The sequence below is a fragment of the Macaca mulatta genome, chromosome 7 (assembly GCF_049350105.2).
Source record: "Macaca mulatta isolate MMU2019108-1 chromosome 7, T2T-MMU8v2.0, whole genome shotgun sequence".
Taxonomy (NCBI): domain Eukaryota; kingdom Metazoa; phylum Chordata; class Mammalia; order Primates; family Cercopithecidae; genus Macaca; species Macaca mulatta.
The window spans coordinates 135762770-136269728 of NC_133412.1; the positions used below are offsets into that span (position 1 = coordinate 135762770).

At 37.3% G+C, this 506959-nt stretch overlaps 1 protein-coding gene across 1 annotated transcript; it reads right to left on the minus strand.

Annotated features, from left to right (window-relative positions):
* Positions 1–6676: 6676 nt before the first annotated feature.
* On the minus strand, positions 6677–356868 carry KCNH5 (potassium voltage-gated channel subfamily H member 5). Its single transcript, XM_001100052.5, has 11 exons — positions 356524–356868; positions 327666–327789; positions 317245–317351; positions 312654–312782; positions 298620–298735; positions 292381–292773; positions 261458–261884; positions 166202–166401; positions 115017–115269; positions 89006–89202; positions 6677–15669 (listed from the first exon to the last, which is right to left on the minus strand). The coding sequence occupies exons 1-11, from the start codon at positions 356594–356596 to the stop codon at positions 14722–14724; spliced, it is 2967 nt and encodes a 988-aa protein (XP_001100052.1). The 5' UTR covers positions 356597–356868; the 3' UTR covers positions 6677–14721.
* Positions 356869–506959: the final 150091 nt, after the last annotated feature.

Below are 506959 nucleotides of genomic sequence, written 5' to 3' on the forward strand. Positions count from 1 at the left end.
CATTGGGCTGGGAATTTTTGCTTTGTCATGGAAGAATATGGTTCTGCTGTATCCGGACAGGCACAAAGGGACTGTGGGGTATAGAGATTACATACAGACTGAAAGGATGAGCATGGATCAGCTGTGCCCTCACCCCCAGCCTCTACTGTGGTGCTTTGAACTATTTCTAGGAATGTTCTCAGGAGTTACTTTCTGAATAAGCCAACTTCTGGCTGTGGCTGATTTTTGGGTCAAATCATTCACATAATGGTTTGTGTAATTTGAAAAGAGCAAGCAGCATGCCGTATGCTCTAAATCAGGGAATCTCAACCTCAGCACTTTGGGCATTTGGGACTGGATAATACCTTCATTATGAGGGATGTTCTATTCATTGTAGGATGCTTTACAGCCTCACTTGTCTCTATCAACTAGATGCCAGAAGCACTGTTGCCCTAATTAGACAACCCAAAACACTCCCACAAATTGCCAATTATCCCCTAAGAGCAACATTGGCCCCAGTTGAGAACGACTGATCTACACGATCATTTCAAACTCTTTGGAGTAGTGAAAAGATTGTACAGAAACTTTGAAAAAGTATCATTTCCTTCACTGTTGAACTGTCCAGATAACTATAAATCTACTGATACCTTGAAAATGCAAAGTATCTTGAAAAGTGAAGACATTTGCTAAAAGCAAAGTATCATTATTTCACTTTTATTGCGTTAACAAAATCCACCATTAAGAATGGTGAAAGAGGGAAACACATTTGATCTAAGCATTCAAACTGGATTTAAAAAGAGATTCATTTTTACTACCTGGCTGATGCCTATCGAAGCCAGACTAATCACCTTTATTATGAAAATGTAGCAAAAGACAAAATCCAAAATTTATACACAGAGGATAACCACATTTGACCACAAAGTCTTACGATATACACAGATCCTCATTTAATTAAACCATCAAAGTTAGAACAGCCACGATGTGCAAATTTTTGATGAGCAGTATTAGTTGATGGACACTAAAATTCTCCTGAATAAAGTGAATTATCATTCTGTTCTAGTGGCCTCCTGTTCACCCCATCGGTGAGGGAGAAGTCCTCCACCCTAAATAATACAAGATGGCCAAACACCAAACCCTGGACAGATGAAATAGCAATTTGTTGGTCACATATACTCACAGCCCAGAGGAGAAGAACATCCCATATCGTGCAGGGCCACACTGGGGTTTGGACTCAGAACAATCAAGGGTCATGGTGACGCACGCTTTGTAGTAACAAGGGGGTGTGATGACCCCTGGCTCCCACAGGAGAATGTGATTGGATTGTTTGAAGAAATTTGTTGAATGGCAAGAAAGTGAAAGCCTGTTAGGTTGCAGACTGGTGGAGTGCAGCTGCTCTGACTAATAGGGAAACTAGCCACATGGAAGCCTTCTTCACTGGGGGTCAAGAGCACACATCTGGCAAGAACAGGGGAACTCACGGTTAGGTTTTTAGGGCCCGGTGAGGCACAAAGATATCAAGGCATCACATGGAGTTGTAGGCCGTATAATACACATTCTCAGGGAGTTGGAAGTGTTTTAGGATGTCTTACTCATTTTGAATGTAAAGAGAATACCAAATGATAGATGTATCCTCCTGCATGACTTAGCTGTACTGAAGCTTTTCAAAACAGGAGTGAGTCTTAAAGAAACAGACTTGAACTACTCCAAGCATTCTTTCAAGACTTTTAATAGTAGTAGCTATACTGGGTATAGTGCACACTTCTAAGCACTGCAGGGAGCTATTAAAAAAAGAAGGAATACAGCCTTTTTCCTTTTTTTTTTTTTTTTTTTTTTAAGAGAGTTTCGCTCTTGTTACCCAGGCTGGAGTGCAATGGTGCAATCTCAGCTCACTGCAACCTCGGCCTCCTGGGTTCAAGTGATTCTCCTGCCTCAGCCTCCCGAGTAGCTGGGATTATAGGCACCCGCCACCAGGCCCAGCTAATTTTTGTATTTTTAGTACAGACAGGGTTTTGCCATGCTGGCCAGTCTGGTCTCGAACTCCCGACCTCAGGTGATCCACCCACCTCACCCTCCCAAAGTGCTGGGACTATAGGCATGAGCCACTGCACCTGGCCACAGCACTTTTCTTTAAGTAGCTCATGTATACATGACCATAGTGTCCTGCACAGATCAATGCTCCTGTGGGACTTTTCCACATAGGTCATCATGCAAAGGAGAAACTAAGTGGATGCCATGAATTGTAATATTCCATATCTGTAAACAGAACATATGTGAAGGGAGACCCTAGCATTTTTCCTATTTTAGGAACTTCAGCACAAGGGTAAACCCTGGAATTCTGTAATTAGAGGAAAAATCCTCCAAAAAATAATTTTAACATTTATTTTATTTCTATAGGTCCTGATGTAAAAACCAAGCACCTAATGCAGGTCTGAGAGTCACTCCGAGGCAAATAAGATCTGAAAGTCAGAGACCTGAGTTTGAAAACATTTTCTGATACTTTCTAGCTATGTGAGGTTACAAGGGATTGTTTATCACCCAGAGCCTATGGGCTTATTTCTCTAATGAGGTTGTTAGAAGCATTATATGTGAAGGTGTCTGAGACCGAAAAATAGTAGATATTTCTACTTATCCAAACATCCGTATACAACATGCAAAATTGTAAGAATCTTGGTTTTATATCAAAGTCAATTCAATAAAACGACAAAAACACACAAGATGCAGCTCTGTAAAAGGTACAGACATCTTGCCAAAGCGTAGAAGGGAGGGAGGTTAAATGAAAGTGTTGGTGTTAAACATGGTTCCTGTGTCTTGTTAGGTACAAACATTTTAATTTGTCAACTCCAGCATTATGCCCTCACTGCATCTAAATGGGTCCGAGTCCTAAATTAACTAAACCTCTAGTGGCCTCTCTACATCTTTAGTATGAACTTTGGGAATTGATCTTATAGCTCTGAATCTTAAATCTGGAAGAACTCTGAAACAGCATCAAATGCCTACTATGCGTAACAGAGATCTTATATAATATTGACAACTAAGTGTGAAAGTGAAAACGACGAATAGTACTGCTAGTTTACAGAATATCAGATTTGTAAAACTGGGACTATATGTTCATGTAGCCTATATGTTAATAGGTTCTTTACATACGTATTTCCTGAAGTGTGGAAGTAGAGGAGAGGATATTATAGGGTTTGTGTTTGCCCTTATAGTTGATGGGGAGGTGAAAGGACTCCAGCTGTTGTGTCTCAACAAACTTTGAACTTGTCCAATTTTCTCTGTATGTAATTGAGAAAATCTTGGAACTTCACTAGGAGCTGTGTGTGAATATATGTTATTACTATTTATGGCTCTTTCTCAATAAGTTCTGGAATCTACCTTGACTACTAGGAAAATCAATGGCGAATAGAGAGAACCTCAAGCTTTGTAGAGCCCGTTATATTTTTCAAAGTATTTTCATTGCTATTATCTCATTTAATCTGATCCCAACCTACTATAGGCTATACAAGGAACAACACTAGCAGAGGAAAGGAAGAGAAGAGAGGCTCCTGGTAACTGCACTAGCACAGAAGTTTCTTATTTGCTGCTGATGTCTTGAAAGGCGATAACCCCTCCCTGCCTTCGTTCCACTCAGCCTCTTCCTTTCAACGCGTTCAATGGCAATTGTTGGAAATCTTGCTTTCATCCTCCCTTTTCTCCTCTGGCAGGCAGGGAGCCACAGAGCCATCAGCTTAAGGTTGCCTGCAGTGTTCCTTCTCCTCTCCCTACTTATAGCAGAATGGAAAACTACAGGGAATGAGAGACAGTGTATGCATGCAGCAGCGAAAGCGCCAGACCTCTGAAAATCTGCTCCCTGCTCTCCTTACCTGAGTTGTAAAGATTTAGGGGAAGGGTATTAAGAATGGAGAATACGGAAATTTAAAGAAAGAATGAGAGAGCTGAAATTCTCCCCTGTCTCTAAAAGCAGGTATTATTCTTCCTGACACTCCTGCCGGTGAATGGATTCCATAGTTCAAAGGCCATTAACATGAAGAATTTCAACAGAATCTTGCCGTTTGTCTTTGAACAGGATATTCACAGTTGCGGAAGACAACGCTAAGGTCCACTCTGCAGCTGAATTTGGTCAGTGTGGAGTGCCTAGAACAGGATCATACATGGGAGGAGTGTTTGTTGATGGGTTGAATAACTACAGGTGACAAGTTGCTAGCACTTTTCCATCAGCCACTGATGGTATTGAACACTGTTATTTATAAACTGTGAACACAGATATGTATTTTTTCTTTTCATGGGAATAGTCCCAGAGAATTTTAAGAAACAAGGAAGATGTCATCCCCAAACACACACACCCACACCCACACCCCACACACACACGCACATGCACACTTCAAGACTTAAGCTAAGGTTGGGTGCCAGAGGACAGTAGAATCAGATGAGATGGAAAGTTGTGTTTGATGCACCCATATGCACCCACAGGAAGCAGGAACCCAGAAGTTCCAGTTTCTGCTCCACACAGAGTGATCTGGGGTGCCAGCATCCAACCAGTCTTTATTCAGTCTTCTTGAACTCTGACCCAACTGTGTATCCTTAACCAGATACAACAAATAACCTGTCTAGTTCTGATTCTAAAACTCAGGTGGACAGAGAGTATCGTGAGTGTAGAACGTTAAATTACAATCTTCAATATCAAAGGGAGAGAGTACAGCTTTTATGAGATATCAGTTGTTTTTTAAGAAAACTGGAATAAAGGACACACACCTTTACATAAATGATATAGTTGAACACATAACTATCCTTTCTGCACTATTCAGAGTGAGACTAGAAACACTTTCAGTAGCATTAAAGAGTGTGTGTTTGTGTGTGTGTATGTGTTACACTGAAAACCCAGATGGCATGTGATATAGTGTAAGAAACATTGGACTTGGAGTCAAGGCAACTGAATTTTAATCCCAATTCCTCCCAAATCCCAAATTTAATTTCCAAAGTTGTCACTATACATACAACTTTGGAGAATTGCCTACCCTTTCCATTGGTTTCTTCACTTCTCAAAGTAGGCAAGGTGCTAATTCATCCCCAATGCCCCTTCTGGCTATATAAGGTTAGTTCTGCATCACTCACCTTGGGCACATCTTTATTTAATCAAATTAAAGCATGTTACGCTGATTTTCCTAGATTAAACAGAATGTACCCAACTTGATATAGGAAAACTTGGTGTTTTCAACAATCTTACAGGAAGCAAAAGCCTCCTAGCTGGGTGGGAATAGAAGAAGCTAACAAGTTTGAAGGTTGGAAGGTTAAAGCATGTTCTATTTTTTATCCCATTCCCTGAAGAAAACATCCTATGGGACAAAAACTTCTCATTCTGCTCTTAATGGTATTGGCGCTTGAGTATTTCCTCACACATCTACAATATGTATTATCATGTTTTGAATTTTTTTTTTGAGATGGAGTTTTCTCTTTGTTGCCCAGGCTAGAGTGCAATGGCATGATCTTGGCTCACTGCAACCTCCAACTCTTGGGTTCAAGTGATTCTCCTGCCTCAGCCTCCCTAGTAGCTGGGATTACAAGTGCCCACCACCACTCCCAGCTAATGTTTGTATTTTTAGTAGAGACAGGGTTTCACCATGTTGGCCAGGCTGGTCTGGAACTCCTGACCTTAGGTGATCCACCCGCCTTGGCCTTCCCAAGGGCTGGGATTATAGGTGTGAGCCACCATGCCCAGCCAAAAATTGGTATCTTTCTTAATTGAGTTATTACCATGGAACTTACAAGGAAAGATTGCAATTTATTGTTGACTGTGTGTGTGTGTGTGTGTGTGCATGTGTAAGGAAAGAAGAAAAAAAGAGGAGCAAAATCACAAGAAGTGGAGAAAGCATTAATTACTGTTCATCTATGTAGAAAGTTTCACTTCACTTTGACAATTCATTTTATCTGTGATCATCATATCCTTGATTCCTATATAATTGAAAGCTAACTCTAGAATCCTCTACTTATATTCTAATATAGCCATAGCAAACACGAAGCTTTATTTGGTTGTTTTGTAATCAAAATGTAATTTTATGTAGCCATAGGTATGAATAATTTTTCAGTGATACACCAAAAAGTGTTCCTTAAACTTGTCTTTTAGTTAGAAGAAAAATCTGCAGTTCTCATGTCGCAGACATGTTACATATTCAGCTCTTGTTTTTTAATAGGAATTTGGCAAAGCCATTTATAATTTTTTTCAAAAATGAGAAAAAGTACACTTTTATTCCATGTACATTCTGCCCTTTAAGCCTCTAAATTTCACTGCTTGGAATAAACTCATAATGTTATGATATATTAATAGAATTTTAGAAACATTATTAGAGAAACTTTTTAAAATCCCATTTTAAAATAAGGATTTCTCCAAATTCCTATTCAGATCTGCTCATTATCTCTATCTTTCATGGTACAGAGAAATATTCTAATTCAACCAAATTTACTCCTGGAGCTTAAACTTTTTAATTTCTGATATAATACTACTTTAATTTTATCATTTATACCTTAACGATACAATTTATCAGAGGAAAAATATTATGAAAGTTTAAGATAACACTGGAATTCTAATATATCAAAAGACTGTTTCCTCTAAACCTGTTGCTTTGTGCTTTACTATTGGGGAGCTTTTCACTTATTTAACTAAATTCAAAATAGCAATTTCCAACAAAGACCCAATTCAAATAAATTCCATAAAATGCACATTTTATTCTGTATCATGAAAAAATATCCACATTTAAATAAAGTGTGAAAAAAAGCAAAGTTAGCCCTCCCTGATGAAATACAGTTTATTGTGCTGAAACCCAGAATTCTTTTGGGCTAAAAGCTTCCACCTGCCAATTCACTTTTCAAAATGACCATTTCTTGAGAACAAACGTTAAATAAAGTGATAATCACCACAAACTTCCCAGAAGCAGTTGAATTTTGATCACAATTATTTCATAATCGACCCTAAAGTCACAAAGTTAAAATATTTTCAAACATTCTGTCAGCGATCAGGTGATAGGTCAACAGTACATACAAAATTTCTATATTATACATTGCAGTATCTTTGTTTAAGTAGAAAAAAGGATCTGCTTAGCATGAATCAGATTTTGAAAAGAGCCAACTAGTACTGCTTAGCATAATGGTATTAAAAACATCCCACATGAAATTTTTGCATTGTCTCCTTTGTTAATGCATGAATTAATTATTTCCAGTGAATTTAACCCTTAAAGGCAGAGGCATTTTTTATACCCCCAAAATCTCACCAATATGGTTGCAGTGACAAAAACATTTAAGAAGTTGCAAAATTAATTCCCATAGTAACATTAGTGTTATAGTAGAATTTACATTGTAGTATACAAAATGCCACAACTAGTGTAAACAAAGTCACTAAAACATAGAATAAAAAGAACTGTATAATTTTCAATATATCATGAATCTGCACATTTTGTGTTGTTTGAGTACCAAGCACTTCTAAAAGTCATTGCTCTTTCAACAAACTACAATGGATGTTTTAGGGTAAAAAAAAGGTTCTAAACTGGTTTCCGCTTTTCATAACAATCACTTAAGAAATCTGTTCCTAATATGAAATGCATATTCCCTCTTGCTTTATTAACTGTGAACAGGTTATAAGGTGGAAGGCGACTGCTTGATGGAAGATGCTGGTGCAGTCAACCCTAAGGAGATGTAAACTATACTTATTCCCTCTCTGATAAAGGGTCATAAGAAGAGCAATGTGAAAACATCCCCGCAGAGGTCAAAAAAGGAATCCTGACCACTGTTTTTTCTAAAAATGAAATAGGCTAATCTTGATTTTAAATAAAAGTGCATTTGGATTTTGTGTAAGTTGACAGTTCATGGCTGTGACATAATATACCAATATTAAATACTTAGGACTATCAAACACTGTAACATGGAATTAAAAATGAATCTTTGCTGTGATTTTGCATAGTTTACTAGCTACGTATTCTTCCTGTTTGCAGTCTTGGTCTCATCAGGAACCTTTCCCGCTATAATTTGATTGAAAAAGTTGAGGAGCAAATGAGGGGTCCATGACAACAATGGTTCTAGGAACAACAATAATCTTTATGTTGCTTTTTGCCAAAGTCCAATTTCTCTAACTCAATGGAGAGTCTGACCATAGAGGGAAGTGGTTACATTTTATATTATGAAATATGATTTAGCACAGAATGGGGATAAAATTACTTAAATTAGTTATTATGGATACTCAGTCTGGTTTATTGAAGCATCAATGTGAATATTTTGGCTTTGAATGCTTTGGTCATTCAACAATCAGTGATTCTGCATGAATGAGAGAGAGTGATCAGATCTTTTTGTTTTCCCCCCATCAAAATGCAGCCCAACCAGTCAAGTGCTTAGGGAACTGGGTTTGTAGGCCAGAACCAGAGGTTCTAAACTCACTGGTTGGTGGGAGAGCACTTATTTGTAAAGAAGGCCCCAACTTTTGACAAGCTTTCAAACTGCTTCCAAAGGTTTTGTTAAAACCTTAATGACACTGTGTCATCTTAAAAACAAATAAACAAAAGCTATTTAAAAGGCACCACACACAGAAAACTCGTTAAAAGGAAGCAACTGCTATCCCTTCCCCACTCTCCCTTTTCCTCAGTTATAACTCTGGCCATAAGCTGCACTTTTTGGTTTACTGTTCTTTGACCAAGTGCCTTTACAGGTAGTACAAGTCATGACTTCATTTAAATAATCATGCAGTGATAATGTAAAAGCCAGGATGGAAGTGAGCTGACTATAAAAAGCTTTGGATAGTGTCAGTGGGGTCCTTCACAGTCATTATTTTAAAAGTAGGATTATTCCTTTCTATGATTACCTCTGGCTCAGTTATTAGCCAAGTGAAAACAAGATGGTTTGGGCTGAAGATTCCAGCATGCAGTGTTGTAATATCTTGGTTTTTTCTCCTTTTCTCAAGACACTTGCTTTCAAAATCTCAAAGTGTAGAATAAATAAATCACATTCAGAAAATTAACATTTTTTCATTAGAGAAAATTATTGAAACTCTCTGAAGTAAATACACATACTAGGAACTCATTAATTTTGGATATAAGGATAAAAGTTGCCATTCTAAACAGAGATAGTTAATTTGGATAATGCATTTAATGGTGGCTTGGCCAAGAAGCCAACATCAGTGCAATCAATAAAAATATCTGAATAATCTACTTAAAACCCAATGAGTCAAAAAATAAATTTTAAAAATAAATTCCAGAGTCTCATCCAAATCCCACTATTAAAAATAAAAAGAAATTATAGAAAAAATCCTGAATGACTCTTGCTTTCCTTAATTATTATGCATTATCTCTTTAGGTTAAAATTCAACTGGAAATGTTGATACCAGTGACTGTATGTGAAACATGCTTCTTATTTATAACTACATTTGACAGTTTACTTTGGCTGATGTCTTTCAACTGTTGGGAGAAGTAAATGAAAATTCCACTGTTAGGACAGGGCACCTTTTGCTTAAGACAGTATGATTTCAACCTCTGTCATTGACTCTGACCTACCAAGAAAAAACAAACATTTACATTCACATTATAGAGTGCAATTTTTAAGAATTATTTTAAGAAATCTTTCAAAGCTTGTGTCTGGAAAAACTTAGACCAGATGGCTGAAGTAGATAGTTCTTGTAACGTCAGTATTCTACAAAATAAAGTTTTCTCCCTAAGGTCTGACTGCATGTGTTAGAAACTCAACTTTACCATGTAACAGGTATGCTATCCCGGACAAGTTCCTTAACTTATACCTTCATGGGGTTGTTGCAAGAATTAAATTTGATAACCTAAATAAAATGCTTATCATAGTGAACACTTGGTAAATATAAGCTTAGTTAACTTATTTAACTTCTAAGTCTAAGAGTAAAGAAGCAGATAGATTCTACTCAGTCTTTTCTCAACCCTCGCCTTCATCATCTTCCTAGTTCCCAGTCCAAATCCTCAGTGGCCCTGACCCTCATAAAGAATGCAAACACATGGGTCTTATCCTAAACATGAGGTGATAGAAAATCTCAAGTCAGAATACAGACCAAAACTTATAATACATAGCACATAGTTGAGAATTTTGTTATAAGAATGTCTGCCCATGTGAAATCATGTATCTTGAACAGTTCATGATTATTTTAATATAAAAAGTTGAAGGATGAACTACTCTAGTTTTTATTCGTATAAATTTAAGGGTTACACATTTAGTTTTGTCACATAGATATATTGATGAACTACTCTATACCTTGGCCACTTATCAATATGCATACTTTTTTTCACAAAATTGAGAATGTCCGCCAAGCAGTATGATTAAGTAGAATTAAGAAAAATCTTAAAATTTACCTATCTTTCTCTTCTTTCTCTCTTCCATCAACGGAGCTTCATTCTCTCCACGTTTATTTGATTCGTAGTTCTAAATTCCCAGAGAAGTATCAAGTTTTATGCTGACCTGCCACTAATAATTATTTAGCAAACTATGCCTCCCTCCATCAACCTCTGACCAGATAAATCTCTTCTAAAACCTAAAAGAATATTTAGATAAAAATCACATCACCATCAATCCCTGAAATCTCTTCTAAAATCTAGAAGAATATTTTGATAGAGAGTACATCATGGATACTCTTCTATGAAAGAATGAAAAAGTGATCATTTGTCATAATGTAATTTTCACCTGCAAGAAAGATAATTTTTGCATTACCTAATAGTGCGTTGATATAAGAAGGCAACAGCTGTTATCTTTGTTTTCTTATTTATTGCCGGGGGAATGGTAGCATTTGGTACACCAGAAAAGGTTAACTTGCCCATAATTACACTTTTAGTTTGTGGTAAAGCTAAATTCAGAATCCAAGACAAAGCTCAGATACTAATCTTAAGGTGTTTTCCAAAAGATTGTTTTTGTCTTTTCCCCCTTTCCATTAAGACAAGAAGAGAAATACTTTTACACCTAATAGAAAAAATTATAGCACAACATTCACAAGACTATAAAATATTCATATTTGAAAGTTATCCATGTATGATATGCACATTCTAGATAAATGTTCTCATTACCTACATGAAATTTTGGAAAACAAACTCTGAGAAAATTGCTTAAACGATGAAAATTATACAAGATAGTGGAATTCATTAGGAATATGATGAATAATTTCACAAATATCTGCCACTGCACACTTCAAAACAGTCACTGCTCTGAAGGCTAATATTAAAAAAAAATTCCAAATGACTTTAATTATTTAAAATAAGACATCAAATGGACCAGATCTCAGAGGGTGAACAAAATCTCCTTGAACAGAAGGGAAAATGTGATTTTCATCTGGGCTCCAATAAGGTTAATTTTGATAACGGTACTTCAGTTAACAGTCACAACTAATTTTCCTATTAAAGTGTTGAGTACAATAGAAGTACACATTTCTTGTAGAGCAATTTCAAACCCCAAATTTTCCATTTTTTCTTTGATATGCATAAAGTTGTTTGTAAAAAAATACTTAGGACATTTTTAGTCCCATACTTAATGCGAGACGCAACTAGCGTCATAAAAATTTTCCATTTTAACAATGAAGCATGGGCCTGTATTCAACCACTTCATTCATTTCAACCACTGTGCCTGAACCATTTTCAGTACCATTCATGTAGCTTTGGTATTGTCATCTGGCTTTTGTGTGCCCATTTGCCTTTTATCATAATCTCTTCCATCTGCTAGATCACATTTAGTGCAACAATATCCTGATGCAGACTGATAAAACTTGCCATTATGATACATCACTCACATTTCCATTCTAATTTGACTTTTGCTATTATGTTACAACCACCTGTCGAGGATACAGCATCTGATCTTACCTATTAATAACATCATAGAAAAATATTGAAGGTGCGTAAATTGCTTTGGAAAATGTTTGGATTTCAAATACATATCCATTTACTCCTATTAATACATTATTTAGAAATATAATATTAAAAATTTTATTCTGGATGCACCAAGAGCATCTATACAGTGTAGGAATAAAACATGCAGTTATCTGGTCCCCAAAAGAGCATCTACTGTCTATGTGCTAGCTGAGGCAACACAGAACATGATTGTATCATTATTGCATGTATTAAAGCAAGTGTTCACCCTTCATTCAAATCTGAGTAAATTCAACTGCTAAGATTTGTGGAATCTGGGAACCTAAAAGACTACTCTATATACAATGTTTGCTGAAAACACACATTCCTGCTGAAAACAGCGGGGTGCATTCAGCACCTCTTCATATCATGCACACAGACAACAGAGATGGCTGAAAAAATTCTATGATAACTGCGCCATAAATAAACAATTGATACTTTCCCTCCTTCTTGAAAACTCTGAGTAATTCAAAACCATTATGTTTCTCACATATATGAACAATAATATTGTAGGTCGATTAGGTAAAATTCTATGTCAATGTCAGAACACGGTAAATATTTGCACCACTAATATGCAAAGGCATGAATTAGAACTTCAAATCATCATGTTGTTCACAGTCATTCTTTTACAGTTTTATACCAACAGTTATTTTTGAAGCACTGGCTAAAGTTAAACTAAAAACTTCCGTACTCAGATTTTTATTTTAACCACACATTCACCTTTAAAAGCTTAAGCCAAACTTGACTTAAACAGATAGAAAAACATCCTGAAATTCAATAAATGTCAGAGGTCAAGAAAAAGGCATCATCCTCACCATGAAAGCAACAAAATTCCAATTTCAAGGCTGATTCCTTACTCCATAATTATTTCATTTTCTTGTGTTTGTGGTAGGTAGATATTGTAGCATTACATGGAGACGTGCTCCCCTGAAAACTTCCATTATGGCTAATGGAAGTTATGTGCACAAAGAAAGGAAAACGGAGCCCACGGCACATAACGTATGTTTTGAGACTCCTAGATTAAAGAGGCACATCTTGTGGGCATGTGAAGTTCAGTAGAAATTCTAAAATAGCAACAGTTTTTATAAATCGCTGTTTTGCACTTCTCAAGTCTGAATGTGATAACGTGTCTTTCAGTTCTAGTGGCTTTGGTTGGGGATACTGGGAGATAGAAAAGCTCATACAAATAGGTATAATAGACCAAAATATCTCCTTCGATTTTGCCATCATTTTTGCATATTGTTAACATATATGTACAGAAGATCCAGTAATATATAAATTACTCACACATATTTTCAACTTCATGCAAACACTAACTCCCCTGCTCCCCATATTAAATGCTGTGCATGCGCTGACTGAAAAGTATGCTTCCCTGAACAACTTCCTAAAATATAGTTTAGTCAAAAGAAATAAGTTCTCCTGGGTTCTTACAAGTGAATGTGTATTTTATTCTCAATCCATATCATTTAAGGGACTAGCTATATACAGGACTACTCTTTGTGACTTTTTTTAAAAAACTTGACAATAGGCACTTTCTACAAAGAGGATTTGAATTCAAAAGACTAAAATTCAGTCTCTAGTATCCCCCTTTCATAAATGGATCTGCCTGAGCCACAATAGTTTATTGAATCAACTTAGCAGAAGTCCAGCAGTAGAACTGTGTGCAAAAAGCTTTTAAAAATTATAAACAGAATAAAATGATAGAAAAGCAGTTATCTGAGTCGAGCAACTTAATGTCTACTTCTTTGTTGGTTTGTTTGTTTGTTTTGCCACATTTCATGTGTTATCACTACAAACACTAAGATTCATGTGTCAACAATCCGCACCAGTGTTTCATTCTTTCTAAGTTACAGACATGCCACAAAAATTTATCTGTTTACACTCTTTTTTATTTTATATCATAATAGTATTTTGATATGATTACTTAAATGCTTTTTTTTTGTATGTTTCTCTGCTAAGAAGCCTTTCAACGTCACTCTTGAACATGTTTTGGAAATACAAATTTAGAGCATTCATAAGCTTTGGAAATTCAGCATCTCTTACGCGAATTGTCAAAAGGCCTTATACCCTGGGGTGCAGTGTTTCTATAATAACGTAGACTATATTAATAGTTTAGTATTTATGGTGTCGATAATGTCAGCCTACAAGATGGCAACTGTTCTCCAAGAAGGAGGGAGTAGGGATTTCCTTACATAAGAGCTAATGATTACTATCTAAGTATAATGTTAAAAAAGGAGAGGTATAGTTGATCAAAAATGTAATTCATGCACAAAACCCATAGCAATAAGTTTTCAATACCCCACACTGTTATCTGACTTAGCAACAAAACAGTCATTTAAATGGAGCAAACACCGCCTGTAGGGGAAAAGAACCTAACACTAAGTTACAGAAAAATCCTAGGGAAAGAGATCATAACATGGTACTAATAGTTGAAAAGACTGAACTCTTCCTTGGCATTAATCTATAATTTTAACTTAACAGAACAGTGAGAAAATGATAGCACGATATACATACTCAGCCTGAGATCAAATTTGTCATGGCAACATTGGCAGGTTGGACCCTGATTCTTCAAATATTACATTGCCTTGGGTAACAAAAATCATACTCTTTTATTATAGAATAGAGATTATAAATAAATGTAAATTGTGCATGCAGTCAACTGCATAATATACAAGCAATATCTATGTTTTTAATCATCATCTTCTTTGGCAGGCCAGAATCCAGCTGGACATGCAATATTTACATATCAAAATCCATGTGTGGTCATCATCTTGAAAGCAAGTGAAAATATATATATGTATATACTGTATATACACACATATGTATATACTGTTTTAATATATTAACAAATATATATGTATATATATTAAAAGTGGATTTCATCTTTGTCAGATTCAGGTGATTCAGGCCTTGAAACACTAAAAATATCCTGACATGGTATCTGGGGAGGTACTTGGAGTGGCATTTGGGATTTGGGAGACGAGGCCTGGGGTATGCTTTTCTCTGACAGTATTTTTAAAATTTCTGCCACCTGCTTTTCTAGGGCAGTCATTCTGCAGCTGAGCAGCTGGATGTCCTCTTTGAGTTCGTGTTTGACTTCCTGCAGTGTGGTCTGTAAGGCCTGCTCTGGGATGGGATAAAACGGGTGCTTGGCATCAGCCTGGATGGGACTGTGCTCCAGCGGACTTCGGGCCTCCCCAGCCTTATCCAAACGAAGGTCACTTTTTGTAATTCCACTGTCACAAGAATCTGTTTTCCGTAGTGGGTTTTTGGTCACACTGTTCTCTGAATCACTGCTCTTGGGATCCTCAGACAATAGCCCCATTGACTCAGCTTTAGTGACATTATTCCAGTCTTCCTTTTTCTCCTCATGGGCTCCCATATTATTCTTGAGTCGCAGCCACCCTTTTCCATTTCCATTCTTCATTCTTATTGGGCTGTTGACTTTGAGACATTTTTGGTCAGCACCGCCGTTGGGCTTGAGTTCCATGGCATCGCGGTTGTTCTGCTTAAGGGATTCGCTGGTTTTCACGTAGGCCAGAGATGTCTGAATGGGAGTAATTTGTGACACAGTCACCACACTGGTGCCAGTGATGGAGGCTCCATTCTGTAAGGAGCGGCTCTCTACCTGGAGTTGGTTCCTCTCGGGGTCACCCTGTGTTGAGCCCTGATTTCGCAGCTCCTTCTGCTGCTTGAACTTCTGGAAGAGCTTTCTGACCGGGTGGTCCACAGGGATGCTGAGGGTCACCTCATTCTTCTGCCGGAGGCGCTCCTCCTCCTCTTTCTTCACATCACTGATCTTACGAAAGATGATCTGTGGAACGGGAGAGACAGTCAGAGCCTGATTATAAAAGCAGATGGATTAACAGTTGTGTGACACTATGCTGTATGTGCTTTGTGTTACAAAGAAAACCCTTCAACATTCAATAAGATTATTTCTGAAGAAAAAAATCCGAATGCCATTTATGGAATTGCATTTATGAAATTTATGGATGCAATATGCCTTAAATCCAACACGGAAATGTTGGCTACTTACTTACTTAGTTCTAGTCCCCTACATATCAGAGGGAGAATTACTCAAGAGACAACTGAGTAGAGGTACTTTGCTTCTAGTTTATGTTCCCATTATATTACTGTTTAGTAGGAAATACACAAACACATACACACACATATATATATATATTTGTATGTATATATATATATACATATATAAGGAAATACATATTTATCCCTTAAATTTCTCTGTAATGAATTGCTACTTTTGTATGATTTTCCAATTTTCCTTATTGTGTAGAAATAAGATTCAAAACCATTTTTAATATTATCCTCTGTTTCAGTATCAGATAGTAAGAATTCCAGGCTATAAATGTACTGAAAAGTTAAGACAGTTTAGCAAATGGCACCTGGGGTGGGTGAGGGGAGAATTTAAATTTATTTATGTGACCCTAGAAGGCAGAACTAGAATTTGTGAGAAAACATTTCTAGGAGGCAACACCAGCTCAGCACAGAGACTTCACTGCAAACTGCTGTCTATCGAATAAACTGCCTCGAAAATTCATGATCATTCTAGCACCAAAAGGTTAAAACAGAAAGTATGTTTTTCATGTGACATGTTCACTGGGTTGGAGGTTGAACTCTTCAATTTCCAAGATTCTTTAAATTTTAAACATAAAACTAAATATATAGTACAGGTGAGGGGTTAGATATCCATAAATAAATGAGCATCATTTTATTTAAAATGTATTTTGAAGATAATAATGGGAAGAACTTACGACAACCCCATCAAAAGAAATAAAAAAAATGTTGGCTATATAAGAAATTGCCACATATATTATCAGAGTTGGAAGTAAAGTTAATGTGTGAGATTTTTGCTCAGAGTCCTGAAAAGCAAAGTACCTGCAGGTGAAGGCTGTAAGGAAAATTTTTAAAAAAAGAATTATATAAGATAAGGCACTTTCAGAATCAGACAATTTTATTACTCAAGGAAAATTACTTACCTTGATCACCCTCCATAAGTTGTTGGCTAGAGTAGAAACACATGTGAAGCATGCATTCTCTAACCCATAACAGACACTCAACATATATTGGTTCTCTCTCCTTGAACTCTCATAAAATACTCCTATCTGAAACCATTTACTATTCTTTGAATATTCAGCAGCTGCCTGGAGTAACATATAATCATTGATTTTACACCAAAAACTGATACTATTGATGGTCACTGTTAACAGAAAAGTCAGAAAGGTAGGAATTCCCCTTCCAGGTAAGAGGGCATTTTCTAAAATGAGATTGATGCACTAAATTCAGCTTATCAAGTGGTAATAACTTGTATTTTAAAATAAATTCAGTAACTGTAAAGGCCAATATTTTTCTTCTTGTTAGTGGCACATGAAATTGGGTCTTTTAAAAATATGTAATAATAATCTCAAATTCCGATATCAAAGCTCCAGCAGTTTAATTAGAAGTCTTTCAAAGGGCTGACGCATTTCTTACGCTTCCCAAGTAAACATAGGTTGTACTAAGTCTTCAAGATACGAACATTCTTTAGAACCAGACAGACCCAGACACAGAAACACAGATACTATTTTCCTATTTCAGCCCCTTTTTGAAAAAGTACTCACTTTGATTCTATGGGTGGACATGAGAGGCTTAACATGAATAATTTTCCACATCCCCCTTCCCATTCACCACTGGCCCTTTTTACTTTTTTAAGGTGGTTGTTTAGCCTAGGATAGACATAGTGTTAGTTCGATGTGGTAACTGAGAGCAGCCTTCACATTTGGGAAAAGGGAACCGTTTCAAAGTCAGTGGAGTGTGACAGGTGCTAAGCACACAGGAAGGTCAGGTAAAATGCAGGTCCCCTGTGCAATATTTGGGACATACTAAAAACATCAGACATTAAAAATCTGAATTGGACATATGTATCCTTTAACAAATATTCATTGTTTATCAGAATTTTAATTTTACCTTGGAGTCCTGTATTTTTGTTTGCTACATTTGGCAACCCTATTAGTATATACAGACAAGGACATTCCTATCTTTGTAATGTCTACACGTCCTGCCACGCAGAGACTATACTGAAAGATTTGGTATTACTGATATCTGAGAATTTGTGGACACCTTAGGCAAGAGCCTTATTTGTTTAGATTTGTCAATATAATGGCCAATAATTGCTTGCAATTATTGTGTGCTTACCAAGTTCAAGGTGTTTTGTGATGTAAGACTGTAACATGCCCATGTAAAATATCAATAAAATAAATCTTTCCCAGCTTCCTTGACCACCAGCTGCCCCACCCACCCAACCAAGAACAAACAAAAGTGTTTGAATTGCTACTCTTTAGCTAGAAACAAAGACTCCAAATACAAAAATACATAGAGCAAAGTGGGTCCTGGCACAGGGCTTGATTTCTCACCTACACCAGGGGACAAATGAGATAGAGCTGGATCTCTATTTTGCTGTCAAGAAACGTAAAAGTAACAGGGAAAGAGAAAAAATCGAGCTCTGGTACATTAGATGACAGAATTCTGAGCATTGCACATTGTTCCTTTCCCCCTTTTTACTCCCCGGAGATAGGAAATTAAATAATTTCAAACATAGCTCCCTTGAGGTTTGAGGGTACTTATGAGCAACAAGACTGGTCCTGAATTGCTACCGAGTTTGCAGAACAGCAGGACCTACACATCCAGTCTCAGGAGCCAGCAATGCACGGTGGAAAAACATGCTCTTTAGAGAGCCACAGATCCCTTCTTTGCTCCTTGCCCTTCACTTCCTTTATAGCTCAGAGGGGCACTGGCTGGGATGCCCTGGAGCTCAGGAAGTCACTGAAGTCAGTCATTCGTGAATTCAGTCTGCTAGAAGCCAGCCAAGGCAAAAGCACTGTGTGAGGTGGGAAAAGTTATTGCGCCCCGTAGGTCACCTGCCACCAGGGACTTTCAGGCCATCAATTATGCCACACATAAAGACAGCCAGAAGTTGGACATGACCAGCTCAAAAGCCAACACTCTGAGGAGTGGCTACAGGCCCTCCAGATCTCAGACACAAGCCCTAAGTCCTGAAGTAGATCCCCCTTTCTCCTTAGCAGCAGGCCTGCTGACAATCTGCAGCCCAGTGAGAGGAGAAGCAAGTGCAGGAGGAAGGTTGGAAAGAGGGGATCATGAGGAGATTTATCACCCAGTCTATACAACTATAACTGAAGCCTAACTGAAAACAGTAACACTTGGATTTGGTCAACTACTTATTATATCCAGGTTTGTAAGAGGTAGATTTTTTTAAAAAAAATTACTAGTTTGAATTGACTGTATAGGATTAGATTACATTTATTTTATTTTACTTTTGACTATGGAACAAAATAATGGTATTGTAAAATGATTATAAAATAGCTGTATGTAGCAATGTGGTCACTTCCACACATGTATTTTCCCATTTAAGTGTCATAAATGAGAACATTTTATGAGCTAGGTCCTATTCTCTACTGTAGGACACAGGTCCTATTATTCTTATATTACAGAGAAGCCAATTGAGGCATAAAGAGTTTAAGTGGTTTCCCTTAGGTCACACAACTGAGTGTCCAGGATACAAATCCGAGGGGTCAGATTCCAAACAGTCTTAACCATTCCACTCTCCTGCTCCTCAAGGTAACTTTTATACTTTCTCCTGGACTCCGTGAAAACTTGGATAGATGAATGGGTGATGTAGGAAGTCGTGCAGCAGTTTCACACCCAGCAGGTCACCCTTCCCAGAGCCTTTGCCATGGAGAACCACCCCTGAAAGCAGTGAATGGAACACGATCGAAGCTCTATGCTTGCTGGGAAAGTGGTAGCCTTGACCAGCACTTTGAAAGAGCTTTGTGGGAGGCAGCCTCTAGACCCTCCTCACTCTCCAAAGCAGAGCCAGTAGGCTTCAATGCATGCTACCATTTTGTAGCTTCCGGTCCCCTTCAAGGATGCCTTGCGTTTTTGTTTTGTTTTTAACTTCCTTCTACATATATTAAATATACTACCTTTATGAAAGGCGGGGGCAGGGAGGGTCAAAGAATGTGACTTTCCCTGGACTTTGACATCATCCTTGATTCCATTTACACCTAAATCATTTGTTTATTAGAATAGGGATTTCTGTCTGCTTTGCTAACTGCTATATCTCAAGTGTCTATAACATGCCTGCCACATTGAAATTCCTCAACAAATAAATGTTATTCATTAGTTCAAGAACCTTTTCATACATTCAGCAAATGTATGTTTGTTACAAATAAGAAGGGCACTTTATAGTTGCCCTTCACTATGTTCCACTCTCCAAACAATGAATCAGTGCTATCTGTATATTATTATTATTATTATTATTATTGATCATTAATGTCTACTCCTCATTTGGAAGCAGGAGCTATATCATTTGCCTTCTGGCATTCCTAGAACCTGGCCAGCTGCTGAACAAATGCATACTGGATAGCTCACGTTCAAATCTTTGACCCACAAATCAGTCATTGAAAGGTCTTGAATCAGAATTTGCTTTGATTTCATTGCAAGGATGCAACAATATCCATTAGAAGCTTATTTTCTAACTTATGACAAAACAAAATTTTCTTTCCTACTGCAAGGTAAGAGAATATAGGCACTGGAATTAAAAACAAATGAAAAATGAAAAGGTGATTTAATCATGCTTATGGGCTTTAAACACTAATTTACAAGGTGCTACCACCAGCTGATCCATATCTTATATGCAAAGTATGATAGTTTTTTGTTTTGTAGTTTAAAAGAATGTACAAATATAATAAATCGGAAGATAAAACATCAGGGATGCCTAACATAAGTAACTCACTGTATTTCAAAAACATGAAATGCAATTAGGCCCTCTCTATAAGTCCTTACAGTTTCAGAGACAGTTTTATGACCTAAGCTCCAATATTGAGTAACACTGAATATTTATTACTAAGAAAACTACATTTCTATGGTAATTATTATACATTACCATTATGAGTATTCTCAAATTAATTCTGCTGAACGTTTCCTTTTAAGAAGGGTTTTTTGGCTGGGAATGGTGGTTCATACCTGTAATCCCAGCTCTTTGGGAGGCCAAAGTGGGAGGATCATTTGAGCCCAGAAGTTTGAGACCACCCTGGTAACACAGGAAGACCCTATCTCTACAATAAAATTAAAAAAAAAAAAAAAAAAGGCACGCATGGTGGTACATGCCCGTGGTCCTAGCTACTTGGGAGGCTGAGGCAGAAGGATCACCTGAGCTCAGGAATCTGAAGTTCCAATAAGTTATGATCATGCCATTGCATGTCAACCTGGGTCTCAAAAATAATAATAAATAAAAATTTTAAAAGGAAGGGCTTTTTACCTTTAACTTTATTTTTAACATGCATGTAGTAAAATGGTTCAACTTAATGTAGCGGAAACATCGATAAATTTTATTTAAACTCTTTAAAATGGTGTGTTTTATTTACATTTTAAAAATTGCATCCTACACTTTGGCCATTGAAAGAACCTATAAACAGTAAGATTTTTCAAAATCCAATTGAATCTTTCATGGGCAACTGGCAAATCGTAACTCAAAAAGTAAAATGTCTCCTGCTAATTCAATATGTAATTTATATACTTTAATTTTACTCAATTATTATATGGATGATCATTTTTCTCTAAAAAACAAGCATTTTTTTAACCATGAAGAAATTATTATAGAAAGTGTTAAAGGATTTGAGTTCATAAGAGTTCAACTTGTATGAATTAAATGGTGTGAAAAATGCATATCCTTACTTATCAATGTAGTTTTAAAAGAAATCAGCTTTTAAAAAATCTAATATTTGGTTTTATTCTCAGTACTAAAAACCTAGACCCTTTTTACTTGATGTACATTGTGTCCATCTTTTGTCCAATGGCAAATCAGATTGCTGCTGAACACTACAAAAATTAAGGACAAAATTTAAAAACCAGAAATCAGGCTACGGTTCCAGCTACACATTTATTGGTAGAATGCACAATAACCTGTACTGTTTCTATCAGCAAAGAGATTTATTTCATTTAAGCTTTATTTTTCTCTGTACTTCATTATGTTCTGCAGAATCCATGCTGGAAGGTTTAATTTATTTAAATGATAAAAGCTTCTTAAACGTAACAGGGAACATGGCCAACTGAGCTTTCCATTTCAAAAGTAGGGCATTTGATCATAAAAGTGATATCAAAATTGAATAATTTGAATGTGTACTGAACTTTGAAATCCAATAAAGGCAAGTAAACAATGGTTAGAATCATTTGTCCAATGACATGGATTTAGTGTTAGATAATTTGCAGAAAAGAAAGAGGTGTTTTCTCTCAAATGGCTCATCACTTACAAGATCTGTGAATTGACTAGGAATTTATAGCTATATGTGATCAAGCAGTGAGTAGCTCTGGGTCATTTGACTCTCCTGGGATTTAGTTGGTTTGATTCTTTGGTTCTTCTTACCGTTTCCATAATCTTAGTCACAAATTCTAACTCTAGCCCTCCAATCCATGACAACCTGAACTAATACAACAAAGCATTATTTATTCAACACTACCATGTATATATCAGAGGCTGTAAACTCTCAGTGAAGGCCACAGTGATGGGGCTGTTGCAAATGACCATTCTATAAATTTAGATGTGCTTAGGGTAACAATGATGCATGATACTCTGTTTTGAGACGTGGCAGCCTTGTTTACTTCAGCCACTCATGAATCTAGAAGCTCTCCAAGGGCACAAAATGTGTTACAGATCTAATTCAGCCTCTTAGGCCCTAAAACTTTTGAAGAATTAATTAATTAAGCAAATGTAAAGAAAAAGGAAGGAAGGAAAATGGGTAGAGAGGAAGGAAGAAAGGGAGGAAGGGAGGGAGGGATAGAAGAAGGGAAGAAAGGAGGGACGGGAAGGGATAGGGAAGGAATATCTTTTGGTTTTGCTAATGTGTAGGTAATGCCTAATGTAAGAATGATTAGTATGATGCAAATGCAAAAGATTCTAGAATAACTAATACAGTTACTGAAATAACTAATGAAATGTTCTAAGCATCATTTTCTTTACCATGTAAAAGATCATTTATCTCAATTCTGAATTCAGGCTATCATAAACATGAAAATATATTTTTCACAATGAACAAAACATAGACTGTAAACTTTACCAGTGCTAGCCTAACTTTGAAATATGGTGCTCAATGCATATGTTTTTATTTGTACAAATTTTTCATTTAAAAAAAAATAGAAGGAAAGCAAAGTCTTCAAAAGCAAGAATACAGTTATTCCAAGGTTAATCTGACAAGGTTTTTTTTTTTTAGACGGAGTCTTACTCTGTCACCCAGGCTGGAGTGCAGTGGTGCAATCTCGGCTCACCGCAAGCTCTGCCTCCTGGGTTCACGCCATTCTCCTGCCTCAGCCTCCTGAGTAGCTGGGGCTACAGGTGCCCACCACCATGCCCAGCTAAGTTTTTGTATTTTTACAAAACTTGTACAGACGGGGTTTCACCATGTTAGCCAGGATGGTCTCGATATCCTGACCTCGTGATCCGACCACCTCAGCCTCTGACAAGATTTTGATTCATTGTATCAAACACTGCAGTAGCCCATGAATTGCTCTCCTTGCCTCAATTTTTAGTCTCATTTTTCTTCATTCTACTCTTTGCTGTTGACTGTAAAATATAATAGTGTACTAGTCTAAAAATTACAGAATAAAATCCAAACTCCTTAGTAAGAAGTCAGCAATCCAGCAGTGGTCCAGCCCTACCTGCTTCTCTAACCTCTGCTTCCTTCACTCCTCACTTGGCCTCCACACACCTGCCACACTGAGTCACTTTGAGTTTGAGCATGTATTTATGATACTGCATATACTGTTCTTCTTCCTCCTCTTCACCCACGGGAGAACTCCTATGTGTCCTTTGATACTCAGCTCAACTGTGTCCCTCTTTATAAGGTAGGACTAGCTACATAATTTTCAGAGCCCAATGCAAGATAAAAATTCAGGATCTCTAACATCATACATCATATAGTATATAGTAAAGTACTAGAAGCTTTCCCCCTAATATCAGCAAAGAGAGGAGCAGGGATGATCCCATCACTTCTACTTAACATTGTATTGGGGGTTCTAGCCAAAGAAATTGTCGAGAAAATAAAATAAAATTTATCCAGAATAGAAAGGAAGAATTAAAACTCCTCTAGAGATGACATGATCATGCATATAGAAAAATCTTAAGAAATACAAGAAAAGCCCACTAGAATTGATAAAGGAGTTCAGCAAGGATGCAGTATATGCATTCAATATAAAAATCTGTTATATTTCTATGCACTAGCCATGAACCATCTGAAAATGAAATTAAGAAAATAATGTTATTGACAATAGCTTCAAGGAGAATAAAAGAAATAAATTTAGCAAAAGAAGAGGTATAGGAGTTGCACCTAGAAAAACTACAAAACATTGACATAGATTAAAGAAAACCTAAATAAATGGAAAGACATCTCATGTTTACATATTGGAAGATGATATTGCTAACATGGCAATACTACCCAAGTTGCTCTATAGTTTTGATACAATTTTCATCAAAATTTCAACTGCCTATTTTTCAGAAATTGATAAACCAACCCTAAATTTTAGATGAAAATGCAAGGGACTCAGAAGAGTTGAAACAATATTGGAAAAAGAGAACAAAGTTGGAGGACTTACACCTAACACTTTTAAAATGTATAACAAAGCTACAGTAATTAAAGGATTTGGTACTGGCATAAGAATAGACATAGATATCGTGGAATACAACTGACAGTCCTGAAATAAACCTATGCATCTATGGTCAACTGGTTTTTGACAAGGGTGTCAAAGCAATTCAATGATGAAAGAAGAATAATCTTTTGAAAAAATGGTACTGAAACAATGCATATACACAAATAAGAAATGAATGTGGATATCTGCCTAACACCATATACAAAATTAAACTTATAATGGATAAAATACCTAACTGTAAGAGCTAAAACATTAAAGTTCTTAGAAGAAAGCAAAGGTGTAAATTTTAGTGATCCTGAATTAGACAATGATTTTTTAGATAGGTACATAAATCTCAAGGCAGGAAAGAACAAATTAATTAATTGGACTTCATCAAAATTAAAAATGCTTGTACTTCAAAGGACATTATCAAAGTGAAAAGACAACTCACAGAATTAGAGAAAATATTTGCAAATAATATATCTGATTGCATAAAGTAAAGGTGGTATACACCATGGAATATTACCCAGACACAAAACTGAATGCAATTATGTCCTGCACAGCAACATGGATGCAGCTGGAAGTCATTATCCTACCTTAACACAGAAACAGAAAATCAAATGCTGCATGGTCTCACTTACAAGTAGGAGGTAAACATTGGGTACACACAGATGTAAAGACGGGAACAATAGACACTGGGGACTCTAAAGAGGGAGGAAAGGGGGAAGCGTTAAAAAACTAATTATTGGGTAGTTTTTCACTACCCAATATTGGGTACTCTGTTCACTATTTGGGTGATGGGTTCAATAGAAGCCCCAACCTCAGCATCACACAACATATCCATGCAACAAACCTGCGCATCTACCCCCTGAATTTAAAATATAACAATAATAATAAATCTGATATAGGTTTAGTATCTAGAATATATAAAGAGCTATTATAACTCAGAAATAAAAAGACAAAAGAAAAATAATTTTAAAATCATCAAAAAATTTGAATAGACATTGATTCAAAGAAGGTATACAAATGGCCAATAGGCATATGAAAAGATACTCATCATTAATCATTAGAGAAATGCAAATTAAAACTACAGTAAGCTATCATTTCACACCCTGTAGGATGGCTGTAATAAAAAACACAGAAAATAACAAGTGTTGGAAGGATGTGGAGAAACTAGCACCTTCACACATTGCTGGAAGGAATGTAAAATGGTATAGCCTCTGTGGAAAAGAGCTTGGCAGTGCCTCAAAAAGTAAATCATAGAGTAGCCATATGACCCAGCAATTCTACTCCTATATATCCAAGAGAATTGAAAACATATAGTCAAACAAAAACTTGTACATGAATGTTCACAGCAGCATCATTTATGATAGCCAAATATTAGAAACATCCCACATATTCATTAATGGATGAGTTGACAAAAATGTGGTGTATCCACACAATGAAATACTATTCAGTCACCAAAAGAAATAAAGTATAGACACATAATGCAACGTTGAGAAACCTGGAAAACATCATGCTAAGTGAGAGGAACCTGACTCAAGGGGCCACATCTTAAATGATTTCACTTATATGAAATGTACTGACTTGGCAAATTGAGAATCAGAGAGGATATGAATGGTTGCTAGGCATAAGGGAATGTGAGAAAGTGGAATGACCACAAATGTTTGTGGGTTTCTTCTGGGGATGATGAAAATGTACTAGAATTAGATCATGGGGATGGCCGTACAACTTTGTGAATATACTAAAAAATGCTAAATTGTATACTTAAAATATTGTGAGTTGTATGGAATGGGAACTATATTGAGTTCCTTGTTCAAATTCAAAATTATGAAGAATTTCAAGATGACAAAAACAGAACATTACACCAAAAGCAGGATCCTTCCAAGTGCATGGCCCTGCATATCTGCACAGGTTGCACACCCATGAAGCCAGCTAGGAAGCTTTCACCAGCCTCTCAGTCAGAGTTGGTCCATCCTACGCCATACCCCAATAGCACTTACTTTACGCCTGATAAAAGAAAAACTTCCGCCGAATTGAATTTAAAGGAGTTTAATTGAGCAATGAATGATTCGTGAATTGGGCAGCCCCCAGAATCACAGCGGATTCACAAACACTCCAGTGCAGCCACGTGGTGAAGGAAGATTTGTAGACAAAAAAGGGAAAAGATATACAGAAATCGAAAGTGAGGTACAGAGTGGCTGGATTGGTTACAGCGCAGTGTTTCCCTAACTTGAACAATCTGAAGACTCAGCAGTGTATGAATGGTTGAAGTACAGTGCTAGGATTGGCCAAGACTTAGCTATTGTTACAGGCACATACTCCTAAATTAGGTTTTCAATCTTGTCTACCTATTAAGCTACGTTGCTATTCATCCACAAGGACTCAAACACAGAAGTACAGAGTCCTTCTCAGGCCATATTTAGTTCACTTTAACGTGCCTCTTATTAAGTGGTAGGATGCAGCACATGCAAGATATTTACATTATGGATATGTGTTAAAAATGTACCATGTTCCACGTTCTGTTTTGGAGTTAAGAATATATCTGTAAACAAAGCAAAACTCCTGAAGTATTTTATATGATGTCAGATAGTGATGGGGGCTACAAAGAAAAATAAAGTATAAGGGCATAGGGAATGGCAGAGTGGTTGAGTATCTATGAGGAGGTGATACTTGCTCAGAGATATTCATGAATGCAGAAGTGGGCGACGGAGAGGGCTCAGAGAGGGGAAATCTTAAGGTGGGAAAATGCTTTGTATGTTTCAAGCACATTAAGGAAGATACAGTGGGTAGCCCTCAGTGAACAGGAGGAGAATGCTGCAGAGGACGTGGAAGAGGTGGCCAGGGACTTTAGATTTTACCTGTGAGGGGAGGGAAAGTCATGGGAAATTTGGAGCAGAGGATTCACATAATCTCACTTCCACTCACTTCCACATTGAAAGGTTGGAAGGATAGAAGAAGAGATACTAGTAAAGAGACTTTTTGACCCCGTATCTACTAAAAAAAAAAAAAAAAAAAAATTTAGCCAGGTGTGGTGGCGGGCACCTGTAGTCCCAGCTACTCGGGAGGCTGAGGCAGGAGAATGGTGTGAACCCAGAGGCGGAGCTTGCAGTGAGCCGAGATCACGCCACTGCACTCCAGCCTGGGCGACAGAGTGAGACTCGGTCTCAAACAAACAAAAAGGGATTTTTTGAGTAGTTCAGGTGAGATATCATGGTAATTTAGATTAGGGAGATAGAAATGGAGGGAGTGAGAAGCAGCTTCAGATTTATTTGGTCAGTAAAACTGACAGGTTTGTAGATGTACTGGATGAATAATCCCAGAGGGGGGAAAAAATCTTAAAAAAACAAAACAAAACCAAACACTCTTTTTAGTCTAAGCCAAAGGACAAATGGTAGTGCCATTTTCCAAGATGGGGATACCTGGAATGGTGGCCTATAAACTAGAAAGACGAGTTTTCCACACCATTATGGATGTGCGTGCACGTGCACACACACACACACAGTGTATATCTATATACACACATGCACAGTATGCAAAAGTGAAGAATAGGATAACTGACTAAACACTCCCATAAAAATGGCGAAGAGTGATGGCTGCGGACTGGTCTATAGCAGTGATGAAGTCTACCAGGCAGGCATTCTGAGGTCCCTCTGCCCTGGCAGTGGGATAAATTCCTTTATTATTCTCTTAGTCAGCCATCAGGGATAAGCTCTTTCATCCATTGATGAAATGGATCTCCTGATTCTATGTTCTCCTGATTCTGTGTCTCCTGATTCTATGTTCTTGGAGGTTCTTCTTTGTCCATATTTCTCTATAGTGAGATCTGATATGGGTATTGGAGAATTTGTCCTATTTTATGACTGTAGGGCTTCCTCAGCTACTTCCTGCCTGTGCAAATTTGAGGACCCAAAGTTTGCTTTTGGGCTCACAGAAAAAAGACTTTTAAAGATTAAACTTGTGGTTTCTTTGGCAATGTAATTTTCGCAAAAACTTTAATAAGCTTCTGATCTATTTACAGTCAATTCCATGTTCTGAGAACTTCACAAGAAGTACTTTCCTAGACATAATTCTCTGGTCTGATTTAATCTTTTGCTTTCTTGACACCATGTTTCTCTCTCTCTCTCTCTCTCTCTTTTTCTATGGCAAATAGATTGGCAACTGTATTGAAGGTTTCAGTCTTGGCAGGAAGGTCAGATTCCTAATCCCATCTTTGCCCCCAAACTGATTCTTAACAGATATTTTTTTATACAATGAATTTTAATTTTACTTTTAATTCCCTTCTCCCTAGTCTAGTTTCATTTCCATATCTACATACAAACCAGCCAACACTAATCTGGCATCATCTCTTTCATTTAGTGCCATGTTAAACATAACTAGCCACAGCTGAACATTACTAATATTGTTTTCCACCCTTTTCCAATAGAGCTACAGCACTGGAAAGCAATCACAGGTAACAAATATACCAAATGTTTTGTTATTAAATAATACTTGTCTTCATCTTTCCAAGTCTCAAATATTAATTTCCTTATCTGTTTCCACTCACATGTTTTAGAATAAATGGTGAGAGAGCCCACTACTGGAATCAATTTCAGTCAATGCCCAATAGGACTGGAATTGCCAACTAATCATTAGTATTCGAAAATTCAGAAAAAAAATTCAGAAGAATATCATCATTTTATTTCTAAGTTCTTAGCATTGAATTTTCAGCACACCCAAGTTCATTTGAACGAAATGATAAAGAAAAACCCTCACCCTCATGTTCTGCTGGGAATGTAAGAATACAGCTCCCAGTATTTGCCTGAGGCCATTAAATGAACCATTAGACCACATTGTCTTTGAAACATAATTATTCCAGTTACAATACAGATTTTTTTCACATGTTTTCATCGTGGGAACATTAAAATAAAATTCCCAGGATTAGGGGAGCTGTACTAAGTACTACAAATGGATTATTGTCTCAGTTAATTTTCATAATAATCCATTAAAAAGATGAAAAAAACTGAGGCTTAGGGAGATTTAAAAATCTTCCCCAAGTCTACACAGTGAAGAGTGACAAAGCAGGGTTTCCAACCAAGGTTCACTGGACTTAAGGACTAGGCTATTCTAAGAATACTTGAACTAAATTTTTGTAACTGGCCTGGAGTAAAGGAAATTAAATGATGAAGGAGGTTGAATCACCTACTCATGAATCACTGAAAGTTATGACTCCATAGGCTGGACGTTTAACAACAGAAGTAAATACATACATACTAATATATACTGGAGACTCTGCAGTATGTATGTAAAAAATAACATCATTTGACATTGGCAAATCCAATACGCTTTATAAAGCTCTTCCATGTTACCTCATTTTCCCCTTGCAACTCTGTTTATCAGTCAGGGCAATTATTATTATTATTTCCATTTGACAGTTGAGGCTCAGAGAAGTTATACGACTTGCCTAAGCTCACCAGCTAGTAAACAGCCAAGCTCTGACTGAAACTCATTTCCTATTGCCAACTCCAGTGTTCCTTCCACTATTTTCTACCGACACTGCTAATGCTATGTAAAATTCTGTTTTGTAGTTTGTAATGCACTTTCAAATACAGTACCCTACTGGATCTCATTTGATAATATTTCTTTGTTCCCAGGAACACATCTCATAGGCGGCTTTAGCTCTTGCCTTGGAAGATAATGGCTGTGACTCAGGGGGAACAATTACTAACCTAGGGTAGATACAATATCTTTAAAGATTTTTTTTACCATAAAAGAAATTTTCTTTTTTTTTTTTTTTTTGTTTTTTTTGAGATGGAGTCTTGCTTTGTCGCCCAGGCTGGAGTGCAGTGGCACCATCTCGGCTCACTGCAAGCTCCGCCTCCTGGGTTCACGCCATTCTCCTGCCTCAGCCTCCTGAGTAGCTGGGACTACAGGCGCCCGCCACCACGCCCGGCTAATTTTTTGTATTTTTAGTAGAGATGGGGTTTCACCGTGTTAGCCAGGATGGTCTCGATCTCCTGACCTCGTGATCCGCCCGCCTCAGCCTCCCAAAGTGCTGGGATTACAGGCGTGAGCCACCGCACCCGGCAGAAATTTTCTAGAGCTTGTGTTTATAAAGAAAACTCCAGCATGTGTATTTAAATAGTTGTCAATTTTTACATTTGCTCTCTAAAAGAATAATGTAATTTTTACTTAATATCACACACATGCATAAATTCCTCACTGTTACAAAAAACAGGCTGAGTAGGTAAATATTCTTTCTCTATTGGAGTATTATCTTCTGGGAAGACTTAGAAATGTATATATAGAATAGATGATATATTACAATTTCAATTTTTCACAGCTAAATCAAATTTATATAAAATAACGTATTTTGGGGGTTTAGTGTTTATAATATTGTGGTATTTGATAGCAGAAACTTAGAAAGTCAAAGTGATTAGCCACTTGGATGTATAGCCTTTCATTCACAGTTTGACCTAGAACTCACTTTTTCTGGTTTCTAAACTCACTCTTCACATCCCTCATGGGGTATGTTATTTCTGGATTAAAAGTGTGGGGTGAAATTTTTAAAAAATAAAGAATTCTCTGAGGTCCAAGAGGCAAGTGTTTGGGTACCTGCATAAATTTGGCCAAGCCACTTTGACCTTCTAAGCACCAGGTGTACAGAAAAGTCTACTTAAGGTAAACCATTCTCTATTTTATCAGAATGGTGTAGCTGTTCCATGTAAAATAGATATCAACTGCTTGTTTTGAATTTAATGAGCATGTGTTCACCCAGGTCCAAAATTGAGATGGGGTCTCTATGTATTTGTTGGTTGCAAAATAACCTAATTCTGGTACAGTAGCCTTTTATTTGCCATCTAGATTTTCTAACTTTCCATTGAAGCAAAATCAGACATGCAAGTGGCTTTGCCCTGCCTATTTGGATCATTTCCACCCCATTCCAATTCAAGAATTTGATTGTTCAATACATTTAGATAATCCAGAGGAGATAGTATTTCCTTGTTTTTCACCGATCAGAAAGTAATGTGCCATGTATACTAATTTAATGTGCCATGTATACTAATTTATGTTTTATTTAGTAAAAGGCTATTAGAAATAGCACTGGTAATTAGTACCACTTCCAATTTGATGACTTCCTTTGCAGGAGATTTGATGCTTAGAGTATCTAATGTAAAGATCAATGATAGGTTATTTGATGATTGGCGTTCCAGTCCTAGCCAGGATTCTAACTAGGTATGTGATCACTATTCTTTATTTAAATAGTGATTAAAAGATGGGGCTGAACTTGCTTGTTTTCAGTTCCATCTATCTTTGAATATACGACACAAGAGGTCAGTACCTGAAGCTTCAAAAGAAGAAGATATACAGAATTTATTTTATACTCTTTAAATTATTCCTAAGGTAACTTCTTGCTAAAAGATAACATACTTGCCCCATTTTCCAGGTGTCAAAATTTCCTTGCACCCAACTCTGCTGAAATTTGTATGGTTCTTAGTAACAATTATAAATCTAGGATACATGTGCTGCTTTTATTTGTGTTTTAATTCTGCTTATTCTGGTGGCATGCTCACATAACTATGCTGAGAGAAGATGAAATTTGCTGCTAATTACCAAGGTTTGTGCTTCTAAACTTTGCTGGCTTGTAATTGACCTGTAGTGTCTAGAGTCAAGTACTAGCTAATAACTTTGTTGCTATAGTGTTGAACTTTAATTATTTAAGTCAAAGATAAGTATTAGAAGCCACACTGCCTGTTTCTGTAGTGTTGCAATTACCAGGAATTGAAACTTAGAATTTGAAACAAGGAAGAGCCTGTTTAAGTGACTGACATCTGCCAGTGCATTTGCCCACCAGCCTGCACGCACGCAAACACACAGCAAAGCCGGCAGAGGCCCTACGAAGTACACTTTGAGCTATCATCATTGGAAAGTCTGATTAAAGAGATTTCAGCTCTGCGCATTATTGAGGCATGAGAAATAACATGCTGACATATTAGAATATATGATAATTTCACTGAAATTTTCCTATATAAAGATCTTTATACAATTGTTACCAAATCTAATGTTTAAAAAACACATATGCATCTGTGATTTATTCTATTCGAAAATGTCTTAAAAGCCCAAATTTCACTACTATACAACTTATCCACGTAACTCAAAACCACTTGTACTCCTAAAGTGATTGAAATTTAAAAAGAAAGAACATGTCTTTATACAGTCAAATAGATCTCCCATTGTCATATTGTTGTGTTACTTTTGGATGGAAGAACCTCAAATTCCATATATTTCTGTAATTAGAGGTAGTCTCCTATTATCTTTGGGCAGAGTGAGAAGAGTTTCTGCTGTTTTCTAAAGCACAGATTCCTTTGGCCCAGTTGAAACTCCAGGGAGTTGTGACCCTGAAGGAAAGATATTCTCTGAAGAGACAACTAAGTATTTCTAGTTGAGGACAGCATCGTGTAAGAATGGGACAGTATGAGAATTCATAGTCAATTGATGATATCAGAGTGGAAGGAGGGAGTAGAAGAGTTCACAATTTTGAGAGTCAGCTGAACTCCAGACACATACTATGCACAGGGAACACAAAAATAACAAATACAGGGATAGATCATGTCTATGGTTTGGAAGACTGATAATTGTGAAGATAAAAGCCCTTCTCTAATTTGTTCATGTATTTATTATAATCCAAATCAAAATCCTGCAGGATCTTTTTGCGGAAATTAACAAGCTAGTTCTATAGTTTATACGAAAATGCAAAAGGCCTACAATAGCCCAAGCAATAGTAATTAAGAAGAAAAAACTGGAAGATTTATTTGCCCCATATAAGAACTATAGTAACTGAGATAGTGTGATATTAGCACAAGAATAAACAGTAAGTAAATGAACAGAATACAGTGTCCAGAAATTGACCAGCACATATGTGGACACTGAATTATGATGAAGATAATACTGCAGTACACAGGGGAAATAATGATCATTTAAATATAAGTACCACATAAATTGAACATCCATGTCAAAATATATATATCTTGACCTTAACCTCACACTGTATAACTAAATCAACTCTAAGTTGACTGCAGATTGTAACGTGATAGGTAAAAAACATAAAGCTTTTAAAAGAAAACACAGGAGAAAATCTGCATAACGTTGGGATATGATAAGATTTCTTACACATCATACAAAAGTAGTAACCATAAGGGAGAAAAAAGAATAAATCAGATTACATTAAAATTCAGATTTTTTTTTCTTTTTGAGACACCAAGAGGATAATCAAAAGGCAAGGAAGAGTGAAAAGAGATAAATGCAATGCATAGATCCCATAAAAAACTCATATCCAGTATCTACAAAAAATTGTTATAAATTATTAAGAACAAAGATAATTCCAATAGAAAATGAGCATTTTACCACAAGAAGTCATGCAAATAGCCATTAAATATATGGGACAGTGTTCATCTTAATTAGGCATCAAAAGAGTACAATTTAAAACCACAATGTATTACCCCTACACACTCATCAGGATGACTAAAATGAAGAAAAAAAAAAAAAGCCGTAATATAGAAAAACAGAATTCTCATAATTTTATGGGGAGATGCAAATTCATGGTACCATTTGGAAAACTGCTTGATGAGTATCTACTAAAGCTAAAGATATACACACTATAGATTAAGCAATTTTACTTTTAGGTACTCCTTCCAGAAAATGTTGTACATTTGTAGGTAAAAAGGCATGTACGAAGATGTAGGCAGCAACACTGTTTATAATAGCCCTGAACCGGAAATAAAAATGTTTATCAAGGGTAGAATGAATAAATACATTTAAGTGTATTCAGTTGGTACAAAACTCCACGATGAAAATTGTTGAACCACAACTATAGACAACAGTGAATAATGGCTACAAAATAACATTGAGAGAAAGGTGCCCGATACAAATGATACATATTGTAGGATTCTATTTAGATAATTCTAAAAATCCAAAAAAGAGGCAAAATGGATCTAAAGTGTTAAAAGTGAGTAGGAGCAGGCACGGTGGCATGTACCTATAATTCCAGTGCTTTGGGAGGCTGAGCTAGTGGATCACTTGAGGTCAGGAGTTTGAGACCAGTCTGGCCAACATGGCCAGTAAAAACCCGTCTCTACTAAAAATACAAAAATCAGCTGGACATGGTGGCACATGCCTGTCGTCCCAGCTACTTGGGAAGCTGAGGCAGGAGAATCACTTGAACCTGGGAAGTAGAGGTGACAGTGAGCCGAGATCATGCCACTGCACTCCAGCATGGGTGACAGAGTGAGACCCTGTCTCAAAAAAAAAAAAAAGATGGTGAGTAGGTAAAACTGGCATAGGAGTGTGTAGTGAATGCAACAGAGCAGGGAATAAGCTTCTGACATGCTTCCTGTTCTGTTTCTTGAGCTAGATGCTGAGTACATGGATGTGTTCAGTTTGTGAAAATGCATCAAATAGTACACTTATGATTTGCAGACATTTCTATATATGAAGTATATTTTCATTAAAAGTTTACCTAAATAATAAGTAAGAGTTTGTCCCATCCCCAAATATTCTCAGTTTAGTGGAAGCAGACCCTCTCATAAGCATGTAACTATATTAATTCAGTGTATTATAATTCATCAAACATTTATAGGAGCCCTTAATCACATACAGGATGGGCTGTGGGTACTGAGAATACCAAGATGAATAAAATAAGGACACTGCTTACAGTCTGGTTAAAAAAAAAAAAAAAAAAAAAAAGCAGGAGACTTATAAACAGATAATTTTAACGCACTATGTAAATCCAGAAGTAGGTGAATGCACAAAATACTAAACAGACTAAACGCTCTTTAGCTGACTTCCACTTAATCAACATGACTAGCTTGACCATGATTTTCCATTCTCCTTGTAAAATGCACTGACTGATATGCATATCACATGAGATACTCCAGAGTAGTAAACCTGTGAACCTCTACTTCCATCAGCTGAATTGTATGCTTATCAATAGTCAGTTATATGTATGTCTACCAGCAGAGTTTCTTGCTCCACTTTAAAGAAACCAAAACTGGCTGGGTGCGGTGACTCAAGCCTATAATCCCGGCACTTTAGGAGGCTGAGGTGGGAAGATCACCTGAGATCAGGAGTTCAAGACCAGCCTGGCCATCATGGTGAAACCCTATCTCTATTAAAAATACAAAAAAATTTAGCTGGATGTGGTGGCAGGTACCTGTAATCTCAGCTACTCACGAGGCTGAGGCAGGAGAATCGCTTGAACTCGGGAGGCAGAGGTTGCAGTGAGCCAAGATTATGCCACTGCACTCCAGCCTGGGGAAGAGAGCAAGACTCAGTCTCAAAAAAAAAAAAAAAAAAAAAAAAGAAGCCAAAATTGGAAACCTCAGAGACTATGTTATGATATTGTTTTTATAAGAAAGATTATCAATGGCTCAAAACATTGGTAACTGAGTGTACATTTTGTTTAAAGCTAAAATACAATATCTAACCAATATTTTTATTAGTTTATAATTACTAAGCCACACGCAATACTTTGGTAAGAGTATAAGCTCTGGTACCATACTGATTGACATTCAAATCGCCATTCATATATTCATTAGATATGTGATTCTGCAGAAATTATTTAACCTTTTTGTGCCTCATGTTCTTCATTTGTAAAAGGGGAGGGTACTGGGCCTTCTATGATGGTTGGTGGGAATACATACATTGCTGTATCTGAAGAACTTTGAAGTGTACCTGACACATGAAATGCATCTGTTTGTCAGTATGCGTTATTAATATAGTAGGAATTCATCAAAAGGGTAAAGCCTAGAAGGAACTGGGCAGACAGACACAGTCTGTAGAAAGGTGCAGAAGACTGACAGCATGGAGCATTTAAAGAACCTTGAGCTGTTCTATAATATGTACTTGAAGTCAAGTGTTCTCAAGACTAAGATATGAAAAGTTAATCTAGAAAGATAATTTTTAATTTACTTTTAAAAATTTTAATTCTTCCTCAAAAAACTATGAGTTCCATGAGGGTATTCACTATGTTTTCTTCCTCCCAAGGCTATGGTAACCCCCTTACTCTCCTAGCTCATATGCTAATCCTTGGTCAGTGACTACCCTCAGTCACCTTATCTGGATCTTCTTCCTCTTCCTGATTCTAAGTGCCAGAGTACCTCAGGTTTCATCACTTTAAACAGCTATAGCTTGATTAAAAACACTTTTTAATATAGTTACAGTCTCTTCTCTAAACTCTAGATTCTTATATCCATATAACGTATCATCTAAACTTAATTAATACATTTTAGAGATGAAGGTGCTATTAATAATTATTCCAGGACCACAGACATAAATCAGCACTGTCCTGGGCAAAGCAGGACATATGAACACCACATATATTTAGTGACTTACTCAACATTTCCACTTAAATAGCCAACAGGGATCTGAATCTTAACATGTCTCAAAACAAACTGTCGAGTTTCTAGACCTGAGCAACAGAACTGCACATTGCCTGGAGATCCTGGACTTTGAATGAGATACCGTGCCTGGATGAGACTTGCTATTGTCTATTCTGAGTTCTAGGTGTAAGAAGGATAAGCCATAGAGTCAATCTCTATGGCAAAGATGACTAAGATCCCCAAACTATTTCCTCTTCTTCCTTTGCACAATGCTAGATGACATTTCCTTGCCTCCCTTAGAGACAGGAATTGCCACGTGGCTGAGCTCTAGCTAAGGGAATATGAGCAGAAATAATGTGATCATGTCTAGGTCTAATCTACTACAAATTTTCTGCAAGACCCACTCTTTTGCTGTCAGCTGGAAGTGAAGCACCAGTACATCTGGGGGATGAAGAAGCCAGGAGAAGAGAGGCCCTGGGTCCCTGAATCACACAAAGAAAGACTGTCCACCAAACACTTGCTTTGAATTGTTATATAAATAAGAATGATAATGTTATCGTGTTACAACACTTAAATTTGTGAGTAGATTGATTTTGGTAGCGGTCATTTCCATTACAAAACAAACCTGATGAATTTTCTGTGAATTTTCAGTTTGATTTAGTCTTATTGTCATATAAAATTTTTTTTTTTTTTTTCCCCTGAGACGGAGTCTCACTCTGTCGCCCAGGCTGGACTGCAGTGGTGGGATCTCGGCTCACTGCAAGCTCTGCCTCCCGGGTTCACGCCATTCTCACGCCTCAGCCTCCCGAGTAGCTGGGACTACAGGCACCTGCCACCACGCCCGGCTAATTTTTTGTATTTTTAGTAGAGATGGGGTTTCACCGCATTAGGCAGGATGGTCTCGACCTCCTGATCTCGTGATCCACCCGCGTCGGCCTCCCAAAGTGCTGGGATTACAGGCGTGGGCCACCGCACCTGGCCCATATAAACTTTTTTATAAAATTGAAGTAAAAAATAAAATTAAAATAATCTATACTTCTTGGCATACAAACCAGGTCTTTGTTTCCAGACTGCAAGAATACAGAGTTACTCTAGGCACTTACTTTAACATTTTAAAATGAAAATACAGTTTTAGGATTTAATGGATTATATGTAAGGACAAGAAACATGTGGATAAAGTATTATATTCTAATCCTTATTTTACTAAAGCCAAAATAAAGTAGCTGCTACAGCATATTTATTTAATTGCAAGCATTGCCTTAGAAGTAGAGATTTCTGTAGATATTATCATCCTGCCTCCTTTGATAGTTTTGAAGGAAATGGTTGTAACAGAACAAAATCAATGATTTTACAGCAGTAAGGCCCACCATGGATCAATTACTACAATCAATAACATACTAATCAATTTGCATGACTCACATTCCTCTTCTTTATTTTCCTTCTGTTACTCTTTACTATATGAAAAGAGATACTTCTCCAAATTATTTTATCTTGTTTAATATTAACAGAAGCAAGAAACCTCTTTCTTCATCTATCAAGAACAACAACAGGGGAGTGTTTATTTGTTAAATGCATCTGAGAACATGATAGACTCACAGAAATCTTCATTTCTAATGGGATGATATTATGTAGAATTAAAATCTGTCTTACTAGTAGGCAAAGTTTATCTCCCACGCAGACACATATCAAAAGCTAGTAGAGTAAAACTACAAAGGAATAATTTACAATTGGGTTGTATTTAACTACATTCCAAACACTTGGTAGAGATGGAAGGTGGTAGCTATAGCATGTAGAACTCCTTTCTAACAAGACTGTTTTCCATTGAATGTATTTTATTTGTAAAAAATAGCATTTGTAGGATACTGAAAATTATAATAATTGGCTACTTTAAAAAATACTAATCACAGGACAGGCGCAGTGGCTTGCGCCTGTAATCCCAGCACTTTGAGAGGCTGAGGCGGGCGGATCACTTAAGGTCAGGAGTTCAAGACCAGCCTGGCCAATATGGTGAAACCCTGTCTCCACTAAAAGTACAAAAATTAGCTGGGCATGGTGGTGGGCGCCTGTAATCCCAGCTACTCAGGAGGCTGAAGCTGGAGAATCTCTTGAACCTGGGAGGCGGAGGTTGCAGTAAGCCGAGATCGCGCCACTGCACTCCAGCCTGGGCAACAGAGGGAGACTCTGTCTCAATAATAATAATAATAATAATAATAATAATAATAATAATAATAAATTTTAAAATAAATAAATAAAAATAAAATTAAATTAAAAATTAAAAAAAATACTAATCACATTGATGGGGAAGAAATGAAGGGAAAATGTCACTGAAGTTCAGTGTAGTTCTCTTCTTGTTGAACTACAACATTAATTAGTTAACTATATGCTGCATGGATATAGCAAACAGTGTTGATGGTTTACACCTGGAATGCAGGTATATAACCATAGTACAATTTTCTACTAAAATTTGAACCTCACCTGAATTCATCTGCCTTTTGCAATATTTGCTTTAATCTTCAAAGATACTTGTTGTACTAAGAATGAAAATGCTAACTATAATACTTGAATTATAATACTCGTAGGAATTTTGTTATCTGAACTTTATGAAATAGTTCTAAGAATGTCACCATTGCCACAGGTTTAGATGTGTTGCAAATATATTTTTTAAAAATAGCACCCAAAAGAATAAGAGGAAAATAAAATCATCTCAGCTGTTTCAAATGGATTTTGAGGAATGATCACCAATGGCCTCATTCCCTTTGGTTCTGTCCTACCACTGAACTAATCTAATAAAACTCTGATGCTAAATTATCCCTTCAACTGGCCTCCTTGAGTTACACATTCAGGCTGTTGTGCACACACCACTGAATGAGAAAACTCCTCAGCCACACATATAGAGCACATGTGATCGCTTAGAAACTCTAGCATCAATAGGGCTTCTCATAAAATTTTCTTGTTCTTGGCCAACACCCTCTTTTGCACCCTTCCGTGACTGTATCAATTAGTCAAAACTCTCTTCAGAATGCACACAGATCCCCACCTCTTACTATCAGCAGAAGGCACATCATGTTTATACCTTCTGTATCAGGAAAATTGAGCCAAAGCAACCAGCTCTCTCAATTTCTTGCCTCTCCTGTCTGTTCCCCTCTACACCTATAGAATGAACACAATCGTGCTTCTCTTTCTCTTTCCTTTCCCTTGGAGAAAATAAAATTTTCTTCCTTCTGTTTAAAGCCAATCATTTTACTGTGGCTCCTTATCTGATCGTCTGAATCTGTCAAGACTTCTGCATCAGTTATCCTTATGTCATAAAGTAGCTTTAACTTCCTTTTTGTCGGTATCACTTACCTCGGCTTTTAGCTCATCTCTCCCATCCTGATAAATGAAAAAAAAAAAAAAAAAAACTCACAAAAGTCAAAACTCAATCCTTTCCTTTTAATTTGCAGCCACTTTAACTAATATCCTCTTCTCTACCCAAGATGATTTTGTGCTGAATATATTTATCCTATCCAGAGCTACTCCGCACCTTCCCTACCTAGCCTTGTGCCCTGTGATCTTAGCCTGTATGACTAGTTTGATGGGCTTACTTGTTACTTTGCTTTCAGTTGCGTGTGGCCAATGGGAAGCACTAGAAGAAAATATAAGGGAGAAAGGAAAGTGAGGACCAAGGTCTTTATTATCCCACTCCTCCTAGAGGTGTCTCCATAGGCTGGCAATTTCCTTGTTAAGGATCACAGCTCCTGTCAGGCAACCCTCTTGATACAGTCTTGATACACTTTCTCTCTGTCTCTTTCTTGTTGCTTCCCCTCCTCTCTTCTACTCTCTCTCATCTCTCTCTCTCCTTCTTCTTGTCCTTATCCTTTTCTCTCTCTCTCTCTATGTATATCTCTTTCTCTCTCTCTCCTTTCTCCCATCTCTTTAGGATAATAAATGGTAGTGGCATGCTGTAACTAGCCCATGCATAGTTTACTATTACTTACATAGGGAAACCATAAGGAATGTCCATACTTTGTAAGTAAGCCTGCTTTTTAGCCAAGCCCAAATTACCCAAGCAGAGTCTGCTGTTGTTTCCTGCTGGGTCCCAGTCTGATACAATTATCTTGAAATAATAGTTTATATAATATAATGATATGAACTGAATGTGTCTGTTCCCCCCAAATTCATATATTGAAACCCTAATCCTCACTGTGATGGTGTTTGAAGATGAGGACTTCAGGAGATAATTAGTCCACGAGGGTAGAGCCCTTATCATGGATTAGTGTCGCATCATGAAGAGACACGAGAGAGCGCTTTCTCTCCCTGCCCTCTACCATATAAGGATACAATGAGATGATAGCCATCACAAACCAGAAAGCAGGCTCTCACTAGGCACCTGTTCTGCTGGTACCTTGATCTTAGACTTCCCAGCCTCTAGAACTGTCAGAAATACATATTTGTTGTTTAAGTGCCCCCCAGTATATGGCAATTTAGTACAGCAGCCCAAACGAAGACGTATAGGTACTGCTTGTACTCATGTTGTTTGGGCAGAAACCCACATAACTTAGCTTTTGCGCCATATTCCTACATATAACAGTTTTCTTTCTCTCTGGTCACTATAATTCATCCCTACGTAGACAAATCCAATGGACACTCTTCGGCCCACAGTCCATACTTTAGTGGAGATCATCCCACTGCATTTAACACTATTGACCACTTTACTCTTCTACTAAATCTCTTGGCATCCATGATATCTTCTTGTTCTTTTATCGGCATTCGTGGGCTCTCTATCATCCCTTCAAACACTGGTGCTCCCCATAGTTCAGTCCTTGACCCAATGCTCTTTTAACATTATGTTCTTTTCCTAAGTGAGGTCCTCCACTCTCAGGACACTTTTACCATACCCAACATGGTGCAGACATCACTATCCAAATCTGTTAGACACAAGCATCTATATATCCTAATGGCACTTCAAACTCAGCGTGTCTAAAATAATTATGTGCTAAAATCATTGTTCTAACAAATTATTATCCTCATACTGCAGGCTCTGACTTCTATTTCTCTCTTGGCCAATGGCTCAACATATTCAATCTGAAGTCTAAGCTATCCTATACACCTCTCTTCCCTACCCCCTAATATATCTGCTTCCAGTGATGATTCATTGAAAATCACCCGTCATCATTCCACCAGACAGAAATTTCCAAAGTGAAAATCTGCCTATTCCATCCACTGCCTAAAGGCCTTTAATGGCTCTAGTTTGAGCTGTTTCAAGGCACACGGGATGCTTTACTGCTGCTCTGACTCTTACCTCTATCCTCAGTTTCAGCAGCTGGAACTCTCATGCCTTGTGCTTTCTGTGCTATTAATACCAAAGCACTTACAGTTTCTAGTTAAAGTCATAATATTTTATGCCTCCATGCCTTTTGAGGTCTGCATCTCTCCCTAAGATACCTTTGACCATGCTGTTTGACTTTGGCCAAGTGTTTCAGGAAAAGCGCCAAGTGTTTCCGGAAAAAGAAAATCATTTCTTTCCAGGAAGCCCCTCCTCTTGCCCCTATTTACCCAATCCCCACATACACTAACATTATGCCTTCTCCACTATGTTCCTGCTCATAAATGTCCACACATGGGCTCCTAGAACACCATATAATCTCTCAAAGAATTTAAAATGTTATATCGAAATTACCTATTAGCATCTCTCTCTTCCTCACCAAACTTTAAGTGCTCTAAGGCAGGGAACATGACTTGGTCCTCTTTTTACAACTGCATAGCACACTTACTTGAATCAAAGCCAAAACTTAACATCAATTTTTATAATTAAAAGTAACTATTATTAATAAGCCTTATTATACTTTAACCTCAATTTCATAATTTAGAAATATATACATTGAAACATTTCAAAAATCCATGAAAAAAATTAGTATTCTGAGATATTATAGGACAGTGCCAGTGAAGTCTTGCACTATGTACTCATTTGAAGTCAAGACAAGTGCAGACAAGTCCTTAGAGCAGGCAAGCCTAGATATATATGCCTTAAATACGTCATATCTGTCTCCATGTGTTAGAGCTGATGTCCAACCCTTATACCTGACACCCTATCAGAGTTCTTGCAGGAAATAAAGCTTAATGATGTTCAGTTTGAAAGTGGGAGGAGGATTTTGTAGCACAAGAGTCAAAAGGAAGAGTAGATATAATCAAACCAACATTGATGACATAAGAGGGTGACAAGAATGCTGAAGCTGTAGCTGTCATCAGGAAGGGACTCACTTGGGCTCATGAGTGATAGTAGCCCTGGTTATGGGGCAAAGCAGGCAGTGGGGAACAGCAGGGCAAGGCTACTCAGGAGCATGTGAGATACCCTAGAAACCCCTTGAACTGAAGATATGGATTAGATGCCTGAGATTCTTCAATTTCACTGTTACCGTCTTCTTCACACATTACCTAAGCAAACATGGGCTTGTTATCATTCAGACAAGTGCTGTTACTACTGGGATCAGGATAATAATTTCAACAACAAAAATAATCATACCAGTACTTATTGGCATTTATAATAGGCAGTACTCCACCTTCAAAATACATCCGCAATCCATCCACTTCTCACTGATACCACTCTGGTCGATGCCATTATTATGAATCCTCCATAACAGTGTCCTCCAAATCGTGTCCTCCAACAAAGATATGTTGAAGTCCTGATACCCAGCATCTTCAATGTCACTTCATTTGGAGATAGGGTCTTTACAGGGATAATTGAGTTTACAAAAAAATGGTTATTAGGATGGACCCTAATCCAATACAACTGAAGTCCTTTATAAAAAGACAGATAGGAACAGTGGGAAGATGACATGAAGACACATAGTGGGGAAGTGGCCAGGTGACTAGAGTGATCCTTCTACAAGCCAAAGAACTCAAAGGATTGCCAACAAACAACAGAAGCTAAAAGAGACAAGAAAGGATTCTTCTCTAGAGCTATCAGAGAGAGTATGGCCCTGCTGAAGTCTTGATTTCAGGTTTTAAGCCTCCAGATTCGTGAGTCAATAAATTGCCATTTGTTTTGGTGCTTTGTTATGGCAGCCCTACCTAACTCATGCAATTCCGAATGCTTGGGTTGTTGCAAGAATTTTCACTGGTCTCTTCTCCTATTCTACACTTCTGCATCATCTCCACCCCTATCTCTGTAATCTATTCTCAACATGTAAGATGAAAACAAGAGTAAACCTCTTGAACTGTAAATTAGGTCATATTACTCTTCTATTCAAAATCCTCCAGTGGCTTCCTATCACATTCCGAGCAGAAACGAAAGTCCTTACTGACAGAGCAGGAGCATCACCATCTTGGACAAGCTCCTCATTCTACAGTTCACCTTAATTTAAAAAAACTGCCTAAATCCAAAGGGTGTCAGCCTAATGGCCAAGGTCAGCATGACTATAAACCACAAATAACATCTCCAGACAGCAACATTCCAGACCCCTCCCAGACCAGAGACATGCTAGCCCCAAGATAACCTCCCCTCCTCCCAGAGACATTCCAACCCCACCATAAAAATTCTCCATCACACAGAAACATTCCAAGCTTCTGATAAGCCCCCTCACCCTAAAACCAATATATACTCTTAGTCTGTAAGAGAAAGTGCTCCTGACTGAAATAAGCCAGAAGTCTGTCTCAGGTTTTATCTAAAATAAACCTGTCTTTACTGCCAAGCTGCAGTTCATGTTTCTTTCCTCTTTCTTTAACTCTTACGCTTACAGTGTATTCCCAGACTACACCTTTTGACCTTATCTCCCACTGTTTGCTCCTTTCTCACCACAGTACAGGCTAACCGGCTTCCATTCTGTCCTTCAAACATGCCAAGAAAACTTTTCTCTCAGGGACTTTATAGTCAGTATTTCCTCTGCTTGTATCCCTTGGATATCCATAAGCCTTGCTCCTTATCTTCTTTAAGTCTTTGTTCAAGCAACAGTTTTTAATGAGGTCTAATTATCCTACATACAATTGCAACCCTCCACAAATGCTTGAACCTTCTTTTCTGATTCATTTTCCTCCATTGCTCTCATTATCTTCAAATAGATAATACATTTTATTTATTTGTTGTTCTCCCAAACACACATTTAAGCTCAACAAGGATTTCATTTTTTGTTGGCTTTGTTTACTGATGTACCCTGAATACCTAGAACATATAGCATTTGACACATGAAAATGCACAAGGCATATCTATTGCATGAATAGGTTCTATCTTGCACCTTAGAGGGAGCACAAAATAGTAGCAGAATGAATACTGACTACCACTGGAGTCATAATTCCTGAGTTCTATACCCATTGCCTCACTCATCTGGCATAAGTGGCCTTATGTAAGTAGAGTCTCAGTCTGTTTATTCATCTATTAAAATGAGAAGAAATCCAATCTACCTCACAGCATTGTCCTGAGGATCACCTTGGATGATGCATATAAAAGTGCATCTGAATCTGCACAGTGTTATATAAATATGAGCTATTTTAAAAATAAATCTACTCAGGGTTTTATAGAATGAAAGTGATTCTGTATATTAAGAGGTATGTAATAAAAGATGACATTCTTAATTATTGAGAAGTCAGGCTTCCTGAAAATAGGCTCTAAAAAAGAAAAAGTAAAAGAAATCCCAGTTGAGGATCACTTTAAAATGTCTAAAAACAGAAGCTAATGCAACATTCATTTTTAACAGCTATTACTTGCTAAGACTTACTAAAAATACTTTTATATATAGCAAAATAGAATAGTCTCACCTTATCCACTGGGGACAATTCCAAGACCCCCAGTGGATGCCCAAAACTGCAGACAGTACTGAACCATATACATTTTTCCTATACATGCCTACCTATGATAAAGTTTAATTCATAAATTAGACACAGTAAGAGATTAAAAACAATTAATCATAAAATAAAACAATTATAATAACACTCCAGTATCACCACGCTTGCATTTTGGGGCCATTATTAAATAAAATAAAGATCACTTGAACATAAGCACTGTGATACCATGACAGTCCATCTGATGACTGAGATGGCTACTAAATGGCTAACAGGTGGGCAGTGTACATGGTAGGTATATGCTAGATGAAGGGATTTTTCTCATCCTCGGTGGGATGGAGCTGGGCTGCTTCAGATTTCATCACTTCTCAGAACAACCCACAATTTAAAACATACAAAGTGGTTTTTTTCTAGAATTTTATGTTTAACATTTTCAGAATGCAGTTGACTGTGGGTAGCTGAAACCATAGAAAGGGAAATTGCAGATAAGGGAGGATGACCGAATTCAAAAGAACTCAGTGCAGTTAAGCTTTCTGGGTGCCACAAGGAGCTCATTATGAGTGAATGAGATTCAACATTACTGGCTGAAAGTGTATCATCTCATATAAATAATGAGAAAACATTTTAAAATATCATACAATGATTTCTTTAATTTACCTTGACCATTATGATTTACATATGCTAATAAACTGCCAAGTAAGTATTCCATGGATAATATATAGTTTGTGTTTATATCTCTGTCAGATGCTACAATCATACTTAGGGCATCTGATATCAACTCAATATTCATCAAACAGTTAAACAAGACGCATTTCTTTAAATACCTATTAAGGGTCAGGCACTGTGCCTAATGGAGGGTGCAGCGATTAATAAAATATATCTCTCATTTATAGCGGTTTGCAATCCAGTTAGAAATATACAGTCATATACCTCAATACAAATTAGACTTTAAAAGGGCCCTTAATAAAAGGAATGCACATAGAAAGAGCATTATGGAGAAGCAAAAGAAGAATTCTGAATGAGGAAATCTGGAAGTCTTTAGAGATGGTGTTATTTTAGCTGGGTCTTAAAGGACTTCAACAGGCAGAGAAAGGGAGAGGATGTAAGGGCATTCCAGGCAAAGGGAATAAATTGGACAGGAGAAGTAAAGTGTTCAAGAAGAACTTAGTCAGATTTGTGGTAACTTCATCTATAATTAGATTTTAAGGTACAATATGAATATCTAGGGATCATCCCAAATATGTGAAAATTTAAAATGCCAACAGTTTTCACTCCAGTACAAATTATACAGCCACGCCATATTAAAAGACAGTGGTATTTGGCACTTATGAATTAAATCAAAATCAGTGTTAAATCACTTCTGGAGTCACACAATTTTTTGGGAATCTGATAAAACTTACAAAGCCTTTCTCAAAAGGACCCATTGTCTGAGACATGAAAATATTTAGATCTTATTTAAAAGATTCAGTAGATTTATTTGAAGCCTAGAGTTGGCTAAGCCTCTGTAGTCATTTGACTGTAGGCTAACAACCTACAGTCAAAATGACTACTCTATTTACGGGAGGAATGTTTTTTCTTTTTTGTGTGTTAGTGTATGTAGGCATTTTTAGAGAAGAAATTTTGAGGGCAACGCTACAGTAACATTTGAATCATTTGAAAAACAGGAGATTATTGGTCAATGTACTGGAGAATACCTAAGTTGTCTGCAGAATATCAACAAATACTTTTGATATGGAGTTCAGTGACCCATTGAAACTATAAATCTCAAAGGCCTCCCAGCTTCAATCATGGTACTGTTGTACAGACCAAAACACTTGTACAAGAAAGCCCTACACAGGCCGGGCGCGGTGGCTCAAGCCTGTAATCCCAGCACTTTGGGAGGCTGAGACGGGCGGATCACGAGGTCAGAAGATCGAGACCATCCTGGCTAATATGGTGAAACCCCGTCTCTACTAAAAATACAAAAAAAAAAAACTAGCCGGGCGAGGTGGTGGGCGCCTGTAGTCCCAGCTACTCGGGAGGCTGAGGCAGGAGAATGGCGTAAACCCGGGAGGCGGAGCTTGCAGTGAGCTGAGATCCGGCCACTGCACTCCAGCCTGGGCGACAAAGCGAGACTCCGTCTCAAAAAAAAAAAAAAAAAAAAAAATGAAAGCCCTACACAAACATTACAAGCAGGCAAAGATTTATGTTCCTAGAGCCACGGCAGGGATTTGGAGTGATACTCTTTGTCATATAAACCTGCAGGGCGCTTGAAGAACTGAAGGGAAAGTTTGCTGCATATTTCAAGGATGCCAATAGAACATTATCTTTGATTTACAGTCACCTTTTAATGGTATTTTATAGCTAAGCAATCAACATAAAACATAATGAAATGTAAACCTTTTAGCAAAGTGAGATGATTATTTTGGAGGGTAGGGAAATGTTTTAACATCTGAAGCAGCACTGTTGGACAAATAGGCCATATAAATAGTTAAGCTGCTTTTCCTTCCCAGAGATCACACATTTAAACAGGTCAGGTCTAGTTAAATCAACAGAAGAAGAACAAAGGTCAAGTAGGAGTCCCTCTGTGATAGACTCATTATAGAAAGGAATAAGATATCGATGAATGTTTGTTAAACAATCATGTGAACACAATACACAGATGATGCGTATGTGGGCATTTGTGAGGATATATTTGATTATAGAAAGATACATTTCTTGTCATTATATGTCATCTTTTCGGTGTCCATCTTTGTTGAGTGTGTGTGCACATGCACACTTGTCTAATCTCAGGAGCGAAATAAGTGACAATCATTTCTCTGGCCTAGGTTGTCAGATAGCGGTGGCCTCATTCTAGCTATAATTTAGCCACCATTGCTCTCCTCCTGCTCTCCAGCCCCCGTCCCGGTCCCATTTTGCTCTCCTGCTGATTTTCTAGCACTACACCTAAGCTTACCCCCTGTTTTCACAGCACTCTGAAAACCTCTTCCTGAGCCATGAAGCTAGTTCAGAGAAAAACATGACATTTAAGGGACATAAGCCCAAAAGGATAACATCCCTATATTTCAACCTCATTCTGATTTTCTTCCTTTATTTTTATTAAACTTACCTTTCCATTCATATATTTTGATGAGCTACACATAAAAGATATTTAATATGGAGGTAGAAATGCAGGTTAGTGAACTCTGCATTGCACAGCTGATTATTTCGTGTCAAGAAATCACTTTTGGATAGTACTTAGTAAGAATGGAATTAATAACCACTAACATGCAAAGTCTTCTCCTCGTCTCTTTAGAGCAATACAAACTGATTAGCTTTGAGCAGCAATTTAAAATAAAGAACCCACTGGAAGCTTTTAATAGTCTCATTTCTAGCTTCCATTATTTAGTTAACTAAACTTACTTTGCTAATTTCCAGAAATGTCTTATTTTTAAGTAGAAGTCACAAACATGTGCCTTGATTTATTCTGAGTATGAAACAAAAGCAAAAATGCTTATTAGCGTAAAAGATATCCCTCTCACATTTTCAAGGGCAGCATTACAATTTCAAACTATATTGATTGCTATGTAAAGAAGACTCATAATGGAGTTTTCCCAGAAAAACAAACAAGCATACTGATAAATTAAGTGGCTTGCACGTATTCCTTAAGAACTTTGTAAGGTGTTCGATGTTTCTAATGTAGGAGATTAAAAAGACTATACTATGTTTTCAGATAAGAGGATCATTGGCAATATAAGGGTCTATGTAATCAATAGGTTGGTTTAGAATGAAAGAAGTCATGTTAAGGGAAAGCTCATGGTAGTGCAGGTAGAGTAACCTTCTAACTCTGTAATACAGACGGCCTGTGTTTGCAACCTACCTGCACACCTAGTAGCACACACTTTTAATAAACTGAACATACCAAACCAACCGTGAGTCAAAATCAATAAATTATCCAGATTTTAGACTGTAGAAGGTGTTGCATCTTTTCTGGGATCTTGTAGAGGCTTACATTTGGTCCCCTCCCCCAACCCAATGATAACATACAGCATGGAAAGGAGAATCAACCCTAATGAGTGATATTTGCAGCTTACTTAGGATGAACTTTGTAAAGTGTATTGCCACAGAGAGAGAAAGAGTGAGGAAGAAATTTTGGCTAGTAAAAGTTGACGTTATATTCTCCAAATTTCCTACCTATGTAATCGTTCTTTCCTGAAAATACTGAGTAATAGTTTTGTTTCCTGCTTTTATTTTACAATAGCCTCTACGTTTGTGTTTTAAAATAAATCTCTGCAAAGAAAGGATAGCATTAGTGTTTTAAATGAGAAGCATTACAAACTGTTAGTTCTGCAAAAATTGTTCAAGAGTTTTCTGTATCTAAAGACAATGTAATACAAGAAAAGATTACTGGTATCAAAGTAAACCCTGTGGTTTAAATTCTGTTTCTGCTGCTTATCAGGGTTACAATCTTGATGATCCACTTAACCTCTGTGAATCTCAGGTTTTTGGCTTATAAATTGAACAGTAATATCTTCCTCAAAGGCCTGGAAGGAGGAAATAAAATAACATCTGGAAACTGGTGGCGTGAGGAGAGTACAACCTATTTCAGAAGCTTAGGATAGCTAACATCCTAAGTGGCAAAAAAGAGTAAGGCGCTTTCTGCAGCATGTGGTTCCACTTATTTTAGATTTTTTACAGATCTTAGTTTCTCTTAGGTTTTATTATTAGACTTCTTTAATAAAACCAAATTAACATAATTAAATTTTAATAGGTAAAAATCCTTAATAAGGCATGAATAAAAATAATTCAGTTAAACTTTCATAAAAACCAAAACCAAAAGCAGGAACTCTTAAAAGTTTTATAGATTGAGTCTATGTCAATATCCCCAGGTGATTCTTGTGTACAGCTTTAGAATCACTGACCTAGAACAGTGGTTTTCAACCCTGGATGCACGTTAGAATCACCCGGAGAACTTAGAAAAACGGATATCTATATAACCTGTTCCAAACTAATTGAAATTAGAATCTCTAGGGCTGGGGCCCATTGTATTTTATTCAGAGCTCCCCAGGTGAGTCTAAACTACAGCGCTGGTGGAAAACCATCATTTTAAACACGTGTCTTTAATGTCATGCACATTTATTTACACTTCTAAAGATTATACAATCTCCAGTGGTAAAATTCCAGGCAAAGTGATTATGACATGAAGGACTGCAGGCAACATGGAGGAGATGCATGGCACCATTTACATTTTGGCAGAAGGCCCTCAGATCAAACTATAGAGAAAAGTTAGGATCATGGACTACGTACATCAGAATTGCTTGGAAAGCTTATTCAAGTTGCAGGTTTCTGGGCCTCACTTCAGAGATACAGAATCATAGTTACCTGGTATGGGGAGTAAGGATTCACTCTGGGTGATTCATGCACACAGCATAGCTGGAAAGCCACTGCCCCAAAAGCAAGTGCCTCCCCTTAAAATAGTACAGAAGATGGTGACCAGTTTTGGTCCCTCTCTTTTCCCCATGGAGAAGAGACAGAGAAAATGGCCCAGCTACAAGGTGAGTTTTGCAGTCATTTTGCCTGGAATTTTACCCCTGGTGATTGTGTAATATTTAGAAGTGCAAATAAACGTGTGTGATGTTAAAGATATATGTATAAAGCGATGGTTTTCCACTAAGGCTCTAGTTTAGACTCACCTGGGGAGCTCTGAATAAAAGTACAATGGGCCTCACCTCTAGAGATTCTAATTTAAATTAGTTTGGGACAGGGTATATAGATTTTTTTTTTAAGTTCCCTGGGTGATTCTAATGTACATCCAGGGTTGAAAACCACTGTTCTAGGTCAGTGATTGTAAATGTGTACACAAGAATCACCTGGGGGTGCTGACATAGAATCAATCTATGAAATCTTTAAGAGTTCCTGCTTTTGTTTTTTTATGAAAGTTTAACTGAATTATTTTTATTCATGCCTTATTTAGGATTTTTACCTATTAAAATTTAATTATGCTAACTTGTTTTTATTAAAGAAGTCTAATAACAAAACCAAAAGGAAATTAAGATCTTTAAAAAATCTAATATGGGAAAGCATTTCCTGTCTCATTTATGTAGGAAAAGGTTAGAAATCTGCATCAAAACATAAACTCTCTTTTATATGCCAACCTCCTGCTGGGCCTCACAGCTGAGGCCAGCAAGGTCCTTTGTCACCATATTCACTGTGTTGTCTATATCCACAAAGTGTCAAATCTCTGGATATGTTCCACCCGACTCCACCCCCAATCTGGGCAGTTTCATTCTCTAGGGACTGTGGAAATCCTAGAAATTTGCTGAATGACAAGGTTTTGAAAAAGAAAGCTCTCTTAGCAAGGAAGAGAAAGCTAGTTCCGTAAATAAAGGAACAAGAAATAAAGAGCCAAGGTTTTGAAACTGCCATTCAAAGATTTACCTGTATTTTAATTGCTTTATCATCTATCAGCTTTGAACTCTTACAACTTCATGGAACTAAAGAGAAAAGTAAGAGTATTGAAAAGCTTTATTAGTAAAGACAATCCTGCTTATTAATATTAACTGCACATTTGTACGACTATTGATATTTTAAAAATACTTTTGCTATCATCTTACCTACTTCACCCAATAATTCCTTAAGCTCTACAGGATGTATTATACATAGGAGAAAAATTAACAAGCTTTTCAAAGACTTGTTTTAGTTCCAGGACTATTACTTTGTCACTTAATATTGAGGGATTATAGCAAATTATCTAACTCCCCTGGTTCTTGGATTTCTCATTTACAAAATGGAGACAATGTTATATTCTCTGAAGGACATGTAAGATATTGCATCTTAAACAGATTTCTAAACTGTAAGAGCTTCAGAAGTGTCAGATATTATAATTACTCTCATTTAAAAATGATCAAATTGAGGCATAAGAAATTAAGGTGGCCACTCAAATTAAGAGTTAATTCCATCACATCAGTTATTTCCACAGCGTCATAGTCTCAGAATACTGTGCAATGGACTGTCGGACATCCAATCAAATGTAAAACCATTATTATACTATTATGATTTGGGATACTAAATAATGACACAAAGAACTGTTCATATCTTGACCATGACTTATGAAGAGAAGTATAACCACATAAGTTTGCATATTATAAATTCATAAGTAGATAAACTAAATGAAAATGGAGTGTCTCAGCACCTGACACCACATTTCACACTATGGTCAAAAACCATGATTATTCATTCACCAAACCAATCGTTCAGAGGGTTCTGGGAAAACCTCTTCTGACTTGAAATAGCTAAAACAGCAGGAATTTTTTTACACCCCACATTCCTCTTTCTAAGGGTTTGAAAAATCAGAATCCTTGGGAAAAATCAAGTTAAATATCACAGTTTTCAGAACACCTTCCAATTTGAAGGACTGTCTGGCATGAGGAGTAGTGAAGGAAGAAAGAAGGAAGGTGGGATAAATCACCAGGGAGATTATAAAGGGTACGTCCAGACTGCAATTCAGATGGTGCCCTCTACATTTTGGTTTGACCTGGAGTCTAGCAGAGGATGCTCTTTACCATCCCATTCCCTGTAGGACACTGACACCGCACAGATTGCCAGCAAGAGTTAAGGTCAACTCTCCAGGTTTTTAACGCACAAAAGTTATCTTGTGCAGCAAATAAATTCAGTGGCTGGTTACTCAGTTTACTTGTATAGATCAGAAGCTCATGAAGCAGAAAGCCTCTGAAAGTCATTAGACCCCTACGGTCAGGCCCGTGTTATCCTACACATAGCAGCAGCCATGCCAATTCCATACACTAGCACACTATCCTCTCACAATGAGAGTTTATCATCCTAGAAAAGACAACCTTAAACTAAATCAGTATTAAGTGGAGTCTAACTTTCAACAAAAGCTGTAATTTGTCAGAGTAACATGGTATGAAATGTTCAAAAACACTAAATTTATCAACTCTCTCAACAAGTATAATATAGACAGAAACTTTCACAGAGCGAATCACATATATTGTATTCAATTTTCTTTAAACAATCCCTGGAATAAGGACTTTGGTCAGAGGCCAGGACCAGAGAGACTACAAACATCATGTCTGTAAGGGCTTGGGGGAAAAGGAGCAGGGGTGAGAGGCTAGGGTGTTCATCATGGAGGCCAAAAAGAAGACAGATTGGCTGGATAAAAGCAGGTGCCCTGCTTCCCCCATGGATCATATATTCTAGCATGGCTTTAAGTGCTAAGAATCTTCTCAGGTGGGAGATTCTGCACACTGGGAACTATTCACAGTTCCCACCGTGCAGCCATTTCCCTGGTCTCTCATTGTCAGAAGAGTCTTCATTCATAATCTGAATAACTTACCTTGTAGCTAAGCCATTTTCTCCGTCTCCTCTCCATGGGGAATAGAGAGGGACCAAAACTGGTCACCATCTTCTGTGCTATTTTAAGGGGAGGCACTTGCCTTTGGGGCAGTGGCTTTCCAACTATGCTGTGTACATGAATCACCCAGAGTGAATCCTTACCCCCCATACCAGGTAACTATGATTCTGTATCTCTGAAGTGAGGCCCAGAAACCTGCAACTTGAATAAGCTTTCCAAGCAATTCTGATGTACGTAGTCCATGATCCTAACTTTTCTCTATAGTTTGATCTGAGGGCCTTCTGCCAAAATGTTAATGGTGCCATGCATCTCCTCCATGTTGCCTGCAGTCCTTCATGTCATAATCACTTTGCCTGGAATTTTACCACTGCAGAGACGTGTAAATAAATGTGTGATATTAAAGATTATATACATATATGTGCTGTTTTATATATGCATATACATTTATAGAAGTATAAATATATTTATATACATTTATAATAATGTATTTATATTTATAATATAAATATAATATAAATATATAAATATAAAAGTATTTTATATATTTATAATAATATAAATGTATATGCATATATAAAACAGCACATGTATGTATATATGTGTATAAATGTGTTATAAATGTTACAAATCATTCATCAATACTATAATTACATTTCTACACTTTAGAGGAATGTGCAAATACATACTCTCCTCCTTATGGATATATTTGGAGGGACCTGTGCAAAGTTGATATTCCCAACAGTTTTCTTGGTCTTTAACTTCCTTCTCCCCAGGAAAGGAGTGACCTCTCTGGTTGATGAGGTTGGAAAAATAAACAGCTTAGCCACTTCCTCTCCCCTTTTGAAGCCATCCTGCCTGGAGGGATGATGCATTCCATTGCAACTGTCTACTGAGGAGTTATTCAGCCATACCTGTGCCTGCATGGTAAGTCTGCCTAATTCAGGGCTAAAATATCAGGAAGACCACTTGATACAGCCCTGAAACCATCTCCACTAATCAGCTTTCTCAGTAATAACAGTCATATTTTGATATTTCGATTGGTTCCAAACGTGGCATGGACATAAGGATTCTGCATCTTGCACCCTTCAAGCCCTACAGCTTCCTAAAGGATGTTAGGTGGAGTCAACAGAAGAGTGGGTATTTCTGAGCACCATAAAGCTCTGTGAAGAACAAAATGGGGGAAGTGGCGACAGAGGCAAGACTAGAAGTTCTAGGAAGTGGGAGAAAAGACGTGTGAACTCATCAAATGGAAATTTTACAATTTTTTCACAACCTGGCTCTGCCACACACTTTCATGGCATTCATTTCTCTTCAACAAATTAAACAATTCTAGCCTCTTTCACCTTTTCCTAGAAATAGTATTTATGTTAGAGGAATATAAATCCATGTAATATCTGTATTTGATCCTCTTGCAAATACAAGGCATGCAAATGTTGATTCACCAACCTGCCAAATATATTTAAAATATTACAGTACAAAATACTACTCTAGATGCTATGATTACATTATTCACATGCTTTGCCCTCAAGTTGCACATCAAAAATAAAAAGAACAATGCACAAAAAAGAATTATAATAAAACACTTAATCAACAAGCTCAAGAAACGACTTCTCTAAATTTACTGAAGTTTTTGAGGCAAAAACACCTTGTGCCTAGATGGCACAGGTGCCAATCAGGGTGCAGGTTAGGGCTGTTTCCACTGGCAGGTCAGCCACCTATCCTGGAGAGAATATCACGAGTTGTATTTTTGGCTGGTGACTTTCTCTAATTCATGAGCTGCTCTTTTAAAATGACAGTTCTCTCTTCCTGTGTTTCTTTTAATTAACAACCCTGTGGAGTATTTTTCATTAAAAATGAATTTTACCTTTACTATGAAATGTCAAACATGAATAAAATGAGCAACTTTTCTTGCAGGGAATATTATTTTAAAAAGGTATCAGTTCACCTTTTCCTTGACAAATCTGACTAGTGGAATGAGCTTGTTGAAGCAATATTTCTCCTTCTTCCCATATCAGTGGCCTCTCTTTATTATGTTCCTTCACAAGCAGATAAATGGAAGCAAATAATGTTTCTAGAAAAATTAAGTCCTTCAAACATGCTATCATGTTAAGATCAAAATTTTATGAAATCAAAACGTAGTTGCCTCCTACTTCTAAAAGTGCAATTCAAATTTAGTTTGAGGCTGTAAATGAAAAAGCAAACTCAGGCCGGGCGTAGTGGCTCATGCCTGTAATCCTAGCACTTTGGGGAGCCGAGGCAGGTGAATCACTTGAGGTCAGGAGTTCAAGACCAGCCTGGCCAACATGGTGAAAACCCATCTCTACTAAAACTACACAAAATTAGCTGGACGTGGTGGCATCCGCCTGTGATCCCAGCTACTCAGGAGGCCGAGGCAGGAGAATCACTTGAATCCAGGAGGTGGAGGTTGCAGTGAGCCGAGATTGTGCCAATGCACTCCAGCCTGGGCAACAAGAGTGAAACTCTGTCTCAAAAGAAAAAAAAAAAAAAAAAAAAGCAAACTCATCTCTTCATTTACAAAATTACTGGGTTAATACTAAGCACAGATTGGTGACGCTCTTTGCCATTTTTCCCAATGCTTCCCCTGAGTGTCTCCCATTAACTGGAACATATTTGTATAATAACTCTATTTCTATAGCCACAAAGGCATGGTTATAAGGACAGTATCTCAGCAGATAGCAGGGTTCTCAGCCAAATGATAGATATAATTCAGGATGAGCTTAGAACTTGTAGTTAAAGTGCAAGCTTTAGGTCAAATTAAATCAACTAATGCTAATCTTAGCACATGCAGCAAAATAGTATGGAAGTCTGTTCATTAACCTAAGTTAGAGAAATGCAATTCATGAACTGAAAGTGTCAAGACCCTGACTAAACATCACAACCCCTACCTGTTCACTTAAGATGTATCATTAGCCAAATAATTTAACAGATGTTAGTGAACACAGTTAAGATATTACTCATAACAGAGGTTACGCTGAATGTGTGGAGTTTTTAGAAAATTGGAATCAGATACTGTTTTGTGTTAACAGGAGAAAAAAAAGGCATTTCCTTTGGGAAGACTCAATATTATCTTATGCAAGTGTAGAAGTGTTTATTTCTGCAATTTCAAGCACATTGCATTGCTGTATATGAAATTCCTTGCCACTAAACGTTACGTTTAGCTTATAAGAGGGTGATTCTGGTTACAGGAAAGGGGTCCCGATCCAGACCTCAAGAGAGGGTTCTTGGATCTTGCACCAGAAAGAATTCAGGGCGAGTCCACAGTGCTAAGCAAAAGCAAGTTTATTAAGAAAGTAAAGTGGTGAAAGAACAACTACTCCATAGACAGAGTAGGATGTTCCTGAAAGTAAAAGGAGGCACGCATCCACCCTAGTACAATACTGGTATATATGGGGAGATATAGTCTGCTACAAGGGTTTGTGATAAAGGATTAATTTTCTTAATTAGTATATTTTGCAAGAATCGATATTATTATCTTTAAAGGGAAATTAGGAATGTCTTTGTTCTCCAGATATCGGGATATCTGGACACTCCCAAGTCTGGGTCTGTTTAGTAAACATTATTAATTTGTACCCTTAACTGTGAACATGTAGAGGCTCAGAATGCTTACCTTTCTGAGGATGCAGTCCAGCAAGTCCCGGCCTCATTTTCCCAGCCCTTACTCAAGATGGTGTCACTCTGGTTCAAATGCCCCTGACATATCTCCCCGCTTCCTTTACAAGAGGACCTCAATCCTAAGGGTTGCAGAGGGATGAAGATCCATCTTCTGTAACTTCTTCAGGCTGAATAGTGGTGATGATATTCCTGCCTAACTATGGTCTCTTGCATTTAAGGTAGAGAGGAGCTCAGTCAGAGAGCGTTGGTATGGAAGGTCGTTCATAACTGTGAGTTCCGACAAAAAAAATCATTCAATATCTGGAAGATTAATAAGTGTCCAATTTAAGAAAGTGTTGAGTGAACTTGTCTTGCATTCCTACACAAAAAGGATAACTGTAATATATTCCACAAAAGCAAAGTAAAATCATTCCAAGTAAACTAAACAGGAAGGCTTTCCAAGAACTGGGCAGTTGTTGGAACCAAGCCAATATAGGGTCAACTGATAGTGCATCAATGGCAGAGAGATGAGTGTCTAAAGTTTTCATAGCCTGGGTGATATTATTTGAATAGTCTGGAACATACAAGCAACATTTGGCTTTGATCAAAGCACAAGTTCTCCCTCGAGCTGCTGTTAAAATGTCCACACACCCAACAGTTTGTTTATGTAGAGAGGCTAAAGTCCGTGCCCACTCAGTAAATAAGTTACTCTCTGCCTGATTCCAACTTATATTGCAAAGTAGAATGTCAATCCACATCTTTATGTTACCCATCCCTTTCATTTCTTCTGAACAGGAGTCGAAGGTCACTGATTGGCTCACAGGAATAAATGAGATCAGTCTCTTGTGCTCCATTGGTCTGTGGAACTTCATAAGAAATGGGTTTAATTTGAGATAAGCAGACCCACCTGTTTATTCCCAGAAGTTTAACTGCAGTTGGGGTACTAAGAAGAAATTGTTAGGGTCACCTCCATTTTGAGGAAAGTTGATCTGCTAGGGATCCTTCCTTCCAAGTTTTTTAATAGGACCTAGTCTCCCGGCTGTGTTGTAACAAGATTCTTTTCCTTAGTAGGGGAAGGGAGTCTTTGATTTCCATATTCAAGAAGTGCATTTTGCACTTGTCCTAAGTTGATCACATAATTCTGTAGCTTGAAAGTATCTATGTCAATTAGGAGGTCTGTAGTTAAGAAAGGCCTTTAATCCATTATTTCAAAAGGACTGAGCTGCAGATTTCCCTTAGGGTCCACTTGAACCCTTAATAAGGCTACAGGTAATAAAGACAGTCAGATTTCTGATGTCTCTTGGAACAGTTTAGCAAGAGTCCCTTTCAGAGTTTGACTGGCTCTTTCCACTTTCCCCAAGACTGTGACCTCCATGCCAAGGGAAGGCAGTCCTGAATTCCTAGGGCTGAAGATATGTTTTGGGTAATTGTCACTATGAAAGATGGGCCATTATCACTCTGTAAGCTTTTAGGCAGTCCAAATTTAGGAATTACTTCCATTAGCAGTTTAGAAATCTCAGTTACCTTTTCAGGCTGTGTAGGAAAAGCCTCGATCCAACCCCAACTGGTAAAGGTGTCAATGAACACTAATAAATATTTAAATATTTTACATGGGGGCATCTGAGTATAGTCTATTTGCCAATCTTCACCAGGATACATTCCCCGATGCCGAACAGGCCTTACTAGAGGAATAGATGAAGACTGGTTTATTTGGGTTATTCCAGATGCATAGTTCACAGGCCCTAGTTACCTGCTTTACTGTTTTAAGTAAGCCTTTTCATATAAAAAGCTTTTTTCCTAAAAGAAGACATTAACTGAGACAGGGAAACTCTTCCCAAATGACTAGAGTCATGCAAATGCTTAACTATTTTCCACTGATTAGTAACTGTTATTAACAGTTTGCTGTCATTTACAAAACAGCCAGAAAGCTCTTGAATTAAGCCCTGACCATTAGCCCATTCTTGTTCCTCTTTAGTATATCCAGGGTCTGTCATTGCCCTGGCTGAGGGCACTAACATGCCGACAAGTCCAACTGGCTCCTTTAATGCCAGCCTGAGCAGCTACATCTGCAGAGGAGTTTCTCTCAGCCACATTAGAGTCTCCTTTTTGACGTCCTCTGCAATGGATTATAGCTACTTCCTTGGGCAGCAAAACAGTATCTAACAGATTTAGAACATCTAAGTGATGTTTTATAGGGGAACCCTTAGCAGTTCAGAATCCCTGTCCTTTCCAGATAGCAGCGAGAGCATGAAGTACCAGAAAGGCATACTTAGAATCAGTGTAAATGTTAACTCTTAAATCCTTTCTCAATTGCAGGGCTCTAAAAGAGCTATTAATTCCGCCTTTCGAGCTGAGGTAGAAGCTAGTAAGGCCTGAGATTAAATTACCTTGTGTTAACTGACAACAGCATACCCAGCTCTCCTGTTTCCCTGGTGCACAAAGCTACTTCCGTCTGTAAACCATTCTACCTCAGGATTACCTAGAGGCTCATCCTTTAAATCCAGAGGGCTGGAGTAAACTTGCTCTATAACTTGTATACAAGAATGATCTAGGGTGCCTGTGGGTTTAGGCAAATAGGTAGCTGGATTCAAAGTTTGACATACTTTAAGTGTTATATAAAGAGCATCTAGCAACAAAGCCTGATATTTAGTCACAGAAGAGAAGGAGCAATTTCTGTCTGTTGAGATTTCCAAAAGTTACTGCTGTTTGCAGCTAACAAATCCCTTCCCAAAAAGGGGTGGGGCACTCAGGAGAAAACCAAAGTCCTTGAAGAGCAGCTTAAAGGATAGGTAAAATGACATCTATGGGCTTTTCCATCTGTTTCCCTGACCATACAGTTTTGGGGTGACAGACGCCCATTGTAATGGGTCAAAACCAGAATAAGCACTTCAGAAGGAAGTTAATATTCTTACCTGCCAAGGCTCCTCTAGAGATATGCCTAGTTGTCCAATGGGAGGAAGGTCTCAGGCCCCGTCACTCTTGGACTTGCCTGGCTATTTCGGCCATCATTGGTTCGGGTGCCAATAGCTCCCTTCTGAGAGCTGGGCAATCCCTCTTCCATGGCCAGTTTTCTTACAGTGTGCACACTAATTCATTCCCAAGGCATGGTGACTCAGACATCCAGCTTTGGCCTTCCCACCTTTCAGCTTCCCTTGTTCAGGCCAAGAGCCAGGAGGGCAGCCCCATGTGGGGGATGAGCTTAAGGCTAGAGCCAAGAGCTGCACCTTGTGGGAGGTCCTTCTTGTTCTTTCTGCCTCCTCTGCTTTGTCCCTGTTATTAAAAACTAAAATGCCATACCCACGAGCTGTTCCATGGGAGTTTGGGGACCCATAGCTGCTTATTGTAGCTTCTTACAGCTATCAGGGGCAGATTGGGTTATAAAATGTACTCCCAAAAGGGTCTGTCCTTCCCTTGAGGCAGGATCAGTGTTAGTATATTTCCTGATTGCCTCAACTAAATGCCCTTGAAACAAAGCTGGATTCACATCTTTGCCCTGAGAAACTTTCTTAACCTTCTCATGGTTAACAGGCTTTTGCATACATTTCTTCATCCCTTCCAACCAACAAGTGACCATAAAATGTCTCCTGCCCAAGTCCTGATTGCCCCTTTGATAGTTCCACTCTGGGTCTTGATCTGGAACTGCCATATCTCTTGCCTGATAATGTATATTATGGTTTGGGTTGCGAACCAATACCTCATCTGCATGGGTCCTAATTGTCCCCAAAATGCATTGTTTCTCTTCCACTGCATAACATAGAGACAACAAAACATGCAGATCCTACCAAGGAGAGACCCCTTCTGCTTGAGAAGAGGAGAGAAAAGAATGAATGAGACTTTATTTTGCAGCTTATGTACCAGCTTGAACACAGTGAGGAATAGCATCAAGCGGACTCTAGGGGTCCCAGATTGCAGGCCTTGGCTACTGGATGACATTTCTGAACCTATCCTGACCAGAGGGAATCCTTCTGTCCTAAAGGGTGAGTTGTGGGCCTAGCAGCATTCACCACAAGATGAATGAAGAAACCTTGGGCCTTAAGAAAACATTGGAGGTACCCTGGTAGCACTTCCATAAGCATTAAGACCATCCAAGAAAACAAGACTAATATGGTTTGGCTCTGTGTCTCCACCCAAATCTTATCTCAAATTGTAAACCCCATGTGTCGACAGAGGGACCTGGTGGGAGGTGATTGGATGATGGGGGCAGTTTCCTCCACACTGTTCTCATGATGGTGAGTGAGTTCCCACAAGATCTGATGGTTTAAAAGTGTTTGGCAGTTCCCCCTCCCTCTCTCTCAATCCTGCTACCTTGTGAAGAAGGTGCTTGTTTTCCCTGTGCCTTCTACCATGATTTTAAGTTTCCTGGGACCTTCCCAGTCATTCAGAACTGTGAGTCAAATAAACCTCTTTTGTTTATAAATTACCAGTCTCAGGTAGCATCTTTATAGCAGTGTGAAAACAGACTAATACAATGACTTCACCAAACGAACTGAACAAGAAACCAGGGAACAATCCCAGAGAGACAGAGATATGTCATCTTTCAGAAGGAGAATTCAAAATAGCTGTTTTGAGGAAACTCAAAGAAATTCAAGATAACACACAGAAAGAATTCAGAATTCTATCAGATAAATTTAACAGAGAAATTTAAAAAATTAAAAAGAATCAAACAGAAATTTTGGTGTTAAAAAATGCAAATGACATACTGATGAATGCATCACAGTCTCTTAATAGCAGAATTGATCAAGCATGAGAAACAACTTAAAGACAGGTTATTTGAAAATAGACAGAAGAGAAAAAAAGAATAAAAAAGAAGGAAACATGACTAAAAGTATAGAAAATAGCCTCAAAATGGCAAATCTAAGAGTTAGTGGTCTTAAAGAGAAGGTAGAGAGAGAGAGAGGAATAGAAAATTTAAAGGGATAATAACAGAGAACTTCCAAACCTAGAGAAAAATATCAATATTCAAGTATAAGAAGGTTATAGAACACAAAGCTGATTTAACCCAAAGAAAACTACCTCAAGGCACTTAATAATCAAATTCCCACAGGTCAAGGGTAAAGAAAGGTTCCTAAAAGCAGGAGGAGAAAAGAAACAAATAACATACAGTGGAGCTCCAACAAATCTGGCAGCAGACTTTTCAGTGTAAATCTTGTAGGCCAGGAGACAGTGGCATGATATATTTAAAGTACTAACGAAAAAAACCCTTTTACCCTAGAATAGTATATCTGGCAAACATATCCTTCAAACATACAGGAAAGATAAAGACTTTCCTAGACAACAGAAGCTGAAGGTTTTCATAAATACCATATCTGTCCTACAAGAAATGCTGAAGGTAGTTCTTCAATCTGAAAGAATGGGGCATTAATGAGCAATAAATAATCACCTGAAGGTACAAAACTTACTAGTAATAGTAAGTACACAGAAAAATATAGAATATAATAACATTGCAATTGTGCTGTGTAAACTATTCGTATCTTAAAAAGATGAAAGCATTAAACATTCTAAAAAAAAAATACAACAACTTTTCAAGACATACACAGTACAATAATATATAAAACAGAAACAACAAAAAGTTGAAAAGCACAGAGATGCAGTTAAAGTACAGAGTTTTTATTAGTTCTCTTTTGGCTTATCTGTTTGTTTGTTTGCCATCAGTATTAATTTGTCATCAGTTTAAAATAATCAGTTATAATATATTATTTGAAGCCTCATGGTAACCCCAAATCTAAAAACATTCAGCAGATACACAACAAGTAAAAAGCAAGAAATTAAAATATACCATCAAAAAAAATAACCTGTACTAAAAGAAAGACAGGAAGGAAATAAAGAAGGAAGACAAACCAGAAAACACATAACAAAATGGCAGGAGTAAGTCCTTACTTATCAATACAACATTAAATGTACATGGAATAAACTCTCCAGTCAAAAGACACAGAGTGGCTGAATGGATTAAAAAAAAAAAAAAAAAAAAAGATCCCTGATCTGTTGCCTATAAGAAACATACTTCACCTATAAAGACACAAATAGAATAAAAATAAGGGGTAGAAAATGATAATTCCATACAAATGGAAATTTTTAAAAAGTAGAGCCAGGACTGCTGGCTCATGCCTATAATCCTAGAACTTTTGGAGGCTGAGGTGGGCAGATCACGTGAGGTCAGGAGTTCATGACCAGCCTGGCCAGCATGGCAAAATCCCATCTCTACTAAAAATACAAAAAAAATAGCCGAGCATGGGGGTGTGAGGCTGTAGTACCAGCTACTCAGGAGGCCAAAGTGGGAAAATCGCTTGAACCCAGGAGGCAGAGGTTGCAGTGAGCGGAAATTGCTCCACTGCACTCCAGCCTGGGTGACAAAGCAAGAATCTGTCTCTAAAAATAAAATAAAGTAAAATAAAATAAAATAGAAATAGCTATACTTATATCAGACAAAATAGGCTTCAAGACGAAAACTATATAAAGAGACAAAGAAGGTTTATAAGTGACTACATCAAAAAAGAAGGCAAATTTCCCATAAACAACCTAATGATGCATACTGAAGAACTCGAAAAGCAAGAGAAAACCAAACCAAAATTTAGTAGATGAAAAGAATAATAAACATCATAGCAGAAATAAATAAAATTGAAACAAAACAATACAACAAATCAATGAAATGAAAAGTTGGCTATTTACAATGATAAACACAATTGACAAATATAAAAAAGAGAGAAGACCCAAATAAATAAAATCAGAGATGAAAAAGGATAAATTATAACCAATGCACAGAAATTCAAAGAATCATTAGAGGCTACTATGAACAACTAGATACCAATAAACTGGAAAACCTAGAAGAAATAGATAAATTTCTAGATACATACAGTCTGCAAATATATTGAACCATAAAGAAATCCAAAACTTGATAGACCAACAAGAAGGAACTAAATAGAAGCAGTAATTAAAAAGTCTCCCAGCAAAAAAACAGCTGGGACACAATGGCTTCATGGTTGAATTTTATTAAACATTTTAAGAACTAATGCCAATCCTATTCAAACTATTCTTAAAAATGGAGGCAGAAGGAATCCTTCCAAACTCATTCTATGAGGACAGTATTATCACTCTGATACCAAAACCAAACAAAGATGCATTGAAAAAAGAAAAAGGAAGGAAGGAAGCAAGTGAGCAAACTACAGGACAATATCTCTGATGAACACTGATGTAAAAACCTTCAGCAAAATACTAGCAAGAATAATTCAACAACATATTTAAAAGTCCATTCATCATGACCAAGTGGGATTTATCCCAGGGATCTGAGGATGGTTCAACACTTGCAAATCAATTGGTATGATAAATCATACCAACAAAATGAAGGAAAAAAAATTACATGATCATTTCAATTGATGCTGAAAATGCATTTGATAAAATTCAACATCCTTTCATGACAACAACCCTCAAAAAACTGGGCATAGAAAGAATACATATCAACATAATAAAAACCATATATTATAGACCCACAGCTAATACTATACTAAATGGGGAAAAACTGAAAGCCTTTCCTCTAAGAAAAAAAAAAAAAAAAAAAAAAAAAAACCTAGACTCCACCAAAAAACCATTAGAACTGAAAAACAAATTCAGTAAAATTCTAAGATACAAAGTCAACATGTAAAAATCAGTAGTATTTTTACATGCCAATAGCAAACAATCTGAAAAAGAAATTAAGAAAGTAATACTATTTATGATAACTACAAATAAAATAAAATACCTAAGAATTAAGTAGAGAAGTATAAGATTGCTATGATGAAGACTATAAAACATCAGTGAAAGAAACTATAGAGGACAGAGAAAAGTGGAAAGATATCCCATGTTCATGGATTGGAAGAATCAATATGGTTAAAATGTCCATACTACTCAAAGCCATCTATGGATTCAACACAATGCCTAACAAAATACCAAAAACATTCTTCAAAGAAATAGAAAAAAAATACTAAAATTCACATGGAACCACAAAAGACATAGAAAAGCCAAAGCTGTCCTAAGCAAAAGGAAGAAAACTGGAGGAATCATATTAACTGACTTCAAATTATATTACAGAGCTACTGTAACTAAAACAGCATGGTACTAGCATAAAAGCAAATACATAGAACAATGGAACAGAATAGAGAATGCAGTAACACATCCATACATCTACAGTGAGCTCATTTTTTACAAAGTTGTCAAAAACATACACTGAGGAAAAGACAGTCTCTTCAATAAATTGTGCTGGGAAAACTGGATATCCATATCCCAAAGAATGAAACTAGACCCCTATCTCTCACCATATATAAAAATTAAATCAAAATGGATTAAAGACTTAAATCTATGTCCTCAACTTATGAATCTACTAAAAGAAAACATTGTGGAAATTCTCCAGAACCTTGGACTGGGCAGATTTCTTCAGTAATACTACATAAGCACAGGCAACCAAAGCAAAACTGGACAAATAGATCACATCAAGTTAAAAACCATCTTCACAGCAAGGGAAACAATCAACAAAGTGAAGAGACAACCCACAGAATTGGAGAAAATATTTGCAAATTACACATATAACAAGGGATTAATAACCAGAATATATAAGGAGCTCAAATAACCCCACAGAAAAAAGTCTAATAATTTGATCTTTAAAATGGGCAAAAGAACTGAGTAGATATTTCTCAAAAGAAGACATACAAATGGCAAACAGGTGTATTAAAAGCCGCTCAACCAGAGAAATTCACCTCAAAGCTCCAATGCGACATCCTATCACCCCATTTTAAATGGCTTTTATCCAAAAGACAGGCAATAACAAACACTGGTGAGGGTGTGGAGAAAAGGGAACCCTTGTACACTGTTGGTTGGAAAGTAAATTAGTACAACACTACGGAGAACAGTTTGGAGGCTCCTCAAAAAACTAAAAATAGAGCTACCATATGATCCAACACCTCCACTGCTGGGTATATACCCAAAAGAAAGGAAATTAGTATATAGAAGAGATATCTGCACTCCCATGTTTGTTGCAGCACTGTTTACAATAGGCAAAATTTGGTAGCAACCTAAGCGTCCATCAACAGCTGAATACAGATAAAGAAAATGTGGCATATATACACAATGTAGTACTATTCAGTCAAAAACAAAATAATGAGATCCAGTCATTTGAAACAACATGGATGGAAGTGGAAGTCATTATGTTAAGTAAAATAAGCCAGTCATAGAAAGACAAGCATGTTGTCACTTACTTGTAGGAGCTGAGAGTTAAAACAACTGAACTCACGAAGATAGAGAGTAGAATGATGGTTACCAGACGCTGGAATGGGTAGTGGGTGGATGAGAGGAAAGTGAAGATGGTTAATGGTTACAAAAAAATAGTTACAGCCGAGTGTGGTGGCTCATGTCTATAATCTCAGCACTTTGGGAGGCTGTGGTGGGTGGATCACTTGAGGTCAGGAGTGCAAGACCAGCCTCGCCAAAATGGCAAAACCCCGTCTCTATTAAAACACAAAAATTAGCTGGGTGTGGTGGCATGCACCTGTAATCCCAGCTACTCAGGAGGCTGAGGCAATAGAATTGCTTGAACCTGGGAGGCAGAGGTTTCAGTAAGCCAAGATTGTGCCACCACACTCCAGCCTGGTGACAGAGCGAGATTCCATCTCAAAAAAAAAAAAACGTTACAATAGTTAACGAGACCTAGTATTTGATAGCACAACAGGGTGACTATAGTCAGTAATAATTTAATTGTACATTTTAAAATAACTGAAAGTATGATTGGATTGCTTATAATAGAAAGGATAAATGCTTGAGTAGATAGATACCCCACTTATCCTGATGTGATTATTATACGTCATACGCCTGTACCAAAATATCCCATAAACCCCATAATACATATACCTACTATATACCCACAGAAGTTAAAAATAAAATTCTTTTAAAAAAAGAACCATCCAAAATTATCCCAGTGATTTGTAGAATTTTAAAAAATAAATCAAATTCCTCTTTTCCCTTTTCCTGCTACTCTCCTCTCAGTACTTACTTCCCATGGATATCAATTTCTACCACCAGAAAGGGAAGCAGTTCACACTGCTTTAAATTAAGAACTTTGTAATATCATTATGCATTTAATCAGAAAACGTCACTGAAGTGCTGGTGTAGAAAGAGCAGTTGGATATATGGGATAATAGATGTCTCTTTAAGAGCGTAACTGTCAGTGCTTGGGGATACATCATCTGTTCAGCACAACATGACCCTACAAAGCAACATACAGTAAATACCAACCAAATGTTACAGCAATTGGTTGTAGGGCAATTGGTTGTACGTTAGTATGGAAAAAGGAGGGTCATGTGGAGCTGGAACACATGAGGAGGATAATGGAGGGTGTAGGTGGAAGACACTCCTCGAGGAGGGAGCTAGACATAGGATAAGATGTTTGCTTTATTTTATACGCTAGCAATTCAAGGCACACAGACAGTTTTCCTTATACCAAATGCTTTTCCCAAGTTCTCTTCCATTTGTTTAAATCCTGATGATTTTATTGTCCTGTATTTCAAAGACATGATCTCAAATTTTTAGTTCTGAAAACAAAAGTCTTCATAACTCAATAAAGGAATACCTTTGCTCTTGATCCTCATTTAAAACAATGACTTTTGTTGCTATATGGATGGCTGTGTTTTGTCTTTATTGTAGTCCTGGTCACTTGTATTAGTTTGACTTATTTTGGTAAGATATTAAATCTATCTCTGACCTTCTTTCATCAAAATTAGTCAGCTGTGTTTTTGAAGAGCTGAAGCACACCTGAGGATTGAATAGTCCCACTGTCTGAAATCCAGATTAGAGTAGCAATTTTCTAAATTAGGCATATTTTTCTAAAGAGGCTTTGAAGAAAATGAGAGAATGCTTAGATAATTTCAAATCCTGTGGCATCAATTATGAATTTATTTCTGGGGTATGGCTATTTGATTATGGAAAATACAGAGGTGCCTGTGCCTGCAGTGTATTAGCACATTTGTCTTATAACATTTGCTCAAAAGTTGAAAATTCAAATCCTTTATATTTAATTTGATATCATAAAGCTGGTTTACCCTCCAGGCATAGGGTATACTTTTTAATAATCACATTTGTTTAAGTCTTTTCTGCTGACAAACTTGTCCTGATTGAATTTTTGAACTTTTATAGTCCTTTCTTTCTCTCTCTCTTTCAATATTATCTGATCATCACCACTGTTACCAACCTCCATAAAATTGCTGGTTCAAAATTTAAAAGAGCTCTTTAAAGGAGCAAGCCAATGCTAGAATGACTTAGGAACCCAACAACAGAGATTTTTCAGCTTTGCAAAATTACCAAATCCAAATCTACTTTCATAGTTTTTTCACCAGAGCAAATATCCATTTTGTGACTTTTTTTTTACAAACACTTTGAAGAAGCCAGCTTCTCCTGAATGGCGGGGATAGGCCCATGCCAGGCACTTTTCTCCCCACCTGCATCCCCACTCCCAACAGCTTACAGGGAAAGTCTTCCCAGAGTGTGATTTCAATAACAAGCCACTTGGTGACTCTCAGGTACAGAAATATTGCTATTTAAAAGCTGCCAGTCAGCCTCATTTTGTGGAGTTATAAATCCAGGAGGCTGGATCTGATTTCTCCTGCTCACCTTTGCTGGCACAGGAGACTCTCTGCTGTGTACTATTACACTCTACAATGGCCAAGTAGGTCATTTGACATCCTAGTTTCTGAATTCTGAGCACTAGGAAACACTCTTTTTTTCACATGAGAAGGAGTACATAACTTCCTATCATGGGAAACTAACTTTCAAAGGACCCGTGTTACGTTTACCCACGTAATGCTCTAAGTTATAATACAGTCCATAATCATACCTAACACGGTTGCCGAGGTACCAGTTAAAAAAGGAAGCAAATTCCTGGTCAGGGTCCAATGCTCTGTATTACCTCTGTATGCTGTCATTAGGGGAAATTGGCCTCTTCTTACATGCAGAATTAGCAATTTTAGCTTTTACTTGCAGCTTCCATTCCAGATTGAGAGTTTCCTAAGGGACTGCGTCTCTGAACTTCTACAGATGACGTCACTCTCTGGAGGACAAAAGTGTGAACACAGAACATACCCAAGAGAAATCAAATGTCAACTTCTAAAAGTGTTGGATGAATCAAGTGCAACCTAATTCAGAGAGAAGACACAGAAAATGAATGACTTTTTCCAAGAGAAATTACTATCGCCTTGTTGGGTCATCTGAGTGTCTCTGGCTATTTAGTAGAATTGCTTGATTTGATTCCTTTAGAAAAAGATCACCTGACTGGAAGGCAAAAATCTATGAAATGCACCTCCCAGCTGGGGAATAAAAAAGACATTGCAGCAAGGCAGATGTTATTTTGGTGAGAATAGTTAAGTATTAAGAATTCAGTCTAACTACAGAGTAGCTATTTTCTCATTGGCAAAATGTATATAATGCTTTAAAGTCCTTTCTGTCATATAGACATTCATATGTATTATTACAACATTTATTTTATTTTTTTCACAAGCTGAATTCACCATAAACACCTTGAAATCCCTCCTTTGAATAACCAAATGCTCCTCAAAAGATTATGGTCTGCTGGGCAGGGTGGCTCACACCTGTAATCCCAGCCCTTTGGGAGGCCAAGGCAGGCAGATCACCTGAGGTCAGGAGTTCAAGACCAGCCTGGCCAAATGGGGAAACCCTGTCTCTACCAAAATTACAAAAATTAGCTGGGTGTGATGGTGGGCACTTGTAATCCCAGCTACTCTGGAGGCTGAGGCAGGAGAATCACTTGAACCTGGGAGGCGGAGGTTGCAATGAGCCAAGATCACACCACTGCACTTCAACCTGGGTGACAGAATGAGACTCTGTCTCAAAAAAAAGAAGAAAATATTATGGTCCATTGTAATGCATTCCAAAGCTACAGCTCAGAATCAGCATGGAAGCTTTTCAAATACATGTCTGTTGAGCTTCTATATTTTTTTCAGACACCTCAGAAAACAGAAAAAGCTGAGACAATAGATTCTGTTCAAAAAGTGAAGGGAAGAAATCCCTAAAACGACAAACTATATGATCAAATTTAGATATTGCCTTGGGGGTTGGGGAGGGAAGAACTCCCAAAAGAACTCTGGCTAAAAATACATTGTAATACAAGTCTATAAAAAGATTCAAACTTAATATTGTACATCATTACATTATATATTCAACTGCAGAGAAAAATTATTTAGTTTTGGTTGGCACAGTGGCTCACGCCTGTAATCCCAGCACTTTGGGAGGCCAAGGCAGGCAGATCACGAGGTCAGGAGATCGAGACCATCTTGGTGAACACTGTGAAACCCCGTCTCTACTAAAAATACAAAAAATAATTAGCCAGGCGTGGTGGCAGGTGCCTGTAATCCCAGCAACTCAGGAGGCTGAGGCAGGAGAATGGCATGAACCTGGGGGGTGGAGCTTGCAGTAAGAAGAGATCGTGCCACTGCACTCCAGCCTGGGCAACAAAGCAAGACTCCGTCTCAAAAAAAAAAAAAAAAAAAAAAAAAATTATTTACTTTTATTCTAGAAGACAGAAGAAAAAATGAGCCATAAAATGTGGTATAGGAAAAGCCAAAATGGCAGACTAGATGCAGCCAGGAAAAGCATCTCCCACCAAGATACTAGAGCATCAAGAAGACTGGCACACTCTGAGCAGACCTTTCGAAGGATGGCATTGAGAATGGATGGAAGGAAGATGCAGACCCTGGGGTGAAGGGAGAGCAAGCTGGAAATCCTGCATGGGACTGCCAAGCACTAGTATTCATTCTTGGACCCTAGCAGCTCCTGGGGAAGAGGTGAGTTAAATAGGTGTGGAGTGGCCCATCCTGGCCATGGACCTCCAGAATCCTAGCTTCAGGAGACCCCACAACCCATGGATATTCAGCTGACAGAGATTGCTGCTTGGAGAGGTGGCAGGGACAGAGCACCAGCCTGTGCAGAGCCCAGAGAGTTTAGCTTAGGAAGGTCAGAGAATGGCTGGGGATACCCATTTCCCAAGGCTCTCCATACTCTTCTTGGTGGCTTTGGTCTTTGCTGATTGTCATACCTGGACAGAGCAAGTCTGTCTTGCAGTCTGATCTACAGTGAACCCTGTCTTCTAGCCTCCCGTGTGGTCCCTGCAAGCCCATGTCCACTTGCAGCATAGCCTTGCATGCCCAAATGGGGCATTTCCCAGCAACTGCTGCCAGAGCTCCTTCACCAGCAGACCCTGCTTAACAAATGGAGAGTTTCAGCAGACAAGCCCTCACCAACAGGCACCCCGCAGCAGCCTCCCCACACAGCTTTGCCAGTGTACACTCCACCACAACCTCGCCCCACCACTTCGTTGGTGCATGCATGTGCAAACCTTACCATGCTACCAATGGTGTGCATATGCACAAACCTTGCCATCGTCACCTCACCCACAGTATGCTGTCTTCAAGAGACCCATTCCACATGCAGTGACACCCACAGGCTCAAAGTAAAGGGACGGAGAAAAATCTAACAAGCAAATAGAAAACAAACAAACAAAAAAACACAGAGGTTGCTATTCTCATTTCAGAAAGAAAATAAACAGACTTTAAACCAAAAATAATGAAAAAGAAAAAGAAAGGCATTACATAATTATAAAAGCTTCAAATCAACAAGAAGACATAACTATCCTAAAACGCACATACCCAACACTAAAGCACTCAAATTCATAGAATAAGTTCTTTCAGCAGTGCAAAGAGACTTAGATAACCACCCTACAATAATGGGAGACTTCAACACCCCACTGATGGTATTAGACAGATCATTGAGGCGGAAAACGAACACAGATATTTGGGATCTAAATTCAACACTTGACCTAATGGACCTAAAAGGCATCTACAGAACACTCCACCCAACAACAACAGAATACACAATTCTCCTCATCTGCACATAACACATACTCTAAAACTGACCACACACTTGGCCATGAAACAATTCTCAACAAATTCAAAAAAACTGAAAACATATCAACCACACTTTCAGACCACAGCACAATAAAAATAGAAATTAATACTAAGGTGCTCTCTAAAAATCATACAATTACATGGAAATTAAACAACCTGCTCCTGAATAACTTCTGGGTAAACAATGAAATTAAGGCAGAAATCAAGAAATTCTTTGAAAGTAATAAAAACAGACACAATATACCAGAAACTCACAGCTAAGGCAGTGTTAAAAGAAAAGACTATAGTGCTAAATGCCCACATCAGAAAGTTGGAAAGATCTCAAATTAACAATGTAATATCACACCTAGAGGAACTAGAAAAACAAGAACAACAAACCAACTGCAAAGCTAGCAGAAGAAAAGAAATAACCAAAATCAGAGCTGAACTGAACAAAATTGAAATGTGAAAAAGCATGAAAGATCAACAAACCAAAAGCTTTTCTTTTGAAAGAATAAATAAGACTAACAGATCTCTAGCTATTCTAACAAAAAAAGTGCAGGGAAGTTTCAAATAAACACATCAGAAGTAACAAAGGAGACATTAACATTGACCCCACAGTATAAAAAAACACTCATAGGCTCTTACAAACACTTTCATGCATACAAACTAGAAAATTTAGAAGAAATTGATAAATTTCGAGAAACATGCAACCTCCCAAAATTAAACCAGGAATACATTGAAACACTGAACAGACCAATAACAAGTTCAAAATTGAATAAGTAATAAAAAGCCCACCAATAAACAGCAGCACTGGACCAGACAGATTCATACCCAAATTCTACCAGACATATAAAGAAAAGCTGGTACCAACACAATTCCAAAAAACTGAGGGGGAGGAACTCCTCCCTAACTCATTCTATGAGGTTAGCATCATTCTGATACCAAAACTTGGCAGAAACAGAACAAATAATGAAAACTTCAGGCCAACATTCCTGATGAACAGAGATGCAATAATCCTCAACAAAATACTAGCAAACCAAAACCAGCAGCACATCAAAAAGCTAATCCATCATAATCAAGCCTTCGTTCCTGGGATGCAAGATTGTTTAAACACATGCAAATCAATAAATGTGATTCATTACATAAGCAGAACTAAAAATAAAAACTACATGACCATCTCAATAGACACAGAAAAGACTTCAGATAAAATTAAACATATTTTCATGTTAAAAACCCTCAACAAACCAGACACTGAAGGAAAATACCCCAAAATAATAAGAGCCACTTATGACAAACCCACAGCCAACGTCATACTGAATAGGCAAAATCTAGAAGCATTTGGCTTGAGAACCAGAACAAGACAAGGATGCCTACTCTCACCACTCCTATTCATCATAGCACGAGGGGAAGTTCTAGCCAGAGCAATCAGGCAAAAGAAAGAAATAAAAGGCATCCAAACAGGGAGAGGAAGTCAAACTATCTCTCTTCATAGATTATATGATTTTATACTTAGAAATGCTATAATGTCTGCCCAAACTCTCCTAAAACTGATCAACCACTTCAGCAAAGTTTTGGGATACAGAATCAATGTAAAAAAAACCAGTAGCGTTTCTATATACCAACAATGTCCAACCTGAGAGCCAAATCAAGAATGCAATCCCACTGACAATAGGCACACACAAACAAATAAAGTACCCAGAAATACAGCTAACCAGGGAGGCGAAAGACCTCAACAGCAAGTATTATAAAACACTGTTGAAAGAAATCAGAAATCATACAAGCAAATGGAAAAACATTCTACATTCACGGATAGGAAAAATCAATATTGTTAAAATAACTATACTGTCCAAGGGGATTTATAGATTCAATGCTATTTCCATCAAACTTCCAATGACATTTTTCATAGAATTAGAAAAAACTATTCTAAAATTTATATGGAACCAAAAAAAGAGGCTAAATAGCCAAAATAATTCTAAGCAAAAAGAATAAAGCTGGAGGAATTGCACTACCTGACTTCAAACTATACTATGAGGCTACAATAATCAAAGCAGCACTGTATTGGTACAAAAACGGACACATAGACCAACAGAACAAGTTAGATAACCCAGTTATAAATCCACACACGTACAACCATCTGAACTTTGAGAAAGTTGACAAAAACAAGCAATAGGGAAAGGACTCCCTATTCAATAAACAGTGCTGAGATAACTCGTTAGCCATATGCAGATGAAAACTGGACCCCCGCCTTTTATCATGTGCAAAAATCAACTCAAGGTGGATTAAAGAATTAAATGTAAACCCTAAAACTATAAAATCCCTAGATGAAAACCTAGGAAACACCATTCTGGACACAGGTCCTGGCAAAGATTTCATGATGAAGACTCCAAAAGCAATTGCAATAAAAACAAAAATTGACCAATGGGACCTGATTAAACTAAAGAGTCTCAGCACAACAAAAGAAACTATCAGCAGAGTAAACAGACAATGTACATAATGAGAGAAAAGTTTTAAAAACTATGAATCTGACGAAAGACTAATATCCAGAATCTAAAAGGAACTTACACAAATTAACAACCAAAAAACAAACAACCCCATTAAAAAATGGGCAAAGAAAATTTAAGACCTCAAACTATGAAAATACTACAAGAAAATACTGGGTAAAATCTCCAGGGCATTGGTCTGGGCAAAAATTTCTTGAGCAATACCCCACAAGCACAGGCAACCAAAGCAAAAATGAACAACTGGGATCACATCAAGTCAAAAAGCTTCTGCACAGCAAAGGATACAACTGACAAAGAAAAGAGACAACTCACAGAATGGGAGAAAATATTTGCAAACTACTCATCTGTCATGGAATTAATGACCAGAATATATAAGGAGCTCAAATAACTCTAAATAGCTGAAAGAAATATCTAATAATCCAATCAAAAATGGGCAAAATATTTGAAAAGACGTTTTTCAAAATAAGATAGACAAATGGAAATCAGACATATGAAAAGGTGCCAATATCACTTTGAGCAAATAAAAACCGCAATGAGATATCACCCCAGGTAAAACGGCTTATATTCAAAAGACAAGCAATAGCAAATGCTGACAAGGATGTGGAAAAAAGGAGCATGTTGAGCACTGTGGGTGAGAATGTAAATTAGTACAACCACTATGGATAACAAATTTGTAGGTTCCTCAAAAAACTAAAAACAGAGCTACCATATCATCCAGCAATCCCACTGCTGGGTATATACCCAAAAGGAAGGAAATCAGTACATGAAAGAGATGTCTGCACTCCTATGCTTTTTGCAGCACTGTTTACAATAGCTAAGAATTGGAAGCATCGTAAGCATTCATCAATAGATGAATGGAAAAAGAAACTGTGGTATGTATGCACACCGGAGTACTATTCAGCCATGGTAAAGAATGAGATCCTGTCATTTGCAAAACCATGGTTGGAATTGGAGATCATTATGTTAAGTGAAGTAAACCAGGCACAGAAAGACAAACTTGACATGCTCTCATTTATTTCTGGGATCTAAAAAGTCAAAACAATTGAACTCATGATTATATAGAAGGATGGTGAACAGAGACTGGGATGGGTGGTAGGGCCTGGGTGGGGGTTCTTGGGGATGGTTAATGGGTACAAAAAAGTAGAAAGAAATAAGACCTAGTATTTGATCGCACAAGGTGACTATAGTCAATAATAACTTAATTGTCCATTTTAAAATAACTAAAAGAGTGTAACTGGATTGTTTATAACACAAAGGATAAATACTTGAGGGGATGAATACCCCATTCTCCATGGTATGATTATTTCACATTGCATGTCTATATCAAAACGTCTCATGTACCCCATAAATACATACACCTACTATGTACCCACAAAAAATTAAAAACATACAAATATTTTTTAAATGAGCAAAGGACATGAACAGACACTTTTGAAAAGAAGACATACATGCAGCCAGCAAGCATACGTAAAAATGCTCAACATCAATCGTCATTACAGAAATGCAAATCAAAACTACAATGAGATACCATCTCACACCAGTCAGAATGGCTATTATTAAAAAGTCAAAAAACAACAGATTCTGTTGAGGTTGCAGAGAAAAGGGAGCACATATATGTTGTTGGTAGGAATGTAAATTAGTTCACCTATTGTGGAAAGCAGTTTGGAGATTTGTCAAAAAACTTAAAACGGAACTGCCATTTGACCCAGCAATCCCGTTATTAAGTATATATCCAAAGGAATAGATATCTTTCTACCATAAAGACACATACATGCATATTTTCACTGCAACACTACTCACAATAGCAAAGACATGTAATCAACCTAAATGCTTATCAGTGGTAGACTAGATAAGGAAAATGTGGTATATACACACATTAGAATACTACACAGCCACCAAAAAAAAGTCATGTTCTTTGCAGTAATGCAGATGCAGCTGGAGGCTATTACCCTAAGTGAATTAATGCAGAAACAGAAAATCAAATACTGTATATTTTCACTTATAAGTAGGAACTCAATATTGAGTACACGTGGACAATAAGAAGGGAACAATAGACACCAGAACCTACTGGAGGGTGGAGGAGGAGGATTGTAAAACTAGCTGTCATGTACTATGTTTATTACCTGGGTAACATAATAATCTGTACACCAAAGTCCCATTACATGCAATTTTCCCATGTAACAAACCTGTACACGTACCCCCGCACCTAAAATAAAAGACAATAAGAAAAACAAAATATGATATGTATACACACAATGGAATACCATTCAGCCATTATAAAGAATAAAATAATGTCTTTTGCAGCAACACAGATGGAACCGAAGGCCATTATCCTAAGTGAAACAATGCAGAAACAGAAAGTCAAATACCACAGGTTCTCACTTATAACTCGTAGCTAAGTAATGTGTGTACATGAACCTAGAGTGTGGCATGATAGACGTTAGAGACTTGGGAGGGTGCCAGGGTAGGAGGGGGGTGAGGGATGAGAAATTACTTAATTATCACAATGTATATTACTCAGGTCATGGTTACACTAAAAACCCAGACTTTACCACTCAGCCATATACTCATGTAACAAAACTGCACTCGAACCCCTTAAATTTATACAAATTTTAAAATAAAGTAAAAACAAAGAAAAAGTAAAACAAGACCTAAGTAGTTAGGATAAGAAAATTTGCATGTATTCTAAGTTTAAATCAATGCCAAAAGGCATTAAGGAAGAAAATAATACACACATTTCAGTCTTAACATTAATAAGAACCCTTGCTTTCTAATTCAAAAAGAGTATTTTCCTTTAAATGAAAATGATGTGATAGAGCACATCTTTTATTAATCATATCAAATATTAATTGCTGAGAATTCATAAGTAGTAGACATTTTAGAAACAAACAGTCTAGCGTCCAGCTAAGATGCCTCTAGAGATACATTATGGTGAGGCAGGACTCAGACCTAAAATAAAAACAAATGTCTCAAATAGATTGTTGAATAGACATTTGCAAGAAAAATAATTTGTAAAATGTCTTTTTACATTACATTGCTTAAATACTTTTCTATCTATTAAAGGCTTATTTATTTTCTTCTTGTTTACTACTAAAATATGTATTTTCTTGCAATAAAAATAAACTCTGGTTTTAAAAAGAAGAGCTGGCAAGAAACCAGACAGTATAATCTATGGTTCAAAATGTTGGTAAATTACTGAATCCAGCCCCAACTTTGAATCTTGTGAAACTGTCCTGAAATAACTGCTTTGGAGGCATATTCAAGAGCAAGAGATCTGTGAACCTCTGTCCTGGTGACTAAATGTGGAAAAGTTTTTATTCCGTCTGGAAGCAGACCAACAGAGAGCCCTAAATAGAAGCAGCTTAAGGGCTTAAAAGACTCCATAATTAGGTCTCTGCTTCATCTAAATGCACATGACAAACTTCAGAAATTGTTGAAGGTCTGCCTCTTTCTACCCCCATCAGTGGAATGTGAGCCAGCGTGGAGTTGAAAAACAGAGGTTGCAGGCTCAGAACAGTTATCACCTGTATGGCCATGAGCGAATCACCTCACCTCCCTTAACTCACTTGTCTTACAGTGTTGATTTCAAGCTCAAACGCCATCACGCCTGTGGTGTGTAAACTGCGAAGTGACAAGCAACGTCATTTTGGAAGTGAAATTTCTACAAACCATAACATGTAAGCAGAGCTATTGCCAGCAGAGCCAGTGGGTCAGAGTGAATCTGCAGTCCTGATGATCAATTGAGGTAATGAGAGTTATAAGTAGACTCTGCTCAGATTCAAATGTGGCACACAGGGTTTTCAGAGCAATCGTTTTCTCTTCAAAGTCCGTCAGAATGGGAATAAGGCACTACCTTGACAATCACAGCCCCTGGCATCGGGTGATCTCAATTCACTCTACAGTGATATCAAAATTGCTGCACTACTCTGAATGCACTAGACAAGCTGCTGCAGGACTGTGCAGAATTTGCAGACACAAATGGTTAGAAACAGCAGCTGGGAGTTAACTCTAATCGTGATTTAACACCAATTAATAATGGTAATTTTCGTAATCCTATTATATAGGGCTTATTGCCAAAGTTATCAAAGATATTGTGTGTTTTAGATAACGGTGATTATTCTGGTCAGTGATGATAAAAACTGCTGGGCAGCATGACAGATTAACATTTCAGTTATTCATTTAATTATATAGCAGACTCTATTCTGGCCATTGACAATAAAATATTACAGAAAATACCTACTGTATGGAGTTCATTGTTCAGTTGAAAAATAGAAATGTAAATGAGAAACCAAAGTACCATAACCAGTGTTACGAGAGAAGTAAACATAGATACTACATACTATTTGAGAGTTTTGTGGAAACCATATTATCTTTTGTTCCAAGTATGGACAATATTTTAGTAATGTCTTTTCCACAGGATCAAGAATTGATGGATTTGTTGAACAAATGGGTTCTACTATTTTGTTTAGCTAATATACCATTGTGGGGAGGGTGGGTGAAGAAAACAAAGGAGTTGGAATACCCATTGCCATTCATAGAGCATTTCTTCAAAGATACCTGTATTGCTACTGAAATACATGCAATCTGCGACACATGTACACCAAGCAAATACGTTAGTCCTGTTTGATATCCAATTCCAGTATGTTTTTCATCCACAAAAGATGATTGCCGCTGACATGCTTCATTGTTCACAGAAAAAAATGACATTCTGTGCTGCTGCTGCTTATTATTCACCATAATAAGAACGTTTTCTGGAAAGAAAAGCATTATTGAGTTCTGAGCCTGTGCTAATGCCAGAGTGAACCCAAACCACTATTTCTTACCACTGGAACGTCAAAATACAGGATTGCGACTATGCTTCTCCATAACATTGCCAGCTGGCTTCAGTTGATCTCTACTCAAGAACAGTGCCATCTGTAGAAAAGGACAGTGGCTTTTTAGGGTGAAAGGGAATCTACATGTACCTCTATGTTCTGTTTTTCCATTTGACAATTTGAACTGATCATGCCTGGGGACATTTGTCTAAGTTTAAATAGCAATCCTTCTTAAATCACTGTAGGAGGGCGAGAACATTTTGCTGGTATTGATAATTATGCACTGCCCCAAAGTTATAAAAATCAGCACTGAATGCTGCTGCTGCTGCTGCACATCCATCCCCAGGAATGTTACACTCCAGCTGTAAGTTTTGATTTTAACATATTTTCAAAGTCATTTCTTCATATTTCACTTAAATATCAAACTTCATTGTTATAGACTGAAGATTTATCTCTCCCACCCGCAAATTCATATGGGGAAGCCTTAACATCTAGTAGGGCTGCATTTGGAGACAAGGCTTCTGAAAAAGTCATCAAGGTTACATGAGGTCATAATGATGAGGCTCTGATCCGATAGGACTTGGGTCTTTATAAGAAGAGACCTGAGAGCTCTCACTCTCTACAGACACAGGCACTGCAGGGATGCCGTGTGAGCACACGGTGAGAAGGTGGCCAGTGGCAACCCAAGGAGAGAGACGTCCCCAGACACCATCCCTACTGCTCTTTGATTTTGGACTTCTAACCTCCAGAACTGTGAGAAAATAAATTTCTGTTGTCGAAACTACTCAGTCTATGGTATTTTGTGATAGTAAGCCAAGCAGACTAATACAAGGGTTAAAGAAATATTGGCAAGAGGTCCCAGATTAACCTGTGCATAGAGATGTTTAATAAAAATGAGTCTAGGCCAGGCATGGTGGCTTACGTCTGTAATCCCAGAACTTTGGGAGGCCGAGGCAGGCAGATCACAAGGTCAGGAGACCAAGACCATATTGGCTAAAACGGTGAAACCCCGTCTCTGTTAAAAAAAAAAACACACAAAAAATTAGCCAGGTGTGGTGGCGGGAGCCTGTAGTCCCAGCTACTCGGGAGGCTGAGGCAGGAGAATGGCATGAACCCGGGAAGCAGAGCTTACAGTGAGCTGAGATTGCACCACTGCACTCCAGCCTGGGTGACAGAGCGAGCCTCTGCCTCAAAAAAGAGTCTAAACTAGAAACGATGGAGCTAAAGGAAGATGAGTCTCTGAAGCCACAATGGAAGCACTTCTTTGAGACCACAACTAAAGTATGTCAGTTTGACATCACTTTTATCAACATCCAGTGGGCTCCACTCCATGACAACAGCAAAGGTATTAGAACTCTAGAGCCATTTGCTTAGAAGCTTTAATTACACCAGTGACAAAATAAGCAGAGTCGTGGAGTGAAAAGACAATACTTCTCTGGCCATGACCACTCAATCTGAAACCACAAGAGGGTTTATACCCACCGATATAACATAAGACATGGTATTTAAAAGGGAAACCCACTCAATTATATAATTTTAGCCTGTATTAACATTGTTCGATCTTAGTGATTTTTTTCTTTTTCAAAATTCAGTTTACATTCTATTTTTTTGCATTTTTGGAATTGGCTGCATAGTAATCTTTTGTTAGTTTTCAGCCCTAATAACAACAACAACAAAAAAACACATTCTCTACCTCCTATCAAACAAGTCTCAGATTTTTCCAGTTCTATATGAAAATATTCAATTTTGTATTTTCTTTTTCTCCTTCCCTTCCTTTTTTTGATTAACTAATATTTTTAGTATATATATTTAGTACACATTTGGTGGTAAGCTTGTCAATATTTTTTGTAACTTCTAATATAAAAGTATTAACATCTTTTAAAAAATAACTTAAAACACAAAAGTGAAAAAGTAGCAGCCGGGCCCTGTGGCTCACGCCTGTAATCCCAGTATTTCAAGAAGCTGAGGTGGGCAGATCACCTGAGGTCAGGAGTTTGAGACCAGCCTGGCCAATATGGTGAAACCCTGTCTCTACTAAAAATACAAAAATTAGCCAGGCGTGGTGATGTGCACCTGTAATCCCAGCTACTCAGGAGGCTGAGGCAGGAGAATTGCTTGAACCTGGGAGGTGGAGGTTGCAGTGAGCCGAGATCGTGCCACTGTACTCCAGCCTGGGAGACAGAGCGAGACTTCACCCCCCCATCAAAAAAAAAAAAAAAGTAGCAGTTTTTTTAATGTGAGAATTTTTATCTTTCTATGTATTTATACTAACCAGTACAGCAGTATTGACATATTAACAAAGAGTATCTCAGAATGCAGTATTATCAGCAAGACAATATTACTGTATTCAGTAACACTTCTCAAACAATACTCATATGAAAGTTAAATGCTTTCACTAAAATGAGATATTTTACTATGCAGGTGACAGATATGCTGTGGCCACAACAGACATATTGGTTCATGCCCACATTGAGAGTCCTGTCCATTGACTCTGAACACTGCTTATTGCTTGTCTTGTTTTGGCTTCACTATTAGTTTTATCCTGAACCACAATATGAAAAACTAAAATTAATCTATGAATCACATGCAAATTCATGCCACATATTATCCTTCTCTATTAAAAATGAACACAATCGAGTGTTGGATCTTACTGACAATCTTCTTTGAAACGCTTTTATTCTAGGTTAAATAATAGAAATATTACCAGCATGAGATTCCAAGGACTAGATTCCGGTCTCAGCTCTACTGCTAACTAGCTAAGTGAACTTAGGCAATCACTTAATTTCCTGGGTCTGAATTTCTCTCATCTTTAAAGAAAATAAAATGAACTTGGTGATATACAAGACCCTTCCTTATTCTAGAATATTCCTCTATTTGAAATGAAATCCTAACTCCAGTGTCCTTGTCACCTCCTGGAATCCTTCCCTGTGTCTTCCCCTTGGATAAACTGAATTCATCTCCTTTATGCCCCCTGTGTACTGAGAATAACCCTCTCGTAGCACTTATCTAACTCATGATCTCTCACTAGACCGGAGCCTCCTGGAGAGCAGGCACCTGGTCTTTTGTGTCCACAACCCCATGGTTATGGGATAGGGGCTAGATGGATGCATGGCTGTATGGTGAGCCAGCCAATACTTTCTGTGCCGCACTTCAACAAAGTGTCTCACGAGAAGACGTACAGAAACAGCAAATAAAATTCTTCTCTCATCCTATTTAAATAGTCAATCTGGAGGAAAATATGTTCTTGCTATCTTGAAAGTGAAGAAAATATTCAGAAATAATTTAAAATCTCAGGCATGCTTATTGTAGCCAGCAGTGTTCATGTAACATATATTTTAAGTTTCAAGGAAATGAAATTCGCTTGACTGCCTTATGGACAAATATACCACTTATTTTTAAACGGTTCATTCTCTTTTACTCATAAAACATACTGTCTGTAGGTTTCAGCATCTTTTATGGAAAAAGAAGGTTACAACAAAATTACGAATATATCTGCTGATTTGAGGACCTTTGAGGACACAGATTTCCTATCAACCTTTATATATGGTGCATTGGTGGTCCTCAAGACCATGCCAAGGTCGGACAATCCACTAGGCAGATTCATAGAATTCTGCATATCATCATATTCATGGCTATGAGAGCATAAGAGACAAAGAAAATTTAGCGAAGGGAAAAGGGGCATGGGCAAAGTCTGGGGGAAGCCAGGAACAAGCAAGAGCATCACAGGGAAGTTCATTAAGGACTTGGTGCTTCTGGTTTTGTACTGGAGATGGTCACAAAGGCATCTTCTGCCTGACATATGCCAAAGTTCCACACTTCAGGAAGGAAAGTTGATATTCAGCATCAATCCACCTTGTTAGAATAGACAGTTAAGGCACAGAGAGTTACTCATCAGTTAGTGGCAAGAGTCCCCCCGAAATCAAGTGCACAAGAGCCAGCTTTACAAGCAAGTCTTTCAAAGGACAATAGTCATATCTGCTAGGTTAATTCTTTTTTACACAAATGGTAAAAATCATCGTGCAACAAATAGGCAAAATGAGAAGAAGTGTAATATTAATTTTAAAAGTCTAATAAGCCTTTAAAATGTAGGTGTCACCTGTGTTACCTTTTTATGTGTATGTCAAAGAAGGTGTGTTGCTTACCTCCTTTGATGTATACCTAAGAGCTGGTCATCAATTTAACGAATACCATTTTGTCATTCCAGGAGTTGGCATCTTGAATTGGTTAAATAAATACAAACATAAAGTAAGCAAATAAGTCAATTTTCCTCTGCTTCTCCCTCATCCCTTTTCTGAATATGTTTAAACTTATTGGAAACTATGGAATTGTGTTCTTATTATTGAAAAATAACCCAATCGGTCTTTTTGCTCAGTTCAGTTTAGCTTTTGACTCTCACACATGGGATCTTAATCTCCAGTAGTCTGGTGGAGCCTGTGTACCTCTCCTCAATAGAATTGCTTTAAATGCACAAAATAAAATACACAAGATTGCAAAGGAAACACATATTGAAATCCTGTCATCAAAATATTTTCCAACAATTTACAGTATAGTAATCTATGTGCTTCTGTCTAGCAGCAGGTCTAATAACCGTCATAATTGTTAAATAGTAATGAGCATAACTGGCATTTCAAGATATCTTCAGCACATATTATATATGAAAATACCCATTAATATAATGGCTTTTGGTACTTCCAATAACACTGTAGTTGTCTAGCAACCTTTCCAATTAAAGGAAAAGCTAAATGTCAGTTAGAAAATAGATAAAATTTTTTTCATCAAAACGTACAGGCCCCAGGTAAAAATCTCAGGTTTCTAGACCCATGAGACCAGGAGTTCATTAACTGATTCCACTTAGATCATGAGCTGTTGGATCAACAGCAAGCAGACTTACTTTGTTTGACCACAGAATTTTAAAAACAAATCAAATTATTACCAAACAAATGTGTTTTCCCATAAAAATGTGCTTCTGACCTCTTGGAGAAAAAAAAAATATGAGGACTAAGCAGCACTAGCCCAGCATCCCCACAAGGCAATGTCCTACCAGACTGAGTAACAGCTGTCCCGTTCACATGTGAAATGAACTCTCCATTTGCACAGTAACTATAAATCCTTCATTACTCTTTCATGTTATCTGCCTGCTTTATGTAGCTACTTCTTACTGATATTTGTGGCATTTTCCATCTCATAACCCTCTGAATAGGCAGCAAGTAGAAAATACTTGCTTTCTAATAAAGGTGGGGAGATTCTATTTATATGCCCACTGTTGTCCCCATTTAACTTCTTCCAGTCCTCTTTTTTCAACAATTAACACACTTAAGTCCCCTGGGCAGTCATCTGATTGTAAATAAAGTAATTGAAACACAATCTTGCTCATTTCTTTATGTATTATCTACAGCTTTGCTATTGACTAAGTTTTACCCCCTCAAAATTCATCTGTGGAAGCTCTTATCCCCAATGTGATGGTATTTGGAGATGGAGCCTTTGGGAGGTAATCAGGTTTAGAAGAGGTCATAAAGTTAGGGCCAGTGCGGTGGCTCACATCTGTAATCCCAGCACTTTGGGAGGCTGAGGCAGGCGGATCACGAGGTCAGGGGTTCAAGACCAGCCTGACCAACATGGTGAAACCCTGTCTCTACTGAAAACACAAAAATTAGCCAGGCGTGGTGGCAGGTGCCTGTAATCCCAGCTACTCAGGAGGCTGAGGCAGGTGAATCGCTTGAACCTGGGAGGCAGATGTTGCAGTGAGTCAAGATCACGGCACTGCACTCCAGCCTGGGTGACAGAGCGAGGCTCCATCTCAAAAACAAAAAAAGTTGGGGCCCTCATGAGGGACTTGGTGCCCTTATAAGATACCAATGAGCTTGCTTCCTCCCCCCGTTATCTCTCCACCTCCCCTTCTCTCTCTTATGTGGGAACACAGTGAGAATCTGGATATTTGCAAGCCGGGAAGAGAACCCCCACCAGGGAACCAAATTGGCCAGTAATTTGATCATACACTTCCCAGCCTCCACAACTGTGAGAAATAAATTCTTTCTGCTTAAGGCACCCAATTTATCATATTTTGTTATGGTGGCCCAAGCTAAGACAGCTGCTTTCATACTACAGTGGAAAAGTTGAGTGGTTGAGATTGGCCCACAAATTCAAAATTATTTACTATCTGGTCCTTGACAGAAAAAGTTTGCCAGCCCATGCTGTAGTTGTTTGATGGAATTACTAGTTATAGCTCTAGAATTTTTACATAGAGGGGCTTAAGGATGGGTAGGAGGAGCTATATTTGCACAGTAAGCATCTTATTTTTCCTTAATGAAGATGAAGGCAAGCAGCTAAAGAAGGCTCACTTCCCTCCTTATTGCAGCCATGGAAAGCCATACGCTATACAAACCTCTCCTCTGAGCCACTGGATACACCTGTGTGGCCAGAACTGTACCACACCATGGCTGACAACTTGGATTCAAAATCTGCTCCCTTACTTAGCAGGAACACACCCTTAATCAATGGCTATGATAGCTATGAGATATCAATAGCATACTAAAGACATAGTTTTGGTTATAGAACTCACAACGAATGTCCATTGCGATAATTTTTATAATAATAGCAATAAGAACAAAATGTTTTCATTAATAGATCAATTGGAATAAAGTGAATAAGTGAAAAAGAAACTATAAATTGCTGACAGCGTTTCTGTGGAATATTGTGGAAAAGAAAATATCAGCGACTTTGACAAGCTAAAACAACATGGTAGTTTAAAAAATACAGGTTTTAGAATCATAGAGATGAATGCAAATGCAGGCCCTGACTCCTGAGTTATCTGGCAACTAGCTGTTCCAATCTCAGAACCTTAATCTCTTCATGGGTGAAATGGAGATTATAGTGCTCTGTTTGTGGGTTGTTGATGTTTAACAAGATATTATAAGTAAACTATGTTGAAGTGCCTGGCTATTTACAATATGTTCTCAGATGGTAGCTACTATTACTAATCATGAGATAATATTTCTCACCACTTATTTTTTTCATGAGAATATTGTTTTTCAGAAAATAAAGTGACACTGAATGACACCCTTTTCCCACTATTTGCCAAGTTATTGAGACAACGCATCAAGAGCAGAAAGGCTACAATTATAAAAACTGACACCAGCTATAACAGGAAACAGGTTGTGAGGGAAGAAAGCCACCTAATGTTACTCAGCAAACTGGCACCCATGGAGACACGCACAGTGTGTCTGGGCCCCGTTACAAAAACCAACAACAGTTTTCTGTCTCTAGCTTCTCTTCTTATCAGAAGTAGCCACACCTGTGTGTACTCAGCTGTCACAACCAATGAATGTGTGTGTGTGTGTGTGTGTGTGTGTGTGTGTGTGTGTGTGTGTGTAAGAGAAAGAGAGGTGACAGATATTTTCCACTGGTGATCTGTTTTCATTGTCCCTCCTTGGCAACTTGCATTGCAAAGGTATCAGTTGGTTATTTGATATTAATCCCTCTGGGCCTGAGTTTTCTCATGTGATTTGAAGGACAAAATAGCTGCCCATTTTCTTTCACAGGAATATTATAAACATCAAGTCCTGAGAAATGTACAGATGTTGGACAGGAGTTTTCAGTAATCTTGCAGTATTTAAGAATACAGTCTTCCCTCGGTATATGAGGGAGACTGGTTCCAGGATCCCCTCACATACCCAGATCCTCACATACTGAAGTCCTGCTGTCCACCCTGTGGAACCCATATACAGGAAAAGTCAGCTCTTGGTATACGCACGTTTCAAATAATACAAATACTGTATTTTTCATCTGCATTTGGTCAAAAAAGATTGGCGTGTAAGTGGACCCTTGTTGTTCAAATCTGTGTTATTCAAGGACCAACCATACCACAAAAGTCAACTACCTAACAGGTTGCCTTGTTGAAGGGAAATTTGTCATTGCAGAAGGCAGAGCATAGACCAAAGGAGACATTCCTGCTTAATACTGAAAGAGACTCTGAGCTCCCTAACACGTAAGTAAGAAACTTCCACATTTAGTTAATATTTAGCATCCCTCTTCCATATTCATCTGCCTTCACTTTCAACTATTTGTGTTTGACATAATATTCATATTTAACTATAGATCTATTGAGCATAGGTACCTGTACTTAAGTCTGTATGTTCTCTACAGCTATTTAATTTTGTCTCACAGGTTCTGGACGCTCCATCTATTTGATAACAAAAGTATGAACTGAAAATGATGTTCAAGTATAGATCAAATAAATGTGATACAGCCAGGACAAACACTACTCCTGCTAGTCTCATCCTTTCTTGGAACCCTACGTAGGAATTACATTGACTTAATTACATTCATTTCTACATTGCTACAGTATAGACATTAATTTTTCCCTTTGCTTGATTTCTTCCCTCCCTGTTAACTACAGAGAAGGTTTCCTTTAAGCAGGTTATGGAAAGGAATGACTGTTATTTCAAAATATTTCACCACCGACAGGCGATCATTTTAGATAAAAATCACTTAAGTGCAGTTATCCAAACATGTATTTCATTCTTGGCAATAAAAAAGCCCTACCCAATGCCCAATGACCTAGAAACCAGAAGTAGGAGATTTCTTCATGCAAATTAAATTTGTGTCACACTCATCAGTTAAAAAGTGGCAATGAAGGTTAAATGTGCAGCAGCAGTGTAACATAAAGGATTCCTATCCATATTTGTAGGATGTGTCAATGTGGCTAATTAATTTTTGAGATAGCGTTCTTTGAAAGAGTAAACTTTGTGAATTAATTATGAAATGAGAAGTGCCTAAAGAGAGCTGAGAATGTAAAATAGGCACCCAGCTTGATTAACTTTACCAGCTTTTAAAATACCCATTTAATAAGGTAAAAGACACTGGAATTGATTTTATGGCAGTGTTATAAACTCCAAGAACCAACGACATCATAGGAGAGTTCACAGCTTGTTTCTCTTCAAGTCTGTTTTTCATTTTGTATATTAAATGGTAAAGATTCAAGTCTTTACTCATAGAAACAGGGTGTTTTTTCCCTTAAAAAGTTAACAAAATATAAATAAAGGGAAGGAAAATTATGCCACTTTACATTGATGGGAATTTAGTGCTGCAAAACAAAGTATCTTTTCTACTCTTCAGCTAATAGAGCTGAATTAATTAATACTCTGGACACTAATAAGAAAAAGCAGACCCAGACAACATACCCGTTTCCTCAGATTGCAAGTAAGAGTGAGATTCCTTGAGAAGGAGTTTGCAAAAGCTGTATAAAAGTCCAGGACTTTGAGCAAGGCTTCCCGCTTGATGATGTGTAGGTCACAGTACGTCAGTGCTCGGACGTTGGCACATGCATGGGCAAGGGTGGTTTCCTTCCAGAATATGTCTCCGAATACATCACCCTTCCCTAGAAAACAGTATAAGATACATATTCAAGTATCTACCGCTGTTCTTATTGTAATCACTCTTGTTATTCAGTTTCATATACAGTATTGACCTTCTAGCATAATTTAGAGCTGAGGGTATAACCACATCTATAAACACATAACAATATACAATGCTTTCATATAATATGGAACATCACCCTGAATTCGGTTATTGATGAAAATCTGGAGTGACATGAAAAAATGGATCCAACAGAGAAGCCAAACACCTCATTTTAACAAATAATTTCATTATTTTCTGCCACCTTAACTTTTCCTATTTTGACTAGAAGGAGCAAAGGTGACTACTTAGTTTCATCCTTGCCTTCTGGTAAAGATAATAAAATGCAACACAGAAGGATCTGCTGTAAATAAATCTAGGGCTGATCCAACGTATATTAAAAAAACATTATTTAGTAACTATGAATTGTGCCCTAAGCTGATTAAAACTTGCCACAACTTAGTTCCCCAAGAATGCCCTTCCCTCTCTACCTAGCCAACCTTATACAGGTTCTCAGAGTCCAGCCCAAGAGCTCCCCATCCACAATGACAAAGCTGAAGGACCCAGCTTGAGTAAAACATGGAGACTCAAATGTGTTATCCCATGAACAGTTCTATAAAAAGTGCTACACTATCATCAAATGTAGACGGCTTTTAAACATTCTAGAAATCGCACAGAAATCACCTATTCACTTCAGAGCACTACCCACTGGTGGCCTGAACTCAACCATTTATCATTTGAAATCAAGTACTTAGTTGCCCAAATAAAAAGAACGAGAAAGAGTCTAAGGTTAAAGATCCCAAAGGCCTTTCTGCCGAGGCAGTTCCATAAAAGTCCCTGGTTTCTGAAGTGTAGTCAACTGCATTCTTTGTTCAACTTCTGCGTGAAAGGAAAAGTTCTAAAGTGAAAAAGACAGGGGGAGTATATCCAGGAGGGAAACATCTTCCTAGAGACACTCTGTTAATGATTTATTCTTTTTGCACTCAAACCACAGAGGTGAGCAACTATCTGCCGTCATCATGCAGATTAAAATCAGAACTAATAGGAAAAAAAAAAAAAAAGAAGAAGAAGAAAGAACTTGCATCACCCTTCAGGCCAGCCAGACAACCAGAGAGAAAAGAAAATGTGTAACCACAGAAATGAGAGAGAGACAAAGACAATGACAAGACAGAAACAGAGAGGTTGAGTGAGTGAGATTACAGATTCTTTGCTCACCTAGGTAGTTGGGAAGTTCTGAGAGAAACATGGGGCTTGATTTCAAGCTTAAGAGGGACTTCAGGGTAGAAAGAGAAAACATGCATATGACTGAAGAGGTGATTAAAACCACCACATGATCATGTGACCAGCATAAAACAACTATAATGAATATTTAATTAATCTTAAGCAATTCATTTGTTTCTGGACCCTCCAAAAATTCCTTTTTTTTTTTTTTTTTTTTTTTTTTTTTGAAGGTATCATATGCATAATTGTATTTCTAACACACAGGTTTAAAACATTTTTTCATCCATGTGTTTCAGAGTCCTTTCACCTTTTTTACATTTCAGTCTGTCTTAGAGTGTATAGGTGAAGGTTTTCGTCATAAACAATCTTTTGTTCAAGTGAAAAGAATTCATCCTATCTCAGGCACAAGATTCTGAAAACCCCCTCATCACAAACTCCCTCTTCAGGTCAGCAGGGTGCCATCGGCACTAACAATCTTTTTCTATTTCTTTTTTTTTTTTTTTAATTTATTTATTATTATTATACTTTAAGTTGTAGGGTACATGTGCATAACGTGCAGGTTTGTTACATATGTATACTTCTGCCATGTTGGTGTGCTGCACCCATCAACTCGTCATTTACATCAGGTATAACTCCCAATGCAATCCCTCCCCCCTCCCCCTCCCCATGATAGGCCCCGGTGTGTGATGTTCCCCTTCCTGAGTCCAAGTGATCTCATTGTTCAGTTCCCACCTGTGAGTGAGAACATGCGGTGTTTGGTTTTCTGTTCTTGTGATAGTTTGCTAAGAATGATGGTTTCCAGCTGCATCCATGTCCCTACAAAGGACACAAACTCATCCTTTTTGATGGCTGCATAGTATTCCATGGTGTATATGTGCCACATTTTCTTAATCCAATCTGTCACTGATGGACATTTGGGTTGATTCCAAGTCTTTGCTATTGTGAATAGTGCTGCAATAAACATACATGTGCATGTGTCTTTATAGCAGCATAATTTATAATCCTTTGGGTATATACCCAGTAATGGGATGGCTGGGTCATATGGTACATCTAGTTCTAGATCCTTGAGGAATCGCCATACTGTTTTCCATAACGGTTGAACTAGTTTACAATCCCACCAACAGTGTAAAAGTGTTCCTATTTCTCCACATCCTCTCCAGCACCTGTTGTTTCCTGACTTTTTAATGATCGCCATTCTAACTGGTGTGAGATGGTATCTCATTGTGGTTTTGATTTGCATTTCTCTTTTTTTTTTTTTTTTTTTTTTTTAATTTATTTATTATTATTATACTTTAAGTTGTAGGGTACATGTGCATAACGTGCAGGTTTGTTACATATGTATACTTGTGCCATGTTGCTGTGCTGCACCCATCAACTCGTCATTTACATCAGGTATAACTCCCAATGCAATCCCTCCCCCCTCCCCCTCCCCATGATAGGCCCCGGTGTGTGATGTTCCCCTTCCTGAGTCCGAGTGATCTCATTGTTCAGTTCCCACCTATGAGTGAGAACATGCGGTGTTTGGTTTTCTGTTCTTGTGATAGTTTGCTAAGAATGATGGATTCCAGCTGCATCCAAGTCCCTACAAAGGACTCAAACTCATCCTTTTTGATGGCTGCATAGTATTCCATGGTGTATATGTGCCACATTTTCTTAATCCAATCTGTCACTGATGGACATTTGGGTTGATTCCAAGTCTTTGCTATTGTGAATAGTGCTGCAATAAACATACGTGTGCATGTGTCTTTATAGCAGCATAATTTGTAATCCTTTGGGTATATACCCAGTAATGGGATGGCTGGGTCATATGGTACATCTAGTTCTAGATCCTTGAGGAATCGCCATACTGTTTTCCATAATGGTTGAACTAGTTTACAATCCCACCAACAGTGTAAAAGTGTTCCTATTTCTCCACATCCTCTCCAGCACCTGTTGTTTCCTGACTTTTTAATGATTGCCATTCTAACTGGTGTGAGATGGTATCTCATGGTGGTTTTGATTTGCATTTCTCTGATGGCCAGTGATGATGAGCATTTTTTCATGTGTCTGTTGGCTGTATGAATGTCTTCTTTTGAGAAATGTCTGTTCATGTCCTTTGCCCATTTTTTGATGGGGTTGTTTGTTTTTTTCTTGTAAATTTGTTTGAGTTCTTTGTAGGTTCTGGATATTAGCCCTTTGTCAGATGAGTAGATTGCAAAAATTTTCTCCCATTCTGTAGGTTGCCTGTTCACTCTGATGGTAGTGTCTTTTGCTGTGCAGAAGCTCTTTAGTTTAATGAGATCCCATTTGTCAATTTTGGCTTTTGCTGCTGTTGCTTTTGGTGTTTTAGACATGAAATCTTTGCCCATGCCTATGTCCTGAATGGTACTACCTAGGTTTTCCTCTAGGATTTTTATGGTATTAGGTCTAACATTTAAGTCTCTAATCCATCTTGAATTAATTTTCGTATAAGGAGTAAGGAAAGGATCCAGTTTCAGCTTTCTACTTATGGCTAGCCAATTTTCCCAGCACCATTTATTAAATAGGGAATCCTTTCCCCATTTCTTGTTTCTCTCAGGTTTGTCAAAGATCAAATGGCTGTAGATGTGTGGTATTATTTCTGAGGACTCTGTTCTGTTCCATTGGTCTATATCTCTGTTTTGGTACCAGTACCATGCTGTTTTGGTTACTGTAACCTTGTAGTATAGTTTGAAGTCAGGTAGCGTGATGCCTCCAGCTTTGTTCTTTTGGCTTAGGATTGTCTTGGAGATGCGGGCTCTTTTTTGGTTCCATATGAACTTTAAAGCAGTTTTTTCCAATTCTGTGAAGAAACTCATTGGTAGCTTGATGGGGATGGCATTGAATCTATAAATTACCTTGGGCAGTATGGCCATTTTCACAATATTGATTCTTCCTATCCATGAGCATGGTATGTTCTTCCATTTGTTTGTGTCCTCTTTGATTTCACTGAGCAGTGGTTTGTAGTTCTCCTTGAAGAGGTCCTTTACATCCCTTGTAAGTTGGATTCCTAGGTATTTGATTCTCTTTGAAGCAATTGTGAATGGAAGTTCATTCCTGATTTGGCTCTCTGTTTGTCTGTTACTGGTGTATAAGAATGCTTGTGATTTTTGCACATTAATTTTGTATCCTGAGACTTTGCTGAAGTTGCTTATCAGCTTAAGGAGATTTTGGGCTGAGACAATGGGGTTTTCTAAATATACAATCATGTCATCTGCAAACAGGGACAATTTGACTTCTTCTTTTCCTAACTGAATACCCTTGATTTCTTTCTCTTGCCTGATTGCCCTAGCCAGAACTTCCAACACTATGTTGAATAGGAGTGGTGAGAGAGGGCATCCCTGTCTTGTGCCAGTTTTCAAAGGGAATTTTTCCAGTTTTTGCCCGTTCAGTACGATATTGGCTGTGGGTTTGTCATAAATAGCTCTTATTATTTTGAGGTACGTTCCATCAATACCGAATTTATTGAGCGTTTTTAGCATGAAGGGCTGTTGAATTTTGTCAAAAGCCTTTTCTGCATCAATTGAGATAATCATGTGGTTCTTGTCTTTGGTTCTGTTTATATGCTGGATTATGTTTATTGATTTGCGAATGTTGAACCAGCCTTGCATCCCAGGGATGAAGCCCACTTGATCATGGTGGATAAGCTTTTTGATGTGTTGCTGAATCCGGTTTGCCAGTATTTTATTGAGGATTTTTGCATCGATGTTCATCAGGGATATTGGTCTAAAATTCTCTTTTTTTGTTGTGTCTCTGCCAGGCTTTGGTATCAGGATGATGTTGGCCTCATAAAATGAGTTAGGGAGGATTCCCTCTTTTTCTATTGATTGGAATAGTTTCAGAAGGAATGGTACCAACTCCTCTTTGTACCTCTGGTAGAATTCAGCTGTGAATCCATCTGGTCCTGGACTTTTTTTGGTTGGTAGGCTATTAATTGTTGCCTCAATTTCAGAGCCTGCTATTGGTCTATTCAGGGATTCAACTTCTTCCTGGTTTAGTCTTGGAAGAGTGTAAGTGTCCAGGAAATTATCCATTTCTTCTAGATTTTCCAGTTTATTTGCGTAGAGGTGTTTATAGTATTCTCTGATGGTAGTTTGTATTTCTGTGGGGTCGGTGGTGATATCCCCTTGATCATTTTTAATTGCGTCGATTTGATTCTTCTCTCTTTTCTTCTTTATTAGTCTGGCTAGTGGTCTGTCAATTTTGTTGATCTTTTCAAAAAACCAACTCCTGGATTCATTGATTTTTTGGAGGGTTTTTTGTGTTTCTATCTCCTTCAGTTCTGCTCTGATCTTAGTTATTTCTTGCCTTCTGCTAGCTTTCGAATGTGTTTGCTCTTGCTTCTCTAGTTCTTTTAATTGCGATGTTAGAGTGTCAATTTTACATCTTTCCTGCTTTCTCTTGTGGGCATTTAGTGCTATAAATTTCCCTCTACACACTGCTTTAAATGTGTCCCAGAGATTCTGGTATGTTGTATCTTTGTTCTCATTGGTTTCAAAGAACATCTTTATTTCTGCCTTCATTTCGTTATGTACCCAGTAGTCATTCAGGAGCAGGTTGTTCAGTTTCCATGTAGTTGAGCGGTTTGGATTGAGTTTCTTAGTCCTGAGTTCTAGTTTGATTGCACTGTGGTCTGAGAGACAGTTTGTTATAATTTCTGTTCTTGTACATTTGCTGAGGAGTGCTTTACTTCCAATTACGTGGTCAATTTTGGAGTAAGTATGATGTGGTGCTGAGAAGAATGTATATTCTGTTGATTTGGGGTGGAGAGTTCTATAGATGTCTATTAGGTCTGCTTGCTGCAGAGATGAGTTCAATTCCTGGATATCCTTGTTAACTTTCTGTCTCGTTGATCTGTCTAATGTTGACAGTGGAGTGTTGAAGTCTCCCATTATTATTGTATGGGAGTCTAAGTCTCTTTGTAAGTCTCTAAGGACTTGCTTTATGAATCTGGGTGCTCCTGTATTGGGTGCATATATATTTAGGATAGTTAGCTCTTCCTGTTGAATTGATCCCTTTACCATTATGTAATGGCCTTCTTTGTCTCTTTTGATCTTTGATGGTTTAAAGTCTGTTTTATCAGAGACTAGTATTGCAACCCCTGCTTTTTTTTGTTCTCCATTTGCTTGGTAAATCTTCCTCCATCCCTTTATTTTGAGCCTATGTATGTCTCTGCGTGTGAGATGGGTCTCCTGAATACAGCAGACTGATGGGTCTTGACTCTTTATCCAGTTTGCCAGTCTGTGTCTTTTAATTGGAGCATTTAGTCCATTTACATTTAAGGTTAATATTGTTATGTGTGAACTTGATCCTGCCATTATGATATTAACTGGTTATTTTGCTCATTAGTTGATGCAGTTTCTTCCTAGCCTCCAAAAATTCCTTTTAGTTCATGACACTGATGAGCGAATTAACCATCTAATACCCATTTATTTGCCCAAGGAAGGGAGATTAGAGACCTGGTATCCAAACAAAGTCTCTAGGGTTATACAGCTTCGTAATAACCTAAGGAAGACTGCAGTTATAGAAACTCTACCTCCTTTTATACAGATGAATTTCAGAACTCTGTATGTGGTATTCTCTTCAAACTAGTAATCCCAATTATAGGCATTTATTCAAATTGCATAACAAGAAATACCAAATTTATTTATAAAAATGCTCACTGAAGTGAAATTTATAATCATAAAAAATTAGAAATAAATGTCAATAAATAAATAGTATGCAGACAAAAGGTATCATAAATTTTACAAGTGACATGGAGGTTATATAAGGTTATATAAAATAGTAAAAGCAGGATATCAAACCATACATACAGTATAATCTCATTTTATGTACCCCATCTCCCCACCCCCAACAATACATACATACATGCACACAAAGGGCAGAAGTAAATGCATCAAAAAGGTAGGTCCTCTCTGCATTATGGAACAATGTATGGTTTTCATTTTGTCTTATAATTTATGTGTAATACTTTGTAAACAGAAAAGATCAACAACTGTTACATTACCACAGTTCCTGATGGTACCAAAAAAAAAAAAAAAAAGCCAAGCTTTTAAAGGGCTGCTTTGATCTACCTCTTATATCTTTTCCTTTTTATTCTTACTCTTTCCATACCGGATTTTTCCTTCAAGAGATAGAAAAAAGGTCACTCTTCTCTATGACTCATTTCTGTATCATTTTCTTAAATTGTCAATTATAACCTCTTAACCATTTATAAGTGCTCATTACTTTACAGCTATTTGGTTTTCATATATAGTACACTTAATAATAATCAATGCTTTTGACTCAGTATTTTCATGTCTGAGAATCAAAACATTAGAACCACTGCATGTAATATTCATTACAGTGTTATTAATGATAACCCTAGATTTTTATTTAAACATTATATGTCCAATAGCTATGGCAATTGCAAAAATATGTGTAAAATATCAATGTCCAAAGAATTAAAACACCTTTTGAGACAACATGCAAAAAATTCTTAACTTACAATGTTAATTAAGAAATAAATATATAAAGAATAATATGAATATATTTACAGCTATAACAAAATATATAAAAATGAAACTGAGGTGCCAAGACTAAAAGAATTGTCAATTTAGAAATCTACTTTATCTTCTTTTCTTAAGACAATTCTCTTGATGGAACCAAAGTATAACGTATTTTATAACTATATGTTATTATATATAGTTTATTAGTCTGTTCTCACACTGCTAATAAAGAATGAAGACATCCAAGACTGGGTAATTTTTATAGAAAAGAGGTTTAATCGACTCACAGTTCTACATGACTGGAGAGACCTCACAATCATGGCCAAAGGCAAATGAGGAGCAAAGCCATGTCTTACATGGTGGCAGGCAAGAAAGCTTGTACAGGGGAACTCCCATTTATAAAGCCATCAGATCTCAAGAGATTTGTTCACTACCAGGAGAACAGTATGGGGGAAACTGCCCCCATTATTCAATTATTTCCACCTGGCTCTGCCCTTGACATGTAGGGATTATTACAATTCAAGGTGAGATTTAGGTGAAGAGACAGCCAAACCATATCATATAATATACTATGTTATATAAATTTATCAATTGATACAAATTGAGCTAAAAGTCTAAAGGGATACAAGACTAAAATAAAATGCATTTAAATAATAATAGCAACTGGATTTAAGTGGTATGTTTATGTGTCTTTTTCTTCCTACTCTATGTTTTCCAAATTTTTCTATATTAAAAAACAGCAAACCATTTTCACCTATGTCTTTCATTATACTTCTTAATAAAACTGAATTCATAAAATATATACATAGATTTATAGATCATAAATAAATATTCATTGATTATTAAGTGCATTTTCAACAGGTTAAAGGTACTCAAAATATAAAGGTAATTTCTTCTTACTAGTACGGGTCATTTTTAATTAAAGAATCATTCAAATATCTGTTATATATTTTATTTAACTTAACTGATGAAATTAAAAATTCTTACACTATTTCTGCCTAAAATTTTTAAATTTAAATTATTACATTAAATTATGTTTTTGGTATCATGGGAAAATAAAAAGTCTATGATATAGTGAGAATAGCAATAAACTAGAATATGAACTCATGATAAACTTTATTTCCTGTTCCTCTCCCAAAAATGTTTAGAAAAGCATAGCAAAATTAACAAAAGTAGATAATTCTGCCCCCAACATCAGAATTCACTTTACGTAATAAGCAATACTAATTGTTTCATTACATAGAATTTTCATTAGGATATGCAATATGTAAACTAGATATTAAGCTAATCAACCATTTCAAAGTGTGTTTACTTTGTTGGCTTTCTACGTCACCTATTAAGCAATCAATTCACAACAAACTTTTACCGCATTTCTGGAACTACGGTCATCTTTTTAAAAAATTAATTAATTTACCAGCCAAACTAAAGTTAGTTAATGTCCTTCTTCAAGCATATTATGCACATTTACTGTAAGTCATCTCAGAAATCATAGGCTGTGAAAATGTGGGGTTAGGCATGGAATATCCAACGTACATGCATCTAATATGCATGGAATAACTAATGAAGAAACACTTTTCTTTATTGTACAAAAGATTTTGCACACTTTCAGGGCTAGGAACTCCTGTTCATCTTCTTGACTACAGAACATTTGATGCTGGTTTTTAGGTCAGCTCCTGCTGGGTACAAGTAGTCTCTGCTATAAACATTTTAGAGCTAGAGATAACTAACCTCCCCTCAAATACTAAAATTAGTAGAAAGCTTGTGCTAAACATGAAAGTTGTTGTTTGGTCTATTTATATTTTCTCAGTTCTTTTCATCAAGTCTTATGAAGTATTTCACTGTTAAACTACAGGAAAAAGGATTGTAAAACAGAAATAAGTGTTAAAGACTCATATAGTAGGAAACCGGAATATTTAAGGCAAAACAGAGACAGAGTTACAACATAATTAAAGAAGTAATACAGACTATGGTATGCTTAGGGATTATGGTCCCCTAAGGGGCTGATTTTATAGCCAGATTTATTTTTTCAAATGTGAGACACATTATTTGGTGAGTTAATAACATAAATAAAATAAATGCATAAAAATTACCACAGTTAGGCAGGGCACGGTAGCTCATGCCTGTAATCCCAGCACTTTGAGAGGCCGAGGTGGGCAGATCATGAGGTCAGGAGTTCGAGACCAGCCTGGCCAACATGGTGAAACCCCATTTCTACTAAAAATACAAAAATTAGCCAGGCACAGTGGTGGGCGCCTGTAATCCCAGCTACTCGGGAGGCTGAGGCAGGAGAATGGCTTGAACCCAGGAGGAGGAGGTTGCAGTGAGCTGAGATCACGCCACTGCCCTCCAGCCTGGGTGACAGAGCGAGACTCAGTCTCGGAAAAATAAATACATAAATAAAAATTACCATAGGTATTCATCAGTGAGAACTGCTAACTAATATATCCAACAGGTCCCAAACAAAATATCATCTGAATTTTACTTAGGTAGTTTTCTGTGAGTTTAGGGGTGTGATAGTGGCTCTATTTGAAGATTTTTCTATACAACGATCTTAATCCATGTATTCACTTCTTTTTTTAGTAAGTTTTATTTTATATACTTGAGATTTAACATGTAACATTATGGAATACATAAAGACAGTAAAATCACTATAGTGAACCACTATAGTAAAGCAAATTAACATGTCTATCATCTTACATATTTTTGATCGTGAGACGAAAGCAGCTAAAATCTACCTATTTAACAAAAATTTGTATTACAAACAGGCATAACCCTCATTTTATTGTGCTTTACCTTATTGCACTTGGCAGATATTATGTTTTTTACAAATTGAAGGTTTGTGGCAACTCAGTGCCAAACAAGCCTATCAGCATCGTATTTCCAACAGCATGTGATCATTCTGTGTCTCATTTTGGTAATTCTCACAATATTTCTAATTTTTTCATTATTATTATATCTGTTATGGAAATCTGTGATCAGTAATCTTTCATGTTATTGTTGTAATTGTTTGGAGCCACTACAAACCACACCCACATAAGATGGCAAACCTAATCAATACATATTGTGTGTGCTTTAAGTACTCCACTGATCCATCATCCCCCAACTCCCTCTTCCTCTCCTCGGGCCTCCCTGTTTTCTGAGACACAATAATATCAAAATTAGGCCAATCAGCAACCTTAAAATGGCTTCTAAGTGTTCTAGCAAAAAGAAGAATCACAAATCTCTCACTTCAAGTCCAAAGATAGAAATAATTAAGCTTAGTGAGGAAGGCATGTCAAAAGCTAAAAAAGGCTAAAAGCTAGGCCTCTTGCACCAAACAGCTAGCCAAGTTGTGAATGCACAGTAAAAGTTCTTGAAGGAAGTTACAAGTGCTACTCCAGGGAACACATGAATGATAAGGAAATGAAACAGACTCACTGCTGATAAGGAGAAAGTTTTATTGGCCTGGATAGAAGATCAAACCAGCCACAACATTCCCTTAAGCCAAAGCCAAATCCAGAGCAAAGCCCTAACTATCTCCAATTCTGTAAAGGCTAAGAGAGGAGAGGAAGCTGCAGAAGAAAAGTGTGAAGCTAGCAGAGATTGGTTTATAAAGTTTAAGAAAAGGAACCATGTCCACAACATCAAAATGCAAGCTGAAACAGCAAGTACTGATGTAGGAGCTGCAGCATGTTATGCAGAAGATCTGCTAAAATAACTGATGAAGGTGACTAGACTAGACAACAGATTTTTAATGCAGATGAAACAGCCTGCTATTAAAAGAAGATGCCATCTGGGACTTTCATAGAAAGAGAGAAGTCAAACACTGGCTTCAAAACTTTAAAGGATAGGCTAACTCATTAGGGCCTAATGCAGCTGCTGACTTTAGTTGAAGCCACTACTCCTTGATTACTCCCAAAGCCCTAGAATCTTAAGAATTATGCTAAATCTACTCTGCCTTTGCTCTATAAATGGAAGAACAAAGCCTGGATGACAGTGCATCTGTTTATAGCATGCTTTACTGAATATTTTAAGCCTACTGTTGAGACCAACTGCTCAGAAAAAAAGATTCGTTTGAAAATATGACTGCTCATTGACAATGCATCTGGTCACTCAAGAGCTCCAATGAAGATGTACAAGATGAATGTTGTTTTCATGCCTGCTAACACAACATCCATTCTGCAGCCCATGGATCAAGGAGTAATGTTGACTTTCAAGTCTTATTACTCAAGAAATATATTTTGTAAGGCTATAGCTGTCATAGATACTGATTCATCTAAAGGATCTAGGCAAAGTAAATGGGAAATCTTCTGGAGAACATTCAGAATTCTAGATGCCATTCAGAACACTTGTGATTCATGTGAGATGTGAGAAAGCCAAAATATTAATATTAACAGGAGTTTGGCAGAAGTTGATTCCAACCCTCATGGATGATTTTGGGAGCTTCAGACTTCAGTGGAGGAAGTAATTGCAGATGTAGAAATAGCCAGACAACTAGAATTAGAAGTGGAGTCTGAAAATGTGGATGACTTGCTGTAATCTTACTATAAAACCAACCAGTGAGAAGTTGCTTCTTATGGATGAGCAAAGAAAATGGTTTCTTGAGACAGAATCTACTTTTAGTGAAGACGCTATGAACAATTGTTGAAATGACAACAAAGGATTTATAACAATTCATAAACTCCGTTGATCAGACAGTGGCAAGAGTTTGAGAGGACTGACTCCAATTTTGAAAGAAGTTCTACTGTGGCTAAAATGCTATCAGTCAGCATCACATGCTATAGAGAAATATTTTATGAAAGGAAGAGTCAGTTGATGCAGCAAATTTCGTCATCATCTTAGTTTAAGAAATTGCCACCTCTATTCCACCCTTCAGCAACCACCAACCTGATGAGTCTGCATCTGTCAACATCAAGGCAGGACTGTCCACCAGCAAAAAGATTACAACTCGCTGAAGGCTCAGATGATCATTAGCACATTTTAACAATAAAGTATTTTTAAATTAAGATATATGCATTGTTTTTCTAGACATAATGTTATTGCACACATAATAGACTAGGCATAATGTGAACATAACTTTTATATGCGCTGGGAAACCAAAAAATGGGTGACTCTATTACAACATTGGCTCTATTATGGTGGTCTGGTACCAAACCAACACAATCTCTGAGATATGCCAATACAATATTATTAGCTATAGTCTTCATATATACATTAGATCTCTAAAAATGTTCATCCTACATGTGTGCTACCTTCTACCCTTTGACCTACATGTACTCATTTCCTCCCACTCTACTCCACCTCCCCACAACTGTTTTATTCTCTATCTTTGTATATTTGACTTTTTAAAAAGATTCTACATATAAGTGAGATCAAGTAATAGATTATTTATGTGTCTGGCTTATTTCACTTTGTATAATGTCCTCAAGGTTCATCCATGCTGTGGCAAATGGCAGGCTCTCTTTCTTTTTTAAGGTTGAATAATATTCCATTGCATATACATACTACATTTTCTTTATCAATTCATCCATCAATGGATACTTCGGTGGCTTCCATATCTTGCCTATTGTGAATAATACTGCAACAAACATGGGAGTGAAGATATCTGTAGGAGGTGATAAATTCATCACCTGTGGGTATTTACCCAGTAGAGGGATACTGGGTCACACAGCAGTACTATTTTTAATTTTTTAATAAATCTCCATATTGTTTTCCATAATGGCTGCACCAAACTACATTCCCACCAATAGTATACCAGGATTCTCTTTTCTCCACACCCTCATCAATATTTATTATATCTTGTCTTTTTGATAATAGCCTTCTTAACAGGTGTGAGGTGATATCTCATAATGACTTTAATTTGCATTTCTCTGATGATTAGTGATTTGAGCACCTTTTCATATACCTGATGGTTATTTTTATGTTTTATCTGGAGAAATTTCTGCTCAGGTCTCTTGCTCACTTTTTAACAGGGTAATTTATTTTCTGCTATTGAGTTGTAAGAGTTCTTACATACATGTGGTTTGCAAATATATTTCCCAGTCTATAGGCTGCCTTTTCATTTTGTTGATTGTTTCCCTTGTTGTACAGAAATGTTTTAGTGTGATATAATCCTACTTATTTATTTTTGCTTTTGTAGTCCAAGCTTCTGGTGTTATATCCAAAAAGTCATTGCCAAGGCCAGTGTCAAGGTATTTTTCCTGTATGTTCTCATCAACATGTTTTATGGTTTCAGGTCTCACAGTTAGGTGTTTTATCCATTTTGAGTTGATTTTTTGTGTGGGTGGAAAATAGGGTCCTAATTTTATCCTTTTGCATGTGGAAATCCAGTTTTCCCAGCACTATATATTGAAAAGACTACTAATTTCCCATTGTGGCCTCTTGGCACCCTTGCTGAAAATTAGTTGACCACATATGTTTGGATTTCTTTCTGGGCTCTCTGTTCTGTTCTACTGCTCCATGTTTCTTTTTTATGCCAGTACCACATTGTTATAATTACTAGACATTTGTAATATAATTTTAAATCAGGAAGTGTGATGCCTCCAACTTTGTTCTTTCTCAGTATAGATTTTTGTCTATTTCAGTTTTTTCTACAGTTTCACATGAATTTGAGGATTGCTTTCTCTATTTCTTTAAAAAATGTCATTGGAATTTAGATAGCAATTGCTTTGACTATGTATATTGCTTTGGGTAGTATGTACATTTTAACAATATTAATTCTTATAACCCATGAACATAGGATATATTTCCATTTATTTGTGTCTTCTTCAATTCTTTCTTTCTTTTTTTTTTCTTTCACTGTTCCTTGTGGAGCAGGGCTAACTTATTGGTGGTATACCCAGAGCCATCTGATTTCTTTCATCTATGCTTTATAGTTTTCTGTGTACAGATATTTTACCTAGCTAAATTCATTCCTATGTATTTTTGTAACAATTGTGAGATTTTTTCTTGATTTCTTTTTCAGCTAGGTCACTATTTGCATATAGAAATGTTGCCAATTTTTGTAGTTGATTTTGCAACCTGCCACTTTACTAAATTTGTTTATTAGTTCTAACAAGGTTTTTGTAGAATCTTTGGCTTTTTTTACATATAGAATTGTGTCATCTACAGACAGATAATTTTACTTCTTTCTTTCTGTTTTAAATGCCTTTTAATTATTTTTCTTGTCTGACTGCCTTTGCTAGTACTTCCAGTGCTATATTGAATAGAAGTGGTAAGAGCAGGCATCCCTGCCTTGTGCTGGATCTTACTGGTAAAGTCTTTAGTTGTTCCCCATTGATCATGATGTCATCACCACTAGACCATCATATAGGAAATGCTTAATGGAGCTCTTCAACTGGAAATGAAAGGATAATAACTACCAAAATGAAAATATATGAAAGTATAAAACTCACTGGTAGAAGTAAATACAAAGTCAAAGGCAGAATATTCCATTACTATAGTAGTAGTATGTAAATCTTCCAAATCTCTAGTATGAAGGTTAAAAGTCAAAATGGTCAAAAATAACCATAGCTACAGTAAGTAACTTACAGTGAGTCACAAGAAAAGAAGAAAAAAAAAAGGACCTACAAAACAACCAGGAAACAATGAACAAAAGGGCAAGAATAAGTCTTTACCTATCAATATCCTTAAACGTAAGTGGATTAAACTATCCAATCAAAAGACAGGGTGGCTGAATGGATATTAAAAAAACAAGATCCCACTATATTCTACCTATAAGGACCATTTTAGTTTTAAGAACACACATGGGCTGAAAGTTAAAGAATGGAAGATATTCCATGCAAACAGTCGCCAAAAGAGAGCAGGGGTGGCTATATTTACATCAGATAAAATAGATTTCAAGTCAAAAACTGTCACAAGAGACAAATAAGTTCATTATTTAATGATAAAGGCATCAATGTATCAAGTATATAACAACTGTTAATATATATGTACCCAACATTGGAGTATCAAAATATACAAAGCAAATATTAATGGACTTGTGGGAAAAAATGCATAGAGATGCAATAATAGCAGGGGACTTCAATAACCCACTTTCAACAATGAATAGATCAACCAGATAGGAAATTAATAAAGAAATATTGGACTTGAACTGTCCACTTTTATTTATTAGTCAGTCCTTCACTATAAGTTATCATTGCAATTGGCTCATAAACTTCATTATAATTACATGGGCCCAAAAATATTCATTTATAGATGAATAAGACTGTATGTTTTTAATTATATTATTTCAAATGGATTCAACTATGTACAAACTGCAAGGGTCATATAAAGTAATATTTTAAAAAGGAAGAAGAGAAAGAACAAAATAATGAGTATTAAAATTAAGAAATTATATGGGTTTATTAGAATAAAATCTTTTAAAACATTTAGAAAAGATGTTTGTCAGTCTTCAATGATTGATGTCCAAAGTCATTATGTTAAAAATCATCATAGATACAAGCTTGAAGACATTTTCAGAGAAGCAAATAATAATTCTTATCTATTAAAAAAATAACTGATTTAGCTTGTAGCTTTTTTACACACACAAAGAATGAGCCAAATAGCTCTTATTAAGCAGCAGTAAAGAGAAGGTATCCTGACATCAGTAAGAAGCTACCTTCAAGGAGGTAGAAGAAATGTTAATAAACATGCTAATTATCCTGAGTTTGGCACTATTAGTGTTAAGAACAAATTGACTGCATATAAAAATCCAAATATGTGCTTATATCAAGAAAGGGAATGGCATATTATAAAAAAGAAATCCATGCAAAAGACTAATTTGGAAATCAATTACATCTTGAAACTCTCCTGTTTCCTTTTTCTAAAAAAACATTTAGAGTTGAAGTCTACGATATTGTTCATATCATAACTAAGTCATACAACTTTCGCAACTGTGAAGTGTGAGAAATAATGGCTGTCTTTTCTATCTCATTCAGTTAATGAATCTGACATCCTGACTCAACCCTAACTCTAACCTATGATGCAATAATCTGACTTCTGAGTATGTATCCAAAAGTATTGAAATCAAAATCTCAAAGAGATAGCATAGCTGTACTCTCATGCTTATTGTAGCTTTATTCAAAATAGGTAGACAAGGAAACAACCCCAGTATTTATCAGCAGATGAATGGATAAAGAAAATGTGGTGTATGCATACAATGGAATATTACTTAGCCTTTGAAAAGAAGAAAATTCTGTCATTTGCAACAATATAGGTCAACCTGGAGAGCACTACGCCAAACAAAATAAGCCAGTTGCAGAAGTACAAATACTTCATGATTCCACTCATACGAAGTGTGTATAATAGTCACATTCATAGAAGCAGAGAATATAATAGTGGCTGTCAGGGCTTGGAAGATGGGGGAAGGGACAGTTTTTGTTCAATGGATACACAGTTTCAGTTATGCTAGATGAATTAAGTTTTAGATATCTGCTGTACACATAGAGCCTATACTTAACAACACAGTACTGTGAACTTCAAAATTTGTTATGAGGGTAGATCTCATATTAAGTGTTCTTACCATGAAAAAAATGACAGAAGAAAGCTATGGGAGTTTTAGAATGTGTCTATTACCTCAATTACGGTAATGGTATTAAGATTACCATTGGTATTAAGATTACCATGGTATATAATGGTATTTGCATACACACAAACTCATCACATTGTGTGTATTCAATATATGTAGACATTTGTGTATCAATTATACCTCAATAAAGCTGTGTTGATGTGCTAGAAATGTATATGAGTAAGGGCAGTGATCACAGAAGCGTATAGGGAAACAAAAAGCAATCACAGGGATAAAAGAGTGAAATTAAAAGCACAGGTTTTCTTTCTTTTGTTCTTGTATTATTGTTACTTGTCTTTTGTTTTTCCTTTACCTTATGCTATATTATTTATTTATAAAATAAAATGCTACCACTTAAAACATTTTTTTTAAGTTTTTTGGACTTTTTGTTCAAAAGTTGAAACATTTGCTTTATGCCATGAGAGAATAGGCAGATGCAGGAAATAGAAATCTGGCTCTCAAGAAGTCTTTAATTTTGTAAGAGAGACAGACCAAAAAAAGTACAAAATAGAAGAAAATGAAGTAAGTGTATACAGATTGGGATGTGCAAAGCGCAGAAGAAAAATACTGTTTTTAATTTAAAGAAATTAGGAAACACCTCACAAAGAAAGCAAGCTTCATTTCCACTGTAACATTTACTAACTCAGTAGACCCTGAACTCTTCCATAACCCAGATGAAAGAGAAGAGTTGAATGTAACATCCCTATCTTGTGTTCTAAGAACTTATGGCATTTACACCCTGGGCTCAATTCTCCTTAGTCCTAAACACCTCCCTCATGGTAAACCAGTTACTTGGGGAAGGACAGTATTTGTAGATACTTAGTAGCTATTTAGCCAATTCATACTTAACTAAGTACCTTAGGTAATATTTAGTGAAGGGTTTTTGTAATGTGTACTGTTATGGTGCCTAATTCTTGGCAGTGGTGTTAGAGAAATCTTTTTTAAAAAATAAAAACAAATAAACTGGTAAAGGTAATATAGGTACTCTATTTTCCATTAAGATTAAACCAAATAGTTGTACCATAATTTCAAAATTATATTTCAAAAGTCCTGTTAACCAGAGCATCTTTTTTTTTTTTTTTTTTTTTGGTAATTTGATGGTTAAGAGCATGCACATAATATCAGACAGGTCTGGATTAAAATCCTGTACCCACCAATTACTTACTAGCTGTGACCCAGGGTGAACCACCTGATATTACAGAGTTTCAGTTTCTTCATCTGTAACATGACTACAATAATTACTTTCTTCAGAGGGCTATTAAATGACTTGACATAATAATGTATGCAAAATAATGAGCACTCCATTAATAATTATTGGTATTTTAATCAGATTTTCAAAGAGGCCCAAGTGTATTTTTCAAAACTACACTTTAAAAGTTTGATAAGGAATATTAAAATCAAAATGTATCTCTTGGCTTTACATTATACTTAAGTGGGTGGGGGCTCATTTACTAATGAAAAATATGGTTTTTCTTTCTTTAAGTCTCTTTTAATTCTTAAATGTTTATGTATTAATGAAATTAATTCAGATTTATTGAATCATTCATTCTAGCTGATGACAAAAGCAACGCCACTTTAGGAATTAAAGCTAAATTTCCTTCAATGAATGTAATTTAAAGTTTTCTTCTTATGGTCAACTACCAGGTATAAGTTAGATTCTTTCTTGGTACTGGGGATCCTTGATGGAGAACAAGAAAGGAGCAACTTATCAGAGAGCCATGTGTGGTCTGAGATACTTAACGCAGTTCCCCCCTCAATTCTCTTTGTTCAAATTGCGTAGTTAACAGTAGGAAAATGTTTCTTCTGCCTATAACAGATCTAAACTAAAGCTACAGGCTTTTAAGAAATGCATTTTACTATAAACCTCTAGACAAAGGAGGAACAGAGGGCATAGAGGAAATTGGCAAGTGAGTCAACAGAACACAACGTATTTTTCTGGGTACCCAGAACTGAAACAATTATGAAAACAGTTTGTTGGCAAAGTATAGTACAGTTGGCCCTCCATACCCGTGGGTTTCTCATCAATGGATTCAATGAAGCACAAATAGAAAATATTTCAGGGAAAAAATGGATGGTTGCATCTGTACTAAATGTGTACAGACATTTTTTTCTTGTCATTATTCCCTAACCAATAAAACTACTATGTACATCGCATTTACATTGTGTTGGGAATTACAAGTAATCTAGAGATGATTTTGAATATACAGGATGATGTGCATAGGTTGTATGCAAATACTATACCATTCTACAAAGGGACTTGAGCATCCTCAGAGTAGGGTCTCTGTGAGGGTGTCCTGAAACCAATCCTTAGTGGATACCAAGGAACAGCTGTACTAGCTAATCTGTCTCACTCATAAGCCTTTACTGAGAACCTATTGAAGAGATCCTATCATAGATGACAGAGAGACAAAAAGGAACAAGAAATTTCAAGTGGTCACTGTGCAGTGGGAGGATTAACAGGGGAAGGATAAAAATAGTGGGTACTAAGAACCCTGTATAGGCATCCAAGTGGAAGCACAGAATAGAGGCATCTAACCCAGACTAGGGCAATAAGGGAAAAATAAAATAGAACAAGGAAGCAAGAGACAAAACACTAAAAAGGAGAGAAAAAGTATTCTAAAGGAGCAGAATATGCAAAAGCCTGCCAGGAAGAGGGAACTTTGTTAAACTCAGGAAATTTCCTGCAATTCTGTATGGTGAGAATAGAGTATGGATAGACAATGACACAAATCAGGCTGGAAAGCAGAGCAAAAGCTAGACCCAAATGGCCCCCTAGACCATACTCATAGTTACATTTTATCCTCAAGATACTGGAAATACTAATGAGGAGACGGACACAATTGTATCTTAGGAAGATTATTGTGGTGGCAGCATAACATAGAAATGGAGGTTGAAGCTGATGACAGATTTATTAACTCCTGACCTCAAGTGATTCGCCCACCTCGGCCTTCCAAAGTGCTAGGATTACAGGCAAGAGCCACCATGCCCAGCCTACAGTGAATTTTAAATAACTGATTGTACTTAAAATAGAATCTTAATTCAAGTGTGAAAGACTCTCTTTCTTATTCAATTGATTTAATTTTGTTATTCCTGTCCTCATTTATGCTCTTTTTCCCAATCCCATAACAATTTTCAATCCCTCCATCCAAACCATCCATAAACAAGCATAGCTCTCTTGAGAATTTGAAGTTACAATTAAAAGACTTAGATAGAGATTGTCTTAGTTTAATAACTCTAACCCTATGATTCTATGATAGATTCATGAGCAGGTAAGTCTAACGATTAAGATGGTAGTCCTGGCCCATGTGAACCCGGAAAATCTGAGACAGGTCTTGGTTAATTTAGAAAGTTTATTTTGCCAAGGTTGAGGATGCACCCAGGACACATCCTCAGGAGGTCCTGATGACATGTGCCCAACATGGTCGGGGCACAGCTTGGTTTTATACATTTTAGGGAGATATGAGACATCGATCAATATACGTAAGGAAGTACATTGGTTCGGTCTGGAAAGGCGGGACAACTTGAAGCAAAGGCAGGAAGACGGGAAGCAGAGAGGAAGCTTTCAGGTCACAGATGGGTGAGACACAAATGGTTGCATTCTTTTGAGTTTCTGATTAGCCTTTCCAAAAGAGGCAAATCAGATATGCATCTATCTCAGTAACTTTGAATAGAATGGGAGGCAGGTTTGCCCTAAGCGGTTTCCAGCATGAATTTTCCTTAGTGATCTTGGGGGCCCGAGATATTTTCCTTTCACACTCAGGACCAAAATTTTAAGAGCATTGACTGTGGTAAGGGATATTAAGAATAGGATTAAAAGATACCAAGGGGATAGAATAAATTAGTTTTGAAGGGTGATGGAGAAAGGGTTTGAAGTTGAATCTAAACTACCAAGATTGTTAAAACTCTATTTCATCCCAAAACCTGCAGGCTGAGGAACTCTAAAAGGGTATATTTTGAACCATAGATAAACAATGTTATAATCACCGCTTAAAATGTTCAAATCAAGACAAGTATGCATGTTTTTAAAAGTAAACAACTGATTTGCCCTTTATAAAAATATCTGAATTAAGTATTTTCATCATCATAATATATAGAACAAATCTACATGTTTCACAGTTCAGCATCTAAAAACCCAGAAGTGTGGGTGCAAAAGAAAATAATTTTCTGGAACTTGGGAAAAACCCTTTTAAGGATTTAAACTGTGAAGCACTTGACTTCTAACAGCAAGTGCACAGGAAGAAATTTAACTACAGCATAAAAGTCACATTCTCACAGATTCTCAAAATAACGAAATATTATTCATTTACATCTCATATTTTTTTATTTTTGTAATAAAAATAAGGAGATTTCTGATTTTGAGCAGCGTAATTTATAAATTTTCTTTGATAATGCACACGTTTATAATTTTTTTTTTTTTTTGAGACAGAGTCTCACTCTGTTGCCCAGGCTGGAGTACAGTGGCGTGATCTCAGCTCACAGCAACCTCAGTCTCCTGGGTTCAAGCAATTCTCATGCCTCAGCCTCCCAAATACCTGGGATTACAGGTATACACCACCAAACCCAGCTAATTTTTGTATTTTTCGTAGAGACGGGGTTTCACCGTGTTGGCCAGACTGGTCTCCAACTCCTGACCTCAAGTGACTCACCCACCTCGGCCTCCCAAAGTGCTAGGATTACAGGCAAGAGCCACCATGCCTGGCCTACAGTGGATTTTAAATAACTGATTCTACTTAAAATAAAATATTAATTCAAGTGCTAAAGACTCTCTTTCTTATTAAGTTGATTTAATTATGTTATTCCTATCCTCATTTATGCTTTTTCCTAACTCCATAACAATTTTCAATCCCTCTATCCAAACCATCCATAAGCATAGCTCTCTTAAGAATTTGAAGTTACAATTAAAACACTTAAATAGAGATTGTCTTAGTTTAATAACTCCAGCCCTATGATTCTAACAATCAATGAACACAGATGAAAAAAGACAAAATGAAAATACAACAAAACAAATGTCTTAGGAGCAGAGTCTATTGTTAGCAGGGAAATGTCATTTTTATAACCTCAGAAAGGCACAATATACTTGTCAAGACATTGAGAATTAACCTGGCTATTTCAGCCATACCAACAAATCTGTTCACATTAAGTAATTATAGGGTAGGAACTAAAAAGGAATATGACATTAAAGAATATAAAATATTATGTATGCATCATGAACTTAATTTGGAATTCTTTGTGTTTTATAAAAAGTGGGAAGGTCAAAAAAAAAAGGTGGAGGTGTAGGAACTGAAAGAACTTCAAATTGAAAAAAGACATGAACTGCAATTATATTCATATGTCCTATTTAGAAAAACATCTTGAAGCCATCCTCCAGTGTTAAAGGAGGTTATTTGTTGACTAAATTTTTTATCTTTCCATTAATTAGTTATGCTTCAGAACTTATTCATTAAACTCCTTAGCACTTTTGACACACTAAAGAATTATGTGCCTATCAAGAGACTGTTTAGTGGCAAGAATCCAAAAAGATGAAACTGCACCTGTTTTTGGATTCAGAGATTCTAATTAATTTTAAAATAACCTCCCTTCTCTACCTTTTAACTGGCAAATGAATCAGTGGAAGAGATAGCAAGGCCTTCTTATTTCTCCTATCAGACTAATTTAGGCAAGTTCCCATTTTTGTGAGGTGTCCTCAGATGTGAGGGATGTAGAGATTTTATTCCTCTCTGACCCTTGCAAGATTAAAGGCAAAGAGTATTAAACATGATGGCTTTTGGCATATTTCAATGCCAAAGGCCACAGTTGACAATTACGACATAACAATCATAAATAATCTGTACACCAAATAACACAGCAGCAAATGTTATATAGCATAAACTACAAGAGATGCAAGGAGACATAGATAAAATGCATGAATAATAATAAGATATGTTAGATAATAAGATACGTTAACTTGCCACTCTCAGTACCAGGACAAATCAAAAAGATTTAAAAAATACATAAAGTTATAAAGACCGAATCAACTTAATAAAGCAGAACTTAAAGATATACATATATATCTTGTTAGATATATGTGTGTGTGTATATATACACACACACACACAACTTATATATACACACACATATATATCAGGGTGTGAAGGGATTATATATATTTAATACTATATATATTTAATATTTTATATACACATAATCCCTTCACACCCTGATAATTTTTGCAACTTTTCATTAAGCATGCAATTATTTCAAAATTAAACTATCAAAAATGAGAAGAAAGAGGAGGAGGAGGAGAAGAAGAAGAGGAAGAAGAGGAGAATCAGGAAAAAATAGTGCTGGTAAGTTACTATTTTCCTCCTCCTTTCTTAAAACATTATTAAAGCATTTTGTATGTTAAACAAACAAACAAAAACTCCTGATCTGATGGACTTTTGAAAGAACTAGTCTTTTTCAGAGCCTATAGACATAAGAAAGGCAGCCAGAGAGCTGTCTCTATAATTTGAATCATTAAGCACAAGATGTAAAAAGTCTCTGAATTCCAAGATTTTTGAGGAGAGAGAGCAAAAAGCACACATTCAAAATAATAAAATGTGACAGATATATGATGAGATGGGTCCAATACCCGGGGGTCCTGTGTTCATTTTTACTGTGTCATTGGGCAAAACAAGTTACCATTTTATTTTAAAATGAAAGGAAAATGCATTTTGTCAGTCTCACTGAGCAAATTGTCTCATTTTAGCAGACCCAGGCCAGAGGCACTGTACTCAGGGTTTTCTCCAACCTTCTTTAAGAAAAGGAGTTACCCAAGTGAAGTTATAATAAAGAAAACGGGACAAAGCAAATGATAATGATTCTACAGCTGAGGTAATTTATCATGAGGGTACTCATTTTCATGCAATACATTCGATATTTTTTTCCTAACCACCACTGACGTGGACATTCAGGAAAATAAAATATATTTGCTTTGGCCTTGTATTTTATCCTCTTCTTTAAGCAAACAAGAATGGCTGTAGTGTAAATATGCTTCATTTTACCACAAAGGATTGTTCTGGTGAAATGTACAACTTTTTATGAAGGGTTATTTATATCTCCTTTATACTCCAGTAAACAAAGCAGAACAAGCACTAATGAGCATTAAACATACCGAGAATGTTGACTCTAAACTGTTGTATTTTCTTCTTGAAAAAAATAAAGATGGTTCCTAGAAGAAATCTAACTGTAATTCTAATATTATTTATATGCGGTTAAGGAAAAGCTTACAAACCTTGGTATTCAGTCATTTGCAGCCCTGAGCCATTTTCTAGAACTCACAATTTTTACAGAACCTGTTTTCCTATGAAGGGTCATTGCTTTTCCATTCTCAATTCTATATTTTTCAAGTAATGGTATTTTTGAAGTCAGTTTTTCATTATATTGTGGTGGATTTTGCTTTTGTAGTTTTTAAAGTCTATCAGTTAATCTTTTACTTTTGAGAATAAGTGGCATTCAAGCTATGGTAGGTTGACCTTGGTAGCTGAAAATCCAATAGTTTAAAAATTGAGCTCATTTTTCATGAGACACAAGCCATGAAAAATGTGATCAAAATGAAGTCGACATTCTGCAATTCTAACTTATTTTACCTGATAAAAAAAAAAAAAAAACAAGAAATGATTCTCCTCTGACCTTATTATTACTTCCTTTTATATCTGTGCATTTCAGGAACCTGCTGCAGATATTTGAGCAGAAAATGATCTAAAAGGTCATTTGGCAATTTTTTTTTTTTTTTTTTGCCAAGCTGTATATCCTACACTGTCCCCAAACACGCAACATTTTTTTATTTTATCACTTATATATACTGTTACTGCCCTTTTATTGTTGTGGTTGTGGTTAGTACAACTATCTACTGAATTCTAAGTTCTAAAATGCTCTAAATTTTAAAATGAATTTATGATTAGCCAAATAATTTTTATGGCCTATTAATATAGATGGACAGAACCAGCTTTATAAACCTAAATTTAATTTACCTATACTGTGATCACTCTGCTATAAAAGGCCAGACTCATTAACCTCCTCCACACTTTCAGCTCACTACTTAGGTTGACTGTGATGAGGGAGAAAGTTTTGGGGTAAAATGATCTATATTCAAGCCTCCAATCATTTACTAATCGGGAAAGTCACTAAGCTTCTCTGGGCCTTCCTTGGCTCCTATCTAAAGAAAAGGGTTGAACTAGACAGGTTCTATTGCCCTTCTGAGACTAACACCCTACATCACTACCATGTCAATCATTCCACAAGCCATTTTCACACTTACTAGCACGGAGCTACAAGGCACGTTAGGCTGTGACCACCTTTAGTCTAAAAGGTACTGTCCTACTGTTGCCAAAGAAAGTTTAATCAAACTCAGCCCATTAGGCTGTGACTGATACTAATGTTCTCTGCTGAAATAGCATTATTAGTTTTCATTAAGATTCACATCTCATTAGTGACCCAATTTCCAAAGTTACCAAACAAAGGAAACTTCTCTTTAAAAATGCGAGAAGTAAAATATCTCAAACTGTTACTACGCATTTGCTACTACATTAGGAAAGTTCACAGTACCTAAAATAGCCACCACCTCATCATCCTGGATGACTTCCAAGGATCCCGACACCACAAAGCAGAGGGCATCCACACTTTCTCCAGCGTGGTAAATGAGGTCCCCAGGAGCACAGTGAATGGTTTGGAACTCTACTGCCAAGGCACGCAGACACCCATCGCTGGCCAATCGAAAAGCAGGATGTTCATTAAAAACCTTCCGGTTTAGATGAACACAGATATCAGCTCTCATGTCCTTGGGACAGATGGAGAGGACCTAAAGAAGGTGAGAGATGAATAAGTGAAAAGGAAAGAGAAAAGGGCCGCTTCAGAAAAAAAAAAAAATCATCCAACAAATATTTATTGACTATGACTATGTCTGCTACACACCCTGCTAGGTACTGGGAAGGCAAAGGGAACAAGACACAGCTCTGCTCTCAAGGAGGTAATAATCCACTGAGATGGACTGATGAGCACATGGACCATGACAATGCAGAACCATGTAGTAAATGCTTTGAGAAGAGTATAGCTCTCCCCTCAGAAAGAACACCTTGGCCAGGCAAGGTGGCTCACTCCTGTAATCCCAGCACTTTGGGAGGCCAAGGAGGGTGGATCACTTGAGCTCAGTAGTTTGAGACCAGCCTGGGCAACATGGGGAACCCTGTCTCTACAAAAAGACAAAAAAAATTAGCTGGCCGTGGTGGTGCACGCCTGTAGTTCCAGCTACTTGGGAGGCTGAAGTAAGAGAATCACCTTATCCCAAGAGACAGAGATTGCAGTGAGCCAAGATCTTGCCACTGCACTCCAGCCCTGAGCGACAGAGCAAGACCTTGCCTCAAAACAAAAACAAAACAATTTTGAGGTGGTCAGGAAGAGTCTCAGAAAAAAGTTAATATCATTTCATCAAAGAGTCAAGTAAAATAGGGCATGAACATTCATTTTAATCTAGCAGATGTTTCAGAATTTTTTATAACTAAATCAAAATTCCACATTGGAGGTGGATTCATGCTAGACAGCTTTCAGAAAACAAAATCAACAAAAGCACCCTGGCAACTTGACATACTGGCACTGGCAGACTAACTCCACGCTTGATATATTTTCTTCACTCTGAAGGTATTCCTTTTATAAATAAATTCATGTCCAGGGAGGGCCAAGGGTATTGACCAGCCTTCTGTAAGGCTTGGGTGGTTGGAAATGTCAGTGCTGGCAGGGTGGGCATGTTATTTTGTATGGCAGTCCTTGTTCATTCTGGTCTTTGACTTCTGAACACTGCTGCAGGTAGTAGAATTCAAGCTTTAGGCATCCTTTAAAAGAGGAAGCAAATGGCAGAAGTATGCTTATACAGCAAGGAGTAGAGAGCTTTTATTGGCTACAGCTTTCTGACAGGGTGATTAAAGACCCAGATTAAAATGGACATTATCATCATATTTAATCAGAACATCGTGGAGCAAGACGTGATTGCGGAAGTTAATACCACCCATTTTAAGGATGCAAGTGCAAACTCATTTAGAATGCTCCTCAAACCCCCTTTGTAAACTATTCCTTATAACCAGAAATGGTTTTCTTTGATCGGATTTCAATCCCTCAAAGCTGAAGCTAAATTGATTTACCCCATTAAGTAATACTGCATAATATTTTAATACATATGAAATCATTTTCTTTGCTCTACTAATTGCATTTTAAGCTTTAAAACATTTCCTAAGGCTTGAAAATGTCTGACTATTCCTTTTTTTTTCTTTTTTTTTTTTTTTTTTTTTGAGACGGAGTCTCACTCTGTCGCCAAGGCTGGAGTGCAGCGGCGGGATCTCCGCTCACTGCAAGCTCGCCCTCCTGGGTTCACGCCATTCTCCTGCCTCAGCCTCCCTAGTAGCTAGAACTACAGGCGCATGCCACCACGCCCGGCTAATTTTTTTGTATTTTTAGCAGAGACGGGGTTTCACCGTGTTAGCCAGGACTATTCCTTTTATTTGGGGGTCACTATCAATGAAAAATGGGTTGCCTCCCTGTAGAGAAGACAAGCCCATCATTAATGTAAAAACCATTAATTAAATTAGGCTTTCAGTATCCCTTCTCTTAACCTTTCTGAATACTGTACATACATTTCACATTATTTAATCATCTCTGGGTTTTTTTCATACTCCCTGAAATTCCTATAGGCAGCAGCAATCTGCTCACCCACCTTTCTGAAAAATCTGATCTTTGAGGAAAGGAATGCCTAACACAGCTTTAAAAGTAATTGACACTGTTTTCACATCAGTTATTGTATATAACAAGGCAATGTTTTCTTTAACATATAAACCTTTAGTAACTTTGGACAATATATTAGTCATTCCACAGGCACTTACTGAGCTTCCACAAGGGTCACATCACTATGCTAAATCCTCAGAACTAGAAGGATAAGTAAAACACTGTGTTTGCCTCAGGGGAGCTAACCAGAAAGTGTGGGAGGTGGGTGTGTAAAGGGACAACTGCAATACAATGAAAGAAGTGGAATGATAGGGGCGTGGTCAGAGTGACACAGAAGCATGTGCTGCCTGTGAGTCTTTACTTAGAGGCAGCGAAAAGATCAGGCTCAAGAGGATGTCAGTCTGGGTTCAAAACTATCACAACCTTTGTAACCTGGAGCACCTTATTTAATTCCTCTAAACCTCATCTGTAAAATGGGAATAACGATAGTGCTTATATCTTAGGCTTATTGCAGAAATTAAATGACAGGGCGTGAAATGAGCCTAGTATAGCCTGGCACATAGCAAGGGCAGAGGAAATACTAGTTCTTACTGTTACTACGGAACATCTGTCCTCCTACAGAGTTTATTGTTGCATAAACTCTCTACAAAAACAATTTGCTTTTTTCACTTTCCACTCTGTCTGAAGTCTTCATCTGGGCAGTTTGATAGTTTTCCAGACAGAATTAAGAAAATATTTCAGCACAAACCTGAAGATATTTTAAGCACTGATTAAGGTTAATATTTTTTTCCAAGTTGAAAATGAAATTAGCTCTAGAAGAACAAAAAAAATTAAATACATACACACATACACAAACATTACACTGAATACCTTAATGGAAAAATAGACTGCTCTATTTCAATGCATTTACCATATAGGGCTTTCACTGCTTTCTATTCATTTTGGTAATAGTCATGTTATTTCCTTTTAATAATGTTTTTCAGGATTCATGTTGCAAATGAAATCTTCCAATATTTGCAATATTCTCTGTTTATTGGCATGTGAAAAGAGGATTTTATTACATTATGAGTATCTTTCCTTTTTTGTTTCACTTAACATATGACACTAATTGATTTATTATTTTCATTGATGGTATCTATTTATATCCAGATATCAAAGAGTGACAAGGTAAAACTAAATGCTAAAATAGATCAACCAAAGTCACACCCACTGGCAAGCGCCTTCCTTCCCCAACCTTAGATAGAGCATGTGTGTTACATGATGTTTTTGTCATCAAAATATAAGTATCTTGTTATTTACTCTGGAAATGAAAGGTTAATAACTGTCTTAGCCAAGGCAAAACTTGGTTTTAAGCGATGGAGTAAAATTATCATTCAAGACGACTCTCACACCTGGCCCACTGGTCTCAGTTTCCATGCATTCTGCCTTGAATCCAATTTATTGTAGGTAGGTTTCCTAATGAGGATTTCATAGTTACAAACAATTAAAATTATATGTCAGAAGAAAATATTTAGGTTAAAAGTGACTTTTGTTTGTTATCAGAGTTGTTTCTCCCCTCTTTGCAACAAAATATTAATAAATTAAAGTAGACTCTTCATTAAGATGAGCAATAAATTTTCTTTGTAAGAGCTATGGTGTCAGAGGCATGTGAACCAGAACAACTCCGTCATGAACAGGTGCTGGGTGAAATGAGGCTGAAAGCTACTGGGCTGCATTTCCAGACAGTTAAGTCATTCTAAGTCACAGGATGAGATAGGAAGTCGGCACAAGATACAGGTCATAAAGACCTTGCTGATAAAACAGGTTGCAGTAAAGAAGCGGTCTACCAAAATCAAAATGGCCACAGAATGACCTCTGATTGTCCTCACTGCTACACTCCCATCAGCGCCATGACAGTTTACGAATGCCATGGCAATGTCAGAAAGATACCCAATATGGTCTAAAAAGGGGAGGCATGAATAATCCACCTCTTGTTTAGCATATCGTCAAGAAATAACCATAAAAATGGGCAACCAGCAGCCCTCAGGTCTGCTCTATGGAATAGCCATTCTTTTATTCCTTTACTTTCTTAATAAACTTGCTTTCACTTTGTACTGTGGACTTGACCTGAATTCTCTCCTGTGTGAGATCCAAGAACCCTCTCTTGGGGTCTGGATCGGGACCTCCTTCCTGTAACCTATTTCTGGCAACCACAGAAGGGACTATAGTGCAGAAACCCTGACCCAACCGCTACCTTTGGGTAAGTGTTGGGGTCCTGTAACATATTTCTGGTGAACTACAGAAGGGATGATACTGAAGAAACCACCATCCCCCAAAGGAAACAGACCACAGCACTGATTGGATGACTTTGGGTAAGTGGTGGGGTACGCAGGTAAAGAATGAGATTGGGTTGCAGGCTCAACTTAGGGGAGCTAGAGTCTCTCCTAAGACAGAGTGGGTTAGAGGCCCCTCTTAATAAAAGGCAATGAGGCTTGACTGACCTTGGGTTAGAGGCCCAACTTAGGAGGGCTAGAGTCCCTTCTAAGATTTAGGGGGTAAGAGGCCCCTCTCGGTAAAGTCCCTCTCAGCTAAGAACGGGTTTGGCACTATGGGATGCTAACTGCTAGTCTCTTTGGATTAATCTGCCTTGCACTCTTTGCTGATGGCTGTGGGTGACAGGGTTAGGAATGTACAGGATTGTGGGTTATGGGGAGGTTTTTCCTCCCTGAAAGGGGCAACTTAAGAGTTGACGGGATTGCTGGAAAAGATCCCTTTGCTACCGAGAAGCAGCTGCCTGAACTTTTCAGTGTTGCTGCAATGGGCGGGCCTTTCTCTGACCTCCCTGAACATTTCGCCTTCTCCACCCTGCCACAGGCAATGTTTTTCTGTCTCTCCTTTCCCTTTCTTATCATTTCTATTACTCAGGGTGACCATCTTGCCCAGAGACCACATGTTGAACTCCAAGTCAGAGGTCGGATTAGACTCTGCCAAAAAAAAAACCCATGAACCTAAACCCAGTAACCCAAGTAAGAAACTTAGAAACTGGCAAATGAAAAATCTTATAACTACTGTAGTAACCTTCTGTCTTTCTGTGTAGCTATATATGTGTTGTGTGTAATGTTTATATAAAAGAGCTCTAATTAATTGGCTGAAACAAAAATAAGCACTTAAATATTTTGAAAGCAAAATAAAAAACTGTAATGCCTTTTAGTTCATGTAACTTTAGTAATCTTTGCAAAATAAAAAGTTTTTAAAATTATTGATAAAATAAAAACATTTAGTCTAAATTATGCAGGTCAGATATTAAGTTTGCTAAATGCCTAAGTTTGCTAAGGTCATACACTGCTTCTTTAACTTTTAAAAATTGTTCCATTTACCTACCTCAAAGTCATTAGATTACAGATAAGACCTGGGGGCATCATATAGATAAGACCTTGGGGGCACCATGCCCCCAAGCTATACAAATTATAAAGAAAGAGATTTTATATAAAAAAAGATCTTGTCTCGTAAATTCTTGTCCTAAAGTAAAATGACTGGTTGTTTAAAAGGAGGGATGTTTAGAGCAAGTCAGAAAGTCCAAGAATGTCTCAGATGATCTGTGTAAGTGAAAGGATTTGTGAAAGGAAATTTATGCAAAAAAAATGTTGTGCAATTCAAAGGTTGTTAGGCCTGCTAAATGCTTAATAAAATGCCACTATAACTCTTACTGTACAACTTGCCTTCTTAAGTAAGGTAAGGCCTGGGGACATGTGGACTTAGTCACGACCCCTAGCTATGCTGGAGAGTTGGCTCTTATCTGCATTTCTGCCTGGTATATCTTAGGCTAGGCTCCACACCTAGTACATGATTAAAACTGCTTACCAACCAAGGTTTTCACCAAAAGTAAAAGTCACTAAAAGTTAACAACATAACATGTAATTGAGACTAGTGAAGATACAGTTTTACATGTAAGGTGTGTAAGGAAAGTAGAATGTACTCTTGGTAAAAGATTATAAGAAGGCCTGGGAATGTGGATTCTTTTTGCATAAGGGGTTAAAGAATTGTTTTAAGTTAGATAGAATAAAGCTAAAGATTTAAACAGGTTGTGGAAGGTTTATAAAAAGTAATTGTAAAGGATTCTGTGTGTAAATATATTGGCTAAAGTTAAGGAGGTATTATTCAGTTTTTCGGTAAATTAGACATTGGAATAGAAGCACAACAGGTTTTTCTTAGAGCACTGATCTGCTGTTTTACAAAAAAATATAAAGGGTTATAAAAGGTTTATAAGAATCTAACCTTATGGTTAAACATTAAAATTGAATAAATATGTCTATAAAGTTTTATTTAAAATTTCAGTTTAACATTAATAGTACATTATTATAAAGGTGAAATTTGGCTTTTTTGGTATAAAAATCATACAGGAAGCATTATCAAATGTGAAATGGTGTTTTGCTTTCTTTGGACTATATTTGCATAAATATGTTACTGGTATATGTTCTAAAGTTATGGGAAACTCCTATAATTCTAATATGACTTAGTGTATGTTATTAATAAATATAATTATAATAATTCTAATTGTTATTGTAAAACTTTGCATGTCACAGAAGTAACCAAAGGTCCTTATCAATTGTGGCTTTAATAGTGACTGTCCTAAAACTTTTTATCATCCACAGTCAACTGCTGTCTTGTTTTAATCCTCTTTAGAAAGTGGTTTATAATCAACTATAGAACTCTAGCAGGTGTTCTTAAATGCAGGTTTCTAATAACTGGAAATTGTAACATTAGAATAGAGAAAATAACTTTCAGAACTCTCGTGAAGAGCTGGAATGTTCATGAATATCAAACAGAACAGGAGTTAACTGAATTAACTGAACTAATAGAAAACTTTTTAACTTTGCTTAAAACGTTGCTGATCCTTTGTTTTTTCAGAGTCAAGGAAACTTTTCTTTTGAGCTATTTATTTGTAGCAATTGAGCAAAGTATACTGCTGTGAACAAAATGTGGAACATATTTGTTTCTCTCTACCTGATTTCTCCAGAATTTGGAAACTAGTTATGAGTATTCTTAACTTATGGCAATATAGTTATTTGCTTAAGTGCAGTAAGAATCTGTTTTCTTCCGTAACAGGACACAACTGGAGAAACTGGTTATTTTACCAAGACTTTGGCTGGAATGGTGTGCTTTCCTTTAAGGAATCAAACTTGACTTGTAGAGCCAATAAAAGCCCTTTGGGGAACTAGCCTCATATCTTGCCTACACAGTCCCTGTACAGGGTTTCTGACCTATGGTAAGTAAAGAATGTCACTTTCTCACAGGTCCAGGAGCCCCAAGTTATCTTGGAACTTCAAAAGAAGAGGAATTTACCCAACTCATAGGTATTTGAGGGTACAAACCCATGGCAGGGTTTGGCTTTAAAAAACTCTTATATGAGATTCCTTATGAAACAGAGTTCCATCAAAGCCAATTAAGAAGCCTATGTGAAAAATAATTATTCTTGCTGAACTTTATACAAGTTATCAGGCCAAGTATAATAAAGCAAATCAGTCTTACCATAATTTGTCTTTAGTAAAAATGAGAAACTGGAGAGAGAAATAGTATTTTTCAAGAACTATGGTACACTTGTTATTAAATTCTAGTCTCATCAGTTGTTTTTAAGTTTGTTTCTGCAATTTAGGCTAACCCCACTTATTCCTGTGAACCAACCAATGATCTCTGACTGCTGTTTAGAAGAAACAAGAGGGATGGGAAATATAAAAACCTGGATCAGTATTCTAATTCTGGGCATATTACAATCAGCTAACAACCCCATATCAGCTTAGTTCCAACAGTTGCCTAGTTCATGAAAAGTCTTCTAATTTAGTTTACCTGGAATAACTTAATTTATTTTGTTTTGTTCTTGTGGAATATATTACTGCTACACTCTTTGTGTAGGAATAAGGAACAAGCTTACTGAATGTTTTCTTAAACTAAACACTTATCAATCTTCCAGATACCACCTCTTGTCAAAACTCAAGAGTTATAAATGGCCCTCACCATACTGATGCTTTCTAACTAAGTTCCTCTTTACCCCAATCACAAGAGACCCTAATAGTTAGGCAGGAATATCATCACCCCTATTAAGCCTGAAGACATTACAGAAGATGAATCTTCATCCCTCTGCAACCCTTATGATTAAGGGTTCTCTTACAAAATGGAGGTGGGAAATGTCAGAGGGATGTGAACCAGAACAACTCCATCTTGAATAGGAGCTGGGTAAAATGAGGCTGAGACCTACTAGGCTGCACTCCCAGACAGTTAAGCCATTCTAAGTCACAGGATAAGATAAGAGGTTGGCACAAGATACAGGTCATAAAGACCTTTCTGATAAAATAGGTTGCAGTAAAGAACCTGGCTAAATCTTACCAAAACCATGATGGCCACAAGAGTGACCTCTGGTCATCCTTACTGCTACACTCCCATCAGTGCCATGACAATTTACAAATGCGATGTCAACTTCAGGAAGTTACTCTATATATAAAAAGGGGAAGCATGAATAATCTTCCCCTTGTTTAGAATATCATCAAGAAATAAACATAAAAATGGGCAATCAGCAGTCCTCAGGGCTGCTCTGTCTATGAAGTAGCCATTTTTTTACTCCTTTACGTTCTTAATAAAGTTGCTTAATAAGTCGAAGTTTGTACTGTGGACTCGCCCTGAATTCTTTCTTGCATGGGATCCAAGAACCCTCTCTTGGGGTCTGAATCAGGACCCCTTTCCTGTAACATATTTCTGGCGACCACAGAAGGGACTATAGTGCAGAAACCCTGACCCAACGGCTATCTTTGGGTAAATGTTGGGGTCCTGTAACAATGGTAGTATGTAAGAAACCATTTTTCAGAATTCTGCAAAACAACCCTGGGGAAAAAAATGAATGTCATGGTCTGAAAAAGAAAACCTTTTTGAATTATTTATGATATTCACTCAACCCAAAGTCAAGAGGTATCTTAGCAAGTATTCTCAACTCCAAAGATCTAACCTCAACATTGGGACTACAGAACTCTTAGTGAAACACAAATATTATCATGTCATCTCTGTTTTCTTAAAATATCTGATGGCTTGCTTCCCCACCAACTACAGCCAAAGTCCTAACCAAGCATGCAGGGCTCTTTATGGTGGGATCCTGCTCCAATCTTACTACCATCCTCCAACCCTGCCTTCCAGTCACACCACCTTTTTCACCACTCTAAGCTTGCCATGTTTTCCCATGACTCTTTGCCTTCACACATGCTTTTCCTTTTTACTGGCATGTCCCATCTTCCCTTTGTCTGTCTAGTCATCACTGATTTATCTGTCAAAGCACAGATTATCCTTCTTTCTACCATGAATACAGTATAGACACAGCTGTCTCATAGAATTTAGTAATACATAGAAGAAAATGAGAGCAAGAGGTGTTGTAATTTGTTGTTGTTTTTAAATAATAACCAGAAATAGTAGCACAGAATTATCAATAGATATTTCAAACTTGATTTCAACCATAAGATCATTCTTTACTTTTTTTAATGAACACCTTAATTTATGCCCAACATATAAATTAGATATAAGCAGAATTATGCTGAGAGAAACTTTGCTGGAAAGGCAGACTCCCAGGCAGCATTGCTTAGGGCACATTCAGTCATTCATTCAGCTCACAGTTATTGAGCACCGGTTATGTGTTAGTTATGTGCCCAGTACTATGCAGGCCCTCCAGATCTATCCGCAAAAACTTTTATTGTGCCTGCTCCCCTGAAGCATCCAATTAGGCATGGTTTGAAAAGTCACTTTTCCTAGTTCACTGCCATTTTACAGATAAAGCAAATGTGTCTCATAAAGGTTATGTGACTTCCTCAGGTCCTCTCAACAAATTACTAGCAAAACTCCAAACTCTTGAGTTCCAGCTATTAAGCTATGCTCCTTTGTGAAGCTCAACCAGGAAAAAAATATAATATCTGGTATCTTCTCATGTTTTCTGGTTCTCCGTACTAAGAAAAAATAAAAATGTTGATTTTTGAAAATTATTTAAGGTCCAATTGATAAAATCTATAGTTTATTTATTAGGAAGCCATAAATGCCCCGCCACTGCCATAGAACAGCCTAAATTTCATTGCCACTTTATTTCCATCTTTAAGCACTTTTTAATTTCAGCTCCAACAAACGTATCACATACTTGAATATGTTGATAAAGACATAGGATTCACTGTTGTTTATATCCCATTACTACTCACCCAGAAGAAGACGTCTTATTTGAAACACAAGTTTTATTGTATACATGAAAAGGACCTGAGCCAGAGGTTAGCATTTGATAAATGTTATTTCCTTGGGTCCCTTCCCTCAATCACTTTCATCCACTATGGTATCAATAATGTCACAAAACCTTAGAAGATAAGGGAGTCTAAATATAATAATTAACAGAGAAGGCAATAAATTAAACCAAAATCCTCTAAGGAAATGGTTGACTAGAAAGAGTCAAAGAAAGAAGCCTTTATTTTCTCATTCGTTCTTTGAATATACTTAAAATGCTTTTTAATATTCATTATATAAAATATGGAAAATAAGTCATAAAGAGGAAAAAACTCTTCCATTATTTACACTTATCTATGTGTAGATACCATTGTTATAAAACTTTAAACTCTACCATTTTATTTCTTGCTATAATGACTCATTATCACATTATAATCAATTCCTATGCTATGAAATACATATTTTAAAACCAAATTGCAATCCTTATACAATATCCCATCAAATATTCATGGCACAATTAATTTAACCATTACATTATAATTGGATATCAAGACTTCCAGTTTTCCCTTTCATAAATCAAGTTACAACAAATACCCTTGTACCTATTTCAGATTGTCTAAGCACAGATTTTTAGAAGTAAAATTAGTTGGTAAAATACAAAAACATCTTTAAGGCTCTTGCCAAACTGCTTCCTAGAAAAGGTATACCAAATTACACTCTAACCAACTGTGTATGAGAGTATGTTACATGTTCTTAATAATCTCTGTCTTTAATCTTCAAATGCATTTGAAAGAGGAATAGCCAATTTCACCTGAAACAAAACTAGAATTGTATAGTGTAATGAGGCAGAATCTGGGAGAGCTTTAGTCTTAGTGAAGTTACTCTACTACCACTACCCTCTAGCTCAGTGTTCACAGATTCAACACTATTAATGAAGCTATAACATATTTCTAATGTGCAAATGGGGATAATGAGGATAATTTCACTTTAAGTGCCTGAAGGCAGTAAACTAAACAAGGCTTCCTCTTGAGGTCTCTTACTTCTCTAAGTTATTGTATTGATTATCTATAAAATCCTTCTTCAGGAATAATTCAGTATCAGCTATTTTTAATAATAATGAATAAGTCTAAATGATACCCCTATTTTTAGGACAAAGGAATAAATGCATTCATGACATTTTGATAGACATTGAAGCTACCACCAAATCCCTCCTTCTTTTGACACAATTAAGTTATGCACTGTTAATTAATCTCTCTTTATGAATCTAATGGAGCTGGTATTATTAAGTCAGTGAAAGCCAGTGGAGGGAGTCAGGCAAGTGACATTTGCCCATAAAATATTTTTACAATCCTTCCTGGGAATGAGGAGCTCAGGTAGCTCCTCACAGGAATTTAATTGTCATTCATTTCTTGGGAAGAAAAGAAAGCTCACCTTTACATTTAAAGGAAATAAAAAGTATAACCAGGCAGTCATGCAGTCATGCCAAGCAAAAGGAAGTTGCTCTCTGGATGTCAATCTGACAATCTCTAGGGATGTCAAAACCTCCAAGGAATTAACCCAGGAACAATGTAGTGAATAAAACCAAACCAAATTAACTTCCATTATTTAAAAATAAAAGGTCATATTGAGCAATAAAAGACTGTGAAGGATTATAGGTTAAACTTCATTGGTTTCACTTTAGAGATAAATTTCCTGTGACTAGACTTCATACATAAATATGAGACCTAAAGTTTTTGTTTCAAAAACGTAGGGAACCAATTCTACCAGGTTTTTCACAATCTTAGTTTTGCAATAACAACAAACAGCAATTGTTACGATTTTTTAACTTGTTAGGCAGTAAATGTCTTGGGCCACTAACTTTCCAAAGACAGGACTTCGATGAAATTTAGAGTTTCTACTGTGCTTTGCTCTTAATCTCATGTCTTTACTGTCTTACGTGCAGATATTTGACTAAATAACAGTACTTTTACACACCTGTGAAAGTATTTTCTAAAATTGGAAATATACTTTTAAGTGTATTTACTGCCCAGAAAAAAAAACCAATATTTTTTTCTACTGGCCATGATTTGTTTAGTCCCCTATGACAAGTGATGTTCTCATCTTTAAAAGAGTGAGTCGGTCAGGAGCTCGAGACCAGCCTGGCCAACATGGTGAAACCCTATCTCTACTAAAAATACAAAAGCCAGGTGTGGTGGCAGGCGCCTGCAGTCCTAGCTACCCGGGAGGCTGAGGTAGGATAATCACCTGAACCTGGGAGGTGGAGGTTGCAGTGAACCAAATTCACGCCACTGTACTCCAGCCTGGGCAACAACGCGAGACTCTATCCCAAAAAGAAAAAAAAGAAAAAGAAAAAGAAAAAAGAAAGAATAAGCCACCTCATACCAAGTGGGAGTGAACTGGCACCACTGCTTCGGAAAATTATCTGACTATATTGTAACAGTTGGACATGCATATATTCTGAGACCCAAGAATTTCACTTGTAGCTGTATATGCAACAGAAACGTCTATATATATGCAGCAAATCTTGTGAACTACAGTATATATAGCAGCACTATTCATAATAGCTCCAAACTGAAAATTACTCAAAGATTCATTAACGTTGAAATAGATAAATATTAATACGTTGTGGCACAGTCATACAATGGACCGCTTTTCAGCAATGAGAATGAAAGAAGTAACAAGTATACATAGCATAAATCCATGGATCTCAACAACATAATGTTGACTGAAAAAGAGCTTGATACAAAAGAGTATACTCTACATTTATATAAAGTTCAAAAATGCAAAACTCATTTCTGGTGCTGAAGGTCAAGGTTTACATTATTCTTGAGGGCCAGAGTTGGTTAATTTCTGAAGAAGACATGGGAGATGGACTTCTGGGGTTCTGATAATAAGGTTTTAATATCCTGGCTATACATGTGTCAACTTTGTGAAATTTTATCACACTATTTATTTATAATATAATTTGTTCACTTTTCAGTATTGTGTAATATCTCAATTTTTAAAATTTACTTTAAAAAGTTTAGTTTAAAAAGAAATATTTAAATATTCTCACCACACACACACAAAATGGATAACTGTATGAGGTAATAAATGTTAGTTTGATTGTAGTGATTGGTTCATTATATATACATATATCAAAACATCACACTGTATACCTAAAATATATGCAATTTTTGTTTGTAAATTATACCTTAATGGTGAAAAAAAGTTTACATTAAAAACAAAGTTACTTATTAAACAAACAGGTAGTATTTAAAGAGAAAAAATAAATACGTGAAACAGAATTAGTTGCCAAATAAATTATTTCTTAGAATGACTGTGATTTTGAAAGTTGATGTTTAAATCTACCAGTCTTCCAACAGAGACAGCAAAGTAAAGTAAGCTGTCTTCCCAAATTATTTATACAATTTAAGACATATACACACACACAAAACCCCAACTGTAGAAAGTAAAGGTAGTCAAATAGGTCACAGAGTATTAAATGAAGCAAAGAATATATCGATTGGTTATATTTTTTATATTACATCTAAATCCAAAAAGATTTTGCGAGCTGATGATATAAAAGAATATATATATATATATTCAGATACATACATACATATTCTTATATACCATATATGTGTATATTCATGTGTGTGTGTGCATATAGATTTTTAAAAATCAAGTATACATAAAATAACAGCTACAAAGTTATATTGAAAAGGTTGGGAAATTAAGTGTAAACAAGATAAATAAAAATATATTTCAGCAACTGAAGTCATATTGAAACATTTTTTCACAACACTAACACTTTCATAGGTTATAGATTTATATATGTATATCAATGTGTGTATGTATACATGTATATATATCAGCGTGTATCAGTGTATGTATGGGTAAAATGACTATGTACAATAAAATCAGAAATCTTTCAAAGAGCACAAGCTCTTCCTTTCACATTCTCAATATGCTGACATTTATCAAAGCAGACCCTCATCAATATGTTTTCATTGAGTAAAGCCTATTACATTATTACTTATAGTTGAAATAGGATAGCAATATTTGACTGAGCTTTCTGGTAAATTAAACTTTTCACTATAAGTAAAGTTTGCCTCAGGAATTTAGTCCTCTGGAACCACTGAAATAGATAAAAAAAAGTATAGGTATTTAAATATTTAGATGCACAAGTATGCTGCCTAGAATTTTCCATGGCAGTAATACATGCATAAATAATATATAAGAAACATACGCACCATAATAAATATAAAGGTTTGTTACATATGTATACATATGCCATGTTGGTGTGCTGCACCCATTAACTCGTCATTTACATTAGGTATATCTCCTAATGCTATCCCTCCCCACTCCCCCCACCCCATGACAGGCCCTGGTGTGTGATGTTCCCCTTCCTGTGTCCAAGTGATCTCATTGTTCAATTCCCACCTATGAGTGAGAACATGCAGTGTTTGGTTTTCTGTTCTTGCGACAGTTTGCTGAGAATGATGGTTTCCAGCTGCATCCATGTCCCTACAAAGGACACAAACTCATCCTTTTTTAGGGCTGCATAGTATTCCATGGTGTATATGTGCCACATTTTCTTAATCCAGTCTGTCATTGATGGACATTTGGGTTGAGTCAAAGTCTTTGCTATTGTGAATAGTGCCGCAATAAACATATGTGTGCATGTGTCTTTATAGCAGCATGATTTATAATCCTTTGGAATATATACCCAGTAATGGGATGGCTGGGTCAAATGGTATTTCTAGTTCTAGATCCTTGAGGAATCACCACACTGTTTTCCACAATGGTTGAACTAGTTTATAGTTCCACCAACAGTGTAAAAGTGTTCCTCTTTCTCCACACCCTCTCCAGCACCTGTTGTTTCCTGATTTTTTAATGATTGCCATTCTAACTGGTGTGAGATGGTATCTCATTGTGATTTTGATTTGCATTTCTCTGTTGGCCAGTGATGATGAGCATTTTTTCATGTGTCTGTTGGCTGCATAAGTGTCTTCTTTTGAGAAGTGTCTTTCATATTCTTTGCCCACTTTTTGATGGGGTTGTTTTTTTCTTGTAAATCTGTTTGAGTTCTTTGTAGGTACTTTTTTTTTTTTTTTTTTTTTTTTTTTGAGACGGAGTCTCGCTCTGTCGCCCAGGCTGGAGTGCAGCAGGGGTTTGTTGTGCAGATTATTTCATCAGCCAGTATTAAGCCTAACTAACTACCCATTAGTTATTTTTCCTGATCCTCTCCCTTTTCTCACCCTCCATATTCCACTAGGCCTCAGTGTGTGGTGTGCACCTCTATGTGTCCATGTGTTCTCGTCATTTAGCTCTTCCTTGTAAGTGAGAACATGCAGTATTTGGTTTTCTGTTTCTGCCTTAGTTTGCTCAGGACAATGGCCCTGAGCTCCATCTATGTCCTTGAAAAAGACATGATCTCATTCTTTTTTATGGTTGCATAGTATTTCATGGTGTATATGTACCACATTTTCTTTATTCAATCTATCATTGATGGATATTTAGGTTAATTCCATGCCTTTGCTATTGTGAATAGTGACAGTGAACATATACATGCATGTGTCTTCATAATGGAATGATTTATACTCTTTGGGGTGTGTACCCAGTAATGGGATTACTGGGTCAAATTTATATTCTTTGGGGTATATACCCAGTAATGGGATTACTGGGTCAAATGATATTTCTGTTTTTAGGTCTTTGAGGAATTACCGCACTGTCTTCCATGATGGTTGAACTAATTTACACTCCCACCAACAGTGTATAAGAGTTCCTTTCTCTCCACAACCTCACCAGCATTTGTTATTTTTTGACTTTTTAATAACAACCATTCTGACTGCTGTGTGATGGTATCTTCTTAAATTTGCAAGAAAAAAAAAACAAACAACCCCGTAAAAAAGTGGGCAAAGGACATGAAAGACACTTTTCAAAAGATGACACATGCAGCCAACAATCATATCAAAAAAAAAAAAAAAGCTTTTCTTAAATAAAGCGTACATGATAATGAATTTCTATAATTAAATATAGGGTACATTATCTTAGCTAAGTTTGTATCAGTGCTATTGATGAGACTTCAAAACAGAACAGTAAACACTGCTAGTTGTTTACTTAGTAATGTATATGCTATCATAGTAACTAAAATGGTAGGACCAAAAATTAGCAAACTTTTCTTATTTGCATGAGCCCATTTTGTAAACAGAGGGGAAATATATTTTTTTAACTTTAAGAAATGCCTTTAAAGCTCATCAGTATTCTACATGTTAGACATCAAACTATCACCTTTTTGAAAGAGCGTATTATGTTGACATTATTTAAAGGGGCTTTAGGGCAATAAGCCCTAACTTGAATTTTAGTTTATGTATTATTTACATTGCTGTCTGTCACCAATGTCTTCAGAGCTGAAAACCTAGGCATGTCAGCAATATTATTTATTCAGACATAATTTTCATTATCCATAAAAATAGCCATGAATATCAGAATAAGTAAAAATATCCATGAGTAGCAAAAAAGCTGTCACAGAGTATGCAGGTTTTATATGTAAAAGAGGCCCTCGAGCATCTCTTAAAGCCTCGAATAATTCTATCAGTCTCAAATCCTGCAAACATGATCTACTTTCTGCCCATGGCAGATCAAAGACAGCGAATTGATAGAAATGTGCCTGGAGGTGAATGTGCTGATGGTAAGGAAAAACCATAGACCACAGCCTAATGCCAAAGAAATATTCAAAAAGCTAAAGCATAATGATGAACATATGGAAACCAAAGTTAAAAACACAATAACATTTTCAGTGAGTCCACAGAAAATGAAATACTTAGGTATAAATGTAATAAAATATGGACAGGAGCTGTATCTTAAAAATTACAACATTTCATGAAATTGATGAAAGAAATCAAGGAACACCTAAATTAGTAGAGAGATACACCATGTTAATAAATTGAAAGGCCTAAAATAGGAAATATGTGAATTGTCCCTAAATTAACCTTTACATTTATGCAACTCTTATAAAAGTCCCAGAAAATTTTCTTTGTAGATACTGATACGCTTATTCTAAAATTCATACATTAAGGCACTACACCTAGAAGACCTAACACCACTGAAAAAGGAACAAAGTAGGGGAAATCACTCTATCCAATGTTAGGCATACTTTATAGCTATAGCAATTAAGACAGCATGATATTGACAGAAGGACAGACACATGGATTGATGGAACAGGATAGAAAACCCAGAAATATACCAACACAGATATGCTCAGCTAATTTTTTTACCAAGGAGCAAAAGCATTTTAACAGAGGAAAGACAGTCTTTCAACCAATTGTGCTGGAGAAACTAGACATCATTTAGCAAAAAACAAACAAACAAAAAAGTTTAACCTCAACCTAACCCTCAAACCTCACATAAAAATTCTCAAAAATGTATCAGGACTTAAGTGTACTATGTAAAATGAAAAAAAAAAAAAAAGCTTTTTAGAAAAAGAAAAGAAAATATTTAGGACCAGGGCCAGTTAGAGTCCTAAACCTGGACACCAAATGTACAATCCATATAATGTATGTTATCAATCATTTTCATAGATACAGTTGGTTCAGACATTAAAAGAAATAAAAAAGAACACCAAATTTTTAATCCTTTCAAAAACCATACAATGCAAATACTATTATCTCTATTTTACGAAGGTTAATAACAGACCCATGGTCTGGATGAATTTAAAGTCCTCTTTCTCTTTCTATAACACAGCATTCCTCTGGATACAGAAATAATAAACAGATTTATTCTAGGTCCAGCTGTAATGGTTGGAGGTGCACCTGGCTGTAGAATCCTGATCTAATTCAGTATGCTCTCCAGTATGGTTCTCACAACTCCACCTGGTTCTTTTGGAAACATTTCCTGAAAGACCCTCAAATTGTGACCCTGGACTCCTCCGTGGAGCCCACCCTATCCTACAACACTTCTATCAATTTATAGCAACATGTCCACCTGTCCCTTGTTCCAATCTTTCTAACCTTTTGATATTATTTATGTTCCTTGAATTGACCATTGATCTTATCCTACTCACTTCCATAAGTATAATCATTTTCTGCACTTAGCTTATCCCCTTTCAAAAGTCAAAAGTTTTTCTGTTTCAGAGTAACTGAATCAGAAAGCTCATACATTGCCTTGATATGAGGTACAGATTGTCATGCTACACCTTATTAGAACACTGAGAGATGGGTGGGATGAGTAATGGAGTCATGGTGAAATTAAATACCTCTAAACACCTAGCAGTCAAATTCATGCATAGTCTCTGTTAGCAGCAGTTCATTAACTTAATTATGATCCCCAAACCACTGGCCATCCTCACCACTTCCACACTATCCATTTAACCCCTCCTGTCTTCACTTTTTGAAAGGCCAGCACAAATTCCTATTGGCCATTCTTATAAACTCTTCAGATTATCCTTTCTCCATCATGTCATCTCTGATTTACTCCTCTTTGGCTAGATAACATCACGTAATTCTGCTGAATGGTTTTGCTTTAAAATGATGAGTATAATCTTAAAATTGGCATTCATCATTATCTAGAATTACTATTATATTTCTCTGACATTTATGCATCCCCACTTGTCAATATGACTATTTGATACATTTTCCCCTTTCTTCAATCTTCCCCTAAATCTGCTCATTATTTCATCTTATTTTTTATTGAAAAACAATAGAAGCTGGATTTCTTTCAGCTTAATGATCTGCCTTGCAGCAAACCAATCTTTCTATTTAGAGCAACTATAAAGCTTGATAAAACACAAAAGCAAAGAAAAAACTTTTTAAAAATCTGAAAACATCAAACATACAGAAAAGCATCCAGTATTTAACGAATCCCAGAGAGAAAAAAATTCACCAAGATGAGCCCAAAATTCTATTTAATTTTTTCCCTATAGATGATATTTACTAATTTATAAGCGATGCAGACAGAGTTTCAGATGCTGAGCAAAAATTTCAGCAGTTCAGGGCTACCGAGACAACCGATGCTTGAGATCACAAGATTTTGAAGAAAAAGAAACCACAGAGACATGAGCAAGAGTCTGAATACTTTTTCCCTAAAGGCATTCACTGATTCTTAAGCACCACAGGTCAAAACATGGTAAAACTAGCAGAGTTTATGAAAATCTAACGGTGCTGAGATAAAGTTTGGAGTTCAGGGCCTACAAGGTTAGAGGAGCATTAGTAAACAGAGTTTTAGCTGGGATTCCTGAAATATTACATGCAAATTAGAATACTTCAGTACTACAAAAAACTCTTTTTTTACTTTAGAAATAAAAATTTTGTATATTGAAACATTTTTCCCCTTAAAAAGAACATGCTTCATTTAAAAGTCCATAATTGAGCAGATTTTTTTATTTTTTTATGATTATTACTTTATTCTTTTCTACTTGTATTTTACATTCAGGGGTACATATGCTGGTTTGATATGTGGGTATATTGTGTGACGCTGAAGTTCAGGAAATGAATGATCTTGTCACCCAGGTACTGAGCATACTATCCAATAGTTAGTTTTTCAACCATTGTCCTTCTCCCTCCCTCTCTCCTCTAGTAGTCCCCAGTCTATTGTTGCCATCTTTACGTCCATGAGTACCCAGTCTTTTGTTTCCACTTATAAGTGAGAACATGTGGTATTTGCTTCTGTGTTTCTCTGTTAATTTGCTTAGGATAATGGCCTCCAGCTGCATCCATGTTGCTGCAAAGGACACGATTTCATTGTTTTTTTTATGGCTGTATAGTATCCTATGGTGTATATGTATCACATTTTCTTTATCTAATCCACCATTGATGGGCACTTAGGTTGATCCCATGTCTTTGCTATTGTGAATAGCACTGCAATGAACATATGTGTATATGTGTCTTTTTAGTAGGATGATTTGTTTTCTTTTGCATATATACCTAGTAATGAAATTGCTGGATGGAATGGTAGTTCTGTTTTAAGTTCTTTGAGAAATCTCCAAACTCCTTTCTACAGTGGTTGAACTAATATACATTCCCACCAACAGTATATATGTGTTTCCTGTTCTATGAAGCCTTGCCAGTATCTGTTGTTTTTGACTTTTTAATTATAGCCATTCCGACTGATGTGAAATGGTATATCATTGTGGTTTTGATTTGCATTTCTCTGATGATAAGGGATGTGGAGTATTTTTTCATATTTTTTTGACCATTTGTATGCCTTCTTTTGAGAAATCTCTTACTAAACTAAACTAACTGACATCTAATCTAACTGCTTTCCAGAAGACAAAGAAAAATCTCTCTGGAGAAAGGTGACATCATCCAGAGTCACATCACTTTTTCATATTCAGCATCTAATAAAAATTTAACAGGCAAACCAAGACAGGACCAAGAGAAAAAATAGGCAATACAAACACCTCCATAGGTGATTAACATATTGAACTTGTCGGATTATTGCTTTTTAAAATAGAGTCTATATATTTCCAGATGGAAAGGTTTCTCTTTCTTTCTTCATTCATTCATTCTTCCTTTCTCTTTTTCTATTTCTTTCTTTGTTCCTTTCTTTCTTTCTCTCTTACTTTGTCTCTCTTGCTTTTATACTTCTTCTCTTGTTCCCTCCTTTACTTCCTCCCTCCTGCCTTCCTGTCTCCCTTTGTTCTACTATAATCAGAGAACAAGCTTTCATTTGTTCTGCCTAATTGAAATGTTTGAGGTTGTCTTTGTGATCAAATATACAGTTTAAAATTTCCATATTTATTTGAAAGGAACTTGTACTCTATATTATCAGAGTGCAAATTTGGGTATCTATCAATAAACTCTATCTAACTGACTTTATTGTTTAAATTACCTACATCCATTCTTATTTTTGTGTACCTACCTGAAAGTGATGTCTTAAAGTATTATATAGACTGAAAATGCTGTGTTAAAGTGTTATATTATTTTTGTGCTAAACTCTTCTTTCATTTATATTTCCTATTTTATAAAATTACAGCCATGTTGTCACATATATATTAACTCCTATAGCTTCATTGTGAATCATGATCTTTATGTAGCCAAATGCATTTTGCCAAATTTCCTTATTTATTTCACTTGCCTGGTATACCTTTACCCATCTCTTTATGTTTGGCTTTTATTATTGTTTTAGATTGTGTGTGTGTGTGTGTGTGTGTGTGTGTGTGTGTGTGTGGTGTGTGTGTGAGCATTTTCATGGATTTTCCTTTGTAAGCCAATCTAAAAATATTTTCTTCTAATAGGTGAGTTAAGCACAGTTGGTATGTTCGGGCTAAACTCTATCATATCATCTTATATTTACTACATGTTAGCATATAAATATGTATCTTTATAATAATAGTTTTTTCTTCTGTTTTTTACTTTAAAAGATGTATATTGTAATTTATTTCTTTTGATATTTAAAACTTTTGTATTAAAACTTACCTATATATAAACCTTAATCTTTTTTCCTTACTAATGATATCTGTAAGATCAAGTTGATTTTCCATATAGTATTCATGTGGTTATCTCTCTTACCTCCCCCTATTTTGGTAATTTTGTTATATCTATTTTATCAGAGCATTTATAGTTACTTTCATCATATGTATTTTACTTTACTATTTTTCTGTATCTTACAAAATTTTTTTCAAGGAATTTAAAACACGAAAGAACTTCATGGATCAGAAATTTTAAAAAATCAGTATAGAAATAGAAATATAGGGGGTGATCAAGGTCAGATGATAAATGAAAGGAAAAAAGAAAAATAACCTTATAAATGAAGACTAACTTACAAGGTGCCCACGTTCTATCTTCTATTATGTAAGGAGCGTAAGAACAAATATAGAAGAGTAAATGAAAAGATTCGAAAAACTTAATGCAACTAAAACATAAAAAATTGTATAAAAGGTACAAAAATGTCATAAAGAAGACAGATGTAAAGGTGTTTAAAGACAGGTGTTTATATTTGCAAACAAATATATTCAGTGCTCACCAACAGTCTCTACCAACGTTTCCCCAATAATATCTTGGCTGTCTCATTCTTTTACTTTGCTACCCAAAGTATGGCTTGTGAACCAGGAGCATGGGCATCACCTTGCCTTGGTGCTTGCTAGAAACACAGATTATTCACTCACATCTCCAGACTAATAGATCTGCATTTTAACAAAGTCTGCTTGCAATTCTCATGTGTATTAATATTTGAGAAGCACTGTCATAATAGAATCATCAAAGTAAGTCTCAGAATACAACATTCCCTGAGATCATATTTTTCTATTTTCTGTAGACTTTATTCATAAAGGACAGCCTGCTTAAATATGAAATTCTTAACTCACACATTTTTTTGAGGATCCAAAAAATATTGCTCTATTGTTGTTTTGTTGTGTATATTACTATCAAGAAGTCTGTTGTCAACTTTATTATTTTACTCTGTAAGTGACCAGATCTTTTTGTCTGATTTTATCATACTTTAAAATCAAATTGTTCTTGTAGAATATACGTTGAAGTTGATCACAGGTCCATTTTCCCAGGTATACAATGGGCCAGGTATGTAGCTTTGGGTTTTTGTCTGTTTGTTTCAGTGATGCTTTCCTGAATTATAGTTTAGAAGTTAGTTCTGTTTTATTTCATGTTTTGATGGGCACCAATTATACACATATTGGATCTTTACACCTGTCTTCTCTATTAAATGTTTGCACCCTTCATATCTCTTTTTATGTTTAGTTCCATTAATTTTTTTGAATCATTTCATTTACTCCTCTGTATTTGTTTTTAAGTCCCTTACATAATATAAGATAAAATGTGAGAACCTAATAAATGAAGTCAGTCTTCATTTATAAGGTTATTTTTCTTCTTGTTTTTCATTTATCTTCTAACCTTGATCAGCCCCTATATTTCTATTTCTATACTGATTTTTGGGGGTTTCTGATTCATGAAGTATTTTAATATTTTAAATTCATTGTTTTCTATATTTAATTTAATTTGTGTGTTATATTAGTGTTCTGCATTATAGCTCTTTGTGGGAGATTGGCTTTCAGGTTGAAAAATCTGGTTTTTATTACCTGATTTCTTTTCCAGTATCATTATCTGAATTATTTCTATTTATGCTTACATTTTTCTTAACCAGCAATAGTTGCTGTATTAGTCCATTTTCACACTGCTATAAAGAACTACCTGAGACTAGGTAATTTATGTAGAAATTAGGTTTAATTGACTCACAGTTACACATGACTGGGAAGGCTTAAGGACACTTGCAATCACGGCAGAAGGGGAAGGGGAAGCAAGGACCTTCTTCACATGGTGGCAGGCAAGTAAGTAAGCAAGGAGGGAACTGCCAAACACTTTTAAACCATCAGATCTTGTGAGAACTCACTCACCGTCATGAAAGAACAGCATGGAGGAAACTTCCCCCATGATCCAATCACCTCCCACACGTCCCTCCGTAACATGTGGGGATTATAATTTGAGATGAGATTTTGGTGGGGACACAGACCCAAAGCATATCATTCCATCCCTGGCCCCTCCCAAACCTCATGTCCTTCTCACATTTCAAAACACAATCATACCTTCCCAACAGTCCCCCAAAGTCTAAAGTCATTCCAGCATTAACCCAAAAGCCCAAGTCCAAAGTCTCATCTTAGACAAGGCAAGTTCCTTCTGCCTATGAGCCTGTAAAATCAAAAACAAGTTACTGCCAAGATACTATAGGGATACAGGCATTGGGTAAATGCTCCCATTCCAAAAAGGGAGAAATTGACCAAAACAAAGGATCTCCAAGATGTCATTTTGAAGTCTGAAATTCACTAGGGCAGCCATTAAACCTTAAAGCTGCAAAATAATCTCCTTTGATCCTGTGCCTAACTTAATCCAAGGCATGCTGATGAAAAGGGTGGGCTCCCAAGGCCTTGGGTAGGTGTGCACCTGAGGCTTTGCAGGATACAGCACCCGTAGCTGCTTTCATGGGCTGGCATTGAGTGTCTGTGGTCTTTCCAGGGGCACAGAAGCTCTCCTGGGATCTACCATTCTGGGGTCTGGAGGTCAGTGGCCCTCTTCTCACAGCTTCACTAGGAAGTACACCAGTGAGGACTCTCTGGGGGCTCCAACCCCATATTCCACCTCTGCACTGCCCTAGTAGAGGTTCTCCATAAGGGCTCCACCCCTGCAGCAGGCTTCTGCCTAGACAAACAGGCATTTCCATACATCCTCCGAAATTGAGGTAGAGGCTCCCAAAGTTCGACTCTTGTCTTCTGTGCACCCACAGTCCCTATACCACACAGAAGCCACCAACACTTGGGGCTTACACCCTCTGAAGCAATGGCCCAAGCTGTACCTTGGACCCTTTTAGCCATGGTTGGAGTTGGAGTATCTGGGATGCAGGGCACAATGTCCTGAGGCTGCACAGAGCAGCAAAGCCCTGGGCCTGGACCACTAAACCAGTATTCCCTCCTAGGCCTTTGGGCCTGTCATGGGAGGATCTGCCATGAAGATCTCTGAAATTCCCTGAAGACATTTTCCCCATTGTCTTGGCTATTAACATTCGGTTTTTCTTTACTTATGCAAATGTATGCAGCTGAAGGCTTGAATTTCCTCCAGAAAATGGATTTTACTTTTCTACCACATGGTCAGGCTGCAAATTTTCCAAACTTTTATGCTCTGCTTCACTTTTAAACATAAGTTCCAATGTCACATTATCTCTTCATGAATGGATATAACTGTATATTTTCAGAAAAAGCCAGGTCACATCTTGAATGCTTTGCTGCTTAGAAATTTCTTCTGCCAGATACCCTAAATCATCTCTCTCAAGTTCAAAGTTCCATACATCTTTAGGGCAGGGGCAAAATGCCACCAGTCTCTTTGTTAAATCGTAGCAAGAGTGACTTTTACTCCAGTCCCAATAATTTCCTCATCTCCATCTGAGACCACCTCAGCCTGGATTTCATTGCCCATATCACTGTCAGCATTTTGGTCAAAACCATTCAACAAGCCTCTAGGAAGTTCCAACCTTTCCCACATCTTCCTGTCTTCTTCTGAGCCCTCCAAACTCTTCCAACCTCAGCCCATTACCCAGTTCCAAAGTCGCTTCTATATTTGCAGGTTATCTTTATAGTAGGACCTCACTCTTCTGGTATCAGTTTCCTGTATTAGTTTGTTTTCACACCGTTACAGACAGCTACCCAAGACTGGGTAATTTATGAAGAAAAAAGTTTAATTTACTCACAGTTCTGCGTGGCTGGGGAGGCCTCAGGAAATATACAATCATGGCAGAAGGGGAAGGGGAAGCAAAGACCTTACTCACATGGCGGCAGGAGAGTGAGCGAGCAAGAGGGGAACTGCCACATACTTTTAAACCATCGGATCTTGTGAGAACTCATTCATTGTCATGAGAGAACAGCATGGAGGAAACCACCCCCCGATCCAATCACCTCCCAGCAGATCCCTCCCGAACATGTGAGTGTTAAAATTCGAGGTGAGATTTGGGTGGGGACACAGAGCCAAACCATATCAGTTGGTGATCCTCTGTGTGGCAGAAAAGGAAGAGTTAGGTCAAGGGAGGATGCATGGGAAGATATTTTTTCTGTATCTTACCAGATTTTTTTCAAGAGCATCTTCTTATATCATTACGGCTAAGGGTAGTTTATTTAATAAACAAGGTTTTTTGGATCTGACTTTCATTAGATTCCTTATCTAAAACACTTCCTTCCTTCCCTTCCTCACTAAGCTTCCACAGAAAGCATTGCTTTTCCAAGGCTTTCCTTATCCCCAGAAGTGTGGCCTTCCCAAAACTGTTTCCTCTCATTCCATGCATTTTCTAAGCCATCTGGCTGCACAGTAGCATATGCCTTGATCCACCAGGTCTCAGTCCTGTTCTTAGTATTTTCCATTTAGGACAGGATTATTTTTTCTGCTAGTGAACTCTGGTAGCTATTATTTGTTCTCCTCCATAACTAACATAACATTCCTCTTCCTCTCTTTTGTGTAATTTCCTCATGACTCTCAGCTCTGGTGTGAGCCTAGAAGCCTACTTTATTGGTTTGGATAGGTATTTCCCAAGGGTCAGTTTAATATATCAAATTTGCAGTATTTTCTGTTTTCATCTGAACTGCAGCTACACTGTGAAAGTGACTTTATTTGTTCCCCGTCTTAATCTGTAGATTTACAGAAAAGATTTCTGAGCACATTTAGGCCACCATAATTACCTCTAGAAATCCAGCGGTAAGCACTGTGTTTATTAATTGTATATCCCTCACTACTGCTGAAGTTAAGTTTGCTTATATGTTCATTGACCATCTATATTTCTCCCTTTGAGAACTGTCTGTATCTCTTGTCTATGTTTCTATTATGTTATCCATATTTTTCTTACTGATTTTCAAGAATTCTTTATGTATTCTGGATGCTAATACTTTACTGATTATGTATATTTCAATATGTTCTCCCAGTTTGTAGATTATTTTTTCACTTTTCTTATAATGTATTTTGATGAACATAAATTATTAATTTATTTTTTGAGACACAATCTCACTCTGTCATCCAGGGTGAAGTACAGTGACATAATCATGGCTTCCTGCAGCTTCAACCTCCCCGGCTCAAGAAATCCTCCCACCTGAGCCTCCAAAGTAGCTGAGGCTACAGCCATGTGCCCCATTTCTGGCTAATCTTTTTTTTCTTATATGTTGTAGAGACAAAGTCTCACTATGTTGCCCAGGGTGGTCTTAAACTCCTTGGCTTAAACAATCCTCCCTCCTTGGCCTCCCAAAGTGCTGGGATTACAGGCATGAGTCACCACACTTGGCCTAAATTACTAACTTCAATAGTTAAATTTATCAATATTTCTTTACCATTTAGCCCACTTGTGTCATATTAAAGAAATTTAAAACATATAATCATAAAAATCTTCTATATATTATTTTTTAAATTACGGTAAGAATGTTTAACATGAAATTTACCCTATTAGTAAACTTTTTAGGTATACAGTACACTAGTAATAATTATAGGCATAATGTTGTAGAGCAGTTCTCTAGAACTTAATCATCTTGCGTAACTGAAACTTTTATGCATTGAATAGCAACTCTCCATTTTTCCCTGCTCCCAGCCCCTGTCGACTACCATTCTATCCTCTATGTGTTTGACTACTTTAGATACCTCAAATAAGTGGCATCATGCGGCATTTGTCTTTTAATGATTGGTTTATTACACTTCCCATAATGTCCTCAAGGTTCATCTTTTTGAAAATCTATGGCAAGATTTCCTTCTTTTCTATAGATGAATAATATATCATTGCTTGTATTTAGCACATTTTCTCTTTCCACTTATCCACTCATGGGCATTTAAGTTGTTTCCACATCTTGACTAGGGTGAATAATACTAAAATGATCATGGAAATACAAACATCTGATGTTTTGAGGTTAATTCTTTTGGATAAATAACCAGGAGTGGGATTGTTAGATCATATAGTGGTTCTATATTTTAATTGTTTGAAGAAACTCCATACTGTTTTCCATAGCAGCTACATCATTTTTACACTCTTACCAACAGTGTATAAGCATTCCAGTTTCTCTATATCCTTGCCAACACTTGCTATATTTTCATTGTTTGGTAATAGCCATCCTGGCAGTTGACAGGTAATATCTCATTGTGGTTTTGGTTTAAATTTCCCTGATGTTGGGCACCTTTTCATATACTTGATGTAACTGTTGGCCATTTGTATGTTTTCTTAGGAGAAATGTTTAAATCCTTTGCCCATTTTTAAAATTTGGTTATTTGTGGGGTTTTGCTATTGAATTGATGGAGTTTCTTATCAATTTTAGGTACTGACCCCATATCAGATTCATAGTTTATACATATTTTTCCCATTATATAGGTTGCTTTTTCATTCTGTTAATTGTTTCGTTGGTCCTACAGAAGCTTTTTAGTTTGATGTAGTACCACTCATTCTCTGTTTTTTGTTTTTTTGGGTTTTTTTTTTTCCTACTACCTGTTTTTGGTTTTGTTGATTGTGCTTTTAGTGTCACATTCAAGAATCATTGTCAAAACCAATATAAAGAGGACTTTCTCATGTTTTCTTCTAGTAGTTTTAGTTTCGGGTCTTATGTTTAAGTCTCTAATCCATTTTGAGTTGATTTTTATGTATAATACAGGGGTTTAATTTCATTATTTTGAATATGGATATCCAGCTTTCCCAACACCATTTATTTATCCTTTCCCACTATGTACTACTGAAGCCTTTGTCAAAGATTAGTTGACCATATGTGCATGGGTTTATTTATGGTCTTTCTATTCTGTCCCATACATCTGTCTGTATGCCAGGACCATACTGTTTTAATTATTCTAGTTTGTAAAATATTTTGAAATCAGTAAGTGTAATGCCTCTAGCTTTGTGTTTCTTTCTCAAGAATGCTTTGGTTATTTGGAGTCCTTTGGGGTTCCATTAATTGTTTTTTCTACTTTTATTTTAAAATGCCATTTTTAAAATAGTTAATTCTTAAAGTTCAGAATTGATTGATGTGGTGTAAAGGAGAGATCAAACTGATTTTTGCCCATACAGGTAAATATTAATCCCAATAATATTCACTAAATGTTTCCTTCTTTCCCCACAGATCTACATTTGCCTGTATTTGTCATACATAAAATCTCCAAGTATGCATGAGGTTATTTTTAGAACCGTTATCTTGTGTCATTATCATATGTCAGTTTGATGATTCCTTTGACCAAGTTCCACTGTCTTAATTACCTTACAATTCTCCTTACCTCACTCCAATGTTGCATCTGTCTTTACTACTCTAATAAATCTGCCTGTATCAAATCCACCAGTAATCTCCATGTTGTAAAATCCAAATGAAATTTTTTACTTTTACTTTATTCATCTTTTAGAAGACTGCAAGGCAGTCTTTCATTTTCTCTCTTGGCTTTTATAAAATCAAACGATTCTGCTTTTCATCTAATATCACCAGTCACTCCTGAGTGCCTTTTCTGGCCTTTTCTCACCTACTTGACATCTAAGTGTACAAGTACCTCAAAGCTTGATCTTAAGCTCTTTTCCTTTTCCTAGCTAGAATGCCATTTTGAGTGATCATAACTAGCCATTCATGGCGTTTTATATGTTAATGGCTCCAAATTTATGTGTCCTTCTGAACTCCAGAATTGCATTCATGGATAAAATAAATATTTATTGAACACATTCCACTTACCAAACACTAATTTAGACAATAATTATTCAGCAGTGAACAAAAGATACAAAACTCCCTGCCCCCGTGGACTATTTATTGTACTAGAGGGACAATTAACAAAAAAAATATAAGTGAACTTTTATATAATACTTAAGATTTTGATAAGCCTTATGAAGAAAACCAAGGCAGGCAAGGTACATAAAGAGTTTTGAGATGATGATACTGTAATTTTCAAATAGGATAGAAATCTGACAATTGGACTAGATCTAAAAAGTCTTAAGTGGAGTTCAGCAAACTCTGAAGGCCAAATTGGACTCATCACCTGTATTTGTACAGCCAGTGAGCATATAATGGTTTTTATGTTTTTAAATAGTTATGAAAAATCAAAAGAAAAATAATATTTAATGGTATGTGAGAATAAATGGAATTCGAATTAATGCATCCACAAATAACGTTTTACTGGGACATAACAATGTTCAATTATTTACATACTGTCTATGACTCCTTTCATACTTCTATGGCAAAGTTGAGTAGTGGAGGCAAAGACCATATAACACAGAATAACTAAACTATTTACTATCTGGCCCTTTAGAGAAAAAATTTTCTGATCCCTCATCTTAACCAATATACTCTACTGCTTGCAAACAAAAAGCTTCACATGACAAAGTTTTTTTTGGATTCAATATAATAAGAAAATAAACACATCTTTAGACAAATGTACTTATGTCTTTCAATAGACAAAAGAACTTCACTTTTTAATTCAGCTTCCAAGAGACTCAAAAGCTCAATACAACCAAGCTCAGTAACAATGACATTCCAGGTGGTTGGACACCTCTATTGTGTTTAACCATTTGCCAACATGTGTATGTGTAAATGGTGATGTATGTGTGTTTTACTGTCTTGTTTTTACCTTGGTTTTCATTTTATGAGAAGCTTATAATTTTGTGTGGAAGTTATTACAAATACAAACAAACATAAGGAAGAACTATATTTTGTGTATTATTTTAAGAGGTCATCCTTAAAACTGTAATGACCCAACTGCTTTTCTCTCTTATAGGATAAAAAATTATGAAACTAAACAAGTACACATCTAAGTTCATGAGGAAATGCAGTGCTCCTCCATGATGAAAATATTACCCAATTAATGTAATATATAATATTCTTAGGAATTCTTTAAGAAAAAATATGTAATATCATAGCCTTTTAAAAAGATTCTTTAAAAGTTGTAGATGGAAGTGTAAGCTTCAGTCAATTTGAAACTTTACTTCAAATTGTGACGGCATAACTGATGCCTTGACCTAACATTCACGTGTTTTATTATTTAGTAAGTAAGAGGTCATAACATTAAGATGTGGGTTTCTCTGCCAGCTCTTCTGATATCCTATAAAATATCTTAAAAATAAAGTTACAAGAAAGAAAAATTAGACCGAAGGGGTTGTTTGCTTGCTTGCTAATTTTTTTTGTTTTACTTTTGCTACGTTTGAATTTTTTTTTTTAATTTATTTATTATTATTATACTTTAAGTTGTAGGGTACATGTGCATAACGTGCAGGTTTGTTACATATGTATACTTGTGCCATGTTGGTGTGCTGCACCCATCAACTCGTCATTTACATCAGGTATAACTCCCAATGCAATCCCTCCCCCCTCCCCCCTCCCCATGATAGGTCCCAGTGCGTGATGATCCCCTTCCTGAGTCCAAGTGATCTCATTGTTCAGTTCCCACCTATGAGTGAGAACATGCAGTGTTTGGTTTTCTGTTCTTGTGATAGTTTGCTAAGAATGATGGTTTCCAGCTGCATCCATGTCCCTACAAAGGACACAAACTCATCCTTTTTCATGGCTGCATAGTATTCCATGGTGTATATGTGCCACATTTTCTTAATCCAATCTGTCACTGATGGACATTTGGGTTGATTCCAAGTCTTTGCTATTGTGAATAGTGCTGCAATAAACATACGTGTGCATGTGTCTTTATAGCAGCATGATTTATAATCCTTTGGGTATATACCCAGTAATGGGATGGCTGGGTCATATGGTACATCTAGTTCTAGATCCTTGAGGAATCGCCATACTGTTTTCCATAATGGTTGAACTAGTTTACAATCCCACCAACAGTGTAAAAGTGTTCCTATTTCTCCACATCCTCTCCAGCACCTGTTGTTTCCTGACTGTTTAATGATCGCCATTCCAACTGGTGTGAGATGGTATCTCATTGTGGTTTTGATTTGCATTTCTCTGATGGCCAGTGATGATGAGCATTTTTTCATGTGTCTCTTGGCTGTATGAATGTCTTCTTTTGAGAAATGTCTGTTCATATCCTTTGCCCACTTTTTGATGGGGCTGTTTGTTTTTTTCTTGTAAATTTGTTTGAGTTCTTTGTAGGTTCTGGGTATTAGCCCTTTGTCAGATGAGTAGATTGCAAAAATTTTCTCCCATTCTGTAGGTTGCCTGCTCACTCTGATGGTAGTTTCTTTTGCTGTGCAGAAGCTCTTTAGTTTAATTAGATCCCATTTGTCAATTTTGGCTTTTGCTGCCATTGCTTTTGGTGTTTTAGACATGAAGTCTTTGCCCATGCCTATGTCCTGAATGGTACTACCTAGGTTTTCCTCTAGGATTTTTATGGTATTAGGTCTAACATTTAAGTCTCTAATCCATCTTGAATTAATTTTCATATAAGGAGTAAAGAAAGGATCCAGTTTCAGCTTTCCACTTATGGCTAGCCAATTTTTCCAGCACCATTTATTAAATAGGGAATCCTTTCCCCATTTCTTGTTTCTCTCAGGTTTGTCAAAGATCAGATGGCTGTAGATGTGTGGTATTATTTCTGAGGACTCTGTTCTGTTCCATTGGTCTATATCTCTGTTTTGGTACCAGTACCATGCTGTTTTGGTTACTGTAGCCTTGTAGTATAGTTTGAAGTCAGGTAGCGTGATGCCTCCAGCTTTGTTCTTTTGACTTAGGATTGTCTTGGAGATGCGGGCTCTTTTTTGGTTCCATATGAACTTTAAAGCAGTTTTTTCCAATTCTGTGAAGAAACTCATTGGTAGTTTGATGGGGATGGCATTGAATCTATAAATTACCTTGGGCAGTATGGCCATTTTCACGATATTGATTCTTCCTATCCATGAGCATGGTATGTTCTTCCATTTGTTTGTGTCCTCTTTTATTTCACTGAGCAGTGGTTTGTAGTTCTCCTTGAAGAGGTCCTTTACATCCCTTGTCAGTTGGATTCCTAGGTATTTTCTTCTCTTTGAAGCAATTGTGAATGGAAGTTCATTCATGATTTGGCTCTCTGTTTGTCTGTTACTGGTGTATAAGAATGCTTGTGATTTTTGCACATTAATTTTGTATCCTGAGACTTTGCTGAAGTTGCTTATCAGCTTAAGGAGATTTGGGGCTGAGACGATGGGGTTTTCTTTTTTTTTTTTTTTTTTTTTTTTTTTTTGTGAGACAGAGTCTCGCTCTGTCGCCCAGGCTGGAGTGCAGTGCCGCTATCTCGGCTCACTGTAAGCTCCGCCTCCCGGGTTTATGCCATTCTCCTGCCTCAGCCTCCCGAGTAGCTGGGAATACAGGCGCCCGCCACCTCGCCCGGCTAATTTTTTTGTATTTTTAGTAGAGACGGGGTTTCATTGTGTTAGCCAGGATGGTCTCGATCTCCTGACCTCGTGATCCGCCCGTCTCGGCCTCCCAAAGTGCTGGGATTACAGGCTTGAGCCACCGCGCCCGGCCAAGACAATGGGGTTTTCTAAATAGACAATCATGTCATCCGCAAACAGGGACAATTTGACTTTTTCTTTTCCTAACAGAATACCCTTGATTTCTTTCTCTTGCCTAATTGCCCTAGCCAGAACTTCCAACACTATGTTGAATAGGAGTGGTGAGAGAGAGCATCCCTGTCTTGTGCCTGTTTTCAAAGGGAATGTTTCCAGTTTTTGCCCATTCAGTATGATATTGGCTGTGGGTTTGTCATAAATAGCTCTTATTATTTTGAGGTACATTCCATCAATACCGAATTTATTGAGCGTTTTTAGCATGAAGGGCTGTTGAATTTTGTCAAAAGCCTTTTCTGCATCTATTGAGATAATCATGTGGTTCTTGTCTTTGGTTCTGTTTATATGCTGGATTATGTTTATTGATTTGCGAATGTTGAACCAGCCTTGCATCCCAGGGATGAAGCCCACTTGATCATGGTGGATAAGCTTTTTGATGTGTTGCTGAATCCGGTTTGCCAGTATTTTATTGAGGATTTTTGCATCGATGTTCATCAGGGATATTGGTCTAAAATTCTCTGTTTTTGTTGTGTCTCTGCCAGGCTTTGGTATCAGGATGATGTTGGCCTCATAAAATGAGTTAGGGAGAATTCCCTCTTTTTCTATTGATTGGAATAGTTTCAGAAGGAATGGTACCAACTCCTCCTTGGACCTCTGGTAGAATTCAGCTGTGAATCCATCTGGTCCTGGACTTTTTTTGGTTGGTAGGCTATTAATTATTGCCTCAATTTCAGAGCCTGCTATTGGTCTATTCAGGGATTCAACTTCTTCCTGGTTTAGTCCTGGAAGAGTATAAGTGTCCAGGAAATTATCCATTTCTTCTAGATTTTCCAGTTTATTTGCGTAGAGGTGTTTATAGTATTCTCTGATGGTAGTTTGTATTTCTGTGGGGTCGGTGGTGATATCCCCTTTATCATTTTTAATTGCGTCGATTTGATTCTTCTCTGTTTTCTTCTTTATTAGTCTTGCTAGCGGTCTGTCAATTTTGTTGATCTTTTCAAAAAACCAACTCCTGGATTCATTGATTTTTTGGAGGGTTTTTTGTGTCTCTATCTCCTTCAGTTCTGCTCTGATCTTCGTTATTTCTTGCCTTCTGCTAGCTTTCGAATGTGTTTGCTCTTGCTTCTCTAGTTCTTTTAATTGCGATGTTAGAGTGTCAATTTTAGATCTTTCCTGCTTTCTCTTGTGGGCATTTAGTGCTATAAATTTCCCTCTACACACTGCTTTAAATGTGTCCCAGAGATTCTGGTATGTTGTATCTTTGTTCTCATTGGTTTCAAAGAACATCTTTATTTCTGCCTTCATTTCGTTATGTACCCAGTAGTCATTCAGGAGCAGGTTGTTCAGTTTCCATGTAGTTGAGCGGTTTTGATTGAGTTTCTTAGTCCTGAGTTCTAGTTTGATTGCACTGTGGCCTGAGAGACAGTTTGTTATAATTTCTGTTCTTGTACATTTGCTGAGGAGTGCTTTACTTCCAATTATGTGGTCAATTTTGGAGTAAGTACGATGTGGTGCTGAGAAGAATGTATATTCTGTTGATTTGGGGTGGAGAGTTCTATAGATGTCTATTAGGTCTGCTTGCTGCAGAGATGAGTTCAATTCCTGGATATCCTTGTTAACTTTCTGTCTCGTTGATCTGTCTAATGTTGACAGTGGAGTGTTGAAGTCTCCCATTATTATTGTATGGGAGTCTAAGTCTCTTTGTAAGTCTCTAAGGACTTGCTTTATGAATCTGGGTGCTCCTGTATTGGGTGCATATATATTTAGGAGAGTTAGCTCTTCCTGTTGAATTGATCCCTTTACCATTATGTAATGGCCTTCTTTGTCTCTTTTGATCTTTGATGGTTTAAAGTCTGTTTTATCAGAGACTAGTATTGCAACCCCTGCTTTTTTTTGTTCTCCATTTGCTTGGTAAATCTTCCTCCATCCCTTTATTTTGAGCCTATGTATGTCTCTGCGTGTGAGATGGGTCTCCTGAATACAGCAGACTGATGGGTCTTGACTCTTTATCCAGTTTGCCAGTCTGTGTCTTTTAATTGGAGCATTTAGTCCATTTACATTTAAGGTTAAGATTGTTATGTGTGAACTTGATCCTGCCATTATGATATTAACTGGTTATTTTGCTCGTTAGTTGATGCAGTTTCCTCCTAGCCTCAATGGTCTTTACATTTTGGCATGTTTTTGCAATGGCTGGTACTGGTTGTTCCTTTCCATGTTGAGTGCTTCCTTCAGGGTCTCTTGTAAGGCAGGCCTAGTGGTGACAAAATCTCTAAGCATTTGCTTATCTGTAAAGGATTTTATTTCTCCTTCACTTATGAAACTTAGTTTGGCTGGATATGAAATTCTGGGTTGAAAATTCTTTTCTTTAAGAATGTTGAGGCCGGGTGCGGTGGCTCAAGCCTGTAATCCCAGCACTTTGGGAGGCCGAGACGGGCGGATCGCGAGGTCACAAGATCAAGACCATCCTAGCTAACATGGTGAAACCCCGTCTCTACTAAAAAAATACAAAAAAAAAACTAGCGGGCGAGGTGGCGGGCACCTGTAGTCCCAGCTACTCCGGAGGCTGAGGCAGGAGAATGGCGTGAACCCGGGAGGCGGAGCTTGCAGTGAGCTGAGATCCGGCCACTGCACTCCAGCCTGGGTGCCAGAGCGAGACTCCGTCTCAAAAAAAAAAAAAAAAAAAAAAAAAAAAGAATGTTGAATATTGGCCCCCACTCTCTTCTGGCTTGGAGAGTTTCTGCCGAGAGATCCGCTGTTAGTCTGATGGGCTTCCCATTGTGGGTAACCCGACCTTTCTCTCTGGCTGCCCTTAAGATTTTTTCCTTCATTTCAACTTTGGTGAATCTGGCAATTATGTGTCTTGGAGTTGCTCTTCTCGAGGAGTATCTTTGTGGCGTTCTCTGTATTTCCTGGATTTGAATGTTGGCCTGCCCTACTAGGTTGGAGAAGTTCTCCTGGATGATATCCTGAAGAGTGTTTTCCAACTTGGTTCCATTTTCCCCCTCACTTTCAGGCACCCCAATCAGACGTGGATTTGGGCTTTTTACATAATCCCATACTTCTTGCAGGCTTTGTTCATTTCTTTTTCTTCTTTTTTCTTTTGGTTTTTCTTCTCGCTTCATTTCATTCATTTGATCCTCAATCGCTGATACTCTTTCTTCCAGGTGATCGAGTCGGTTACTGAAGCTTGTGCATTTGTCACGTATTTCTCGTGTCATGGTTTTCATCTCTTTCATTTCGTTTATGACCTTCTCTGCATTAATTACTCTAGCCATCAATTCTTCCACTTTTTTTTCAAGATTTTTAGTTTCTTTGCGCTGGGTACGTAATTCCTCCTTTAGCTCTGAGAAATTTGATGGACTGAAGCCTTCTTCTCTCATCTCGTCAAAGTCATTCTCCGTCCAGCTTTGATCCGTTGCTGGCGATGAGCTGCGCTCCTTTGCCGGGGGAGATGCGCTCTTATTTTTTGAATTTCCAGCTTTTCTGCCCTGCTTTTTCCCCATCTTTGTGGTTTTATCTGCCTCTGGTCTTTGATGATGGTGATGTACTGATGGGGTTTTGGTGTAGGTGTCCTTCCTGTTTGATAGTTTTCCTTCTAACAGTCAGGACCCTCAGCTGTAGGTCTGTTGGAGATTGCTTGAGGTCCACTCCAGACCCTGTTTGCCTGGGTATCAGCAGCAGAGGCTGCAGAAGATAGAATATTTCTGAACAGCGAGTGTACCTGTCTGATTCTTGCTTTGGAAGCTTCCTCTCAGGGGTGTACTCCACCCTGTGAGGTGTGGGGTGTCAGACTGCCCCTAGTGGGGGATGTCTCCCAGTTAGGCTACTCAGGGGTCAGGGACCCACTTGAGCAGGGAGTCTGTCCCTTCCCAGATCTCAACCTCCATGTTGGGAGATCCACTGCTCTCTTCAAAGCTGTCAGACAGAGTCGTTTGCGTCTGCAGAGGTTTCTGCTCCGTTTGTTATTGTTTACTATGCCCTGTCCCCAGAGGTGGAGTCTACAGAGACAGGCAGGTTTCCTTGAGCTGCTGTGAGCTCCACCCAGTTCGAGCTTCCCAGCAGCTTTGTTTACCTACTTAAGCCTCAGCAATGGCGGGCGCCCCTCCCCCAGCCTTGCTGCTGCCTTGCCGGTAGATCACAGACTGCTGTGCTAGCAATGAGGGAGGCTCCGTGGGTGTGGGACCCTCCCGGCCAGGTGTGGGATATGATCTCCTGGTGTGCCTGTTTGCTTAAAGCGCAGTATTGGGGTGGGAGTTACCCGATTTTCCAGGTGTTGTGTGTCTCAGTTCCCCTGGCTAGGAAAAGGGATTCCCTTCCCCCTTGCGCTTCCCAGGTGAGGCGATGCCTCGCCCTGCTTCAGCTCTCGCTGGTCAGGCTGCAGCAGCTGACCAGCACCGATTGTCCGGCACTCCCCAGTGAGATGAACCCAGTACCTCAGTTGAAAATGCAGAAATCACCGGTCTTCTGTGTCGCTCGCGCTGGGAGTTGGAGCACGTTTGAATTTTTTATGATTGCCCTCCAAAAAACCAAATAAATGAAATTCTTCCTCTGTACATCTGTAGGATGATTTCATTACAAGAATTTTTAAAAAGATAAATTTAATATCAAGAATATTCTAGAATTCTGCCAAATTTAGATTACAGAACAGGCCTTTTATTGTATGTATGTGTTCTATAGAAATAACAAGCTTGACACCAGGCCCATTATTAATATATTCATTTGGTGTTTTCTTACAGGGGTACTGTGTGGTTCTTGGCTTGACTAAGATCCCATGATTCTCTGCAGTCTATTCATTAAAGTGATAAGTTTTTAAGGGAACTTAAATTCTTAAGGAATTTCAGAAAATAAAATTTGTATATATTTTTGAAATGTGCCTGTACAAATGAAAGAAGGTTTTCCTAAGACCAATACCAGTAAAAGTACAATAACATTTTTTAAATATTAGAAAACCCTAGTATTAATCTGATATTCATCCCAGTCAGGCAGCATAGCTCACTAAAATTCCAAGTTTCATTGCTCCTGGTTGTAACTATACCAATTCAGTTCAGTAAAATGATATATCTCTTACCAATTAATAAAAACAGAAACAAAAATTACAATCACAGCTATTATTTGGCTTCAGAGTACTTGCAAAGTAATAAAGATCACCCTAATGTAACATATTCATAAGGATTCAGAGATTGCAATATATCCCAAAGCACAGGATGTTTAGGGATAGTGTGTTTACTCACCATTCTCAATGCAGGCAAGAACCATCCTTCTCTATGTTAAGAAAGAAAACCAAAGTTAAAAGAATAAAAGCATCTCCTCTTTTACCTAAAATACTAACAACTGCATAATCATTTTATTTTTATTAGGGAATTGAAAAAATATTAATTATTTATGTGATTATTTTTATCTGTCTCCTCCACTAGATTGTAAGTTTCATGAGGGCAAGGACCCTGCCTATCTTGGTCACAGCTGCATCTCCAGTGCCTGATGTATTGCCTGGAACATACGGGGTATGGAGTAGGTGAGTGATTTAGGGCAAAGGGCATAAAGTTTGAAGTCAGAATACTAAAAATCAGAATCAAACTTTGACTCTACCATTTATCAGGTGTATAATCTTGGATAATTTATTTTTCAGAACCTCCTTATTGTTTAAATGGAGACTATAACGCCTACCACATAGGATGTTTGTGATCATTACAGGAACTCAGGAATATATAACTAAGAAGTGCTTAGAGATGGGCACAGTCCCTAAATGTGTGTTCCCTTGTCCTCTGACTCTTGGTCTGCACTCTTCCAGGTGGCCCACACCTGAAGATCAAGTGTCTCTTTGTGTAATCACAAAATAGTGTCAGCAGGTCAAAGAAAGTAAAAATGTACTTGTTCAGTCCTACCAGACTGTGATTCCTGCGTGGAGGGACTGCCTCATATTCACCACTGTCATTCCAGAGACTGGAACAATGTCTTGAATGTAAGCAGGGCTTAATGGACATTTACTATTAAATACTAAAACGGGGAACTGTATCTTTAAAGTAAATATCAGCACATACATCAATATCTCTACCTAAATATTTGTGAATTCTTGGTTAAACTTCTTGTCAGGCCTCAGCTTTCGTCATAAAAGAATTTTACCTCCTTTTACAATTTTCCATTTTTTCCTGTAAGCATAAAATATTTCATTACAAAGTTAATAAGCCATCATTAAATCAAATTCCTCTAACAGAAAACTTAAATGATGATGAAGCATTAATCCTTAATAGTAAAAATGATTTGAAGTTTGAGGTTTGGAGTTTTGTTTGCTTCCCTGTTATATGGAAGGACAGCACTCAAGTGTATTGAGAATGGCTGAATAAATGAATCACTTCTGATCATACTGTCTTCTATGATTTATCAAATTATATGAATCAGTAAAAACATTGTAAAATTATGTGACAGTTGATTTTACTACTTTACCAAGCACTCTGAAACCAAATAATAACTACCAGATTAAACAAGTGAAGTCTCTATGGATGTAATGACATTTCAAATTGTGTTATTAGACAAGAGGGATCTTAATTGAAACAGTTGGATGTAACACCGGGAGTTGGGCTGGATTGTTTCTCTTTTAACAGTGACTGGTTTTCCCTAGGCAGGCTGCTTCCCATTAACTTCTCATTTATTATCAAGATGAAGTTTGATACAAGGGTTACAATATTAAACTATTGATTTAAATTATATCTTCTGACTTTTTCCTTGGCACCAAATATCACTAATAATTCTCACTAACTCTTTCTAAACATGCCTTTAATTTTCAACCTTAGAAATCTTGGAAAAGATCATGAAGCATATATATTCTGAGACTAGGTCTGATGGGTCATCCAGCTGGAATACAGGAACTAGACTAGAAGACATGTTAACTAGAACACGAGACTCCTTATTGCTGGTGCAGTGTTTTATTCATCATATTCCAACTGTACTACCTCTGATTCATACTCACACTGTGGAACCCTTTGGTTTTCATGCTGGTTTCTAGGAGTGGAACCTCTAACCCTGCATTAGATGATCTAGGTCCAAGATCTCTAATTGTTTCTCATGAGCCCATCATTCCTCATCTAAGCAACCTGAACATGTTTTCAAACGGTCTCTGCTGCATGGTTTAATGCTGAGATTAGGACAATACAATTTCAGTCAAAAGCTAATGGGATTTATCTGGGGTGTATAGAGGATGATGATGAGTGGGAAGAGTAAGGAAAGTTTATTTAGAAGAATAAACACATTAAAAAGAGCCATAATTAAGGTGTGATGACACTTGTCTACCAAATACTGATATTCAACAAGGAACAGAGTGACTAAGAACATTGCCTTTACAGTGCAGACATAGTACAAAATCCAAGTTCCCCTATGTGTGATTTAAGGCACGTTACTTAACCTCTTACAGCCCAGTGTCTGTATCAGTAAATGGGAATAATTGTAGTATATATGTGTTGGAAAGAGTAAACATTAAACATACTAAGATTATTGGCCTTCTAGATTCACAAAGATTAAAAGAAAATTAATACCTAGTACTGACAATGTTGTTCTGAAAAAAGACATATGTAAACTAATGTTGGTTGTAGCTCATTTGATATTTTATAAGAAATAAGCTACAAAAATAAAAACCAAAAAATGTACATAACCTTGGACTTGGCATCCCTTATTCTCAGTGTTTATCTTAATGTACTCATTAGACATCTTAAATATTCAATAATAGGTGGATGATGTAATACAGACCTAAAATAGACTACAAATGTTATTATATTGTATACTTATAACATAAATAGATGTTCTCAAAATCATATAGATAAATGTGGCACAATATACTTCCGTAAGTCGTAGCATTATGCATGACATCATATTTTCTTTTTCTAGCTCTTTTTTCTAATTTTATGTAACAGTCATGTATTCTGCTAAACAAGCAATTTTGAAAACAAAATGGTTATATAAATATTAACACTTATTCATAATAAATAAAAGATTCTAACATTTCTTTATCCTTGAGAGAAGTAGTAGTAGGAGTAAAGCTATACTCTGATCTGAATATATTCTGATATTTACCCTGCAGACTCCCCTGTGCCATCTGTGCTGTCACAATACATATGAGTTAAGTCTGTGGATAATGCCCTCAAAGGCAGCAGACCCACATATTTACTTAGCATTATTCTAAACAAATATGTGACGATTAGTTCAATCATATTTGGGTACCAATATGTCCCTGGATCAATTTATGTGCTGTTATTGGTATTAGAGTAATATTTTAAACCATCATGACTATTCAGTGGAAATCATTCTATTATTTACATGGAATGCACAGGCTATTTAGTATTATTAATTTCTTTAATGAATGAGTTATTAGTAGTTAACAGATTAACTAGGTCTTTGAATTTCCTCCTTTCATTTGTTTTCTACCTTCAGACCAGTTATTTGGCTATTAACACACAGGTAATTTGAATGTCATTATAAAATAGGTGAAAAATTTCAGCTTCTAACAATCTTTCATGTTCAAATTCTATTGTTTTTTCTATTACTTTCCTTGACTCTCATCTTCACAACTTAAATTCACTCTCTCCTTTTTTAAAATCTGACATGGCTTCCTGTATTGCATTTCAAGCACCATCACAATACAAAATCATATGTTTACCAGGGTAATTACTGAAGATTTTTCTCCCCCATTAGACTCTGAACAACCTAACAGCAGGGATTATGTTTATTTCTGTTTATCACTCTATAGCAAGGACCACAAACCCTCTAATACCATAGTTGCCTTTGATATGAATGCAAATTCTAAAAATGGCTATGTCCATATTTTTAAATTCTCCCATTATATGGATCCTTCATAAATTTATATATGCCATCTCTCAGAGATGTCCCAGTATAAACTAGGGACATAATGACTTCCTCAAGGAAGTATAAGGTATAGAGAAATGAGGAAGGTTGCTAACGTGAGAAAAGAAGAGAATGCCTCCCGAATGTCTTACGAAAGAAGTCAAGAACCATAAAAAGCAAAGCTGAGAGGAAGCCATCAGGTTGCACAGCCACGCAGCCCTCTCCTTGACTCCAGATCCATGACCAGGAGGGGACATGGAGCAGCACCCCAGGCAGCTGGAAATGAACAAGATGAATCTCCTTCTTTCTTTCTTTCTTTTTTTTTTTTTTTTTGTGATGGAGTCTCGCTCTGTAGCCAGGCTGGAGTGCAGTGGTGCAATTTTGGCTCACTGCAAGCTCCGCTTCCTGGGTTCAAGTGATTCTCCTGTCTCAGCCTCCTGAGTAGCTGGGATTACAAGCACATGCCACCACATCCAGCTAATTTTTGTATTTTTAGTAGAGACAGGGTTTCACCATGTCGTCCAGGATGGTCTCGATCTCCTGACCTCATGATCCACTCACCTCAACCTCCCCAAGTGCTGGGATTACAGGTGTAAGCCACCGCACCCTGCTGAACCTCTTTCTTACATAACAATTTTTCCTTTTCTTTTAATCTGTTCACTATATTTTTCTACACCCTGTCGCTGCCTTCTGCTGTACCAGACAATGATGCCCATGGTTATTTGGCACTACTAGTAAAGGAACTAAAAGTGGGTTTTCAGTACTGAATATAAATGATATAAATGAATACAAAATCAAAAGCAATCAGCCTGAGCCAAAAGACAGGCATCTTTTAGTTGTTACCATTAAAAAAATCAAGAAAGAGACGGGAGAGTGGGTGGAGAGGAGAAAGCTACAAAGCACTGGATGAGAAATGAGAAATAACAAACACAGTCAAATAATAATAACAACAGAAATCAAAGAAATTGAAACATTGTTTCTTAAAAGTTGAGTTTATAAAATTCAAATCTGCATAATTCTACTTTTACCTTTAAAACTGAAAAAGTCTCAGAAGCATTATGGTCTCATTTAAAAATAAGTGTATCAAAAGCCATTACTGCAGATTTACGGCAGTGGGAGTTTGAAAACAGATCAATCAAGGCAGCTCAGAACAAAATAATAGGTTGGATACAAACACCTACTCATACTATAACACTGTCTGCAGCATGTGGAGTCATTCATGATTTAATTTTTCCCCAAAGTCTAAAATATATTTCTGTTCAATGTGTATATATAGAAATATGCCATCCATCCAAATTACTCCACAATTGATGTTCTATTTTCATCTATACTTAAATAAAACAGCGCCTACTGAATACCAAGCAAAAACTAAGATTTAAAATGGTGCCAGGCATAATGCAGTGCCTGTAGTTTATAATCTGTAAAGGATGAAATGTATTATAACCACAATAGACTAAATTATCTGCTACCTCTTATTATTTCCTACCTTGTGCAAGCACCGTGTGGGCATTTTTCAACCTCCAGCCAACTAAGTAATGTGGCCGGTGGTGTCTCCATTATAGATGTGAACACAAAAGTATGGAACCTGATCCTCACGGTCTAGATGAAGTAGGGTACTGAGCAAGTTATCCATGGACCTCTGTAAACAATCCTACCTTCTCATTTCTGGACTATGGCTATCAAATGATTCCTTTGGTCCTTCCTCAGAAGCTAGTATCAGAGTGATGAGAAAATGGAATATAAATTAGCCACACTATTGCACTAAATTTCAACAAGATACAAGAAAAGAATGTGCTTAATATTATCCCCAAAGATAGGTTTGAATCACATAACACAGCTTAAGATTTGACACATGAGAAGTTTACTAATAATTATATTAGCTGCAAATAATATAAAGCTTGCAATAGAACCTTCTTAAACTACACTAAAAGCCAGTTTTAGCATATAGAAAACTAATACATACATATATATACGTTTATAGAAAACTAATATATATGTTTGGGTGTTCCAAATTACCATTACAAAAAATTATACTTAAAGTTTTCAATAAGCCACTGGCTGTTATTTTACTTAACTTCTGATACACGAAATGAAAAAACTGAGGTTTCAGGTAAAGTCTACTTTCTCAGACAGTATGTGTAGGTCAGCCAGAAAAGAAAAATGTCAATAATAATTCTGAATGCTTACTTTGTATTATATCAGTAGGTAACAACTGAGAAACACATGTAGATGTAACAATAGTTAAGTTCTCTGATTATGTTTTGGTACCGATGGAAAAATTATAGTTTTCATATATTTGTTGCATAATGCTTTCAAATAACAAGCTGAAGAATAGTTTCTTATAATGATATGCCAGTTTCTTATAATAGTTTCTTAATAGCGTCTCTTGCTCAACAAGCAGGTAACTTAAAGACTACGGGAAAACTGCTCCTGTTGTCCCACACTGGCCTGGCGTAGCCCCTCTGTTAGACATTCTGAGTCCTCCTAACTTTTTAAGGTAGTATCACCTTGGAAAAGTTCTTTCATTTCATATGTAAAACCACAGTACTTAGCTGTCCTAATAAAAAGTTGTTGGAAAATGTTTAGTGAATTATTATAGATATTTATGCTATAATTATTTTTATATAAAATCCCTTACATACATACATGTAAATTGTAAATGAGATGTAATATATAATAGTACTCCAAATCATTCAGACACAATCATATAATCTTACTGTCAGGAACTATAAGTTCATTTAGTACTATGTTCTACATATGTGCCTAAATCTTTTACTGGCAGACTGTGAATTTCCTCCTGAAACAAATCATTCCATTTGTTAAAATGCCAAATACTTCAAGTTACCTGTCATATCTCTCCCAAGTCTTTTCTTGGCTAAACTAAATATTCATATTTCTTTTAACTACCCATCATATAACAAAATTCCAAGAACTTTATGCCATCATGCTTATATTCTGATAAGTGTGCTGCTTATAGGATGGCATTTCTTTTAAAATATCCAGCAGAAGTTGAACACAATATCTGAACACAATCTATGATCTGATTAAAATGGGCTCTATTAGCATGATCATTATCTTTCTTGATTCAAAGGCTAGATTACTTTTAGTGCATCTTAAGACCAATTCAGTTTTATTTTATTATATTCACATGGATATATTTACATGGCTTTTTTTTTTTTTTTTTTTTGACAGAGTCTCGCTCTGTTGTCCAGGCTGGAGTGCAGTGGGGTGATCTCAGCTCACTGTAGCCTCCGCCTCCCGGGTTCAAGTGATTCTCCTGCCTCAGCCTCCTGAGTAGCTGGGACTACAGGCGCTCACCACCATGCCTGGCTAGTTTTTTGTATTTTTAGTAGAGACGGGGTTTCACCATGTTGGCCAGGATGCTCCCTATCTCCTCACCTCGTTATCAGCCCACCTCGGCCTCCCAAAGTGCTGGGATTACAGGCATGAGCCACCGCGCCCGGCCCCTACATGGCTTTTAAATACAGAACATTTATCGGTGGAGTTTTCTTACAAGACTAGTGCCTTTGCTTTTGGCTTCAACTATGATACATATCATCACGGGAACCTCTTGAAGTATTTTAATATCGAACCAAGAAAATGATGACATGTATGAAAATATAATCCATTTTTCATATCTAGTAATATGATGAAATATTTAAACATCATTTCCCAAATTAAAAAAACATACAAAATTAAACTGTAAAAAGGAAATTACTTTGACTTGTAGAAAAAAAATTATTGCTTACTGTATTTGAAAGCAAAGTGCTTGTCTGATAGATTTGGTTAAAAGATAATAAAAAATTTTAAAACGTTCAAAATTTCAATTTGTTTAAATTCTAAAGGCATACTCCTACCCGATTTTTTTGTGCAATTCTGCTGGGACATTTCATATAATAGCATCTTCCTACCTTATGTTTATTATAAAACACATGAAACAAAAATGAAGACCAAAGAGCTTTTTCTGATATTTTTCAAGCTACGTATTAGAGAAAAAAGTAAGATATTGGAAAAGACAAAAGGTAAGGTTTTAGACCTTTCATTCTATGAAACAAGCTGAAAACAAATCCAGTATAATGGGAGATATGTGGTCTACACATTGTTTTACAAGTCTTATTTTTTTTCACATGGTCCAAAAAGCTGAAAATAAAGTCCCCAGCCATTTATTTCCCAGTAAAGTCATTTCAAACTGCAGGGTCGAATTTTTTGAGCTTTAACCATCATCCTTTCTATTTTTCCCCATAATCTCCTCTTCCCCTTTTAAATCCTCACTTATTCCACCCATTTCTTTTTCCTTCATGTACACAGAATATTAGCAAGCAGCAAAGCCCAGAGGATGGATTTGGCTATTAAATTTAAAAAGAATCTAAAACAACTGTACTAATGAGCAGTCAATAACGTATTTTCAACTAAATAAAATTGAACTAGGCACTGTTCTATATTTAAAAATATTGCCTAAAGCAAACTTTCATGACAGAAATGCTGCAATCTCCATGTCAGTACAGATTTTAATGCCACAATTATATTCGAGAAAGCATTATTCACATAAGGCATGTTAAGACAGAATTAAATCACAGTGATTAATTTGCTTATGGGTTAAAGCTGAATTCAAAAATCTATAAAACTAAATATGTGGAAATGATAGAAGGAAATCTTAGTCATTGGGGCAAAGGTTTTTTCTCTAATTAGCTTCAACGAATCATTAATTTCTTTGTACAAGCAATTGAAAAAATATACAGCTATTTTAAAACTAACCAGAGAAAAGAAGAATTAAAACAAAGACATTTGGCTTCATATATTATATTTCCTTTTAAAGTATATATTCATAGTTAAATTTGATAACCTCTATTTAAAATATTTGAAAAAAATTTATCAATAAAATATAAAATAAGAAACATATAGTCATAAAATGTATTTGCCTTACGGAGGAACAGGAAGTCTACTAGAGGTCTCTAACATTAAATACTGGATAATTGTTAAAATTCAGATACTGTTTATTAAAGCTACATCCAAAAGTACATACATAATTCTAAGATGGTGACTGCAATTATGGAATTTATATTATTATGGTCATCAACCTTTCATTTTATTTTTCCTACACTTATATTTTAACAGGTTTAGTCAATTTAACTCATAATCAAAAGTCTATGGCATAGAAAAATAGATAATTGATGATTGATAGAAATACAGATAAGTAGATGCACACACACATACATAGAAAGTTTTGTTACAAAAGCCATATGTGCTCACTCGCTGCTCTTTTGAGAACAGACTATACGAGGGACAAAGGTGGAAGCACAGGCCAGTTAGTTGGTACCAGAAAAATCCAGGGAAGACATGATGATGACGTGGACCAGGTGATAGCAATGGAGGTGGTGAGAATCGGAGGTAGAGCCAAAAGGATTCAGCAGAGGTTTAAATGTGGGAGATTTTGTCTTAAGCAACTGAAAGGTAGTGTTTCCATTAATTTCACTGGGAAAGAATGTCTGTGAAACAGGTTTTTAGGAGATGATTAGAAGTTTGATTTTGGACAACTTCACTGGACATGAGTAGGCAGTTGGAGGGGAGAGTCTATAGTTCAGGGAATCGAGTCCAAGGTAAGTATGAACATTGGGTGGTGCTGGTTTAAAGTTATGAGACTGCAGGATATCATGAAAGGATGGAATACAGACAGAAAAGGGACGAGGCACAAGGACTGAGCTCTAAAATACCACCAAATTTTAAATATTATCTTATTCAAATTCCTTTCAAGAAATGTGCTACCAATTTACACACCTCCCAGAATTATACAATAATGCCAGTCACCAGCCTTTGCTAAGACTGGGCATCATCTTTGTCCATTTGTCATATTAAAAATGTTTCTATGTCTTTTTGCTTGTTGTTTTTTAAGTTTTAACTCTTTGTTCCAAGTGAAAATAAGCCTTTTTTATGTTTATTAGTAATTTGCATTCTGTCTTCCATAAATTACGTATGTCCTCAGATCATTTTTCTCTCCAAGTATTCTAATTCTTATTAATTTATAAATCACTTTACATATTAAGGTAATTAACATTTCACTTGCAAAATTTGTTGCAAATGCTTTATGTCATTTTCATTTTCATAGTTTTCTAGTGTGAAAGATTTTACACTTTTTAGTAAAATCTATTTGTCAGTTACCTTGTTATATATTCCATTACTTTCATATGTACAAAGATAAATATATTCACATATTTTCTTCTAATAGTTTATAGTTTCTTGTTTTTTGCATTTAATTTTCAGTTCTTCTGATATTTATGTTAGGTCATGAGTGAAGACCCTTATAAATATTTTCTTAGATTTTTAGTTCATTTTATAATGATATTAAGTAATATGTCCATTCCATCTTTACAATTCATTCTGTAACTTCTGTTCAGTTCTTCTCCCTAGTGGTATCTAGTTCTGAGATATCTATTCCCTCTCTTTTCTTTGGTTACTAATTCTTTTGTCTATGCTTCAAGTCTTTATTATTGTATTGTATTATTGTATTGTATCTTTATTATTGTATTTTAAAATTATTTTTATATATACTATTTTATATATATAATGTATGTTATACATATATAATCTATATATATATATATATTTTTATATGTATAATTTATTTGTTAAATAGCTGAATGCCTAACAGGCATAGGAGTCTTCTGCTCTAGTTGTCAGGTTCTTTACAAAACCAGAGAGCTGAATGTCAGTTTTTGTTTTCCTGACATTTAGTATAGCATATGGTGTGTAATCTAAGGATCATTTTTAAATTCAGTCTCTTCAGTGATGCAGTACTAGAAATCCCTACACCCCCTTTCTAAGCCCAGAATTTGGCAGCTGTCTTTCCTTCCTTCTCCTTCCTTCAGTGCCGTTAACCTAGAACTTATGTGTCTGGGTGGGGATTTTCTTAATAGACTGGGATAAATCAATACAGGCATAGAGTATGTTTCATACATGAACAAGGAAACTTTTATATTTGTCACAATTATTTAAATATGCTTCTCCTATTCGTCAAAAACAACTTTAAGGATTCCTCACTCAGTTAAAAGCCACATCCATGATTTTTTCTTATCCAAATGCTAACCAATTTTGATATCTTAAAATATCCCCTTAAAAAATCTTTTCATTGAAATTAAATTTTTATTTCACTTTTAGTATTAGTCTCCCCGTATTTGTTCTATTACTCCATTTTCCTTGGATACTTTGCTAATCAGAAGTACCTTTCTTTAACTGCAAATGAGCAAGTAAACAAAAAAAGATATTTAAGGCAGTACATGGTAGGTACCTAGAAATTTTTCCCTGCCACATGGCATGTGCACTTTGAGAGACATTGCATGCCAGTGCAATAGACCCTAACTCCATCATGAATCAGACAGTTAAGCATGTCCTCAAGGGGAGGCTTGAAGACAATCTGGTCAGCTCCATTCATGAATAATTCAGTATTCAGGAATATAGAGAGCAAGGACTCAAAACTCTGCCATGTACTAGATTTGTGCCAGAGGCCCTGGCTCAGACACTTTTCGAATATGTAAAAGGACATTATTCTATCATTTACTGATTTTTTATTAGTTACTATATGGCTCTATTGCATTTTCTGGAAAGGAAAATTTCTTGCTGAGATAGTGATTGACGAGGCTGGTGGTTGTCTCTTGATCTGTTTCATTTAATGTGGACTTCAGTGGACACCCTGCTTTTGATGACTTAAATTCTGTTACCCTCACCTTCACCCAAGGAAGATTCTGTTTCTTCTTTGGATACTCTCTCTACTAGCCATATATTGGCTCAGATATCCATTAATCGAATTCCATAAAAATGCAGTTTGCTTTCTTCCTTCTGTGTTCATGCATACCACTTTTAAGGGGCCATTTAACTGGAAAACTTATACTATATCTTGTAAAATATCGAAAGAGGAGTAAATCTCACCGCCTTTCACAATTCCTCCACATAGCTGCCCCCTAATATCTCACCTGCACTCCCTCTGAAGGCTTCTCTCCCTCAACTCCAATGTTCCTCATCCATTCCCTACACCTCCACTCAACCATCTATTCCTAACAACACCTGCCCTGGCTTAAAAAAAATTACATGTTGCTTCATGAAATTCTCCTAACTAAACATCTACTTTTCTCATTTGCTTTTTCCCTCTGACAGTGAAAGATGCTTTTTGAGTGAGTCTTAAAGAAAAACCGTAAGTCAACCTCATGAGGTTAAAAGAACAAAAAAAATTGTGGCAAATGGCCAGGAAGGTATTATGCCATCTAATTATCACATGTCAAAAATCAGTACTTAAAAAGAATAGTCTCCACTGATGCCTATAAAGTGAAATAGCTCAAGACTGGTTTCCTCTAAAACTCTGTGTGCAAGCTTTATTTTTCATCTTCTGTATTTGATGTGAATCAGCTGGGTGTAGGAAGTGAGGATTTTTTAAAATTTGCTTTTATTTATTTTAAGGAGGATCTTGAGTGCTTCTTTGCCCCAAATATGAGATAGATGAAAAAAATTAAAATCAGCTCCATGAAAAGGCAAGGAAGAGATTAGAGATATCAGATGATTGGAGAGGGAGACATCTATTTTATAGATGTGTGTAAGGCAAACCGGAAAATAAAGAATTACAAGTTCTTTATAAAACATATGAGATGGGAGAAATTTAAGTGAAGGACAGCATAGAAGGCACATACATTTTTAATTTATAGCCAGGAAGTCTCTTTCTAATTTTTAAATGAGCAAAAAAGGCAAAGGGGAAATCAAGAATAAATTCTAGCAGGAAAAATGGCAGCACTCTGAGTTTTAGAGGAATGCAACAAATTACTGTGAGAGATAATAAGAGTGTTTTAGGGAAATGGAATAATGAGTTATTTTCAGGAACTGAATTTTCTAAATTGAATGTGATGACTGGTACTAATTGATGATTAATGGTTCGGTGCTTTGCACCCTCTAAGCACTCAATAAATATGATTGATTGACTGATATGTCACTTCCAAATACAGAATAACAGTTATGAAGCAATTATACAAGCAATACGTGAGTGGAAAAGCTTAATGCATCTGAAGATCCTACTAAAATAGAAACTAAACAATAATAATAATAATAACCCATACCTTTTCTGTGTCAATGCCTTTTGACATGGACCATGTTGAGACAATATAATCCATGACTCGCTCACTAAGGCCTTTTGGGACCTGATAGAGTTTTAGGAAGTCCCGTACATTATTCAGCATCTCATGGTATCGGTTGGTGTTGGCATACATTTGCTGGAAAATTGTTGTAACATTTCCAAAAATAGTTGCATAAAGAAGAGCTGAAAGAGAAGAAATGATAAAAATAAAACAAACATCTCACGTGAAAAAAATATGAATATTTGCTAATCAATGAATAATTTGACAGAGACATCCTTATAAACTTGTAGGGGTGAATGCACGTTCAACTCTGAGAAGATTGCCTGACACTTGGTATTCCCTCAGAAAACATTACCTTCAGTAGGAGAAACATGACTTTATGAGCATGCACGACTCTAGTCAATATGACAAAACATAAGAGTCATCACAGTGTTTTCTGAAGAATCAGATGATCCAAAGTTATAATTTTGCCTAAGAAATCCTATTTGTTAGTAGATTAAAGTTATCCTCCACTTTGTCCTCCTGAATGAAGCCTAATCAATTTAAATTTTTCAGAGATTGATGATCCAGTTTAGAAACATATGCTCTTTCTCATTACCTGCTCCTTCCAGCTTTTGGAATACCTCCCTGGTTATAAATATTTTTGACAGAACATCAGAAATTTAGGGAGTGGAGAGAAATTAATGTGCTTCATGTTTAGAAGGTTGTAAAGATAAAGAGATTTGGAGATTTTAGCTAAAATAAAACTTTGGCAATGCTGAGAAATTCCAGTTATTAAATTCATATAATTATTCCAGTGATTTTTTTATTCCATCATTTTAATTAAATATAAAGTTAGCCCACTGATGACTGTCATTCATCTATGGGGGACTACGGGTGGTATAGGGTAATAGGGTATTTCAAAGCCCCGACTGCTCCCTCCTCAATCCATAATTCACCAACTCTTCTTTCTCCAGATGTAGTCAGGCTATTAATGCTGACAGGATCCTACAAAAGCTTATTTAGAGTAGAGTTCAGCCTAAACTCAACAAACTTCCGATCTTCAGTAGCACACCACCTGCAACCTGCCCTGCCCCTCTGGTTTCACTCCCTTGTTAACTGGAAGCTTCTTTGAAAAGGGGGCAGTATTTTATTCACCTTAATGTTCAGTACACAGGCATTCCATAAGCATTTCACAAATAAGTAGACTCACAGGCAATGATAATTTCCATCCTACATCCTCCAAGCATTTGAAAAATGACTCTAAACAAAATATAGACTGTTTCACTTTGCAGTTTCATCAGACAAATCCCATTTGATGGAAGTGGTAAAAAATCAAGCTAGTGAAGCAACTTAAGATCTTTAATATACTGCTTTTAGAAAATTATTTTTTTTCAAGAAGAGCTGTTCTCCTCTGAGTGTAACAAATTATAATTTCACAACCAAAACCTATTATTTTATAAAAATTTCATCAGTTTTTCTGCTATTATTTGACGCCAGTGCAGGACAATTTTTTAAGACCGATCATATTTTGTTAGACCTGAGTAGGAGGAATAGAGTGTCGACATTTCCCAACTGAGTCTTTATACCTTTGAATATTCATATTGAAAAACAAAAAATTATCCTTTTGTCAGTCTTTCAATGTCTTGTGTGCATATATTTATTTTAATACTTTGAAATAAATGTGTTTATCTTTAATGTATCAATTTTCCATGTTGAAATGAAGAATTTACTAGGATTGTGGATATAGTATCCTGAGATCTTGATTCTATAAAGAATTATTAAGTTTATTAAAAGATATAGAGTTTTCTTTCCTAAAAAAAAAAAAAAAAACTAAACTAAAGGTAATCACAGACTTAACATCTCTATTCCACCATTGTTGCTCTTAAGAAAAACAAACAGAAATAAGGTTAACAAATTAATGACAGCAGAATCATCTAACAAATACGGAATTTTACATTTTCAGAAAAGAGAAATAAGAAAAATTTACATTTTTAAAATAATGAGTATTTTAGGGGTTAATGAAATAATGCTGCAATTATGATTTTTAGTAGTGCTCAGCTATCATAAATTGTCAATAAATGTCACAGAACTACCTATTATTTTAACATGTTTAACTTGTTTGGCTCTCTAAGATGCTTGAGATATGCTACATTTGCCAAATGTCTTATTACTGCCTTCTAGTTTAACAAATTACTATGCATTTCATCTTTTAGGGTACATTAAATGTATACATAAAATATATTCTGCTCATATAAAAAGTTTAAGATAAAATATGAAGAACCTGCTAATGTATTAAAAGTTTGCAGCACTAACAAATGAAGAATTATCAACATCCCATTAAGTTTGGCATATTATAAAAGTATCCACTTTTTGGTTCATTTTTCATTTTCATTATTTTATGAACACATAATAATTATACATATTTATGAGGTATAATGATAGCTTGATACAAGCATATAATGTATAATGATCAAATCATGGTAATTGGTTATCATTTCTTTGTGTCAGGAACATTCCAATTCCACTCTTCTAGTTCTTATGTAATTTACAATCAGTTATTATTCCCACAGTTGCCCTATTGTGCTGCTGAACACTGGATCTCACTTGTATTTTTGTACCCATTCACCAACTGCTCTTTACCCCTCACTGCCTCTCATTTTCATGTGAATGTAGTGTCCCTGCATCGCATAAGACTAAACAAGATAATAATTTAAAGTAAGAGATGCAATTATACGTTTACATTTTTGTAATTTTATTTTGAAATAATTTTAGACTCAAAAGAAGTTGCAGAAATAGTGCAGAAAGCTTGCATTACCCACATGCAGCTTCTCACAAGGATGACATCCTACACAATTATAGTAATATAGCAAAACCAGGAAACTAAGAATGGCACAGTACAATTAACCAAACTAGAGAGGTTGTTTTTTGTTTGTTTGTTTGTTTGTTTGTTTGTTTTTGCCAGTTTTTCTTTTTTTCGTATGCACTTGTTTCTTCGGTGCATAGTTTTATAAAATTTTATCACATATATAGATCCATGTCATTTACATATATTTTTTAAAAGAGAAACCACTTCTTTCTTATGAATATCTTCAATCTTGAGTATGGAATGCATTTCAAAAGAGATAGTGTGACAGCATGTATGATACTCCAGCAAGCAGGAACAGCGCTGCCCACTGCACCTGCGTTCCAGAACAAATGGGCATTTCTTTAATGACAGAGGCCTTGGAGCATGACACACAATAATAAGGGAAACTGATCTCAGTAGAAGCTCCCTCTAAACTGTCAACTCTCAAAATAATACCTCCCTCCCATATTACAGACACACCTATCTTCTTGGACGTCTAATCATTATTTGGATCTAACACATCCGAAAAGGAACTCAGTCTACAGCACCCTCTCTCCAACAGCCAAATGTACTTTTCACCTCTGCAAACAGCAAAGCCATACCTGGTTGCTCAGATCAAAAATCTCAAAGTTATTCTTCAATCCATTCTTTGATTCATCTCCTATATCTGATCCATCAACAATTCCTGTTCGCTCTACCTTCAGCATATAGCTCCAATTCAATCACTTCTCACTGTCTCTACCAGCGTTCTTGCAGTCTCTACGAGTGTGTGTCTTTGGACCAATTACTAAACCTCTGTTGGCCTCTATGTCCTCACTTAGAACTTTAAAATTACACTGGAATCTTCACAAAAGGGTTGTGTTAAATGAGATAATGCATAAAAAACAGTATTTAAAAAGAGTCTGGTAGGGACTAAGTATCCACGAAATGCTATTCATCATCATCACCACAAAAATCATTTCCCAAAAAAAAAGAATAATCATATATAATATGATCTTGGCCACATATAATCATAACACTGCCTCTTCCACTGACCATCACTCCTGTCAGTCTTCTCTTCATTCCCTCTGCTTCAGTATATATCTTCTTGTTGCTAATCAAACAACCTAAACTAATTAATTCTTCAGGGCCCCTTTACTAGCTCTTCCTCGAACACTCTTCTCCATGATCCTCACTTGGTTTGTTTCCTCTCCTCATTCAGGTCTCTGATCAAAACCTGACTCATTGGCTGGGTGCAGTGGCTCATGCCTGTAATCCCAGCACTTTGGGAGGCCAAGGCAGGAGGATCACAAGGGCGGGAGTTCGATACCAGCCTCACCAACATGGTAAAACCCCGTCTCTACTAAAAATACAAAAATTAGCCAGGCATGGTAGCCCGCGCCTGATATCCCAGCTACTTAGGAGGCTGAGGCAGGAGAATCGCTTGAACCTGGAAGGCAGAAGTTGTAGTGAGCCGAGATCACACCACTGCACTCCAGCCTGAGTGACAGAGCAAGACTTTATCTCGGAAAAAAAAAAAAAAAAAAAACCCTCACTCATCACTGAGGCCTTCCCTGACCATGCTGTCTAAACATCCTCTTCCCCCACTATCACTATCTACCTCCTTACCATGCTTTATCGTTCCTTATTTTATCACTACTTTAACTTTCTTTCTTTCTTTCTTTCTTTCCTTTCTTTCTTTCTTTCTTTCTTTCTGTCTTTCTTTCTTTCTTTCTTTCTTTCTTTCTTTCTTTCTTTCTTTCTTCTTTCTTTCTTTCTTATCCATCTTTTCCCCTAGGAATGCAAATTCCAAGAGGGCAGGTGTGGGCCTGATCCTTTTGGCTCACTGCTGTATTTTCCCAATATAGACCAGTTCCTAGAACACGGCAAGTGTTCAAATATTTTTTTCCAGTAAATTCACACACCGAAAACTAAGAAACAGTTTTTCAGAAACATTTTATTTTCATATCAAAATCTTACTATCAGTGTTACAAACATATAGAAGGAATATACACTGTTAAGGCAGGTAGGGGAATGAAACATTTAAAGGCTAAGGTTATTCATGTCCTAACCATATTAAGGTAAAAATAAATTGGAAGTCCCATTGTCATTCATTGAACATGAATTCCTATGGTCTGGCCAGTTTTGTAGAGACCCTTTACATTATTTTACCTTTTGAATGGAGATATCATATAGTCAATCCATGTACTTTACTATTAATAGTAATAATTAGGTTAATTTGTGACAATTTCATAAGGGTTTTTTTACATGCTCTCCTGCAGACTTATAGACTTAAGATAACCGCTAATTGTGAAAGCTAATCATACTTAAGGTCTTAGTAAATCTGGCATATAAACCAGCAAATGCCTTATATAAAAAGTCTTATATTTTTCTTATTCACCACAAAGGGATTATTTTGAAGATAATTATGACACATAAAAGATGGAATATAGACCTTGCCTCTCAATGGAAGGGGTCACAAATTCTTTGAGAACTCTTCCATTGAGAGGCAAGGTCTATATTCTGATCCCTTGAATGTAGGCATACCCTATGACTGTTAGACCACTGGAATATTGTGACCATGATTTTGTGCCAATGTCTACTCCCAGAGGCCTTACAAAACTAGAAACTTGTAATTCCTCACTATTGAAACACCTGCTCTTGGAATCTAGTTTTCATGCTGTGAGGAAGCCCGAGCATTTTTCTGGAGAGGCCCACATAGACAGGAATAAAGACCCCTAGCCAATAGCCTTGGTTGAACTCCCAGCTAAGCACCAGCCGTAGCTGAGCAATTTACAATATTGATATTAGTCTACATTTCTGGTTAACACTTAAGACTACGTAAGTGGTTCAACCACTCCTTTTTTTCTTTTTATATTCATAATATTTAATAATGTTACTTAAGAAATAAAACAAAACATTTCATCAGTCTGTGATTGTATGTGCAGGATACAGCTTGAGAACATCAGCCTACCGGCCATGTGGCTGAGTCAACTAAGTAGAGTTTTCAGGACCATTGAAGCCATCCTAGCTGATACTACATGAAGCTGAAATAAGTCATACCCTCATAGCCCTGTGCAAATTGCAGATTCATGAATAAATTAAATGATTATTCATTTCTTAAGCCACTAAGTGTGATTAGTTATGTAACCATGATCAATTTAGCGTTAATAGCACAGTGATTCTCAAATTGGGCAGGGGTCCTAGAGGAGGAGGGTAGTGAGTCCTTTATGACACACATCACAGCCCAAGAGAATATTCTGAAAAACAATTTTTAATATATAATATAGCTTTATATTTTAAAGTGGAAAAAATGCCTTCTATTTTTATAGTATGAATATTGAAGACATGAAAGAATACACCATATTATCAAAAAGAGACAGGTTGAAAGATTGAACAATGTTATAACTCATCACAGACATCACTATTCATTCAAGCATTATTGAATTTAGTAGATATTTATTGGACACCTATTATATGCCAGCCACTATACCAGCCACTGGGAACACAATGATAAAAAAGACAGACATAATCCCCACCCTCAAGTAGTATCCACTACTCCCTATAGAAAACTATTAGTCCTTAATTCTCCCAAATTATATTCTTTGAAAGAAGATGAATCTTTTTCTTTTTATGGTTTATAAAAAGTCATATAGCCAACCTAAGCATATAAACAATATAGTTTATTTCTCAGGGTTAAACAATTTGTAGAGTCAAACAAAAATCACGTTAAGTCAATTAACGGTAACCTGGCCTTCACTCTTATGAATTGCTCATGATAAGAGATCAAATAGTGATATTCAGATCTCTGAAAAAATGTTCTCCAGTCATTTCATTTGCTCATTAGGTCAAGCTGCATCTCTCCATCTCCTTATTAATAATCTTTCCTTCTTAGATACTACATTTTGTGTCTGTCCATAATGATAACCAATACTAACTTTTCCTAATTATCTTCCTTTTATAAATCTTGCCAAGTGACTATTGGCCTTAGACTGAGCAGTTTAAACTACTGATATGATAATGCATTTCCAGTAATGCTTAAGGTCTCAGAGATGGTCCAACCATCATTTTCTATTTCTATTTCTATTCACTAAAGTTCACCTTTAATAATGACATTTAAGATGTGGAAGGAAAATGTTCCAGCAATCTGTGATCATCTGTGTAGCACACAGCTTGTTAAAACATTTGAAATGGCTCCGGTTGGCCTTAGCACAAAGTGAAGAAGCTGATCTTCAGAAACTTCGAGTTTCCAATTTGCTTTCCTTCCATCTCTCTCGTAATGGCTCCTGGCTTCAATGGATGCTCTTTTGCAGTGACCCATATATGTAGGCACCCTCTATGCATCCGCTATGAGCCAGGCAATTTCTATTTTCCAATCTTCACTTAATCTACATCCCATTCCATCTAGTATCTGGGCTGTGCCAATTATTTTGTTAGAAACTGGTCTCATCAATAACTTTAAGTGTTAAATATTGAAAACTATTTGACGCATTTTTCCCTCTAAGAAATGCTGGAATTTTGAAAGGGAAATTCCAAATAATACTGTGAGTTGACTGAATCACTATTTGAATGAACTGTCAACTAGTAAAATTAGTTAGGACACAGCAGGATCACTTTTAGAACTTATCAAATTTTAGTATAATATTGGATAGATGTCACCTAGCTTAGAGCTGATCCTGTGATTACCATAACTGACTTTGCCAAAATAGCCTCAATAATTACATGGCAATGATTATTGATATTATTTCCTATATGCCCTAAACAATCACTTAACTTTAGAAAGTTAATCACAAACCTGCATTAATCAATTACTAATGTAACAAGGATGGAAGAAATGGAGAGAGGAAGAGGAATGAAGGGAAAGATGTGGGAAGATTGTTCACTTGAAAAAATTATAAGAAATTAACATAAAAGTAAAAACAAAGACTCAAAGTATTAAGAGGGCTTGATCTCCCCTTTATCCTTCTATGATAGTTATTCTCTTTTAAGCTAAATGTATTAGTCAGGGTTCTCTAGAGGGACAGAACTAATAGGATGTATCTTGACTTAATCTTAATATATAATCTTAATATATAAAGGGGAGTTTATTAATTGTTAACTCACATAATCACAAGGTCCCACAACAGGCCATCTGCAAACTGAGGAGAAAGAAGAGCCAACCCAAGTCCCAAAACTGAAGAACTTGGAGTCTGATGTTCAATAGCAGGAAGCATCCATCATGGGAGAAAGATGCAGGCTGGGAGGCTAGGCCAGTCTAATCTTTTTATGGTTTTCTGCCTGTTTTATATTCTAGCTGCACTGGCAGTTGAGTAGATGGTGCCCACCCAGATTAAGGGTGGGTCTACCGTTTCCAGCCCACTGACTCAAATGTTAAACTCCTTTGGCAACACCTTCGCAGACACACCCAGGATCAATACTTTGTATCCTTCAGTCTAATCAAGGTGACACTCATTATTACCCATAACAAGTCCACCCCTTGTCAACTTGAACCCATACACATCTCCTGAGATCATCATCTTCAAATAAAGACAATAATAGGGTCATAATTACAACTAACATAATACAACTATCTTTCGTACAACCAGAAACACATCAATACCCAACCCAAATACTATTACATAAAGTTAATAATACTTAAATGCTGATATGAAATCAACATGATAAAGAAAAAAAAGGATTGCCAAGACAATCCTAACCCAAAAGAACAAAGCTGGAGGCATCACGCTACCTGACTTCAAACTATACTATAAGGCTACAGTAACCAAAACAGCATGGTACTGGTACCAAAACAGAGATACAGACCAATGGAACAGAACAGAGCCCTCAGAAATAATACCACACATCTACAGTCATCTGATCTTTGACAAACCTGACAAAAACAAGAAATGGAGAAAGGATTCCCTATTTAATAAATGGTGCTGGGAAAATTGGCTAGCCATAAGCAGAAAGCTGAAACTGGATCCTTTCCTTACTCCTTACATGAAAATTAATTCAAGATGGATTAGAGACTTAAACGTTAGACCTAAAACTATAAAATCCCTAGAAGAAAACCTAGGTAATACCATTCAGGACACAGGCATGGGCAAGGACTTCATGTCTAAAACACCAAAAGCAACGGCAACAAAAGCCAAAATTGACAAATGGGATCTAATTAAACTAAAGAGCTTCTGCACAGCAAAAGAAACTACCATCAGAGTAAACAGGCAACCTACAGAATGGGAGAAAATTTTTGCAATCTACTCATCTGACAAAGGGCTAATATCCAGAATCTACAAAGAACTCAATCAAATTTACAAGAAAAAAAACAAATAACCCCATCAAAAAGTGGGCGAAAGATATGAACAGACACTTCTCAAAAGAAGACACTCAAACAGCCAACAGACACAGGAAAAAATGCTCATCACCACTCGCCATCAGAGAAATGCAAATCTAAACCACAATGAGATACCATCTCACACCAGTTAGAACGGCAATCATTAAAAAATCAGGAAACAACAGGTGCTGGAGAGGATGTGGAGAAATAGGAACACTTTTACACTGTTGGTGGGACTGTAAACTAGTTCAAACATTCTGGAAAACAGTGTGACAATTCCTCAAGGATCTAAAACTAGAAATACCATTTGACCCAGCCATCCCATTATTGGGTATATACCCAAAGGATTATAAATCATGCTGCTATAAACACACATGCACACGTATGTTTATTGCAGCACTATTCACAATAGCAAGGAATCAATAGCAATAGCAATAGCAAGGAATCAACCCAAATGTCCATCAGTGACAGACTGGATTAAGAAAATGTGGCATATATACACCATGGAATACTATGCAGCCATTAAAAAGGATGAGTTTGTGTCCTTTGTAAGGACATGGATACAGCTGGAAACCATCATTCTCAGCAAACTATTGCAAGAACAGAAAACCAAACACCGCATGTTCTCACTCATAGGTGGGAAATGAACAATGAGATCACTTGGTCACAGGAAGGGGAATATCACACACCAGGGCCTATTGTGGGGAAGGTGGGGCAGGGAGGGATAGCATTAGGAGATATACCTAATGTAAATGACGAGTTAATGGGTGCAGCACACCAACATGGGACATGCATACATATGTAACAAAATGTTGTGCACAAGTACCCTAGAACTTAAAGTTATAATAATAAAAAAAAATTTTTTTAAAGAAAAAAGGAAAAAAAAGGAAATAAAATGAAGATATTTTCTTAGTACAAGTATATATGTGCACAAACATGTTTTTAACAAAAGAAGGAAGAAATACTGATGACAATTACATTCCTCGTTTCTGCAACTGGTCACATGGTAGTAGCTGGCACTGATGACTACCTTCTACTACCCATTCTGTATTCCCTTTGCCTTCAGCAAGCACTTCAGCAGGTCATGTATTTTTTACGGGTGGAGTGACCCAACCCTGCATTCCTGAAGGGTCTGGGTCATTTGTAGTCCTGCCTGGATTGGGTTGTTTTAGTTTCCCATTGACCTTAACCACAGGGCATGGTAATACTAAGAGACACCCTAATGGATCTCCTGTATTCCATGCATACTCTTCCTTACCTCCACTGGGGAGTAGTAAGCTAATTTCATCTTGAAGGTGTGGCTCAATCACCCCAGCCAACACTGTATCTACCTTCTTAGCCTGTTGACTTAAAGGTAGGAAGAGCCCAAAGTGTCCAGGTGGCAATCTTAACTTCCAGTTTAATGGAATCTTTGTTGTGTCTCCTGGTTCCTCCCTCTGGAACTAAGACCTCTAGGTCAGCAGAACGTAATATCACAGGAACAGGAAGTGAAAATTTTGCTAGAGGATCACTAGGAGTGATGGTGAGTGATGCCACTTCCACTTCCACCCCTTAATTACTAGACCCATGAATCTTGGCTATGGGAGGAAGTACCATATATTGGATGCTGATTCAGAGCATACGGGGCCTTCTAGAGAACTCTGGCCAACACCTGCAAAGTATTGTCACCTAGTTGGCATTGTAATTCTGACTTCAAAAGACTATTCCACCATTCTATCAATCCAGCTGCTTCAGGATGATGGGGAACATGGTAAGACCAGTGAATTCCATGAACATGAACCCACTGCCACACTTCTTTAGCTGTCGAGTGAGTGCCTTGGTCCGAGGCAATGCTATATGGAACACCATGATAGTGGATAAGGCATTCCATGAGTCCATGAATGGTATCCTTGGCAGAAGCATTGCATGCAGGATAGGCAAACCCATAACCAGTAAATATCTATTCCAGTGAGGACAAACCTCTGCCCTTTCCATGATGGAAGAGGTCCAGTATAATCAACCTGCCACCAGATAGCAGGCTGATCACCCAGAGTAATGGTGCCATATTGAGGGCTCAGTGTTGGTCTCTGTTGCTGGCAAATTGGGCAGTCAGCAGTGGCCATAGCCAGGTCAGCCTTGGTGAGTGGAAGTCCATGTTGCTGAGCCCATGCGTAACCTCCATCCCTGCCACTGTGGCCACTTTGTTCATGGGCCCATTGGGCGATGACAAGGGGTGGCTGGGGAAAGAGGTCAAGTGGTGTCCACAAAAAGTCATCCTATCCACTTGATTATTCAAGTGTTCTTCTGCTGAGGTCACCTGTTTGTGAGCACTCACATGAGATACAAATATCTTCACAGCTTTTGACCACTGAAAGAAGTCCATCCATATACCTCTTCCCCAAATTTCTTGGTCACCAATTTTCCAAAGATGCTTCTTCCAAATCCCTGACCATCCAGCCAAACCACTGGCTACAGCCCATGAATCAGTATATAATTGCACATCTGGCCATTTCCCCTTTCAAGCAAAGTGCACAACCAGGTGCACTGCTTGAAGTTCTGCCCACTGGGAAGATTTCCCTTCACTGCTGTCCTTCAGGGAGGTCCTAGAAAGGGGCTGTAGTGCTTCAGTGGTCCACTTTCGGGTGATACCTGCATATCATGCAGAACCATTGTGAATCAGGCCCTAGTCTTCTCTTCCTCTGTCAACTGATCATAGGGAACTTCCCATGAGGCCATTGGTGCAGGCTGCGGGAGAGAGGGCAGGGTGGCAGGAGTGGAGACCATGGGGATTTGAGCAACTTCCTCATGTAACTTACTTATGCCTTCAAGACCTGCTCAAGTCGGATCACATATATATCACTTCCATTTGATGAGGGAATGCTGCTGTGCATGACCTACTCTATGGCCAGATGGGTCAGACAGCACCCACTTCATGATAGGGAGTTCAGGTTGCATAGTGACTTGATGACCCATAGTCAAATGTTCAGTTCCCCCCAAAGCCCAATAACAGGCCAAGAGCTATCTCTCAAAAGGAGAGCAGTTATCTGCAGAAGACAGCAGGGCCTTGCTCCAAAATCCTAGAGGCCTCCACTGTGATTCACCTATGGGGGCCTGCCCAAGGCTCCAAACAGCATCCCTATCTGCCACTGACACCTCAGGCACTATTGGATCTGCTGGGTCACTAAGTAAATTCATTTTCTTTGTTCTCTCTAATCCAGCAAAACTCATTTAGCTTCTAATAAAATTAGTACACTTGCCTTGCTTACACAGCTACATACGCTTTTTGTAACTTTGATAAAAGCTAGCTGAGCAAATATAGAAAAATCCCTCTGAAATAGGAATATAGGTGTTCAGTGAATACTGAACTCACCATTTCAGACTCATTTATTATGGATAAAACAATAGTTCCTAAATGTAGCAACTGTCAGGCCACCATAGACAACCACAGAGTAAAACTCTATGTTATCTTTAGAAGCTCCCAGCTGCCTCTTAGTGCCCATCTCTTCCCAACTTCTTGCTTGCCTACCACCACTCTAAGCCCCCTTGTCACAGGACCTACCCCATTGCTTAAGGCCTCACGCCCTCCTAGTTGGTGCAGTAGCCCATCTAATACAAACGCTAACTTAGTCACTAAAAGATTCCCTGGAGGGGAGCTGTCTTAGGCACTGAGCCACATCTCAAATTAGTGGAATGCTATCTATGCCAGCCTGGGAACACTGGTCACTTCTCCATGTTTCTCAGAAGTTTTAAACCCAGCCTGGAAAGAAGCAGAGGAAGGAGGAAAATGAGGGAGGGTTTACAAGGAGCATAGCCAGAGACTGCTGATGATGCACAGCCACTCAGAGGTTCCCAGAAGGAAGATGAAATCCTTTTTGTGACACGATTTTTCAAAATCTATGGTTACAAAGACTAAAACTTCAGCTGAATACAAATGACTAAGGAGAAATCAGATAGGTTTGTATTAAGAGATGCAAAGCTGGACAAGGGTCAGCACAAACACACAACTTTATGTTCTCAAGGAGCAGAACATCAACTTGGAAAAGATAGTAGGACTGACTTATTTTGCCACTGAAATTTTTGTTTGCTTTTATTTTCTATCTCTAAAATTTGATTTTTTTTCTTTTTCTTTTCTTTTTTTTCTTTTCTTTTCTTTTTTTTTTTTTTTTTTTTTTTTTTTTTTTTTTTGAGACAGAGTCTCACTCTGTCACCCAGGCTGGAGTGCAGTGATGCAATCATGGCTCACTGCAGCCTTGACCTCCCAGGCTCAAGCAATCCTCCCACTTTAGCTTCTAGAGTAGTTGGGATCACAGACATGTGCCACCACACCCGGCTCATTTTTTTTGTACAGACAGGGTCTTTCTATGGTTCCCAGGCTGGAAAATTGCTATTTTTACAGATTCAAGGAACAACTGAAAGTATAACATATTTCACAAGTTATGTAGCTGATGACACATGCCTTTGTCACTTCTATTTTGTTTCTATTTTTTTCCTATGTTAAGTTAGGAAAAGTCACATTTCCCCCTCTACCATCTCCATTCACACACACACACACACACACACACACACACACACACACACACGGTATAATTATGATCTGGTCTGATGATTGATAATAGCATGAGTTGTATCTTTCAGGATATTTGTAAATTCTTAGATTGTATCTTTAAAAAAACAACTTTAAAACACAAAATAAGAAAACTACAATGATAAGAGTTCAGCTATTGTAGCAATCCATTATTTTGATACAGAGATTTTCCTATGACCTTGAATTTATAAAATGCAAAGATTACCTTACCTATTTATAAGTCTAGCTTTATCAGCTACAGAAGAAAAAAAAACAGGAATAAGAAAATACAATGAATTCTCTCTCACTATGATGAAAAACTGAATTTCTTTTGTTTATGGCTCTTCTCTGTTTATTTTATACTAGATACACATTTGAATGACCCAGGAATCCTTGCTTTTCCATGGTGATACCTGCAAGCCATTTCTCCAATCATAAGCACCAGCATGTAAAGGAAGCAATAAATACAGAATATAACTTACATCACTTTTTCTATTTATCTATAAAATTAGTGTTACTATTACGCTTACTTAAATACAGAAGCCTTAGTATAATACTTAAAATAATATTGAATTTTTTTGTTAAAATACAAGTAAGATTGATCCAAGATCCAAAGACTGAAGTGGCCGGCACTGCCAATAACCTAAGCAGTTTGGGGTCCTGAGAATGATCCCTATGGAATAGCCAGGAGCTTCTCATATCTTCTGAGAAATCACGTCATAACATGTCTTCTGGCTGACTCTCAAAACAATTCATTTTTGCTTCTAAATCTTTGTTCATACAGTTCCCTTGTGGTAGATTTAAAAATATTACCACAAATTTTTCCTCTCTTGGTATGCAAATCCCTTTGTGGTGAGATTTTACTGCTTCTCCCACTAAAAGATGGAATCTATTCCCTTAAGTCTTCCCTAGCTTTGTAAATTCCTTTGACCAATAGGATGTGGCAGAGATGAGATTATGCAATTTCCAGAGCTAGACCTTCAGAAGACTTGAAACTTTTGCCTTTACTCTCTTGGGATGCTGCCTTGAAATCATCACCCTGAAGAAGTCTGGGTTGTATTGAGGGACAACAAGAGAGAAAGAATAGTGAAGTCTAGTTATTCTGGTGGTCCCAGCTGAACCTAGCTCCCAACTAACGCATCAGCTAAATGCAGCTGCCTGAGGAAACCCAAGCAAAATGAGCAGAAGAACCAATTGCTCAGTCAACCCAGGGGATCATGAGAAATGATGAATGGGTGTGGTTTTAGGTCACTTTGGAGTCATGTGTTAGACACCAATAAACAACTGATGTATCTTTCTCCCATGAAAGCCCTCCCTTTTGCTCCATCCTTCCTAAGACACTCTTCAGGGCCTATCATTTTCTTCATGAAACCTCTTCTGGTTATCTCAGGTCAAGATATTTTTCCTTCTATTCTTCTACAGAACCTATCAACATACCACTCTTTAAAATATTAATCATACATCTTGCTTTATAGTCTTTAACGTGTGTTTACATATCTTCTATAAACCTAATGAAGTCCTTACCTCTCTCTATAATTGACAGAATAGTTCTGGACACATAACTATGCTATATTTGCATCAAAAATATAAATGGAATTAAACTTAAAATATTCTCCTTGTGTAGCAAAGTAAACAGCAAGTGCACAAGAACCATCCCAGTTTAAATATGACTGAGAATACTTTTAAAGTGCTCTGATGTGCCAGTCTGAAGAGATGGAAGACAAAAAAACAAACCATTAAGAGGGATGAAATCACAAGGCTATGGCTAATCACAAGGTAAAAATTATCTCCTAATCTCTTCCAAGAATATTAAAACCTGGGAACATCAATTCTTGAAACTTGGTAGTTTATGAAAAATATATTATAAGCCATAGTATATAAAGACTTCCTCAGAAATTAATCAAGAAGAGATGCCTCTACCAAGTATAGATTAAAAGTTTAAATGGGTTTACCATTTAGTGCAATTATTTGATTTCCTAGAGACTATACTATGGTATTATAAAAAGAATACATAAAAATGTTCACTGAAATTTTATATGTTATATAAGAAAAACAGTAAAATGTTCCAAAATGAAGATTAGGTGACACAAATGTTGGCACATTAATGCAGTTGTAAACCAGGCAGCCATTAAGACAATGATGGGGATCTCTAGGCACAGATCTGAAAAGATTAATGGCATATTTTTGTCTAAAAATTTACTTAATTTGTATGCATACTTTTTTATATGTATCTGAAAGTGGGGGTGAATGATTTATGGGCACCTCTTGGGAATAAGAGTACTTCTTATACTCATGGCCTCCTTTCTATTTACATTCCAAAATATGGTCTTATCATCCCATAGGTTACCACAGTGGTTTCCTAATGGTTCTCCTTACTTCTATTCTGTTATAATGCCATCCGTACATGACCAAGAGGCAGAATTCCTAGAAACATGACTGAGGGGATGCTTACAAGATGTTAACAGTTGTTACTTTTGGGCAATAGGATTTGTGGGGTTCTTTTGTTTTAAAGAAGCAAATTTTTTTAAAAAAGTTTAAAGACTTTTCTGTATTAATTGATTATTTTACAATAACCCTGAATAATTTTTAGATAAAGAATAGGTACTTACATTTTTTCAGGAAAGTATATATATTTTTCAGAAAGTAGAAAAATCTCTGTAAAGAGCAATTAGGTCAATTCCCAATTTGGAGAATATCACTTTTCTCCAAATTGGTTTTTACATTCATCTGAATGAACATAAAGTATAAAAACACAGCTCTAGAACCTGAAACCACTGTTTTCTTCTCTTGCTGGGACCGTACACAGACTAAGCTAACCTGAGGCTTTAAAATGGATAGTGAATTTTGCAAAGTATATGACTGACCTGAACCAAGTATGCCCAGAGAAGAAAAGATGAGTTGGTCAAAGTAGAAGGTATTTTATTCGATGGAGCAGTCCAAAATTTGCAAACTGTACTCTCTTGGAACACTATAATTCTCTGTGATGTTAACAGATGTTTCTCTAAAAAAGTAGTTTCTGGATCAAATAAGTTTCATTAATGTTGCATATTAATTCTTCCTCTTGGAGAGTCCCAATTCACACTAGCATGTCACAATGCATATTAGCATATCAAAAGCTCTGAGAGACCTTGCAGTAAGATACCATTTTTCATGCTTGTTTGTTTTTGGAACCTTTTTTTGTTCATTAAAAACCTATGAATATTTTGCAGATCACCACGGAAAACGGTTGTACAATCCCTGCAGTAGGCAGGAAGGAGCAGGTGCTGGCACTGGGGCACATGAGAGGCTGTTGCCACAATCCCAGGAGGCGAATACAGGCCTCAGCAGAGGAGCCTATTTTAGCACATCTAAAAACAGGTGTTTACTACATCAACCAGTGTCACAGACTGACAAAAAGATGGAACTAGCCATGAAAGGTCATGTCTACCTATAAGAAAAGCAAGAGTAGGAGTGCTAGGTGGTAAGACCCAACTTGAATTTCACCAAAAAATAACCTAGGTAGCGACAGAGAGCAAGGAGAAGGACAGTCTACATGAGTTGGCAGGGCTTGCTGTTTTCTTTACAACACTTGTTGGGTTTAGACACAGACTCTCTGTATTCCCTGCCACTATGTTCTGTGGGTCTTAAAGTGGAATTCTTTAATTCAGTTTTAAGTCAGTGTCTGGTGAATAAGGGTAAAATGCTATTTTAAAAAAAAAAAAAAAAAAAAAAAAAAAAAGCTTGCAGTTTTAGACAAGTTGGACTGGAGTGGGAAAAAGACTGAAGACAGGTAAACAAGCCACCAGATTGGTCAACATCTCTATGAGGAAAGAAATGAAGAGAATCTGGAATCACGCAGGTATAGCAGATGAAGAGAGAAATAAGTAAACCAATAGACATGAGGAAGAATCACAGGACAGAGAGACTAAACTTAAGTCGGAGGACTGGAACACAGTTACATTCTTGCAGACCTGGAGGGCCTGGGAGCTGTCTGCGCTATCTCGGCACTCTGCACATTCAGTCTGTACTCTCTTCCTTTATGTCGACTGGTTCCTTTCCAATTCTTTTCAAATCCCTTCAGTTGTGTACTTTTAACTGCACTACATAAAGTGCAAATGTATTGAAGGCAAGAAACCATGTTTTTGATGAATTGTGTATTTCCTAGACTTACCTTGTGCATTACTTAGAGCAACAGATTAACTGATGTAAAGTTAATTGTTGGTAAGCAAGCACTGCAAGTCATTTTGTATATGATGGGATAGTTCATTGACTTATTTTAAAGACAATATCCCATCCTGTGTAAAACAAGATTGGATCTTTTAAAGAGCAATCACCAATTGATTATCATGTACTTGACAATCATCATCATCATCTAACGAGAAGAACAAATCCATGTGATGATATATGAAGACAGGAAAACGCCATCATCTGGAAACTTAAAAAGCAGAATATATTACTCTACTTATACTTCCTAGGAACTGGGATTTGGAGAAACTTTGAGTGTTCTGTCTACAGAGTATTTCTATCTTTGGCCTATTCATTAGAAGCTGGCCGAAAAGTAACCTTAGTTAATTGCTTATGATGAATGGAATCAATAAAAACCTGCAAGGTTCACAAAAATGGTACTGGTTTAATAGGTTTCAAAGAGTGTAAGTTTTGATTTGATAAAATTATTCCCACCTTTCTAATTTTCAAGACTGTGTACCCCATGAAATACTGTATCCTATGAAATACTGCAAGATATATTATTGAATTTCTTCTCTGTCTACCACATTACTAAGTTTTATTCTTTTCTAGCAACTCTTGGTACCAAATGTTCACCTTTTCAATAAATCATTACAGCCAAGGCTTGACATGTATGGAATAAAGCCATATCAAGTTCATTTTACTGGGCACATCACTGTGGCAGAAATGTCAACTATAATAAGCATGTGATGAAAAAGATCTTCAGGGCTCCTGTCAGGTACTACATAACCTGACAGTAGGTTAAAACTGAACATTTACATGAAGAGGTTGCATGACCGAGGCTGACAGCTGTCACTAACACTATGAAGAAGAAGAAATATGCCAGCTAAGCTTCCCAGCTTTCACTTTACAGGTGCTTTCAAGTTCCCAGTTAATCCTTCTGATAAATATGGGAGGGGCATTCCTTTCCATTTACAGATGAGAAATTGGTCACTTCTCTTCATCCACATTACCACTGCCCTGGTCTAGGCACTCCTCTCTCAGCGAAATTACTGCAACAGCCTCCTAACTAATATTCTTGCAAACAATCATGTCCTGAGAGTAAGAACTAAGTAATACTAAGGTTTCCTAGGGAAACAAAGCCTCCTGAAACTCAGTTAACAATAACCAACTCACTTATAGTTCTACAGGGTAGATGTGGATCTACCATGTACCCAGGAGTGATGCCCCAAATGGGATACAGCTTACTTCCACCTGCAACTTACTCATCTCCCCATGTTTTCTGTTCCTGTGTTATTTTGCTGAGAATGATAGTTTCCAGCTTCATCCATGTCCCTGCAAAGGACATGAACTCATCCTTTTTTGTGGCTGCATAGTATTCCATGCTGTGTATGTACCACATTTTCTTTATCCAGTCTATCATTGATGGGCGTTTGGGTTGGTTCTAAGTGTTTGTTATTGTGAACAGTGCTGCAATAAACATATGTGTGCACATGTCTTTATAGTAGAATGATTTATAATCCTTTGGGCATATACCCAGTAATGGGATTGCTGGGTCAAATGGTATTTCTGGTTCTAGATCCTTGAGGAATCGCCACACTGTCTTCCACAATGGTTGAACTAATTTACACTCCCACCAACAGTGTAAAAGCGTTCCTATTTCTCCACATCCTCTCCAGCATCTGTTGTTTCCTTACTTTTTAATGATCACCATTCTAACTGGCGTGAGATGGTATCTCATTGTGATTTTGATTTACATTTCTCTAACGACCAGTGATGATGAGCTTTTTTTCATGTTTGTTGGCTGTATAAATGTCTTCTTTCGAGAAGTGTCAGTTCATATCCTTTGCCCACTTTTTGATGGGGTTGTTTTTTTCTTGTAAATTTGTTTAAGTTCTTTGTAGATTCTGGATATTAACCCTTTGTCAGATGGATAGATTGCAAAAATTTCCTCCCATTCAGTAGGTTCCCTGTGCACTCTGATGATAGTTTCTTTTGCTGTGCATAAGCTCTTTAGTTTACATAGATCCCATTTGTCAATGTTGGCTTTTGTTACCATTGCTTTTGGTGTTTCGGTCATGAAGTTTATCCATGACTATGTCCTGAATGGTATTGCCTAGGTTTTCTTCTAGGGTTTTTATGGCTTTAGGTCTTGGAGGCATCACACTACCTGACTTCTAACTATACTACAAGGCTACAGTAACCAAAACAGCATGATACTGGTACCAAAACACATATATAGACCAACAGAAGAGAACAGAACAGAGGCCTCAGAAATAACGCCACACATCTACAACTATCTGATCTTTGACAAACCTGACAAAAACAAGCAATGGGGAAAGGATTCCCTATTTAATAAATGGTGTTGGGGAAACTGGCTAGCCATGTGCAGAAAATCGAAACTGGACCCCTTCCCTACACCTTAAACAAAAATTAACTCAAGACTGATTAAAGATTTAAATGCAATGCCATTACTTTTAATGGCAAAACCATGACTACTTTTGCACCAACTGAATACATATATAGTTTCTAGGTCCATGGCTACTTCTAGTTTATGCTACAGTCACTGCAAAAGAGACGTTTTGTAGCTGAAATTCAGGATGTAAGTAAATTTCTTTTCTTTATAAGACTTCCAACAAGCTTAGCATTTTGGCCAATGAATCAAATACTCAGTGTCACATCTGCTTAAGACAAGTTACATACAAATTAGCCTCCATTGGTTTCTCTGGCACACATAAATGGAAACAGTTCTGTAAATATTCTCAGGCATTTCATAAAGTAATTTTTTTTTTTGACTGCTTGGAGCAATCGCATGTAAAGAATTTCTCCTAAAAATGGATATTTTACTTGCTATATAAATGTTGTGACTTCTTCATCTGAAGAATAAAGCTCTCATATGTAAATGTGAGTGTAATGAATCATTTGATTAGAAGCTTATGTGTCCAAAGTAGTCATTTCCTAATGGCATGGCACAGAGGAAAAGTCAAGTCCTCTGAGTAGTGGTAGATCACACACATAAAAATAATAATAACTTTTTTTACTTAAGAAAGTCTAAGTTTTATTCTATTTATAAATCTAGTTACTTTTCTAGCCTTCAGATGTAAAATAAAAGCAATGTATGGAAGCCTTTAACCACTGGAAAATATAAGGCATAGTTTTAATACGGAGTATTTTGGAAAGTATTCTTATTATGCCCACAATTTAATAATAATACATGTACAGTGATTATTATATATAACTTTTATAAACCCACTTAACCTTAAGAAAACTCTCTGGCATAGGTCTATTATCATTTCTATTTTAGAAATAATGAAACTAAAGGGAAAGAGGATAGGTTGCTTGTTCAGGGTCAAACTGCTAGTAGGTTACGAAGTCAAGATTCCAACACAGGTATTCCGACCCCAAATCCTGTGTTTTGAATCATCGTCTAAAACTGCCTCCCAATAAACACTTTAAAATTGTTCCCATTAGCCATAAGATCTTAAAATAGGCTCTCTCTGTTTATATAACATATCAGTGAAAACTGTTTTCACTGCAATTGAACATCCACTTGCGAACAAAATGAAAAGTCAAACATGTCAAGCTCTTTTCTTCAGACTTTTTGATTGGCTTATTGGGTATTACTCAATATTGATTATCATCTGTGTACCAGACTCTTTGTGAGAGGCTAAAATACCACGGTATAAAAGATCACATCTATCCCCAGGGAAACTATAGTTAATAGTAACCAGTTAAACAATTTCTGTTCAGTGTCACAAACGCTACATAGGGTGCTATAAGAAGAACTCACTGAAGGGGCACCGAACCCAATCCTGGGACTTAAGAAAAGCTTCTTGGAGGAGCAATTTCCAAGTATTTGCTAAAGTTGTTTGGTGTGGCTCCAATATGATGACAGCTAAAATTTGTATTAAGTTATATCAATTAAAAGACAGTTCAATCACTTCTCCATTAATACGAGATAAAAAATCTCTCCTTTTGGAAAACAAGGAAATGTCTCATTTACAGTTTCATTTAGAGACATATCTAAACAATACAATTGGGCTGGAAATTTAGGCTTTAGTTCTTATACCACCACATATTAGCTGTGTTGGTTCTGGGGAATGAAGAATTGAAATGAATAGAAAGCCCTAAGCATTAGGCAAGAAAATCTGCACTATTATAGCTTGTTATGATATGTGAGAAAAGGGGGACAAGGACATAAACAAAGGATGTGGAAGGACACATATGCTTCCATGTGCATCAGTGTTTAAGAGATGGGCTCTACAAGCAGTGTGGCAGGCAAGGATTGGTTTAGGGTGGCTCTACCTATATATGTCAGAAGGAGACTAATCAGAATCAGGAAGAATAGGTAATTTGCATGAAAATCTCAGACTGAGTCATTGTTTGTGTTCAGTGGCATCCCTAAGGTCAGTGAATCCAATACTCTGATCCCATTTAATTCCTTTTTCTAAGAAATCCTAGGTTATTATCTCTCTCATCCTTCTCCCTTTTGAGTAGTAAATTTCTCCCTTCAATGGGAACTTTCTAATCAGCAGTGAAGCATATACAAGCTTCCCCCAGCTTATTGAAAAGAAAAAAATTCTTCTTTGATTCTTTCACAATTTCATTTCCTGGTTATTCATTCATTGATTCAACAAATATTCATTTGGTTTCTACTATGTGTCAGATACACAGATAACACAGTAATGAACAAATAGTCTCAGTCCATGCCCAATGCTGGTGGTTTTAATCACTCTATTGTATTATTTAAAAAAACAAAAACAAAAACAAACAAACAAACAAAAAAAACTCTATGGACCTAATTCAACATTTTCCCTAAAGATGGTTCTGGCAAATGTTAAGGAGCAAGAATTAAAGCATTACATTGAAATATCTATGCCAAATAATAAAAGAAATGAAGGAAGATACAATTTATCTTTAAATTCCTACTCTTGCCTGTAATCTCAGGACTTTGGGAGGCCAAGGCGGGTGGATCACAAGGTCAGGAGATCAAGACCATTCTAGTTAACACGATGAAATCTCATCTCTACTAAAAATGCCAAAAAAAAAAAAAAAAAAAATCAGCCGTGCGTCGTGGCATGTGCCTGTAGTCCCAGCTACTCGGGAGGTGAAGGCAGGAGAATCGCTTGAACCTGGGAGGCAGAGGTTGCAGTGAGCAGATGTCGTGCCACTGCACTCCAGCCTGGGTAATAGAGCAAGACTCCGTCTTAAAAAAAAGAAAAAAAAATCCTACTCTTAGCTCAGTGCACACTGTATAAGGACATTGAATGAATAGAAATTTGTGATGTTGACATGTAGAAAAGTTCTAAGAACTTGCATTCTACTAACTGACAGAGGTAGTGACGAATAGATGAGGACCTTGGAGTATGGTGAGATGGCAGCGGAAATGAGATAAAAAAGAAGAGAAGGAAGTGAAAGAAAATGGTAAAATGTAAATTTCTAATTTGGCATGTTATATACCTTCAAGTGTAAAAATTAATTTGTTTTAAGCTATGAAAAAAAGGAATGACAGTTTCAAACTAATGATAATTTAAAAATAGAGGATACGTGAAGCACTGAAGGACACCTCTTTACATTGTTACCAATGTATAGGCCTAGAATGTGGCTCTTGAGTGAAAGAAGTGATTTTTGTAATTGTTTCAGGTATTAGGCAGACAAATTCATATGTTTTATCTGAAAATAAGAACAATATATAAATCAGATTCAAGCATGTGTCAATATATTATACCCACTTGGGCAGTGAATAAAAATGAATTGTCCTACTGGCTAGATCACAGACGTTACGTAGGGGAAGTATAATTTTAAATTATCTAATGCTTTGAACTATATAGAGTTTGAAGGCATTTAAGAAATCAAACAATTATTTTTTTACTTATCTACAAAGATTTATAGAAGAAAATAATACAATTCCCTATCTGTTTATTACACATGCCCAAAAATCCTCCTCAATATTTTTCCCCCAATGAAAGGATCAAAGTGGTCTAGAAATAACAAGAAATGATAGCAGCCCTTAGAATCTACAAGCCTTGAGGGGTGACTGTCACCAGTCTGCTGCTGATAGACACAAAGTGATGTCTATGAATGCATGGCTCAATTGATGGTCCGTCCTCCAAGGACTGATCTGGGTCTCATTTTGCTATTTTTAATTATGATCCCGGGCTTGCAAGATGACATCATATTTGGGGGTCTCAATACTCACTAACTCTTAAGCATGCAGGAGACCTGAAACTCCTGAGGCTAATGATAAAAATAATTTATACTTAAAACGAGTAAACATATCCTCCTACAGAAGAAAGAACTGAACATGGACTGAAGTTTACATCCTGGACTTTGATTCCTGAAGAAGTGAGGTTTTTGTGGGACACTTTGCATATCTGTTTACTACTACAGAGGATTTTAACTTCACAAGGAAACTCATAATAAAAGGAATGTAGCCTCTTGTGTATAAATGTGTGTTTCTTAAAAATGGCTCATAATATTGACAGGAACTTAACCTCATTTACAGGAAAAAAATTTACAGGAAAAAACAACCTCATCAAAAAGTGGGCAAAGGAAACAGACACTTCTCAAATGAATACACTTATGCTGCAAATGAACACATGTAAAAAAGCTCAACATCACTGATCATTAGAGAAATGCAAACCAAAACCACAACGAGATACCATCTCACACCACTCAGAATGGCAATTATTAAAAAGTCAAGAAACAACAGAAGCTGGCAAGGAGAAATAGGAACACTTTTACACTGTTGGTGGGAATATAAATTAGTTCAACCATTGTGGAAGACAGTGGTGATTCCTCAAAGATCAAGAAATACCATGTGACCCATCAATCCCATTCCTGGGTATACACCCAAAGAAACATAAATCATTTTATTATAAAGATACATGCATGTGGCTGGGCGCGGTGGCTCCTGCCTGGAATCGTAGTACTTTGGGAGGCCAAGGCAGGTGGATCACGAGGTCAGGAGATTAAGACCAGCCTGGTGTTAGAAATTGTCAATGTTATGTTGTTGATTAGGTTTTATTGCCTTCCTTTAAGAAATGTTGACCTGGTGCTATGGCGCACACCTGTAATCCCAGCACTTTGGGAGGCCGAGGCGGGCAAAAAATGAGGTCAGGAGTTTGAGAACAGCCTGGTCAAGATAGTGAAACCCCGTCTCTACTAAAAATACAAAAATTAGGCAGGCATGGTGGCATGTGCCTGTAATCCCAGCTACTTAGGAGGCTAAGGCAGGAGAATTGCTTGAAACTGGGAGGCGGAAGTTGCAGTGAGCCAAGATGGTGCCACTGCACTCCAGACTGGGTAACAGAGTGAGACTCTGTCTAAAAACAAAAAAAGTGTTGACAACTAGATATTGTTGGATATTGATGGAAATATCTTCAGAGCGATAAAGGGAATCTATGAGAAACTAATAGTTGATAACATATTTAATAGTGAAAGACTTAAGACGTTACCCTAAGATTCAAAGTAAATAATGTATACTCACTCTCATCACTTCTATTATATATTTTGTTGAAATTTTATGCAGTGCAATAATGCAGGAAAAAGAAATAAGACACACCAATTAGAAAGGTGAAGCATAGTTAAATGGAAAGGATATGATTGCACAAATAGAAAATCTTTAAGAAATCTATCAAAAGCAATATGAACAATAAAAGTGAATATAGTCATGTAGAAAGACACAAAGAGAACAAACAAAAATCCAGTTTTATTTCTATATACTAAGAACAAAAGTTAGAAAAACTGACATTTTAAAAATATCAAATAGCAGGAAAAATTTAAGGATAAATTTAACTGAATATGTATAAATCCTGGACAATAAAATCCACAAAACCTCACATACTATATAGTGACTTTTATCAAGACAATGCGGTATTGCCATAAGGGTAAATATGTAATCAATGAAACAGAATAGAGTCCAGAAATAGAACCACACCTGTTCAGTCAATTGATTTTGCTGAAGTAAGAATAATTAAATAGAGAAAAGACAGTAGTCCACAATAAATGGAGGTAGAACAACAGGATCTCCATGTAAAACAAAAAGAATCCTGATTCTTACTTCACATTATATGTAAAAATTTTGAAATAGATCAAAGACCTGAAGGTAAAACTAAAGCTAGAAATTTCTAAAAGAAAACATAGGAGAAAGTCTTGTTGACTTTGGAGTAAAAATTATCTCTAAAGAACATCATAAGCACAAAATATTTTTTTAATTGATAATTGGACTTCTTGCCAATTTAAACTTTCTCCACTTCCAAATATCATTAGAAAAAAAATTCACACCACAGTCTGCGGCGAGGAGGGCAAATATTCACAATATATATGGTGTATGAGAAAATAAACAAACTACATAAAGAATACTTATAACTCAATAAATAAACCAGCAACCTAATTTAAAATGAGCAAAACGTTTGAAGGTCCTTTGCATTCATTTTCTAGAGCTGCTGTAACAAAGTACCACAGACTGGGGAACTTCAACAATAATTCATTTTCTTACAGTGCTGGATGCTCAAAGTTCAAGATTAAGATGTCAGCAGGGTTGGTTTCTTCTGGGGCCTCTGTCCTTGCCTACAGATGGCTGTCTTCTCCCTATGTCTTCACACGGACTTCCCTCTGTCTATATCTGTGTCCAAATTTCCTTTTATTGTAAGGATACTAGTCACACTAGATTGGGACCCACCCTAATAACTTCATTTTAAATTAATTATCTCTTTGGAGACGCTGTCTCCAAATACAGTCGCATTTTGAGGTACTGGGAACTTCGATGTAAGAATTTGAGGTACGGGGAACTTCAATGTAGGAATTTTAGAGTACTAGTCAGCCCCAAAACACACTTTATTAAAACTGTATACTAATGACTAATAAGAACAAAAACAATTATCAAAATCATTAGTAATCAGTTTAATAGAAACTAAAATCACATTTAGATACTACTATATATTAATCAGAATGGTAAAAATGATAAGGACTAATAATAGAATATGTTGGAGAGAATACAGAGCAACTGGAACTCTCATGCATTGCTGATAGGAATGCAAACTGGTACGATCCCTTTGCAAAATAGTTGGGCAGTCTCCTATAAAGTTAAACCATATGACCAAGAGTCCCATGTAATCTCCGTGATTATATTCTAATTATGTAATCATGTACAAATCATTTGTTCCCATGGGATATACCCAGAGACTCCAACATTATCTGCCACACGTTAAGTACAGACAAAATATTTATTGAATGAATGAATAAATGAATGAGGTTTCTTTAACCCACAAACTATTATTGAACATTTAGGTTATTTCCAGTGTAAAGGTAAATCCTCAATCATGTGTCTTGTAATTTAGGCATCTTTCAAGCCTCCTGAAGGACCTTCCTGAATACTCTCCCAAAAACTTGTGCCAATTTTTATATTGCTGTCTGTAGCATGATGTAGTTATCTGACTCTGCTCTTTACCTAGCATCAGGCATTAAAATTCACTGTACTATTGCCAATTTGAAGTATTATAATTATATTATAAGAGGTATTGATCTTTTTCCATAGAATTTATGTTTCTTCTTTGTAAATTTCAGAGTCTATTTTTATAGCTGTGCATTATGATTTGTTCATTATACAAAAGCAAATGTCATCCATGTCTTCTAATCATAACACAGTCTACATAATTTTTAAATTTACAGAATTAAAGCAGGACTTTGTATCTACTTTCTGCTACATAAGAATATTTTTATTAAAGAACATTTCATTAAGCATACCAAGCAATGTGTTTAATATATATATACTTCAAAAAATGCACTTTTAATTTTTTGTATTAGAAATGTATTATTTATACTCAGTGAAGTTTTGGATGGTGATTATATGTGGGAGACACTAAACTGAACATTTTATTTCAATTCCTACTTATGCATTCATAGTCAAGGGCATTGCAAGTTTCTTTATTAGCAACCGTTATATAGGTAATTATATTTTCTATGGAATAGACAGTGGCACTAGAAAAGACAGTTCATTAGTGGTGCAATTATATATTAGAGCTATACATCCTATTCTTTTTAAAAGCACATACACATGCACACTCCTGTGCTCAATTCCATATACCACTGTGAATTCTCAAACTTAAAGGAAAAATATTTCAAAAGTATTAGTCTTCCAAAGAAGAAAAACCAACATTCAGTTTTAAAACTTCTTTCACAAGGCAAAAGAGTAAAAAACAGGAATGGATTTTCAAATGCTGGTGGAATGAGAAATTATTTGATGTCATTGAGCACACTGGTTAGGATATTGTGGCACTCAGCAGCCAGGAGACTCCTCACCCAAAAAACAATTATTGAGCATCAACTGTTTTCTGGAAAGTACCTATAATCATACATGTTTAGAATGATATGAAAATAAGGATGGGTAGATGTTCTTGGAGACAGGAGAAAGAAAGAAGAAGAAACAGACTGTAGGTAAGCAGAGAAGAGAGGACTGTGAAGACTTTTTTCATGATTAGTGGCAAATTAATCACCACGCTCAATAGTTACTGTTTTGTCTTTTGTTGAATAATGAACAGTCACTGTAAATTTAGTACAGTATTTATTCATTTGAAAAGATCTCAGAAACATAGACTTATTTTTAGAAGATGAAAATAAATAAGTCCTGGATGTTTGTTGCCAAACTGAATTTGGAACTAACAAAGGTTCCGCACACAGTGCCAGCCAGCCACTGATAAATGAATCAGTCCTTCTCCACATTGACACAGAGGGAGAAGAGAATGCTACAAAACTACAGCCATTTTATAAGAGCCAGATTTACCTAAATCGCTCACGTTTCAATCACTTGTGTCAACATTGTATGGAAACATCTTTAAGTCTTCAATAAAATGCTTATGCATTAAGGGCCGTTGAGGCCACATAACAGACCACATTTTTCTACTCATATTTGGCATAGGTAGTCAATGGTACCCTGACACGGTGCTTAGCCTCCAAGAGCTTAGATTCTAAAATAAGCAATATTGAAGCACATAAAAAAGAAACTGAAGGCACATCACTTGTTTAAGGATTTTCATGGAAAATCTCACCATTTATAAACCCTCATTATAAGAATGTCTCACTTCTTTTTTTTTTTAATAAGAAACTTTTATCCTATTCAAGCCATTATATTTTTTGTTTTTGTTTAAAATTGTTTTTCCTGATACATAACTTACACGTGGGAACTAAATGATGAGAACGGAACAACACACACTGGGGCCTGCCAGAAGGTGGAGGGTGGGAGAAGGGAGAGGATCAGGAGAAATAACCAATAGGTACCTGGCTTAATACCTGGTTGATGAAATAATCTATACAGCAAACCCCCAGGACACGAGTTTACCTATATATAAGAATGTCTCATTTCTAGTAGAAATCCCTCATGCTATGAGAAAGAGAAAACAATTCATTATCACTATGCACATTACTAGTCATAGATACCATTTAACAAACATTTTGAACCACAACAATACTCTGTATGGTTGATATAAGTATCCATATTTTACAGACCCAGATGAAAAAGAATATTCAGATTAAATCATTTCTCAAAGTCACACTGCTAGTGAGTGATAAAGTCTTATACTATCAGACTCTCTACCTTCAAAGCCCTAGTTCCTGAAAAGATTAATGTACTGTCTCCTAAAATAACTTTGATGGTCCACTATATGTCCATCACTCTTAGAAAACTTATTTTAAACATTCAACAATATTTGTGGGGCCTTCAAGAAAAAACTGAGCCCAGGCACAGTAGCTCAATGCCTGTAATCCCAGCACTTTGGGAGGCTGAGGTGGAAGGATCCATTGAGACCCAGAGTTTGAGACCAGCCTGGGTTAACATAGCAAAACTCCATTTCATAAATAAATAAATAAGCAAGCCGGGCATGGTGGTATGCGCCAGTAGTCTCAGCTCCTTGGGATGCTGGGGCTGGAAGATTGCTTGAGCCCAGATGTTCAAGGCTGCAGTAAGCTATGATCAGGCCACTGTACTCTCGCCCAGGTAACAGAGTGCTACCTTGTCTCAAAAATAAAAAAGGAGGAAAGAACTGAAAACCCTTCAATATCGTTCTTCTCCTGATTATGTGAGAAGATCGAAGATCTTTTTCAGGAAATGAAGAATTCCCTCTACTGAAAGAACTAGTATTGAGCTGCACGCTGTAATTTCTATGCTCCAAGACATGCACAACCAAGGGACTTCAGCCAAGTGTCACAAGCAATGTGCTATGTACTCAGTAACCAGACTTATGCTGATTGTGTGACACTCATAACTGAACAGTCTTCACAATGCTGAGGTTTGCATAGCAGACTGTGGAGTAGGACCACATGCTTTTGTGGTTCTAATCTATGCCATAACATGTGCCCTGGAGAAATAGGGCCACTATGTTGATCCATACAATAACCGCTTTACAACAGGGTATGGAACATTCGTTTTATTGTCTTTCTTTTTTAATGTAGTTTACTAAATTTGTTTCCTCATTAGATTATGTGCTGAACATGCTTCTTGGGTAGATTTTAATTGAGGAACATAACGCTTCAGAAGTGGACACAGATGCAAATTCCCAAGCCATCGAAGCTCTTATTAACATGGGGTTTTAAGCTCATATTGGTCATCTGACTCAGCACTCAGAAAACTAAGCTAAAAAAATGTTTAAGTACCTTCTGTACAAAAGCCTTTAGCTTTACATTACTTCCTTTCTACTTTATGGCCTGAGAAATTTTTCTAATATCTCTGAAAGTTTTATCAATAGCTTGCAATGATACGCTTCAACAGTTAGATTTCAAATCTCTAAACATCAGCTTAGCCTAAAATTACACTGAGGAATCACAGTGGGAACTGTTTAATGAGTTAATTAGTACTCACTCTTCTAATAGAGCTATACTCATCAATCTGGGAGATAAATAGCAGATGCCTGCTTTCTGAGTTATCTTTCTTTTCCCACATCCTTATTGTCCATTTAACTATTTGATACAATCAGGACAACTTTTTGAGTAAGAATTGGATATATTCCCAAGTTCAGGAGAATTCAATTACCTAGGATATATCTAAAAAATTTAGCAGTCCTGTTTGGAAAGCTAGTCAATGAATTAGTCCCTTATCCTTAGGAAATGTAATGATTTTACCTGAGAAAAAAAAAGTCTTTTCTCTATGGAGGGTGATGATGATTTACCAGGGACAACTTCTAGGCTCAGAACAAGGGTAACTCGGCTGCTGCTCATGGAATTCAAATTAAGAAGATCAAAATTCCAGGGCATTTTAAAACCAGGATGCTGGCAATCTAGTGTTCATTAATACTAGACTTATAAATGGCATATACAGAAAGAAAAATTGAAATTCATGTCACCTAAATGAAATACATATTTGTAGATACAGAAAATTTACATTAGAATACACAAGAATCTATCAATACTACTAATTACTTCTGTGGAGGTAAGAATTAGATATATTCCCAAGTTTAGGAGAATTCGATTACCTAGGATGTATCTAAAAAATTTAGCAGTCCTGTTTGGAAAACTAGTAAATGATGGGATGATGAGGGTGGAGGGAGACTTTTACTTTTCACTTAACACACTGTTGCCCTTTTTTCCACCACAGATGTGTAGTACAGCAATAATAATAATGCTATTACAATAATATAATAATAATGAATAATAAGAAGTGGCTCATAATAGGTACAAAGAGGAAAGTTGGAGGAGTGGGAGTTTAGAATCTTTAAGCCACAGAGGCAAAGGTCCTTTATCCCAATTTACATATCTGATCTCAATTTGCTCCAGTCTATATCCCAACATCTAGATATATAATCATAGCCAGTTGCTTCTCTTATTCAGAAACAGAGATATAACAAGTTTCTAAACTTCTGGGATTAAATAGTCCCAGAGTATTGAATCTGTCAGCCACAGCCCTCCTTGCCTCTCAGAGAAACCACCAGTACTGCAGAAGGGGATGCTTTCTTCAAGTTCTGTGTTAGCATTAAAAATAGTTTTCTTATTGAAATTATAATAAAACTTGAAAATAACTCAACAAATTCCATTTAACCCACAACGTACCTATAATAAGACACTAATAACGCTCAGTATGGATATAGCTCACATTTAAAATTGGATTTCTCTGAGTCTGTGAATTGCATCCCAAACACCTGACTTAGAAATGAAAAGTACTACAACAATTAATTTTTGAAAATGGAAATAACGGCTGGGCACGGTGGCTCACATCTGTAATCCCAGCACTTTGGGAGGCCAAGGTGGGCAGATTGCCTGAGCTCAGGAGTTTGCGACCAGCCTGGGCAACAAGTGAAATCCTGTCTCTACTAAAACACAAAAAATTAGCCAGGTGTGGCGGTGTGCACCTGTAGTCCCAACAACTTGGGAGGCTGAGGCAGGAGAATTGCTTGAACCTGGGAGGTGGAGGTTGCAGTGAGCTGAGATCGCGCCACTGCACTCCAGCCTGGGTGAGACAGCAAGACTCCATCTCAAAAAAACAAAAAAGAAAGAAAATAATCACTCTAGACTTGCCATGTATACAGCTTTGAGATATGTGTATACAGGTGATATTTTTTAATGTGCCAGGCTTTTGTGTTTCAGAGTCATTAGAAGGCAAATGCAAACCACAAAGGAGTAGAAGGTTAGATGACAAGATCAGAAAATGGAAAATATTAAAAATGAACGCATTTAAGTTTGAATTTGTGCATATTCAAAGTTGAGAAAATTTTCATTTGAATTCTGTAACATATAATTATGTCATTCCAACATGAAAGTGAATTAGACACAAACTAAATGCTTTAAATACAACATAGCAAACAAAAGCACATAATCAATTTATGAACTAGTTGTATAACTTTATAGGATGCCAGTGTACAAAAAGCAACAATGATCTCAAATCCCAGGGCTCTATAAAAGAAGCATTTTACTTTAATTAATGAAAGTAAAGACAAATTCTTGAAGAATAAGTTGGATAATGATAGTAATTATGATATTTCTATGCTTGATCTTAATGCTCAAAAAAGATTCTTAAAATCCCACCAAGTTTTTTAAAAAACATAATTAAGCAACCCACAACTGAAAACCAAAACCTACCAATGCCACTAGACAAGCTTTTTACCTTTCTGTATCTTAATTATTCCTCTTTGGACGATGTGACATATAAAATTCTTCTTAGCTCTAAGACAATTATGTGTCAACTAAAATTATTATGATATCCCTTATCCTGAGAACGTAGTAAGTATATAATAACTAAGATGATCAATTTTCACTATTGACCAGGCTCATAAATAATCATTGAAGAATTATAGTTGAAAACATTCTTACAGGAAAACATGTTCTTTATTTACATGATGGGAGAAGGTATTTGCTAATGGAGAATTATCCTATACACCATACCTTAATGACAAAACTTTTAAATATTTAAAGGACAAACACATATTGAACAAACAGTGAAAATAACATCATAGTTTATTCATTATATGTTTTCTAAACACCTCCTATGTGTCACGCACTGTGTCAGACAGTGGGAATACAAGATGAAATGGCATGGCCAGTGCCTTCAGGGAGTTCGAGTTCAGCAGAGGCAGTTAATTAAATGAGTACTTTAAACAATTATGAGTGTAAGAAGAAAAATGTGTTGAGGGGATGGTGATTTCACTACCAAAACATCCTTTTGTGTTTCAGAGTCATTATTTATCATTATGTAGTAGAGGGGAGAAGCACAATTAAAATATAACATTAAAGAGAGATAGTTTAATATACAGTGTTAATTGTTTTACAAATAAATACAGTGTTGAAATTCAACAAAAATTGTTAGAAGAAAGACCTGGGCCTGTGATGAAAATATGTATAGCCCTAAATCCCATAGCACTTCCCTAATGTAATAATTTCTGCTTTAGATTCTGTGTTGCCAACACCTGTCTGTTTGCAAATAAACCTCTCACAATCATTAGTCATGTTTGCTCATGCTGAACACTTCTCTCCTGGAAAAATTAGCACCTACAGAGAACATACACACACACACACACACACACACACACACACACACACACACAAGAATATCACTCTCTGAGCATCTTCAGGCTGCAACTTTGGTACAGATGTGCCAAAACATCTCTAATTGCACAGCTGGCTTCCTCTGGAACCCATCAACCCAAAAGATAACAGCCAAGCACGAAGCAATGTGGCCAAAAACTGCAACAGTGTGTAGCATGTGAAAATTTTGCTTTGATTTTTATATTGGATTAGTGGTCTGCACATAAAACTAGCAGTAAACAGAATCCTGCAGGGTGCATGTTTTCAAGGGCACACCCAGTCACATGTTCTCTTTAATGGCTGTACTGCACTAACACTCTGGCATGACAGGGTTTCTTATGGCTTGAACCAGGAGTGGGGTGTGCATGTGTCTGGAAGCCCATGACGATTGTGATACCAGTTGAAAAGGTAAAATAAGTATTTCTCATACGCTACGTGAAATTCTTCATGCTGTCAAGCTTGATTTGAAGCTTGAAAGAAATTGGTCATGAGCTCTTTGTCTGCAAAACTGACTTCATCAATCATGCTTTTAAGGAAAAATATGGTTCCTGTCAACATGGGCATTATTCTAACATACACACATAGTTGGATGTGCATTTCCTTTCAAAGACTTGGCTATGGTACTGTATAGTTTGAAATTTATAAAGCACTTTGAAAATATACAAATTACTATATCTTGATTAAAAAAAACAAAGGGAGGAACTAATACCAGAATAGTTAAGACTTTATTAGATGATGTCATTTAATAATAGAATATTTAGATACGAATAGAACTGGTAGTCAACATGATGACAAGGGAAGTCACACTTCTCAGGAGTGTTAAAATATTTCTAGACATCAAAATATGCCAAACAAAATGCCACATTTGGTTTACTTAATCCTCAATCTTTGACAATGGAATAAAGAGCATGTAAAGGGAAAACACATAATTAGCCCCCTTGCTCCTAATTTTGCTTAAACTCTTATAATGCTACTTACTAAAATGAGATGTTTATTTCATTATTATTACTGTAGAAATCTGAGAAAATACAGGTCTATTCAATTTCACATAGACTTCAAGTAGACTTCAGAACAATACCACTCAGTTTGCCTGGTCTTTTTGGCAACAGCAGGAAATGATACAAGCGAAATCAGTTCTTGATTAAGGGAGGAGCAGAATTGCATTAGTTAGATATTCTGGTAGTGCTGCAAACTACAATGACAAATGAAGACAGCCCAAGACTTAAGATGTAAAGTTATGTAGCTCATGCAGTTCAATGTCAGCATTTGAAGGCTACATGATGAATATTTACGGAAGTATAAGAAAAAAGTAAGAACAAAATTTACCCCTTATTGATGCTTCAAAAATCATTGGTGTATATTTAACAAAAGAAGTGTCTAAATAGGTCTGAAGTTAAACCACAGTACTGAACACACTAGATAAGATAACACTGACTATTATACAAGATTTAAGACTTAAGGGGAGGGACTGACTTACTCAAAATGGAAAAAGCCTTGAGGCTGGGGTCAGAATACAGCGTTCCAGCTTCTGGGTCAGAGAATACATGAGAAAAGACCCATGGAGCTGCCTTTGATGTGCCAGACTGTCTGCTTTGCTCATACCTCTTGTTTGCCCATACCCTGAAATTATTATTAATGCTTCTTACTGCATAAGGGAAAAAAAAAGGTGTTCTAGTGTCACCATTGCTATTGAGTAGTCTCACGTGAAACTTCTGGAGCCTCATCACTTTTTTTCTCAACTGTGATAGAATATGTAGCCTCATCACCTACTAGGGTCCAGTTCTTCCTTCTTAAAACAAGAAGGATAAATGAGATTAGTTTTAGTTTCAGCTGTCTCACTTTATAAATCTTTTTACTAATTCTAACACGTGTCTCTAAGAGCATTCGAAACTTTCCTAGCAGAGATTTAAAAATGTTGGCATGCTAACTCCCAATCAAGACTCTGAGGTTCTGCAGGTAACTTTTACAGCCTACTAATAAAATCTATTTTATTAGATTTGTTGTGCTTTGTCTTACCAAGAATATAAACTCCTGCTTTGAAGAAAGGGAATGAAGTTCAATTTTATCTTCTAATTCCATTCAAACTGAAACTATACAGACTCTTCATACAGACTCTTTTGTACTGTAATTCAATAGATGAAATTTAACTTTGTTTTATCACCCTTGGCAGGAAAATCATTCAACCTCTGAGTCTCAGATAGATGATTTGGGGAAATCTGAATTACACCTAACCTGGCAGTGAGCAGGCATCTGAAACAGATGATCTCAAGGTTCCTTTCTGCACCAATATCTGTATTTTTATATTTCTTGGATTTAATTTAGAAACTAATTTTACATATATTCCTATAAGACTCTGTCTTATGGAATTTTCAGGTTCCACTCAGATAACTGTATTAGATTAATTCTCAAGGGCAGGAATAGTGTCACCAGATATTAAAAAGCAAGTTTCTATACATATGTTGACCCAAACAATAATATCATTATTATTTGTAGACTTCCTAGGATTGCAGAATGCCTGTCACATATCTGCATAATTCATCTGGACCTGTGTCCCTCTTCCTAAAAATAATTGTTAATGTCACAGAAAAAGGTCACTGAACCCAACCCAATTAGAGAATTTAGAGAAATAAGTTCACTTATCTAAGCATTCACTGAAGTTGCTCTCTGATAAAACCTAAGAATTTCTTAGCCACAAGAATATCTAATTTGGGACAGGCAAAAGTCACTTGGAGTCAAATTTATCCTTAAGTGCCAGCTGCAATATACTCTAATGGGTTATAACACCCTACAAACAGTAACATCCTTGCAGTGGACATTCATGGGCTAGAAGTGGCTGGATGTGCATGAGCTCTGAGAAGGAGGAGATTTTGTCTAAAGTTCCTATACCACACCCTAGGTGATACAAGTTATGTACCTGATGACAAAGGCTACTCATGGAAACGCAAAAGTTAGAGTTAAAAAAAAAAAAAAGATATAGGCAAAAGTCCAAGAATTTTACTCAACAAATACTTATTGATTGAGAGTCGGCCACCTGCCAAACACACTGTTCTAGGCACTGAGGGCACAGAATTGAACAAAAGGAATGAAAACCTCCCCCTCAGAGCAACACATGGGGGCCAAGCCAGGAAAAGCAGAGACTGCACCAAAAACAGCTCAATCGCAGAGGAGAAGAATATCATGCATGACAAAGCCACATGGCAGGAAGCAAGGGAAAAGTCAACAACTAAGAGGCAGAGATATTGGGGCAAGATGATGCAGTAATCGAGAGAGCAGCCAATAAGCACATTAACTGACAGAGCCGCCCTGGGGTTTTAGATGCTGGCCCTGTTCCCATTGCTCTGCCTCTCTGATTCCTAAGAGAATAGAATCTCCACGAGGCGAGCAGCCAGGGCAGATTCCAGACTCCGACATTCAGACTATTTCAGTACCTATAATGTTTGGATGTGAGAAAAAACTTGGCTTGTTAAGTGCCATATTCTGCACAATGACAAGTCTGTATGGTAATAAATTATCCTGCACAGTACTATTGTATTTCAATTGAATGTATAACAACATAGGAGATAAGCTAATTATCCACGGGTATTAAAGATGGTTGTTTAAAAAGGCATTAGAAAACTAAGTAGAAAAATTAGAAGTTAAAGTTCATAAAAATGTACTGATTCAACCAGTCATCAGATTAATATAACCCATCTTCGGCAATGCTGACAAAAACAAGCAATGGGGAAAAGACTCCCTATTCAATAAATGGTGCTGGGAGAAGTGGCTAGTCATATGCGGAAGACTAAAACTGGACCCTTTCTTACACCACATACAAAAATCAACTCAAAATGGTTTAAAGATGTATATGTAAAATCCAAAACTATAAAAACTCTGGAAGACAACCTAGGCAATACCATCCTGCACATAGGAACGGGCAAAGATTTCATGACAAAGACACCAAAAGCAATCACGCCAACAGCAAAAATTAACAAATGGGATCTATTTAAACTAAAGAGCTTCTGCACAGCTAAAGAAACTATCAACAGAGTAAACAGCCTACAGAATGGGAGAAAATATTTGCCAACTATATATCTGGCAAAGGTCTAATATCCATCATCTACAAGGAACTTGAATTTACAAGAGAAAAACAACCCCATTAGAAAGGGGGAAAAGGACATAAACAGACACTTTTCAAAAGAAGAGATACATGCGGCCAACAAGCACATGCAAACAACTCAATATCACTGACCATTAGAGAAATGCAAATCAAAATCACAGTGAGATACCATCTCTGAATAGCTATCATTAAAAAGTCAGAACAGCTTTTATTAAAAAGTCAAAAAATAACAAATGCTGGCGAGCTTGCAGAGAAAAGGGAACACTTATACACTGTTGGTGGGAGTGTGAATTAGTTCAACTATTGTGGGAAGCAGTGTGGCGATTCCTCAAAGAGCTAAAAGCAGAATTACCATTCAAACCAGCAATCCCACTACTGGGTATATACCCAGAAGATTATAAATCATTCTACCATAAAGACACATGCACGCAACTGTTCACTGCAGCACTGTTCACAATAGCAAAGACATGAAATCAACCCAAATGGCCATCAATGACAGATTGAATAAATAAAATGTAGTACATATACACCATGGAATATTATTCAGCCATAAAAAACAATGTGATCATGTCTTTTGCAGGAATATGGATGGAGCTAGAGGTTATCATCCTCAGCAAACTAACATAGGAACGGATAACCAAATACCGCATGTTCTCACTTATAAGTAGGCGCTAAATGATGAGAACTTACGAACACAAAGAAGGAAACAGCAGACACTGGGGTCTACCTGAGGGTGGAAGTGGGAGGAGGGAGAGGAGCATAAAAGATAACTATTGGTACTGGGCTTCATTTCTGGGTGATAAAATAATTGGTACAACAAACCCCTGTGACATGAGTTTACCTATGTAAGAAACCTTCACATGTACCCCCAAACCTAAAAGTTAAGAAAAAAGACTTGAAACTAAACATCATGTCCCTAATCCTATAACCCTATATAGGCATACCTCATTTTATTGTGCTTCACAGATACTGTGGTTTTTCAAATTAAATGTTGTGGCAGCTCTGCATCAAGCAAGTCTATTGATGTCGTTTTTCCAACGGTATGTGCTCATTTTGTGTCTCTGTGTCACATTTTGGTAATTCTCACAATATTTCAAATGTTTTCATTATTATGACATTTTTATGGTGATCTATGATTGGTAATCTTGGATATTATTGTGATTGTTTAGGGATATCACAAACTTGGCCAATGTAAGGCAGTGAACTTAATCAATAAATACTGTGTGTTTTCAATGCTCCATCAGCCAGCCATTCCCCTGTCTTTCTTCCTCTACTTGGGCCTCCCTGTTCCCTGAGACACGATATTGAAATTAGACCAGTTAATCACTCTACAATGGTCTCTAAGTGTTGCAGTGAAAGGAAGAGTCCCACATCTCTCATTTTAAATCAAAAGCTAGACATAATTAAGCTTAGTGAGGATGGTATGCTAAAAGCTGAAAGAGTCCAAAAGCTAGGTTTCTTGCAACAAACAATAAGCCAAGTTGTGAATGCAAAGGAAAAGTTCTTGAAGAACCAGTTAAAAGTGTTCCTCCTCTAAACAACAAATAATGTGAAAGAGAAACAGCTTTATTGCTGCTATAAAGAAAGTTTAAATGATCTGGATAGAAAATCAAACAGCCACAACATTGACTTAAGCCAAAGACTAAGCCAGAGCAAGGTGCTAACTCTCTCCAATTGTATGAAGTCTGAAAGAGGTGAGGAAGCTGCAGAAGTTGGAAGCTACCAGAGATTGGTTCAGAGGTTTAAATAAAGAAGCCACTTCCATAACATGAAAGTGCAAGGTGAAGCAAGTGCTGATGTAGAAGCTTCAGCAAGTTATCCAGATCATCTGGCCAAGATGCCTGGTAAAAATGGCTACAATAAACAACAAATTTTCAATGTAAATGAAACAGCCCTCTTTTGGAAGAAGATACTATCTAGGATTTTCAGAGCTACAGAGAAGTCATGCCTGGCTCCAAAACCTCAAACCCTCTCTTGTCAGGGGTTAATGCAACTGGTAACTTTATCTTGAAGTCAGAGCTCACTGACCATTGCAAAAACCCTAAGGTCTTAAAAATTATGCTAAATCTACTCTACCTGTGCCCTATGAATGGGACAACAAAGCCTGAATGACAACACATATGTTTAAAGCATGAATCACTGGATATTTTAAGCCTATTGTTGAGACCTAGTAAAAAAAAATTTTTTTTTCAAAAGGGTGCTTCTCTCTGACAATGCACCTGGTCACCTAAAAGCTGAAACAGAGATGTACAAGAAGATGAATGTTATTTTCATACCTGCTAACACAACATCCATTCTGCAGCCCATGGATCAAGCAGTAATTTTGACTGTCAAGTCTTATTATTTAAGATAATATATTTCATAAGGCTGGTATAGACAGTGATTCCCCTGATAGATCTGGGCAAAGAAAATTGAAAACCTTCTAGAAAGAGTTCACCATTCTAGAGGCCATTCAGAACATCATGATTCATATGAGAAGGTCAAAATATCTACATTAACAGGAGTCTGGAAGAAGTTGATTGTGACCCTCATGGATGACTTTGAGGGGTTCAAGATTTCAGTGGAGGGAGTAACTGCAGATGTGGTGGGGATACCAAGAGAACTAGAATTAGAACTGGACCACTCTAATTCTGCAGTGAATTCACTATAAAACTAACTAATAAGGAGTTACTTCTTATGGATGAGTGAAGAAAGTGGTTCCTTGAGATGGAATCTACTCCTGGTGAAGATACTATGAAAATTTTTCAAATGATAACCTAAGATTTAGAATAGTACATAAATGGCTGGGCGCAGTGGCTCATGCCTGTAATCCCAGCACTTTCAGATGCCAAAGCAGGTGGATCACTTGAGGTCAGGAGTTCGTGACCAGTCTGGCCAACATGGTGAAACCCCGCCTCTACTAAAAATACAAAAATTAGCTGGGCGTGGTGGTGTGTGCCTGTAATCCCAGCTACTCAGGAGGCTAAGGCAAGAGAATTGCTTGAACCTGGGAGGCCGCAGTGAGCCGAGATCACGCCACTGCACTTCAGCCTGGGTGACAAAGCGAGACTCCATCTCAAAAAAAAAAAAAAGAAAAGAAAAAGAATAGTACATAAACTTAGTTGATCAAGCAGCAGCAGGATCTGAAAGAAATGACTCCAGTTTTGAAAGAAGTTCTATTGTGGGTAAAATCAAACAACATTGCATGCTATCGAGAAATCTTTTGTGAAGACTGCATGTAAACTTCATTGTTATTTTATTTTAAGAAATTGCCACAGCCACCTCAACCTTCAGCAATGACTACTCATCAGTCAGCAGCTATCTACGTTGAGGCAAGATCTTCTACCCGCAAAAAGATTATGATTCACTGAAGACTCAGATGATTTTAAGCATTTTTTAGCAAGAAAGCATTTTAAATTAAGGTATGAACATTGTTTTTTAGACATAATGTTATTCCATATTTAATAGACTGCAGTATCATGTAAACATAACTTTTATATGTACTGGGAAAACAAAAAACTGTGAGAGAGTCATTATATTACAATATTCACTTCACTGAGGTGGCCTATAATTTTACCTATAATACTTCCTGAGATACCTTTGTGCTGGATACTTTAAGACATCACGTCACAAAACATACACACATACACACTGAATCTAAGTATTCAAGAGAAGAGATCTATACTCCTATGAACCAGAAGGTGTAGGAGTGCAAAGGGAATAATTCAGACTAGTAAATAATAAAAACTGTCATCAATCAAGCAATTTTAGTGTTTTATTTTCCTCTTGTTCGTTTGTAAGTGTGTATGTGTTCATCTACCTCATGTAGATTTCCCCCATCTCAAGTAGCAGCACCACTGAATTAATCCAGGTTTCTTATTCCAGAAAATTACTATACCTTTACTTATATCACCATATTCAAACTACATATTCAAACAACACCCCCTAGAACAATCTGGAAGCTGAGGTCGGTTGTCAATAATTTCTACTATATTAACATCCAACCAATTCTATACAGCTTTTGCCTGAGCATTTGCTGAATTACAAGCAAAAGGTTAATTGTATGTCATTTTTCCACTCTTACTTTCTCTTTGCACAGAACAGTTGGCTCCATCCGATGGCCTTAACTAAATGAATCCACCCTTGACTTTCATTCAATGCACTGAAATTAAACTCACCAAAGCTCAATAAACTTTTCAGGTATTTCAAAAGATAACTCTTCTTAATTTCATTTCTAAAACTCTAAATGAATACATTCCCCTCTGCTCTACAGCTGGGAATCTATAGATAACGAACCCTATAATCTACTCTAATGATAACTCAGAAACAGAGCCAAAGACCTTAAATTCATAACACTGAACTTAATAATGAAAGGAGAGTTGACATTCAGCCTTTCTTTGCTTTTAGACTCAGCTAATAAAATTACAAATAATATGTAATTCCCATGTGCTCAATTAACTCTTAATAAGCCTTAAAGCTTTGCATATGTGAGATGGCAAGCTTCTTTCCTACATCTATTTTTGAGCTATTTTAGCATATTACAATTAAGTATTCTTTGTTATTTAATTTTTTCATGTACCTAGGAAATTATAGAAAGATTCTGATGACTTAGTACTCCACAAATTTAACCCTTGTGGTATCAGTACAGATTAAGAAACCCATCAGTCAATAATAATTCATTCAGCATCATGACTTTTTTTTTTTCTTTTGAGACGAAGTTTTGCTCTTGTTGCCCAGGCTGGAGTGCAATGGCATAATCTTAGCTCACTGCAACCTCTGCCTCATGAATTCAAGCGATTCTCCTGTCTCAGCCTCCTGAGTAGCTGGGATTACAGGTATGTGCCACCACACCCAGATAATTTTGTATTTTTTTTAGTATAGACGTGGTTTCACTATGTTGGCCAGGCTGGTCTCGAACTCCTGACCTCAAGTGATCCACCCACCGTGGCTTCCCAATGTCAGCATCATGAGTTTAATGAAGCAAAACATTTCCTGAGTCAGTATGGGAGTAAAAAACAAATAAAAATGGGCCATATGCCATATCTATAGTTATAGCCTTCTCAGTTCAGAGAGATGACAAGGAGACATTGAAAGTTAACACAACCCAAAGACTGATGTCTTTTTCTCATTAAAAAATCTAATGATATAACTTAGACTCCGAAGAGATATTTTGCAAATGTTCATCAGCATTACTTAGGAACACCTCTATGTAGCACACATGTATAGCCTAATCTACCTTGAACTCTGCCTTCTATGAACTCCTGAAGCAGATATACCCCTAATTTCATTTAGGTAAAAATTTAAGTTACCCTGACAGTACGGAAAAATAATAATCAAGGGTGGGGGAATAGAAGAAAGAAATTATTTTCACATCATAAGCTTTCCCAGAAGGCAAAAACAATGAAAATTTCTACTGTGTCTTCAACCCAATAGTCCATAGGTATGTCCAGAAACAGGGAACCTACAGCAACAGTCCCAAGAAAAATTACTTTCCCTGATGGTAATATTCATAGTCTAAAAGGAAAAGAGCAGCAGCAATAGTCATCAGTAGCCCCAAGCAAATCCTTCTTTCTATTTGAAATGTCAATAGGCTACCTACAGCTAAGCCTGTGAATCAACCAGACTTCCATTCTGTTTGGTTGCATAAGGACCTATATGTTAACACAGTGAAACAGTTCAATTGACTTTTTTCAGCAAATTGCAGATAACTGAGATTAAAAAAAAAATGCTTTAGGATTGGGGAAGGAGTACAAGATGGAGGCCTACTATTGGTATAGCTACTTCAATTCTTCACTTCACATTGCCAACAAATATTTGAAATTGTGAAGGAGCCTCCCTTTCATCTTCCTCTTACCATGAGGAGTATCCTTAAAGGAAAAGGAAAAATAGATTAATCTGTATGTTTTCAAAATTCTTCCTAAGGTAGATTCACAGTTCAGTTTTACAATCAACATAGCATATGTTGTCCAGCCATCAACAGAACTCACACAATAAATTGCTATCTGACATATGGAGGATGAAGTGAATTGCTTTTTTTTTTTTTCTTTATCGTCATCCTGATCAGAATTTAAAGACTTTTCAGAAACAAAGACCTTCGTGAGGTCATAGGTAGCCCTCTGTTGAGTCTTTCGGTCCCAGCAACTATATACAACTTACTACAATAAATAATCTCAACGGAATATTTAGATATTGTTAAAGATTGCATTATGTACAATGCTGTTTTCAACTTACAATATTTTCAACTTAACAATGGCTTTATAGGGACATACAAAATCCCATTGTTAGTTGAGGGGCACATAAATAAGTAATATCACCACAGCCACATATGAGGAACATACATAACAAGCAGCCTGCCTCTCTTTAAAAGGAAACAATTATTGAAAGCTAAGAATTCCAAATTACTCTTCAGCAACTGAGAAATGTAACTCGTGGTCACTGTGAGCAGTGGCTAGAACTGACACATTTTGATCGGCAAATTGTGTTATGGTGGGGGTCCCCTCCTCCCCATTAATAGCCGGTGTTTCCAATTTTGCTAATGCTTTACTGACATCACAAACAAAGTGAAAATGACTAAAGACAATGCACAAGTCTCTTGAGCAAGCACTCTGAGAAAAAAATAACAATAACTCCTTATTAGCATGACTTTTAGCCATGGATTATAAGTAATGAGTAACAGATGTCTGATCTGGTGTCCTTTTATTACATTATCTTAAGGGAAATTCAGGTTTATTTTTAAGCTATTCTTAGATCAGGTATTGTAAGGCAAGAAAAGTATTTTTATTAATGGGAAAGAAATGTTTTTCTAGATGAACCGAGAAACAAAGAAAAGACTGAAAACTTAACAAAAGTGCTCAACCTATACAGAAGAAAGAGGCTTTTTACCTGAAATATGCTGGAATATGGGGACGAAAAAAAAAAAACTGCATGGATAAAGAGAAAAGAGAATTGAACTTTGTCTTAGCTCTACCATGGCCCTGTTTGACCCAGAACAAGGCCCAAAAATAAAATGTATTACTGCCGCTTCTACAGCACAGGGATTATGAGAACTAATAGATGTCAATAAGTGAAAAAGGAAGAACGCAGGTTAAAAAAAAAAATGAAAAATGAAACTATTTTAGTTTTACCATTTTTCACGTAGTTACAAAATACAGTGGTATTTTGTGTTCCCTCTTTGTTTCTTGTTATCTCTCTTTCCACTCACCACTTCCCACGACAAATTGAGGGGAAGAGGTGGTAATTGAAACTTCCGGTTAAATCGGTCCCATGGAAATGGAGCATGGCAAACCAATACTAACCACGGAAGAAAAAAAAACTTTAAATGTTTTAAGTTGGATGTGAAAATTTCTCATTTAATGAAAACTCATGAGTATAATTGGATGCTGAGTCAATGAGCCAGCAAGTATTTATTAAGCACCTGCTAAGTATATGGCACTGCCTGGGCACTGGGGAGCAATGAAAAATAAATAAGACCAGATACTTGGTCTTAAGGATCTTAGAGTATGTTACGAACACAGGTTGAAAAACATAATGTAATATATAATACAATATAATGTAATGAACTGTTAAATTCTAAGGTATTTTAGAAAGTAAGAGAAAAATAATAACATATCTAATTTCTGGAGTTAAAACTAAATAGAAAGCGCTAAAAGAACAGAAGTGAACAACGGCATAAAAGTTCAAAAGAGAATGAATAGATTTTGTTTTAAAGCCTTTGCATCACACTGGAAGAAGGTAAAGACACTCATTAACAGTCGACTATGTTAAGCATATACATTAAGATACCTAACAAAATCACTGAAATAATGGACATGGAGATTTTAACTCCCAAAATAGTAAAGGAGAAAAAACTCATTCTAAGGGAAAACAGAAAGCACAAAGTAAGATTACAGACATGAATTTAAATCTATTGGCAATTCAAACTAATGTAAATAGACTAAAAACAGGTTAAAACAAAAATTGTGAAAGTGAATTTTTTTAAAAAATATAACTATGTACTGTTTACAAGAGATTCAAAAGAGTATAAGAATATTGGAAGTTAATGTCTAAAAGTGACATGCAGACAAATACTAAGCAAAATAAATCTGGTATAAATAGCAGACAAAATGTTCCTTAATCTACAAGTCATTGCTAGACATAAATGCAAATATTGCTAGAGATACAATAATGTAAAAATAATAGAGACAGGTATCATAAATTATTGCTACACAGTAGAAATTATATGCACAATGGTTATATGTAATGACACATAATTATTAATGGTTAATAGTTGGTAGATGATCATTAGAAATCCATCAAAATTTCAATTCCCCAAGGAGACATAATCTTAAATTGGTATACACCTTGTAACATAGCCTCAAATATATAAAACATAAATTGCCAGTGTAAAAGGAGATTTTGAAAAATTCACAAAAATAATTGGAGATTTTAACACATTTCTTTTAAAAAGTGATTTACCAGTTTTTCTAAATCATTACAGATATAGAACAACACAATTCACAACCCGCAAAAATTTCGTTCTTCTAAAGCATTCAGGAATGTTAACAAAAAGCACATCACCACATCATGGTCATAAAGCAAGTCTTGAAAATTTGAAAAGCAATTGTATAATACAGAACTTATTTTTTGATTAAAAATATAATTTAGAAATTAATAGCAAAAATAAAACAATCCAAAAACTCATGTGTATAGTAATGTTAAAATAAGCTTTCCAATAACCTATGTATGGTCCAGGAAGAGAGAAGACATCAAAATAGAAAAACAAATCATGTACTGTATACTTGAAAATTGCTAGGAAAGTAGATTTTAAATGTTTTCGCCAAAATAAATGAATAAATAAATAAGGTGACAGATATGTTAAATGGCTTGATTTATTCATTCCATAATGTATATACTTCTATCAGAAACATGACTTTTTACCCCATAAATCTATACAGTAAAAAAAAAAAATTGAATCAAAAATATTTTTAATTCTTGGAAGAGTACCTTGTGTCTAGGTGTCTAATTTAAGGCACATGTTTTTTCATATTTTAATATCTCTGAAATCAAACTGTATCTTGTAATCAACAATGACTTCTAATTATTGTTGGCCAGATGACATAATTGCCATGATCTGCATATAACCAATTGTTATTCGCAGTGGAGTGACAAGGAAAATAGTATTCTCCATGTTTCAGTTTGCAAACATTTAAGACCATCTGAGGAAGAAATATAAATCCTGTTTATTGACCAAAAAAATCCAGTAGCATATTTCTAGTAAGATCAAGAAAGCACCAGCAACAAAACTCACAGAATAATTGTCAACAATTAGGGAGAAAATCCCAAGGAAAGTAGTAAAGCACTCTATAGATAATGCTCTTGATTATATAATGGATAATATAAGGATTACATAATGTGAAGAAATTCAGAAGAGTTGGAATTTGTATGTGGGGAAGTTTAATAGCTTAACCTATATATATATTTATATATATATTTTATATATATATATTTTTATATACATATATTTTTTTTTTTTGAGATGGAGTCTTGTTCTGTTGCCCAGGCTGGAGTGCAATGGCACGATCTCAGCTCACTGCAAGCTCTGCCTTCCAGGTTCAAGCACTTCTCCTGCTTCAGCCTCCTCAGTAGCCGGGATTATAGGCATGAGCCACTGTGCCTGGTCCCCATTACTTTTTTCATTTCCAAAAGTTTCATTTGATTTTAAAATGTTTTTTATTTATTTTGGGGTTTTTTCAACTTTAGATTCAGAGGGTACATGTTCAGGTTTCTTACCTAGGTATATTGTGTGATACTGAAGTGTGGGGTATGACTGATTCCATCACCCAGGTACTGAGCATAGTACACAATAGTTTTCCAACCCTTGCCCCTCTCCCTCCCTCCCCAAGCTAGTAGAACCCAGTTTCTATTACTGCCATCTTTATGCCCACGAGTACCCAATGTTTAGCTCCCATTTAAAAGTGGAAACCTGCAGTATTTAGTTTTCTGTTCCTGGGTGAATTCACTTAGGATAATGGGCTCCAGCTGTATCCATGTTGCTGGAAAGGATATAATTTCATTCTTTTTTATGGCTGTGTAGTATTCCGTGGTAGATATGTACCACATTTTCTTTATCCAATCCACCACTGATGGGCACCTAGGCTGATACAATGTCTTTGCTATTGTGAATAGTGCTGTGATGAACTTGTGAGTGCATGTGTCTTTTTGGTAGAATGATTTGATTTCTTTTGAAAATATACCTAGTAATGGGATTGCTAGATCAAATGGCACTTCTATTTTAAGCTCTTTGGGAAATTCTTACACTGCTTTCCACAATGACCAAACTAATTTACATTCCAATCAACAATGTATACTATTCCCTTTTCTCTGCAGCCTCACCAGCATCTATTGTTTTTCACTTTTTAGTAACAGTAATTTTGACTGGTGTGAGATGTTGTATCACTGTGGTTTTGATTTGCGTTTCTCTGATGATCAGAGGTGTGGCACATGTTTTCATGTTTGTTGCCAGCTGTTATGCCTTCATTTAAGAATATTTGTTCATGTCCTTTGCCCATGTTTAATGGGGTTATTGTTTTTCTCCTTGTTCAATTTTTAAAATTCTTATAGATTATGGATATTAGACATTTGTCACTGTAGTTTGCAAACATTTTCTCCCATTATGTAGACTGTCTCTTTACTCGGTTGATGGTTACTCTTGCTATGCATAACCTCTTTAGTTTCATTAGTTCCCATGTGTCAATTTTTTATTTTTTTTCAGTTTCTTTTGAGGACTTACTCATAAATTCTTCTCCAAGGCTGATGACCAGAATAGCATTTCCTAGTTTTTTGTATTTTGTTTTTTCCCCCCTAGGATTCTTACAGTTTGAGGTCTTGCATTGAAATCTTTAATCCATCTTGAGTTAATTTTTCTATGTGGTGAAAGATAGGAATTTAGATCTTCCAATAAATACAAATTAAAAAGTAGACATTATGGGAAGTGATTATAATAGTTTTTCTTTCTTTTATATAAAATAATGCTTGGACACTATGACTTCATCATCTCTCTAACACCAGCATAGTTTGGGTTTGATACAGGCAATATAGTATATTTTTTAAGAGCCCAATTTTGTAGTCAGAAAAACCTGGTTTAAATCCTAATTCTACCTCCAGTTCACGATAGGAATTTAGACAAATAACTTAATTTTTATTTGTATCAGTTTTATCTGAAAAAAGTATGGATAATAAGATCTATCTCATTTTGTTCTCGAGACAGAATCTCACTCTGTCGCCCAGGCTGGAGTGCAATGGCACGATCTCAGCTCACTGCAAACTCTGCCTCACAGGTTCAAGCGATTCTCCCACATCAGCCTCCTGAGAAGCTGTGATTACAGGCACACGCCACCACACCTGGCTAATTTTTTGTATTTTTAGTAGAGACGGAGTTTCACCATGTTGGCCAGGCTGTTCTCAAACTCCTGACCTCGTGATCCACCTACCTCAGTCTCCCAAAGTCCTGGGATTACAGGCGAGAGCCACCATGTCTGCAATAATATCTATTTCATAAGACAGTTATGAAAAAATGTATGACAACTGTGTGATTTTTCATAAATTATTTAAAAATCTGAAAACTGAAACAGCACCAAGCCTATTATTTGGGCATAATAAATGGTTGTCTGTAGGAGTACAATACAGTAGCCCTTCAGTAAATGTTTGCCAAATGAAAAAGTAGGCCTGTCTTCCTTCTCTTCACTCCACAAAAGATGGACTTCTTAAACCACAACCTTCACCACCACCCACACACACACCCTTACACTGCCAAATCTCAGCTCATTCCTCATTTGTATTTTGCTAAAAATCTCAGGGTGAAAATATGTCAAATGTTCATTATGGAAATCAGATTTCTTCAAGAAAGGGAAGGCACAGGACCCAACACAGAGACTGTCCATTTCAAAGTAAGGAAGGCACACTATTCTCAGATTGGCAAGAAATATGAGAACTAGGAGGACAGTTAAAGTAAATATAGAAAACGTCTGTCACCAGTTGTATGACTTTTACCTCTGAGCCTTGCTTTCGTAAGCATTTGATCAGACAATACGTAAGGTCCTCTTCAGTTCTCGTATTCTCTTAGCCCATGTAGGATGCTGACAGTCATTGGGTGCTCAGAAAATATAATCTAGAAATAGCAAGGACTGTGCCAAAGCTTCAATAATAAACAAACATCAAAAAAAACTATTCTATACTGACAAAGATGAAGCTAGACTGCATCATTCATATGGCCCAAGGAGATATGTAAAGAGAAAAATAATGAATAGATATAGATGAAAGAATAATTGTCTCCATTTGTGGGGCTATCAAAGTTACATGGAATGTATGATATACTGATGCTATTATAGTTTCAATACTAAAAAGTAGATCTAATGCTTTAATTTTATTACACTGTAAATCTTTTTTTATTTTTCAGAAAATATTTTTGTGAGGTGATCACAGGCTATTTTCTTAAATGAAAAATATCATTTTTTACATATTTCTTAAGGAACTAAAACATCTTTGGTTCAATTAAGAGTGTGATTTTCTAATATGTCAGAAATTATGGCATTTCTATAAAAATATTCTAAGAGTATACCTGATGAATTTGTCACAAATGCAAGCTACTCAAAAACTCACATAACCTGCTATTAAGAATGCAAGTAAGTCAAAAAGTAACTGTTTCCACATTGGCCTACACATAATTTTAGTTTAAGTAAATTATTTATTAATTGAAAATGAAATTACCAATTACCATTCTATTTTTTCTTAGTCACTGTACCTATTTTTCCTTCACTGGCATAAATCTATCGTGTTACACAAATGAAGGGTCTCCACAATGAATTCAGCCATACTACCTAACTCGTGTGCTCTTATGACAGAAGAAAAAGCAGATGATCCTAGTGAGAGTCAGACTTATTAACTAGAGTGGGTGTTACATTTGATTTTTCCCATTCAACCAAAAAGATCCTCACATCTTCAGCAAAATCCCTCATACACATGCCCCTACCTTTTCCCCTGTGGTCCTCAATGGTTTCCTTGTAAATCACACCTTTCCTGATGATGTGGAGAAGATGTCTTGGGTCACCCACCACCAATACTCACACACACACACACACACACACACACACACACACGCGCGCGCGTCACAGAGAGTAAGCCTTCATCAAAGTTAGAAAAACATTTTCTTTTAGACATAGTTATCATGTTTTATATTTTTCACAAATGCTACACTGAGGCTTCAGTGGCTGCTAAAGATGACTACAAGGCTAGACTTTGATCAAATCAAAAGGGCTGAATTGTGACTTGGGGTGTACTTCTCAATTCATTTTCCCCCATGACAAGCCAAATGGGTATCTTGCATCTGAAATTATGTCTGACTTCTCTAAACCCTACCACCAATGTTAATAACTGGGTCACATGTTGAAGCTTTGCTTTTTAGATCAAAGGAAGTTTAGAAGCAAATGGAACTAACCTCAGAGATTACAAAATAAAGGACACTCATTTATAAAATTCAAAATATACCTCACCAAGGATCTAGATGCATTTTTGAGTATCAGTGTATTTCTTTGGTATTGCCCACAGAATCAAAGAGCTGGAAGAGACTTTGAAAAGTCACCAAGCCAAGCTTCAGGTTCCAACGGCTTCACACCCTTAGTAGGCTAAGGAAAGAAAATCTACCTCACCAAACAAGTAGCCTCATCTTCTTTTTTTGTCCTATCTTCAAAACTCAAAGCCTCCCCAGTTCAATAGATCCTTCAGAACACAGTTAAACCTCTTTTGTTTTGTTTTAGCTTCAAATAAAAACACCTGGTAACATTTGCATAATAACCCTATTACCAAAAATTATTAACGAATATAAACAATAATAAGGCACAGAAACTGAGGCTATAGAAGGAGAGAATCATGCACGTTTGCCATGAAAGCCAGCATCATTTTTGGACTTAATTCCACAGTAACTATAAGATGAAAGTTTGGATTTGTTCTTATTTTTTCCTGTTTTGCTAAGATCTCCTTTCTATTATTCTCCTTCATTCCGGGGGAAGAGGGAAAGGATGACAAATGTTAGATAAGAGTCTTGGACTTTCCTAACAAAGAGGAAATCATGAAGTCACCCATGGTTAGAATATTTCTCTGCTAAATGTGTTCAATTGCTGTGAAAATCCTGTCACCTTCCCTGCTCTCCAGTAAATTAATCCCGACTTCCTGCGCAGTGACCCAGTTGTGAGTGGAGAAGAGGGAAGCAGTGTTACTGAAGCCAGCCTTCCAGGGTGAGCCAACAACGTCTAGTTCTCAGGGCATTGATCCCTTTTACTTGCTATATCAAAAGGGCCTACAGAGAGCCTTCAGATAGGCTTTCAATGCCACGATGAAAGAGCAATGTGTTCAGTAACAGTTATCAAAATCTGGCCAAGACTGAGACTGGCACCAGGCCCACTTCACATCCAGCTCTCACCCACCCAGAATGTGGCAGTGCTGTCTCCTACTCCCCACCCTAACTCTCCCATAGGTTTCAAAATTCGCCTCCCTTACTCAAAAAGGTAGCACATCTAAGATAAAACTTTTAAGTAAAACTTCCTTTCATGAGCAATGAGTATAGTTCTATTCAACTGCATAGGGTTTTCTCAGCATTTTAATATCTAGACCACATTCACTCTTTATTGGCTCATTCATTTATTGAGAATGTATTGGGTGTTGACACCATGCTAGGCTTTGGTTAGGAAAGATGAGCTGAAACATGTGCATTTCCTGTGTTCAGTAGTGCTTACAGTCTATCTAAAGGGGAATATTACATAAAAGGGGAATATTACATAAAAGGGTCAAATATATACAAAGATAACATATGTATGTCTGTATGTGTAATCACACACAGACAGACACGCACATACTTGGTGCTGTGAGAATATAGAAAAGGTCGAGCTGACCTTGTCTGGGAAGTCCGAGAAGGCTTCTCTAATGAAACAGTGATTGAGCCGAGATGTAAAGGAAACATAGAAGCTCATTCTGTAACAAAATCCCTTTCTTCTCTTTTACACAAATCTATATTTCACTTGGATCAACACTATTCACAGGTTTCCATTAAGAATGAGAATAATCTATCTTCCTTTAAAAAAAAGGTCGAATACTAAACATGTACAACTCATTTATCTCTCTGTTGAACAACAAACAGAATACAGATAGGCTTTTCCCCTTTGGCTTTCTAATTGATATTGTTAAATTCATAAAGAGAAATGAATAGACTAATCTTCACATATAAGGGTTATATTGTTTACTCACCATCAATAGAATACAAATTAGGAGAGTTTTTTTAAAAATAACAAGACTTTTTTTTTCTTGTCTCATTTTATGGTGACATCCACATTCTTTCTCCTTCCACTTTCCTCATCAGCAAGAAATGCATATATCTGTAAAGGGAGTTTACTGCACTTGAGAAGGAATCAGAATCCAACCGACCTCAAAGTGTTCTCAAGTACCTTACCTAGGGTGTCTCAAAAGCAAAATAAAAAATGTATCCTGCAATGAACAACATATAGCACTATCTCAATTCTTCCTGAATTCTTTGTAAAGATTCAGCTTGCATTTTCAACCCTAATACATTTTCTTAACTTTACAATCCCAATCCCTTCCTGAATTCTGACTATAACTTTCCACATGTAGGATGTGTCTCCCGGTCTTTCTAGATAGTCCTCTCTCCTTAATTATTTAATTCTGCTGCTGATTTTTTGTTAGTGCAACTTATCCAGGATGTTGGCTTGGACGTGGAATCTCAGAGAAACTAGACAGATCAGTCAGACCCTATGACAAAGATCCTGTTTCTCATCTATATGAAAATATAAAATATGACCCAGTCATACCTTGAGTGTTTCAGGAGTGATTACAGGGAAGCAAGATAGATCTTGCCCATTACTCTCCCTTGTTTATGATGCCTGTCACTCTATCAGAGAAGAAAATGAAATAAGTCTGCCATGATTTGTCTTCACAGTGCCACACTGACTATTTCCTAGTTTATCGTGCACTTTTATTCTCTCCCACATGATGGTCTCATTGACAACTTCATGCAAGTCTGGAAAGAAAGGGCAACTGCCAACGTTAGTATATAACAAGAGTCCTGAAATCCAGGGAGATCAGTATCCAGGACAGGAAACCAAGCACTGCAATTCACAAATGCCTGCAGGGTCTGGAAACTGAGGGTCAGTTGCCTAGACAAGGAGTCTGAGTAACAAGTATAGGAAACTAAAAGCAAGTAGGATTGCCATACCCAGTCATTCCTTTTTGTCATTCCCTGTGCACTCATGGCCTTTCTACAAAACAGGAAGCAGTTCTCAAACTCAGGTGTCCTGGCTGGAACGGCAGATGATAAGCACAAAGCAGAGCAGCGTGTGCAACTTGCTCGGCCCCTGCCCTGTGTAACAGCATAATAAAGAACTTACTGAATCAACCAATAGTCGATGTTCTCCTGCTGTTAGTCACATGAGGGCATTGTGCAAAATGAAGGTCATCTTCTGCCACAGTGACATCTTCGAAATATTAAAGATATGTTCCCAAGCATCCCAAGGGTCTCCTTGACTCTTCATTATGAATCTATCCACAAAGACCTTATTTAAATGATTTTCAAACATAATTATGTATACAGACTAACCAAACTTTTCTGGGTAATGGATTCTATATGTTTTCAGCTCAGTTTGTATAACAGTATATTTCATTTTATTTGACGGAAAAAGGAAAGAAAAAAACATCAGTATGTAGTGAATAGAAGGCTGTCATTCTTGAATTCATTTCATCTTCACAGGACTACAATGATCTCCATTTTACAGGTTAGGAATCTGAAACGCAATGAAGTCAACTGCTTTGTTAGTTGTCAGGGGAGCAGAGATGAGCATAGATATGACAGACAGGTATGTCTGACTTTCAAACACCTGCCTGCTTCCTGTTCACCCGCCTACTCAGTAACACAAAAAGGACCTCCCTGGCCAAGACGGTAGCCTTAGAACGTGCTACGAGCTCTCCTTCCCACCCCAAATTCCTAGAAATTGCAAAATAGCTTGTTGAAATCTAGAGGACGAATCCTCAGTAAACCTCAAATTCAGGGAAACTATTAGGAATCCTTGGAATATAGGAGATAGTACCTAAACAAAGAAGGGGCATAAAGTTGCAAACAGCCAGAGGCACAGACTGGAGCCCTCCTGGCAGACAACACTTCACACGTGTCCAGCTGTAGCTGGAGGAATCAGGCTTGTCCTGTGTGACTTCACTGTGAGAGGATTTTTGGAAGCTTGTGCCCAGTGTCCTCCAGACTTTGGCCCATGTGCCTTTGCCCTTTGTTGATTTTGCATTGTATTTTTTTTCCTGTAATAAATCTCAGTCATAAATATTGCAGTATGGAGTCCTGTGACTCCTTTTAGCAAATCACCAAATTTGGGAGTGATCTGGGGGATGCTGACTCATCGACCTACTACCTAACCAGGTCCAAATGACTCTTTAAGCAAACTCAACCAAAGTTTTAAGTAAAAGAAAATTAATTGTAGCCAGCTGCTCTCAAACATACAAAACAGTATGCTACGTATTTTAAAGGCTAATATAACCAGACAAGGAATATGGAAGAACAGAAAGTTCTCATATGATTTTAATTACGAGCAACATTGTAAAAGTCCTAAATAAATTTTTAGCAAATCAAATCTAGCTCTTTATTAAAAGAAAGAAACCTCATGATCAGGTTGCTCAGGCCAAAAACCTCAACCTCCCTCTCTCTTCCTCTCACATCTTGTATGCAATTGGTCAGAAAACATCCAGTTACCTCTATTTCAAAATAGAAGTGAATATTCTTCACCCCCCACTGCCATCCACCAGGTCAGCTTCCATCACCTCCCTCCTGTATTCCTATAATAAGCTCTTTATATGTCTCCATTTGTTTCCTTTGCTCATCCACCACCCACACCCCACATAGTCTGTCCAGAGTGAGCCTGCAGAGACACAGGCAGGTGATGCCATGCCTCTGCTTAGAACCACGCAATGTCAGCCCATTTGACTCAGAGTCCAAACCCTCCAAACACACTCTGCTCCTCGTATGCTTTGCTCCTTCTGCTTGCCATTGTACTTATCTCTTCTAACTAAAAATACAATCTTTTCATTTATTATATATATTGTTTATTTTTTGCTTTCCATCATTAGAATATCAGCTCCATTATGCCGGGAATTTTTGAGTGTTTTGTTCGCTACTGTAACTCAAGTGCCTAGAATGGTACCAGTACCTGTAGGCACTTGATAATTTTTCAATCAGTGTGTGACCAAGAATCGAAAATAGTTCTAGATAAGAAAGATGTCAAGGCAATTCACTACATTAACATGTCACACACATACACAAGCTTCTTAATAGATGCTAAAAAGTTTCATTTTTAAAAACCTTACAAATTATAAATAGAAGAAAAATTGCCTGTTTTATTAAAGAAATAGCAAACACCATGCTTTATTATGAAATTGCAAGCATTTCATTAAAATTAGAGAAAGGGAAACATGCTCGTTTTCATAGATACTAGTACATATTTTATGGGGTGTCCTAGAAATGTAACAAGACAAGGAAAAAATATTAATAAAACAGTCTAGGATGGAGACAAATAGTCATTATGCAAGATTGTCACTCAATTAAAAAAAAATAGATTCAATAGTTAAAATACTAGCACTAAGTTCACTAATGTGATGGGACATAAAATCAACACACAAGAATCAGTAATTCTCCTACACAGTAGCAACAACAAATTGAAAAGGTAGTTTTAGAAAGAACATAAAATAGATAATCAGAGCACAGGCTGTAAAATACCTGGGAATAAACCTAACAAGGAATATTCAAGATCTTTATGTAGACAACTACAAAATGTTTCTCCCTCTCTCTCATAACTGTAAGCATGCTGGGCTCTGTACTGTTTTTTGAGCTCACAGTTGTGCACCGGTGTTCCCTCTGGAAAGCAGCTTTTTCTCAAAATATTCACACGGCTCACTTTTTTCCCTGATTCTAATGTTACTTTATCAGAGAAGACTCCCATAATCAAACATGGTGTGTGTGTGCATGTACCACACACACACACACACACACACACACACACACACACACACCTCTTGTTCTCTCATCCTGTACCCTACTTTATTGTATCATAATGGAACGTATTATATATTTGTTTCTTATTCCTCTATTTTCTCTCTTCCCTCACTGAAATATAAACTACTACTTAAGAATAGGGACATTTAAACAATGATGAATCCCCAACACCTAGAACAGTACTCTAAAATAGTGTATGCTTAAAAATATTTGTTGAGTGAAGGACATGCAAGACTACATGAATAAATGAAGGTATACCATGTGCATAGAGAGGAAATGTTGATGGTATAAACATCACAATGATCTTGATTTAACCTATAAATTCAACACATTCTTTTTTTTTTTTTTTTTTTTTGAGACGGAGTCTCGCTCTGTCACCCAGGCTGGAGTGCAGTGGTGCGATCTCAGCTCATTGCAAGCTCCGCCTCCCAGGTTCACATCATTCTCCTGCCTCAGCCTCCAGAATAGCTGGGAAAATTCAACACAATCTTAATCAAAAGTCAAGTCGAATATTTCCATGGAACTTGATGAGATAATTCTGAAATTCATACAGAAGAGTAAATGATCAGAAATAGCCAAAGCCTGGAATTCTACTCTACCAGATACCAAAATATATTACAAAGATATAAGAATTAATAAAACATGACATTGATTCAGAAATAGACAATCTGATCAATAAAATAGAATAGAAATTAGAGAAGTGGGTCAATTATTTGTGAACATTTTATATATAAGAAAAAAACCATTAGCATGTCCTATTATTGGAGGAAGGCTTTTAACTAGCTATTCTTTTTTTAAATTCAAAATCTGTCAAGTAGCTGGGCATGGTGGTTCACACCTGTAATCCCAGCACTTTGGGAGGGAGGCAGGTGGATCACTTGAGGCCAGGAGTTCCAGACCAGCCTGGCCAACATGGTAAAACCCCGTCTCTAATAAAAAAAAAAAATTTTTTTTTAATTAGCTGGGTGTGGTGGCAGACACCTGTAATCGCAGCTGCCTGTAGAGGCAGGAGAATTGCTTGAACCCGGGAGGCAGACGTTGCAGTGAGCCAAGATGATGCCACTGCACTTCAGCCTGGGTAACAGAGCAAGACTCCTTCTCCAAAAAAAAAAAAAAAAAAGTAAAGCGTTTTAGACATACCTCTGTTATACTACTTACAAAATATGACTCAAGATTATTTTTACCTAAGCCTGCCTACCTATTAGGGTTGTTATGTGGATTGCATGAGATAGTGCATGTAAAAGAACAATGAAATGCATTAAAATGTCCCTCACATAATAAATCTCAGTAAATTCAGTGTTAATAATTTTTTCAAATTTTTATTATAATAAATAAAAATTTGGTTGACGACAACCATCAAATCTTATTATTTGTCTTTCAGTACTTATACTGTTTGCTGAGTTAAATCAGAATCCAGTCTGCTACTTTCTCTTATCTTGCTTTATCATCATTTACTTTATTTTGTGTCTTGATTTCTTTCTTTCTTTTTTTTTTTTTTTTTTTTTTGAGATGGAGTTTTGCTCTTGTTGCCCAGGCTGGAGTGCAATGTCACGATCTTGGCTCACTGCAACCTCTGCCTCCAAGGTTCAAGCGATTCTCCTGCCTCAGCCTCCTGAGTAGCTGGGATTATAGGCGCCCACCACCACGCCCAGCTATTTTTTTCGTATTTTTAGTAGAGACAGGGTTTTACCATGTTGGCCAGGCTGGTCTCAAACTCCTGACCTCAAGCGATCCACCAGCCTCAGCCTCCCAAAATGCTGGGACTACAGGTGTGAGCCACCATGCCCGGCCATCTTGATTTCTTTTAATAATTATCTCTAAAAGCAATGTCCATGCACGAATACAACATAGTTAAATATAAAATTAATAGTTTTCATAAACCACTTTAAGTGTGGAAAATGAGGATAGAAAGTTTCAACTATCTCTTTTAACATTAAAGAAATTTATAGGCAGAAAGGTATAGTCCCCTTCCAGTTTCACAGATTGGTATGTCTGTCTACTTAAGGCTAAACCCCTGCTGGGAATATAAATTGCTACAGAGAGCAAAATGTTGTAAGTGTTCCTTATCCTAAATTGAGAATTATCTAACAAATGTGTCTATATTTTCCAATAATATCTACATAAAATGACTTCTAAATATGCACTTAGTTAAAATTTTCTTTCTAAGGAGTCAAAATGTATGGGATAAGGTAGTGATTTGTCAAGATAAATGAAGCCGCAGAATAAATCTGATGCATCTTGTTGGCCTTGAATATACAATTAGCCAAGAATAATCAATACTGATATAAATCAAGAACAGATCATGTGTTAAATGAGAAACTTTTTTTTTTTTGAGATGGAGTTTTGCTCGTCTCCCAGGCTGGGGTGCAGTGGTGCGATCTCAGCTCACTGCAACCTCCACCTCCCAGGTTCAAGCAATTCTCCTGCCTTAGCCTCCAGAGTAGCTGGGACTACAGGCACATGCCACCACGCCCGGCTAATTTTTGTATTTTTAGGAGAGACGGGGTTTTACCATATTGGCCAGGCTGGTCTCAAACTCCTGACCTCGTGATCTGCCCGCCTTGGCCTCCCAAAGTGCTGGGATTACAGGCATGAGCCACCGCGCCTGGCCAAAACTTTTTATATTTAGAGATCAGGGAGCAACTGATTTAGAATTTTAGGTAATGTAGCAATGATTTGTTTAATTAGTAGGGACCCTTTCTAAATTCCACCTAGAATAATTATAGTGCTTGGGAGAAACTACAAAGTAAGAACAATATAAAACCCAAGCTTAAATGGTTGTTAGTCTATACTAGAAGAAGCATTGTTTCTTAATGATTCATAATCATTACCTAAAATAACATAGTTTGTCAAAAAAATTTATTCATCTTTAAAGCAACTGTAGGGGAGTAATACACCCCTGAGGCTTAAAAAAAAAAAATTGCTCTTGGCTTTCTTCCCACAGTATAATCTTGAATACAGGAGCAACAATGTTAGCCTCAAACATCCCAGCTAAAATCCCTCATCATTTGTATAAACATCAAAAATTAATTCTCACTTCAGCCTCAAGCTTGAGTGAGTATCAATAAACACATTAACAAAAATCCCAGTAATGAATGTAATCAGAGTGAAAAAGGCTGAATTTTCAGGAGTAGATGAACACCACTCTCACGTGCTTTCTTAAAATTGAAAAATATATCAAAGATCATTACAAAAATTAAATTTGCTAATGATGTATAAAGAGCTCTTGCATGCTAACCATATTCCTTCCACAAAAATAGAAATCATTAATAACCATCTCAACTGAGTTACTCATGGTGAGTCATCATTTATGTTGGCCTAATGTAGTCTGAGATAGTCTCACTCATGTTTATATTTTCTGGAGGCCCCCAAGCCACCCTTATAAATTGGAAGAGATACAGTAAGAATAGAGATAGAGAATGCTACAAGGATTCTGTATCATCATAGAACTTCAATCACAGAATAAATTAAATAAAACTGTACTCAGAGAGACAGTTGGAACCAGATACTTAAAATAATGATCTTATATAAAACTTTATTAAAAAGGAGGGTGGGGTATATTGTGGTTTTATAATCATTTTTTATAAATGATCAGCACTGTTAATTTCCTAGGAATTTTCTACCGGAAGAGACAAAAATCTTATTGATCTCTCTCTTCTCACATTTACATATATTTTACATGTATACAAAGCATATTACATGTATGTGTTTCTTTGGAGGTCCTTTGCCCCTTCCATCATGTGAGGACAAAACTAGAAGACACCATCTATGAGGAAGCAGACTCTTCCCAGACACCACTGGTACCGTGATCTTGGACTTCCCAGAACTACAATAAATAAATTTCTGTTGTTTATAAGCTCCTCAGACTATGGTAATTTCTTACAGCAGCCCAAATAGACTAGACAACACTCATGAGATACCCACAGGCCAAACGGGCATACCTCGCCATGTGAGCAGTGAGGACAGGCTGGAAGCGATTTCTCAAACATGAATTATCAAGCACATTCCCACTGGATTTGAGATTTTATGTTCCTTGAAGAACGGAGGCTTTGTTTTAGTTACCTTGTATTCCCAGAGCTGAACCAGTGCCTGGCACAGAACAGACAATAAGTGTCTTACGGAATCAGACCAATGCACCACAGGTGTCAACCAGAGATCTCCCTGCTCCAGTTAAGCAACATGTGAAAAGTCACATATGCCTAACTGGTTTTGCAACTTTGCTACTGGCCAAACTCATGTGAGATTCTTACTAATTATTTGCATAGAACTAATTGTGCTTTTTTCCTCTTCGTTGAATTAATGCCATAAACTCACTATTTAAATTTGCATATTCTTCTAAGTTCTTCCCTTCCTGTTTCTTGAGAGTGGGGACTATATGTTTTGGCATGACACATTGAATAGAATATTTCAGGTCTATGTGGTTCCAAAACTACTGTCATTTATGGAAGAAATGTGATGAAAAATACTATAGAATACTACAGTAAGAAATATAATTCTTACGGGTAGCATGCTTATATTCTTTCCCAGTAGAGTTAAAGGTTACAAATGCCACAAAAAATGCACATATAATATTTAAACAAGTCAAGGCAGTAAAAGTAAAGGTAGAATTATTTATCTTCTGCACTCCTTTAGAACAAGGGCTACATACTATTATTCTTTGTATCCTGACACTGAATACATAGCAGGACCCCAATTTACATTGAAGTGAAAGTATACATAAATGGAAAAAAAAAAAACGCTATTCCAAGAAGCATTTATAAAAGCTATTTATGAAAGCACCAACAGTTTGTTAACAATTAGTGCTTAAAAATAGTAATAAAATCTTTTTATTGAACGTCTTTTTGATATTAGGCAGTACTATCAAAGTATTTCATGTATTGCATGTACATTACTTCATTTAATCTTAACTACAACTTTAATATGAGATAGGTGTCATAACCCCCACTTGATAAATGAAAAACTCATTTAGAAATGAGCGACTTGCCAAAGTCACCTGCATAGTAAGTGGCTTAGCCAAGGTTTGTTTGTTTTGTTTTTGTTGTTGTTGTTTTTGAGACAGAGTCTCACTCTATCGCCCAGGCTGGAGTGCAGTGGCGCGATCTCGGCTCACTGCAAGCTCCGCTTCCCGGGTTCACACCATTCTCCTGCCTCAGCCTCGGGACTACAGGCACCTGCCACCATGCCTGGCTAATTTTTTTTTTTTTTTTTTGTATTTTTTTAGTAGAGATGGAGTTTCACCATGTTAGCCAGGATGGTCTCTATCTCCTGACCTCATGATCCGCCCGCCTTGGCTTCCCAAAGTGCTGGGATTACAGGTGTGAGCCACCGCACCCGGCCAGCCAGGGTTTCAATCCAAGCGTGGCTGACGTTCATGTTCTTAACCACAACCATACCCCAAATAGGTTAATTGGAGGAACACTACCAAAAGGAAGACACAATTAAAGAGAAGGACAATAAATTTATCAGGCATCCAAATTCCTTAATGTGTTCTTTATAACACTGTCAAACAATTGCCTTCTTCTTAGGGTCACTGCTTAATTTTATTAGACAGAACAAACCTGATGTGAGAAATAATTAACTTTAGGGGAAAGCCCCTGGCTCAATGAAGCCTTTTTATTAGAACGGTAAAACAATTAGGTTTGTCGTGCCATTGAGGTGCCTTCTCTGCTTTTCTGATGAGAAAAAAAATGTCTTTTTCCACTGCCATACAAACAGTGGATTCTGAAAATCTCCAAGCCAGAAAACACTACTAATGAGATTTGAGAACACAGAGGGGCTCTGACACTGCATGTTTGATTTGAGAGGAGAGAAGCACAGCTCAACAGAGGGTCATGCCAATATTCCTGCAGTGTGGCACAGGTGCAAATAAACGCTGAGGCTCAGAAAACAGTCTTCTCATCCTTTACGGCTCTCAGTTCCAAAAATGATTGATTTATTTCAACTGTTAAGGAAAGAGGTCCAGACAAAGTTAAAAATAGCAGAGCCCACATTGTATACTCAGGCAATTTTTTAACAACTTGATCACTGAGAAGAATCCTGAAAATTCTAGAATTCGTGTGGGAGCTAAAGAGGTTCATTTTCTAGAAATGCTAGAAATTAGAGTTTGATGATTTCACACCAATGATATTGGAATACAAACTAACATAAAAACTGCCACTTACTCTACAGTTTAAAATATATTTAACTGCCCTGACAGAAAATATATTAGAAAATGATGACACTTTGATTTGCCATAATCAGTGTAAGACCTGCTTTACTTAATACTTAGCTTTACATTGTTATATTCCTTCTTTTGTTCTGTTGAATTTCCTAATTTATTTTTATGAAACTGAGCTCTGTTTATTTCATTGTGAGGCCAGAAATCATGTGTTTACTCCTCCCTACTCAATTTATCTTTAAAGAGGGGCAAAAAAGGCAAAAATGGTTTGTTCGGGTTTTTTTTCATTATCTCAAATACGGAGCTTCGCCCAAGATATCCATGCATCCACACAAATGCTGATAATTAATGATGTGAATCAACTGAAATCCATATACCTCTTTATTAGAAAAGCAAAATCTGACCCGAACACTGAAAGTGTTCTGTGAATGAGAAATTTATCCGCACCAAAATCCAGTATAATACCAAGAATAAAACTCTTTCTAATTGTACATGTAAAATCCTGATTAATACTTGCTCTATTTATTGGAAATGAGATGAGAGATGAATTCTTTCAATATGCCTGCCTGCAAATGGACCAAGCACTCTGACATGGTACTCTTTCATTGACCCATTTTCACAAATTCATTTAACTACTTGGACATCATCCTCTTAATTCTTAAAACCCAAAGCATACCCTACATTATTCTTAATACCTTAACATTCCTATGGCTCTTTTCTTTTAACATCTAATTGATTTTCCACTGAAATTTCTTTCAAAAGACTGAACTGGAATCCGATTACTCCAAGAAGGATCATATTAACAGTCAAGAATTCAGTTCCTAATCTTTCTATCAAAAGAGGGAAGTGCTGTTCAGCATGAGGCAGGCCATTTAACCTTCCTTTCTCTGCTGTTCCATCTGTCTAAAGGATCCTAGTATAGAGTCATGACTAAAAGCATGGCTTTGGCATCAGACTGGTGTGTATTCTAATCCTTACTAGATGTGTGATTTGAGGTAAGCCATGGGAAGGTTAAGGTATTCTCTTTGCCTCAGTTTCCTCATCTGAAGAAGGTTAATAATAATGTTAAAGTATTAATTGAATTAAATAAGAAAGTGTTTGTGAGAGCTCTTAGTAAACTTTAAAGTAACTGACATTTAAGTGTTGGTTACATGTCCTGGCTCTGGGTCCCATTAAAAAGAAGCCATTTCTCCAAGGTAATGTACAACATATAACTCTACAAGTAAAGAAGGCCCCAAAAGCAAGAAACCATAAAAGAAAAGGTCTGTTTGACCATATAAAAATTTAAAATTTCTATGTGACAAATAATAAATAAATAGGTACTAAAACAGGACTGAAGAAACAATTGTTATCTGGAAAAACTATTTGCAACACATATGATAAATAAAAGGCTTATATCACTAATATGTTTTTTAAAAAGATCAGAAAAGTTAATTTAAAAGAAACAGCATACTAATAAAAACAATGGATAGAGGACATAGTAGACAATTTGCAAAACATACAAATGGTCAATAAATATAATAAATACATTCAACCTCACTAATCACTGAAATATCCAAAATAAAAACCAAACAATAAATTCAAGTTCAGAGAAGTAGAGGGGTTTTTTTTGTGTTTTTTTTTTTTTTTTTGAGATGGAGTCTCGCTCTGTCGCCCAGGCTAGAGTGCAGTCCACGATCTTGGCTCACTGCAAGCTCTGCCTCCTAGGTTCACGCCATTCTCCTGCCTCAGCCTCCCGAGTAGCTGGGACTACAGGCGCCCACCACCACGCCCAGCTAATTTTTTGTATTTTTAGTAGAGACGGGGTTTCACCATTCACAGGATGGTCTCGATCTTCTGACCTTGTGATCCACCCGCCTCAGCCTCCCAAAGTGCTGGGATTACAGGCATGAGCCACCGCGCCCGGCCAAGCAGAGGTATTTTTAAATGGGTAAAATCACCATTTGCAAGGACTAAGAGAAATGGACACACTCAAAATATGTCAGTGGAGTGTTAAGTCATTATAGTCTTTCAGGTTTCACACCATATACCCAAATAAAAAAATGCATAACCTTTGTGCCAAAAATCTTATTTCTAGAAATTTGCTCCCAAATAAGTAATTGCCCATGTACCAAAGGACTTATGAAAATCATGTTTATCATAATATTATTTATAATATTAATATTGGAAGTAATTTAAATGTTCTTCAATATAGAATTGCTTAAATAATGCTACAGCCATACAAAGTAGCACTATACAGCCAATCCAAAAACATGGTATATACTTGTATTAGATGCCACAGAAAAATATCTACAACACATTGTAGGCACAGAAATTGATTACAAAAAAGTGTAGTATAGTTTCATATACATAAATGCTATATTTATATATTTACATGTGCCTAGAGAAATACCAGAAAGTGTATTCACTCAAATGTCACTAGGTAGTGAAGCTTCCAATTATTATGATTTCTCATTTGTATTTTCTGTATTGCTTCATTTTTCTTCACGAGTATGTATTATTTTTACAATCAGAGAAAATGAAGCTATTTTCATTTTATTAGAAAACAAATATACTACTTCCCTAAAGATAATATTTTAATAATGATATAACTGCTCCAGGTATTTTTCTGTATGTTTTATAAAGTTAGAAATGCATTTGTGGGACTCACAGGGATAAAACGAAATTGGAACATTGCAGAGATGATTAAACTGAGAGCATCTCACATTCCAAACTTGAACAAGGCTGCTTTAACAAGTTCCACGTCTTACTAGCTGGGTGGCTTTCTGCAAGTTACTTAATCTCTGTGCACTCAATTTTCTCTCCTCTGTAAAATATGGGTAATAATAACACTTATCTTGTAAGGTTACTATTAGGATGAAATGAATCAATGTATTTAAAGCTCTTAGATTTATAGCTGACATCCTAGAAAAGAAGTCTGCCATTCATTGTAAAATGAAATAATACACAAAATCTACCTGGCCCATCAGGAAAGTACTGATTACTCTTATTATCATCCACCTACTCATCATGTGTCACCTAAGGACACTGTGAGAGGACTAATAATTTTTGTTGTTCCAGAGTACTGATGGTCAAAATAGTCTACTGAGCATGATTACATTTAAATATAGCATCTTCAAACCAAGGGAGGAGAGAGAGAGGTCAGCGAAGGCTTAGGAAGGAGTACCAGAGAGCCAAAGTCCAGGATATCTGAGGTTGTCCAATTCTGGCAAGGTGATATCAGTTACTTTGACAAATCAATAAACTTCTATATTAAACTATTACTAATACCTTGCAATTATACAATGAATGACAGTTTTGGGGGAGTTTGCCCATCTCCGTGATGAGTTGGCAGTCTTTCTGATCATTTTGGCAGTTGAATGGAGAATGGAGACTGTGCTCAACCAGCGCTTTAGGATACCAACTCCTACTGGGGCAAATGGTACAGGGAAGCTAGAGGCTTAGGAAGAATGAAGTGGAGGGATGGAGAAAAGAAGGCAGGTCACGGAGAGAAAATAGCCAGGATACTAATGTATGCCAGTAGCAGCAACATATTAGCAGCCCCCAGAGAAGAGTTTACACCATTTCCGGAATTCTCTAGTAAACTCTGGAAAACTTACTCTGAGAACAATAAAATTAAAAAAAAAAAAAAAAGGGAAAAATAGAACCTCTCAGGTTAAAGCAGGGATGTGGGATGGGGGTAAACTTGTTCATTCATTTATTCCAATGTGTCAACTGGGCTAAGTGCTAGGCATATAATGAGGTACAAAACCCTCACATAACTTACAGAGTGATGCCCTGCCTGCTCACCCGCCTTATGCCTCCTGAGTTCCAAGATAATCCCTCAAGAATCTTCGACCCTCCTGTGCAACTTAAAAATCACTAGATTCGGTGTTGTTCTGGGTTCAAAAAAATGCTTGAAAGAAACTGAATTAGGGTATGTTTGTATCAAGAAATAAAAATTACAATCTTAAAAATAAGAGTCATAAATCATGAAATCTGAAAGATCAATCAATTATTCAAAGCCATTAGATCTTTTAAAAGAATTTCACTTTCCTGCCTTCCCCTAACTACTTATAATAATTTATTTCATTAGGACCTCAGATCTGGATTTATGCAATAAAGAAAAAAATACTGTCTGAAAATGAAAATAAAAATACAGAGAGATATATATTACCAAAACTTCCTAAGTCAGAGGTCATGCATTCATTTATAAACTTATGAAACATTCTTATTACACAAAGAAATTACGCAAACTGCAAAAGAGCTTTTTGTTTCAATAAAGCTATTAAATGCATTAATTGCTCTGTGTTATCACTTAAAGGCAGCACAATTAATTTGTCATTCCTACCAATGCCTATGTGTTTTTGTATGGCTCTCTATCTTCAGCTATCCCAAAGTACTTTCCCAAACATTTATTTTATTTTTATCCTTTGTTGTTGAGTTGCAAAACACATTTCATGGCAGACTAGAGAAGCTGACATTAGTTCAGAAACAAAAAATGTCAAATGTGGTTCGGCATGTTCCGTAATTAAACACAGTTGCAGGAATGTGAGGCTTCGTTTTTCACTCTCTTGCTATCAAAAACTTACTCACTGATCCAAAGTAAAAATAAAAGCTAAAAACCTGTAACTTTTCTAAATAGAAAGAAGACAAATTACAATCTGTTCTTTAAAATACAGGAAAGTATGATTTATGTTTTCATGATTTTGTAGGTACAGTCTCAAAACCTTAACTGAATGCGTAGTGTCTAACAGACTGTTAAGTAATGGGAAGAAAATGCCAAGGAAAGGGAAGAAAATGCTTTCACTATCACCTAGAAATTGAGTGTGATGGAGAAGGATTTGGAGATTACTTCAGCCTGGTTTTATCAAGTTACGAATCACCAGCATTCTGGGAAATCTGGACTAAGCCATATGATTTCTCACAGCCATAAATGACCCAGGAAAGCCCTACACCTCTGGACATAGGAAGAACAGACAACCATCCTGCAGAAATCAGAGCAAAAAACACCCTGAAACAACTCTCCATCCATTTCACTGGCTGTTCTGAAAGACTTGAATGAGTCACGACTGACCTGGCTCTTGGGGTCTACCAGCCTAGTTATGACCTGATTTCAGAATGAACAAAGAAGGACAGATCTTTTTATCTAACAGTGTTGAGGAGCAAGATTTGGTGAATAAAATACATCTTAAGTTGACCTCTTTTGAAAGGAACAGACACAGAGGGCTGGATTTTGAGTATTCTGAGAATAGTAATAATAATTTTGTGCTTAAAAGCTTAAAACATGCTTGCAAGGTTATTTGACTGGGTCTCATAACGATTGTGTAACACAGGTAGGACTATATAATTATGTCTAGAACCAGAGCTCTTTTTCTGACTTATTAGCCTACGATATAATAATGCAAATGATATACATTCTGGGTCCCACCTTATACAGTGCATTTTTAGATTCAGTTGCATATAGCTATCTTCCTTTGAAAATTCCTGAGGTTTTGAGGGCAGGAAAATAATTGTACTTGATTTTTTTAAGCCTTAGATGTAGATATCTGCATTTATATCTATATCTATAGCTCTATCTATAGCTATGTCTACATCTTTATCTGTATGTGTATCCCTCTAGAAGCACAGAGACATGTCAAGACACTGAAGACACAAATATGTATGCAAACATAAATTTACATTATATAGTAAACATGCATATATATAAAATATTCCAAATAAGCATGTGACTTAATGATTAACAGTTATATTAACATCTATAAATTCTTTGTTCTCAGTTAAGCAAAGTGTAATAGAATAAAACCAAAGCACATTTTCAACATGTTAAGTATTGGTTGTATCTAATATCTCTGGTGAACATAGATGCAAAAACCATCAACAAAATACTAGCAAACTGAATTCAACAGCATACTAAAAGGATCATACACTATAGGCCATGATCAATCAGAATCTATTTCTAGGATGCCAGGATGGTTCAATATGCACAAATCAAAAAATATGTTACACCACATTAACAGAATGAAGAATAAAACTTCTATGATCATCTCGATAGATGCAGAAAAAACATTTCACATATTTATTGATAAAAACTCTCAACACATTAGGTATAGGAAGAATATACCTAAACTCAATAAAGGCTATATATGGCAAGCCCACAGCTAACATTATATTCAATGGTGAAAAGCTTAAAGCTTTCTCTGTAAGCTCAGAAAAACAAGAATGCCCACTCTCACCACTTCTATTCAATATAGTACCTGAAGTCTCAGAGCAATTAGGCAAAATAAATAAGTAAATATCATCCAATTTGGAAAGGAAGCAGTAAAAGTGTCGCTGTTTGCAGAACTTACATATAGGAAACCATACATCTTACCTATAGAAAAACATATATAGAGAATAACCATAAAGACTTCACAACAAAACTGTTAAAACTAAAACAAATTCAGTAAAGTTGCAGTATATGTTATCAACATACAAAAATCAGTTGTGTTTCTAAACACTAACAATGAACTATCCAAAACAGAGATTAAGACAGCAATCCCATTTACAATAGCATAAGGAGAATAAAATGCTTAGTAATAAATATAACTATGGAAGTGAAAAATTTGTACACTGTAAACTATAAAACAGTGGTGAAATAAATTGAAGACACAGATAAATGGAAAGACATCCCATGTTCACAGATTAGAAGAACTAATATTGCCAAAATGCCCACCAAAGGGATCTACACATCAGAATCAATGTAATCTCTATCAAGATTCCAATGACATTTTTCAGAAAAATAGAAAAACAATTCTAAAATTCATGTGACCCACAAAAGACCCTGAATAGCTAAAGCAATCTTGTGCAAAAAATAAAAGCTACAGGCATTATTCTCTCTGATTTCAAATTATATTACAAAGCTTCAATAATCAGAATAGTATGGTACTGGCATTAAAGCAAACACGTAGACCAATGAAACAGAACAGAGGATCCAAAACTAAACCCGCACCTATATAGTCAACTAATATTCAACAAAAATGTCAAGAGTATATAATGGGGAAAGAGCAGTATCTTCAATAGATTGTTTTGGGAAAACTAGTTATCGGCATACAAAAGAATAAAATTGGGACTTCATCTCATATCATATCCAAAAATCAACTCAAAATGGATTAAAGACTTGAACATGGGCTGGGCACGGTGGCTCAAGCCTGTAATCCCAGCACTTTGGGAGGCCGAGACGGGTGGATCACGAGGTCAGGAGATCGAGACCATCCTGGCTAAAATGGTGAAACCCCATCTCTACTAAAAAATACAAAAAACGAGCCTGGCAAGGTGGCAGGCGCCTGTAGTCCCAGCTACTCGGGAGGCTGAGGCAGGAGAATGGCGTAAACCCGGGAGGCGGAGCTTGCAGTGAGCCGAGATCCGGTCACTGCACTCCAGCCTGGGAGACAGAGCGAGACTCCGTCTCAAAAAAAAAAAAAAAAAAAAGACTTGAACATAAGAACTAAAATCATAAAAGTCCTAGAAGAAAACATTGAGGGAAATTTCCTTAAAATTGGTCTTGGTAATGATTTTTTGATATGACACCAAAAGTGCAAGCAACAAAAGTAAAAACAAACATGTGGGACCACATCAAACAAAATAGTTTCTGCACAGCAAAAGAAACAATTACCAAAATGAAAAGGCGAACTACAGAATGGGAGGAAATATTTGCAAACCACTAATCTGATAAGGGGTTAATATCCAAAATATATAAGGAACCCATACAACTCAATAGCAAAGAAACAAATATCCCAACTTTAAAATGGGCAAAGGACCTGAAGAGTCATTTCCAAAAAGAAGACATACAAATGGCCAAGAAGCATATGAGAAGGTACTCAACATCATTAATCATTAGGAAATGCAAGTCAAAACCACAATGAGATATCATCTCACACATGATAGGATGGCTATTATCAAAAAGTCAAAAGATAGCAATTGTTCACAATGATATGAAGAAAACGGAACCCTTATACACTGTTGGTGGGAATGTAAATTAGTATAACCATTATGGAAAACAGTATAGAGGTTCCTCAAAAAATTAAAATAGAACCACCATATAATCCAGCAATCCCACTTTCGGGTATTTATCCAAAAGACATGAAATCAGTATTTTGAAGAGGTAGTTGCACTCCTTTGTTCATTGAAGCATTATTTACAATAGCCAAGATATGGAATCAACCTAGTGACCATCAACAGATGAATGAATAAAGAAAATGTTTATATATGCATATATATATGAGTATTACTAAGCCTTGAAAAAAAGAAAATCCTGCTGCCATTTGTAGTAACATGGATGAACCTGAGGACGTTGTGTTAAATGAAATAAGTCGGACACAGAAAGACAATGCATGATCTCACTTACAGGTGGAATCTGAAAAAGTTGAACTCATAGAATCAGGGCCTAGAAAGGTAGTTACCAGGTACTTCGAAGTGGGGGAAATGGGGAGATTTGATCAAAGGGTATGAACTTTCAGTTATAAGATGAATAAGTTCTGAAGACCTAATGTATAGCATGGCAACTATAGTCAATAATAGTGTATACTTGAAATTTGCTAAGAAAGTAGATCTTAAGTATTCTTACCACACACACACACATAAAAGGTAACTGTGAGGTGGTGGACATATTAATTGACTTCATTGGGATAATCACTTAAGAGTGTATACATATTTCAAGACAGCAATCTGTACATTTTATATATACATACAATTTTTGTCATAGTTCAGCCAAAATATAAAAATAAACAAACAAGAAATTGATTGGTTGGCCTGGTGTCTGCAGACCATGTTTTGTTGGTTAACCAGAATTTAGATCTATCACTAAAACTAAGGGAGAGAACACAATATAAATTACTGTTTAACTAAAAGACATATGTTTCCCTAGCCCACTTCAACACTAATTAAAGCACACATTCGTTTTAAAATGAAAATAAACTACAAAAGGTTTAAAACAAACTAATGTATGGCATTAAACCATATGGTCTTTCTTTTGTGTAACTGTAGCTTGCATATTTAACTCTTCATCTAAATGTTTCCTTCTCTTCTTTCAAAATTCTCCCAAAGTATACTGTTATATTTATCCTTTCCCCTTGAGTATTATAATGAATATTCTTCAGCATCAAATTGTTGTCAGCCTAAAACATACTTATGTATGTTATATAGGTATATAGATTTTGATACATACTCATTCTGCATTTCACAGGTAAAGACAGAGAAATAAAATATTAACCAACCCCATCTCAGCACCCCTGGCACATATATACCTGATTTCTTCCAGTCTTTACATTCCCAATAAGAGGCCATTATCCTTTGTGCCATATGTGCATTGTCCACAGTCTGCATCATAAGACCACAATAAAGCTTGTAATCAAGATTTGTAGACATAATTGTGTACTCTGAAGTTAGATTCCCAATTATGGATTTCCACAGACTATAAATGATATCGATAGGTAAATGGTTGAGTGCTCTCTGACATAAAATTAAAGAAGAAAGAAATTCTCACATTAAGAAAAACATGACTTGGAAAAATCAGGTAAAAGTCCTTGCAGTGCTGGCATTTTTTGTCAACATATAAATTAGAGGCATAGATAAGGTTTTCTTTTTGCCATTATAGACTTGCACAAGCTTTAAAAATGACAAAGGCTACATATTGATCAATATTATTCGAATGCTTCATATATGCTAAAGTAACATACAATAAGCATTTCAAAACATTTCAACAGCAAATGGATGGTATAGAAGAAAAATAAGGGGAGAGAAAAATAAATGATTCAAGGAAGACAAGAAGGATAGGCTTGCATTAGCTCTAGAGAATTAAAGAAATTAGTGCCAAGAAATCTGATAAACTAGAAGTTTACCTTCATAGTTGCTCTGATAAGTTCTTGAAACTTTTAGGTGGTCATCAGCTCAAACCACTATGTTGGATTTAGTTTAAAAAGCTGCTGGTATCTCAAAGCATAAATGAGAATTTTTCTATGCACATGGGTAACTAAATTATTAGGAAATCTAAAGTCCCCAAAGAACTAATGCTTGTGCAGATTAACACATGTGTGCACACACATGCACACACACACACACACATACACACGCACACACATACATAAAACGCTAAAAACAAAAAGGAGAAAGAAAGAAGAGCTTTGGTGTCTTAGTCCATTTGAGCTACCATAACAAAAAGACTGAGTGGTTTGAACAATAGAAATATATTTTTCAGTTTTGAAGGCGTGAAGTCTGAGATGAGGGTGCCAGCATGGTCAGGCTCTGGTTAGGACCCTCTTCCTAGCTTGCAGACAACCAGCTTCTCACTTTGTCTTCACATGGTGGAGAGTCCTGTTGTCTCTATCTCTTCTTATGAGGAGACCAGTTCCACTGGATCAGGGCTCCACTCTCATTTAACCCATTTAATCTTAATTACCTCCTTAAAGGCCCTCTATCTCATACAGTCACATGAAGGGTTAGGGATTTAACACATGAAATTGAGGGAGACACAATTCAGTCCATTGCATCTGCTTCTCTGGCTATGGGTCAGTGTTGATGAATGATGCAGAGGACTCACAAGTCCTTGACTTCTGCTCTGTCTGTCCCCATTTCACACAGAATGACAGATTATAATGAGCAGAATGTGGATTATAAGCACTGCTGAGAGATGATATACACCCAACAAAAGGCAAACATTTAAAAAGAAAACAAAAGCTCAACAAGAATAAGACAATCAGATTAAATAATGGGCAAAGAACTTGAACAGACCTTTCTCCAAAGAACATGTACAAAAAGCCAATAGGCACGTGAACAGATGTTCAACATCAATAATCATTAAGGAAATGCAAATCAAAACTACAATGTGATACCAGCTCACACCATTAAGATGGCTACTCTCAGAAAATAACAAGTGTTGGCAAGGATGTGGAGAAACTGAAACCCTTGTGCACTGTTGGTGGGAATGTGAAATGGTACAAGCACTGTGGAACACAGTGTGGTGGTTCCTCAAAACATCAAAAATAAAACTACCACGTGATCCAGCAATTTCACTTCTGGATACATACCCAAAATAATTGAAAGCAGGGTCTCAAGGAGATATTTATGCACCCATGTCTATAGGAGCATTATTCACAATAGCTAATGTGGAAGCAACCAAGTGTCCACCAACAGATGCATGCATGAACAAAAGGTGGTATATACATACAAAGGAATATTGTCCGCCCTTTCAAAGGGAAAAATTTGACATACACTACAAAATGCAGAAATCTTGAGGAGGCTATGCTAAGCGAAATAATTGAGTCACAAAAATACAAATACTTTTATTCCACTTCTATGAAGCACCTAGAGTACTCAGATTCATAGAGACAGAAAGTCGAATGGTGGTCTCCAGGGGCCTGCAGGAAGAGGGGAATGGAAGCTATTGTTTCATGGGTAAAGAGTTTTTGTTTTGCAAGATGAAAGGAGTTATGAGGCTACATAGGGGTTAAGGATGTACCACATTATGAATACATTTAATGCCACTGAACTGTGTCAAGAATTGTTAAGATAGCAAAATTTATGTTACATATATTTTACTGCAATTAAAAAATGGTGGGTTGTGAAGAAAACAAAACATTAATAGCTCTAAATGAGTTCATGTGTTCTAGCCCCATCGGATTTCATCCCGACACTGTGAAGAACATGCCAGAGAGATAATTATGCCACTGCCAGTTATGTTTGAAAAAGAGTTTGCAAAAGACTAGAAATAAGGCAAACCCAATTGTAGTTTTCAAATAAGAATATGAAAATATGGTGAATTCCAACAGGAGAGCCATGAACTAAGCATTCTTGGACAAGATTTAGAATGGATAAACACCCAGAAATAAGAGTAGTCAGCACATGATCCTGCAGAAGTCATGCAGTGATAACCTCATTTCTTGCTTAATAGAGTTACTATGTTTTTCAGATTTATCTATACTTTGGCGAGGCACTGAAAAAGATCTTCAGCAGGGAAGACTGGATGCTCACTCAGTTAGGTAGATTCTTAATTAGTTGCAGGACCTTACCAAAAGATTATGACTGACAATTAATCAGCACCTGAATAGAGGTTTCTAGAAACAACAGCAAATATTTATTTAGCATTTACAATGAGCCAGGCACTATTCAGAGCATTTTATATGAATTAATTTATTCGGTTTTCACAACAATCCTGTAAGATAGGTAATATTATTACTCCATTTTACCGATGGGGTAACTGAGGTTTAGGGGTTTGTAAGAGCTTTTGCCCCCAAGATTACATCAAATCTGCTCAAGGTCACCAGTGACCCTCGGATTGCAAAATCCAATGATCAATTCCCAGATCTTGTCTTGATGACCTGTAAGGGGAACTTCCCATGGCTGCTCACTCATCCCTCCTTGAAACACTTTCCTCAACTGACCTACAGCATACCTCACTCCTAGATTTCTTCCTAACTCACTTCCTTCTCAGTCTTTTTGCTGGTTTCACCTCATCTCACTGACTACTACATATTGGAATGCACCAGGGCTTAGCGCTTAGACCTCTTCTCTATCCACACTCAATATCAAGGAGGGTTCAACCAGTCTCATGAATTTAAATATCAGCTCTGTATCAACAATTCCAGAATGTATGTGTCCAGCCAGGACCTCTCCCCTGAACTCCAGATTTGTCTATGTGACTGCCTACGAAACATATGTACTTCCTTGTCTATGCAGCATCTCAAACTTAACATGACTTATCAAAACTTAGCTCTTAATTCTAGCACATCTCTCCCCTCAAAAGTACTCTGTTTTCCCCCAAATTATTTCCCATCCTTAAGAGATGTATAAACCAAAAAACTATTGGAGTCATCTCTGATTTCTCTCTGATTTCAACACCCCCCATCTAGTCTGTCAGCAAAGCTCGTTGGCTCATTTTCAAAACATAACCAGAGTCTTGCCACTTCCTGCCATCTCCATTGTTACTATCTTGGCCCAAACCAACATCATCTTTCACTAAAATGATTGCAATAGCCTCCCTGAATTCTCTCTCTCCGTGCCACCTTGTAACCCTAGGGTTTATGTTCAACACAATGGTCAGAGTGATCCTGTTAAAATATGTCATATCATGTCATTTTTCTACTCAGAATGCTCTAGAAGTCTCCATCCACAGAATACAATGGTCACCAGGGCCCTTTATGGTCTGGTCTCATTACCTTTCTGACCTCATCCTGCACTATTTTCTCCCTTCCTCACTCTTATCTCAGACACTCTGGTTGTTCAATTTATAATGAGGACACAGACTTTAATTATGATATTTTTGAACCTTTTTTTCTGAAGGTAAAAGAAAAACTCTTATTTTTCTTATTCTTTCTTTTCAACTTTTATCTTACATACAGGGAGGACATGTGTAGATTTGTTACTTGGGTATATTGTACCCAGGTAGTGAGCATAGTATCCAATATCTAGTTTTACAACCCATGCCCTGCTCCTTCACCTTCTAATAATCCACAGTGTCTATTATTCCCATGTTTATGTCCATGGGTGCTCAACGTTTAGCTCCCATGCAGAATTTAGTTTTCTGTTTCTGCAGTAATTCACTTAGGATCACAGCCTCCAGGACCATCTAAGTTGCTGCAAGAGACATGATTTCATTCTTTTTTATGGCTACATAGTATTCCATGGTGTATATGTAGCACATTTTTTAATCCAGTCCACCATCGATGGATACCTAGGTTGATTCCATGTCTTCGTTATTGTGACTAGCATAGCAATGAACATACAAGCACATGTGTCTTTTTGTTATAATGATCTATTTTCCTTTGGCTATATACCAAATAATGGTATTTCTGGGTTGAGTGTTAGCTCTGTTTTAAGTTCTTTCAGAAATCCCCAAAATGCTCTCCACAGTTGCTGAACTAATTTAAATTCCCATCAGCAGTGCAGAAGCTTTGTTTTTAACACCATTAACCATGATGATTTTTATTAGTCAGCTTTCCCTCACTTCAAATTTCTGTAGGCAAAGTTCTACCTGACAACGGAAAAATTCCACATACCTTCCACATACCACAACACGGAGACATTTTATTTTCATTGCTGCTCAGCCAGCAGATCATACTGTATAAATCTATTTACTTGAGACTCAAGCCAAAGATTTTAACGGCAGTGTTTATATAACAATGTTCATAAGATACAGCTTCACAAGCATCCTAGTGATTTAAACTGAAAAGCAGCTTTCGTCAAAGGCACATATGTTCTGATCCTACACTGGCTGCCTCAGGGAAGTATGCCATTTGACAATACTTTAACCCAAACACAAACTGAAAAACACCTGTAACAGGTTTATCAACAAAATTCACATAGCATTGTGATGAATTCCCTGTGGACTACAGAATGCTGTTTACTAAAATCTAATGGAACAGGAATTCAGCCCTCATTTTTTAAAATTTAGTTCACAGTACTGAGTGAGAGTGATTTTTCATCTCACTTTATTGCTGCCCACTTCTAGTCCAATGAGTATAATAGAAACCTGACTTTAAGAAATGCAAGATATTTAGATCCAACTTTATCCACGATGCTGGTACATTTCATGCCTTCCTTTAACTCTAAAGTATAACCCCATGTGAAAAGGTTAGACTCCTGACTCAACCTACATCATGACACAGTGCTTGATCATTTTTACAGTGCTAATCCATATATTTAAGGGATTGGAGAGATACCTGCTGGAGATGGGCTTGAGGAATGATGTGGTATCAGGGATGGCCTGGGTCTAATGAGTACAGAGAGAATGATTGAGCAAAGGTTGTATATAACAGCAGAGGACTTCCAAAAAACAGAGACCATGCAGAACAGCTGAGAAGTCAAGCAGACAGTGGAGTAGACTTACAGGTTAAATAGACAGATATTATAGCAATGAACCTCTGATGGATTTAGCAAGGTTGGGATATTCTCTAGTGACAAGTAGCTTGAGACAAATGGTAAATAGCAATGGGAACATTTTGATCAAGAGCTACATAAATCCAGATGATAAACAAACAACAGAGGAGCATAAACTAGCAGAACTAAGAGAACTATGCAAAGAAGCAGAGAGACTCAGCCAGAGATAGAGGGTTGACCACATGTATGTACCTCTGTTTCCTCTCAAAACTCCACAAAATAACAGTAAATGGATTGTGTAAAGTCATAAAGCCACAAGGACAAACAGAACAGTAGAACAGACAAAAGCAACAAAAGTTTGGAAGGTGGAAAGCATAGGACAAGTAGTAACTAACTTAACAGATCCAAGAAAGCTGGATCCAAACTAGCAGAAAGGAATGATAATTAACAACCCAATGTGCATTACAGAGCCACTAAATATCCCAGGAATTGTCACCACCAGGTACTTTGGGAAGTGAGGGAGCAAAGGTGGGGCTAAAACTCAGGACTGAAAGTCTGTTTAAGAAACAGATGGACACCTACCCCTCCAGATGCCTTCCCTAATTCCACAGAGCCAGTCAATTTCCCTTTTCACACTTCAGCATACTAGAGAAGATCCCTATCATGAAGGAACAGCAGAAAGTAGCAGTTCCATACTGAAATCAGGGGGTTTGACACATTGAGTGTCAACCCCTCAGCTCTATTCTCCATTTCAGCTTCCAGAAAGATCGGTGCAAGGGCTATATTCTCCAGGCTGGAAATTAGAAAATTCCTCTGAGGAAATTGGCAGCCTAATAGAAATGACCTCAAAATACTGGTGTTGAGGATTTCCCACAAAATAACCCAATTAGATCTCGCTACATAAAGTCCACAGCCACAAGTCAGCCAAAAACAGACCGCCAGGATTCCAAGGCATCTGCATAAAGCCTCCACCATGAGAAGCAGAGACCAAAACCAACAAACCAAACATCATCTTGATGGAAACAGACTCTGTGGGGATATGAAAACTGCACATAAACTTTCTTATATCCTCAGCAAGAGAAGAGGAGATTTTGCACTCATGAAGTGAAAACACAATGCTGTGAGAAGGAACACAGAGAAAAGGCAAGAGCTCGTGGAAATTAATGTAGGCAAGCAGAAATGAAAACTCAAAAGAAGGATTAGAAACTGGAATACACGAAGACTTGTAGACCATAGAGTAAAAAGATAAAATCATAGAAAACTGTAGAAATGAGATTTTTTTAAAAAAACTAAAAAACCAATCCAGGAGATCCAATAGCCAAATAATAGGAATTTGAAGAAAGGGAAAAAGATAAAACCAGGAGTAACTTGTGAACGAAATAACTCAAAATATTCCAGAAGTGAAAAATAGGCATTTCCAAATGATTACACATACCCATTGGGATGAAAACGAATTCACAGAAAGACACCTTGTCATAGTACCTCACAATACTGGGAACCAAAAGAAGATTCTAAATGTTTCCAGAGTGGAGACAAAAAGAAAAACATAATATTTGTAAGAAACAAGACTCAAATGCAGTCTTCTGAACAGTTCCATTAGAAGTTCAAAGACAAAAGAATGGTGTACCAACATTTTCATAAAATTATTTCTAACTTTTAAATCTCTACCCAGACAAGCTATCAGTTAAGTGTAAGGATAAATGAAAGACATTTTAAAACATGCATAATCTCAAAAAAAATTATTTTATCCATACTTTCTCTAGAGGCTACTATAAGAGGTGTTCGTTCAAAACAGATATAGGAAACAATGGGTCCACAAAAGAGAAAGGCAAAGGGACTCCTAGAGATCAGGGCTAAAGGGAGACAACAGGCTTAGGGCTTTAAGTCAAACCTGGGATAGTGCAAACTAGAGAAAGTCAGAAGGCTCAAAGAAAGATTCCTCCAAAGATGAAAAGTTATAACCACCTAATGTGAGCATGATGAGATTAGAGTTACAGAATGGAAGAGAATTTGATAGTAAATTTAAAGGAAGCACATAAGAGCACAAGACAGGGATGCCCTCTCTCACCATTCCTATTCAACATAGTGTTGGAAGTTCTGGTTAGGGCAATCAGGCAAGAGAAAAAAATAAAGGGTATTCAATTAGGAAAAGAGGAAGTCAAATTGTCCCTGTTTGCAGATGACATGATTGTATATTTAGAAAACCCCATAGTCTCAGCCCAAAATCTCCTTAAGCTGATAAGCAACTTCAGCAAACTCTCAGGATACAAAATCCATGTGCAAAAATCACAAGCATTCTTATACACCAGTAACAGACAAACAGAGAGCCAAATAATGAATGAACTCCCATTCACAATTGCTTCAAAGAGAAGAAAATACCTAGGAATCCAACTTACAAGGGATGTGAAGGACCTCTTCAAGGAGAACTACAAACCACTGCTCAGTGAAATAAAAGAGGACACAAACAAAAGGAAGAACATTCCATGCTCATGGATAAGAAGAATCAATATCGTGAAAATGGCCATACTTCCCAAGGTAATTTACAGATTCAATGCCATCCCCATCAAGCTACCAATGACTTTCTTCACAGAATTGGAAAAAACTGCTTTAGAGTTCATATGGAACCAAAAAAGAGCCTGCATTGACAAGACAATTCTAAGCCAAAAGAAAAAAGCTGCAGGCATCACGCTACCTGACTTCAAACTATATTACAAGACTGCAGTAACCAAAACAGCATGGTGCTGGTACCAAAACAGAGATATAGACCAATGGAACAGAACAGAGCCCTCAGAAATAATACCACACATCTACAGCCATCTGATCTTTGACAAACCTGACAATAACGAGAAATGGGGAAAGGATTTCCTATTTAATAAATGGTGCTGGGAAAATTGGCTAGTCATAAGTAGAAAGCTGAAACTGGATCCTTTCCTTACTCCTTACAAGAAAATTAATTCAAGATGGATTAGAGACTTAAATGTTAGACCTAAAACCATAAAAACCCTAGAAGAAAACCTAGGTAATGCTATTCAGGACATAGGCATGGGTGAGGACTTCATGCCTAAAACACCAAAGCAACAGCAACCAAAGCCAAATTTGACAAATGGGATCTATGTAAACTAAAGAGCTTCTGCACAGCAAAAGAAACTACCATCAGAGTGAACAGGCAACCTACAGAATGGGAGAAAATTTTTGCAATCTACTCATCAGACAAAGGGCTAATATCCAGAACCTACAAAGAACTCAATCAAATTTACAAGAAAAAAAACAACCCCATCAAAAAGTGGGCAAAGGACATGAACAGACACTTCTCAAAAGAAGACGTTTATGCAGCCAACAGACACATGAAAAAATGCTCATATCACTCGCCATCAGAGAAATGCTAATCAAAACCACAATGAGATACCATCTCACACCAGTTAGAACGGCGATCATTAAAAAAATCAGGAAACAACAGGTGCTGGACAGGATGTGGAGAAATAGGAACACTTTTACACTGTTGGTGGGACTATAAACTAGTTCAACCATTGTGGAAGACAGTGTGGCAATTCCTCAAAGATCTAGAACTAGAAATACCATTTGACCCAGCCATCCCATTACTGGGTGTATACCCAAAGGATTATAAATCATGCTGCTATAAAGACACATGTACACATATGTTTATTGCGGCACTATTCACAATAGCAAAGACTTGGAATCAACCCAAATGTCCATCAGTGACAGACTGGATTAAGAAAATGTGGCACATATACACCATGCAATACTATGCAGCTATAAAAAGGATAAGTTCATGTCCTTTGTAGGGACATGGATACAGCTGGAAACCATCATTCTCAGCAAACTATCACAAGAACAGAAAACCAAACACCACATGTTCTCACTCATAGGTGGGAATTGAACAATGAGATCACTTGGACACAGGAAGGGGATCATCACACATCGGGGCCTTTTGTGGAGGGAGGGGGGGAGGGATAGCATTAGGAGATATATCTAATGTAAATGATGAGTTAATGGGTGCAGCACACCAACATGGCACATGTATACATACGTAACAAACCTGCATGTTGTGCACATGTACCCTAGAACTTAAAGTATAATAATAAAAAAAAAAAGAAGCACATAAGAAACTAAGAAAAAAAAATTATGACAATGATTACCCTAGGGGAAACCAAATGTTATACAGGAAAATAATCAGAGTATAACATATGACTCAGTTGTAAATAGCATTTACCTAGTCATAATAATGAAAACAGCTATTGATTTGATCAAAATTATGATCTAAATACAGAGACGATTTAGAAAATTGGAAAATGCATATATATGCACAAATATATTATATGTATATCTGTGTGTGTGTGTGTGTGTGTGTGTGTGTGTGTGTGTGTGTGTGTGTGTGTGTAGTGGTAGTTAAATAGGACAGGAAAGAGAATTATATAATTTCATTTTCATCTTCCAAAGATGGAAGTCAACAGACAATGACTAAAACTGAAAATTCTCTCCAATAATCATGTAAAAACAAAAAAGATAAATGCCACCAAAAAAATGAAAATGATTTGAAAGTCATCTCTGGGAAATGTCTAAAGGCATGAAGATCAAGGAATTTCTATTTTTCAAAATAAATCTTATAGCGCTATTTGGTTCCTTAAACTACATGCATGTGTTACCTCGATCAAAAAATTAAATTTAAAAAACTACAGTCAGATAATCTGAATTACCACACAGATTAAATGAAAAAGAAGGCAGGAGAACCAGAGATGTGGAAAGTATTTGAGATTTCCTTCCCTTCTTCTGTGGGCCCTGTGTTCCTTCCTGTTTATCTCAGCTCTGTCTTTCTGGTATTAGCTATTATCCAAATCCCAGTCACCCCTTTTTCTCTGGAAACTTCTCTCTAATGACTGAATAAATTAGCAGTTAGAATTACACAGCACAGAAAGGCTCTGGTCAAACATCAGAAGCCACTGAAATCTCCCTGTGAGTAAATGGACACACTTTTTTCAAACGCTTTCTTTCTTTTCTTTTCTTTTCTTTTTTCTTTTCTTTTCTTTTCTTTTCTTTCTTTCTTTCTTTCTTTCTTCGTCTTTCTTTTTCTTTCTTTCTCTCTCTCTTTCTCTCTCTTTTTGAGATGGAGTCTCGCTCTGTCACCCAGGCTGGAGTGCAGTGTCATGATCTCACTGCAATCTCTGCCTCCTGGGTTCAAGCTAAACTTCTGCGTCACTCTCCCTAGTAGCTGGGACTACAGATGCAAATTTATTTAAAATATACTTATACAGTTTTGTTTCTTTAGCAAACACCAAAAAGGATATTTGTGCTTCTGATCTAAGTCGAAGCAGTCCTGACCTTGTGTTGCCCTCTATAGAAGAGACTATCCAAATTTCATAATCAAATTCCGCCCATAGTACAGACAGTTGTTTCCAAACCATTAAAATTCCCAGGTTGTTCTCTTCTGTATCCAATGAACAAAGAAACATTGGAAGTATGGCAAGTGCATTTATGCCAGGCCTCAGCATGATCGAGGATGAGGGACACACATGTGCAGAGTGTTTTCAGTCCCTCTAATTCCTAGCTCTTCCTAATGACCCTTTTGCTATCCTCTCACTGAAACAGTGGCAGTCACTTTTCAAGAGGAGTGTGGTTACTGTTGAGAACAAAGAAAGCAGCTTAGCTTTGAGTTTCAAATTAGACTTTTTGAAAGCCCATAGCCAAAACAATAATCTTAAAAGCATAGATTTCCTTTGCAAGTGCCAGGCCCTTGAGATAGCAAATGGCTTTTTTTGGTCGTTGTTCTTGTTGTGTTTTGTTTTCACTTTAAAATCTTAGCTCTTTTCCCAGAAAACATGGGGGTGGGTAGCAGTGAAACATAAGAGGGCAGAATAAAAGGAACTATAGGAGGTAACAAGAGAAACCCAAAATAGGCTGAAGGAAAAATCAAAGGCAGCAGAGAAGTACATCCAGCTTCCCATCCAGAACTCTACAACATGGCAGACAAAGAGTGGCCAGTACAGCCACAGCACAGATGCGGCAGTCAAGCTCACTATGAAAGGTGGAAAAGTGGGGGGATGAGGGAGGAGGCCCTAAACGAAGTTATTAGCTCTGTACAGAAAAATGAAATCAGCCACATGTTCATTCACCTATGTTTCATTGTATAAAAATTTAAACCCAAGACTGAAGAATTTAGGTCTGGAGAACTAGTATGGTTTTGAATTTACAACTTTCCAAATATGGAGATCAAAATACATTTATTTCTTCAAGGAGGATGTATTGAGTACCTGCCACACTCCTGTTACACCAGGGATACAGAGTGGAACTAGAAAGACAAGCTCCCTGCCTTTGCAGCTCCTATTTTAGTTGGAAAGACAAGCAATAATTACATAAAGAAAAAATTAAAGAATATAATTAAAGACCATGATGAAGAAATAATGAAGTATAAAGTGACAGGGACACTTTGGATAGACTGGAGAAAAAAGGTCTTATGGCAGTAAACCAGGGAAAAGGTGGTGTGAATTAACAATCCCTGGTTATTTTTCCCATAGAGCTAGGAAAAAGTAAAAAGTTTATCTTCTTCCTCTTGGCATCATTACCTTAGCTCCTTCCCACCCCTGCCTGCCAAGCGACAGCCCATGCTCCAGACGTCTTCTCCACCCTCCTCTGAAATCTCAGCAATTATTTTCTCTTCATTGAGACACTGTGCCAGTCTAAAAATCAGTCCAATCTGGTACAGAGATGAGGGACTTACATCCTTTAGAGGGCAAAATGGCAGCTTCAAGGGGCCTTCTGGAGTCAAGAACACATGAAGCAGGATTTCTAATGGTGGACCATCAAGCAAAATATCTGGGAGTCATCTGGCTCCCATGAAGTCATTTTTTGTGGGAGAAACTGCTCAGCCTATCAGGAGAGCTGTCCTTGATCTTTCAATAATTTGTTCCCAATATCACAGTTTTCAATAGAGACACAGTAACATGATCTAGCAAAGCAAACAGGGACGAAATAGCAAGAGAGGTCAAGGGAGAGCCAGAAAGAGAGAAATATTAAAGAGACCAATGCATGAAAAAGTGTCTACAAAATCTAGCAAATGTACTCTGAGGGCAGTACAGGAGAAGAAGCCCATTTTCAATAGGGAGGAAATGGAGAAAAGGAAGTGAAGACACATGCTTTAGAAAGCTTAAAAAGGGAAGAATTGGTGGATAATAAGGCAAAGAGAATGCAAGGTCCAGATCAAGTGTTTTATTCACATATGCATATTAGCTTAGGACTAAAAAGACATGAGCATGTTTATCAGCTGATGAGAAAGAGCCAGTAAAGAGAGAGATGGACAACGCAGAAGACAGACAGGCTTGGGTGCAGTGGCTCACGCCTGTAATTCCAGCACTTTGGAAGGCCAAGGTAGGCAGATCACTTGAGGTCAGGATTTCCAGACCAGCCTAGCCAACATGGTGAACCCTGTCTTTACCAAAAAATACAAAAATCAGCTGGGCATGGTGGTGCACACCTGTAGTCCCAGCTACTTGGGAGGCTGAGAAGTGAGATTGCTTCAACCTGGGAGAAGGAGGTTGCAGTAAGCTGAGCTCATGCTACTGCACTTCAGCCTTGGTGATAGAGCGAGACCCTGTCCCAAAAAAAAAAAAAAAAAAAAAAAAAAAAGGCCAGGCACAGTGGCTTACACCTGTAATCCCAGCACTTTGGGAGGTCGAGGTGGGCGGGTCACAAGGTCAGGAGTTCAAGACCTGCCTGACCAACAGGGTGAAACCCCGTCTCTACTAAAAATACAAAAAAAAAATAGCCGGGCATGGTGGCGGGCACCTGTAATCCCAGCTACTTAGGAGACCGAGTCAGGAGAATCACTTGAACCCAGGAGGCAGAGGTTGCAGTAAGTGGAGATCACACCATTGCACTCCAGTCTGGGCAACAGAGTGAGACTCTATCTCAAAAAAAAAAAAAAAAAGAAGGAGGAGGGGAGGAAGGACAAACAACTGGAAGGGAAAACAAGTCTAGCTACAGCACAAATCTATGTACAAATCCTGGGCCACTTCACTGAATGCTAGAATCATACATGTAACTGCCCACAGGACACAACAAAGGACCACACATCACTAACTTCAGAGCAGTTGCCTGCCCCGAAAGCCTTAAATCCTGACTCTCTTTCTCTCAAACCCTCATGTTTTGCTGGTCTTACCATATGTCCGGAATCTAACCAATTCTAACCACCACCATCATCATCGCTCACCTTGACCTGTCTGTCTTCTTCTATTTTTGACCCTGTGCAGTCTATTTTCCACACAGCAGCTGCATTGGTATTTGTAAGACATAAGACAAATCAAGCCAGTCTGGTCTGAAACCATCTGGCTCAGAGTAAAGGCTACTATCCTGTCCTACAAGGCCCTGAATGGTTTGCACCCTTGGCCGCCCCTAGCCCACCTTCCTAAGGGGAGAGTCAGGAGTGTCAAGGAATGCACATCTGCAACACTCTTCTTTTTCACAGAAGTAAAAGGAAGGCCATCTGCTGCACTGAAGATGAGTGGTCATAGGTTTGGGAAAGGTAGAGAATGTGTGAGAGTTGTACAGGAATCGTTGCTCAGCAAAATGTTAGAGGAAGAAGATTTGTAAGGCTGCTAACCATTCATTTGAGGGGCAGCTGTTCACAGGGCTGTCTAGTTGACTCCAGCTAGTGCTCAGCAACCCTGGAACAGAAAAAGAGACAAATAGATCCAGATGGGCAGCAAAAGGGCACAGGATGAAGGAATTTGGAGTGTCAGTGTGTGCCTGGGGAGGAGGGTCTGCTGTTCTCTAGCTAGGTCTTCATAAGGGAAAGAAGTGGGGGAAACAGACCTATGAAGGGACCTTTTGGACATTTTCTAAGGAAACCAACAGGAAAACCCAACAACCCAGTCTAAGAAAAGTTCCCGAGGTCTATGATTCCCATACCGAAGTCTCATCAGAAGAGTCAACACCAGACCTGCCTCCCTTGCTGATGCCTAACTAGAGGCATGAATTTAAATGTCTTTCCCTTACAGGACACTGTAAATGAGTAATGGTCTCAAATTAGACCTTCACAGATTAAGATTTGTGGGGGGTTGTTAAAAATAAGTTCAACTTTAAAGGAGTTAGAGTCTAAAAAGGGTAGCTACAGAGCTAGCTTCAAAGGGAATTTTTAAAGCCTCCAGTATTTCCTGAGAGTCAACTTGAATATAATTCTCACCCCATAAAGATCTCCTTACCTACACACTCAGCCTAGAGCACAACCATGTGCCTGGTGCCTCACCTCCCAGGGAAGGCTAACTCAGTTGTCACAACATACGAAAATATTAAATAAGTAGGGAAGAAGAAGTCACTTAGGAGCTGGCTTAGAAATTACTCCAAATAAAATCCCCTCTCTGGCCATATCAAAGAAATTCTTAAATCCATGCCTAAAGGCCTTTGATATGACATTTATTTTAATAAGTTCTAAATATATTCATCTATGAATTTGTGAGTCTTTCGGCCTGTGGAAAAAAAATTAAGTATTACATATTAAGCAAAATTAAAACAGATGTCAATAGACGGATATCACATATGTGAGAATCATCCGCATGCCCATTGCCTGTTCTACAGCAGAGTATCACTTCACCTACCAGGCGACAGTGTGTCCTGAAAAATATTTTCTCATAGGAATTAACATTACATTCATTGGAAAGTCACCAAATAAGTAAATAAAATTCTCACTGACTAAAATGTCTGTTCTAAGAAAGTTCAATTTCATAAAAACTTCTAAGTCAATGTTATCTTTCGTTTTATAACACAAAAGAGAAATTCCATGTATAGGTCATGGATCTAATAATCTAACAAGTATATTTTGTTGAACTTGAAACTTGATTTAGAAAAAAATATTGGCTGTGAAAAATACTGTATTAGCATAATCTACCGCCATGAATTTAATGGCTAATAATACATTATTTTCCTTCATATAGGGGAAAAAATGGTTTGGACCCCACCAGTTCCCCATGTGGCTATCTCCCCTCAACTAGCCAATGAAACAAGTCAGGGAAAGTCACTGATGACCTCCTAAGGCCACCCAGATCTCTCCTGACTTGCTCTCCCAGTGGTCCTGTTGTTCTCCCTTCCTTCTTAAAGCTCTCTCATCTTTTGTTAGCAACAGACTCTCCTTCCAGAGCCATGCTTCCATTCGACCTGCCTGGGTTCTCTTCTCAGCCCCTCTGTGGCTCTCCTTCTTCAGAGTCTACCCTTGGCCAGCTTTACGCTGACTGCACCCCACACTTCCTTGACATGATTACTTTCTATACATTGTTATTCCCTAAGAGATCTCTCTGTGCCTCATAGCTCTGGAAACCAGAACCACATTTCTAACGGCCTAATGAACATTTCCATCAGAATAACCCGCAGGAAAAAGAACCACTTTCCTCCACCTTCTTTCCTATTTTAGAAAAAAAGCTTCATCATACATTCAGCTGAATTTGCCAGAAATCTACAAGTGCTTTTGAACTCGTCCTTCTAAAATATCCCACACGTTCATTCATTCACCCATAAAAACTTTTTTAAAAGTTTCAAGAAGCTTGGCCAGGCGCGATGGCTCAGGCCTGTAATCTCAGCACTTTGGGAGGCCAAGGTGCGTGGATCACCTGAGGTCAGGAGTTCGAGATCAGCCTGACCAACATGGTGAAACCCCCATCTCTACTAAAATTACAAAATTAGCCAGGCGTGGTGCTGCCTGTAACCCTAGCTACTTGGTAGGCTGAGGCAGGAGAATCGCTTGAACCTGGGAGGCAGAGGTTGCAGTGAGCCGAGATCGCGCCATTGCACTCCAGTCTGGGCAACAAGAGCAAAATTCTGTCTCAAAAAAAAAAGTTTCAGGAAGCTTACATACAAACTCTTCTGGGGTATCACAAATAACTCTGCAAAGTAGAGACTATTATCTCCATTTTACAAATGATGGTTTATAAAACTCATACAAATTCTTGTAAGTTATGATGCAAAAAATTGAACTTAGAGTCATTTGTCTGACTTCAAAGTCCACGATCTTTTCACAAACCATGAAACCACAGACCATGTGCCAAATCTGATCTGCCACCTGCTTAAAGTTGTATTGGAACATAGCCACACTCATCTGTTTATGTATTGTTTATGGCTGTTTTAGCACTACAAAAGCAGAGGTGAATAGTTTGCAACAGAGACCATATGGCTTACAAAGCCTAAGATAGTTACTATCTGCCCAGTTACAGGGAAAAAAAAAAAAAGTTTGCCAACTCTAAATCTATACCATCCTCCATGTATCTACCACCTCAGTTTATGTCTTCTTGGATTGCTACAACAGTCTCCTAACTTTGGTCTCTCTGCCAGTAGCCTTTATCTCCTCCAATTCATTGTCCACAATAAAGAATCAATTTTTTCTTATTTATCTCACAACCTTTAGGATAAAAGACAAACTCCTTGTGAAGTTATGGAAAGCTTTTTGACTCTTGGTTCTTTTATTTCTTTCTATTCACATCTACTTTCCACTCAAGTCAAAGTGAAATGCATGGAGTTCCTCAAAAGGGCCAAGCTATTTGATTCCTATATTTTTACATATACTATGTTCTCTATACCTGGAAAGTACCTAAGTCCTGCCTCATTTACCTACTTATTTTGTATTCTGAGCTCAAGAGTCACTTCCTCCTAGAAGTCTTCCTGGGCTCCCTCAGGCTGAACTAGGCAAACATTTTTATTCATTCATTAATTCATTCAACATGTGTTCAATGGGCTCAACTATCAAGTAGGAGATAATGCTTTGTGCTAAATATACAATGATGAACAGGACAAAGACAGATCATGTTCTCACAAGTCCAACTTCTTTATTCCCTCTTAGTTCACAGTATAAAAAGAGATGAGATGAGGATGAAGGCAGAGATGGACACTGAGATGGGGATGGAGAGAGTAAGGGAGACACAGATGGATCAGTGATTTTCTTGTTTGACTCTCTTACCATATTAAAAGGTTACTGAGGGCTCAAAAGTATCTAGTGTTTCTTGAATAACAATGTATACCAGAACACCTGGCACAAGGCTGAATGAATTAAATAATTTTGAGTGATACAAGGACACAAGAAATGAAGATCCTTGCAAAGAGTTCAGGCTAGTTAATAGCCTATCAAGAAAATGTCCTATTATTTTCTGGGGAAAGTCAACCTTTACAGAATTTGAGATGCTTTGTGAAAATGTGACTAGGCATGAAAAGAAAGATGGGTATAAAAGAATATTCCTGCAAAAGACACAAGCCCTAGTTGGAATAAGAATCAGGGAGTCAAGTGTACATCACACAGTCTTTACCCAACTACACATCTGAGACTGCTAAACCATGAAAAAAGGTGCCATAACCCTGAACCTGGGGCTCCATAAAATGTTTTTTCTCATGGGAACCTCAGCTCATAAAAGAAAAGAAAAAAGACAAAGTCTTCTTTACAAGCTATGGTAAAGCAGACACAAAGAATTGACCCAGTTTCCAAAATAAACATTAGGCGTAAAGCTCTCCCCATCTGGCTAAAACTAAAGCCAGAAATGAAAATCAGCATGTACACACTGCATTTTCTACCTACACCGCAATAACAAGGCCAATAAAAATTTTAACATGGAACTTAATATTATACCTGAAATGCCTAAAGTCGCATATTAAGATTTGTAGAATAATTTTTTTCTAATATTAGGAAAGGGCAACAACCCACTTTTAAGCCTGTCTGGATATCCATCTAGGTCGAGTACCTCTCCAAGTCCAAGTCCCACTGAGCATGGTGTGCAGTCTCTTCCTGGGCCCCGATCCTTTGCCCTGAGACACATGCCTTTCAGTCTTCCTAGCTGCCTAATTTCTATATGGAAAAACACTTCTCTTTCCAAAAGCGTATTTTCTTTTCTCCATAATATTTATTCCTTGACAACTTTTCCTCTTAATCTTTACAGAACATTTTCTATAGAAAATACATCTTACTCTCCATAAAGCAATGTACACACTATATGTAAAAAGCCCTAACATCTTTGTGACACCACTTTGTTTCCATCTTAACCTCATCTCCAATAACCAGCTCCATGCCATGGACAGGGGCATAACTGCACCAATAGAATCTTAGAAGTATGGAATGTTAGCCCTGAAAGGGACCTTAAAAGTCATTGACTTCAACTTTGGCATTTCACAATTGAAAAAAATAAATAAATAAAACTCAGAGAGATGTAAAGACTCCCCAGGGTCACACGGTCACACAGGCCTTTGCTCTCAACTTACTCTATATTCTCCTAATCTCTGGATCTTACCATCTTCTATTTATTTCCTTTTCCTGTGGGGAGAGGTCAGGGCAATGCGCATAATTTCAGCTTGACTTTTATCTGAATTCCACAGAGGATGCTGAAGAAGCTCATCAACATAAGAATATGATGTGTGGCATTGGTCTCCTCTGCATGGTGCTGATTGACCAGTGTGCAACTAAATGCTTCCCAGTTGCACTTAACTGCCTACACGAAGATTTGGATTTCTTGTCATATGCATCCCACTGGCAGATGGTCTTGCTATACTTTTAAATGTGCTAAACCATTTGTCTGCTGCATTGCAGATCATACTAGTCAATTACAGAAAGTTTTTAGACTGTTTACGTGATTACCAATTACATCTTATTTGAAAATTGCAGATTAACATCGTTATGACAGAGCTTCCTGTCTACCAATTAAACCCCAGCAATTTTTATCTTTATAATTTTTAGTTTGGTTTGTTTTGCTTTCTAAGACTCAGTTTGCATTGCATCACAGCAGGACAAATTCTCATTGACACATACTGCATGGGCCAGCCTGTCTCAATTTACCAAAGCAGACAATAGAAAAAGTAGAAAAATGCTTTTAGAGCAAATGAATACCCAAATTCCAATCTCATAGCCCTTTGACATATGCTGAATATACATTTAATAACATATTTAATAGTGTACTAAGACGTATATATGGAGAGATAAAAAATTAATGGTTGAACTTATTTAAGGCAAAGAGTTATTCAAAACATATTTTTATTTTATATGCTTCTTTCTTTTATAAAATTATAATGAAATATGCAAATGTAGAGTTCCTTAAAATGGCTAGATTAAACTAAAATACAGCTTATGTGATAATTTAGTAATAAAGAAGGAACTAAGTAACTGCTTTCTTGATAAATGTTTGGAAGAGAATTTATAAAAACATATTAAGACAAGAGTATAATCCTATTAGAAAAATTCCATCATGCATTCCTTTGTTTTATAGTCATCAAAACAAATCATCCGTGTACTATGGTGCCTTCTGAATAGCAGCAAAATTAGTCAATGTGCCTAATCCTTAGAAAATCTAATATTATTAGGGGCTCAATAATAAGATTATGTAAATAAAATGGATTAGAAAACATTTCATGAAGGCATCATTAAGTATTTACCAAGCAAATTAGCAAGGAGATTACTTACATCTTGATCTAAATACACATACACACACACACGTACGTACATACATACTGTTTTCCACAAGTGCTGCAGAACTAAACTGCAAAAATATTCTCTCACAAAAGCCCTTTGGTAGTGAATTTTGTGAATGTCAGCAGAGTAGCTGGATTCATTCATGAATGGACAGATACAGAGGAATGGGGAGGACGTGACTACCCTGGGGAGTAATGGCTGCTACCAGAGCAGTGGAGGTCACTCAAGGCAGACAGAGCATGAAAAAACCGAGAGAAAACAAATTTCAGGTAAAGAATGCATGATGGTAGATGTATATAGAGAAGCATCAGGCAACCCTTCCAATTCAGAAATCTGAACAGAAGATTTCCCATGTTGGGCAAATGTAGGAACAAAGGACTTAAGTCTAAGAAATTCCTAGGTAGCAGGTAAGAAAAGTATTCTGGGATGCTGCTGACATAGGAGAGATCTGGATGGCATCTCAGTTGAGTGGGAGTAGGGGAAGGTCAATACTATTTTTTGAAGATATGTCTGATATATCAACAAGGAAAACTTTTGAGACTGTATTCCTAGACAGAGTCCACATCCAACTTAGCATTAGGGTAGCAAATCCTAGGAAAGGAAAGGCCATTGAAAAGAGGGCTCATAAGGACCTAGGAATTGGGATTGTTGCCACACTCATACTTCTAAATTTTGCTGAAAGGCACATAAATTTTGGATGACTTTCTCTAGAAAAAGAGTCTATCATTTGCAAGTAGTGATTATTTTTCTCAACAGAATATAGGCAGTTGGTGTCTCCATCAATCTTTTGATAAAACATTTTTCTGTTTTTGAGTTATAAGGTTACAAGTGGTGCTTCCCAGACTGCCACACAGATTGACTAGGATCCTGGCACAAGTAGCAGCTTTATTTGTAATAGCCAAAAACTGGAAACAAATACAATGTCCTTCAATAGATGGTGAGTTAAACAGTACTACATCCTAACCATAAACTACTACTAAGCAATAAAAAAGAACAAATTAATTATTGATACACTCAACTTAGATGGATCTCAGGGGCATTATGCTGAGTGGAGAAAGCCCATTTCAAAAGGTTACATTTTACATAATTCAATGTATATAACACACTCAGAATCACAAAATTATAAAGATGGAGAGCAGATTAGTAGTTTTCAGGGAATAGGGATAGTTGGGGGAAATGGTTAGATTACATAGGAGAGAGAGCTTTGTGGTAAAGGAATGGTTCCGTATCTTGATTGCAGTTGTAATTAAAGAAACCTGCACATGTGATAAAACAATACAGAACTATACACATACATTATATCAATGTCAATTTTGACACTGAGCTATAGTTATATAAGATGTAATTATTGGAGGAAACTAGGTGAAGATAACAAAGGCCCTTTCCATACTATTTTTGCAACTTCCAATGAATCTATAATTACTTCAAAACAAAAAGGTTTTTTTAAATCTATGCTCAAGTATAAGGCAAAATGTATTGTATAAATATGAAAAGTAGTATGGTGCTAAATACAGCATCTGACAAAATGTTGTCTTCTGAATTTATAAAGTACATTTTTGCCCATACATCTTACCACTTTGGATATGTAGGTATCAGTTTAATTAATCATCAGGATCTCTCCCTGTGTATAAGGACATTTTCTGGCTGAAAGCCTCTGGAGCAGACAGCACTTGGAATTCTCACTCTCTTTCTAACTGCAAGCTCTAACCAGCAAATAGAGTCTGCGTGTTCTTATTCCTATACCTGTACAAGGGTGTATTGGACAAACAGAAGCTGAACAACTGCCAACACTGATGCTCCAATAGCTTTCAGACATTCTAAACGATGAAAACTACCTGCTTAGACCCAAGATATTAACCTTTCACAGTCCAGCCAACGTCCCTGGACTCCAAGAACTTTTACCATCAATGTCAAAATCTAAGCCTCTGTAACATGGAATCTCAGAAAAAACAGCTTAGACACACACACAAAAAAACCAATGATCATGATCCGAAGGCTTAAGAGGCTAATAATGCTAATCACACCTTCAGTACAATCTTAAGGTTAGTTTAGGTACCAGAACTAGGTGTGAATGAGTCATCTAAGTCAACTTGAAGGCATGAATGATGGTGAAGTCTCCCTCAAGATCTTCAAAAGCAACTTCTTTGGTATGTATTTCCTTTAGGTCGTGGTCTTCTGATGCCATCCAGTCGCAGTCTGAGTGCAAAGGACATGGTCTTTGTCCCTTTTGGGGGCATTCCACTTCTAAGAACTTGGTACTCAGGTATACATGTTAAATCCTAGACACTTCTCATTGCTGAATGGGCTTATATTCAGCAATCCTTTCATTCCCTCAAATAGGCATATATTCAACCTACAGTGACTGTAATGAAGACTACGTTAATAAACCCCTTCTCCTAGTCTTAATTGTAAAAACCTATACAAAAGTGTATCCTAAGTTCAACTTTAATTTAGGAATTCAGTATTAACTAGAATATTTATAAACAATATATTTCACATTGGATCCTATCTGTTTTTGGAATTTAACACATTACCAACAAAATCTATGGAATGTGCTAAATGCCACCTGTCTGGATGCTGGTCCTGGTTCCTTCAAGAGAGCTCTGTTGGGTACACACATTAATATGTTTTTCACACATTAATATGTTCTGAAGAGTAAAATATATTATTTTGCATTTCTATTTTCTAAAGTCGATAAAAAATGCAAATAAGATGGATTAAATACCTTTCCGAAGACAAAGTAGTTCATTTTAATCCTATCTGAGATTGTAGCCAGGAAAACTGCCAATAATAATTTTTAATGAAAACATTAAAATACTTACAGCCAACCATCATCATAGCCACTGAAAACATCTTTTCCACATCTGTGGTAGGAGCTATGTTTCCAAATCCTATGGTTGTAAGGCTTGTCATGGTAAAGTAGAGAGAGGACACGTACAGTGAATCCTTGCTGGGTCCTCCTTCCCATATCCCAGCACTGGTATTGTAGCGGTATGGAGTCCCAATGCTCAAGGCCAGCTGGTAGAGCCAACTGTCCATTTGGATGGTGTTAGTGACTTCGTCGATGACCTCGTAGTCTCCGATGCTATACCATATGCAGGCCAGCCAGTGGGCCACCAGTCCAAACACACACACCAGAAGCACGAGGACTGCTGCTCCATATTCTAGATAATGGTCCAGTTTCCTAGCCACACGGCCCAGTCGTAAGAGACGCACCACTTTTAAAGAACTGAAGAGACTGCTGATTCCCTGGATTGAAAAAAAAAAAAAGACACCACATTTTCAGAAAAAAAAAAAAAAAAAAGCTGGGGAAACAATATAATGACTCACCTTCATAAATTTAACCATCCATTTACATATTAAGAACAGATGTATACTATAGGTCTGATTTTTAGAAATCAAAAAAGTCAAAATGATAAACTGGAAAAAAAATAGATTTCTTCCTACCCAGAAATTCATATTTGTGAATTATTAGATAAAATAACTTTTCATTAGCTAAGAAACTCCCAATTTATTTTCATAAGTAGAATATAAATGGTACAGAGAGAAACCAAAGATGAAAAATGCTCAAATGCATTATATACAGAGTATACAAATAAGGGTGTTGAATTCAGAACTTTTATTTCCTTTTCCTATAAACTTTTCCCTCTACTCTAAAAGGTTTCTTTTCATTTCTTATTTTATGATAGCTCCAAATAGCAGAACTCTGAAAAAGGAAGCACAGTCTTACAGGCAATCAAACAGGAAATCCTTGGGTACATATGGGGAAAATGAACAAATAGCATTGTTGGCCCCACTACCTCCTGCCACAATCATGAGAATCAGTACATTCTAGAGTTCTGAAAACGTGAACAGAGCTGAAGCTGAAACAGGTATGTGGCCTCCTAAATTCTATTCATTCTCTAGCAAAAGCCACCAAAAAGAACACCAAAAAAAAAAAAACAGCAGCCGCAAAATTCATATTTTGTTGAGAAGCTTAACATAACAAATAAGGGATTATCCCAATCAAAGCACAGCATAGGCTTTCTTAAATCAGTGAAAGTCCCATAGTTACTTTTTGGAAGCATGTAATAGGCCACCTGCAGAGGTAGGATAAGTTCATTCCTGATGCAGTTCACAAAACAGGCAGGGAGGGAAAATGGAGCAGTGATCCAGGAAGCCTCTTGTGCAGTCATCACCTGCAAATCCATTCATGTCCAGGACTTCCTTACTGCTAACCCTGTCTCCCAGAATGTAGACAAGGAATCTAATATAACTTACTCTGACATGAATTCTGACCAGCAAGGAGGAATTTGTTGTTGCAGTAGAATAGATGTATATTAATAAGACTCTAATTATGCATGGTAAAGTTCCTGATAATTAAGAAGGAAACAGTTGACAGGGTGCAGTAATTCATGCCTGTAATCCCATAACTTTGGGAGGCCGAGGCAGGTGGATCACCTGAGGTCAGGAGTTCAAGATCAGCCTGGCCAACATGGCAAAACCCCGTCTCTACTAAAAACATTCAAAAATTAGCCGGGCATGGTGATGGGTGCCTGTAATCCCAGCTACTCAGAGGCTGAGGCAAGGAGAATTGCTTGAACCTGGGAGACGGAGGGGACAGTGAGCCGAGATCACACCACTGCACCCCAGCCTGGACGACAGAGCGAGACTCCATCTCAAAAAAAAAAAGAAAGAAACAGTTAAGAATGCATCTGGTTTGCTGGTTTGTTATACTATATTCTATAAGGCCGTATGTGTTTGAAATTTTTCATAATGAAAATTTAAAAGAGAAAGATAACAAAGAGAAGTAGAAACAAGAGTCGCTATAGAAACAGAGGAGTAGCAGGGTCATCCTGCCGGGTTTCTGTCTCAACTTCAATTTCTTTAGGCCTACCTCTGTTTAAGTCAAAACTCTCAAATATTGTGGCATATATACAGCCTAAAAACAAATTTCCATTTCACTTTAACACTTGGGGGAAAAAGATGGTGAACTTTAGTCAGTTAAAAAGAGTAGAATTAATAAAATAAAGAAGACAAATTTGTGTAATTCAGTGACATGAGATGTTGGAAGGTAAGAAGAGTCAAGAAAGCTTGAAAGCTTTCAAAAATGGAACTGTGTAGTCATCAACACGTAGCACAAAAATAAACATTTATGGAGCACTCCTACATGCCAAGTTCTGTTATAAGCCCTGGGGATATTAAGATAAATATGCCTCACTTCTGCTCTAAAGAAATGCATAATCGAAATACATGAAAAGCTCAAACAGAGTTCAGTTTACAAATAAAAACAATGATGTTATAGATAATGTTTTCTGGTTAGCTCAAACTTTTAAAGGAACTTTGGGACTGCTGTTTAAATGCTGCATAGAAAAGTCATTTATACCTGAATTCTTTTCTCTGAAAATAACTAAAAGCAAAGAGAAGGAAAAACAGAGAGAAAATCTTCAGCCCATTCAAACTAAGAAAGCCAACACAAGCCCCAACTAGAATGTGATGAGTTAGGACCTACTAGAATTAGGTCCAAATGGCAGAGAGACATACATCCTTCATCTCTAGCAAGTAGATTGCTCCAAAAGGAGGTGACCCATCCCGACAGGCCTGCTCTGGACTCTACTTACTTGAAAGCACATTTTCTAATATTTAGAAGTAGTTTGACACTTCTTAAAAACTATAAAATGTTTTATAAGCTTAAAAAGTAATAAAATATTAGTAAATAGACATTGATATATAAAGTATATATAAAATATTAGTTATATATCTATAAAGCATTATAGACTCTCTCTACCATAGGTTTAGAAGTAGTGTGACACTACTTAAATATTATAAAGTGTTTTATAAGTTTAAAAAGTAATAAAATGTTAGTAAATATACATACTTGATATATATACATAAAGTATATATAAAATATTAGTAATGTATATAGATATATACCAAGCATTATAGACTCTCTCTGCCATAGGTCCTCTGGCACCACTTCCTCTTGGTTTTTAGCCAACCCTCCAACTGACGCCCTTTCAACCACCTTCTATATATGAATGATTCTCAAGTCCATTTAGCACCAAAAAAAACCTCTCTCCTGAGTTATTGATACTAACCCAAATGTCTGTTGTGCATTTCCACGTGGATATCCCACAGGTATCCAAAAACAGGTCCCAAAGGGAACCCTTTGCTTCTCCCAAATCAGCTATCTTCTATCATGTGAATGACATCATTATCCACCCAGTCCCTCAGACCTGGGGCAAAGCCTCCACTTTTCCCATTTCCTGCCACATGTAGCTGGTTATCAAGTCCTGAGAGTCTCATCACTCGAAGTGCCTAAGTGCTCAAAATATATCTATTTAATAAATCTCTCAGAAAATGTCCTTCTTTTCCATTCCCATAGGCATGTTTTGGTCATGACTTCACAGTTTTTTCTCACTTGTGTGACAGGAACTGCCTCTCCATCAGCCATCCCACCTCTATTCTTGCTTCCTCTAATTCACAGATCACACTATAAAGGCTATCAGTCTCGTATTTTTTTAAATGCATATCTATCTAACCATGTCCCTCTTTAATATAAACTCCTTTCATGTTGGCTCATTACCTATAGGAATAAATATTAATTTTCAAGTGTGACATGCAAAGCCCACCAGGACCTTGTACCTGCCTACCTCTCAGCATCTCTCCTGCCAATTCCTCCACCTGCTCTCTAGGCTGCTGCCGTTCTCAGGTAGGAGTAGTTCTCAGAATGTCCATGCTGTTTCATGCTACATTACAAGTTATTCTCTTTGTTTAAAGGCTTTTTCCTCCACTCTCTTAGTGGTTAGGATCTTACATACAGTTTATGACAAACACTTTCTCTTCCACGTGTACTACCCTGACATCTTCTCCCTACCTCTGCCATCTTCATTGTCATACTCTCCCCTGTCCCCCACTGGGAGAATTAGGTATCCTTCCTTTTTATTATCATACAGTTTCTGCACATCTCTATTATAACAATTTTCACTGTCACACTTACTACAAGTGTGTTTGCATATTCCAGGAAACTCTAAACTCTAAGGAGTAGATCTACTGTCAATTACAAAGCTGGCATATGGTAATATGTTAAGCAGCCAATAATTCAATAAACGAAAGAATAAACTTTTGTGAAACTAGCAAATGTTGGGGGTGAATTTGGGGAGCTTTAATTACAAACTCAGAATGATTTAACAGTATAATGTAGAGAACAAAACAGTCAATAAAGGTTGCATTAATAGTGTGTTTCATTGAGTACAAAAGAGAAATTATCCTTAATCTCTACACTGACTAGGTGTATTACTCCATTTTCATACTGCTGATAAAGACATACTTGAGACTAGGTAATTCATAAAGGAAAACAGGTTTAATGGACTCACAGTTCCATGTGGCTGGAAGCCTCACAATCATGGAGGAAGGCAAAAGGCACATCTTACATGGCATCAGGCAAGAGAGAATACGAGCCAAACAAAAGGGGAAACGCCTTATAAAACCATCAGATCTCATGAGACTTATTTACTACCGCAAAAACAGTATGGGGGAAAACACCCCCATGATTCAATTATCTCCACCTGGTCCCTCCCAAAACACCTGGGAATTATGGAAGCTACAATTTAAGATGAGAGTTGGGTGGGGAAACAACCAAACCATATTACCAGGTCACACACACAGGAGATCAGTTGAATATATTCATCAGAGAACTGCCAAAAAAAACCCCTCAAAACTCAACTCTATTAGGAAAAGTGAAAGGAACTGGAAAAAGGGAGATTGGGGCAGGGCACTATTTATATTCAAATACACAGTGCACGGATGAGGGCTGAGCTCACTCTGTTCAATCCTAATGTGGGTAACCCAGAAAAAAGTTGGAGCTACAGGGATAGAAGGATGCAAACAAGATTTCAACAAGCCTGTGCCACACACTTCTATGCAGTTAACCAACAGAAAGTTAGGTCATTTATTGCTACTTGGAAAAGACAAACAAGGCAATAATAACATTGACTATTTACTATATGCCAGGTACTATTCTAAGTGTTTTCTTTGTATTAATTAATTTAAAATTCAGAACAATCCTATGTGGTACCTATCGTTAAAGCATGGCCCAGAAAAGTTAAAAATAATTGGACTAAGTTCACATAGATAGTAAGAGGAGGATCCCAGATTCACATTCAGGCAGTCTGTCTCCAGAATCTTCCTTCATTCATTCTGAAAGTCTCTATACCTAAAGTGTAATTTATCCAACCACATGAATACCTGCAATATTTGCTTAAACATGAGCATTCTCTACATGACTGAATAAAGGAGATTAAATACCTAGCCTCCTCTTTCTCGCCACTCAGTCACAGCAATGGCCCACAATAGGGGTTCATGGAGGCCCTGGAACTCTTATATCTATATAGTCTGTAGTTCTCCAACATGGATCAACTCATTTTGTTTTCATAATAGCAGGATTCCTACCTTCATTGTTCATATGAGGACACTGAAGCTTGGTCAGGTTGAACAAACTGTCCAAAGACAGCAAGGAATGAGAGTATCACTCAGACCCAGTCTTTCAGATTCTGAGTACATTTTCCACAACAACCAACCACCCTGCAGCCTTCCTGTCCTTACCCCCAGTCTCTCCTACATCATTGCTGCAATATTAATCTCCCTGAAAGGTAGCACTGAGCATATCCTCCAAGGGCTCATCACAGACATTAAGCATAATCTCTTGAACAGGCCTTCAATGCCCGCAATCCCATCTCTGTCTATGCTGCCAGGTCATTTCCCTCTATGCCTCTGCAAAGCCCTAGTGCTCCAATAAAACCAGATTCCTTTTTGCCCCCAAACATCATGTTGAGCAAAAGGAGCTAGACACAAAAGAGTATATGCTGTGTGATTCCATTTCTGAAGAGTTCAGAAACAGGTGGAACTACTCCATGGGGTTAAATGAGCATACTGTCTCCCTTTGTTGGGAGAGGGGCAGTGATTACAAAAGACATGAGGAAACCTTCAGGTTCTGGCAATATTTTGCTTCCTAACATGGCTGCTAATCACTAGCTGTGTTCACTTTGTGAAAATTCTTTCTGCTGTACACTTAAGATTGGGATAATTTTTCTTTAAGTATGTCATAAACATCAAAAAAAGGTTATGGAAAACCCAATAGTCACTGATGTGTTATTAAGCTAACATTTCACCACAGTACATGATTCAGATTAATAATTTCTTACTCATCCTGTGATATTTCGTTGGGGGGGGCAGGGAGTCATAGCCATCATTGTATCTAAAATAAGAGACTTTCCTTATTTTATGATTCATTCTCATAACCTTTAGATTGGGCCACAAATTGCATTTAATTCCTGTTGGCAATTTTAATTTCACTCATATGATACTACTGGACAGTCTTAGAGGTTGATCCTCCAAAAATGCCCTTCTTATGTACTTCCGCCTTTTTCATAACAATGTTTTGATGCTGTACTTTCCACCAGTCTTAGCTACTCATTGATTTTCTGCTTCATGTCACTCCAAACTTTCCAATCTTTCTGTGCCCTCCTCTGCACTCCAGTGGCTTTCTGCCTCTATCCCAACCTCTGAGCTGTTAACACACAAATCCCTGGGGTTCCACTGTGGAAGAGAATATCAAATACATCAAGTGCATAACAGAACACAGCAGGGTGAATGGAGGACTTTCAGCCATCAGCCTTCCACCTTTCTAGCCAATTTCCTTACTTGACAAGCCCCTCAGGCCATAGTAGCACAAGGAGTAATATCCAGGAGACACCTCTGTGCCAAAAGTAACTCTTCAAGTTACTTTTGTCTATTCCACATTAAAGAGATGTGAGGTGTTATCAGAGTAAAATAATATCTTGCAATGATAAAGCCACCCAAAATACAAATCAATTCTCTCATTTGATCATCACTAATAATAGCAGGTAGATAATTCAGCCAATATTCCTTCCTATTTTCTTTAACTTTCTTGGCCAAGGACACATGATAATTAAGTGGAGGTAAAAGAGCAGGAATACAGACTTGTTATATCCAGTTGCATGATTTTTCACCTACATTTTGCATTCTCACAATACAATGTTCTGGTAGATTGTTTCAAAAACATAGCTGTGTTTATTTTTCTCCCTGTATCCATACTCCTCTGCAATGTTACTTATAATTCCTCCCATCAAGAGATACAGTCTATTTCCTATCTCTTAAATCTGGACTGACTTTAGGACTTGCTTTGGCCAACAGAATGTGATATAAATGATTGCAGCAGATCCAAGCCTAGGGCTCAAAAGGCCTTGCACACCACCTTCACCTGTGGTCTTGGAAACCAGCCCAGCTGCTGTGTGAACAAGACTCACTAGGCTTTGGGGGATGAGAGACCATAGAAGCATCCCTTCGAGTCATGCATTTCAGCCATCCTAGACTATTCAGGCCTAGCCAACTCAGTGGCTGACCACAGATGCACGAGTAAACTTAGTTGAGATAAGCCAAACCTAGCCTAAATCAGCAGAACCACCCAACTGAACTGCAGACTCATGAGTTGAATAAATTATGGTGGTCATTATCTGTAAAGCCTTAGAGTGATTTGATATGCAGGAAAAATGACAACTGATAAAAATGTAAGAAAAGTGCATATGTTACATATTTATGAGCACAGAATTTCACATTTCTATGACATAACACTGGGGCAATATATATATCGCATTAATAGAGAGGTCCCATTTTAATGTGACATTATCCCAAATAGGAAAGATATGGGCAGGTAAAGTAAGATTTAATATACAATTGTTGGGTGTTATTTATCTGTTGTATTCAGAAATATGTCGCTGTTATCATGGATGCCAACAAATACTCCATTAGAATAAAGAACTCCAAGTTATTACTTCATAAATCTTACAAATATTTCTAAAAGTCAATCTCACCTAAAACTTAACATCACCTTGGGTGGTATCCATGGAGATGACCCTTCCAATAGCCTGGCCTTGGAGTTTCTTCACCAATTCATCTCCAACAACCTTTCTACTTCTCCTCAGATACCCACTCTCATGATCATAATCTAAAATTTGTTATATTCCAAAACTTTCTCCAGCTCTGAAATTTTGAATTGAATCATCCTGCTATCTGACCAGGGCTGCTTCTCTGTCAAGATCAGTGGCCCAATTACACCAACTGCAAAAGTAGTTGATCCTTACTGAACCTGTAGTCCAATGACAAATCTACCTTTCCCCAATTTATTAACCCTCTTCATTCTCTACCTTTTTTCTTATGCAATCCTATAATTTCAATAACATCAACACCCTAAATTGCTTAGCATCTCTGTCTCTCCTTTACACCCACTGTCAAAATTCTAGTCCTGGCTCAATTACCAGCTTTCTTCACATCTGTATTATGAACTGCTCAAGAAAGTTATACAATGGGTTCCACTATAAATTCATTATCATCACCTTCAATGCATCTGTCCACTACCTAGCAAGTTTCCTGTTTTTCTTATAAATTTACCTGCTCACTGTATTTCAAGCCTTCTCTACTCTACTCAAAACTCCAACCATACCCTCTTCAACTACATCTTCCCCACAGATATTTAAACATATCATGTCCCTCTCATTAAGAAAAAAAAAATGCACCCCCTCACACTCCTAAATCAGCTATCTAAGCAAATCAGAAACCAAGAAGTATCCTTGCCATCCCTTTCTCTGACATCACCTCACCCAACCTACCTTAAAATCCTATTCATTTCAGAACAATATTTTATCATGGAAAAGCTCAAACATACAAAAAAAAAACAGATAAATAGCACAACAATTCCCCCATTTACCCATAACTTGGCTAGAGTAATTATTAACTTATCACCACCCTTGCTTCTTCTACATCTCTCTTTTAACAACAAACTCCTGGTCCCACTGGATTATTTTGAAGCAAATCCAAAATGTATAATTTTGTCCATAGATACTTTAGGGTATGTCTCTAAAAGACAACATATTTTTTAACTCAACAAACCTATCACCCATTATCACACCTGATAAAACCTAACAAGATTTCTCAAAATCAGCAAATATCCAGTCCACTCAATGCCCAACCTCTCCCCAGCTGGTTTCTTAGAATTAGGACAAAAGAAGGTCCACACTTTGTGCTTTGTTAATGTGTCTCTTAATCTACACATTTCCCTCTCCTTTTTTTAATCTGTTGAAGTCAAATTTATTTGTTTGTCCTATAGAGTTTCCTAAATTCTGAATTCTGAGGTTTTCATCATTATGGTGTCACTATTATAATCCTCTGTCCTCCCACTTTCCTGTAAACTGGTAGTTAGATCTTGGAAACTGTTCTGATTCAGGTTCCATTTTTTAAAAATATTTGTTTTTATCAATACGTAATTTTAACTCCTAACTATCTCTCAAATTTATCTACTTCTCTCAACCTCCACTGTCCTGTCCTTAGATCATACTAATAGCATCTCTCTCCTCTATCTACAGGAGTTTCCTAAGTGTCAAGGCATTTGTTTAAACCCATTCAATCTGTTCTGAACACTGCATAAGAGTCACCTTTTCAAAATCACTGCTGGTTTAAAATCATCTCACAGCTTCCCACTATTCTAAAATCTGTTTTGTTTATATGGTCTTGAATGGTCTGGTCCAGGCTTACCACTCTAGCCCCATTCTCTTCTGCTCACTCTCCATCCAGCTTTCAATTCTTTGAGTATGTCATTCTCCCTCAAACACAGGGACTATGCACTTTCTGTTCTTTCTAAATGGAATGTTCTACAACTCTTTCATGCCCCTTCCTCAGCCTAGTTGGTTCTATCCATATTTTAGATTATAGCTCAGTTATCACTTCCTTAGGGAACTTTCCCTTTCTGATCTAGATCAGGTCATTTCATTACATAATCTCAAAGAACCATGTACATTCTCTTCATGACACTTGTCTCTTTGTGATTGTGTATGTGTATCATGTTTCCTTCATTCTTTTATCCCTAACACACTCTAGGACTCTTAGAAACCTAGTGATTGAAAGAATGAAAACATTAATTAAAGAATAACTTAATATACAAATCTCTTATAATAATTTCTGATTCTCCCAGCACTGATACCATAATTAATAATTAATAGCTTCTTAATTTTCATGAGTAGTACCACATCAGGCAACTGGATAGAAACCACAGAACAATAATAAGCTCTGTTTCATAAGCATTGGGCTCTTATTCTAAATAGATTTTATACATGAATGATTACATAGTCCATTTCCATTTCCTTTTGTAGAGTGCAATTTAAAGACTGAAAAAAAATTGCAAACTACATTTATCTAAACCTCTAACCCAGATAACAAATTATATTGCTTTTTCTCCTGTTCAGAATTCACTTCTCCAACTCAAGCTACCAAGAGCTCTACGGGGAAATAATCCTAATTATTTCATGGATTAGCTAGCATTCTCCTGTAGAAGATCTGAATTTAAATAACTTGTGCATAACACCTGTATTAGCCAATTCATATTCTTAGTGAAACACAGTGGCATATATGGCCAGACAGACAGATAAAGAATAGGCACTTACTGCCAGCAATATCCAAAATGTACTAACATTTAATATGCTTCTTGTTGTGTAAAATACTTTTATTTTCATATCCACTGGGTCCACAGTGAATATAAAGCTTGACCAAAGTATGTACCCTACGAAGAGGTATATTGCCTAAAGCCCTGAATTTTTTTTAACATTATGATATATGTACAAGCAAACCAAATTGGGGATGTTTTAAATCCTTCTTCAATAATTTCTTGCTGCCTTTAGAATAAAACTCAAACTCCTTAACACAACCTACCCCTGCCTACCTCTTCAGACTCACCTTGTGCATCTGTCTTCTGCTCTCTACACTCTGTTCATATAGGACTTCTTTCCTACCTTAAAAATATATTCTCTCTCACCCAGGGGATCTCCAAACATGCTGTTTAAAAGAATTTCCCTACCCACCAACAGTTTCTTTTGCCTGGTGAATTCCTATGCATCTTTCAGATCTGGGCTTAAAAATATAACTCCCTCAGAGACACTTCTCCTAACTATCCCCATCCCTGAAGGTTAAGACTCTTGTTTTACAGCTTAAATAATACAAGAAGTGCTGAGGGAATGAGGTAACAGGCAATGAAAGTTGAAGCAGAGTAAGACTGAAGTGGCCATGATGGGCTATGTAAGCAAAGAGACAAAGCAAAAGAGAAGAAAGACTAAGTGTATTTGTCAGGGCTCTCCAGAGAAACAGGACCAACAGGACATAATGGACATGAAAAATGGAAATGGAGATGGAGATAGGGAGATATGGAGATGGAGAAATGGAAATAGAGGTGCAGATGGAGATGGATACAGGGATGGGGATGGAGATGAAGATGGAAACAGAGACGCAGATGCAGATGGAGATGGAGATGGAGGTACAGATGGAGATGCAGATAAAGATGGAGATGGAGATGCAGATGCAGATGCAGATGCAGATACAGATGCAGATGGAGATGGAGATGGAGGTGAAGATGATTGGAGATGAAGATGCAGATGCAGATGAAGATGGAGACGCAGATGGAGATGGAGATGCAGATGCAGATGGAGGTGGAGATGGAGATGGAGATGGAGATATGGAGATGGAGATGGAGATACAGATAGAGATGGAAATGGAGATGGAGATGGAGGTGCAGGTGGAGATGGATACAGGAACAGGGATGGAGATGGAGATGAGAATGCACCCAGCCATCCTGAATTTTCTATGAAAATGAAAATGTTTACGTTGTATTTTTACCTTCAAATATAACCTCCTTGTTTCAGCCCTTTGACCAGGATATCATTTGGTTTGTCAATGCCACATATGCCTGCCTGATACTTGATTGCATTTGATCAGCAACTAATGCAGACCCTAATCCAGATATAAAGCAGTGCTGGAAATCATTCACTATCTCTGATGCAATAGCGTTCATCAAAACTGCAATGGATTAATTAAAATCAGAAATTGCAAATACCTACTGGAAGAACTTATGGAATGAAGTCATGAATGATTTTAAAGGCTTCCTGGGGATCAATGAAGAAGCTAGGAAAATAATTCACACAGTAAGACAAGTTAGTGAAGAAGAATTTGCCAATATACTTGATGAAGTGGAGAACATATTGCACGTCATCAGAAGTGCTAACCAATGAGAAACTGGAAGAACTTGTTGAGTCACCTACAGAAGAAGAAACTGAAACAGAACTAGCAATGTGGATACTTGCTGGAAAGTATCCACTTTCCAATGTGGAAAGTTGCTGAAGTGTTTCAGATTCTACAAACAATAATGGACAGAATTATGGAATATGATCCACAGATGGAACAAAGCACTAAAATCTCCTATATGATCAACGAAGGAATACAATTTCTTTTTTTTTCTTTTTTTTCTTTTTTTTTGTGATGGAGTTTTGCTTTTGTTGCTCAGGCTGGAGTGCAATGGCGCAATCTTGGCTCACTGCAACCACTGTCTCCCAGGTTCAAGTGATTCTCCTGCCTCAGCCTCCCGAGTAGCTGGGATTACAGGAATGCGCCACCACCCCGGCTAATTTTGTATTTTTAGTAGGGACAGGGTTTCTCCATGTTGGTCAGGCTGGTCTTGAACTCACGACCTCAGGTGATCCGCCAGCCTCGGCCTCCTGAAGTGCTGGGATTACAGGCATGAGCCACCGCGCCAGGCTAATTTTTGTATTTTTAGTAGAGACAGGGTTTCACCATGTTGCCCAGGATGGTCTCGAACTCCTGAGCTCAGGCAATCCACCCACCTCAGCCTCCCAAAGTGCTGGGATTACAGGCGTGAGCCACCATGCCCGGATGGAATACAATTTCAATAGCAACATTTTAATGAGTTTAAAAGAGACAATAATTTCCAACTACAGTGTTCTTCCCAAAGGTTTTAGTAAAAAATAACCTTCAACTATCAAGGATCCCCAATATTGACATTATCTGCTTCTGCTCCTGACATCCAACCATTAATGTTCATGGCTTAATGATCCAGGATCACCTGAAGAATTTAATCCTCTTCTGATACATTATCAGAAGGTCAATAGTAGCCTAAAGCTATGTCACAATGCCTACATCATTCACCCTACACATCTAATCATGTAGGCATTTTTTCATCTCATATCATCATAAGAAAAGGGGTGAGTATAGTAACAAACAGATGTTTTGGAAGACAGCAAGCACATTCACATAACTTTTATTATAGTACATTGTAATAATTCTTCTATTTTGTTATTATTGTTAATTTCTTACTGTGCCTAATTTATAAATTAAACTTATCATAGGTACGCCTGTATATGAGAAAGCATAGTATATATAGGGTTCAGTATCATCTGTGGTTCAGGCCTCCACTGGGGGTCTTGGAATGTATACCCATGGATAAAAGGGAATAACTGTATATAGATAATGATATTTAGGAAGAGAGAGAGCAGTATTGTGAGGAATGGGCTCAAATGATTATGAAGGCAGAGAAGTTCCACAGTCTGCCATCTGCAACCTGGAGACCCAAGAAAGCCGATATTGCAATTCAAGTCCAAAGACCTGAGAACCAGGCCAATGGTGTAAATTCCAGCCCAAGGGCAAGACAAGATGAGATGAGATGTCCCAGATCAAGTAGTAAAGCAGAAAAAAGGAGAGAATTCCTCCTTCTTCCATCTCTTGTTCTATTCAGGTACTCAACAGATTGGATAATGCCCATCCACATTGGGGAGAACAATCTGCTTTACTGAATGTACTGATCCAAGCGCTAATCTCAGCAAGAAACAGAAATACCCAGTAATAAAGTGTAATCTGAACACTCCAAGGTCCAGTCAAGTTGAGATGAAATTAACAAGCATGGTAAGAAATTCAGTCAAGAATTTCTTGACAGAGTGAGTGAGTCACATTAGCGGTGGAAAACTCAAGTAAAGATCTACAAACCCTAAGAAAATAGCTAGAAGAGTAAACAGTCATGTCCTCCAAAATAATTTTCTAAAATACCCCTTTTTCCAACAATTTTAATGATAATATGTGATAATACGGACTGTTAAGGCTATAAGAAAATGATACTGGAGAAAACAATGTCAAAGAAAGACTGTGAGACATATGAAGAAGGAATTCAAAGAGTAGCTCCATTTTCTTTTTCCTCACTTCCCTATACTTGGTTCAGCTCCTTCCTTTTTTCAGGCTCACTTCCCTAATATTAGAAATTGGCTGTGCCTTGGGCCAGGTTCTCCAGAGCCACCTCGGGCTAGAGTCATACATTAGGTCCTAAGGTACCACTGTTATTTGTGCTATGTGCTGAAAAATATTCATCCTTATACTAAATCTTCCATTACTTGAGGTCACTTGAGTCTCTTTTCTTTGCAACTAAAAGCAAATCCTAACCTAACAGCTACATTTAGCCCATTACACGCTTTCCCACATGGTTCACCTCCTCATCACCCCGGTCATTATCTATATCCTGTTGCTCCTGTATTACTTTTATTTGTAGAGCACATCACTAACTGAAATTATACACACACACACACACACACACACACACACACACATAATTTAAATTGTCCATGTATACTTACTGTCTGTTTTTCCCCCACCAGAATATTCACTCTGACCAAGACGACCTTAATTTGGCTTCTTCTAAAGTCTAGGACCCTGACTTCCCTTTTCTTAGAACATTTACTTTAGAAAACTTTCTATTGTAAATTCTCTGCCTCTTTCAGAGGAAAATCTTCTTTCAGCCTCTTGCCAATTTTATAACCCAGGAATGTCTTTCTCAAAGACTTGTGGGCTATTCCTTTGGAATGTAATCATCAAGAAAGATAGTGCCTCTGTTTTCTAATATCTGTAGGAGGGTAGATGTCAAACTTTGATAAGCACCAATTATCAAATGATTAGATGGCCTAATCATATTGACCAACATTTCCACCACTTGTTTCAACAAAGTTGAGTTCAATCCCTCTCCCCTAGTGCAAAAATCTCTCTCTACTATTGCAACGGTCTTGAATACAGTCTTTGTTTTTAACAAACGTCTGGTACAATTTCTCTTTAACAGTTTTATGAAGATAGGGGAGGATTTGTGTGCTTGTTCACTGCTAGATTCCCCAATACTTATAATAAAGGAGTAGCCATACTCCTTTATTATAAAGGAATTCCTGACACATGTGTATATATATATATACTGCTAGATATAGATATGTGCTATACACATATATACACATGAGATATATACACATATATAAACACATATGAGATATATACACATATGAGAGACAGAGAGAAAGAGGTAAATATATATATATATAACAATATATATATAACTATATATATACTGAGGTGAATAGACGAATGAAATCAAGTAAGGGATTTGTTTTTTTCATTTAAAGGATGACATTCAGAGAAGAATAAATCCTTCTTACGTCATTGCTGTAGCTTGCATGTGGTTTGTTGGATTTGATCCCCAATGTGGTAGTGTTGGAACATGGGGCCTAGTGGGAGGTGTTTGAGTCATGGGATTGAATCTCTTATGAATGTCTTGGTACCATTCTCATGGTAGTGGGTGAGTTCTCACTCTGGCAAGACTGGATTCATTCTTAAAGGAATGGATAACTTCCTGCAACAGTAGATTTTTCTAGAGCCAGGGCACTGTTTGGGTTTTGTCTCTCCTCATATGTCTGCTTGTCCTTTGACTTTCTCCACAAGGTTATGATGCAGCATGAAAATCCTCATCAGAATCCAGGGCCATGCTCTTGAACTTCCTAACCTGCAGAGCTGTGAGTGAAATAGACTTTTTTTCTTTATAAATTACCCAGCCTCGGGCATACTGTTATAGCTACACAAAATGGACTAAGACAGCCATCCCTGTATATTTCTCAATGTACCACCACATCTCAGAATTCAAACCAAATACACAGTCATTCATAACACTAAAGAGCAAAAATTTAACAATTGAGCTAGTGATGAGTCCTAGTGATATGTTTATCATATGTACTGGCAGGCTTCTGTACATGGAGACTGTATATTTCCTAAAAATAATTACTTTCTTTGCCAACATAGGTAAGATGTCATTAAATAGATGTTCTTTTTTTAAACTTGTTAGATTTCAATACTGAAGACAAGAAGAAGTGATTCTAAAATTCCAGTAGCATCATATTGAATATAAAATTGAGCAAATCTAAAAATCTGTAATTTATGGTAAAATAATTTTTGCACTGCTTTCCATGATCTAGACCTCTTAATTCACTGTCATCAAGACAACTGCAACATCTGTAAAAGTTTTTGAGTAAGGCCATTCACAACTCAGTGTAATCCTGTGTATAACCATGAATATAACTGAAGACGGCTGATTTTTCCTGACACAATTACCCAAAAACAAACAAATCACAATGGAAACTAGCATCTTCTGGGAAAGTGCACACTAGGCATTTGATCATAAACTCTGTATTTGTATCTGCAATACTGATCAACTAAACATTCAAACACGACTATTGTAGATCATGCTTGTTTATCAGTAGACTCAGAAGGGTACAGAATAGAAATCCCTGCTCATCAAAAGGACAGTATTAACATCTTCTCCCATGGACATAGACCTCATAGCAGTTTGTGTAGCAGTCCAAAGAGCTATGCTCCCTGTCCCCCATCTCCCCAAGAAGACAACTTAAAAATGAGAAAATAAGACTCAGTCAGCAGGTACTGGAGACATCCTGACTTAAAAGCCTTGAGAAATAGTCTAATCTCACCATCACCACTACTCTCACTCATCCTGGACACTGAAAACTAAAACTCTATCTTACCGTCTACATTAACGTGACTTTGGACTATCCCTCTGTCTCCCTTAGCATGACTTTCTTTCTCCACAACTCTCCTGCTCAGAAAAATGGTTTGATATTTTTATTACAGGAACTTTGCAAAGACCTATTAACTCTTTAGTGAAAAGTATCTGCAGACAGTTAATGGCCTGAGATTCTTTGAATTCTTTCCTTCAAAATCCTTGCCTTGCTGTTTCCTCCAATCCTGTGCTATTGTATCATATTCTTGAACTTTACCCAATTCTGATAAAGCCCACTCCCCTAGCCCCTCCCCGTTTTTAAAAGCCCACCTTAAATCAAACGTTCGATTCTTAATCCATTCTGTCCTTGTCTTTCCTGCTCTGAGTACACTACCAGAGCTTTGCATGGCAGTGTTCCCTTCTACTGTGGTAAGCAATAAATTCAACTCAGCTTTGTCTTTTTAACAGGTTGTGTTGGTAATGTTTGCGGATGTAGCTTTTGACAGCCTCATGCTCTACCTAATCTAATACTTCTAATAACAATGCCACAGGCATAGGTTTCAGAGTCCCACAAGAGATACACTCATATCTGTTGGAACACTGAAAGCTCCATCATTCAAGGAACCTATAAGCCATGGTGTCCTTATGAAGTTATTTATAGTTTATTAAAAGTTCCTCACAGCCTAGATGCAATTTACTGATGAGGGAATATTTTTTTCTTTCTGTGGAGATGGGGTCCTGGTATGTTGCCCAGGTTGTCCTCAAACTCCTGGGCTCAAGCAATCCTCCTTCCTCTGCCTCCCTAAGGGCTGCAATTACAGGCATTAGCCACCATGCCCAGCCATTTTTTAAAACATAAGTAATATTGCCTAGAAACATAAATGACATGTTCCCTTCATCAGTTCCCAGGGAAACAAAGGAAGACTGCTAGCCAAAAGTCAAATTCTCAAGCAGAAGGAGAAATAATTTTGTTAACCCTTTACCTAAATATAAACAACACTTCTTAAAGATTAAGAAATTCAATACAAAGACAAACACATTGTTTATAAGTTAGTGTGTGTTGTGTGAAAGCAGTGACATCAGGGAATAAAACAAAGTATTAAAAAGGCTAAATGAAGTAGGGATGAACTCCACTGGAACTTCCCCAAAAGCAGAATAACAAAACTACGATTTCTCAAGCGTGGGGATAATTATCACACAGAAAGACAATGAACAGCAACCTCTATGCAAGTATTCATAATTACTTATGGTAAAAAACTGTTTAAGAGTTAGCTGTAACATACAAATTCCAATATATTTCAACCTTCTTTGCCTCTATGTTAGAATCATCCCCTGATGCTTAACAATAGGAACAATTTATCATGAATGAAGATCAGTACAGATAAAAAATCTTTTATGTAAACAAGAAAATCAAACAAAGGAAGCTCAATGCTATCCTCATTGCTTGTTATTTCCTATCCTCTCAAAGCTAATTCCCTCAGTTAAACAGACTGCTTTGTCTCAGTGGAAATTCATGCAAAAGAATGTTCCTGCAACATCACCAAACTTCTCAAATCTAAGAATGTCTATCTTTAAAGCTGTGTATTACCCAGCCTTGATAACATTCTCTACCAATGCCCACCAGGAATAGAATTTAAAAGCTTACACGATAGCCATCATGTTCCAATTTGGAACTTGAGGCTGACTCTTACCCTTTCTCCAAATATTTTCCCTATCTCTTCCTTCACCCTGACCCCTCTTTTATTTACACCTTTGAATAGTTTGTGAGAAAGTTTTCCCTCAAAGTAGAAGGTAGGTATCTGTTCAGAGACTGTGTCTTGTTCATCTTTGTATTCATTAGTATTTATTTGTCCACAATACTTTGTACTCCCAGTGGGAGATCACAGCTTGGAGGCATAACCCTAAGGTAATCCTTAAACATGTATGGAAAGCTGGTAGGGCAGGTCATCTGACTGGAGGATTATTTACATGACAGCATAAGAGTACTCATGGAAAGGAATTCATGAGAGGAAATGTGAACATAGTTGTCAAAGGATATGCCCTATAGTCTGTGAGGAGAAAGAGTTTAGAGCACAGCTAAGATTAAGCCACAAAGGTTTCCCTCTGGCCATATCTTTCCCATTATTAACAAAAAGCACGTATAGTTAGGAAATGTGGTATGCCTCATTCACTTCAGTAGAAATATTTGTAGGGTGGCAATTAGATGTCAGGCATCTTGGTAGGTATACAAATCCAAGATGAGTTACAGAGACAGAGTCTCTGCTTTGGAGATTCTTCTAGAAAGAAGCATAATACCTAATCATTAGCTCTCTAAAGATCTTTGCTGCATTTGAATTCTTTTCTTGAAGTACAATTAAAGGATGCCAAATAGGCTCACCAACACACCTTCTCTGAGCCTATAGATGAAAGACGAGTATGGATCAGCTACTAATCCAATACTCAATATAAATATAAATGAATTTTAAATTATTATTAGAATCACTATGTTTATTAAAAGAACAGAAATCATACAATGTCAGCTTTCAGGTCACAATGGAATTAAATTAGAAATCAATAACAGAACAATATCTCAAAAATACCTAAACACTTGGAGATTAAATAACACACTTTAAATAACACGAGTCAAAGAAGAAATCTCAAAAGAAATTTAAAATAATTTGAACTATATGAAAATGAAAATACAATTTAACAACGTGTAGGACAGTATATCGCAAAAGCAGTGCTTAGAGGGAAATTTATAGCTTTGAATGCATATACCGGAAAAGAAGAAAAATCTAAAATCAATAATCTAAACTTTCACTTTTGCAAACTAAAAAAAGAGGAGGAAATTAAATGCAAAGTAAGTCAAAGAAAAGCCATCATAAAAATTAAAGCAGAAATAGCTGGGCACGGTGGCTCAAGCCTACAATCCCAGCACTTTGGGAGGCCGAGGCAGGCGGATCATGAGGTCAGGAGATCGAGACCATCCTGGCTAACACGGTGAAACTCCGTCTCTACTAAAAATACAAAAAAATTAGCCAGGCATGGTGGCGGGTGCCTTTAGTCCCAGCTACTTGGGAGGCTGAGGCAGGAGAATGGTGTGAACCCAGGAGACAGAGTTTGCAGTGAGCCAAGATCGTGCCACTTCACTCCAGCTTGGGTGACAGAGCGAGACTCCGTCTCAAAAAAAAAAAAAAAAAAATTAAAGCAGAAATAAATGAAATTGAAAATAGGACATACATTTTTAAAAATCAACAAAGCCAAAAGCTGATTCTTTGAAAGGATTTTAAAAATCAGAAAACCAAACACCACATGTTCTTACTCATAAGTGAGAGCTGAACAATGAGCACATGGACACGGGGAAGAGAACAACATACACCTGGGCCTGATGGTGGGGAGGGGATGCCAGGGAGTGGGAGGGAGAGCATCAAGAAGAATAGTTAATACATGCGGGGCTTAATTCCTAGGTGATGGATTGATCGGTGCAGCGAACCACCATGACACAGGTTTACCTCTGTAACAGACCAGCATGTCCTGCACATATATCCCAGAACTTAAAATAAAATTAATTTTTTTTTTTTGGCTGGGCGCAGTGGCTCATGCCTGGAATCCCAACACTTTGGGAGGCCAAGGCAGGCAGATCACCTGATCTCAGGAACTCGAGACCACCCTGGGCAACGTGGTGAAACCCTGTCTCTACCAAGTTACAAAAAATTAGCCAGGCATGGTGGCATGCGCCTGTAGCATGAGAATCACTTGAGGCCAGGAGGCAGAGGTTGCAGTGAGCTGAGACTGCGCCACTGCACTCCAGCTTGGGTGACAGAGTGAGGTTCCGTCTCAAAAAAAAAAAAAATAAACAACAAATAAGCCTCTAGTCAGGCTAATGAAACAAGACAGAGAGAAGATACAAATTACTAACATTAGAAATGAAAGAGGGGACACTACTACAAATTCCATGAATACTAAAGGGATAATTAAGAAATACCATGAACAACTCTGCCCACAGATCTGATAAATTTGATAATGAAATAAACCAAATCCTTGAGAGACACATCTGCTAAGACCCACACAAGAAAAAAATAATCTCAATAGAACTATATCTATTAAAGAAATTGCATCAATAATTAATAACCTTCTAAAACACAAAGCATCAGGCCCAGATAGGTTCACAAGTGAAATCTATCAAACATTTAAGGAATAAATTATACCAATTTCCTCCAATGTTTTCCAGAAGGTAGAGGCAGAAAGAATACTTCTTATTCATTTGATGAGACCAGCATTACCCCAATACCAAAACCAGACAAAGACATTACAAGAAAAGTGCAAACCAATATCTCTCATGAATGTAGATGTAAAAATTCTCAATGAAATATTAGTTTTGTTAATATTCAATTAAAAAATTTTTAATCTAACTATGTATTTTAAAAAGTATACACTGTGACCAACTGGATTTGGTTCTAGGTATGCAAAGCTGGTGCAACATTTGAAAGTCAATTAATGTAATCCATAACATCAACAAGCTAAAGGAAAATGGCACGATCATATCAATGGATGTAGTTAAATCATTTAATAAATCCAACATCTATTCGTGATAAAATACTCTCAACAAACTACAAGAGGAAATTCTTGAACATGATAAAGAACATCTACCAAAAAAAAAAACCTATAACTAACATCATATTCAAGAGTGAAAAACTAGAAGCTTTCCTATTAAGATCAGGAACAAGGCAAAGATGTTCCCTCTCATCACTTCTTTTCAAAATCATCATGGAAATTCTAGCTAATGCAATAAAACAAGAAAAGGTACACTTACTGGGAAGGAAGAAATAAAAATGTCATTGTTCACAGATGATTATTCATGAGATGAGATAATTATCTATGTAGAAAATATGAATAAATTGACCAAAAACCATGAAACTCAGAAGTAATTATAGTAAGGTTCTAGGTTACAAGGTTAATACAAAAGGCAATTGCTTTTCTGTATACCAGCAAGGCACAAGAGGAATTTGAAATAAAAATCATAATGCCATTTACTTTAGCCCTCCTCAAAATACTTAAATATAAATCTAATAAAATGTGTACATGATCTATGAGGAAAACTACAAAACCAATGAAATACATCAAAGAAGAACTAAATAAGTGAAGAGATATTTCATGTTCATGGATAGTAAGACTCAATATTGTTAAGATGTCAGTTCTTCTCCAAATGAACTAGAGACAACAAAAACCCAGTCAAGAACCTAGCAGGTTATTTTGTTGATACAAGTAGACTGATTCTAGCTTATATGGACAGCCAAAAAATTCAAAATAGCCACTACAATATGGAAGTTGAAGAACAAAGTCAGAAGACTGATGCTACATGACTTTCAGACTAACTATAGAACTATAGCAATAAAGAGAGTATGGCATTGGTGAAAAAATAGACAAACAGATTAACTGATCAGAGTAGAGAATCCAGGAACAGACCCACATAAATATAATCAACTGATATTAGAAGAAGGCAAAAAGGCAATGCAACAAAACAAAGTCTTTTCAAAAAATAGTGATGAAACAACTGGATATCCACACTGACCCTACACCCTTCATGAAATTTAACTCAGAATGAATCGTATAAAATGTAAAATGCAAAACTATAAAACTTATGAGAGATAACACAGGAGAAAATCTAGATGACCTTGAGTATGACAATAACTTTACAGGTACAACACCAAAGGCACAATCCATGAAAGTGATAATTTATAAGCTGGACTTAATTAAAATGTAAACTTCTGCTCTGCAAAAGTCACAGTCAAAAGAATGAGAAGACAAGCCACAAACTGAGAGAAAATATTCGCAAAAGACATCTAATAAAGTATGATCATCTAAAATATAAAAAGAACTCTTAAAACAACAATAAAAATAAACAATGGACAAAAGATCTGAACACACATCTTACCAAAGAAGATATTCCTATGAGAATTAAGCATATAAAAAGATGTTCAGCAACATATGCCATTTGGCAAATGCAAATTTTAAAACATCAAAACAGATACATTTAAACAGATACCACTACACACCTATTAGAATAGTCAAACTCCAAAATACTAACACCGCCAAATGTCGGCAAGGATGAGGAACAACAGAAATTCTCATTCATCACTGATGGGAATACATAATGTTGCTGCCACTTTGGAAGACAGACAGTTTGAAAGTTTCTTACAAAATTAAACATAGTCTTACCATATGATTCAGCAATCATGTTTCTTGGTATTTACCCAAATATGTTTAAAACTTATGTCTACATATAAACCTGCGCATGAATGTTTATAACAGCTTTATTCCTAATTTTGACAAAACTTGGAAGCATCCAAGATGTTCTTTAGTAGGTAGGTGAATGAATAAATAAACTGTGATACATCCAGACAATGATATGTTATTCAGCACAGAAAAAAAAAAAAAAAAGAGCTATCAAGCCTTGAAAAAACACAGAGGAACCTTAAATGCATATTACTAAGAGAAAGAAACCAATATGAAAAAGCTACAAACTATCTGATTCTAACTATGTGACACTTAGAGAAGCCAAAACTATTGAGACACAAGGGATCAGTGATTGCCACGGGTTAGCAGAGAAGGGAGAAAGAATAAGCAGAGCATGGAAAAAATTTTAAGACAGTAAAACTAATCTGTGTGATGCTGTAATGGAGGACACATGTCATCATACTTCTGTCCAAACCCATTAAAGGTACAAAATCAAGAGTGAAAGCCACTAGAAACTATCAACTTTGGGTGACAATGATGTATTCATCTGGGTTTATCAACTGTAACAGATGTACCACTCTGGTGCGGAATTTTCATAGTGGGAGAATCTATGCATGTTTGGGAGCAAAGGGTACATGGGAAATCTCTGTACCTCCTCAATCTTGCTACAAACCTAAAAGCAGTCTTAAAAAAATAAAGTCTATTTTTAAAAAGGCTCACACTCTTTACAAAGTTAGATTTAACAGCAGATTGCTCAGGACTCAATGTTGGCATGCTATCATCAGCTGGGGATTACAGTGAAAAGAAAAATCAACCAATTCCAAGAAGGATTGGGTAGCGCTATGGTTTGATTGGTTTGTCCCCTCAAATATATATGTTAAAACTTAATCTTCAATGCAATAATATTGGGAGATGAGGTCAAATAGAATGTATTCAGGTCATGAGGGATCTGCCCTCATGCATGGATTAATGCCACTATGAGGACACATCATTTGTCTTGTCTGCTCTTCTGCCTTCTACCATGTGAGGAGACAGTAGGAAGGCCCCCACAAGACACCAGATGCCAGTGCCTTGGACTTCCTAGTCTCCAAAACTGTGAGAAATAAGTTCTTGTTCTTCATAAATGACTCAACCTGTGGTATTTTGCTATGGCAGCACAAAACAGACTTAGAGAGGCAGTATATATGGATTTAATAAGAATAAAACTAGGAAAACAAACAGAAAAATTAGGTACATCCTAGTCACACTACTCAAATATTATTTTAAATTATCCATACACTTTAATGAAAAGGTAATGGCAAGCCAACTGTATTAAATAACAATTTCTAATATGCTATTCTTTGCAGAAAGTCTGAGATGGCAAGAAAAAGGGACAAAGAGGATTCTAAGCTGACAAAAGTTACTGAAGTCTAGAAGCATAATTAGCCTCTCTGATTTCCTATTCTTGTTTTAATGACTAGATCAGAAATAAGAATTATTAATGTAATTATATAGGATAAAGTGAAATAATGCATGTGGCAGCTTGACAAGTATAATTCATGACAAAACAATAATTTAGAAAATTATTTTCCATAAACTTTTCTGAAAATTAAAAGTATTTACATACTTCCACTTAGCAGTCATTGTTCTATTCATTCTTTCTTCTAAAGCGATGCATGAGTTATCTTTTCTCAATTTCATTTTTTGACCTAGTTTTTATGTTTATCACTTACTAAGACTACTCATTATCATCAAAATTCCCCATGTATCATATTTCCTAAATCCTCCTATGCTACCGAACTGCATGTTATCTGCAGCTGCTCCATCTTTGATGATGTTCTATGGCTCAACTCCCTCTAATCTCTCCAAATTCAGGCTCCCTGAACCTCCCAAAGCTGTATTCCAATGCATACTACAAAGAAGCTCAATCCTATTCTTTAGATTCTTAGTGACAACATTCTTTTACCCTCTGTTTATGGCTTTTAGAACATTTATGTTCCTTCTTTTCAAACAGAATGCCTTCTTCAATGGAATCTATCTTTTCTGCCTCACAATCTTCTTAAAGAATCACATATTCAGTTCATGAATTCCTAGTAAACCAAACTACCTTCAGAGAGCATGCTGACAATCTCGAAAATAAAGAATGTTATTAAGTCTTTTATGTCATTCTGCACTTGGCATCATGTAAAAGGATTATATCGTAATTTTCAGACTCATATTCTCTCTTATTCCCAAGACACCATTAATGTACTTCCTCTTCAGGTTTAAGTTCTATTTTATTTTTATGTCATTGTACAATTTACTAAAACCTTGCTAACACTTTACTGCTTCATGTCAATAAGTCACCAGTATACCTTAAGAGCAATGAGGAAATACCAAGGAGATAGAAGACACATTGTTCACCATCACAGGATTTATAATCCAGCTGAGGAAACAAACATACAAATGAAATAATCATACCCCATCAGACTAGCAGAATTCTACACGCAAAATTTATTAGTATCCCTTTTCCCATTTATTCCGTATAACCACCTTGTGATATAGGTAATTTAGCTATACACTCCTTCCCTTGTTTTACATCATGGAAACTGAGAACCAGAGTAACCCTCTCAAAGTCTCAAAACAAATATGTCCTAGACAAGGCACAAGACTCCAGAACATCCAACAGCTGATATAGTGCTTATGAACACACACAAATCAACAAAAGAAAAAATATTTTTAACTCTATTAAGATGCATACCTATACAGATGAAATATGGTGAAGATATTAATTAAAGCTGCTTGGGAATGATGCAGGCAGGCTTCCTGAAAGAAATATGTTCCAAAAAGGTGAATGTTATAATTAGGGGTAATAAGGAGCCAATTTATAGGAACTGACCCAGAAAGAAGGCGAAGAATGCGTAAAATAGTATGAATGAAGAAGCTGATAAACGTGGATAAATCTAAATAAGAATTGACAATTAAATATTAATAAAACAATCACAGATTAAAAGGAAAAAACTAAAAATAATGTAGGCCCAAAATAAAAGACAATAATCATTTGAAAGATGAAGGGGAACAGAAGTGCTTGAATTGAATGAAGAAAGGTAAAGATACTTAGAAGCTTCTGGAATTTAAGTCAAACACTGATGTTAAAAATGTACAAGTAATCGATTAACAGAAAAAATTCCAAACCAGTAGGAGGAATCCAAGAGATTAAAGAAAAATTCAATCAATCCAAAACCTGGAAAAACAAAAGGGAAAAGAAAACAGCAAAAAACAAAGATAAGAAAAGGCATTTAAAAATAGAAAATAAGATGTACTAAGTAAATCAAAACGTAATTAATCACAATCAATGTAAACAGATTAAACTTGCCTGTTAAAGAGACTTTCAGAATCTATACACTACTCATAAAATATATATCCAGAAATATACAGACCAAGTACACACCAACTACACAAAAGCAAATTTAGCTATACTAGTATAGAGCAAACCAGACCTTAAGCAAGGAAAGCATTATTAGGGACAAAGAACGTTAGAAAAATGTGGAAGAAATCTCCCAGAAAGTATAGCAAAAACATAAAGGATTGGAAAATAGGAGATTTTTTTTTTTTAAAAAGGAAATTACAGGAGTGGTCCCATAGGTACAATATCTGAATAAAAGGAGTTCCAGAAAGAGAGAAAATTTAGAAAAGGTCAGAGGGCTGGAGAAAATCATAATAGGAAAAATATTGAGACAGTAGCCATGTTTTTCCAGACTGAAAAGGACCACCTAGTTGACACCCATCAAAACTGATGAAAATAGATCTGCACAAAGGTATAGCATCAGAAAGTTACAGAACCTTGGAACAGAGAAGATATATGAAACTTCCAGAAGGAGAAAATAGGTCACATGTAAAGGACCAGAAATCTTAATGACTTCAAGTTTCTTATCAGAATTACCGGAAGATAGAGTACAATGGCATTGTATCTTTCAAAATTCTGAAGGAAAATTATCTCTAGCCAAGAATATTATAGCTAGCTCAACCATCAATTAGGTGACAGAGTAAAGAGAGGTTTGTTTAAGAAAATGATATTGATAGAATATCTCTTGCATCAATGTAATGAAGGGAGATTTAGATAATTGTCAGAGAACTTTGTGGCTGAATTAGTGATAAGAACATAGAAAACATAAAATCAGTTATCAGCTCCCAGAAAAATGGCAAGTGCAGAAAAGGAAAAGTAATTACAATATGCTGCAAGGATCAGCTAGAAAGTGCACATTTGCAGTCATAATAATATAAACACTTGGCAGGGCCCAGTGGCTCACACCTGTAATCCCAACATTTTGGGAGGCTGAGGCGGCGGATCAATTGAGGTCAGGAATTCAAGACCAGACTGGCCAACGTGGTGAAATACTAAAAAAATTTTTAAAAATTAGCCAAGTGTGGTGGTGTGCACCTCTAGTCCCAGCTGCTGTGGAGGTTGAGTCAGGAGAATCGTTTGAACCTGGGAGGCAGAGGTTGCAGTGACCATACCACTGCACTCTGGCCTGGGTGACAGAGCAAGACTCTGTCTCCACAAAAAGAAACAAATTAATCACAAAAATATCAACCCTTAATATTTATTGAATCAAAAGGATGATACATTGTGAGAATGAGGTGATGAAAATGGTGCATGTAAATAGTAAGAGAAGGTAGAAAGGGGAGCTAAAATCTCACCTTTCATAGTGAGAAGTCAAAGACAAAACCTAAAATTGACAAACCAAGAGGTAGATATGTAGTCACATTGTTTGGTGACATGGAAGCAAATAATAAAAGAATCCACCGAAAAATTTGAAAGTGGCGCTCTAGGGTCTTCTCTTTTTTAAAACGAGACATTGCCAACTGTTCTTTATAGAGATTTTACCAATTCGTTCTCCCCTGAGCAGTATATGAGAGGGACGTACCACATCCCACTTGATCAATTGAGGTCCTGTAAGGAGTAGATGCCAAGCCAGGGTTATTTACGCAAGAATTTTACTGATGTAAATGCCTGGGAAGGACAAAATGGGGAGGAGGGGAACACGAAGAGCCTTTGGACTACAATGCAAGTCTAACACCTGTGAAAGAGGGAAGGAAGACTCAGGTAGGAAGAAAAACCTTAAACTTTTACATAATAAATGGACAGTCCCAGAGCAGAAGTTGCACGTATGGACAAGTTATAGTATTCCCACCATACTCAGACATTGACAGGGAGCAGCCCTGGGGAAATGTGTGAGCCCAGCTCCAATATGTGAGCTGCAGCAGATCAGAAAAGGCAGCAGCCTTCAGTTAACTGTGTTCAGTGCTGTGTTGGAAAATGATTAACAACTAGCTCTACAGAAAGTTTTTTTTAAAAGGCCTTGATTTGTAGCTTTTGCTACTTTCTGTGGTGTAAATACTCCCACTGTGGCTAATTTCAAGCTACCACTGTGAGATCACTAAATGCTGAGTTAAGAAGAGATGCTAACAACAGGCTTTCTAAAGCCAGGAGCTGGACCGAGGGTGCCGCTGACTGTACTCCACACAACACGTGTTTATGAAAGGAGATTTGAGCGGTGTGCCTACTTAGCTACTACACTCAGTAGCCTAGCGTTCTAACAGTTTCGGGCTTTGCAGCATGATAAATGAAAATTGTACTTAGTGCAGATTTACTTTGCATTTCTTGAATATGAGCAAAATTGAGGGAATCTTTTAATATAAATTTGCAGTATTACATATAATTATAAATGTATTTATTATTATACAATATATTTACTGCAATACTAATCAAACCAATCTTTTGATTATTTTTAATTGACAGAAATAAGTGCATGTATTTACTATGTAGAACATGACGTCTTTAAGTATGTATGCATTGTGGAATGACTAAATCTAGCTAGTTAACATATGTGTTTCTTCACATAGTTATCATTTTCGTGGTGAGAACACTTTACATCCACTTTCTTAGCATTTTTACAGAATGTAGTACATCGTTAACTATAGTCGCCATGTTGTATAACAGATTTCTTGAATTTAGTTCCACCTAACTGAAGTTTTGTATTCTTTGACCATCTCTCCATTCACCCCACCCCCTGGTTACCATCATTCTACTCTATATGAGATGAACTTTTCTAGATTCCACATGAGTGATTCCTTTTATTAAAATCTTTAGGCCTATGTTCTAAATAACCAATGTATTAATGTAATCATCTGTGTAGTGTGCAAAACATAAATACTGCTTATTGTCCCCTATTATGTGATTTGTATTTTCAAAATTAACTCCTTTAACTCACTTCAGAAGATAAATTTGAAAAAAAAATCTTTAAAAAAGCTTCATGTAGGTGGACTCAAAACTTGGAAAATGAATTACTATGATTTCTTTTTTCCCATAATTTGTAAAGTAATAATTACATATACAGTATGAAAATACAATGTCTACATTAAATTTGGGGGAAATAATATTTGTATTATTATAGTTGATTGAATGTAAATATTTTATGGAAAAAGTCACTGAAGAAAAGTTTCAATCTATCTCCCAACACACATAGAGAAACAATAATATATTATAATGTATAATAATAATAATAACAGAATAAGGAATTTTCCATCGAGCAGTCTACAGAGTAGAATCTATAGGAACATCTTAGGACAATTAAGTTAGTAATATTACCATTATTAAGACATTTTAATAATAGATATATTCTATACTGACTCTTCTATATATTATGAATTGAAATTACTGGTTATATCCTATTAGCTTGGTGGAACAACTTAAATATCATCTGCTATTAAGTTAGAGGCTGAGAAGCTGTGAATGAAGTGGTCTTTTAAGCTTTTACATATTTTAATTACTTCTAGGTGCACTGATAACACTGAAAAAGCAGAGCCTTAAATTAGACCAGACATCAGAAGTCATCTGATATGGTTTGGTTCCGTGTCCCCACCGAAATCTCATCTCGAATGGTAATCCCCACATGTCAAGAGAGGGACCTGGTGGGAGGTGATTAGATTATGGGGGCAGTTTTCCCCACGATGTTCCCATGATAGTGAGGAAATTCTCACGAGATCTGGGGGTTTTAAAAGTGGCAGTTTCCCCTGTGCTCCTTTCTCTCTCCTGCTGCCATGTGAAGAAGGTCCTTGCTTCCTTCCACCAGGATTATAAGTTTCCTGAGGCCTCTCCAGCCATGTGGAACTGTGAGTCAAATATCTTCTGTTTATAAATTACCCAGTCTCAGGTTGTATATTTATAGCAGTATGAAAATGGACTAATATGTCATCCAATACCCACAAATATATTCAGACAAAATGTAAAGCAAAAGCTATGAGGAAGAAACCAAAGTGGCAAAAATTCAAGAATTGCTCTTTCATAAAACTTTCTTTATCTTTATGTTAACTCTACCACTGTTACCATAAGTATCTTGAGAGGAGCAGTCAATAGATCTGTGAATGAACAGAGTGTTCAAATGCTGAAGCTTTTCAAAGAAAATACATCTACTTATTAGGTTGTTATAAAAGTAAATGTGGTTTTTACCATTAAAAGTAATTGTGAAAACCACAATCACTTTTGCACCAACCTAGTATCTTCTTTCAATCAATTATGTAGTTTGTGAACCATAATTGACTTCAAATGCCACCACTTTTCTTCTCCTCCACTTCTTCCATCCACAACCTCCAATTCCCAGTAATTAGTATTTTCAACCAGATATCAAGGAAAAGAAATAGATGAACACTAACTTAAGGTGATCAAATGCAATAACTTTTGGCAAGGGTTTCAAGAAAGTTGAAAATGGTGGCTAAAAAGAGGTTTGGATTATCTGTGGAATCCATTTATCCTGATGTTTTCAAAACATATGACCCACAGTACTCAGAAAACCAAAACAAAAGACTTACCTCATCCACATTTTCAAAGGCATTGATGATGTCATAAGGTAAACAAGACAGCAGATCGATCACAAACCAAGTTTTCAGATAGTTCATCCTTATGAGCTTAGGGTCAGAAATGACCTCTCCACCAGGCCCCACGAAAGTTGTGTGAAAATTTAAAACGATGTCAACCAGAAAAATAACGTCCACCACACTATCCAGTACCAGCCAGGCTATGTTGTTCTGTTTTGTTTTGAAGGAAACATTATAAGGAACCATAATGGCGGTGTAGAAGGTAAGAATTAAAATCACCCAATCCCAAGTAGTTTTAAAAGCACAATAATGTAAAATAATGTGTGGTGGCGTCTTTGGCGCTTCTTGTTTATACTGAGGAAGGATATCTGATCCCAGCTGAAGAACCTAAAAGAGAGAAAATGTGTTTATACATGACTAGGTTATCTCTGCACAGTCAGTGATGAGTTCAAATCTACTGGCAGTCAAACCACAGCCAGTCATGCTCCATAGTCTTGCCTCCCTCTTTTCCTGAGTTGTCCTAAAATTTGTTCACAGGAAGTCACTCCAAGTCCAAGCGCTCTACCAAAGCTGATCTTTCTGCTGTTCTATCTGGCCTGCTCTGACGCAGTTGCCAACACTGATCCACAATACTGCTAGATGTCCACTTCTTCAAGTGCCTCCAGCACACTCACTCTGTAAGCCCCCCTAGAATCACATGGCTCTCATGGACTGTCCGGCAGTTATTTGGGTGACACACCATTATCTATTCTTTATACACATTTAGCACCTCGGGAAGCATAACTTTGATTCTGATGGCCTCGCTGGACCCCAGCATCCCACTGTTGGTGATGTTGTTGTTGAGTGATATTCAGCAAGGGCCCTGATGGCTGGCACAGCAGTGTAAAGGATTGTAAAGGGTATCACCTGCTTTTTCCCTTTCTCCCTTAGATCTGGACTTAAAGAATATTGTGTTTCTTGCCCAAGTGCAAGGGAAAAAAATATTAAATACTCAAGTTTGTTTCTGAATACCTATTTGACAAATGGAAAAATTTCAGTGTAAGGTTATATGAACCTTGAATTATACTAATTAGGTCTAATTACAGTAGAAAAAAAAGATAAAAAGCAGATGACAGAGCAAGAGTAGAGGTTTGTGTATCCCTGGGCAAAGATAACCAACACAAGACATAGCATTGCCTTCTGGAACCTGGAACCTGGGAATTCTAAAAAATAGTTGAGGCAAGCAGATCACGAGGTCAGGAGATCGAGACCATCCTGGCCAACATGGTGAAACCCCATCTCTACTAAAAATACAAATATTAGATGGGTGTGGTGGTGCGTTCCTATAATCCCAGCTACTCAGGAAGTGGAGACACCAGAATCACTTGAACGCAGGAGGCAGAGGTTGCAGTGAGCTGAGATTGCGCCACTGCACTCCAGCCTGGTGACACAGCAAGACTACATCTCAAAAACAAAAACAAACAAACAAAAAAAACAGTTGAAGGGGTAAACCAAAAACTTCTGCCCTTTGCCATCAATGAAGCCAAAGATAACGTATGTGTTAAAGAGTTTGGTAAATTGAAATTTTTAAATATTTTCAACAGCTTTGCCCATCATATGTATTCAGTTATTCAGTGTCTCTAGGACTAATGGGACCCAGGAGGTAGGAGTCAAAAAGTCCAAATCATAAAATCATAAATGCATTAAATATTTAGATGTAGGAATGGATAAAAATAAAAATACTTGTTAGCATGTAACTCTGAGTTATAATATACGCCAAAAAACAAAACAAATATACTAGCATCTTTGGAAGCTTGGGAGAGTATCCTAAAGTTCCTCTCACATACAGAACTTATGTATCGGAAAACTAAGAATATAATATCCATTGTTACTATTTTTTGATATGGAAAACATCATTGGTGGTCTCTTTAATTGTATGTTAGAATTGTTGTTTTTATTTTGGGGTTTGTAAGAATACTTGTAAAGATATTTTATGTATTTGCCATTATCAGTACCTCAGTTATATTTTTCCCACGATGTCTTAAATTACTTAACAGCAAATTATCCTGCCAGGAGTGTAAGTCATGTTGGGGTGAAGCATTATATATATACAATTGTACATAATCGTGGTGTTTCTTTTGCCTTTCAACCACTGGCCTGTCAGTTCCAATTTCATTGTGCTACACATGAAAATTGCCTTCATATTCAATGTTAGTAGTTTACCATCTATATATACACAGTCTATGTTTAACCACAAATAAATCAAACTTGGGAAATAAGAACAAACTCAGTGCCAGGATGCATTACCACCTTCATGAACCCTAAGCCTTCGTTCCTTCCTGGACTCCTTCATGGTGAAACCTCGTCACTACTAAAAATACAAAAATTAGCCAGGCGTGGTGGCACGTGCCTGTAGTCCCAGCTACTCTGGAGGCTGAGGCAGGAGAATCATTCGAACCTGGGAGGCAGAGGTTGCAGTGAGCTGAGATCGCACCACTCACTGCACTCCAGCCTGGGCGACAGAGCAAGACAGTCTCAAAAAAAAAAAAAAAAAAAAAGTATATACCTACATATATATATATATGTGTGTATATATATATGCATGTGTGTATATATTATAACAGCATTCCTATAAAGATAAATATATTAATATCACACATTCAATTTTCATTTTTACCTAAAAGTTACTCTGTTTTCTTCTGCTGTTAATAGAAATTGAAACATCTTATAGGCCCGTAAAAGCGCTGTGGGGCCCTGGACACTGTGCTAACAGATGTCAGCCCTGCTCAGTACCCCGGATTATTGCAGGTCTCCTCTAAAGATGCAATGGCATCACCCTAAATTCAGAAAGTCTTAAACCTAGCTATACATTAAAATCATCTGGGTAAGTTTTAAAAGAATACAGTATACTTACTTATACCTAGACTCCACCCTGGAGAATTATTAAATTGGTCTTGGTTGGGTTCTCAGAGAATCTATAGTTTCAAAACCTTCCCAGGTGTTTACAATGTACAGCCCAAGTTAAGATCTGTCTTACATTTCTTTAGACATTCAGGACCCAATTCTTTAGACAGTGATTTGCGTATGTAAAGCCCTCCAAAAAAATGCAAGATGAGGACAAAAAGGAGGAGGAAAGGGTAGAGGAGGACAAGGAGGAGGAAGAAGAGGAAAATGGCAACAACAAAAAATAGTGCACAAAAAAAAAATTGAAGCTTGATCTTTTTCATATGCAAAGCATTACCTTAATCGTCACTCTGTCCCTGGGCTCTTTTATAAAACAGTGAGTAACAGACTCTTCACTTTCATTGTTATTTCATTTGTGCTTTTATAAGCAACAAGCCTTTGGTGGAGGGAGGATGAAATCACCTTTTTTTGATGTATTTTTGTACCAATACAGACACATTCTTCCTCTCTGAAGATCTGAGAGCATTGACTCCAACAAAGTCAGGCCCACTGACTGATGTGGCGGGGTGCATACATTTATCTCTACCCAACATAAAAGTGAACAAGCTAAAGGCAATCAGCAGGGTGTCAATGCATGCGGAAAATTAATTAACTACCTTTATGGAGACTGGAATCTTTGAAACTGGGGATCAGCTCCAAATTTGGGGGATCAGGTAGAACTGAGATCAAATTTATCTGTCTTTGAAAAAGTGAAAGAGCCTAAAATTCCATAGCAAAACCAAATACTTGCATTGAGCAAATTATATGAGCTTTGAGTACCACTGGAAAAACAATATTGTTGTACTTATTTGATATTTCTTTTATGTCTATCTTTGGTGATTAAGAGCATGCGCTGCAGGGCAGGTATTCAGACTAAATGTCTATCGACAATCTTGTTATTTCTGTGTGCTCTCTGAAACCGATCCTAAGATCTCACAGAAAGCAGTTTTATATCAGAACCAGGTTTATGAATAAGGGATGACTGGCAAAGAAACTAACACTAATCACAGAACAAATAAAAAAAAAACAGATGGGATGAAATAGGAATGTTTCTCAAAAGTAAAAACGAGAAAATGTCAAGGGGAAAGTTTCTTTCTTTTCCCTGGACATAGAGAAAAACAATCCTGAGTGATTCTGGGTGCTAAGGGAGAAGATTTTCTTCTCTATGTCCCCCTTCCACTTGCTCTTACTCTGTTGTGTAACAGACAAAAGAAAAATCCTGAATAAGGTGTGGTTAAGACTCCGAAGGAATCATGACTATAAAAATTAGCAATCACAGGAACAACCTCCTACATTTCAGCTTGATTTGTAGAAAGAAACAGGCAACTTTAGGCAGAAGAGTAAATAGCTCCAAAATCTAAGCATTTTTGCAAAAGAAAGTTGTATCTCACTGTCTGCTTTAAATCTTGTACTAATTGCATATTATCTTTTAAATATTGTGATTATTATTATTAGTTAATATTTAGTTATATTAATGTCTTATTTTGGTCTTCAGAAACATGTCTGCACATCAAAGGATTCATCTTTCCCCAAGCTAACAGTGCTGTTTAAAGCAGAAAACCGTAATAAGTCTTTTTGTTAGCCATGGTCTAAGGAAAACTCTATAGTCTTCTAAATTCAGGGAACATACTTTACTTCCTAATCTCCTCCAAACCAAAGTCTATATTTACAGTGAGTTAAGAAAATTACTCTGAAGGGCTTCGATTCACTTTTCTGCAGCAGAGAAAACTGATAAGCATATGGATTTTATTTTATCTGTCTCTCATTTGGTAAAAGTTACCTGAGAATATTTTGTGAGTGCAAACGTAGTGCTCAGCATAGTTTTGGTAGCTTAATGAGCTTTTTGGCATCTTTCAAACCAGTAACACAAATTATGGTTATAGAAGACATGCGAACAATAAAGCTATTAGCTGCCTCAGAGTTCTGTCCTCATTTTTTTTCTCCTTAGTCTCAGGGTAACATCGTCTGGTCACATGACTTGAACAGCCATAACTGTAAGGATGATACTGAAGCCTACAACTCAAACTCAAATATCTTTCCAGAGTGCCAAACCCATAAATCTCACTGCCGTTCAGGCATCTCCACTAGGACTTCCTATAGTATGCCCAAAACCGAACTCATGGTCATTGTCCTCAAATCGTCTTTCCTTCCTCTTACATTCATCATTTTATTAACCAACAGTACTATCTACCCTGTCGTCTAAATAAAAAACATAGAATCGCACTGGACTCAACCCCTTGTTTCACAGACTATTCTCATGTATCAACAAATGTGTTTACTCTAATCTTAATGTGTCTGCAATCCACTTGCTTCTGCTGACACTATCTTGCTGACAACCGTGGTCATGCTGACTTACTTACTGCTAGGACTTCCTCACTGGTTTCCCTACCTCCCCATTCTCCACAAAGCCACTAGGTCACGCAGGAGTTTTTAATTATTTTGTGCCTTGGATCCCTATGGCAATCTGGTAAAAACTATGGGCCTCTTCTTAGAATAAAGTTTTTGAATTAACACAATAAAAACATGAAATTGCAAGAGAAACCAATTAGGATGCACCTCCTTTGAGAGGCTTTTCTGAGACACAAAGGTCATTTTCCTGGCACATGAGACACCAGCCACCACCATTTCACTATATGCTACCCTACCTTCTCCTTCCCCATCTGAATTCAACTACACTAAAGTCATACTCAACGTCATCATACTACCGAATCTCTGAGCCTTTGTACATGCTGGCCTCCCTAGTAGGAATAAACTGCATCCCTTCTTTACCTGACTAACTCTCACATTTTCCCTTCAGAATTCACTCAGTCCAGGTATCATCTCACTCATACAGCCTTCCCTAGGGCCCCACATTTGGGCAAATTCTCCTGCACAGGCTCCCACGGCACCCTGTCATTGCATTTTTTCACATCTTATGATCAGTTTCTGTTGGGTATTTAACTCCTTGATGACAGGGCCCATTTCTTATTTATCTTTACATCCTTTGCAGAGTGCCAAGCACAGAGCATACCCTGAATATGTGTTTGCTGCATATACTCATGAAGCAATGAAAGAACTCCCTATCTGATATGCTCAAAGAAAACTTGTACTCTACAGACATGACCTGGGATGTCATAAGCTACACTCCCATTTCAAAAGTTGGAGAGAATGAATAGAAATATTTGGGATTTCTATATTTCTACAAGGGAAACATAAATTATCAGCTAAGTATTTATAAGATCATAGCCAGAAATATCTATATTAAATCATTTTGGGGAAGAAAAATGTACCAACACCACCATCTTGGGAAGCAAAGTTTGTCTCATACTTACTTCAGCTAATCTTGAATGTTTGTGGACCACCTCTGTTTTATTCATTGGTGTGAGCTGCTGCAAAACACTTCGGCTATTTGTCAAAGCTCGTGTCAATCGGGCAAATTTCGTCCAACCTTAAAAATAAGGAAAGAAAGTCTCAGTTTCTCATACACAATGAATAAGAAATCCAACATTCTTGCTAGTACTAAAAAGATCTCAGCAACCACATAACATCCAAAATGAATGCAAAGTATCAAACAAAAGTATTTTCTTTCCTTCTATATAGATGTGCTCATATATTTGAAATGTGGCTATAAAATAATGAGCAATTTTTATGTGTGACCTTTGTGTTTTGCCCATATCTGTGATATAGTCCCCGTAGCCAAGGCAACCAGCTGTCCACAAAATTCTGTGCTCCTCCTTGCATTGTATAGCTTTCTTACTGGGAAATAGCTGTCCAACCAGGAACATATCTCCCAGAATTTCTTGCATCTTAGTATGGCCTATGTCCCTGATTCTCACCCATGGAATGTAGACAGAAGTAATGTGTGTCACTTCCATGCCATGATTGAAGAAGCAACTGTGACTTCTCCATAATTTCTCTTTCTTTCTACCAGCTGGAAGGATGCAAATGACAAGGCCCAAAGGGATAGGAAAGCTGCTGAATAACTGCGTGGGAAAATGCCATATGCCAGCCAGGATCCTTTGCCTTGGACTGTTATATGAGCAAGAAATGTGCTTCTATTGGATTAAGCCACTGAAAGTTGGGGATTTATTTGTTATAGCAGCTTGTCTTACCCTAATAAAAAGTCCTTCATGCATTTGTGTGTAGATATAAGAGAATAAAACTGAATTGCAACAAATCTTACTTTTTATGGTTTATCTCACACACTTCCATCTTCCTTGTAACATAGCAAAATGTTATTTATCTGTTATTAACAACTGCAGTGATACCTAAATTTATTTTTGGAATCTCTAGAATTGTTAATAATGCCTTCTGAAAGAGCAGTGACTTTTGGGGGAAAGAAATGCAATTTAATAGGAAAGAATTTTCTTCTGGGTCCTCAAATTGCCAGCATTGAAATCATTAATCTCAAGGAAATGTCAATAAGAGGTGAACAAATAGAACATAACCAGCCATACTCTTGTCCTGTCTCAATTATCCTTTCTCTAGATATCTCAAAAGCTCCGATTCATTAAAAAATGTTGTTAACACTATCTGATAACTTCTACAGGTAATAACAGGTAATAAAAACCTCATGAAGGTAATAACAATTACCCTTCATGAGGTCATTTATTAGGCAACTCCTTAAAACTGAAAAACTCCTGATGTTCCAAAGGAATGATGACAATGATGAAATTTCAGACAATATGACAAAAAAAAAATTAAGGAAGAAATTCTGGAAATACACCTGTACACCTGCCTAATATCTGTCAAACCATAAAATGCAGGTGACATCATTCTTTACTACTATTCTTCAGGCTGATTCTGATTTCATTTAAGCTTTGTATTGCCCCACCAATTCAGGTCTCTCTATGTATTCAATAAGTGGATTGGAAAAGAAATAAACTGGCATCAGTTGATGGAAAGTCTTTATTTCTTCTACATTAATGGGCCCCATCCTAGTAATTAGAACCAAAAAATAGGTTAGGTTTTGGGAATCATATGCAACCCTAAGGCTTACCCTGTACAATGTGCTGCAGAAACAAAAAAAGGTATCAGATATGCCACCAACTCTCTAAAAACTCAACATTAATGAAAAACCAACATGCAATCTCTATGACAAATTGAGACTTTTTCTTCTGAGTGCCAGACTTATGTGTCTAATTAGCCACTGGACATTTCTTACTACAGTGTTCTACAGGCATCTGACAACACTCAACATGTCCAAAACTGATACCATCTTACCCCTTCATCACCCACTCTGCCTCATTCATGCATCCCTGATCTTCTCAAATGGCCCCAAGATATTTCTAATTGCCCAAATGAGAAACTTGAAATTCGCCATCCTCTTTTCACTATTACCTACACACACACACACACACACACACACACACACGCTCACACACAATTATTTCCCAGCCTTATAGATTATAACATCAATAAATATCTCTCAAATTGAATCTCCTCTCTGCACCCTACTATGTCAGACAACATACCATTTTTCACCTGAGTTAGGCAGCATTCCAAAACCACATCCTCATTGCTTGCAAAATTCTTTCTAAAACACATGCCTTTTACCCTATTACCCTTTACAGAAACCTGAAGGCCTCCGGGATAACACTGTATATCCTTGGTATACAGGTCATTTATTTTCTGATCCCAGTGATTTGCTCTGCCTCTCTCTTGCCACTTCCTCACACATGCTCTGCATCCCAGCCTTATTGAAATCAATAGCAAATCAAATAAAGAATAAATTCAAAATGAAAATTAAATCTACTAGGAATTCTTTGTACACCCTATGCTGTTTTGTGTTTCCATGTTTTCACATGTTACAATCATTCTGTCTGCCTGGAATGTCTTTTCCCTCCCCTATCTGTCTGGCTAACACTTAACCTGGTAACTGCAGCCTCAGTTAAAGCATTACCTCGATGCTTCTTTGATTCACCCACAAGTGAGACGTGCTCTCCTCTGTACATGCACATCATGGGATGCATACCTCACCTGGTACTAACAACACTGATGCAACTGTTGATTAATATAATAGTCACTCTTGCTAAATTCTTTTTTTCCCTCCATTCTTACCACCTGAAACAGGGCCTGGCATAAAATACACCATAACATAAATCAATTGTATTTGTAACTTTAAAAATCAGATATAAAATAAATCTTATTTTGTTTCATTATCCCTCATTTTTGGTTTGGTTTTGCTTTGTTTGGTAAAAGTGATGAGGGTGTCTTCGGAGGACAGTAACTATATAAGTCATAGGTATATTATAATTTTACCTGGTGATAATTTGTGCACCTTATATCAACAGAATGTTATAATTGCCTTGACTATTTCTAGAAAATTCCAAGTCAATTTTTTACTTACTGAAGGCTCAGATTTCTAAAACAGTTAAAATTACAGCTCTTGATATAACTCAATTGGATTAAAAGAAATGCCCACTTTCATTCCCTGTGTGAAAAAAAGGTTTATCCAAAAAAATATTTTGACAAAAAAAAAGGAGACATTTAGGAATAAATTAAATGATCCATAAAAGAATACATATCATCAAATTGCAGGTTTTCTCTGATTTCACAGTATCATTCATGAAAATAAATGTGAGGAAGGAGAAATATGACAATGAAAGCTTATTATCCTCCTCTGGTTTTCCATTTGAAGCCATCACAAGCACATACTACAACTGTGTTTCTTAATGAGTAAGCAGTAGTTCCTAATAGAAAAAAACTTGTACAAATGTCTGCATATGTGTGTACCTTATTTTATACACGAAGTCAGTGTGATCAAGGAATATTTTATCTCTTTTCTTTAGCTTATTTTAGTTTCTTGAACAAAAAAAATCATTTTTAAACAGTAAAAATAAAACACAGGCATTTTTCTCCAAGAGTAAAAATAGGACTATCATTGATTTAAAAAACAGAAAGAAAATGAAAGAGAAAGGTAATAGTAACCCATCATTCTAAAAATGTTTTAAGTCAGCATATTCTGAGTAAGACTACCCTTGAACATAGATGAAAAGAAAATTGACTGCATCATGTGACTTTTAGGTGCCAGATCTTGTATTTTCTATCCTTGGTATTAGTCCATTCTCATTCTGCTATAAAGAACTGCCTGAGACTGGGTAACTTATAAAGGAAAGAGGTTTAATTGACTCACAGTTCCACATGGTTGGAAAGACCTTGGGAAACATGCAATCATGGCAGAAGCGAAAGCGAACACATCCTTCTTTACATGGCGGCAAGAAGAAGTGCCAAGCCAAGAGGGGAAAATCCCCTTATAAAAACATCAGATCTCAGGAGAACTTACTCACTATAATGAGAACAGCATGGGGTGACTGCCCCCGTAATCTAATCACCTCCCATGAGGTCCCTCCCCCACTGTGGGGATTACAATTCAAATTACAATTCAAGATGAGATTTGGGTGGGAACACAGAGCCAGACCATATTACCATGGTTGACTAACACATAGTGGGCACTAGATCTGTTTTTGTGGAATGTTTTACTGAATGGTTTTGTTTAGTGAATGAATTAATGATGATTAATGAGGAAATAAGTTAAATAGGACTACAGCATCTGCAATATACATAAATATTTACAATTTAAAGAAGAAAATATATTCAGTTCTTAGGTATCAGCATAGCTTATATGAAAGAAGTCTTTTGGTTGAAGAAGGTAGGAAAGGCATGGTAAGGAAGGTTGGGGAAGGAATTCTGGAAGTGTTAAGGATTATAATCTGCTTTCAGAAAGAGAACTAGGGAACTGCTGGCAGAAAAAAAAAAAAAAAAGAGTGGTGGTAAATGTTGAACTGACTCAGACGTACCAGAAGAGAGAAATTTAGAAGAAAAGACTTGGAAAGGATTCCTTCTTCCTAGAGAAATCAAAGCCAAAGGCGGTTGTAAAATTGAGTAATCATTTATGAGTTTTGCTATCAAAACGCCCTAGAACATGGAGAATCAATGCAAAGCAAAGGAATGTTTTGGTCCACATTAAAATCAATGGGAGCATTCAAAGATGAGCTTTCTGAGCTACTCAGTAATCTTTCAATTTGTCTCTGATTAGGGCCTTCTTGCAGTTCCATTTCCAAAGAGTTAGGATTTTTCTCACAACGCCTATGCTGTCCTTCTCTCCTTACTGTCAGCACAAACCCCTGCCAAAAACGTTATTGATAAAAACAGAAACCTGATAGTCTTCTTTTTAATTTATATAAAGTTATGAAGTACAAGTGCAATTTCTTTACATGCATCAATTGTATAATCGTCAGGGCTTTTAGGTTAACTGTGACCTGAATAACATATATTGTACTCATTAAGAATTTATCGTCCACCCTTTCCCATGCCTTCACCCTCCCAAGTCTCCAATGTCTATCATTCCACTCTCTACATCCATGTGTACACATTTTAACACCCACTTAATGAGTGAGAATATGTGATATTTGTCTTTCTGTGTCTGGGTTGGTTCACTTAAGATAATGGATTCCAATTCCATTCATGTTGCTGCAAAAGACATGATTTCATTCTTTTTTATGGCTGAGTAGCATCCCATTGTGTATATATGCCACATGTTCTTTATCCAGTCATCCACTGATGGACAATTAGATTGATTCTATCTTTGCAGTTGTGAATAGTGCTGCGAGAAACATATGAGTGAAGGTATCTTTTTAGTGTAAAGATTTATTTTCTTTTGGTACATACCCAGTAGCAGGATTGCCAGATCAAATGGTAGTTCTATTTTTAGTTGTTTGAGAAATCACCATATTGTTTTCCATTGAGGTTCTACTAACCTACATTCCCACCAACAGTGTACAAGGGTTCCCTTTTCTCCACATCCTTACCAACATCTGTTATTTTTTGTCTTTTTAATGGCCATTCTGATTGTTGTGAGAGGATATCTCATTGTAGTTTTAATTTGCATTTCTCTGATGATTAGTGATGTCAAGCATTTTTTCATATACTGTTGGCCATTTGTATGTATTCTTTTGAAAAATATATATTCATGTCCTTTCCCCACTTTTTAATCGAGTTATTTTGTTGTTGTTGTTGTTGTTGTTGTTGTTGTTGAATTGGGTGCCTTATAAATTCTAGATATTAGTCCTCTGTTGAATAAATAGTTTGCAAATACTTTCTTCTATTTTTCAGGTCATCTGTCCACTCTGTTGGTTCTTTCTTTTGCTGTACAGAAGCTTTTTAGTTTAATTAAGTTCCATTTGCCTGTTTTTATTTTTGCTGTCTTGGCTTTTGAGGTCTTTGTCATGAATTCTTTGCCTAGACCAATGTCCAAAAGAGGCTTTCCTAGACTTTCTCCTAGTATTTTTATAGCTTCAAGTCTTATGTTTAAGCCTTTAATCCATCTTGAGTTGGTTTTTGTATATGACAAGAGATAGGGGGCCCTGTTTCATTCTTCTGCATTTGGCAATCCAATTATTCCAGCATCAATTATTGAAAAAGGTCTCCCTTCCCCAGTGTATGTTCTTATGGGCTTTGTCAAAGATCAGTTGGCTGTAAATATGTGCCTTTATTTCTGGGTTCTCTATTCTGTTCCATTGATCAATGTGTCTATTTTTATACCCGTACTGTGCTGTTGAGTTTACTATAGCTTTGTAATATAACTTGAAGTCAGGTAATGTGATGTCTTCAGTTTTATTCTTTTTGCTTAAGATTACTTTGGCTATTTGGGGTCTTTTTTAGTTCCATATGAATTTTAGAATTGTTTTTCTAATTCTGTAAAAAAATAACATTGGTATTTTGATAAGAATGGCATTGAATCTATGGATTGCTTTGGGCAAAATGGTCATAGAAATGTGACAGGCTTCAGTTTCCCTTCTCTCCCATCCACCTCCAGACTAAACCACTACGGCACCTGGTTCTTACCTGCACCTCTATCATCTCAGAGAATTGATAATTTGCTCCTTCCTGATCACACATATGTTTCAATCATGCACATTGAAGTAGATTCTAAATTTTTGCTATCACTAACAATGTCTTATACCAATCCCTTTGTGTTCTTGAACACGTTGGAATTACCTATTATTAGCTATATTAGTTCATTTGATCTCTCACCAACTTGTACTGTACAAACTTTGAAAAAGTTGAGCTGCCATACTGTCTAGGTCAGAGAAAAAAGACGTATCAGCAGTTTCAACTTTTCCCAGTGATACATTTACTGATCTCACCTTTAGAGACCTAACTGGTGTGACTGATTATTCAGCAAAGTTTGCTGATGTTACTTAGATGTGGTCGATATAGGGTAATGTGAACAGACAGCTGAATATGAAGAGCCTAATACTTGCTCTGTAAGTTGTTCATGGCATTATGAGAACATTTGTTCTCCTAAAAGCTCAGGATGCCAACTCCTTCTTAATAAAACATTAGTTTAGCTCTATTGGGTTGCAATTAACCTCTTTGTCATGGACTGCCTAATCTTAAAAATAAAAAGAAGTCACAGAGGCAGTTAAATCAATCTACTAGACTGCAACACAAGATTCTAATCTATAAGAAAAAAGCTTAGGTAAACAATTATACTCTTGGCCAAAGAGACTACATAGTATAATTACTCATATTTCATCTGTTGTTTCCTCTCTAAAGAAAACCATTGGCTTCCACAAGGAGAAGCTTGCTATTTTGGCTGTTATTTTTTATTCTATGGGATTTTTTTTGTCTCAATTATTGGCAAGAAGATGCCATAACTATTTGGCACAAGATATTTCACACTGTAATTATCTTGGCAGTTTTGGAGTCTGTTTGAAAATACTGTACAGTATAAATGGGCAGAGATTTAGGCCATCTCTTTTAGAACACATATGGATAATCAACAGAATGGATTTCTTGGCTGTAATTTTCCTCTTTGTATTATTATAAATAATGTATCAGGTACCACTGACTGATTACCTGAACAACAATATCAAGACCTCAATACCAGGAACAAAAAAAAACAGGAACACTATGCCCCCTTAAATTATTATCAGTTAGTTTATTTGGTTCAAAGCAGCATAATTCTATCCGAATGAGAATATTCTCAACCTGTGCTTCATTTTTGTGGGGAGAAAGGAAAACAAGGGATTGAGGTAGTTAAACCTCAACAATAAGTCTCCACTGAGAAGGATGGGGCAGCATGGGTGCAATAGAGAGAACATGGGATTTGAAATCAGTCAGATGTTGAGTGTCAGAATCTTCAACAGTAAAATGGAGATAACAATACTAATTTTCAGAAATATAGAAATGACCAATAATGAATATAAAGTTCTTGGCATATATTAACTACTCCATCAACACTGGCTTCCTTCCCTTTCAATGGTTTTTGCAACCATCCATCATGGTATAATTCAAAGGTATTGTTGACATTACCCAGTGCCAGTCAAAGACAAAACATCAATTCAGAATAAAAGTTTGGTAATCATAGATTGATTACAAGGAAGAGGTACATGCAAATTAGTTGGCTGCCCTCACATGTTATAATTATTGTCCCAGATATGATTCAGAAATAAAATTCAGAATGAATCCATTTATTCAAGTCTTTCAATCATATGTCTAAGTTTCTTGGTAAAAATATCGATACAAGTAGGAGATTGATGTTAATTCCAGTCAATTTTGGCAAATCCTGCAAGGACTTGGACGCCTTGCTCCAATCACCTGGCCCCTTTCATGCTAAGAAGGTAAAAAGTCCTTGCTCTGGGATTACATTCCGATTCTGCCAGTGTGTAGATTCACGTGTCTGTTCTGAATGCTAAAACACTATTTCTTATATGCTGGCAGAGTTTTTATCAATGAAGTATTTCTTCAAAATTTTGCAAACACCCTTGTAAACATCCTCAACTCCCAGATCTTTGGAGTCCCTGAGTCTTCTCTTATTCACCTGACCAAACTTCAACTTTGGATAAACACAACTTTTCACTTACTTCTGCATCTACACCTCTTTGACTAAATATGAGTGGATTAAAACACAATATTATGCTCATAGGTAACTAATGAAATTTATGACCACTAGCCTGAAATGGAACTTTGTTTGGCTCAGAAATCCTCCTGTGTTTCTCTTGTCCATTCACTATTCCACTCTCTTAGATAACCAGTTCAGACACACTCCACTCTTCTCACATCCTTCGCCATCTTTACTCTCAGTTGATAACTGTGATTCCTGTTTTTACTGTGACAATGGGAGCAATCAAAAGAAAGCTTCCACTATATATTTACTTGTTTGCCTCTCCCACTAGAATGTGATGAAGGGACTTTGTATCTCCAGGACCTAGAATCGTGCCTGCACCATATTCCCAATTTTTTGTTGGGAAAAAAAATAGATAAATGTAAGACAAGGAGGATAAAATATTCCTATAAGAGTCCTGAAAAGGCTCAGGTTAAGTAACTCTGGTGCCCAAAACAGAATCAACAGCCAGTCTACTATATCCAAGTTCAATGCTCTACACCCAAATTATTTTGATATTATGGTGTTATCATGTCATCTCATCCATTATTTCCCAAAAGTTCCATGGTTCCTTTACTTATGCCAATATTTTAAAACATACTTTCCTATACTGCTAGTTTCAAGATATAGGATGATGACTTAATAGCATAAATATTTTATTTCTACTGAATTTTTCATGTTAAATATACAGTTCACATGAATAATTGAAAGCAGCTCACACACACCATTCATAGTTACATTTTACAATACTTTTTTGGTAATCTGCTATGTGTTTGGAAGATACAGAGAAGTCTCAAAAGTCTATTTAAAATAAGCTCATCTACAGATTCTGGCACTGGAAAGAGATCTTTTTCTTTAATGCTTTTCACAATGGGGTCTGATTTTCCCTATAAATTCTAATTTACATGTCTATCAAACCCATAGTTAAAAAATCAAGGAGTATGAGTTGTCTGGAGCTTTTTCAAATATCATTTTTTATAAAAATGAATTATTCATTTCAAAGAGACTGAGCCTTACAAAGAATTCTGTGATTCCGGTGTAGGGATGCAGATAAATGGAGAGGCATTAATTTCAGAAAGAAAAGTCAACCCTTCAGTATCAGCACCCTTTCCCCAACTTCATTGCAAAATGTTGCCGACTTTCAGTTTCCATAAATAGATATGTAGTTACTGACACCACCACTTAGGTTCAGCCAGTCAAAACTGCTGCGAAAGTACTGTACTTTCTTTGGCCAACTTCACTGTGCCATGAAATCATTTAAAGTAAATGAGAGAAAACAACAATCATCTAGTGCAAATACAAATACATATTTTTTTGAGAGGAAAAGACTATGATCAAAGCTTTTTATTCTGTCTGATTATCATTCATGCATGAAGGCAAGAAAAATTCATTTAAAGAATATGTTAGGTCACAAATCCGACACCAATCATTTCTCTTTTGTTTAAAAATATATAACTTTAAGATATAGACCACTGTTAGCAGTAGAATCTTTTTATTTTTAATTTTTGTGGGTACATAGTAGCTGTATATATTTATAGGTATATGAGACATTTTGATACAGGCATGCAATGCATAATAGCCACATCATGGAGAACAAGGTATCTATCCCCTCAAGCATTTATCCTTTGTGTTACAAACAATCCAATTAAGCTCTTTTAGTTATGTAAAAATAAAAACAAGTGATGTCAGGGACACAGAGAGTAGAAGGATGGTTACAAGAGGCTGGGAAGGGTAGTTGGTGGGTAGGGTGGGGAGATGGTTAATGGGTACAAGAAAAAATAGTTAGAATATTATAGGCTTTTTATAGATGTTCCTTATCAAACTAGAGAAGTTCCCCTCTATTCAAACTTGACTGAGAGTTTTTATCAAGAACAAGTGCTGGATTTCATCAAGTGCTTTCTCTGTGCTGACTGGCATAATCATGACTTTTCTTCATTATTTTGTGAATTACATGTTTGTATGGTAGATTACAGCAATTGGTTTTTGAATGTTAAACCAGCCTTGCATAAGTGGGATAAACCCCACTTGGTTGTCATAATTCTTTTTAGACAATGATGAATTTAATTTTTGTAGAGGATTTTGAATCTATATTCATGAAAAATATTGGTTTGGGAGGCCGAGGCAGGTGGATCACGAGGTCAGGAGATTGAGACCACTGGCTAACACGGTGAAACTACATCTCTACTAAAAACACACAAAAAAATTAGCCAGGTGTGGTAGCGGGGGCCTGTAGTCCCAGCTACTTGGGAGGCTGAGGCAGGGAATGGTGTGAACCTGGGAGTCGGAGCTTGCAGTGAGCTGAGATCGTGCCACTGCACTCCAGCCTGGGTGACAGAGTGAGACTCTGTCCCAAAGAAAAAAAAAATATATATATATACACACACACACACACACACATATATATAAAAAATATATATAGTCTATATATTTATATATAAAATATATATAATATATTTTATATATTATATTAATATTTAATTAATATATTTATTTAATTAATATATTATATTAATTATAATAATTAATATATAATTATATTATATATATTTATATTATATATAATTATAATATATAATTATATTATAATATAATAATATATATAATTAAATATATAATAATATTTAATTAATATATTATATTAATATATATATATGTAGTTTCCCTTTCTTGTAATGTCTTTTTCTGGTTTTGCTATATGGGTAGTGCTTGCCTCAGAGTTAAGTTAAGAGACCTCCCTCTGCTTCTATTATCTGGAAAAGACTTGAAGAACTGGTATTATTTCTTCCCTAAATTTCTTCCCTAAACTGGTAGAGCTTACCATGAAATCACCTGCACCTGGTCTTTTCTTGGTTTTGGAAGATTATTAATTATTATTAATTTTTTAAATAAATAAAGAGCAAATGAAGTTTATCTATTTTTCCTCCTGTAAGTTTTGGTAGTTTTCATGTTTCAAGGAACTGGTCTGTTTCATCCAGCTTATCAATGGTAGCTATAGAGTTGTTCGCAGGAACCCTTTATTCTGCTTGAATGTCCATAGGATGAATAGTAGCGGCCCTTCTTTAATTTCTGATAAATGGTAATTTGTGTCTTTATCCTTTTTTCTCAGTTAGCCTGGCTAGAGGTTTACTAACTTTAATGACCTGTTCAAAGAACCAGCTTTGGGTTTTTGTGATTTTCTCTGATGTTATCCTGTTGCCTGGTTCATTGATTTCTGCTGTAAGGTTTATTATTTCTTGTCTTCAGTTTGCTTTGGTTTAAATTGTTTTTCTTTATCTAGTTTCTAATGTAGAATCTTAGGTTATTGATTTTATGTCTTTCTTCTTTTCTAATATATGCATTTAATGTTACCTGTTTCCCTCTAAGCACTGCTTTTCCTGCATCTCACAAATTTGATAAATTGTATTTTCATTTTTCTTTAGTTAAAAATATTTTTCTAACTTATCTTAAGGCTGCTTCTTTGATTTATTTAGAAACATGTTTAATTTCCAAATATTTCAGGATCTTCCAGATATCTTTCTGTTACTCATGTCTAGTTTAATTCCACTTTGGTCTGAGAACATACTTTTTAAGATTTATATTTTTTAAAATTTATTAAGGTAGGCTTTATGGCCCAGAATGTGATCTCTCTGGTGAACGCTCCACTCCATGTGAGGTTAAGAACACGTATTCGGCCGGGCGCGGTGGCTCAAGCCTGTAATCCCAGCACTTTGGGAGGCCGAGGCGGGTGGATCACGAGGTCAGGAGATCGAGACTATCCTGGCTAACATGGTGAAACCCCGTCTCTACTAAAAATACAAAAAACTAGCCGGGCGTGGTGGCGGGCGCCTGTAGTCTCAGCTACTTGGGAGGCTGAGGCGGGAGAATGGCGTGAACCCTGGAGGCGGAGTTTGCAGTGAGCCGAGATCACGCCACTGCACTCCAGCCTGGGAGACACAGCGAGACTCCGTCTCAAAAAAAAAAAAAAAAAAAAAAAAGAACACGTATTCTCTGGCTGTTGGATGGAGCACCACGAATGTTAAAACAAGCAAATGAGCACTAAACCTAAATACTATTAGAAGATTGTTCAATTTAAAAGCAGTATTTATAGTTATCTTAAATTTCCTAGGCACTGAGTCTATGTGTAAAGGCATAGAAACAGGGAGTATGGGTCCAAACCGAATTCTTTATTCGATCTTCAAAGTACAAATAAATTGTTCTCTGTCATACTTTGAATGATTTACACACTGTAAAAATTCTCCTCTTGCAATTTGATGTCAACCAGAAACTGAGCAGATACAATATTATATACGTGAGCTCCTATGCAAGGAATAAACTTAATGTGATTTTTTCTATAATTATGATTACAGTTGGAAAGATTAAAGTTTCTATGCCAGTTTTTTAAAAAGAAGTAAGGAAAGGCAATGTTTGCCAAATGCAAAGAGGGAGACATTTTATTTTCAGTTTCCTAAGAGATTATTAAAAATAACATTTCATAAAAACTACTTCTAAGGTTATTTGAAATTCTTCATTTATATGACACCAGTTTCTAATTTAAACATAATTGGAGAGAATAAATTGGGAATAAATTACAAAGAAAAGGAGGTAAAAGCACATGCCACTGACTAGTAGTTTCTATAGCAGTCTCTTTGACTATTTTAGTCAGTAAGACTACAGTCAGAAGGTTTGCATTTTGCCAGCCACTCTCCTGATGACAAAATTATTCTTTCCATAATCTAGCAACATCTAGCCTAGGCACTACACAACAGAATAAATAAAAACCGAAAAATAACTTGAAAAAGTCAACTATTACAACTTTAATTCAACAACATTCAATCAACTAACCAACTGAGCTCTAGTTAGATTTCACTCAAACCATTTCACCAGTTCTTGCATTTGGGTTCTAAAGCTCACCATGGTATGCGGTGTTGAAATTCCAATTATATTGATTCAAAATTAACAATGCTCAGCCAGGTGCATAGCTCACGCCTGTAATCCCAGCACTTTGGGAGGCCAAGGTGGGCAGATAACTTGAGCCCAAGAGTTTGAAACCAGCCTTGGCAACACAGCGACACCCTGACTCTACAAAAAATGGAAAAATTAGCCAGATATGGTGGTGCACTCCTGTAGTCCCAGGTACTCAGGGGGCTGAGGTAGGGGGATCACTTGAGCCTGGGAGACGGAAATTACAGAGATAATACCACTGCACTCTGGCCCAAGCAACAGAGTGAGACTTTGACTAAAAAACAACAACAACAACAAAAATGCTCTATAAAATTTCTTACTCATGCTACAAGTTAACCCATCTATATGTCAACTTTGGATAGCCATGCTATTTCTATTGCGACAATATGATTGAATAAAACAGATTCCAAGCAATGAAGCAAAAGAAAGGCCTCACAGTAGAATTTTGCTTTCCAGTTCAACGAGTGGAGGTAAAATAATAAGATCTCTTAGCAACAGCCTAATTTTCCAATGTAGTAATTCTTTTGAAAATTACCTTTTGTTGAATCATCCTCTATTGGCTGTTTGAACAACGTAATATCCTTGAAAGTACACAGGAACAAGACCACCTTTTCATGTTCATTTCTTATTGGTGCAATTTGCATATAAAACCAAACAGGGGTTCCTGTAACAGAGAGAAGTTGGGGAAAGGACATTAGAGTGTGGCATGGCCACAGCAATGTTTTGGTCTCCTGGCTTCTTTCTTCCTTCAGCTGCCAACAGCTAGGCCAGGAATCAACACCAAAACAATAGCATATTAATCACTACAAATAGTCAATAAACCTTTAATTTTGTATCAACTACCAATTATTCAAATTTAATACACACAGTATTCAAGCCAAAATATCCAAATTCTAAAGTAAAGCACAGGCTGTCATTTCACAGCGCAGGAACACAAAGGCCGTTTTGCTACTTAAGCAATCCCAGCATCACCTGTAGGTCTGGGTCCCTCTACCACTGCTACTCTCACCAACTTTCTTCTGAGAGTCTTACCAATTGTGATCACTCATACCTGCTTCTCTCGTCTTGTCACTTTGACAAGTGTTCCCAATTAACTGCAATAGCCATACCTGATCCTCTAATAAGCATTCCTCTTAGAGGAACATCTAAAATACTGTTTCTATCCCAAGGCTCTCTCATCAGTCAGATAGACTTATATGATAGCTCTATGGCTTTGACGGCATCCCCACATCAGAGAGAGAGGATGTCAGCAAAACTTGATGCCTGATGTACACAGAGCTCTACTTGAAACTGTTAAGGCAGCCTGAAGGAAAAAAAAGACATGTCCCCAGCCTTTGAGATCCCCAGGCATCCTTTCAAGCCACTGCTTCCTACCTCACTCACTCAAAGAGCATGAAGCTGGACTCTATCAACACATTCTTCAAAGGATGGCTACTGCAGACTCTGTCCTCTAGGGCAGAGGGTATCAAAGTATTCAAGGCTTACAATTTGGACAAATCAGGAACTGGCATATAACAAATATAAATATGTGAAGGCACAATAAATGCCTTCGAAGTGTGATTATCTGTTAGGTGATAAAACACTGAAGGAAGGTTCCATTACAATCAAAGAGACACATTTACATTACAATCAAAGAGACATTTTTCTCATCATATTTTCTTCAAGCCACAGTGTAGTAAAGCCCCTCCAAATATTCTATTTTAAGACATAAAGGTTTTTATAAGGTTTAGGATTTAGGGAGTGAAACATGCAGCTATTAATTGTCTGTAGGTAAGACCCTAGCCTTTTACTAGCTTCCACTGAGAAGCACTTCTATTCCCATTGCCTAAAAAAATAAAAAATTTTTAAATAAAAAATTTTTAAATAAAAAATTTTTAAATAAAAAATTTTTTAAATAAAAAAATAAAAAATTAAAAAGTCACCTAATGTCACCACAAAGGGGAATTTTTCATTTAGGCAAGATGAGATAACTACCAAGCTCAAGAAGTCAGAGAATTAGAGAAAGGAGATTTCTATGGGACTATTCAGCTGTGACAATCAGGTTTTTTGCAACCCCAGGGGGCCTATGGAAGGACATGGCCCTTTCCAAAATGATGGTAGAATAAGACACAGACCTCAAAAATAATCACATCATCTCCCCTAGAGGCTTGTTCGTTTTTTTTCTGTTTTCGTATTTTACACAGCATGTCCAGGAACTGTGAGTGATGTGCACAGTTTTACAAATCACCAGGCCCAGACGTTAGTGGATACATGGCCTATGGCTATTCCAACACAGTGAGCTTGAGGCAGAAGGGTCATAAACAAAGAGAAAAGGGCACTAAAAAAAGAAGTCATTTTCCAAGGTCTGTTAGAAATCCGAACAGAAAGAGATGATGTTAGATTTCATACCCTCCTGTGAAAACTGCAACTTTTCAAATCCTGGCAGAGTCTGGGCTCTCTTTAAAACTGCTTTAGATATGAAGGTAATTGTTTTTCAACTTTCCAAGCCACAGGGTCATACTACCCCAAGTAGGCTCAGTATCTGCCAAGTATCTGGTGATAGATCCTTCATATTCCGGATTTGGGGTTCAGAGGGCTGGGGAGTCTGGGAGGGTTAAGCAGAGGAACCTGCTGCCGCTGAATCTCAGTGCAGAGTTCCAGCATTGATGACTTGGAGGAGCCTCAGCTGTCAATTCTGCCTTTGAGTACACAGAAAGAGCTATTTTAAGCTCAGAGCTATCTTCTTTCTCCACAGTAGAAACAGCCCCCTGCTAATCAGAGCACAGGACCTACAGAACAGAGGCTGCAAACTAAAATTTCAATGGTGATGCATATTCAATCAGATGCCTCAATTCCCCCATTTTCAAAATGATGTTTAACCTAATTACTTAAAGGAAGTATTGGGAGAACTTGGCATGTAGCCATTCCCAAAACAGTTTTCTACAGATGTGAATTTTTCTACGTAACATTTTTTTAAAAATCACAAAAACATATTTTTCTCAGTTGATATTCAAAACCTTTCAGCTTTTTTAAAAGCTGCAATTATATAGCAAAACTCCATTATAATACATGGATAACACCTATCCTTCACTAAAGAGGAAAACAAAAACAAAACCCAATGTAGATAGCACACAGAAAGCAGGCATGAGTTTTAATTTACAATGCTATGGGGTATATATCCTATTGGCTATAAGCAGGAACTTATCTGCATAGAGAGTTATCTGGAAAGAACCAGATAGGCCTGAACAATGGTCAGATAATAATTTCAATCCATTAACATAAGGCAAAATATCTAAACTACCTTGGAAGGACTCCTGGAAAGGTAAAATTCAAGTAATTACTAACATGATTTAAAGTAAACAAACACAAATTCCACAAAGATATTTTGTTGTGATGGTTGTTATTACAGGGTCTTGCTCTGTCACCCAGGCTGGAATACAGTAGCACGATCATAGCTCACTGCAACCTCGAACTCCTGAGCCCAAGCGATCTACCTGCCTCAGCCTCCGGTGAGTAGCTGGGACTACAGGCATGTGCCTTCATGCCCAGCTTTTCTTTTTTCGAAGAGGCAGGGTCTTGCTATGTCACCTAGGCTTCACTAAGATATTTTTTGAGAAACTCAGAAACTATGGACTTGTCTTTGGGGCTTTAAAGTCAGGCAAATGTTTGTTTATTTTTGTTTAAATGTCAGAGAGTGAATGACCTTAGTTATAGGGAATATTCTTACATTATTTGCTAAATTTGGAGTACATATCTAAATTATTGAAGAGTTAACAAACCATATGAAAATGAAGGGTTTTTTGGTATACAGGTCTCCTACAAATTATCAATATGTATTTAGACCTGGCAAAAAAAGACCCAGAAAGCACCTACAGCCTGCCTTTTCTCTTGCAGAGGACAGAGCTGACCATTCAGAAGGGCTTGTTTTCTAGGTGACAAGCCAGCTGACATTTAGCTATGACTTCAAACTGAAATATCTCTTTGGCCTTGATGTAAAATGAAAGATAAGATAAGCCATTCCTTAAGTAAAATTACTAAACACAAATGTTTCCATTATCAAGTGCACTACTTTGAGGCAATGCCTAACACTGTTATTCCTTTATTAGTCTACTAATAAAAAGAGAAATCGAATTTTAATTCCAAATATTCCACAGATACAAAATGTTTCAAGTAAATGGACAGGATAAATTATGCTCCACAAGATCCAGCAGGCACTGAACATGGAACAGACATTGCCTGTTGAAGCGAGAATGTTTTCCAAACTTGGGAAGAATTTAGTAACCATCAATTTCCATCAAAGATAATAATGGACTTTGCTATCATTTGCTATTAACAATAAATAAATTGACTCATCTTATGAAGTGACTGTTCATTTCAAAAAAGAAAGAAAGAAAAATTTGTGGAAACAGCAAAAAGATAAAAGTAAGTAACCATGCAAATAAAGTGAATTTAGAAAGGGGACTGAGTTGTTGAGTACACTTGGTTTTTGTTGGGTTGGTTTTTTCCCTCCAAACTCTGATGGAAAGTCTACATCATGAGATATTATGTCATTATATAATACCTTACCACATACAAATCTCATGCCAGAGAAAGTTCCCAACAATCAATACACATTTACCAAATGTGAATGATCTGTTCTGAGAACAATGACTACTTTCTATTAGGCTTTCTCACAAAAGAGTCTCAGACTGGCAAAAGGCTGTATTGGTAGAGATTCCCCTCAAGTAGCTACCGCATATTCACATTGCCTGTGTTTGTGTTGAAAGGTAATTCCACATATCCAGTGTTAGCAATTACCATTTTCTTTAACCATAAGAAGAAATTAATACATGTATCTGTCAATTTTAGTTGTTGCCACATAATTATAGGATCTTTATTATAAGTATTAATTACAAAATATTGTGCTTCTGATACAAAAGTCATATTTAGGATGTATCTCATTTTTCTTCCATTCCTCAAAAGGTTGCCTTCCATAGGTAGAATTATTTATTAATTTTATTATCTAATTTCACCAGCAACTTCTGCCCCTGCCAAGAAAAGAAGCAATAGAAGTTTTGCATGCTTTCTACATTTTAGCTCCACTATGACTTACCAAACGTAATATTAATAAAGAGTTGGCACATCTTATTAATAATTGAGATACCTACTGTTTTTCTTGTACAGAAGAACTTCAAAGCAGTTTGACTCGTAGTTGTCAAAAGTTTGCCTTACTTTCTCAATGGTCTTCTTGTCAGTCAATTCCCCATACATAAAACTGGGGGGGGGAAAAAAGAAACAATCGATTTCACTTTTGTGTTGCCTTTCAAACGCTACAAAAATCATATAGTTGTCTTTGATTAAATAGTCAAATGTGGCTACAAAACATAATGTTGCTCCTCCACAATGAACTAAAATATTTAAATCATGAGAGACAGTTCTTGCTTCACACAGGTCCTGTATGCACAGATTTCAGTCACTATGGTTTAGTTAAATTACACCAGTTCCACAACACAGTTCAAATTTCAGTTACCACAGTATGTTAACCGAGTAATTGCACAAAGTGCAAGCTTTGCTGCTTGATCTTCAGTCTACAAATCACTAGAAAATAACAGATGCACCTTCACAACCAGTCACTGATCACATCACTTCTTTCAAATTCTGTCAGTATTGGTAACAGCACAGCTGTTATTCAGTTCACACACAGACAGAAAAGCATGTAGTCATATTGCCTCCTTGTCTCTCAGTGATAAACCTACGTGACATTTTACAAAAATGGATAATCAAAAGCAGTAAGTAGCCAACAAAAATTAAAGTCCACCAAAGAAATGGCAAATAATAATGTTGGAAGTGGAATTCAAACTGAACATAAATGAAGTTATAAGAAAAATAGGTGACCATGGAAATGTCGATACTGCTGCCATTTGGGAGACTCTAGCTATGCAGCCAAAAGGACTTAGTGAAGGTGAACTCATCAATATAAATGAGGAAAGTGGTTGTAACAAAAAGGATGAAGGTCTCCCAGAGGAGGTGACACCAGTTCAAAAACAAAGAAACAAACAAAAGCTCCTCATTAAAGGAGCTCTAGTACGTTGCTCACAATAGTAAAAGTGGAAGAATAAAATATTTGAAATTAATTCTAACTTAGAAAGGAGGGTGACAATTTTCGAGGAGATAGAAAAGATGCTGCCTTTATACAGAAAGTTACATTTTGAAAAGGCAAGTATTGTTCAAATGACTTGTGATAAGTTTTTTAAGAATAAATAAAACACTTCCCCCATTCTCAATTTTTCTAATGTTCAAAATCACAGTATACTACATAAATATGAGTTTTACTATTATATTCAGCTCCCTTCATTGATAACCAACAATAAGAGAATTTTTAATGTTTTGACAAACATTTTTAAAGATGCTAAAACAATCATAATTTTTATTGAGTATTAAGATCGTTATTATGTGGTTTCAGCTTGCATATACCTTGTTATGTTTCCATACTATCATAATAAAGTGAGGATTGCATATTATACATATAGTGCATTGACATTCTCATCATTTCAGGGGATTTCCTTAAGACAGGTACAAGTGTGGCTAGCGGGAGGGAAGTAAAGCTGGCATCTTGAAAAAATCATACATTATTACAGTTGTTAGAGGAACATACAAAATACAGATTAAGGAATGAATGTCTATATTCCACAAGAACTTTCTAATGTTTGACATTCTCTATTTTTCTAAGAGAACCTTGGCAAAAGTCTGATTATCTAAATAACAGAACTCACTCAATAACTACAAGCCTCTAAAAATCCATTCTCAATGCTTTCAAAATCATCAGTTGTACATCTGGTTTTAGATCCACAGTTCTGCTGATTGGTATGACTGTCCAGACCATTTCTTCCACCAGGAAAGAAAATGTGGCATTACTGAATACCTTAACTAAGATTTTGAAAGATCAAATGTTCATCTTTGTTATTGCTTTTCTTTCAGTTTTCAAAGAATTCACATATTGACCAGAGGCAGATCCAAAGTGTGGTGGAGGCTGAAGCCTATACAATCTGTGGAGCCCTCCTTAAGAAAAAGAATACAAAATTATAAAACAAGATTAAGAACAGAGCCTCGAAAGACATGCACTCAAATGAGGGCCCCTGAAGGTTCAGATTCATTATCTTCACAGAAAATCTGCACCTGAAATTATCAATTAATAAAACTTACAACCTAAAAGGCATAGTTTATCAGCAAGATTCAGTAATGACACACAGGACCCAATAGTAGCACCACATTACAACTGGAAATTACCGGTAACTCAAGCCCGCCTTCTATAACACCAACCTAAGCAACTAGAATTCTAGAAACTAAGAAATGAAAGTAGATAAGGCAGATTGTCCAAGCACTGAGAAATCTGAATCCTTCATTTTTAATATATTAATTTAAAAAGAAAAATTTTATTTGTCATTAAAATAACAAAATAAGTAAAAAGATCTCAGAATAAAATGACAGACTCTTAATTCCATATCTTATATCTAGACTCATACAGGAAACCTCAAAGCATACCTGCAAGCTGGCATTGAAAAGCCACTGTTCCTGTCAGAGCTGAAATTTCAGCTCTTGTGAGTTTTATAAAAATCTCTTGAAGGCATTACAATTAAATTAAAATTATTCAGCTAAAGAACATAAAGCAACTCCTCTCCCAAAAAAAAATTAGATTAATACTGTACATAATATTTTTATAGACAAGTGAACTTTTTTAATCAGTTTTTTACTAACTGTTATTTTCAATTAAAGAATCTTAATAAAGCAGAAACATTTTAAAATTCAAGATAAGGGCAATTAAACTAAGTAAATGTTTGTAGTCTTAAAGAAAAACCATTTCACACTGCTACTAAATGACAGGTGTCTATGGTTCAATAAACTGAAACATAATATTCACAATGGGCCAACAGAAACAATAAGAAAGAATTTATAATACAACAAGCAAGTAGGATAAAAATTATCAAAAATTAACTCTAATAAGATTTAAAAGTAAGTTACAACTCAAATTTTAACAAAGAAGCTCTTTGAGGGATTGGTTTAATAACACCAACTAAGAAAAAATGCAGCACAGGTCTGATGCAACTAAAATTCTGAAGAGAAGAAAAAAACAAACAAGTAATTTTTAAATAAGCTATTAAAAATTCACAATACACCTCCATTAGTTAAGTCCTTCCAATGCTAACATCACTTATCCTAGGAAAATAAAGGCACTTAAGAAAAATAATCCTATATTATTAAAATCCGAATACTGTTTTTAAAAAATAATCTTTCATTTCTTACATTGTTCCACTCAGATTTTTCATTTATTACACTGCATATTTCCAGTGACAGAACATGTATTTGAAGGGGTGAAATGTAGCAGTTAAATAATAAGAGGTATTTGAAAACAGAGTATAAAGAATGTCGGAAATGTACTAACTATCTATCCTCCCAAGGCAAGTGTTCTGGAGGTTAATTCAATCTCTGAAAGTATTTTCATCCAAAGTTGTCCAAGCCATACTGATAAACCCATGACTCCCCGTTCTCTATGGGTACGGCACATTTGTTGATTTGCTTGACTCTGTCACATGTGAATGCTGAAATATTTTATCACAGTTCCTGAAGCCTGACTCAGGAGGAGTGAAGCTCAATGCAGTCTTTGAATGGTTAATGGAATTTGAGGGGTCACAAATTATAGAAATAGTAATCAACAGGCTTTAGAAACCATAAATAATAATTTTACATAGTTTTCGTATCTTCTACTAAATATCCTCAAGGAATATGTAATGGAAATATTTTTAAAATTACAAAACTTCTACTTGCTCTCTTACATAGGATGCCAAGCTCCTCCTTGGTAATTATAAATGAACTACTGCACTGTTCCTTTATTGAAAGGCAAACAAAATTGGATTCACAGAAGCAATCTATATCTCTGTTATAATATTGGGCAGTCATGGTATAACAGAGGACTTTTGCATTTGGAGGACCACTTACAAACTGGATAATTCATGGGCAAGTCTTGTATCCTCTCTGACCCATAGTTTCTTCATCAGTAAAATGATGACAATAATAATATAACTCAAAGGGTGACAAAATTATAACATGTTACACAATGGCTGAAATATGACTGGAATGTACGGATGGGATTAGAAGGCCCCTTCCCAATCCCAGCCTCACTCCCTAGCTTCTCCAGGATTCTCCAGGAACCATGCTTTCCAAAAGGCAGGGTCACTGTGTCTTAAAGGGAGACGTGCATGGTTCTGTGAATCTTCTTTCTTCACAAGCCCATGAGGTTGAAGCAAACACTCACTCAGAACCTGCTCCTGTATAATCTGGCCACTTTTCTTGTCATACAACTGACTGGTTTCATCTTGGGAATAAGGAAGTAAGTTTTCTTCAGGCCTGTTCTAGGCCATACCCGCTCGCCTAGGCATCTGGCAGTTATCTTTCATGTGTATCTGACCTAGAAAACTTTGAAGAACAGGTGGTTTGGGCTTGTAGCAGGATTTATTTATTCTTGGATCCCTTGCTCTGCTATCAAAATCTCACAAACAAGCCTCATTATAGTACCTAGCAGTAACAATGGCTATAATGATTAAAAGACTTCCAAAGGAGAAAAGAACCTTACAACTCTGAAGAAAACATAACCTAATCATGAGTTCCACCAATTTCTCTTGCTCTGCTAAATGTACAACAGTGTGTCTAGACTAAAATGCAACAAACATTCAGTCACCATAGTACAGGGTAATATTATCTGCAGGCTGTAGTTCACAGATTAGCAAATGTTTCATCAAAAAAAAGCAACACAGATAGACAACGCAGTGGGTAAATGTGGTCTCCAGCTCAGAACTGGCCACAACCATAGAATCAGAAAAGTTAATGGGAGGTGGACTGAGATCTGCAGTCAAAGAGAAAGCCTGAGAGAAGGGAAGTTAAGCAGGAAAAATTAAAAACAAATAAGAATACAGTTTTCAGCCAGGCGCAGTGGCTCACACCTGTAATCCCAGCACTTTGGGAGGCCGAGGCAGGCGGATCACCTGAGGTCAGGAGTTCGAGACCAGCCTGGCCAGGTGAAACCCCATCTCCATTAAAATACAAAATTAGCCAGGCATGGTGGTGGGCACCTGTAACCCCATCGACTTGGGAGGCTGAGGCAAGAGAATCACTTGAACGCAGGAGGTGGAGTTTGCAGTGAGCCAAGATCGCACCATTGTACTCTAGCCTGGGTAAAAAGAGAGAAACTCTGTCTCAAAAAAAAAAAAAAAATACGGTTTTCAAAATCTGAAAGAAGTAATTTTGGAATAAATCAAAGACATTCTTTTATACAGAGGATCATAACCAAAAGGTTTCACAACCCATTGATTTATATGGTGTTCAAAGGATTTCACTGGAAAAAATAAATGGTTGATCCATGACATGTAATTAAGGAAAAACAGGGATAGCATAGTATATCTCTAACCTTTGGAGACTGATATCACCAAGGCACCTCTGCCCTTCAACACTTTTCACCAGTTTCACCGTGAGAAGCCAAATGGAGCCAGACTGACTGGCATCCATCATCTGTCACGTGCTCTTGGTAGCTGCTGAGATAATCCTGTGTTCATAAAACTGCTGTGAGATCTATCCAATAAAGTGTTTCTAATATCTCTGACTCATTGTCTAACTTGATGGGGTTGGATAAGAGATTGTAAATGGCCTTTCAAAAAAATGCATTTGAGAGCATCTATCTACCCCTCAATCCTGCCTACCTAAACTACCTGATTGTTCTTCTCACCCCTCTATCCAAAGCAAAAACAAAAAACGACAGCAGAATAGGCTCTTAAAAGTTCCAGGTTAATTAGAAGTAGAATGCTAAAGTGGTTCCTACCTAATCTATGACAGCATATCCCAAATGTCAGAGCTTCTACAGGTCATGAGATCAGATCACATGCTTTTAAATGTCATTCTCCCAAAGTCTATAACCTCTTTTAAACGTGCAATACTTTTCATGTCCTCCAGTAAACAGGAAAACAGTCCAAAGGTGTGGAAAATGCAATGTCCACAGTAAAATGGACAACGTTTGAAATTCCCAGGGATCCGAAAGTGTTATAGTGTCATAATTTTAGCTAAAACAAAAATGAGACAATACCTAACACACATCAGATATTTTCAAATAGGAATTTCAGTACTATTATGACATAGCAAAGATGCAGGAAAACTAGAATCCTCACTAATGGCTGCTGAGAATGGAAACAGAAGGTTACTCTGGGCAACAATCTCATAGCAGTTAATTTACAAACTCTGCATATATTCTATTATCCAGCAATCCCATTTCTGGGGATAGAGACAGAAAACTTCTCACACAGGGCCACAAGAAGATGTGTAGGAGGATGCTTATTTCCAAATTGTTTGAGGTAGCAAAGTGTCAAAGTTAGATTCCAGGACTAATAGAATGTATAAATAGAACGAAGGCTGTGAAGACACTAGAACATTAGACAACAATCAGACATGATGAATAGATCATCATATGATGACACAAAGAAGTCTAAAAACATAATGGTGAATGAAAAGAGTAAGAAACCATAAATACTACAGTGTGGTAGGAATTAAATAGATCTTAAAAACCAACATATGCAAAGCAATATCATTTCCAGAATATACATATTTAATAAACAAGCAGAAGACAGATTAGAAAGGTATACAATAAACACACTCTAGAACGAATAATCTTAAAAGGAAGAAGGGGGATGGGATGAAAGGGAAAAGAAATAAAAGGAAAAAAATGAAATAAAATAAAGAGAGACCTTGCTTAAGAGAGCAAAATGATAATATTGTGACAAACTGAGGACTATGTTTAATTTGATTCTGTGTGTCTGGTCTAGCATGGGAGGGGTTGAGAAGGACAAAGAAGAAAAAAGATAAAACAGAAGAAAGAAATATTAGCCTCTTGATATTATAAAAACACAAATTAATGTGTTTTCTATTTTACCATAAAACAATTCACTTTTGAACATTTAAAACTATGGCATGTAATAATTTACCTAGTTGTCACTTTAATCCTATAGACTTTAATTCATCTAATGCAAGTTGTATATAAAAATGATTCTTTTTTCTGAGATATATAGTGTCAAAGGTTGTATTTTCCCATATAAAATGAAGCTCACCGCTTTGTAGCTTCTTATTCTCTTACGTCTGTCTAAAAACTTATTATGATAAGCAAAATTTTTTAAATTATTTACAAGGATATTCTCAGTGTCAAATACTTATCTCCATATTCACTTATAAGTCAGTAATTCTACATACTATAATAACTTTTAGCCATCAACCCTGTGTTTCTAAATGTGCATATAATTTTCTTCTTTTCTCTCTCTGTTATTTTGTGTCTCACATTTAAAGGCTTTTCTGGATTTATTCAAGAAATGGGAAAAAAGCTATATGTAAAAGAATGTGAGTCATGATGCAAACACTGTTTTATAAACTGCTTGGGGGGTGGTTTTGGGTTTGTTGTTTTGTTTTAGGCTTTTTTCTACTTGATAATATGTTGTTAGTTTTTTCCAGTGTCACTGTCCTTCCAGTATATACAACATATGATGTAGATAAACTTTACTACTGCATATTTTGATTACTTCCAGGTCTTCAGTCTTCTAAATAATGCTACAGCAAACATAAAATGGATATAGTTTAATTTTAAAAGAGAATAAGGAAGTTTAAAAGAAGAGCACATTAAAATAAATCATGCTTCCAAGAAAAACTGATACAGGTCAGATATTTGTTCATATATCAGATGCTAGTCTTCATTGTTCTGTGAGGGCATTAAACTGGTTACAATTTTTAGGTTAACAAAACATACCTGGCATTTTATGCAAGTAAGTAATAATTGTTTACATTAAGAACACGATCATTTGAAAACACTGTCTCTGATAAGTAAAGACAATTTGGGGAAAGACTCAAATACTTTTTTATGCAGTTAAAAATCATGGTATAATCCAAAACTCTCCCACCTCATGTCATAACACAGGATGAAATACAAGAAATAACAGTATGCTATTCAGAGCATGTGAGACCTAGGTAAGGGTTTATTGCAAAACAAGCCATCTAATTCAATAAATACAAGACACTGTCTTGTGTCCTGTTGTACATAGAAAAGTGAGCAAGATGGAGTCCCTACTCTTAAGGCACTTACAATCTGGTACTTGTGGTACTTGTATTAGGAGAAGAAAGGCAGTTCTTTCATAGGAGCAAAGAGCTAATATAACATACCAGCAGTTATTTTCTTCATGAATCCTTTTTAGGAAAAATTGTACTTGGCAAAGAAAATAGGCCAGGGATAGGGCAGATACATGGGACACAAGAAGGGATGAGAGCAGGACTTAAAATAGATCCAGATATGAAGAGCAGTACTTCTCAAAAATGGCAACAAAAGCAATAAAGCAATAAGAATAAAAACCCAAGGGATAAGGCGAGTTAGTTTAAGGGCAAATGATGATGCCAACAGAAATATACACAAGAAACTATGAGGAATCAGAGAAGGGAAAAACCTGTCTTGTTTCGGGAATCATAAATACTTTCAGGTAGAAGATGAGATCTGAGACAAACCTGGCATGAAGACGGGATGTCAGCAGTTCAAAAATAAGAAATGGGAGTGTGAGTATATCTGCGTTTCCTGGAACTCTCTAGGGACCTGTTCCACAGGATAAGGTCTACCATGAAACTCAGCTTTTTCTAACTTAAACTGCCTTCTGGGGGATAGGAGAGGAGCAATGCTTAACTCGGACCAATGATATCAGTGCTAGCAAAGGGATCCTCTCAACCAGAAGCCACAGATTTTCATCACTCCCATTTACCAATTTCCACACCTGGGAATGAAGACTGAATATGAGAATGCCTTTAGTAGAGGCAAAAATGAGGGTGGCTAGAGGAGCATAGATTAAGGAAGAGAATGTTTGAGCAGATTATTTCTCAAGCCTGGATAAGCACCAGAATCATCTAAGCTGTTGGTTAAAAATACTGACTCCCTGCTTGACCCACCCACTTCAGAATCACCTACTGATTCTAATTCAGTAGGTTTAAGTGGGGTAGGAATCTGTTTCGCAAAACCTATTTAAGTGATTGCTATGTGCAGTCAGGTTTAAATTCAATGGTGTAATATAAAATATCTATCTTTCATGATGATGAAGGATATCTAGAGAGGGAAAGAGAGAGTCATCAACCAATCCCTTCTGTATACCAAGGATGATTCTCTCTCTCTCCCTTTCTCTCTCTGAGTGTATGTAAATATACAGATATACATGCTCCTCTGATTACTCAGCACCTAGACTATTCTTGGCTCATGGTAGATGGTAGGTGATCAAAAAATATTTATTGAATGAATTGATTAATTCACAGATAAATATACAGTTATATAGAGAGGGAGAAAGTCATACACAGGGGATTGGTTCCAGGATCACTGCGTATATCAAAATCCGTGCACACTTAAGTCCTGCAGTTAGCCCTGCGGAACCCACATATATAAAAAGTCAGCCCTCTGTACACAAGGGTTTCACATCCCCTTGAATATTGTATTTTTGATCTGTATTTCTCTAATACTACATTTCTGATCACATTTGGTTGAAAAAATTAACCTATAAGTGACCCACACTGTTCAAACTAGTGTTGTTCCAGGGTCAACTGTATATGTATATAACTATTATACATATATATATACATACATATATACACACACATATATATATATCATGCTTCTCAGCATAAATGAGTAGAAAAAATAAATCACTATTTCTCTAGGCAAGTCCCTTAACATGGCTCTACCTCAGTTTTCTCATCTGAAAAACAGAGGATTTGGCCTAGAAAAAAAAAATCAGATCCCTTGTAGTTCTAAAATAACTTGGTTCAGTGCTTAGTTAAATGAGAGCTTTAAAGAAAAATTAACTCATGGAAAAAACATCCCATCTGGCCTTACTGAAATATTGTGAAAAGTTTTGGGTTCTAAATTAGTTCCTTATATATAGTTTCCTTTTCTTTTTTCTGATCCCCTTTTTTCTTAATATTCTCTTTAAGCTCACAGAAATGGCATATTTTTTAAAAGAACCATTATAATAATATAAATGTCAGATTCTGCTGTACATGAGTCAAACAATGTACCACTACCAAGTACATGTGGCTTACACAGGATGTAAGAGCTTTATTTTATGTTCTTTACATTCTCATGGACCATGCTTAACTTGGCCAGGTGGTGTTTACTCTGTTTTGTTCAAGACAATTTAGTTGCTCCGGAGATGCTGTAGATCACATGCCACAAGTTGTTCCCTGATACAAGACATTCCTGTGATAATTCAGCATCTAGACTATTCCGGGCTCATGGTAGGTGATCAAAAAATATTTATTGAATGAATTGATTAACTCACGGATATATAAAACTCTTCCTTTTGGCAAAAGTTCTCACCAACGGCTCTTAAGCTGTATGTTTCCAGTGATGATTTAGTCTCCCTAATATTCTAATATAATTTTTAACTCTATAGTTTGTATACGGGAGTCCAAGTAAGCTTAAGCCTTTTAATTACATTCAGATTTGTGTTAAATTTCAGAAAAGATTACTTAGCTATTCTGTTACCTGCAGGTGCTGCTTTTCTGCATGACGTCAGCTCGATGATATCCAGAGAGTTTACAAAAACCGTCATTACTATAAACTACAGGCCAATCCACAATCTGGGCATTTCCCAGTAAGAAACTTGATTCTGAAGAAGAAAGGAGAAAAAAGGAGGTTATTTAGCTTCATTCAACAATTCACTTATTTCAAGTAATCAAAAAGGCAAACTCATAAAGATAGACACATAAAACTATGGTTTGTAATTGTACAAATAATATAATCTGTTCTTGAAATTGACATAACCAGCTTTGCATGATCATCATATAAGACCTGCAATAAATACTGAATTTATATACAAACTAAAAATTCCATTTGAAAGAAACCAATTTATAATATTTCTTTGCATTAAAGTATATACCCTAAGCTATGAAATAAAAGTATAGTTAGTATTAAATAATGTTAATGACTATAAATTATACCTAAAAATTGGTTAATTTATTAAGATTAGGGCTACAGTCACTTCCCTACAAATTGAGAATACTGAAGTTGATAATAAAAGAAAATTGGATGACCCCTTCAAAAATTATATTAATATATTGCTGACACGATGGAACAAATTTTTTGTCCATTAGACTGATCTTGAAAAGTCTAATTTAAAATAGAATTTAAAAGTCTTCCTTTAAATTAAAATCATTCAAAGATATTTTCAACCACATAATACAGATAATTTAGAAACTACCAGTATTCTAAATAACAGAGATATCTTTGTTCTATTTTACACAGAAAAGTAGGTTTGCTTTTGTATAAATTAATATAAAATGACTGAAAATCCAATCATATTAGGAAGAAACTCTAGCAGTCTTGTAAACCACATGTTATATGTCAACATTAAAAGGAATTAAAGTTAAAATAATATTAAAATATATAAATGAACACTTATTTTTAATATAAATAATTTAAAAGTAAAAACGTTTAAAGCAATACTATGCTTCAAAATTTTACCTAAGAAAATTTCTTTTGAACTCATACTCAGGGTAGTATACTAAAAACATAACAACTTTTTAGTAGAAGACTTTAAACCCTCATTCATACTTGGTCTTCATAAAAATAATAATGCAATTCAACATTTACTAAGTAGCTGCTGTATAAAAGTCACTGCTCTGGGTCAAACAGTGGGATAAAATAAAGATTAGTAAAACGTACCCTTTGCTCTCAATAAGAGTATTTGTTGAAAACAAATACATAACAACAAAATACAACTGTCAGAATAGATACTAAATAAAGAAGCATGGGACAAAACATGAAAAACAAAATCTGTTTGAAGCCACTAGGAAACAACCGAAAGTAGGCAGAAACTGGAGAAAATAAACCCTTGAAAAAGAGAGGCTATATTAGCTGAGATAGTCATTTAACTGTCTACTCCCCTGAGAGTACTTGCCAGTTTGGAAAGTTCATAGTGTGAAAGAGCTCAAGCAGAAGTGTCTTACAAGTATAAGGAGTCAACGGTCACAATTTGGAGCTGGCAGAGAACTTGGAGTTGGGGAAATCTTTTAATTGATGGAGTGATAAACCTCTGCATAATATACCTCAAATCCTTCTTGTGGCCTAAACTGGGTAGGCATAGGGTGAGACAATAAGGAATCCAGCAGACCGCAATGGTAAAGGGCTAAAGAGATGGATAGAAATTTCACCAGCTCACCAAAGCTAGCAGATGAATTTCAGAGTTCAAGTCCCATCAAGCTAGAGAAGCTTGAAAAACACCTCAAGCCTTCCATCTTAACACAGGAGGCCATGCATTAGGAGTAAGAAACAAGTCATAGGATGAATGGATGTGCCCTGGGACTGAAATAAAAAATGTAAAAAGTAGACCAAAACACAAAAAATAATCTTAAAATCAAGTCTCTTCATGATCAAGGTGATCCATCAGTAATTTAATTGCCTGATTAAAAAAAAAAAAGTAACTCTTCTCAGAGGAAAATAATGAAATCTCAAATCTCTACAATGAATTGATATAATGTCCCAAAAACAATAAAAAATTATTAGACAGGCAAGAAATGGAAAACCCTACAATTACTATGGAAAAAAGTAGGCAGTAGAAAGAGAAGTCAATAGGTAAACATAGAAATAATGCAATCTCTGAAATTAATAATTTATTGGATTGGTTTAACAGCAGATTGGACACTAAAGAAAGAAAGAACAATTTGAAAACACATCGATACAAGCTATTGCAAATTGAAGTAAAAGAGAAAAAGATTGAAGAGATGTTCTGTGGGACAATATCAAGCAATCTAAAATATATGTAGTTGAGTCAACAACAAAAAAAAAGAGAGGGCACACATGTTATCGGACAATATGATAGATAAAATTTTTCCAAATAGAATGAAAACTAGCAACTCAGTAAACCACAAGAGAGATAAACATAAACAAGCTACAGTAGGAATACATGTCTTGCTCTTTTGTTCCACATCAAAAAGTGTCCTATTTTCTGCAAATTGATCTATAGATTCAATACAATCACAATGAAAATGACAACAGACTTTTTTGAGAAAACTGAAAAATTATAAAAGTTTGTGAAAATGCAAATTAAAGTAGTTAAAAATAAAATATGACAAACCAGAACAAAGTTAGAGAAATGTACAACTATAGTAATTAAGATGATATGGAAATGGAGTAAGGACAGACAAATAGACCAATAAAACAAAATGAGTTCAGAAATAGGCCCTCACATACAATGTCAATGGCTTTTTTGCAAAGATGCCAAGACAACTGAATAGGTAAAGTCTTTTTCAACGAATTTTATTGAAACAACTGGATATCCATATGAGCAAAAATTGAAACATGACCCCTACCTCACACACAAAAATAATTTGAAGTGGGTCATAGATCTAAATATAAAAGGGAAAATTATAAGCCTTCTAGAAGAAAACATAGAAGGAAATCTTTGCAATCATGAGGAAGACAAAAATTTCTTATATAAGCCTTATACAGCAATCACCATAAAAGAAAATGTTGATAAATTAGGTATCATCAACGTTACTGTCAACTACTCATTCAAGGGCATTCTCAAGAAAATGAAGTGGAAACCTACAGCCTGGGAGAAAATATTTATGTTACAGATATCTGAGAAAGAACTCTAATCCAGAAAATACAAAATATTCCTACAAAAGAACAAACAACCCAAGTATCAAAATGAGCAAGTAACTTAGACATTTCACACACCAAAAAGATAACGACAGCCAATGAGCACAAGAATAAGATGCTTACAATCAACAGGCATCAGGAAACACGAACTGAAAGCACTATCATATACTGCTGCTCAATTACTAGAGTAGTTCTAAAGACTAACAATACAACATTGTTGATGAGAATCAAGAACAACTGGTGCTCTTTATAAACTGCTAGCAACAATGCAAAACGGTATGATCACTTTGGAAAACAGTTTCTTGTAAAGTTAAATATGTATCTATGACCCAGAAATTTCACTTTAAGGTATTTATGCAAGTGAAATGAAAACATATGTTTACAAAAAGACTTGTAGGAAAATGTTCACATCAGGTTTATTCATAGTAGCCAAAAATTGGAAACAATGCAAATGTCTATTAACAAGAGGATGGATTAGAAATTGTGCCATATTTACACAAGGAATACTACTCAGCTCTAAAATGGAACAAACTTCTGATACATGCAACAATATGACCTCAAAAACATTATAAAAGAAACAAGCCACTAAAGTAGGTATACTGTTTGATCTCATTAATATGAAGCTTAAATATAGGAAAAACTAACATTATATGATGCTAGGGACCAGAACAATGATTTCTAAAGGGAATGGTGGAGGAAGTGACAGAAAAGAGAAAAAGAACTTTCTGGCAAATGTAATTGTTCTCTATCTTGATAGAGGTATATGTTACACAGGTGTATACAATTGTCAAAATTCATTCAACTATACAGTTAAGATCTGTGCATTTTGCTGCATAAAAAATTTAAAACCACACAGAGGACAATGGATAATTCCATCTGACCAGAGAATCAGAAGTTTTAGGAAAACAATGATACTTGAGCTTAACCTTAGTTATGAGGATGGTAATACTACATTTCTGTGGTACCTAGGGCAGTTAGAGATCAAAATGAACTAATTTCTGCAAAAGTACTTCAGAAAGTATAAATTCCTCTATAAATAAATGATGTTTTCTTTTATTTATAGTATCAACTATAAATATTTTTAATATGACCATCAAATATTGTTTTCTTTCTCCCCTTAGCCCAAGCCAGTTTACCCTCTCTAATCCATAAGCTGTCCACTTCATGACTAGATAACTGTGGCAGGCCATACAGTTACATGGTATCCCTGCCTTGACTCATCCCAATGTTCAGTCTGGTGTTTAGGCGAATGCTAAATTGTCTCCCTGAAACCCTTCCTATATCCTATCATTCTTCATCCAGATCAACAATCCCAACTGTTTATATAATCAAATCTCAAATCCTTTCCAAGGCTAACAGAGCCCTCTGAAATTCAGCCTCACCTTCCCTACCTGTACAAACATGTTTCCCATTATTCCTGAAGTCTGTACTACTGCAGTTAGGTCAGTCTCTTCATTATGTTCTGAAAATCTGCTCATTCATGCTGCCCATTATTCAATTGAAATACTTTTCCAACATCTCTTTGCCCATCAAAACATTTCAGAATCATCTCAACTCTATGTTTTCTATGCCACGTTCACTGAATACCACTCAGTCTACATCTCCTCTGGCAGCCACCATATCTGTCTCCAACCATTCACAGGACAAACTTTCCATACAAGTTGTCTATTCTCACTGGCTCCATCTCCTCAGCTCCTGTTCACTGAACTCACTCCTATTTAGTTTCTTCCCTCACCACTCCACCAAGACAGCCAAGTCACCAATAACCTCTCCCTATCGCCAAGCCCACAGGACACTTTTCACTCATTTCATAACAATTCAGAAGCGTTGGTAACCATTCCCCTCTTAAAAGTCTCTCAGATGGGCGGATCACGAGGTCAGGAGATCGAGACCTTCCTGGCTAACACAGTGAAACCCCGTCTCTACTAAAAATAATACAAAAAACTAGCCGGGCGAGGTGGCGGGCGCCTGTAGTCCCAGCTACTCGGGAGGCTGAGGCAGGAGAATGGCGTGAACCCGGGAGGCGGAGCTTGCAGTGAGCCCAGAACGCGCCACTGCACTCCAGCCTGGGCGACGGAGCGAGACTCCGTCTCAAAAAAAAAAAAAAAAAAGTCTCTCAATGCTTGGTTTTCACAGAACAACATTCACTTCTTTCTCTGAACATCCCTCTATTTTTTTTGCAGGCTCACAATTCTTTACCAATAAGTATACATTAGTGCCTAAGTCCTCTCCTTTCTTTACTTTTATACACTTACCTATGTCCATAGATTCAGTAACTCATGACTGAATATCTCCAAACCAAACCTCTTCTATAAACTCTCGATCTTGACATCCAAACTTGACCTCTCTTCTTAGTTATCTTAAATGTGCTTCAGTATAACATGATCATGACTTTTTGCTCCTTCAAATTAGGTGCTTTCCCACTGTTTTCTGTCTTAGAGAATAGGTCCACCATCCATACAACCTTATCAGCCAGTAATCTGGGAGCCATCAATCACCATTTATCCCATTACCCTCATATCTAATTCATTACCAATCGCATTACTTTTATTTCCTAAAGCTCTTTCAAATCTCTCTAGTTCTCTTCATCTCCATGATCATCACCCAACTCTAACCTTCTATCATCTCTCCCCTAGACTACTCAGGTAACTGTCTAACTGATTTACTCAGAACCTCTGTGGGATTCCTTCAGTGGATTTTTTTATACTGAAGCCAAACAAGATTTTTTTTAAATTAAAATTGTATTGTGTTTCCTCCCTCCTTTAACATCCTTCTTTTGGCTCTCAGAACACCCAAATCCTTTCCATGGCCCACAATGACTTCAAAGTCTGCCTAACCTTAGTTCTCATCACTCTGACCCTTGCCTACAATACTCGCCTACAATAGCCTCATTGACTTTTCTTATATTCTTATAAAAGCCAAGTTCTCTCCCACCATAAGGACTTTTTACTTGCCATCGTCTCTGCCTAAATACCATTCCTTTTCCCTCCTCACCTTGTTGTCATCTACATTTATTTAGATCCTAATTCAATTGACATGACCTCAGGGAATCTTTCCCTGACCTCTGATGAGGTCATATCCGTGTTATATAATTTTTTGACATGATGCACCTCTCCCTCACAGCCATTATCACAATGGCAGTTTTATATCCATTTGTATCTTGACTTAATTAATGTATATCTGGCAGGGCGCGGTGACTCACATCTGTAATCCCAGCACTTTGGGAGCCTGAGGCAGGTGGATCATGAGGTCAGGAGATTGAGATCAGTCTGGCCAACATGGTGACACCCCATCTCTACTAAAAATACAGAATTAGTTGGGCATAACGGCGCACTCCTGTAGTCCCAGCTACCCAGGAGGCTGAGGCAGGAGAATAGCTGGAACATGGGAGGTGGAGGTTATACAATGAGCCAAGATCATGCCACTGCACTCCAGCCTGGGCAACAGAGCAAAACTACGTCTCAAAATTAAAAAAAAAAAAATTAATGTATATCTGCCTGTTGGATTATAAGCTCTATAGGGATAGAGCCCATGTAGGTTTTTGCTCACATTTGATCTCTCATTGCCTAGCACAGTGCCTGACACATAGTAAATGCTAATTTAATGGTTGATTATATGAATAAGCAAATGAACTAATACATTTTTGCAGGGTTCTCTTTTTATACAATTGATATCATAAAATTTATTAAGTAATGCCTTTCTAAATATTCCATATATGCTAATCTTGTCTTTTCATATGAATCACATATTCCTCAGGATTATAAATTATATGCCTACTCTGCATACAGGAGTTTCAATATAATCATCCCAACAGAAAATCAATAATGAGACATTGGACTTGAACTACACTTTAAACCAAATGGACCTGACAGATACATATATAAACATTCCACCCAAAGAAAATAAAATACATATTCTTCTGAAGTACAGAAAGTTGAAGTTCTCAACACAGAATGTTCTGCAGTATAGATCAACTCTTAGGCCACAAAGTAGGTCTTAACAAATTTAAGAAAATTAAAATCATATAAAGTATCTTTTCTGACCATAATGTTATAATGCTACAAATTAATAATATGAAGAATTTTAGAAAATTTACAAATATGTGAAAATTGAACAATATACTCCTAAGGAACCAATGGATCAAGGAAGAAATTTGAAAGGGAACTTTAAAAATATCTTGAGACAGGCCAGGCACAGTGGCTCATGCCTGTAATCCCAACACTTTGGGGGGCTGAGGCAGGCAGATCACGAGGTCAGGAGTTCAAGATGAGCCTATCCAATATGGTAAAATCCTGTCTCTACTAAAAATACAAAAATTAGCTGGGCGTGGTGGTGTGCACCTGTAATCCCAGCTACTCAGGAGGCTGCGGCAGGAGAATCACTTGAACTCAGGAGGTAGATGTTGCAGTGAACCGAGATCATGCCACCACACTCCAGCCTAGGCAACAGAGTGAGACTCCATCTCAAAAAAAAAAATAATAATATATATATATAGAGAGAGAGATATATATATATATCTTGAGACAAATGAAAACGGAACCACAACATACCAAAACTTAAGGGATGCAAGAAAAACAGTTTTAAGAGGGAAGTTTATAGCAACAAGGGCCTACGTGAGAAAAGAAGACACCAAATAATCAAACTAATGTTATATTTCAGTGAACTAGAAAAAGAACAAACTAAGCCCAAAGTTAGTGGAAGGAAGGAAATAATAAAGATTTCAGCAGAAACAAATGAAATAGAGACTAGAAAAGCAATTTTAAAAGGTCAGTGAAACTACAAGTTGGTTTTTTTTGAAAAGATAAACAAAATTGACAAACCTTTAGCTATACTACGAAAAGAGAGAGAAGACTAAAAAATCAGAAATCAAAGAGGAGACATTACAACTGATACCACAGAAATACAAAGAATCATAAGATACTATTATGAACAATTAAAATCCAACAAACTGGCTAATCTTGAAGAAATAAACAATTTCCTAGACACATAGAGCCTACCAAGACTAAATCATGAAGAAAAAGAAAATCTGAATAGAAAAATAACAAGGAGATTAATCACTAACAAAAATTCTCCCATCAAAGAAAAGCCCAGAACCTTATACTGTCACTGCTTACTAATTCAATATTTCTCAAACTCTTCCAAAAAATTAAAAAGGAGAGAAAACTTTCAAATTCATTTTAGGAGGCCAGCATTACCCTGATACCAGACAAGGACACTACAAAAAGAGAAAATTATCCGCCAATATCCCTGAAGAACATAGATGCAAAAATCCTCGATAAAATATTTTCAAACCAAATTCAACAACACATAGAAGGATAATTCACCATGATCAAGTGGTATTTATTCCTGAGATGCAAGGATTGTTCAATATATGCAAATCAATAAATATGATAGACCACATTAACAGAATGAAGGACAAAAACCATAATATCAATTCAATAGATTCAGAAAAGGCATTTGAAAAATTCCACATTGTTTCATGATTAAAAGCTATCAACATATTAGGTACAGAAGGTACGTACCTCAACATAATAAAGGCCATAATAAGCTCTAACATCATATTCAATGGTACAAAGTTGAAAGTTTTTCCTCTAAAATCAGGAACAAGACAAGGATCCCATTCTTACCACTTCTACTCAATTTCTAGCTGAAGTCCTAGCCAGAGCAACTAGAAAGAGAAGGAAATAAAGCCTTCCAAATAGGAAATAAAGAGGTTAAATTGTCTCTATTTGCAGACAATATGATCTTATATGTAGAAAAAAACAAAGACTCAACGAAAAAACTGTTAGAACTAATAAACAAGTTCAGTAAAGTTGTAGGATATGAAATCAACATATGAAAAGCATTTCTGTAACAACAAACTATCTGAAAAAGCAGTCAAGAAAACAATACCATTTACAAGAGTAACCAAAAAATAAAATAAAATAAACAGTACTTAGGAATAATTTAAACAAGAAGGTGAAAGATCTATACGCTGGAAACTGTAAAACATTGATAAAAGAAACTGAAGACACAAATAAATGGAAATATATCCTGTGTTCATGGACTGGAAGAATTAATATTGTTAAAAAGTTCATACAACCCAAAGCAATCCACAGATTCAATGTAATTCCAATCAAAACCCCAAAGACATGTTTCACAGAAGTAGAAAAAAAAATCCTAAAGTTTATCTGGAATCACAAAAGACCCCAATAGCCAAAGCAATTTTGAACAAAAAGAACAAAGCCAGCGAGTCATCATACTACCAGATATCAAAATATACTACAAAGCTATAGTATAAAAGCAGCACAGTACTGGCATAAAAATAGACACATAGACAAAACATAATAGAGAGCCCGGAAATAAAACCACTCATTTATAATCCATTGATTTTCAGCAAAGATACCAAAAACAATGAGGAAAGGGCAATCTCTTCAATAAAGGATGTTGGTAAAACTGGATATCCCACATCAGAAGAATAAAATTAGACACTCATCTCACACCATATATTCAAATTAACTCAAAATGGATTGAAGACTTCAACATCAAACCTGAAACTATAAAACTGCTAGAAGAAAACATAGAAGGAAAGCTGCAGGACATTGGTCTGGGCAAAGATTTTTTGGATATGACTTCAATAGCACAGGTAACTATAGTGAAATTAACAAATGAAATTACATCAAACTAAAAAGCTGTACAGCAAAGGAAACAATCAACAGAGTGAAGAGACAACCTATAGAGTAATAAAATATATCTACAAACCAAACACATAAGGGGTTAATATGCAAAATATATAAGAAACTCAAACAACTTGATAGTAAGAAAACAAATAACCAGATTAAAATATGGGCAAAGGACATGAATAGACATTCCTCGAAAGACAATATGCAAAGAGCTAACAGTTACATGAAAGAAAGCTTAACATCACTAATCATCAGGGAAATGCAAATTAAAACCACAATAAGATGTTACCTTATACCTCCTGAAAGGCTATTATCAAAAAGACAAAAGATAACAACTGACCAAGATGCCAAGAAACAGGAACTCTTATACACTGTTGGTGGGAATATAAGTTAGTACAACCATTATAGAAAACAGAATGGAGGTTCCTCAAAAAATTAAAAATAGAACCACCAGATGATCCAGCAATTCCACAACTGGGTATATAGCCAAAGGAAATTAAATCGGTATGTCAAAGGGCTATCTGCATGCTCATGTTTATTGCTCCACTATTTACAGTAGCCAAGATATGGAATCAACCGAAGTACCAATCAACAGATGATTTAATAAAGAAAATGTGGTATATATGCCTAATGGAATATTATACAGCCTTTGTAAAGAAAAAAGTATTGTCATTTGTGACAACATGGATGAACCTGGAGGACATTATTTTAAGCGAAATAAGTCAGACATAGAAAGACAAACACCATATGATCTTACTTACATGTGCAATGTAAAAGTCAAACTCATAGAAACAGAGAAAAATGGTGGCTACCAAAGGCTGAAGGGTGGGAACACTGGGGAGATGTTGGTCAAAGGTCACAAAATTTCAGTTGGACAGAAAGAATAAGTTTGAGTGATCTACTATATATCAGGTTAACTACAGTTGATAGCAATATATTGCATATTTGAAAATCTCTAAGGGAGACTTTAAGTGTTCTCACTGCAAAAAAAAAAAAAAGTAACAAGTGAGGTAATGAATATATGAAATAGCTTGACTTAGCCATTCCACAATGTAGACATATATCAAAGCATTATGTTTCCTAGACTATGTTTTTAAAAACTTCAAGTTGGTTTGAAAAAAAAAAACTCTTGAGTTGTTAGGTCTTTAGGTATACCTGGCAAATACTTGAATTGTCTATATTCTATATTATTGATTAAAATGTAGATATTTTGAAAAATCGTACTGAAGAGAAGGGCAGTCTTGTTGTATACTATAAACATATTCAATTTTTACTTGTCGATTTTTTAAAACAATTTAAGAAAAGCATTGCAATATACTTATTATTTATTGGTTGAATGAATTGCTAGTATTCTAGGAAAAAGGATCCCACAGGCTTAAAAAAGAAAGACTGTAAACATTAAAGGGTCTGCTGATCTAACAAATAGTGTTTTTAAAACTTTTTTTTATTAAAGCTCATAGTAAGAAATAATTTTTTGTTGTTTTTTTTTTTTTTTTTTTTTTTTTTGAGACGGAGTCTCACCCTATCGCCCAGGCTAGAGCACAGTGAAGCGATCTTGGCCCACTGCAAGCTCCCCCTCCCGGATTCACGCCATTCTCCTGCCTCAGCCTCCCGAGTATGGGACTACAGGCGCCTGCCACCACGTCCAGCTAATATTTTTGTATTTTTTTAGTGGAGATGGGGTTTCATCGTGTTAGCCAGGATGGTCTCGATCTCCTGACCTCATAATCCACCCACCTCGATCTCCCAAAATGCTGGGATTACAGGCGTGAACCACTGCGTGTGGCCAGAAATAATTTTTACATAATGACTCAAGTGTATATACATATGTGCAGACATGTACATACAAAATACACAATTGAAAAAATTTCTCAGACTACATTTACTCACTACATGAGATGCACTCTACAATTTCTAACCTATTTCAATTTTGGGTGCATTAATCAAGACCTGTTAAATCAATTCCATAACCCAATGAAGGGGTGTACCTTACAATTGTAAAAACATGATTTAAACAGCCCTGCAAAGGCTTTACAAACCTCTCTCTCTCTTATAAACAGACTAGTTTTCAAGACATGTGTTAGGATTTGGATCATTCTAACTATTTCATATTAACTCTGCCATTAAAAAATTACCCTGCCCCCATGATACCATTTTCAAAAGCTCTGCAATGGGAACATTCAGACTCCAGCTCAGCAGCGTCCAGCTATCACTACCCATTTGTTAATATATTATTCCACTTACACTTGAGTAACTCTGTGTAGTAACAGAATTAATAACAAAAGCAACCATTAGTGTAGCCCCTACTCTATGCTAGGTATTGGGCCTGATGTTGTACATGTTATCCCTAATCAGGAAAACTTTATTTCCTCTTTTACTGATCACTCATCAGGCAATAAGTCACAGACTCACAAAGCCTAGATTCCCAAGGTCAGAAGTTGCAGCTAGAACACATGTTCCTTAAATTCTAATTCTTGGCTGAAATAATTGCAAATTTAAACTCTTCCTAAGTAGTCTAGGAAATTACGTCTCTTTTTTTGCTTTAGATGGAAAAGTAGGAAGACTAGGAATGAAGGAAAAGTCCTAAAGCAACTCACTGCAGGGAGAACTAACTCTTCCTGTTAGACTGGAAGCAGAATTGTTTAGGGGAAAAACACCAAAGTCAGAATCAAAAATAGATAATTAAGACTTTGCTTTTCTCTTCAATCCCATTTTTCAAAATATCTACATTTTAACCAATAATATAGAATATGGACAATTCAAGTATTTGCTAGATGTACCCTAAAGTATTTGCTCACATAGTCAATCAGACCTAACAACTAAGAGTGTTTTTCAAACCAACTTAAAATTTTTAAAAAGGTAGTCTAGGAAATATGCTCTCCATTCATCTTTATGCTTGAAGTTTAAGTCCAGTAACTGAAACCATCAAAGAGTTAAGTAATTGGACTGTGCTCACCAGACTTTACCTCGAGGCTTTAACAATTGCATTTTAACTATATGCACTCTGAGTTTATGGAGGACAACCATGAAAACTGCTTTTACCATTTCTGAATGTTTCATAAAACCATAGTTGAGTAAAGTAGATGTGGTGCTGAGTCTACTTTATATGAGATGTTATCAAGTGGTAAACATTTATAACAATCAATATACCATAAGGAGCCCTGACCCAAATATTCTCCCAGAACTTGGATCCCTTCTCTGTACCATCAAGTAAATTTCTGTGAAAAAGCTGGAGAGTTTTAATTAGGCTACTGGGTGCCTGATATACAAACTGGTGACAGTAATGCCCACCATTCTGGGTAGTTATGGAAACTAAACGAAGTAAGCAGTCTTTATAAACTATTAAAGCAAAAAGCATTTATAAGCTATTATGATCAGGTGCAAGATTATGTTACTGAGTTGCATATGCAGAAGAATCTTGGTGTGTGTGTGGCGGGGGATATATGTATGCATGTAAGTGAAGAACCTAGAAAAAATAAACTGATAAATGTTGACCCTGCAAACCGAAACCTATAAAATTATATTTATCACTGAGAACTAAACTACAGAATAAAATACTTGAGAAAAAGGAGAAATAAGAGAGGGAGACAGATTTTTTAATCAAGGCTAAATTAGATAGAAATTGCTGAATATTAACTATCCAGAGGCTTCTTTTTGAAATTTCTCTATTTGTTCACTGAAACACTCTCTATGTATACGAAATATTCAAATAACTGTTGCATTTCCCTGTAGTCATGAAAATTCTTATTTCAACAAATGAAAAATATATTATTAATAAATATTAAGAACAGAATAGCAAATTAATTATAATTGTTCCCAGGAAATTTTTAATTTCCTTTAGCTTTAAAACATGTTGGCGAAAAGAAATCTGATTACAGAGGAGTAACTTCTTTGCAAAGCAAATGAGTTACAAATCTAGAAAGTGAGAGGGTCTAGAAGTTTTGGAAACATGATGCCTTTAAAGAAATTGCCCAGAATCTCGGTGACCGTCACCCATTCTTATCAACCAATCTTGACAGGGAAACCAGTTCTGGTTTGTCCTCACAGCTCTTAAAGAACCTTGAGCCATGAATTCTGGAAAATGGAACTTCCCTTGAGATCCAGATTGTTTCCGTCCTTAAAGATGTTTACAAACATTTCAACTCCAAAGGGATCAAACACACAATATGGTCCTGTATGAGTTGCCTAAGAATCAGGGCATTATCCTCACCAGGAGGCAAGGATTTCAGAAGCTGTAATTTCACACGTCAGCAGATTCTGGAATGCATCTACAAGGGGCTAAGACTTGAAAACAACTTGAATACAGACTTGAAAACAACTCATGATATTCATTCAAGACTATGCAGTATCCTATCAGAGGTGAACCTAAAATAAAACAAGCACTTTTTCTTCAAGGGTTAGAAAGTTAAAAACGAATCAAAGACCCTTAATTCCAAACGGCTCCCTAGGGATTATTACCAGTCTTGACTGCACAGTTGAGTGGAGTGAAAGTTGAGGGAGATTGGAGGGGGCCACCTAGGAGTTATTTATCCCAGTCCCCACACCCCAAAGATTCTGTTTTAATTGGTCTTGAGTGGAACCCAGGCATCAATATTTATTGTTAAATCTTTCAGGTTCTTGCAATGTGCAGCCAGGGTGGAGAAGCACTAATCTAGTGCAATAATTCCTAAATGCTGGCAGCTGCAATAGAATCTCGTCACGAATGTCAAAAATAGAGATTGCTAAATTCTAATGCAGATGCTCTGAATTGACTCCCTCACAGGTGAATACAAAAATGCAGGCATAGAGGTAAGTCTCATATGCTCAGCCAAGTCTGGCACACTTTGATCCAGTGCCTTGCTACTCAAAGTATGGACCAGCATCACCTGGGAGTTTATTGGCAATGTAGAACCTAGGACCCACCCCAGACCTTCTGAGTCAGACCTGCATTTTAACAAGATCCTCAGGTGACCCCAGAATGCACCCATCTTCTGCTTTTCCTTTCTTTTATGGATGGGAAAAAAGACCAGGAAAGTTAAAGGACTCGTACAATATAGGAAAAGAGGATCTAGTAGGGGAAAAAGACAGAACCAGGTCTCCCTGTCTAAGACTTTCTATTCTATCAGATTATATTTCTGAACTGCTGTCTAAGCTTTTGTTTCATTTTGTTTTAATACAAGGAGGCACTTCCTCTTTATAGAGCAATTTATTCGGAAAATAGGAAAACAACTACACTTAGGTTAATACTACTACATATTAATTCCTAAAGGAGATCATATACAAATCATGGGATCAACAATCCTGGCTGATAAAAAATTCTGGACAAAGGAAGGTTATATTCAGTCAATAAAGGCAATATAAGAGCATGTGGGATGTTTCCTCCCTTTCTATAGCAATTCCAGGAGAAAAAAATATGTTTTCCTCTGAGCTGCTCCAATATGATTAGATTGGTTTCTGTTTGTTTTTATGAAAATCATATCCTTCTCAGATCCAGAAATCTCACGTACGTTAACAATGGTAGTGTGGAGGGGAAGGAAATGGGAGAAATCAAAGGATACAAGCTGGGAGTTACGTAAGATAAATAAGTCTAGGGATCGAATGCAAAACATGAGGACTACAGTTACTAACATTTTACTTAATAATATTATATTGTATGCTGAAACTTGGCTAAGAGAGATTTTAGCTCTTACCACACACAGACAAAAGTGTAAATATGGAAGATGATGAATAGGTTAATTTGCTGGACTGTATAATCATTTCACTATTTACATGTATATAAAAAATGTTATAGGCCTTAAATATATACAGTTTTTAAGACATGTAGAAAAAAAGGGTGCAACACCTTTTTAGGGGGTTAAGCCTCTGGCTCCCTCTCCTTTTTACCTTTTTTATGCAAATTACCCCCAGAGAGAAGTATTTCAGAGAACTAGCAGTTTTTAAGTATTTTAAGAAATGATAATAAAACACACAAACACATTTTAGAGTACTGAGGAAGAAAGAAAATGGAGTGGAGTCGAGAAGGAAAAGGACTTCACACACACACAAAAAAAAAACTTTCACTAATTTATAGATTTGCCAAGATCCAGAGCGGTGTGTGAAGACAGTCAGCTGCATTTTCCCTCTGTTTTCTTGTAGTTCTGACTTTGGAGAAGCACACCATCCGGAAACCATGGCTCTCGCTCTCCAAGCCCTCAAACCCTGGGACACAGAGCTCCTCCAACAGAAGTGAAGTACAGGCAAGACTAGAAACCCAGATGAGGGCTATTTCAAGCTGCCCTTCCGGATCACTGGGGCTTCAGTGAGGAAGAATCAGTGCAGGCAGTCGCAGCTCCAATTATCACCCCACCCTTCACAGTGCTCCCATTCAAAGAACACACATTCCAAAAATCGATGCCTAAGAAGGAAAATCTGAAGCAAAAGTGACCCAATAAAACCCACGTAGCAATCACTAACTTTTTCTAAAAGGAGTTGGTTGCAGAGGCCTTTTCAACAATGCTTACTGTCAAATATTTATTATAAAGTTAGGTTTGGTTTGGGGTTTGGGTTTTATTCAAAAGTTTACTTAGTTTCTTATCCAAGTCAGTTTCTTATCAAAATCTGAAAATACATGTTTCTAATCCACAAGAATGACCAGACTGTCCAAGCTAATTACCTGGTTCCTTTCTGAACTCTGCAAGTAGAATGCAGAAATCACATCTGTACACACTTATATTGAGCTAAGCTGTCTTTGGCTGCATTCTTCTTTTCTTCGAGGGAATGAAAAGGGAGCTAGATGACAGCGATGATGCAGATGGTCTTTAGAGTTTCATTCCAAGCATGGCCTTCTTCCAGTTTTTCCCATCTCAAGGATATCTTCCCTACCTCCATCTGCACGCAGATGCTTGGGTCAAAACCTTGGGAGTCATCCTTCACACCTCATCCATGTCGTCCAATCCATTACTAGATCCTAATAATTCTACCAACAAAACATATCTGATGCATCCATTTCTCTCCATCTCCATTACTACCATGCCAGGCCACACCACCATCATATCTTGTCTGGACTATTGCACAGAGACCAGACCTAATTGGTCTCCCATCTTGCTCCTCCTCCCCTCAACTCTTACAGAAGTAGCTTTTGGGACCATGAGGTTTTTCCACTGCACTAGAAATAAAACACAAAATCTTTCCCCTGAATAGTCAGGCCCCTAACTGTCACTCACCCTTATCTCCTGTCTTTCTTCTGGTTTCACCCAAGGCAATCCAACTGCGCTAGTCTGTAAGCTTCACAAACTTAACCATTTATTTTCTTTTTCTCCATGCTTTCTCTTTGCCTGAAATATTCTTCTTCCCACTTATCCTCTTGTTACATCTCACTTTAGGTATCAATTTAACACTACTTCTTTAGAAAGTCCTCCCAATTGGAATTAGATCCTGTTGCACATGATCATCACACCCTTCCCTTTTCATCCAAAATGCTTATGACAATTTGTAATTATATATTTGACGAGGGCTTGGTGAATGCCTGCCTCCCCTACCAGACTCTGAGTTCCATGAGGTCAAGGACCATGTCTATTTGTTCATTGCTGTACACCCACAAATGTTTTATGACTATATCAAATAAAAATGTCTGATTCCTATTTAAAGTCATATAGTCAGTCAATAAATAGTTATAAAGCAATGCTTAGACATTGTCAAGAATGTAGATAAGGACCATGGCAGGTATGTTTTTTTTTTTCAAGGAATAGGCAATAAGTTAAAAAAAAAAAAAAAAAAAAAAAAGGTGGGGGGCGGGTGTTACTAAGCAGAAAGCAGATATTTCCGCACTTTGAATGGCATCTGGAAACTTGTAAATTTAAATCATATGGTCTGTATTTTTTTATTTGTTTGTTGCTTTGAGACGGAGTCTTGCTCTGTCACCAGGCTGGAGTACAGTGGTGTGATCTTGGCTCATTGCAATCTCTGCCTCCTGGGTTCAAGTGATTCCCCTGCCTCAGCCTCCCGAGTAGCTGGGACTACAGGCGCACACCACCACACCTGGCTAATTTTTTGTATTTTAGTAGAGACGGGTTTTCACTATGTTGGCCAGGATAGTCTCAATCTCCTGACCTTGTGATCTGCCCGCCTCAGCCTTCCAAAGTACTGGGATTACAGGCATGAGCCACCGCACCCAGCCTGTATTATTTTTTAAATGTGTCTTCTGGATGAATGATATCTATAGATCTATTTAAGTTTCATAGAACAGTAACAGGGGAAAAATCTGAAGCATATATAGCAATTGTATTTGGGTTAAACAAAAGATTGGTACAGATGGCTAAACAAAAACATAATTTATGTGTCATGCCCACATCCACAATGTTGATTTGTGGTATGTGCACTGCCCATTTCTATGTCAATGGCAGAATCTAAGGCTGGTGTCCTTCATGTCCTTACAAAATACACCTGTATCCTACTGTATCCTGCAACAATCCTCTAGCAATATAGCAAATGTGCAGACATACTTTGTACCTTCCACAATGACACTAATTATTACCCAATAATATTGGCAATATTAAGCAGACCATCACTGTAGGAGTTTAAATATGCAAAAATGTCTGTTAATTTATTCAAATTTGTTCAGCTGTCATCAAAGATAAAAATATGCTTCCACTTTCTATCTCCTTCACGATCAAAGGTACATTTTTAAGTTTCTGTGTTTCTTTGATGGCATTAACTTCATTTTTTCATCCAGCCAAAGTGGTTCAAAATGCATGAGATACTTTAACATATATTTCTGAAATTCCAGTGGTAGGAATAATAGCAACTTTGTTATTAAAAAAGATTTCTCCACAAAATGTTTAACAATTCAACATTTCTACTTTTAATAGCTGGTGTTTTGTTCATGAAAAAATGACTTTCTAAAATGTAAACTGGTCAGAATCATTAGAAGCAAAATATAATTGCAATAATGGCCTATTTGATGCATAGCTTCATAATACAACAGAAAACTTTCACCCTGATATAATGATAACATTTTACTAAATTTTATTGCAATGAAGTTTCTTAAAATACCTGAAGCCATAAGACTTATGCTAGTTACATAATCTTGGGGAATAAAAGCTAAATCAGTCAAGATATATTTATAAGAGGAACAAAGGTATATATTTAATGTTTAAGCATCATTTTAAATACTACAAATAAAGATTTTTGCAAATGGACGGCATCTTTTCTGAGGAGATTACATATTTTCTTTGAAGTTACGTTTTAATGGCAATTAAACACTAATGGCGAGATAAATGATGAAAAACCTCAGTTAAAAAGCTGGTCCAACTTGCACACGTGATAGAAAAACAGAGGAGGCTTTTCTGAATGCATTCACAATCCAATTAATTTTCTAAAGCTTTCTCTTATATGTTTTTAATTTCTACTCTCTATGCAATGGAGCTAATTGTTCAAGAAAAAGATACAGAGCTACAAATTCAATTCATTTCTCTCCTTTGGCCAGATTTCACTAGGCTGGTTATAAGAAGAGGCTGATGTTTCTGCTTTATTTCTCAGTTTGTCCAAGAATTACCAGGTATTGAAGTAAACAGAACTGATACCTCTTTTGCTCTGGGCAGTCGGTTTTTGTTTGGGGCAGGGATGCACAGGGGTGGGTTGTTTGCTTGGTTTTGGTATTCTCTCCAAAGTAAGCCCTTAGTAAACTGAACTCAAAAGCTTTTAAGCTCAGATCCACCAGTTTCTGCCGGGAAATTCTCGACTACTTAATTTCTTGCTTTCTTCAGGTTAAAAAAAAAAGAAATCTCCCCTACCTTACCTTGTCTAAAGAAAACATTAAAAAGTGAGTAGGTAGTAAGTCCTCACTGAGATGAGGCAGTGGAAGATCCACTACATCTGTGGCTTCACCACATCTTCTCAGCAACCCTGAAAGGTGGGTGTCCTAATTCTGGAGCACCTCAGTGTGTCACCAGGAGTAAGGGCTAGACAGGAGACTGTGTTGTCAAGAACTCAACACCTTTGCTCTTTCCATCCTAGCACTGTGCCTGAGAGCACAGTGGAGAGCACTGCTCTGTGAGCCTTGGAAATGCCCTCATAGAGTTCCAGGAAGATTACCAGTTACCTTGATAATGGTTGCTCTAGTAGAGACAGAAGTTGCTTTAGGAATGAGCAAGGAGAATATATCACGCATTTCATTCCTCCCTCTTGGAGAACTCTTGTTTCTGAGCTCAGTTAATGAGGCAGCTCTTTCCTTCTGACCTGTAATTCTTTCTTTGGTCCATCACAGTTAGAGACACTGGCTGCATATGATGTCAGTTATGGACATGCTTCATGCCTTAAGATGAGTCAGTGTAGTAAATGGGCATGAATTAACTTACTCTGCACCAGCACTTACAGGAGACACAAAAGAAAGCTAAGGAGTGATAATCTAGTTGGAAAGTAAGACTAATGTTATACTGAATGGAAAGTCAAAGATGACCCTAACACTTCTAGAGTAAAAAACAAAAATACTAAAGACACTTTGAATAGAAATGGGGAGATACAAAAAAAAAAAAAAAAAAAAGTCAGTCTGGGGCCAAAAGCAAATAAATTCTATTCTACCCACACTGAGTTTTAGATGACTTTTGAGTAGTACAAGAAGAGAAATCCTGTATACCTTTGGAAACACAGACCTGGGGCACAGAGAAGATAAAGTTTAAATTACGGCAGAAGACAAACTTGCCCTGAAAAGTAGGATGGAGATGCAAGAAAAAAGTTGAAGGGAGAACTTGTGTGACTACTCAACTCATTCTTTAGGAAGGAAAAGGGGAGTAGGGAGGAGGAGAGGAACAAAAAGGGAAGCCAGTAGAAAGGGCAGCAGGGCGTGTAAGCTCATGACAGCTATAAGATGAATGGTGGAGAGGATAGGGGAGTATAGTTTCAAACCCTGCAAAGTAAAAAAAAATATGGACCAAGAAAAGGTCTTAAGATTTACAAGAATGTTCACTTGTAATTTTCTAGGAATTTTCAGCATTATGGAGTAGACAGAAATTAGTTGAAAAGAGGTGCAGAAGGAAATGGTGACTAAGAATTAAAAACATCAACTATAGATAGTGCATTCAAATATTTAAACAACTAAATGATAATAATAACTAATGGCATGATAGAATGCTTACTATGTGCCAGGCACCGTTCTCCGTACTTACATGTATTGCCTAACTTAACCTTCACTCTAACTCCATAAACTAGGTACTATTATTACTTGTATTTTATAGATAAGAAAACTAGGTACAGGGAAGTTAAGTCACCAAGCTAGTAAGTATCAGAGCCAGGACTCTAATGCAGGCCTCTAGAACCCAATAAATATGCTCCTGCCCTCCACAGAAAAACAGAAGAAACATTGTTTTTATCATTGTGTTCATTATGAATCCCTAGTGCTAGATCCCTGCCTAGCACATAGTAGGTACTCAATAAAATTTTGTTGCATTAATGGATAATTAACTAGCAAGGGCATGAGAGCCAAGCAAAAGGATCAGCATTGTATTTCAGAGCCTTTATTCTGAGACTCTTTAACCCCCACTGAGGAACTCCTCTATTTTTTCAATGCTGTAAATATATAAAAATAAACTCATTGTTCTATAATTTGCCCCCAAATTTAAAAAATAAAAATAAATGCCAGCAGATCAAAAAGGGTTTACAGAAAAGATCAGGACAAAGGTTAACTTTTCCCCTCAATCTAAGTGAGTTGTTCAATTTTCAGTTAAATATGGCAACCTGAGGCTGATCCTGCAGTCTCTAAAAATCTAAAACTCATTTTCCTCTTCTGCTGGATACTGCACAGGGCTGTAAGCTGCTCCCCAAGGCAAAACTCACTCAGAAGGTACTCAAGCAGGTAAGGATTGATTCCCAGGGATAAAACTCACCATCAATAACTCCTAACTGCAAAGTTGTTAAAATAATTTAGTTAGAATCTACAAATTTTTAAGCAGTTCTTTCTGGTATAAAATAGTCCAGCTTTCAAGCTCTTGACGATTAAAACAAAAATGGTAGAAAATATTTCAGTCGTACCTCAATTTAGAATAGGAAATGAACATGGGATCCGTTTTATATTCCTTTCTCATCCTCTCAGAAGTACCATCTGATTTGCTCTGTGCAGTGTGGTTTCTGTTTTCAGATATATGCATTGATTAACTAAATAGTTTAAACTATGTAATTACTTATTAAAGCTCACTTAATAGATTTAATCAGCATTGGCTTGGGGAAAGAATTAATTACGGTCTTTGTTACTTTAGGAGACAAAAATCAAAAAAGCATTTATTCAACGAATATTTACTGCTATGTGCTCTGCACAGTAGAGGACATAAACGTCTTTTTAAGAGATGACCCATATCCTCAAGGAGCTTAGTTCATATATCAAAATTTTCATGACTTCCCAATTATATGTCCTTACATCTACAAACTGTTATGATTTTGTACATAAGCTTAGATCTCAAATTGTGTATCTTTTGAAGTCCACATGACTTTGTACTTAATAGTTATATTTCTGTAATGGGACCAGACCCAAAGAGAGAGATAAATCTATTGTTGGTAAAATTTCAAATAGCTTTCTAACCACACTTTCTTTCTAAATTACTGTGCTCATTAATTTTTCTCTTTTTCCCTTTGGCAACTTAATATATCACAAAACTACTATCTAGAATGTATATAAATAAGTCTCTTTACTAGGTAATAGTATCCACATATAACCAAATACTAAAATGATGTCTAAAATACACACTGATTTATGTGACAATAGTTATTACTGCCTCCATTTGATCAAATATATTTCAAGATTCAGCCCTTCTAATATATTAGCTACTATATTATATAAAATAGGAATATTTAAATGATTCTTTTTAATTATCTTTAAATGATGAAAAGGACTCATGTCATGTATTATTAAGCTAGACTATTTAGTGAAAAATGCTGAGGATTTCTTTTTAATTCTGAGGATTTTTAATTCTATTGGTAAAGGAACTTGTTTCATAAATGTCCATTGTCTAGAATACATCAACACTACTTTCTTTGACCTCAATTTCCACAACAATAATTGCCGCTGGTTTTGGGTTGTGATGTTATTCATGTTTATCTGATTCACAACACATCTCTTTTATTTATAAAAGTATTTTAAGGCACATTTCAATTTTTCCCATTAAAACCAATTTTGTATGGAACATTTCAAAGTATGTCTCGATATATGGTTTCTAACCCTACTAAAAAGAAAAAAGAATTGCCTTAAACCAAAATTCAGATTTACTAAGAGGAAACAAAATCTCTTAAAACAGTCTATCCCCAATCCTGTCTTTTGAAGTTTAATAATTTGAAGAACTTTGAAAATATTATTTAATAATTTTAAATAATTTAGCTTTGTATTTAATTTTTAAAATTTAGGTAAAAATAAAATACTAAGATTACATAACATCCTGAGGAAGTAACTATAAATCTGTAAACTATCTTTTGATAAAATTAAAGCACTGTTATGAACTGATTCTATTTCACCGATTCAATATAAATTATATAAAGATGTCTCATAGAGAAAAATTCTGTTGAAGTGGGAAATATGTAATCTTCTCAGTATGAAGCATTATATACAGGTCATTTTTCTGTAAGACTTTATATTTCATATACTATATATATGAAATGCTGAAATTGTGTATTACAATAAAATTTTATCTGCTAAAGAAAATCCTCTATTAGTCTGCAATGTATTTAAATCCATTTCTTTACAGAAACAATTTTTATCAATATCACATTTGTGTAGTTATAAAATATTGATCACTATCAACTAAAATAAATTCTAATAATTAATATAATAAATACCTTTTTTCATTTAACTTTCCTGCATGTCTTTTATTTTAGATATTTTCTTCCAAGAGCACCAACTAACTACATTGACTCCCTCCCAGTCAGATTTTGGGGGGGACGAGCAAGGTGGGTGAAGAGGGAGGAGGGAACAGAAAAAGAGAAAAATATTAACTACTTGGTTCACCTGTGACAGAACCCAGAGTGACCTCTTGTGGTAAATACTAACTACAGTACTTTGGTGAACAGTACAACCTTTTCCTAGGCTACACTCTGGAGAATGCAGAAGCATTGTTCCTCCAAGCTAAGAAACTCGGCTGTGACTCACAAGGAAAGAAAGAGATGAACACTGACTAAACTAAAGGGCTTTTTTAGGAAATCTACTCAGTCGCTATCAATTAAAATAATCATAACTACTCCCTTCTATTAAAAATAATGTTTATATGGTCCTTTTAGTAAGTCAGTTACAAAGTGCCTAGGTAGATGGATTTCTTACACATCCTACTTCTGGAATCAAGCAAAAGATAGACAAAGAGGGTAATTTCTAGTGAAGATAACAATATCTTAGAATAAGCATCCCTCTATCAGCAATGTGCTGCATTTATTATATAACAGAGTGCAGGAATCTAATGCAAGGGACAATCTTGTGGCTTATGTATAAATATAATTTAGGAAGCGGTCAGTATAATTTCAACCTCTTTGATATTTTAAATGTTAAAGTGGTACATTATAAGACCTGAGTAAACCAATGCTTCAAAAACACTGTGTGGTTTTATCAATATTTCCTGAACAGTGTCTTAGATATTAAAGAAAACCTTTCAAGAAAAAGTGTCAATAACTTCATAACAACCACCAAAATAAAGCCCATTTGTGTTCCATCATTTCTTTTAAATTGGCTAATTGTAAAAGTTATTATTCCTTTTTTGTTTTGTTTATAGATCACTAGTTCTGCTTCCTCTCTTATAGGTTTCTTTTAAGAACTCAGTTTGTACAAATGTCAATTACAGCATGAAAATAATTTTGGACTTTTCTACAAGTAAGAGATAGCTGAGTAAAGAAAGTGCTTGTGCAACCTAGCTATCTCAAGCAGAATGCAAAATTGAGGATAGTGAGCTTCTTCTCCTGAAAGGTAAGTGGTTCATAAAATACTGCCTTCTGTGTTTTCTTCTTTCCTGAACCCCTTTTCTTCCCCAAAAAGAAAAACACTTCTAGTTTTCCACAAAACTAAAATAAACTTCCAATTTGTCATAATGCTTAAAATATTAAATAATTAATTTCTAGTTAAAAGGTATTAATTTGTAGTTATAATTTTTCAAAATAGCAATCTAGTTCACTGTCACTCAAAGTAATCATTTCTGCCTTTGCTAAGGAATTGAAGACAACATATGAATAAAACGTGCTGCCCAAAGACAAAATCAGGTTGAAGGTCTTTAAAGTATTTTTTGTCTTTCGAATCTAAATTTTAACCTAAAAGTCCTAAAAACAGTTACTTTCTTCCAGATACTAAACCTCTACCCACAAGTTTACTGCTCCCTAGAGCCCAATTTAGATTAACAGTTTGCATAAATAATTGAAATTTAAATAAAGGAAGGTATCCTAATAATATTCTAGACACAAATCTGGTCTGTAAGCCCTTGGGGCAGGGTCCTTCTGGGAGACTTTGCTCAGCGGTAATGAACTCACCACATAGTTCTCTAAACCTTCCCTTACTAATGGCTTATTTTGATTGTACTAGCCAAAAATGTGTCTAAACAGTCCTATGGCATTTATACTTTAACCTTTACAACTTCTTAGAGTAATAATGCTCTCTATATTTACTAGAATCACATGCTAAGAATTATTATAATTCCTTTTGTCTAGAAATGATCTTTTATCTTAAAACTAAAAAGAAGAATTCCTTGCTTCTTTTGATATTTGGCTGTAAAGTGTGTGTGTATCCATCCTACTCAATGGCCCTCATTATTTTATTTTATAGACTTTGAATCACCAGTAACAACTTGCAATGCTGGCTTATAACAGACTGAGTCAACTAAATAAGAAAAATAAAAATCCAATCTCAAGAGGCATGAAATAATAACATAGGTTACAGTTGCTACTCTGGAGTACGGAATACAGCGCTGTTATTCTGGGAAACTGCATCTAAGGAGTTTGGAACTTTATTAAGAAATCGTCAGGTATAAAAGTAATATTCAAATATGCCACACTTCTTTTTTGTTTCGTATCATCAAAAAGTGTTCTGGTAAATTTGTAACTGGCTGAGATTTCAGTTCATTGGTGATATCCATGGACTAATAAATGTCTGACATTTTCTCTTTGTGTCCATTTCCCTTTCATGTCCCATAATCTCTCTCTCTCCCCCACCCCACCCCTTTCTCTCTGCTGTGTGTTTTGTTTTGTTTTGTTTTCTACATCTTATTTTGCTCCTTGTGTGCAAGAGAGAGAAAAAAAGAGTTAGATTGCTTCCTCTGTGTCTGTAGGGTGGTAGACATACTTTACAGACAAATCCCAAAATAAGAGAAGTAGGAAATTCCTCTTTTCAGTTTTCTGGGTGGATGCCTGACCGGCTGAGTGTTTATCCATGTGGCTGTGTATTATCTGGGCGTCTCTCTATCTGTATTTCTATGTTTGGCTGACTCTCACTATAAGATCTGACTTTTCATGAGAAGAAAATGATGTTGTATCAGAAAGAGCTTTTCTTGGGGTTCAGTAAAAAAGACAAGGCCAGCCTCTGTTTCTTCAATTGTTAAATAGATTGGGAGTGCTGGGTTCTATTCTTTCTCTTCCTACTAAAGCTCTGCCAACAGTTCACTTTCAATGTTGTTAAGTTAGTGAATAATGAAAGCTTCAAAGATCCATTTGTGAGAATCCTGAAGGGAATTTTCTATTTGTCTCAATTAGACAAGTTCTCAGGATAAATTTTTCTATTTCTCTGCCAAATCATATAGAAATTACAACAACTGTGGGATATTCCCCCCGTGAATGTGTAGACCAATTTAATACCATAATTCTCAATTTCTGACGTTCTTCCTATAAAAGAGGTCCTGAGACTTTTCAGCATTTATCACACACACCTGCATATATACTCACTACAAATATCTAACACACTTCAAACAGTTCAGGGTCTTTGCGTAGTGGTATTCGAAGTTAGCCATAGACAATTAGAGGTGGCATTTAAGTGCCAAAACAGATAAACTTTCATTTGCACTCGGTATTATCCAGGAAAGAAACATTTAACCAATGAAACGATTATGAACATGAAGTGTAAAAAAGATAAAATATTTATTAATTTGAGTGGTAGATATAAAATGGAGGCAACAGAAACAGACATTTCTAAGCCACCTATGGTAAATCTTTCATAGTATATCTACAATTTTTTAAAATTCAAAAACTATCTCATAGTTTCATAGTCTGTATAAGAAGCTTCAACCAAAGTTGCTCTATTAGTAAAGTTTAGTCAAGGGATTCTCACGTTCTTTCTCTTTATAAAGCAAAGCAATCATAAGCCTGCAGATTTTATTTTTTAAGGCCTTCTCTGAAAAGTCCTCTCATACACCAAACTGCATGGAGTTGAAATAACCCAAGAGGATGAGAAAGCTGAAATAAGACTTATATACTTAACTAATTCCAATAACCCACACATTTCCCCCAAACTGTTTGAAGAGTAATATCCCCTTGTATTATAGGCTTAGTACAATATTAATACAAGAAGGTAATGTATAAGTATAAAAATTGCCTACCATTATGAATTTATATAACTAAAAAATATTAGAGGTATTTAAAAGAATACTAGGCCAGACCCTATTAGCTATTTTTTCCAACCCAAATACAACACTACTGCTTTAGACTTGTATTGTTTCAGGCATTGGCCAAAATGAAGAAATAAAGTTTAAAACCTCAAATTAAAAACAAATAACAAGTCAGATATTTGGGGGAAATACTTTGAGACACTTAAATACAGTTAGTTTCAAAATCAGAGGAAATATTTGCAAGCCTAGTCTTAAAAGAGTTTCTAATCTAAGAATTGGTATAATCTAATCTACCATTTAGAGAAAGCATCATTCATTTAATTATTTGTTATCATTTCAGTGTGCCTCTGTCTTTCCGTGTGCCTCCAACCAGGCAGGGAGCCTCTTAAGAAGAGGGGATGTGTATTAATTACTTTTTTTTAATTCCAAGAAACCACAGAGTGTCTATGGTATAATGCACCCAAATACATATTGTTTCAGTGAATGAATAAACAAGGCACTATGGAACTGCATAGAGTATTTCCATTGCTTTGTTCCAAGCTCTACTGTACTCCATATACAGAAGTGTCTTTCTCATTATTCTCCAAGCAAGAGATCTCAAAATAACAGCCTCTGAAGGAAAAACTTTAAAAGATACTCAACATATCTTACTTATGAAGTTTAAAATTATACAAAATAATTAAAAACAAGTAGAAAATGCAGATTTCAGTAAGATGCAAAGTTTATAAGGTCTTAAAATGTGGAAATATATAACCATTCCCATCCAGAATATCTTGTAGGAAATGAATGTATAAATGGATGGTATTTTAAAGACACATTAAGGCAAGAAAACATTAACATCAGTAGCAAGGTAGGATGGCATCTTTTTGATTTTTTTTTCTAGTTGCATTAAAAGCACAATAGTTACTGCTTCACTTCTACGTTTCTCATGTTTAAGTTGAACGAAATATATAGACCAATGTACAGTGAAAAACATAGCAAGAAGAAACTTTAAACACCAATTTGTCCACAGTAATTGCCTTCCCATTTTTCAAGCACTGAACTCTTTTTTAGGTTCAACCTCAACTACTCTCCCCAGCACAAAGCACATTTCCCCATGCCCATGAGGCCAAAAGCCTTTCCAGAGATTTAAATTTTGTTAAGTAGCCACTTTCGCAGCCATTCCCAACTTGAGGGAAACCTTTCCACTGAGATTAACTCAGAATTTGGTCAGTCCCTGCTGCTCACTTTGGGGGGAAATGTGGGAGAAGGAAGAACAAGAAAGATAAAAGCAAAACTCAACTCTATGCTCCAGATGTACCTACACCCTATCCAACCCCTTTCTTTCCTCCAGTTCTGGGCTCTGGACAGGTGGGAGGGGGTGAGTCTGTCTGGTAGGAAGGGGATGCAACTAACTTTCCTCCACCATCTCATTGCCACCCCACCCCACCCCAAATCCAGCCCAACTGGTAACTGACACCACCAGGTAAGGCTGCTTGCATCCCCCTCCCCCCTTGGAAGAGGGATGGGATGGAGAGGATGGGGGGCGCGTGTGGGCGGGATGGAGGTAGGGGTGTTCCGAACTACAACTCTCCTTACCACTGGAGCGCCTGACGATGTTCTCCAAAAATGTGTTCTGCGGTGCCACCAGCCCTCTCTTGCCCCCCGGCATCCTGGGTCTGGAGAGCAGCGGCCAGGATCCGCGGCGGGGGAGGGGGGGATGCAGGAAGAGAAGGTGGAGGAAGAGGAGGAAAAGGTGGAAGAGAAGATTGAGCCGAAAGAAGAGGGGGCGCGGCGGCGGCGACGGGGTTCCCTGACTGTATCTCCAGCCCGACCCGGATGAGCAGCTCTGGGGAGGAGGACAAGGCAGTTCATGGTAGTAGCGCTCCCCCGGCCGCCGCTGCCCAGACTGTGGCGGTGCCGCACACGGGGCTCTGGAACTGCAGGCTCCGCGGGGCACAGTGCGCCTGCGCCGCCCCCGCTGTCGCTGTCCCGCCGGTGCTGATGCTGAGGCTGCTGCTGAGGCTGCTACCGCGGCGGCGGGCGCCTAGGCGGGGGCCCCGCATCTCTCCCCCTGCTGGGGAGCGCCAGAGCGAACTCAAGCCCACACTCTCCCAATCCCCCTCAGCTCAGGCCCAGAGCCCTTCCCCGCGCCTTCGTCTCCCGGTCTCCTCGCCCACCCCTCTCGCGCGGCGAGCAACCGGCTGCCCAGCGCAGCCCAACTTCTGCTGGGCTGTGCGCCTGGTGGTTGCTCCTCTCCCCGGAGATCCAGGCAAGCGATCGCTGTCCAATCGGGCCGGTGGAATGGGAGAAGCGGGTGCCAGACAGAGCAGTGGCCAGTCGGAGGCTCACATCTCGGCGTCTCCCGCTCGGGTCCGGAATCCGGGCTGCTGGCGCGGACGCGGCTCCCGGGGCGGAGGTGCGGACGGGCTCCAGCTCCAGCCCAGGCTGAGAGCCGGGCAGGAACTGGCTGGGCGGCGCGCGGGGACACAGAGCAGCCACCTGACGCTGCTACCGCCCCCCTCCGGGCTCCGGCGCCCGAAACCTTCGTGAACACTGGCGCTTTCCGCACCGCCCTTACCCCACCCTCGGAGCGGGAGCGCCAGCTCTGAAGTCCGAGCGCACAGCCGGCGCCCGGACTGGCCCCTGCGACCCGCGACAGGCTTGGCTTCTAGGGGAGCGTGCGGCCGCCCAGGGGAGTTTCCCCCAGGGCCGCTGAGTGCAGGAGGCGAGCCGCAAGCCCGCCACCGCTGCAAAGTTGCGGGAAAGGTCGCACTTGATGCGAAGAGTAGGGGAAGAGGGTGAATAATTCACACTCGAGAGAGGGGGAGTGAGGTGGGCAGCGTTAGCGATGGAAAAACGGTAAAGGCTCTGGGGGCAAAGATGGGCCAGGGTGGGGTAGGGCAGGAATCACCTCTAACAAACCCAACTCCCAGGCGTTGAGAACGGACAGGAGCGGCACCGTTACAAACAGTCCAAAAGCCAGAATGTGTCACAGAGAAGGGAAAATGACATAAATGCGAAAGGGGCGGAGAGAGATGGAAAGGAAAGAGTAGCCCACGCTGAGGCACCTTCCTTGATCTAAGGCAGTGGTTCTCAAAGTGGCCCGGACTGGCAGCATCCGCATCTGCACCACCTAAGAACTTGTTTAAAATGCAAATTACTGGATTCTACCCCAGAGTTAGGGAGCCAGGAACTCTGAGGATTGGGTTGACCCATCTGTTTTAACAAGCCCTCCAGGTAAATATGATACATGTAAGGCTTCCTGTCTTCTCTGGGGGCTGCACCTGGGCCTGTCGAGAAAGGACGATTGTGTAAACAGGGTCAAAGAGTGGGGGACCAAAAGTGCACTGCCGTGGCGCCAGCGGTTGATGGTGGAGCGAAGTCTTGAGTGTTGAAGGCGAAAAGATAGTTGGATGGGTGCGTCCCCTTTTGCTGGAGTCAGAATGTGCTAGAGGAGAGGTAATTGCGTTAAAATTATCAAGGTCAGATTACCAGAAGCAGGGAGAATCCCCAGGCAGGGGTGGAAGTACACATCTCAGCACCTGTCCCCTCTTGGAACCCCCTAGATTACTAATCACTGACCTCAAGACAGGATCTTTCTCTCTCTCTCTCTCTCTCCCTCTCTCTCTCCCTCCCTCCCTCCCTCCCCTGTTTCTCTCCTCTCTCCCCCTTCCCCTCTCTCTCCCCCTTCCCCTCTCTCTCCCCCCTCCCCGCTCTCTCCCCCCTCCCCGCTCTCTCCCCCCTCCCCGCTCTCTCCCACTCCCCTCTCTCTCTCCCCCTCCCCTCTCTCTCTCCCCCTCCTCCCCTCCCCCCTCCCCCCTCCCCCCCTCCCCTCCTCCCCTCTCCCCTCTCTGCCCCTCCCCTCTCTGCCCCTCCCCTCTCCCCCTCCCCTCTCTCCCCCTCCCCTCTCTGTCCCCTCCCGTCTCTCCCTCCCCTCTCTCCCCCTCCCCTCCCTTCCCCTCCCCTCCCCCCCCTCCCTCCCCCCTCCCCCCTCCCCCCTCCCCCCTCCCCCCTCCCCCCTCCCCTCTCTGCCCCTCCCCTCTGCTCCCTCCCCTCTCTCCCTCCCCTCTCTCCCTCCCCCTCCCCCTCCCCCTCCCCCTCCCCCTCCCCCTCCCCCTCCCCCTCCCCCTCCCCCTCCCCCTCCCCCTCCCCCTCCCCCGTCTGTCTTCCCACATCTTTCTCTCTCCCAGTACCTCTCTCTCTCTCTCTCTCCCCCCAACTCTCTCTCCCTTTCTCTCCTCTCCCCAACTGGGTAAGGGCTACTGCTTGTAGCCAAGACAGCTAAATGCAAAACCAGGATCCAGCCTTTACCTTGGGGTCATTTTTTCCCTCTCTGAAATGTTCAGAGCCCAGGCAGCTGAGCAAACCCAGAAGGTTGACACGAGGCAATTTTATTCCGTTAAAAATCTTTATGCAAAAAAAAAAAAAAAAAAATCAAGAGACTCGATGGAATAACACCAGGCTATTCTAGCTTTCCACAGGAAGTGCTGCTGGCCATGGAGCTTATCCCCTTGCAGTTAGAATGTCTTTTAAATACATCAGGTGTGTTTAGTTGAATAACAGGAGACTCAGGTGCAGACCCCATCCATAGTGAGCTTGCCACCACCGAAGCACTCAGACATATGGCCAGGTTACAACTCCCTCCCTGCAGTTAGTGGAAAGAATTGAAACCACCATCACCACAACAGCCTTAAACACATAATTGAATTTCTAGCAACTCTTTTGTGATCTGTGTTCAAATGATGCTAAACTAATCAGCCATTCATTGGCTGGGTTGGTGAATAGACAGGCTTATTTTTTAAACATATGTATAATTCATTGACTGATGTTCTAGACTAATTCCATCATCATTAACAGAGAATATTTCAAATCTATATATTCTTTTGCACATCATCAGCTGCCCACATCTTGCATATGGTTATTGATTTAAAATATCAGGTTCTCAGCATTTCCTATCTAGTATCCTATTCCTATCCTTTTTCCTAATCATTCCTCTGTGGGTGTATTAGCTCACATTTCCCAAAGAGGAAATTCTTTTGGACTCCATTAAGACACAATCACAAAATTACTGGTAGAACTTTCTTATTCGCATCTGCAGATTCGGTTAAAATGACATGTATCCTTTCTTCTTTGTTTTTAATAACTCCATAGCATTATGACGTTTGGATTATTTTAATGATCATAAAAAATGTAGTTGTGAAGTGTCGAAAGGTTACACACTTTTCTTAATCTTCTAGTTTAAGTTTTCATTTTATAAAGGAAGAAACCAAGACCCAGAGAGATGAAATATCCTGTCCCAGATGACACAGTGCTTTGGAACAGTCTGCACTGAGACTAGAATCAGGTCTCCTGTCCCTGTAGCCAGAGCTCCTTGTAAATAATAGAAAATAACCTAATCTTAGGCTAGTGTGGTAACAACCAGCAACATCAAGGATCTCTATTGCCATCACTGATTTTGCAGCCCATGAGAGAAGAGAAATGCTTCGCAACAACTTGCAACTTTTCCCAATCAAAATAGAGTCAAGGAAAATGCAGTAGCAGCATCATATAGATTGACTGGCCCTAAGGAATGTGCTGGCCAATTGCAACAAGGTGCTAATACAGCATTTTAAAAGTGTGTTACAAACCGCAAGAATTAACAGATGAGAGAGACAGGAATTAGAAAGCTTCAATGTCACACAAAGAAAAAGCTTCATTTTGTTATATTGCCAAAACTCCATTTTAAAACATAATCATTTGTTCTTTTCTTCTGTCCCTCCAGATATGGTAATTAGACCTTGTCCGTGATAACCAAGAATTCCAGTCCCAGAAGTGTTCACTGACTCCTAAATCACAGCGGAATGGAAGCTGGCTGAGTGAACTGCAGGTGTGTTCCAGTTAACCGAAACCAATATAAACATGAAGGCTTAGAAAACTGATGCAGGAAGTGATGATTTGGAATTATTACTGATTCACTGAAGGACTTTTTTTTAATCAAATACCCCTCCTCTGAAGGTTTTCTAATATAATTTACTTGACAGTAGCTGTAATTATATGTAAATTTTCAAAAATACATTACAAATAGATTCAGTTGGACTTACTCTTTGATCCCTTATGTGCAAATGATCCAACCACTACTTTCTCGGGAAATTTTTCTCCTATTTCCTGCTTTCTGTTTCTGAGCAAACCCCAGTACAGCTCCAAGTTACAACCTGTATGTAGATGCTAAATGGGTGGCTCTGATGGAGGAATGGGAAGAAGGAAAAAAATAAAGGGGCAAAAGTGATTCCCTATCATGGCCTCCAAGGTTGGCCTCCCTAGCAGCAGCATCACTCCATTCCATTTTTTCCTCCCCAAGCCTCAATGCATGCCTTTCCACAAAGCCCTCTTCCAGCTCTAGCAGTGAAGCATAAAAGCATTACTAAATTCCTCTGCGTGCACCAAACCCCACATTTACACCTATATCTTCTACCTTTCCTCCTGTCTGCTCCCTGCCCCACTCAGGATGGAAGTTGAGAGAAAGCAGACTAGAAAGACCTAGTGCTTGGACTGCGGACCCAGACTACCTAGAATTTAATCTTGCCTCTCCACTTACTAGCTATATGACCCAGGGCAGATTATTTAACCACAACTTCCCTTTCTATAAAATGGGGACAATAATTACCTATTTAATAGTGCTGCTATGGAGATTAAGTTAGTTCCTATTGGAAAGCAATGCAGACAATATCTGACAGGTAATAAGCACTATGTAAGTATTTGAAAGTAAATACATGAGCCTTTTCCTCCCCCTCTACTTTCATTTACAGTGAAGGCTCTAGACAGTGGTCACTAATAAGGTTCACCAATATCCAGTTGCCTTTTCCTGCTCTTTGAAATTAGTGTGGCTATGCAACTAATGTTGGTCAATGAAATAGGAATGAAGGGAAAGGGTGTTGCTTCCAGGTGAGCATCTGAGTACTAGGACTTATTTTCTCATCCTCCTCTTCCCCTGCCTCAGTGACTAAGGAATGCCAAGAAGTACAAGGAGAATACCTGCCCAGAAGTGTTACCTAGACCTGCAGTAGACATTATATAAGCAGGAAGTAAACCTTTGTTGTGTTAAGACACTGACAATCCAGCATTATGTGTTACTGTGCCATAACCTAGTCTATGCTGGCTGGCACAGGTTATTAACTTGCTTTGGGAACAGGAGATTAGAGGAACAATAATTCTCCATCCTGACTGCACATTACAGTCATCCAGAGACTTTATAAGAATCCCAAAGCCACAGCCCAGACCAAGTAAATCAAAATTCCAAAGGATGAGACACAGGCATTACTATTTTTTTTAAGTTGCCCAGGTGATTTCTTTTTTCTTTTTTTCTTTTTTTTTTTTTTTCTTTTTTTTTTTTTGAAATGGAGCCTTGTTCTCTCACCAGGCTGGAGTGCAGTGGCACAATCTTGGCTCACTGCAACCTCCACCTCTTGGGTTCAAGCAATTCTCCTGCCTCAGCCTCCTAAGTAGCTGGGACTACAGGCACGCGCCAACACACCCAGCTAATTTTTGTATTTTTAGTACAATCAGGGTTTCACCATGTTGGCCAGGATGGTCTCCATTTCTTGACCTCGTGATCCGCCCGCCTCAGCCTCCCAAAGTGCTGGGATTACAGGCATGAGCCACTGCACCCGGCCGTGATTTCTATATGTATCAAGGTTTAGAACCACTGACCTAGAACAAGGCTGCATCTTATGGGAATCTCTGGGGTTTCAATACTGTATCAAAATCCTCAGCTCCCAAGGATCATACCTTGAGTTTCACCTCTCCCACAAAGGCTCTAATACATGCAACTGTGAGTTTCTGTGTACTTGTATCTGCCGAGCAGCCCAGAAGGGAACCACAAAATCTCCCAGACTAATGCATCCTACATTGAAGGCCTCCTAACTCAACTTGACCTTCTCAGTGCAGCCCAATCCTTCTGTACATCCTGATCAGCTGCGTCTTCCATTATCTGTGTAGCTTTCTCAAAGCATCTTGTCCCTTTTCACACCTCAGTTGTCACTTTTTCACCTCCCAGCCTCAGAAGATGACTGATAGAAAACAGGTCATGCTGTCAATTCTTAGACTTCCTGCCATTGCTCTCTCTTCCTTTTCTTCTTTCTTCCAAACAAATAGAAAGCAATTTCTCTCACCATCCCTCCATCACTGATCTGGATCCTATTCATTTGGGCCTCTGGAAAGACCTCACTTTACTGACTGTCCCCTCATTCCTCACTTTGACAATTAACATGCTTTAAAAATGCTTTCTTAACTTGTTATTTCCCTCAAGCTTTGGCTCTGTCTCTCCCATCTCTTTACGGTCAATCTTCTGAGGAGTCTGTGATAGGTGTCTCCACTTTCTTGCCTCCTGTTCACTCCTTAACCCCAACAAATTGGCCTCCTTTCAATTGTCTTCCTGAAATCGCCTCCCCAAAGGTAATTTTTAAATTGCCAAATCCAGTGAGGCAATTTCATTGTTAATTTACTTTACCCAGCTATGACATTTGAACCTGTTACTAATCCTTTCTTCTTGAAACATTCTCCTACCTTAGACTGACTGGTTTTGAGTACTGATGCTATAATCTCAGCATTTCATTAACCTATCTGTGCCTCAGGGGTTTTTTTCTGTAAAAAAAATTAATAATGCCTACCTCATATAGTTAATGTAAGAATTAAATGAGATAGTACAGGTAGAGAATCTTGCATCCAGCTTTCTGAAATAGAAAACTCTGACATCCTACCAGGTTTTTTTTTCACGATTTTTTTACAAACTCATTTGCCAGTAAAACCTGACCTGAACTGTTAGGTGGCTATTTGTACTCTTCTTTATCCCATCTGCTGTGGATATTGACCATGTTTTGCTGCATAGATATTCATGCGTTTGAAAACAGAGATTGCTGCCCCTAACCCCAGTGAGAGAGATGCAAATACATAGAAGTCCACAAATATCTGAATTCCAAAACACAGATCTTTTTCCTGCAACTGTAGACACCCATGCCCATGGACTGACTGGCAATTCCACAGGAATCTCTAACATATTCAAAACAAATGAATCATCTTGCAGCCTGCCCAAACTCTCTCCCCCTCCAATGTTTTGTATCTCAGGAGCTACCTCTATCCGCCCAGTTATCCAAGTTAGTAACATCAACACTTCTCTACCCCAACTCCACATCCAGTCCTATTCATTCAACTTCCCAGATATCTCTTTAAAACTATCCACCTCTCACTCTGTCTGTTGGCTCTGCTCCAGGTCGGGCCTCATCATTTTTTACTTGGATTTCCACATCAACCTTCCAACTGGTCTCCCTGCTGCCTGTGTTTTCTGACAATACATAGTCCTCTCTATTTTCTTCTCCCAGCTCCACCACATTCATTTTTCCCCCTGCACTATAGCTAAAGTGATCTTTCTAATGCATAAATCTGTTAACTCATTTCCCTGTGTAAACACTTCTAAGTCTCTTTGACCCCAGGTGAAAGTTCAAAGCCCTTACCTGGCTTTTTTATATCCTTCACTATCTGACTCCTGCTTATCTATCCAGGATCAACTCTCATCATTCCCCATTCCAACCCTCCACCTTCATACTTCCTCCCTCCCTATGTCCTTTTGTATTCCTTGTGCTTACTATGCTATCTCTTTCTTCCTCCATCAATGTCCTGCATCACTAGCCACCTTTCTTCAGACCCTGTTTGAGATGTCATTACCTCCAAGAGGCCTTCTCTGACTCTCCATGCCCTGGTAAACAGCCCTTCCTTCCTGTGAGTTCTTCTAATACCACTCTGTGTTTCCTCTGTTGCAACATTGCACCTCACTCTTTGCATCTCAATGTTGTTAAGACAATAATAATAATAATAAAAAGAAAAGATTGCAAATACAGTTGAAATCTCATAGTGCTTTTGGCATCTTCATGAGGCTTAGGAAAAGAAGTCCCTTCTGGCCAGTCATGGGGCCAAGTCACAGCACACCGATTGATGAGATATTTGTGGGCTGGATTTCAGCCTCTATTTGTTCCCTTAATGGGTGTTCTTGGTGGGAAGAAAGAGGGGGGCTTTCTAGGTGAGAGAACTAGAAAAAAAGGAAAATAATAATGATAAGAAAGCTCATGATATGTGACAAACAGTAGACAATATGAACCTTTAAATGGAAGATAGAATTGGAGTCACAGTTAGGGACTCATCAGGCCAACTTAAGGGGTTTGGGCTTTATTCTATAGGCAATGAAAGACATATTTTGAGTAAATATGTGACATGGTATTTGAGAAGAAAAAATCAATTTGTGATTGAAGATGCTTTGGGGAGAGAAAAATCCAGTATTGGAAAAACCACTTAAGAGAAGAAGCTGACATTTTTGAAATATTAAATTATTTCCCAAGCCCCATATTTACTGTCACCCTCTTGCTTTCATGGTGTCATCATTCCTCACCACAGCTCACCTCTTCCTAGCTTTTGAATTTCAAAAGTCTAAGCACTAGAACAGAAATGCAATAAGAAAAGTGTTACAATAAAGGGTCTGTACATTCTCACCCAGTGTTAGTCATTGTTCTAAATACTTTACATGAGTGTTCTCAATCTCATTTAATTTTCATTGAGCAAAATTGAATTTAATTCAACAAATATTTATTATGCATCTATAGACCAGGCACCACAGTAGGTATTTACATTATCCTCATTGAATCAAAAACGAAACTGAGAAACAGAGAAGTTCAGTAACTGGCACAAGGTCACAAAGGTGGTATGTGATGGAGTCAGGATTAGTCCTCAGGTACTCTGTCTTCAAAGCCCAAACACTTAGCCATCCATTTAACCATTGCACTACACCGTCACCCAAAAGATTTTGAAAATATCTAAGAACAAGCTGTCTCATATGCTCCACATCCACGCTAAATGAGAAAAAAAAAATCCCCCATGCTAAGGGAAGGAAGACAAGTTGTAGAGGAAGTCAAAAGTAAGGAGGACCTTCTCCTGCCACAATGCAGGGAGAGCCGTGGATCTCCAAGAAAAATAACACAAACCTCAGATGTAAATCTGGAGGAGACACAAATATTTAAACCATAGCAACATTGTGAAAAATAAAAATTTCAGGAAATATTCTTCTAATATTCAAAAACTATCAAATGATACATAATTACAATTAGATAAGAGAAATAAACTTCAAGGGATCTCATTGTACAGCAATGTGACTATAGTTAATGGTGATATATTGTATTGTTGAAAAATGTAAAGCAAATTGATGTTAAGTGCTCTTACCACAGAAATGACAACTATGTGAGGTAATGCACTTGTTAATTAGCCAGATTTAATCATCCCACAATGTATGTGTACTTCAAAACATGTTGTACACAACAAAAACATACAATGTTAGCTGTCATTTTAAAAAAGATTTTTTAACTATCAAATTTCACAAAGAAGTCACACATACATCATTGACAAATGTATAAACTTTTAGGATATATCTTCATTGTTTCATTTTCATCATTAAGATAAAGGAAAATACCAACCAATGTTCCTGTTGGAACTCTCTTATCATCAATTGTAACCATAGATTGGCTACAGACGCAAGAGTTAGGCAAAAACCGGTGAAAGCATCCTGTGAGAATGAGTAGGCCACACGGAATTTGCAAAAAGAGAGATGACTATTTTAATAGTATTTGAAAATTATGTGCTACATGTACTTTATCAGTAGAATTTATAATAAATTCAAATATATATATGTGTGTGTATGGATCTATATGTGTACACATATAGACATATATGCATGTTTTTCTCTTGAGAGCCACCTGTTAAACCTTTACCCTCATATCACTGTGCAATTTGCCACTTCAAAGTTTAGCAATCCCAGTGCAAAAAGAAACTTCTCTCTCCCTAACATCCAAATACCAGTCCAGAGGAAGCCCTGGATTTGCCCTGCCAGGATCACACGTCTACATGCTAGTACCTGCACCAAGAACGGGTGCGGAGGGGCTGTCTTACTGTAACTGACCAAGCCCGGCATGTGCTCTATCTGGGCTGCTGAGCAATGCAGCATTTGATAGTCTCACTGGCTATGGAGACAGGCACAGTTCTCCAAACGGAATAGTGTTGCAGAACAAACAAAAACAATAGACACTCATTATAGTAGGTCCTCAATAAGTGGTAGCCACTATGATCTCTCACCTTCTTTTTTTTTTTTTTTTTTTTTTGAGACAGAGTCTCACTCTGTTGCCCAGGCTGGAGTGCAGTGGTACGATCTCTGCTCACTGCAACCTCCGCCTCCTGGGTTCAAGCAATTATCCTGCCTCAGCCTCCTGAGTATCTGGGACTACAGGCATGCACCGCCACGCCCGGCTAATTTGTTTTTTGTATTTTTAGTAGAGACCGGGTTTCACCATGTTGGCCAGGATGGATCTGTAACCTTTTAATCTCTAGAAAGAAAATTAGCAACAATGTACTTATTTAGCAGTATATCTGACATTTTAAGATTTAAAAATCCCCAACTCATTTAAATGTTCTCCTTTCTCCAAGGCCTCTATAGGGTTCTGACCATTAGCTGTTTATGCATTCCTTCTTTCTCTTAACTAGCACTTCCTAAGTCCCTAATCTGTTCAAGGAACTGGGCTAGGTGCTGTGGATCCGCTTCAGTTTACTCTAAATTTGATAAGTGGCAATCTAGCCTGATCACAAGCCCATCTGTTGTGTCGCAAACATCCTGTCCTGAATATGCTACCACTTCTTAAAAAAACAGCTTATGCTACCTCAGCTTCAGTAGACTAATTGAACCAAACATGTTCAAAGAAGCAAACTCTAAGAATAAATCCCCAAATGTCAATGCTGTCTAGGAGGAATGAAGAAACATATGGGATCGCAGGCATTCTTCAAATTATGCATGCCAAAGTGTTGGAGGGGGCTGGGCTCCAACAGCAGTTTTATGCCTTCCAGAAAAGTTGTGTCGTCATGTAGTTCTAATTGTAACCTTGAAAACAAATAATTGGGGCATTTAAACAGTCGTTGCAAATAAGATTCTTCTCACAAACAGCCATTCTGTTGCATTCTATTTGTAGTATAAAGCACTGTTACATACAGCTTTAAAATTGGTCCAAAAAGTCCTCTATTGTAAGAACACCCTCTGCATGTGAATGTAATGAATGCTGTTCACCCTCTATACCATCTTTGGAGAAATCAGGTCAGCATCTTCTCTGCATATGACTATAGGGTTCTTCGGAGAAAAAAAAAACAAAATGGCATGCATCTCACTTACTTCCAAAAGTGAACAAATAGCTCTTATGCCAGAAAGAAATAGATCAAAGTGGCTCAGATGTGTAAACCAAAAGCAGTTAAAAAGGAGTTTTGGTTTAAAGGATATGTACAGGCCAAAAAGAAAACAAAAACTTAAGAAGTGAAAGGAGTCAGCTCAGCTCACATCAAGAGAGAAAGAACAGTCTAAAATAGTCCAGAGGACTCTACGGACACAGGCCAGAACCTGCACCACTGGTGGATGGGATGGGGGAAAGAAACTAAGAATAGAGGGCTGGAGCTGGCAGGTGGGAGGCTTGAGTGACAGCTCTGTGCTAGGCTCTGCTTTAGGTACAAGTCAAAGGCAATCACCAAGACTCACTTTTCAAGATAGGTATTATTTGCCACCACATTACAGATGAGAAAACTAAGACTCAAGGAAGTCCATAACTTGCCCAAGGTCACACAGCTAGTAAGTGGCAGAACCAGAATTCAAATTCAGGCCTGTTTAGCTCCAAAGTCCTCTTCCTATAGGCCAGCCCAGTGAAACTGGCATCCAAATCCCAACATCCAAAGAGATAGTGGTGAACTTGACTACAATGTCGGCTGTCACTCACACCTAGAGTTGGAGCATGGCCAAAAGCTTAGAAGGTGGCAATATTTTCAGTCAGGTGGGTAGAACAGGTAGGGAAGGGTGGAAGGGTAAGTAGAGGAGGACAATCTGTCTGATTAAAGGCAACATCTCAGCCAATGGCTAGGGATGAAATGAGGAACAAATCAGGCTTCAGAAAGAGGGGCTGGCATGGCTGTAGTCACAAAACTACAAGTCCTAGCCTCCAACTGGAGTTCAAATCTAAACTAGGGGCAGAGGCCCCATCTTATGGAACAGAGGCTCACAGAAGGGGGAAATGCAAGAGAAAGGGGCAGGGTCTTGGGATGAAAGTTACAGTTCAATACGTTGCAAGCTCCTTAGCAACTCATCCCAGAGTAACTGGACCTTAGGCTTAAGGCAAGACCACATCTGGCAGGGACATACTTACTTAGGTACTAAGACGCCTCATCCTCTGAGTGGGTTAAGCCTGCAAGTTTAAAGGTCTTCAGCACTGGGATCCAAGCATGGCTGTGCAAGAAAACCACAGAAACAACAAACTCATCAGATTGTGTGTTGAGAGCCTACCCTGTGCCTGGTTCTGTGCTGCAGTCCAGGGATGCATTGATGAATAAGACAGACACAGCCCTGCCCTCATGGAGCCTACCTTATAGTAGAGGAGATAGATAATGAACAAGAAACCAACAAATGAGTAAAATATTTGCAAGTCAAAAAAGTTCTAAGAAAGGAAAAAACAAGAGACAGAAATAAAAGAAAAAAGTAAGTGCAGAGATGGGTACATACAGGTGATCCTTGAACACCACGGATTTGAACTGCAGGGGTCCACTTGTACACAGATTTTTTTCAATAGATGTATTGGAAAATGTTTTGAAGATTCACGTTTGAAAAAATTCTTTCAAATGAACCACATAGCCTAGAAATATCAAAAATAAGAAAAGTTATGTATGTCATAAATGCATAAAATGTATGGAGATGCTAGCCTATTTTATCATTTGCCACCATAAAATTACATAAATCTACCATAAGAAGTTAAAATTTATCAAAATTTACACACACAAACACTTATAGGCCTTACCTGGTGCCATTCACAGTCAAGAGACATGTAAACAAATGTAAAGATGCAATATTAAATCATAACTGCATAAAATTAACTGTAGTACATACCAATGACTATAATCATTTCTTAGCCACCTCCTGTTGCTATTTAAAATGCCATGTGACGCTAATCATCTCCACGTAAGCAGTTCCTCTCTTCAGTAAATTGCAGATCTCAGTGAAAAGTGATCTCACAGTTCTCACATATCTTTCATCATGTTTGATTCAATACTGTAAATCTTGATAACAAGAAAACCAACACAAAGTACCACTAGTGATGCTGGAAGTGCTCTCAATAAGCAGAGAAAAGTCATGATATTACAAGAAAAAGTCGAATCGCTTGATATGTACTGTAGATTGAGGTCTGCAGCTGCGATAACCCACCATTTCAGATAGCCATTCCTCTTGTAAACAGATGGCTTAAACTTAGGGCATTGATAAATACAGTACAGTACTGTCAATGTATTTTTTTCTTACCTTATGATTTTTCTTTGTCACATTTTCTTTAGTGTAAGAATACAGTATGTAATGCATACAACATGCAAAATACATGTTAATCAACTGCTTATTTTATCTGTATGGCTTCCAGTCAACAGTAGACTGTTGGTAATTAAGTTATTGGGGGTTCAAAAGTTATACAGAGATTTTCGACTGTGCAGGTGTCAGCACCACTAACCCCCATGCTGTTCAAGGGTCAACTGTACTTCAAATGTTCAGTGAAAATCTCTCTGTATGGGCACATTTACATTGCAAACTAGGGGAAGGAAAGAAGTTAAGCCCAAAAGAAATAGAAGGAAGAGGAAGGCGCATGACTGTGTAACTGACCTTAGGTGGAAAAAAGTTCGGGATGTTCAAGAAACTGTAGGAAAGGGGCACTGGAGCAGAGGGAGTAAGACAGAAAGAGATGCAAAGAGATGCTGGGAGGTAAATAAATGTCATAGCATTCAGGGTTTGTAGACCAAAGCAAGGAATTAAAACTTTCCCTAGATATCAAAGTAAAAGGGGAACCACTTAAAATGTCTCAACATTTTAAGGTAGGCTGTAGGCATGATCATTAATGGGGGGGCCTCATTACCTTCTTTATTAGTAAGCAATTGATCCAAACAATTACATTACAAATGAGTATTATTATTAAACATAAAGAGTAACTTTTATTATTAGCAATGCATTAACTTTTCATTTTTGTAGCTTCAAGTGCCAAGAAACCTTGTTCACATAACAAGATACAAATGAAAGAAATTTTGTTATAACAGTATCAGTCTCTCTTTGTATGACATGATCACCTCTGCAGCTGTGTGGGGGAAGTCCAGAGGAGAGAGTAGGAGAAAGTGAGAAGGCTGTTACCATCCTATAGGCAAGGAACAAAACAGACAGTGGAAACAGGTAGAAGATGGCAGGTCAGAGATACATTTTGAAGATAAAATCAGCAGACTCACCGATGGAATGGGTGTAGAAAGTGAGGACATGGGAGGAGGCAGGGATAGCTCTTCCATTCTTGCCTTCAGCAACTGGACGAATAGTGGTGCTGTCGACTGAGATGGGGAAGACCAGTTGGCGAAAGATGTGTTTCAAAAGAGAGTTGCATTTTGGACATTTTGAATTTGATATACCAAGTAGAGGCATCAAGGAGGCAATTTGATGGTGGTGTCTGGAGCTCACAGGAAAGGTTTGGGATCCTGGGAGCAGAAGGAGATGTCCCAAACAACAGAAGTCTGCAAGGATTTCCTCATTAGGCATCTGCATTACCTCCATGTCCGCATTACCTTTTCTACAGTTGCCCACATATGTTAACATGTGCTATTTAATAGCTGTCTTGTCTTCAGTAAAGAGATTAGAAGTAGAAAGAGATAATAATGAGACACAAGCCACAACAAACAGCCCAAATGCTCACAGCACTATTTATATTAGGAAAACATGAAGAGAAACCCAACTATCCATTAGTAGAGGCTAAACAGCCTCTACTCATAGGCTAAATATTGTACATTCCTGAAATGAAATCTAGTTCAGCCACCTTGGAATTGCTACTATAAATCTACATTTATTTTATTTTCTATTATGAAAAGATATCCACAATATATTATGCGGGGGGGGGGAATCATATTATAACAACAACACATGCTATATAAATCATGCCATTTTTTTGTTAGAGAGAAATTGATAACCATATTGATATGGTCCCCAAATATGCTTCCCTTAGGCGTATTTTTCCCTGAGCAAAATGTATACACCAAAATTTGAATCGTTGTTGCTTTGGGTGGGGAACTTCTGGGTGAGTTTTCTTTTCTTTTTCACACTTTAATGCGTTACCAGATAATTTTTACAATGAGCACACATTTCTATTCATGTATGCTTTTACCTCTGCTTTGATAATCAGAATGAACCAAAAAAAAAAAAAAAAAAGGCCATTTTCACATAGGAAGAACCAGACAAACAACAGTCTGCAAACTTTAGGTGGTAGCCGGAAAGAGCCAGGCTGGCAGCCAGCTGCTTTGCCACTGCCGTGATCAAAACACAGTTTGTGTTTACTCAGTTAAATTCAACAAACATTTCCCGTACACCTACTCTGGGCCAGGCTCTGCTTAGATGATGAGGAAGCATAGATAAATCCAATCTTAGTCCTAGGCCTCTATAAATTCTCAAGGATATAACCTGGGTTTAAACACAGTTATAGAAGATTGTATTCATTTGCTGAGCTGCCATAGCAAAATACCACAGACTGGGTGGCTTAAACAACAAAAATGTATTTCCTCATAGCGGGAAGCTGGAAGTCCATGATCAAGGTCTCAGCAGGGTTTGTTTCTTCCGAGCCCTCTGTCCCTGTCTTGCAGATGGCCACTTTCTCTCATGGCTTCACATGGGCTTTACTCTATACATGTCTATGTCCTAATCTCTTTTTAGAAGGGCATCAGTCAGACAGGATTAGGGCCTGATATGGTTTGGCTGTGTCCCTACCCAAATCTCATCTTGAATTCCCACTTATTGTGGGAGGGACCTGGTGGGAGGTAATTGAATCGTGGGGCAGATCTTTCTCATGCTGTTCTCATGATAGTGAATAAGTCTCATGAAATCTGATGGTTTTGAAAAACGGGAGTCTCCCTACACAAGCTCTTTCTTCGCCTGCTGCCATCCATGTAAAATGTGATTTGCTCCTCCTTGCCTTCCACCATGATTGTGAGGCTTCCCCAACCGCATGGAACTGTAAGTCCAGTTAAACCTCTTTCTTTTGTAAATTGCCCAGTCTTGGGTATATCTTTATCAGTGGCATGAAAACGAACTAATACAGGGTACACATTGAGAATGTCATTTTAAGTTAATTACCTCCTTAAAGGCCCTGTTTCAACATACAAATTTCATGGAGGACACAATTCAAATTATAACAAATACCCACATACTTAGATTTTCAGTGATAAGATTCCTATTTATTTTGTGATTTACTACTAATGCCTCTCAAATTTTCTTTGTAAAATCAGAGATATTCAAAAGTAACTTACAAATTAATTAAGAAAAAGCATATAAATAAAGACAATTACTGTCATCTTGTAAAATGATTAGGTGCTATATGAGACTTTCACTTTTATGATTTATATTCAAGATAGGAAAAAAATGAGCAAAGTGCAGTGAAGAAATGAAGAATTTTTTTCATTCAGGTAACTAGGCAATTTAGAAAAGGAGCACTTAGAATGAAATTTCTAGGGAATCATTTTATATTTATTAACATAATAGAGCTTTACAATCTATTAGTAACTCCTCAAATAACTTTGTCTTATGTGTAATAAGGCGAATCAGGAGGTTGTGAGTTATGATGGTACCACTGCACTCCAGCCCGGTTGAAAGAGCAAGACCCTGTCTCTAAAAATAACAAAATAAAATGTAAAAAGGTTAATTAGGCTTGAGTAAAATCAGGGTTAAAATGCTGAAGCCACCCACAGGATTTAAAGAATGTTTTTCTATATCTCATGTTTGTAAAATCCACTCTCTTTGTTCAGGAATGCTCAAAATCCATTCTGTTTTAAACTATATTCTATATATGAGGAAACAGACTTAACTTACCAAAAATCCAACACAAAGTAGCTGCCCAGTGTCACAAAAATTAAATGAAAAAAAAAAGACTATTTTAAATTGAAAGCAAGGTCAATTCTTCTCAGCAATATTCAGGATAATGCTAGCAACATATCCTCCTTAGCAGACATGAAAAAACAATAAAACCTCCTCACACACCCTCTGCGTTCTCTTTTGTCTAAGATTCTACCTGAAAAACTGGAAGACAGCTAGCAGAGCTCACACACACACACACACACACACACACACACACACACAAAATAGCAGAGCTTCCAAAAAAAAAAATAGCGGCCAGGTGCGGTGGCTCACACCTGTAATCTCAGCACTTTGGGAGGCTGAGGTGGGTGGAGCATGAGGTCAGGAGTTCAAGACCAGCCTGGCCCAGATGGTGAAACCCTGTCTCTACTAAAAATACAAAAATTAGCCAGGCGTGGTGGCAGGGGTGCCTGTAATCCCAGTTACTCGGACGGCTGAGGCAGAGAATTGCTTGAACCCGGTGGGGCGGAGGTTGCAGTGAGCCGAGATGACACCACTGCACTCCAGTCTGGGTGACAGAGTGAGACTCTGTCCCTGCCCCCTGCCCCCCAAAAAAAGCAATGTTTATCATCACAGTGCCAGGTATAGAGTAGACAGTCAACAGATGGATAGTGGATGATTATTTGCTCCTTCTTTGAAATGTGTTTCCCTATTAGCTCTTGTCCTTTCTCAACTGTACCCAAAGTTCTTTTGGCAACATCCATCTCCCAATTTCAGCCAAATGGCATAGATTGCTTTAACCTCACTACACCAGGAGAGGGTGTCTATTTGGACCAAAGTCAATCAGCATTTCCTATCCACTTCGTCGACCATGTTTGATTTAAAGATGAGCACATCACTTCGAACTAAAGAAATGTGCAAAGATTTTATTGAACATTCTTGGGAAAGAGAAGCTTTCTCTCTTGTAGTTGATGGATTATGAAGTCTAGAATTAAAGCAGCCATGTCATTGTCTAAAAAGATGAACCTAATGGATCAATAGATGTGGCTTCACATCCTTGGCATCTAGATATGATTATTGTTAGGGTGACCTATTGTTCTCTTGATTGCTTAAACTATTGGAATTATGTTTTCTGTCACTTGCAACCAAAAAAATTATAACTAGTTGCAGTAAAAAATTGAATGAAAAAAGTGATAAACCAGGCATCCAACCACAGCACGTGGATAAGGAAACATTGCTATAGATACATTCTATATGCATACACTATGAGCAAGGTTGTAATGTATCGCATAACAACAAAGGGAAAAATTCCTACCCATTCCCTACGGAAGATAAAATTAGGGAAAATCTATCCAAAAGTTTGGATTCCCATCTCTTCTCGTGAATGGTCAATTTTCAATCAACATGTGGATGATTCACTTTATAAATTCCCAGTAGAAAACATCCAATCCCAGGATAACTTTGCGATCCTTTTCCATCCCATCATCTAATTTGCTGTATTTGATTATTTTTATAAAATTGAGCACATATTTTGCAAATCTTGGGAATGGAACTACTTTTATCTAGAAGAAAAATAAGTTCTGCGTTAAGGACTTTATATGTGTAATCTCATCAAGCTGCATAATAACTCTGTGGGGAAGATTACAAAGTCTTCACTTTGTAAGTGATTTTAAAAAAAGGGAGCTTCCGAAAGGCTATGTAGTTTGTGTAAGGTTACACAGAAAGTAAATTGTAGAGTTGAGATTTCAGCCCAGGTCTAAGTACTAGAGCTGTGCTTTTTAGTTATTCATTAATTCATTCAATAATTTTGGCATGCCACTGTGATAACTGATGGAAATGCAAAAGAGAATTATTGAAAAGTTCTCCCCACAAAGAGTTTATAGGCTTGGGGAGAATAAATAAATATATATATGTGTGTGTGTATGTATATATTATATATGTGTGTATATATGTATATGTATATAATATACATATTATATATATTATGTATGTGTATATATATGTGTTTATATGTGTGTGTGTGTGTGCAGTTGAATCACCACAATACACAAAAAGTGTTTTTATAGAGCAATGAACCAAGTTGGATGGAAACATAGAAGATAGAGCCTGGGAGTAAAAGAAAGGCTTCATAAAGCAGGATGATACTGAGAATCAAAAAATGATTAAGGAGAGATGAAAGAAATATCAAAGAAGAAGCCACGCACTGAGGAGAAAGAGAGAGTGAGAAAAAAGAGAAGGGGAAGGAGAAAGGGAGGTGAGAGGGAGGAAGGAAGTCAAAAAGGAAGGAGAGAAAAAGAGAGTGGAGAAGGAGGGAGAAGAGACAGAAAGCGAGAGTTAGGAGAGGGGAGGGGAGGGGAGGGGAGGGGAGGGGAGGGGAGAAGAGAAAGGATAGAAAGACAAGAAAGATAGGGCTGGACGCGGTGGCTCACGCCTGTAATCCCAGCACTTTGGGAGGGTGAGGCGGACAGATCACGAGGTCAGGAGATTGAGACCATTCTGGCTAACACGGTGAAACCCCGTCTCTACTAAAAAATACAAAAAATTAGCCGGGCGTTGTGGCGGGCGCCTGTAGTCCCAGCTACTCTCGAGGCTGAGGCAGGAGAATGGCGTGAACTCAAGAGGTGGAGCTTGCAGTGAGCAGAGTTCACGCCACTGCACTCCAGCCTGGATTACAGGGCGAGACTCTGTCTCAGGGGAAAAAAAAAAAAAAGACGGAAGGAAGGGAGGGAGGGAGGAGTAACTAGCCTGGAAGGTGCTGGACACCAAGAATTTGCTTTGACTGAAGAATCATGGATAAGGGTGTGAGCAAGGAAGGAGAAAAACAGAAAATTAAATTGGAGAGGCCCACTACATAACAGAGTGGGAGAGGAAATACTGATATTAATATACATTTTGCCTCCTTCTAAGTAGGTATGGGCCTAAACTGGAGACATTTTTAAGCTGTATTACCACTTTTGCTGTAGTTGTTTAAGAGGAATCATGACAATGAGATAGGAACCAAACAAATAACCATGTTCTCATTAGAAACTTCAGAGCTATAGAAGACACCATGCTTTCTGCTCTACAATCTATGCTACAGTGGCATATTGCCAAGAAGAGAACGTACTGCTGTTTGCAAAGGAGAAGAGAGCAAATGATCATACTATGTATACCTTCTTTAAAACTTGGAAAGCAAATTGCATGGTTTTGGAAAATATTGTTGAAGCTGAAAGTTTTCAGGAATATTCAGCAATTACTGGAAATTTTCAAATGCAAGGGTTTCTGCCAACCATAAAAGTGTCTACCTCTGATGTATTAGGTGGCAAAATAATGATTCATTTAATTTAATGGCAGGTGTTAATCCACCCATGCAGGCACAGCTTTAAATATATATATAACAGTTGCAGGGTACAAAGAGCTAGCACAGTGCTTCCTGTGGTTTGCCATCACTTACATAGTGAATCTCTTCTCTTTAGTATGCTAAGCCCAGTGATGTACTTTCCTAATGTACACAATAGTGAATTTACAGAAAATAAAATTATTATTCACTCTGCTTGCTGCCTCCACTGTTGAAAGATAGAATGGTAATTTCAGCCACCAATATTTAACAGTGTTATCTTGGTGAGATTATAAATTTTCAGACATAGTGAGGTAAGTTACGTGACTAATAAATGTCACTTGTGCATATTTTAAAATTAAGACAATGTAGTTTTGTTTTTTGTTTTTTGTTTTTTGTTTTTTTTTAATTTATTTATTATTATTATACTTTAAGTTGTAGGGTACATGTGCATAACGTGCAGGTTTGTTACATATGTATACTTCTGCCATGTTCGTGTGCTGCACCCATCAACTCGTCATTTACATCAGGTATAACTCTCAATGCAATCCCTCCCCCCTCCCCCCTCCCCATGATAGGCCCCAGTGTGTGATGTTCCCCTTCCTGAGTCCAAGTGATCTCATTGTTCAGTTCCCACCTATGAGTGAGAACATGCGGTGTTTGGTTTTCTGTTCTTGTGATAGTTTGCTAAGAATGATGGTTTCCAGCTGCATCCATGTCCCTACAAAGGACACAAACTCATCCTTTTTGATGGCTGCATAGTATTCCATGGTGTATATGTGCCACATTTTCTTAATCCAATCTGTCACTGATGGACATTTGGGTTGATTCCAAGTCTTTGCTATTGTGAATAGTGCTGCAATAAATATACGTGTGCATGTGTCTTTATAGCAGCATAATTTATAATCCTTTGGGTATATACCCAGTAATGGGATGGCTGGGTCATATGGTACATCTAGTTCTAGATCCTTGAGGAATCGCCATACTGTTTTCCATAATGGTTGAACTAGTTTACAATCCCACCAACAGTGTAAAAGTGTTCCTATTTCTCCACATCCTCTCCAGCACCTGTTGTTTCCTGACTTTTTAATGATTGCCATTCTAACTGGTGTGAGATGGTATATCATTGTGGTTTTGATTTGCATTTCTCTGATGGCCAGTGATGATGAGCATTTTTTCATGTGTCTGTTGGCTGTATGAATGTCTTCTTTTGAGAAATGTCTGTTCATATCCTTTGCCCACTTTTTGATAAGGTTGTTAGTTTTTTTCTTGTAAATTTGTTTGAGTTCTTTGTAGGTTCTGGATATTAGCCCTTTGTCAGATGTGTAGATTGCAAAAATTTTCTCCCATTCTGTAGGTTGCCTGTTCACTCTGATGGTAGTTTCTTTTGCTGTGCAGAAGCTCTTTAGTTTAATTAGATCCCATTTGTCAATTTTGGCTTTTGCTGCTGTTGCTTTTGGTGTTTTAGACATGAAGTCCTTGCCCATGCCTATGTCCTGAATGGTACTACCTAGGTTTTCCTCTAGGATTTTTATGGTATTAGGTTTAACATTTAAGTCTCTAATCCATCTTGAATGAATTTTCGTATAAGGAGTAAGGAAAGGATCCACTTTCAGCTTTCTACTTATGGCTAGCCAATTTTCCCAGCACCATTTATTAAATAGGGAATCCTTTCCCCATTTCTTGTTTCTCTCAGGTTTGTCAAATATCAGATGGCTGTAGATGTGTGGTATTATTTCTGAGGACTCTGTTCTGTTCCATTGGTCTATATCTCTGTTTTGGTACCAGTACCATGCTGTTTTGGTACCAGTACCATGCTGTTTTGGTTACTGTAGCCTTGTAGTATAGTTTGAAGTCAGGTAGCGTGATGCCTCCAGCTTTGTTCTTTTGACTTAGGATTGTCTTGGAGATGCGGGCTCTTTTTTGGTTCCATATGAACTTTAAAGCAGTTTTTTCCAATTCTGTGAAGAAACTCATTGGTAGCTTGATGGGAATGGCATTGAATCTATAAATTACCTTGGGCAGTATGGCCATTTTCACGATATTGATTCTTCCTATCCATGAGCATGGTATGTTCTTCCATTTGTTTGTGTCCTCTTTTATTTCACTGAGCAGTGGTTTGTAGTTCTCCTTGAAGAGGTCCTTTACATCCCTTGTCAGTTGGATTCCTAGGTATTTTATTCTCTTTGAAGCAATTGTGAATGGAAGTTCATTCCTGATTTGGCTCTCTGTTTGTCTGTTACTGGTGTATAAGAATGCTTGTGATTTTTGCACATTAATTTTGTATCCTGAGACTTTGCTGAAGTTGCTTATCAGCTTAAGGAGATTTTGGGCTGAGACAATGGGGTTTTCTAAATATACAATCATGTCATCTGCAAACAGGGACAATTTGACTTCTTCTTTTCCTAACTGAATACCCTTGATTTCTTTCTCTTGCCTGATTGCCCTAGCCAGAACTTCCAACACTATGTTGAATAGGAGTGGTGAGAGAGGGCATCTCTGTCTTGTGCCAGTTTTCAAAGGGAATGTTTCCAGTTTTTGCCCATTCAGTATGATATTGGCTGTGGGTTTGTCATAAATAGCTCTTATTATTTTGAGGTACGTTCCATCAATACCGAATTTATTGAGTGTTTTTAGCATGAAGGGATGTTGAATTTTGTCAAAAGCCTTTTCTGCATCTATTGAGATAATCATGTGGTTCTTGTCTTTGGTTCTGTTTATATGCTGGATTATGTTTATTGATTTGCGAATGTTGAACCAGCCTTGCATCCCAGGGATGAAGCCCACTTGATCATGGTGGATAAGCTTTTGGATGTGTTGCTGAATCCGGTTTGCCAGTATTTTATTGAGGATTTTTGCATCGATGTTCATCAGGGATATTGGTCTAAAATTATCTTTTTTTGTTGTGTCTCTGCCAGGCTTTGGTATCAGGATGATGTTGGCCTCATAAAATGAGTTAGGGAGGATTCCCTCTTTTTCTATTGATTGGAATAGTTTCAGAAGGAATGGTACCAACTCCTCCTTGTACCTCTGGTAGAATTCAGCTATGAATCCATCTGGTCCTGGACTTTTTTTGGTTGGTAGGCTATTAATTATTGCCTCAATTTCAGAGCCTGGTATTGGTCTATTCAGGGATTCAACTTCTTCCTGGTTTAGTCTTGGAAGAGTGTAAGTGTCCAGGAAATTATCCATTTCTTCTAGATTTTCCAGTTTATTTGCGTAGAGGTGTTTATAGTATTCTCTGATGGTAGTTTGTATTTCTGTGGGGTCGGTGGTGATATCCCCTTTATCATTTTTAATTGCGTCGATTTGATTCTTCTCTCTTTTCTTCTTTATTAGTCTTGCTAGTGGTCTGTCAATTTTGTTGATCTTTTCAAAAAACCAACTCCTGGATTCATTGATTTTTTGGAGGGTTTTTTGTGTCTCTATCTCCTTCAGTTCTGCTCTGATCTTGGTTATTTCTTGCCTTCTGCTAGCTTTCGAATGTGTTTGCTCTTGCTTCTCTAGTTCTTTTAATTGCGATGTTAGAGTGTCAATTTTAGATCTTTCCTGCTTTCTCTTGTGGGCATTTAGTGCTATAAATTTCCCTCTACACACTGCTTTAAATGTGTCCCAGAGATTCTAGTATGTTGTATCTTTGTTCTCATTGGTTTCAAAGAACATCTTTATTTCTGCCTTCATTTCGTTATGTACCCAGTAGTCATTGAGGAGCAGGTTGTTCAGTTTCCATGTAGTTGAGCGGTTTTGATTGAGTTTCTTAGTCCTGAGTTCTAGTTTGATTGCACTGTGGTCTGAGAGACAGTTTGTTATAATTTCTGTTCTTGTACATTTGCTGAGGAGTGCTTTACTTCCAATTACGTGGTCAATTTTGGAGTAAGTACGATGTGGTGCTGAGAAGAATGTATATTTTGTTGATTTGGGGTGGAGAGTTCTATAGATGTCTATTAGGTCTGCTTGCTGCAGAGATGAGTTCAATTCCTGGATATCCTTGTTAACTTTCTGTCTCGTTGATCTGTCTAATGTTGACAGTGGGGTGTTGAAGTCTCCCATTATTATTGTATGGGAGTCTAAGTCTCTTTGTAAGTCTCTAAGGACTTGCTTGATGAATCTGGGTGCTCCTGTATTGGGTGCATATATATTTAGGATAGTTAGCTCTTCCTGTTGAATTGATCCCTTTACCATTATGTAATGGCCTTCTTTGTCTCTTTTGATCTTTGATGGTTTAAAGTCTGTTTTATCAGAGACTAGTATTGCAACCCCCGCTTTTTTTTGTTCTCCATTTGCTTGGTAAATCTTCCTCCATCCCTTTATTTTGAGCCTATGTATGTCTCTACGTGTGAGATGGGTCTCCTGAATACAGCAGACTGATGGGTCTTGACTCTTTATCCAGTTTGCCAGTCTGTGTCTTTTAATTGGAGCATTTAGTCCATTTACATTTAACGTTAAGATTGTTATGTGTGAACTTGATCCTGCCATTATATTAACTGGTTATTTTGCTCGTTAGTTGATGCAGTTTCTTCCTAGCCTCGATGGTCTTTACATTTTGGCATGTTTTTGCAATGGCTGGTACCAGTTGTTCCTTTCCATGTTTAGTGCTTCCTTCAGGGTCTCTTGTAAGGCAGGCCTAGTGGTGACAAAATCTCTAAGCATTTGCTTATCTGTAAAGGATTTTATTTCTCCTTCACTTATGAAACTTAGTTTGGCTGGATATGAAATTCTGGGTTTAAAATTCTTTTCTTTAAGAATGTTGAATATTGGCCCCCACTCTCTTCTGGCTTGTAGAGTTTCTGCCGAGAGATCTGCTGTTAGTCTGATGGGCTTCCCTTTGTGGGTAACCCGACCTTTCTCTCTGGCTGCCCTTAAGATTTTTTCCTTCATTTCAACTTTGGTGAATCTGGCAATTACGTGTCTTGGAGTTGCTCTTCTCGAGGAGTATCTTTGTGGCGTTCTCTGTATTTCCTGGATTTGAATGTTGGCCTGCCCTACTAGGTTGGGGAAGTTCTCCTGGATGATATCCTGAAGAGTGTTTTCCAACTTGGTTCCATTTTCCCCCTCACTTTCAGGCACCCCAATCAGACGTAGATTTGGTCTTTTTACATAATCCCATACTTCTTGCAGGCTTTGTTCATTTCTTTTTCTTCTTTTTTCTTTTGGTTTCTCTTCTCGCTTCATTTCATTCATTTGATCCTCAATCGCTGATACTCTTTCTTCCAGTTGATCGAGTCGGTTACTGAAGCTTGTGCATTTGTCACATATTTCTCGTGTCATGGTTTTCATCTCTTTCATTTCGTTTAGGACCTTCTCTGCATTAATTACCCTAGCCATCAATTCTTCTACTTTTTTTTCAAGATTTTTAGTTTCTTTACGCTGGGTACGTAATTCCTCCTTTAGCTCTGAGAAATTTGATGGACTGAAGCCTTCTTCTCTCATCTCGTCAAAGTCATTCTCCGTCCAGCTTTGATCCGTTGCTGGCGATGAGCTGCGCTCCTTTGCCAGGGGAGATGCACTCTTATTTTTTGAATTTTCAACTTTTCTGCCCTGCTTTTTCCCCATCTTTGTGGTTTTATCTGCCTCTGGTCTTTGATGATGGTGATGTACTGATGGGGTTTTGGTATAGGTGTCCTTCCTGTTTGATAGTTTTCCTTCTAACAGTCAGGACCCTCAGCTGTAGGTCTGCTGGAGATTGCTTGAGGTCCACTCCAGACCCTGTTTGCCTGGGTATCAGCAGCAGAGGCTGCAGAAGATAGAATATTTCTGAACAGCGAGTGTACCTGTCTGATTCTTGCTTTGGAAGCTTCCTCTCAGGGGTGTACTCCACCCTGTGAGGTGTGGGGTGTCAGACTGCCCCTAGTGGGGGATGTCTCCCAGTTAGGCTACTCAGGGGTCAGGGACCCACTTGAGCAGGGAGTCTGTCCCTTCTCAGATCTCAACCTCCGTGTTGGGAGATCCACTGCTCTCTTCAAAGCTGTCAGACAGAGTCGTTTGCGTCTGCAGAGGCTTCTGCTGTGTTTGTTATTGTTTACTGTGCCCTGTCCCCAGAGGTGGAGTCTACAGAGACAGGCAGGTTTCCTTGAGCTGCTGTGAGCTCCACCCAGTTCGAGCTTCCCAGCAGCTTTGTTTACCTACTTAAGCCTCAGCAATGGCGGGCGCCCCTCCCCCAGCCTCGCTGCTGCCTTGCCGGTAGATCACAGACTGCTGTGCTAGCAATGAGGGAGGCTCCGTGGGTGTGGGACCCTCCCGGCCAGGTGTGGGATATGATCTCCTGGTGTGCCTGTTTGCTTAAAGCACTATATTGGGGTGGGAGTTACCCGATTTTCCAGGTGTTGTGTGTCTCAGTTCCCCTGGCTAGGAAAAGGGATTCCCTTCCCCCTTGCGCTTCCCAGGTGAGGCGATGCCTCGCCCTGCTTCAGCTCTCGCTGGTCGGGCTGCAGCAGCTGACCAGGCTGCAGCAGCTGACCAGCACCGATCGTCCGGCACTCCCCAGTGAGATGAACCCAGTACCTCAGTTGAAAATGCAGAAATCACCGGTCTTCTGTGTGGCTCGCGCTGGGAGTTGGAGACTGGAGCTGTTCCTATTCGGCCATCTTGCTCCGCCCTCGACAATGTAGTTTTGGAAAGTAATTATATGAGAAAACCTTAGCTCAAGAAATAAGTCAAAAATAATGTTCAATATTTTTGGAATATGAGTTTCCTGCAGTTGTCTGCAGTTAACCCTTAAACAACATGGTGGGTTTTTTCTTTTGAGCTTTCATTTGCTTAGTATGTATGTATGTATGTATGTATGTATGTATTATTTATTTATTTATTTATTTTTAGATTTTTGAATACAATTTGTTGTTTTCATTTTTAACTTTTGTGGGTACATAGTAAATGTATATATTTATGGGGTACATGAGATGTTGTGGTACACAATGTGAAATAAGCACATCAGCCAGAAAAAAAGGAGCATGGGGTGTCCATCCCCTCAAGCATTTATCCTTTGAGTCACAAAGAATCCAATTATACTCTTTAAGTTAATGGAATATAATTTTGACAAATGAATTTTTAAAACCTTATCCTATTGGTTTAGGCTGTGTGTGTGTGTGTGTGTGTGTGTGTGTGTGTGTGTGTTTAGAGACAGGGTCTTGCTATGTTGCCCAGACTCAAACTCCTAGGCTCAAGCAATCCTCCCAAGTAGCTGAGAATACAGGCATGCACCTGGCTTTACAAATTTGGGTGGGTTTTTTTTTTCTTATTTCAGTAGGTTTTTGGGGAACAGGTGGTGTTTGTTTATGTGAGTAAGTTCTTAAGCGGTGATTTCTGAGATTTTAGTGCACTCATCCCCCGAGCAGTGTACACTGTACCCAATGTGTAGTCTTTTATCCCTCACCCCCTCCCACCCTTTCCCCCAAGTCCCCAAAGTCCATTGTATAATTTCTATGTCTTTGTGTCCTCATAGCTTAGATCCCACTAATGATTGAGAATATACAATATTTGGTTTTCCATTCCTGAGTTACTTCACTTAGAATAATGGTCTCCGATTCCATCCAGGTTGCTGCAAATGCCATTATTTCATTCCTTTTTATGGCTGAGTAGTAGTCCATGGTGTGTGTGTCTATCTATCTATCTATAGATACACACACACATTTTCTTTATCCACTTGATTGATGGGCATTTGGGCTGGTTCCATATTTTTGCAATTACAAATTGTACTGCTATAAACATGCATTTGCAAGTATTTTTTTCATTTAATGACTTCTTTTCCACTGGGTAGATGCCCAGGGGTGGGATTGCTGGATTAAATGGTAGATCGATTTTTTAGTTCCTTAAGGAATTCTCCACACTCTTTTCCATAGTGGTTGTACTAGTTTACATTCCCACCAACAGTGGAAAAGTGTTTCCATTTCACCACATCCACTCTAACACCTATTATTTTTTGATTTTTTGATGATGGACATTCTTTCAGGAGTAAGGGGGTATCGCCTTGTTGTTTTGATTTGCATTTCCCTGATCATTAGAGATGTTGAGCTTTTTTTCAATTTTGTTAACCATTTGTGTATCTGCTTTTGAGAATTGTCTACTCATGTCCTTAGCCCACTTTTTGATGGGATTGTTTGCTTTTTTCTTGCTGATTTGTTTGAGTTCCTGGTAGATTCTGCATATTAGTCATTTGTCAGATGCATAGATTGTGAAGATTTTCCCACACTCTGTGGGTTGTCTGTTTACTCTGCTGACCATTTTTTTTTTTTTTTTTTTTTTTTTTTTTTGCTGTGCCAATGCTCTTTATTTTAATCTAGTCCCATCTATTTATCTTTGTTTTTGTTGCGTTTGCTTTGGAGTTCTTGATCATGAAGTCTTTGCCTAAGCCAATTTCTAGAAGCGTTTTTCCAATATTATCTTCTAGAAGTTTTATGGTTTCAGGTCTTAGATTTAAGTCTTTGAGTCATCTTCAGTTGATTTTTGTATAAAGTGAAAGATGAGGATCCAGTTTCATACTTCTACATGTGGCTTGCCAATTATACCAGCACCATTTTTTGAATAGGGTGTCCTTTCCTCACTTTATGTTTTTGTTTGCTTTGTCAAACATCAGTTGACTATAAATACTTGGCTTTATTTCTGGGTTCTCTATTCTGTTCCATTGGTCTATATACCTGTTTTTATAGCAGTAGCATCCTGTTTTGGTGACTATGGCCTTATAGTATAGTTTGAAGTTGGGTAATGTAATGCCTCCAGATTTGTTCTTTTTGCTTAGTCTTACTTTGGCTATACAGGCTCTTTTTTGATTCCATATGAATTTTAGTGTTTCTTTTTTTTCTAGTTCTGTGAAGAATGATGGTGGTATTTTAATGAAATTGCATTGAATCTGTAGATTGCTTTTGGCAGTATGGTCATTTTCACAATAATGATTCTACCTATCCATGAGCATAGGATGTATTTCCATTTTTTTGTGTCATCTATGATTTCTTTTAGCAGTGTTTTGTAGTTTTCTTTGTATAGGTCTTTCAGCTCCTTGGTTAAGTATATTCCTGAGTATTTTATTTTATTTTATTTTATTTTATTTTATTTATTTTTGAAGCTACTGTAAAAGGGGTTAAGTTCTTGATTTGATTCTCAGCTTGGTAGCTATTGGTGTATAGCAGAGTTACTGATTTGTGTATATTAATTTTGTATCCTGAAACTTTGCTGAATTAATTTACCAGTTCTAGGAACTTTTGGGATGAGTCTTTAGGGCTTTCTAAATATACAGGCGTGTCATCAGCAAACAGTGATGGTTTGACTTCCTCTTTACCAATTAGTATACCCTTTATTTCTTTCTCTTATCTGATTGCTCTGGCTAGGACTTCCAGTACTATGTTGAATAAAAGTGGTGAAAGTGGACATTCTTGTCTAGTTCCAGTTCTCAGGGGGAATGCATCCAACTTTTCAGTATAATGTTGGCTGTGGGTTTGTCATAGACGTTTTTTAGGACCTTAAGGTATGTCCCTTCTATGCTAATTTTGCTAAAGGTTTTAATCATAAAGTGATGCTGGATTTTGTCAAATGTTTTTACTGCATCTATTGAGATAACCATGTCATTTTTTTAATTCTGTTTATGAGGTGTATCACATTTATTGACTTGTGTATGTTAAGCCATCCCTGCATCCCTGGTATGAAACCCACTTAATCATGGTAGATTATCTTTTTGATATGCTGTTGGATTTGGTTAGCTAGTATTTTATAGAGCATTTTTGCATCCTATGTTCATCAGGGACATTGGTCTACAGTTTCCTTTTTTTGTTATATCCTTTCCTGGTTTTGGTATTTGTATGATAGTGGCTTCAGAGAATGATTTAGGGAGGATTCTGTCTTTATCTTGTGGAATAGTGTCAATAGAATTGGTACCAATTCTTCTTTGAATGTCTGATAGAATTCATCTGTGAATCCATCTGGTTCTGGACTTTTTTTATTGGTAACTTTTTAATTGCCATTTCAATCTCACTGCTTGTATTGGGTCTGTTCATAGTTTCTATTTCCTCCTGGTTTAATCTAGGAGGGTTGTATATTTCCATAAATTTAGTTTATGCATGTGAAAGTATTCATAGTAACCTTGAATGATCTTTTATATTTCTGTAGTATCGGTTGTAGTATCTCCCATTTCATTTCTAATTGAGTTTATTTGGATCTTCTCCCTTCTTGGTTAATCTTGCTAACGGTCTATCAATTGTATTTATCTTTTCAAAGAACCAGCTTTTTTTGTTTCATTTATTTTTTGTATTTTTTGTTTGTTTGTTTCAATTTTAATTTAGTTCTGCTCTGATCTCAGTCATTTCTTTTCTTCTGCAGGGTTTGGGTTTGTTCTTTTTTTTCTAGCCTTGAAGTGTGACCTTAGATTGTCTGTTTGTGCTCTTTCAGATTTTTTGATGTAGGTATTTAATGCTACGACCTTTTCTCTTAACACCACCTTTGCTGTATACCAGAGGTTTTGATATGTTGTGTCACTATTATCATTCAGTTCAAATAATTTTTTAAGTTTCATCTTGGTTTCATTGTTGACCCAATGATCATTCAGGAGCAGGTTATTTAATTTCCATGTATTTGCATAGCTTTGAGGGTTCCTTTTGGAGATGATTTTTCATTTTATTCCACTGTGGTCTGAGAAAGTACTTGCTATAATTTCAGTTTTCTTAAATTTGTTGAGACTTGTTTTGTGGCCTATCATATGGTCTATCTTGGAGAATGTTCCATGTGCTCATTAATATAATGTTTATTCTGCAGTTGTCAGGTAGAATGTTCTGTAAATATGTGTTAAGTACATTTGTTCTAGGGTAGAGTTTAAGTCCATTGTTTCTTTGTTGACTTTCTGTCTTGATGACTGGTCTAGTGCTGCCAGTGGAGTATCGAAGTCCCCCACTATTACTGTGTTGCTGTCTATGTCATTCCTTAGGTCTAGTAGCGATTGTTTTATAAATTTGGGAGCTCCAGTGTTAGATGCATGTATATTTAGGACTGTGACATTTTCCTGGTGGACAAGTCCTTTCATCATTATATAATGTTCCTTTTTGTCTTTTTTAACTGCTGTTACTTTAAAGTTTGTTTTGTCTGATATAAGAATAGCTACCTCTGCTCGCTTTTGATGTCCATTGCATGGAATATCTTTTTTCACCCTTTTACCTTAAGTTTATGTGAGTCCTTATGTATCAGGTGAGTCTTTGAAGACAGCAGATGCTTGGTTGGTGAATTCTTATTCTTTCTGCCATTTTGTATCATTTAAGTGGAGCATTTAGGCCATTTACATTCAACATCAGTATTGGGATGTGAGGTACTATTCTACATATACTGCTATTTGTTGCCTGAATACCTTGGGTTGTTTTCAGGTCCTGTGAGATTTGTGCTTTAAGGAGATTCTATTTTGGTGTATTTCAAGGGTTTGTTTCAAGATTTAGGCTCCTTTTAGCAGCTCTTGTAGTGCTGGCTTGGTAGTGGTGAATTCTTTCAGCATTTGTTTATCTGAAAAAGACTGTACCCTACCTTCATTTATGAAGCTTACTTTTGCTGGATACAAAGTTCTTGGCTGATAATTGTTTTGTTTAAGGAGGCTAAAGCTAGGACCCCCAGTCCCTTCTAGGTTGTAGGGTTTCTGCTGAGAAACTGCTGTTAATCTGACAAGTTTTCCTTTATAGGTTACCTGATGCATTTGCCTCACAGCTCTTAAGATTCTTTCCTTCATCTTGACTTTAGATAACTGGATGACTATGTGCCTAGGCAATGATCTTTTTGTGATGAATTTCCCAGTTGTTCTTCGAGCTGCTTATATTTGGATGTCTAGATCTTTAGCAAGACTTAGGGAGTTGTCCTTGATTATTCCTTCAAATATGTTTTCAAAACTTTTAGATTTGTCTTATTCCTCAGGAACACCAATTATTCTTAGGTTTGGTCATTTAATATAATCCCAAACTTCTTGGAGGCTTTGTTCATTTTTTAAAAATTCTTTTTTCTTTGTGTTTGTTGGATTGGGTTAATTTGAAAGCCTGAAGTTCTTTCTTTTACTTGTTTTATTCTATTCTTGAGACCTTCCAGTACATTTTGCAATTCTCTAGGTGTGTCCTTCATTTCCAGAAGTTTTGATTGTTTTTTTATTTATGCTATCGATATGGAGATTTTTCCATTTATATCCCGTATCTTTTTTTGATTTCTATAAGTTGGACTTCACCTTTCTCTGGTGCCTCCTTGATTGGCTTAATAGTTGACCTTCTGAATTCTTTTTCTGGCAATTCAAAAATTTTTATCTTTGGTTTGGAGATATTGCTAGTGGGCTAGTGTGATCTTTTGGGGGTGTTAAAGAACCTTGTTTTGTCATATTACCCAAATTGTTATTCTAGTTCCTTCTCATTTGAGGAAACTATGTCAGAAGGCAGATCTGAGGCTCAAGGGCTGCTGTTCAGATTCTTTTGTTCCATGGGGTGCTCCCTTGATGTGGTGCTCCCCCTTTCCCCTAAGGATGGGGCTTCCTGACAGCTGAACTTCGTTAGTTCTCTTCTGGATCTAGCTACCCAGTGGAATTACCAGGTCATGGGCTGGTACTGGGGAGTGTCTGCAAAGAGTCCTGTGATGTGAACCATCTTCAGGTCTCTCAGCCATGGCTACCAGCATCCGCTCCAGTGGAGGTAGCAGGGGAGTGAAGTGGTGGACTCTGTGAGGGTCCTTCGTTGTATTTTTAGGTGCACTGGTTTTGTGTTCGTTGGCCTTCAGCCAGGAAGTGGCACTTTCAAGAGAACATCAGTTGTAGTATAGGGAGTATCAGGCAGTGGGCGAGCCATAGAACTCCAAAGAGATTATGTCATTTTTCTTCAGCTACCAGGGCAGATAGAGAAAGACTATCAGGTGGGGGCAGGGTTAAGCATGTCTGAGCTCATTCTCTCCTTGAGTAGGGCTTGCTGCAGCTGCTGCAGGGGATGGGGGTGTGGTTCCTAGGCCAATGGAGTTATGTTCCTAGGGGGATTATGGCTGTCTCTGCTGTATCACAGGTCATCACTGAAGTGGGGGAAAGCTAGCAGCCACAGGCCTCACCCAGCTCCCATAGAGCCCATAGATGGAAAGGCTGATCTCACTCCCATCATGTTCCCCCAACAGCACTGAGTTTATTTTCAGGCAGCTGGTGAGCAGGGCTTAGAACTTGCACCAGGCTACAAGCCTCCCAGCTGAGAAAGCAATCAGACTCACAGTTCCTTGGCTGTCCCACCGAGTCTGCAGCAGCAATCCACCTCCTTCAAAGGGCCTGTGAATTCTCTCTGCTTTCCTGGTATGTTCCTTTAGTTCTTGGAGCAACAATTCACAATGTGGGTCTCCATTCACTGCTCTGTCTGAGTAGGATCTGTAAGTTAGTCCTGCCTCCCATCTGCCATTTCCCCAGCACTCTCCCAACATGGGTTTTAACTGCACAGGTTTATCATATACTTGGATTTTCTTCCACCTCTGCCACTCCTGAGACAGCAAGACCAACCCCTCCTCCTCATCCTCCTTCTCAGCCTACTCAGTGTGAAGATGACAAAGATGAAGACCTTATGATAATCACGTCTACTTAGTGAATAATAGATATGTTTTCTCTTCCTTATGATTTTCTTAATATTTTCTTTTCTCTGGCTTACTTTATTATAAGAATAAAGTATATAATACATATACAAAATATGTGTTAATCAATCACTTATATTATCAGTAAGGCTTCCAGTCAACAGTAGGCTATTAGTAGTTAAGTTTTAGGGGAGTCAAAAGTTACACATGGATTTTTGACTGTGGAGGCTATGAAGCAGTGAAGAGTGTGGACCATGGGCCCAGACTATGCAGCTGAATTCCAGTTCTGTTGCTTGCTGGCTAAGTGGCTATAGGTATATTCCTTATCTATAAATTAAAATAATAAAAGTAATTACTACATAGGGTTTTGTGAGGATTAAATGAGATTTTACATACAAGCAATGCTTCATGAATATATCATTCAATACATATACATATATTCCCTCACTCTATGAAAGGCCTTAAACTCTGTGGAAGACAAATGAACACAACATGGTCTCTAATTATGAAGACTTCACCAGTTAATAGGAATGCCAAGACATGAGCAGAGATAACAATCATTCATTTCAATAAATATTTATCACCTTTCTTCTATATGCAAGCTGTTGTCCCAGGTGCTGAGGGAAAGCACTGTATATCACCTTAATTTATAACTCCTCACCTTATTGCATATATGATAATAAGACAAGTTCAATATAAAGTGCTTTTGAAACATAGAGTTAGAAGTTATTGCCAGTAGGTGAAGGGGAGATCAGGTAAACCTTCGTAACTAGGTACAAGATAATCCAGATGCCAAAGATTGGCAGGATTTTACCATGTTAAATGCAATGTATGTGCAGTAAAGGGTTAACTCAACAGGCCTGGGTTATTCAAACCCTACACATTACAAAGAAAAGGCTGACCCTTGGCCAGTTCCTTGGAGAAAAGCTCTAAGCCCTTGGAATGTCCCACTTAATCAGATTGTCTTGGTATGTCTGGGGCCTTGGGCCATGGGCCACGCCGTGGAGTTTATGCTAGCAATGTGATTTACAGTGGGGATCTTGGGCCATGCTGCATCAGACTGACCTCTGAATGGCCTGAATGCTAAGTAACCAAGGTTGGCCACATGGGTGCCCCATACCTACATAACAGACCTGCAATCAAAACTCTGTAGACCTAGGCTAAGGTGAACTTTCCTGGTTGACAATACTTCATCACATTGTCACATATCAGTGCTGGGAAAAATAAGCACTGTCCATACAACTCCACTGGAAGAAGACGACTGGAAGCTTGTGCCTGGTTTCTCCTGAACTCTGCCCTCTGCACCTTTTTTTTCTGATTCCAGTTGTATCATTTGGCTGTAATAAACTGCAACCATGATTATAACAGCTTCTCTGAGTTCTGTGAGTACTTCTGGTGAATTATGGAACTTGAGTGTGGTCTTGGGGACCCCTGACACGGGGTGTCAAATAACCAGCACCATAAAGGATAGGTAGGATGTCAGCATCTCAAATATGGGGCAAAAGGCAATTTTGGAGACATGAGGGTTGCACCACAAAAAAAGCTTTAAATATTTCTATGTCAATGCAATCTCAAGACTGGAAATGATTTTTAAGCATCTGAGACATATATAGCTATAAGTACTATTACCAATCAACAAATCAATTTCTAACAGGAACAGATATATTCCACATTTTTTTATTTACTTAAGAATCATTCTATAATATTTTCACTCATGCTTCTTAGACCTCATTCTTTTTACTATTAAATATAAATTATAGAGTATTTTTCTATAATTACCATTTTAAAGCTAATGATTTCTTCTGTTATACATGGGGTAAATCCTTTTGTTAAATCACCAGAATAGGCCGGGCGCGGTGGCTCAAGCCTGTAATCCCAGCACTTTGGGAGGCCGAGACGGGCGGATCACGAGGTCAGGAGATCGAGACCATCCTGGCTAACACAGTGAAACCCCGTCTCTACTAAAAATACAAAAACTTAGCCGGGCGAGGTGGCAGGCGCCTGTAGTCCCAGCTACTCGGGAGGCTGAGGCAGGAGAATGGCGTGAACCCGGGAGGCGGAGCTTGCAGTGAGCTGAGATCCGGCCACTGCACTCCAGCCTGGGTGACAGAGCGAGACTCCGTCTCAAAAAAAAAAAAAAAAAAAAAAAAAAAAAAAAAAAAAAATCACCAGAATAATTATTTTCAAATATTGATGGATGTTTATTCAGTAAATTCAAAAAAACTGATTTGCAACAAATATTTTTTCTTTTCTTTCCTTTCCTTTTTTTTTTTTTTTTTTGAGACAGAGTCTCGCTCTGTCGCACCCCATCTCTACTAAAAAAATACAAAAAAATTAGCCAGGCGTGGTGGCAGGCACCTGTAGTCCCAGCTGCTCAGGAGGCTGAGGCAAGAGTATGGCGTGAACCCAGGAGGCGGAGCTGGCAGTGAGCCGAGATCACAACAAAGATTTTTATAACATGTATTAAAATACTTTTTCCCCAAATTAGATCTACATTGCAACTCAATATGAAGAAGTTCAGCAATAAGTTAACTCCATATGAATAAGTTATATTCGAGGGTACTAACTTATGTCCTTGAATATAACATTTATGATCCTTGCTTTTTGATACCATCCTAGTATTTATGATACTAGTGCCTTGCTAACAGAAATTTGATCCGAAATTTGAAAGAAATTTTTAGCACAGTGTTTTGCTTCCCGTGAACTCAATAAATGTTTGCTGAATGAATAAGTATATATATAAAATGATGGAAAAGAAGGAAATAATTACAAATATACTTTGGAAAGAAAGAATGTCAGCTGGGCACGGTGGCTCACACCTGTAATCCCAACACTTTGGGAGGCTGAGGCAGGCGGATCCCCTGAGGTCAGGAGTTTGAGACCAGCATAGCCAATATGGTGAAACCCCGTCTGTACTAAAAATACAAAAATTAGCTGGACGTGGTGGTGGGCACCTGTAATACCAGCTACTTGGGAGGCTGAGGCAGGAGAATCACTTGAACCTGGGAGGCAGAGGTTGCAGTGAGCTGAGACCACGCCATTGTACTTCAGCCTGGGCAACAAGAGCAAAGCTCTATCTCAAAAAAAAAGAAAAAGAAAGAAACAAAGAATGTGAAATTTAATGTAGAGACTCAAAATAGGATGATTGTCAGCAAAAACAATAAAATATGTAATGGAAAATAATTAGACTAAAGTTATATGACAATTAAATAAAACAAATATTTGGAGTCTGAATTTTGTTAATTATTGTGCTTTATAATAATTAATATTAAAATGATTCATATATATCCTAGTTATAGAAAAAATATATTTACATCCTAAAATTCATATGGAATCTCAAGAGATCACAAATAGCTTCACTGGACCTGAGGACTTTATTGGTGAATTCTACAAAACTGAAATAATGAATGCATACAAGAAAATATAGGTGGTTATTTGTAATCTTGAATTTGAAAAAACTTTCTGAGCCTGAAACCAAAAGCGATCATTAAGGAACTAGTTGGTATATCTGGCTACAAAAAAAAATTACAAATGTCTGTATTTTGGAACACTATTTAAAATGTTTTATTTATAAGCTAAATATTGTGTGCAAATATATGAGAGACCAGTGATTCATATCTCTAATATATGTAAAAGGTGCTTGCAAATCAGTAGAAAGGTACGAACATTTATTAATGAGGATAATCAACATGATCAATTCGCAACAGAAGTTTTGTTAATCTAATAAATATGAAAAAATCCAACTGTACTAGTTATTAACTAAACTCAAATTATCAACATTTCTACCTGGTTTAATTCATCATATTGGCAAAGATATCTTTAGTTTATAAAAACCCATGTTTTTTCAGAAAGTAGAAAGGGTCCTCCACATATTTCTGGTGATATTTACCCTGGGTAATCATTTTCCAATACATCAAAATCATTTTTGTCAATTTGTATATCCAGTGGCAAGGATTATTATTAAAGTTTGGAGCATATCCCACATATCTCATCATCTATTTGGATCTTCTTTAGATAAACAATGGCCTTCCCTTTAATTTGAATATGAGTTGTTCAATGTTATAGTATTTGAAGAATTAGTCACATGTGATAATTGGCGAGCATAAGGAGTTTGGGAGTATTGTGACTAAAGAACAGGGTTGCCTACTAATATCCTTTTTCATAAAGGGAAGACAGCAACAAAGAGTACAACAAAAAAAATTATGCAAAGAAGCAAGCTCATGGTAATCAGTGGCTCTTAGAATCAGGGAATCTTGTGCCAATGGTCTTGCCTACTTCATATTGTTTTTGCTTCTGAAGTCAACTGTTACAAATTCTGACTCAGTCACCTGGCAGTAGTGATGATGTCAGTGATACCTGTAAGTAAGTGTATTTTATGTATTATCTGTTTCACTTACTGTGCTCCAGAACTAAAATCAATTTTGGCTACTATCACAGCATAACCAATTTTTCCAAAATTTAGTGGCTTAAAACAACATTTAATTTGCTCATAGATTTGCAACCCAAGCAGGGCTTGTAAAGCCAGGTCATCTCTCCTTTACTGGGTATCGACTGGGACAGCCTGAAGGATGGGGTTTGCATTCATCTGAAAGTTTGCTCATTCACGTGTCTGATGGTTAATGCTGGCCTTAGGTAGAGACCTTAGGTGGAGATGCAGGCCAGAATGCCTTGTACATGATCCAGCTTCCTCACGGCATAGTAAGAGAGAGAACCTATTATAGTTCCATACTCAGATTCTTTTAATGTTCCTTCCAGAACACACATTCCAGAGCTTAATCTTAAATCAGAGGCCATTAGGTGAATGTAAATGTTGTCTATACTTATATATTTCAAAAGAGCTAAAAGCAAGGAATTTAAATGTTTTCATCACAAAGAAATAAATATTTGAGGTGATACATATATTAATTAGCCTGATTTTATCATTCCACAATGTATACAGATATTGAAACATCACACTGTACCCTATAAATGTATACAATTATAATTTGTCACATAAAAATAAAACAAAATAAAAAAGAAGCAAAAATCCCTGTGAATAATAAAACTAAAGGCTCTGGTTATTTATTATAACAATAACGATAGCAGAATGAAAGAGAATAAAACCCTCTATGAGCTGCAATATATAATCAATTTTGTAAAGATTCAGTCACTGATTATGCTGGCAGAAAGATTATCTTATGAAAAGTAAGAAAATTGACAAACCTGTAGGCCCTTAATTTATTTCATAAATTGTATTATGATTGTTTCTGATTGACAAGAGCATTTAAACCTAGAATTAAACCTTTCTGAAGATATTGTTCTGCCATTGTACATAAACATGATAATGTTTATTTTAATATGAAGGATACACAGTCATTGAAATATATTCATATTAAATTTTATTTATATATAAAAACCCTAGGAAGGCTGAAATTCTCTTTTGATGTACTGATATCCTGTATTGTTTCTTTATTCTGTTTGGTAAACAAAAGTGCTCTCACAATAGCTTTGAATTAACTAAAATGTAGAGAATGCCAAGCAAGCATAATTATTCCTATAGTCTTTCTCTTACAAGGATAAAGAAGAAGAAAATCTTTGTGTTTCATGGTGGCTATTCCAGGAAGCTCAAAGAAATTTTAAACATAAAGGTTATCCTAACAGTTTTATTATTATAAATTTTGGACCTGATTTGGGAAATCAAAAAGACTTGGCAGAGAAGACAAGAACATAAGTCACAAGTATCCAAAGAAAAGAAATAGTTACCTGCAATAATTTTAAATAAGTAACCATGACTATTAACATTTTTAGCCTTAAAAAATAAGTGATCCTTTTCCAAAGTAATTTAAAAGTATTCAACAAGAACAGAGTTAACAGAACAATTTATTAATTAAAAAATATCTGTTATCTAGACAAAATAACTTTGCTGCATAAATGAAAGCAAAATAAAAACCCCAAATTCCAGTGTTAGTTTTTGTTTATGCAGACTATATCACAACTTGCAATAAAGTATTTGTAACCCTTTCTTTCTTTATATAGAAATCCACAAATTTCTCAAAAATTTCAACACATTTCCTCACAGCTTTTCAACTCATTAGTTGCAAGCATTGTCATCCTATAATACGTATGGCCTCAAATTTTTCTTTTATAGCATTATCAAGACACACATCTCTCAGGAACATAGTTGCAAAGATCCTCAAAAAATACTAGCAAATAAAATCTAGGCAAACATAAAAAGAAAAATATTGCACAACCAAGTGAAATGTACCCTAGAAATACACGTTCGATTTATCACGTAAAAATCAATTGATGCAATTCATCATGCTGAAAGAATAAAGGAGGAAAATCACATAATCATTTAACAGATGCAGAAAAAGCATTTAACAAAGTTCAACAGCCATGTATAATAAATCTCTGCAAATTAGAAACAGAAGGGAAATTTTTTAAACTAATAAATTACATCTAAGCAAGACCTACAGTTAATATCATGCATAATTGTGAAATAGTGAATGCTTTCTTTCTAAGATCAAGGACAAAACAAGCATGTCCACTCTCACCATTTATATTCAACCTTGTATGTAAGTGCTAACCAGTGCAACTGGCATAAATAGTAAATACAAAAGATAAAGAATAATAAGAAAGAAGTAAAACAGTTTCTCTTCACAGGTTACATGACAGTTTAGATAGAAAATCCTAATGATTCTAAATGAATTTAGCAAGGTCTGGGGATAGAAACTCAATATACAAAAATAAAGTGAATATACTTGTAAACCATTGGAAAATGTTTTTTGATGCCATTTACAATAACATCAAAAATAGTAAATAATTAGGAATGTATTGAATTAACAAAGACATATGAGATATAAATATTAGGTACTGCTGTTATTAAAGAAGACCTAAATAAATGGATCTATATGCCATGTTCATATATTAGAAATAATATTGTTAAGATGTCAATTATTTCCAAACAAATCTAGCAATTCAACACGAATTCAATTATAATCTCAGTCAGCATTTTGTAAAAACTGGTGAGCTTTTTCTAAAATCTACATGAAAAAGCAAAGAACCTAGAATACCTAAGCTGTTTGGAAAATGAAGAACAGCTGAAGGACTCAAACTACCTGAAATTAAGATCTATGGTATGGTTTGGCTGTGTCCCCACGCAAATCTCATCTCGAATTGTACTCCCATAATTCCCACATGTTGTGTGAGGGACCCAGTGGGAGATAATTGAATCATGGGGGCAGTTCCCCCCTACCGTTCTCATGGTAATGAATAAGTCTCATGAGATCTGATGATTGTATAAGGGGTTTCCGCTTGAGCTTGGCTTTCATTCTCTCGTCTGCCACCATGTAACACATGCCTTTTGCCTTCTGCCATAATTGTGAGGCCTCCCTAGCCATATGGAACTGTGAGTCCATTAAATCTCTTTTTCTTTATAAATTATCGAGTCTCGAGTATATCTTTATGTATACACACAGACATACACACACACACACATACACACACCACACATACATATTTCTCTATAAAAATATTAAGCCTCAAAATTAATTTGAGATGGATTGTACACTTAAAGGTAAAAGCTAAAAAAACTTTACTTAAAAAGATTTAGCTACAAAGTTGCTAAAAGAAAAAAAAATGGGAGAATATCTTTCAGGTATGAAGATAGGCAAATGTTTCTTAGGATATAGAAAGCCAAATTATAAAATAAAAATAATGTTAAATTAGACTATCAAAATTAAAACTTCCTCTCATCAAATGACACTATCAAGAAAATAAATAGGGGCTGGGTACAGTGGCTTATGCCTGTAATCCCAGTGCTTTGGGTGGTCAAGGTAGGAGGACTGCTTGAGGCCAGAAGTTTGAGACTAGTCTGGCAACATAATGAGACACTATCTCTAAAAAAATTTTTTTTAATTAGCCGAGCATGGTGGTGGATGCTTGCAGTCCCAGCTATTTGGGAGGCTGAGGCAGGAGGATCACTTGAGCTCAGGAGTTCAAGGCTGCACTGAGCTATTATCATGCCACTACACTGCAGCCTGGGTAAGAATGAGATTTTGTCTCTTTAAAAATAAAAGGGGGGGGGGACGAAAAAAATGAATAGGCATACTACAAACCAGAAAAACATGTTTGCAATACATATTTCTGACAAAGAATTTGTATCTAGAATGTACAATAAGCTTCTAAATTCATTATCTTTATATGTATATATTAAGTTATAACATGCCTAAATGTGTATACATATATAGGATGTTACCTAATGATAAGCAGACCAGTCACTTCTCCAAGAAATCATAGCAACCTTAAAAGTGTAAATGCACTGCATGATGATGATTCTGGACTGGATGCTAGAATGAAGGGATGAAGGGAAGATAGCTATAAGATTAATATCAGTCAATTGAAATTGTAATACAAACTGTGGTTAAGAATCCTATTTTATCAATGTTAAGTTTCTGATTTTGATATCTGTACTGGGATTTTGTAAGAGAATGTTCTTTTTCTTAGAAAATATGTTCTGAAATATTTGGGTGAGGGTGGGTTGTCCCCATTTTACTTTCAAAAGATTAGAAAAGAACTAATATACATAGACACACACACACACACACACATCTATACATATAGAGAGAGAGAGAGAATGATAAAGCAAATGGATGAAATCTAAATATAAAATCTGTCAAATCTGAATAAAGTATATATGGGAGTTCCTTATACCATTGCAACTTTACTGTAAGCTTGTATATTAGATTAAAATGTCATAAACATTAATGGTCTAGAGGATTCTGGGGACATGGCAGAGTAGGAAGCACCAGATATCTCTCTACCCATCTAGACATCAATTACATTGGCAGACTCTGTCTAATGTAACTATTTTGGAACTCAGGAGTCTATTGAAGACTTGAAATTTCCAACTCCAGGTTTGGATGATAAATTATGGTTAACTTCCGTCCATTTCAGCTCTTAGTACAGTAGCGGCTACTCATCTTCCACCCACAGCTCCATGTCAAGAAGCTGTATTTGTGTTCCTGAAGCAACCTTCATACAGTATGCAGGATCAAATGAGTGGGGGAAGAGGGAAGCAAATGCTGGGGAAGGGGAAGAATCTGATTAGATTCAAATGTCCAGTTTTCAACAAAAAGTCACAATTCATACCATAAAACAAGAAAGTATTATCCACTTAAAGGAAAAAAATAAGTCAACAGAAACTATTCTTGAAAAAGACCTGTGGCAGATATACTAGACAAAGACTTTAAAACAACTATCTTAAAGACACTGAAAGAACTAAAAGGAGATGTCGAAAGAATCAAGAAAATAATATGTGACTTAAAATGGTAACATCAGTAAAAAGACAGAAAATCTTGTAAAAGACCAAAAAGAAATTCTGGAGCTGAAAAGTCAGTAACTTAAATGAAAAATTTACTAGAGGGATTCAAAGACAGTTTAGAGAAAACAGAAGAAAAAAATCAGTGAACTTGAAAAGAGGACAATGGAAAGTATCAAGTTTAACAATTAATAGAATGAAGAGACAGTCTGTAGAATGGGAGGACATATTAACAAACTATTCATCCAACAAAGGACTAATATCCAGAATATACAAGGAACTCACCATCTTAACAGCAAAACCATAAATAATCCCATTAAGAGAGGGCCAAGGATCTGAATAGACATTTCTTAAAAGACATACAAATGGCTAGGAGTTATATGACAAGAAATTCTCAAAATCACTAATCATCAGGGAAATGCAAATCAAAATGACAATGGGATATCATCTCAACCTCGTTAGAATGGTTATTACCAAAAAGACAAAAAATAACAAATGTTGGTGAGGATATGGAGAAAAAGAAACCTTTATACACTGTTGATGGAAACATAAATTAGTATAGCCATTATGAACAATAGTATGGAGATTTCTGAAAAAAAAAAAAACTAACAATAGAACTACCATACAACCCAACAATCTCATTACTGGGTAGTTATCCAAAGGGAAAAAAAAAAGACAATATATCAAAGTGATACCTGCAACCCCATGTTTATTGCAGCACTTTTTACAATAGCCAATATATGGACTCAAGGTAAGTCTCTATCAGTGGATGAATGGATAAAGAAAATTTGGTATATATACATAATAGAATACTATTCAACCATAAAAAAGAATGAAATTCTGTCATTGGCAGCAACATGAATGGAACTGGAAATCATGTTAAGTGAAATAAACCAGGCACAAAAGACAAACATTGCATGTTCTCACGCATATGTGGCAGCTAAACAAGTTGATCTCATGGAGGTAGAGAGTAAAATAAAGGTTACCAGAGGCTGCAAAGAATCAAGGGGGAGTAAAAAGAGGTTGATTAATGGGTAAAAACATACAGTTAGATCGAAGGAGTGAGTTCTAGTGTTTCATAGCAAAGTAGAGTGATGATAGTTAAAAACAATATATTGTACATTTCAAAATAATTGGAAGAGATTTGAAATATTCCAACACAAAGAAATAAAATGTGTGAGGTGATAGATATCCTAAATACCTTGATTTGATTATTACACATTGTATGCATGTATCAAAATATCACATGTACCCCATAAATATGTACAAGGATTATGTATTAATAAACAAAAACAAGAAATATAAAAAAGTATCATTTGGGGCACAAGATAAAAGATTGAAGAAAAATGAACCGAGTCTAAGAGACCTGTGGGATGCCATTAAATGGACCAAAACAAGCATGGTAGGAGTCTCAGGAGAAGAGAGAAGAAAGAGTCACAGAAAAAAAAATCTGAAGAAATTGTAACTGAAATCTTCCCAAATTTGACAAAAGTCGTGGATATAAACATCTAAAATAATTGATCAACTCCAAGTAAGATGAACTCAAAAAAGATCCACATCAAGACATTATACTCAAACTTTTGAAAGACAAAGAGAGAATCTTGAAACGCCGAGAGAAAAGCAACTAATCACATGCAAGTTATTCTCAAGAAGATTATTTGCAGATTTCTCATCAGAAACTTTGGAAGCCAGAAGGCAGTGGGGTGATATATTCAAAGTGCCAAAAGAAAATAACCATCACCAAGTATCCTATCTTCAGCAAAACTGCCCTTCCCATATGAAAAAGAAAAGACATTCCCAGATAAATAAAAGCTGAGACAGTATGTTACTACTAAATGTGCCCCATAAGAAATACAAAAGGGAAACCCACAGGGTGAAATGAGAGGATGGTAGACAGCAGCTTGAAGCCATATGAAGAATTAAAAATCTCAATTAAGTTAATGCATAGGCAATTATAAAAGCTAATATTATTATAACAACTGTTTGTAATTCCACATTTTCTTTTCTACATAATTTAAGACACTAATACATTTTAAAGGATTGTTAGTTTATGCTTTTAGGCACACAATGTAGATACACATAATCTTTTAACATTAGCAACTGAAAAGTGTGGAGAAAGAGCTTTATACACAATGTATAAAGACAAAATTTTGTGAAATCGATAGCTAAAAGGGGAGGAGCAGAGTTTATGCATGTTATTGAAGTTAAACAGCTATAAATTCAAATTAGAGTGTTAAGACTCTAGTATGTTAAATTTAACCCCCATGATAACCACAAAAAAATAGCTGTAGAATACATAGAAAAGGAAATGAGAAAGAAATTTAAGCATTTCTTGTACAAACTAATCAAAAGACACTAATGCAGAAGTGAGGAATAAAAAGCTATAAGGCACATAGAAAATAGCAAAATGACTAAAGTAAGCCCTTCTTTATTGGTAATTGCTTTAACTATAAATGGATTAAACTCTCCAATCAAAAGACAGAGATTGGTGAAAGTATTTTTAAAAATATGATCTAACTACCTGCTAACCACAAGAGACTCACTTTAGATTCAAAGACATAAATACATTGTAAGTAAAAGAATAGAAGATATTCTACATAAATCATAATAGTATGATGGTGATAGTTGTACATTATAAGTACATTTAATACCACTGAAATATACACTTAAAAATTGTTCAGATGGTAAATTTTATGTTATACATATTTTATCACAAAAAATAAGGAAAAAAATCAATGGTCCAGGTTCTACCTCTGGCATGACAGCTTGGGGATCTCTGTTGATCTGCTCTCTAGTAAAACCGGTGAAAAATATTTTTTAAAGAAATTTTAAGTATCTAGAAATGGTCCTAACAGCATATAGCAAATAAAAAAAATATTCAAGACAATGTACTAAAATTTGGTAAGAAGAATAAAAGTGTGTGGTATATGAGCCAAGACTCAGTTTCTCCCTCCTTGCCCCCAACTTAGCAAGACAAAAACTCCATTCCTGGCTGGGACAGCCAGGAATATGAGGTTCCCTCTCACTCCAAATCCCAGTTAGGGGACTGTCTTTCTGCAGTGAGCAAGAAATCAAATTTCTCGTCCTGCCACTAGCTACCTGTTAGTGAGGCTAACTACTGGCTGGGTGCAGCTGAGAAGTGGGTGCTCCCTTTTTCTACCCAACGCTAAACTATGAGACAGAGGATCTAACTTAAGCACGGTACTGCTGAGAATACTGGAGTCTAATCACCCTTACAATGGCTCATAGTTCAGGGATTCCACACCAGGAGACCCAGGAGTGCTGCACTTTCCTATACCAAGCACTTAGCTCCTAAGAGTGAGAGTGTCACTCAAAGGGAAGCACACCATTGTCCCTGCTCCTCCCAGTACCAGAAAAGTGACTCAAAGATTTTTTTTTTTTTTGAAACAGAGTCTCACTCTGTCACCCAGGCTGGAGTGCAGTGGTGCGATCTCGGCTCACTGCAAGCTCCACCTCCCGGGTTCATGTCATTCTCCTGCATCAGCCTCCCAAATAGCTGGGACTACAGGTGCCCACCACCACACTCAGCTAATTTTTTTGTATGTTTAGTAGAGACGGGGTTTCACTACGTTAGCCAGGATGGTCTGGATCTCCTGACCTCATGATCCGCCCACCTCGGCCTCCCAAAGTGCTGGGATTACAGGTGTGAGCCACCGCACCTGGCCAAGTGACTCAAAAGATTTTGTCGAGGGTCGGGAGCAAGATGGCTGAATAAGAAAAGCTCCAGCCTCCAGCTCCCAGTGCAAGCGACACAGAAGACGAGTGATTTCTGCATTTTCAACTGAGGTACCGGGTTCATCTCACTGGGGAGTGCCTGACAATTGGAGCTGGTCAGCTGGTGCAGCCCAACCAGCGAGAGCTGAAGCAGGGTGAGGCATCACCTCACCTGGGAAACACAAGGGGGAAGGGAATCCCTTTTCCTAGCCAAGGGAAACTGAGACACACAACACCTGGAAAATCGGGTAACTCCCACCCTAATACAGCGCTTTACCAAGAGTCTTAGCAAATGGCACACCAGGAGATTATATCCCACACCTGGCCCGGAAGGTCCCATGCCCACGGAGCCTCCTCATTGCTAGCACAGCAGTTTGAGATCTAACTGCAAGGCAGCAGTGAGGCTGGGGGAGGGGCACCTGCCATTGCTGAGGCTTAAGTAGGTAAACAAAGCCTCCAGGAAGCTCAAACTGGGTGGAGCCCACCACAGCTCAAGAAGGCCTGCCTGTCTCTATAGACTCCACCTCTGGGTGGAGTCTGACAGCTGTCTAACAGCTTTGAAGAGAGCAGTGGATCTCCCAGCACAGAGGTTGAGATCTGAGAATGGACAGACTGCCTGCTCAAGTGGGTCACTGACCCCTGAGTAGCCTAACTGGGAGACATCCCCCACTAGGTGCAGACCGACACCTCACACCTCACAAGGTGGGGTGCACCCCTGAGGCAAAGTTTCCAGAGCAAGAATCAGAAAGCAGCACTCGCTGTTCAGCAATATTCTGTCTTCTGCAGCCTCTGCTGCTGATACCCAGGCAAACAGGGTCTGGAGTGGACCTCAAGCAATCTCCAACAGACCTATAGCTGAGGGTCCTGACTGTTAGAAGGAAAACTAACAAACAGAAAGGACATCCACACCAAAACCCCATCAGTACATCACCAGCATCAAAGACCAAAGGCAGATAAAACCACAAAGATGGGGAAAAAGCAGGGCAGAAAAGCTGGAAATTCAAAAAATCAGAGCACATCTCCCCCTCCAAAGGAACACAGCTCATTGCTAGCAATGGATCAAAACTGGACAGAGAATGACTTTGACGAGTTGAGAGAAGAAGGCTTCAGTCGATCAAACTTCTCAGAGCTAAAGGAGGAACTATGTACCCAGCGCAAAGAAAGTAAAAATCTTGAAAAAAGAATGGAAGAATGGAAAACTAGAATAATCAATGCAGAGGCGGCCATAAACTAACTGACAGAGATAAAAACCATGACACGAGAAATACATGACAAATGCACAAGCTTCAGTAACCGATTCGATCAACTGGAAGAAAGAGTATCAATGATTGAAGATCAAATGAATGAAATGAAGGGAGAAGAGAAGTCTACAGAAAAAAAGGAAAAAGAAATGAGCAAAGCCTCCAAGAAATATGGGATTATGTGAAAAGACCAAATCTACATCTGACTGGGGTGCCTGAAAGTGAGGGGGAAAATGGAACCAAGTTGGAAAACACTCTTCAGGATATCATCCAGGAGAACTTCCCCAACCTAGTAGGGCAGGCCAACATCAAATTCAAGAAATACAGAGAACACCACAAAGATACTCCTCGAGAAGAGCAACTCCAAGACACATAATTCTCAGATTCACCAAAGTTGAAATGAAGGAAAAAATGTTAAGGGCAGGCAGAGAGAAAGGTAGGGTTACCCACAAAGGGAAGCCCATCAGACTAAGAGCAGATCTCTCGGCAGAAACTCTACAAGCCAGAAGAGAGTGGGGGCCAATATTCAACATTCTTAAAGAAAAGAATTTTCAACCCAGAATTTCATATCCAGCCAAATTAAGTTTCATAAGTGAAGGAGAAATAAAATCCTTTACAGATAAGCAAATGCTTAGAGATTTTGTCACCACCAGGCCTGCTCTACAAGAGATCCTGAAGGAAGCACTAAACATAGAAAGGAACAACCTGTACCAGTCATTGTAAAAACATGCCGAAGTGTAAAGACCATCAATGCTAGGAAGAAACTGCATCAACTAACGCGCAAAATAACCAGCTAATATCACAATGACAGGATCAAGTTCACACATAACAATATTAACCTTAAATGTAAATGGACTAAATGGTCCAATTAAAAGACACAGACTGGCAAATTGGATAAACAATCAAGACCCATCAGTTTGCTGTATTCAGGAGACCCATCTCACATGCAGAGACACACATAGGCCCAAAATAAAGGGATGGAGGAAGATCTACCAAGCAAATGGAGAACAAAAAAAAGCAGGAGTTGCAATACTAGTCTCTGATAAAACAGACTTTAAACCATCAAAGATCAAAAGAGACAAAGAAGGCCATTACATAATGGTAAAGGGATCAATTCAACAGGAAGAGCTAACTATCCTAAATATATATGTACCCAATAAAGGAGCACCCAGATTCATAAAGCAAGTCCTTAGAGACTTACAAAGAGACTTAGACTCCCATACAATAATAATGGGAGACTTCAACACCCCACTGTCAACATTAGACAGATCAACGAGACAGAAAGTTAACAAGGACATCCAGGAATTGAACTCAACTCTGCACCAAGTGGACCTAATAGACATCTACAGAACTCTCCACCCCAAATCAACAGAATATACATTCTTCTCAGCACCACATTGCACTTATTCCAAAATTGACCACATAGTTGGAAGTAAAGCACTCCTCAGCAAATGTAAAAGAAGAAGAATCACAACAAACTGTCTCTCAGACCACAGTGCAATCAAACTAGAACTCAGGACTAAGAAACTCAATCAAAACCGCTCAACTACGTGGAAACTGAACAACCTGCTCCTGAATGACTACATAATGAAATGAAGGCAGAAGTAAAGATGTTCTTTGAAACCAATGAGAACAAAGATACAACATACTAGAATCTCTGGGACACATTTAAAGCGGTGTGTAGAGGGAAATTTATAGCACGAAATGCCCACAAGAGAAAGCTGGAAAGATCTAAAATTGACATTCTAACATCACAATTAAAAGAACTAGAGAAGCAAGAGCAAACACATTCAAAAGCTAGCAGAAAGCAAGAAATAACTAAGATCAGAGCAGAACTGAAGGAGATAGAGACACAAAAACCCTCCAAAAAATCAATGAATCCAGGAGTTGGTTTTTTGAAAAGATCAACAAAATTGATAGACCGCTAGCAAGACTACTAAACAAGAAAAGAGAGAATAATCAAATAGATGCAATAAAAAATGATAAAGGGGATATCACCACCAACCCCACAGAAATACAAACTACGATCAGAGAATACTATAAACACCTCCATGCAAATAAAGTAGAAAACCTAGAAGAAATGGATAATTTCCTGGACACTTACACTCTCCTGAGACTAAACCAGGAAGAAGTTGAATCCCTGAATAGACCAATACCAGGCTCTGAAATTGAGGCAATAATTAATAGCCTACCAACCAAAAAAAGTCCAGGACCAGACGGATTCACAGCCAAATTCTACCAGAGGCACAAGGAGGAGCTGGTACCATTCCTTCTGAAACTATCCCAATCAATAGAAAAAGAGGGAATCCTCCCTAACTCATTTTCTGAAGCCAGCATCATCCTGATACCAAAGCCTGGCAGAGACACAACAAAAAAAAGATAATTTTAGACCAATATGCCTGATGAACATCGATGCAAAAATCCTCAATAAAATACTGGCAAACCGAATCCAGCAGCACATCAAAAAGCTTATCCACCATGATCAAGTGGGCTTCATCCCTGGGATGCAAGGCTGGTTCAACATACGCAAATCAATAAACGTAATCCAGCATATAAACAGAACCAAAGACAAAAACCACATGATTATCTCAATAGATGCAGAAAAGGCCTTTGACAAAATTCAACAGCCCTTCATGCTAAACATTCTCAATAAATTTGGTATTGATGGAACATATCTCAATAAGAGCTATTTATGACAAACCCACAGCCAATATCATACTGAATAGGCAAAAACTGGAAGCATTCCCTTTGAAAACTGGCACAAGACAGGGATGCCCTCTCTCACCACTCCTATTCAACATAGTGTTGGAAGTTCTGGCTAGGGCAATCAGGCTAGAGAAAGAAATCAAGGGTATTCAGTTAGGAAAAGAAGAAGTCAAATTGTCCCTGTTTGCAGATGACATGATTGTATATTTAGAAAACCCCATCATCTCAGCCTAAAATCTCCTTAAGCTGATAAGCAACTTCAGCAAAGTCTCAGAATACAAAATTAATGTGCAAAAATCACAAGCATTCTTGTACACCAATAACAGACAAACAGAGAGCCAAATCATGAATGAACTTCCATTCACAATTGCTTCAAAGAGAATAAAATACCTAGGAATACAACTTACAAGGGATGTAAAGGATCTCTTCAAGGAGAACTACAAACCACTGCTCAGTGAAATAAAAGAGGACACAAACAAATGGAAGAACATTCCATGCTCATGGATAGGAAGAATCAATATCATGAAAATGGCCATACTGCCCAAGGTAATTTATAGATTCAATGCCATTCCCATCAAGCTAACAATGATTTTCTTCACAGAATTGGAAAAAACTGCTTTAAAGTTCATATGGAACCAAAAAAGAACCTGCATTGCCAAGACAATCCTAAGTCAAAAGAACAAAGCTGGAGGCATCACGCTACCTGACTTCAAACTATACTACAAGGCTACAGTAACCAAAACAGCATGGTACTGGTACCAAAACAGAGATATAGACCAATGGAACAGAACAGAGCCCTCAGAAATAATACCGTACATCTACAGCCATCTGATCTTTGACAAACCTGACAAAAACAAGAAATGGGGAAAGGATTCCCTATTTAATAAGTGGTGCTGGGAAAACTGGCTAGCCATAAGTAGAAAGCTGAAACTGGATCCTTTCCTTACTCCTTATATGAAAATTAATTCAAGATGGATTAGAGACTTAAATGTTAGACCTAAAACCATAAAAACCCTAGAAGAAAACCTAGGTAATACCATTCAGGACATAGGCATGGGCAAGGACTTCATGTCTAAAACACCAAAAGCAACAGCAACAAAAGCCAAAATTGATAAATTGGATCTATGTAAACTAAAGAGCTTCTGCACAGCAAAAGAAACTACCATCAGAGTGAATAGGCAACCTACAGAATGGGAGAAAATTTTTGCAATCTACTCATCTGACAAAGGGCTAATATCCAGAACCTATAAAGAACTCAATCAAATTTACAAGAAAAAAACCAAACAACCCTATCAAAAACTGGGCAAAGGATATGAACAGACACTTCTCAAAAGAAGACATTCATACAGCCAACAGACACATGAAAAAATGCTCATCATCACTCGCCATCAGAGAAATGCAAATCAAAACCACAATGAGATACCATCTCACACCAGTTAGAATGGCAATCATTAAAAAATCAGGAAACAACAGGTACTGGAGAGGATGTGGAGAAATAGGAACACTTTTACACTGTTGGTGGGATTGTAAACTGGTTCAACCATTGTGGAAAACAGTATGGCGATTCCTCAAGGATCTAGAACTAGAAATACTATATGACCCAGCCATCCCATTACTGGGTGTCTACCCAAAGGATTATAAATCATGCTGCTATAGAGACATATGCACACGTATATTTATTGCGGCACTATTCACAATAGCAAAGACTTGGAATCAACCCAAATGTCCATCAGTGACAGACTGGATTAAGAAAATGTGGTACATATACACCATGGAATACTATGCAGTCATAAAAAAGGATGAGTTCGTGTCCTTTGTAGGGACATGGATGCAGCTGGAAACCATCATTCTCAGCAAACTATCACAAGAACAGAAAACCAAACACCGCATGTTCTCACTCATAGGTAAGAATTGAACAATGAGATCACTTGGACTCTGGAAGGGGAACATCACACACCGGGGCCTATTATGGGGAGGGGGGAGGGGGGAGGGATGCCTTTGGGAGTTATACCTGATGTAAATGGCAAGTTGATGGGTGCTGACGAGTTGATGGGTGCAGCACACCAACATGGCACAAGTATACATATGTAACAATCCTGCACGTTGTGCACATGTACCCTAGAACTTAAAGTATAATAAAAATAAAATAAAATAAAAAGATTTTGTCTAGGGGAAATATCAGGCCTTAGGAGGGAAAGGTCCGAACCTCTTCCCCAGAGAACTGACTTCACGAAACAAAATGTGGAGAAGTTCAAACCTAAGGACATACTATAAAGTAATGGAGATTGTGATGATAGGCAATTGAGAGGAAACTGATAGATTCACTAGAGCTATAAGCTAAACTGCAGGCTGGATAGTTTACCAGAGATAAATGAGGAAAGAGACAGCCAGGCAAAACCATCTTGGGGTCAGAACAAATCTCAGACACTGGCTTTAGGAGCTATCCCTTCAAAAGAACACAAATTTGACTGGATCCATTGTGGAGCAACTTACACAACAGAGAATTACTGAAAACAACAGAGCAGTCATCCAGGTAATTAGGGAAACTTAGCAGCTGGGTGTGGCCAGAGAAAAAGAATGTTAAAAAGAACTCTCAGAAGAAAAGAGGTGTTTTCTTCACCAGTAATATTCATTAGTTCAGATTTAGCAATGTATTCTTAGATATGACACCAGAAGCATGGACAACAAAAGAAAAAACAGCCAAATTGGACTTCATCAAAATTAAAAAATATTTCTGCTTTAAAAGACAGTATAGTAGTATTAAGAAAGTAAAAACATATCACACAAAATTAGAGAAAACATTTGCAAATCATGTATCTAGTAAGGGATTAGTATCCAAAATACATAAAAACTTCTAAAACTCAATTATACAAAGATAAATAATATTATTTTAAAATGTGCAGTTTTAATAGGCATTTCTCCAAAGAAGATATACAAATGACTGATAACCACATAAAAAGATGTTCAACATCATTAGATTACATAAGTGCAAATTAAAACCACAAGATACCACTTGGCACCCATCAGAGTGGCATAATTTCAAAAATCAGATAATAACAAGTGTTGGTGAGGATATAGAGAAATCAGAACCTTCATACACTGTTGGTAGCAACGTAGAGTGGGCAATCACTTTGGAAAACAGTCTAGCAGTCCCTCAAAACATTACACATAGAGTTACCATATGATCCAGCAATTCCACTTTCTGACATATACCCAAGGGAAATGAAAATATATGTCCATGCAAAAATCTGTACACAAATGTTTATAGCATCACTATTTATAACAGCCAAAAAATTAAGAAACAACCCAAATAATCATCAAATTATGAATAGTATTAAAAGATAAACTGAGGCACATTATAATTTTTAGGAGTTTATATGAGCAAACAACAATTCATCAATGAGCACCAAACTTAAAACTGAAAGTGGCATGGGGCTCCGCTAGATGCATTTGAAGGGAAGTCATTTATAGGGGGAATGCAGAAGAGCAAAAAAATTAGTTGATTCATTAAAGTTAAGTACTTTTGTGACTTACTTCTTCCACTTGCCTTATTTGGATTATCCAGGGGGGAAGTCTTGATTGTATAATTAATGCTCAGTTGGTCATTTATGACTGGCTAAGCTTAAGTTTTGTTTATGTAAGAACCCATAAGTAAGTGGAAGAAGTCAGTCACAAAAGATCGTATGTTATATTATTCCATTTATATGAAATGTCCAAATTAGGCAAATGTACAGAGAACAAAAGTACATCAGCGCTTACTTAGGACTAGAGAGGATAGTTGGGTAGAGGGTGATAGCTAAAGTCTACAAGGTTGTTTTTGTGATTATGAAAATGTTCTAATATTGACTGTGGTGATGCCTGCACATACATCTGTAGATAGTCTAAAATTCTTGATTTGCACCCTCTAAATGGATGAAGTGCATGGCATGTGAATTTTATTTTAGTAAATATACAATTTCAAAATATATAGGATGGGTGTGGTGGCTCATGTCTGTAATCCCAGCACTTTGGGAGGCCGAGGCAGGCAGATAACCTGAAGTCAGGAGTTCGAGACCAGACTGGCCAACATGGTGAAACCCCGTCTCTACTAAAAATACAAAAATTAGCCAGGCATGGTGGCACATGCCTGTAATCCCAGCTACTCAAGGAGGCTGAGGCAGGAGAATTGCTTGAACCCGGGAGACGGAGGTTGCAGTGAGCTGAGATCGTGCCACTGCACTCTGGCCTGGGCAACAGACCGAGACTCCATCTCGGAAAAAAAAAAAAAATATATATATATATATATATATAAATCTCAAAAATCAATGGCTTTTTATGTATGCACTCTCATATATATATGAGAAGATGGATAGATAGACCTTCTAGTTAGTCGTTTTTATCTTAGGTCATGTTCCCTAGAAAGAGTCTTGGATTCAAGTAGATTGTAATGTACTGAGGGAATGCTCTTCAGGAAAACTATTAAGGGAGTGAGGACTAAAGAAAGAGGAAAGGGTCAAGCAAAGATAAAATCTAGCTTTGGCTGATTTATCAGAGCTCTGGAGCCTAAATTGCCCCTGCAGAATTGTCTCCACCTTGAATCAAGAGGGCCGGTCTTTGGTCTTGGTCTTTGACTGCAGGCTCCTGTAGCAGCTGGAGTTGTAACCTTTTTTGGCAAGTAGGTTCCATTATCTGAGAGCAGGTATCTATCTAGTGAAAAAGGGCAGCTGTGAGTCATCTGCAGCCAAAACACAACAGCTGGGGAATGAGTGCACTAGTCTCAGAAAGGAAGTCTGAGCAGGGCATCACCCAAGTCTATAAGATACATCAAAGGAATATTCATGAAGACTGGAAAATATTTAGCCAATAGAACTCATTACAATATTGTCTGTAATAACAAGAACTACATTTCATTGCCCCAAAATTTGTAAGATACATGTTTTATTCATCTAGTAGGATGTCAGTAGTCATTGAAGACATGGTAGAAGGCTATTTAGAAAAAACTGGAAATAAATTTCAGAAACATTGTGAGATGAACAGACTACAAAAGTATGAACACAAAAATTTCATCTTTATAAATATAGCAGTATATATGTTTGCACATTCTTTCCCTTTTGGAAAAGATGTATGTAAAAATTTAAATAGTAGTTACTGCTCAGTGGCAGGATTATGGCTATTTTTATTTTCTACATTTTGTTTATGTTTATTCAATATTGCTTTTGTTTTGTCTGTATGTGTTCTGGGGTTTTGTCTTTTGTGTTTTCTGAGACGGGGTCTCACTTCAGGCTGGTCTGAAACCCTTAGCCTCCAGTGATCCTCTTGCCTCGGATTCTCAAGTACCTAGGATTACAGGTGTGCATCACCACACCTGTCTGTATTGCTTTTGGATAATAAAGAAGTGATTTCAAATATTACACATCAATGAACTAATTCTCAAATGGAACTGAAATAATGCAACCATACTCAAATAATGCAATCATACTCAAATAATGCAAGGCTAAAGAGTGAGAATCTAAGAAAGAATGTGTTTTTGGAGAGGTTACTATCCCAGTGTGTGGTCTTCTACTTGGTACATTTAATTTGTCATTACACCTAGAGCTGGTCAGATTGGTGATCACTGACCAACAAGAGATGAATTTATAGATCAAAATATTTGTGTAGTAATTTTCAATGGAGTGACCATATATGCCAGCAACCATTCCATTCATTGCTTATTCGTAGCCGTGTTCCCAAGGTCAGGTACACGAGAAGACATGTAAGTCAACCTAAGGCTATTTGGTGAGTATACAGAGCAGATAATCCAGAGAAATATTTCATCCACTTCACACTGAAGCCTGAAAAATCACGTTAGATACCCCAGAGTCCCCTTCACGCCACTCCAGGCCAGCACTCCTGGCCACATCTGATAGGATGAAGAATGTGCACCTCTAGCCTCAGGAGCATTATTCCACACGCTGGTCAGATGCTTTGGTGTGATCTGGAGCAAAAAGGTGAGTTGATCCCAGTTACCTCTCTTGGAAACTTAAATTAGGTATTCCTAATATAATGAGGCTGCTAGTGTGAACAGAGGTTGGAGCAAAGCCATGAAATTTCTCAGGGCCATGCCATGTCATGGAAAGCCAATATTACAAGACTGAAAAAAACAAACAAACAAAAAAACCCACTAACAGAAACAAGACACCATGAGCTGAGAGACCATGTGGCAGCCCATGAGGATGCAGAGAGTCACTTTAAGTCTCTAAAGTGACCTCTGTTCTTGACTGCTTCCCTTTATCAGTTCACAGATATCCTCATATAAACCTGACGCGAGCAGAATTTTGAGGGAACCTCAGTCCCTCATACTAAAAGGACTTGACACATGCACGACCCCTTACTCACCACCCATTTACCAGAAGGCTACATATTCAGTATCTCTTACGGACCAATTTAGATTAACCCTCCCAATAAAAGGGGTTAAAGGATGTGTTTTGTTTTTTTCTTTTCTTTTTCAGTGTGCTTCTTTGAATAATGATAGTCTTCCCATGCTAGATGATAAGCTTCCTGAGGGCAGGCACCTCATCTGGTTTTACACACAGTGTAGAAGCACCATGGTGCCAGAACATAGGCCCTTCCATAAATGTATGTTGAATAGAGGAATCACCAAATCACTTTAGAATGTTTTGTTTCTTTCATTTCCAAAGCAGCCCAGTTAGCTATTTGAGAAATATTTGAGAAATAGCTCAGGGCTGCTGTGGAAATGAAAGAAATAAAACATTTGAACGTGATTTTTACAGTTTAAATTACTTATTGCAATGCAGTTGTCTATTGGCCCATGTGATACTATAACGGTTTTATCTGAACTGTTAAAATCAAAACTAGGAATAAAAGCTAACTTTTACTGTTTCAAATAGTCCCTATAGTTGTGCAAAGGATGAGAACCAAAAAAAAAAAAAAATTCCCTTGCCTAGCTACAATGTGCTAAGCCATTATTGTTATTCTAATTTAATATTCCTATCAACCATATTAAATAATATTACATTCTCACTTTACAGACACAATCCAAGCTGTAGAGGAGTTATATAGCCAGAAAGGGATGAAGCCAGGATTCAAACATAGGTCACATTCTGAATTTGTGCTATTTTCATTTATTCTGTGCTGTTTACAGGGATCCCAGAGATTGTTCAATTCACCCTTTAGTTTTATATATAGAGAAATTTAAAAGAGTTAAAATAGGACCTCTGATTTCCGACTCTTTGAGAGTTATAAAGTGTAATATAGATAACACTGTTCCCCTACAGATGAAAAAATATAAGCACACTAGGATTTCTAGCAGGAGGGGAGGGGAGCGGAGGGGAGCGGAGCGGAGGGGAGGGGAGGGGAGGGGAGGGGAGGGGAGGGGAGGGAAGGGAAGGGAAGGGAAGGGAAGGGACGGGAAGGGAAGGGAAGGGAAGGGAAGGGAAAAGCACAAAAGAGGCTAAGGGCTAAAGCCAGGATCATGTACTGCAAATATCAAGATCCTTGATTTCTCATCTAATTATTCATACATTCCATTTGACCACAGTGGAAAAATAACTTATTATCTAGTGATAATTATCATTATCTAGTGTTAATTGTTCTTATGTTACACATGAATGGATGAATAGAAGGATCAGTGAATCTACCTCTCTATACACATGTAATTTCCACTGTAGAGGAAATTACTACACTTTATGTAATCAATTTCCTCCTCATTCAAGCAAAGGTAGACTTGTAAGAATTTTGTAGAGTTCACTAAAGCCACATATTGTCCAGGTTATTTTATCTATTACCACCTATTGATTTACAGCCATTAAAAAAAAAAAAAAAAAGCCTTTATTTCCCAAGTCTCAGTTCATCTGGGGAGTTAAACTGTAACATCTGAGTCAGCCATGAAAAGGTCTAATCCTGCCATTGTTCTGCACTTACAATTTCTATTTCTGTCAAGGGAAATGGAAGTGCAGGTCCTGTAGTCTTCTATCCTGACTGTTGATTTCTAAAACTGTCTGTAGCTACACTATTGGTTTCATCTCATGCTGATTACATTAACTTCATGTACTTTAGGGCCCATAGTGATTAAAAGTCAAACCAACAGGACAACTTTGGTACTGAATTTCCTAAACAGTTTTCTACATCCCAGTTTGCATTCATTAGCAATGATACTTTTGCACTAGATGTCTGCGGAAGGAAACATCCAAATGTGACGTCTCTGCTTCCCAAGTCATATGAGGGCGATCATGTCCATGTTGACTAAGCAGTGCAGTGAAATGCTAGACCATGTCCATGTTTACATTCAGCAACTGTAGTCTCTATATGTACTGGAATTCAGAGATTTCTCAAACCTTCACTTGCAAGTTGGCAGGCTATAATTAAATACACACACACACATGCACATACAATAGATTTACGCATACTGTGGCACTTTACTGTAACTTGATGATTTCTTTAAAACATTCTTACTGCCATCTGGTACAGTAGAAAGAGCATAAATTTCAGAACCTTCAGAGTATGATACTGTAAAATATATATCTGGTCTTTGTGCCCATTTCCTAACATACAGCTCCTAAAATCTTTGGAATCTACAAAGTAATAAGGGTGTCCTCTGTATCCTAATGAGACAACTGGTGGCTGGGGGACCCTGGATGACTTAAGAAAGACCAAGACATGATTAGAGGTTTGGGACTTTCAGCCGCACCCCTTCACCCCCTCCAGGGAGAGGAGATCAGCTGAAGTTTGAGTTGATCACCAATGGCCAATGATTTAATCAATCATACCTACGTAATGAAGGTCCCATTAAAACCCAGAAGGACTACGTTCTGAGAGCCTCTGGAGAGCTGAACACATGGAGGTTTTTGGAAGGTGTCACACCCAGGGAGGGCATGGAAGCTCCATACCCCTGCCCACATGCCTCACCCTATGCATCTCTTCCGTCTGGCTATTCATCTGTATCTTTGGTAACATCATTTATAATAAGTAAGGAAATGTGTTCCCCTGAGTTCTGTGAGCCACTCCAGCAAATTAATCAAACCTAAGGAGGGAATCGTGGGAACGCTGATATACATAGCCAGCCAGTCAGAAGTACAGGTCATAACCTGCGCTTGCAGTTGGCATCTGAAGTGGGGGGCAGTCCTGTGAAATGGAGGCCTCAATCTGTGGGATCTGACACTATATCCAGGTAGATGGTGTCAGAACTGAATTGAATTTGAGGGCATCCTGCTTGTGTGTCCTGGGGAATTTGCCAGAGAATTACTTAGCATGGGGACAGCTGGTGTCGGACGTGCTCTGTGTTGGTTGTGTAAGAATAGAGACTAAAGAAGGAAAAAACATTTTGATTTGGTTTATCCTATATCCCATTAGCCCCACCTCTAAATTCAAATCTAAGTTTTGTCATCTACTATTTTGTTTACTTTTGAGCTGGAACGACTTCATAAACCTCTCTTCTCCTTGTTTTTTTGTTTTTTTTCACTTGTAAAATGAAGACAGTAATGGTATTGCCTCATAATATTATGCATTAAACAAGATAATCTAGATAATGCACCTAGCACAGCACCTAGCGGCTACTCTAAATGTTAGGCTCCTTCATCTAAGGAGAATGGAAGGCACTATTAAGTTCACAAAGGTTTAGCTTTGCAAGGGTAAGTAGGCCACCAACTTGTATTTGAAAAAGTACTGAAGAATATATAGAGACAAAAACATACAGCAAGTGCCTGGAAAACCATCTAGAATATTTAGAAACCCAGAATAAAATTATCCAAAATTGAAATAACCTCTGGCTGTCTTCCTATGAAGATGAATAATAAGTTTCAGTTTAAAATATATCTTTCTTAGGAATTTATCTCTGAAACATTTTGCTTTAAGGCATGGATTTAAAGAGTTTATATTTAATCAACTTGAAACATGCAGCATAAGCCCCTCTCAAATTCAAACAGGAACACATGGAATTTATCTGTAAACGTTCCTTATAGATAGATCAAAGGAAGAAGCTATTCTACAAAGTCACAATATTGAAAATAAAAGAAAACTGAGAAAGAATGTGATGGTGCCTTTAAGTGTTTCATTTTCCAGTTAAGTGTGACATTCCTTAGGGGATCATATAATTATCAAGCCAGGCAGTGTCTCCAGGCTATTGTGAAGCTTCTTGCACTCGGGCCTGAACTGACTGAAACCATGTCAAATAGATGGGGCCTCTATCATTTTGAAAGAGCGCTGTTACAACTTCTAGAGGTTCACAAATTTAATTCATAGCAACAAAAGTCACAGAACAAGCTCCCTGAAAATCATCTGAAATAGGTTGAGGTCAACTGAACAAAATAAAGCCAGTACTGGTACAGGCATATTTTAAAAGCCATTTTTCCTGCAAACAGATTCAAGAATTAAACCACATTTAACCTTCTAGGCAGATGACTGGCTTTGGTCTTCAGGGTGCTTTCTTTATAGCAGCGGTCACCAACCTTTTCGGCACCAGGGACTGGTTTCGTTTCGTGCAAGACAACTTTCCTATGGAGGGGAGAGGGTTGGTTTTGGAATGAAACTGTTCCACCTCAGTCATCAGGCATTAGTTAGTTTCATAAGGAGCACACACCTTAGATCCCTCGCATGCACAGTTCACAATGGGGTTGCGCTCCTACCGGAATCGAATGCCGCCACTGATGGGACAGAGGCAGAGCTCAGGTGGCAATGCTGTTGGCTCGCCACTCACCCCCTGCCATGCAGCCTGGCTCCTAACAGGCCACAGACTGGTACTGCTCCATGGCTCGGGGATTAGGGACCCCAGCTTTATAGAATGGTCACAGATAAAAACAAATATGCTATCTGGAGGACCATTTGAATCACACAAACCACGAATATGGAACCCAAGGAGTGGTAAGATGACAGTCTGCAACACTATCTTAATTCTAAGCTGGAGTCTTGATGATAGAACAACTTAAATCAGATAAATTCCTTAAAAGTAAACAAATTATTGGCATGACAGTCAATTATGAAGAAAGACATTTCAAAGATCTGAACACACTGAAAAGACTGACACACCAGAGATTGGTCCCGGGTATGTGATGTAGCATTGAAGTTTCTCTTTCTTTCCATCCTTCCTTGGTAGATATAACCCTGAGAAATAAAAAGGAAGGTAACTGTGGAAGCTAAATGTTAAAAAAAAAAAATCGCTTTTACACTGCGAATTCTGATACAATGATTCCATTGAATCCAAGTAGAGATGTTCTAAAAAAATTCAGAGTACTCAGAAAGTGATAGAAATGTTTCTCCAATACTAGTAATTATTATTTTAATAATCACTTAATATGAATAATTAAAACAACTTATACCTGTATTTTGCATCCCATTTGAAAACCCACTTTAACATTCATAATCTCCCTCAGGCTTTCTAAAAACTCCATGTGTTGAGCATGATGATTCCCATTCTACAGATGAGGAAATGGAAGCGCAAAGAATTAAACTTGACCAGGACAACACAGCCCAGGAGACCTTTTTCTTTAGCCTCACAAAAATATTTAAATGACATAGATTATATATATAACAATTTCATTTAATAATATAGCATAGAAATCAAATCACAGATACAAACACAAAAGTGTAATAGAAGCAGATAATAGAAGCAGAGCACCCTCATCAGTTCTTCAGGGGAAAAGTGGCCATATAAGGCCACAGAATAATTATTATTATTTGTTATTCGTTAAGGAAAAATAATTATTCTCTGGGGATATGGAATTTATTCTAATACTAATACAACCTTTAAAAACTCAAAGAATTGTTTATTGTGTGGAAGCAGTGCGGATTATACATAAGCTAGGAACCTCCGGAAAGTGTGTCTGTCTTGGTTATACGGCTTTTATTTTCTTTAATTCATTGTGGGTTTTTTTGGCCCAGTAATTACACTTTGAAGTTCCATAGTACAGAGAAGATGTAGCAAGTAAGCGGATTTGAATAGGTTTTTCATTGTTTCTCATAAAGACATGATTCGTAGCTACAATGTTTTCTTTTACACAGTATTTTCAGATGACCAAATCCTCCCTTCCAGAAAAGAAACAAAATCAGCCACATTGCCAACATTCTTCACCTCTGCCACCACTCAAGACAGCTCATTTGCATGTTACATTGAAGGCTCTTATTAGCTCTTTTTCTCCAGAGCCTTATCTTGAATCTAGACTATTTCATTGAAATCTTAAAATAAAAAGATGTTAATATCTCTAGCTCTATTATTTTGATAATGACCATCGTATAGAATTTAGTGCACACTTGACACTTTGTTCTTTTCTCAAATCACACTGTAAGACAACCTGAAAGGTTTTTTTTTATAATTATTCATTTAACAAGTGATAAAACATCTCTCTAGTATAAAGAATATGCACCTAATGGAATTTGTGCTTATCTGCAATTAAAGTCACCCTCCATTGCTAAACAATATAACCAAGATTCTGCAATACTAAGTAGACTCATTCAGATTCAAAAGACCCATTTGAAAAATTCAGTTCTCTAATACAGCCTGAGTAACACCTGAGCAGAAGCGGAGATGCAAAGAAAAGAACATTTCCAAAGGGAGTTGGGGGAAAGCAAGACACAAAGTGTTGGTTTTCTCATCTTTGAACTGAGCCTTGGAGATGCCCAGATGCCAGGAAGAAACTAACAAAACTCAGAAAAGCAAAACCAGGAGAAATCTCTAAGAAGATAGAATCTGGGACCCAGGAGTGGTAGGAAATGGCAGCCAAGAGCACAAGAAAGTCAGGCACTAGGACAGGGAAAAGGCTGTGAGAACCTATTTCCCTCCAGACATGTTCTGGATGTTAAATCAGTAGGACCACCTTGGGAATAGCCAGCAGCACTAGGGAGCCAATAACTCCAGGATGGGCCAATCTCTCATCACCACTCCCTCCAACTGTATAGCCTTCTAATTACAGCTGTGGGAGGCATCTGTTAGACAAGAGTAGCGCCTGAGGCAAAGATATAGGGAAGTTCCCTGAGAGGCAGGATAAATTGGGATGGGTTCGGGCAGAGCAAAACAAACAGGGAATTGTTAATATCAGATTGTACTGAAAAATTTCTCTACCCTGAGGCATACCCTTCTCAATGTAAGCAGAAGAAGAGAAATAATAAAGAGGAGAAATTAGTGTAATTAAAACAAAAAAGAGCCGGGTGTGGTGGCTCATGCCTATAATCCCAGCACTTTGGGAGGCCAAGGCAGGCAGATCACTTGAGGTCATGAGTTCGATACTAGACTGACCAACATGGTGAAACCCCATCCCTACTAAAAATACAAAAATTACCTGGGCATGGTGGCAGGTGCCTGTAATCCCAGCTACTCGGGAGGCTGAGGCAGGAGAATCGCTTGAACCCAGGAGGCAGAGGTGGCAGTGAGCTGACATCACACCACTGCACTCCAGCCTGGGTGACAGAGCAAGACTCCATCTCAAAAAAAAAAAAAAAAAAAAAAGATAAAGATAAATCAATGCAACCAAAAGTCAGTCAATAAAATTAATGTATTTCTAGTCAGCCTGATCAAGAACATAAGAGAGAAAACTATCCCTAACAGGATTGAGAAAGGGAATATAACTACAGTTCCTACCCACATTTAAAAGATAATATATGGATATTGTAAACAATTTATGCCAATAACTGAAAATTTAGATCAAATGGTTGAATTACTTGAAAGACGCAAACTTCCAAAGTTCATCCAAGAATATTCTGAATAACTTAATATTTATTATCTACTGAATTTGTACTTTAACATTTTCCCCGTAAAGAAGACTCCAGACACAAAGGAATTTACTGGTGAGCTGTGCCAAATATTTACAAAAGAAATAATCACAAACTCTTCCAGAAAAATAGCTGAAAAGGGAACACTTCCCAAGTCATTCTATGAGGCCAACATTAGTATGATATCAAAACAAACATTGCAAGAAATGGAAATTACACACTAATATTCCTCACTAGCATAAATGCAAAAACTCATAAAATTTTAACTAGTTGATTGCAACAATATAGAAAAAGGAAATGACATCATGACCATGTAGTATTATTAACAGAAATGCAAAGATGGTTTAACATCTGAAAATCAATAACTTCAATTCACTGTACAGGCTGAGTATCCCTTATTCAAAATGCTTGGGATCAGAAGTGTTTTGGATTTCACTTTTTTCTCTTTTTTTTTTTTTTTTTTTTTTTTGAATTTTGAAATGTTTACATGTACATAATGAGATATCTTGCAGATGGGACCCAAGTCTAAACATAAAATTTATTTATTTATGTTTCATAAACACCTTATACACACAGGCTGAAGGTAATTTTATATAATATTTTCAATAGTTGGTGCAAGAAATAAAGTTTGTGTTAAGTACTCATGTGGAATTTTCCACTTGGGGCAGGGCATCATTGTTGGCACTCAAAAAAGTTGCAGATTTTGGAGCATTTGGAATTTTGGATTTTTGGATTAAGGATGGTTAACCTGTATTAACGGAATAAAAAGGGAAAACCATATGATCAACTCATTAGGTGCTAAAAAAATTTATAAAATCCAATATTAATTTGTGATAAAAACTCTCAGCAAACTAAGAAGAGAAATTTAACCTGAAAAAGAACATATATGTTAAGCATATAGGTAAAATCATAATTAATGGTGAAATGCTGAATGTTTTAATCTCTTCCTCTAAGATTTTAAGTAAGTAACGAATATCTGCTCTTACCACTTCTATTCACTATTGCACTAGAGGTCCTATCAAGTGAAATACGTTTTAAAATACATACAGATTAGAAAGGAAAAATTCAAACTGTTTTTTAATTACAGAAAACATGATCATGTGTGTAGAAAATCCTAAGGAATCATTGTCCCTAATTCACAGGTGAGGAGTCAAACATTTTTTAAAGTCTTAAAATCTGCCCAGAGTCATACAGATTCTATATTTTCATATCCAATATTCAAACCCAGGTCAGGGTGGCTCCACAGATTATCCTCCAAGTATGATCTTCACTACCATTTCTAGAATTCCCAAACAAGCAGGCATGACAGCCAAGAGTAACTCAGACGCACTTTGAGATTGGGAAATCGCTTTCTTGATCACCATCTCCCACTCGGTGTTACCTTGCCCATCCTCCCCGGGACTCTCCATACCTGAGGTAGGATGGGGAAAGGGAGATCATAAAACAGTTGCCTTTGTCTTTTCTAGTCACACTCACTCTGTCCTTCCAGTTCTGTATCAAAATAAACATGATCCCTTTTCTTTGATTTCTACTCAAACAGCAGGAAGGTTGAGTACAGTGTACTGTGTGAAAAACAAAATGTAAACAGTAGATATTCCCTAAAGACTCCATGCTTTGCTTCTCAAGCTGTCCTCTGAAAATTCAATTCCCCTATTTAATTTGCAGAACACTGTAACTCTCTGCTACCTATGGCTTGGCTTGAGTGTGTCACTGCTGTTCTAGGGCTCATTAATGTGCTTTGCTCAACAATGGATCAGCTTCTCTAGGTTCCCTGATTTAGGTGTGCAGAAGAGCAGGAGAGAGCCCCACTTTCTTCTTTGTCCATTTTCCTCCCCCATCAGAGGTTTATTTCTCTCACCTATATAAATTATTCTACCTACTTTAAAAATCTAACACTGTTCATTATAATTTAAGTTTTTTTTAAAAAAAAAAAAGGCTTTTACTACTACTAATACCTTAATTACTTATACTTTAATCACTGATAACCTACTAATACCTTAATTACACAGAAAACATCAGTCTCTTCCAATGGAGGTAGCAAGAGATGCTCTTACTAATTAATTCTCTGGGGTGTTAGCAAGCCAGTATAGTGCTTAGGTTATATTGTTTTGGAGGGAAAGAGTCATATTCATCCTAGACCCTGCTATTAATATACTCTCAGGTTAATACTTTCCCACAAAAGCTTTAGTAGTAACAATTTAGTAACGAAGAGGCCAATGTTTTAGCCACATTGGATGAGTGGCAGTTCCAGAACTTCAGTTCTCAAGCCACTATAGGTAGTAGGAGGGCCCCGGGTTGTGAGGCCAGCTCAGAGGTGTGGCTGGAAACTGCCCAGACCCTCACTTGCAAGTTACAAAGAAAACCAGGGAAGGAAAATGAGCTCCTTTGAAGCAGAGAGAGGGAAGAGAATAGCATAGGGCAGAACCTTAGAATGCCCTATTTCCCCAATGCAGAAGAAGTTAAGAACATTTCTACCATTTTTTTAAAGAAAGGATTTAAGTAGTACCTCAAACCGAGATCAATGTTTTACATAAGTTCAGCATTTGTGGCTGCTGGAATTTTTATATCTGATTTCAGCTTTCCTCCAAATGATAGTCTCAGAACATTTTCTGAAATCTCAGAGGTGAAAGACCAAGGCAAGCCAGGACCTCCAGCATTTGTTAAAATGTTTTGTGTAATCCATTCGGTTTATTCGGCTCCAGGGCAGGCTGATTTTAATCCTCATATGCAGTCCATTGTGACCCTTCTGCCCACAAAGATAAGAGGAGTAAAGCTTTTACAATAATGTAATATCATATCTGGAAAGGATTCCACAAATCCTGCGGTAAGATTGCAATGAAAAATCCAATTTAGCAAAAGCTTTACGCAGAGACATGCACACACACAATGCAGTACACCTCCGATCTCTGAAGCTCATGGCAGGAGGGGTGGGCCAGGGGAGAGACATAAACCTGTATTCTCAAAAACACACCACTTCAGAATGCATGTCTTACTACTGCAAAAATTGTTTAATATACATCAAATAAGTTATTATATGAATACTAAGATCTTTAGACTCTTTTCCCCATTTGTTCTGAATCTCATACTAGCAAGATAGAACTTTTTTGGTTTAATCTTATAAATCTCAATTTTTTTCTAGCAGAAATGTCTAGCTTTGACAAACCCAATTTTGCTTTCTCTTGCCCTTTAAGATATGTTGTTATGGTTTCAGAGAAAATTCCAAAATATTTCTGATTTTTAAGCTTACTGCTTTATGCTTACAGTATTATCCAGATTTAATGGAGAATTAATAAACAAACACAAAACCAGTATGATGGTTTGCTAACCAACAGCAGTACAGTTAAAAGCAGTTTGCTTCCTCTGGGCAGATTTTGACCAACATTATCACAATGACCTTAGCCTATAAAGCAACGTGATCAGCTTCCCCCAAAGCAGTTGCCCAACTACCTGCTCAGGCTATTAATCTCTTTTCATTACCTACATTTTTAATCTACTTTGTGTGTGCCCCTAGTTGCTTTTTTGGTTGCAGGAAATGAGATGCAGCAGTATAGCCGTGTCCACCAAAGGAGAAAAGAAAGTGCTGGTGGGGTGTGGGGTAGGGGTGGAGGGTTGAAACCAGGACCTTGCTTCCTATGAGAGCTAGAGTTGTATAAAGAAAATTTCTTAGATAAAAGTCTCTCTTGCCCTTGGAAAGAGCACACTGTTTATTTATTCTATAGTTAATTCTTTCATGAAACCATTATTTGATAACATAGTCAACCTTACCCTGATTAATCTGTTTCAAGTGTGCATCTTTATGTGTCGGATTTTGTTGGTGTCTTTCATTTGCTCAAAAATTCAGTCTTCGGCCGGGCGCGGTGGTTCACGCCTGTAATCCCAGCACTTTGGGAGCCCGAGGTCAGGAGATCGAGACCATCCTGGCTAACACGGTGAAACCCCGTCTCTACCAAAAATACAAAAAATTAGCCGGGCGTGGTGCCGGGCGCCTGTAGTCCCAGCTACTCGGGAGGCTGAGGCAGGAGAATGGCGTAAACCCGGGAGGCGGAGCTTGCAGTGAGCTGAGATCCGGCCACTGCACTCCAGCCTGGGTGACAGAGCGAGACTCCATCTCAAAAAAAAATTCAGTCTTCATCCCTTTCCGATCGCACCACACACTCTCCTGACAATTTCACTCCTTTCCCCTTCTTTTGCACAGACAACAAACTCACATATTCACAAAACCTTTCTTTGTGCCTTTCATTCTTCATCCATCCTTCTTTGGAACACCTTAACTTTCCACAAATCCTGACTTTAAATTCCACTGGCTTCACATTCCACCTTGTACTGCAGTTATTAGTTGGAGTGTCTCATTTCCCCAACCAGATAATCATCTCAAAGGCCACAGCCCTTTGTATCATCCAGAGTGTGCATAATAGGTTCTTAATCATTATTTGTCAGATGTGAATTATCGTGTTTCTCTCATCATCACTCAAGCTTCTTCTGACATTTGTGAAAGCAAATGGAGTTACAACATAAAGTCTAAATACTCCGTGTAGCATGTAAGACTGATCATATAGTTGGCTCTGAATCAACCTTTTTGCTAAGCATTAATCTCTCTCATTCACTCCCAACTACCAACCCAATCCATATAGGTTTTAAGCCACATTGATTAAATAACAACCTACTATATTATTTTTAAAGACCTAATCGTGTCACCTTAGGCAGATGCCTTGTCTTCTCTATTATAAGTGTTTATCTCAGTGACTAATTATACTTAACTAATACAGATTTCTTTTTTCATCTTGTAGTTCTCCAGACCAATACTACCTCATGCTTCTATGCTTTTGTACATTCCTCCGCTTCTTGGAATACTGCCCTGATTCCTACTAACTCCCCTCTCATTCTAATGACTCTAAATCTAGAACTGTAACCCCAGATTCTCTCCTGACCCCAAAACCATACATCCAACTGTTTATTTGGCATCTCTGCCCAAGAGACACTAAAAGTCTATGGCATTGGTTCAGATGAAATATTATAGTGTCCTGGATTAGGACTGTAGCTGTGAAGATGAGCAAAAGAAGTAGAATTTGGGATGTATTTTAAGAGTGGTGTCAACAAGAGTGTCTGTGACATGTAGACGCAGGTTAGTTCACATTATTCAATACCCAACATGAGACCTAGAGCACAGGCTCAATTCTCTGTTAACTCTGCTCCTTTTCATAGCTATAGCTCTGGTGAAAGACTTCATAAGCATACATCTCGCAATTGCATGTATTTAGTTGTCAGGCACAGAAAACTGGACTACAAATCACAAATCTATTAACACTGATTCAGTATTAGATAATTTAAATTCTTTATCTCCTGATAGGCTTCTTATTTTTAAAAGATCCATGCTTGCATCTCCACTTTCCTTCTTAAAATTTCCACTTGAATGTCTCACAGTTATCTCATACTTAACGTTTTCAAAACCAAATTCTTGTATCTTTTTTCTCTTTTTTTCCTCTTTAATTTATCTTTGTTTCGATAGTTTTAGGGAAACAGGTGGTGTTTGGTTGCATAGAAAAGTTCTTCAGTGGTGATTTCTCGCATTTTGGTGCACCCATAACTTGAGCAGTGTACACTGTACCCAACGTGTAGTCTTTCATCCCTTACCCCCTCCCACCTTCCCCCCCCGAGTTCCCAAAGTCTACTGTATCATTCTTATTCCTTTGTGTCCTCATAGCTTATCTCCCACTTATAAGTGACAACATAGGATGTTTAGTTTTCCATTTCCGAGTTACTTCACTTAGAATAATGGTCTCTAACTCCATCCAGGTTGCTACGAATGCCCTTATTTTGTTCCCTTTTTTGGCTGAGTAGTATTCCACGGTTATCCACTTGTTGATTGATGGCATCTAGGCTGGTTCCACATTTTTGCAATTGCAAATTGTGCTACTATAAACATGCATGTGGAATTCTTGTATCATATGCTACTCCAATCTGCGTTTTCTCCAGTGTTCTTTATCTCAAAAATTGCACCATCTTCTACCCAGGGCCAGAAACTTTAACAATTATCGATTAGAGTCTGCTTTAACAATTATCCTTCCCTTACTCCCCATGTCCAATTAGTTGTGACATCCTAAGAATTCTACCACTAAATTATAACTTGAAGTCACATAGTTATCTCCATTTCTGTGACTACCTCCTAGTGCAAACCAATGACATCTCTCACTGGACAATCGTAAATAACTGCTTTTATGCCTCTTTTCTAGACTTTCTTCAGTGCATTTTCTACACAGAAGCCAGAGAGTCAATTGAAAAAAATGCTGATCTGTCACTCTCCTTCATTTAGAATTCTTCAATTCTTTCTACCCTTTTTAGAATAAAGATCAAAATCCTCAACCTTACCTACAATACCATGCACAGTTTCACCTCCACCTCTCTCTAACTCCACCTCATAACTCTCTCCCCCTTACTCACTATGCTCCAGACACAGTAAGTTTCTCTCTGTTTTTACTACATTCCCTGATGTCAGCTCCTTCTCTGGGATCTTCTCTACTGTATTCTCAGCACCTAGATAATGCTTTCCATGTACATGTTCAATTAAGATTTATTGAATGTATAAAAGAATGAATGGGTTTTCAGGATCATAACGTTTATGCCAGAAGAGGAGTTGAATCTGTTATGATCCTTTCAGCTGCAAGTAATGGAAGATTCAACTCATAGAGGTCTGAACAATAAAAAATTTTATTGTGTCACACAACTAGAAGCCCAAGAATAGAGGAGCTTTGGGTCACTTATTTCAGCTACTGAATAACAGCTTCAAGACTCCAGCTTCTTCCTTTCTCTCTTTCCTGTCATCCTCAGTATGCAATGCCTCCCCTTATGATCACAAGAAAGCTAGAACATTTCAGATATCATAGTCAATGATGACAGCCAACTAATAATAGGCATGTTTTCTCCATGCAGTTCTTTTCAATACAAAAAAAAAAAAAGCCTTTCCAGAAACTTCTCAGCAGAATTACCCTCACCAAAAGTGAGTTACATACTCTATTCATTCCTAAGCAAATCACTGACAGACAAAATGAAACCACCACGACTGACGTAGACCAGTTATGCCCTGAAGCTGGGAAGAATTTCACTTTTCTTAAGCAGTGAACGGAAAACAAGGAAACCAAATCAGAACTTTGCCAACAATGAAAAGTCGAATGGTAGGGAGAAATGAGAAATGCAATTAACAAGAAAAAGACTATTAGACAACCAAGAGTGTCTGCCACAAAAGAACATCATCATCATCATCATCATCATCATCATCAAAGTTCAAAAACAGTGTTGGCCAAAACACACTTCTCTATTTAAGTGAACTATTAGGACTTGAAACTATTTAAATAAAGACTTAAAGTTAATTCTAAAAACATGTGTTGAGATAGCATAATATTTCAGAGCACAGATTGTGGTTACACTTGACCCTACTCCAACCAAAACAGCTATACTTATTTCTGTTTAAAATATTGAGACTCACCAAAATATTTCATTGGAAAAAAAGCATTCTGGATTCCAGGTGAAGGTAACAGCTAATTAGAGAGAAATGCTCCAGCATTGAGGGAAGGTAGCAATCGCCCTGTTCTCCTCCTCTCTCAAACATCCCTTCTCCATCTGTTTGTAGCCTCCTCTTCTACCTGCTCTTTCAATGCTGATGTACTACAGTCTTCTCTTTCCATACTTCTTGTCTCACATGTTTTCTTTCTTCAGCTTCCACTACCAATTTTTTGCTAATAAATACAAACCTCTAAGCACTCCTCTCCTAAACCTCAGATTTGAACTTGCAAAAATTCACTGATTCATTTTGAGGTGGGCGGAGCAAGATGGCCGAATAGGAACAGCTCCAGTCTCCAACTCCCAGCGCGAGCGACACAGAAGACCGGTGATTTCTGCATTTTCAACTGAGGTACTGGGTTCATCTCACTGGGGAGTGCCGGACGATCGGTGCTGGTCAGCTGCTGCAGCCCGACCAGCGAGAGCTGAAGCAGGGCGAGGCATTGCCTCACCTGGGAAGCGCAAGGGGGAAGGGAATCCCTTTTCCTAGCCAGGGGAACTGAGACACACAACACCTGGAAAATCGGGTAACTCCCACCCCAATACTGCGCTTTAAGCAACAGGCACACCAGGAGATCATATCCCACACCTGGCCGGGAGGGTCCCACACCCACGGAGCCTCCCTCATTGCTAGCACAGCAGTCTGTGATCTACCGGCAAGGCAGCAGCGAGGCTGGGGGAGGGGCGCCCGCCATTGCTGAGGCTTAAGTAGGTAAACAAAGCTGCTGGGAAGCTCGAACTGGGTGGAGCTCACAGCAGCTCAAGGAAACCTGCCTGTCTCTGTAGACTCCACCTCTGGGGACAGGGCAATAACAAACACAGCCAAAACCTCTGCAGATGCAAACGACTCTGTCTGACAGCTTTGAAGAGAGCAGTGGATCTCCCAACACGGAGGTTGAGATCTGAGAAGGGACAGACTCCCTGCTCAAGTGGGTCCCTGACCCCTGAGTAGCCTAACTGGGAGACATCCCCCACTAGGGGCAGTCTGACACCCCACACCTCACAGGTTGGAGTACACCCCTGAGAGGAAGCTTCCAAAGCAAGAATCAGACAGGTACACTCGCTGTTCAGAAATATTCTATCTTCTGCAGCCTCTGCTGCTGATACCCAGGCAAACAGGGTCTGGAGTGGACCTCAAGCAATCTCCAACAGACCTACAGCTGAGGGTCCTGACTGTTAGAAGGAAAACTATCAAACAGGAAGGACACCTACACCAAAACCCCATCAGTACATCACCATCATCAAAGACCAGAGGCAGATAAAACCACAAAGATGGGGAAAAAGCAGGGCAGAAAAGCTGGAAATTCAAAAAATAAGAGCGCATCTCCCCCGGCAAAGGAGCGCAGCTCATCGCCAGCAACGGATCAAAGCTGGATGGAGAATGACTTTGACGAGATGAGAGAAGAAGGCTTCAGTCCATCAAATTTCTCAGAGCTAAAGGAGGAATTACGTACCCAGCGCAAAGAAACTAAAAATCTTGAAAAAAAAGTGGAAGAATTGATGGCTAGAGTAATTAATGCAGAGAAGGTCATAAACGAAATGAAAGAGATGAAAACCATGACACGAGAAATACGTGACAAATGCACAAGCTTCAGTAACCGACTCGATCAACTGGAAGAAAGAGTATCTGCGATTGAGGATCAAATGAATGAAATGAAGCGAGAAGAGAAACCAAAAGAAAAAAGAAGAAAAAGAAATGAACAAAGCCTGCAAGAAGTATGGGATTATGTAAAAAGACCAAATCTACGTCTGATTGGGGTGCCTGAAAGTGAGGGGGAAAATGGAACCAAGTTGGAAAACACTCTTCAGGATATCATCCAGGAGAACTTCCCCAACCTAGTAGGGCAGGCCAACATTCAAATCCAGGAAATACAGAGAACGCCACAAAGATACTCCTCGAGAAGAGCAACTCCAAGACACATAATTGCCAGATTCACCAAAGTTGAAATGAAGGAAAAAATCTTAAGGGCAGCCAGAGAGAAAGGTCGGGTTACCCACAAAGGGAAGCCCATCAGACTAACAGCAGATCTCTTGGCAGAAACTCTCCAAGCCAGAAGAGAGTGGGGGCCAATATTCAACATTCTTAAAGAAAAGAATTTTCAACCCAGAATTTCATATCCAGCCAAACTAAGTTTCATAAGTGAAGGAGAAATAAAATCCTTTACAGATAAGCAAATGCTTAGAGATTTTGTCACCACTAGGCCTGCCTTACAAGAGACCCTGAAGGAAGCACTCAACATGGAAAGGAACAACTGGTACCAGCCATTGCAAAAACATGCCAAAATGTAAAGACCATCGAGGCTAGGAAGAAACTGCATCAACTAACGAGCAAAATAACCAGTTAATATAATGGCAGGATCAAGTTCACACATAACAATCTTAACCTTAAATGTAAATGGACTAAATGCTCCAATTAAAAGACACAGACTGGCAAACTGGATAAAGAGTCAAGACCCATCAGTCTGCTGTATTCAGGAGACCCATCTCACACGCAGAGACATACATAGGCTCAAAATAAAGGGATGGAGGAAGATTTACCAAGCAAATGGAGAACAAAAAAAAGCGGGGGTTGCAATACTAGTCTCTGATAAAACAGACTTTAAACCATCAAAGATCAAAAGAGACAAAGAAGGCCATTACATAATGCTAAAGGGATCAATTCAACAGGAAGAGCTAACTATCCTAAATATATATGCACCCAATACAGGAGCACCCAGATTCATCAAGCAAGTCCTTAGAGACTTACAAAGAGACTTAGACTCCCATACAATAATAATGGGAGACTTCAACACTCCACTGTCAACATTAGACAGATCAACGAGACAGAAAGTTAACAAGGATATCCAGGAATTGAACTCAGCTCTGCAGCAAGCAGACCTAATAGACATCTATAGAACTCTCCACCCCAAATCAACAGAATATACATTCTTCTCAGCACCACATCGTACTTACTCCAAAATCCACCACGTAATTGGAAGTAAAGCACTCCTCAGCAAATGTACAAGAACAGAAATTATAAGAAACTGTCTCTCAGACCACAGTGCAATCAAACTAGAACTCAGGACTAAGAAACTCAATCAAAACTGCTCAACTACATGGAAACTGAACAACCTGCTCCTGAATGACTACTGGGTACATAACGAAATGAAGGCAGAAATAAAGATGTTCTTTGAAACCAATGAGAACAAAGATACAACATACCAGAATCTCTGGGACACATTTAAAGCAGTGTGTAGAGGGAAATTTATAGCACTAAATGCCCACAAGAGAAAGCAGGAAAGATCTAAAATTGACACTCTAACATCACAATTAAAAGAACTAGAGAAGCAAGAGCAAACACATTCGAAAGCTAGCAGAAGGCAAGAAATAACTAAGATCAGAGCAGAACTGAAGGAGATAGAGACACAAAAAACTCTCCAAAAAATCAATGAATCCAGGAGTTGGTTTTTTGAAAAGATCAACAAAATTGACAGACCACTAGCAAGACTAATAAAGAAGAAAAGAGAGAAGAATCAAATCGACGCAATTAAAAATGATAAAGGGGATATCACCACCGACCCCACAGAAATACAAACTACCATCAGAGAATACTATAAACACCTCTACGCAAATAAACTGGAAAATCTAGAAGAAATGGATAATTTCCTGGACACTTACACTCTTCCAAGACTAAACCAGGAAGACGCTGAATCCCTGAATAGACCAATAGCAGGCTCTGAAATTGAGGCAATAATTAATAGCCTACCAACCAAAAAAAGTCCAGGACCAGATGGATTCACAGCTGAATTCTACCAGAGGTACAAGGAGGAGTTGGTACCATTCCTTCTGAAACTATTCCAATCAATAGAAAAAGAGGGAATCCTCCCTAACTCATTTTATGAGGCCAACATCATCCTGATACCAAAGCCTGGCAGAGACACAACAAAAAAAGAGAATTTTAGACCAATATCCCTGATGAACATCGATGCAAAAATCCTCAATAAAATACTGGCAAACCGGATTCAGCAACACATCAAAAAGCTTATCCACCATGATCAAGTGGGCTTCATCCCTGGGATGCAAGGCTGGTTCAACATTCGCAAATCAATAAACATAATCCAGCATATAAACAGAACCAAAGACAAGAACCACATGATTATCTCAATAGATGCAGAAAAGGCTTTTGACAAAATTCAACAGCCCTTCATGCTAAAAACGCTCAATAAATTCGGTATTGATGGAACGTACCTCAAAATAATAAGAGCTATTTATGACAAACCCACAGCCAATATCATACTGAATGGGCAAAAACTGGAAACATTCCCTTTGAAAACTGGCACAAGACAGGGATGCCCTCTCTCACCACTCCTATTCAACATAGTGTTGGAAGTTCTGGCTAGGGCAATTAGGCAAGAGAAAGAAATCAAGGGTATTCAGTTAGGAAAACAAGAAGTCAAACTGTCCCTGTTTGCAGATGACATGATTGTATATTTAGAAAACCCCATTGTCTCAGCCCCAAATCTCCTTAAGCTGATAAGCAACTTCAGCAAAGTCTCAGAATACAAAATTAATGTGCAAAAATCACAAGCATTCTTATACACCAGTAACAGACAAACAGAGAGCCAAATCAGGAATGAACTTCCATTCACAATTGCTTCAAAGAGAATCAAATACCTAGGAATCCAACTTACAAGGGATGTAAAGGACCTCTTCAAGGAGAACTACAAACCACTGCTCAGTGAAATCAAAGAGGACACAAACAAATGGAAGAACATACCATGCTCATGGATAGGAAGAATCAATATCGTGAAAATGGCCATACTGCCCAAGGTAATTTATAGATTCAATGCCATCCCCATCAAGCTACCAATGAGTTTCTTCACAGAATTGGAAAAAACTGCTTTAAAGTTCATATGGAACCAAAAAAGAGCCCGCATCTCCAAGACAATCCTAAGTCAAAAGAACAAAGCTGGAGGCATCACGCTACCTGACTTCAAACTATACTACAAGGCTACAGTAACCAAAACAGCATGGTACTGGTACCAAAACAGAGATATAGACCAATGGAACAGAACAGAGCCCTCAGAAATAATACCACACATCTACAGCCATCTTATCTTTGACAAACCTGAGAGAAACAAGAAATGGGGAAAGGATTCCCTATTTAATAAATGGTGCTGGGAAAATTGGCTAGCCATAAGTAGAAAGCTGAAACTGGATCCTTTCCTTACTCCTTATACGAAAATTAATTCAAGATGGATTAGAGACTTAAATGTTAGACCTAATACCATAAAAATCCTAGAGGAAAACCTATGTAGTACCATTCAGTACATAGGCATGGGCAAAGACTTCATGTCTAAAACACCAAAAGCAACGGCAACAAAAGCCAAAATTGACAAATGGGATCTCATTAAACTAAAGAGCTTCTGCACAGCAAAAGAAACTACCATCAGAGTGAACAGGCAACCTACAGAATGGGAGAAAATTTTTGCAATCTACTCATCTGACAAAGGGCTAATATCCAGAACCTACAAAGAACTCAAACAAATTTACAAGAAAAAAACAAACAACCCCATCAAAAAGTGGGCAAAGGATATGAACAGACATTTCTCAAAAGAAGACATTCATACAGCCAACAGACACATGAAAAAATGTTCATCATCACTGGCCATCAGAGAAATGCAAATCAAAACCACAATGAGATACCATCTCACACCAGTTAGAATGGCGAGCATTAAAAAGTCAGGAAACAACAGGTGCTGGAGAGGATGTGGAGAAATAGGAACACTTTTACACTGTTGGTGGGATTGTAAACTAGTTCAACCATTATGGAAAACAGTATGGCGATTCCTCAAGGATCTAGAACTAGATGTACCATATGACCCAGCCATCCCATTACTGGGTATATACCCAAAGGATTATAAATTATGCTGCTATAAAGACACATGCACACGTATGTTTATTGCAGCACTATTCACAATAGCAAAGACTTGGAATCAACCCAAATGTCCATCAGTGACAGATTGGATTAAGAAAATGTGGCACATATACACCATGGAATACTATGCAGCCATCAAAAAGGATGAGTTTGCGGCCTTTGTAGGGACATGGATGCAGCTGGAAACCATCATTCTTAGCAAACTATCACAAGAACAGAAAACCAAACACCGCATGTTCTCACTCATAGGTGGGAACTGAACAATAAGATAACTTGGACTCAGGAAGGGGAACATCACACACAGGGGCCTATCATGGGGAGGGGGGAGGGGGGAGGGATTGCATTGGGAGTTATACCTGATGTAAATGATGAGTTGATGGGTGCAGCACACCAACATTGCACAAGTATACATATGTAACAAACCTGCACGTTATGCACATGTACCCTACAACTTACAGTATAATAATAATAAATTAATTAAAAAAAAATTCACTGATTATCTCCAACTAAACATCCCACAAACACCTCCAAATTCACCTAACTAAAAATTACACCCAGCACCTGTTGCTTTCCCACGCCCCATCTGTACTTGTTCCTTCCTGGGTGTTCCCAACATCAGTAAAATGTCTCCCCATCAACTAAGCATCCAGAGCAGAAACCTGGCCAGTCATTGTCCAGTCCTCTCTCTTCCTCACTGACACATCAGAAAGTTGTCAATATTGTCACTTCTAACATCCAAATGTCTCTCACACCAACTCCTTTCCACTCTACCCCCTGCACACTACTCTCATCATTTCTTATATAGCTTTTTCTTCTTTTTAAAACGTATTTTATTATTTTATTTTACGTTCTGGGATGCAGGTGCAGGATGTACAGGTTTGTTACATAGGTAAACTTGTGCCATGGTGGTTTGCTGCACCCATCAACCCATCACCTAGGTATTAAGCCCCGCATGCATTAGCTATTTTTTTAATTATTATACTTTAAGTTCTGAGGTACATGTGCAGAACATGGGAGTTTGTTACATAGGTATACATGTGCCATGGTGGTTTGCTGCACCCATCAATCTGTCATCTACATTAGGTATTTCTCCTAATGCTTTCTCTCCCCTAGGCCTCCACCCCTGACAGGCCCCAGTGTGTGAGGTTCCCCTCCCTGTGTCCATGTGTTCTCATTGATCAACTTCCATTTTTGAGTGAGAACATGCGGTGTTTGGTTTTCTGTTCTTGTTAGTTTGCTGAGAATGATGGTTTCCAGCGTCACCCATTTCCCTGCAGGACATGAACTCATCCTTTTTATGGCTGCATAGTGTTCCATGGTGTATATGTGCCACATTTTCTTTATCCAGGCTATCATTGATGGGCATTTGGGTTGGTTCCAAGTCTTTGCTATTGTGAACAGTGCCACAATAAACATACATGTACATCTCTCTTTATAGTAGAATGATGTATAATTCTTTGGGTATATATCCAGTAATGGGATTGCTGGGTCAAATGGTATTTCTAGTTCTAGATCCTTGAGGAAGTGCCACGCTGTCTTCCACAATGGTTGAACTAATTTATACTCCCACCGAAAAAAAGTGTTCCTATTTCTCCACATCATCTCCAGCATCTTTTGTTTCTTGACTTTTTAATGATCACCATTCTAACTTGTGTGAGATGGTATCTCATTGTGGTTTTGATTTGCATTTCTCTAATGACTAGTGATGATGAGCCTTTTTTCATATGTCTGTTGGCTGCATGAATGTCTTCTTTTGAGAAGTGTCTGTTCATATCCTTTGTCCACTTTTTGATGAGGTTCGTTGTTTTTTTTCTTGTATATTTCTTTAAGTTCTTTGTAGATTCTGAATATTAGCCCTTTTCAGATAGATAGATTGCAAAATTTTTCTCCCATTCTGTAGGTTGCCTGTTCACTCTGGTGATAGTTTATTTTGCTCTGCAGAAGCTCTTAGTTTAATCAGATTCCATTTGTCTATTTTGGCTTTTGTTGCCATTGTTTTTGGTGTTTCAGTCATGAAGTCTTTGCCCATGCCTATGTCCTGAATGGTATTGCCTAGGTTTTCTTCCAGAGTTTTTATGGTTTTAGGTCTTATGTTTAAGCCTTTAATCCATCTTAATTTTTTTATAAGGTGTAAGGAAGGGATCCAGTTTCAGCTTTCTGCATATGGCTAGCCAATTTTCCCAACACCATTTATTAAATAGAGAATCCTTTCCCCATTTCGTGTTTTTGTCAGGTTTGTTAAAGATCAGATGGCTGTAGATGTGTGGTGTTATTTCTGAGGCCTCTGTTCTGTTCCATTGGTCTATATCTCTGTTTTGGTACCAGTACCATGCTGTTTTGGTTACTATAGCCTTGTACTATAGCCTAGTTTGAAGTCAGTTAGCATGATGCCTCCAGCTTTGTTCTTTTCACTCAGGATTGTCTTGCCTATGTGGGCTCTTTTTTGGTTCCATATGAAATTTAAGGTACTTTTCCCCAATTCTGTGAAGAAAGTCAGTGGTAGCTTGATGGGGATAGCATTGAATCTATAAATTACTTTGGGCTATATGGTCATTTTCACAATATTGATTTTTCCTATCCATGAGCATGGAATGTTTTTCCATTTATTTGTGTCCTCTCTTATTTCCTTGAGCAGTGGTTTGTAGTTCTCCTTGAAGAGGTCCTTCACATCCCTTGTAAGTTGTATTCCTAGGTATTTTATTCTCTTTATAGCAATTGTGAATGGGGGTTCACTCATGATTTGGCTCTCTGTCTGTTATTGTTGTATAGGAATGCTTGTGATTTTTGCACACTGATTTTGTATCCTGAGACTTTGCTGAAGTTGCTTATCAGCTTAAGCAGATTTTGGGCTAAGACAATGGAGTTTTCTAAATATACAATCATGTCATCTGCAAACAGAGACAAACTCCCTCTCTTCCTATTTGAATATGCTTTATTTCTTTCTTTTGCCTGATTGTCCTGGCCAGAACTTCCAATAGTATGTTGAATAGGAGTGGTAAGACACTTGTCTTGTGCCAGTTTTCAAAAGAAATGCTTCCAGTTTGTGCCCGTTCAGTATGATATTGGCTGTGGGTTTGTCATAAATGGCTCTTATTATTTTGAGATACATTCCATCAATGCTTAGTTTATTGAGAGTTTTTAGCATGAAGGGCTGGTGAATTTTGTCAAAGGCCTTTTCTGCGTCTATTGAGATAATCATGTGGTTTTTGTCATTGGTTCTGTTTACGTGATAGATTATGTTTATTGATTTGCATATGTCCAACCAGCCTTGTATCACAGGGATGAAACCAACTTGATCGTGGTGAATAAGCTTTTTGATGTGCTGCTGGATTCGGTTTGCCAGTATTTTATTGAGGATTTTGCATCGATGTTCATCAGGGATATTGGCCTGAAATTTTCTTTTTTTGTTGCGTCTCTGCCAGGTTTTAGTATCAGGATGATGCTGGCCTCATAAAATGAGTTAGGGAGGATTCCTTCAAACTCTATTGTTTGGAATAGTCTCAGAAGGAATGGTACCAGCTTCTCTTTGAACCTCTGGTAGAATTCGGCTGTGAATCCGTCTGGTCCTGGGCTTTTCTTGGTTGGTACGCTATTAATTGCTGCCTCAATTTCAGAACTTGTTATTGGTCTAATCAGGGATTCGACTCCATCTTGGTTTAGTCTTGAGATGGTGTATGTGTCTATGAATTTATCCATTTCTTCTAGATTTTCTAGTTTATTTGCATAGAGGGGTTTATAGTATTTTTGATGGTAGTTTGTATTTCTGTGGGATCAGTGGTGATATCCACTTTATCTTTTTTTATTGCATCTATTTAATTCTTCTCTCTTTTCTTCTTTATTAGTCTGGCTAGAGATCTATTTTGTTTATCTTTTCATAAAAACAACTCCTGGATTCACTGATTTTTTTGAAGGGTTTTTTGTGTCTCTATCTCCTTCAGATGTGCTCTGATCTTAGTTATTTCTTGTCTTCTGCTAGCTTTTGAATTTGGTAAACCCTTTGGCGGTACATCTGCTTCCTGTGATTTACCCTTCATCCTACAGTCACAGTGCGATTTCCCCCTTTTTTTTTTTTTTTTTTTTTTTTTGAGATGGAGTCTCACTCTATCGCCCAGGCTGGAGTGCAGCGGCGCGATCTGCAAGTTCCGCCTCCCAGGTTCACTCCATTCTCCTGCCTCAGCCTCCCAAGTAGCTGGGACTACAGGCGCCCGCCACGACACCCAGCTAATTTTTTTGTTGTTGTTGTTGTTGTTGTTGTATTTTTAGTAGAGACGGGGTTTCACTGTGTTAGCCAGGATGGTCTGGATCTCCTGACCTGGTGATCCGCCTGCCTCGGCCTACTAAAGTGCTGGGATTACAGGCACGAGCCACTGCGCCTGGCCCACAGTGCGATTTCTAAAACAAACATCCAAAGTGATTTTCCTTCTTAAAAGTTTTTTTTTTCCCCTTCCAGAGCTATAGGATAAAGTTTGAACTCTGCGTGGTACCCTGCAAGACCCATCATGACTCGCTCTCACTTCCTCTCCAGCCTAATCTCTAGCCTTTTTCACTCATGGCGAGAGGTGGCCTTACTAATTAATTAATTTAGACCCCTGGTTTTGAAGCCAGACTGCCTGAGCTTGAATCTTGGCTCTATCACTTACTGACTTACCTGAGAAAGTCATTTGACCTCTCTATGCCTCTGATTTCCCACTGGTAACGTGGATGTAATAATATTCTCTGAAAATTAAGTAAGGTAGTATATGTAAAGTATGTGGAAGAGTGCCTAGCACATAGTAAGTGCTGAATAATAGTTAACTGCCATGAACTTTACAATCATCCACTTTCTCTAAACCCAATGTTTTGTCCCTATCTCTGTTCATCTTCCTTGAATTCCCTTCCTTGTTTTGTTTGCCAGACAAGTCCTTCTCCCCATTCAAAAGTCATTTCTACTGGGCCCTTAAAACTTGAAAAACAAATTATTAAGCCTGTGTTCTCCATTCAATAAAAGGAGACCTTGGAAATTTATAGAAAAAAAGTTTCAGATTGCATAACTATCCAACATGATAAAGGAATTCTTCATTATTTGTTTATTCATTTATTTATTTAACAAGGGTTTTTTGAATACCTTATTATAGGCACTATTCTAAGGGCAAAGAATACAAAGATTATCAATACAAGCATTCAAAAATCAAAATCCAGACCAGTGTTGTCTAGTAGAACTTTCTGTGATATACAAATGATCTGTGTATTAGTCTCTTCTCACGCTGCTAATAAAGAAATACCTGAGACTGGGTAATTTATAAAGGAAAGAGGTTGAATTGACTCACAGTTCCACATGGGTGGGGAAACCTCACAATGATGGCTGAAGGCGAATGAGTAGCAAAGTCATGTCTTACATTGTGGCAGGCAAGAAAGCTTGTGCAGGGGAACTCACATTCATAAAACCCTCAGATCTCGTGAGACTTATTTACTATCACAAGAACAGTATAGCGGAAACCACTCCTAAGATTCAATTATCTCCACCTGGCCCCACCCTTGATACATGGGGATCATTATAATTCAAGGTGAGATTTGGGTGGGGACACAGAGCCAAACCATATCACTCTGACCAATATGGTAACCACTAGCCAGCTGTGGCTATGAAGTATTAGAGATATGAGTCATGCAACTGAGGAAATGAATATTCAATTGTATTTAATTCTAATTAATTTAAATCTAAATAGCCACATGTAGCTAGTAACTACCTTATTAGACAGGATAGTCTGGACCCGTATATGAAGAAATAGTTGTCAGGTGAACAGGACCATAGAAAAGATATGTATAAAATAACATGCGGCCACAGAGGAATGAGCGGACAATTGTTTTTAGGAGTTGGGGGAAAAGCTTAAAATATTTGGTCACAAAGAATGAGTAAATTACTTTATAGGGAAATGGAGTGCTAACTAAGCTTCCTCCAGCTTTGATAGGGTATGAAAAAGTGGTTGGCAACTCATCTGAGAAATTAATGAAGCCCTTACAAGCTGGGATTTGGTGTCACCGAATGCTTTCTTTAAGAGATGTATATTGTTTGGTTGTTTTTCAATCCTCAATGTTACCAAAGAGGCACAATTCGGAGGAAATGTAGAGGAATGAATGAAGGTGAGGGAATTATGCTCTGCATCATAATGTGAAATATTTCATTTGAGATAAGTAGCCTCAGAATTTATAATGCAACTGGGAATATTTTTCCATTTTGTAGGTTTATACTTTACCATCTCTGAGAATTTATATCGTCCTCAGAGGGTATGTGGCAGTGTGTGTGTGGGGGGTGTGTGTGCGTGTATGTGTGTGTTTGAGAGAGAGAGGGCAACAGCAACAAAGAAAGAGAGAAAAAAACAGTTAATCACTGGCAAAGAATGCAAAAGGCATATCTGCAGCTCATTTAATAGAGAGATTTGAAGGGGAAGAAGTCCTAAAGCCCACCTAGATTGTCTCCTAGAGCTGGATTCCTTTCAAAGGCATCTAAGATTGCCCCACCCAGACCACCTAAGGCACATTTCCAAACTATCACTCAAACTTAAAAAAAAATGTACTATTGGGTAAAAGAGATGGATGTTGAGGCCAGACTTGCCCTTACAGAGAGAATTTCCAAAAGACGGGCAGAGATTCACCCTGAGGAAATTTGAAGAGAAGGTAAGCCTCAGAACACAGGAATAAGGCTAGGAAATGTTACAGGGAATGATGGTGACTCACAAAGTGGCTATCTGACAATGGTTTAACCTCTTGGGTACATTTCTATTGAGCCATGGGAAAGATAATACTTTGAAGAAAGTTTTAAATGTCTTCCTCTAGTACAACTTAGCACAGCAAACTCTTGAAAGGAAGTGAAGAAGAATATGAAGAAAAACAGTGATCCCTGCTATACTGTTTGTTATCTCTACTGCCTCCTCCACCAAACACTCCACAGTGGCCCTTGAGACATGGACAATGTTGTCCTGAAGGAGTTGTGGGTCATTTGTTGCTGGGTTCAACTCTTAGCAAATAAATTCATGTCCATGTGGCAGAGTGAAGAGTAGTGAGTAGCAAGACAAAACTCAGAAGAGGAGTGGTCAAATTAATAGAAGGGGAGGAGACCCCAGGCTGTTCCTTTCTCCAACACACACATGCACACACACATACACTCATACTCAAACTACATAAATACGCTAAGCGATGAAAACTGCTAATATTTTCATAAGAAAGAGAAATACATTCCAATGAGCTTATATGCAATTATCTAATATTTGAGAATTCTCCATAAATCCATATATAGTAATACCTAATTGAGTCTACTTGAAGAAAAATACCAATGTGAATTTGTAAAAAATCTAAATCATGGGTGATTTTTAAAGATAGGCAATTGCATTACTTTTTAATAAGCTGTACACACCTAGTGACCTCTGCCAAGTAGAGGCCCACAAGATCTGCATTAATGGTTAGCTAGTTAGCAACACTGGCAAACAAAACCATTGGCAAGCAGTCTGCTAAAGCACTGGAAAGAAAGCACTTGCTTCCTTCATTTCGTTTGAGTATTCATTTGGTCATCTTTGTTCTTCATGAATGGTATACATGTAAACTCTAAACCAACCTTTGTTCAAATTACATAAATTATATTAATGGAGTCTAAATTAATGAAATTTTATTTATTCATCTGAAAACACCACCAGCATAGTAGCCAACAATGTCATAAGCTGACAAGAAAAAGTGATTCTGCAAAACTTTTTTACTGAACTGATGGTAGACCATGTCCAATTTTCTGGACTCAGTGTTCTAAAGAATTCTGCTGCCTGTCTTATTTTCAAAATAGCTAGCTATACATTTCAGCAAATGCCAGCCTCCCAGTAAGTAGCGAGAGAAAGGAGAAGAGTGCATGGGTACTACTGATTGTCCAAAAAGCCTGTAGCACATGACATGGGAGATCAAATATGACCTACCAATCATATATTGTTTAAAGTATTAAGTAAGCATAATTTGATTTAGGAAAATCACATAAGGAATATTATCAAAGCAAGTTCATGAACATGGTGCAAGGCAGGTCCAACTTGAGCCTTAGAAGGAGATAGAGGCTAGAGGCAGGGTCTAGTGGTGCCATGCCGGCCTTGCACCCCAGGCAAGGCAAACCCTTTGCTGTTGCTTTCCAATATGACCCAACTGTAGCCCACAAGTCAACAATAAGACTTCTTTCCCTTTGGGTTTCAGCCATGGCATGCTGGTAAATATTTAACAGTTGGTTCTCTGGGTGTAGTTCCGACCTGAATTTTGGTCGATGTTTTGGTTAATGTTAATGAGTAAGATGATTGTGAAATAATTAAAATCTATGTTGAAGCTTCACTAGTTCATCGAGGACGTGAACAGCTTCTTTGCCGAACCACTTAACGGTTTCCTAATACTAAAAGAATATTTTCTCAATTTGTTATGCAATTCACAACAAAACAGCTAAACCACTACACACTGAAGTTTAATCTGCATTATTAACATTTTCCCCACCACTTTCTTAGGTCTAGATAGACGATCAACAAAACAATAAATGAGGTATTCATTTGTAGTGTTTGCTGATTCCATGGTATTAACACTCCCACTATGGCCCTTCCCGGCTACCAACATGTTGTCATTGAATGCAGAATTGGCAAGAGATGAGCAGTAGCACACTATTATATAGTTTTCATCACACAGACAAAATAGACATAAAAAGCTTCAAAGGCAGAGATAACAGAGTAAAATAATTAAGAAGTAATGAGTTTTGAATGTTTATTTCCTTTGTTTTTAATATAATTTATTTCATTATACGTTTACATAATTCACTTTTTAATAATGGGCATGTTTAACAGCCAGCTTAAAAAATTCCTGAATTTAACAACCAGCTCTCAGTGGCCAATAAAGCTAGCTCCAGCATACCACTATTGCAGCCATAACCTAAATATGTAAAATATTATCCTGAACAAAAGTAACATTTAATCTACTTGTATCCTTTAATATACCAGTATGGGTGAGCTTCAGAGACTAAACTTAGAGAACAGAGCACTGTAGAAAAGAGACACAATCGGCCGGGCGCGGTGGCTCAAGCCTGTAATCCCAGCACTTTGGGAGGCCGAGACGGGCGGATCACGAGGTCAGGAGATCGAGACCATCCTGGCTAACACGGTGAAACCCCGTCTCTACTAAAAAATACAAAAAACTAGCCGGGCGACGTGGCGGGCGCCTGTAGTCCCAGCTGCTCGGGAGGCTGAGGCAGGAGAATGGCCTAAACCCAGGAGGCGGAGCTTGCAGTGAGCTGAGATCCGGCCACTGCACTCCAGCCTGGGCGGCAGAGCGAGACTCCGTCTCAAAAAAAAATAAAAAAATAAAAAAAATAGAAAAGAGACACAATGCCTAACAAAATTATGGCTAATACTAATAACAACCCCCAAAATACAGGAATAGACACAAAGCACTAAGCATGTCAGAAAGGGTATTGCATTAAGAAGTCCATGGATGAGGCCAGACGCGGTGGCTCATGCTGGTAGTCTCAGCACTTTGGGAGGCCGAGGAGGGGGGATCACTTGAGGTCAGGAGCTCAAGACCAGCCTGGCTAACATGGAGAAACCCCCATCTCTACTAAAAACGCAAAAATTAGCCAGGCATGGTGGTGGGAGCCTGTAATACCAGCTACTCGGGAAGCTGAGGCAGAAGAATCATTTGAATCCAGGAGGCAGAGGTTGCAGTGAGCCGAGATCACACCACTGCACTCCAACCTGGGCAACAGAGTGAGACTCCATCTCAAAAAAGAAAGAAAGATAAAAAAGGAAGTCCATGGATGAGACAGTTTTCTGTCTAATACCTACTCTCCTTATAGGTGAGACTGCCAGCCACCTAGCCAATACTCACTCTCTCCTTCTTTCTTACTAAAAGAACACTGTTATTATTTGGAGCAACCAGAGACATGACTAAGAAATTATACTTTCTAGCCTTCTTTGCAGCTATGGGTGGCCATGTGACAGATGGAGTCAAGAAGAAATAAGTGGAAGTCACTGGATAGGGTTTCCAAGAAAGTTCTTTGAAAGAATATTTGCTATTTGAGCAATATGATAGATGAAGCCACGTCCCTGTGTCATCGTAGAACCATCCTGCCAGCCCTACGCTACCCACTTTCAATTCCTCACTACGTGAGAAAACAAAATCACATAATTAGTTTAAGCTACTCTCACCTGGATGTGCTGCTACAAGCAGCTGAACTAAAAAGCGTAATTAATAAGGAATCAACATGAAATGACTGGGAAAGATTGTCAAACAAGAATATAATAAAGCTCAGTCATCAGCATCACCATTCCAGTTTAAAGTGCATCTGATAAAGAATCCTTCATTAACTCTCATTCAACCACCTATCATTTACAAGGATCAGAAAGAGAAAATGTGGGCTGTTATTGTATTATAAAAATGTGCAAGGAATTTCAACTGTAAAACTATTAAAGTAGGAATGAAAAATAACTGGTGGCCCATACATGCTTTGATACCAGAAGCATAGGTAACAAGATGACTAAAAGAAGGCAGAGAAATAATACATCCTTCTGCCTCTTTTTTAACCAGTGCTCCTTTGTTTCCAATTAAACAATGTAGTGGATGATAGAAATCCAATTAAAATGAGCATAGAAGTTCAGGCAGAGCTTAACCTAGGGGTTCGAACAGTATTATTAAGATAGCTCCTCTTCATATTTTGACTGTCTTTTCTTGGGTTGATTGAACTGAATGGATCTCAGGCTCCATGTGGTAGCCCTTTATGTCTTATTGGCTCTGCCTGGGACACATCCCATCTTTGAATGAATCACTGTGACCAGGGGAAGAGACATGCAATGCTCTGTTCAGCCATGCCAGAGCCACCTGCCTTCTTTCTGGAGCCAAGAGAGGAGCCCCTTTGAAACCACAGGAACTGAGTGGAACAGCATCACTCATTGCCAGATTTCTACCATCAGGGAGAGTAAAATGTAAAAAACTATGCCTTGGTCACCTTCTTAGAGATCTAATTTTCTAAGAAGGCATCACTTTGGGAAAATGTGCTCTCATAAAATTGTTGCTTCCCTGTTCCCACCCCATATCAGCCCTGGACAACAGAGAAGGGGTAGTTCTCTGGAAAAAAAAAATGAATTTATTACCAGAAAAAGTGAAAATACATATGGGATGGCCAAAATGATGTCCATTATACTTACTGTTTGTCCTCAGGTCAGAAATTCCAAGTTTGCACTAATGGGAAACTGAGCATGTCCCTCTCCCATAATGGTAATTCTTTCTGAGACATCACTCCCCAGACTGCTCAAGTAGTGCCACATCACTTTCTGCATATACCAGGTGACAGCAACTTCACTTCACAGAAGCAACTAAATAGGAAGGCGGGGAAAAGGAGTATAAGCGAGTATTTCACCCTGACATATACAGTCCTTTGTGTAAAACCTTGAAGGGAAGTAAAGAAAGAGAGTCCTGAATGAAGAAGATGCTGTGGATTATAATTTTTCATGCACCACAATGAGTCATAGAGTCTGAGGCAGTAGAAGTACAATAAGATCCTACCTCCACAAGGCAGTGCCACACCACATGAATGCCCACCAGACTGTAGAATTGAACTGGGAGTACTTCATGCCAAAAACAAGAGGATGGTGACATATTTATCAGTTACACAGAAACAAAAAATTAAGCCAGGGACACATACCAATTACAGGCAAAGACTTAAGTAGCACAAAGACAGAAATTTGTGTTGACAAAACAAACAAAGCACCATAAATTTGTATAAGCCAACTAATAAAGCAAAAACTAAGATGAATAAGAAGAAAAACTACTTAGATTATTTTAGATGGACAAAAACAAAAATAAAATTACTACATATCAAAACTGATCAGTAATGTAGTATTCATATAATAGAGTATTATTTTAGTCAATTACTCCATGAAGGACGGATTTTAAACTTTCTCAAGAAAGATTTTAAAATCAATTCTCTATCCCTCTTCTTATTATCCCTATCAGGTCCTTTGTCCTACTGTGTTCTTTATTTTTTTCTTCACTGATCTCCAGGTTACATTCTACTTGACATCTATACAATTATTTACTTAGTATATTTTATTGATCTATTATTTTGACTCAAATACATTTATTTTAAAGAAGAACTGACGGATAAGAAAATATAAACCAAGAGCAAAAGATAGAAAGACCCATGCCCCGGATCCAGGACCACCAGCTTCGCTGGGATCCTGTCCCAGGGTCTTTGGATAGCCCTGCCTGAAGTGCCCATGATGGGCTACATGTTTGGTAAACGGATCTATTCCGCTGACATAGTCTCCAAGAGTGCCAACTACTGCCATACATCTCAGGGAGGCCCAACAGGCTTAATCCTGTGGGGAGAAGTTGCCCTTGGAATGAACTGAAGCATGCTTCACATATCAGCAAGTTAACCAAGGGCAAGCACAGTGTCAAAGGCTTGGGCAAAACTACCCCTGACCCTTCGGCTAGTATTACTCTGGATAGTGCAGAGGTTCCTCTTGGGACAGGGCTTTCATCTGGTGTGAATGACACCTGTCTACTATAGAACGAGTACATTGTCTATGATATTGCTCAGGCAAATCTGAAGTATCTACTGAAACTGAAACTCAGTTTTAAGACCTCCCTGTGGTCATTGGGAAAGGTGACTCTGGTGTACATTCACCCGAAGCACCTCTGCACCAACTCACCTGGCCGGCTCAATTGTGGATGGGTAGTACCTGACTAAACCTCCTCACAAAGGATTTTATAGAAACGCGTTAAAAGGTTTTCTGCAACTTTTCAAGTCCCTTGTTTCGTGTTGTGTTTGTGAGGAGGGGTTGTTTTGGGGGTTGTTTTTGTTTTTTCTTGCCCGGTAGAAAAAACTGATGTAGAGAAAAGGCTGGAGAGAGATTCCGTTTGCATAGACTAGTCCTGTGGGAAAAAAAAACAAGCTCCATTAGAACGTCTGCCTTACTGGTTTCCCCAGGGAAGGAAAAACACGTTTCCACTGTTTTTTCTAAGTGTTCCTCTTTAGTGTTGATTTTGGAAAGATGTTAACCATTTATTTTTAGTTAAAAATAAAAACAAATTTCATACAAAAAAAAAAAGCCCATGCCCCTGAGTGAGACAGCAGGGATGAGAAACAGCAAAGGAGGCAGGTGTGAGGCGTGTGTTCATTTGATTAGGAGCACTGCTACAACAAAGTACCACAGACGGCTGTCTTCAACAACAGACATATTGTCCCACAGTTCTGGAAGCCAAAAATCCAAAACCATGGTGTTGGCAGGGTTCATTCTTTCCTTGGGCTATGAGAAGAGATCTGTTCCTGGCCTCTCTCCTTGGCTTGTGGAGGGCAGTCTTTTCCCCGTGTGTCTTCACATCACCTTCTTTCTGTGTGTGTGTCTCTCTCCATGTCAAATTTCCCCTTCTTATAAAAACATCAACCATACTGCATTAGGGCCCACCCTCATGACCTCATTTTAAACTGATCATAGACCTTATCGCCGAATAAGGTCATGTTCTGTGGTACTAGAGGTTAAGACTTCAACATCTCTTTTTGGGAGGCGTGGGTCAGAAGTTGTAGGGAGACACAATCCAACCCCTAACGGAAAGAATAGGTCTTTTGGAGAAGAGACAAGAATAGAATTGGCATTGCCTGCTGCCCACTGGGTGAGGTCTCTATCTCTTTAATGAGCACCTTATAATCACCACACTCAAGGAAACTCTTTCCTATCTCTTTAATGAACCCCTTATAATCACCATACTCAAGGAAACTCTTTCCTGTCTGTTTTTTGAATTATCACCCCTCTACTCACATCACCCACCTCTCCCCTGACATAACTCAACCAGACCTACATTTTTCTATCTTCTATTGAATTTTTAGTCACTTAGTACACAAAACATTCATTTCTTCCTAACAAAACCAAAGTAAAGTCACCACCCATAGGTGCAAGAATGGTATAAATGCCTTCACACCCAGCCCATGAATAGCCCTAATCTGTATAAATGAAGCCAGTAAGTCCCTCTCAGACTCTAAGACCAATCTTTGTCCTACACAAGGAATATCGGTCTAGCCTCAAGCATTACTTCTGGTGCCACTCTGATAGAAAACTTCATTTTGTCAGCAATCAGTGTCCTGCCTTGAGACCCAGGTTCCCTAAGACTGAACTCCTACCCTGTATCCTTTTTATTCTTTAAGTAAGTTCCTAATTTATGGCCGGCACCTTATCACTAGATTCCTGTTTCTCCCTTTAAGAGAAGGAGTTACAGCTGGGCACGCTGGCTCACGCCTGTGATCCCAGCACTTTGGGAGGCCGATGGGGGTGGACCACCTGAGGTCAGAGTATGAGACGAGCCAGGCCAACATTGTGAAACCCTAACTCTACTAAAATTACAAAAATTAGCTGGATGAGATGGCAGGTACCTGTAATCCCAGCTACTCGGGAGGCTGAATCAGGAGAATCACTTGAACCTGGGAGGCAGAGGTTGCAGTGAGCCGAGATGGCCCACTGCACTCCAACCAAGGTGACAGTGCGAGACTCCATCTAAAAAAAAAAAAAAAAAATTGTAACTCCTTCTCTTTTTTGTTTTTGTTTTTGTTTTTGAGATGGAGTCTCACTCTGTCACCCAGGATGGAGTGCAGTGGCGAGTTACAATTTTTTAATTCTCTGCCTGCTATCTCAATCTAGACAAGAAATTATATTCTAGCCCTTGGACTTCATTCTCCTTAGAACTGGCTCATTGATGTAGTTGCCAAAGCTTTATACTATTAAACACCCATCCCCTTGAAATTCTACCAATTGTTGGTCCTGTCCCCACTTGGATATTGTGGCACCTCCATGTAGAAGGTATACAACAAATGTTTGTTGTTTTCTGAATAGACAGTAGTGGATGTTGGGTCTTGAATATTTGTTAATGTCACTTCTTCCCCACCGGACCAAGAACCAATAACCCAGAGGACGTCTTCCTTCAGACTCACATCATTGACTATCTGTCTCTAGAAAGTCTTTCTTTGCTCCCATGTACAAATCCCTGACCTTTACTGGAATGATAAGTCTCTCCAGACTCAAATTCAGGACTGGGATTCATATCACATCTTGTCAGTCCTGGTTAGACACTGGTCCCTCATGTTCATTATGGTTCCATTTTGTGAAGCAATGGAAATTGCTAAGTTCCAAAATAAAGAAATGATCAAACATCTTCCACGTAACCTTAATAATTCTTCTTCAAGTAGATCATATTCTAAGATCACAGAATCACTCCAGTAAAGTACAAGAAGAGTGTGCAGTAAAGGGTTAATTCAGGCCTGATTGATCAAGTCCTACACATTCTAAATAGAGGCCCTTCCTTGATCAGCTCCTAGGAGACAACCTCTGAACCCCTGGAACATCCTGCCTAATAAGAGTGTTTTTATATTTCTGAGACCTTGGGCCAGGCTGTATCAGTTTGACCAAATGGTTTTTAACAATGTGACTTGTGGTGAATGCCTGTTTTCCTATGCCTGAGGCCTTGGGCCATGCTGGATTTGTTTCATCTCTTGGGGGCTGGACACTAAGTAGTTAATGTCAGGCCTGTGAGTGCTGCATAACTGTGAGCTCACCTGAAGCACTGGGAAGCTAAAAATGCTGGACACCAAGGCTCAGGTAAGCTCCCCTGGTTAATATCGCTTCCCATGTGTTGTCACACATTGTTGCTGGGAGAACTAAGAGCATCCCTGTGACTCCGCTGGGAGAGGACACCTGGAATCTTGTGCCTGATTTCTCCTTTATCTCCTGATTTTACAGGAAGTGCACATGGAAGTGATGTCAACCAGGGGAGCTTACCTGAGCCTTGGTGTCCAGCATTTCTTGGGTGTTTGTTTGTTTGCTTGTTTGTTTGTTTTTTGAGACAGAGTCTCTCTCTGTTGCCCAGGCTGGAGTGCAGTGGCACCATCTTGGCTCAGTGCAACCTCTGCCTCCTGGGTTCAAGCAGTTCTCCTGTCTGCCTCCCAAATAGCTGGGACTACAAGCACGAGCCACTAAACCTGGCAATTTTTTTTTTTTTTCAGTAGAGACAGGGCTTTACCATGTTGGCCAGGCTGTTCTCGAACTCCTAACATCAGGTGATCTGCCTACCTCACCCCCCATCAAAGTGCTGAGAGTACAGGCATGAGCACCACACCCAGCCAGTGTCCACCATTTCTATCTTTATAATGTTTAAGGTCAGCTCATAGTTATGTAGCACCTGTATGACTGATACTAACTACTTAGAGTCTGGCCCCTAAGAGGTTAAACTGATCCAGCATAGCCCAAAACCTCAGGCACAAGAAAACAGGCATTCACCTCAAGCCACACTGTTAACACAAACCATCTGGTCAACCTGGTAAAAGATGAATATCTTTTACCTTTGCTGGGATTAATCTGTATCTTTTCACTATCATAAATAATAACTGCAAGTGTAACAGCTTTTCTGTGTCCCAAAAGTCCTTCTAGAAAATCATCAAGTCTGAATGTTGTCCCTGGGAACCTCTGGCTCAAAGTGACTTTGAGTGAATGTCAAAATGCGTGAAGAATCCAATTATTTTAGTATTTTTGTACCATAGATTTTTGGTACTTAGAATACTTAGACTTTTGTATAGATCTAAACTTATTGCCTTGGTTTTCACCTTTACATCAAATCTTCAAAACAAATCAACTGTCTCTAGACAAATTTTAAATGCCTAAATGCATTGACCAAAAATTCAACCTCTATAGATTTAGCAAAAGAAAGTGCTCACACATATTCACATGGATATGTGTAGAAGGATATTCATTTTTGTATTACTTGTAAAATACCAGAGGCAACTTATATGTCCTTCAACACAGATATGTTACAATACATAGTGGAATATCCTTACTATGGAACATTGTGTAACTGAGAATATATAAGCAGTACAATCAGGAGACATTATGGGGGATAAAAGGCAAGTATGCAGAACACAGCTCATTTTTATAAAAACAAAATAAAATCCTAATTCTTTCAGTTGCATACACATAGAAAAAGAGCCTGGAACCTCACCAATCTGATGCCAGTAGGTACCAGGGAGCAAGGAAATAAAATTGGAATAAGAAGACATTTCTTCAGTGATATTTAAATATTTTTTTAACCAACATGTCTTATTTTTATAATTTTCACAGATTTTCAAATAGCAAACATCTCAATTTTTAACCACTTTGCCTTTATATACAATGCAAAGGCCACTTAGTACTAGTCAGCAAAATCCAGTGATGTTAGAATAAGTATTGCACGTAGCTCCACCTCTCCCTCTGGGGAAATCTCACCTGAGCTGTGCTCCTGGATTAGCACATGTGGTCTGGCTCACCCCCTGTGAGAATGGGTGGCTGGAGAGGAGCTGGCAGACATCCTGCAAGAGAATGAGGCTCCTTGATGAATGCTTATTTGACCTTACTGTAACTTGTCATGAAGATCTTTAAAAATTAAGGATACATGCCCTAGTTTCCCTTGGTCATTGATATGGTTTGGATCAGTGTCCCCACCCAAATCTCATGTCACATTGTAATCCCCAATTTGAAGGTGGGGCCTGGTGGTAGGTGACTAGATCACAGAATGGTTTCTCGTGAATGGTTTGGCACCATCCCTTTGGTGCTGTTCTCATGTTAGTGAGTTCTCAGGAAATCTGGTGGTTTAAAAATGTGTGGTACCTCCTCCCTCTCTCTTTCACTTGATCCTAGCTCCTGCCATGTAAGACAACTGCTCCCCCATTACCTTCTGCCATGATAGGAAGCTTCCTGAGGCTCCCCAAAAGCAAAAGCCGCTATGCTTCCTGAACAGCCTGCAGAACTATGAGCCAATTAAATCACTTTTTAAAATAATTGACTCAGTTTCAGGTATTTCTTGTAATAATGTGAGAATGACCTAATACAGTCATGGAACATCATAAGTAGGAATTCCTCCCATGAATCTTTTCTTTATACTCTGCGGGGCTGCAGGAGTCCCCACTATTGAAGAGCAGCCTGAGTGCTGAGTGTGTATTGTGAACATTATGGGGTAATAAAGAGTACCTTTCCTATGTGCCTGCTCAGCCACTGGGTGATGTGACCTTGTGCGAGTCCACCCCACTCTAAATCTGTTCTCTTTACCTGGAACAGAAGGATTGTGTACAGATCATCTCTAATATCTTTTACAGAACTACAATTCTAAGGTATTATCCCAGAAAGTTAGCTACATTTTCCTTTGCCTGGACACAGCTTCTTCCCCTCTGTATAGCTATGACTTCCAACCAAATACCCTTGTCGTTCCCACCAAAAGAAGGAAAGGGTAGGCTCCTTTGAAAAGAAACAGAATGATTCTGTTGGGAAAGGATCATAACCCATCACACAAGTCCTCATCTAACATGAAAATATAGAAATATTTGAAATACTGTTACATCTTTAAAATAAAACTGCCCACTTCATTTTAGTTGTATTACAGAATTCTAATTCTGACACTGCAATTTATGTCTTTTGATGTCTATCAAGAAGACATATTAAAACTCTGGTTAATGAAAAGCAAATGTTTTATATTTATATGACCTCTTTACTCTTTTGCATGAAAAAGGAGGGAACATTAATCTCTGACAAAAGAAGAAGTCTCCGTGTGGAGAGAAGAAGGAATAGGTCCCAATGTTAACAGAAATGTTAATTTAAAGAGCTAGTGATCATATTCAATTTCTAGGACCAACTTCTAGATATTCCTAGCCTTTATTTTTGTCTCAATTTGAAGTCCCATCAAAAGAAGAAAAACGTTCATTTATGGTCTTCATTTTCAGAACAAATTGAGTCTCATTATAAAATGTTCACATTTTTGTACTGCAATTCATCCACTCACAAGACGGCCAAAGGCAAAAGATTAATGGATCACAAATGAGGGCTGCTTTGCATGGCAGAATGATCACCCCCTCCACCCTGGCATAACACAACATGACCTAGCACCCAGCTCTTCTACAACAAATTGTAACACCCATACTGGACCACTAACTCTGTTTTCAAAAAAGCTTAATATTGTGAGTTCTTGCATTCTAAAATTCAATATGCATACTATTTCAATTTATAAATTGTACTCAATTTATAAATGTATACATACTGTTTCAATTACAAATCCCTGAAGCTAAGGGTCATGAGAAAATGTTGGCAAAATCTGCTCTGTAGCACTGAATAGCAATTAATATCAACAATACTTCTCATGTTTTCGAAACAGCTTTTGTGTTTCAAATTATTTACTGAAGGAGTTAATTTTAGGTTGAACACCAATAGCATTTGGGGAAAAAATAACCTTGAAAAGTATTTATATAGCAACTATTAATAAATATAGCAATATCACCAGGTGATGTTTTATAAAGCTATAATTAGGTGGTGAACACATTTATGGAACAGCTGTGATGTAACAGACCCTGTTAAAATCTGAGGTAGGAACAAAATATATAGATGACAGTCTTTTTCTTGAAGAAATGTTCCATCTACATGGAGCCCAGAGCATGAGATATAACACTGTAATTTGGTAAGAAAAGGTATGAACTAGTCTGAAATAAAATTGAGAATGTAAATAGAATGTAAATGCTGAGATTCTATCCAAAGAGGTGTGAACCAACCCAGAAAGCGTTAAGAACATATGGCTACATATTTAGAGGAGCATGATTAGGAGGGAGATGAGACTGACAAAAACATTGTACAGCACAGGGAAAATAGCAAAGATCTCAAGCTTGAAGAAAACTTAAACAATAGGAATTTCAGATAGAGATAGGAATAAGCAACTTTTTGGTAAAATCTTTCTAATTCTTCTTTAATCATTGCCTGTGGCAATGAACGAGAAAGATGTTGTCAGTTTAAAGTACGCAGACTGGACACTTAGAGCAAAGATAAGGGTAATGACAAGCATTCATGTTTTCAGGAGATTCCAGAAAACCCTAAAGTGCTTGGGATATCGTGGGCTCATATTCATACTTTAGGTTCCACTTTAGAAATTCTAACCATTGTGGAATAGAAACATCAATTCTACAGATCTTCTGTGATGAATCCCACAGCAGCCACTTCTCACCTGGTTGGTTTTTCCAAATACTTGTAAATCGTTATACCTGAACCTGAGTCATACAGGAAAGGAAAAGGTTAAGTTACTTACATAAATAAATCCTTGATCTCAGTTTCTTTTATTTAACCTTGTTGCTTTCACTTAAAGGTGCATTTAAAGGCTTTTGGCAACAGCTATGAGGGAGAAGCTGGTATTAAATGAATCATTTCGCTTAAAAATAAATTATAAGGCCGGGCACGGTGGCTCACGCCTGTAATCCCAGCACTTTGGGAGGTTGACGCGGGTGGATCATAAGGTCAGGAGTTCAAGACCAGGCTGGCCAAGATGGTGAAACCCCCATCTCTACCAAAAATTCAAAAATTAGCTGGACATGGTGGTGTGTGCCTGTAATCCCAGCTATTCAGGAGGCTGAGGCAGAGAATTGCTTGAACCCAGGAGGTGGAGGTTGCAGAGACCAGATGTTGCATCATTGCACTCCAGCCTGGGTGACAGAATGAGACTCTGTCTCAAAAATAAATAAACAAATAAATAATAAAACCTGGACAAAATATTTTAAATAACTATTTGTAAGCTTTGGAGGGGAATGAATGAAGGCAGGATTTTAGGAGCCTCGATGTACAAGGGAAGGAAGGTAGAGCTGTGTGAGTTACCAAAAACATACAACCTACCAAAATTGAATCTTAAGAAAATTGAACAGACCTATAACAAGTAGACAGATTGAATCAGTAATAAAAGAAAACCTCTCAATAAAGAAAAGCCCAGGATCTGATTATTTCATTAGTAAATTCCACCAAACATTTTAAGAAGAATTAACACTAATTCTTCTCAAACTCTCCCAAAATATTGAAAATAAGGGAACATTTCAAACTCATTCTACAAGACCAACATTACCCTGACACCAAACCAAACAATACAAGAACAAAAAATTATAGGCCAATATCCCCAGTGAACACAGATGTAAAAGTCCTAAACAAAACATTAGCAAGCTAAATTGAAAAGGACATTAAAAGAATCATATATGAAATCAAGTAAAATTTATTCCTGGGATATAAGGATGGCATGATATACACAAATCAGTAAATGTGATACATCACATTAAGAGAATGAAGGACAAAAAACATATGATCATCTCAATAAATGCAGAAATAGTGCTGGATGAAATTTCATGATAAAAATTCTCAACAAATTAGATATCAAAAGAATAAATGTACCTCAACTTAATAAAGTCTGTATATGACAAGCCCACAGCTAACATCATACTCAATAGTGAAAAGCTAAAAAGCTTTTTCTGTAAGATCAAGAACAAGACAAGGATGCCTAGTCGCATGACTTCTATTCAACATAGTACTGGAGGTTTTAGGCAGAGTAATTGGGTAAAAAAATAAGTGAAAGACGTCCAAGTAGGAAAAGAAGAAGTCAAATTGCCTCTATTTTCAGATGACATGATCTTATATAGAGAAAACCCTAAAGATTTCACTCAAAAAATTGTTAAATCTGACTTCAAATTATACTACAAGGCTACAGTAACCAAAATAGCATAGTACTTACTGGTACCAAAACAGAGATATAGACCAATGGAACAGAACAGAGCCCTCAGAAATAATACCACACATCTACAACCATCTGACCTTTGACAAAGCTGACAGAAACAAGAAATGGGGAAAGGATTCCCTATTTAATAAATAGTGCTGGGAAAACTGGCTAGCCATATGTAGAAAGCCGAAACTGGATCCTTTTCTTCCACCTTACACAAAAATTAATTCCAGATGGATTAAAGACTTAAATGTTAGACCTAAAACCATAAAAATCCTAGAAGAAAACCTAGGCAATACCATTCAGGACATAGGCATGAGCAAGGACTTCATAACTAAAACACCAGAAGCAATGACAACAAAAGCCAAAATAGACAAATGGGATCTAATTAAACTACAGAGCTTCTGCACAGCAAAAGAAACTACCACCAGAGTGAACAGGCAACCTATAGAATGGGAGAAAATTTTTACAATCTACCCATCTGACAAAGGGCTAATATCCAGAATCTACAAAGAACTTAAACAAATTTACAAGAAAAAAATCAAACAACCCCATTGAAAAGTGAGCAAAGGATATGAACAGACACTTTTCAAAAGAATACATTCATGCACCCAACAGACACATGAAAAAATACTCATCATCACTTGCCACCAGAGAAATGTAAATCAAAACCACAATGAGATCTGTTAGAATGGCAATCATTAAAAAGTCAGGAAACAACAGGTGCTGGAGAGGATGTGGAGAAATAGGAACACTTTTACACTGTTGGTGGGACTGTAAACTAGTTCAACCATTGTGGAAGACAGTGTAGCACTTCCTCAAGGATCTAGAACTAGAAATACCATTTGAACCAGCCATCCCATTACTGGGTATATACCCAAAGGATTATAAATCATGCTGCTATAAAGACACACGCACACGTATGTTTATTGCGGCACTATTCACAATAGCAAAGGCTTGGAACCAACCCAAATGCCCATCAATGATAGACTGGATTAAGAAAATGTGGCACATATACACCATAGAATACTCTGCAGCCTTAAGAAAGGATGAGTTCGTGTCCTTTGTAGGGACATGGATGAAGCTGGAAACCATCATTCTGAGGAAACTATCGCAAGGACAGAAGACCAAACACCGCATGTTTTCACTCATAGGTGGGAATTGAGCAATGAGAACACTTGGACACAGGGTGGGGAACATCACACGCCAGGGCCTGTCATGGGGTGGGGGGAGTGGGGAGGGACAGCATTAGGAGATCTACCTAGTGTAAATGATGAGTTAACGGGTGCAGTACACCAACATGGCACATGTATACATATGTAACAAGCCTGCACATTGTGCACATGTACCCTAGAACTTAAATTAAAAAAAAAAAAAAGACACATAGATTAAAAGTAAAAAAAAAAAAAGAACTTCAAATAAATTTGAAACTTCAACTCGGAAAATAAAATAAATAAATAAATAAATTCAGTAAAGTTGCAGAATACAAAATCAACATATAAAAACCCAGCAGTATTTCTATATACTAACAATGAACTATGCATAAAAAATTAAGAAAATCCAATGTCCAATAACATCAAAAAGAATAAAATATTTAAGAATATATTTAAATAAGAAATTAAATAATCTATACACTGAAAATTGATGAAATTGAAGAAGACACAAATAAATGGAAAAATATCCCATGCTCATAGATTGAAATAATTAATATTGTTAAAATGTCAGTGCTACCCAAAGCAATCTACAGAGTCAATGTAATCTCTAACAAAATCTAATGTCATTTTTCCAGAAATAGAAAAAAACTCTAAAATTCATATGGAACCACAAAAGACTCCAAATAGCCAACAAAGCTGATGGCATCACATTGCCTAATTTCAAAATACTCTGAAAAGCTATAATAATCAAAACATTTAGACCAATGAAACAGAATACAGAGTCCAGAAATAAAGCCACATATTTACAGTCAATTATGCTTTAACAAAGCTGCCAAAAACGTATAGTGAGTAAAGGACAGTCTCTTTAACACCTAGGGCTGGGACCAGCGGATATCTACATGCCAAAAGAATGAAACTGGGCCCTTATCTCATATAATATACAAAAATTAACTCAAAATGGATTAAAGATTTAAATGCAATACCAGAAACTTAAAACTACTAGAAGTAAACATAGGAAAAAATGCATCTTGTCATTAGGCTAGGCAATAATTTTTTGGATATGACCCCAAAAACACAAGCAACATGAAAAAATAGACCAATGTGATTGCATCAAGGTAAAAATCTCACACATAAAAAAGGAAACAACCAACAGAGTGAAGAGACAACCTACACAGTAGAAGAAAATACTTTCAAACCACACTCCGGTTTGTAAATATTTAAACAGTTAATATCCAAAATATGTAAAGAACTCAAATGAATAGCAAGAAAACAAATAACCCAATTTTAAAAATGGGCAAGGGACCTTAATAGATATTTCCAAAAGAAGCTATAGAAATGGCAAATAGATATATGAAAAAAATGATTAACATTACTAATCATCAGAGAAATGCAATTAAAACAACAATGAGATATCACCTCATGCCCGTTAAAATGGCTGTAATCAAAAATACAAAAGAGTTAACAAGCATTGGCAAGGAGATGAATAAAAAGGAATTTGTTCACACTGTTCTTGGGAATGTAAATTGGAAAACAGTATGGAAGCTCCTCAAAAAATTAAAACTGAATGACTGTATGATCCATCAATTCCAAGTCTGGGTATATATCCAATGGAAATGAACACAGTATGTTGAAGAAATATCTACACTGCCATGTTCATTGCAGCATTATTTACAATAGCCAAGATATGGAATCAAACTTGTGTCCATCAACAGATGAACAGATAAAGAATATGTGATACACACACACACACACACACAGAGGAATATTATGCAGCCTTAAGAGGGAAATCTTGTCATTTATGAAAACATGGACGAAACTGGAGGACATGATGCTAAGTGGAATAAGCCAGGTACAAAAAGACAAATAATGCATGATCTCACTTATATGTGAAATCTAAAGAATCAAACTCACAGAAGCAGAGAGTAGAATGATAATTACCAGGAGCTGGGGAGAGCAGTTGGGAAATGTGAAGATGTTGGTCAAGGGTACAAAGTTTTGTTTAGACAGGATGACTAAGTTCTGGAAATTTATTGTACAACATTGTGATTATAGTTAATAGTTACATATTGTATACTTGAAAATTGCTGAGAGTATAGATCTTAAATGTACTTCACCAAAAAAAGATAACTATGCAAATTGATGGATATATTAATTAGCTTGATTGTGTATTCAATTCACAATCCAACATATACATATATCAAAACATCACATTGAGCACTAAATACATACGACTTTATGTGTCAATTATGCCTCAATAAGAAAAAAAAGAAATTAAAAACTGCATTCAGCTATAACACTTCTAGTAGAAATATTGACACTGTTACCTTGAAAATAGAGCAAATAAGAAATGTCAGTAGGAAGTAATACTCTCAGCATGAGAAAAACATACAAATATAAAATCAAAATTAGTTGTCTTTTAGATTTTAAAACCCTGTTATCTTTAATGTAAACGAGATATCAGCATGAAATCATTATTTATTTTGTTCTTTCTAAAATATAGATATTCCCTAGTTCCAGTCACTAAAAAGGTCCAGAACATCAAATCCAGTAAAATTGTAATGTAAGCAACAGGTATAATTATAGATGTTCTAAGAGTTACATTTTTAAAAGGTAAAAGAAACTGGTGAAATTCATTTTAATAATATATTTTATTTAACCCAGAATATTCAACATCTTATCATTCTAACATGGAATCAATTTTAAAATGTTAATGAGGTATCTTACATTCTTTTTTATACCAAGTTTTCCAAATCAAATGTATATTTTTAGATTTACAGAACATTTTAATTTGGATTAGCCACATTTCAAGTGTTCAGTAGCCACATAGGGGTAGAGACTGCTGTACTGAACTTTCAAGCCAATGCAAGGCTAGATATAAAGAAAACCAAGTAGCTATGAGTACCCCTGGTGACTAAATTGGGAATAACAGAGCAGTAGGAAGGACAAGGGAGAACGAAAATATTCATTTCAGATATTAGTGGTATCGTGGTTGGAGTTTTCCTAAACTTCATTTATCAGAAACACATACTGCATATTTTAGGTTAAATGATATAATGTTTGGCATTAGCGTTAAAATATTTAATCAAAAAGTGGAGGAGATAAATGAAACACGCTTTAGAAAATGATACTTGCCAAATGAAGAGATTGGTATGTAAAAATATTTTATGCTCTCTACTCATGCATGCTAGATTTTCATATTAAATGTCTTAAAAATGAAATAAAGCAAAAGCGCTTTAAAATATAAAGAGATAAATAGACAATTCAGTTAACCAGTTCCTGATGAGCAAATTTTTATGTCACCACTATTAATATTGAATTCTTTTTAAAAAGGACCATATTGATTTTATTATTACAGTTTATTAAACTACTTAAAAGTTTTAAAAGTTAACACTGTCCTAACCACAGAATGTTAAAGACTAAATTATGAGTCAAAGACTCAAGTTAATTGTTAGAATAGAAACTTATTAGAAAGCTTACAGAATCTGCAAATCTTTCATTTCCTGGAAAGGGAAACAGCTGTTGAAATGAATCTTATGTTAGGAAGGAAATAAAGGAGGGAGGGAGAAAAGGAAGGAAGGAAGGAAGGAAGGAAGGAAGGAAGGAAGGAAGGAAGGAAGGAAGGAAGGAAGGAAGGAAGGAAGGAAGGAAGGAAGGAAGGAAGGAAGGAAGGGAGGGAGGGAGGGAGGGAGGGAGGGAGGGAGGGAGGGAGGGAGGGAGAGAGGGAGGAGAAACTTCAGGATGTCACACCACTGGCTGGATTTTAACAATAGATCTCAAAACATTAAGATTGCCAAGGTTTTTTTAAAAGTTTTTAAACCAAGATAAACTGAGAACGTTGAAGTAATGTCATAACTTCTCTGTATTAAAAATCAATTCCATCCTCAACTAGATAAAGTACATCATACTTAATGGTGAAAGACTGGAAGCTTTCCCAGTATAATCATAAAGAAAACAAAGATGTCCATTCTCACCACTTCTATTCAACATATTACTGGAGGTTCTAGTCAGGGCAATAGGCAAGAAAATTAAATAAAAGGCATCCAGATTGGAAAGGAAGAGGTAAGCTTTCTTTACTCGCAGATGACATACCTTTTTAGGAAAATCCTAAGGACTCAATTTAAAAACTATTAGAACCAATAAGTTCTACAAGGTTGCAGGGCACAAGATCAATATACAAAACTCAATAGTGTTTCTATATACTTGAAATGAACAATCCAAAAATAAAACTAAAAACCAATTCCAGGCTGAGCACAGTGGCTCACGCCTGTAATCGCAGCACTTTCGGAGGCCAAGGCAGGTGGATCACCTGAGGTCAGGAGTTCAAGACCAGCCTGGCCAACATGGCAAAACCCCATCTCTACTAAAAATTACAAAAATTAACTGGGCATGGTGGCACATGCCTGTAGTTCTAGCTACTTGGGAGGCTGAGGCAAGAAAATCACTTGAACCCAGGAGGTGGAGGTTGCAGTGGGCCGAGATCAGGCCACTGCATTCCAGCCTGAGTGATAGAGTGAGACTCCATTTCAAAAGAAAAATCCATTAAAAAAATTCATTTACAATAGCTTCAAGAAGGATACAGTACTTAGGATTACATTTAACAAAAGAAGTGCAAAACGTATACTCTGAAAACTACAAAACACATTAAAAGAAGTTTTAAATGATTTAAATAAATGGACAAACAAATGTGTCCATGGATAGGAAAACTAGATATTGTTAAATGGCAATAATTCCCAAACTAATCTATAGATTCACACAATCCCTTATGAATTCCTAAATGTCGTTTTTTTGCAAACATTGGCAAGTCGATGCTGAAATTCACATGGAAATGCAAGAGATCCAGATCACTGTTAGCATACCGAAATGCTACTGATTTTTGTATCCTACAACTTTACTGGATTTATTTATTCATTCTAAGGATTTTTTTAATGGATTCTTTAGGTTTTTCTAAATATAAGATCATTTTGTCTCCGAACAAGGATTATTTGACTTCCTCCTTTCCGATTTGGATACCCATTATTTCTTTCTCTTGCATAGTTGCTTGGCTAGCACTTCCAGTGGGCATCCTTATCTTGTTCCAGGACTTAGTGGAAAGGCTTTTCATTTTTCCCCATTCAGTATGTTAACTGTAGGTTTGTCACATATGGCCTTTATTGTGCTGAGGTATATTCCTTCTCTATCCAATTTGTTGAGAGTTTTTGTCATAAAAAAATGTTGAATTGTATCAAATGCTTTTTAAGCATCTGTTGAAATGATCATATGTTTTTTGTCCTTGATTATGTTGATGTGGTGAATCACATTTATTAATCTGCATATGTTAAGCCATCCTTGCATCTCTGGGATGAATCCCACCTGACTATGGTGAATGATCTTTTTTTTTTCCTTCAACTTTTACTTTAATTTCCAGGGTACATGTGAAGGATGTGCAGTTTTGTTACATAGGTAAACGTGTGCCGCGGTGGTTTGCTACACAGATCAACCCATCACCTAGGTATTAAGCCCAGCATGCATTAGCTACTCTTCCTGATGCTCTCCCTCCCCAACCCTGACAGGCCCCCAGTGTGCATTGTTCTCCCCACTGTGTCCATGTGTTCTCATCATTCAGCTCCCACATAAGTGAGAACATACGGTGTTTGGTTTTCTGTTCCTGTGTTAGTTAGCTAAGGATAATGGCTTCCAGTTCCACCCATGTTCCTGCAAAGGACATGATCTCATTCCTTTTTATGGCTGCATAGTATTCCATGGTGTATATGTACACTTTCTATATTCAGTGTATTGTTGATGGGCATTTGGGTTGATTCCATGTCTGTGCTATTGTGAATGATGTTGCGATGAACATACATGTGCATGTATCTTCATAATAGAATGATTTATATTCCTTTGGATATATACCCAGTAATGGAATTGCTGGGTCAAATGATATTTCTGCTTCTAGATCTTTGAGGAATCACCACACTGTCTTCCACAATGGTTTAACTAATTTACATTTCCACCAACAGTGTGAAAGTGTTCCTTTTTCTCTGCAAACTTGCCAGCATCTGTTGTTTCTTGACAGTTTAATGTGTTACTGAAGTTGATCTGCTAGTATTTTGTTGAAGATTTTTGTATCTACGTTCGTCAGGGATATTGGCTTGTTGTTTTCTTTTTTTGTTTGTTTTTGTTTTTTGTTTGTGTGTGTGTTTCCCTATCTAGTTTTGGTATAAGGGTTGCCTCCTAAAGCGAGTTTAGAAGTTTTCCCTCCTCTTCCATTTTTTGAAATAGTTTGAGTAGAACTGATATTAGTTCTTTTAGTAAGCGGTAGAATTCAACAGTGAAGCCATCAGATCCTTGGCTTTTCTTTGATAAGTGACATTTTTATTACTGCTTTGATATCACTACTCCTTACCGGTCTGTTCAGGTTTTCTATTTCTTCATGGCTCAATCTTAGTAGGTTGTATGTGCTAAGGAACATATCCATTTGTTCTGTGTTTTCCAATCTGTTGGTGTACAGTTGTACATAGGAGTCTCCATTGATCCTTTGTATTTCTGCAGTGTCCATTGTAATGTTCCCTTTTTCATCTCTCTTTTTATTTGTTTGAGTCTTCTCTTTTTTCTTAGTCTAGCTAAAGGTTTGTCAATTTTGTTTATCTTTTTCAAAAACCAACTTTTCATTGTTTATCTTTTGTATTGCTTTTACTATCTATTTATTTCTGCTCTGATCTTTCTTATTTCTTTCTTTCTACTAATTTTGGGTTTGATTTCTGTTTTTCTAGTTTCCTAAGGTGCATCATTAGGTTGAAGTCTTTCTATTTTTTGACGGAGGAATTTATGTCTATAAATTTCTCTCTTAGTACGGCTTTTGTTGTATCGCACATGATTCTCATATGTTGTGTTTCCATTTTCATTTGTTTCAAGACAGTTTTTAATTTTCTTCTTTAATTCTTCATTGGCCCATTGGTCATTCAGGAACATAAAATTTCTGTGTATTTGTACAGTTTTCAAAGTTCCTCTTGTTACTGATTTCTAGTTTTATTCTACTATGATGAGGAAAGACACTTAACATGATTTCTACTTTTTTTAATTTGTTGAAACTTGTTTTGTGGTCTAAGATATGGTTTAGCCTATGGAATGTTTCATTTTCTAATAAGAAGAATGTGTATTCTGCAGCAGTTGGATGAAATGCTTTTTAGACGTCTGTTAGGTTCATTTGGACTAGAGTATAGTTTAACTCCAATGTTTGTTCATTTTCTGCCTGGATTATCTGTCCATTGCCAAAAGTGAAGTGTTGAAGTCCCCTGCTATTATTGTATTACAGTCTATCTCTCCCTTTAGATCTATTAATATTTGCTTTACATAGTTGGATGCTCTGATGTTTTGTGTATACATATTCACCATTGTTATATTCTCTTGCTGAATTGACCCATTTGTTGTTATATAATGAACTCTATGTCTCTTTTTACAGTTTTTTATTTAAAGTCTACTTTATCTGATATAAGTATAGCAATTTTCTGCTCTTTTTTTATTTTCATTTGCATAGAGTATCTTTTTCCATCCCTTCATTTTCTGTCTATGTGTGTCCTTATACGTGAAATCTGTTTCTTGTAGGCAGACTATAGTTGGGTCTTGCTTTCTAATCTGTTCAGTCATTCTACATCTTTTAGTTATAGGGTGTGATCTTTTTAATACTCAATGTTTTTGACAGGTATGGACTTATTACTGCTATTTTGTTACTTGTTTTCTATGTGTGGTTTTGTAACTCCTTTCTTCTTTTTTTACTATCTTCCTTTGTGGTTACATGATTTTTCTCCCATAGTATGTTTGAATCCATTGCTTTTTATTCTTGTTATATCTATCATAGGTTTTTGCTTTGCACTTACATTGAGGCTTACAAAAATCATCCTGTAGTTACCGCAAGTTATTTAAAGCTGATATAAACTTAATTTTGATCACAACAAAAGGAAAAGAACAAACAAACAAACAAAAATCCTGTATACATTAACTCCCTGTACACATTAACATTGCTATTCCTCACCTCAGTTGTGACCTTGGAATAAGTGTGCAGATCTGGGAAATGGTAATCATGTTTGGTGACTAAAAAGAACTACATTTATATTGATTCTAATTCTGATGAATAAACAACCCTGAAGAGTTCTGATTCAACTAGAAACACAGCAGCATTTTAATTCTGAATCTTTCCATCATAAAGAGCAGCAAAGAAAGTAAAAAATAAACCTACAAAGTAAGAGAAAGAAATCATAAAACTTCACATTGCAAATAATTGGTACCAAAGATGCAGTGGAACGGGAAGTGAGGAACAGGGACAACAGAGAAGGCCTAATGGGAAATGACCTTAGAAAGAGCCAGCAAATATAGCACATTTTTAAAAGCTGGGGTAGCTTTGGAATGTTAGGGCTCTATCTCTTGTTGGTTATGGTCTTAGTGAACCCAAGACCAGTAAGAGAAATCCATAAAAATGAGATCACACAGGAGGGCCAAATGTCAAGTCTTTTGCCACAACATCAGAAGAGGAAGCCCTTGATCTAAGAAGCCTACAGATCTATCCTGGCCTCACCCCTCCATAGTAACCTCTTGTTAAACATCACTAAAATATGAGTAACAAAAAAGAAATGTGCTCTACATTCTCATAAAGATACTACAGGGAAAATTTAAAAACCGAAAAAGAACAATATAGCCTTCTTAAAGACAATGAAAACACCAGAAAAATTATTGGCAGAAGCAGATAAAAAGTGCAACCTAATATTCCAACTGAGAATTTTAAACCTTTATGCATCAATTGAAACTATAAGGATAAATATCAAAACTTAGAGAAGAGATGGCTAGACAAGAAGACATGATAGTAGATAACAGGAGGGTATGAAACAAGAACTGATGGAATGTATTAAAGAAATAGAAGAAAAATACAAAGCCATGTCCAAAATGAAGACTAAACTATAGGTAATACTAAGAATAATAGATACCATAGAAAACCACAGTTAGGACACAGAAAACAGAAATGAAATCCAACAAAATGTAAAATAAAATAGAAATAGGAAGGAAAGGCCCATATATATATATATACACACACACATATATATACAATTTAAAAATTATACAGAAAAAAAGGACTAAAAGCAATATATGTATATTCCTTCTACATATGTATATGTATTCTTATACCTTTTCTTATCCATATATATATATACATACATACATACACACAAGTACACACACACACACACATATATGGTTCTATACACAAGTATAAATAGTTGCTGATGATAAAAACCAACTCATGGAACTTAATAAGCACTTAAGCTATTTCAACAAAAAAAAAAGCCTTTCCTGAAATTAAATAAAGACAGAAAAGAAGAAATTAAGGAAAGAAAGAGGAGCACGGAGGGAAGAGAGGAGGAAATGAAGCAAACAGACTGAGTTGAATCTACATATAGAAAAAATACAGATAAATTGAATATCAGGGAAAACCGACCCAGAATGGCCAATGCTGAGACTATCCTAGTAAAATTATTTGAACTTTAAAATAAGAACAAGAATCCTCTGGGCAATCAGGTAAAAATAACAAGTCATTAATAGGAGAAAGAAATCAGGTTAGTTGAGATTTATTGACAACAACATTCAACAAAGGCCACAGAAAACATGAGAGCAACACCTACAAGATGCTCATGAGAAGAGAGTATAAGACAAGGATTTTATATCCAGCTCAACTCCTCTTAAAGTATAAAGGCTACAAACAACTACAGTCAGTTATTATTTGTGATAGTTATATTCTACAAAGTCTTTGCAAATACTGAATTAGCATATACTGAATCGTCGCTCCTAGGGGAAATCCGGGGTTAGGTTCCTGCAAGTCAATGGTCACAACATTTTCATCAACTGATTGATAGCCTTGTTTTATGTGGGCTTCTGTTTAAAGATGCCTTATTTAATATATATTGTTGATGCATTATCCTTTAACTCAATCAACAGCACTATAATTTATGCCTAAACAAAGCTTTTCTAAAACATCTATTTTCTCCAGAAGGCACATTATTGCCTTCTTGCCACTAGGAATACTCTTTAGTACTTCAGCACTATGCTTGAGGGCCATCTTAAACAGTGAAATCACCAACAAAAGCACAAAAATGCAAAAAACATAGCAACAAATTGGCCATTCAGAGGACAGTTGTTCACAATATGAGAGCTGAAAAAAGAAAACAGGTCTCAGCTGAGAATGTACACATTAAGCAGGTTGGGAAAGTCAAATTGTTTATCACTCTGCACACATCCTTGAGGTGATCCCAAAAGTATAGATTTGCATAAAACAAATTAATTTTAGCAAGTAATAAAATTTTCACATTTATGTTGGAATCCACAAACAATGGAGATTGACTATAGTTTTGAAAATTCAAGAATTTGGGAAATACTGTTCACATGAAAGCTTCATTAAGAAATCTCTTGAACAAACTAGCAAACCAAAGATAAATTGGATTAATTAAAATTAGACAGTGAATTGAGGGGTTGGGGAAGAGAACAGAAATTAATATTATCATTGCTCATGTGAGAATAGTTATTGCTTTAAATAAGAGGGGAATGAGAGTATAAGGTCAAGGTAATCTTTGGGTTAAAAATGAAAACTTCCTAAATATCAAAGGGAAAGGACTACAATTGAAAAAATGAGGAAAAAAAAGTTTCATATAGTATACATTTTCTAAACTTGTATGTATAAACACAGAAAACATAACATAAAATGACAGAACTAAGACCAAACATACATTTCTATCAATGTATGTATATAAGCTTAAGAAATCTATTAAAAGGAAAAGATCTTCTGATAAGATTACAAAACAGAATTCAATGCTATACTTTATACAAAAGACATGCCTAAACTATGTAATTTTAAAAGCTTAAATATATTTTTAAAAAAAGAAAAACACAAAGTAAAATAATAAGAGGTGTGATCATAATATTAAACAAGGTATAATTCAGGCCAACCATCAAAAGAGACCAAAGAATGGCACTATATTGCTAAGGGTACAATTCACAATGAAGACAAAACAGCTATAAATATGTTTGATGCCCATATTTAGAGTTTATTGATACTTTTGTAACAAGGGAGATCATACCTCATAGGGAACTACAGAGTGTCTCAGTAAGTTAGGCAGGGCTTGTTATAGGATCGGGGTCTGTTATTAGGGTGCAAGGACCTGTGGTTTTGCTCTTAATCAGGTGATGTCAGAAAGCAGCAACAATTCTATAACCAGGTATCTTAGTGATGTTTATCTACAAATCAGGAAGACCAAGAACAGCTGAAGCTGTAATTGGTAACAAAGCAACAGTCATTCATGTTAGCTGGGAGAGGAGGATGTGTGGTCACTTTTCTGATTTGCACAGTGTTCTTATTTTTGTCTTTGTTCACACATGATTATGGAGTGGTCTTGTTTTATCCAACTCCATTGTTGTCACAGGGCACCTCTGTCTCATGTTGATATTGTAAAATTGTATAAGTTCAACAGTAGAACATCATGGGCTAGCTGTAAGAGTCAGGCCAGGTACCAACTGACACCTATTGGGGACTGCTCTTTTTTCTCAATATTTATACACACACACAAAAAAACGGAGTAGCAATTTTCATGAATTTCATGAACCAGAACTTACAGAAAAAGGATATGTTGAGATACTAATTAATAACAGTATCTAACTTACTAACAGTAACTAATTACCTCTTGGTCTAAGATAGATCAATTTGAACTAAAAATAATGACATAAACTACCTAAAGAACTTAATCTATAATGCAGAGCTGAGTGACATATACCAAGTTTTTTATCTGAAAATAGAGAATACACCTTATCTTCAAGTGTCAGGGAACACTCATGAAAATTGAATACATATTAGTCCAAAAAGAAAACCTTAATAAATTCCCAAAAAGAGGCCAGGCCTGGTGGCTCCCACCTGTAATCCCAGCACTTTGGGAGGCCGACGAGGGTGGATCATCACAAGGTCAGGAGTTCGAGACCAGCCTGGTCAACATGGCAAAACCCCATCTCTACTAAAAATACAAAAAATTAGCCAGGCGTGGTGATGGGTGGATGTAATCCCAGCTACTCAGGAGACTGAGGCAGGAAAATCACTTGAACCTGGGAGGTGGAAGTTGCAGTGAGCCAAGATTGTGTCATTGCACTCCAGTCTGGACAACAAGAGCAAGACTCCATCTCAAAAAAAAAAAAAAGGAAGAAAGAAAGAAATAATACAGATAACTTATTCTGATAATAATGAATTAAAACTGGAAATTAATTACAAATTCAAAAAATAAAAAATCCTGATCTTTAAAGTCAAATGGAAAATGTAAAGAAAACCTATAAATTTTCTAGAAAACACTATTAATGGAAACAGTAAGTATCAGACCCTATAGAACAAAACAAAAGCAAAACTCAGAAGACAATTATTAAAATGCTTATATCATTAAAACATAAAATTAAAAATAAAACATCAAAATTTTTAAAAAGAATTTTTTAAAAGAATAACAAAATAAGTCAAAAATAAGGTAAATACAGGAATTAAGAAAGACAAAGGCAGAAATGAATGAATTTGAACAGAATATCAATAGAGCTAATGCTTAAGAGACACTATATACAAGCATTGTACTAAACCCTGGCAGTAAAGAGATGTAAGATAGAATTAATACATAAATAAATAAATGAGAAAGTAGACAGTTCCTTACGTTAGACAGTTTTCCTAATTAAATTCCCCTTCATAGATATGTTTTACAAATATCTAATAGTGATACTACATAATTAAACACTTTCACAGCCATGAAAGGAATTCTTTTTGATTGTCATTATAAAAGACTTCTGAGACAACTTTAAACTTAAATATAAACCTTCCTAGACAAAATCACAGGCTCTAATTTTATAAATCTCTTTTCTTCTCATGTCAACAGTTAAAATATGTGGAACATAAACATTTGTCTAGAAACACAAAATCAGCTACTGTTTGTGGGAAAAATAAGTTTATACTTCCCAATAATTCAATGTGAGATAGATAGGCAGGCGGACAGACAGAGATAAAAAGGATAGAGTTTAAGAAAAGGCATAACTCTTCTATTCATGCTTTATTTTTCCATTGTCTGAAAGAATGTGAGTCAGCTATACAAATTTTCTGAGCAAGAGAAAAAATATAAGGATTTGAGGAAGCCCTGGAAATGAGCTCAATAATCATGAAGACAAAACATTTCCCTCCTACTGGGTTTTTCCCATCAGTATCTAAACATCCCTAAAAATGTACTCAGTGACTCATCACTTTCTGTGTGAGGAGGGCTGTGAGCCTCACCAGCAGTACCATGCAGACCATGTATAGGGCAGACAGTGCCAAGGGCCCAGAAACACCGTATCCTACATGGTTTCCAAGTTGGTTCCAGAATCAACCATCTGAGTCGAACTCAATGAAAAAGGAGACATCTGCAGAAGGAACCGAGACAGGAGCTGATCTTCTAGGTGGATCTTCAGGAGTGAAAGGAAGGAGGAACACACTGAGCAACTCCTGAGGCTTTCTAGACACCACCCTCGTGCTCAGGCATGCTTGAGGTGGGCGGGCTGAAAGCAGTGAAAGCAGAAAGACCCCTCATTCCCGTCCAGTGCTTCCAGAAGAGGGACTCTGATTCTTCTGGAGAAGTAGTATATGGCAGATGTCAAAAGTAACCCACCTACTGATGCAGAGTCTCTGGAGGCATGCTGCCTTAGGGTCCAGAGATGGATGATTGATTGATTGATAGATAGATAGATAGATAGATAGATAGATAGATAATAGATAGATAGGTTTCTCCACCCTCTGCACTGAACTTCTTCCTCTAACTAATGCCCTCTTTTCCACTTTCACCAACATCTATCTTAGCTATATCCATGATTCTAATTCTTGTTCATTTTTCAGCCTGGAATGTAGTAGTCTCTGCCCCCATCATTCTTTTCTCTCCAGCCACATGGAGGTATAATTGACAAATTAAATATGCATATATTTGTATGCACCTTAGAGTGTACAACATGATGTTTTGACGTACATATACATTGTCAAATGATGATTATTACAATCGACCTAATTAACGTATCTATCACTCCACATAGTTACCTTTTATATGTGTGTGTGATGAGTATATTAAAATCTAAGTATTAGATATCTGGCAAATTTCAAGTATAAAATACATTATTATTAACTATAGTCACCATGCCATACCATAGTTCTCCAGAACTTATTCATCTTATAACTGTATGTTTGTACCACTTGACCAACATCTTCCTATTTTCCCCACCCCCTGAACACTGGTGACTACCCTTCCTTTTACTCTCTGTTTCTACGAGCTCAACTTCTTTACATTCCACGTATAAGTCAGATCTTGCAGTATTTGTCTTTCTATGCCTGGTTTATTTCATCTTTAAGCATAATGTCCTTCAGGCTCATCTATGTTGTCACAAATGGCAAGATTTTCATCTTTTTTAAGGCCGAGTAATATTCATACACACACACACACACACATACACACACACACACACACGTATATATAACATTTTGTCACTTCTTCAGTCGACCGACACATGGGTTGTTTCTGTGTGGATGTACCCACTCCACATCTCTTGTTCCCTCTTGGTAGGAGCAGGGGGGGGTTATTAAAGATCGTATGCCTTCCCTCAAACCCACAAAGCCAGGCCAGGTCCTGAGAGCCTCCCATTTTTCTTCCCTAGGACAATACCCTGAAATGCTTGAGTTTGTGTGCCTTCTTCCAGTCTTGCAGAGTCAAGCCAGTTGTCAGCCAGGATGTATGTACTTGCTTTCCATGGGAGTATGCTCACAGAACCGGATTGGAGTAGGGGGAAGAGCATGCAGAGTGTTTGGGGTAACTGTGGGCCAGCTGGAGGGGGGGTACATAGGCGAGGCCTCCCGAGTGGCTGTGGTCAGGCTTCCTGAGGGAGTTTGCAGGCCCGTTAGCAAGGTTTGCGGCCTCTCTTCCTCTTCCCAACCTCTTCCAACCACTCAGCCATGCCAATCACCTCAGTATTCTGGATAGGGTGAGAAAGAAGCAGGTCTCTTGGGGGCAAGGTCCCACATAGTAGGGGGAGCCAGGGGTCACTCACTGCACTCTCACTTTCTCCCACTGGAGAAATCGAGGGCCAAGGACACTGAGCTGCACCCAAGGGGAAGGAGTCACGTGGGTAAAGTGAAGCTGTTCTTCTTATCCTCTTCAATTATCTATTCTCAGAACTCGTGTGCTAGAACTTCTCTGCTGGACTCCCAGATTGCCCCAGTGGTACTCGCCTCTGTGAGTAGCTGCCAAAATAGATGTTTCTGTGGAGGGACAGCAGTAGAAAGGTCCTAGTCCACCATTGTGCTGACATCAGCACCATCATTCTTCTAAAATTGCTTCTTGGTGAAACCCCATCTCTACTAAAAATACAAAAATTAGCTGGGCATGGTGGCGAATGCCTGTAATCCCAGCTACTTTGGAGGCTGATACAGGAGAATCACTTGAACTTCGGAGGCAGAGGTTGCAGTGAGCCGAGATCGTGCCACTGCGCTCCAGCCTGGGTGACAGAGCGAGACTTCATCTCAAAAAAAAATAAAATAAAATTGCTTCTACCGAGCTCACTCATGACCCTCTAATTACTAAAGCCAGTAAAGGCTTGTGGCTTCTTCAGCAGACCTTCTGCTAGCCTTGATACTGCCCACTGTCCTTGTTTGTGAAACTCCTCCCTCAGCTTGCGAAGCCCACGCTCTGTGAGTGTTCTCCTTCTCTCCAGTAGTATCTTCTTAGCCTTTTAAGCTGGCTCCCTCTGATCTGCTTGCCCCTTGAATGGTGGTATCCCCCACGAACTTATCTTTGGCTTCTCACCTCACAATTTTCCTGGACCCTTACCTACTCCAGTGACTCCAACTATCAATATGTTGATTTCTAAATTTACATCTGCATGGCTTCTCATGCCTGGTTTCTAATTAATCCCATCATTTCCACTTGCTATTAAAAGACAGAGGAATACGGTAGTTAAAAGCACATAGACTCTGGAGACAGCATGCCTGGGCCGTGTGGCCTTAGGGAAGTCACCTAAGCTCTCTCTGTGCCTCAGTTTTCTCATCTGTAAAATGCAACAGGGAGAGTAATAATAGTATCTACTTCACAGAATTATTGTTCAGATTGAGTTAATGTATATAAAGTACCTAGTACACATAATAAGCACAAGGTATTTGCTATTTGGTATTTTGGTATTTTTTAAAGTTCAGCACCGCTGTTTAGTATCTCCTGTAAGCATCTCAAGTTTATCTCCTAAATCCATCTTCAACATATTCATTTAATATACTCATTTTCTCTCCACCTCTGGTGCCCATACCCTAACCAATTCCAACTACCTGGTATTGCAACTGTCAGGCCATACTTACCACTGTAGCTTTATTTCTGGCCATTTTTCCCATACTCATCAACCCTACCCTTTGACTCACAACAGAAACTGAGATCCAGCTGATGGCTCCTTAACCATGTCATGCTCTTGATTCAGAGCCCTTATCTTCTCTTCTGGCTTACTCTGCCTGGAATCTTCTCCTTTCATTCCTCTCTAGCTAGAACACCTAATCACCACTTTCATGCAGGGCCACTTGGACATAGTTGTACAGCCTATGCACTGAAGAACTTTAGGGTACTCTATTCACAAGTTAGTCTATGTGGCCAAAATTTCTTGAACTTATGTAGTGTGTACACAGTCATACACGATGGCCCTGGCCCACCCTGCCTTATCCAGAAAACTTTTGCTTAGAAGTCTCCGCTTAGAAGTCCCTTCCTTCAGGACGTTCTTCTGGCCTCTTCATCAAATCAAAGCCCATTTTCTGCTATGCCTGTTTTCTGCCCACCTTTGGCACCTCATGCTGTTAATAGTAGCCCTTTTCACAAAATGTTGCAACATATATTTTCTTATTTAACCCTTGCTAGACTCTCAGTGGTTCAGTGTGTCCAAACCAAACTCCGTAACTTCTCTTCACCCCAACTTTGACCAGTCATTCGCTCTTTGTTACCCAAACTTCCCTTCTTTTATATTCTCTATTTTTACAGAACCATCTGTTCATCATATTTTTCAACCAATCCCTTGACAAATTTCTTATCTTCCAGCCATAATTAGTTAATACCCGTAGGACTTTTATATCTGTTTCCATGAGAGCACATTCCACCTCAGTTATATCCTAATTTTTGTTTATGTGCTAATCTCTCCATAGGCCATGGACTTAATAAAGGCACAGGCTCACCTCCCTATCACCAATACCTGACATGCTGCTTGAAACTATGTTGTTTGAAGTTAACATCTTGAAATCTGTAGTAAATAAATATAATAATTTGTAGGATTTAGAATAAACTATAAATCTGTATAAGCCATTTGTTAGGACTTCACTAATTCACTCATATGCCTTGAGACCTTGGTTTTTTTCCTTTTTAATATGTTTTATTTATTTATAATCCTGGTTTTTATTCAGAAAAAATACTGAAATGTGATTTTTTAAATAACTAAATGAACATATTTCCTCATATAAGTAAAACTAATTTTAGTATATGCTCACATATGTTACTACTTGCTAAATCTATTTCAATGCTGAACATTTAGCTGGTATAAAATTAATATTGGCAATTATGGCATGAAAAGAACATTGCCTTGGAGAACACTGTAAGTAGTAAAGTAATTCCAAAAATTACAAATTTAAAATTAGAATTCTAAAAACTGTTATTTTAAGTAAATTCCCATGATTCTTCTGATAACAAAACATTCTTACTACTTATAAATGTAAAAACATATTTCCTTTTAACCATAAATTCTCGCATCCCGAGAAAAGAAAAAAAAATTACCGTGTTTGAGCCTGGTCTCGGACCCTTACTGATCTTGTAGCCTTGGACAAGTCAATCCTACAAAGCCTCAGTTTACTCATATGTAGACAAAAAAGAAAGCAATTATGATAAGATCTTACTGAGTAAAATATCAATATTAAATGTAACATGGTATGTGAAAGTGATTTCTAAACCGTAAAGTGCTGAGTATTATCTATTACCTCTGTTAATATGATTCCCACCACATCAACCACTTTCCAAAGAATAACTCGGTCCCCGAATGAATTTGGTTCTCACGTATCTCTATATCACCAGAGCTGACTCTGGAGGATAAAAGTCACATTATCTTGAAAGTAAAGAAGAAAATACAGTGTGCACAAACAAAATATGCATTTATATTAGTATTTAAGTGTACATTGCATTTGTGTTAGGTATTTTAAAGATTTTTAGGAAACAAAGTCCTAAGCTTTAAGTCTCATCCTCAGCTACCAAATAGTGTAGAACAAGGGTCAGCAAACTTTTTCTGTAAAGTGCCAGATAGTAAATATTTCAGTTCTGTGAGCCATATGGTCTCTGTCACAACTACTCAACTCAGCTGTTGTGCAAAAACAGCTATAAACAACATGCAAATGAATGAGTATGGCTGAGTTCCAATAAAACTTTATGAATACACACTAAATTTTGGATTTTATATAGTTTTCATATGTGTTTTAGTCTGGTCAGGCTGCTATAACAAAATACCTTAGACTGGGTAATTTACAAACAACAGAAATGTGTTGCTCACAGTTCTGAAGGCTAGAAAGTCCAAGATAAAGGTGCTGGCAGACTCAGTGTGTGGTGAGGGCCCATTCTCACAGATGGTACCTTCCATGTCCTTGCATGGCAGAAGGGTCAAGCAAGCTTTCTCAAGCTTTGTTTATAACGGCGCTAAATCCTATTAATGAGGTCACTGCCCTCGTGGTCTAATCACCTCCTAATGGCTCCACCTCTTAATACTATCACATTGGGGATGAAGATTTAACATACGAATTTTAGGAGAACACAAATATTCAGACCACAGCAACATGTCATAAAATGTTATCCTTCTTTTGATTTGTTTCTACTATTTAAACATGTAGAAATCACTAGTGCACGGGCTATGTCAAAACAGGCAGCAGGTGAGATTTGGCCTGTGAGCCAACCCCCCATAAAAAGAAAACACTCCACATTGGACATTTAGACACTTTTCTGGTAGAAGAGTAATGCAAGTTAATTCCTTTAACTATAGTAAATTAGCCAGGGTTGGTAGCTTTTTCAAAATTAGAATAAATTTCAGATTATATTACAAGCAAAATTCTTGATTCCTTCTTGGAGCATTGTTGGAGGACATTTGGAGGTAGCTATTCTAAGGAAAGTCATCATCTACATCAATTCAAGATCCACAAAAATGGTACTTGTGCATATGCTGTACCACATCATCTGCCTTCAAGTGGCTTATCATGGAACCCAGAATGGCTTATATATTTTGAGTGTTTATTACAAATTTGCATCTGAAGAATTCTTGCACCTGGTCATGTATTCTATTTCTCAGGCAATATAGTAAGAGTGTAGTTTGAAAAGTCACTCAAACTAGGGTTGCTATGCTCCGAATGTTTGTGTCACCCTAAAATTCATGTGTTGAACCCTGATCACCAATGCGATGGTATTAGGAGGTGGGGCCTTTGGGAGGTGATTAAGCTTGAGGGCAGAGCCCTCATGAATGGGATTAGTGCCCAAAAGAGGCCCCAGAGAGCTGCCTTGCCCCTTCCCCAATGTGAGGACACAGCAAGAAGGTGCCATCTATGAAACAGGAAAGAGTTTATCACCAGATACCAAATCTGCCTGTACCTTGGTCTTTAATTTCCTAGATTCTAGAACAGGGAAAATACATTTCTGTTATTTAAAAGCTACCCAAAGTTTGGTATTTTGTTATAGCAGCCCAAACAAACTAAGACAGGTGTTAAATCTCAGCTTTCCTGCTTAATAACTATGTGATTTCCCAGCACTTTGGGAGGCTGAGGCTGGTGGATCACGAGGTCAGGAGTTCAAGACCACCCTGGCCAAGATGGTGAAACCCCATCTCTACTAAAAATACAAAGAAAAAAAAAGGCCAGGCACGGTGGCTCATGCCAGTAATCCCAGCACTTTGGGAGGCTGAGGCGGGTGGATCACAAGGTCAGGAGTTCAAGACCACCCTGGCCAAGATGGTGAAACCCCATCTCTACTAAAAATGCAAAAAAAAAAAAAAAAAAAAGGCCAGGCGCGGTGGCTCATGCCAGTAATCCCAGCACGTTGGGAGGCTGAGGTGGGCGGATCATGAGGTCAGGAGATCAAGGCCATCCTGGCTAACACGGTGAAACCCCATCTCTACTAAAAATACAAAAAATTAGCTGGGCATGGTGGCAGGCACCTGTAGTCCCAGCTACTCAGTAGGCTGAGGCAGGAGAATGGCGTGAACTCGGGAGGTGGAGCTCGCAGTGAGTCGAGATTGTGCCAGTGCACTCCAGCCTGGGCGACAGAGCAAGACTCTGTCTCAAAAAAAAAAAAAAAAAAAAAAAATATATATATATATATATATATATATATGAGAAAAAAAAATTAGCTGGTCATGGTGGCGGGTGCCTGTAACCCCAGCTACTCAGAAAGCTGAGGCAGGGAATTGCTTGAACCCGAGAGACGGAGATTGCAGTAAGCCAAGATCGTGCCACTGCACTCCAGCCTGGGTGACAGAGCGAGACTCCATCTCAAAAAAAAAAAAAAAAAAAAAAAAACTGTGATTTAAAGGGAGCTTGTCAAATCCTTTAAGCTTAATTCCTCATTTGTAAAATGAGAAAAAGAAAAAGAATATGTGCATGGTTTTTGGAAAGTGAAAGGAGGTCACATAGGTAAAACACTCAGGGCAACACATGGTTCTTCTCCCTCACTCTAGTTCCAATTTCAAAAATATGTTTCAAAACCCATGTTACTCTAAAGCAAGGCAAATTTCCATCTTCTACTTCTCATTTTTTTTCTGCATTCAGTGTAATCATATGAGGAACCAGTAATAATTCTAAAATTCTTGCTCACACCTGTAATCCCAGCAATTTGGGAGGCTGGTGGGCAGATTGCTTTAGCTCATGTGTACAAGACCAGCCTGGGCAACGTGGTGAGACCCCATTTCTACCAAAAACACAAAAAAATAGCCAGCTGTGGTGGTGTACACCTGCGGTCCCAGCTACTGAGGAGGCTGCAGTGGGAGGATTGCTTAAATGGGGTAGGGTGGGGAGTGGGCGGAGGTTGCAGTGAGCCAAGATCGCGCCACTGCACTCCAGCCTTGGTGACATAGCAAGATCCTGTCTCAAAAAAACAAATAAAATAAAATTCTTATCACATATTAGCATTCATGATCACATCTATCTGCATTTAAAATGCCTTCTAACAATAAAGCTGAGCACTCATTTTATTGAAACATTTTAGATACATCTGTTTTCTAATGCAAAGACATTCACAAGAACATCTAAGCATTAACCTCAGTGTGCAAAGTGTCAAAAGGTTTTTAAATCATGAATATTTTTCCATGTAAAATATTAATTTAATGTTTCTCAGGAAAATTCAAGTCTAGGGGTGGCATCAGCAGAATAGCAGTTCTCAGGATTCACCCACCACCCTACTTCCCTATGCCTCCACTAAGAGATCAACTAGCAACTATGCACAGATAAGAACACCTTGGTGAAAATCCTGAAACATAGAAATAAGCCTAAGTCAACTGCATGTTCCATAGAAGTGAATAAAAATCCACACTGAAAGGGTAGGAGAAATGGTCTATCTCCTTTCCCCAAGTCAGCACAGTGCTATACAGAGAGGATTCCCCAGGGCCAACAGTGAGAAAAGACAACCTGGATGGTGGACATCCAACTTCCCTAGAATTCAGAGACACTTCCCAGAAAGCCCACTCTCTTCTCACCTCACAGTAAAGGTAGGGAAAAACTGCATGGCTAGATTACCCGGGGTCAGGTAGAAACAAAGCAAGAGTTGCAAAGCCCACAGAGACCAGTGCACAAATTTTGTGAAATTTATGAAAGCTCAGTGTACCTCCCAGCAGTGGCGCTAGATCAGAGATACCAGATAATAGCACAGCCCCCGCCCCACAAAGCTGGACTTGTCACTCCCAGAAGAGGTGGGAAATACTATCTGTTTTGAATCCCTAGATGGCTAGCCGCCAGGCCCAGCCTCAGACTTGGCCAGATTATCCCCCCTCACCCATGAAGGGAGAAGACCCCCTGACACAGTGAATTTCAACAAAAAAAGTAAGGACTAGTTCTGCCGCACCCAGGAGTTTAATCAGCATTCCTTGCTGCCACAGAACACAACCCCAGATCCCTCCCAGGGAGGGCAACAAATCTCAACAGGACCTTTCCACTGAGTATCGCAGTTGGTCCATTCATCCTGATATTCTTAACCTCAGGAACTCTCCTGCAACCCTGTCCAACTGCTGAAATAGTAGTACCTTCTGGCCACAGAATACACACTGTGGCCCATCTTGATCAGAGGCGAATGAAATGCCTATCCAGTAACTCAGCCTCATTGCAGAGCTCAGCCAGTGGTCTTGCCAGAGAGCAGAGCCCAGCTAGCTGCCCCACCCAAATTCAGTGCAAAAGCAGCAGCCCAGTCATCTAGAGAACCTAAAGCAAGCTCTGCCTTTCCAGGGTCATTAACAGCTGACCCATCTAGAAGCATGAGCTAGATTAAATAGTGAGGGTCTATTCCTGGTAAGGGACACCTATAAAAGCCAGAAAAGGTAGTTGTCTCTGCAAACGCACAGACACCAATGCAAGAATGCAAGAATTACAAAGACTCAGGAAATCATGATACCTCCAAAAGAAACTAACAAGTCTTCAACAATACACCCTAAAGAAAAGGAGATTTATGACATGTCAGAAAAAGAATTCATAATGATCCTCTTTAAAAAAAAAAAAAAAGAAGAAGAAGAAGAAGAAGAAGAATTTCAAGAATATACAAATAAAAAACTAAATGAAACTTGAAAAATAATACACAAACAAAACAAGGAGTTTGACAAAGAAATAGAAACATTTTTTAAATCAAAGAGAAATCCTAGAAATGAAGAATATAATAACTAAAATTAAAAATTCAATAGAGAGCTTCAACATCCAGCTCAATCAAGCTAAAGAAACAATCAGGTCGGGCGCGGTGGCTCACGCCTGTAATCCCAGCACTTTGGGAGGCTGAGGTAGGCAGATCATGAGGTCAGGAGATTGAGACCATCCTAGGTAACACAGTGAAACCTTGTCTCTACTAAAAATACAAAAAAAAATTAGTCAGGCATGGTGGCGGGCACCTGTAGTCCCAGCTACTCAGGAGGCTGAGGCAGGAGAATGGCATGAACCCTGGAGGTGGAGCTTGCAGTGAGCTGAGATCACGCCACTGCACTCCAGCCTGGGCAAGACAGCAAGACTGTGTCTCAAAAAAATAAATAAATAAATAAATAAATAAATAAATAAATAATCATTGAGCTTTCAAACAGAACATCTGAAATTACCCTATCAGAGGAGCAACAAGAGAAAGTAATAAAGAAGGCCAACAGGAATTGTGGGACACCTTTTAGAGACCTTATTTATGTGTAATAGTAATATAAGAAGAAGAAAGAGAAAAAGAGCCAGAAAACATATTAAAAGGAATAATGGATGAAAACTTCCCAAATCTGAGGAAGGAAGCCAGCATCCAAGTACAAGAAGTTAAAAGGTCTCTGATCAAATTCAACTCAAAGAGGAGTTCACCAAGACACATAATAATCAAACTACCAAAAATCAAAGACAAAGAAAAAATTCTGAGAGCATCAAGAGATCAGGAATACATCACATACAAAGAAGTCACAATATGACTATCTGTGGACTTCTCAGCACAAACCTTGCAGGCCAAGAGAGAATGGGATGATAGAGTCAATGTGCTGAACATGCTGAAGGAAAATAATCACAAACAAAGAACACTTCATCCAGAAAAACTGCTTTTCATAAATGAGGCATAAATGAAAACTTTCCTGGACAAACAAAAGTTAAAGAGGTTCATCCTCCACTAGGCATGCATTACAAGAATTGCTAAAAAAATTCTTTAAACTTTAAACAAAAAACTGCTTATTAATAACATAAAACTTACAAAAGCAAAAAATTCAATGATATAAATAATACAGAGCAATATTCAGAATGCTCTAGGACTGTAATTGTGGTATATAAAGTAATTTTATCCTTAGTAGGAGAGTTAAAGAATGAAATTATTAATAACAACTATAGCTAAAATGAATTGGAAAGGGATACATACTGCAAAATGATAATACACATTTACATGAAAATATAAATTCAGACATCAGAAACATAAAATAGGAAAAAGTCAAAGCATAGAGTTGTATGCATCAAAGTCTCATTGCTATCAGCTTCAAATAGACTGTTACAAGTGTAAGATGTTCTCTGTAAGCCTCATGGTAACCTAAAAGCACACATACACACACAGACACACACACACAAAAACACAGATGCAAAAAATACTACTACAGAAAACCATCGAACCACAAAGCAACACAACAAGAGAGGAAAAAAGAAACAAATATATAAAAACAACCAGAAAACAATCTTTTAAATGGCAATAGTAAGTCTTTACCTGGCAATAATTATCTTTAATGTAAATAGATTAAATTCTCCAAAAATCATTGTAGAGTGAATAAACGAATTTTAAAAAACAAGACCCAACTATATGCTTCCTACAATAAACTCACCTTTTATGTGCTTTTAAGGACACACATAAACTAAAAGTGAAGAGATGGAGAAAGATTTTTCATGCAAATAGAAACCAAAAGCAAGCAGGGATGACAATACTTACATCAGACAAAACAGACTTAAGTCAAAAACTGTAAAAGGAGAAAAAGAAAGACATTATAAAGAATTGCTTCATCAAGAGGATATACCATTAGTAAATATATATGAAACCAACAGTGGAGCACCTACATATCTAAAGCAAGTATTAAAAGATTTGAAGGGAGAGATAGGTTGCAATACAATAATAGTAGGAGACTTTAATACACCAATTTCAATAATGGGAAGATCACCCAAACAGAAAATTAATAGGGAACCACTGGACTTGACAACACTTTGGAGCAAGTGGACCTAACAGGCATATATAAAAGTTCCATCCAGCGTGGACAGAATACCCATTTTCCTCAAGTGCACATGGAACATTCTCCAGGATAGATCATATATTAGCCCACAAGAAAAGTCTTGGCAAATTTAAGATGATTAAAATTATATCAAGTACCTTCTCAAGCACAGTGATATGAAACTAGAAATCAAAAAATGGAGGAATTTAGGAAAATGTATTAATATATGGATATTAAACAACATGCTCCTGAACAACCAATAAATCAGTTTTAAAAATTTGAAGGGGAATTTAAAAATATCTTGAGACAAATGAAAATGGAAACACAACACACTAAAATTTACAGGATGCAGAAAAAGCAGTTCCGAGAGGGAAGTTTATAGCAATAAACCCCTACATCAAAAAGCAGAGAGACCACAAATAAACCACTTAATGTTATGCCTCAGGAAAATTTAAAAAAACTAAGCTCAACATCAGCATATGAAAATAAATATTAACAATTAGAGCACAAATAAGTAAAATAGAGACTAGAAAAACAATGAAGGTCAATGAAACAAAGCGTCAATGAAACTGAGAGTTGGTTTTTGAAAAAAATAAGCAAAAGCAACAAGTAAGGTAGAATAACCAAGAAAAAGCCCTCAAATAAAGTCAGAAATGAAAGAAGAGACGTTACAACTGACAACACAGAAAAACAAAGGATTATCAGAGACTACTGTGAACAATTATATGCTAAAAAATTGGATAACCTAGAAGAAATGGATAAATTCCTAGACACATACAACTTACCAAGACTGAATCACAAAGAAATAGAAAATCTGAAGAGACCAATAACAAGGAAGGAGATTGAATCAGTAATAAAAAGTCTCCCATCAAAGAAAAACCCAAAATCTGATGGTTTCACTGCTTAACTCTACCAAACATTTAAAGACAAATTAATGTCAACCCTTCTCAAAATACTCCAAAAAATTAGAGGAGAGAACCCTTTCAAACTCATTCTACAAGGCCAGCATTACCCTTATACCAAAGCCAGATAAGGACATCACAAGAAAATAAAACTACAGGCCAATATCCTTGATTAACATAAATGTAAAACTCCTCAGCAAAATAATACCAAATCAAACTCAACAACACATTAAAAGGATCATTCACCATGATGAAATTGAATTTATGCCTGGGATGCAAAGATGTTTCAACATATGCAAATCAATAAACATGTACATCACATTAACAGACTAAGGAACAAAAATAATATGATCACCTAATTAGATGCAGAAAAAGTACTGACAAATTCAACAACCTTTCACGATAAAAAAATTCAATGAATTATATAAAAAAGAAATGTACTTCAACATGATAAAGCCCATATATAATAAGCCCATAGATAACATTATACTCAACAGTGAAAAATTGGAACCCTTTCCTACAAGATTCAAAAGAAGGCAAGGATGCCCATTCTTGACACTTCTATTCAACATAGTATTGGAAGTTCTTGCCGGAGCTATACGTCAAGAAAAAGAAATGAAAGACATCCAAATAGGAAAGGAAGAAATGAAACTGTCACTATATGCTGACAACATGATCTTATATATAGAAAATCATAGAGTCCACCAACACACTGTTAGAACTGACAAATTCAGTAAAGACGTAGGATTTTAAAAAATCAACATTCGAAAATCAGCAGCGTTGCACTACACTAACAACAAACTTTCCAAAAAGAAATCAAAAGAACAATCTCATTTACAATTGATACAAAAATGAAATACATTACTTAGAAATAAATTTAACCAAGGAGGTGAAAGACCTGTACACTGAAAACTATAAAACATTAATGAAGGAAATTGAAGAAGACACAAATAAATGGAAAGATACCCCATGTTTGTGGATAAGATGACTTAATATTGTTAAAATGTCCATACTACCCAAAGAAATATACAGAGTCAGTGCAATCCCTATCAAAATTCCAATGTAATTTTTATAAATATATTAAAAATACTCCTAAAATTTCTATGGAACCACAAAAATATTGAATAGCTAAGTCAATAACAAGCAAAAAGAACAAAGCTAGAAGCATCAAGCTACCTATTTCAAACTATACTACACAGCAATAGTACCAAAACACCATGGTGCTGGCATAAAAATAGACACATAAATCACTGGATCAGAAGAGAGAGCCCAGAAATGAACCCATACATCTGCAATCAATAGATTTTGAACACATATACAATGGGAAAAGGACATCCTCTTCAATAGTGTTGAGAAAACTGGATATCTACGTGCAAAAGAATGAACTTAGACCCTTATTTCACAATACATGCAAAAATAAACTCAACTCTTAACCATAAGATCAGAAACTTTAAAGTTACTAGAAGAAAACATAGCAGGGAAAACTACATGACATTGGTCTGGACAACAATTTTGACAACCTGTGGATTCAGAGAAAATATTTACAAATCATGTATATGATAGGGGATATCCAAAATACATAAGGAACTCGAACAACTCTATAGAAAGAAAATAATAGTAATCCAATTAAGAAATGGGCAAGAGTTCTGAATAAACATTTCTCAAAAGAAGACATATGAATGGCTAACAAATTAATGAAAAAATGCTCAATATCACTAATTATTAGGGAGATGCAAATTAAGACCACAATGAGATAGCATCTCACACTTGTTAGAATTGGCTATTTTCAAAAAGACAAAAAATAAGTGTTGGCAAAGATGTGGAGAAAAGAGAACACTTTTATACTGTTGGTGGGAATGTAAATTAATACAACCATTATGGAAAACGGTATGGAGGTTTCTCAATGAACTGAAAATAGATCCACCATATGATCCAGCAATCCCACTTCTCTATTATTTAGCTGAAGGTTTGAAACCATTAATTGTGTCAAAGAAATGTCTGAACTCCCATGTTCACTGCAGCACTATTCACAATAGCCAAATTAAAGAATCAACCTAAATATCCATCAACAAAGAAAGAAAATGCGGTATATATACACAATGAAAAAGGAAGAAATTCTATCATTTGTGACAACATGGATGGTACTGGAGAACATTATGCTAAGATAAATAAGCCAGAAAGACAAATAGACATGTTCTCACCTAATATGGGGAGCCTAAAACAACTGAGCTCATAGAAGCAGAGAGTAGAATGGTGGTTACCAGAGGCTGGAGGACATGGGCGGAATGGGGAGACAATAGTCAAAGGGTACAAAGTCTGAGTTTGATAAAAGGAATACATTTGATTTTTTTGAACCTAACGCACAGCACAGGGAATATAACTAATAATTGAGTACTATACATTTCAATATCACTAAGAGAATAAATTTCAAATGTTCTCATCACAAAAAATATTAAATATTTGAGGTGATGGATACATTAATTTACTTGATTTAATCATTACATATTGTATTCAGCAATCATCACTTTGTACCCTGAAAACATATATAACCGTAATTTGACAGTATATAATTTAAATTTTTAAAATATGTCTACTTTGTTTTCTTTTCAGTTGTACAGGTTTTTTATACTGTGAATCTTTCCATTCTACGTGGTATCAAATGAAAAATCTGCTGAGAATTCTCAAAACTGGAAAAAGCTGAGATAAAATCTCTCTTAATATAGAAGGGACAATGATACATGGATATCAAAGCCAATCAGTTAGAAGTGCACAGCTATTTTTTCATGTACTCTTCAGATCACTGTTTTGGCAGACAGCAGGTTCAGGAGTCAGACTGCCTGTGCTCAAATCCCAGCTCTTCAACTAGTAGGTTGAATAACCCTAGGCAAGTTTCATAACCGCTGTGCCTCAATTCCCTCAGGACAGGAGAGTATTATCTCAGAGGAAGGTCAGTTGTAAGGATTACATAGTGTGTCTGAATTTGCGTTCTCCTGAAAGAAGATCCTGAGGTGGGTCTTCGCATCAGGTAGCTTGTTGAGGAGGTAAAAGCATGGAGGGAGGACTTGGAAGAGTGAGTCAGGGAGGGAGAAATGCCATGCCAACTAAGGATGAACTGGTGGGCTGGTTACCATGCGGAGCACTTGCAGCTCAATCCTCCAGGGGAATTTCTGAGGAACCTTACAGAATGGTGCTCAAAACTGTCTCTCTTAAGGATGAGAAGCTGAGGCGTTTATACATTAACTTTCAATCTGCATTTGTTGAGATTCACTCCTGGGAGCTTTAACTTCCCTGCACAAACTGGCTGGCTTGTTCACTGACTGGGCAGCCTTCTCCAGCTTCAGAAGAAGCCCTGAGGCAGGAAAGCTAAGGCATGTACTTGAGGGGGAATGATGGCAACTAACAAAGAGATTTCCACTGCAGCCACACTAAAACCAAGATGACCTACGCAGTGCAGCTTGGGGTTCAGAAATTATCTGGTGTGGGGATGGGCGTGGTGGCTCACGCCTGTAATCCCAGTACTTTGGGAGGCCGAGGCAGGGGGCATCACAGGGTGAGGAGTTCGAGACCAGCCTGACCAACATAGTAAAACCCCATCTCTACTAAAAATACAAAAATGAGCTGGGCAGGGTGGTGCCCACCTGTAATCCCAGCTACTCAGGAGGCTGAAGCAGAAGAATCGCTTGAACCCGGGAGGTGGAGGTTGCGGTGAGCCGACATCATTCCACTGCACTCCAGCCTGGGTGACAAGACGGAGACTCCGTTTCAAAAAAAAAGAAAAAGAAAAGAAAAAAGGAAATTATCTGGTGTGATGCATGAAATGCTAAGCACAAGGTATGAAAAATAGCATCTGCTTAAAAATTCTAATTAGTAGTAGCAGTAGTATCAGAATCAATGCTGAAATGTAAGGAGGGTAAACACCATTCATCTTCTGGGTCCTGAAGACTAAATAATGTTGACACATACCCAGATAGAAGATTTAGGCAATAGTGCAAGTCACAGAAGAGCATAAAATAATGAGCTCAACTAGGATTCCACAGGGTTCTAGGTGCCCACAGGATATTGTGGCGGAGAGATCTAACAAATAGAAGAAATTTTTGTATGGAACTCAAGGGAGAATGAGTGAGAGCTGGAGGTGGAGACTTGGGAACCATTAGTATCTGCATTAAAGTTCAAATATTGATGGATGTGTGATCCTAGAGGAAGAAAAATTCATTGAAGAAAATAAGAGGGCTAAGACTAGAACCTCAGGCAACAACGGTATCTAAGGGAACATGAAAGGAGAGTGATGCTGGAAAGCAAACTCCGTAGAATAATCCTGCCAAGGAAGTAGGAGGCAAGCAGGAGAGAGTGGTGCCATGAAAACCAGAGCAGAGAGAAAGAGGAAAGTTTCCAGAAGGAGAGTGTGTAAAACAGTGTCAAATGCTGCGGAGACTAACATGAAAACAACTAAAATAGTCCATTACATGCTTTCTTTAAGATATTTGTTTTTAGTGGAATATGATTTTAGTTTGGAAAAGTAGAAACAGTAAGAGTAACGAATAGAAACTGAAGCACAGGAAACTCTATCAAATTCAATTCAATGTGATACACTTTTTGAGCACCTATAGTGTAGACATAGATTATCCAAAAATCATGCAAAACTAATAATTAAAAACTCTTTAATCCTTCTCATCTGCTTCTCTTCTTGAAAAGCAGGTTTTATGGTATGAAAATTTCATATTACGGAATTGGCTGCAAGCTTTAACTCTATTCGTGTGCATGACTTGATCAGCAAGCATTCCTAACTGCTTTTTCTCCACTAGAATGCAAAGCATGTCATCTCAACAATGGAAGCTATGCAAGCCAACCTAATTATTAATACACCCACTGGCTTTTCCAAACATATGCTTAAATGTCCTCTTCATTCTGTGATTTGATAGCCTAGTATTGGAAAACAAGAAACCTCACTTGTTTCATTGCCGTAATAACCAATTGTCTTTTAGCTTGATGAGGAGGCATTGGCCACTAGGTGGAGAAAGATACCCAGTGACCCCCTAGGCAAAGACATGAACTGAATTTTTACCTCCCTAGATTGACTTAGTAAGGCTCTAGACAGTAGGTTGAATTCAGTTGCGAACAAAAGAAATCTCTATGAATGGTGATGGCAAGTATTCCAGGCACCTAGGGGTCATTACTCTTTTCCCTGGAATCTATGCTTTCACTACCCAAGAATGAGTCCCTGCCCTTCTGATGAAGATAACCCTCAGAATTTGAATTAATGAGTCTTATTGTTCTGTCTCTCAGCCTCGAGCCTCTGCACAGCCCCAGGGAACACAGCACTAGCTACATCTGTGAAATAGAAAGAATTATTCTCCTCCATCCTCTCTCCAGCCATGGTGCCACCCTGAGATACCACGTTTGCCCTTAAAACACATAAACCATATTATCCAGAAATTATTACATTTTTACTGGAAACTTCAGAAGGACAAAAGGTCTTCAGGACCTAAAGGAATAAAACTCTTAAGGGTTAAGTTTTAGAACCACAACTGGCACAGTCATAAGCCATCCTAGGACCTGCCTTGATCTAGAATTATAGTAAATTTCCCATTATCTTTGAATAACTAATGCGAATGATATTTTATAAAGAAGTTTGTTTCTCTAGCCAAAAGACATTTTTATTCAAACAAATTAAAGAATTTAATTGCTTATAAAACTTTTTCTACATGATTTATTTCTCAAACTTTTAAAATCAGAGCATAATCTTGTGTTTTTTTTCTTTCTAATCTTTTCCTCTGATTACATATCTCTCCTATTTTTAATGCATTAATCACTTTTACAGAAGACCTTAAAAATAGACTTTTAACTATCTCTTCAAATAGTTATACACTTATTATTTTCTCATCCCTTATTTAAACAGTTAGGCATGTCCAAATATGTCAGTTATTTGCTGAAAAATACTTTCCTACTTTCCAATTGATCAGTGTTGGCAGAGAGGAAAAACAAGAACAGACATAATTGTTTCACAGACTTCATTATCTTCTTGCCCAAGAATATTCCAGCATCTGTCTTTTTAAACCTTGCATTATAAAAATTAAAAAATTAAAACAAAAAAGTGGAATAATGGATGCACAGAGAGGTGAATAATAAAAGCCGAAAAGGAAACTCAGTGGAACTGAATGAAGTAAAGACTACATGCAAAATATCTGATGAGGGCTCAAGGCTGCCTAGACATTCTATTTGGAGCTTTGTAATACCATACCATGAAATAATACATGGTTCTATGCAATCTTCACAATACCCTATGACCTAGGTACTATTATCACAGCCAATTCACAGATGAGGAAACTGGGGCTTAGGTTATACATGCAATTAGTAAGCAGTTAAGCCACAACTAGAAAGAACCCACTAGTGGCTGACACCAAAGCCATGTTCCAGCCTTGCCGGATCACCTCCCAGGGTGGGTTAATTTTTAGGAAGCAATCCTAATGCTTCAAGAAAATCATCAGGAGGTCCTCACCTCCCACTTAGGGAACTGTCAATCACATATTAAGTTCTTCCCCTCAGCTGGTACTGTCCATAACTTAATAACATAGAGGACGTGAAATGCTACAGCTTGTCCTAGAGAGGTGAGTGTTTGTGGGAGGGTCTACATTATACTGAAAGCTGAATGTCAGTGGCATGAGGACTAACTGCTGTTTGACTTACCTGTGATCCTACATCCTTTCCCCAGGCTTTGTTTCTAACTCACTACTGTCACTAGCCATTTCTGGTCCTTGTTTTACATTGTAATCTATTGAATGGTGCAGTTATGGGTTGTTCCTCAGTTTTTCTGCCCACTTCAAAATAATAACCAAATTCTGTTTCTGTTTTCTTCTCCATAAACTCTAAAGGACAATATTTTTGTCCAATATTCTCTCAGGGCCCATGATATGCCAAACCACCTCAATGCCTAAGGTTATGTGAGCTGCTCACCCAGGACTGGGACCAGGTAAAGTCAGAAGGATGGGAGAGTTTGTCTTCAGTGCCTCTCTTCACTTGCTCTCCATACAAATATCTTCTGTTCTGCTCTTCCTGGACCTCTTATGCCTGCATGCTGCCCTGAATTCCTGTAGTTAGGTTGGTAATGATATTGCTAATGGCCATATGTGTTTGTGTCTGTGTGGTCACTGTTCCTTACTCCTCCAGAAGACACCTGGAGGAAGTAAAGCCATTGGTAGAATTTCAGACTCTGCACACCTGGTAGGAAGGCAGTTTCAGGAAAGAGGGGCTGCTATGACAGGAAAGTGATTATTTGCTCACGGAAGTAGGCACTTCCTAAAACTAATTGTTACATCTCAGACCATGCATGGCCAAGTGTGTACCTTCTTCCTTGCATCAAGATGAGGAAGCCTAGGAAAGACAGAGCCACCCAATGGAGAAATCTCAAGAAAAAGTTCAGCCCAAGAGGCAGAATCCAGTATCTAGAGGATTCAAGGCAACAGAGAAAGGAAGTGGTCCAGGTGAGCTGTCAACGTCAGGAGCATAACACAAATTGGCAGGTGAGTGGAACAAGAAGGAGGAGATTCACCCCAAAGCAGTCACATTCAGAGATGTGTAGAGAAAAGAACCACCGGGGAGACAGGGCTCAGCAGCCAGGCTGTGGGGAAGGAGCACTGCGTGGATCTCTGGCATGCCTAGGGTCACACTAACACAGGTCCCTGATTCTAAAGGGACCAAGATACCAGGCAGTTAGCAGAGATATGAATTTGACTCAGGAAATAAGACAAGAATCTATCTCTTGAGTATAAGTGCAAGGCCTGCATCCCAGGGCAAAACCTCCCTCATCATAATGGAGATTCAAGTTCAAGGCTAGACTTGGTGCTCTGGCCCCTAGACAGAGTCCTTCAAACTCACTGGATTGTAGTCAGGGTAGATCCATTCTTGAGATGCAGAGACAACTGGCCCAGTAGCTGAAAGAGCAATGACTCCAGGTTGGAGGTATGAGATGGGGTTAGGGAGGGCCCATGTAACACTTTATGCTAACTAGGAAAAGGCATCCCATGCAGACTGCAGTAAACCTGTGGACACAGTGCTTGGCAAGTGTACCACATTTTTGTGTTATTTGGAAAGATGCCTCTCCCAGTTGGACCTAGGCCTGCACAGGCACAGCCTGATGTGTGGGAAACAGACTAGATTCTGGCCTCCTCCTTGTTCCTCAGTCAGACACTGTGATGGTAATGTTAGGTGTCAGCTTGACTGGATCAAGCGATGTCTAGATGGCTGGTAAAGCATTGTTTCTGGGTGTGTCCGTAAGGATGTTTCAGGAAGAGACTGACATGTGAGTCAGTGGGTTGACAGAGGAAGACCTGCCCTCAACGCAGGCAGCACCTTCCAGTCAGCTACAGGCCCGTCTGGGACAAAACTGGCAGGAGAAGGAAGATTCGCCTTCCCCACTGTCTCTCTCCCCTCCAGAGCAGGACCTTTTTCTCCTCCTGCCTTTGGACATCAGACTCTAGGTTCTTCAGCTTGCAGACTCTGGGACTTGCACCAGCAGCCTCCCAGGGGGGCTCTTGGACCTGAGGCCTGCACTCTCAGCTTCCCTGGTTCTAAGGCTTTGGACAGAAACTGAGCCACACTACCAGCTTGGAGCCATACTACCAGCTTCTAAGATTCTCCAGCCTGCACTTGGCCTATTGTGGGACTTCATCTCTGAGACTCTGTGAGTCAATTCCTCTAATAAATCTCCTTCCATATATCCTACTGATTCTATCTCTGGAGAACGCTGACTAATGCAGGTACCCTGGGCAGTAAACAACCTGTCAAATAATACCCAGCAGACCTGGAAGGCACAGTGACTTCACAGAGAGAAGTTTGTTCTGGAAAGGCCTAGAATTGAGGGCAATGGAAGGGTTTTCTTTCTCCCCTCTAATGTATAACCAAGCTTCCTACTCAAACCCTATGGTATATAAAAAGTAGAATCAAGAGGAACCTGCATCAGTAACTAATCAACAGAGTTTTTTCCCTCCTAGAAAGGGCATTTAAATATCAATTCAAGCTAAGAAAACTGAGAAACTCCAGAATAAATGCCTTGGCAAAAACATGCGTATTCCATAACTTTCTTTTCATAGTCAAGTTATGTTCCTTCTTTGTTTTTTTTTTTTTTTTCCAGGCCTTCTTAGCAGAGTTTTTGCTATCTCTGACCAAGCAGAAGATAAGTTGGACAGATGCACCATTCAGAGGCCAAGTTCCACACAGCAGTTTTTTTTTTTCTAGCAGTAACATCTGGCTCTATGTCTTTTTCCCCCTTGGAGACTCAGCGGCTGTGGACGTGGCTGGCTGCTTGGCTTGCTTCACAGCTGTGGGGCCGCATCCCAAGTTCCTCCGGCATAAACTGCAGCTGTGCAACATCTGACTTCATCCTTCCACGTCCCCCCGCCCCCCTTGTCCTTTTACTTGAGGCAGACCCCCAAGAAATCCAGGCAAAACTCTGAAAAACATGGGATGGTGTCAGCACTCTGGTCCCTGGCCCTTGGTAGCTATTAGAAGTAAAACCACACCTTGTAGGGACCAGTATTCTGTCACCATGTTAATGGTTTGAGGAAGAGGTTAAACTCTTTGGTCAGGCAAGACCTGGGGGGAAACATGAGTTTCTATTCACAAGGGAGATGAAAAGAAAAATCTTTTTGGAGAGTGGGGCCTTTTCTGTCAGTGAGGCCGAAGATTAAAAATGAAGAGAAGAGCCTATAAAGATACTTATGAAAGAATGGAGAGCAACAGTCCCTAAGGATCCAGAAATACCTGTGAATTGGAAGGATTTCAGTTCTGGTAATTCTTTGAAAACAACATTTTCATTTTCTAAGTGATACATACTCATTAAAGAAAATATAGAAAGAGAAAGAAATATATATATACCTAGAGAGAATCTTACTTCTTCCATCCAAACTCAGACCATTTGGGGCATTGCCTTCTTTCCCTTTTTTTCTTGTATATAGAATTCTGGAGAGTTGGGCTTACCCCTAGATTTAGTCATACATGATATATGTTTATATATGTACAATATTAAATTATACAAGTTTTGTCATGTAATTAATGTTCTTTGTAACAACTTTTAAGGGTGGCATAATTGAGCAGTTATGACAATTTTCTAAATCTATTATAATTGTTTTAATAGGCACTAAAGAGACATTTCAAAGAAGCAAAAAAAATCAGTAAAAAGAAAACCTGGATTTAGGTAATAAGAAGAGAGAAAAAATAAACTCCAAGGTTTATTTATATAGCCTGGAGACTAGCAGGATGGTGATATCAATAGCAGAAATATTGAAGCAAGAAAGAGCTTGAGAGGTTGCCTATTTCCTGGCTACTCAAAGTGTAGTCCATGAATCACCAACATCAGCATCATCAGGGAGCTTGTTAGAGGTGCAGAATCTTATCCTCCACCTCAGACCTACTGAGTCAGAACCTGCATCTTAAAAGGACCTTCAGACAGTTGATATGCTCAACAAAGATCAAGAATCACTGGCTCAATACAATCCCTTTCCCCAAACAGAGATGTAAAGTCTGGCTGCAGTCACACAGCTAAATACTGGAGATCTGGTCAACCTCTAGTAATAATACAAAATAATATTTATCAATAAGTGCCAGGAATGATTCTAATTGCTTTATATTTAATGCTTACAACAACCATGTTAGCATCCCTTTTTATGATTTAAAAAAAAAAAAAAACTGAGTTTCAAGTAACTTGCCCAAGGTCCCATATTAACTGGCAGAACTGAGATTGAACCCTGGGTATCTGTCTTCACAGCTTATACTCCTAACCACCAAACTAAACTGGATGATGGATGGATGGATGGATGGATGGATGGATGGATGGATGGACGAATGGGTAGGTGGACAATGGGCCACTTTGCTGTACTTTAGCCCAGCTAAACTGACAAGTATACATTTAAGTATGTTAGGGATATACTTAAGTATGTTTGAGACAGTATGCATAGCTATATGAATTTGAACCAAAGAAGTCTAATTCCAAAGCCCTCACCTGCTCTTAAACAGTCACTACACCAAAACTGCAGAAGAAAACAGTATGCTAGGGTTAGCCTTAATGGCTGAAAATCACTATAGGACAATGTAAGGAGTTTTATATCTCCAATAAATTGGCTATATGTTAGGCTTCCCTTTATTGGACTATTATTTTTGTTTACCTATGGGTATCTTCTCCCAATTCATTCATTCATTTCAATCTTTATTATACCTATTTGTTCATTATTAGTTATTACGCGACTGCTCAAGAGGTTGTGATGATCAAAGCAGACAGTCCCTACCCTCATACAATTTGCTAAAGGGAAATACAATATTAAATGAATAATTGCACAAATATACATTTAACTTCAAGCTGGGCTGTGAAAGAAAACTACATAGCTGAGAAAAGACAGCAAGGGGTGGTAACCTTGCCTTGAAGTCAGTCTCACTGTTCGCTACCCATCCCTGCAGTTTCACACATAGTTGACCTTCTTCCATCATTGTTTCTTCACCTAAATATCAAACTCATTTTGCAAATATTCACATACTTCCAAAATTGCATCGTTCCCTAACTCCTCCCATCAAATGCAGTATCTCTACTAGTTTCCTCCTGCTGCTGTAACAAATTACCACAAGTTTAGTGGCTTAAAACAAAACAAACTGGCCGGGTGCAGTGGGTCACGCCTGTAATCCCAGCACTTTGGGAGGCCGAGGCAGGCGGATCATGAGGTCAGGAGATCAAGACCATCCTGGCTAACACGGTGAAACTCCATCTCTACTAAAAATGCAAAAAATTAGCCAGGCGTGGCGGCGGACGCCTGTAGTCCCAGCTACTCGGGAGGCTGAGGCAGGAGAATGGGGTGAACCTGGGAGGTGGAGGTTGCAGTGAGCCGAGATCATGCCACTGCACTCCAGCCTGGGTGACAGAGCGAGACTCCATCTCAAAAAAAAAAAAAAAAAAAAAAAAAATTTATTAACTTAGAATTCTGAAGATAAGAAGTCCAAATGGACACTCCTGGGCTAAAATCAAGGTATCAGTAGGGCTAGTTTCCTTTTGGAGGCTCTAGGGGAGAACAGGCTTCCTCAGCTTTTCCAGGTTCTAGAGGCTGCCCTCATTCTTTGGCTCGTAGCCTCCTTCTACTGGCAATTTCATTACTTCAATCTCTACTTCTGTCATCACAGCTTCTTCTCTGACTCTGATTCTCAAGCCTCTCTCTTTTGCTTATAAGGACTCCTTTGATTACATTAATTCTACTGGGATAATCCAGGATAATACTCTCTATCTCAAGATCCTTAATGCAATCACAGCTTCAAAGTCACTTTTGACATGCATAGTAACACATTCTCATTCTCAGGTCCAGAAGATAGGATGTGGCCTTCTTTGGGGCCACTATTCTGCCTACTACAGTATGTTCCTTTTTTCTCCCATGCCCTGTTCTTGGCTGTGTCTCAATATATTCCCTTCATCCTATTACCCACTGTGTCCTTCTCATTCTTTCCCCTCGTAATAAAACCATATAATGGTTCCAGTAACACATCAGCCAAACAGGAAGAAGGAAGCATAATGGGTCAATCCCTGAGCCACGACTTTTCCAGTGGAGCATAACCATTCTTTTTGTTGTTTTGTTTTTTTCAAACAAAGCTATTGTCTTGGATCTGATTTTCTAAAAATCAAAACATCACATTTCCTGGTTCAGAATGTGCCTACAAAACAATAGGAGGCTATCATTTTTTCCAGGTAACTTTTATAAAGGAAAAAGTTACATTGAAATGGTTCATTATATTGATATAGACAATGAGAAGGTCAATTAGGAAGTATATATCCAAAGCACATTCAATTCTGAAATCTACCCTAAAAAAATAATTAGGGATGGGCATGAAGATGCACAAATGTTAATGATGAACAGCAGAGAACAACCTAAATGTTCAGGATTACAGAATCAATTTCATGAATTACTACATATCCTGTGCAGAGGGTCACCATGTAGCCTTTAAAATGAATATCGTGGTATGTATTAAGTGACATGAAATAGAGTAGTGACATCAATTTTCAGAACTATACAACATGGTCGATTAATATATATTACACCCAGTTGTATTACTAAGATTATACCCAGTTATAAACAACCACAGGGAGTTTTTTTTCTTCTTCTTCTTTTGGCTATAGTTTTCTAATTACGCCACTATAATTTACATTACTAAGCCATAAAAAAGCAAAGTAGGATTTACTGATGAAAACACGTGAATAATTAAAAATTTTTAATAATAGCAATAGTAACTGGAATGCATTTAGTTCTTAGGAGTTTGAAAACCATATTCTCATGCAAACTTTGTATCCCCATAAAGTGATTTAGACACTAACAAGGAATATTTATACTCAAAACAATCAGTGAAAATCTACACAGCTTAAGTAGCAGAAACAAGATCTCCCTTCTCCTGTTTCCTGTGATGCTCTTGTCTCAGAGGCCGACTGCAGCTTTTTCAGTGTGCCACACTTATTGCCAATGTAGGGCCGATACATTGGCTCTTCCCTGTGCTTGGAAAACTCTTCCCACAGATCTTCACAGAGCTGGCTCCCTCTTATTACATAAGACTCAACTCAAATGTCATCTTCTCAAAGAAGTCTTTCCTCACCATCTGGTTGAAAATGCTTCTCCTACCCCTTCTCCCAGTCAGTTTTCTTCATGACACACATCTGAAATTATCTTATTTATTACCTTGTTTGCTCATGTATCATTTGCTTCTCCCGCCACCCACCCACCACCACTACCACCTTTACCCTCCTAAAATGTAAAACATGAAAGCAAGGCTAGTTTTTGCCCTGTTTAATTCCTAGAACATGTCTCACATACAGGAGGCCCTCAATACATTTTTGTTATATAATTATCAGTACAGGTTAATTTTGAAGAAACTTCATCTGTAGCATTATAGGACAATTATTATAAAATGGTTTTTTAAAAATTTTTTGTAACATTCAATTCCTTATGTACTTTTTTCTTTTTTTAATCGAATTATGATTTACATTAAATGCACAGATCTTAAATGTATACTTTCATAAATTTTGACAATTACAAACCCTCTTAACCCACATCCCAATCAAGATACAGAGCACTTCAGTTGCTCCAGAAAGTGTACTTTGCCCCTCCTATTCCTCTCCACAGAGGCAAAAATTATTCTGATTTCTAGCACCTAGATTAGTTCATCCTGCTCTTAAACTTCATATAAAAGAAATAATACAATGGTATGCTTTTGGGGGCAGGAAGGCTGGCTACTTTCCCTCAACATTATACCTCTATACCCATATTGTTACATTTAGTCATAATTATTTATTCTCATTGTGTAGTGTTCCACTGTATAAATATTTTTCTATTTTATTTTTCTATTTTTCTGTTGATGTATATGTGGTTTATTATCAGGCTTTTGGGGCTATTACAAATAAAGCTGAACTTTTTTTTTTTTTTTTTTTTTGAGATGGAGTCTCGCTCTGTCGCCCAGGCTGGAGTGCAGTGGCGCGATCTCGACTCACTGCCAGCTCCACCTCCGAGGTTCACGCCATTCTCCTGCCTCAGCCTCCCGAGTAGCTGGGACTACAGGCATCCGCCAGCATGCCTGGCTAATGTTTTGTATTTTTAGTAGAGACGGGGTTTCACCGTGTTAGCCAGGATGATCTCGATCTCCTGACTTTATGATCTACCCGCCTCAGCCTCCCAAAGTGCTGGGATTACAGGTGTGAGCTACCATGCCCGGCCTGATATGAACATTCTTAAGTCTTTTGTGACATATATTTTCATTCTCTTGGGTAAATACCCAGGAGTAGAATTTGTTTTAAACCAATCTGCCAGCTCAATGTAGCCACACAAGTATGCTCAGGCAACAGGAGAACCACCTAGCCAGTCCACAGAATCAGAACAAATTACTGCATTTTGAATTGGTTATTGTGCAGCAATGAAAACTAACAAGGTATTTAATCTCATATTCTCTGGAACAAGAGTGCCTGGTTTAGAATCTCAGCTCTTTCACTTACCAGCTACGTGACCATAGGCAAGGTATTCAGCCTCTCTGTGGAGTCAGATGTCCAACCCTTCTTCCTCATCCACAATTTTCACTGAGTACATGACTATCCAGCTAGATTACATTTCCCAGCCTCTCTCACACTTATTAACCAAATGACTAAAGAACATGAGCTGAATCAAAATGTGCCATTTCTTAGTCTGGACTTTAAGATATTGGGCATGGGTTTCTTCATACCTGCTTCCCTTTCTAAAAGACTGAGACATAGATGTGCTCACAATCTAGTTTTAATCATGCAAAGACAAAGACAATGTCCTAGAAAATGATGGAGAAACAAGATGTAAGAAACATGGTTTCCTTTATGACTACATGGAGCAGAGCTGAGCAACAGGCTAGGCTCCCCAGACTACCAGAAGCTTCTCTACTCTTTAAGCCACAGTATTTTTCTGTTTCTTTGTTATAGTACCTTTCCCTTTATCCTAACTAATATACTCTCTATGCTTTACTTTAAAATAATGCTTGAGGTCAATTTGAAATTGGTTGATGTTCTCTTCATGAAGTGGAAGTAATAGGAGCATTATAAGGTCATTAGAGTCTGTCAATACCCCCATACAGGAAACATGTCTTGTTGTAATTGAATATAACAAGATAGTCTACCAATGTCCAAGAAAATTTCTTATAATTCAGTATATACCACAAAATAGTCAAGGCTTTAAAAAGTTTCTCTCATTTTGACTTTAAGTGTTCTAAGAGAAACTTAGAAAAGTGTTCTAAGAGCAGCACTCAAAGTATTCAACCCACTATTGGGCTAAGATTAGTTGTTCATGTTAGCAATGTATATTTTTGAAGTATCCAATCTCAACGCTTGACCAAATGAGATGAAGTCCTTGTTTTAATTTGGCTTTTCACAACTTTTAATTTACTAAGATTAAATGAGGCAAATTGATTTTTTCTTTGCCAGATTTGATATACTATTGAAGAGCATAAAGACATACTTTCTATTGTGTGGTCTACTCCTTTACCTTGATGGTCAATCATGACGACAACATGATTGAGTGAAATAAATTTATCCTTACTATTTTTAAAGCAATGGTGCTCATTTGAGTATCGGACAACTAGAAACATAGGAAATGTAGACAAATTTCATGTGAAAGGATTAAGCACGAATACCTTATTTAAATATTCATGCTTAAAAAAGAATTCTTTCTGAAATCTCTCATATTTAGAGTAATTCTTATACAGCAGGAATTTTGCTAAACTTGTTGCAAGCTTTGAGCAGATGTGAAACAAAGCAAAATGTGACCCAATGTTAACAGTCTGAAAAAGTCACAGAACTGTGCTATTTTACAGTAGTCTGCCAAAATTCATATTGAGTGACTCATTAGAAGTTTATAAAATAAAAATAGATAAAATATGCATAAAGCCTTACACACAATATGCATAAAGCCTTACACACAATATGCATAAAGCCTTATTGCTTTTTCATGTTTTCGTGGCTGTTACAGAATTTGTTTTAAAATTGATGCTAACGTCCCTGAGTGAAAAACCATTTAATTCAAGAATAAAATGAAAATAAGCTTAGTTGTACATTTCTTCATGTATCTACACATATGAGTATATTCTTGATGTGTTAAGGCCTGTTTCAGCAGTCTAAGATTAATCAGTATGGGAAGTAAAAGACAAGGAACAAAAGCCAATACTCAATTCCAATATATTAGGAATATTAGAATCCCTGTGAGGGGAGAAGTCAATGGTAGTTTACGTAAAATAATTTGATACATTGAATAATAATCAGGCAAACTCTCTTTGGAATGAGGTTATGAGGGACAGTAGGGATGGTACAAAGACAATATATTTTCTTCTGTCTACAAGAATGGGCTGGAACCTCATCAGGAATATGATCTGGTACCATCACCCTTCCAATTTAGACCTATGGTTTGATTGAGAGATGCAAACAAATATATACTACTAGCTGAACAAATTAACACTGGTCACCCCACCAAATTCAGTTAGCTTGCACCTAGATTCCTAATACATATTTCTACTAGAAGTCTGGCAATTAGCAAACCAGGTTTTGAGTTGTAGATGTTGCTTTTAAGGGAAAGGTTTTATCTCCAACTTTAACTCTTTCAGATTACTTAATATTTATAAAGGAACTAATTATGACTTTATAGTGAGGAAATCTGGCAAATATTACTTTAAATGAGTGACCAAAGTTAATGTCACCAATAGGCAAACTGACATATTTGCCCATTGACATTGTATACTGAAAACACAGAACCCGAACTTTTTTTAGTATGACTACCCAAAATGAATAGCCTGAATCTAATCGTGTTATGCATCAGGAGGGAACATCAAATAAAATAAAGGACTTTTTACAAAACACCGGTCTATACTCCTCAAAAATGACGGCCGGGCGCGGTGGCTCAAGCCTGTAATCCCAGCACTTTGGGAGGCCGAGGTGGGCGGATCATGAGGTCAAGAGATCGAGACCATCCTGGCTAACACGGTGAAACCCTGTCTCTACTAAAAAATACAAAAAATTAGCCGGGCGAGGTGGCGGGCGCCTGTAGTCCCAGCTACTCGGGAGGCTGAGGCAGGAGAACGGCGTAAACCCGGGAGGCGGAGCTTGCAGTGAGCTGAGATCCGGCCACTGCACTCCAGCCTGGGTGACAGAGCGAGACTCCGTCTCAAAAAAAAAAAAAAAAAAAAAATGACAATGTCTTGAAACACAAGGGTAGAGAAACTATCCAAAGTCAAGGAGCTTTGAGGAGACATTAGGACTAAATGCCATGCGTGATCCTAGGCTAGATCCTCTATAGGGAGTAAATTGCTATGAAAAACTTGAAATATGGATTGCATTTCATAAAAGGGCATCATTAAAATGCTATGTTTCCCGAATTTGATAATTACACCATGGCTATATAAAAGAATGTCTCCATACTTAGGAAGTACATGCTTTAAGTAAAATACAGGCTTAAGCCAAGGAACGCAATGACTGCAACCTATTCACAACAGGTTCAGAAAATATTATGTAGATATAAAGAGGGAAGTTACGATACATCAAATATGATAAAATGTTAATAATTAGTGAATCTGGATAAAGAATTTATAGGAGTTATTTATGCTACTGTTTCAACTCTTCTTTAAATTTTTTTTAGATTGTAATTCCAGTAAATATTTTATTAGAATTGTTCTTCTGTTTAATAATTTCAACTTCTATTTTAGATTCAGGGGGTACATGTGCAGGTTTATTACATGAGTATATTGTGGGATGCTGAGGTTTGGATAGAGTGAACCCATCACCTAGGTAATAAGCATAGTACCCAGTAGTCAGTTCTTTAACCCTTGCCCCGCACCTACCCTCCCCCACTGTAGTCCCAGTGTCCATTGTTGCCATCTTTATGTGATGAGTACACAATGTTTAGCTCCCACTTCTAAGTGGGAACATGTGGTATTTCATTTTCTGTTCTTGCATTAATTTTCTTAGGATAACAGCCTCCAGTTGCATGTGTGTTGCTGCAGTGGACGTGACAAAGAGACACATGCATACGTTATGTTCATTACGGCATTATTCCCAATCGCAAAGACAGAATCAACACAGGTGCTCATCAATAGTGTATTGGATAAAGAAAATGTGGTACATAGACACTATGGAATACTACAGAGTCTTCTTTCAATTTAAAGTTAAATTTAGAAGTATTTAAACTTAACTCTAAACACATGAGGTTATTAAAACTTGAAAGATAAGAAAAGTCATCATTGCTTTCAGTACACATTATCTTGGTAAATAATGTTGGTGAGCTCCAGAACTTTAAAAAAAAATAATGTTTATCTCTTGGTAACCTAATAACACAGATGATTAGAGCTATTCATTAAACAGATAGTTTTAACTACTCCTACACATGTTTGAAATGGATATTTTTCAGAGTGCTTTTCTTTCACAGTAGTTCCATTGGAAATATCTGAGTAGTGAGAATGTTTTCAGTGGACATTGTCAACCACTTAACATCCAGAAAGCTAAACTTTGAATATCATGAACGTTTATTATAAGGTGCACTCTAAATCCAAAGATCCATGGCTCCCCTACAAATTCATTCCCTCTGTATTACTGGGTCCCCGTTATGTGTCAGGCACTAAGTCATTTGCAGACCATCTTAAACCACATCCATCATTTCCAGTAAACTGTCAGTTCCCAGACAGGTGCCTCTAGGTCACGCCTCTGTCCAGAGCTGCAGAGTCACATGGGCCACAGCCTACTGTGAAGCTTCACTTAGATGTCTCCCAGGCATCTTCACCTGTACCTGCCAAACTAAACTTTCATCTTCCCCTTTGAATCTGCATATCCTTCCATCTTCTCCTATTTCAACAAATATTGAATCTTTTTAGTTGATTCAGGGAGAAACATAGGAGTCACCTCTGCATCCTCCATCTCCCTCTTATTCACATTCAATGAGTTGCCAAGTCCTACCAATCCTATCCTATCTCTAAATATAGCATTTTATTTTTTGAGATGGAGTCTCCCTCTGTTGCCCAGGCTGGAGTGCAGTGGCACGATCTTGGCACACTGTAACCTCTGCCTCCTGAGTTCAAGCTTTTCTCCTGCCTCAGCCTCCCAAGCAGCTGGGATTATAGGTGCCTGCCACCACGCTCAGCTAATTTTTGTATTTTTAGTAGAGACGTGGTTTCACCATGTTGGCCAGGCTGGTGTGGAACTCCTGACCTCATGTGATCTGCCCACCTTGGCCTCCCAACGTGCTGGGATTACAGGCGTGAGCCACCACACCTGGCCTTGTTTTGTTTTGTTTTGTTTTTGTTTTTGAGTCAGAGTCTTGCTCTGTCACCCAGGCTGGAGTGCAGTGGCATAATCATGGCTTATTGCAGCCTCAACCTACTGGGCTCAAGTGATCCTCCCCTCTCAGCCTCCTGAGTAGCTGGGACTACAGGCATGCACCACCACACATGGCTAATTTTGTGGGGGTGGGGGGTAGAAATGGAGTCTTGCTCTGTTGTCCAGGCTGGTCTCAAACCTCTGACCTCAAACGATCCTCCTGCCTTGGCCTCCCAAAGTGCTAGGATTACAGGCATGAGCCACCATGACCAGCCATAAATATATCTTTATTTTTTCATTTCCATCGAAGACAGGAAAGTAAGCTTAGTGGCGAAAAATATGAATTCTGGAATCAGATTACTGAATTGAAATCCAAGCTGCAACCTCCTAACTGTGTGACCTTGGACAAGTTACTGTGCCTCACTGTGCATTAGTGTCTTCATCTGTAAAACTGGGCCCAATAATGGTATCCATATTATAGCATTCTTATTATGAGTACTCAATAAGTGTTCAATATCACTGTCTCCTTTGCCACCACTTCAGTCCAACCATTATCTCTCAACTAGACCAGTCTTTTACTGATCTCTCTAATTCTGCATTTGTGCCTCTCTAACCTACATGACAACTAGAGGATCTTTACAAAACACTGCTGGAAGCATGTAATTCCCCTGCTTAATGCCTTTCAGTGGCTTCCCTTTACCCTTGAATAAAATCCAAACTTTTTTTCAAAGACCACATGTCCCCGCATGACCTAGCCTAGTGTTTCTCCAACTTTTGACAGCTGAAGACCACGTGATGGGTAGTCAGTTGACACAGTGCTACTAATTTCAGGTTAAAAAAAAAGAACCAAAGACTGATCCTAATATGAAGTAATAAACTGTCACTTAAAAGTAAAAATGATAATGGTTATATATAAGTAAGAAGAAGAATATTGTTTATAATTTTCACCAAAGCATCCAGCTCCACATAAACTTAGTTTAGTTTCCATCTATACAGAGATGGTTTATTTTCTTATATTTATTTCTAATAAACTGTAAAATCATAAATAACAATTACGGGCCATCAGCAATGACAATCTAGGGTGAATCTGTCAGAGAGTTCATAACTGAATTAAGCAGAGGACCCAAAAAGTACAGGGTGATTTCTCACTGAAGATCACTTTCAAAGTTCTGTCAGATGCTAAGAAAGGAGCAAATCACACAAAACAGAAATGTTAGTGATTTGAACCAATTCCCAATCCAGTCTGATAACATTCAATCCTGGCAGCATTTCTTCTGGTTCTATGGTAGCATTTACATATGGTTTTCAACTAACCCTCAATAATATATAGTCAATTTGTCTGGGACCTAGCACATCATCATGTGCTAGGAAAAAAAAAACAAAACAAAACTCATAGCAACAGAGCCCTTTTCATTGTAGGGCAGTCTTTGCAAAATGATATGCTGTCATCTTACCTTCAACATTAAAAATCACCATACACTAGCTTTTAAACAATCAATCAGGCTGTTTGAGATTCTGAGATGACTAAGATATACCACTTGAGCAAACCACTTAAAAAGGTATTTCAGTGATATAACACTGTCGTTATCAGATCATCATGAAGAAATGTTGGCAGGGCACAGTTGCTCACACCTGTAATCCCAGCACTTTGGGAGGCAAGGCAGGTGGGTCACTTGAGGTCAGGAGTTCAAGACCAGCCTGGACAACATGGTAAAACCCTGTCTCCACTAAAAATACAAAAATTAGCCAGGCATGGTGGTGTACACCTGTAATCCCAGCTACTCAGGAGGCTGAGGCAGGAGAATCACTTGAACCCAGGAGGCAGAGGTTGCAGTGAGCCAAGATTGTGCCACTGTACTCCAGCCTGGGTGACAGAGTGAGTGAGACTCCATTTCAAAAAAAAAAAAAGAGAGAAATATGTTTAAATTATTTCCTCATTGCAAAAACTTGTTTGTATTTATTATGCGTATGGTTTATTTTTTATCTCCTCCCCTAGAATGTATGCTACACAAAGGCATTGATGCCTTTTATCTGACTTGTTCACCACAATATCCTCAGCACCTAGTAGCTGCTCAATGAATATCTGTTACAGAAATCAATAGATCTATGGTAAATGACTGATCATTTTCCCAACTCTGTACTATAGATTTTAAAATCATATAAAAATTGATAAGTAACAAAGGTTTTCATTGAAGAGCAAGTGTGATATGGTCTTAAAGATTCAGACTTAGACTTGAATTCCTGCTCCATCACTTAACTTACTCACTTTGTGACTTTGAGCCTGAGCCTCCATTTCCATTTCAAAACAATGGAAATCATGACACCTACCTCTGTAATTATGGAAAGGATTGAATGTGATAAGTGTGCACAATTTCTCAGCACAATGACTAACACATAATAGTTGTTCATTAAATGTTAGTAAGCTCCATTTCCCTTTTCTCTTTCCTTTGTGATTACTGTCAGAGTTACTTCCTCTGTCTGACAAAGGCTGAGCAGGGCTGGCACAGGATTTTATTTTGCATGTCAATCAGTATGTGTTCACTGCCTGGAACACTAGGCCAAGAAGAATTTGGCAGCCATGTCCAGATTCAGCAAATCAGCCCCACGATATCCACCCTGGTATTGGAGGGGAGAATGGCAGCACCTGAGCAGAATCTACCATCCTGGATTTACAGACTTACCCAACTGCCTCATAAAAGGACCCTCTACCCCTCAGAATACTCATTTGATTTTTTGAGCATAACTGTGAGAGGAGCTCTGTTACACAAGCATCAATTGTAGAATTATTTCTGAGGTTAAGGAAGGTTTAAGGAAAGACGGTGGAAAATCTATATTTCTACAAAGGCTTGTCAAACCAATTGAGCTGTCACTTCATTTTATGAAGTCTGCTGCTTTCAGTATATTCAGGTCTGGGTTTAAGACCACGGAGGTTTAGCTAATCAGGCTTCACAAATCCTATGTCCTCAACAGGATTTTGACAACGCACATTTACTAGAAGGAACCTTCTCCCAATGACATAAAGAAAATGTCAACATTTCTGTAAAAGATCTTCAGTCCAGAATAACTTAGGATTAAGCATTGTATTGATCCCAGTGGTTTAAAAAATACTAAGAATAAGTGCATGAGACAGATGTTAACTGAAGAAAAGAGTTTTAGAAATGGATATAATTATTCTCCTAAGTATTCATCAAGTTGACTAGTCCTGTAACAATATCTCTTATGTCCTCATGGTGTACAGAATGTGATAGCTTAATTTTTTAAGTATGTATTATGTCCAACATGTATTTCAGAGGAAGGAAGAGACTGAAAATGATATTTAGTTCTTTTCTTTTAGTTGTACCAAAGGCAGTTAACTTGTCTAACTATAAGCTTTTGTAACCAAAGTAGAAGGAAATACACATTTCCCATTAGCACCAAATTTACCTACCAGAAAAAAAGTAAATAAATAAAACAAAACAAAAGATTAGTTGGCTTCTGTTCATATTAAATCAAGAAATCTGTAGCTACAGATATAGTCATTATATCCAAGTAATGAAGTTTCACACTTACTCACAGTCCCAATACTGTTTTGATTATGCAAAAGGTAGTCATGAAAATGGGGGTAAAGATATTAAGCAGTTGTCCTTGATTAAGAAATAGTTACAATCAGCGGCAGAGATGACACAGTTAAGAAGTACTTTGTGTTATCAACACCTTCAGTAATAACTAAGGCATGTCAATAGTAA

What these genes read in the sequence shown, in the direction of transcription:
- KCNH5 (XM_001100052.5), bottom strand. Translation starts at nt 356,596, where the DNA reads ATGCCGGGGGGCAAGAGAGGGCTGGTGGCACCGCAGAACACATTTTTG. An exon ending in AACATTCAAGATTAGCTGAA is followed by an intron (nt 292,774 to 298,619) that starts GTAAGTATGAGA and finishes TCTCTCTTTTAG; the next exon opens with GTTCTTCAGCTGGGATCAGA. An exon ending in AAGGCATTGACACAGAAAAG is followed by an intron (nt 115,270 to 166,201) that starts GTATGGGTTATT and finishes CACCTTCTTTAG; the next exon opens with GTCCTCTCCATCTGTCCCAA.